At 40.0% G+C, this 431,848-nt stretch overlaps 4 protein-coding genes and 2 long non-coding RNA genes across 9 annotated transcripts; 2 read left to right on the top strand and 4 right to left on the bottom strand.

Moving 5' to 3' along the window:
- Window positions 1-6,192: 6,192 nt before the first annotated feature.
- Window positions 6,193-105,830, bottom strand: OTOGL (otogelin like). Its single transcript, XM_075429554.1, has 58 exons — window positions 105,752-105,830; window positions 104,735-104,774; window positions 103,595-103,643; window positions 101,366-101,426; window positions 99,575-99,673; window positions 98,722-98,876; window positions 95,368-95,489; window positions 93,971-94,176; window positions 90,119-90,249; window positions 89,404-89,510; window positions 87,063-87,169; window positions 86,248-86,373; window positions 85,424-85,532; window positions 85,124-85,170; window positions 83,579-83,724; window positions 81,879-82,002; window positions 80,044-80,221; window positions 78,982-79,106; window positions 76,997-77,206; window positions 75,835-76,000; window positions 74,664-74,738; window positions 73,560-73,612; window positions 72,694-72,856; window positions 69,330-69,437; window positions 67,931-68,069; window positions 54,466-54,600; window positions 53,883-54,026; window positions 52,222-52,341; window positions 49,877-49,993; window positions 46,555-46,711; window positions 46,013-46,039; window positions 42,112-42,279; window positions 40,274-40,552; window positions 39,599-39,716; window positions 35,815-35,894; window positions 34,500-34,883; window positions 32,018-33,024; window positions 31,179-31,356; window positions 30,129-30,271; window positions 28,743-28,766; window positions 28,520-28,612; window positions 27,663-27,852; window positions 25,159-25,373; window positions 23,168-23,309; window positions 22,641-22,826; window positions 21,937-22,149; window positions 20,959-21,063; window positions 20,570-20,677; window positions 20,100-20,201; window positions 18,713-18,817; window positions 18,583-18,623; window positions 17,537-17,600; window positions 16,394-16,572; window positions 15,982-16,086; window positions 15,057-15,176; window positions 13,023-13,068; window positions 8,949-9,028; window positions 6,193-6,393 (listed from the first exon to the last, which is right to left on the bottom strand). The coding sequence occupies exons 1-58, from the start codon at window positions 105,828-105,830 to the stop codon at window positions 6,193-6,195; spliced, it is 8,301 nt and encodes a 2,766-aa protein (XP_075285669.1).
- A 6,000-nt stretch (window positions 105,831-111,830) lies between these two features.
- Window positions 111,831-115,217, bottom strand: RPS16 (ribosomal protein S16). The gene is made up of 6 exons (XM_075428395.1): window positions 115,117-115,217; window positions 114,971-115,026; window positions 114,212-114,313; window positions 113,352-113,448; window positions 112,164-112,211; window positions 111,831-112,028 (listed from the first exon to the last, which is right to left on the bottom strand). The coding sequence occupies exons 2-6, from the start codon at window positions 115,016-115,018 to the stop codon at window positions 111,883-111,885; spliced, it is 441 nt and encodes a 146-aa protein (XP_075284510.1). The 5' UTR covers window positions 115,019-115,026; window positions 115,117-115,217; the 3' UTR covers window positions 111,831-111,882.
- Window positions 115,218-139,003: 23,786 nt separating this feature from the next.
- Window positions 139,004-144,578, bottom strand: LOC142362229 (uncharacterized). Its single transcript, XR_012764845.1, has 2 exons — window positions 144,465-144,578; window positions 139,004-141,150 (listed from the first exon to the last, which is right to left on the bottom strand). It is a non-coding gene; the product is annotated as an uncharacterized LOC142362229 (long non-coding RNA).
- A 44,355-nt stretch (window positions 144,579-188,933) lies between these two features.
- On the top strand, window positions 188,934-316,576 carry PPP1R12A (protein phosphatase 1 regulatory subunit 12A). 3 transcript variants are annotated; one of them, XM_075429474.1, is made up of 26 exons: window positions 188,934-189,292; window positions 238,864-238,994; window positions 257,917-258,035; window positions 266,495-266,654; window positions 269,124-269,268; window positions 271,986-272,060; window positions 272,487-272,575; window positions 272,706-272,863; window positions 276,196-276,323; window positions 279,687-279,902; window positions 280,690-280,784; window positions 282,263-282,385; window positions 284,224-284,385; window positions 284,830-285,006; window positions 288,685-288,775; window positions 291,048-291,245; window positions 291,432-291,600; window positions 294,425-294,543; window positions 295,252-295,312; window positions 300,699-300,720; window positions 301,923-302,064; window positions 302,752-302,856; window positions 303,749-303,796; window positions 308,058-308,108; window positions 309,650-309,811; window positions 314,427-314,515. In XM_075429474.1, the coding sequence occupies exons 1-25, from the start codon at window positions 189,056-189,058 to the stop codon at window positions 309,782-309,784; spliced, it is 3,156 nt and encodes a 1,051-aa protein (XP_075285589.1). In that variant the 5' UTR covers window positions 188,934-189,055; the 3' UTR covers window positions 309,785-309,811; window positions 314,427-314,515. The 3 variants fall into 3 exon arrangements, with proteins under 3 accessions (XP_075285589.1, XP_075285590.1, XP_075285591.1); XM_075429475.1 differs by lacking the exon at window positions 309,650-309,811 and having other exon boundaries at window positions 314,427-316,576; XM_075429476.1 differs by lacking the exon at window positions 284,830-285,006.
- A 13,711-nt stretch (window positions 316,577-330,287) lies between these two features.
- Window positions 330,288-331,266, bottom strand: LOC142362306 (uncharacterized). Its single transcript, XR_012764939.1, has 2 exons — window positions 331,107-331,266; window positions 330,288-330,616 (listed from the first exon to the last, which is right to left on the bottom strand). It is a non-coding gene; the product is annotated as an uncharacterized LOC142362306 (long non-coding RNA).
- A 665-nt stretch (window positions 331,267-331,931) lies between these two features.
- Window positions 331,932-423,344, top strand: PAWR (pro-apoptotic WT1 regulator). 2 transcript variants are annotated; one of them, XM_075429342.1, is made up of 7 exons: window positions 331,932-332,556; window positions 378,474-378,602; window positions 401,499-401,533; window positions 412,114-412,261; window positions 413,673-413,777; window positions 418,504-418,586; window positions 420,741-423,344. In XM_075429342.1, exons 1-7 carry the CDS (start codon window positions 332,059-332,061, stop codon window positions 420,742-420,744), a joined length of 1,002 nt encoding a protein of 333 aa, XP_075285457.1. In that variant the 5' UTR covers window positions 331,932-332,058; the 3' UTR covers window positions 420,745-423,344. The 2 variants fall into 2 exon arrangements, with proteins under 2 accessions (XP_075285457.1, XP_075285458.1); XM_075429343.1 differs by having other exon boundaries at window positions 332,000-332,556; window positions 418,504-423,344.
- Window positions 423,345-431,848: the final 8,504 nt, after the last annotated feature.

The raw sequence follows: 431,848 nt of genomic DNA on the forward strand, positions 1-431,848 counted from the left end.
AGGCGCCGGCCTCGTCTCGCTGCTGGAGTCACTGCGAGGATCCGCGTTTACCTCCGTGGGGCAGAACTTCTCCCTGGGGCAGAAGTTCTGATGCTCCTTGTCAAGCTGTTGGCCTCTGTGCAGAGGTCCCAGACAGAGTTACCAGTGCACACATCTATAAACAAAGAATAGGCAAGAGTACGTAGCAGTGGGACCACCGGTTTGTTTCCCAAGGGCTGCTGCGCAAGAGACAAAAACTTGGGTGACATCTGCCTTTGGCCAGATTTGAAGTGGTGAATACAAAGGTGAACTCATCTTGGTGTAATTGCCAGTGCCCTAACCTTCCCCAAATTAACCTTTCTAATCGGAAATTATTTTTTCACTGTGCTCTTTGAAATCAAATCAGCATCATAAGATAATAAAAATTGTTCGGAAATTATTTCCAAAGCAATTATAGAGTAAATAAAGATTAGTGCCGCTGTATATACGTACCATAAAAATGAGCAACACTCACATCGTTTGCTGTGTTTGCTTACATGCCATCATCATATAATAATTTCTGTCTTGAGATAGCATCTTGTTCTTTGATGTGTTGTTCCTTATTTTTCCTAAAACCCGTATGCAACTGAACTTTGAATCATGAAAAAAGGAATACTGTTTTGATTAGAGCTTTATTTAGAAATTCTGGTAAACAAGGCAGGCTTAATCTCACCAGAAAAATACCATTTTGGAGCTTTTATGATAACCAGACTCAAAGACAGTTGTATTAAATCAAAAGCTGCTGCAACCCCTGATCCCAAAACACTGAATCAGTCTCTCTCTGAGAAACACACACACACACGGACAGAGCGTGCATGGGTGTATCACCCGAGTGCTATTTTAGCTGTAAATGCCACAAGTCAGCTGCTGCCCAGTCAGCTCTTTTACAAAGCAGATATACTCATTTTTTTCCAGAGCAGTTTGTAATCACTGAGCGCAAAGGGAGGCCTTATTAATGGGGCGATTTTCAAGACATCAGCAGGAGCCCTCTCTTTTTTAACCTCATTAAATTAAGTGTGCATGGCACATTCCACCTTAATCAAAAGAACACTCCCCAAAACATAACCGCTTTCCGTGTATTCAGCATTTCTAGCGATGAAGCTTTAATATCACTCACTACTGGTTTTCTCTAGAATGCAACAGAAGCAGCTTTTCAATTTCCCCATTCTTCATACAACAACTGCTTGTAAAAGTGGAAACTACATGGATAAGATATTTTTTTCAGACTATCTACTTTGAGTGAGATTCTCAAATATCTGATCTTAGGGAATCTTCTACCACTGATATCGATAGGTGTATGAATGACCACCTAACTGGTCTGTATGTAGAATTGTTTTTCAAAATAGGCAAAAAAGGCAGTTCTAAAATGGTCAGCATGTGGCTGCCAAGAGCTAGTCCACGGGTCGTATTTGCAGTTGCTAGAGTTCATTGTTCTTCAGCTCTGAATATGCCCTTCCACCCTAAACCATGGTGACTTGTTAATGATACTGGGTAGATAATTTTTCAAGTTTCCTTGTTCTTTAGGCAGCTTGCACGTTCCACTTGACATTTAAAGAAAGGTTTGAGAAAATTTGGTATACAATGTTATGTATAGACCCTCTCAACCATAACCTTTCCTCAGTAAAAGTCTTTTTTCTTTTGCATTAATGTTAAGTGCTGAAAGCTGTTCCTCAAGAGATCTTTTACGTTCACATCGTGAATGTTTTTGTACCATATATTCCCCAGAATGACTGGGAGTGTGAAATCCAACCTAATGTAGGAAAGACAGTACCAATAGCCCACTGTAACTATAAAAATTTTCTGCTGATGTTCTGGCCTCGTCCTGCCCCTCAACGACCGCTATGTTGCTATCGTTAGGCGTGACAACTCGCCTCTGTTTTGTCCCCTGCACCAGAACACACAGCCGTGGGATTTTTCCGCCAGACGGTGCACCCGTACGTGATTATGCCAGCAACGTAACCTCACAGTAACCTCTGCAGAAGGATTTGATGGGACAGCACTTGAATAAATTAGTTCAAGTCAGTGTTTTCCACTGCCACAGTATTCCTGATGGGTACCTACATATTTATTTGGCACTAAGTTCTTACACAAAGGTGAGCCTCTGTAGTATGTGGGAACTGGATTTGTCCCTTAAATTCTTATATAAGGAGAGATGGGAGAAAGAGAGGTGGAAAGAACTACGCAGAACCAATGCATAATGAAAAACAATTATCGGGGCTCTGTTAAGCTGAGTTTATCAGCAGTACAGAAGGTCAAGAGAAAGAAACTGAATCCGTGTCAGGAAAAACAGAGTGTGAAAGAAAGGGGAAAGGAGCCGCATCTGAAGCAGCGCTTTGTGACTGCTGGAGCACTGTGAACAGCGCAGGGACCGCTTGACACCCTGGAATGCTTTCTTGTAAAAGCCTCCACCTTTTAGTAAGTTACGTGGCTCGCAACGATGTTCAACACCACACTGAGGGCCTGATCCTGCTCTTGAAAGAAACTAGCAGCAGAGACCTCAGAGCAGATAGCTTCGTTGGCAGTGCGCAGGTGCATGCATTTGAGAAGATGTCTGCCTGCTTTGCGGAAAAGTAATAAATCGGGCAAATGCATTAGGTTTTACTTCCGATTTTCAGTATACATTTTCGGTTAGCTAAAAATGAGACTATTAGCTGCCTGTATAGCTATACTCTAGGTCTTGGATTTTATTAATAAAAACACACAGTAAGTCATTTAAACCCAATATTAAAAACTTTGCTTCAAATTCTGATTGCATATTGGGGCAAGAATTGGTCTTAACAAATGATCTAGTAATAAGGCAATGGAATTATAAAAGCCAAATTTTATAAATAATAGGGCCAAAGCCTTATTACCTTATAGAGGCATATTCAGTTACAATCTGATTCTAAGTATAGAGATATATTCACCTTAATCCCTAAAAATATCTACATAGTTTTGTGGGAAAGCCTTTCCATTGTGGAATTCCTTTTACACGCACAAGCAGGAGAAGGGAGCAGCGGGGACGTGGGAGTGAAGGGTGGGTGCAGCCAGCTGCGAATGGGGGAGCCAGTGGGGCATGGCAGGACGGCAGCGTTGGGCGGGTGCTTGCGTGTGCATGCAGCTTCTCCCCAGGTCCTCGCGTTTTCTGACGGCAGCGTGGGAGCTTGGGAGAGCCGTGCATTCCCAGCCTTTCTTCTAGGGGAGTAGAAATTGTTCCAGTCTTAGTTTCAGAGGGGGTAGAAGGGAGGGAAGTCTGTGGGTATTAAAGCTCTTTTAGTCAATAATAAACAAACTAATTAATTTTGGTATCTAACTAGGTCAGGTTGGAGTTGGAGCAGCTTTCCAAAACGGCTCGCGAGATGCCTGCACAAACAGGGTTACACACGATTTGAGGCTGGGGGCTGAGGCGGGAACGCAGAGTTGAAGAGAGGTGAGGAAACCGAGACAGAACCACGAGCTGTGTCCGCGTTGGTATTTCAGTTGCAGAGCGAGGAGGTATTTGGATCAGAACCATCCCACCATGCTGCAGGCCCTTTCAAACCTTCCCCCCCGCTGTGAGGGCTCATTGGCATTGTGTAAAACGTACCGCACTCTGCCAGTGTCACCCTCGGGGAGGTGGTGCAGGTGGGATGGCTGTCCAGAGAATGGTGCACAGGTTTGAACAGATGTTCCCGTTCTGACCAGGCCAGAGCAGCCCGAATGTGAAGTTTAATTGTAAAATAAATAATTGTAATATAAAATATAAAATAAATAATTGTAAAATAAAAATTGTAAAATATCCAGCTCTGTTGAAGATGTAAGATTCTGCTGTAGGCTTCAGGGAGGGTCCCGACACAATTCCTACTGGTTGTCGCACTTAAAAGAACAAATTGGCTAAGTGGGAAGAAGACCTTTTAATACCATTTTTCCTATTACAGGTTATCATGGAGTTCATTTTAAGCATAGCTGCTTTTATAATTTCTGTGTTTCTCTAAGATTTTACATTGTGGCTCATCTTTAGTGGCACAGCTAAATTAAATGCGTCAACACTGATTCATTATCATTCTGCAAAATAATGTTTATGAATTTCTCTTTAATTACAAATATGGTTCTAAATCTTAGAAAAGCACATTGCTTATAAAAAGCACAGCTGTTCAATCAAAACACATCAAGTGTTTGGTCGTTATGTGGAAAATCTTGTAGGAAATTCCTTAAGTAATTTATTGAATGCTAAATTCAGAAAGAAGTTTTGGGCCAAACTTGGATGCAAATATAGGATTCCTATCTCTAGATTAATAAACCAAAAGGCCCTAAGGAAGTACTTTTCTTTTAAAAGTTGTCCTTTTAATTTCCTGTACACAAACTTTGTGGCTATGACTATGATTTAATTTCCATTTCTGGCCTGCGTGAAACGTTTCTGTACACAAATTCCAGCAGCAATATCAGAGAATATTTTTGTTCTAGGCCCTAGTATGTAACGCAACTTCAGATGTCTGCCGTACGAATCATGAAAACGTGCAAATGAAGCATATGCTTTCTCAAAACAGCACTTTATTTTGGTCGCTAGTTGATCACTGTTTCTTCATAATGATTAAATATTCTACTGACAATACAATGGATCGTTCTTTAATTTCTAAACCAAGTCGCTATTTTTAAGGAGATGGATGAGAAGGTGACAGTCTTGTTAGTAAGGACAGATTCCACTGTATATGCTATTTCTTTGTAAGCCAACAAACTGAATACAGCAAACATTTAAAATTTGTCATACAAAGGAGCAAAATAGCCTTGGATTTTAAGTTTTTTTAATTTTATACTGCTTATTTTTCATTGTATAAATAAATGTGTTAATCCAACCTTTTTGTAATTAAATGATGATAGCTTGAAATAAAAACTGTCAAAAAGTTTTCAGACTTTTAGACAAAAATTTAAATTCTGAAACAAAGAATTTCCACGATAAGGAAAATACTGTCATTATTTAATCCAGTTTCATTCACTGACTTTATAAAGCAAAGAAATCTTCTAAAAAAAGCCTAAAATTGTATGCTTGGTTTTTAAGATAAGATTATGTAGTATGTTTAATAAAAGAGAGAGTATACTCAGCTTAAGGTGCTGAATCAAGGACATTCATAGCTCATCTAAGCCCTTCAAAACATATATTTTACCTGGATTTTTTTTTTCCTGGACTCAAAATTCAGTCAATAGTCCAAATCTCAATATTAAAAAAACCCACGATTTTTCCGTATTTTACAAAAATATACTGAACGCAAGTACTCAAACTGGAAAACAAAGGAAGAAACCCATCAAGAATAGTTGAAATGTGCAGCATACTGTTTTTTTATAAATATATATATACATAGAATCTTATTCTACAGGTAGTAGACAGCCAATTTCTGATCTGTGAAAAATGAAAAATGGATATAAAATAGAGTCCTTCATATCAGAAACAGCTTTTATATATTTTTAATAAAGGCACAAATGCTTGAACTCCTCAGCCTTTGCCTATTCATCCTTCATATTTATAAAATATATAAAAATTAAATAAAAGTCTAAGGTTTAAAGACGTTATTATGATTCTACTATATGCTCTGGAGGTTTACTACAGGTACTTGCAGATCATAGTCAACGTGTTTCTCGGTGACTTACAATGTAAGCAGGGTCCAGTCACAACAGCTTAATGGACAGAAGACAGACTTTTCAGCAAGATAAAAATGTTTTAGCTGAACCCACTATTTTTTTAATAAATTAACTCAATCATTCTCAAAACCCTAATATGCTTCTTTCTCATTTGAACATGGGAACAGTGATGGTTCTCAGCTGGAAGTTTCTAAGTAAAAGGAAAAGAGAAATTCTGAACTTTGACAGGTAGCCACAATCCGAAATTTTAAGACACTGGAAACACAGACATTAAGCAGCTTTCAGCAGCTCATCGGTAAGCCACTGTGTGGAGAACAATGATGGCTAAATTATACCATGTTCAAAATGATTTATATTTTTCTTTCTATACATGCCAATATTTAAAAAGAAAATTTGAACAACAAACAACATCATCTTTACTACATTCGTGGAAAGTTACATTGTAAAAGCATAATTGAGGACTGCCTTCCCCCCCCCCCCCCCCCCCCGCAGAGTACTATAGCCATACAAGGTTGAAAAGCAGAGTCTGGTGAAAGAAAACTCATTTTAGTTCTTCAGATTAAATCATATCCACAGTAATGTTTAGTTCCATTGGCATGAGCAGTCTATAGGCTCTTGAATGACATACATAATTTCAGTGCCATTTCCTGAGCAGCGTAGGGGCACAGTCAGATTACGTGTTCCATTTTCTCGACAACATTTACAGAATCTTAAATGGCTATCAATATTGACATTGAAAATTGTTGCAGATGGGCACTTTCCATCACAAGAAGCCACATTTATCTATGAGTAAAATAAGAACTGAAATTAGACATCTCAAATTTTCTTATAAAGTTATTACATTTCAAACTTCTTTATGATTAAAACCCATGTTTACATTTAAAAAGTACTCTGGTCTTAAAAATTCTTTTATTTGCTAAAATTCATTCATTCTAAGTGTAGATAGACACATTTTTAAACAATATTTTTAATTAAACTTTTTTGGGGGTTGTTTAATCATGTTTTCTGTCTTAACCTTTAGCAAAACATTTTGCTGTGGATACCAAAATTGAGTCCCTAGTTTACAAATTAATAGCTTCTAAACAGCATAGCTAAATTCATGTTCTTTTCAAGTTCACTGCTGAAAAGTTAAATTCTTCTAAGCAAAACAAAGTCCATCCTCCTTGTAGGTTCAAGAGGAAAAGCACATCAGTGCAAAAGCTTTTGCTTTTCTGATCCATACTGCCTGTGACTAAGGGCACACCAATATTTGCTGTGTTATCACTGTAACAAATACATCCAAAAAGTAGATGCAGTAACAAACCAGCAAGCACAGAGACTGGCTATAAAATTATTTGTGCTCTAGATTTCAGCAGAGCAAAGCTTTCTCTCACTATTGCGTTATGTGAAGAGTCTTCTTAGCTGATACTCAACAGAAAAGAAATTGATACTTTTTAATTAAAACCTAAGCAGGGTTGATGTGCTGGGAAGCTGAGGCCATGCTTGATATAGTTCTTTTTGTGAAAGTTTTAAATCTAGTTTCTTATGCGAGTGAGGCGTACGAAAGCTCTTTGATCCATGCCCTTACAAACAGTTTGTGAACAAATGGGCCATATCCAAACTGGACCAAAAGGTTACTCTTACAGCTTTCCTGAAATTTGACAGGCGAAAAAAAAGACCTTGTCCTAAGCACTAATAATCTCATTTATTAATTGATTGAATATAATCATACTCAGCCCTATCCAAAGTTTGACAGCATCAGTCTGTCCAAAGAACATGTACGTAGTTCCAAACCAGCCATAGTAGCTACCGCAATTCGGTGGGCCAGAATCACACAACCAAAACAGCGTGCCAGGGCTTTTGCAGTGGGGGAGCTGGAGAGGAGAGGAAGTGGAGCTAAGGATATGGGTAGAGATTTTGAGGACATCTGGAGGTACTTCTGGCTGAAGGATAAGGGAATCGGCACTGTGGGAAGAGTGGGCAGCCATCAAGGAAATGGGGAACAAGAAGATACTGGGTTAAGGGGGCTGTAATACGGATGGAGCTGGGATGCGGTTAGGTCTTTTTGGAAGGTGAGTAGAGGAGGAAGGAAAGAAAGAGTATACAATAGCAAGTCATGAAAAGGAAGGCTTCATTTGTTGTGCCATTCATGGAATGACCTGGCCGACATTCTCATGGCTCCTCTCTGAACTCTCGCTAGTTCTGCAGCAGTGTAGAGGGACGATAAATGCACAGAGCACCCTCAGTAGTGCTGAACCACTGGCTCGTAAGAGATGCTAGAATGAGTTTGTTTCCACTCCCTATCCTATTCCCTACATGTCATAACCCTTAGTTAGCCTTTCTGTCTGCAGGAGAGTAATTAATAGAGGTTTTCACAGAACTGGATGCAAGGGCAAGGTCCTTCTCGGCTAGCTGAAAAACCTAAGAGGTCTGAGTAAAACTTTCTTTTTAATATTCTTTGCTTTAGTCAATACCATGTCTTTGTTTTGTCATACTGCTGCTCCTCAACCTGGGTTGTTGAAGTAACTGTGAAGCTCTCCACAGTCTTCTCTCCTCTTAACTATGGAAAATAACTGTAGTTTCATGTACATATTTATACTCCCTCATTACCAAGCCTTCTTCTAAAAATAAATCAATACACCACACACTCTTAATTCTACTATTAAACTGGGGGCATGTCACTGTTGACTTGTCAGGGTGGAAATTAACCTGCTCAGCTTTCAGTCTGTGATGTTATTTGCCTCTTCCCTTACGACTGTTTAGGTTCTTCAACAGAATCTCACCAGAGGCCTTTTGGAAGTCTGGATATACTGCGTCAGTTGCATCTCCTGTAAGTGCTATGCAGGAAGCATATTTGCTACTCAAACATGTTTTGTAGATGGGGCTACATCAAAGCTGAGAAATAAGATGTCTTAAGCAGACCCATAAATAAATGGGATCATGAATTTATGATACAGAGACACATGCTATGTGGAGGAGGAGACAACCGGATAGTAAAAGTCTGCAAAGAGGAATGCAGCAGTGTTTCCATCACATCCTAAGTGGAAGCATTTCTACTCTTGTAGAATGGACTGTTATTTCATGGTGAGGAGTTCAATGCCTTTGAGTTACAAGCAATTATGCTGTGTACTTTTTATTTGAAGCCAGATGTTTTTCCAGGTAGGGGGGCTCAGTCTTGCAGCCACAAGAACAGCTAATTTTACTCCATTTACGAGTAGGATAACATTCCTAGGGTCAAAGGTCTGCTTCTGAGAAGACAACAGCATTTTTTGTTGCTTGTTGATAGCTATAACCCGCTTCTTAATACTTGAATTGGAATGCCATAGGCCCAGCATCAAACACAGGTCTTTTACACTTACCGGACTTTGACTTATACAGTCATTTTTTCTTATGGTTGTCCTGATTGTCATTTTCTGGCAAATCCTTTCTTCCTTTTTGCCTGATAAAATACAGAAAATGCATACTGAATCAATACACTTTTTGTACTGTGCTTGCTACTAAAAAGATGAAACTATTAAAATAATTTTAATATTCATACTTTGTTTTCAAAAATGTACACACTGAAACTGTTAATCCCATAATCAAATATTATTTTACAAAAAAAATCTCATATATTAATAAATACTTCCTGTGCAGAATTATTTTATAGCTGGCACATATGTGGCATAAAGTGGCCCATTAAGTATAGAGATTTTACAAATATTAAAATATTAGTATGATTTTAAATTGCACATATGGCAAGACAAGTATAAGCAATTAGAAAAAAGATGTCTCAAGTAATTTTGAATAGTATGAAGAGTTAATTGTGTTTTAATAGGAATGCTGAATGTAAGATTTTGATTCTGCGTTTTGCAAAATTTTCAGAAATTAACATTTGAGAAGGTAAAGCTATGAATGTGATTACAACCTTGATGCTATTTTCAGTGTTTAAAATTTAAATAGAATAACATAATTTCAATATATTTTTGAGAAAGATGTCCTTCAAGGAAGCTTTGAAAGAGAGAGGTGCATACATTTGCAAAATACGGTGCAGTTTTTACCACCAGAACTGAAGCACGTGGCACCGAGTCAACATACATATCTAGGACTGGGGAAATACTGGATTTTTAAGTACATTCTGGGAGATACTGATAGGAGTTTTTTTCTTTTATTTGAAAAATAAAGCTGTACAGTCCAAAGCCATTTTTAATATAATAAAAATCATAATATAATACTGAAACAATTAAACGTACAATCTTTCATGCTGCACTCCATGTCAGACTGTTATTACTATCTGTGTAACAGCAGTTATTTAGGTCTCCTATTTCACTCACTCATCAAAATCATCTCTTAGTTTTGCTATGCAACCATTCTGGACATCCAGCATATCAAATCACAAGCACTGTTCAGCAGAGTTTCTCCACCTTCAGCACATGCCTTCATGGTTGGGTGTACGCAAAAAAGAACTAAGATATGCTGCAACCAGAGCTCCAATGAGTGTTTAAAGATTAGGCTGGCTGCAGAGTACAGCTAGATTTTAATCTGTGCATTGCAGGATCAAACATGATTGTGTAACTGAACTAGCAGATCACGGTACAATCGAAGCTGTTAGCCTACAGCATCTTGGTTTTCCTTCCTCAGCAACACTTAAGAAAAAGAAGTCCTGGGATATTTCCATCCGAAAGCACTTGCCAGCCTGAATAAATGTAGACAATGCAATCTTTGTACTTCTACAAGTCACACGGAGAGATATATGACATTTCAGCGTATGAGGTGCTGACGTCTAATGAAAACTCTGCTGCTATACTTTTCTCTCTCCGACCTTCAACTGTCAAGATCTGCATTCAGTATCAGATGTGCTTTTTTTACTCACTCTTTATTTGAGTAAGGAGTTTCTGTGACTTACCTATCCTTAAAAGCAAAGAATTATGATCATAATGCAACAGTTCTGTAACATTCTGTAATTTATGGTATAAAGAGCATTTATTAACATGTGATTTTAGTTGTATGTATCCCCCCCCAACATTTTCATAACTTTGTAAAACATGTCATTTGTGGCAAAGAAGAAATACAGCATAAATCCATATCTGCAAAGGTGAGACCAGCAGTAATGCACACTCTTGCTCTATTTTAAGGCAAAAACAGTTCAGTCATTAAATTCAGAGACCTGAGATCAGATTTAGAATCTCTTGGTAACAGTATTGAGGATGGTGATATTTTTTAAAGTGACATTTCTCATTACAACTACCCTGTATAGTAAGTTCATGTATTAAAACCGGTCTCAGAGATGAACAGGAGGAAGAACCATCAGCAGCATACACCATAAACGGATGAACCTAATTCTGACAGGTGCTGAGCAGTGAGCCCTAACCAGGCTTTAGAAAAACACTGCTCCGGGAGGCCAACAGGGGATCAGCATCTCTCAGTATCAGGCCCAGTACCATTAACTGCATGGTAATGTTTAATGGTGATGACGGCTATACGCATGTATCAAGCAGTGCTTACACTATGATTAAAAAAAAGAAAATATGTTATTAAAAATAATACCTGGTTCACAATTAATAGTATCAGTAGACACTACTGGACTAATGGCAAAGGGTAATAGACCCAGTCCAGAACCTGGCAGAATCATTAGGAATATAAATTTCTCATGAAATAAAAACATTTTTATATACATGACATTTCATTAATTCTTACACTGCCAATTCCAATTTTTCTTTTAGCAAAAGATGATGAGCTTTACTGTAAGTCTTCCAAATTTAGAAACTCTGCAGCTGCTTCAAGTCTCTCTAAAGATAGCCTAAACTTTATTACTGTCCTGGTTAACAGAAAACTGTAATGATGTTTCCTTCTAAACCAAACTTTTGCAATGAGTCTCTCTATGGCAAGGTAAGAATTAAATATGTGCGCTCACTTTGCATGCATTGAATCAAGCTCTTTCAGAAAGATTATCTGTTCCCATTAAAACCCCAAGGTGTTCCAAGCTCTAGTTGTAAGTATTCTTTTTAACTGCTTCATCACAGGGCACATGCTTTTAGTTAAAAATAAAACAAAATAAAAATAAATATAAAATAGCAGATCATTGTATGAATTGTATCTGTTTTTTTAGCAGCCACCTCAGCAGGTATTTCTGAAGTATAACGATGCCTTTCCTGAGGCCACAGAATGTGGCCAAAATTATACATCTTCCTGGTCAACAGAAAACCAGTAGCCATTAATTCTTTAGACTGCTTTTCTAAATAAAGCCAACCTAATTTGGGGGAGGGGTGTTAAATATTTTTCAATATCGATTGTCTCATTAGAGAAAGAGTACTGATTAATAGAATTTTAGCACAATTCTGGTGTGTTACTTTGCTGATTCTCATTTTAAAAAAAAAATATTCTGTTGTATTAAAATAGCTTTTATTTTCTATGTTTTGGATATGATAGAGCAACAATACTTGTAGTTCACTTTCAAAGCTTTGCATAACTTGGAAACTTGAGTATTTTTCTGTATTTGATAAATATGAATATTTCCCCTTATATAGCCAAATTATTTACAGTATGTTGCACTTCTGAATTTTATTTAATTCTGCAGAAGATGGTTGTAAGTCTGTGACTTCTTATTCAATGTTATTCAGTAAAGGTTTGTCTAAAAGAATTCCAAAGACTAATTTGCTTATGTATTTTAACTCTAATGTTGAACACAAAAAAGGCCAAAAAAGAGGGAGGAGGATCTTCTGTGTCATTCAGCAAGTTCTTGCTCTACGCAATTAGTTTTACACAACATTGTTTTATTTTTATGTACTCATAATTATATACCTTGCTAATAAAACCTTTCCCATTCAAAACTGCAGAGAAAATCAGTTTGTTCTCAATCAACTTTTAAAATTGCATAAATTATGAAACCTCTATGTAAGCTTGCATAACAATTTGTGATATGTTAAAGTTACACACTCAGAAAATGTGAATGTATTCCCAGATATTAAAAAGCCAATTTTATGAAAGGGTTGCTAACATCAGTATTACTATAACTTTTCTTCATTTGAGAGTTTAAAAGAAAATATTCCAGTATTTTGATGCTAGAAATTACATATTAGTGATACAGAATAAATTGGTAAGGTTGGAGACGTATTTCAAAATGTCATTGAATTAGGAATCCATTTTAGGGAGGAAAATGATATGGGCAATATTTTAGAGTCAGTTTAGCAATAAAGAGTTAACTTTTCATCTTCCACAGGTTCTATTTGGAGAGATTTGGTTATACTCCAGAACAGTAATGTTAAAAATCACCAAGTCAGCAGCCAAATGAAGCAAGACCTTTTAATGGGAGTAGTTAGGTAACTGACAATTTTATGTGATTTGTGGGGGGACTGCATGCTTTTTCCTTGTTTATGACCCAGCAACAGAGGTTAAAAAATAAGCCCTCCAAAACCAAAGCCAAACTAGCACATATTGCAGGCTTCATCACTTACAGGTCTTGCAGCAGCCATCATTATACGTCTGCACAGTTCCTCCATTCTAGGAAAATAAAAGGACAATATATCAAAAAAGACTGTGCCCCATGTAAAGGTAAATTGTATCTCAAGACGTTCCGTATTTTAAAGATGTCCGACTAATAAAAAATAGTATCCTTGAAATCACAAGAATTAGAGAGGTCGGATCAGCTGAAGGTTTGGTTCACAAATTCTTGACAGCTTTTGACATTGAAAATGAATTTGTCACTGCTTATCTGATCTGATCTAGTCTCCTTTGAATACGCCACTTAGTTTCTAGAAGTGTCTTTTTATATCATCCGCTACCATCTATTTCCCCACCACTGAGATTTATTAGGTTAGTTTAAAAAAATTCACATATGCAATGTTGCTGCTGATGTAAAAGAATTTACACTGATCATATGCCAAGGAGAAAATTAATACCTAATAAGTAGCTTTTTACAACATTAAATACATATAGGTATATATACACACTTCTGAAAGAGAACATTAACTGCAGAATTTCAGAACCATTGGTATGCTCAATTCTTTTTCTCAGTTATTGTCTTTGTTATTGATTTCTTCTAATGTTGCTTGTTAGCTAGAAAGTAATAATGTATGAAAGTGAAGAAAGTTTCCTTCTGAAGTTGTAAGAGAGCATGAGAGGGAGAGACACAGAGAGAGGCTGTCAGAATCTGCCAGAATGGGTGCAAGCAAGAAACACGTGCCTGTGATTTTAGTGCCTAGCCCAGAACTGCATATCAAGCAGACAACTGAACATAAATAGCACTCTTATGATAATAACAGACAAAAGACATTTTTAAGCTTCCATCTTTTCATGCTAGCATGCATTTTTTTATCTCATTACAGAAAAAATACTGAATAAGTTGTTCAAGAAGTTCTTAAATGAGCACTTAAACTCAGTCTCTTAAATCCATATTCCTAAATTCTCCTGAGCTGCCTGTCAGAAGAGCTTTCTCCTCAGCTACTGGCTCAAGTCTATGCTCATTATCTCTGAAAAACAGGTCAGACTGAGGCAGGAAGTTAATTTTAGGGCTCCATTCCTTAAAATCTTAATCATTGTTATTAAGGAGAGATCCTAATAGACAGTGATAAAAGGGTTCCAAGGAAGAAACTCGAGCATAAAGTCAAAGCAGAATAAGCATTAATTTTAGACAGAATGCCTTCTTCAGGATTGGAAGAAATAAGGACTTTTTTGAAAAAATGCAATGGATAAGTAGGACTTGTGCTAAATTTATAATCCGTAGTCAAGGCAGCAATGGTACTTACCCTTCTCTACACGTATATATATTTTATTATTATTTGTAGCTTATATTAAACATATGGTGTATTGCAAGTGCAAGAATTATAAGAAGTAGTATAAAGTTGGAGAAGTATTAAATTAGAAATTAAAATTGTAAAAAAATATGTAACGCATGTGAAGCATCCACATTCTTCAAACCAGTTTATATGGGTATGCCAAATTTGCATTTTTAGATATATGATGCAGGTAGATAACCTTTCTTGTACGATAGAGTTTTTTTGTTACCATTTTGTGTCATATAAAGCTTAGTTTAAGAGATAATGAAGTTTATATACTCTGTCACCTTTCTAATCTTTGCACAGCTTAAGGAATTTTTGATATAGCCCACTTTTATAGGCAGCATTTCCGAATTGCTTGATCCAATTTATTTAGTGTATGTGTACTACAAATTTGGCAAAATGTTATTCCAAACTAAAGTAAGACATAGTGATTAGCTTTTTATGTAATGGTATCTCAAGCATGATTCCAGTTCCACAATACTTTAAAATCAGTCATCATCAAGACGCAAAATAAACTTTCATACTCCTCGCAGATATTTTGTCAGCCAAAAAGCAAATGGGAACATAGAAAACAAGACTAAATTGCTCACTAACGTATTTTTACTTACCACTTTTTCAGTTTAAAGAAAATGCATGAAGTATGCATGCGTTGTCATGTGTTAGCCAAACTCCAGATCAGTTATGGTCACTTACCTCACCCAAAGTACAAACCTTTGTACACTCAGTGTCATTAAAAGGAGGGCAGACAACACTTGATCCCAGTATGATAGCCCCGGCAGCAGTCTTTGCACACTTATAGTTGGTGCAGTTGGAGGACCAGGTCCTTCCTTCCTGAATATAAGAAACAAAGCCATTGTCAGGAAAACCAAACCATTTCAGCTTTATCTCCAACCTGAATGTCTGTAAACGTGGTGCCCTCGTGCTGTAGCACCTACTGGAGTGGAAAGTTTGTTGTAGACCACCCATAGGCAGCAAAGGGAAAGACAACCCTCTAACTGCCAGTGACTACTCCTCCCTGGATCCGTGGCTCTAGTCTCCAGCATGCTGCTCAGTACAGCTGTCCAGCAGGGCTCTGTGCCGGAAAAAAAGTCCGATAGTTTCTTTAGCTCCAAAAGCAATGGGGAGCATTAACTAAGTCATGGCCACATCTAAATTTCCTTCTATGTGCATACTGGAACACACCATCAGGATCCTGAACCCCAGTGCTTCAGTTTGCACACTTGCTTTCTGTAGAAACCAGATCGAAGAAAAGAGTGGCCCTGGGAAGAGGGGGACATACAAGTCCTGACGGGGACTCAGAAGCTCCCAACTCATCTAAATCAAAGTATATGACTTAGAGTTACACTTTGAACCCTACCGTGGTCTCAGAGTCTATGCAGCCTTAAGTAAATGATGACTTCCACATATCTTTGTAGAAAACGTTACAACCAATAAAAGGAAATAAAGTATTCACCTAGTGTGAAACAGTAGGTTGTTAAATAAACACACTTTTCCTGTCAGATACCATAGTCCCTAAGTGCATATCCAGCAGTAAGGAGGTACGAAGCAAGACTCACAACACGAGTTAACTAACAAATGGCTGTCAGATACTTGTTCATCATATCATTGTTCTCTATCTCTGTCCAGAGGCACTTACCTCATACACAATTAGTGTTCCATTCTCAGTATGAAAAGAGCAGGACACGTTTTGACAGGTACCACAACAAGTATGGTAACTGGAGGAAGGAATATACATTTGATGCTGGGAAGAAAGGAAAGCAAAAAAATAAACCCCAAGTATTTTTTAAACATACAGTATTTGAAAATTCATTGATTTCTGAAACTAAAAATACCAAGAGAAACAATATATGGATGGATGGATATGTTTACATATGCTGCTAGAAACTGCCTCTCAGAATAATCCTGGAGACGCAAGGTACACAGCACTGTTAAGTTCTCAAGTTCTTGCTGAGCAAACAGGACTAGCAACAGTCTTTGCTTTGACTTTTATCCTAACTGTCTAGCTGTGCTCACAAACTGCATCATTCTTGCGTTTTAAGAATACTCACAGCTTCACATTGCTGGGAACAGTTCACTGTTGTAAAATGCATGGCATTGTATCCCGTGTTCTGATCTTTTTCTTGTAAACACTGTACAGTGTAACAAAGGTCCCTGTCCAAGTACTGAATCATGGACTGTCCAGGATTCAGAACTGTGACCTCTTGGAAGATACACACATCATCCTTCTCTAACACCAAAAGAAAGAAATGTTACCAGAGGGAAACAAAAGCCATCAAGCAAATTAACAGAATCACTGAACACAAAAGTAGGGCAAAGTCCTGTGCTCTGCAAAAGTTTTCTAACTTATAGACTTGATTGGTTTGTGGTTTTAATTACCAAACAAGGGCAGGGAGGAGGTAATTCAGCTTGAGAAAATGCTACAAAATGCAAAACTGCCTAAAATTGATACTATTCCTACTATGAAGTTAAAAAAAAAACCAAACTGTTGTTATTATTTTTAAAGAGTTCTAATATTTAACAATGAGCTAAGTACACTATATGAATTATTCTGTACATGACAAAATATAGCCTTTCTGTCAATTAAAATAGTATGCCTACAGTTACCTGTGGGACAGTAACGTGCTCAAGCTGTACAAAGTGTGTGTGCTTTGCTCCCAGAGGCAGTTTAGCCTGGGCTGCAGTCAGGATTGCAGCGTACCTCCAGCACCCCCATGCACAGCACGGCTGAAATTTAGTCTGCAGGGGGTAGATGAATGAGGGAAAGGAGCAGAGGTCTGATGTGAAGACTGGGCACCTACCCTCATGCTGACTGGACAGGGCTGTTGCTCTGGTGTGAGTTGCCATCTCATTTGTGCTCGACAGTGGGCTAGGAGCAGTCACACTGCTCACACTCAGCTAATGTTCACAACCTATCTGCCTCTCACCAGAGAGACCGTGCCTGACTCTGAAAGCACGGGCAGTTTTACAACACTCCTACGCCCCGCCAGAACAGACACAAATTGGATGGGTTAGCAGACAAAGCATCGTATTCAGAAAAGAGAGCATAATTGCATGACTAGGTAGACACCCATAAAATGAAGTTAAAAGAGCGTTTACATTTGAGAAGGTTGGTATGGTCCTATTTCTGCTTTCTTTGCATTCCCTTTTTACTAAAAACTTAAACAAAACAGATAGGAATATGAAAAAGTTACCACAAATGTAGTGAGAGCATCCACAAGCGCTGGAAGTGCTACTATCTATTTTTTTAACTTCTCCCTTGGTATAAAAAGATACAAGAATTTGCAGTCTTGCACAATTAAATGTAGTGCTAAACAGACAGTTTAAAAATGTAAAATATTACTTTCATCACTTCTACCCCTACTTTCACAGAAGAGAAAAATTGCAGTGTACTCAAGAAGCAGTAGCACATTCAGATTATTCAAAATGTATCTCTTTAAACAGGAGCAAAGAATTTAATTTTCTCTAGGAATGCATATAAATAGCACAGTGGCTAAACAGCATTTTTTCCGGCGATACAAAGTTATTTCAATAATAAACCTATTAGCAAAAGACTACTTTCTATGAATTTTCTTCCTAAAGATAAGTGAAAACTATTCAATTTGCAACTTCTGTTTAGACTTTATATTCTGCAGTCTTCACAGAAGGGGAAGGAAAGGACAAGCTATGGGCATTTGACAGGCAAAATAACCCTGTCACTATGGTAATAATGGGAGTTTGAAAATTCACTCATAATCATTTTCCAGATCACAGTCCCTATTACGAGAAAGTATGCGAGGAGCAAAATATTTATGACTTCTCATATCAGCTAAATGCAATAATGCTAAATCATTTTAATTAAAAGCATAAATGATTAACAGAATAACACATTTCTCCAGATGATACATGTGATCATAAAGCTCATCCCTCATTACCTATTAAAAACAATTAGGAGTTATTTACATGGAAAAACTTCCCAGTGTGTTGTTTCAAGTCAATGTTGAACAGAATAATATTACAGTTGCTTTTCTTCTTTTGACAGCTTAAAACACACAAAGTGAAATTTCCCCAGGGAACAGCTGACAAAACTGTGCAGAAACTTGATGGAGTTACAGGTTTGAGCTGGGGACTGGGAGGCAGAGTCCCAGCCTGTCCCTGTTCAGGCTCATCGCCCTTTACAACTAATTGAAACAAGGAATGGAAAGGGAGGAGTAAGAGGGTGGAACACTATCAATAAAAATATCTAAAGGATGATGCTTACCAATTTGCAGGTCAGCATAGTGGCATTTTCACAGTTACACTCTGAGAAGAGAACAAGAAAAGCGTATTAGTCGTTAGCTAATTGTTAGCTTTTGTTGACAGCAGTGACTAAGGAATAAAGTAATAATTACCACAGTGCCATTCTGGACAACACTGCCCAGGTATCTTTTTCTTCACAAGTGTCATGTCACTTGTGCAATTCATAGGAGGCTCAGGACAAAGATTTCCATCGCAAACTGAATGGGGGAAAAGACAGATGTGAGAATTTACTTAAATTTCCTTTGAATTTTCCAGCTTATATTTCTCTTGATAAATTATTCTAAAAATAATAACATTTTTAATACATTTTTATTGTGTGTCTTAAGCATCTCAATTATACTGGGTACTGAAAAATAAACAAAGATTATTAGTTGCCTTAGAACAAGTTTAAATTCTCAGAAAACATCACACAGCAATCATTTAATATTCTTCCTGGTTCAGAGTGACTCAAGCTGACAGCCGGAACCAAAGACAACTAAAATCACAGCTTTTGGAAAAATATGATTTTTTTTCATCTCAACTTTGTTATAAAGCACATTTCTGTAAGAAAACAGGGAGGAACTGCCCTCCTGGGATAAGTCTAATAAGAGAATACCTGTCTGTCTTATCAGAGGAGGCTTAATGGGACTCTGAAAAAAGACCGTATACTTTCTAGCTGCTAGATGTTGGCAAAAACAGTGACAAAAGCCTTTGCAGAATCTTTCATCTGGGGGTGAGTACTAGGAAAAGGAAAAGATCAAAATGTGGAACCAGCTGAAATAAAAATCACTACGCTCCAAATTTACTGGAAGACGATTAATTGAGATTACCCAAAGACTGCAGTAGGACAAGAGTTAATGCAGGAATACTCCATTGATCCAAATTAAGCAGTTACGCTTATAGACATTAGTTAAGAACATACAGCACAATTTCTGTGTTTTATAAGGCTAGCAAAGAGACTGTGTTACACTGCAAATATTTTTCTTCTGGCTGCTCGTTGTTTGAATAGCAGCTAACCCAGCAGTAGTTGAAACCCTTGGCCTACTCCTTCCCTAAAAGCTAACAGTGCAAAGAAAGTGCCAAAACACTCATGAATGGTACAACAGAGGAACAACAACAAGGAAGTTGTTTGATTACAGGTGATTTAATACATGAATAATTATATATTTATACAACAAGGATGGAATTCAGTTTCAGATTGATATATCGGTATTCAGATCATCCTGAAAGTAGCTATACACTGTCTGGTGAACCAAATACGCTACCCACACTCCGTTCACTGTGTTGGTTAGAACACCATTGAGTATATACCAAGACCTTTAAACCCACCTCAGATGTAGACACCCTCATTTAGATCTCTTACCTCAGATGTAGACACCCTCATTTAGATCTCTTAATCTCCACTCTAAATGCTGAATTTAAAAAATCTCCACCCCCACACACTTCCTGTCATTTTTTCTGAATTTGGTAATATATCAAACTGATAACTGTTACACTCACCGCAGTAGTAATGAGGACAACAGTAATGTATGGTATTCAGGTCTACAGTGAGGATTTCCCCTTCATTACACAAGGGAACAGGCTCAATACAGGATTCACAAACTAAATTAAAAAAAAAAAAAATTAGACATTTACAAAGTACTAAATTCTAAAAGGTTACATGTGAATTCTATTTTAGAGACTAGATAACAAGTCGTATTATGTTTGTTACTTGGAAACAGAGCTTTTACGGATCGACATTCAAATATAAAAACATAACAAAGTTTAAGCATGATGTTCAAAATTATGTTGGAAATAAAAGATCTCAACACCCAAGAATAATTCATGGTCCAGTCAGCCTGACCTCTGTGAAGTCCCACTGACCTCTCCAAGAATTCCTGGCTTGTGTTATTAAGTTTAGAACTATAGACTGTTTTTGTAAATACTTCACTGTTCCTTAGTTATCCATAAAAATATTAGAGGCTTCTTACCACAGAGGTAAGAGAAACAACAGGGATCTTCCTGTTTTGCTTCAACAATAAATTGATCTTCTCTGCAGTCCAGCTGGGAAGCATTGAAACAAACTGAAGGATCACATTCTGTAGGATGTGAAATAAACAGTATTTTAAAAAGAGTCACAGAAACAGTACTAAAAAGATAGAGAAAAGATATTCTTCATTTCCTCAGTAAAACAAAATACCGTAAACTGACTGTAAATCAAGTGACACAAAACACAAACACAAAAAATGTGTTTGGTGCTCTTTAAAGTGTCCCATTCTGTTAACAATCAAAACAACTTGGAAGGCAAATTTTCTTACAACACATAATACAAATGTGGAAAATGTCCCAGTACTGTGTTTTGTTTTTGTATTTCCCTTACCACATCGGTACTGTGGACAGCAGGACAGAGGGTGGTAGCCTACCACTAATTTTTCGTTGGGTTTGCATGTTGGAATAATGGCGTCACACAATGACATGTTACATTCTGTGGGATAAAAAAAAATCAATTTTGACATAGCTGAACAAATACAAGTGCAGGTCCTACAGCTCAAGATATTTATACCATCAAGTATAGAGATCCACAAACTAAAAGCAGGCCAAGTCAGCTTAAAGTGCACTCCATCCCATCACATAGACCTCCAAGCTCAACCCAGGGCTGGTATAGCTCCATTCGTGTGGCACTGTGCAAGCACAGTTATATCCCGCTTAAAGCAGGTATTTACTTGCTCTGCTTCCTACGCGCAAAGCCAGCTAAAATGTCCCAGTGAAAATATTCCCTAAACAAATTGATAATACAGTGTTGATGGCAGGTATCTAAATAATGAGCACAAGCACCATATCAGCTGGACCATTTGGTCTCGTTTTCCTGGAGGATGTTATGAAGAAGTAAATGTCTTTTGCTTAACATTTTAGGAGCAATAAGCTTATTCCTTTTTCTAGCAACCATGGCTAGACCGAATATTAGTATTCAGTGATCAGGTCACAGACTACCGCTTCTGGGAAACAGCAAGCAGGTAAGAGGATATTGCTCTTGACACCAAAGCACTAATAAGAAAAGTGTACAGGCTCTGATGACTGCCCCAATTACCAAGGTACTTCTGTCATTAAGTATTTATCAATTTCAAATTCATTTTCAACAGAAGTTTGGTTTCACTAGTGGACTTGTATGAAAAAAAAAATTATTTCAGTGAGTCAGTTCTTAGAAAGAGGTCTGCTTTGCTGGCCCAACCTGCCACAACTACCTAAAAATCTCTTCTGAAAAATGTTGACCTTGAACCTATCTAAAGATTGTCATCTGCCAGTGAATGTCAAGCACTTACCTTATACTTCTGTTACTGAAAACAAGCGTGGTACATACCACAAACTTTCTTTGGACAGCACGCTCTTTCTTCGATGATATGGACGATAACTTCCCCTTCTCTGTCACAGACTGGTGGTGGATCCTCATTGCATTCAGGTTCTACAGCAACAACACTTCCATTTTCCAAACAGTTGTACATGCAACAGCCTCTCATGGACCCATTCCAGATCTCCCCAGCAGAGTGGGGTTGTCCTTTGTTGTCTGTACATGCTGAGAGAAAAAACATTATATCCCTTCAAGAAGTAGAGAGCACAGATTTCCTGCAAGCAACTATGAATTGCATAAAATCATTGCATAAAATAAGAGCACTGTGGGGCATTACGATCAAGGAATCCAAGAAAAGATGATGACCTTAAAAATCCCAAATGAACAAATGCTTCGCTATGGGGAAAAACCAATATTGAGTGCAAGCGAAAGAACCTGCCCATGCTGTTCCTTCCCAAGTACTCCAGGAAAGAAAGCCTGGGAGCTACGAAAGAATGACCGTGATTTTTCCCCAACAGAAGTATATCAGCACCGGGTCTTGAATCCAAGTGAACTGAAAGCACAAACTGCTGTAGCTGGAGGTAAAGCTAGGCTCGAAGGGAGCTGTACCACATGCACGCTTGGTGAGGACTGGCACAGAACTTAAGCATCGCTTAACACTAAGCTGCAGTTAATACAAGCCTGTCTGCAAAACCACTCAGTCCTGCTGCACTTACTACACTTTTCTTCTGGTATACACAGGTCAGAGTCTGTTCTATGCAGTATAGTGCCATTTTTACACACACAATCTTCCCTTAAATAGGAACAGGGCGAATCTTCATAGAACCATTTATTCAAGCATGTCTTGGCTTCACAGGGTTGCACACAAGGCTGGTATTCCTTGCCCTCAGGACAACTCAATGCTGTAAGTCATAAAAACAGGACATTGATCACTGCTGTTATTTTTTCAGCATTTTGTTGGATAAATAGGTAGTAAGAACAAGTGAGTGTATCATAGAAAGCATACATTTATATTTTTAACAGCACGTTAGGTAAGCAAATCGTTCAATCAAGATTAAAACTGATTCATGAAACTTTGGCTAAAACGATTCATCTTAAGAACTTGTACCCTGATTTACTAATGCTGTGATAGAATGAGATGGCACTTCCAATAACAGCAGAAAGAAATATATTGTTAACTCATCACTAAACACTGCAGCAGTATAAAGCGACATTGGGGTATAGAACACGGATATCTGCTTACAGCAGTAATCAGATGTCCTCCATTTTATACAGATGTTGTGCTTGTTGCATAAAGCCACATATGCAGAAAGTGCATCACACTCATAATTCCAAAAATAAGTACTGTTGATCCACATCTTGTCACAAAACTCCTGTGGTGACACCTAGGAACATATTGTAATTGAGAATTAACAAGTAGAATAGCTTTCTGTAGTTAAAATAAAACTTTAATTACTAGAAATAACACAGCTGCAAGGGAAAAAAATCACAAGCAGTGTCTAAAGTAAGTTTTTGTCAGAACACTCACTCTGCAAAACTTAAACTGCCAGGATTTTCGATGCTTATTAGCAGGCACGGAACACAGTCCTAATGAGACTGTCACACTGCTTTCAAGAACTTTTGCAGTATAGCCCCTTCACCTAAAAGTCAGCAAGCTCAGCTAAACATTGCTGCTCTATGTTCCATAAATTCCTGATGCGAACGAATTATTATGGAGTCCTCTGTTTCTGTGTCTGTAAGACCGTATAGCCTATATTACTGGGTCTAAATGCAGGTGGTCCAATCCATCGTATTTCTGTTGTTGTTATTTGCATCAGCTTAGCACAAGGTGGGAAAAGGCAGATTTTGTTTCATTCTGCCTGCTCACTGCTGTGCTGCAGCCCAGCTCTACCTGCAAACCTTCAATCAGTTGCTCACTTCTGCCATAATGTTCATTACACTGACGACACTATTACTCATCCTTGTCCAGCTGCTTCACACTTGTGAAATGGGCAGTACACTCCATCCTCTCTGGCTCTGCCAACATCAGGTATATGAAAGAAAACAAATTTCCTTATGGATGAACCAGCTGCTTGGCAGTTTTGATGCTATGTCAGGTTTTGCTATAAACCAGGAAAAGATGCAACTGCATTGTATCTGAGACTATGAGAGTTCTCCTGCGAACATATATGAAGTAACATTTCTGACTATTCACATTCCCCTTAATTATTTCAAGATGAGGTATGTCAAAACAATTATGAAAAGCATCCTGCTACCCGCTGGTGCTACTCTCCCTTCTTGACTCCATACTGCTTACCACTGCTCCCTCCCATTAAGTTTCTGTGGCAATTATCTATTACTCTTAAAAAATAAAAAATCTCTTTAAACCCTTCCTTTCAGAAGAAATCCCTCCATTTTTTCTACCTGGGGAAAGTGGGAGAGGTCTTGGGAGTCTGAAGGAAGAGACTTAGCTGCCTGCAATACCTTTAACAGCATTTGTCTGTGATGAAAACCAAAGAGTAACACAAACCAAGGGTCGAAAGGCAGAACAGCAAGAAGTGAATCAGGAATCTGGACACATCTATCTCTGAGAAAGAAAAGGCCACTCGAGTAATTAACCCTGTTTATTTTGAATTTAGTGGGAAAAGTAAATCAGACCTGAGAGATATGAGGCATCCTCATTTCCCATTCCAGGAAGTAGCTGTGCTGCACTGCCCACCTCTCCTAGCAGTCTGCATGCTACAGCTATATCCCTGTTAGAAAGTACAGTGTCCAGAAACAAATTATAATAATTTCTGTAAGAAATGCTACCAAATTACCAATGTAATAGTGACTATATCAAAATTTGTTTAACTGGAAATTTCTTTAGTCCATTCAGTCTCAGACTGCATGAGTTGCTGTTATATGCAGCAGAAGCATGAGGTTTTCCATTCTAGTGACCTGTGTCAAGCATTTATTAAAAATAACTCATATGGAGTGTGTTTGTGTTGAGATGATGATCTTGTGTCTCTCCTTTGAGCTTTGGCTAGGCAATATAAGAAACAGCATAATGGCATAGGGATCCATATAGGTGTGTGTTCACAACAGACAACATGACAAAAGTATTAAAGCCAACATGACAGAGGTATCAAAGCCACCCATCCAGTTGTCAATTCACTAAAATAAGCAAAACATAAAAAATGTGCGTATCTCTCTGCTTAACTATATGTTTTTTATTTAATTCGCACCTGAAGTATCTCTGATCTTTGTACTCACTTTCTTGTGACAAGGGATGAAAATGCTTCTGTTTAACAGTTCCATACAGTATGTGCAGTTATCTTCAGTACAGTTTCTCACTGGCCTTCTGGTTGTTACATCAAGTGATTTCTCAATTTCCCAACTCTTAATGAACACTTCAGTTTCCTCCATATTTGTAATTATGGTCCTGTTTTGCATTTTCAGGTCATCAGTAGGGTCTCCATTACACACCCCTGGAGACAGAGCACCACATTCAAAGCACGAAGAAACATGCCATGTTAATTCCTTTGGGAAAGGAAAGTGTACTCAATAAGGTAAGATTAACATTGCATCAGGCTCACCTGTGAGACTTAGTCATCTGAATTTATAAATGTAAGCACCTGTATGCCCACTGTAGTTCCAAGTTTCTACTTGTGATTTTAGTTGTCATCTCAATGGCTTAGCAAAAGAAGCAGATCATACAATCCAAGTAATGGTACTTCTCCAAACAATGAATTAACTTTCGAGAAAAACTGCTGCCAAAATGTGCGGCTGAGTGTAGCACATTCACTGACATGGCACCAGATTCTGATCACATTCCACTAAAGAGCAAGCAGTTCCATGGGAGTAAATGCAGATGGCTTTCAAATTAACTGCACGTCACTGATGATTTGACACTGTATTGGAACTTAATTGAACATTCTAAATGCAAGAAGTTATGAAAGGAATCTTTTGATGAACAAATTGCTTTCTCTAGAGAACATATTTTTCTTACTCAATTTATGAATAAAAAATCACTGAAAAAACACCCCACTCAAACCCCTGACATCCATTGGCTACCTGAATTCATTATTGTATGTATTCAGTTAATTAATCAATGGAAACATATACTTCCTATAAGCACATAAGAAGTCATTAATGCCAAAATTTTAATCTTCATAGTAGTGTTTTACATCCCAGGGGCTGATCAGCCAAAGCTCCTATATCCTTTTTTCACTTCTCTTCTGCATTGGCAGTCACACCCTAAGTTCTTGCCGTTGTGCTTCCAGCCCTGCGTCCTGATACTCTCCAGGGTCCCTTGTTAGAACTGGGCTAGCCTGGTGTGACAGGCTGTCGTTCTGTCAGAGAGCGTGGAGAAATACAGAGGATGGTATTTGCATAGTAAGCAGCATTTGACAGCAGCACCGCTCTCCAGTATTCTTAGCAGTTCTGCTTCTTGGTGCTGTCGTAATGCCATCCCACAAAAGGCGTTAGAATTTGTAGGGACATACTACAGAACTGCAGAAAAAATACAGCTTTTTTTTAAAAAAAAAAAAGCCAATTTGCCACATAGTCCCACATTTTTTTCAGTATGAGAGGGAGAGGATAGGAGAATCCCAGGCAGGAACAAACGGCAGAGAATAGGAAAGAAGCACTAAAGGAGGCTTCAGACTTTAGTGCAAAATATCAGGTAGAGCAACACTTTACAGCGGAGGTTGGATTTGTCTGCACAGTCTTCCTCTTTCTGTCTTTTTATGGCACAGAGAGTAACTATTCTATAATACTTCCTGCATTTGATCTCATCTCATCCCCATCTTTTTCAGTGTGCATAGAGAAGATGTCATGATACTGGGAAAAGATGCAGTACCCACCAGGGCCAGCATTTGCCTTCTCTCACTAGGTCTAGGAGAATTTTCCTTTTATTCAAGCAGAATGTAGCAATTGATTTTAAACATTTAATTTGTTTATATGTATATTTAAACCATGTCTGAATTGGTTTGTTTGCTTTTAAAACTAAAAGCAGTTTAAAAGATTTTAAAAAGTTCATTTTGCGGTTCGATATGGGGTAGATTCTCTAAAAGTACAGTGCATCAGAAAAGGAACATTTATGATAGAATTAAAGTAATTCTGAAATACCTGCTTACATTTTTCCACATGATTCCTACTGGCAGAGTTATAAAAAGGCTATCAGGGAAGCCAGAAACATGCTAAATTTACTGTCATTGTAGCTTAAGTCTGAGACATCTCAGCACAGTTTTGGACCCTAGATCCAACCTTAAGAAGTCTGAATTTGGATTCACTGTCCTCAGGGGACTTGGACCTTTCCCAGCATACACTTTTATCGGTATTTGCATAGCAATATGCTGCCACTGCTAAGTTCTGACAGTTATTAATTTTTCCCATAATCACTGCAATATACTGTCACTACATGAACATCTTCAGCAGGCACTTCTCCACTGAGAATTTTCCCATTTTCTTTACTTGACTTCAACAATATTCTTAAACACAGAAAGAGATGAGTACATTTTTTTAAAGTTAGATACAATGTACTGATCATTATTTGCTGTGAAAACTGTTATCAAGCAGTGCTTTGAAACAGAATTATTGATTTATTAGTATCAATAAACAGAATTTCACAAGCTCACCTCAGATAGGATTATCAGTGTAGTTAATAGGGGTCACAAGGAGAGCTATAGGGACAGCAGATTGCAGACACAAAAGGGAGGTGTAAATTTTAAATGGAAAATTATTAAGTAAGGAAAAAATTGCTGCTATAGCCTCACCACAAATTCCTTCTGTCTTCATCGATGTGTTAGAGTATAATCCATACTGTATATCTATGATGCCTGTAATGTGAGCCCACTTGATGCTAATACCAGCTGGGGTATTAACGACATACATTGCACCGGTATCCTGAATACTCAGTCCTTCTTTTGAAAATGGTAGTGATTGAATTACAGAATCCACTACCACCTAAAATAAACCAAATACATTTTAGGGATAAAAACAGATTGCAAAGATGTATTTTATATGTCTTTATATTTTATAGCATTTTAGAGCCTCTGCCATGTATAATAACAGTCACAGTGCTTAAATCACAGGGCTTCCCATCAGTGTCATTTCCTATAACTGCAAATGAAGTAGGCATGAGAAAAAACAATGATACGGAAATCTTTTCTAATTAAGGTAGCAATAAATCTTATTTATCACATATTGTATGATAAATCAAAAAAAACCAAAACACCACCTCATCCCAATTATTCAAAGTTATTGGTTCTGGCTTGTTATTGACTAGCAGGAAAGGCAGCTTAAGAATTTATTGTGCTTGGATAATTTCTGTTCAGTTCTAGGTTTTCTGGAAATATACTCTCAGGTATAAATGCCTTTTGCATCTTCTTTAAAATCTCAAAAGAACCTTGAAGTGTCATTTTGCATGAATGACGTATACATGTAGCGTGATATCAAATGTATATTTTTTTGCTTCTAGCATACCATGAATTACTGGGAATCTGAATTGCAGAAGTATTCCTAATCCTGTAGAACATTCATTATAAGTCTGATCTATCGCATGTTACAACAGAATAGCTCTCCAGTTATCTTTTAAGTGTACACAAGATATATACTGGTGATATGTACTTACTTTTCTTGCTAAACGATTGATAAGTAATTTATATGTGCGTGTTGTTACATTTAATTTCTTAAAACAGAGCCCTGAAGTACTTGCAGGGGGAACCTTGAAAGAAAAGTGACAAACAAGTTTAGTTACTATTGTTTCTCTAGTTCTGTACCAGTGCTATAGGGATTTTTTTCAATATGTGTAATATTAATGCATTTTATAATTAGTAAAAGAAAAAAGTACTCACTAGTTTTCTTATTGAATTTGCACTCTGGAAAACATTAAAAATAGATTAGAAGTTCAATGATAATCAGCAGCATTCTTATTTGGCAAAGATAAGTTGACTTTTCTTTGTGTTTGAAGTTCTTCTACAATCAGCTTCATAAGTAAACTAATTTAATATATTCCTTATAAATAACAAAAAATCACATTTCCCAGCTAATGTAGTGCACCTTTCTGTGAAATATTTTTAGAAACTTGATTTACTTGTCAAAACATTTAAATCAAAGGGGTTTCTGTGGAAAATCATGCAGAAAAGATAAACACAACAACCTGAACAAGTTGAATCAAAAATACAGAAATGCAATGGTCATGCCAATAAAATCCCCTACCCTAACTTTGATAAAATTGCTATTTTACCAAGCCATGTTTCTGCACAAGACTGCAGCTTGTATATAGCATACCTCAGCTGGCTTTTAACTAAACAGCTTTAACACTGAAAACAACTCACTACTAGCATCACCAGATTCAGCATATGCTGCACAGCTGTTTCAAATTCTTAAAGAATTACAGCTACAGAGTTCTAAAGCTCATCTGCCTATGTGAGCTGCATTCACACCTTTAGACTGCAACCAAGAAACAGTGAAGAGAGCAATTTAAAGAAAACCTCTAAAACAGTGTAAGGCTCAGGACTTAAACATCAAGTGTACAGTTGCCCAGTGAGAGTAGATAAGAGATCAAATAGGGATGGAAAGCAAAGAATCTTGATGAAGGTCCTTGTCAAGAACTTGTTTATCCACAAACCAAAGACGGAAATATAAGCGAGTTGTTGAAGGGTTGCATAAATTAGGACTATGGACAATGCAAAGGAAATGTATGTGCAGACTCTAAGGATGAGACTGACCTGACCTAAACTGGTGGTCTAAAAATAAAGTGGCTGGATCACCTCTGTAGGTAATGCAGAGAGTTAGACCTAACTACAAAAAACAACCCATCACACTAATCCCAAACTCATTAAAACCTTCCTAAAATAACTACAAAATATTTTTGTGACTATTCAAAATATTTTAACATTTTGACCGTATTGTAAAATATAAATTCAGGGCCTCAAGAAGATTTGTGGGTGGAGAGCCTGAAGTTATTCAGAAGTTATGTCACTCCTGATAATGTGAAAGGAACCTACATTTGAATTTCCTTATAACATAGTGCAGTGATTACTATTTAACCTGAGATAAAATGATTTTATCTAAACAGCACGTTGAAGCTTGCTTCTTGAAAACTAAATAACTTGCCATTTTTCAATGGGTGTGGCTTTTATTTGAAAGTTTTAAGTGATACGTTTGCAGAATTTCATACTTATAACACAAAAGTTCAAGAAACTACTACAATTATTGTGGAAATACAAGAATCTTACCTGATTAGCAGGACATTTTTCAATATGAGCAACAATAATCTCTCCTGGTAATTTGACTAAAATGTAGGAAGCCATATTACAGAGGGCTACGTTGTTTCCATCGAATGTAATAACACTCAGTTCAGACAGTACAGAGCATTGACCTAAAAAAGAACTGTCATTTAATGAGGTTACCACAAACCCAAATCCAAGGCATTTCTAAACATTTTCACTTTTAGCACTATTTGCTTTCATATGAGATACGTTCATATATATATATACATATATATATATATATAGATGACCTTGTTCTGCAGGCAGCGTACTGAGCCATAAGCAGAAGCAAGTATATTACATTACTCAGTGGAAATACTGTAACCTACTGCTATGTGTCCAGGGTAGGGGAGAAAGTTTAAACTGGTGAAAACTTTCATTTAAGTCAATGTTTTACAGGCAAGGTCAATGAATCTGTACACTGTCAGATAAAATATATGCATTAAAATGTACATGTTTTTGAGATACTGATAACAAGAGACTGATACATCCTATCTTGAGACAAATATTTAAAAGTGCTATATTGGTTTCAGTAATGCCACAAGGTTTTTAATATGCCTTCTCTTTGGCCTTTTTGTTCCCTTGGAAGCTAGCCATCTGCCAGCTTCTGCAGTTTCTAAATATGAGTGAACACTGCAGTTAGAGTTAACTGAAATTTGGGGGTTCTGTCTTTCAGAAAATGCCAGTATTTAATTGGTTTTCTTCACAAAATATTGAAATCTCAACATTTCTACTGATAGAAATTCTGAGAAGTCTCAGCTGGAACATGTTTATGTTCATGTTGCAAATTTCGTATCAATGTTTTCATTCAAAACAAAATATTTTGACTCTCTTGAATGTTACTTCAAAGATACCAAAACATTCACTATATTTCATTCTGTTTTGCTGATGAACAGCTCTTTTAAATTCATTCCAGTATTCAACCTCATATTCCCACAGTAAAAAAGCCTTAATTTATTACTTGAAATTTACAGATCAAGGCTCTATGTTGTATTTAAAAATAAAACAGTGACTTACACGGACATTCCCATTCTGGGCAACAACTATCAGTGTTAATTTGAACTGGCATTCCTCGAAAACCACAGTCTGGCTTCTGCACATCCCTGGGGCAGTTCCTTGAAAGGTTGTACAGCATCCAGCCCGTATTAACACATACGTACTGGCTACATCTGTCAACAGGTTCAAGGTATCTTGGCTGTCATGTAAGGAAAAAACAACCAGAATCAACTTCACATTCATTGCCCTTATGAAGTCCAAGCGATCGCTTGTTCCTCACCCTGCTCTGAGACAGAATCAGCATATCCATGTGACCCCTCATCAGTTATTTTGGAATGAAATGCTTTGCTGTGGTTGCAACAGGTGACAATGTTGCACATCCATTCACCCACACCCTTCCTGTTTCATCTAGCTTTGGTGGAATACTCTATGCATTATGCACTGAGACTACAATTTATATTCAGTAATAATTGGAAGCATTTTAAGAAATACAGAATTATGCATTCCCATCATTTAAAACCCTACGACAACGAAACAAATGGAAAAAAGAAAGACAGGATGGGATTATGCAGAAACATCTTTTTCTGCACATCAGAAATATATTTCACTATCTAGAATGAGCACATAGCTTTAAAAGCCATTTTTTTCTAGAGCAATACATCCAAGTTGCAGAATATACCAGGACAGAATAAAAGCAGTGATATGACCATCTCTAAGAATAAATGAGTATGTAAAAATATACAAACAAAAACAAAAATAGGAGATATTTAAAATCTCTGGCATTACATACATAGCATAAAAGAATGGACTGAAAAGCAATATATATTTTAACACACAGGGGCAAGTAGAACTGATCATACCACACATTCAGAAGATGTAGACATCAGTGTATGCATCATTGTACCAAAGGAAGTCTTGTCAGCTATAGCTGTCACTGTTTCTGTGCTTGCCAGAGAAGTTTGTGTTTCCACAGGCTCCGAAGAGGAAGGCAGAGCCGTTCCACCACTAGAATGAGAGAAATGTATTAAAGTTCTGGTCTGTGTCTCTGTGGGCTCTGTTAATCTGAAATAAGGTTTAGTGGTTTTCTGTGTTGGGATTTTGGACCAATATGATGTTGTTACATCTGGGGCTCCAGAAAGAGAGAGATTATTTACTGAAGCTGTTGTTCTTGAAAAAGGTGAACTCTGAACTGCAGATACTGTCAAATAAGGCAAGGAAGATTTCTCAGTTGTGGTGGTTGACTTTGTCTTGGTAACATTTCTTTGCTCATGTGAAGTCTGACCACTTTCTAAAATATCCACAGTTCTTTCAAGTGAGGTTGCGTATTGAGCTTCTGAAGCTGTAAATGAAGTGCTTTTTGTCCGTGATAATGGACTTGCAGTACCAGTTGTTTTCAGGCTCATCATTTTTGGAGTTTCTTTAGTGCTCTGTGAAGCTTGAATTGCTGCAGATGTAAATAAAGATTTGTGTGACACATGCATGGGTGTTTCTATGGTGGTAGGAACTGAAGCTGAAGCCATATAAAACTCCAAATTGGCAACAAAAGAATCAGTGGTTTTTGTAGTAATCCTAGAGGTTACAGTAGTGCCAGAAGCAACTAATAAACTGGATGAAGAGCTAGGTGATATTTTTGCAAAAATATAAGGTGCTTTTAAGGATGTAGCATTCGCTGTTGTGTTCATGATCATTGGTGTAGTGGATTGATTGATGATTCCAGCTGATATGGCTGATATTGTTCCATCTTCTTCTGAAGATGTTACTGAAGAACTCTGTTTTCCTAGAGAAACAGTAGAGATACAAGTGGTCTTAGGAGGAGGTGAAGACATAGAGACCCTACCAGACTGGCTTTCTAAAGTGGCTTCTGGAGCTGTAGGCATTAGTAAAGAGGGAATTATAATGTATGTTTCTAGTGCTGCTGAAAGGCTGATAGAAGGGCTTCTGTTTTAACTGAATGTAGAAAAGCCTACAGAAGAAATTGCAAAGTCTGTAACTGGACTTTCTGAGGTTCCTTGTGTGTCTAGAGATGAAACTGGTGCTTGGGTAGCAGTTATATTTTGTGATGTCCTGATGAATATGGGAATCAATGAAGAACTTGTAGTATGAGATGTCACATAAGATGGTACTGATGTTGATAACAAGACTGTAAATAAAGATGATGACCTTGTAAGAGAAGGATCTTTAGGATATAAAAGTGCCTGAAATTTGTGCCACAGGGTCAGTTTTTAATTCTGCATGTGAATTGTCTGGGTCCTCTCTAATTTCTGAAGTGTTTATTAGTGTAGCATTTAGAGGTAACACCAATGTCCTAAGAGGGAAGTCTGTAGATGTAATGGATTTCTGTGGCTTTTTAGCAATGGATGACACTGGAAAGGAATCAGTGTGCATTATGTATTTATTTTCTGTTGAGGCTTTACTTGCTATACACATATCAGAGATTGTTGGATTGACTAGAAGAGTGGAAGCAGTGGAAGGTACTTTATAAAGACTTTTGGAGGCAACGGTGACATCTGCCATAGCTTTGGGCTTTAGGGAGGTCATCAGAGAATGCACTGGTACAGATACTGTGTGTGTTACAGAAGGTCTCAAGTGTTTACAGGGATTTGAGAAGCAACTTGAGGTGAAGATACAGTCATTATGGGCAAATAAATAAATACTGCCTTTCATTAAAGGAGATGTCTGCTTGGGAACAGTCACTGAAATTTCCTCTGAAGAAAAAAATTATTTGGGAGAAAAACTAGCTAAAGAACTTGCACTTAATGGTATCAGAGAAGTTTTAGACAAGGGGTTTGCTGTTTCAAAATATGAAGTTGTGATTAATTGAGGAAAACTTGCCTCAGAGCTAGCAAATCTAGTAGTCATAGGAATTTGAGGAGCAGTTGAACTCAGTGCAGAAATGTGTGTTGGGTGAACTGCAGTTTGACCCAATGCCAGACCTAGTTCTAACAGACAAAGTAGATACAGAAGTAGGTGTGCTTACTGTCAACTGTGAACCTAGAAGGAATACAGGCCTTGTGAAAATTGCTCTGCCAGCCAGCAAAGCAGACAAAGACACTTCAGAGGATACTGCTGCTCCATTAGAATGACTTACTGAAGAACTCCTACTCTTCCCAATCCCTGCAGGCAGCTCAGAAGTGCAAAAGATGGCTTGGAGGCTAAACTTGTTAATGTGGAGATAAGGGAAACCTAGCTGAGTAGTTGATGTTTCAAGTGGAAATGCAACTACCACTAGGGAAGTGGGTGTTAATAATGCAGAATGTGTTGGAACAGGACTTGCACTGAGCAGGGTTGTTGGAGTTGCTATTGTAATGGGTAAAGTTATAGATGCAGTAGAACTGACAGTACGTGATGTGACTGCTGAGGCTTGAAGAGCAGTTGGAAAATCTGCTGAAGAGATGAGTTTGGAAAGGACAGTAGGGCTGGCTGTGCTGTGAAGTTCATCAGAAGGCTCCACTGTACTTGGTAATGAAAATGTTGAATAGGTGGCTGCATTAGATGCTTCCAATGAGTAGAAGTCTGTAACGGACTTTGCCGACATATTCATTCCCTTTAAAGTTGTGTTTGTCTTCATGGTTATTTTGGCTGTCACACCGGTATGAGTTGACTCAGTCCCTGAAGTAACAAATAAGGGAGGTGTCTGAGGAAATCTCTGCATGGTAGCACTCATGTGAGAGATTAACAAAGAAGGTTTTGTTCCAGTTGCTGATTCTGTAGGTGTTACAGGTATGCCTAAAAGGAAAAATGCATGTTTTACTGTCTTTTAAAGATTATGGGTAAAGCAAAATAGGAACATCTATCTCTACTCAAGTCCCATTTAAATATTAGCAAATCAGAGCATCATTTTGCTGAGAAGATAACTTGCCAGTGGTTCCAGGTTGCTGGATGACTTTGAGGAACTCAGCTGACTGAAGTTTTCTAATTTTCTTTGCAAATGGAGTAGCTAATTTTTTACTATTAGTGAAAACCTTGATTTTGGAGAGCAGTTTTGAAGCAAAAAGGGAATTCCATGGAAAACTCAGTAAATCAAAAATAGTAATATTTGGAATAAATATATTATAGAATATGTTCTCTTTTTTATATCTTTGGGAGGTAATATAATATTTGAGATAACTTTGTGCTAGCAAATATCAAACATAATGTATTTAATTCAAAACTTGTAAAATGAAATAAGAGACAGCATTAAAATATAATTGTCATGTTAAAAGAATACCATATCCCCAAAATAAGCAAATAATGTGGTATCTTCACACTCCAGAAATTATTAAATAGATGCACTGAATTTGTTAGTGGTGGCTCATCAGCTGAGAAGTCTGAACTTTTTGCCACAGCAGTATTTCTTCCATTTGGGATCTTTCTTTTATATACATATGATACACTAGCAGCTTATAGTCAAAAATAGTTGTGATGAGTATAACACCACAAAAGGCTAAATTTAACACACTGTTAGAGAAATGAAAGAATTCAACTTTAGATATGGCTTGTTTGGATGTAGGAGATGTATTCTGGATGACTGAAGTCTATGTCCCAGAAAGACATTCTTCAACAGAAATGTTCTGGTAAAGCATTTAATAAAAAGCAACAATATGCATTTGATTAAAACCTTTCCTGGGATCTCTAGAGTGATTTATAAGATTAGACCAATATAATAAAACATACTTACAGTCATCTGGATAAACACATTTAAGTGTGACTTCATCAAGGATCATGTTTTTGGGACAGTATGGCAAGCATCCTTCAACCCTTTAAAATATTGTATAGTTAATTCAAAAGCCACAGTAGAAATGTAAATTAATCTTAGAATCATAGAATCATTTAGGTTGGAAGAGACCTTTAAGGTCATGAAGTCCAACCATTATCCTAACACTGCCAAGTCCACCACTAAACTACGTCCCTAAGCACCACATCTACAGTCTTTTAAATACCTCCAGGGATGGTGACTCCACCACTTCCCTGGGCAGCCTGTTGCAGGGCTTGACAGCCCTTTCGGTGAAGAAATTTTTCCTAATGTCCAATCTAAACCTCTGCTGGTGCAACCTGAGGCCATTTCTTCTCATCCTATCACTTGTTACTTGGGAGAAGAGACCGTTACCCTTCTTGCTACAACTTTCAGGCAGTTGTAGAGAGTGGTAAGGTCTCCCCTCAGCCTCCTCTTCTCCAGACTAAACAACCCCAGTTCCCTCAGCTGCTCCTCATAAGACTTGTTCTCTAGACCCTTCACCAGCTTCATTGCTTTTCTCTGGACACACTCCAGCACCTCAATGTCTTTCTTGTAGTGAGGGGCCCAAAACTGAACACAGTACTTGAGGCAGGGCCTCACCAGTGTCAAGTACAGGGGCATGATCACCTCCCTAACCCTGCTGGCCACACTGTTCCTGATACAAACCAGGATGCTGTTGGCCTTCTTGGCCGCCTGGGCACACTGCTGGCTCCTGTTCAGCCGGCTGTCAACCAACATCCCCAGGGCCTTCTCCACCAGGCAGCTCTCCAGCCATTCTTCCCCAAGTCTGTAGCGTTGCATGGGGTTGTTGTGACCCAAGTGAAGGACCTGGCACTTGGCCATGTTAAACCTTATACAACTGACCTTGGCCCATTGATCCAGCCTGTCCAGATCCCTCTGCAGAGCCTTCCTACCCTCGAGCAGATTGACACTTCCTCCCAACTTGGTGTCGTCTGCAGACGTACTGAGGCAGCACTCAAACCCCTCATCTAGATCATTGATAAAGATATTAAACAAAACTGGCCCCAGTACGAAGCCCTGGGGAACACCACTTGTGACGAGCTGCCAGCTGGATTTAACTCCATCCACCACAACTCTGGGCCCGGCCATCCAGCCAGTTTTTTACCTAGTGAAGCTTACGCCTGTCCAAGCCACGAACAACCAGTTTCTCCAGGAGAATGCTGTGGGAAACAGTGTCAAAGGCTTTACTAAAGTCCAGATAGACAGTATCCACAGCCTTTCCCTCATCCACTAAGTGGGTCACCTGGTCATAGAAGGAGATCAGATTGGTCAAGCAAGACCTGCCTTTCGTAAACCCATGCTGACTGGACCTGATCATCTAGTTGTCCTGTACATGTCATGTGATGGCACTCAAGATGTTCTGCTCCATAACCTTCCCTGGCACTGAGGTCAGATTGACATGCCTGTAGTTCCCGGGATCCTTATTCTGGCCCTTCTTGTAGATGGGCATCCCATTCACTAACCTCCACTTGTCTGGGACCTCCCCAGTTAGCCAAGACTGCTGATAAATGATTGAAAGTGGCTTGGTGGGCACATCTGGAAGCTCCTTCAATACCCTTGGGTGGATCCCACCTGGCCCCATAGACTTGTGTGTGTCTAAGTGGTGTAGCAGGTTGCTAACCATATCCCCTTGGATATTGGGGGCTTCATTCTTCTCCCCATCCCTGTCTTCCAGCTCATGGGGCTGGGTACCCGGACAACAACTGGTCTTACTATTGAAGACTGAGGCAAAGAAGGCATTAAGTACCTCAGTTTTCTCTGTATCCTTTCTCACTATGTTTCCCCTTGCATCCAATAAAGGATGGAGATTCTCCTTAGCCCTTCTTTTGTTGCCAATATATTTAGAAAAGTGTTTTTTATTGTCTTTTACAGCAGTAGCTAGACTAAATTCTAGTTGGGCTTTGGCCATTCTAATTTTCTCCCTGCATAACCTCACAACATCCTCGTAGTCCTCCTGAGTGGCCTGCCCATTCTACCAAAGATTATAAACTCTCCTTTTTTTCCTGAGTCCCAGCCAAAACTCTCTGTTCAGCCAGGCTGGTCTTCTTCCCCGCCAGCTCGTCTTTCAGCACATGGGGACAGCCTGCTCCTGTGCCTTTAAGATTTCCATCTTGAAGAATCTCCAGCATTCCTGGACCCCTTTGCCCTTCAGGACTGCCTCCCAAGGGACTCTGTCAACCAGTCTCCTAAACAGGCCAAAATTTTCCCTCTGGAAGTCCAAGATAGAAGTTCTGCTGACCCTCCTCCTTACTTCTTCAAGAATCGAAAACTATCATTTCGTGATTGCTATGCCCAAGATGGCCTCCAGCCCTCACATCACTCACAAGTCCTTCTTTGTTTGCAGACAACAGGTCCAGTGGGGCAGGGCGCCTTCCCTAGCTGGCTCCCTCATGAGCTGTGTTGGGAAGTTCTTTTCCACACACTCCAGTAACCTCCTAGACTGTTTCCCCTCTGCTGTATTGCATTTCCAGCAAACATCTTGGAAGTTGAAGTCCCCCACAAGAACAAGGACTAGCAATTGATTAGATTTGTTTCATTTTGGCAAAATGAAATATCTGAATGTCTTCCTTGTCAGAGTTCTGAGAACTTTCCGGTGTAATGGTGAACACAGCATTTTGAGGCATTTTAAGGTCAATAAGACATTGAACAGCACAATTGTTTCTGAATTGTTAATAATCAATTCTTTGCATAGGCTGATGAACATGATAGCTTTGGACCATTCTGCTTCCACAATGAGGTGGAAGTTCAGATCCCTAAGCAGAAAGATTTCCCGTAGGACAAGACTGCTGTTTTACCCAGATATGTTCATTTGAGACATTAAAGTATTCAGACTGACTCCATAAAAAGTCTCATTCTTGTGCACTTTCAGCATAGGAGAGTGCAGACAAGTCCATATATTCCCTTACTTTTTCATTTTGGGGGGAATTTTAATAAGAAAATCAGGATATTAACAGCCAGTGTGCCCACATGGAAAAAGCTAAGAATACCAACCAAGAAAATTAGTAATATTAGGAATATCCCTAATCATAAACTGCATATGCCTAGGGAGGTAGTCTGAAATTCAGGATATCATTTCTTTTCCACCACATTTTGTGCCTTGAGTGTTTAGGCATTTTTCCTTTTAGTTTGGGGTTGTTCCATAGATGCTAGGGGAGATGTGTGGAGACAGGAAATCTTGTTACTGAGTAACAGGATAACATCAGCGGTGTGAAATCCCTCACATCATGCCAAAGAGCATCTCTTAGTATAAAGTTCCCTCCTCTTACAGGAGAAGGCATAGTCCACCCTTACTATTCCTACAGTGTTTGAGCTCTGTCATATAAACACCAGAAAGATGTAGTCATTTACAGCATCATGGGATGCTGGTTTAGGATGTGCATATAAATCTATAGAAGGGAATAGCCTTAATTTAATTTAATAGATTTCTGCTTAACCACTACCAGAAGCTAATCCCCTGGGCTAAACACAAACCCTCTTCTATTCTTGTGTTGAAAGATCGCATGTAAACAGGAATATATACCATGGGAAACAAGAGGCTTGTTACAAATGTTGTCACATGACTTGTGAGAGTTGCTCACAAGAGTGATACTGAAATCTGGATGAGTAAAAATGAATGGATATTGCAGCTGCAGTAATTTTCAGAAAGCATATGGTACACATATTACAAAAACTAATACGGTAGCAATACAAACTTAATTTTACTTACGGGGGAAGAAATTTACACGCTGTTCCTTCAGGATCACTACATGTTTTCACACAAGGATTAGCACAAGATTCATATCTCCATTCACACATCCTTCTGTAAGGCACAGACGCACTGAGTTCTGAGAAAAAAAGGAAAACGTATTATTTATTGATTGTATTTTCTATAATGTACATGGAGATTTTCAGAAAAATGAAAAAAATGAAAGCAGAGAAATTCTTGAGAACTTTCAAATAGATGAGATTTTGTTCATTTTCAGTTTCAAGTATTTTAAATTCAATCAAGATAAAAGACACTGAAGCTTCAAAGATGCAAACAGCTACTCACTTTTATAATATATTGTGTTTTAAAACCTTAGAAATCAGTTAAACATAGTGAAGGTACTGTTGGTTGCAGAAGCAACACAGTCACCCCATTCATTTGAAAGAATAGAGATTTATATCCCACGAAAAATATATTAACATGAATATTTTTGTGACGTTCATTTTGAAAAACAATGAAAATACAGTTCAAAGATAAAGTGATCATCATATCTGCAAAAATCAGAAAACAATAGCAAATACAGAATACTGTTAAAAATAGGACAAAAATATTTATTACTATTGCTGATGAAAGACGAGTGCTCTGAAGGCAAGCAGAAGATACCATACTCATCCCTGGGGATTACACAAAATTTACCTTCGATACTAAAGCTACTCAAATGTTTGAATTCTTCTGAATCATCATACTTTGCCACTTTAACACCGGACAAGTTGAGAGTGATGAAAAAGCCTTTTTTACTGTGCAGTTCAAAGGCGCTGAGCCCTGGACTCCAGAGGCCCTGGTGATGGAAGAAGGTGGCTCGTCTCTGAAAAGAGGCACTTGCCTGCCACTGTTCCAACCCAACGGTTTCATTGTCGTGTATGTACAGAAAGTAGTTTGGCCTTTCAGCAGATTCAAGGGAAACAAGAGAGAGAGCTTCCACAGGAAGAAAGATAATAATGGTAAGATTTTCACAGAAAACAACGTAAAAATGAGATTATAATCTATATTTTGGCTGTTAAGTGGCTTCTTTTAAACAACTGCTTTTCACAAAAGAAAATTTCAGTTTTATGTAACACAAAAAAAAGTTAGAAATGCAGGGTCTAAAAGCGACTTCAAATGATCACATAATCCAGAGCCAACAGAAGGGTAATCAGCTAGAGCAAAACTACATTCAACCTACTGCTATCAGCCTTTGAAATGTTTCATACGCTGTCTCAAATTAGGACTAGCTCAAATTGGGAGTTTTTTCTCAAATTCGGACAAATGCCTGAGAGTTCAGCTGTATCAAAATTTCATTAGTAAATAACATCATGCATATATTGTAAGAACATGCTTGACTTCACCTTGAGGTCAGGCTTTTTTTACATATTGTCATATCCAGGAATACAATAAGAAAACCTGTGGCCAGATAAAAGACTCAACCCTCTTATTGCTCTACCCATGCCAGAAATCTAAAATTTAAGAACTTAGAAGAAGACTGACTTCATATTTGATTTTCAACTTGACTAAAATCTTGAAGTGTCTTTAATCTAGATGAATACTATCTCATTCCTCACGGATAGGAAAACTACCTGTGTACTGCATAGATATAATGAATGTTTTACATACACTTTACATCGGTTGGAGAATTGACAAGACTGAATTATTTCTTCTGTTTTACGTATTTTCTCATTTCAAAATCACATATAAAATCTAATTTTTCCACTGCAAAATTGTCAACTGTTTGTGAATATAGTTTCAAATTTTACTGTGAAGACAACCCTTCTCTATGAGAGTCTGGGATTTTTTAAAAAAATTAAATTCTGTGAGAAAGCAATGACAAAATCTGTATTGATTTAATTGGCACAAACACAGTACCTGTGAAGAAAGAAAAATATATAAACAAGAAAAAATATTTAAACTTTTTTTTTGTTTGTATAGTTTGGATCAGTCTCTGATAAGTGAAAAAATAGAGCTTAGGAATAGCTGTTCACCTCAGAAACTTCCTTCTACATTGTATGGAGATGCTGCTCACTAATAATGCAGGAGACAGATTGGTTGTTCTAAGTTTCACATTTTATAGTCCACTGAAAGTCACAAAAAAGAAGAAAAGATAAAGTGGAAGTGATTTTACTGGAGACAAAAATATCCTGCATTCACCTTTCTGTACTGATAATTGCTAGATACATGTGCAAAATTTTCCAGTTTGCAGGTATATAAAATAATAAATTTTTTTCACAAAGGAATTCTATTCACTTGCATTTTGCAATATTTCTAAAACAATCTTTGAAAAGTCAGCTTTAAAACTGGCAGCAAGGTTTTCCAATATTTTTTAAAAAGCCTTAAAAAAACATTATTCCTCTTCAGTCTTGAAATTGGCTGTTTCATCCTCACTGCTTCCAATAGCTAAAAATATCTATACTATATTAGCAGATTTGGAATATGCAGCAAAAATCATTTATCTAGTTTGAAAACTATGTATTACCATTAGCAAAATTGTTAAAAACACTTACACAAATCTTTGTCTTTGAAAAGACCTGGAGTTATCATGAAACTGAAAAATACATTTCCATATGCTCCAGTTCTAGGCAGGGGAAATATCCTTCTACTGGATACATTAGCTCCTATAATTGTGTCATTCTGTCCATAACTTGCCAAAATATAAGGTCCTTCACCAAGACCTAAGGGAAGAAAAATCAAACAGAAAAAAAAAATTCTCCTTGCATAACATACAAAACTTAAGTCTCAGTTAACATAATACAGTCTTAAATATTTCACCATAGCTGGAATAAAATAAATTTGGAACTACAGCTCAATGCTTCAAGGTATTAAGCTGGAGTAGGTATGTATCTATCTGTTCAATCTGCTCCCTTATAGTTTGCTTGCTGTCCAGAATACAGTAGAGACAAAGTGAGTACAAAATAGTGTGGCTGGCTATCCTCACAAGATGACCTATACAAGAAAGCAATCTGGGCTGCTTTTTTATGGCTTTTAGTCTTTCACATGTCCTTCTTTCTGCACTTTGAAAGATGAACAGAGCAACTTTAATATTATTCCCCAAACAGACACTGAAGCTACTCTAAGCTCAACAAGGCAATTTCCCCCCAGAAAAACAGATTTCAAATTAAAAGGTTGTAATTCAACTTTCGGCAGCAATATTGCTTAAACAGTTGTCCAGTTCATCCTCTCCCCCAAATCACTTGCTTTTGCCCCCCTACTGCCCTATTTATTATGCCATCCTAAGTGCTTTGGCAGTGAAATGGTCCAGCTGAAAAATAACCAGCTAATTTTTCATATCTGGTTCACCACATCGTCATTCAAAAGCTCATGCCAATATAACAGCAACAACAGCTTCAACTGGTACCAGTGCCAAAACGGTGCTGGCCTAAGCATGCGCTGCAGCAAAACCCTGGAGGTATTCTGCTGGGTCGGAAAGGTTCACAGGGTTCACATCCAGATACAACAGCATCCGTCTGTGTCACTATATCCCACTGAAAGAACCAAGAGCAGCATACTTCTAAAACTTCACCTTGTAAGCAATAAACAAATTGTGAAAGTTTTGTGAAAGCTTTTAATCCTTACAGTGAAAAGACTGAACCCCTTCCCAGCTGTCGACAGCTCCTTTCAAATATGACTCTTCCAAGAGGCAAGAAATTCTCATAATAATGAGATATGGCTCAGATAGAAGTTAAGCACCTGTTTCTGAAGAAAACTGCATGAAAATAACCACTGTTTTTATACAGAAACTACGTTGGAGCTCATATGCACATGAAGCCCACAAGCTTGCCGCAAAATTATGGCTTTTGAAGAAGTGGCGAGACAATTTATCTTAAAAAGACTCTTATTCTAAATCATTGAGTGTTTATCCCTACACATTAACAGATGTTTTGCCTATGACTTGAGCAAAAGCAAGAGTGAGCTACACTTGATAAAGTTTCCATAAAGATTCAACAGTTTGACATCAGGCAGAACATAAAAGAATCGGAGGAAGAGCCATCCTAGTCCCAAAAGGTGTTTTGCTGGCATTTGGTGGTGGAAACATGCATAATGCCATCTCTTGACTTTAAGCCTAATAGGCAGCAAAGCACCACCGAGCCGCTCACTCACTGCCCCCTCAAGAGAATTGGAGGGGAAGAACTGAAACAAGAAACATAGGAAAACAAAACCAAGAAAAGTGATGCAAAAACCCCCAATTGCTCACCACCAGCCGACTGATGCCAAGCTGGACCCCAAGCAATACCAACCCCAGCAAACTTCCCCCCAGGTTTTTATTGCTGAGCACATCTTATGTTCTGCAGTAGCCCTTTGGTCAGTTGGCGTCAGCAATCCCAACTGTGCCCCCTTCCGACAACTTGTGCACCCCCAACCTACACACTGGTGGGGCAGTGGGAGGCCTTGACCCTGTGTAAAGAGTATCTAAAACATAGGCTTGTTATCAACACTGTTTTCATCACAAATCCAAAATATATCACCATACTAACAATATGAAGAAAATTAACTCTGAGTCAAAACCAGTACACCTTGCTACTTTTTTAAATAAGACAAAATTCCCTATTGCAAAGAAATTATGGAAAGACAGCTATATCAGGCAAGATCTGCATGCTGCTACTCTACCATATGATGCTCATTGTAGGATGCAAGTCGCTAAAACAGATGTATCAAAAGTCACATTCATATCATTGAATTTAGTCAAGTTTCCCTTGCTTTTCAATATCTTGCTCCCCACACAGCACATGCACAGTATCCAAATATAAGAGGGCATACCACAGGAATTAAATTTGCTAAATGAATAACACTTATTGTAAGGAACTGTTCTTTATGGTACAATACTTGTGAGACTTGTGCATAAAATACTGTAACCTATCAATTTCAAAATAGAATAGGTCCCAGTTCTGAAACTGACAGTACAAGCACAAGCAAACATCCTTCTAGAGCTTCTCACTGACTGCCAAGATATGCTGCATGGTGCATGAATCCACCCCCACTCTGAATATGATGAGGATATTAATTGAGATTAGGGATTACGAAAATCATTCAACACAGCTGGGCCACTGACCTTCACCCATTAAAAACAGAAGCAATGTTAAAACTATATACACAAAGTCAAAGAAAAAGCCCATCAATTAGTTCAATTGATTTTTTAATTGAACAAGAGCAATCTCTTTTATATGTCAATGAAAGAAGGAGTAGTAAAACAAAGAAAGCCACTTCAGAATGATAACCTAGAAGATAATTGCATAGTGTGACAGATGTTCATAAAATTTATGAGGATTTTTATTTTTTCCAAAAATCATACCAAATTAATCATTATTCTGATTCTTAACTCAGTATCATCAGAGATGCATTATATCTACACCATTCATTTTTGGAGAAAAGGACTTGCATTTCCCTGTGCCAAAGGCAATTAGGTCAGTAAGGTGACAATTCAAATCGCAATGACTCTGTATAACCTTCTAAGATGCACTCTAATATGTCGTGATTTGAATTCCTTACTAATGTTTATTTGTGTTTATATAGGGCAAATCTCAAGTAAGACATGAGATATTGCACAGAATATCAGTAATTTAGATATCCATAGCAGAACAGTAGGGAAGAAAAAGTATTTAATAGGATTAAATAGACAAGGAATATGTCGCAAAATGACATACAATACTACAGGCCACTCATACAAGTCACCTCTCCTATCTAATGGATTTGAAAGTCCAGTGAGCTCAAGGGATTGTGACTAGGCAATCCTACCCTAGGGAACAGGGAGAATGGGAAAGAGATAACCTCCAACACTGCAGCAGCTGACAGAGATTCTTGTCAGCACAAGCTACCAAGGGTTTTATTTGCAGTGTGCACTGTATCATATTTCATCTGAGATGCCAGATGTGTTGTTTTTCTTACAACTACAATGTTTGTTTCTGTGCCACCACTGTCCCTGGACATAGAGCAGAAAGGGCCATGGGGACTTGCTTTGCTAACTTGCTGAGCTCATTAAACTCACATACCCAATCCAGGAGTACAAAAAAAATCATTCTAACCTTTGAAAGAGAGAAATTACCAAACTATATTTTCTTCCAGGGTTAGTCTGATTGAACTGATGTAAGAAAAGTGTCTCTTGGGTATTTGCTTTTAAAAGAGAAACGGAATAAGTGAAGAGGGAGAGATAAATATCTCAAAATAGCATCATATAGAAAGAAAGAGGGTAGAATAGCATGTCAAAGATGCCTTCCATATTCTAGAGTGGTCAGTATGGGGAATTATCTGCAACTAAATGCTTTATAATAATGGATTCAATTTTGGCTGCAGGGAGATTTGTGACTTGCACATAGCTAGCTGGTATGCTAGAAAACATGAAGAGTAAGTGTATTCAGCAAGGTATATAAATATGAGGATGAATCAAAGACACTAATATCAAATGCTACATACCTTGATTGTAATATTCACAGTCATAAGCTAAAAGAAAAAGAAAACAAGCACATTATTGTTACAAAGCAACAACACAATCTATGCATATCTGCATCCTAAAAATGTAAAACTAACTTTCATCAGAGGAAGTTTCATTTCCCATAATGTGTTTCGGTCAGTGACATACAGCTGTATTTAAAGATGTGCCTGGACAGCAGACCTGAAGCATGGACTGTTCTACAACCAAGAACTCTTCTTGCTGTCAATGAAAAGTAGAACACAGCCTACTGCAGCCCCACAGAGAACACTGGACATGCCCCAGATGTGGTATACCCATGCCTTTCCAACAGTCTCCGCACTGGCACACCCTCAGCACAGCCACTCCTTTTCATTAAGACAGCAAATTTAGTTGTATAAGACTAACAGCTAACACACAGACAGCTTGAAAAATGTGAAGTACATTTCTTATCCACCTTCTTCTGTCATATTTGTATTACTAGGCAGCAAAAGGCACAAGATGCCACAAAGATGAGCTCCGGTGCGAGGCCAGCCCAGGTACATACCACAGAGCGAAGGAGATCGCCAGTGAATCACTGCTCCTTGCTGGCAGCACTTGTGGGCATACGCTGCAATACTGGTACACAAGCACTCGCAGTCCCCACCAAGATTGCAGTTGCACGTATCTGTGTGACAATTTTTGACAAAAGAAGTCACATCAATCTGGCGGAAAAAAAAAAAAAAAAGAAAAAAAAAGAGGACTGGTGACTTAATTGCATGAGCTGCACAAATTCCTGTTGCACCATTTTCAGGAGTGCTACCCCTGGATTGACAAAGAATTTAACACAAAAATAAGGTATTTTCTAAGGTTTTGGTACAGTCCTCTACAAAAAGTACACTTTGAATGATCAGCTTATACCTGTGTTACAGGCCAAGAGAAGATTTGAATCAGTGACTATTAACAAGTATATCTGTCCATACACTTGCCGGTGGTTGGTTTTGGAGCGTATACTGAAGCTGGCAGTTCTGGTTTTGTAAGGCAAATACTGCCATCTATAGTCATCCTGTCTGTTTTGCAAGAACAACAACAAAGAGCTGCAGCTCTGATTATCAGGTAATTAAAGTAATAATTTGTAGAGGGCATTTTGGCCAAGGAAAGAAAGCTTGAGCATGCTGGTGACAGTTTGCAGAAAAATATTTCTGCACTCTACCAGGATTTTAATATACTTTTCCCTCAAACCTTCATTAGAGCAGAAACCCAAATCTTCACTCTGAAATCCCACATTATTTCATGGTTTTACATGATACATATTACTTCTTGGGTTTTAGTCATCTTTTTTTGTAAAGTTGAGCAATGTTTCCAAAACAGTGTTCTTACTCAACTCATGGAATGTTTAAAGCAATGCTTTTCTTCAGTTTAGACTCTGGTCTAGCTCAGTTGTAGAGCACTCAAATAGCACACGTCAGATTACAGAAATACCACCACAGTAACAAAGCAGCACTTCTCCAACACAGAGACAGCTCCTCAGCTGGCAGTTTCTAGCAGCTGGCAGGGATACGAAGACTGTTCTTCCACCTCCAGCGGAGAGAGATGCCATTTCTTTTCAATGTTTTTCTTATTTTGAAAACCAGGATATCACTGGGGTGGGAGCATGAGCATTAGTTCCACTGAAAATGGCTGTGATGATAGCTTTGCAGGAACTGCCAAACAGCAGACCGGCTCCAAAGAGCTCAACCTGTTTCTCATGTCTGCAGGACAGCATCTCTCCATGGGACAGCAACATCATGCTGTAGTGACAAACTGGAAGCCTCGGGTCAAAGCTTCTGCTGAGTTCAAGAGTTATGAGGAAGATCATTTTTTCTGCGAGTGTTGAGGGTCCTCAGTCCCCACTGAGTTCAGCGCTTAGCCAGGCAACTGCAATCCATCAGTCACTGCCAGCCAGAGATACAAGGCTTTGCCTCTCTGAAAACAGGGTTTTCCAGCCTCAGCTGAACTCTGAGGCCGCCTGTCCCACAGGCAGGAGCTTGCCTCCATGCATGGCAGGATCCTCCACACCCCCTCGCACAGCAGGAGCGACTGTGAGAGCGCTGCTCCGAGCACGTCCTGGAACCCACATCTACACTATCTGTTCCTTCCCTGCCCTCAGTGTCAGTCTCTGCTTGGGCTTTTTGCCTTGGCATCCAGTTCCCAACCCGTACAGCCAGCAGTCAGCTGCAGATATCCTTGACAGGAGGTCACTTTACATTACATTTGTTAAGAGCTGTATTTTCACATACTAATGAATAGGTTGTAAAAACACCTGAAAGACGTTTGCTTTACAGGCTGTCCTATACAAGATGGATACGTGCATGTGAAAATACTTGATTATTAATTAAAAGATGTTTTGCACCTGACATGCTTTTTTTACATAGTTATGCTAAATTTTTTACGTTTGTAAATTTTAATCACAACATGGATAAGATATAGAAAATCAATGTTCAAGAGAAAGCATCTTTACGAGTTATAACAATACAGCTCCTTAAAAACTCTCAAAAGTTATATTTTTATTTATTACTTTCCACTTTGAAAATACACTCAGCACTATGTTCTCCGGCACATGCTCAAAAAATTTTTTACATAGTAACTAAAGTCAACATTAATAAATCTCTCCGGTTAAGCTACTGCAACCTCCTCCTCAGGCAAATTCCTAACCATGTTGATATCAAACTTCAGTCCTGAAAGTCAGGCAGTTCAGCTGGGACATCTAATGATCTCATTTAGTATTAATAGTCATAATGAAAATAAAATACTGAGATGAAATGTCATAGAGGTTCTCGCTTGCACAGGTATAAAGAAGCACCTTCAATAATTAAATAGCTTTTGGAGGCTAAAATCAGAAATAGGAAAAAATGTATAGAGCGTGTCTTGTGTTGATAAAGGGTGGAATAAAAAAATGAAATATAAGATTCAGTACTTTCAGTACTTAAAGGGGGCTTATAAGAAAGATGGGGACAAACTTTTTAGCAAGGCCTGTTACGATAGGACAAGGGGTAATGGTTTTAAACTAAAAGAGGGTAAACTTAGACTGGATATCAGGAAGAAATTTTTGACAGTGAGGGTGGTGCAACACTGGAACAGGTTGCCCAGAGAAGTGGTAGCGGCCCCATCACTGGAAATACTCAAGGCCACGTTGGTTCTAAGCAACCCGGTCCAGTTGAAGATGTCCCTGTTCACTGCAGGGGGGTTGGGCTAGATGACCTCTAAACGTCCCTTCCAACCACAACCATTCTATGATTCTGTGGTTCTCACACAAGCCGTTGTTTTCCCCATCTTGTCTAGACTGAACTTAAGGACATTCTTGTAACTCAAGTCCCTGGTTCAGACATGTTTTGGGAAAAGACTGACACCAACCTCAGAGTTTTGATAAAAAGCAGATGATAAGCTGTCAGCCAATGAAAAATACTGATAGCTCTGAAGCTGAAATCTCGCTCTCTTGTATTTCTTTATATATTGAGCAGAACAGTTAACAAAATAAAGCCATTTGAGATCAGCTGTAGGCACATTACAGGAACGCATGTTTTAGAATCCTGCAATATATACAAAAGCCTTAAAAATTTAGTTACCTATATAAATAAAAGATACAAATAAAACCTAAAGAGAACAGAACTGTGGTTATCCATTCTACTAACTCATAGCTCCCTGTTAACCACTATTCTGTTTAGGCTCCAGTTTTGAAAGGAACAAAGAGCTCTGCACAAACATAGCCCACCCACATAGAGATACTTGCAGGGCTCTACTCTGTATCCTCCACGGCATTCAGACTGAGGGAAATAGTAAGAAGAAAGTAATTACTGGAATTCTAATATTCTCCTACATAAGCACACATCTTGGATATTTCATAAACTTACCACATTGCGACAAGGTGCAAAAACATCACTGTATAAAATTGAGCATTCCTTTTTGGCATAAGGGAACTTGCTCTGATGTACCTCACATGGTCTTAGTGTTTCGTTTGGGCTCTTGCACTTAAAAACAAGCAAAAACACCACAAACATTTTATGGACCCAGGTACACTATAGTATTATATAGTACAATACCTGCATACTCAGAAAACAAAAGCAAAGTTTAAATGCCATCTTCTTCATCTTCCCCTTTCCCTGATTTGTTATTATAATAGAAAACATTTGCACAAAAAAAGAATCTTTGTGTTTTGTTCTGAAGTACTAAAATGTTCCTGCTGTCTGCTCGGTGCATAAAGACAAAATGTTTTCTTTGTGACACATTATAATCATTACCAGAGCAACCAACTGTAACATCACAAACAAATACATGGTCCAAACCCATCCCTTGTGGTTTTGCACTGACTTTAAATGGAGTCACACTGCAGATGGATTTAGCCCTGTAAGTTCAAATAAAGAAGCAGCGGTAGGAAGAGAGTAACTCATAAAAAAAAAAAATAGAGTCAAAGATCATAGTGATAACTCAAAAATGGCTGAGATGTAACTCCCTCTCCTAAAGTCTCTCTTCAAGAAGAAAAACAAACGAACAGAAAAATATAACAAATTACATTCATCTCAGAAAACATGAGTTCATCCAAAACTGTACTCTCTTGGTGCAGCAGGGACGCCCAGTACGGGGTAATGATGGATCCGTAGGCAGCACTGAGGTGTCCCAGCTCAGGCTCAGGTGCAGTGCAGTCACCCACCTACAGTCCCCCTGTGTGCAGATGCTTGGATGCTGCCGCAGGCAGACGTGCTGCTGCCACTCACAGAGGGAAGAAACCTTGGAAGCATCCCATGCTTCACAGCGCCAATGCAAGCATGTTTGCCAGTAGAAGAGTTGGGCTCCAGGCCTCCAGCTATCAAATATTGCTTTACAGCATTTAGATTTTGCAGAAAAGATGACCAGGATACATCTCTATGGAGGCCAAAGGTCCTTTCTGAAAAAATCCCTAATGCCTACTGCGGAGGCAGATGAAGTGTCAAGCCTGGCTGAGCGCAGGCTGCCTGAGAGGCCATTATTGAACTCAGATCCTGAGTGCTTTGGCAGCCACAGCGACTGGAAGATTGCATGAGATTTTACAAGTACAGGCATATATATATGGCCCCCAAAAGGCAAGTGCAAGTTTGGGCTGCATAAGCAAAGGTCATAACATCCTAGAAGTTAATGTGCTGTGCAAACACCACACACTTTTTTAAAGCAGCCACTGAACTGATAAATTGGAATATAAAAATTCATAGACTTAATACAAAGTATTTACACATTTCTTTATGTACCACCTTCTAGATGAGCAGTGTAACCACCAACACTACACATTTGCCTTGCTCACTCACACAATTTAAACAATTTATGTAGAGTAAGAGAGATCCAAAGGGAGATACTGAGGGAGAGAAGCCTCAAAATCTTTACTGCGAAGCAGAATAGGTATCATTTGCTTTCACGAGGTGAGAGATTTTGGTTCATCTCCCTGCTGTGAGTCAAGGAGGGAACAGATTAAAAACTAGTTCTCACAGACATCCTAAGGGAGTGCTTTACAAATACTGATTTTTCAGGAGGTTCACAAGGCTATAAAACCTTACATCTCAGCACAAATTAATAAAATGCCTGTTCTCCTTTGTCATAAAACACAGTTGCAGTCCTTCACTCTCTATAGCCTCTTCCCTCCTCCTTGGAAACAAAGTTTTCATACTGGGTGGTGCCTCTTGCTGTTTTGAGCCTTTTCTGTCGCACCCCTTCACCACCGCTGCTTTGTCAGTTTGTTCTCTGTTTACAAACAGCAACTAAAAAAAAAAAAATCACCATTTGTTTTTTTTCAGTGTTCAAAAAGAAACTTTTTTCCAGATCTTTTTTTTCCAGCGTTCATTTCTATTTGCTTTCAATATCTTGATGCTATCAACACTGGAGGAATTATAATTGATTTTAAAATTGGGCTGAATCCAAAATATCAGAAGCATTGTATCTAACTTTGTAGAAAACTGCAATCCAGATAGCTATGATAATTATCTTATATAGGGAAAAACATATTCTTCCCGAAAGAGATTGTTTGGTTTCATTTAAATTCAGTATAGTATTTGCTATGACATAAAACATTATCAACACTTTTCACATCTACAGACATAAAAATGAAAATGTCCTCTTATACATTGACCAGGAGTTTAAAGAATCCCTGTACACCATGTGCTCATAATATGTTTATTTATAAATTAAAATTATTATCCTTTTCTTCTAAATTTTTACTGGACATGGGACTTACCTGTCCTAATATCCAGCTATCTCCAAACACCTGTGCATTTCTCACCTCCATGTTGTTTGACGTAGTCAGATCATTTGAAGTATATTTGTCAAAATTTCCACACAAACCTGCCAGTTTACCCTAAAAGAGAAGAAGGATTTTTTTTTTTTTTTTTTATACATATACTGACATTCAATAATCAGTACAAATGGCATACATGGAATAAAACATTCTTAAACTGAAAAAGGTGAAAGCAACTCTGACTTACACTTTGAAAACATCTGACGATCTACTATGCTTTCAGTACCATACTGAAAATAACTTTGAATAGAAATTTATGTTTCCCTTTTTTCTTTCTGTTTTCCACAACCTGTTCTTACTGTCTACCTGTGAAAAGGGACTAGAGTTTAATAATATTTTTTTCTGTCTGAAAGCTTAGTAGTGCATTCAGTCCAAAAGTCAAAAATTCAGGTGAATTACCTCATGATTGTGAAACCGGACTAACTGTTGTCATTAAAACTTGCTGCCTCTAATTTTAGCTCGTAACAGTGAGAACATTTGTAATCGCAGTTCCACAGGAGACAACATCATCCTACTGAACTGAAGCCTCTGGAAGAAACAGTCATTGGAGGCAGAAAGAACTTGAAGTATTTGTGTCCCTGCATGCAACCTGTAGAAATCGGCTCCCTGCTAGCTTACCCAAAAACAGAACAATTTTTTTCACTGTGTGTATTGCCGGCTGATAAATCAGCTTGTATGTGAAGTAAGCATTTTATGGCTATTGGGACAAAAGCCTGTAATAATGTTGCTTTAAAACCAGATTAGATAGTCACTGAAGCTTTGACTTACACTTCAAAAATCTAATATTGTATTCTAGTATATAGTGCTTTATTTTCTTTTACTGGAAAGAGCCCCCTCTCAATATATGTGTTCATGGTTGAGACGAAGTAGGAATGTAATTATTGAATGTGCAGATACGGTTACTCTGCCAGGACCCAAAGACTGACTTGCAAAGACACCACAGCAGATGATGATGTAGGAATGGAACAGAGAAGCGCAACTTGCAAGAGAAGGAGACTCATATTCTTCCCTGCATCATGGCTGAAGCCTATCGCAATATACCTATTGGGTTCAAATGTCAGTTTTTGTCTAGATCCTTTCCTGTACCTTGTCTTCTTAATTCAAACCCAAGATGTGAGTCCATCTGTTCATCTCAGCAGCCTCTATTACATCTCAGGATGCAGTTCCATCATCAGCCTAATCCAATCTGTGCTACAAATCTGCCGCTTTCCATGTCGCTAGATATGGAAGCTTCCTTTCCATTGGCTTCGGCCATTATGAAAACATGCAGTGAACTGGGTAACCCAAAACTAACCCTATCCTTCCACCCCAAAGTAACTTTCAGTCAGAGCTGAATCGCTGCATGTCTGCAAGGTTGCAAAGCGTGGAGCAACAGAGTAAACATGCATGTAGGGACCACCCCTTTTCTTCAGGAGTCCAACAATTAAATCACATTCTCTGTCTCTTCTTACCTGGGAAATGCTAGCAGCTGAACACTGTAATAAACAGCTATATCACTGGGAAAGTTAGTGATGAAGAAAAGACAATCACAGTTTTCAATAACAGATCACATTAGCAACACAGAGAGCTACACAAAATCTCAGGTTTTGATTTTGGCTCACCTTCCATCGAGGTCCAACTTTAACATGCATCATTGTCTTCTTGTCCCACAGAATTGTAATGTCCTGTTCTGGGAAGTGTATCACGGTATAATATCCAGCCTTCCAAAGCCGATAGTTAGACTTGTTTTTCTGTCCCCTTAAGGTCTTCTGACAGAAATAAATATTTATTAAGATCTAATAAAGTTATTCTACCAAAGTATGCAGCCAATTAATAATAAAGTGTATACTGAAGAATATTTTACCTTCAGCACACAGCTGGATCAATAACATGACTAGAAATGTTGTTTAATACTGATTTTGCACTTTGCTTTCCCTTTCAAAACTAAGTGGAAAGAAACAAATAAATGCCAATAATCTTCAACTGCGTGAGGGTTTTGAGCAGTCATCTTTGTAGGACAAATAGAACTTGAAAAATGCAACAAAAAATAAGATTTTTCCTGGGACCTGCTGCTTTATCCAGGCCTAGGCACTTGTACTATGTTAACTCAGACTGAGACATTTTCCAAATACATGCTCTTTCAGAGTTGTAAGCTTGCAATGCTTATCTTAAAGGGCAACCCGAAAAGGAAAGAAAATAACTAACCTGCTTCTCAGAAGGTTCACTAAAATAAATCTCAGTGTCTCCAACAGTGATGAAAACATTCTTCGAGCAAACAATATCATTGTCATAGCACTTTTTGTTCTGAGCAATTATAGATATATTTGAGTTATCTGTGCTCTGCAATACGAAGAAGAAATCATTTTACTTACAGATTCAATTGCATTTCACTCCTGCAGATTTATTCCAGGCTTACTATCACAAAAAGGTGGATAACTTAGTATTTACACAGCTTAGAAATTAAAACTAAGAATGCTACCAAAAAAGGAACTGCATCATTAAATTCAAAGCTGAACCCACAACCAACTCACACTTTGGAGTTAAACACAAAGAGCCATTACGTTCAGCTGTAAGTCCTGTTTCTTAGGACTTCACAAGCTCAGAGGATCAACCTACTCCTAAAATAAGAGTCTGGTTTAGGCTTTTGAAATGTGCTCATACGTGGAGTCCAGTATTTACTGCACAACATGGTGGTCAAAATCGAGATATGCTATTAAAAAAAGCTTTATTTTTAAACCAAGGTACATGAGATCAAGCTGTTTTCGTATTTTTAAAATGAAGAAACCTACCATCTGTCTGTCGTAGATAAAACAATTTTTGTACCACCACCCATCAAAATTCACAAAACTATGAGTCATACTCAATGTTATTGGAGGGGGCAAAGATTTCTGCTGATATTTTTCATTGCATGTTTTTCTGTAATATTTAGAAGACTTGTCTACTCTGTTGTCTTTTGATTTGCTGGTGTTTTAGTACCCATAATTCAACTTTACTGTCTCCAATCCCATACCTGTTGGCTCTCGAGCCTGTAAATTAGTTTTGCATTCTAGGAACATAAAATCACTTTTGCACCTTGGCTCAACACATCTGTTCATTCACCTACAGCTTCTGTGGTTCTTCTGTACCCTGAGGGAAACACGCATACACCTTGTAATTCCCCATGCTAGGACTGGTACTGGAACAAAGGAGACCAGCTGTATTTTCAGAGTTTATAACACTATCACAAACAAAAATAAATTTGAGTTACTCTTATTATTGCTTATTTTAATTTGCCATTCAATTAATTTCTGTACCAATCCTTGCAAGTCAACAAGAAGCCATAACTATAGAAAAGACTTGAGAGAGTTAACTTCATAACTTTAATATAATCCAGTAACAGTGCTTCTGAATCCAGTTTAGTTTCTGATCAAATTCAGTACTACAGTCATTACAAATCTAAGACAGATATGAAATAAAAAGCTTGGAGGTGGCAAGCTATATATCTCACCTGCTGAGTCACCCAGTATTATATGAGACACTTGGGTAGTGCTGGAAACAAAAAAGATGCTCAAACTTCTCTTCTTATTCCCACCCTGCTTAAAACACTCTCTGAGACTATGACTAAATGAAACTGATTGCAGGTGCTAATGGGCATGGTGGGCAAGATGGGAATGGTGGCTTTCAGCAGTTCCCTGGTCCTGGGAACTCCTCTTGGCTCCCAGCAATGCTCTTGGAGAGCTCAGCTTGGCCACAATGGGAGGGATCCCTTGCCTCAGTTGGTGCCCACAGCATCTCTCCCCAGAGCTTGGCTCCCTCCCTTGGTCCATGTTCCTCTCCCTTGGTCAGTCTACCTGAAAGGTGCTGGGTCCATACTCCTAACTACTCCTTGCCTGTCTCATGTCTGTAGCCTTATTTTTTCAGTCATCAGAATTCAAGAATAAAAAAACATATCAGCAATTTTTCCTCATCAGTGAGAAACATTGCATACAGAAAATATGGGTGCAAAGGAAGGAGCTTTTTTTTCCCCTTAATAAAAGTCTTAATGACCAAACTGAACACTTTCCATCTAAAAAATGAAAAAAACAATCTCAACCCTAGATGATGGGAAGTGTAGAGGTGTTTTTGTTGCCACACAGAGAAGGTCCTACAGCTTTGGTGCCCTTAGTCTAGCATGGCCCACAAGCCAGAGGATGCTGCTACTTGGCATAGAAAAACACTCTACAGCAAGCATGAGTAAATGCAATGAACATAAGGTATGGAAGAGTGCCTGCAAGCTTTATGTTACCCTAATGACAGAGCTTAAGAAACAGGTGGTATGTGTTAGTAACTAGCTTGGAAGACAACAGTTAAGTTAGGTAAAGTTACCCACTAGCTGCTAGTGGTAGGGGGATGTAGGAAATCAGCTCTTCATGACTGAGCAGGGCAACTCGATTTAAAAATACTGAAAGCTTCAGGGTAAAGCAAAGTTCATCTATTCCAACTTGTTGTAAAGTTGTTTTAGGTTGCACTCAGAATAAAATTGGTCACTACCTTTTCAGGAAATATACTGTGTTTTAATTAAGCCAGGCTTGCTGCTGGAGTCAGTCCAGTAATTATTCCCCTCCAAGTCAGATAACAGCCCAGAGCATTTCTGGCTTTATTGGAGGTGAGGTGGTAAATTAAAAAGGAGACAAACTCATTAGTTTGTTAGACCAGATGCAAGCTGATACATTCTGTGCTGGCCAAATGAAAAGTGAGCAAGGAAGCTACCTCCCTGCCATGAGTCCGTTCAGGAAAGGACTTTGCCTGCAACCTGTGGGTCTCTGGTGCCTAGGACACTGTGGGCTGTTGTCCTTGCAGAGTTCATTCCTCTGCACTTAGCTTAGCCTCAGCAAAAGGGGACGCTCTGAGTCGACAGTCTTCACTGTAAGAAAAAAGATGTGGGGCTTTATTTTAAATAAGGATTGTTAATTCAGGCTAACTGTCTCACAGTAAAAATACACCTTTTTTGGCAATGAAGACAAGTTTTTGGAGCAGCAGCGGGTAGCTGTATTAGCTACGCTAGTTGAAGCTCCTGCCTGTGCGTTCTGACAGTCCAGGCCAATCCTTTCAGCTGAACAGCATCAACATACTCAAGTCAGAAGTTTTTGTGTATGGTTGGGATTTGAGCCAAGGGCAAAAGTTGAGTTATATTTCAACTCTGCAGTAGAGACAAGCCTGGAGACAGGGAGTGTTTTGCTGACCAAAGCCAGCACAGGGAGTCCTGAAGACATGTGAAGTACTTCCTTACTTATAGGACTGCATGTTGGTATTAAATTACTAGAAAGGATATGGGATGGAAACGCAGAGAGGCAGTGGTTGTTCAGTAGAGCTGTGAGTAAACCAAACATTTAAGAAAAAGAGCTTTGCATTAAATTCCAAGTCTTCTGTGCTTTCTCTCTTTCCAATTTAATCCTCAACCTAAAGCCAAATGTAAAACTACTGTTACGGATTATGTATCTCTTGTGGCTCAAAGCATTCACAGTAAGATGTGCTTTATGTGCATACCCTTGCCATTCTCTCTATACACCTCAATAAAAATTGAGTCCTTTCCCAGCTGTGCAGTACCAGCCAAATTCAAAGTTGAATGACATTTTCTGTCATGGTCTTCGAATTATTCTGTAACTGCTACATATGCAGCCTCTTCTTTCAGCAGGGAAGAAATAAAGTGCAATTGAAACTTAGCACTGAATTACTGCTAATGCAAAAGAAAGAACAGGGGCTATTTACATGAAGTGAGGATCATCTTTTATGTTTGTAGAAAGACAGTGAGGTCTTGGACAAATCTTGACAGCTGTTAGGGACAGTGATAGTACAAATGATAGCAATCGTGTTCCATCTCTGCAATCTGCACTGGATCCACACAGATATGAAAACAAGCTTTTGTCACTACCGCTGGAAGAAATGTCTGAGTAGGCACTAGGAGCAGGTCTAATGAACAACAAGGTGGGGGTTTTGTTGGTCTTTTTTTTTCTGCACAGTCTCTTTCCAAGGCAGAGTTGCTCTTTACCTTTTTAGGTAAAATGTGCCCAACGGGGATGTACTACAGTTCATCATGTGAAACCTACTTACGCTGACAGAAACTAGAAATAAAATGGTTTTCCCACTGCAAGAGTATCTTCCCACGTAAATTACCATATCCAGCCTGTTCCAACTTAATATCAGTTTCTTTGTGATAACATGGAGTTGCTAAGCAACAGGGAAGACAGTGTCACAGCTCCGGGCAGTCAGTCAAAAGCTCATTGTCAGCCCTGCTTCTCAGGACATTCTTTTTCTAGACTTCGCTGCACTTTTTTTCCATATTTCTTCGTAGCTGAAAAAGCAAGCCACAGCTTTCATTTGATTTTTTTTTAGTAGTGCTTGGGAATGCTAGGGTTTATTTTTGTTAGAAACTTTCTATATAAATGCCCCGTTAGATATTTTCTATCACTGTCAACCAATAACAACACTGTGCCCTGTGCTTACATAGTCAAAATGCAGCCTTGGAGAAGACAATTGAAAAGTGGCTGTATTTATCTTCTTTGAACTTTTCATTAAAATCTCTCTAACTGTTCAGTATAAAGACATTCTTTTCCACTCTTAATACCCTGATTTCCCCTCTTTGTTTGTTTTGTTCCCTACAATACACTAACTTGCGAACTAGAATGGCCATAAAAGTGTGTAGGAACGTACTGGGAACTGGATAGAGAAATATTAGTCCTATTTTCCTTTTGTTTCAATGACTCTTTAGAGGTTTCTGTATATAGCCACACACACAAACAAATGCAAAAAGCTCTAAAAATATTAAAAGTAATATACGGTACCTTAAGAAGTAGAATTTGCTTTCTCCTTCCTACGTAATTTCAGAGAGATACCATTAGTTCTGTTCAGACTTAACACTTCAGAAAATTTTATGGAAACTCAGATTTAGTTTCATGGTTGTTTATTGGGCTCTGCGTTTCTCTGAAGTAACTTAACATTTGGAAATAATACTTCTAGTGGGCTTGATCCTAGAAGGATCTTAGGCCAGATTTAGTGAACATTTAGGCATAAATATTAACGTGTTTTTGGAGAGCAGACAAGTGGCTTGGCACCTGACATGGTCTTGCTTGGTTAGTTTCTTGTGCTGTTTTATGGGCGTTTGAGCTCCAGATAATCAGTGAAAACACATTCATTATGCAACACTCATTCACAATTTACAACAAGAAGCATCTCCTATTGGAAGGCTTCTTTCGTTTTGCTGGTGTAATAATTTCTTCTGTACCACTTCAAAATTATAAATATACATTCTGTGTCACTTTGTTTAATCTCTGCTTTTGCATCCTGTACAAGTTTGCATCATCAAATGCTTTTCCCCGTAGCTATTCAAGCATTGGCGCAGTATTGCTTGGAATCAGCAGATGGCACTGATGCACACTGTCTCAATTTGGGAAGAAATCAACGTGAAAGTTGGGAAACACTATTATGGGAAAGATTGTAGGCGATCCTCTTACAGGACAGAGAAAAGGAATAGTAAACCACATATTTTTCCACTGATGTTATGTATTTCTACACAATATTAAAAAAAAAAAAACAACACATTTAGGGACTAAGAACCTAAGAGCTAAATTGCTCATTCACACATGCCCGCACATAAACTCTCTTTTCCTCAGTATCTTCTACAGAGCTGTAGATTATGTGATTATTTTCACTTAAAAGATGGTAAATAAAATATGGCAAAGAAACTTGCAATACACCTGTAAAGTATGACACACTTCTAGCATTGTAGCACAGTTGAGCAGAAATGGAGGAGAGCAACATGATTGAGTAGATTCACTGATGTAATTTCGAGGAGAGTGAGATTATTCCAGCTGCTGACTCACCCTCAAGCAACTTCCAGATGTCTGCTAATGTACCCATGATATGACTTTCCTATTTCTTTAAAAGTGGCTTCCCAAAAGAATACACCTCAGGCAGAAAAAACTCTCAACAACTCTTGATGCATTACAAGTATCTGCGTGTAAGTATGCAAGCAATAGGAAAAAGAAATCACAGCATATTTTCTTTATTATACATAGGTTTTTTGTAGTAGATTTTATGGCAATGTAGAGTTGTTGGGTGTTCTGAGGTTTTCTCAGCAATAATTTTTAAATCCAAATAATTTTTTTAAATCTACTGCTAATAATGAAAAGTACATGACAGTATTTTACATTATATACTTCAAAACCTTGTTCTAAGTCAATGTTTCTTTTTGAAAAATTTGGATAATCAAATAGATAGAGATCACTGGAAAGGTTTTGGTTTTGTTTTTTATATTTCAAGAGAACTAGATTAAAAGATTTGAGAAAAGATCATTTAAAGCAGAGTTTCTTTTTTTTCATTTACTTAGCTTTCCTGCTTGTGTATTAGATTTGGCTTTTGCACAGGTCACATTACTGAAATCCCTTTCTAATTAAAAAGAAGATATTCTGAAGATTAAGGATTTGGGAACATTCAAATATTTATTTCCAAGTGACACATTCTGCAACACAAACTATTCTGAATCACAAGTCAGCAGCACAGTTGGTGATGTTAGTTTTGAATACCTAAGCAGGTAGTTATATGAGACCCATTAGTATTGTTTTGTTAATAAGTGCATGATAAATGTCAATCTTTTATCCTTGTTGGTTGTAATGATAAAGCACAACATAACAGGAAAAAAAAGAACAAGATATACTGGTGATAAATTTGCCTTTTCTGAGCTCCAGCAAATGATAGCAGGAGTCATCATTGCTGGAACTTGCACAAAGCTTTTATTTTTTTGAATAAATGTTAAATGTGTTCATTTACACTGCTGAAGTTCAGTTTCTATGCATTCAGAAACACAAAATCTCGTATCTTAACCTAAACCAGAGTAAATATAATTCATGGTTCTTGTAGCTCACTGACAACACCCAGCCAGAGGCGTTTAACTGCTAAGCAGCATCTACAGTTGACTAGCCAGAGCATCCTCCTGCTTCAACCGCAGCAAAAGGCTTGCATTTTACTGCTGCCAACACACCGTACAGCTTCCTGAAACAGCAGCACACAGTACTGGTTTTTGCTCATTTCTTACTGCTGTATCAGTAGAAGCTGTACAAAGCTGTAGACCAGCAGTGATCCAACTCAGGCAGTCATTCTTACAGCCAACTGCCTTTTCAGGCAGCCATCAGATTATAACATTTTAGAGTCAGTATAGCCGGAGGCCTGCTGGATGCTGACCGTTAACCCAAAAGCAGAAATTCAAGGCGAAAATGTCACGTTCTTTAAGCTGTATGGTTGCTAAATGGCAAGGTCCTCAGAAAGAGGATTCAACTTCTGAGTAACACCATGCACACATTCCCTCCAAATTGCCATTCTCATGGCAAGAATCTCTTCCCCAAGCCTTTCCTGGAAGCCCTCCATGCTGATTTTCACAAATTGAAAGAAATCTTTCCTCTGTTGGAGAATAAAAGTGATTCATTCACTGCGTATTTTAATGGTCTGGAGAATCAGGTGGTGGAGATGGAAAAGCACGTAGAGGTAATTGAGTCTGAAATCATTGATCTGAAGAAAATGGAAGCAGAGCATAAATCCACTGCCAACTGTAATCAAATCTTTTGCTCAAAGAAGGGGTAGAACAAATGGAAAAGCAGATACAAGCCAACATTATCTGAGCACTGTGCTTTCCAGCTAAAGAAAGAGATGTAAAGGGGTGTCTCCCACAGGGAGCTCACTACTGACCCTTACGGGACTTCCAGAGACCCAGGAAACAGAGGGCATATGGAAAGGTTTCCTCTGAAATCATGGGACTGGTGAAAACCAAAGCATTGGTATTCTTTGCAACTAGAGCAAGGCAAACTATTCACAGTAAATAATATTTTTACTAAAATGTGGTCTCTCTTTTTTTGGACACAAATTTTCATGCAAATTGTGAAGAAACAGATCATTATTTCTACACAGTTACTGTTGCTATAAATTATTTGACAAGTGTTTTAGGTGGACATATTTTGGCACAACACTTACTCGTGAAACTATTTGCTAGAATGTGGCTTTGAGGATTAGATATGTTAATTAAAAAATTAAAGGCATTCTGATTGGAACCCCATGTTATAGTTTTATTCCCTGAATAGAAGAAAATTACTTTTAGAGTCAGGTTTCCAATTTAAAACATTTGCAATTTCAACGTTATTAACTTTCCCGTTAAAATCTTCAGAGTCTGTTAAAAGAAAATATTCGTCTCGACTGAACAGTCAGCGTGACAATGTGGATTAACCATGAACCTGCAGCTTTAGTCCTCCATAGGGTGACTAACAGCAAGCAGAATATATTGATTTTACAAAGAGGCTATGAGAGAGATCATGCAAAATACTATTTCATTCTATAGGTTTGCCATCTTCATGGATCTACAGACTGGGTACCTGGCACAAATGATGTTGAAAAAAGCTGCACAAAAAATTACAGGTATTCAGTAAAGGGAAATGGGATAAAGGCTACTTCTGCCTCCTCCAATGTGACAAATAATGAGTAATTGAAGAATTGTTGCTTTGTGTGTGATTGCTCCAGCTTATGCCCAGTCATCATTTAACAAATTTACCGATCAAGATAAATAAAGATAAATCATCAAGTAGTGGGTAAAAGATTATCAGTGCATCAACTATCTTCTTTATTAAGCACTCTAATAAAAGTATCATAAACCAAGAGCTTTGAACTTGCCTCAAGTTACAAAAGAAGGGGTATGCAAGAAAATAATTCCCTTGCTGTATTCCCCATTCCCCAAGACATTCTAACACTAGGGACTGCTCATCCTTAGGATAATAATTTGGGAAACTCTCGTACTGGGTCGCTAGATTATGCATGCTTTGTTAAATAAGCCTCTGCCTTAACAAATGGGCTCTCATGTGGTGTCTTCTGACTCAAAAGAGTTACAGCTGCAATTCTAATTAGCATAACAGTTCAATTATTTGATCAAATGTCTGGTTATTGCTTTCATAATCCTCCAACACACTAAATCTGGTGATAGCTTTGGCTTTAAGACAGTCTTCATCATTGCATCAAAAAGATTAAAAAGGCGACTTTAAAATGACCCTCAGTGTCAGATGAAAAGAAGTGAAAATATTTCGATCACATACTTTAAAGTTGGGACTAATCCATAAAATGTGAATACTTAAGGATGAGGTCTTAGTTCTGCTGACCTCCATCTTTCAGGAGACAGGAATAAAAGAGTCCATCCTTTTCTTAGCTCTAGGACCTTATTGACAACCTACTATATTTAATGGAAAGACTTCAGTGGGTTGTTTTGAGTATTTTTTAAAAGGCAGAAAAGCATTACAACAGAGCTCCCTCTCATTCAAGAATATTCTGACAGACAGGCTATTCCTCTAAACTCTTTCTTGGAGACTCCCCCAAATCAGAGAAAATAGAATTCTGCTTCTCAGAAGACAAGAAGTCTGAGGGGCTCCAAGGGCATGGACCCTACAAGCCTTAATAAAGGACACACTGAACTGCAGGACTGAAAACTACCACAAAGCTAGAAAAAGGCCAACCTGTTTGACAGAAAGACAGCAATTTTACCATAAAAGCAGAAGTCTATGAAACAGGCAAGTGGAAGAAATAGACTGCAAGTACAAATAACACGCAGTAAAAGTTTGCCAGAAAAAAACACCATTTTTTTAGGGTAAGAATGTCGTATCAAAGACAGAAGATAAGCAAGAAAATGGAAAAAAAAGCAAGCTATTTAAATACTTTTAATTAAGAAAGTGGTTGGCTTAAATTCATCAATATTCAGATTAGCTGAAATGAAGTGTTTATGTGATCTACACTAATAAAACTTGTATGAGTTGGCCTGCCAAGGTTTTTCTTCTCTTCCTTTGAAATTATAGAGGTTCTAAAATATTAGAAGCAAATATTGATGTCTTCTCTGTGAATGTCATTTATCCATACAGGGACTTGACTTCTCAGTGTGTAATGTAACTGCTAGTTCCTTGAAAAAGATGAAGTTATTTCATGAGACATTACTGCCTTAGTTTTCTTAATTGCTGCATTAAAACTTTTTGCTCATTTTCTGACTGATGGGTATATCTGTTGAACTAGTTACAAAGGGCTTTTTCATACACCTACTGTCATCTTAAACAAAAAGTCCTGACAGATGATCCTAATGTTGAAAATAAAGTTTGAAGATTCATAATTGGCTGAAAGTTGATACTTGATTTTTCTCCCATAAGAACACAAAAGCTCCTTATTAAAAACATAGTAAAAGGTAAGCATTACTTCTTTGTTTGGTACAGTGCAAAACAGTGACAAATTAAAGAGCTATTCAAACAGATCATGTTTAACAGCCAAATCAAACAGGGAGGACTGGTAACGTAGATGGGAAGAGCACATTATCATGCCACTGGGGATATGGGATTCAGATTATAATTCTTGGACTCAGTTCTACATGTGGGAAGAACTAGTATGCCAGCAAATTTATCGTAGTTATAATTTCCCTTATTGCACTGCTACAACACCTTTGTTCAGAGTTTATAAGATAGCAGACACAAAGTGGACCACTTCTCACGGGAAAAAGATTAGTAAAAGGGAAAGGACAAAGTTATTACAGTGTTGTATATACACTTTAGCTGTTTCGCTTTCAGGTGTTTGGTGAGCCTTTTACATATTATCCATAAAAATCAGCCTCATAACAGCACTGTGAACTACCAAGTCCATGGATTGTGTACTAGCAACTATCAAATCTATGATGTTCTGTAACACCTTATAGGTGTGAAACATGAAACACGTTGAGGGACTTGAACCAGTTGATCTGTAAAGGTCGCTCCCAGCCCAAGCAATTCTATGATTCTATGATACATCAGTTTACTTCGAAGTTAAAAAAAATACATATGATGGTTTGTGGAACAGGTGGTGTGGTTTATGTGGCAAGACTGCCCTGGACAGCTGTGCCTGTCAAGGTGTTAGGCAAGGCATTTAAACTTTTGCAACTATACATAGTTTGCCACCTTTCATCTGGCATGTTTATTTCGACAACAGGCTGTAAGAGGCAGGGGTCTCTTGCATACCTTCAGAACAAAGAGTAGCTCAAGAGAGACTCATTCTATTACCCTGATACTGCTACTAAAAAATGTCGCTCCACATGGCCACAATGTAGGAGAGGATGGTTATGGAGAAACAGCCATGGAAACCTCTGCTCTAGGAACAACAAAAGCCTCATCATGCTATCATGTCTGCACATATGATGTAGTTTAACCACATCAGTATACGATACAACTGTGGTGCAACTGTGTAGACGCAAATAGAAACAAATGTGAAATTGGAGAATGGATGACACTTTGGATTATCACTCAGGCTGCCATGAGGAAGATGCCGATTGCATCTGTTTCATATATTTTTCTCATATAAAATAACATTCCTGCACAGTAGTAGCTAATTTAGTGCCTATCTTCATGGTAGCATAGTTACAGTTATTTTTTCTGTTCACTGATTTGCATATTTCACTGTTGAATTTCATCTTCCATTTCATCATGCAGTATTTTCTGTCATAAGATCTTCTGAACCTTTTGGTGGTCCGCCTTTGTTTCAGCTGTTCAGGCTGATTCTGTACCATCAGCATACTGTCATCTCAATCCTCACACCCTCTTTTCAAAATTGTTTCTGTAGATGCTGAACACAGGTCTCGGCGTGGATCACTGTGGGATGTTACTAGGATCTCTTCATTCTAAAAAAAAGGCCATTTATTCCTGTCCTTTAACTTCTAATTTTAAATTTCTGTTTCAAAAGAATCTTCAGTCTCAAGCCACAAAAGACTAGTCTCTAAAAAATACTTGTTGAAATCTGTCTCCTAAAGGTCTTTAAGTCTAAAATACACACATATTGACCTGATCATCCTCATGCATATGTTTATTGTCTTCATGGAATAACTCAGAAGATTCATCATGCATTACTTTCTTTCACAAAAAAAAAGTTCAACTCTTCCCCAATATTGTGTCGTTTCTCTTTATTACAATTTCTATTAGTTTCCTTCATATGGGAATCAGACATATTGGTCTGTTCCTGCCAAATTCAGCCATGGAGTCCTTTTAAAATGTTTGGTTATACTGCCATCTTCCATTCCTCTGATTCCAGGACTGCACATCACAATAGTTCATCAGTTCTGTGTTTTAGTTCCCTCATAACTCTTGGGTTGTAACTCTTCCCCCCCCCCCCCCCCCCTAAAATTTCTCCAAACAATTCACAGTCAAAAATGAGCCCACAGGTACATCATCTGTTCCAGATATAATTATTCAGTGCCTAATTTGTAATAAACTGTCCTTCAATCTAGATCACAAAAGTTTTCCATATACTAAAGAGAAAAGAAAATTTATGAATGAATTGGGCCATACTTTCTCACATTAACTAAGTTTGGAGAATAAAGCAGCTTGAAAAGCTGAAAAAGTCTGAAAAGCAGATCTATGTAGGCAGCATTTTCGTCATCTGTGTCATCATGTTCACCTGAAGAAAGGCCTGTTGGCAGTGTGCCACATGCCTTAATTATGTGGCTGCCAGCTTTATTCCTGGACTCCAAATGCTCCCCCGTGGTTTTCGAATAGGTACTTTCATATACAGTAGAGCAGCGGGTGACATTTGATTGTAAAAGCAAAACATTCCAGTGATAAGAATTAAGAAACAAGAACCCACCTTTCCACCTTGTCATACAGGCAAAATGATTTTACAGGTAAAGTAACCCCTATTTTTTGCATCATAAAGGAGGAAGGTTTGTGCAAAGGTTAATATATCTCTAAGAGTAAGAGCTCTTTTATGAGACAATGTGATACCTGCCAGGAGTTTTCAATGGGGTATTCTTATTATCTTTACCAAACCTCTCTCTCTTTTTTTTTTTTTTGAACAAAGAAAAAAAGTCTGCAACCAATCTATTTTATTTCACAGCTGTGAATACTCTACTGTAAAGTGTACATGAAATAAACTATTTGCAGTAGTCCTTGTTGAGAAAACATGCTTTTTCTTTAGGTTAGACATTCAGGGTTGACAGAAAATTAATATTCTTCTAAATACATTACTGTAACTCAGAAGACAGACTCTTAGCCTAAATAATAGCAACAATTATAATAAACAATGGGGTTCTTAGTAATAGAATATGTTTCTAAATGTCAGTAGTGATATTTTAAAACAAAGAAGGCTAGCAATGTACTGTAAATGTGTGCTATAAGAAACATAAACATGTAGCTGCCAGACCATCTCAATGAAAGGTTTCATTGTTGAATTATGAAATCATTGTGTTTGATATTATTATACACATACACTCCAGATCTGATGCAGATCACATTCAAGAAGGATTCCAAGCAGCCTCAGAGGCCATCATTAACCCTCTGCCAAGCAGTTTATAGATAACCACTAAATAGTATAAAGATTATACCCAGGTGTAGAACAGCTTCTACAGTATTATTCTTCCCTCATTGTCATGAAAGCATGGTTATGGTAGAATAAAAAACATTGTTTTCTATTTTTCTGTAGACCACACAGAGATGTAATGACACACCCATGTACCATTTTCAAATGACTGAGCATGAAGTGTCATTTACAGATTCTTCCTTTCAGACACATCTGTTCTGCACCTGTTTTCTTAATGTTTTTTTCTATAGAACATCTCCCAGTGTTCAAAATATTTGCCCTCTCATTGAAACTTTCTCTTGGACATATGAAAATGTATAAACTATTCTCCTACCTTTAGCAGGTAAGCTTGGCAGTCACTGACATAATCATACTCCAATCCATCAAAGGTATAATAGTGTCGATCTCCATAAATAGTGCATACAGCAGGACAGGGGTAACTAGTGCAATTGAATATCCCTCTCCGACAAACGCTGTAAAGGAAATTAACATTCAATATCTTCTCATAGCAGGGCCATTTTCTTTTTGTTTTCAAGAAAGAGCTTTCCTGGGTTCTTTATTTCAAGTCATACAAAAAATTCACGAAAGGAAGAACAGAAACACAGAGCTATTCTGTGGATTGCTTCCCAAGTTATTGGTCATGCCAAGGCAGAACAGTGTTGAGCATTTTGCCATCAGCACATGTGTACAATAAAAATGCATGAGAAATGAGTGCAAACTCTTAGAATTTTTACAGGTTATGCAAACATTTCCGTCACTGCCTCCAGTATAGATAAGACACCATGCCATAACACGCTCACTCATTAAATATCAATATTACATTTTTTCTCAAGAAATTTTTATAAAAATCTGCACATCTTCAATGCAAATGATCTCCAGTTGATACCTGTAAGATTTCAGGGTATCAGGCAAGTATGGAAGGATTTTAAGAAATAAATGCTGGTGTTTTGGGGAGTTAATTTTCCTGTCAGTTACATTCAGTGACTTACATGAATTTGTATGAAGGAGGTACTGACAGCCTCTAGTTTTGCTTGTGTAAGTGTATAAGCTCAGTTGATTTGCCAGTGAAGTTTTTAACTGATTAAAAGCTGCCATGCCAAACTTTTTTTTTTCAATTGTTAAATATATACTTAACTGAAGATAGATATTTTGGCTACAAATTACAATTGATGAAAAACTGTTTTGCATCAATATGAGTCAGGTAAGGCTCCTTAAAAAAGATGCTGGACACTAGCTCATTTTCCAGTTCTAATGCTTTTTTATTTCCATTTTTTTTTATTGCCTATCTTCTTCCTGTACAGTTCACTCATGCTGACTGGTAACTCACACTGCAAACAGTCCAGTTCCCAAAGGAGCAAACTATTTACCAGTTATACATTTAATTTCTCTTTTTTTCTCCTTGGTTGTCTTTCATGATATTCTGTTCTCCAAAATGCCAAATGTCTTTTCTTTCAGAGATTACCTGATATGTGTGAAAGCAAGCATTTGTTCTTGACATCTTTTTAACTTGGATATCTTTTGCTTCCCTTTCAGACCTGAAGAAGCACCCACCCAAAAGTCTGCCTACTCTTTCAAGTCTGTTAGTGAGCCTAATAAAAGATGTATCCTGTAACTGTCTATAAACAAGCATAGACATTTTTGACTTTCAATGTACTTGACACGTTTTCTGTATCAGTTTCACTTTGTGGATAGACCTAGATGATTTATAAGTATGCAAAATGCATGTCACTCACCAGGTGTAACACGGTGTAGCTATCACTTCTCCTGACAGAAATTCTCTGTCTTTCCAGGTGCATGGACAACTGTCAGGAATATAACATTTCCCTCTGTGCTCAGCCATCCTTCAAAATAAAAGAATTAGTAAGATGAAAGCGTAAATTCACAAGTAGATCAACATAACTGACTGTGTAGTGTATTGTCTAAACCCTGCCAAAGGCAACCTCTCTTCCATTGAGCCAAGGACAACTGTTTCACCAGCAAAAGTTGTCCTAATCGAATGATCTCCACTGTGCACAACTGGAGACCTCGCAAAGCTCACAGCTGCAGCTCTCTTTCTACCTCGAAAGGGGTATGTTAGTGTGGTGCAGCAGCTCCTATGCAAGAGTGCAGGTCGTGTAGGTACTCCTCCCTGCAAACTGCAGAGCGGCTGCGTGTTACGCATGCTGGGGAGGCTGCAGCTGGGCTGCTTTCCCTCGTCCTTCCGCCCCAGGGAAGCAGCTGGGCTGATGTGCCTGCTCAGAGCATCAACCGTCCTGTTCTGAGCACAGGAGAGCGAGCTGGGCTATGGCAGCTGCTGCAGAGTCAGCAGGACAGAAGAAACACAGTTTGTGAACTGCGGTGGTGGAGATTACCTGCCTGCCCCAGTGAAGTAAGTTTAAGACAAAACAGCGGCCTTTAGCACAAAAAGTGGCAAATCTAATTAGATCATGAATGAGTGATCCAGAGATGTGTTTAACCACTTTTTGCTATCTCCTCATTTCCATCTGCTTAGCAACATTAAGTTTTAAAAAAAAAAAATTGTTTCTGACAATCCCAATGCTGCTCTTTAGGGGAGCAGTTCCTGCAGCTGTGATTGCACCGCACGGTTGAGAGTAGAGAGAGGTGTGTTTTCAAAGTATGTTCTTGAGATTGCTTCACTTCGATTTAAAAGAAATATGCAGATTAGCATTTTCTTCTCCCCATAATTACTGGTTCATTAAAGATTAATTGGCTTGAAGTAAAAGACTCAAGTATTCAGAATGACTAAAGATAGGAAAGCACTAGAAGGGACGGCTTGGGAAGGTCATTTAGAGTCTCTGTCAATCGAAGTTAAATATCTGCCAAGAATAACGTAGGTATTGCTGATGCTACCTAGGGGCAGGAGAATAGCTTAGCCCCATGAGGTCCGTTTCCGTACTACTCTCTTGTCCTTCCATAATTCAGCTTATCCTTTTATATCTCCAGCTCCGGGTTAGGGTGACTTTCAGTATATTTTTGGGTGATGAATTTACTGTCATTCTCACCTCATTTCCTCATGAAATTTTGAGCTATTCTATTGATTTTTTATAGCATACCAGAGACTTCCCATGTTTTTTATTCTTTGTCATCCCTGTAACTACTAAAAGAACTACAAGGTGTTGTGCAAGAATTTTAACAATAGGAAACATAAAACATTTTTACTTTAAGAGGACAATTTTTTGAATACTAGAATCCATCCTCTCGTGCGTTTACAAAGGAATGGGTTTCAATACCACGCACAAGCTGCTTTACTTTGACAGCACTAGAAATACCCGGGATTCAGGATTACACCCCAATAGGTTAGGTCAGTGTGCCAAAAAATGCGTAGTGGTACAAATGAGGCAGGAAAGGAGAACTAAATAGAACAGCGTCTTAAGAGAATAAAAGAATTATATAACAGTAAAACTTCTCATAACAAGGCTTTCGTGACTCGTCCATACAAGTTTAATGTCACGAGGTATATGCTTAACATTTTCTTGTACAGAAAAAGAGAATTTCTGAATTCAATTTTTAAGATAACCCTGCTGGCCCCTTCCTAGCTAAAAACCATACTCACTTCTCGGAACCAAGAGCCTGAAAGGCATAGTGGCTCCAGAAACACAATTTGACACTGATGATGGTACTACCTGCATTAAATGTTACACATTTACTTTTCTATCTAATAGCAAAATAAGCATTTATACTCTTTCTTAACAAAATAATTCACGTGTTTTACTCCACTGTTTGACAGAAACTTGGGATTTGGCTTGTCTGTACCCCATTTATAATTTATCATTCAGAAAATGATCAAGTAACATATTCAATTTGAAATGGTGTAATTTGACTGTGAGATCAGGGCTTTAGCTCTGTTTTTTCACTTAGATTTTAATTTTTTCAAATGAACTTTCATGACAATGCTGCTAGTTTAAGTTCATGCAAATATCATGATGATCTTTCAGTAAAAATTTACTGTTTCTTATATGGTGCCTTGTACGGATCCATGCATTTTTGTGTTAAAAATAATTGCTTAGTCCTATAACTTCAATGATCTTGAAAGCTAACTCCTCAGTTGAGGCAGAGGTTGTAGCGGACTACAGAACACCAGGCAAGAACAACTAGTGAAACCTTAAATAACTGTGCCTGAAATCTGTCCTTCACCAGTGCTTAATCATCTACTTACATCACAGGTTGCTGGAAGGGGAATTCTGGCAGTCTCACTACACTCTGTGCACAACTGATATACTGTCAGGGGATCAGTGGCTATACATACAGTGAAACAAAATCAAGTGTTGAGGAAAAAAAAAAAGGGAACACTCCACCTGAGGTCAAATTGCAGCAATTTGCACAGCATATTTGACTTCAAATCTGAAAGTGCACACAGCAGGTATCAGGGGAGGGAATAGAAAAAGATGGAGGGAGTGGTGTTGATCTGACAGAAACTTAATAACAAATTCTTTCAGTTTTTTTAGTTTGATAGGACCCCTGCAAAGCTCAGCAGACTGTTTCTGGGCACCAGATCCAAATACATGAGCTGAGAAAACAAAAACTTTGAGTTCAGAAGGGCAGAGAGAATGATGGGGAAGGGGGAAGAGAGAAGGATCCAGCCTGCACCCTGTCCCTCCCTGCCTGAGGTTGAGCATCAGTACTGTAAGCCAGAGTCGAAGTTTAGGTGAGATAATTACCTGGGCAGTAAGGAGGAACACAGATGGTTTATATTATGATTTTTTGTCATGTTTGCTTCTACACCCAAAGAAACTATACTGTGCAAGTGGTGGGAGTCATCTTCTGTCCAGGGAGTCCCAAATACCAGCCAATTGGACTGGTAGTAAAATGGATATCTCATGGGATAGTGGAATCATGGTCTCAGGATGAAGAAACTGTGGGACTCCAACGGAGGAAGCATTATAGCACGAGCCTAACACCAGCAGGAAGGAGAAAAGGGCTCTTAGAGATAAGAGTAGGCCTTTTAACTGTGACTTTACACATGCAAAAATTTATAGAGTAATAGCTTCAAAATTAGAGGTGTGACACGACTGGAATATAAAAGGAAAAAAAGTATGCAGTTAAACTGTGAAAAATACGCGTATGGCTTGTGCTCCAGGTTGTTCTGCCAAAGCTTACCCAGGTGGGCAAACACAGCCACTTCCACAGGGTGGTGAGGGGACACAGGAGAAGTTCATGGCAAGGTTCGCACAAGAGATCCCACAATTCACACCCGCTGCTGGTAATCCAGGCACAGGAGATCTGCAGTCATAGTAGATTTTTCCTTCAGGGCATATGTGAACTTCAAATGCAAAATGCAGGTTAAATGAGATCAACTGCTCTTTTACACTGAAGGTTTTCTGTGTAGTTTTGTTCACAACCTATTTATTTTAATGCACAGTTAGCCTACATTACAGTACACATAAGAATACAAACTGAATAAAAGTCTATAATTTCATTTTTGTTACAGGCATATAAAATTAATATATATTTTAATGTAAAAAAAAAGACCAAAACTTAATATTAAGCAACTGAATCTATGCACCCTGGATCTGACGCACAGCTCATTCTTAAACACGGAGCAATTATGCCTTAGGTAGACAGAATCTTTAAATGTTGCATAATTTTCAGTGTACTGAAATCCCTTCTAAATCCATTAGAAAATCACTAAAAATTTACTTTCTAGAAATCAAAATCTTAAGGCTTCCGAAATGTGGCTAGTGAGCCTAATTTTAAGTATTCCCATGAGAACATATTGACCTACACCTCCATATATAATTATTTATTTTTTTAATTTCCCAAGTGACTTAGTAGTACAATTTTTGCTACAGAAAAAACAAAAAAGAAAGAAACAAGACAACTTGTGCTCCTAACTTCCTATTTTAAATATGTCATGATGTTAAGTACTTCATAATGAAAATACATATGAGTAGAAAACCAAATGACTATTCAATGTCAAAAACTTTCTCTGTGCAACCAAAATATGAGACAAGACTGTAAATTACCTGTATTTTCTGTAGTGGCTTCAGTACATTTGACTGTTCCATTCAAACACTGACTGGAAAAGAAAAGCAAACCCATCTTTATTCAATGGGAAAACTTAGTATCCACCAAGTTAAAACAGATAATGCAATTTAACCCAATTTAAACAACAGAAATCCAGAGGAGAAGGAGGATTAAAATCTGAAAGCATGAGTTCTGAACAACATTTTTTTCATGTTTTCTAACTGCTGAAATGTCATGAGGGCCCAAACTCACAAAAGTATTTATGTACTATTTAATTGTCTAGCTTTCACTGGAATAAAAAAGGAGCTAGGTATGTCACCTTCTGTGGGAATATAGGGCCAGGTGATTCAGGATGCTGGCAGTGTAACATGAAACCTTATCTGCCTTGGTGAATATGGAAGGATACAGCATGCGAATTTCCTGTTGCACAGACATTAGAATACACAGCTTGATTCTTTTTGAGATAAAATACAAAATTGTGGAAAAACACATTCAAAAATAAACTTTTTCTCATTTTTTCCTTTTCCTTAAAAAAAGAAAGGGAAAAAAAAAAGCATTACAGAAGCATAGCAGTGCCAGAAAAATGAAGCCCCTACTCTCACCCCTTGAACTACATGATTACCAAGCTTCAGTTATAACAACTATATGTAGGACCTCAGCAAGAATCAACCTTGGCACTCAAATCACAGACATGATCTTAAATTAGCAAATTGAGGGCATTTCTTGTAAAATTAACAGATTTGACCAGGAAGCCTGGGAGGTTTCCCCACTTGTTTCAGTGAGGTCACAATTCCATCATGAATTAATAATGCAAAAAGACACCAATATAGCTCCCTGCAAGCCTTTATTTGAAAGACTTTCCAAAATAGAATCACATTGTTTATTCTTCAGAAAACAGCGTCATATTGCTACCATGCCCCCTGGTCCAAGACCAGGACTGCAACCACTATGTGTGTGCTTTGAGATACTCTTTAGACCCTGGCTTACAGAATTTTCCAGGTACCCTGTTGTTAAAATAAGCGAGTACATAATACAATTTATATTACATTCCCTTTTACTATGTGTGTAACCAGAAAGGTAAAACTCTTGGCACTCGAACCTACCAGGAGCCTGTTGGCGTAGGGAGGATTTCTCCAGGCTGGAGTGCTTTGCCCTTGTAATGACAATGACAGGCAGATCTGTTAAAAGAATATTTGTGCATGTAGATAGACAAGCAAGATAAAATGGGATTTAAGGGCAATTCATTTATCAAACTATAATCAAAAGCAGGCCTCGTAACTCATCAACTCAACCTTTATATTTATACTTCTAAAGGCAAAAACTAAAGGGTGACACTCGGACTGTATTGAAGGCTGTGTTCAACAAAGCCAGGATTTTCCTCAACCTCTGTATTATTTATTTGCTGTTTCTGTGTGTTAGTCTTACAGAACGGAGCTTTTCTTTCCAGTTATGGGAGTAGCATGACAACATGTAGTTCCCATTCAAAGTACTGTCAAAATCATGGGAGAGAAGGATTATCACTGCACAATGCATTAACTCTGTCTGTGATAAGAGCCAGATGGGATAGAAGTAGCAACAGGATTCCCTAGAAACAATGCAAGAAATCTAGGAATACCAAGTTACCTCACACTCTTTAACAGTTTGAAACAGTCTTTATTCCTACAGTATGAACTTTACTGATGTTTCCAAAATACATCTCAATGGACAAAAATAGATGTATATAATCTTGAAATTTATATAAATACTCATTCCAGTTTTAAATTCAGTACTTGAACTCAGTAACTCCCCGTGGTGTGAAGCAGTAAAATTTTGGTGCACAATGTACAAAAATTATTTCCTTTCATTGACCAGTTCCTGCCCTTTAACTGAAGGGGTTTGTGAGACAGAAAAAGACACTCCTAGCCACTCTCTCCATACTATCCCTGATTTTATGGATTGCTACTGTGCAGATTCCTTCTTATTTTCTCTTAAGTGTTAAAAACAAAGCTTTCATATGAAAATGCTTTAACATGAATCAAAAAAATTTCATCATCCTTCTCTAAAGCAGGGTGACATACCTTCTCTAAAGTGCAGTAGATGGCTGTACACAGAGTAGCAGCTGAGGCCACCCTATTGATTAGTACAAAAGAATATGAAATCTTCACATATTGCTTACTATAATGTAATATACATATTGCGATCCTATAATATATATACTATAAATTTAACTACTTTAAATCTTGTTAGAAAGAGGAAAATGTGCCTACTCATATATTCTATTTTCTTATGACTTACATTGTTACACAAAAGTTGACTGACTCTTCAAAGTATTTCCCGTCAGGACAATTACATCCTTCTGCACAGTCGTCAGCACAGATATTTGCCATAGAAAGTGAAGCACAGGAGTGTTTACAAAAAGAAGAGCACTGATGATAAAGCATACCACTATGACACATCACCGCTGGAGGAGAGAGAGGGAGAGAGAAGGGAGAACAACGTACTCTTAAAATATGGAAAATAGGAAACAAAGCAGTATATCACGGGAGTGCAAAACAGCAAAGCAAAATGGTCTCTTGCTGCACTGGGGTGAGTTAAAATGCATGAGAAAAATATGCTATTTTACTGATTGCTTAAGTTATTTTAACTTTAATAATAAAATAATAACTTTTTAAAGTTATTATTTTATTATAATTTTAAATAAAATATTTGTTATAAAATAAATATATAAATACATAAACTATAAATATAAAAAATAAATATTTATGTATAAAAATAATTAATGTTTAATAATAAAAACAGTTATTTTACTGTTCTTAAGTAACAAAGAAATGTTTGGGGTCAGGTGGTTTTATGTTAGAAAATTCCTTGACTGGAATCCCCTAATCTGTAAACAGTAAGTGTCTATTCTTTATATATGTTAAGTGTGTGTGTGTGCACATGCGTGTGGTAGGTTTGTCTATCTAGTAACTCAGGCTTCCAAGAGAGGAAGAATGGTCCCGTTAAGGTTGAGGCATTACTCTGTGATTTAGGAATGCATTGTTTTAAATCATTGCTATATCCTACTTGGCAAATCAATGTCCATCCTGCCCTGCCCACCCCAGGGAGCCCCTACCACCCCGGTTTTCATTCCCTGGTGGAAACAGCCCTGCTCCTGCCACTCCGTGACTACTTTAGCCTAATAGGAGCTTCCATATGACTTAGGAGTTCAAAGTCAGAAGTTTAAATTCTCTCTGTAGCCAACGGAAAGGAACAGGCACCCTTTCTGAGACAGCACATGGTCCCCAACTCTGATGCCTAGTGTAAAGGCTGTTAGCGTTCTCCCCCAAGTATGTCATTAGCTCGTGGCACAATTCTGGTTTCCAGCAAAAAAGGTCAATCCCTGTATTTTGTGGAGCAAATGATATTTGTAAATTTTATGCATTTCTAAAAGATACTCCATTCTCGAAATGTTACTCACCACAGTAAGAGATACGAGATCTGAAGTCAACAACGACCCCGTGCTTGCCACAGACGTAAGCATAGTGTGCCAAAGCATTACACAAACAGCTGCTTCCACATTTGCACGCGTCGAAGCGGCATAGCTGGTAGTATAATCCTGGACTGATGTAGGCGTGGCAGGGAGCAAAAATTTCTTGATTGATAATATCACAATGAGATGCATACCCAGCTAAGAGAAGATGACACTGTTTAAACCATTTAGATCCGTTTTAATAGAACAGTTAGTCAAATGAATAGCACAGAATATTACAACTAAATATAGCCAGTTGTGCAACAAAAACTTGTATGCAACATCTTTCTGCAAAATTCTATAGTTTATAACTGACTTGTAAACAACTCCCTCAACCATAAACTCCACTTAAGACAAAGATAACTAACTATATAAAAATAGCTATGTCTTCTAGTAGGAAACTTACATGGCAAAAAAATATCTTTCAAAAGAGTGAGTTAGAACAGTCCTCCAAAGCTTGGTATATGTTTTTTTCCTACTTGATGTTTCATTTAGCTTTGACATCAGAAATGGCCGTATACTCCTTGGCATGGGGACCCAGGAAGCATTACAAACTGGAGCTCGAGGGCATGCAGGTCCCAAGCTGGCCATATACCTTCTTACACCAACAGACCCTCCTCCTACCACTGAAGTGTACTACCACCACAAGAGGTGCAATATCTCAGGAACATCAATAGTGTGGATGATATCTAAGCCAATTTTTCTGCTAAGAGTGTCCCTACCCTTCATCCTCCCTGTTCATTCCCACATGCACACACTGATATAAGGATTTCTGGAGTTTCTCAGTAGACTAGCTTCAAGGAGTGAACTTGAATTGGTTGAAAAGTAAACTGACAAAATAAGTAAACAAACAGTAATTTCTTTTTTAGTTTCAGCAGACTAAGATCACTACAGACCTGGAAATATGTTTGCGCTGGCTCAGCACAGGTGGTAACGTGGGGCAGGACCACTTACTAAGGGACTGCTTTTTCCAGTGATGGTTACAGAACTACAGGAAAATTCAGGCTGGAAGGGACCTCAGAAGGTCATGTAGTTCACCCTCCTGCTCTAAGAAGTTTACATTTCTGTCAAAGTCCACCTTTACTGAGGAAGCACAAAACTGAAGGTGAGGCATGAACTACCTTGGAGGGAGCTAACTTGGCTGAGAGGTGCAGTTTTAGAAGACAGTCAATGATGAAGGCATAAAAAGCCTTCAAATTCCCCAGACTCTTAAAGGTTTATGGTTATTCTAGGCTTGCTCCCACAGGCTTTAAATATGACCAAATCCCACATCCTTAGTGAGGCCTTGGGTATGAAACATTAGAAACACTGGACTAAATTATCTCAGAATTGGCAACTACTGTCTGCCCACTGTCTTCATTAACTGGAAAGAACAGCAACATGGAAAGGAGGAGACAGTGGAAGTTCAATGCGAAACATAAGCATGTCAACCAGCCAAAACTAAATCTTTACTCAGGAATTTTAACAAATCCATGGATCTCAGATTGTTTGCATCAGTTTGAGTCTGAGAGCATAAATGGAGGATAAGGAAACTTTTAATGCAACAAGCATGGAGAAGCCAGAGAGAGGACTTTTGATCTGAACACTGTCTCAGCAAGACACCATCTCCTGTACTTTCTTTGTCAATGCACAAATGTGCATCACATCATTCTTCTTGACTGCCATAATTTACAGGACTACAGATGGTCTTCTGCCTAGCACTCACGGCCAGTACACCCAGCATTAAATGATCAACTAGCTTGTATTTATGAAGGACTTACTTTATTTTCCACCCTAAATGTATGCAAAGAATGGTGTTTGCCAAAGGAAGGAAAGAAAGCACATCTAAAACTGAAGTTGAAATACATGTATGTGAAACTCATTCACAAAGAAAACAAAAAAAGTCCCTTAGTAATAAGATACAGCTAATTCCAGACTCCCATGTGAAAACCTACCGTTTTGCTGATTAACGTTGCAGGGATCAACCACAGGAATATTGATAGGCACAGAACACGCTGAGGAAACCTTCCATGCATTGGCATGAAGTTGTGGGGTCCCTTCTATCATTCCTGCTGGAGAACTGAAAAGGAAAAGATCAACACTGGAAGCGTCTGGCTGACCTTATGGACTACATGGGTGAGGACGCAAGTACATCAAAAAGCCTTAGATGCAGAGTCACACTGAACATTCAACATGTCAAAAGAATTTCCATCTGTGAGGTATGAAAGAAGAGAGGGCATGTGAAGTTTTTTCCTCAGTCTTTTACTCATGCAAAAACATTCTTGCACTCAAAGTCTGCCGTTACTTACGCTTAAGTCAAGTACTCTGAAATTAGTTGGAGGAGGCATTAATGAGAGGAGAGTTTGGCCTTTATCCAAGTACGTACATTCAGTGAAATGTCAAAAATTTGACCTGTTAGCTAATTTCAGTGTTCTAGAGCAGGGCTGTTTGCATTTTGATGCTGTTTTTCACCAAGTATTTCAAAAGCATTTATTATAGCTAGAAAAGTTTTGTGATATTATAGCTTGAGGAGCTTTGGGGGAAATAAGAGGATGCAAAGAATAAAGAAAGTGTGCCCTTCTAACTAAATTGTTCCTGTGGTTCAGAATTACATTTTTTCCCATTAAAACTTGATGTGGGGAAAAAAAAATCAAGCAGTATTAAGTGTAAATCGGGTGAGGACAATACTAGTATTATCATCCACTCTTTTTGACGGTGCTCATGTGTTTGATGATAAGGGAGTAGCAGAGAGGAAAAAAAGTGCATTCAAGCAATCATCAGCTAATAACTTCTGTAAATAATATGGTAGTTTTCTAGCTAAACATCTTAGAATGATTTAGCTAAATTTATGAGTTTCATGTTTTAAAGTGTGACTAACATGTTAATTAAGAGACTTTATATTGGTTTGTTTAATAAAGTATGAGCATGTTAATGAAATTAAATAATCATATTATTACATTCAACAAAACTTTTCACTTGTTATTAAACACAATCTAAGTGTAGAATATGGAACTTACAGAAAATCATCTCTTAAATTCCCATTGTATGTTCCACATAGTCCTAATGTTCTTCTCTTCCAGCCAACATCAACTTGAACATAGATCCTCTCTCCATCTTTAGAAAAGAGTATCTTCAAACCAAAACTAGTTTTCAGTTGAACAAATAAAGAAGATATATTCTGAATGCCAACATCCCCTGCACACAGCAAAAGATAAAGAAAAACAAAGTCACTGAAATACGACTTCCAGGTTGTATTGGTTTACGTCTTAAACAGAATAGGTTTTGAAAACTCAGAAATAGAATGAGAAACTATGCATAACCTCACCTGGAGTAGCCTCACCCGTTCTCCATCTGAACTTACGAGACTACATATCTTTTTCATTAGCAGCACAAATCAGGAACTGCAACTACTGTCGGCAGTAAAAAAATCTCTCACCTGTCTGTACCTGTGATTTATGCAGAAATCACTCTCGCATCTCAATCTTTTTTAGAAGAAAGCAATGCAATAGCATGCCTCTGGCAATGAGAAGACAGGAAACCACTTGTTTTTTAGTCTCCTGGGACATTATAAGATTAATTAACAGATGTCTGTAAAGTGTATTGCAATCTTTAGGTAGAAGGTTGTCTCTTGCTACTATTGATATTACACCAGTATAGCTCCTTCCTTAGGCTGTATGTGAACTAAGACCCTATCAAATTCCCAGCTTTCCTTCCCACCAAATCCGTTACGTGAGGAAATGGGAATTTCACAGTCACGGTATTCATTTGCTACAGATTGTGGGGCTACTTGCATCTGCAGGCTTAAAGCAGATCTACCTTCACCAGCAGCCTCTACGCGTGTACACACACACACACACTGAAGTTCATAAACAAAGAATCAGATAAAATGCTTATGTGAGCCAGTTCTTCGCTGGCAAGACTTACTAGATATACCCAATTATCAAGAACGTGACACCACAATATTTGTCATAGGTTATATTTGTCACAGGTTATGGAAAGAGACAAGAAAGTGAATACGGACAGATTCAAAAGACTTAAAATGAAATTGTCAATGCAATTATGAAGCAGAACATAACTGGAAGTTTAACTGAGCTATGAAACTCACTGCCATAGGAAGCTGTGAATGCCAAAAGCAGAACTGCGACCGGATAAAGTAAATGAAGAAAAAACATAGCTGCAACCACCAGCACAGAACTCTCAAACTCTGTTTTGCCAGAGGCTGGGAAAGGAAAGGGGAACTCCCACTTTACTCTTTCAGACAGAGACTAAAAATCCAGTAAGAGTTTACTACTGATCACTGTAAGATACAAAATTCAGCAATATTATTTCCACCTTCAGCACTTAATTTTATAACATGCTTTTAAAGCTGATTTATTTTACCATCCTTTCTAAAAAAGGTGAAGTAACCTGCCTGAAATCACAACAGAAGTCAGTACTGAAAGCAACATAGATCCTGTAGAGCACATGGATTCTGTTCTATGCCATTTATTACAAAAAGCTTTAATCAAGCTAGACCCTAACATCATCATCAAGATGATTCCCAGCCTTTCTTCAACTCCCTTCTTTTTCTTACCTCCTCCCCCTAAACATAAACAAAATGACTGGAATTTCAGGTATTCTGTAAGATAAGAAATGTAAGGAAACAAGGGCATAATGCAGGACTGTATTCCACAGGTTGAAAAAGTACATTTCTAGAACCATTACTAAGGGTATAAGAAGTAAGTAACTGTACATTTAATAAATTATGTTTGAAGAAATTCATTTTTCATAGACAGATATTATTAAAAAGCTTTGGAGCATATAAAAGAAAGAATGTGACTGCTGGTAAATTTCTACTCCATGCACTTCTTACCATTAAGGTTAAAAACTTGGTTAGGGCCAGCTTGGACTTGACCATATCTTGTGAGAGTTACTTGTTTGCTCACATCATCTTCAAGAACTAGTGTTATAGACTCAATGCAGGCATGGTCAAAGTTCTAAGCAGAAACAAGTTTTACCATCAGAAACAGGTGAAGACATTAATATTATCATAGGAAGCAAAACCAAACAAATGGGAAAAAACAGTTGTGGAGAAAGGAAATACCAGAACTGTCATCAGGTAAATCAGTTGTAAACTATCACTCTAAGGATTAAACAGAGCACCCAAAATTGTGTGTAGAGCATACTAAAACATTGCATATACATAGAAGAGCAAGGAGAATACATTTTAGCTATTATGGCAGTCTAGTAGACAGCAGACAGAGGTTTGCAAGTACTGACACTGAGTTCAAAATGCCATACTTGCATGGCCACTCTGAGTACTCCTCATTGCTGGGTTAACCACTGTCTGAGCAAGAGTCTGGCCCCAGCTACATCAAGCTGGTGCAACCAGAGCCCAAATGCAGTAATGCAGGAGAAAGAAACTATTGCACACATGAAGGTGCTTCTCACCTTGAAACGTAGTCATGACCTCTGATTTCAGACAAAAAGGATATAATTTCTCCAGAATTATACTACAATATTTTATTAATAACTGACTACTAAAAAATGGTGGCTTATAAACTAACTCACACCCATAATTTTAGAATGCTATCCAGGCAAAATTTATGAACTGAAGTACAGGACAAAAGGTGACAGATAAATAGCTTAAACCAAGCATCTTATGCTCCCCGGAGCACCTGTTTTTCACTCTGAAACTTTCCAAGGTGCCTAGACTTGTGCTAAGGGTCTCCAGTAGCATCCCTGTCTCTCAGTGGCTACCTAAGCAACCATTTCATGCTTGAGGCCACCTGAAATGCAGAAACAGGAGTCTCAACACCTATGCAGGAGAAGGATGTGCTTACAAAAAGATCAGAGGCACCAGCTCGTAGTCTAGCTTTTGAAGGGACACGAGAGACAGTACCATAACAGAGCAGCTTCAGTGCATCACTCCCTGCTGATGAGTTCAGGCATTCCAGTGCTCAGCACATGGGCAGCTGTGAGTCACAGTATGAGCCCCTCCTCCTGAGAGCCTAGACGACTAATAGCATCATTAAATCCAATCTCACAGAGAAGGACTTTTTATAAGCAACTCTATTCCTAAAGCCTGTTGTTGGATACCTGTCAAAATACTTTCAAATATGTGTGGTGGCTAGCCTCTTCAATAGTTTTCTAAAAAGCATTATTCCAGCAAATTAAACATGCTATAACATATCAAATTAAAATCTACATCTATCCCCCCCCCCAAAAAAATCTCTTGCCTACCTAGCAGTGTATTAAACCTATTCAGTGCTTCCAGCAAGAGCTTTTCTAAAGCCTAAGACATCTGCTTGTACCATAACCAAAGATGTATACATTTGTTTAATGTACATAAATTAAAAACTCTTTATACTGTATCCCTCTAAAGATGCAATTGATTTTACAAAGGACAACAGAACATGTAGCAATAAAACCGCTCACAAAAAAGCTGCAAAATGGTTTCAATTTATATTGTCTGTTAAACTTAACCCCATAGTTTACAGTGGAATCCATACAAGATTACCTGACATATGGATGGACACTTTTGCTGTGAGTGTTCAAAAAAAGGTGACTTACCTGTCCACAAGGTGCTTTCTGTAAAGTGATTGTGAATTTATTTTCCCCAGTGCCTTTTACCAAAATGTACTGGCAAATCCCAAGAAACGTAAAATGACGTCCATCAAATGTTGTGAAATGAGAGCTACCTGTGATGTAGCATTCAGCTTGAGAGAAAAAGAATCAGTAAATGTTCACTTGTGTAAAAATATATCATTATTCTGTAAATGATGGAAGACAGATAGATAAGAAGCTTTCTCATTATTTTAAGCACATAATCCAGGCTAACTTGAATCTAGCTAGCTACTAAGGCATTTGGAAACAAAATGTTACACACACCTATGTCCATCAGATACCATCTCATATTGCACACACTGACGTGCAGCATCTTTTGGTTCTAACTAGATGACACTCCTTTGAGTCCTGAGTCCTCTAAAACACAAGACAGTTTTCTCTTTATTACAACTCTGACATTTCCAACAATCTTCTTCCTCATCATCTTTTGGCATGACTGAGTGAAAGAGGACAAGGTTCTTTCTCCTTCCTTCTAGGTACTATGGCACTGCTTGTTACCACAGGTATGAATAGGCTGCAGGTGTCTGTCCTCAGGGCACATCTGTATTTGCTTTTCAGTTCAGATCAGGAGTGCACTGTTGAAGCAAGTCTCCAACATATCTCCACTTACTGTACTTTCATTCACACCGTGGGGCAGTGTCAGAGCACACGAACTAGATTAATTTTGCCTGCAACTACTGCAGGAGATGCTCTGTGGGAGTACATCTGTCTTGCTCCTGCTACTAACAGGCATTCAGTCCCTAGGACCAGACAACGGTAGTCATAATTAACCCCCTGCATGCATACACAACGCACAGAAGACGTATAGAGTGTTGTCAGTGTCAACTGTTCTACATTAGAGATCCACCCTGTCAAGTCTTCCTTAGTAACTGTTAAGCCTTGTTTATTACCTCATTCAGAGGGGGCTCTTTAATTTGGGGGAAAAAAAAATCTTTCAGAAGTTTCATGGTATAATCTTGTCTAAAATACAGAACTGTCAAGGAAGTTTCACTAACCCGACTACTGCATGTTCCTCTGAGTAACTCATTACAGACACATGTAATCTTTCAAGATAAGGATCATTATCCAAACGTGAACTGCTGTACTAAAGGAGAAAACACAGCACACTGAGCATCAGAATGGTGTTTTTCTTATTTGCATTACAATTGCACCTAGAAGCGATGAGATTCTTGTATCTGGCGTGGGTACTGCACAGGTAGTAGAAATAAGCCACCTGGCCCAAAGAACATAGCATGTAGACAGGAGATAGAAGACAAGTTGGATGTAACACAATGAGTTATCAAAGCAGATGGGATAAGGTACGATGAATATGGTCAGGCAGTTAACAGCTTCACCCCAGCTGGCCCACTGCTATTCTCAACATCCATCTGCTTAATCTTTCTTCTTAAATTAGCATCCCAAGCCCTTGGATCTTATTTGGTTTTGTTGTCTTCTGAAAAGTTTATCCCTTATGTTCACTGAGAAGAGAAAAAAATAATGAAATACAGATACCTGGGCAATCATGATCAGTGCAGTTCCAAATGCCACCAATACAAATACTAAAAAGAAAAATCACAAAATACAGAAATTCAGTGTTTCAATCTTTAGCAAAAAGAGTAGTTTTGAGCTAATAAATACGTCTGGAATTCACCCTTTCCATAGAATAACCTGCACATTTTAGTGATGCACAGGGCCCAGACTGTAAAACAAAGACAATAACTATTCTTCAAACTGAAGTGTGACTATGATGTTAAACTAACTATGGACAGCAGTCACAGAGAGAGGAAACACAGACATGAGACTTTCACATACCAGTTGCTACATTCTTGCTCAATTTTTGAGCCTACAGGGAAGGCAGTTCCATGATAAATACAAGGACAATTCGATACAGAGATACAAGTTCCATTTTCCATAATGAGACCTATTGGGAGGGAAATTAATAAATGAGATAAAAAAACAAGTTAACAAACTCTGGATCACTGCTCTTCCCCCATCTGACTCAAACACTCGAATCTGCCAGAAGGTGATCTCATCAGTCTTAACTAGGGACCAGCAAAAAGTCACTCTGCAAGTGCAGGGAGCTCAGAGTGATGAACAGTGAAGGTCTCTCAAAGCAGTTGTCACTCTGAATAGCTGCTTTATGAAAAATGTCTGCTTTAAGCATGTAAAACTCTATAGACTCAAAACCAAAAAGATTCTGAGATCACAGAATCTTTAGTCCTTCTAAAACAGGATTGTTCATAGTCAAATCCCTGATTTTTATTGAGTACAGGTCTCAGGAAGTTTGTTACCTTGTACAGAACATAAGACACATTCTGTTTAAACAAAACCTCAATAGATTTTGGAATAATTCAAATAAAGTGGATTAAATATGTGCAATATCTTCTTGTAGCAAGCATTAGTGACGGCTCCAGATTTTAACTGTGTTTCATTCTGAGCCACCTATGTGTTCTAAACAAATGTTTAGAACACAATAAAAAGAAGAATCACAGTGAGAAGAACAACAGCTAGAGTAGAATTTGCAATATTCATATTTCCAGGCTTTAATTTTAAGTACAGTCTATTTAGACAACTTTAATATGATGTTGGATATTAGCTTTACACATATCTTTTCACATAAAATTGGCAGTACTTACCATCTGGACAATAACAACCATCTAAGCAGTGTAGGTTGCTGCCAAGACAATCTTTTTCAAATGTGCAGGTTGGTGGACAACAACTGATACAGTCACGGTGTACAAAGCTGTCTTCGCACTTCTCAGCTAGAAAAAAATACATGGTACATTGAACATCAGTGCAATTTCTCTTTCCATACTGGAGAACCCCTCTCTCAAATGAACAGTTGTGCAGTGCTTCTGGTATAGGTAATTATTCAGATGAGGTACAATGGATTGTTTGGAGAGGTTTTAACTGAAGAACTGTGGTGAGTCTCTCATCAATATTTAAGTCTTTCTTTACCAAATACTTACATCACCCCTCCAAAAGAAGTTATAGTTTATGCGACAGGGGAACATGTGCTAGTTCAAAGTCTTGTGCATAAGACTGAACTGCAGTTGATGGGTGGTGGTGATAACTAGAAGAAGCTGGATTAATTGCATTAATTCTGTTATAGGGCCAGTAGAGGCTGAAAGGTCATCTGGGAAGAGGGGCAACATCAGATCTCCACAGATGTTTGTTCTTTGTCCTAGACTATGATCAGCACACATGATATTTCAAGAAACCTCAGGAAACATGAATTTTGTACAGATCTAAATCAGATCACAATGGAATTAAAATATTCCTCTATTAAGTCATTAGCTTCATTGTTAGCCAGCAGTAGTGAAGCTGGCTGACCTACTTCAGTATCAGGTTTGAGTCCTATAGTGGCAGATGCTGTCAAGATGGAATTATTTGAAATGAATATATGGGAGATCTCAAAGGTCACGTAGTATTCTTTATTAAAGAGTCTTACTACAGGCAGGAAAGTCATCCCTCCAGTCCCGCACTGGGGACCCAGCATGAGCGCATGCTCTAGCGTACTCTGTCACTGCCCTGCAGTATGTTTCGTCATCATCCACTCTGAAATGACAGAACATGAGAGTAATTAAGGAACTCGAATCCCATCTACAAATCTCTGCCACGGGACACGTCATGCATAGGTGACAACACTCAGTCATAACAGCACACAGTGAAAATAATACTATGAAAAAGAACAAGCTATACTGAATACACCATTGTGTTTTTATCATTTGATCTCACAAAAATTTATTTTGTTTTCATATTACCACAATGAACAAAACCACTACTTTATTACAAAAAAAAAAAAGATAAATACTGCTTATGGTGAAAGAGAAGTGTGACCTTGTTTTGAAGACAATGGACAACTCAGCAGTCTCAAGATCCACATCTCAGGCCCTCTGCCTCCTGCATAATGTGGAAACTCTGATCTATGCTGGTAAAAGACATTCTGGTCCAAGCAACAAGTTCAAGTTTCCTATTGCCTATCAATCCTCGAACTTAGGCAAGAACCACCCTGTTGGACTCCCGACCTTGTGCTGAAGTGCTTGGCACCAGATGAATTATCCAATGAATACTGTAGACAGGCTCAGGGATTTACAGCTCAACATTGGGCAAAGACATTGTCTCCACCTTAGTCTATACAGAAGAAGCTGTACAGTGTGTTTTTGCAAGGATCAAGTAAAGACACATTCATCAGTGTTTAGGTAAGCCCAAATTTTACTCAGATGTAAGTCACATAAGGCAAGATGCCACCAACTTTTTGTTACTGTCAAAGTCCAACAGCTCCCATTACTCAGTGGAGGACTTGATGCCAAAATGAACTAGTCACAACATGACATTTCTATTATAAGCATCACTGTGACAGATCAGCTGAGTTTTTCTTTCAGCACATAAGATCGTGCTTCCAAAATTGATGGTCTTAGGAATATAGTATATTGTGGTTTTATCCGGCTTTCAACACATCTGTTATCAAATCAGACACCACTATACTCTCTGTTACAGTGATCAGAGTCTCTCCAGCTCTCCTTATCTAATCCAATTAAATGGATCTTAATAGAAAGAATACTTGGCGTATACTATGGCCCTACAAAAAACTTCATAAACTGACACTAAGCCACAAGAAGAGAGAACTCTTTTATAAACAAAATAAGCCTAAATTAATGAGGTTCTGAGACACAGAAACTTCCTTCAAGGTTTTTAACATTCACACAATTCACTTCAATACACGTATGCATGTTGACAAAAATCAAATTTGCCTGAACATCATGACACTTCTTCAATATCACTTTTGAAAATTTGCTTTTCATTATCCTTCTTTGGCAAGACAAAGCACAATAAACTCCTGAATTACAAAGAGACCATACAGAGGCAATTCAGCTCTTCTCTGAAAGAAATCAATGTACAGATGATAAACTTCAGGAAGTAAACTTTGGAGATTTGCCTGCAAACACAAATTCTTCTATCTTGATCTTACAGTAAAACAGAAAAATAAAAATTCATCAAAAATGAATTAACAAGTTGTAAAGGATTATACTGAGTGATTCTTACTTTTAGCCTTGTGATCCTTTCTGTATACGTTTGATTAAATTGATGATACGCTGAGAAGACGATAATAGTATCTGGTAAAAATCCTGCTATTTATGAAAATTAATTGATAGTTTTAAAACCCTATGAAAAAGGAAGTGGTACACTGCTCAGTCATCTATTCTTTTATACTCTGGGGCACCAGTTTAACTTGAATGACAAGAACTAAAGAGGAATCTGGAGAGCCAAGGGAAAAATAACAGGTTGCATATAATGCCAGCAGCTGAGGAGGTGTAACTCCAACCAAAGTTAACGAGAGTTGAATTTCTTTTGGCAACTTTGAATTTACATAAACAAAACAATTTTGAAAATTTCTGCTAATTTGAACCACAGTGGTTGCTCATAAAAACGGTCCAACCGTCAGACAAATGGTCCAGCTCCGCCAGTAGCTTTGATATTTCCCCCTAGTATCATCTCTGTGGATTTTTGATTCAGGACCTCCAAATACAGGTTTCAGGGTTTTTGTGATTAGCAGCTCCTTTTTTGTCATTCGTGATTCTCCACAAATTCCTCTTCCATGCATTTGTCTAGTATTTCCTTGAATCCATGTAAACCTTTAGCAATCAAAAATGCCTTTGCAGGCTGGTTCTATGCCCTTGATTTCCACACTAAATCACCCACTGAGAAACCCCATCTCTGGGGGTCTCAAATGAAAGAGTGAGCATTCATATGATGCATTAAAAATAAATATACAAGAACTCCAGTCTTACCTACAAAGATCATTCATGCAGCTAGAAATATAAGAATACGGATCTATGCTTTCATGACAGCTGAGAAAAGGAAACTGCAGGAATATTTGGCACTTGAAGAATATGTCCTGCGCATGAAGGAGAATCAGTAAACAACAGTTAGCAAATACTTTCTGAACAAGCATCATTCTTTTTAGCTTTATTACCTTAATCTAGGGTCCTCTATAACTCCATTAAAATTTGAGAATCTCACAGTCTTATTATTATGTCTCCTGTATTATTCTTCCTAAAATTTGTCCTGTCTGCCTAGGCTGGCTTGATTGCATGCTCCTACTAAACCAGCTCTGGGATAAAAGCGTGTGGAATGACAAAAAAAAGCATTTTGTGTCAATGAAGGAGCTGAGCATGTTACTTCTGCAGTATTACACTGTTTTCAAAATAATTAAGTCCAAGATGCCAGGACTGGAAACTGAATCCAAATTCAATGCAGCAAGGAAGAGCTCTGCCAGCAGACCTGTGCCCCTTCACAAGTCCCATCTGAGCCTTTGTGCTTTTAAGCTAAACATCTGAAGATCTCCAGACATTCCCTAGCAACAGTCCTGATCTCAATCTTCTCTTTCTCAAAGCCTCTGTGCATTTAAGTTTTTTTTCAACATGATGTATATTGCTACATTCTAGTACCATCACCAGGCAGTGAAGATTAAGACTATACGCATATAAAACACAATTAATTTACCTCAGTGGATTCTGCATCAGCTGAGCAAGGACTGGAAAAATCTGAGGCAGTAGGTACACAAGCTATGTCATCTGAGGTCTGCACAGCCCAGCTGTTTGCAAATTCAGCAATGTCTTCTGTATATTCACCGACTGCATGAAAACATTGGAAGAGGATCCAGGAGAAAAAAAAAAAATTGTCAACACAAACACAAAAGACAGCTTGGAAATTTCTGCTAATTTTTCAATGTGTTCATTACCTCAGTTACGGATAAGTGCAGAGTATGGGTGGTGTAGAAAAATGTCATTTTTCTTTTTTAATTTCAGGTAGTATTTTATACTATATTTAAAGGAAAACATTAAAAAATATATGACAAGGTCTTCGTTGGGGTTTTTTAAGTGCAATCACTCACAATTTTATAACAACTATTCAAACAAGGACAAGCGCAGTGCATTGAATACTTAATTAAAAATAGTTTTCTTTAAAACAGTTTAAGGCTTTCATCATGCCATCAGGTCATTTAGCACTATTATCTCCCTCTTTTTGCCCTGCTGTAGAAAAGCCCTACAACAAACATACCACGACATGCCCAGCTCTCTTCATAGCATAAGCATGGGAAAATTAATGAACAAGATGCGTGAGTGGAAATCATGGCAACAGGCTGAGGAAGATACACAAACATACAAGAAGGTTAGCAGTAAAGAAACAGACACAAAATGTCCATATTTTTACAGCAAGAACTAAGTATTGCATTTTTCTCTATGTACTTAAGTATGTCAAAAATTGTATATGCCTTCTACCTTGAAGAACCTTACAGTAATTTTGAGTCTAGTTGGAGGCTGGTAACTAGTGGTGTCCCTCAGGGGTCAGTACTGGGCCCAGTCTTGTTTAACTTCTTCATCAACGACCTGGATGAAGAGTTAGAATGTACCCTCAGCAAGTTTGCTGATGACACCAAACTGGGAGGAGTGGCAGACACACCGGAAGACTGTGCTGCCATTCAGCGTGACCTGGATAGGCTGGAAAGTTGGGCAGAGAGGAACCTGATGAGGTTCAACAAAGGCAAATGCAGGGTCCTGCACCTGGGGAGGAACAACCCCATGCACCAGTACAGGCCTGGGGTGGACCTCCTGGAGAGCAGCTCTGCGGAGAGGGACCTGGGTGTCCTGGTGGACGACAGGTTAACCATGAGCCAGCAGTGTGCCCTGGCTGCCAAGACGACCAATGGGATCCTGGGGTGCATCAAGAAGAGTGTGGCCAGTAGGTCGAGGGAGGTTCTCCTTCCCCTCTACACTGCCCTGGTGAGGCCTCATCTGGAGTACTGTGTCCAGTTCTGGGCTCCCCAGTTCAAGAAAGATGAAGAGCTACTGGAGAGAGTCCAGCGGAGGGCTACAAGGATGGTGAGGGGACGGGAGCATCTCTCCTACGAGGAGAGGCTGAGGGAGCTGGGCTTGTTCAGCCTGAAGAAGAGAAGGCTGCGAGGGGACCTAATAAATGCTTATAAATATCTGAAGGGTGGGTGTCAGGAGGATGGGGCCAAGCTCTTTTCAGTAGTGCCCAGCGACAGGACAAGGGGCAATGGGCACAAACTGAGGCACAGGAAGTTCCGTCTGAACATGAGGAAGAACTTCTTCCCTCTGAGGGTGACGGAGCACTGGAACAGGCTGCCCAGGGACGTTGTGGAGTCTCCTTCTCTGGAGATATTCAAGACCCGCCTGGACAAGGTCCTGTGCAGCCTGCTGTAGGTGACCCTGCTTCGGCAGGGGGGTTGGACTAGATGACCCACAGAGGTCCCTTCCAACCCCGAACATTCTGTGATTCTGTGTGATTCTGTTATCTATGCAACAGTTATCTATATCTATGTATGGTTAGGAGAGAGGGTATTGAAATGAAATCAGCAACATTTTTTTTCACAGACCTCTACTATCCAAAACTTAATCTAACTTCTTCCAGCACAAGATGTACGGTTTGACACTCTGCAATGTGGAAAGTTCCAAAGCACGCTAATCAGATATTTGTACTTGGATCTCCACAAATAAATACAGTTAAGATCTTAACCACCAGTCTATTTTACTTAAGAGCCAGGGAGACTTAAAACATTTCTCCCTCTATGGCAGAATAATTGTTTATGCAGAAAGCCCTTCCCAAACACAAAAAGCTGGGTTTGATCTAAAGGTAAACCCGTTGGCATAACTCTGTTCCTGCAAAAACATCAAAATATTTTATTTACATTTCAACATGGCTTGAAAAAAATTTCTAAGTCCTTAAAAAATACCACAAAATAAAACCACTGCCCTTTAAACAGTTGTGTACGCAGATACAGCCTTGTGTATTAAAGCAATACAAAGTTGCCACTAAGGATGAAGATAAGGAAACAGAAAAGGAGTTTGTTTTTAAACTGTGCTTTTAAATGGAGTATTACATGCCTGTCAGCATAGAAAGCATTCAGACTCTGGGATGCTCAGGACAGATGTAAGAGCTTCCCTTACACTACTGGGAGCAGTAGTTTAGCTGGGGGAGAGAAATCATCATCCCAAATGAAATATAAGATATGGAAACACTTAGAAAATGTTGCAACTTAGAAGTTATTTGAATTAGCAGTCCATTCTTGTGAAGACATCAGAACTTCGTGCTTCGTATTTGCACAGAGTCAAGGCACCATGTTATACAAGTGGTTCAAGGTTAAAATGATTCATAGCACTTTCAACTGTATACTACAATAATATTATCATTTCTGATAAAGAAAAATGCTAGAAGAAATGATGACTGAAGAAATGTAGCTCTGGAAATTCAGAGAGCTAAGAGCTGGAAGTCTTTTATAACAGATAATACATTTAAAGATATGGAAATTACTAATTTTTAGAGAAGTCCATTTTTCTCCATTATTACAGAACACTAGTTTTTACTACTTATTAAACATACTATATTCTGGTGTGCAAAAGTTAATGCATGAGACAGGGAACTTCCTGCTCTCATGGCAGAAGATGTATGAGAAATTTATATTTGGCAGATATTTAAAGGCTATACAAAGATAGGTACACTGTATCTTCTTTCACTTAGTCAAAAAGCTCTGCTATCAACCATAAAAAGTGGGGGAAAATCAGGAGGGGAAAAAAGTTGCAGTGAGGTAGTTTTTGTGACTGAAGAACATTCAGGGCCATGGGACTGGATTCTCTCAGCAATTAATGGTAAAACAGTCCTATCTTTGTTTTTATGAGAGACTGAGAAAAGTATCCCTCATTCTCATACTTGGGTTCTTTTTTTTCCCCATTAGTTGCAAGTAGGACAAAAGTCGCTGTAGAGTATTCCCTACATAGACGACAGAATATTCTACCAGCTCAGCAAGTCATCTCTTCCTCAGACGCAGCATTGGGCAACTCCTCACCCTACAGGGTAGTCAGACGTCCATAATACACCATAACAACAGAGAGCTACAAGGAACTCCCTGGCAACAGCTTTGAAATTTACATATTTCAAGTAGCATTTTTATGATGCTCATATAAAAAAATGACTCATGGTTCTTTTTCCAAATATTAATATTTTGGCTCTTCTCTCCTTCTCCCTCCATCTTTAAACACAGAGAAAACCACACGCATTTGTTTATTTATTAGTTGAAGGCACTTTCATCAGCTAAGATAAACATAACCCAAGTGCTCTACTGAGCAAGAAAAGGCTTAAACATACATATAAATACTTTCTTGAACTAGGACCTTTTCCCTTAGCATCTTTAATGATGAGGAAGAGTGGAATAGATATTCAATTTTCTACTAAAATAACTGAAACAAGACTCTACCTTTATACAGTATTATATTTAAAGTGAACATAGAAGATGTTGACACAAGGTAAGGGTGCATTTCTAAGCTATTTACTTACTATTTTGCAGTATCAGGTCATCATATTTATTCCCATTAAAATTTCCACAGAGGCCGCACAGTTTTCCCTTATGATCTTCTGTCAGCTTAATATAAATACCAGAGTTTCCATCCCAAGCAAGAGAAAAACCGAAGGTAGTCTTCACCAGAATATAGTCAGCCAGTCTCTCAAGGAAAGCATTTCCAACTGTCTGAGGCAAAATTAATCTGGAAAAATAAACAGCCTTCTTCAAAGGTCTCAGATGAGATGAGGTTAGTGCTAGAAACATGCCACATAAAACATCACCTAACTCACTAAGCCCTTTTTTCCAGGTGCATACAGTCACTTCTATCCAATTCTTCGTCATGTTTTTATGATTCTTTCTTCTGTTTACTTCTCTATATCAACCATCAAAAGTTTATGTTTTTCTGCTCTATACGCCTATCACCTGTACCAATTATAAGCCTGAAAGAATAATGAATCTTCATTTTCAAAGCCCAGCATGGGGACATTGAGGAATGCATGACTTCATGAGCATGCTGCATTGAACAAGGAGCTACGTGACACTATGACCACCAGCAGCCCTTCTGGACACAGGGTCATTGCTGGGTTAGACATCTGCAAACTTACAGTACAGAAAATACTATTGACCAAAATACTATATATCTTCCCCTTTGGCCAAAGACCACTGGACAATAATATTGCAGCACGCATGTAATCCTAATTTTCCAAAGTTGCTTCTGTTGGGATGAACAGTATCACTGTAGCTATCAGTCTCAGGCACTAATGGCTACAGCATTACATCAAAGGCGATGGCAAGAACACATTCACAACTGTGAAATTTTCTGTACTTCATCAACCAGTAAAACATACTTATGATAGCCTTGCACTCATCTTTTTTCTTTATTATAACAAAATTGTAAATCTGGGTGTTCGATGTACCTCAGAGATGTTTTGTGGAGTTTTTGCCCCAAAGGGGCAAAGGGGATGTAAGATCTTTGATTCAACCAATTCATACTAGTCTAGAAGAAGATTATGTCTTACGTTAAGTATAGCTACCAAGAATAAATAGTGACTGCCTTGTTCAAAATGGTATCAGGATGCACCAAGGATTAGCTAGAGCTGTCTGATGCAGACTTTGTCTATACAAAGTAGGGATGGGTAATTGTTAGGTTACAGCTGAGAAGCTGAACACAAGTTTCATGCAGGGCGTGTATGTTGTCCTCACTCAGGTGTTACATCAGCACCATTACATCTGCTCACACTAGAGCGCTGTCAGCCCCAATACAGAACAGCAAGGGATCAATAAACATATATATCAAGTTATTTTCTCTGACTGGTTCAAAAAGCACCAATTCCCCAAACTCCATGCTATCTATTTGAAATAAAATGTTAAAACCCACCATTAGAACACTTACCTGATTCCATCTTTTCTTACTTCATGTCCTGAAATGATTATTTCTTCTTGGTTTGAAAAAAATAAGCTGACAGACCTCTGACAAGAATATACCGAACCGTAACAGTGAGGACTGTTATGAACCTTAGAGAGAAAAAATATACATGCAATAAGAATAAATGTTTGTTCTCAATAATTTCATGCAGTTTTTCATAAAGTGATATATGATATTTTGCATTTCTATGCACCAATCACTGAAAGAGCTCTTTTTATGTAAATATTTAGAATATAAAAAAGTCACAAAGATATGCAAAACTAGAAGTTTGTGCTACCCAATACTACTGAGGAATACAGCAACTCTTTAATAGCACAAAGCATCACAAGACAGTGGTTTAAATATTGGATGAGATACTCAGGTATTTTACCCAGTTGAACTTCAGAGACACTGTAATGAGCTAGCTTATAACTGCCAACAGAGGAGATGATTGTTATTTGCACTGAGGAGGCACGCCTATTGCTCTGTTTCTAGAGGTCTGATCTGTAAGAGAGGAGTACAAATCAATAGAAAACCTCAGCATAATACCAGCATTCTCCATGCCAGCTGAGACTGGCACCAGCTGAACTACAACATGCCTTACTGAACCACTCAGGATTTGTTGTGATTTTGGAATGATCCTGCAGATTACTGCCAGCATCTAACTTACATGGATCTGTCAAAACCTGTTTCACACTGGCTATCCAGCCTTGATAATAGAGAAGGGCAGGCTTTGCTGAAGTCTGCCTCTCCCCATCGTACATATATAGCATAGTGAGCAAGGGTATTGGTTTGAATTGCGTATCAGCTTCTTGATTTTGAACACAGCAATGGAAATACAAGTTTCAGTCAGCCAGAGAGAGATTTACAAAACTGTGTGTCTCAGCTATTGGCAATCTGCAATTTCCGTGACTGCCTACTACTAGAGAGAGGATCTCAGAAGCATGCTTCCAGAAATTAAAAAAAACATGTGACTCCTATCTCAGCATGTGTAGTTTTATGGTAGAGAAGTAGATCTCACATAAAAAATGTATAATCAGACCTTGGAACAGGCATGATAAACCAGCACTCTTCCTTTTTATAGTTTGGAAAAAAAAGGAGGGTACCCATGAAGTCAGACTTCCTTTGCATTCCCAGCCTTCAGCGTGGCAGAGCACAACTCCTGCAGGAAGATCCTTGTCCCCAAAGACCACACAGTTTTTGTTGGCCGGGGTGTGCTCTCAGGATTTAAAAACTGTGGGGTCAGATTTACTCTGACTGATGATAGGGATGTAAGTCTTCAAATTTCTGTGTGTATGGTCTAACAAATTAACTACTACACCTTTTTGAATTACACTCACGTAGTCTAAGTGAGTTCTAAGCACATATCTACTCCAAAGGCTTGAGCAAAACTTCCAGAGCTTTCATTAATCTCGGTGGGGCTGAGCCACCCAAACTTGTGGGATGTCCTAGACTACCGTGCTTCAAAAGCTGGTGACCTGATTTTAGACACCACTGAGGAGACAGAGCAATGCGTTGTGAATCTTAGATACCTATCATTACTTAAATTAAAATGCAGACAGAGTTTAGATAGCTCAAATATGACTCCTATGACTCTGCGTGTCACTGTTCTCTGAGAAGGATGGTAGTTGCATTACCAGTTTACTTGACCGTGCTGTGAAGCTAAATAGACTAGTAATCAGGAAACATTTTGCCAATGCAGTAATGGAGGCTGTAAAAGTAAGTAGAGCTATCGTTTTTGTAGAAAAGATCTGTTGGTAAACATATACAGTGCTAACACATACGCAAATTAATATTCCTAAACTGACACTTAATCCTGGAAGTCAAAACCAGTTTAGTTTTTCTTTGAATGAAATAAACCAAACTAGGAAAATCATTAGGGTTTTTACAAGTATAAAGATAATCATAATTATAGACGTCATAACTGTTACTAGTATTGACAGATGGTTTCTGTGTAAATCTGGCCCAAGACAGAAACACAATCAAGGAAAACCAAATAAATTCTTGTGTTTTCTTCTCCTCTAGAGAGGTAGATTATTAAAGCCAGAAGGACCATGATGTGAGGATCTGGCAAGGTTCTTGGCTCTTCATTGCCCAGCCTGTAGTGACTGCAGTGCTTCAATATTACTTACGACTTTTCTGAGTAAACATTTTCAGTTTTTAGAAAAACATAACATTTGTTCCAGCAATTGAATGGTAGTTTCTCTCCTTCCAGATCAAACGGAACCCACTGAAATGTTGATTCTAGATTTTAATATAATCTTGGGCTTTGCTACAGCATTTTTTGAAAAATCCTAAAAGATCATAGCTGCACACAGAATCCAGAGAATTAAAATGAAATTGTGGAAGGTAGAGGTAACAGCATCTCTCTATAACCTGAGTGACTAGAAATGGCAGGTTTAATGGCAGATTTGTCTTCACTAGATGTTACTGTCTGGGGGGGAAAGGAGGTCATGTGTTTGTCAATAGAAACTAGTCCTTGGAGCAGAAATCAGAAGGTCTGCCCTTGCTCCTGCGAGCACTTTGACGACCAGGGCTCAGAATTAGGACGCCTCTTGTCCCCTCTCCCCTGCCCAGTCAGCACCAATTCCAATCATTGTGTGAAAAATAACATAATGAGCTTGTATCCTCTCCCCACAGTAACCAACAGCCTTATAAATAGGGCATCTTCCTTCGAAGAAGGTATAGGTTTGAACTCTCCCTGACCCCAAGTCATTAACCATGGATACTCAGCAATTTGAGGAAATTACTAAAAAGAGTGCCTTCCAGACATAGGTCAAGATGGAGGCTTTTGAACTGCTAATCTTCTCTGCATGATGCAGAGGTAATCCAAATTTAGAATGCAAATCCCCAGAGGGGACGGAGTTTTCTGTGGGCCAGGGGGGCAGCTCCCCATAGAATGCCAAGGAATCAGGGCCCAGAACGTGCAGGTGGCCAGCTGTCAGGCAGGTGATAGCTGCTTGCACTTTACTCAGCAACTCAATTTTTTAATTATTTTTTTTAATACAGTCTGACAGCTAAAGTTTATTGAAGTTTGCAAGGTCTGCTTTAAGACCTACTTTCGCTCTCAGAAAGGAGAGATCAGAGATCCTTTTCAGGATAGACAGAGGAAGAAATACTATTTTTAATATACTGACTCTGTTGATTATCGTTTCATCAGTGTTTTGAGTTACTGCACATAGGCTTAGACATTTTCCGGAAGCATAGTTTTATATTTAAGTAAGCAATGCAACAGTTTGATCCATTTATTGTCTCTGTACTTATTTTAATTATGATTAAAAAGAAGTCCTGTAATACAGGAATACTCAGTGTGTTATTTCTAGCATATGCTCACATACTTACCCAAACAGTGTACTGGGGTTCTGGAGTACTGCAGTCTTTTGCAAAAATATAGGAACAATTTCCCGGGAAGTAGTAGTAGATGCCATCAAATGTTTCAAAATGATACTGTCCCCATGATTTGCATATCCCATCTCGGTCCTTACCGGTGTTAGGTACTGGAGAAAACATACTGAGTTTACAAGAAGCACAGCAATCAAAAGTTGACAGATGTCACAGGCGTCTACATAAGTAAGAGCTCAGAAAGGAAATAAGAGCTTGTAAAGGAAATACAAAGCAAGGACAAAAGATAAACTCATTTCTTTTAATAAAGTCAGTACATTTTTTTAAATCTTTAGGCTGCAGTTTTAGTCACGTGCGATCATCATAAGCTGTTCATTTGCTTCAGTGGAGATATTTTAATTATAAACAAATTAGAGGCAATGGATTTAGGTCTACTGCAGACCCTAGAAGACAATCCTTGTTGATCCCTACACACAGCAGATTCCGGAAACCAGTGCATTGAAACAGTTGATAATTTTATTTACATTAGGTCACTGTTTGCTAGAAAAATGCAGTGACTTTTTGGTTGTTCAGCTAAGTATGAGAAAGCTAGCTAGCTACTGATGTACCATACAATGATCCGTCTGTTGTGGTATCTATGTATCATTACAGCCCAGGTGCTAAAATGTAGTCACTCCTGATGTTGCTCTGTACATACCCCTAACACATATCATTTTAATCCTCTTAGCTACTAGTGGAATGACAGTCCTACTACAGAGGAATCACAAATATATGGTTAACAGTATTGATTTAAAAACCTGCACCTTAAATCTCACTCCAAGCTGAAACTTGACTCCCTTGGCCCAGAACTTACCAATTTGGCACCTGCTTCCTTGAGCCTGAAATAACTGACAGTCACAGTCACCTGCCTCTGTGCAGCCTGCTCCGTTAAGGCACTCCTGAGGACACCAACCTGTCAGCAAGCATAGCAGCCTTTTAGTAGATACAGTATTTTGCAAACAAGCTGAGAGATGCACATTAAATTTGTTTATTATTAAATCACAAGCAGCTATATTAGCTAAGAAAATTAACCAGCAACAATCTCCAGTCTTTACTTTTTTTACTTCATTTTACCCTTTGTGTTTCTTGGTTAAGAGAGAAAGCAAGGTTCTCTCTCATTTGGTTTGAGACTTGTAAACCAACAAAGGAACAAAAGGTCAACCTCCTCCCAGCAAACAAAAGGTCAAGTTCCCATGTAAAGAAACCAAATTCCAGTCCTGCTGATCTTGAAATACACAGGACACAGATTATTCTAATTTACTAAATTCTGCACAATTTATATATATGTTCAGCTCCTCCCTTCTAAGCATTACAGCAAAGGGCACATTCAGCTTATGAACAGTCCAGAATACATAATTTACAGAGTCAAAACTAATTATAAATAACCTTCCCTTCATGGTAAAAAAAGTCAGTGAAAAGGTTATTTCGGCTTAAGAGGTGACTGGAGTCAGAGACTTTAGATTCCATGGGAATGGCTTGTTTTATGTTATAATTAGCAAATGTTTCCAAAAACAGTTTCATTAAAGGGTTTTATAGTCTGTTTGGAAGCTAAGATCTCACTGTCATCTACTAACTATTCGCTGAGGTGGGTCTAAATCATAGCTCGAGATGAAGTGTAGTCCCAAAGCAAAATTTCATCAGGTTTTGCAGATAGTTGCTTTCCTGCTTGGGGGAGGATTAAAATCCTAGTTACAAATGCTTACAATCTTGCTTACGGAGATTAGAAAAGCATTGCAAAATGCAGGAAGTAAATGAAATAAACAGGCCCTTCCACTCCACATGAAGCCATGGTAAAGCTGCTAGTGATGTAAAATGGGAACAAAACGGGACTTCTACAGTAAAGCGCAGACAGAAGTTACCAATGATTAAGAACATCAACCTTCAGTGAGAAGTCCTTTCCATTCTTACTTTTGAAATTTTTCCATTTAAGAATTGCTTTCCAAATATACACCGATACTCTGAAAATGCCGACAAAGCAGAAAATACTGTTTATAAAATGGCACTAATGTGGAAAACTTCTTTGTTGTTTTTAGAATTGTGAACTGTAAAATTACATATATTGTAATACAAAAAACACAACAGAAAGCACCTACACAGGCATAAGTATTTTCCAAGAAGGATACCGAAGTTCGATCACATGCACTGAACTTTTCTGCAAAACAGCCGCTATAACTTGGACCTGCTTTACGTGTTTGTACAATGCTTAAAACCATGCAGGGGCAACCGCATGCTCATTGCCTGAGCACCCTTGTCCCTTTGCACAACCAGTTACATGCCTCTCAGACATATTTACTCCCTCTGCCAAGGCCAGAAAAAGTGGCAGAAAAGAAAAATTGCAATGGAACTAAACTTTAAAAAAAAAATCAAATACTTGCCTGCTTTAGCTGTTCAGATTTGGTTGTAACGCATTATTCTGAAAGTACAATTTTAACAGGAATTTTCCATGATTTAACATGGATAAAATGAGAAAATGAGACACGGTAGGGTTTTGTAGGGGAGATAATGTGGAGGGCTTCCCCAGCCCATGGTAACACAGGAGAGCTGGCAGGAAGGCAGCACTGTCAGGACCGTCTCTCCACCTGCGGGTGAGCAGCACAGCACTGACCTCCTGGCGGACTCTGAGTCAAGGCCCCATGAAGGTGTGACTGAGGAGAGGCAGCTTGAATCTGTCAGAGAAACATAAAAGCAAAACCAGAGTGTTTGTGCTTTACAAATGAGCCAATACAAGCCTCAGACCTTGTAGCCTGACATTGGGTTGGGACAGTTAACACAGAAATTTGCATCTCGGCTAGCACGCGGCACAGCCGCGGGTGCTGCAGCAGGGATCAGCAGCCTGGGCCGGGGGGAAGGCAGTGACTGCAGCAACCAGCACTGCAGGGAGGAGAAGCACGGCTTTTGGGGGCATAGGGAAGGATACAGCTGCACTATGGGGTCACCGCTGGCCTCCTCTCTATGCCTTCCAGTGCCAGTGAACCAGCGGGACTCCACCTGGGAGGTTTTGCATTTACGTTTGGAAGGAAGAGTAAGGGGACAGAGAGCACTCCTGCCCTTTTCACTTTGGTAAAATACCAATAGTTGGAGAGCTCAAAGATGCCAAATCCCTCCATTTCATCCTCTCCCCTAACTCACTCTGTGTGCTGCACTCCGATCATCCCACGATGGCCACTCCAGCTACGATGGATTTCATGTCCTCCTAGAGATCCTTCAGAACTGCATTCCAGTCCATCTCAAACAGAAGAGGTGGATCTGCCTGATCTGCTTCCCATCTTGTTTAGGAACCGGGGAGCGTCGGACTACAAGGAAGCACTGGATCTGACCCAGCGCTCTGCTATTGCAGCTCGTCAAGTCGCATTGGCCCTTCCAAGAGCTGATCTCATTCCAGGCTGAAAGTACTCCGGGGTTTTTGCCCCCACTAGTTTGATTGGAAAGTTGACCAGGGTGAAGTGCTGGGTAGTTAAATATTTCCCTCTTACATTTATTCATGGCCAGTTTAAATCCTTTTGTTCTATAAAGCTTGGCCCTTTTGCTTAAATAGCGCTTCTTGCCTGTGTTTTTTATTTATTCCCTCTCTGATGTTCTGTGAGAAAACCGTTACCCTTCTGTGCTCTCCACAGATGTATACGCCAGCCTTCAGCTTCACAACTAGGGAAAACAAATTGTTTAAGTCTTTGCTTGTAAGCTAATTTCTTTCTTCCCTCCTGCCATCAGTCATTCTCTGTGTCTGGAGTTTGAACTAATGGATTTCAAAGCGACCGTCAGTGGGCAAGGAACAGGTTAGGTTAAGTCTCACTAGTGACTCCTACAGCGGCATAAAAACTTCCCCTTTCCAACTGGAAATACTTTGTGAGATGGATCCGAGTAGCACAATCTGTCTAAAATTAAACCTGAAATGGACTCTATCAAATCACCACCTGGAAGGCCCCCACACCAACACTATTCCTGATCCCCACAGCCCATCACTAGCTGGAGAGGATCCTGTCCCTCCCTGAGCAACAAGACCCATTTCCATTTCCCCTGATAGTCACCCTGAGCCATCCTCCTCAGGAAAGTGGCTTTTGGCCCACGCGTTATTCGGGGAGGTAGAGCGTCCTTGCTGTGAACACGCTTCCCTGCCGAGGGCCCTCCTGGGACACCGTCCGTCCCAAGGTCCCATTTCCTTCAGAGGCTCGATTCACCTCAGCGCAGCGTTTCACACCAGCTCCTTCTGAGTCGGTCAGGAGGCACATAGAGCTCAAAGGGACTCAGAGGAAATCACCTGTGGCTCAGCTGCAGGCTCCCCGTGAGGCCGTGAGGAAGGACCCCCTTGGGCTTCCCACCTACCCCCATCAAGCGGGGTCATAGCCCTCGCTGGGGCTCTGTAGCCTGAGACAGGTACCAGTGGGGGAACAAGATTCCCCCGTTTACTATTAAATTTCAGCGCAACGTGGCCAGGATGCACCACCAAGCGCCAGGGCGGTGGGAACCACGGCCGGGCCAGAGCTGCCACCACACCACGTGCAGGGGGGAGCCTTGCCGGCGGCGCCGCCATTGTGGCTCTCACCGAACACTAGCAGCTTTCCCGGGCGCCCTGTTTGCCCTCACAAAAGACAGAGGCGTCACGGGTTTATTTCTCCTGCTGTGCGTCAGCCGGCTCGGGAGTCGGGTGGGAGTGAAGGCATGAGGCCACGGGCTCGGGCAGGGGGTGAGCAGGTAGGGAACAGCTGCTCCTCCTCGCTGTCCTCCTGTTACCACGGCCCTTCTCCCCACAAAGGCTCCTTTGTAAGGACAGCAAAGGCTCAGAGCGGAAAAGAGGGGAGGCTTTCCCCTCCCTCCCACTTTTGGAGGTATAACCTACCTCGGCTGTTACCAGATCTCTTTTCAGTCGAGTTGCATTAAACTCATTTCTGGAAGAAAACAAAAAGGATCTTGTATAATCAAAGGTCCCTGGAGCAACCTGAATAAGCAGCTCCCCGGAGAGAAGTGTTTCTCTCTGATTACCATCACTTTATCAAAGAGGTCTTTCTTGGGTTAACATTTAAAAAGGTGATTTTCTTTTTTTTCCTCTTTTTGGTTTTCATGGTCTCATTTTACCAAGTTGGGCAGCACTCCGATCTCTGCTTGGACAGGGATGTACCTGGAGCTTGTGGGGAGATGTAAATAGGCACAATAGGCTTAGGTGACAGGATACAAAATTGTAAAGCAGCTTCATATTTACTTGACGCTGTGTGCGAGTGGCTGCAAGTCCCGCAAGTGTTGTTTGAATATACTGTGATGGTACTTTTAATAGCAAGAGATGACTCTCCAGCTGTAGCTGACTTAAATTTGTGATGAAGTTTAGAAACAAGCGCATCAAACTATCAAACATACTTAGTTTTATCAACAGTCCAGGATGGCATATCATTTGACGGGCATGTGTGTTCGCTAGATGTGTTGGAGGTCATTAGACATCCAAAGCTATGTCCGACTGGATGCTTCCATTGAAATTGATGGCATAGTTCCCATTTAATTCAATGGGATCAGGAACATTCCCTAGTTTCGGTTTTGTTTGGATTTCAGCTTCTACATGAAAACTTGTTTTGAAAATGTTTATTTTAAGGCTGTGTAGACCTTACTTTTCTGTGCTTCAAATAGAAGCTAGGATTTTATCATGCAATTAAAACTGTAGAAGGATACTCATTTAATGTATTTTTCCAGTCACAAAATCATGATCTCATCCTGGTTTTATTCCATTATTCCTCTAAGCTTTCTCAAGACCATAGCAGTATCATTTTTCATAACGACCTTCATTTTTCAAACAAAGGACCCATGCCCTTATGTAAATTCTTTGAAAACAGTTGTAAACATTCTGAAAGTGTGTTTTACATCCAACGTGCACGTACATGACATTATACATGTCGAATTCAAAGCTATATTTTACTTTCTAACTTGCACTGCATCACACTTAGTCATTCTTATTCTGTTTGTAGGACTTGACAAATAAGGAATAAAAATTTACCTTGAAGTTCTTCTCAAAAGAGAAAGCTTGCAATAAGATCCTGTAGATTAAAAAGTCATCAAGTTAAATAGTTTTTCTACATCCTCACTCTGCACTTAGCAAACAATAGTTTGTCAAGTTTAAAACAAGACTATTAAATTTTGTGCTTTAATGATCCTAAGTTTTCCAGACCATCTTTACACAAACTTTTTCTCTTCCCAAGGGATTAGCACTATGTGTTTTGCTTCCTGAGAGTTTGATTGTCTCAAATATTCATCACCTGCAAGTTTCCATGGTCTCAGTTCTGGTGCATGCTACCATGAAATTGCAGTGTTCATAGTTCTTCAGAGGCTTAGAACAAAACTGACAGAACACAAGAGGTGCTCAGAGCTTTCCAGAATTAAACTTCTAGAGTGGTTACCTATAATCATTTTCTGAATGTTACTTGTAAGACTCAGCTGTAAATAATTTAAAATGGTCTGGAGTCCATGCTTTAAAACAAACAAACCAGCCAACACCTTTCTTTCTCATATTGCCTTAGAAATCTTTAAAATTACTGCAAGAAAACTATTTATAATATCCATTTGCATTACATAGAAAATAGGATCATTTCTATAACCAGAAGAGCGATTATTTACCCTAGCAGTCTAAAAATGCTTAAATCAACTGCAGGTGCAGTCTGGTCAAACAGAATCATACCCCATTGAAAATGATTAGATGTTTACTCATCTAGCAATAATGGCAAGAAAGCCAAGAATCTTGAATTTCATTCATAAATAATTGTTTTGTAACAAATTCAGACACAAAAATGCATCTTTTTGTCAAAAAAAGTACTATTTTAGTTTCTACACCTGTGAAAGAAAATGGTGATATCTAGTTTTTCACCTGTGTTAAAAAAACTTTTTTATTTATGAATTCCAGCAAGGGTCAAAAAAATGCTCTATAATGACAGAAAAAGAAGGAGCTGTAATATTAACATATTCAGCAAAAAACTATTTTAAAGTTAGTATTACTACAAAAATGGAATAAAGTTCTTACCTTGCAAAGAGGACAGCAATGAATGAAACAAGAATATACTCCATGGTATCATTAAACTGAGCTTTCCCACGATGTTCATTTTAGTATAAGTTAGTAATAGGAAATTTATCCAATTTAATGGCTTTGATTACGATGGCATCTTAGAACTATGTATTTCTATGGTGTGTTTAAATCCTTTAAAAGTTAGATAGTTGGATGCATTATTTTAAATAATGCAATGCAAAAAACGAAAAGAGGAGGAGACATCAAGCTTGGTAGCTACATACAGCTTCAGGAGCTTTGCAAGTGTTGCACACAACTTTCTGGCTGCATGTCTCTCGTTAGCAATGCACGGTGACTCCTCAGCAGAGTCTGTATTAGTTACACTTTCACTAGACCTGCAAGTATTACTCCCCTGGTGAATTGAATCGGCCCTTTATAACATACCAGACAATGGCAGAGAAACGTTGCCGTGTCATGACGGTTGGAGAGTTCCTTCAGTCGTCACACACCTTTGTGTGCTTTGAGGCTTGTGCTCAGCCCTGCCCTTTACTGCTTATCACAGTGAAACATTTTTGCAAGACCCTGCAGTGACGCTACTGTATAAATTATAGCCAGATGGTTTTAGAGATTAACATATTGATGTTCTTTATCTGTTCTAAAAGGAGAGACATGAACTTGCATTAAATTATACACCTGGATTTTTAGGAATATTTGATACATTTGTGTACAGTTTGCGTATATCAAAAAAGAAGGCTTCCCAGGGGATAATTCTATTTTGCTTTTAATAAAATGTATTATGAAAATGTCATACAGGCAAAAAGGAGAAAGAAGTCAACAGGGCCAACAGGTTTTGCTCCTAATTTCCATGAAAACATAAAAATATCATTTCACCAAAATTAAAAGTGATCATATTTTAAAATAGAAAAATCTTACCTGCTTTACCCTAACATTAACAGAATCATTAAGAAGCGCAGTTTTAAAGACTCATACAATGCTAATTGAAACTGCTACCACTCATTTTATTTTGCAAAGCCTCTCTTGCCTAACCCTCTGTTCTTCCTAGGATGTGCTTTGTGAGACCCTCTGAGCATGCTACAGAAGGTGGGTTTGGACCAAAATAAAATGTAGAAGCTGATGGCCTCTCCCAGGTAAAAAGTTGTCCCATCATTTCTTCTAGCCCTTTCTCTTCGCTGCTCCCCAGCTGGACTAGAAGAGAAGGCAAAGGAAAACATTCAACCTCTCCAACCACAGACAAAGACAAAAACGCTGTGTCCACACAGCAGCCGACAGTAGTCATGCAGGTTCAGGATCACTGGCGGCCCAAGGATACTTATTGCAAACTGATATGTATTATAACACTACAGTGTGTTTGGAGTATTTCTTAAGAATTATTTTTATTACTGTTGGATCCGAGAAGCTGACATTCACATAATTCACATTTCAAGAGGTTTTGTTTTTACTTCTGACTAGCTATGGGCTGGTCCCATGGAGTGGCCGCTTATCTGCAGCTGGACTTCATCTCCCATCTTAGTTTTGTCTGCTCCATGTGATCCAAACCAACTCCAGACTGCAAACAGAAGCACAAGAAGTGAGCTCCTGATCCAAATTAACACACTGATATAGTCACAGTCACAGACTGTGAACTGTTATGTGGGTGCCTATCTTATAGCAAGTGGCAGAGGCTACTCAACATTTCACCCTCTCATAAACCTACTCTTAAAGGACAATGCCTTAGGTTGCTCTCAAGGTGAGGTGAATCCAAGCATTAGAGCTTCCAAATTCCATTACCAGTCTCTGTGCTATCTTACTTTCAAGCTAAGTCTGGTTTAGAAACTCTTTCAAACTCTTCTGAGAAATCTGATCTGAGATTCTTCCCTTCCTCAAGACCATATTTCACACCATGCTCCATATGCATCTTCACATCTTTCCATTAATTTAGATGAACTGGTTTAACAGAAACTATCAAAAATAGCCTTTTTTTTAACTTTTCTATAGCAAAGTTAGTATTTCACAGTTGTTAACTTCTAAAAAGTAGGCCAAGCCTCATCAGCTGCAAAGAGTCTTTGTAAGAGTTGGAGCAATAGGCTTCATTAGGTCTGGATACCTCTGCGCAAGGCAAGGTAGGAAACAGCACAGTCCCAAGCAGATGAAAAGAAGTCAGCTAATAAGGAAAAAGAATTATTCAGCCAAGTATGCTGAACTGTAACTCAGAGAACTATATTAAGAAAAAGATTAAATAAACATTAATCAAATTATATCGAGGCAACGACATACGTTATCTGCACAAGTAGTAGAATATTCACAGATTGGGACTTCTTAAAAACTTGAATAGAAAAAATGCATTAAAAAATTATCACTTTTATAAGAAAACAACCACGATACAGAACACTGGTCCATACTTAAAAAATGCTAGTGTTACTTTTTAAGTTACAGATTTTTCTTTAAAAATAAAATTTAAACATTTCAATGTTAATATATTTGTATATTACAGCCAAAATTAATTTGCCCCAAATTTTCCAACATAATTTGAGAAGACTTCATTTTATGCACAGGTTACACAGTTTATGAGGATTATAAAGAATGGGTGAGAAAATAACCGCCTGCAGTACCACAGGTACAAGCTTGCCCTGGCTTGGAATTGAATCCATTGTCATCATTAGCAAAACATGGTACTTTCTAGAACTTGCACCCCAGCCTTCATTTCACTGGTATTTTTAACTCAAGTGGGGCCACATTTTGATGCATGCACCTGCTCTTCCTAAGGACTAGCATCAGTGAAACTGTTGAAAGAGCTGGACGATGGGAGGTTTGAGGCATTTCTTCTTTTCCAAGCACCACCCCCACAGATGCTCAAGAATCTCGCTAGAGGCACGAAGATCGAACCGTCACTATTTCTCTCTGGAAGCGTGTCTCTGGTCAGAGCGGATGCTCAATGACAAGAGCTTGATTGCCATCCCTGCAGAACCAGGACATCAGGAAGGGAAACATTTTTATGAACAGGTTTTCTCCTGACACCTTCAACCTTCACAGTAGTTACACTTCCCCAATGAAGTTAAGCCCTCTAGCGGGTGATGAGTAAGTAGCCATTTAGCATAAAACTCTTAGGCCACCCAGGCAGACACCAGCCCAATTCCATGGACGTTTCTCATTTAGAAATCAAGTCTGTGGGAATGACATCACTCTACAGGATTAACGTGGCATTTTTATAGGATCAGAGTTCAGTTCAGAAAGCATTTTTATTATGCTAAGAGCCTTCTAGTTGAAGAAATGACATGCAGATATCATCTCTGGATATATTAGTAGCAACATGAGTTTTATTTTCAGCCTCTCCGTAAAAGAACGGCAAAACAAAAATCCTCAATTGTTACAAGCTGTTCTGTGGGCAGAAAAACTGAAACATCATGTTTCCTCATAACTGTGAAATCCACCCTTAAGGCTACAAGCATCAGGTGTTGCATCTGCCCCGGCCTCCCTCACTTTCACACCACGGTAACTTTGCATCTGACTGCTCTAACAGCCAGGCAAGAATCAGTTTTGGACAAGCCGCGGCACAGCATACGTATGTGCCAACTGGCAGGCCAGCACACATTTCCTAAGCAATGAGTGAGCCGTTGCTTTTCAGTCACCACAGGAGCCAAACAACTAAAAGGCTTATTTTTCCTCAGCTGAAGCTCATTAACATCTATCAAGATGCCAGTTTCCACAAAACTCATAGGAATCCAAGTAAGCACATTTGAAGTTAGCCCTGCATAAGCATCTTTCCCTTAGAAAGCCAGGCTAGGAGGCAGAACATCACAGTTTTCAGCAGCCCAAGATCTAGAGTAATTCATGAGCAACTCTACTAAAAGTTAGAAACTCTCAAGAACCCACTGGACAAGAAACAGGTCAGATCTGATGGTGCAGAAAGGGGGGACTGGGAAAAGCAAATCATGCACCTTGCCAAAGAGACAGAAAGCGTCTGGAATAGAATATCCCATTTGCTTAGCGTAACACAAAAAATCCTGGTATGTAAATTGGCGATAGAATGTACAACAGCCCCCTCCACTTCAATGGGAGTGTGAGGGGTTTGAATAAGGGTGTTTTATTCAGGTCATGTAACTCAGTATTTTGTGGCAGATGCTGACAGCTAAAATGGGAGATGGATGGAGAATTCCTTTTCAGAAGGAACTTGTTCAAGTTACACGTTTAACTCTTGAATAACTACACTTCAGTGAAGATGCCTTAAATGCCTTGCTACAGAAAAAGCAAAGAGACATCATAACAAATATTAGTATTTATAAATAGCAACGAGCACTTATTTTCCTAACTAGAATAAAAAGGCAGAATTGCCCTATTCTTTCCAATTCCCCAACCCAACTCACAAAGGAAGCTGGTTTAACTTGCTGAAATGACCTACTATTAAACCAGTGAGAGAATAAACGCCACATTAATAGAAAGCCCAACAAAAACCTCAGGTATCAAGGTGCTCCTACAATTTCAGCATTGGCGTGCAAGTGTACAACAGATACAGGAATACCAGGCTTCGAGAGCAGTACAGCAGCAGCTCGGCTCTCAGCTGCTTCATCTCCAATGCTTCTTCCAGTTCCTCTCCAAACTGGTTTCCAAGCTCAGGAAACAACAGTCCAGCGCCGTGCCCGTGCCTGTCGGGTCAGCTTGTAGCCAAGGCCTCGCTCAGTTACTTGTGCCTCTCCCCAGGGACAGAACTAGCCTTTCCAACAGCCTTTTGCTGGCACATCGTGTGTCTTACCCAGAATTTTCCTCTTCTTTTTTGCCCCTGGGAGATCGCTTCTGGAACAAAAATCTTCAACGTATGAAAAACTGGAACTTCTCTAGCATTTCTTCTCATTTGTTACACACATCCCCTAGATAGATCTTTGAAAATTAGTGTCATATTTTCAGCTCCAGGTTTTTCCACTTACTCCCCTAAGGCCTTCAGATTGCCTCACCCAGCTCATAACATAAGCAATTGTCTGGCTTCCAAAGGGAGTGCTCTTTTTTTTTTCCTCATGAAATCATGTAATGTTCTCCAGGTCTACGTCCTTCTGGGCTTGTACTGTGTGAGTATGTGATTGAAGGATGAATCATTTACACCCAATCTTATTTGTAACACAAAATTCTTTTTACATTTTACAAAAAACTATTTTGAAACAGAATATATGGGGATTAGTATTTGTTTCTTTTTAAAAAAAGCTTTCTACATTTATACACACTAATTCAGAGAACTCTGCCTCTGTATTATCCGGCATGGCAAGAGTTCAGTAAACCTCCCTCCCCTGCCCCTGTAATTACTTTGGTTTTGACAACACAAACTTTAAATCCAAACTTCCGAACAGCTGCCTGAATACCCACCTTAGCACTCTGTCGAGGCAGTTATCCTCAGTGGGGTGAATTCCCTGCCACTCAACAAGCACTAACATGCAGACAATACTTGTTGCCATATAATGGCAGACAATACTCACTGCCATCTAATACGCCGTGGTGGTGTTTGGAACGTCATTCTAAGTGTGGTATTCCAGGTGAATATACCAGGAAAACAGAAGTCCTTTGCAAGAGCGTGAGCTGCCAGTGCTGAAGTGCATGCGCTGCATTACACTGGGACGGCATGCTAAAGCATAACACAAAATACAGAAGTTACCAGCTAGGAGTCAGATCCACGCTCACATGCATTATGGACCAAGTCTGCAACCATGCTGAGACAGACATTTTTCACATGGACTACTCACGCTGGTTCACACCACCATGAAGAGTGGCCATCCAGGTACCAGAAGAGGTCTGTATTTGTTCAGAGTCACCAGAAAAGCAAAGACTGAACTCTGCTTTAATGAACTGCTACACTGTTGCACATACCCACAAAAAAAATAGGATGTAAGGCCTCTTTATGGTCTGATAACCACACACTGACCAACAGCAGAAAGCTTTTCGTTATTCCCAAGACCCTATTTATCTAGACTTACTTACTATGAATGGATAAAAGAGAACTGCCAATAGCCCCGATTCTACTTTAACACTAACCAATTTGTGTAGCAATTTCAAGTTAATACGCAGTAAAAAAAAATCTGTTTACCCACACAGAAAAACACAATTTAGAAACATAAAATTTATCAAATTCTCTTTATGTTTATTGACTGTCATATGACTGTGGAACAATTTTAACGGTAAGACTTCTGGTAGCGCGCACGAGCACCAGGTCCTCCAAATTTCTTGGATTCACAACGGCGAGGATCTGCTACCAGCAGAGTCCTATCATACTGGATTAGAATATCCTTGATCTCTTTCTTGGAAGCTTCATCAACATCTGTTAAAAAAAAAATAATCTTCAGTTTAAAAAGTTTCACATGCAACAAATCCATATAAACAATTTTTGCACCAAAACTACCAGAAGCCATACATTTCCACACTTAGGGGTAATACAACAATCAAAACGACTTACATTTTTGATAGTAAGCCACCAGCGCTTTGGAAATAGCTTGACGGATAGCTGTTAAAAAAAGATAATGGATCAGTAAGGATTGCAAATATATTTAAAACTTGAAGTGCCAGTTAACTGAGAAACCTGCCATCTTATTTTCTGCCAAATTGTCCTTTCCCTCCTTAATGTCCCCTCCCACATACTCCACGTGACCCTCTACTTCGGCAGATCTGAAGAAACCTGTGCCAAGATGCCATCCACAGTTCATCTGTTGATTTGACAACTGCCAGCTAGCCAAGGAACTGTAACAAGGGCAGTCTTGATCACCTTCTCTCCCAAGTACTAATGTCGGTTCATCTTCTACCTACAAGCAGTCAACGTTCAAAATCCTTAGGAACACAGTTCTCTGAAATGTCTCTACTTTCCAACAACGACAAAAGTTGATCAGCGTGTTCAAGGACTAAGGAGGCGAAAGGGACAACAGGACGGGATGAGCCGTTCTTCTAGCACACCTCAGTAAAACAAGCCTGCAGCATAGTAACACAGTCATCAGAACTCAAACCAGGAGTATGGGCGTAACTGTAATGACGTTGTTAGGCTGTTCTCTGTCAGAACATCAAGATCAGCACTTTGATGAAAACCTCAATTTTCTGAAAAATGAATGCAATCCATTTTGAGACTGAAGCATGTCTCTGCTCTTTATGCAGCTTCAGCTCCACTTCACTAACCTACAGCCACACCGAAACACCAGAATAAATCTATCATTTGTAAAGAGCAACTCTATCAACAGGTAACACAAGTATGTTCTCAGTCCTAAAAATCTGCCTAGCTCTGCAGGTCAGCTGAAAGATGCTCCCAAACAACATGGAAATTCACAACTAAAAACATAATTTCTAATGACAAATCCCCTTTTTCCCCCTCCCAAAATCTCGGTGCTCATCTGCACTTGACCTGTCCTGTCAGACTAAGACACAGATTGTTTCCTCTTATTTCCTCAAAATGTCATCAATTTACTTCATTCAACTTACTCTCAATGTTACAGCTTTGCACATAAAATATAACCAACAAGCCCTTATCAAAAACTGCATCTGCACAGCGGAAAAAGAAATAGAACATTGAGATGCACAAGTTACTATACTAAACTGTAGCCTCTGAAATATGTGGCTTGACATGTTCTAGCCCACATCGGAGACCGCCCAAAAATCATACCGTAGATTTGTGCTACGTGGCCACCACCCTTCACACGGACTCTGATGTCAACACCAGCAAACCGTTCCTTCCCCAGGAGGAGGACAGGTTCAAGCAGCTGGGAAACAAAACACAGAAAGAAAATTCATTTGTGATCAGAAATAACAAGGATTAGAGCTTGTAATAGGTTTACCAGATGTGAAGTTATTTTATGTTCTGAAAAATGGAGCCTTGATTTTACAAGTACACCCCCAAATTAAGTACACCTCTTGCAGAGTTCTTTGACGTCTACTAGTGTTGTTATAAAATAAGCTTGCTGAAATATTGCATTTATTTAATTTTTTTTAAGTTTCAGAAATCTTCATAGCAAAGCATATGCAATGACGTATTAAGAGCAAGGGAACAGTTTAAGTAGAATGCCCTAACTACGTTAGGAAAATACATCAAGTGTATTAAAACTGAAGATCTGAAGTAATTTGTGGGTGATTTTTTCCAGTATTTATTAGACTTTAGAGTTATCTAGTCAGTTTTAGATTCTCTCAGCAGCGTTCAAACAGCTACTTTGTCAAGCCCTAAACAATATTTTAGAAAAGGTTTTAAGTCACCCATCTCAATTTAAAAAATAGATATGAAGTGCTAAAAATACTTCACGTAATTACATCAACATACATGAATCCAGTCAAGCAAAAATCCCACCCTTTCCAACAACCCAATCACAGGACAGCTTTTGGATTCTCGTAACAGCGTCTACATTTCAGGTAATCAGGTAACACACAACAAAAAAATGCAGTACTGTCAGTAAGGCAAGCAACTCTTCTCCAACCCCAAGTCAATACAGGTATTTTAACATCCAAAGGGGACGAGGCTCGGTGGATGCTTACTTTATACTGCAGAGTTCTGGGCTCAATCATTTCCAGAGGTCTTCCATTCACTTTAATGAGGCCATTGCCTCTCTTGCAGTGGGCAACAGCTGTTGCTGTTTTCTAAAAATCCAAATGTGCATTAGTACAACATTTCATTTTGGCAGTAGTGGCATGAAATTAATTTCTATTTATGACCAAGATTAACAACTCGCACTAAACCAAACAGTACCACTCCTGACATTCTCAAGTATTGACTCAAAGCGTTAAGGCAACCGTCTTACTAAAATCATATTTAGTTTATAGTTATGTTACATAAGATTTAGTAATGAATGAGGGAAAGCTACCCTCTCCATTCAGCAACCCGGTATTTCTGTGGCTCGTTTCCCCACGAGAGCCCCTTACCCGGGATCAGCCGAGCCGCTGGACCCCAGCGGCGCGCATGGTACCTTCCCACCACCCCCCCTCACGGCCGTAGGACACCACCAACGAGGAGCCAGGCCCCTCCGACCTGCGGACGGCCGTCCCCGGGAGCGCGGGAACAGAGCTCCGGCGCGGAGGGCCGGCGCCCGCTCCCCGAGAGAGCGAAGCCCTGTCCCCGCCTGGCCCCGGACACGTGGAGCTGCCGGCAGGGCCTCGCCGCCGCGGGCCGGCCCCGCCACACGGCCCCGCCGAGGAGCCGGGGCGGCGGGACGAGACACCAAGCGCGCTGGGCCGGAGGGCGCGGCCCAGCCCGGGAGCGAGGAGCCGACGGAGCGGGCCGCGGCGCCCCGGCCTCACCTTCCGCCCGAAGACCTGGACGCTCTGCAAGGGGCCCTTGGCCGGCATGGCTGCTCCTGCAAGAGAGGGGGAAGGAGGCGGCGTCAGCGCGGCCGGAGAGAGGGCGGCAGCGGGGCGGAGGAGGCCGGAACCCCCCGGACGCTCACCCTCCCCTCAGCGGCGGCACCGGGAAAAGGCCGAACGGGGCTTCCCAGCCTCTTCTCAGGGGCAGCCGGGCCGCAAAGCGCGACGCCGCCTTCCGACAGCGCGACAGAGCTCCCGTTCACCCCTCCCCCTTACGGCCGCGCTTTACGGCAGCCCGAGCTGGGCGGGGAGGCGGGTGGATGTGCGCGCTTGCTGTTACCGGCAGTCCCTCGGCCCTGGCGGGGCTGCGCGGCCGACCGGGGAGGCTCTGACGGCGGGGGTCGGGCCTTGCGTACGGCTCTGGGCCTCGGCGCCGTGGCTTGTGGTCACCCCGCGTTTTGTTGTTCCGAAAGTCCCGTCAGGCGCCGTCAGCGCCGGGCAGGGGCTGGACCCCGACCCCCCCTCGCAGGAGCCAGCTGCTGCCGCCCGCGCTTGGCGATGGCGGCTTCGCGCTCCCCCCCCCTCCACCCCCCGCCCCGGGGCGAGGTGGGGGGGGGGGGGGGGGGGTGGGTCGCAGCAGCTCGAAGGGTATCGTGAGGAGGATGGAGAGGTTGCGCAGCCTGACAGAGGCTTTTTCTTAAGTTGCTGAATGACCCCTCAGCGCACCGGCTCTTAAGGGGCCCGGTGACCAGCAGAACCCGGCCGGGCTGCTGGTGTAAAGGCAGCAAAACGATGCCTTCCCCGAAAGGCTTACAGTCGCTCTGCAGACCTCCTTGCGATGCAGGAATACAAACTGTATAGCTTTTGAAGTTTCAAAGCTTGGTAAACAGCCGGAGAAGAGAAAGCACTACACCCAATGTTCCATTCCAGCATCGTACGCTGAGCCGTGTTTAGGCCATTCTTTACACCCAAATAGCCAGCGACCATTACATTTAAGATCAAGTCAAGGAGTTCTTAAGATTCAGGGCACCCACAGAGCACTGTCAGTCTGAGCTTTCATCTCTGTTTTCCTTGTTTAGTGTCTGTCATAAGCCATAGACTTTAAGTCACTTTCAGACTGAAAATATTTTACTTCTAAGCTTTGGTATTTAACATGCAAAATTTTCCAGGACAAAAGCAGAGTCTATCGATGAAGCAAGGTCATGCTTCTTAGATATTTTAAACAACAGAGATTTAAATTACAGTGATTAATTAGAAAGTTGGCTGCCTAAATGAAACAATCGGTTCCTTTGTCTTTGGACAGGATTTTAAATACTGAACATTAGTCATCAGTCATATGAGGGTTTAAACAAGCACTTAGTTTTATGCAATTTGAGTGATTAGTTCTGTTCAAGTGAGTAGTGCTGCACAGAACGTGTAAGGCTTAGCACATCTCAGACCCCCAATTGTACAAAGCTCTAACATGTGACCCACAAAGTGATTTTATTTTTCTTCAGGGCTGTTTCCTAAGGAACTGTGTTTATGCAGTCACACACGTCTATCATCCACCCTTTCCCCATCGTCAGGGGAAGGGGAATGGTCCCCAGCTTGCTGGCCAATTTCAGTTAGTTTTCACAGCAGAATGGAAATTTCAAAACCGATTTAGCTTGTACATACTTGGTGAAAATAGGTGACTCAGTGTAAGAGAGATCTCTTACTTGCATAATGAAAGCAGCTGCAGAAGCTGAAATACTATGTTACAAAACCATTCTTGAGGTGAAAAAGAGAAAACATAATACCTAATTAACCCAGTGAGACATAAAGGTTCAAGTAAGCCTTACGATCAACCCAAAGGTGAGACATTAGGAACTGAATTTTGTTGGGGGTTCAGGGCACTTCTAAAGGAAAAGAAAGCAAATCTAAATCTGTTTCTTTTCTAGGCATTATCTGAGGTCCGCTAATGAAGATGTGATTTAATACCAAGTGCACTGTTAAACAGGGGGTTTTCAAATGTCTGCTTATATAAAGCTTACATTTTGCTTCCTTAGGTCCTTCCAAATTCATCCTCATTCAGGTGTTCATCTGCCGCACGCTCTTTCTGAAACCGAAAACATTCATCCTAGAAGAGCCTGTGTATAAAACCAGTGATATGCCTACACATACGTATCTTTCTGTAGCTTATTTTTAGCAAAATAAGAAGATAACCAACATGTATTGATAGTGCTGCCGGAAGATAAGGTTAAAGGCTTTGTGTTGCTTGGTTTCTACCATAAAAATGGAATAGGAGCTAAAAGACATTTAGAAACCACCTACCACAGATATTAGGCTGTAACATGGGAAGAGCATTAGATCATGAATATCACCATATACCAGAATGAAAATAAAACCCACCTCAGATAAGATACTATACTTCTAAGAAAAGTCCAAGCACTAACAATATCCCTACTTAGTTTTACTGAGCACAGAATACTTTAACATGGTAATATATCTCTGAGTTCAAAAAGAATAATATAGTGAGAATTTCCAAGCACCACCTACAAATTCCTGTCTTCACTTCCTTTTTATTTGTAAAATAATTGCACCTGTGGAATTTAAGGTACTTGTTTGCAGCTTTTTTTTTTTTTTTTTTTTAAACCTTACTTTGCACCAGTAGAAAGGGTTACACAGCATGCAAAACCGTGAATAATCAGACCCGGAGAAATTAAGGTGCATTTGCTGTTAAACCACTCTTACCAGAAAGAGCATTCTGAGAGAAAACTGGCAGATTTAAACCCATCTCAGTAGGGCAATTTTATTGTTTCCTAACAATAATAAAAAAAGATATTTGTATTTGACTCAAGTCTAAGTCCTTGGTGTCACAGTGTGTTGTACTGACAGATGTTCTCTTGCCAATTTTTGTACCAACAAGTATCTTACAACTACTGAATCTTTTACACGGGCATTCAGTGAGGTTAAGGGATGGGGAGTCTCTCACTGCCTGACCTCCTCCACCGGAGCTGCTTTGACCTCCTTGCAGGCCACGGTGTTAGGTGCTGCTGTGGTAAGGCAGCAGGGTGTAGCGCTGCAGGGGAGCGTCTCCGACTAAGTCTCCAGTTGTTCCTCACGTTGCGACAGGAGCACAAACCTTGTGTAGGTGACATGGCTCCTCCGTGGGGAGGAGGGCAGGAAGGGAAGGGCAGGAGATGGGCAGAGGTGGACGGAGCGGAGTCAGGGAGCTGGGCTGAGCAGAGCGGCGTTGTATCTGTTCATTTGGAAGTTGGCCAGCATGGAGCATACGGAAAACTGCAGCACAAAACCTGGGTGTCAGTCCGCTGCCCACCAATACTGTCAGGCTGGCATCGTGCAACCAGTGCATTTTAAGTGTATACTTATTTGTTACTTGCATGCTAACAGAGATTTTATTTGACATCCCCATGCAAGAGTCAAATCTGTTGAAGATTTTTGCTATTTATGTGTTTGTGTATATTTTTTCCCTGGGATTTTATGTAGTTTGGAATTTAAAATAGCAAGTAACTGGACTTTCATGTGACATCATGATGCTGGTTTTCCACTTGGACCTTGTCATCTTTCTAATCCAATTCACATGTAAATTCGAAAGCTAAACACTCCATTTTAGCATTTTAGCTTCCACTTAACACAGAAGTATGTAGGTACAGAGAGTATAAGGCAACAACAAGTCAAGGTCAATAGGTTAACAAGGCCAGCTCTGATGTGGCTCTAAATTTCCTCCTGTTTAAACGAGAGAAAATGCTCTCCATGGAAAAATAGTGTGAGAATTAGTGAGATTTTCTTCGTCATGTATTATCTGAAACATTAATAGAAAGGCGAGAGCTATGGCAAAATATGGTCAGTTACTTCTATGTATGTTGTCATAGAAAAAAAAAAAGCTTGTAAAAATAAAGGGGCATTTGGGGGAAATACAAATAAATGTTTGTTTTACATAGTCCATAATTACATTAAAAAAAAATCCATGCCTTTTACTAAAATGTCTCAAATTGCGATTGAATTACACATTGCAGGTTTTTTTTTAGTAGAGTGGATAATTTTCACCAGGGAAAAGATTTGTTCCTATTTCATGCATGGTAAACAAAGCATATTCCCTGAAGTTTTTACTTCAGACAGCAAAATCATCTCTATACACTTCAGAGGGCTTCTGTCTTGTATAGATTTGTACCTTTTGAAAATCAGTGGGTTGCTTCACTGAGAAGTGTGAAGTATTTCAGGAAAGAAGATCCCGACGTGCTTTTTTTTATGGCAGCTCTTACCCTCTGAAAGATCTGGGATACCAGAATATAGTTCTCATATTACATTTTGCAGCTGATGCATGCCTGATGGTAAAGTGTAATTAGCTAATGGATCCCATTATTTCTGATGCTGGCTTTTCACAGATCGTGTTCATCCAGGCAGCAGCTGAAGAGTTTTCTAAACTCAATTAGTGCAAGAACGCTGTGACCAATGGAAAAATGTTTGATGCGTGCCAGAAAACAAATCTTCCCAGCTCTTCTAAATATGTTTTGAAAACAAATATGGATCACACATGATTTTCATATGAATAAATATTTTTTTCCTAAGAAAGTATTTAAAATTTAATGCAAAATTTTTTGTTTGGTTATCCTCCTCTAAAGAAGCTCTATAGCCTAAACTCTGGAACAAAAGGTTGTGTATTATCCTGATTGGTGTGAATACTGACTCCCATTTGCAGATTGTAAATGTTAATGTCCCACTGAGATTGAAAACACAAGCCAATTTGTAATGTAGAAATTGACACAGTGATAGGCATATTCACACTGAAATTCATTGCGTGTAAATAATTAGCAACACAATGGGTTACTCAGGACCCACTCTTAGCATTGCTACTCAGGGAAAATCACAATTAATGATTGTCTTGACTTTAGTTTTGAAAGAATAGGATAACTTTCAGTACAATAAACAAAAGAAATACAAAGCCCATCTTGGATCTGAACATACAGACAGACATTAAGGCTCACTGTTTTAGCTCTGGTTACCTGACTTGTTGCTGGAATCAGAAAATTGTTGGGTCTTAAATATACAACATGCATCATATTTACAAAGCCTGGAAATTCATATCATCAGTTAACATAGTTGAGCTGGAAAGTGACAGTGTGTTAACTGCTCATTTTCGAATCTGTCCATATATTGAAGGATAAAATCTAGAAATCTAGGAATTAGATTTGGAATATGACTTCATCTGCCTTCTACCTCTCTTGCAGTATACAACGCTTTGGTGAAATTTATTGACAGCAAATTAGATTACTTAAAACTCTTCTCCTGTACATCCACAGAAGCTGCTCTTAAGCACGTGTGCATGAGCTCATAGGCTCACACTTTCGAATGTCAACAGGAATTAAAGCTGTAAGAAGCTGGCCGGGCAACGGCCCAGTACCCGCAAGCTACACAAATAAGCTAACAAGTAAATAGAATCACGTACATGAAACAATTTATTTTTTTAGAACAGAACGGCATCTCCAAGCTTCCTGCTGTATTTTGCTGCCCCTGGAGGCTGCTTCTCGGTTGAGTTCCTTTTTTTAGAAACGAAACACAGCAGGGTCCAGTGGGATCCAGCTGCCCTCTCTCAACTCTTGCGCAGAGAGGAGTTGTCCTGGGCCTTAGCTTCCGCAGGCCCGTTGGGATCCTGTCCACTTTTCTGTGTTAAAGAAATCTAGGGGAGAGTGACCATAGAAATGGACACCTATTTTGCACATCATTAAAATACAGGCTTTTTGCCCCAGTTGGTTTAGTTATGTTCAGATTGCAAATATGGTATCGCACTCTGTGATCTGTAGGTCTGCTCTTCTCTTTAAATCTCACTTTTGATGTAACGCACACAGAAGGTCGCTATCTTCTAGGCAGATGAAAAGGTGCGATTATTGCTGTTGGCTGCAGAAGCAGGCAATTAATCCACACGCTTAATTTGCTGAAGCATCAGTAGTGGTTTAGACAAAAAGAGGTAGACTTCTGTGAAGTTATATTAATCTCTAGTGAGGTCATTTCTATTTCTGATTTCGAATCTGTTTGTTGTTTCAAGTGAAACATTTTCCATTGCCTGTGGTAAGAGGGCAGATAAGGCAGAAGTATCAGAGCTCGTGAACTGTTGTGTACTTAGTGACCTACCAGAGACATTTTCTCCAGAAACTGGAGCAGCTGAACTCTGAAGGAGAGTGAACCCTTTTGGCAAGGCTTTGTAAGGGCTCCGGATGGAAAATCTTGTGTTTATGAAGCAGAGACAGTGAGCAGAAATGTAGTGACTGTCCAGCTTGTAGTGTTAAGGGAAAATAATAATAATACATTTTATTCACACAGGGCTGACTACAGCTAGGTTATCTGGACACTGTGTGCTGCCAGGAATCCTGGAATCGTTGAACGCAGCAGAGTCCCTGTCTGGTGTAGGATTAAGAAAGCGGTTGTTACCTGTTACTAGCTGTAGCTCTTGAACTGAGGCAGAGGGTAGTTCTCAGTGCCTTGTTACACGTTAATAGCTGATGCATTTTAAACTAACCTATCCACCCCACCTAGCCCTTTCTTCAGGGACGGCGGTGAAGAAGTTGTAGGATCTTGTATCTCCAAATGGCTCTTTTGTAGTTCTTTCCTCCACTGTTCCCAAGAGATTATAGCCCGTAATATCTACCCACTAGGAGATCTACACGCAGTTCACAGAAACACAAACACATGCACTATTACAACAAACGTATTAAAATGACATTTTTTTACAAGATCAAAAACATATAGAAAAAATAAAGTGCTGTGGGAAAGCTTTTACCAAATAAAAATGACTGTGGAGGCTTGATCATATGTGGGCCTGTGAATAACACTCAGGAGACTATAAATTTTAGACAAACCAGATGGTTAGAGAGCAAGCCAGATGGTTTTATTTATGCAGACAAAGTTCACATTTAGGGAGGTACTTTGTTCTTCTAGAGAAGGTTTCACACAGAAAGTAAAAGAATTACATATGTGTCCTATGATGATAGACTGAAACATTCATACAAATACAAGTCTCATCAAGTAGCCCATTGTCCTTTCGATAGAAATATTGTCATAATAACATCATTGGGATACTCGGCTGCTCTGGTACATGATGTTGCTTCTTTTACCACAGTAGCATCCAAAGGCTTTAGTGAGAATTATGACCAGCTTTTGTTACATGTTATAAAATTGCATAGGAAGATACAGTTCTTTTTCAGAAGAATTTAGAGTGTAAGGAAGACAAAATGTAACACAGAACTTGGCCAATGATAGAAGAAAGTAAGAGGGAGATAATAGCCTGTTACTGAAAGGATTTGATGGGTTTCAACTAGGAACAAGCTTTCCTATTCAGTATCTGTGAAAGGGATAGAAAAACAGCCTTGACATTAACCAACTGACCTTCTAGTCCTCTGGTTTTAGTTTTACTGCAAACCCAGAAAGTAAGTTTATCTTAACTGTGAAGTATATGCATACCTGCTCCTCCTTCTCTCTTAAAAGGTGCTTCATCAAAACCTGTTAAAGTCTCAGGGTCCCTTGAAACGCCCTGTTTTATGAATCGTCATCTGTACTCATTCACATGTGCTGCAGAAACTGTTGCTCTGTCTGGTGGGGGGCGGTTCTCTAACAGAAAGGCAAACAATAGGTGGATTCCAGATTATTTCGATACAAAATTAACATCTTTCTTAGGTTAAAAACCTTATACTGGCTCTACTGCTCGGTAGCCTCCAGCATCACGGCAGTCATAGCAGCTGATGATCTATGATGTTGGAACACAGTTCTTTATTGAGTGTTTACTTATGTCGTAATTTCACAGGAGCTTTTGACCTAGATTTTTTTTTTTCCCCTGAAAGTGCTACCTATAGCTTCTTGTCGATCTTAGAAAAAAGTATTTCTGGAAAATTTATTTCCAGTCTTATCTTAGGTGTGGCATATAGTGACACATATATTGTGATTAGCAGATTAAGAAGCAAGAGAAATTGCTTTGCTGACTGTCTTGATATAGTTTAAAAAAACAGATGCATGAACTTTTACCATCCCTTCCTTATGAAGAATCACACCTAAATTATAAACATGTCAACAACAGACATCCTTTCTGTACTCTCTTCCTATTTACATTCAGCTTTGCTGAAAATCTCATTTTATCCGTATTCTTGTTCAGCTAGTGGTTTTACAGAAGTGTTCTTTAAGGGTTATGACTGCTCAGTAGAGCTATGGAGGTTCAGAAAATACAGAGCAGACGGAAGATTTCTTTTTCACTGGTAGCAAAAGTGTCAGGCTGATCTAAATGTTAGAAAGACCACCTCATGATTTTTCCAGGAATGTAGTCTCTTTCTAAAATAAACATCATAGAAATTTTGGCACTAGCATTGTATCTATGAATCACAACAAAAGGAAAATATGTATTTTTAAAAATCAAAACTACTTATTTAGTTTTGTGGCAATCAAAATCAAGGAAAACGTACAATATCTCAACTTGAGAAAAAACTGAACTGGAAAAATTAAAACAAACCACTGAGCACATCAACACAGAAATTATAGTTCCCCTAGAGAATGGGAGACCCATATGCATTTCAAACTGCAAGAGAAATGAAGTAGGATTTTCCTCAAGTTATTGAATACAGAGATTGAATGGACACTGACTGGAGAAATAATAACACCCTTGCGAGAGCAAGACTCCTCTCGCAGTGTGAGGGATGCGTGGTTTGTACATGGCCCTTCATGCTCTACCAGGCACCCTGTATGTTGTTTTGCTTCTGTAGGTCAGACGATGCACTGGGCTCCATGGGAACCCCTGAGTTCAACACTTTTTCTTCATGAGGAGTAAAAATACGGTGTATCAACCATGCAGCATCAAAGAAAGATATTACTCAGAAGAGTGAGCAATAATCCTCCCACAGTGATCATTGTTGCCTCTAGTTCTACACAGCGGAAGATAGTGTTGATGCAAGCTTCAGTCTTGGCAAATGTAGGAGTCTGGAGAGTAATATAACTATGGAAATACAAACTCTGGTGACTTTATACCACACAGAAATCAGTAGTTAGATGGGAAATGAACCCCAGGTTTCAAAAATGTTTAAAATGTATATGGCATTTAGGTGCCTGACTCCCAAACGAATACAAAACTCCTGACTTTCAGTAACTTAGCAGCCTGATCTCTGTTTGCAGAATGACATCGATTCATAGTCTATATACAATCAAAAGTAAATTAGATTAGACTTTTTAAAGCATCTGTAACTTTTGAAAATAGGACTTCTGTTCATTGTCACTGGAAGCCTTTGGAACATTTATTTTCTATCCAGCATCAATCTGTATCGAGTGGAGTCGCCCTCTCTGTTCTAGCAAATCCATTATTTGGTAGGAGCTGAAAGCAAACAGGTCAAGTTTCTCACAGGCAGGCCAGGCTTGTGCTTGGTACAAATGCAGCAGAGTATTAAGGACTGAAAGAATGTATTCCATTGGATTTAAAGATACTCTGAACTGTTATTCTTATATAAACATTTTTTCTTTTCCTTTTTTTTTTTAAATTGGAGTTAAAATCCTTCAAGTCTGTTTATTGTGCATTCTGGACTCAGTTGCTAGTTGTTTATTTTAAGAGTTAAAGTATTTTGACAAAAAAGTCCCATATGATCTCTACTATGTAATTCAATTCCATGGTCATTGACATTTTAGATAGATAAGACATCAATATAACTTTTCACAATCTTCCATCATCCAAAAGTCAGTTTAATGATAATTGTGTATTTTTGTCACGTCATATGGAGCTGATATCAATATATTTTTTTAATCCATGGATGGCATCAGGTTTTAGATCTGTTGAAGTTTGTTTTTAATGTATTTGGTGTTTATACCTTTTTAATTAAAATAATAGAATTCTAGAGGTTTTCCATAATGTATTAATTTTTAAAACATCATTCATACAGTTCACATATAGTAGAAATAATTTTAAGCATGCCTGAGTAAAATATTAAAATATGATATATTGATTTATAATTTTGAACAGATTTTTTTTGCAGTTAGTGGTATCTCATATGAGCTTGAGAGGATACTCACAAAGAGCTGAACCACCATTTGTGGAGAAAGAAAAAAAGACCATCTTGTCTCTGTGTGATCTCAGCCTGTGCATGCATGAATTTCCTCTGTGCAATTATCAAATCCTGTGAATACAAAGAATTAAACAAACTAACCAATAGTTTTGACTGGACACGCACGGAGCCCATGCCTTCAGCATCAGAAGCTGCACAGTCCCCATCAGTCTTCCTGATTTAAATTTAATTCAGTGCCTTTATTGATTGCTTGCCAAATGTGGCCATTTGGAAACTGTAGCAACTGAAATCATGCTTTCTATAAAGCAGTGTCAGTGCAAACTTCTCTGCTTGTAGTTTGAGAGGCACATTTTATCTAAAGTCTCTAGGTTCCTGTTCATGTTGGCATGTCTGGATTTCAAATTTTGTTGGCATATGTGCCTAAGTAGCGATGTGACAACTGTTCAATAGGTAGCTCTGGTCCAAACTGTGTAACTCTGCTCAAAGAATATATGTAGTTAAGCTTTCCCAAACATCCAAAAGAAACAACCACTTTGTGGGCTGTTCTGAGAATGAGAAAGTAATCTCAAAATGCACTTGTTTTACGCCATTCCTGCGTTAACTCTCCAGAGGAAAGACTGGGCAGAGGGTTCAGGTCAGGCAGAGGGTTTATGTCTTTGACAGTGCCAGCTCATACCACTCAGACTGCGCTACATGAGTCAACTGGTGGTTCTACATCAGACCTCCAGCCCTTCTAATCTGAGCTAGAACTGAAATCAGTTCACTCTAAGTGACCTTTGCCACTTCTGTCATCTGTTTGAGGTCCTAGAGAAGTGCTTACTACTGCAGCGCTTCTCAAACAACTGAAAACTGCCGCAGGGTGGTTTTTTCAGCCAACGATCTATTCATCTCTTTCCCACTCGACATGTGTATTCCTTCCATCTCTCCCCTCCTTGCTGATTTTCTCCTTACCCTTTATCCCCTGACATTACTGCTGCCTGAAGTGGGGTGAACGCTAAAGCTCCTTTAGCTTTTCCATCACCACCTCAAACCCCACCTTCACACAGTGGACAAGCTACACTGCAGTGTGCTTGCACTAACTCAAATACTTCTCTACTAATCCCCACAAAAGAATGACTAGAAATCAGCTGATTTACGTTCGTTTCACTGACTCAAAACTAATACTTAAAAAAATATTGTATCAAACTTTGACGCAGATCTGAAACCCAACGCTCTTCAGGCTGACTTTGCCAGGGAGCAGGAGGAGCAGGGCTGCTCCTCGGGGTGGGATGAGCCGGGAGCTGAGGGTGACCCCAGTGCAGGTGGTGCCCTCACCAAAGGGGCACCAGCCCACGGGGGCTGAGCTGGGTGCTGGTAACAGAGCCCATTTCACAACCCTTTATTATTTTGGTTTTGTGAGCATGGCATTCTTTTTTGTTTGCCTGTTTCCGTGAAAATCCTGCAAGCCCTGGATACCACCTACTTATACTGCCTTAAATTGCTGGTGTTTTAGTATAAAGATATTGTGAATGTATTAACCTTTTGTGAGCTTTGGTCCTTTTGAACTCTCCCATGGCTCCTCTGGTAGCTGCAGCTGGCAGTTTGAGAAGCACCACTCTAGCCAGTAGTTTGTATCGTCAGCAGACTGCTGCGGTAAATAAAAAAATACTAACCTGGAAGTAATCAGGCAGCTTTCTTGGACATGAAGGCACTTTTACTGAGATACCTGCTAGCATTTAGATAAGCATAGTTATTTATTTGTAGTCAAATTGTCTCTAGAGGCCTCCACCACCCTAAAGAGTTTGCTGTTCTCCTCTCCTCAGGCACGTGCACCCCGTGTTGCCCCACAACCAAGAGGCTTAAAAAGAAACAGAAACCCGCCAGCGGTGGGTGGGGAGAAAAACTGCGGGGCCACGGAAGGGGCCTGCTAAAGGCGGTGAGAGGCAGAGCTGTGGGCTCAGCTGGTCTGAGCCCTCACGTCCTGCTGCCCTCACCGAGCTCCAGTCCCCATTAAAGCTTAGATTCCTCCATTCGCAAATCGGCATTGATGCTTAGATGCTTGCCTTTTTTTTTTTTTCCCTTTTCCCATGATTCTTTCTGTAAAGGTTGTTTCTGCTGCCCGTGGAGAGCATCAGGAAGCTCCAGCCGCTCTGTGTTTCCCCGTCGCAGAGCTCCACGCAGAGCCCTGGCTGTGCCAGTTGGACTTGCACACGCGGGGCTCTCTCTGCCATCCTGTAGCGAGAACAGGAGGGATCGGGGATCTCGCTTGTAACTCGTTCCACAGCACTGCAATCCATACATTCCTGTGCAAGTTATACCCACCACTGTATTTAGGTTACTTTAGCCCACGTATTTTATGTTTTTAGGCCACGTATTTTATGTTTTTCTGACAGAAAAAAAATATGGGCCAGCTTCCCTAGTTTGTTCAATCTGCTCTGTGGTACCCCAGCAATGCAAAGCAGCTGTAAACCCTGCTTAACAGGGCAATTAAACTTTATGACTGCTCTGCATCTCTGAAGAGGTAACAGGCAGCCACAATGCACCGGAAAATCTTGCCCAGCAGTTGGAAGAAGGAAGGATGTGCAAACACCTCCCCAGACCAGTCCACCACCCATGCAGGGAGGCTGAGCATCGTCTCTGGCTCAGCGGGGCCATGCTGGCCGCAGGATGTCCAGAGGACAGGCGTACACAGGGTTTAGACAGAGTTTACCTTTGCAGAAATCTGTGGTGACGTTTTTAGGATCAAATCTTACTTTTCAGGAGCACCACTGACGTAAAATTTCATTTTTGCTTTTAGTAACCCATCTGGAAATAGAAGAATAACTTTACTGCTAGCAGTCTCATCACTATTTTCTTAGTCTTTCTTGGAGACTGTTGTGGTCACTAGCATTGTTTGTTTAAAAAATGAAAATAACAGAAGTGGCCTGAGCACAGGAGGCAGGTCCGGGAGCAAAGCTGGTCCCGGTTTCCGCTCTGAGCCTGCTCCTGACCCTGTGGGTGACCTTGAACCGAAGTCCTAGATCTGAGCACTGCCTCCTGTGGGAAAGCTGAGGTCTGGGTTTGAAGTTGGCATTATAAACCTACCTTGTCAAATGTTTTCTGTAGCCATCTAGCAGGATTTGTTTGCAACGCCTCTTCCGGAGGCGAGGTGTTAAATGTGCCAGGAAGGGGTTAAGTGGGTCTGGCTGTTTCATAAAGGCAGGCATTTTGTTATTCCCTAAGGAAATGGGAGCTGCTTTCCGGAGAAAGAGGGAACATAGGCTGTGCACAGTTCTGAACTACCCACAGAAAGGCTCAGGATGAGTTATGCAGAGATTTTAACAGGAATTTGAAGTTACTGCTAATATCCTTGTCAGTGAAAACCATCTCTAGGAAGAAGAAGAGTTTTTATTCTAAACTAGGAAGATTTAGTTTAAGATTATGTAAGTAAAGCACCCACACAGAACCTGCTATTCCTTTTCCTCACTCCATTCACATCAAAAAATTTACTTATTCTGTTATGAAGGACTTGTTTTGCGCTTACTTGTAGCAGTGCAAGTAGCTGGGAAATGTCCCTTTGAGACTTTGTGGCTGCTTAGTTACCACAGCTTCTTGCTATCCAAATAGACTCGCTCTGTCAGGGCTGCGAGATGGGGAGAGATAAACACAGGGAGCAACCGTGGCTTCCTGCCACCAGCCCCGCTCAGAGAGCCCGAGAGCAACAACAGCAGATGAACTGCTTCTGCTGCGGCGGTGGGAAGCTGTGGCCTCGCAGGAACAGGGCAACTGCAAAACACAACCGAATATCCTGACAGCGGGAGAAGTAACGTCAAATAATGTGCTCTTTTCTAGTCCCGCTTTGCTTGTGCAGCCGTTTTGAGGCAGCCGTTACCCTGCCAGGAAACGGTCCGTGGGGATATGCATAGAAAGTCTCGGGTCTGAGGTAATGCAGTAGGATGCTCTGTATGCAAAACTTACTATGGTGGCAGACAAATTAAAAATGATGTAATATAGTCATTTATCAGCTGCGATCGTTGCGTCAGTGTTGCCTAGAAGTAACTGTCAGGTGTGGAGTTTTGTCACCGGACCGTGCATTTTCCTTGTCTATTCTATTTTGGAAACTGCAACTAGCAAAGGACTAAAAGAAAATTTGCTGATGGGAGAGAAAATAAGAGAAATGAAACAAAAGCAATAAAGCTGAAGTTAGAGAAGTACCAGTGGCGCGAAAGAGGCAAGATCCGTAACACGAACGGCTCTCAAGCAAACCAGCCTTTCTGCTCACTTGGGTGGGATCTGGAGTGTGGAGCAGGCTGTTCTCTTGTCAGAAACTGCATGACTTGTTCCTGCTATCGTAGGGCTTTGTAACAGGACCTTAATCAGACCCACTTTTGCAGAGGGAGGCAAATAACATCATCTGTTGTTGTTTTAACTTTCAGCGGGGTTGCACGGGGTGCAATTAACTGGTGCTACCAGTAGCTAAGGCCGTGCCTCATGCTGGAGGAAAGTTACCCAATGCTGTGGGCGGCAGAGCGTTTCTGGGAGGCACGCTCCGCTGCTGACTTTGCTTGCATCACTTCCTGAAATAGAGATAGACTGATGGGATGTATTTTTGTTTTTATTCGGCTTTTTTCTCAAACCACATGCTACACTCTCAGGCTGTTTGCAGCATTAGGTTTTGAAGAGAAGACCATAAATGCTCAAACCAAGGTGCATTGTATTTTAATGTAAGCTCTCCCTGACTTTTCAGTATTTTTTTTTCTGTTTCTCTGGCATCTCAAAATGGAAAATCTGCTAAAGCATTGAATAAAAAAGGGAATGGCTTTATTGAATTCAAATTATATTCCTTGCAATATTCATCATTTTAATTCACTGTACTTTGGGCTGTCCTCAACCTGTGCTTTCTTAATGTGCTGCAGATTTCTGAGTTGACAGCGGGTGACTGTGAGGAGCCAAGAGCTGGTCAGGATGCACTTGGAGTTTTAATTCACAGGAAAGTGTAGGAGGTAGTTTAGAATTTAAGGGTTTTTTTTCCATGGGAAAAAGATACCTCTTCTCTGTCCCCTGTGCATGGGAGAGATGTGAAAGAAGGGAGGTCTGGAAATTTCCTGCTTTCCTACTTCGCAAACCCATGACACCAACTGTCAGCCTCCTACCCTTTAGCCCACTGTTACCGCGGACTGAGTATCGGTGATGAGATAGTTAACAGAAATGGATTTAATTATGATATATTACACACTCAGATTCGATCTCTTCCAGGACTAGTGGGGAATGCAACTCTGGGAAATGATGTTTTGATTTGTCTCATGTTTCTGCATGACGTTATTTAATCAAAACCCATTTGTTTCATTGAATTAGTCTTCATTATGTTTTTACTATTAAAGTGGACTAGGCAGCAAGTTTAGCTTTGAGAACTAAAATTTATTCTTTCTTGCACTACAACAGTGAAGGAGATGGGATGACATCAAAAGTAGACATGGTTCATCACTCAAAAATGGCAGCTCATCAGCTGAGCCATGTGAGCACTCTTAACTGTAATGAAAACACAAATGTGCTTTTTCTGTAGCGGTTTAAATCCATGTGTTTAATTTCTCAATTTCAACTCTAGTATAGGTAATGAAACAGCTCAGAATCCTATTTCCAACAAGGGTTGCTTGAAAAAAAAAAGTTGGATGAAAAGGCGTAAACCAACACATTTCCTCCCTTTCCTGACCTATCCAGTGAACAGCTAGCAGTGAGCTCTTCCTCCAATATAAACTGCACATGGATTATCCTGTTTAATAGGCTGCTTTGGACCTACACTCCATTAATTTCTCTCACCTATTTTTCTGAAGTAATTTCTACTTTTAAGTCCAAACTCTGCAGTTCAGTTACTTCTGCCTTAAATAAATAAAATAAAATCCACCCCAATTTGTTTTCAGCTTGCTGTCTACCAGTTTAATTGGATGTCCCTTATTGTAAGAAATAATGAGTTGTAATTCTACTCACCTTCTTGATCCCAACCATGTTTTTTTGTAGATCCCCAGCCTGTCTTTTCCACATACATATTTCCCAAGGTGAAAAATTTGACCCATACCCCTCTCGCACAGGACCTGGCCAGTATCTGTTGTTGGCCTGTAAGACATTTCTACCACTGCTTACCCAAAATGATCACAGTGTTCATGTTTGGATCGTGGTAGCACAGTCGTCTTTCTAAATTTTATTTGGCTTTTGACCATTGCTGACCATTGCAGGCATTCCTAGGTGAATATCTGCTAGGTACTTTTCAGATTACCTTTAGAGATATTTGCATCTCCCTGTGTCTTAAAGTGGAAGGCGAACCTCCGGATGTGGTTTTGTATTGCATTCTGATGACCAGGTCCCTAATCTTACGTTGTCTGCTCTGAAATCAGTATGTATTCAGAGGATGGAATAGTGGTCTTCAGTTTATGAAACAGTGGATCATTAGAGATCTTTCTGACAGCAGAAAGCCAGTTTGCATTAAAAATTAACCTGCTTTAAGTCTTTTGTTCCTCTGCTTAACAATGTGTCGTTTCCACAAAGACTATGAGACATTGGAAAGAACAACCAGAAGGCTATGCTATTTATTAATTAAAATTATAACCTTAAACTTAATTATGATGGTCTTTTATATCAGCATTGAGGCATAATATTAAAATCCTTTATTTAACATAGTGAAAATACTAGATTTGTAACAAGGCATACTAAGCAGCATTCCATTTTTTCCTGCTTGACGGTGGTCCTCCTTGATCCCTGCTTAACTTGCTGCCTGTAAGAAGAAACTCAAAATGAGCAGCACCTGGGAAGGTCAAAGAGTGTCTCTTTGAAAACCCTTGTTCAAATATGCCAACAAGAATTGGAGGGATGTTACTGTAGCACCAGCACAGGAATTTCTAAGAGGTGAGGAAGGCTGGCTGTAGCCATATAAGGGCTTTGGAAAAGGCATGGTTTTGCTTCTTCAGTATTGATTGTATCTGAAAGATCCTGTTTCCCTTCTTCTCCTGCACACCTCTTCTACAGATTAGATGGATATCTGTTTACACTGAAAAGGGGTTTTGCCCCTACTTTAGCTCTTTGTTTATCCTGCATAATAACAGCTGCTGAAGAAAAACATACATATCTTGCTGCTCTGCTCCATAATCGTTGATGGAATCTGTCTTATTCCAGTTAAAATGATAAATCACAGGGCCATGGCAAATTTCCCATGCTTTAATAGAGCCTCCCTTGAGACAGTTGTGTTCAGTTGGTTGTGTTGTGCGGAGGCTTGTTGCTCAATACTTCTCAGTTTAAATGAAAGCTCCTTTTGTCTGGGAGCTGGAGCTGGAATGCCAACACACGGCATCGCCGTGGCACGCAGCTCCCCTCGCTGTCGTGGGGAATAGGTGCCAAGCTGCTCAGCCACCAGCTTCTCTCTGCTTTAAATCAAGACCTGTTGAAATAAGCATGCCTCTCCGAGACGCTCCATCGCTCCGGGATTTCTGAGCTATATCCCTATCAACCTGTTATTTTGCCTTTTATAAATACTGTGTCTCTCTCCAGTGATGGATGAAAGAGTTGTGTGGGGCATCCCAGGACCACGCTTTGCCTCATCTTTGCTCAGAATGGTGCAAGTTCCATTTGCAAAGTGTTCCCCAAAATGAACAAGCAAAAACGTGGAAATACTTAATGCTGCCATTGCACATCCACAGATGCAAACAGTTTATGTCATGTTAGAAATAATTTTTGGTTCTGGTCAGTTTTTTGCTTCAAAGATCTTATTTTCATTAAAATATTGATATAGTTTCGTTTTCATCAAAATATTGATTTTGAAAAGCATGCTTTTGCACTTAGAAATATTCACCCAAATTTTGCTCAGAGTTTTGGGGATGTCAGCCCACATTTTGCTTGTAATTCTTTTTCGACAGAGAAAATGAAGAGCAGGAGAAAAATATTGCTTTTACTTCTCTTCTAAACATCTTTTGTGTTTTTCTACCTTGCCCATGAAGAGAGGAAAATAAATAAGACATTATAATCCTCTACTTCCTCCTTTTTTATTGTATTTTCCTAGCTCTGAACTATGCATCAATATTTTTCTAATTTATTGTTTATCATAATTTTGTATTAGTTTGTTAATCTTATAAAGCAGTATGAATTACTCAGAAAGACAGTGAAGCTAAAGCTAATGCTAAACCACTGTTATTTGTAGTTTAGAGGGATATTTGAGACAGTCTACATTTTACAAGTTCCCTGCACAAGATGGTGTTATTAAGAAAATTCTCTGCTTCTAATAAAGACAACAAAATAAGAGATGGTAATCATAAACATAATAATATTATGAAAATAAACAAAAATAATTATCCCTCCTGATTTTTATTATTGAGCTTTAACTTAAAATGTTCAACTTCTCATTTTGCCCCATACTTTCAGTCACAGCTACAATCCACCAATGAGGACAAGAAATCCTCCACTGGTTTCGTTGGAATGTGGATGAGATCTTTTAGATTTAAATTATTGTATAATTATTGTATCATTCTGAAGAGAATCAAAATGAAAGTACAAACAACTTTAAAACTGTCTGCAGTTTTCATGATTCCAACAGGTTGCTCAATTAGAATGCAACACCTGAGAGTTGTAGTTGTCTTTATCTTTGAACTGTGAGTGTATTGTACCAAGGGTGACTTACATTTTTAAAAAATAAAAGAATTTTTTCTGTCCTCTTCATATGCTAACACACCAGCGACCAACTGTTTCAGCAAGAGATGTGAAGTTTATTTTGATTTCTGAGTGCTGTTACATTCCTACATCCAAAGGATGGGAGTGGTAATGAAGTGCTTTAAGTACTTGGAAAAATAATACACCAGGATTAACTATTCAACACGTTTAGAGATTACGATGGGGACAGCCAGGGCTGTTTCTGAAGTTGCTGAGTTCCCCATTTTCTGAAAAGAGGAAGAGTATGAGGTGATAGGTACTCAAAATAAGAAGATTTCACCAACCCCAGAGGGTGATGGGTGAAGTCAGAGGGAAACAAATAAGCTGGGAGACCAGAGGATGGGGAGCAAGCCACCGCTGCGGCGGGCTCTGTTACCCACCCGGCTGCAGAAGAAGAGCGCTAAAAACCCCAGCACGGCTGCAACAGCAAGAGAGCAATGTGCTGCTAGGTAGGGACAGAGCAGAAAGGCTATGGCTGCAAGGAGTAACAGGAAATCCTTCTGTAGTTGCACAAAGAGTAAGAGGAAGGCCAAGAAAGCTTTGGTCTGCTGTGCTGAGAGAAGGAAAGATCTAAACCGATGATGCTGAGAAGGCTGAAGCGTTTAATGCCTTTTCGCTGCAGAATTCTCTGCAAAGGACATCTGCTACCAGATGGCTGGCACAAATCACCCAAGTGACAAAGGGCTAGAGTAAAGAAAACACAAGCGCTTAAGTAAGTTTAAGATTCCCAAATCAGCTAGTGAGAATGTTGCCTAGTAAGATTCATCCTGAAGCGTTAGACAGAGTAAGCCCAGATATGCTAGGGGGGATTAACCTCATTTAAATGCAGCCGACTGAAAGTTCGGCATCCAGTGCAAACTGTTTCTTTATTTTAGGGGTCCATGATGCCTCCCCCATGGCTCCCCTCACCTGCACACAGCCCAGGACCCCATTTCAGCCCCCTGAGACCATCAGTCCCTGCTCCAGTGACACTGCAGCAGGGCTGGTCCCCAGCTCCCCACAGCCCTGCCCTGCAGGAATACTTAAGCTTAAAAATGTATTACCAGGTGGGCTCACTCCCTTTTCAGTAAATATATCTAAATAGGGAAGGGAAACATCCACCGAGCCCTGCAACAATGCAGATTAAACCTTTTCCCTTGCATGCTCCAAAGTGTGGAAGAACCATTCTGAAATATCTGCATCTGCCACCTGTTCCCTCCACATCCTGACCTCCATGCAAAATGACTTTGTTTTCCCAGCGTGTCATTTAAATGAAGGTATTCGCTCCACACATATCTGTAATTCTTGCTCAGCTCTTAGAAACTGCAAGTATTCTGCACCTGGCCGATTGCATAATCTGGCCCGATGAAAGAGAAGTATGGTCAATAAGTCCTTAACATAACCCTTTCATCTCTCTTCTTGCCAGCAGCTTGTCTCTCTGCAGTTTCCTTTTACAGGGTGATCTGGAAGTTCCTTTTGAGTAGCTTACATTTTATCTCTGGGTGGACATGAAATAACTCCACGGACTGTACTGGAGGGAACATGTTCTTCTGTCATAGGCACAGCTGCCTGGGCAGAGGAGACTATTAACAATAAGGCATCCAGATAAAGTGAGTAGATACCTGCAAAAAAAATTACTGCCTCCGAGATATCCTGTCTTGCAGCACAGCTCTTTCGAGAACACATTTGGCTAGTGAAGTATGAAAGGAAAGGACAAACATGCAGATGATCCTTTTCAATCAATTTAATTAAAGAGGAAGGCTAGTACCTACTTTTACTTCCTTTCACTTTAATCAAGCAAAAAATATAATGTAATTTGTGTACCACAGGCAGCCAAAATAGTAGAAAAAACCTGCTGCACAGTTTTATCAGCCTAATCTTTTTGCTTCTGAATGTGATTTGGCATTTGTGCTCAGAACTCATATGGACAAAATCCTTAGAAAAATATTCAAAGGGAACAGTGCCAGATTTGGTGGCTGTGTCCTAGTTAAGCTCTCTTTCCTCTTTTAGCTTTGTATTGCAGATGAAAGATACCCAAACAAGACTGTCCATCTGTGGAAAGGCTGCTTACAGAGGTGCCCGACTTCTGTGTCAATAGAGAGGAAGCTGTGATTTATTTATTTAATGTAGAAGTATCAATCCCTCATCAAATGTACTTGTTGTTCAGCCGATGTGACTGCAGTGGCGACTGCAGAAGAACCATGGCAATCTTGATCTCCTGTTCCCCCCCGCGTCAGGAAAGGAGCCACGAGCACCCGGTCAGCTACTTCCCACGTCCTCTCAGTCTGCGGCTGAGCATTTCTGCTGAAGGGGCACAAGCTGGAGGGATCGAGGATATTTATATTTCTTTAGCTGCTCTGAAGGGACTTCTCTCACTTCCTTACAACTCTCCTTTCATGTGATTTTTGACGGGTGGTCTTTCTGGATCCAGATTGTCACTGCTCAGAATGTATCTATTCTAGAGCCTCTTGCCCCCAAAAGAACTCAAAAGAGTTAGTGTTTTACTAACTTTTCTTCAACTGTTTTTAAAAGTTATTGAATACAGACCGGCCTTCCCATTTAGGTAGATTTGAATCCCAAGTGAAAGTTGATGTGATAGTATATTTGCCTTTGCAGGTGTCTCCAATATGATGACTAGAGAACTTTAAGGGAGGTAGAGAGAGCACGTGAGAAAATGCGGCTGCCTCAGGTCTTGGTTTACTAAGAGAAAAAGGTGGCTCTGCAGTGGTATTTGGATAGTTGTCCTGCTACTAGGGCTTGCTCGGGGAAGGAGGACAAAGGAACTGCAAAGGCTTTCCTCCTTTGCCATGCCTCTTGCTCCTGTCTTTTTGATTATCATCTTTCACTGGTGATTTCCTTGTGTGTACAACCACCTTTTGATTGTATTTTTTTCTGTGTCTTCTCCCATTTATTTTCTGGGGTTTATTGTGGGTATTGATAGCCTTTCGTACCAGAAGGCTGAGGTCCACCAATTGAAAACTGCATATGTGTAGTCTCTTCATAGAAAAAAAACCCCGTGAGGATTCTGGAGAGAGGTGCATTAGCAGAGTTCTATGGGCAGGTTTATCCGCCTGAAATCGCTCTTGCTTAAGAAGGCAGGACAAGAGCACATTGCAAAATAGTTTGAGTTTGCAAAATGTCACAGCCTGCCTGCCCTGGTTTCAGGGTGTTGATGCTTTTCGCTCCTTTCCGTGGGGGTTTAGGTTCCCTTCTATCACTGTGTTTGTGTTTGAGTGGCTCTTCCAGTTTTTCTCAGAACTGTTGGCTTGCTGCACAGTTCACCCCTCGCAGAAGGACCTTGCCTCCCATGGGGCTTTATCCTGTCCTAGGAGATGATTAGCACATTGTGGGATCGGGACCTCTTTGCAGAGTGGTCTGGGAAATGTTTAGCCTGAAGGCATATCTTGTCAAGCTCAATATTTTCTCACATTTATAAAATTGCCTATAAAATGTCTACACTCATGTTCATCTAATGTTAGAGAACAATTATAAAGCGTTCCTTAGGTTCAGTGTTAAGAATGAAGTATTCAAATCCTTTTGAAGTTAACCTTTCCCCTTCTTGACCTTATACACAAACTTTAAATGTTTTCTTATTCGCTGCAGTATTATTGAAAACCTTATGTGTTCAAACCACACTTGTTCACCGCTCTAGCACAAAGATTTTATTTTTTAAGTCAAACTGTAACTTTATAAAAGAGGCTACTGATGAGCAAGTTCTTGGAAGTCAGCAAAGAAGATGAAATTGCCTTTGAAAAATTCTGCAGTGCTTTTGTAATAAGAACTCCAAACAATCTGTCTGGATTTGCAGGCCACTGGATGTCACTTTTGCTTTACACTTATACAACAAAACATTGATTTTTAAGGTCTTTTGCTTTTTACATATAGATATATTTCTGATGCAGTGCTTATGATAGTAGAGGATGGCACTTGGTGTCTTCTATGTCTTGATTTCCAGACAAACCTCTCTGAGGATTACCCATTCCTCTGTGTTGTATCATGGTAATGGAGGACAATAGCGGTAAAACAGCTTGTATGAAAAATACCCAAGAGCAGGAAAGGCTCTGTGAGAGATCTTAATCCAGGTTCCTTCCTATGGGCTATTTGGTGGAGCGTGGTATGTACACGGCCTCTTCGATCACATTGGAGGTGACTGTAGGCCCCCACTCAGGATCAAGTAGGAGGCCGGGCAGAAAAACAGCCTGAAATATTGTTTTAAGGACCCCAGTGATGCAAGGCGATGGCTTGTTCTGTTACATTTGAATTATATTAATAAAAGTTGGTCTTAGGAGAAAGCCTGGAAGACTCTGTCGATGGTGAATTTGTCAGTGGCTGAGAAAGAAGAACCCTAGCAAGTAATTATGACCTTAAATTCATTGTATCATGAAGTTCCTTGCATGTATATTCATTTTTGTTGACAAGACTCTTGCCTGTATTTCCCAGGAAGAACTTGAATGTTAAATTTTAGTAGTTGGCTACTGAGTTGGAAACAGCCTGGGACAAGGAACCGACTGAAGCATAAGAGAATTTTTTTTTTTTTAACTGACATGAATTATAAAGGCTTGATGCACAGAAAAGCTAAAGACACAAAGACCTATTGTGTTGGAAAACAGCAAATCTCGTGAGAGCACAGTGGGAAATACACTTCTGGAGATGGATTAATGTGGAAAATTCACTTCACCTGACCCACAAGAGAAGTGCATCTCACTGAGCACGCCACCAGCTGGTTCACAGAGCGAGCCAGTGGGATCTGGACAGACAGCAGTGTGGCCAGACCACGGGGCTGTAGTCACGTACCCTTGTCCACGTACAAGTTGGTTGGAACAGGCTCAAACTTGTGGGCCAGCAGCACGCAGGCACTGGTGATGCAAAGCCATGTGCACCTGGGTGCTACCACAGATACTGCTGCTAAAACTCCAGCTAACACTGGAGCGACAACTGATCACCCTCAGCCTGGGTCATCCCTCGGGTTTGTCATGTGGTTACTTTTCTGTGTATTTAAGTGCTGCGCGTACAAAGAGGTGTGTTTGTTAGTGAAGGAAGATGTTACCTCGTAGCAAAAGGAAGGGCTGATTACCCTGCTCTCGCTGCTTTGTCCCCTCTGCATCAGGTTGGACCCGCAAGCAGGACCAGGCTGCACCCTGGTATCAGCGCTGTGCAGCACCTCGAAACCAGGGTAGAGCAGGCGAGCTCGGCTGGACGTACACCGGGCATAAGGGGCAAACCTCGAGTTTCACATCAAGCTCCTGGACCAGGCCAGGACTTTCTGATCTATTGCAATGACCATTGCAGAGAGTGGAGGCAACTCACACATGAAAATACATACAAAGTTAATTTTAAAACTAGATTTATATACTTACCAGCTATTAAGAAAAATAAAGGAGCTTTTTAATCCTATGTGTTTCATTTCATGTAAAATTTTATTTCATTTAAAAACTGAAGTTATTCAAGATAACATATTTGAATATGTATGACTAACATCTCCCTTTTTTTAATAGTAACATGATTTGATTTGGTAAATCCAGTAGTAATGTGGTATGGCAATTGACATTCCAAAAGTATAATTAAGTAATGAATTAGTCATGGTATCAAAAGAAGTCTGTTCCTAAAAATACATTTTCATGTACGTCTAGCAAATTTAACAGAAAAAAATCGTAAAATATGGTATTTTCATAATGATCAGCATTTGCAAAAATGCCATGCTTGAAAACTACATGAGGTTTCCTATACATTCTAGTACTTCTGTAGGCCCCAGTTGCCATAGGAACAGCTTTGAGGTGCTAAGTATTTTTCTAGCATCAGTACTTTACAAACTATTTCTTCCTGCAAACATCATTCTCGGCAGCAGCCAAGGAGGGTATGTAGCACGCAATGAAAATCAGTAGGACTATAGAGAAGGAACACAGTATATTCAAACACTTACTCATAAGGTGGACAGAGCCACCAAGGAAAGCAAATTTTTTTAAGTGCAATGAAATCGTACCACAATTGAACCATTGCTTCAGTTTTAATACAAAATGCTAAAATATGACATACCTGATAATGTTTTTTAAGTTATATACAGTATTTGACATAAAATTAGATTGGAAGTAGTTGTGCATTAAATGCAACACAGGACTGCATATTCAGGAATTCTTTTCAAGATCAGTAAACGAGAAAAGGAAATAAGTGATCCCATTTTTAGCCTTCTTCAGTTTCTATGGCTACTGAAACCCAAGCTTAGAAACTGAATGATGCATATGTTTAACATGGCAAATGAATAAATGTGTAAATAACAGTTTACTTCTGAACATTATTCTAGCTTTCTGTACTGGAAGTTCCTTAACATGAGCTAAAGATAAGGTAGAGAGTAATTACTTGTTCATTGCTTGTCGGAGAGTGGACTGCAAGGAGAGACATACAGCACCAGGAAAAGCTAACAGGCATGAAAATATTGGTTTCTATTTAAGCTGAACCTTCCACGGCACAATAATTTGTTTACGATCAGCTGCGGAGGCTCAATCCAGTCACCCAAATGTAGGCATCTTGTGTAACTTCATATGAACCAGAGGTCATCCGCCCTCGTCTATACCTGCTGCTTGATGAGGGTGTAGGTCTCCCACAGATCTTTGTATCAACTCAGATGGGTGGCTTAGATACCCCAGAGCTTCTCACATAGCATCAGGCACCCAAGTTAGGCAACTGAATTGCTTTCTCAGTGACTGAAATAGCCTTCAGGCTACTAGAACGACAGCTAAACAACTTCTTGGGTTATGCTCAGGCAGCAGGTAAGAAACTAAAGTAATTATGCTGGGGCATGTTCATTGTGTCAAGGAATTAACAGGCAATAAATGGAAAAGTTCATCTGGGAAGGGAACACAGAAATATTTTGGGAAGTGAGGCGCTGAACACAAAAAAAGAGACACGGGTTTTGTGTTCTGATAAGATCACGACAACTGATGGAACCTGCTTGCCTCTTGATGTATCAGATCATACTGGTACAACTGACACGCAGCGGAATGATTGTCTGGCACAGAATACTGGAAATGATTCAGTGTTTAAGTACTGTAGCAGGCAAAGCTCCTTTTTCCTCACAGGCCTTACACCTTGGCTCTCTGAGTATTCCTCCTGTAAACATGGGCTTTGTTTGTTACAGCGCTGAGACTTTGTTAAACATGTGCATTTTTTAGTTCATAGGAACACACACAGTTTCTTCGCTGACCAAAAAACCCACCCCAATATAGAAGTAATCTCTTGTTAAAATCAAGGTGATTTGATCTCCTCTGGCTTGGCCCTGCTCTTTGCTGCCGCTGCTCTTCTCCCTGCAAGGCCACCACCCAGTGTTTTCTTCACAGAGGTCTCCCCTTCCTCAGCTCCATCCTCCGGGTCCCACCTGCTTTGCCTGGAAGGGCCTCACCTCTGCTGGCCTGGTGCCTTCGCTGGCCCTGAAGCAGCAACCGCGCCGGCGTCACAGCCACAGCCGTGCGCTGCTCCCAGTTACAGTCAGCTTTCTCCCCGACAGCAAGTTTCCATTCCGAGTAATCGCAAAGTTTCTCTTTTGGATCACACCTATAAGTAGAAATGATGAACTTGCAACAATTTATGCCTTAGGAAAAGTCTCTCGCATCTAGCAGTCCTTTGGATCCCCTCTCTTTGTGATTTTCATCTTCCTGAAAACTTGGTATAAATCCAGCAGCTCATTTATGTGAGGATTCAATTAAGGTGCTGTAAATGGCACCGTTTCCTTTTTTCCAGGTGGGAAATGGATAGGACTTTATGTCAAAATGAATTAATTCAATTAAGACATTGTGCGAACACCAAAATCACCTTCATCATGCATCAGTGTAAGAAATAAATGAAGAGCAATAGGCAGTGTAGTGCCTTGCCAAGTGACGGTATTCTGAGAGTCTGAAATGTGACAGGGTCCAAACACAGCGCATCGCATTTGTTCAGTTTGCCAGATGGATATTTCCCTTCATTTTCTTTTTGAATCAGTTTGATTCTCTTCTTCTTTTGAAGCCATGTAAAGTTGCCTCAGGTTCTACCGTCTGAATTCTTTTGGTTTGTTTCCTTTTGTTTTGTTTTGTTATACATGGAGTATGTGAGGATGGATGCTAAATTTTATCAAGACAGGAAGAAAGCATACCTGCATTGGAGGCTTTACTGTAAAGTGTGAGGTCACTGGAGAGTTTTCGTTTTTAAACAAGTGATACTTTATTGGAATCGTTCATGGAGGTATCCAGCTGCATGAGCATGTAGCCCACACTGTCTTGTGAGCTGTCCTGTGAGCTTTTGGCTGTTATAATGTGATCAGTTTTATTGCTGTAGATGGGAGAGACTTCTTGGACACTTGGATTCATGTTGCTTTCCTCCAGAATATTCCAGAATGCTAATTAACAGGGATAGCAGTAGCAAGCAAATCTGATGCAGGAAAAGGCAGTAGATGTAAAGCAACACAAACATTTTGTCCAGTTGGTTTTGTCTGGGACACTGGTTTTGTCATGCACACTGTACAGTGGGACATGTACACAGCTTGGCAGAGGTTTTATACCTGAAATTAAAGTAATCCCCAGCTACAAAGAAGAGTCCCAAACAAATCTCTTAAAAGCTCTCTTTTCACTTCTTTGCATCAACAGAAATTTACAGGAGTGCATCTAAGACAGCCATTGTATTAACATTTTTGCCAGTATTTACTGTGAGAATTAACTAATCTATTGCGTGGTGTGAACTACAGTGTTCTGCTTTTTAAACTTTTTTATTATTATTTTCCACGAGGATAGTTACGCTGGCCTCCAAAAAAGGATTGGGCAATTTTCCCTGTTTAAAGGGAATGACGAAAGGCTGGAAGTATTTGAAGCCCAAGGAGCTTCTGAAAAGATTTATAGAAGTTACTGCTATAACTGTCCAGCCCTGGAGAGCTGCCACTTGGAAGGGCCCTGCGAAGACTTTGAACTTAATATGTTAGCATCACGTCTTTAAAATGTAATCTGCAGCGCTTCAGCTGTCTCCCTGAAACCATAACACCAGTGCGCTGGTAAACCGGGGCAGTTCTGCATGAGCCCGGGCTCCCAGAGGAGTCGGTTACAAAGATATTCCCCGAGAACAGCAAAAGCCTGCTATGCTGTAAGCATCTTCGGTCGCTCCCTCGCTGTGCGCTATTGGCATGAGGCGGTCAGAGAGCAAGGGCTTTGTGGGTTCCTTAATGCTCCAATAATCCTGGCTGCTAAAATAGCCCTTTTGAGACTGCTGGCATCTACGCTAGCCTTTAAACTCTCCACTATGCACCAGCCCCAACAGGGTTCCGCAACCAGGAGAAAATAAAGTTGGCTCAAAGTCAGTTTCGCGCAGCCTTGGGTGCTGCACTGAGCACTCTTTTCACCACCCCGGTGATCTGAGCTTGCTTTTGTGTTGAAAAGTTTATGCAGAAGTAGCAAGACTGTATTTTTATGTAGTGAGCTTGCATTTCTTTTCTTCTGCTCCAACTGAAAGCCTAATGGTTCACGGGATAGCACCTGTGAAATGTTGTGTATTATTGTGTAGTACACCTAGGCTGTGGCATTATTGATGCAAGCTCCAAATTCAAGATGCTGTTGTGGGGTATAAAGAGCACTACCGATCAGCTGTCACCGAAGCAACACATTGCTTTTTAAGACAGAAATCCTTGGCCAACGTATTGCTCTCTTTTGTCAGGAAAAACGCCTGCGTGTGGTGCCATCCACAGAACCTTCTCCACAATTATGTGTAACTTGATGCATAACCTTCTAGCACAACTAAAAGGGCTTCTAAGACAACCAGCCTTTGACATTGGCAGCTTAAGCCATCTGCTGTAGACTGATGCGTGGTCTAAAATAAATCATAGCTATGTCACAAGCTAAATATCTGGAGTCTGTTTCTCTCTTAGTAAAAACAAAGTCTATTCTAGATGCGAGTTGCTGAATTTTTAGCACTAAGTGAAAGCTCTAACCAGGCTTAATTTAACTGCCTCTGGGTACTGACCAAGTCATTTTACATTAGGATAGAAATGAATGCTTTACATACTTGTAAGTTGGGATTTCTCTCATTTGATTTTTAACACAGTATTTAAGATCTGCTCCAAGAAGTGCTCATTGAGTGAAATCCTGGTCCCAATTAATGTAATGGCAAACGTCCCACTGACATTTGTGGGGCTGAGATTTAACTCATATCCTGAAAGCTGAGAATACCTCTCGAATTCATTGGGCAGAAACCCGAGATCGAGCAGGAAGGGCATATATTAAATAGATAATAAGTTTATTTCTAGCCTGTATGCCAACAAGCAAGTAATAACATGTTTATATCATTTGCAATGACACAAGGAAAGCTTACTCCCTACAAATAATACAAAATGCAGCAAATATTTGTCCCACCCCATTTTTTCTGTATTCAGAAAGGCAGCCTATATTCTGAAGTATTTAATTTACTTCCTGAACCAAGATAATAGTCACTGCTTTTAAGAAAAAGAAATCCCTAGATTATATCTTTAGGTAATGCCATTCATATTTAATGTGCAGAATTTTAAAACGCACAAAATTGAGCAGGAGTTTTGGGTTTGTTTATTGTATATCTACACACTACTTAAAAAGATTCATCTGCATTTATGAATGCTTTACAGATTACTCTTTGAGTGCAAATTATAGAATAATTGATCTGTTGCCAACTAATTGTTAAAGGAAACACAGAACAAGAAGATTTCTGAACAGTTTTGAAATCCACTATAGAGATCTTGGGAGACACTTCATTATGTTTTTGAATATTACATGTGCCTTTCTCATGGCACGGTCTGTCAAAGCAGCAAGGAGGCAAATCATTTCGAGAGTTATTCCCGGCACAATAAGCAGCACAGAAGTCGATAGCCAGCCACCTACCAGCACTCAGGGACGAAATCACCTGCGGTGAAGTCGGAGGGAAGAGCACACGCTGCAGGGAGGCAGAGCCTGGAGGCAGCGCAGCTGGGCAAGGCGTGTGCGGCCGGTTTGCCAGCTCGGTGTCCCGGTGAATGAGGCTGTTAACGCAGAGACAGCTCAATTTTAGAAGCAGGGAGTCCTCTCATGCTGCTGTGTGGCAGGCAGTACATGAAGCAGGGCAGTCGGAGGAATGTTTCCAGTGTCCATTAGTTTCTTTACCAGATGAGCTTGGCAAGAGGAGCTCATGGACACAGAAAGCAGAGGGGCTGCCTGCTTATTCAGAAAGATATGCGCTCTGAAGCTAGGAAAAGTTAAGTTCTTCAGAGGCATTTCCATCCAGAAAAGGGGATCCAAGGAAGGGTTAGGCCTGCCTACCTTTGGAGTGAGACATTGTCTCGTCTCACGTTAACATTTTTCTCCCAGAGTGCTCTGTTCCTATGAATAAGTCATATTTTACTCGGGAGAAGCCCTTCTCAGTCCTACCTTCACTTACCTTCTTGGGCCTGGCTGCCAAAGGGCAGTCTCTGGCAGATGTCAGATCCGGTCGGACCTGCTGCGGAGCGGTGGCCAAGCACCAGAGGAACTGAGGCTGTGGGTGGGAGTAAAGAAAAAAGCTCCAGATAGGTGACCTGTACCAGAAGAACTAACCATTCTGTAATATGCACTTGTTCTCAGCTCACAACCATAGTAAACAGGACAGCGAGAGTTCAGAGAGTCCTGGTCTCTTTCCAAGGGAAGGAGCTTTTCAAGTAGTACACCACTTCCTTGTTTAATCTTATTATTAAAATCGTTCATTGAAAATTGAATTATATCAAAGCTTACTCCAACCTCCACCCTTGAATGAAAATGGAAAATTAAGTTTTATTGCTGTTTAAGCATCGTGAATGAAATGGCTACCAAAGGTGTTCAAAGATCCGTGGTCAAAGAGGACATTTAAAGAGCGAGTCCTAGTAGGTGCTTTAATTAACATACATGTCTTGACCCACCGAAGTTAATAGTAAGATTGCCATTTGCATGAGTGAAAAAGACATCGCTCAATTTGCCATGCAATTTCCTGGTCTAGGGTTGGACCGAGAACTGGTCTAGGGCTTTTCAATCTGGTTACCTTCACAGATTTGCATTCAGTAGGTCTTGTCCCATTGGAGCAACAGATTAAGATTTACCAGGGACAAAACAGTTTAGGAAGCTTCCCAGTCTCCCACACCACCACTCCCCACCTGCCCCTCCTTGCCTTCCCCTCTCTCTCAGCACCGAGTTTCATAGCACCCACTCCCACACCACTTCCCTGCAAAGCCCTGTCCACATGAATCTGGCATGTATTCAGCCGTGAACAGAAAGGCAGGCCACTGGTTATTGGTTATCACTGGGCAAATTATTTTGTTTGAAATTATTTGTTTTCAGGAAAAAAAAGCACCCCCTGTAGCTACAAGAATTAGTCTCTGCACTTGCTTGTCTTTGCTAAGGCTGGAAGCTGAAAAATGTCATCTTTCTGCTTTCGGAGACTCCCACAGCATATGTGTGTGCTTTTGTGTTCACTTCCAAAAGATCGCACAATTTTCTCTCCACCTCATCATTACACAGTGACTTCTAATCATTCTGCCTTCCTCTGAGCTCACAAACGTGGTGAATCAGTGATTTAATTTCAAGATGGAGCCTCCCGTTTCTGAAAGGACTGCATAGAAAACAACTCATATTGTGTTGCTTTTTTGTTAACTTCCCAATAACTACCTCTTAAGGAAGATCTTATGTTCCTTATGATTTAGTGACAAGCACAACGATGTATTACTATCTTTAGAAAATTACGTCTCAGCTACACGTTGCTTTAATGACACACATGTAATTGCTCTCAGTCAGGATCATCAACCACTACAGTCTCAGAACTATTTCAATACCAATTCATTTGTTACTCACATGAAAGCGAAGAAGCAAAGTACATAATCTGGGTTTCAGGGATAGGGTGAATATGAGTATAGCCCTCGAGGTTGAGCAAGAAAACCCCAAGTGTGATTCTGTTTGGGCCACACACACAGGGGGCCTCAATTTTCTAACATGGCACTGGAAAGCAGTCCTGGCTGAGCTTGAAATTGTGGCCTAAGCCATAAAAGACAGAAAGAGCTTCTTAAATATCCTTTACAATATTTAATCAACTCAAATCAATTAAATAGCATCATAGGGGGAAAATCACCTTCATATATGAGTTTCTTCAGCTTGCATTACAGTAATCTTTGTGATTTCATGTGAATAACTGCTGTGATTGATAGAAAAAAATGTGCCAGACTGAATTTATAAAACATACAGAAGATAAAACCTTTATGTTAGCTTTTAAGTAAAAAAGTGTGATTCCAGCAGTACTGTTGATATTGACAGAGTCAAGGTTATAAACAACAAAGGATAGAATGAGTAAAATAGGTTTATGGCGTGAATCACGCCGCTGAGTTAACACTAAGAGGAAGCAGAGATGATATATTTATCATCGTAATGTGCACTTCGTGACTCATCCAAATGCAGAAAACCAAAGTATGTGAATGATTAGGCAATGAAAATAGGTGTTGAGGAGGGAGGGACAATGGAAAATATTATTAAGCTTATAAAAACAACTTGACCTATTCATTAATTTGAAGATAATCTGTTGCTTTTCCAATTATCCTAAAAATAAACAGATTTTTTTTCTGTATGAAAGACAATTCCAACAATTTGGATGACAGTCAAATATGTTTGAATGACAAGCTGCATAAAATGATTTAAGGCTTTATTTGACACATACTTTTCACGTGAATCAGCGTGCTTATTTTTCTTATGATTCCTCACCTCCATGCTTTTAGGGCCATAAATCCAATCCTGAGTGTTCAGAAACTGGATGAAGAGTGGCAGCTGTAATATCTAAAGCATCAAGCCAAACCTGTAGTGTAAAAGTTTTTTCTACCAGATCATTTTGGGGATTGCAGTCTCTGTTGACTTGGATTTTGTTGAAACTGTGTTTTATGTGCAACATAGAAACCGTCAACTTAAAAAGGCCAATTGCATGAAAAACATGCAAGAGTAGACAGTTTTTTGGTACTGTCAGCTCTATAAATTGGGGCTTTTTCCTGTTTAGAGCTGGAATTGTGGTTTTCACCGTCCCCCTATTTCAAATTCCCTTTAGCTTCCTCCAGTCTATATAGGGTAGGACAATTAAAGATCTGTCTGACCAAATGTAAGTATCTCAAATGGGGCTATCAGCCGTTGAGGTAGTTATCTGGGCTACCTTTACAGTCAGTGGAAACAAAGAGGGTCTTCTAAGATTCCAGTAGTTTCATCCAAAGGTAGGAATCTAAAATGCATGAGGTGAGTCATGTCTCCAAGCACCTATTTCTTTCCACTGTAAATCAGGAGGACGGGAGGCTGGCTCAGGGGTTCGTGTCTGAAGTCAGGAGGGATGAGTTCCACCCTGAAATTCTGATCTGAGACAGAGTAACTGGGGAAAAGGTACAGAGGGAAGACACAGTAAACACATCTCGTGGTCACAGGGCACGACTACCCTATATGTGTGGATTTGACACGGGCTGATAGTTTCCTGAGCTGTCTTGTCACCCCACTGGCTTCAATGGATGTGCACAGGCGTAGCTGAGGGAATCACATTGCTAAGTGTGGTTAAAGCAAAGTTGCATGAATCCGTGCAGATAAGATCAGAGCTTCCCTGAACCAAAGGTGCAACTCTCTTGCTTTTAATGTTTCTCTCTTGCACATCTGTACTTACTTACAGAGCCTGAAAATGGTAAAACTGAAGGTCCCAAGCTTATGGCCAGTGCTGTAAGAAATCTTTCTGATTTGTTCATCACCAAGAGGAACCAGAAATCACTCCAAAATACAGAAATCTGATTTTGAGAGATCTCTAAAGCAATAACACCAAGATGCATGCCTTGGAAATGTTTCTACTGCTAGCTTGGAGATCTTGCCATAAGGTTTCAGAACGGATTTTCAGGATACATCTCTTTCTTGCATTTAGCAATGACAGACAAGAGGCTGAACTGAATGAAAATGCAGTGACTTTGCTTTTTCAAAAAAGGTTTGGTGTGGTTCATTGGCATGGAAATAAATGTCTACTCTGTGCATCAGCATGCATATTGATGTACGTAAGCAATAATCAACAACGCATTAAAGCATAGCTTCCATCTCCTTTGTAAATGATGAGCTTTATGTATACTTACATTGTCTTAAGTTGACATGCTTAGAAATCTCCAGCATGCTGGTGAATTCAACAGACCACAAATGCTTTTATAATCCAGATATAATCTGGATTACATCATCAGGATTAGGTAGAAATTTACCACAAAAAATTAACACAGCTGTATTCTGCAATGCTAATCATGCAGAGTAGCACCATGTCATTAGAACATCTCCACTGCATTTTCAAGGATTAGTATTTGCATGAGTAATGCTAGGAGAACAGGGCCAAGAACATAAATATAATTTTTAATAAACAGCAATATGGAATCTCTTTATATAAAAAATTTACCTGGATAATACAAAAAAAGTCACAATCCTGGGATATTAGGAGTGTAAATATTCAAACTGCATTGCTTTTTTGTAAATATTAAACTCTACTATGTATTTCAGATTTTTAAAAATTTCGTGGAAAACAGAAATGGCAACACCTTAGGTCACAAGAGGAAAGGAGTACATGGTACGTAAAGTTTCACCCGAGAGTTCTGATTAACATAAACCACTGATGAACTCAGCTGAAACTCTTATGAACTGCTGGGTTTTCCACTTAAATATCACAATATTTGTATCATGTACTGACTTTTTCTCACTGAAGTGAGAATAATTAGTCATTCCAGAGAAAAAATATTAATTAGGTGCAGTCAGATTAAAAAACCAGTAGGGAATAGGGACGAGCTAGACAAAAAGCACTTCCTATGCTTCTTTTAGGAAAATACTTACTAATCAGTAGCATAAGCAGGAATGATAATTACTCTGTTAATTCTCTGGACTGAGAGCTATGGGACTGAGTTTAGTTCTGGGCTGTGTCCCAGACATCACATGTAATCTTGTGCAAATCTTTTCAGAAGTGGCCTTTCATTCCTGAATCCTTAATTTCTGAGTACTTGGCCTACATTTCAGACCTGTTAGGTGCATACAGATCCTGCTGACTTAATTGAAACAACAAGTGCATAGCAGTCTCAAAAATGAGTTTCCAAGACGTGTCAATTTGTTTAATAAGAAGTTAAACAACTCAAAGCTAATGATTTCTTGGAAATGTGGTCTTAGTGATGCTGCCTCTGTTTCTTCCCTTGCAAAATGGACATAACATTTTCCATTAATTACTTAACAGGAAGCCTTTCATAAAATTACTTCATCCTATATATTTTAATAGAAATACATCAACTAAAACCATGGATGAGGAGTGACTTACAAACATTTTAGATAGGCAATTGCACATTGATTGCTGCATATGGAAACTTACTCCTTCCAGATTTTGGTAATGAAAACAAAGTGTGTGTGAAAAATGAGTGGGGGATCCACTAAATCATTTACCCACAGTGTTGGAATACTGATTCCCATAAAGGAGCAGAAACATTGTCAGTCTTGTGACTACAGTACTGAGGAAGGTGAAAGATAGCATCTTCGGAATGAAACTGGAGACATATGACTCATCCTTTTTTTGTCGCTTGCCAAGCTTACCTTGACATTTATTTCTTTGCTGGAGTGCAGAACATGTTTACAGAGGTTTACTCCATGCAAATGCATCTGGATTTCCTCTGAACTGTCAGCAGCTTGCACAGTGAGAAGTGAGATTCAGTTTTCCACCTTATGGGATATTCTTTGTTCATGACGGTAAATGGTAACATGGGTCTGAACATTGAGGGCATACATGGGCAGCCTCTTATTTTGGAAACTTCGTATCCCAGTAAGAACTCTGTAACCTCCCCCTGTCTTTAGGGGATGAAAACAAAACTTGGATGTGAGCTGGCTGAGACCTATCTGGGTAGGAGCTTTACATCTTTGGCCATGTTTCCAAATGATAAACACTGCAGAAATGCTGCAAAGACTGTGACACACTTTATAGGGTTTTTATTATTTAGGCCATGTCTGCATGAGGAGAGTTGAAACCGTGTATTCCTGTATTCCTGTATTGTATTCATATACAATGCAAAGCAAAATGCATTTGTTTAAACAAATCATTACTGATTTACTCTGTACAGGGAATACACATGCAGTTAGGGATCACCTCTTTGGTGAGTGAGGGTAATTTTCTTAATTTCTCTTTTACTGGAGAGGATACGATGGATACGATGGTCTGACCAAACCAAAACTTAGTTTAGGTTAATCTGGCAATTTACTGATACAAGCATAATCAGCTTTTGCATGGTTTACGCCTTCTGAACACATAGTCGTAAGGGTTTTACGCTCGTAAATAGGCAAACTTCTTAAATGTAGTTAGATTCATGCAGGTTTTACAGTCTAGACAGGCTATCTTGGTTCCACACAAATCAAGGCAATTCTGTTCAGCTTCACAGGCATTAAAGGCAACTGTTGTGCAGTCACAAAGCAGTCACCAGCATAAAACCAAGAGTGTCCGTAGTCTAAAGGATATGGAGCTCTAAAATGCATTCCCATTTAGACATTTGCCAGTATTCACAGGTATGGTTTTTACTTCTTCATCAAGTATTTTTGTCTTGTAATTACATTGTCAAACCAAAAGCTTTTATATGTTATAGAAGATATAGCACAGGTGATTTTTCATTTAAACAGAATATGGTTCTCATGACTGAAGCATCTAGGCATTAAACAGCACAGCATAATAATATTTACTTGCTACTATGTTGTGATCACATCAGAGAAGTAACCCAATTTTTTCCACAAACTTTGCATGAGATAGAGAAGTTATTTACTCTTGCCAACTTCACATTTATAAAATAAAGAGAGGAAAAAGTAAGAATTGTGTTATTGCAAGAGCAATCTTCAGTTGCAGCAGCAGCATCACAGGTGTATTATATCATCACCTTTGTAATTAGTTAAAGAAATTTGAAGCCACTATAATATATAATTTAACTGAGCCAGATAACTGTAAGCTGGATTGTATCTCCTGTTATTTGTTGCATTTGGTAAAGATGATTATATATGTTGAAGGTCTCTATTTTTTTTATGCATCTGTTTGATTTTAATGTTGTGTATAATTGACTACGTATGTTGCTTTGTATTTAGTGCTTTTGCTGCATGGATGTAAGATGAGCTACCCCAGAGAAGTAAACAAAAAAGCCCAGAGGGCTGCATGAAGATGTGATACCTGACAGTCCTTGGGGACCCATACTCCAAATGGGGTATGCTTTTTCATCTCTGAAGAGTGGTTCTAGGCTTCTTGATTTTCAACAGCACCATCCTCTTTGAATAAAATTGCATGCATAATTTGGGTTAATTTTTTAATATTTATCGAGTGTTTCAAGTTTGAGAAAGTTAATGGAGAATGATAAGGAGCTACTTTAAGGTGTGTCACTTCTTTACAGTAGTACCAAACAGCTTTTAGGTAAAGTTTGCTCCTATCTCTTTCTATGCTAGTCTTTTCCAGTAATGTATGGACTAATTCAGATTTTTGTATGAGACCCTTCTCTCACTTTCAGCCAGGTTATCAGAAGAGTCGTACTGCTGGGGAACCAAACAGATTCAGGACTAATTCTCATTTACATCTCCTTCTGCTAGTCAGGATCAAACTTCCGCTATGAGCTATGAACCTGCTCAATTAACTCAATGGAGCTGAAGAGAGTCTTATCTCCTCAGACCGTTGCTTGTAATCAGCAATTGCCCAGAGACTTTAAGTGGAACTGTGGGAATAGTATCTGACCTGAATAATCTCTGACCTCTGTGTGCGTTCAAAATGTCCTCTACAAACACAGCAACTGCAGGAACTTACTGATGTATAACGTGGTACTGATGTTCCCTTGTATTTTAGGAGTCTTGTGCCCTCATGTCATTTATTTCATTAGCCAGCAGAGGACTAAGAGCTAGTTTTGATCCCTGCATGATTAGACCAGCTGAAAGTTTCCCACTATGAATCAGAACCAACCTCAAGACCTCATTTTTCTGACCTGAGTGTGCTGTCACCGAACATGCCTCTGACATTGGCTCAAGAACTTACATCTTCAGTAATGTCCTCTTTCCTTTCATTCAAGATTTGATCTAGCAGACACCAAAAAGCTAATGCTCCTTTCGGGAGGTGTGAGTGCAATGGCAGGAACAGGGTCAATAAATCTACCTTTTGGCATTTCCATTAGCCATGCTGAAGCCCTGTTTTTAGCTTGCCTGTAATCTGAGTGGAGTGTCCTGACTTAGGATGTAGCCATAGAGGGCATTTCCAGGCCAGAAATGCTTTTCATCTGGCTAGGACAATCACAAAAGACAAGGAACCCTCTCTGTACTCTGCCTACCTGTTACAGTATTGCCTTTTCCCAGTGTTTAGCAGCAGAACCTTTCTTTAAAGGTGCCGTCAGCTCTCAGCGCTGCCACCGTGCCTGGCACAGGTCACCATGCCATCAACCTGGGCAGCTTTACTCTGTCCCCTGACACTGTCCACTTAGGGCATCAAAGAGCAGCTCATAGCCATCATCTCTTCAGCAGACACCCACCTCCTCCCTTGGTTCAAGTAGATTATTTCACTCAAAGTGATAAAAAAGCCATTGGCCTGCCCTAGATCAGAAACTACATGTAAAAAAGAGTTAATACTTGTGGGATGGTTTACGGTCTTAGTCAGGAACAATGTACTTTGGAAAACTGTAAGAATTTACTTAGACCAGATGCAACACATTTCTCTGGCCAGATGTGGCCTAGGGATCAGGCTACGACTGCTGGCTAGTTGCAAGAATCATCCTCTTCTAGGGAGTGAAAAAACTCCATCTTAACTTTCAAGTTTCTCTTTAAGAAGAAGCCTAAAGTGACTTCAAATTAAAATGATAGTATCACTTAAAAGAAACTCAGGTGAAACACTCCAGAGAAGCAGACTGGCTGGAAACTAAGCTGCCAGAGTCCTACAGGGTTAACAGCAATGCACTGTTAAAACTGTGCTATGAAATATTTTCGGTATGGCAGATGCTATTAAATGCTGAAATACATACAGTCACTTCTAACATAAGTCATGTAAGCCTAAGTTATTACAAATGCATGGTGAGCAATGAACGTACTAGAGTTTCAGATCACTAAAGTCAGATTTCTCTATGAATACCTGGACTGAATCTGTGGCAAACCACCTTTACAGCATTCCTTATGTCTACTGCAGTTCTAGATCAGATAATTATATCAAAGCCTTATTATTCTGGTAGTTGACTAACGTCTGCTCACTTGCCACAACGAACAATCTGTATGATAAGAATGTAATTTCTTTTGAGATAGCTTAGTTGGTGCCTCCCCTGGGACCAGAAAACCACATATCAAACTTCATAATTTCTTGCTAGAAGGAAAATGTTGAGAGATGTGTTTATTAAAGTCCTATTATCCATTTGATTGGCTCGTTTTTATAAATGGAGGGCCATATCATTCTGTCTTTACACACCACATGAAGTGTATTACTCCACAATAGTCTCACTGAAGCGACTGACATACTTGCAGTATGGAAGCCCTTGCATGGTCCAGATAATTGTCTCCTCAGTTGTTAAGAAAGCTCTAATCAAGAGAGAATCATCGCACTTGATTTGGGGTGAAAAGACACAGAAAGCCAAATGAAAATTTCCAGTTGCACTATGTATTTGAAGATTGGACTGTATTCCACAGATCTCCCAAATACTCACTTCTAAATAAAGCTATGAACTATAGATGCTCTACTAATTTTAGGTTTGAGTCTATACACACTCTAGAAAGGTAAATGAGGTTCCAATACAGCACGTAATTCTTGCTTTATCACTGGTACAAGGCATATACACATGTTAAAAATAAAGAACAGTATTTATTATCTTATATTAAAGTTCCATATTCAATAGTAATTATTGTATGTAGTAGAATTCATTCTTTATGCAGTGAAAAGCACGGTCAATGGGACTCATCACCTCCCTGTTTAAATACTGTTATGGCATCTATCTAAAATTCTAATGATGTGTAGAAAATTTGATCCAAATGCAACCACATGAAATAGATGTCGGAAATGTTAATTAAAAATCTAGGCCATAGCCATTCTCTATCTTTTGTGTACCAAAAGCATTGAAAACAATGCTGTCCTGATGAAATCCTCTGATTTTTAGTATATAATAGCAACTATGTTTAGAAATCTTTTCTTTCTAAACTATCACTTGGCTTAATATCTATCATTAATTGTCTCCTACAATCTTGAATCAATACCATCATGACTTACGCCGCCTTCACAGTTCCCAAGCTGAGCAAGGTTGAGCTAAGCCTGCACTTGACTGGGAATCCTCCAAGAAAAATATACAGTGCCATGGAAAGCACTGTTGGTGTATATTGGACCCTTCCTTCTGACTCATTATGAAACACGTTCCCCAGCCAGTTGCTCTGAGGCAGTGTGCTGTTCGAGATGTCTCTTCTAGTGGAGTATTTCCTACTCTAGATTTTTGTGTAGCCTGTTAACCACTTGCCAGCTATTATCACAGAACTGGAAGGGCAAAGTGATGACTAATTAGGAAATGTGCTGCTTTAACTATGACTGTAGGCATCATGAAGTCTTGAAAGATGTAGATGCAGATACAATCATGGAGAGCACATAGGATCAGGCAGTCTTATCCCATCTAACAGCAATTACTAGAAATTCCATGAAACTTGCCCTATCTTCCATGTTACATGATCACTTGTGATCGTGCCAGAATAAAACTTCAGCTTTAAGACTCTCTAGTCCCCTGAAAACAGAAAACCTCTGCTGCCGTTGAATTTTATGTTGGTGGAAGCCATTTGTGTAGTTGAAACCTATGGTGTTTCCATTCAAAACACGGACTGAGGAATCCAGATCCGAATCTGTCCTAGTGTAGCCAATGTAATGCACCTTATTCTTTGGACTGATTGGTTCAAAGCCTGTTGAATTTAATGGCAGTCTCTCTATTGACCTCAGGGAGTTCTGGGCTGCACTTCGCATTTGGAGACTTGTTTCCTAATAAGCCTGTAGGGAGTAAGTGCATGCTTGCCAGCAGCTCGCCTCAGTAAGAGTCTAACTTCACAGGAAAGGAAAAAAAAATAATCCTAGCATGGACTCCCTAAAAAAACAGGTTTGTGTAGAGCATGAAGGGAATATTGTTTACCTTTTCATAAATGCAAGCTTTAAGATTCAGTCAGCTGTGCCTTCTTTAATGAGTTTTCTTAACAAGTATTTATGAGAACGGTAGGAACATGAATGCACTGTAATTCAGATAATAGGGTATAGCTTGATAATGTTTAAAGATATTTTGCACGATGTAGTAGCCAATGAAATTGTAGGCAAAGGTACCCTCGGGAAATTAAATTTTGCCACATCGCACAGTTTCAGACAATCACGAAAGATGAGCAACTGAATTTGTGTCATCAATTTTTTCATGATGATTTACATGTCAAATAGATTACTACCCATGATTAGCTCTCCATCAGCACATGGCCTCTTCCTTTCAATAAGCTGGTCAATGTCAGAGAAGTGAAAGACATCAAATAAAGTTCTGGCAAGACTCTTCATTGCATCATTACAATTTCACATTCAGATGAAGATTTTTGCGTGAAACAGTTAGCTGTGTGCACTGATGTATCTTGATTTTTAATTTGTGACAAAACCAGCTATTGCACAACCCTCTGGGATGGGTTTGTCCTTAGGAGAACAGGACAAAACTCGTGGAGCTGGCAGATGCTGTGAGTGAGACTCTGCCAGCCATGTGCTGTGCAGCACTGTGCTCCCTCCAGGAACCCATCTAGGAGGAGGGGTCAGCACCCAGGTCAGACAGAGCAGTAACAACGAAAAAAAACCATTCACACACATTTGTGGTGGGTTGTTTTGTCCATCTGCCTTAGGTACACATACACTTACAGCAAGGGAAGGCTATTGTTTAAAAGTTTTCCCGTGTATCCATGGAAGACAGAACGAAGCCTGATGGTAAGGAAAGACCTTTTCCAGAGAGCACTGCCGTGAGCCCTGGCAGGGGATCCGCTTTATGGCAAGGGCACTAGTCCAGGGTATATGTTACGTCACATGTGAGATTCTCTGATTTTGAGTCAACTGGGTCAGACAGAAATCAGTCAGAGCTCTGTGCAGCAATAATTGCTAGCTGAGGCACTAATTGGAACAAATTGCCCTTAGGGGGGAAATCAAAAACAAAGGGATACAGCTTCCCATGATCTTTGCACTGCTGAATCCATTTACAGCAGCGAGCTCCTCGTCACCGTGGGCAGGCACAGCGGCGGGCTCTGAACCACCGCTGAAATCTAACAGCTCTCCGCAGTGCCGCGAGGCTGCTCCTCAGGAGGGAGAGAGAATAATACAGGCTCAAAGACTTGTGTTGTTTCTGGGATTATATGGCTGGAGAGGAAAAATTAAACCTTTAACTTTCTCATTCAATATAGAGATGATAAAGAACGTGCCATAATAATAGGACCTTTCCTGTGCAAAGAACATACCATAGTAAAGCAAGAAACATTGTTTGGCTTCTTCTGTTCCCTGGAGTAACTTGCAAAAAATATTTTTGCACGTTCTGCTTGTACCATTTCCAACTCCTAAAATGATCACTGAGACCAACAAATTGCATCTTCTTCTGGCATGGTCTTAAGGCTTGGAAGCACACAGAGTATGACTTGTGGAGCTAAACTGTTCTCTGGGAACTTTAGGCATATTCAGCCGGCTACATTTCCGTGTCAGTCTTTTCCAAAATGTATTTGAATAATCTCACTGGGAGATTTTCTCCACTGGATCGTCTGTGGACAATACACACTGTGCATTCAATTTTTTTTGGTGATGAAATAGTTCTTATGGCTTTTTTTCCAGGTTCTTTCTTGAATATATGCAAGCTTGTAATGACACTAGATAACTTAGCTGATGCTGTGCTCCATAATACTGTACGTATGCAGCAATAGGTCCCATCCTAGTTTGTTTATCGTACCCTGAACAGCAAAGAGTCAGCTACTGAAGTCAGTCTGGTAGTGTCTCACGTAGCAGCAGTGTCAGGCATCAGCGTATTTGAACGGTAAAGCACATCCAGACCTAATTCCACTGATTTGCAAATTTATGGATCTTTTCCCTGCGAGGTTAAAGAGTGCTCCTGTTTTTAGGGAGTCTATATAAAGCAACTCTCCAATACTCCTCCTAAGTCAGAAGTTAACATGTTCTGTTTTTTCTGATGGCTGAGTATAGAGCTGTAGGATTGAAAATCTCTTAAAATACCTATAGCCCTGTCCCAAGATAGAATCAGCTCCACGTATATCACTTCTGGCAGATGTTTGTCCAAACATTTCTAAAGTTTTTCTGTTATAACAGTACTGCAACCTCCTTAGCAATCTATTCTAGTGCTCCATTCATCTTCAAAAACATTAGGCACTTTTCTTATATCTAACCTGAGTTTTTCTTGTTAACTACCTTTTCTCTTATGCATTGGATTTATCTCCTTTTCAGCAATATTTTTTAATGTAGTGAAGACTGTTACCATCATCTTCTTATACCTTTTCAGGTTAACAATATCAATAGATTCAGTTTTACTCCTAGACTATGATCTTTTGGAAATCTAAAGGGTTTTATTGTTCTAATTCTGATTGTCTAAAGGTACAAAAACTGAGCACAGAGTCAACACACTGGACACAGATTCAACACACTGAACACAGGGATCTAGCTGACGCCATGCCTGTGCTGAGCAGAACATGGCCATAGATTTTATTTTGTGTTTATACAACTTAGTCTGCTATTTTCCTTTTTTCTGTAATAGCCAGGCATTGTTCAGTCTCTAACGCAACATAATTTCTATGTTTTTTCTTATTATATTGCTCCCTCAACAGTTGTTCAGCATTCACAAAAATATAAATTGGTAAATAATCAATGTCTGAAATGGGCTGCAGAGTGGATGGGGCCAAGGAGCCACAGACTTTTATGTCTCTTTCCTGAACTGTATAAACATGAAAAGGCAATGATTAGAATCACATCAATGGGCAAATACAACAACTTTTGCAGAAGGAATTAATTCCTTAGAAGTCTTCTAGTGTTCTCTGAAGGCCTCACTCAATGTGTGTCCAGGAGGAGCTTTAATTTGTTACAAAATGTATTAACAATGCTCCTCACAAAAACTCTTAAAGAAACTAAAGTCTCTATTCCCATATGTTAATAATGGGTTAAAAGATAGGAAACCATGATTAGAAATAAATGTCCAGCTTTTACAACAGAGGGAGTTCACCCATGGCTCACCACAGGGATCTGTTCTAGGACTTCTGTTGTGAAATAGATCTATATATGACCTTGAAAAGGGAAGAGAATAAGGTGACAAAGTTTACTGACTAAAATTATTCAGAGTAGTAGGAGAAAAACCATATGCAAGGAGTTGCAGAGGATCTAATGATACTGTGTTCTCACACAATAAAATGGTAGAGGATATTAATAAATGCAAAATGATGCACAGGAGGAAAACCAGACAGTTTATATGCAAAATGACTCAATATTATGGCCTAGTAATCTCTAGGGATCTTGGAGTTATATTAGATGGTTCTATGAAAACATCAGCTCAGTGGCAGTCAAACGAATGACTGCAAAAAAGCAAATCAAGGAAAGGAAGCTAAAAACAAATTAAGGAATTGCTGCTATGCTACAGTTTAGATCCATGGTGAACCCACCTCTTAAGTTATCCCCTTCTTCTACCTCAGGAAGAATATATTAGAATTGAAACAGTTACATGCTGACCAAAAAGAGAGATGAAAGGTATGGAACAGTTGCCATCCAAGAAGAGACCACAGAGTTGGGTTTGAAGGAAGATGCTGGATGTGAATACAATAATCTATACAATCATGAGTGGTATGGGGAAGGTGAGCAGAAAATTAGTGTTCATCATAATGCAAGACATAGGGGGGGGACTCAAATCATGAGACAGAAAGAAGACAAAAGGAAATACTTTTTCATACAATCTACAACAGGATGTTGTTGGTGCCAAAAGATAGGTGGGTTTAAAAAACAATTAGATACATTTCTGGAAGAAAGAAATCACTATAGAACAGGAGATAAAGATACCACCTCTTGCTTATGTAATCCCTGAGCCATGGAGTGCTGGGAAAATTAAGAATACACCAAGAACAAGGACATATCATTATGTGTTTGCCCTGTTTTTATATTCTTCCATAAAAAACTGCTTTGGCTGCTGTCAGATACAGGATACTGGGCTAAGTGGAATCTTTCATCTGACCCAGCCTTATTATTCCCCTTCTCTTATGTTCTTCCGATGAATTTATTTTCTGCTTCATTGACTCAATCTCCAGTCTGCAGGGCCCATTACCTTGGTATAAAGGAAATTAGATAGACAAATTATTCTTGACAATTCCTATGGGACTGCTACTCCTTACTCCTTGCTTTGTTACCATCTCAGGATGCACAGAGACAGAATGGGATATCTCTTATCTGGGCTTGGTTTTGCCAAAAACACCTCTTCCTATGGCAAATGCAAAATTGAATTTCACTTCAGATGTTTAGGTAAGAGAAATATGGACTATTCTATGCTTCCTCGAATTTGTATTTTAAAGCCAGTAGAGTTCTCTTTGCAGTAATTCCTATTTAGTGTCTAGATAAGAAGTGCTAAATTATTGCTTAAATAGTTGCTAAATTCAGTGAAGATAGGTATGAGAACTTAGTGTTTGGTGATGTTGCCTATCTGAAAATGATGGTGTATGAGTTCCATTGGAACTTAAACAATGCAACTGAAAAGCAGAATGAACATTGTCCTTATATGTTAATCACCAGAGTGAGGAAATTAATGTTGTTTGATGATCATCATAATCACTTTTGTTCCATATTGTAAAGATAAAAAATGGAATTCATTGTTCTGTCTATAATACATATATATTCTGTGTTTTGCAAAGAAAGGAAGTTCTTCAGTGGCATCGTTGATGGATTTTTGTATGTAAAAAAATATGCTGTAAAAAACTGCTGGAACACAACAAATTGGTGAAATTGCAGACATGCACGTGATCCACCTCTTCGCTGTCTCAGGTGCTTTGCATTTGTTTGTCATGCTACTTGGTTGCAACAGCATGAAATTGGGAATCTCAAGATGTAGGGTAAACAGTACAACAGTCCTGGATTTAATTGTGACTGAAGGGTGTTGTACAGGGATGCCAAATCCCACACCGCAAGTACCAATGATACAACAAACTACGCTATTCACCAGTTACTTCAGACAGCCTTCTTGCAACTCAATCACTTTCAGAGCTCACATGTATTTCTTACTCAAAGGCAATGTTAGGTCTTCAGAGTTCTCCTACTTACTGTTGTTTAGATAACTACAAGATTTTTAGACATCTGTTACTGCTGTTTCAGATGAGACATCAGCAACATTCTTAATTGCCTGGGTACAATTTCTTAATTTTGTTTCTTTTAATATGGTGATTACGCAGCTTCTAGCAACACTTTGATCAATAAGGAATTTCAAAGAAGTCATGGTCAATAACAGTTAATTCAATTTTTTTTAATTATTTTTAATTCTCTGAATCTCTATTTAGATGTCTGTGCAGTTTTCCTGACAAATTTTCACCAGGTCTATATGTTGTAGATAAGTATTTGGCATAAAAACATACAGGTTAAACAAACAAAATCATGGTGAAAGTAATATTTTATTCTATGTCAGAAAATTTTTTAAGCATAATGTATTCCTAAGATAAGTCCATGAGAGAGATTCGGAGGTGCTCCCTCAAAAAATAATGATTTGAGGTGATTAGCATCCTTTGCCACTTCTTTTTCCAAAACTTGAAGTGCTGATAAATGTCTTGGCTAAGTCCAAATTTGGCAAGTTAGAGAGATTTTGTATGAGCACTGAACATCCTCCTCGATCTGAATGGTCTCATTCAGGTATGGTTCTGTAATAAGTGTGCCAGGGCAAGCACTGCTCACCCTGTGTGCTGGGTATGCTCCAGAACTGCACATAGCACAACCGAGACTCTCCAGTGCTCGCTTTGGAGAAGGTCACTCCACCTCTATTGAAGGTGCGGTGCAAAGGTGCAGAAGATTCTTTCCTAGTTGCTTTTCTGAATATTTTTCTTGTTTTCTGCATATATAAGTGTAAATGTGCATGGGAGCAGGGGAGGGTGAAGGAGGCTGTATGTGCCCTTCCTGAATTCACAGTACCTTCAAACAACCATGTTTTCTAAGGTCACCAAAAAAGATCAAACTGCTACTGCTCCTCCTCACCCAACAAGAGTTCTGTGTCTCAAATCCATCCCTCATTGAGAAGAATGCATACATATTTTCACACAGTCCCCAAATTGTCTCAGGAGCTTTCTGCAATTCAGAGATGCCCAAGATCCAGCTCTGCGTCTTCACACCATCCTCAGAGGCCCAAGTTCTGCCTGCCGAGTGATCCCACCTGACGCTGACGCAGGCAGCGCATGTTGGGACCGTGCTAGGTCCACGCCGCAACCATGCCTTGTGTCCAGGAGCAACCACTGCAACGGCAGGCTTGGAGGTGGCTGAGCCAAGCACAAGTACAGCTTCTCTACATTGCAGAAAAGAACGTGCTTGAGTATAATTTCAAGCACGGGGCATAGCTGATGGTTTCTTTCAAACGTAATATATAGGTATCTCCAGTAAGCGAGCAGCATGGACCCGTCGCTGTGCTTAGCCTTTCAGCTCAGCCCTAACACTTTCCTTTTAATACTATGGCTATAATCACCAGTGACTTCAGCGGATCCTAACTGATTCTTCTATTTCTCAACATAGTTATTTTTGCCTTTCTTTCATTATCATTTTTCCTATTCATATCTTGCAAAGTTAAGTGTGGAACTTGTTTATATCAACTTTGCTATTAATAGCTTGACTGTGACATTTAGCACATTATCATGACGTAAATTATATCTTTCTATACAAATGCTAAGTTTTGCAGAAAACCACATAACTCAGAAGGATACCCCTGATTCTGGGATGACCATTTTTCATTGTGCAGCTTCAATAAAATTTTAAAGTCTTTTCATTCAGGAGCAAAAATTGGCTGAAGGGGAAAATAATGGATGTTTACTCTGTAAGTTAATGATTACATTTAAAAGATTGAATAATAAAGTTAAATATCCTTAGGAGAACTTAATGAATCTCAGATGCTTTTTGAAACAAAAAAAAACCTTCAACATTTGGATTGACCCAGCGCCCCTGGTCTCAATTAATTGATTTTCCAGTTCATTTTAACTTATTTGTTGTTTTAGTTTTACTGAGCTTACCTGAAAGTAGAAATACACAATATCAAAAGCAGAATTATCACTCCCTTTCTCTTTTGTTTGTGTCTGTTTTCTTCGCTGCTAGGCAACACATTATTTTTTAGTTGATTTCCTGTAATTTAAATAATACCACTATAGCAGATAATACTCGAGAAAGCAAAACAACATACTGTCTCTTTTGTCCTAATAATGGGAAGGTATTTGTCTGGATAAGGTCATAGTTGCTTCTAAGTATAAATTACTTAATTGTTTTCAGTAGGGCTGTTGTGAGCTCCGGGACTAGGCAATCTAATCTAAAGCAGAACTCTCCGTCTTTGAAAGAATGTTTCTGGGGACGATCTTTGCAGGATATAGGGACTGCCAGGTCACCAGGGGCTGGGCAGCTTGGGTTTTACTAATACTTTTTATGCTGGTTTTGAAGAGAATATGGATAATAATGAAACATCATTTTACTGGCACTGCTTTCTATGACCATATACTTTTAATTCTTTGTATTGTTTAGGCAGAGAAGAGGCCGTTGCCTAAACAAAGGTTGTCTTCACAATAGTTGAAGACACCAGTCGCAAGCATAGTTTGTGAGATGTTTAATAACAGCCTGTTTTTAAAAAAAAAAAAATAAAGGTTTCATGCTATTTATGTTACCCATGTGGTAGCAAATGGCAGTAAATTTATTAGGTATACATCCCAATGGTGCATTTTCAATGGAAACAGGGGGAGGGTGGCTCCCCATTAGTAGCACCTGCACATATGCCTGATGCAGCTGGAACCGTGTTGCTGTGCTCTCACAGGGCAGCTCTGTCTTCCCAGATAAAAATAAATTTCATTCCATCTAAGTCTGTATATGCCTTGAATATGGATGGACAAGCCTGTGCGCACGGCTTTGCAAAGAAGTCTCTGTCTGCATAAACACTGTCTTGCAAAGCCAAAGCTGGAGGCCAGTTCAGTCAAGATATGTACTGGTTTAACAACAAATTGTACTCAAGATGTTTTTTTAATTGACATATCTGTATATCTGTGGACAGTCTAACCCCTACTTTAATCTGGCTTGTATCAACTAACAAACCCACAACTTTGGTTCGAAAACAAGCCCTGGCCCTACCCAAATCTTGTGCTTGCGCACGGAGTTTATGGAAAACTATGCAGCAGGCTACATTAGTTACAATGCAATCAGGGATTCACTGGGAGGGAAGAAAAGGACTTGTCCTTACGTGAACTGTGCATAGGATGCCTTTAATTCCTTGCAGGGGGCGGTTGTGGTGACATAAACTGAGGGAATGCTGGAGACAGAAATTTATATAAAAGTTCTGTAAGCACATTTGAAATTATTAATTACTTAATTTTTAAAGTATCCCTTTTACTAGCCAAATGCATGCAACAGTCCTAAAATGGGCAAATGCCAATACTGCAAGAATGCATTTAGCATGCACTGCTATGCTAATAAACAGTTATCCAAAACACAAGGCACAGGGGGGCCTGGATTTCAGGGTGGGTTGGGTGTTTGGGATTTTTTTTTTCAGATTTTCCCCTGGAAAGCTAGAGCAATCCTCTTGCAAAAAAAGAGGGCCTGCTTAGGAGCTTTTTCCAGGACAAGCAGTACACATACACAAACCTACACCTGCAACCAAAGAGAGATACATATCCTACATTGCCTCAGTGCCGTTATGCCCAGCTCTAGCAGCAGGTGGCCTGTTGAACAGTCTTTCACTGGGTATGTAAGGAAAGCAGGAACAGAAATAAATATTTGAGCAAATATTTGAAGCCCCATGCTTAGCACTGATTTCCAGCTAGCTTACCTCCAAATGCTTGTTATATATTTGCATTACGACGCTTGACTTTCTTTTCTTGTCTCTGCCATGAACCATGTTCTGTCTTTCCCCTTTGCCTCCATCTATTTGGTCCTTACATCCCTCCAGCCTGGGGCTTTTTTTTGTAAACATCATAGTAAACTTCAATGTGGTAGCATTGACAACTTCACTTTATTATGCTTTTGGTGCTCAGCAATACTAATATAAACATTTCTGGTTTTACATTTCAATCTGAATTGTTTAATCTTCTGTGTGTTTAAATTGGACATCAGCGTGGTTGCAATCCTTAGCAGGCAACCCCATTCCTTCAGTGGGGATGCCTGTTTAGTATAGAACATGTGATGTCAGAAAGGTTTGCCAGCGTATACAATGAGACAGCTAGGATGCCATCTATGGATTTCGCTGTAACTGATTATCTTATACAGTAGCTACAATCTGATAAATGTTGTTTAAATGCCTCAAAGTGCATCGTTAGCATGGTGCAAAGTGTTTATATATATGCAACTCCTGTTATTATCGGTAGGACGTACATCTACCGTGTGCTTCCCTCTTGGTGTGAGACATTAACTGTGGATTTATAGCTGCACTCTAAAAGAGCAAGGATTTCTGTATAGGCACTGCTGAGTATATACTGGGCTATCTTTTTTTTACCATGTTCCAGGGAAGAAAAGTTTGCTAATATCCTGCGTGTCTTGATGTACAGCTTCAAGAGCGAAAAAGGAATAATGTATAGCTGAAATGCCTCACCAACACTGAAAGGCCCTGGAAGGCTGCAGCAGCACATAAATGCAGAGCAGCCCACCACTCTGTGCCAGCTACTACTTAGTTGGGAAACTATGCAATGATTAAACAATGAAATTAAACACATAGGACCTGGTACATTTAAATATTTAAATGCCACTTTTCATAACAAATCATACTAATGCATAACTGTGAGACTGACCTCGCTCTAGGATGGCCTATAACACGGCAAGCAAGACACCTAACTGTGCATTCTTCCACATCTTCAGTTGAGATCTGTGCTTTCACATAAAGGCAGGGTACCTGCATGAGATTTTTATTACGAAACATCTTTGCTCATATATATTTATCAGGGATGTGACTGTCTGTTTTAGGTGAAAGGAGTCTGCTTTCATATAAGCATAAATCTGAAGCAAATCCATTGACCTCAGTAATGCTACAGGAAAATGTAAGTCTGGTTGCTTGATGGCTGTTACTTAAAAGTTTCCTCATAGTATTTTAGCTGCTACTTACATTACCTTGTTGAGTAATTTCACAGCTTTCTTCAGTGGAGTTCCCTCCTCCCTTCATCTGCCATTCAGGTAAACTTCATGGTGGAAGGTCCACTCAGATGTCCTTCAGGAAACAGGGTTACAGGTAGGAGGAAACCTCCAGCAGGAGGAAACCTCTGTACCAGCTGTGTAATGAAGAAAAATATTGCTATGTGTGTCCAACAGAAGTTTATACTCTAAAAGGGGAGGGTCAGTAGGAGTCCATTCAGTGGCATACTGAGCAGTAGTTCTCAATTTTTTAGTGATTTTATTTATGTCAGCAAAAAGCTGGTTATAAGATGTTGGCTCCTCCTTGTTCCCATGTCAAAACTGTATTAGAAGATGCATGTAAACACAGTAAGTGCTTTCCCAAAATTAATTTCCCTTGAAAGCAATTGCATGACTGTAACAGTATTGTGCAGTCATCGAGAGGGTAAATTGCTACTATCTGTTTATGGCATGTCTACAGGCGAAAAAGTGCCTCGTTAACAGCTAAGCTCACTTAACTAACAGGTTAAAACAGCACCAAAACCAAGGTAACTTCAGGCCTAACTCTGGATAAAACCTCGAGTTCAAATCGGCATTTTCCACAGATCTCAACTCCAGGTGCCAAGCAGAGTTAAACCAGACTTGCACTGCCACTGTCTCAGCCAGGGCTTTGTGTAGCAGAAGGGGATGGGAAACAGCTCAGTCTGGGACTATGCTGCTCGAAAGGTCACTCCGCCTTGCACAGGCAGCCTGCAGCGATATGAATTCCTCAGTCAAGATGGTCAGGAAATGTTTTTCAGCTGAAACTACTCTTGAAACCATGTTTAAAAAAAATATACCAATAAAAATGGATAATTCTTACGGAAGTCCCTTGTAATGGGGGCATTTTCTCTTGGAGGAAATTTATCTTGATGGAAGTTTTTGAACCAGCTTTAATCCTAAAAACACAGTATTTGTGGAGCAGACATGCAATGGCCCTCGGGGATTGTCATTGTGGCCCCACCCTGACACCTGCACATCTTCTGTTTGTTCAGATTTTGCCCCAGGGAAAACATTTGCCCCTACATGCAAACCTAAGAGTTTAAAAGGATTTTCTATCACGGATGTTCTGTCTCACAATTTCAACTCATATTTCTGAAATCTGTCAAAGTGTAAACTAAGTGTATGCTAAGGTCTACTGACATGTCCAGCTTCACCTCCATCATTCATTCTTTTTCAGTTGCTCTTGTGGGGTGCTCATGCATGTGTGTGCATCTCTAGCCCTCCATCCATCCATCCATCCTATTTACCTGTCTGTATCTTTTCCCTTTCATAAGATAAATGTGTAGATTGAGCAATCTTTTCTCTTTCTGTTCAGATCAACATGAAAAAAAATATCCACATAGGTGGATAATATGGCTTTAGAGATGGCTAAGATAGAAACAATTTTCAATCGTAAATGACTGGTATAGGTTATACAAAATTTTTTAGGGCCTTCCTATAATATGAAAGGCAAGTTCTTTTTAGCCTCCAACACAAAAGTTTTTTACTCCTTTTGTTTCTTGAAATCTGTCTAGTCATGTACCAAAACATTGCTCTACCCATTCAGCAATTAATTTATTTTCTGGTTTATGATCTTAAAATAGCAAAGACTTCTTTGCCTTTATCCATATCCACTATAAAATTGATTTCTTGCCTTTGATTAATTCTGATTTATTTATCCATTTCACTAGTTCTTAACAGTGGGCTTAGAGAAATGCGCTACCTTCAACCTTTTAAAGAGCTGTTCTTGTAACGGTATAGAAAAAGAAGGGGCAGACTTAGTCCATAAAGAGCAGGACTAAGTACTACATCACGAAGAGCATGCAGTGGCACTGAGAGTGGAGGCAGGGCTGCTGGGCAGTAAGAGCGGTGGGGACATGTGTCAGTGTGGCTCAGGCTGCGGTCCTCTTGCCCCTAGGCTGAGAGGTCATGTTCAAATCTCATTTTCTGCTGCTGTGGACAGAAGTCTGAACAACGAGTGGCTTCATCTCTCAAACATGATATTGACCTAGGGTTTGTGAAAGTTGAAGATTTCAGGACATGTTTTGGAAAGAAAAGGGGAATAACCCCAATGCCTTGGCCAACTTCCCGGTCTCCAGCAGAACTGGTATCAAAACAGACTGTGATTAATGCTAAGTGTATAATAGCTGCCACGTTTGCCTCTGCAAGCAGAAGGTCTCCTGCAAGCCAGCTTTTTATTCTTTCTTTCTGGTTCTGATTAAAAGTCACAAAGTTTCCTTAACTGCAGGACAAGCATTGTAGAATATGTTGGTGCTCTAATGTTTTACAAAGATTATCTTGACTTATGAGTATGTTTTCACTGCCAATTTTAAATTGATGTAATTTAAACACTTTCAGAAGGTTTCCATTCCTCTCAAAGACAACAGTCTGTGGCCTGAACTTATTCTCTTCAAACTCAACACTGCTGTTCTGATAATCTCTATAAAGACAGAGTGGTACTTGCTGTTCAAAGATGGGAATTTTGAGTGAAATAAAAAGCTTTTCTCATTACTGTTGCTCTTGAAATATGATGTAGCTGATGCTGGAGAAGCTTAAGTGGCCAACTTTAGTTTGATTTTCAGAATTATACACTCCCCCAAAATATGTGTTTAGCGAATTACTGGTTTTGCTAACATTTTCTTAAGCACATAGGAGCTCAGGCTGTGCCTCAGACAGTTCCCGTGCTGGTCACATATGCATCGGACTTAGCACATAGAGAAACTGCATTAGAAACAAAGGTTACGATAAAAATTTATCTTATGCCGTATACGACTGTGATAGCCATCTGGGGCAGTCAGCAGCAGCTGGGCAGCTCCTGGCTGTGGCTGTGGAGAGGAACGCTCCCTGAGCTACCTACCAGCCTTGCCCTTGCAGGAATTAAATCTCTAAATAGGAAATGAATCATTAAAATGGCAGAAACCTGTGCTCCTAAAATGTAGGAAGTACAGAGGCGAAATATGTCCACTTCTGAAATGCAGCCTTAACTCTGCCCCGAGGCCTGCGATGCCCACACTGCATGTAGCAGCAAGCTGCAGCTGCAGCTGTGCCTTGGAGAGAAACCATCTGAATACTGCAGTGGAGGACTTGCAGTAGCACCTTCCCTCTGCTATGGCAAAGGTCTGCTTCTCCAGCACAGTGAACAGGAGCAACGTATAGTTGGCCGATTTTCAAGTCCTCGGGGTGATGTTGGCACGAGCATGTTACTGCTGGCACACAGCTGCCAGCACCGCATGTTGGACAGATGGGGTGGACAGCCAGGGCTTTTGCCAGTGGTGGCCTTCCCTGGGGAAGCCCAGAGGGTGAGATGTCCCAGCATCCCTTGCCACGCTGGAGTGCTGCCCTGGGGTGCAGCTTAGTGCTGTGCTGGGACTCCAAAATGCCTTTTTTAGGTTTGTCGCGGGACTTATGGGGAGAAGCTCTTACATACCAGCCTGCACTTCCTATAATCTTCTCTTCTCCTGTCTTCTGTTTTGCATGTCCTCTGTCACATCCATATTCTTTTCCTGTCACAGTTCATTCTCTTCATTAATTTGCATAGAAATACAGGCGGTATGCAAATCAGTAGATGTTTTGGTATTAGAGACATATTACATTAGGAGGTTTTGTTCCGGGTTTTTCTTATAATTTGCAGAATTTCAACATTTACTAAAATGACTGGTTGTAAAGCAGTGAGAATAACTGGAGTGGACAATAAATTAGTTCCTGTGTATAACTGGCATTTAAGTAACACCTACAGATGGTAAGGCAAAGCTACAGGGATTGCAAAACAAGTAATGAGAAGTGAGGCTGAACTGTCCTATAAGCCTTGATGATCACCAGAGGAGAGAGGCTATGGAGGACAACTCTCTTGGAGAGTTCAGCCCCAGCCCTCCAACTTGCCATCCACTGAATAATGAGAGCTTTGATGGAGGAAAAAGAGATGACACTGACACTGCTGAAGACTATTATTTGGGTTTTCAGCAACAATGTGGAAGCTGGAAGACCTAAGGCATTTCATCCAAGACTGTAAAACTATCAAGTCTGCATGGTACTGTGACCACAGGCAATATAGGGAAAGCAACAGAGGAACACAATGAAATTTGCCTCCCAGACAGTGCGTCAGAGGGAAGTGGTATCACAGCTTTGCCACCCACAGCCTCCTTGCTACTTTGCCAGTGAAAGAAAAAGAGCTAATTTGCCAGCGTTGTGAAAATGTTGTTGGATCACTGGGGACACATCATTACTGTGATCACAGCTGGTTGGGGAGATCCATGGTAAGTGTTCAGAATGAAAGGATTTGGTTTTTTTAGCTTTTTGAAAGTCCTAAGGGGGGACATCTTCCTAGATTGGCACATCCACAGTGGTATTGTTGCCAGACTAACAGCTACCTGAGGAACCACCTGTTTTCCCTACTCACCATGGAGCCACTGGGATGCAAAGGCAGATGTGAGCATAGCTTGAACATTTTGCATCGCCATGCAAAATGACTGTTTGATGTGTGTTTGTACACTGATGCTGGAAACACCTCACAACTAGACCCTGTCTAAGTAAGCCAAAATATTTTTGTTGTGATATTTGAATGTTCCATATTACAGAGTATCTGCAAAACAAAAAGGAAAGTGTTACCAGAAAAGGCGGTAGAGACAGAAATACCTCTGCTGACTCTGAACTGCCAGACACAAAGGCAATTACCAGAGCGAACGGTGGAGATGTGCACCCAAAGGAGGCCTTAGGGGCATGCTTTGACGGTATGTTGGAATCAGAGGTATATCTAGTTTGTGCTAATTTGTGTCATGGTAGTTGGCTTGCATATAGACTTTAAATGAACTGCTGATTTTAATTTAATATGTCAGTTTTGAAAGCCAAAGCAAATCATGAACTATGTAAGAAACTTTAGCAAACAGAGACATTTCTATATAGATTTAAGCCGTGAACAAGGAAGATTCAAGGTACAGACCATTCTTACATGAATCACAGATTAGTGTATCATTCCCTTTAGCGTACGCTGTGGTCAAGTGAAAAGACCTGGTTTGGCCATAATACGTTATCAATGTGGCAGAAGATGGCTGTAACCACAAAACATATGTACAGTACAGTAGCTCCTGGCAAGTAAGTTTTAGGTTTTCTGGGTCCTAATGCTTTGTAATATATTCTTTTGGTATTTGAAGGGCTGCAAAACATCTTGTATGCTTCCTGAACCACCTCCTTGTTCTTCTGCCCTCTCTTGAAAAGATACTCCCTTCACTTCTTAGCTTCTGCACACTCTTGACAAAGTTAGAGATCATGTCATCCTTTTTTCTACTTCTACTTTCTTCAGGTTAAGTTGCTGTACTTGCTTTTCAAGTATAGCACAGCAAGGCCACTGAGAAGTATCTGATGAGCAAGGAGAAAAGCGTAAATGAGAAAACTCTTTAGAGTTTTCCATAAGGATATTCTTAGAAGTATTGAATTTGCTTTAGATGGCTCATTCAGGACAGTTCAGCAAATCTCAGTATAATGAATACATGGAGGACGTGACCAATGGACTGCTGGATGTCAACAGAGATGAGATAACTGACTGTACTTGTGATTCTGACTGATATTTGGCTTGTCAGGGTGCCAAAGGGTCAGTGGAATAAACTGAAATGGACCAAGGACCTGTGCTATGGGGTATTTCAGAGTGATAATTCTGCCGGAGTTTCATCGTTATTCCTGGGTTAAGCCAAGCTTACCACTGATTCTTCTCCACATGGACTGAGGAAGTTCGGGGCTTCTTTCCTGAGAAAGTTGAGGAGCTGGACTTCAAATGGCATTTTTATCTTTACATCTGCACCAAGTCATGCCTTTATGCCTTACTGGGAAAGTGATATTTAAAAAAAACACTGGGAATTGTAATGGAGGGAAAGGAAGGCTTTGAGATGTAATTGCTGTGACCTTAGGCCATGGAGTTCAAGTCAATAACATGAACAGTCCTAGTTGTAGGAACACAGGCATTGCTGGTGAAGGACTGCTGTCACCATCCAGACGTGCACTAATGGAAAAGGATCAAAAGGGAATACATGTCAGCTAGTTTTATTTAATCAGCAAGCATCTGAGATTTTACCAACCAGACTTCAGATTGCAACATGGAAGTAAATGCCAAACCAGGGGTAGTTCTACTGGTACAATCATGGTGGTTAGAGCTTGCCTACCTATATTTAACAGTAGCCACATCAGATTTGCTAAATGTTGGCAGTCTTCATCATTATTCTGATGACAACTTGTAAAATATGCCAGTCTTTACTCATCACCATGCCATAGAAACTGTAGTTACGCATGCAAACAGGCTGCTGACAACCAAATTGACAAGATATCTTTTTGCTTCTACTGTTTGCAGTCTACAGCCTACAGACCCTGGTACATTAATTCCATCTATCGGGAAACCTGTCTTCACAGTTTACATAGCCACTGCTCAGGATCAGCCTTAAGGATCTCCTTCAACAATGCAACTCAGAGAGAATTTTTTCCCTGCCTTCCTTTGGGTCCCTGAAGACCTGAGTGCCAAAGGACTGGTTTATGAAACAAGAAAAGGCAGGGTATATCTCATGCCCCAGTTCAACAGAGTGGCCAGGCTGGAAGGCATCAGAGGGCTGAGCTGGAAGAGTGGTTAGGTCTAGCTTTCAGGGCAGATATGAAGTCCACACTAATTATCAGCAAAGACATACCAACATAATAGCAATTCTTGCAACTTCTCTAATTTGAATCTTCATCATTCAGTAAAGACAGACTTAATTCCACAAACCCATCTGGAATATTTGCTAAAATTTAAATCCTTGGAAGCCAGCTTAAAGTAATGACCCTTTTTTAAAAATATTATTCTTCATCTCTCCCTATTATGAAACACAATTGCTGAATCATTTTGAGTCACTGTCGTCATAACTCCATGGAAGCAACTGAGGCTTCTCTGCACTAATGACATATACAATACCTCCTCAACAGTAGTTTCTTTTTAAGTAACTACTTTTTGCCGAAATACTTTTTCCTTAACAGACCCCTCTGAAATACAACTTATCTTTGGAATGCTGGCAAGACTTTGTTACACCAAAAACACCAAAAATATTTCTCTAGCTCTTTCTAAAGAGAGACATCCAAATTTCTGCAGTAAGCAAGAACCTTCATGCACCATAGTCTAAAGCAGGATCTTCCTCTCCTGCCAGTTAGTATAGTAGTAATATTTTCAGATTTAAGACACTAACTGCCAGCAAAAAGGGATATTACTTTTACTCTTTCCTCCCTTGAACACCTCATATATATTATCTAAGGAAAAAGTGGTAGAGAAAACTAGAATGCAATGCATTTTATAGCATCTCCAGTGCTTCTGAACACTCCTCAAATTATACTTGTTATATGGATGCTGTTTCTAAATAAACTTTACTAGTCTGGATTATCTTAGTTTACACCCAAATTTCTAAAACCTCACAAATTTTACATGCTCTTTACTACTAACTCAAATTAATTTAAAATTAACCTTCATGTGTCTTCCATTTTACTTTTGTTACTCGTCTTTAGAAGTTCTCAGTAAACTCAATTTTTTGGTAAAAGCAGAGCTTTTGAGATAATATATATTTAACCTGAATTTTTGAGCCTCTTCCCAAGGATTTAATAGACATCATAGCTTTTGTAAAGCAGTTATCAAATGTTACAGAGGCTGCACAAGGACCAGGTGTTTTTATTATTTACATTAAAAGTTGAAAGCTACAGAAGAAGAACTTTTATTAGTAGCCAAGTTAAATAACCTCTTTTAAACCATTCATCACTATGGCATTAGCACATACTCTTGTTGCCAGACCTCTCTGTTGTGAGCTGGAAGAATCTGTTTAAAGTGAGCTGGAGATTAAATGCTGTCATTGTCAGACTGAAAAGTTCATGCCTTGGGAGAGCAGCAAATTGTTCTGAAACACTACAAATGTAAGAAGACTGAGGGTGATTTATTAGGAGCATATTTAATGAAACACAAGTTTTTAGATTAGCATCATTCACATATTCACAGTAACTTCTGAAATGTCTTATTTGCTTCTAAAAAATGAAAACAAGCATCTATCTTCAGTTCTTTAAAAGAAAACTGAATTCTTCTTCCTGCATGTAAGGCCCAGGATAGCTGGTTTATATCCACAACACACCAGTGAATGTCACATAAACAAAATAAGGCGAAAAACTGCAATTCTCCAATTTTTTTCCATTGTTCTAAAGACAAGCTTTAGCAGGGCTGAAATAGCAGACTGACGTAGTTCATCGCCCAGATATGCAGAAATATTATGTGCATTTGAATTAAAGGCAGTGGTCCCGATCCTGCTGAGGATTTAGCCATTGATTTACAGTGGAGTGGGACCAGTCTCAGTAAGTAGTCTTCAGTACCGAGAAGCTGCACCTCCAGCAGGGCTTTTGTTCAGAATAGTAGCGAGGTCTTGAAGTGAATCCTCTGATCATCCCCACTCACTCCGTGCTGGCTTGGTTTGCAAAGTGGGTTTGCTACACATAAAAGATATTCTTTCTGGGGGAAATGAAGGTGTAATTTGCACTCCAAAAGTGTATCTACTGCCCTCCAAGCCTAATTAGAGCAGAATGATTTTGAACCACATGTATGGTAGGCACCATCCACAATATAAACCCAGAAATATTTCAAGCATCACGGTAAATCTGACCTAAGGTAACATGCCCATACCTGCATTTATAGCATTTATATAAATGTAGGACTCGGTGCCAGCCATTTTCAGCTGCTGATGTTCTTCCATTGTGTTGAATTACTTGTTGATGTAGATGTGACCACGGTGCTAACCCATGGTAGTGTGCAGCTGACTGGTAGTGAGCGTTGAACGGGGACTCAGGTTCTGTAACGACACGCATCTCAAAACAGATCTACAAAGCATGGGATCGACAGTGAAAGCCATGGAAATCCAAGAGCTGTAGCTGAAGTTGCGAGTAACAATGACTTCTCGCAGGTGGTCCTCTGCAAGGTGGGTCTTTGGATTCTGCTTCCTTTGCTCATATCAGTTGCATATAGTCAATAAGGCTCTTTTCAGGCTGAGATGTAATTGAAAGAGCTTGATTCACTGTCCAGCCAGTTACAGGCGTGCAAAGAAAACATAACGGGAGTGTTCAAAATTATCCCACCAGAATCCCAGTCCTTTCACTCCACTCTGTACTTGCATTTTGTTGGGTTAAATGAGTGTGAAGCAGAGGATATTAACGCTGTCTGACTTCAGGCACCCATCTTAGGACAGCAGTCTCCTTGGACTCTGTAGTCACTGGGAAGAGAAAGACCTTTCTGGAGGGCAACTCTGATCACCTAACTTTGATGACCGAACTCAGACTGTGGAAACACTCTCTAACACACAGCAACAGAGCAGCAACAGAGAATCCAGCCAACTGTCAATAGAATTAGGACCTCTATAATGTAACAGGGCATTAAAATGGTGAATTAATGCATTTTAATGCATTAAAAATGATGGAAAACTGATTATTTTTATACAGCATGGAACTGAAAATAAACATGGTTATTTCATAAGAAATCCATGTGATTCTTAAATCAGATGCAATAGAATTTTAGGCTGTAGAACCAGAGGAAAATAATCCTAAAGCTTTATAAAATTTTCATTTTTAAACTACTTGGCAAACAGCAAACAGCAAACAGGAGAGCACCTGCTTCAAAAAGACATGCCAAAGCTTCCAGCTAGAGCAAGGATAATACATGATTACAATCTATCTGTTTACTGGGACGTGATAAAGTCATATGAAAAAACACAAAGCACTGGAAACATCACATTTGCTTTGGATGCATATCCTAAGCATAATGTGAGATATGACGTTACCTTTTTCATTTCCTTAATGTGGAGGAAATATGAAATATGAATTGTTGCTCTTTCTTTTTCTCCTGGGATAAACAAAGATCACTGTCAACACATCCAGAAGATAAGTTACTGTGAGTGCGTTTTACAATCTTATGTATGTCACTGGAAGAAGAAAATTCTGTTTAAGGAGGGTATCTGACAGAAACAAGCAAATGTGGATAATTCAGCACACAGGCTAATTCCCTTTACTTCAGCTTTCTCATGTACATTTATAGTTAGGTAAGGACATCCCATCCTGAAAAACCCATCTCATTGCTGACACTAATTATTCTTGCTAATAGTTTATAAGTCTAAAGGTAAGCTGGGGATGAACTAGTGTACTGCCTAAATGGCAAAGGCCAAAAGCTTTTTGTTTTTGGAGGACCAAAATCTGGGCATAGTGTCAAATGGCACTTTGGCAGAAGCCCAGCTTCTCACATGTATATGTAAGCTGCACAGCTTTCCAGCCAAAGCAGATGCACCAAGGGAAGAAGACTGTTCTGTAGAACTGCACGAGAGCAATGGGTGCTACAGACATCATTGTTGTAGTATCTCTTTGGTTAGATTAATACAAATATCTTAATTTATATGGCGTTAATCTCCTGGCAGTCATTTCACAGGCACTGTGCAAAGCTGCACACACCTCTGCAGCAAAATGCTTTATTATAATGACTGACACACATGTGAGAAAGCTAACCCTTCCTCTTGCACCACCTCCAGCCCTACGGGTACTGAAATGCCCAGTTCCACTGTTTATTGCATCCTTTCATCCCCTTAAAAATTAAGGCTCCTGCTTATATTGAAGTAGAGGCCTTAATAAGTATATGCTTACTTAATAAGCATACATGTAAGCATATGCATACCTACTAAGCCTTACAGGTTTCAATGGGACTGATTACATGATTGCACCTCATTGTATTGATGAATATTGTGTGGAAACAAATGTTCCACAGATTCCTTTACAGTCCTGCTCTAGCTTAATTAAAATTAATAAATGCAGTCCCTTCTAGGTATGACTATGAAATTGCTAGCCAAGGAAGATGACTCTTCCCTTACGCAGCCAGTCTTCGGGTGCTGTGCCCTTGGGAAGTGGACCCGACTTCCAAACCCGGTGGTATAGCCAGCAGACAGATGTCATTAGGTGTTGGTAGATAGGGTGTGCACAAAAGATGTCCTGAGAACAAGTACAGTGGCTTGAACTCTGTTCTCTGTCTTGCCTCTAGGTCTGGTCTCTGTTGTTGTCTTTGGTTTTACCGTTCAGGATCCAGCTCACATCTGTTGCAGTTCTGGCCCACGCCATCTGTCCTTGCTGCTGCTCTGTCTACAACTTCTCCTGGACCCACCTTAGGAATTGCACCCCCTGGTTTTCTGGCTCCATCAGATGTTTAGCTATGCTCTTTTCAATGTGCTTGCAAGCTCCCTGGCTTCTTGGTGCCAAACCCTACCTCCGACCTCATGCTTGCCTTGCTCTGTTAGGCTAATGAGTATTATATGTCTCTGGTTCTTGACTTCAGATTACCTTAATTACATCGCCTGGCTCCTGTCTCCACCCAGACTCCAGCCCGGGGCCTCACTATGAGGCTTGCAACACCCATGTCCCGTCCCGTCATAACAGTCTACAGGGACAGGTGCCGACAGACAGCAGCTTGTTTCGCCAGTGCTCCAAGCTGGGCAGAAACAAGCTAGCTTTGGTCTAGGAGCCGTGCACCTACATTACCTGAAAGGAAGAGCTCTTTTATTTCCAGACAAGATACACAGCAGCTTGGAGCACAGACAAACTGAATCCGTCCCTGTCTATACTTGCTCAGTTAGACATACTGTGCAAACGTATACTAACTTTTAGGGTACAGAGAAAATCTGAATACTAAATAGAGACGGACTCTGTGGATGTCTCAAATGCTTGCCCAGATGTTGAGCAGCATCCCTTGTGACACGCAGGTAGACAGAAATCTACTGTGTGGGTCAGAGGGAACCAAGGTAGAAAGATTTCTACCAAACTTTCTGAAAGCTGGTTTTAGCTTACCTGAGAACATTATCTATGCTCACCGTGCCATTCAGGTGAAGCATAGCAACTGTGTTTCATTACATTTGGGTTTCAACCAAATTTTAGTCTCAAGCACACTTTTGTGGATTAGGTGTCTCTGTTTCAGTAGAGTTAGCCTGGACTTTCTCAAAATATGTATTTCTATAAGTGAAACCCAAATCTTACACCTAAAGTGCTAAAAATAAGAGTTCAGGCCTTATCCAGTGTATTTACAGTAAGTTTATCCTAGCTGATGATTTGGACCCTGTGTAACTTCCACGCCAGCAGATGAAACATCAACAGCTATAGAAGACGCTGGAAAGATGTGCCTGATCTACCTTAAAACTAACTAGCTTGGCTACTAGTAGAGCTGCATAAAGCTCAAGTGTAAACTAAGTTAGGCTAGATTTAATTTAGACTACCAGAATTTTGCAGCTTAGGCTGAGGTCTGTGCTTGCATAGCTTGTACCCAAGCCAGGTAACACAAACCTAAGAAAGCGACTGTACATTGGAGTCATTAAAGCAAATATTGAATCTAATTGGTGCCTATTTTATGGCAATTTTAAAAGCAAATGAAGCATTTATTAACTTCCAAAACATTTCTAAGACCCTCGTACCTCAACGGGACCTCTCACAAGTACTGTACAGTGTGAGCAACAGTGGCAGGATCTGACCATAAACGCTTTCAGGCATGTGACAGAGACAGAGACTTCTGTGCTTTTGTTTCTAGGTAACTGCCTGGTTTTGTTTAACTATGTTTTGACTATGGCATGGAGCTCATTTAACACTGTATGGGCAAATGGCATGCTTTATGTTATATTTAACTTTATCTTTCTATGCATGAGGACCACGTGGGGTAATTGCTTCTTTGAGGCCTGATCCTCATCTCCTTACTAAAGCTAAAGTGTGAATCTGTGGGAATGTTACACAACAGGGGAATGCAATTCCAGATCTGGGAGCTAATACAAACTCACTAAAACAAGTAGGAGTTTCTAAATCAAGCCTTGACTGTTTCAAATAAAAACAAAACAATGCATCTAGACATCCTCTAGACAGAGGAAGTCTCTATTGTGACCTGTGTGTGTATCACCTATGCAATTGAAATTGTCATTAAAACTACTGCATATATTTTGCATATAAAATATTAAGAAATGCATTTTCCTCTGTGCTTACTGCTGCTGCAGAGAAGTGTGAGTGTTACGTGACAGTGATTGTATGCAGGATATGGTTGCAAGATATTTCTCTTTTGTGCGGCGAAGTGCCTGGTGTCTCCTTGAAAGTAAGGATCTTCTGAAGTACACGATGCAGAAAAGCAGTGACGCAGATTTTGAATTTTAAGTACAGATTAGCTATTTTTTATAGAAGGAGCATATTGATATGGTACTTTTTATTAATTTTTTAAAACCATTTCCTTTTCAATAGTAGTTAGGATTTCTTCTCCAATCTTATCTAAATGCAAAGTAATGAGAGAGTAGGGCCAGACTCTTCTCCTTTTGAAGTAATCGTTTGCTATTTATTTTCCTGCGAGTAACACTGATTTTATCAGGATCATAAGATTTAGTATTATGCACAATTTCAAAATTATACAAAAATTAAGGTTTTGAAATATAGGAGACCATAGGCCTGCAAAACAGGCACAGAAATCTCTCCAGTGTTTTCTAACACACAGGAGTGTCTGTCTTTTTTCTGAGCACTCCTTGCTCAATCAAAATTCCCACTGCTAAAGAAGCTGCAGCACTGGGTGCTTTATCTCCAAGCAGAGTTTTATATCTTTAAAGGCTTTAATTTAAATCTTTTAAATCTTAAATTGTGAACACTGGGACTGGAAAGATTCTAATTAGTGTGATAAAAATTCTTTATTCAGCTCTTGAGGTTTAAATACAAACTGAGGTCAGAAATGCAAAACTGAGAACTTTATGAGTTATTTACCCCATGCAAAATTAGGATTCAGACGCAGAGGCAGAAATGTTCCAACTTCCTATGAGTTATTCTACCTATCAGCCCACAGTCCTAAATAAGTAATCAAAATGTTAATAGTAAAAATAATCAAAACAATTCAATTTTAAAATTGTATCTTTAAACTATAATTACATACACAAGTAGAAAGTTCATTTTACTGTTATTAATGTAGCTGAAATAATGTCATTTCACATCTATCTGTCTACTCACCCATGTATCTTAAAATAAGTGTAATGCAGAGCTTTTCTAGGACCAGCCTTTACTTTCTTGAGCCAGTTCCATTAGAGGGAGAGAGCAACAAAATGCACATAAAGAAAAATACAAATCAAGAAATGCTTAATGCAACCTGGCGCCAAATGTCAGATCTCGGCAAAATCACCATTTTACATCTCAATTAGTGCATGAAGCAAAAGTACACAGTGACTGTTTCATAATCCTAAAGAAGTAGCTATACCAGTGTTGCATGCAGGAAAGTGACCACGACCCAAACACGCCTGGAGGGAAGGGGCAGGTGGACATGGGAGATGAACGTCTGCATCGTCCGATCGTGACTGAGGGGTGAGTTTCAGCTGGGGTCCTGGCTGGCTCCATGCTGCTGTTGCTGTACTCCCAGGACTGGGCGTGTGCTAAGTGTGTCCTCTCAAGATTGCTGCTTTTTAAAATGACTGCCAAGAATGAGAAAGTTATTTTTATTATTAAACATGAAATTTATCTAGCCCTCTGCTCACTACCGCGTTTGCACAGAATCCTATTTGCTAGCTGCCACGTGGAAACAAACAGAAAGTGAAACAAAGACAGATACATTACCTCCACTGAGAAGACAAAATGGTGGGTAAAGGAGCGTGGGGAAATAACTTTGCAGTGCTTGCTTGCCTTACTGTAGTTAGCTGATTTATTTTCCACAGGCCAGAATCTAGGTCCAAAGGACATCAAACCATTGAAGAAACCTTCCCTGAGAGGAAAAACAATGACTTAATGGTCACAGCTCGAACTACAGGCAAGATTTCGCATGATGGTTGAGCCTAAATAATGTCTCCCTGCTTCTGAGGAGAGTGACTCTGTCCTCCCTCAGGCCTGGCCACGCACTTCCATCTCTTTCGGAACTCTCCTGTCACCCTTTGATGAGTCTGCTCTGTTTGCCAGACCAGCAGTAAACTAGCCAAGCCAAGCAGTAAATAGTCTGCCAGTGCAGACATCTCAGTCAGGTGTCAAAATGAACACCAAAGCCTGGGAAAAAGGTTGGGAATGGTGTCTGTGCATCCAGAGGTAGGGAAAGGGCAGAACAAAGAAAGGAGGTCTGGCCCTTTCCACAGCAGTATCTTGCTTGAATGCCTCTGCTATCTAGTGAAACCTCAGCCTAGGTCTCTGAGAAAATGCTGGCAGAGATGCCTTTCTCTCTCAGGCAAAGAGAAGGCTGTGTCAGAAATACAAAATGTTTAGGGGAAGAAAAAAATTTGGCTAAGATCTACAGGTTACAGCCTTACTCTCATCTTACACCAAGTGACTAAATAATACTTTGGTGGGAAGAGGCATATGCTGAAGGAAAAGGATTTTTACAGATCCCTTCTCACTGGGGCCTTTTGAGTTACCGTGATGGCTGAATGGTGGAATTGCAGGTCAGCAAGCCAATTTAGGAATGGTTAGGAAATGCGATTTCATCAGATGAGGGTTGACAGTCATAAGCCTGTCAAACTAGAAACCATTTAAGAAGATTCTAAAGTGTACATCTCTGTGCATTCATGATACAGATGTTAAAGCTTCTGGACTACCTTAGTGTTACATTAGTGGCTGCCGCAGATTCATGTTGCCTCACCTTAATTGTCTCAGTTAAGTTATCCCCCTTTTAAACTGACAGGACGAAGGAATTCAGTTTCCTTATGGACATTGGATAATGGCCTCCTGTTGTTCCTGAAGACGGCCACCCAAGGAGTCACTTGATGGCTTGGGATGAAGTCTGATCAGTTAACTACCTACAGAAGACCTAACTGTGCAGCAAACACTGGGCTGGTAACAAAGACAGGGAATAGAAAAGCAATAGTGGAAGTATTTATTAGGACACTGAACTACTAGAAAAAGTGATTTCTGTGCAAGGAAACTGCTTTCAGTGACTTTTTTCTGTTGTATTCAGGGAAACAGGTCTTTACAATTGTTCTTATCAATAAGCATCACTGTACTCCATCAGTCAGTTCTCTTTTAAATAAAACCACTTGGTTGTCCTTTCAGTGGCTGCCTGAATAGACCAAAGGACATTATTATTTTTGTCAGTGATACAGGTGTGTTGCTTATGTTACTACATTGCTAAGACTAAACATGATGTGAGTGCACAGTTATGTCATAGGCTCTGCTGGCTCACAAAAACAGAGCCTGTAGGCACCAGGAGCCTATTAGGATGCCCCAAATCCACGCCAAGCCAACTGTTTGGCTGCACAGAGATTTTAGGATTTTTAAACTCCAAGTTAGAGAAAAGACACTTTTGTATACCAAACCAAATACTTTAAAAGGAAATTCACATACATTCTAGTAGCAGAAAGGCAGAAATCTAAGTGTCACCACTGTCAATAACCCTTGAGCGTATGTATAATATCTTTCATTCCTCTTTGTCCAAATTATATTTCTGCAGCCCTGGAAGTATGTTTTTCAGCCATGACATGTTCAGAATGCTGCTCACAGGGAACATCTTGCACACATTTCAGAGGGACAGGTCATTATTCCCTTCCCCCTCAGTATGTAAATCGGGTGTTTCAACAGTATACTCCTTGACTCGAGCCACACACAGTAGTGGAAGAGAAACACTTCACCTGCAGAAATGTTGAACAGAGATTTATGAAAGCTACTGTAAGATTATGTGGCCTTTTGGACATCAGAATAAAGCAAAGATATTTGTTTCAAGCAGCAAAAATAGACAACTGTCACGGCAGAGTGTCTAACACCATGTCTACGCACATATAGATGCAGCATTCCCAGGGCTGCAGAGACTGAATGGAAACAAAGCGCCTGTATTTCTGTTACACAACATACAGCTCTGTTCTGTTTTTTATGAAGTGACTAGGCAAAGCTTAAATTTAATTGAAAGTGAGAAAGGTTTTATAAAGTCAATTTTATAAATAAGCGCATTTCCCTGTTTCTAAAGTACATAGTGTTACTCTTTACTAGCCAAGACAACTATTTTTAGCTTAACCCATGCACTACTGAAATTGTCAGAATGAATGCTTGTTTAACAGATGGGTACACGTAAAAATATCGCAGAGAATCTCCATGTGAATCAGTTTAAATGTTAGCTTGCATTGCCATCCAAGAATATGGAGACAGCAATCTGTGTAAAGCTCATGAAAGATGCTGGGAGAACACACCATTGCAAATCTGATTCAGAACTGCAGAGTGTATAAATATGTGCCCTGGTTGCTATGGTAGTTTTAGTTTTAGTTTTGGTGACTCAGGATTATGCAGCATCAAAAAGTAACCCACCTTGAAATCTGAGGTTTCTGTGTAAGAATCTTACTCAGCACTGAAGAAATTAAAGAGCTAGAAGTCTGCTTCTTACATAATTTACTTTAAAATTTTGATAGCACTTTCTACATAGTCTTTCTATCTCTTTTTTCTGGATAAGGAACATACCAGAGTTTTCAGAGTTTTGTGTGGGTTTGTCACACAGAGTAGAGAATACACCAGATTTAAAAATAGAAAGAACTATGACTATCAAGCAAAAAAATGAAAGAAAGGCCTTATTCTTATGGTAAGTATCTCTGTCATGACCATTTCATGTTGAAAAAGGCTTTTAGATTTTCTTATCCCATCTCTCCTTTTACAATGTCTGATGCTTTATAAAAATCTGCAAGATTTATTAGCAAGTTTTGTGTCAAAATACACAGTATTTGTCACTGTCTCTTCAAATTATCCTTTTTTCCCAGAGCTGGAGTTGATGAAATTAACTTTGATATATTAGTTTTCTTCACTGGGGAGAGAAAAATATTAGGACAAAATTTTTAGAAGCCACACTGTGTCTGTTGCTGTTCACGATGAATGACAAGACAACAATTATCCTTAGGAGGTCAGAACAAAAATTCTACATCCCAGATGCTTACTATTTTGGGTGGTGCAAAATCTTCATCTGTGTACTTCTGTGGTCGAGAAGCCTGCATGAAATGTCTCTGAACAACGACCATAATGCTTTTAGGAAAAAATGGAAACCCAGAAAGCACACTGATAACAATCTCATTGTTAAATCATTTTATTGATCACTTGAAACTTGCCATTAAATTAACTGAGAATATATACATGCATAGATGCTATCTCTGCAAATGTTTACATGGTTATCTCTAGAGAAAGGTAGTCCTACTGCATTCAGTGCTAGTATTTGTATGTGGAAAATTACACATTCAACCACCTTTAGAGTTATATATGTATACACATGCAAAGCATCTTACAGCACATCTAGTGTGCTCGGTAGCCTAGTAGAGATATATCAAAACAGTCTGATAAAACTAGGTGTACTTACTGTGTCCTTAAGTTGCGCACATCAGGTAACTAAAAAGGTGTCACTTGTTAGCATACTGTTATTATTGTAAACACACGTGCACACTTACACAGTTATCTAATTCAATCTTTTGATATTGTCTTGCAATAATAACAGTTTTACGATAAGTTTTATACTGGCTTTCAATATGGTCTTCAAAGTGAGCCTTAATATGTAGGGTTTCGTTTAACCCACTGCACAGATGAAGAAGTACAGGCTCAGGACCCTGCACTTGCCCTTGTTGAACCTCATCAGGTTCCTCTCTGCCCAGCTCTCCAGCCTGTCCAGGTCTCGCTGAATGGCAGCACAGCCTTCTGGTGTATCAGCCACTCCTCCCAGTTTTGTGTCATCAGCAAACTTGCTGAGGGTACATTCTAACTCTTCATCCCGGTCACTGATGCATAAATTCAACAAGACTGGGCTGAGTACTGACTCCTGGGGAACACCGCTAGCTACAGGCCTCCAACTAGACTCAGCGCCGCTGATGACAACCCTCTGCCATTCAGCCAGTTCTCAGTCCACCTCACTGACCACTCATCTGGCCCACACTTCCTGAGCTTCCCTAGGAGGATGTTATGGGAGACAGTGTCAAAAGCCTTGCTGAAGTCTAGGTAGACAACATCCACGGCTCTCCCCTCATCTACCCAGCCAGTCATGCCATCGTAGAAGGCTATCAGATTGGTCAAGCATGATTTCCCCTTGGTGAAACCATGTTGACTACTCCTGGTAACCTTCTTGTCCTCCACTTGCTTAGAGATGACATCCAGAACGAGCTGCTCCATCACCTTCCCATGGATGGAGGTGAGGCTGACTGGCCTGTAGTTCCCTGGGTTCCGTTCTTGCTCTTTTTGAAGACTGGAGTGACAGTGGCTTTCCTCCAGTCCTCAGACACTTCTCCTGTCCTCCAGGACCTTTCAAAGATGATGGAGAGTGGCTTAACAATGCCATCTGCCAGCTCCCTCCACACTGATGGGTGCATCTCATTGGGGCCCATGGATTTGTGGGCGTCCACTTTGCTTAAATGATCTCTAACCCAACCCTCCTCAAATAAGGGAGGTCTTCCTGTCTCCAGGCTTTCTCTCTTACCTCCAAGGACTGGGATGCTCGAGAGCCAGCCTTAGCAGCAAGGACTGAAGCAAAGAAGGCATTCAGTAATTCTGCCTTCTCTGTATCCCCCATCACCAGGACACCCACCTCATTCAGCAGCAGCCCCACATTATCCCTAGTCTTCCACTTGCTACTGATGTACTTGAAGAAGCCCTTCTTGTTGTCTTTGACATCCCTTGACAGATTGAATTGCAGGTGGGCCTTAGCCTTCCTCATTCCTTCCCTGCATGCTCTGACAACATTCCTTTATTCCTCCCAAGTGGCCTGTCCCTCTTTCCACATTCCATAGACCTTTCTCTTCCATTTGAGTTTCACTAGAAGCTCCTTGCTCATCCATGCAGGTCTCCTGCCTCCTTTGCTAGATTTCTTACTCATGGAGATGCACCGACCCTGAGCATGGAGGAAATGATGCTTAAATAGCGACCAGCTCTCTTGGACCCCCCTACCTTCTAGAGCCCTGACTCATGGGTTCCTCCAAGCAGGTCCTTGAAGAGGCCATAGTTAGCTGTCCTGAAATCCAAGGTTGTGATCCTACTTATTGCAGTCTCCTCTTAGCTACATTGATTTTACAATGAAATTGAATGACATCAAACTGGTAGGATGTGGTACAGAATATGGCTTTGCTATTGAAGTTATAAACTTTTATGTGAGATATGAGATAGGAAAACTATGGAAATTAAAAGCAACTTATTACTACTCTTATCATTATTCCCTTCTTGCTCTGAAGTGTGGCTTAATTTTGTTGAATACAGAAAATGTGAAGAATTGCAGAGATTAACCAATTTACATGAATGACAGCTCTACTTTCGCTTAAGGAAGACCATATGCTTTCCTAGATCACATTCAAGGACCACATAGAATTCACTGCAGAGCGCACAGCTATCTGGGAAAGGCATACGTATATTCCTTATACATTGCATATGTATATTCCCTATATATGAAATATTTGAATTTCAGCTGGCTGCACAAATTAATTATATGTTGCCTGTGGAGTCTGTAAAAAGCCTTAAACGTATCATAACTCCCAAATGAGGTGCAACATAAAAAAATTAAAAAGTCAAGGAAGCGTGAAGTCAAGAATGTAGAACATACAAACAGTTGCAGTGTAAGGAAAGTTATTTGCTGAAGTTCTCTGAAAAGCTGGAGCTTAATTGGTGAAACATGCCCTGAAGAAAGGAACAAAAGGCACGTATTAGATGCGGTCTTTAAAACCAGACAGTATGATACTTAAGAACAGAAAGGGATGTGCTTTCTGAGCTTTAGAACCACTGCATTTCACTAACAAGCCGAAGAGAGTGAGATGAAGGACGTAAAGGAGGATCCACGACAGAAGGAAAAATCTGAGCTGGAGGATGAAGTCAAGGAGAAGGGATGGGAGCTCTGGTGGGAACCTAAAAACAAGCTTCATGACAACAAAATTCCTAAGGTGGTGCATTTTGATTAAGTGCTTATCAATTTGCCTAGAATTACTTCGCTGCTAATAAAGCACTTGATTTAAACATGGCTCGCTGAAGTCAGTGTATTACATTCTTCAGCTATGTGGTTTCTTTGAAGAGTCAAATTTTCAGACAGCCAACTAAGGGGGGAGAAAGATAGCAAAAGCATGCTAGGAAGGCTACATTTAAAACACTGAAGACATCTGGGGAAGGAGGACTCGGCTTTTATCATGTGTTACCTTTTTCTGGGCTATAGCTTTCAGCTCCTTAGGAAATGGCACTGGATTGAGAGTCTGTCCTCAACGAAGTTTGCCCATGAGGATGACGCCACAGCAAGTGGCTGGAGCCTGCACAGATCCCCTCCTTAGACCTCAGGCAGTCGATTCAGCCAAGCTCCCGGCTGGTAACTGTCCATACCAGGCCAATGGTACCAGCGCTATGCCAAGGCACAACTCAATCACCCATGTGAGTAATAAACACTGCAGAGGCTGCTTCTGAAGTGCATCATGCAGAGTCAGCCATACTTTCAAACTCAGGAGCCTAAACTGTGCCTCTGGATAGCCACAGAGGCTGTCAATGGGAAGGCATAAATTGGGCACTAGATAATCATTCATTCACCTACTTAGACTGCAGATATTCTGCTGGCAAATCCTTCATCTTGACTACAAGATGTCGTCTTTCATTCACAATCACATTGTGCCTGCCACTTGTCAGTGCGTTGTATCTCATGCATTGCTGTACGAGTGAATCTGATGGGTACTACACAAGTGTTCCCAGATGAAAATCTGTTCTGAAAGACATGAAAAACACATTGCTGCGGGTACCTCACGACTACTACTTCCTGTGAAACGTCACTGACATTTTTACAATAAAAATGGAAATAAGAAGCCTGAGTAGGCTGTGAGACTGCCCAATGTTAAGAAGCAGACATTATAATTAGAAAAGAACCATGCAAAATTTGAAATGTGTGAGGTCTGGTGACCCTCTCAAACTATACTTTGTTTCCTATAATTAGTTGAAAATAAAACCTTTTTTCCAGTAAGTTTAAAACCACATTTTATCCCCAGAGATGATTCAATTTAAAACAAAATACATATTGCTTTTAGCTAAAGAAAACATGTTACGCACGGGAAAAAAATTGACTATGTATAACAGCTTGGTTCCTAGAAGTCACCATTCCGAATGAATACATTTTAGTCTTTGTATCTTCAAATGCTGTATGCTTTTCAACTACTTGCTTTCTCCCAACAGAAAAGATGGATGTGCTGCCCCACGTTTTCAGATAACGCAAGCGAACTTCAAGTAAAACGGACAAAAGCACAGGGATTTGTCCACTGCCACGCAGAAGCGTCAGGGCAAATGGGAGATGGCGCCTTGGTACAGCAAGCTGCCTGGGTGCGGGCATGTCTGATGGCCCAAAACAAAGGATCCTGGGTGAAGTCGCCCCTTTACTTTCCTTCTTCCCTCCCAGCCGCTGCATTTGCCCCCTTTGCTAAGGCAGGCAGGGACACCACCGCGTGCGACGCAGGGGCCACTGGCAGGCACCGACAGCACCTCCAGCCACGCTGCGTGATGGAGCTGGAGGAGGCCCTGGCAGCCGCACGCCCGAGGCCTGGCTTAGGTTTTGGGGCTGAAGGCCTGTCCCAGGCACCCCGGTAAGCCGCACCGCTCCCTCTCCCCACGCACTTCGTTCTGGGGATGTACAGTCCCGGCCACCCTCCGGCGACGGCCGGTTTACGGGCCAGGCCCTCATCGCTTTACGAGCGCATCCCTCCAGCCTCGACGGCAGGCCCAGGCCGCACCGGGAGCAGGCCGTGCGCCGGCCGCCCCCGAGGCGAGGCCCGGGTGGGCAGCGGGCGCCGCGCGGGGCCGCGCCGCCGGACGCCTACGGGCCCGGCTCTCCCCCTGCGGCGGCGGGGCAGGGCAGGCCGGTGACCCTGCGGCTGAACTCTTGAACTCGCGGGCCCGGGACGGTGTAAGCCGAGCCGGCCGCGCCCCGCTCACAGCACAATCGGTGACTGCGCGCCCCGCCCCTGGTGACGTCGCCCGCCCCGCCCCTTCGCGCACCTCCCGCGTCGGTGTCCCCCCCCCGCCTCCTCCCAGCCGGGAAATCTCGCGGGGTTATGCTAACGAGGCCGTCCGCCACCGCCCCGCCCCTCCGGTTCACTCCCGCCCTGCGCCCTCCGTCTGGGTGGGTGAGCGAGGGCGAGTGCGGGCCGCGGTGCGCTGTGGGATACTGGCGGTATATAGCCTATCCTCGGCGCGGCGTTAGCTGAGGGGCAGGCGGGAGCGGGGCATGAAGATGGCGGACGCCAAGCAGAAGCGGAACGAGCAGCTGAAGCGCTGGATCGGCTCCGAGACCGACCTGGAGCCGCCCGTGGTCAAGCGCAAAAAGACCAAGGTGAAGTTCGACGACGGCGCCGTCTTCTTGGCCGCCTGCTCCAGCGGGGACACCGAGGAGGTGCTGCGGCTGCTGGAGCGGGGCGCCGACATCAACTACGCCAATGTGGACGGGCTCACCGCGCTCCACCAGGTCGGTGCGGAGCCGTTCCCGCCGGTCGAGGCGGGGGGGGGGGCTGGCCGAGCTCGGCGGTGGGACCGGGGCTCGGGCAGGCAGGGAAGGGGTGGGGGGGGAGGGAGGCCAGCGAAGTGCTCCCCCGGGAGGACGAGGAGGAGGAGGTGGAGGAGGAAGGGGCCGGCGGCGGCTGCTCTCCCCTCCGCTGGGGGGTGTCGGGGCGGGGAGGGGCGGGAGGCGGCGGCCGCCGCCGGGGTCAGGCCCGGAGGGGCGAGAGGCTGTGTCCCCTCCCCGCAGGCCGGGCGTCGGAAGGGGGCGGCGGGGCCTCTCCCCCGGCGGGGAGGAGGTGCCGGTGACCCTCTTTCGCTTTCCCCGCTCGCCTCACTTCCCCTGCCGGCAGCGCCTCTGTCGGGAGGGCCGGGAGTGGCGGGGGCCGGGGCAGGTGCCCCCCCCGGCGGGGGGGGTGAGGGGGGCGGCAGGTGAGGGACGGGGGGGCCGCGGCCCGCGGCTGCCTCTTGCCCGGGATCCCGGGAGCGGTCTCCCGCCTCCCCTGGCGGCCCGGTTTCGCGGCGGCTGAGCCGGTTAAACCCCGCTCGGTTCATCCGTGCTTCCCCGGTTTCGGAGGGGACCCGGTGTTTTGTTCCTAGTGTGGGAAACGCGTGTCGGTAACGGGCCGCCGGCTTTCCTTCTGCCGCAGCCTGGAAGCTGAACTTCGGGGGCTCTTGCAGTACCCTTTCGTGCGTTGGGGAGCAGCAAAAAAACCCGAATCCATATTGCTTTGTTCTGGTGTCGATATGGGGAGAGTTGGTGCTGAGGGGGAGAACTTTCACTCGGGGCAGGAGGGGGAATGGGAGGGAAACTGGCGGTGAAGTTTCCTCAAAATGGATGCTTTGTGCATGTTGAACTTCATAGCAGTCTGATTGGAATCTCAAAACGTTAGCCAAATAAGGAAAGGCTGTGGCAATCCGGAGATAATGCGGGTTTGCCTGAATAGTTTTTGTTTCTCTCAAAGGCCAAAAGCTTCCACACAATATTAAATTCGCTGGATATTCAAAAAGCAAAAAAATGATCTTTGGCAGGCTAGTTTCATGTTCTGAAGTTTAGAAGTCGTTCAGTAGCTTAAAAAAAAATCTTAATGATTGAGATGTAGGTTGGCCAAGTAGAAATCTTCCCTGAATGGTTGGGTGAGGTAATTAAGATGTTGTTATACAGTGCTCTTCCTAAATTCACAGCCTCATTTTTGTTTAATGTCTTTTATCCATCCCATATAGATTTTTCAAGGATGTGAGGCTCTACAAATACATATGCTGCCCCGTAGTACTGGATAGAGTCTGCTCCTGAACATAAGATGTAAAATTCTACTAAACTTTGCTCTGTTTCCTGTGTATAAGTTGTCACTTGCTCCCCTATAAAGGGTATTGGTTTACTTTCAGTTGTGAACTGAGCTGGACGAATGAATGTGTTGTGGTTAAGCCTGTCAGCACGTTACTGCAGCACGGTTACCTGACTTCAGGCTAGCCTGTCACTTCATAGCGATGTTTTATGTATTTATCCATCTCTAATCAAGTTATGATTGCTTCATACTTCTAGGGAGCTCTGTATTGGAAGTCATACCTTAACTGGTTAGATTGTTGTGTCTCTGAGTTACTGTACTCCAGTGATTGGTAGGAAAGGATGACGTTTGGTTTAACTCTGTTGTTAGAATAAGAGATGAATGGTGTTGCCTGTCTTCATGAAGGCCAGGTGGCATTTTCAGAATGTCTTTGATACAACAGAGCTTTCGCCAAGATCGTTCTGAGCTTATTCTCCCCTTCTTTCTACCTGTAGTCGGCTTGCAGTTCGGAAGGTCAAAGTCTAAAGGGGACAGATGTGAAGATTTACATCACTGCTAAAACTCTTACTCTCCTCCTCCTCCCGTCCTCTAGTGATACTGAAGAGCCTTTTCTGGTTTTACAATATTGAAAATCTAATAAGAAGATCAATTGTGAAGTTATAATCCTCTTGAGGTAGTCCAGTACATGAGTGTTGCCTGCTGCTGTAACAAAAAAGGCATATAACAAACGCCTGCCCATGGCCAATTCTGTATGCTTTCACTTCATTGTTATCAATAAATCTTATTCTCCTCTAATATGCCATGTGAAAGGTGCAAATCATACATGATGTAGTCTATAACATGAATTCATTTGATCAGATTTGGCTGTGGCGTAGAGAAAAGCGCTATCTGTTCCCAAAGGAAACTCTTCAAAAACCTGTCATTCTTCCTGACAGAGCTTTGTTTGACTGATGTCAGTCCTGTCGAAGTTCACATTCCTTTGTATAAGACTGTCAAGGTTTGCTGTTGCTTTGTGTTTTTTTGTTTGTGGTTTGTTGGTTTTTTTGTGCGTGTTGTCTGTCAGAGCTGATGTAGATTTCACTGCTTCATAGGAATGATTTTATCTCAGTAAAGCTAAAGTGACTCTACCTCTTTCAAGTTATGTCTTTTTTGTCTTGCATCTGACTTCTTTTGCAGTTATTGGGAACAAATGCGTGTGTCTGAAATAGCAGTAGAATTAAGTATTTAATATACTATTCAACCTTTGTTTTTCCAGGTAGCTGTGACAGTGGTAGAAAGAGACTTAAGCTGTGTTTTCTTCTCCACAGCCCAGGTGGCTGGAAGTGCAGAGGGGAAAGTATCATTAATCCTCAAATTCTGGTGAACTTCAGATCCGGTCTTTAGTGGAGCATCAGGCTTTGTTACTAAAACTAAAGCCATTAGCCAAACTTTTCCTGTATCAGTGGGCTAGAGTGCCATCACCGTCAGAAAGCTTTATGTAGCTCTTAGTGAATACGGGAAAGAAAAAATAGCAGTTGGTTTGGTAGCTTGGAGAAGGAAGGAGCAGAGCACATGCAGGTGCTTTCTTCATCTCTTGACAGTGCCAATGAGTGATTTTGTTTTATATTTGTATGCACAGAAATGAGCAAACTTGAGCGCATCATATCTGAAGACATGTAAATTAAATTTCTTTGTGTTAAAAATCTTGCAAAAGTGGGGGGGGGAATGTCATTAGATGATGATTATTGTTCCTGTATGTAATGTTGGGTTCAAATGTCATTCTCTCCAAGAGCTTGCTTTAGCATATGTTCAGGTTAGGCCTTCAGTGCAAAGGACGAAACTGGGTATGCCATTTTTCTATCTGTGGTAGGTACATGCGGTGTAGGATATTGCAGCAGGATAGTATGTATTCTGCTGGAATATCCTACATTATATACATGTTGTGTGTATATGTCTGTGAGACCAGAAAACTTACTGTTTAAGTAGACCTTAAATTTACAGTCAGATGTCTGTTCCATTAATTTAGTGGAGGTTGAAGTTGAGAGTTTTTAAATATTGCATTCACAGACAGTTGCCACGCAGGATGAGATCTAACTTGCAGGTAGTGCAGCTTTTCTCATCTGTCTTAACAATTCAACGTGAGAAGAAATTGAGAGAAAAAGGGAGCCCAGAGGTGAGCTGTGACTTCGCAGATTAATAGTTTCTGTGGAGTAGGCGGGGAAAAATGGCATATTCTGAACTAATACAAAGAAGAGACTATATATTGTTTCCAATAAAACTTAGTCCCTTTTAGGGCAGTCATATTTATTCGGCGTGGGATTCAGTTCTGTCATCCTGAAAGCTTAGCACCTATCCTTCCTCAGAGTTTGGACTCTCTTCCTCTCTTTCCTTCCATGGAAGAGGACTGGGTTCACTAGTTCTGATTGTAATTTACTGCTGAAGCGACTGAAAGTGGTTTGTCTAAAAGTTACATAGAGCTTTGTACAGGAAAGGGGAGCCCACCCTTTCTGGGCAGCACCAAGGGAAGGCTGCATGCTGTGGGGAGGGACGGTGATGTGACAGGTTTCCTGGAAGGCTGAATTTCCTTGCACGCTGGTCCCCTGGGAGCACAGGGTGTGCACTGTGGAGTACCTGCATGCTCCAGATAAAGAAGGCAGCTGAGATTGGGCTGTGTTTAGGTATGACAATTTATGCAGCCTGCTTTTTTGCTGCCCTTTTTCTTCAAGACTGCTCAGACTTAGGAGGTGTTAACCTGGTTTTTGGCCTCGTTCTCTCTGGGTGAGGAAGGTGGGTGCTGTGGCCTAATTCCACTGTATAGCATGGAAAGAGTGTGTCCTGCTGTCTTGATCCTGTTTCTTCCTAAGGACGGTACAGCTTTGGAGGGAGGGCAGGGGAAGTTGTCTTGGCTGTTCATACATGGGGGTCATTGAGTGCTGCAGGTGTTGTCATTGGTGAAGGCTGGACAGCGAGAGAGACTCCTTATCCTTAATGAAGGATTCGTGCGCTCTTTTTTTTGTCCAGGACAAGTACAATTTAATTAAGCAAAGTTCCCCAAAGGCTATGTCTCTGTTGCAAATACCAGTGTTTTTCTGTAACTCTTCAAGTACTAAACTGAATATGAAGGTGAGACTGTTTTACCCACATTGTAGTTATGTATTAGTTTGCAGGCACAGCAGTAAGCAGTGTTAAGTAGATATTTTGATTTGGTGCCACTCCTTTAGGACTCTACTGCATTGATCCCTCAATAGTGATTGAGGTGCTGAGAAACTCTGCACAAGTGTGTTTCACTGAACGCTTACTGTTTCTAACTGATTAAGGACAGTTTTTGCTGTCTTAGTATTTCCTGTGGGTTCTATGGGATTTGTTTCTTGATTAAGAAGTACCTTCCTTTGTGGGAGTTTCTGCAATAGTTTATCTGGAAAATTCTGTCAGAACTGCTGTTAGCATGCTCATAGTACCTGATGTGGTAAAGGGTATCACTACAACAGGCATCAACTGTTGTTCTTGTTAAGACATCCTTTCAAATATCTGGGAGTGATGAGAGACATAGAATGTACCAGCACTGGATCCCTTTGCCTTAGAACTTGGTAGAGGGCATTAAGACTGCAGTGTCGGGATTCTTTTTGAGGAATGATAACACAGGTCATGTATTTGAGCTGGGGCCACAGCATGCAGAGCATGTCAAGTCATAAGGGCAAAGAACAGGGTGCTACAATCTTCAGTCTCTAGGGTGTTTACATCATAGCAGCAGCACCCAGCAACTAAGGATAAGGAAGGTATGGAAATAGCTCAAAGCTGTCTTAGTAACCTCCTAGCTATGACTTCTACACCGCCTCTTTTGGAGGGTGAAAATGCTAGTGCGTATGGTAAACCTGTTAATTTTTCAAGACTGTCAAGCAAGAAGACGTGCTTTTGTACAGAAAGGTTTGCATGCAGGTATGAACCTAATGCCTAAATCTCACTATATAGAGAGTCAACAGCCTCCCCTCCCTGACCCCCCTAATGCTCTGATTGTAGGTAATATACAACTGAGAATTTTGGAGTCATTTGTTCAGCTTGTATTATGTTATCCTGATTTTTTTTTTTTAATTCTCTTATCTGTACAGCAAAGCATAGAGAAAATGAGTCCTGAAAGAAGTGTCATGTTGACTTCACTCAGTGATTAGACTAGAGAGGCATATTTGTTTAAAATCCGCTTTGTAATAGGAGTTGGTTCTTGTGTGGGCTATAGATCTCTCTCTCCGTAGTTACAGTAGCTAGGTTCAGATTCTACAATAAGTACTTGTTAACTTCCTGCCGATCTTGTCACGTAAGATTTTTTTTTTTTAGCCTTTGAAATGAAGGCAAGACAAGGAAAAAAAGATGTTATTCTTAATAAGATACTTTAAGTATAATAGTGGAAATCTAATTGCTGCATTCAGAAGAATTGTATTTTGCTGGGTCTTTTATAAAAGAAAAAAGTAACAATCTTTTTAGGTTTAATATCTTCAAGTGTCTCTTGGCCTCTTCATGGTCTGTCGAGTTTGAACCTGGAATTTGTATGCCTGGGTACATGGCAGTCTTCATTGCTATGAATATTTCTTGTGCACAGATAGAGAACCCAAGTGGGTTCTAGCATATAGTAATCATTTAAATTATTTAAAGCAAGTTTTCACATTAGTGTAACTGACAGATTTCTCAAACTTGCCTAGTCATGGAGGAAGAGTTCTACATTTGATGTAAGGACGAGTTCAGCTGGTAGGGCTTTAGTATTTTTACTGAAGCTAACATTCAGGGGCAATTTCTGCTGGTCTATAGATAGCTATGAATTTCGCTGTGGTATTAGTACTGCTTTTACAGTAAATCTATCTGTAGTATTCTGGCATACTCTTGGTATTGTTAGAATGTTTTTTTCGTGATAAATCATCAAAAACACCTTGTAAGAGTAGATGAAATGTGCTCTTGCATGTATGAGTAAAACTGATGTGAACATACTTGATTTGAGGCCTTTTTGGTCTTGGCATTGTAGTGTTGTTTTTTTTATGAAATTACTAAATTTCAGTTTGCTAACTAAATCTGAGGCTAGGAGGCAGAAGCAGTCAGTATAAATCATTAGCAGAGCTACAACTTAAGCCTTCTAACTGAGGGCCTGTATTCCAGGCTTATGGGTCTGCTAAATTTTAGTTGGAACAGATGGCTTGACAGGCTATTGGCCACTTCTTTACTTGTTTATCCCTTTGCTTGTACTCTCGCTTGCTCTCTTTCTCTCAGAGTTCTTACTTGGGCTAGTAAGACACTTAGTGCAATCCTCTCAAAAATTGAGAGTCCAGCAAATTGCTTGTTCCTTTCTGTGTAATTGTGACTCTTGAGGCTGGGCTGACAGGGTGTGGAATTGAGGAACGTGCATGTGTTGTTGCAAATACTTAGATTTTATCCAAGGATGTATTCAGATGGATTAGACTTAGACAAACTAGTGTGATCTGAAAGGAAAGTGGTGGTAGTTTTGGACAACTACAGTGTCAGTACATCCTTCTGGGACTCTTGCAGCCAAGAAATGGTAAATTATGCCTGGTTGCTGCCATACTGTAGTATCAATATAGGCTATATGCATCTAGGACATTTAACTAACAAATGTTAGTCAGTGCTAAACACTGTATCTTTCTTCATTGATATGGACAACCATAAAAATGCAAACTTTAATGCAGCTGCAAGGTAGTGGAGCTGTCAGTAAGCTGGACAGTTGCTGATGCTGCTGGATGGGTGGAGACATTCCAAGCTACTTTACTTTCCTATATGCATTCCTAAAATGACAGTAAATGGAAAGCATGGCATAAGAGTGGCAGCATTCCTCAGCTGTTTCCTTTCTAGTAATTTCAAGACTGTGAGGATAGAACAAAAAGGCAAATGATGATCAAGGTCCTTGGGAGCAGGGGGGTGGGGGAAGCATTTCTGGATTTGTTTTTTTAAAATGCTTTATTTTGACAAGACCTGGTACCCAGCTTTTGTATCTTGGTTGTTTTTTGAGAACACTGAATCAGCCACTGTGCTTATACTGGAAACACTGAGTTTTTGACGACTCATTCACAAAACCAAAATTAGAGCAATATGATGAAGTCTTTGAACAAGACTGTTTTCCATTTGTGCTGGAGTGGTGTTAGCACTTACCCTATTAATAATACATTTCTTGGACTGATGACTTCTAAAGGTCTGTTAAACACAGTGAAGAGTGGAGTTGGCTTTAAGAAGAGGGTAAAACTGCTGGAAAAAACTTCACCAGCAAATGAGGCCTCATTTTGGGCCTACACACAGAAGCAGATTTGTCTTCAAGGCTGCAAGTAAATAGCTTTTATATTGCTGTAACTTCTGAATAATTTTACATTTGGTCAATAACTGGCACATGGCTGTATTTTGATACAAAAATATCTGTCAGCTGTGGCTGTTAGAAATGATTCTAGCTCTAAAACATTCTGTCAGGGGCCAAGTCTCACGGATTTTTTTTTTTTTTAAATCAGTCTTAAATATCCTTTGATTTATTTTCCCATGTTATGATTGTAATTCATGGTCTTGAGTTCAGACTATGACAGCTTGCTTTGACAGGGTCAGCTAGCTAGCCAGTGGTGATTACTCCGTGAGTTTTAGTTCTGGGGTGATGACTTACTTCTGCTGTTGTTTTTTTACCATTCTGATAGTAAAGTCAAAGAGTAACCAAAGTATCTTCTATATACATAGAATCATAGAATGGTAAGGGTTGGAAGGGATGTTAAAGATTATCTGGTTCCAACCCCCCTGCCATGAGCAGGGACATCTTCCACTAGACCAGGTTGCTCAGAGCTCCATCCAACCTGGCCTTGAATGCTTCCAGGGAGGGAGCATCCACGGCTTCTCTGGGCAACCTGTTCCAGTGTTTCACCACCCTCATGGTGAAGAATTTCTTCCTCATGTCTAATCTAAATCTGCCCTCTTTTAATTTAGAGCTGTTGCCCCTTGTCCTATCACTACACATCCTTGTGAAAAGTCCCTCTCCATCCTTCCTGTAGGCCCCCATCAGGTACTGGACGGCTGCTATAAAGTCACCCCAGAGCCTTCTCTTCTCCAGGCTGAGCAGCCCCAACTCTCTTAGCCTATCCTTGTAGGAGAGGTGCTCCAGCCCTCTGATCATCTTCGTGGCCCTCCTCTGGACTCACTCCAACACATCCATGTCCTTCCTATGTTGGGGGCCCCAGAGCTGAACGCAGTACTTGTGCATCAGGGGATTACATGCAAGTCTTGGCCTGTGTTGTGGATCTGAAATATATATATGTGACTTTTCATATGAATTTTGTTTTCCTGTTATTTTTTTGGTTCTTTCACAGAATGTCTAAGATTAATGTTTGCAACACAAAACCTGCTTGTTAATAGTTCTGCTTCAAACTTATAGGATGAACTTACCTGACAGTATTTTCCTTAAAATTTCATACTTGAATTGAGTATTTGACTAAGGCAAAATAACAATATCTTCATCTGATAACAAAGGTGAATGCAGCTGACAAAGATGTACACCAATACATGCATGTGGTCAGTGCTACCTTCTGAAGCACTTAACTTGGATGAAGCTTCCACTGAGAAGATGTGTTTCTCTGTGAAATCCGGGATACTTGTGGGCCCCTCTTCAAACCAAAATATGGTCTTGGACCTCTGGCTTTGAACCTTTTGGCTTACTAAATGTCCTGAAATTTACTAGAGCATGCTTGATTGAAAACCTGTGCTTCCATTACTGAAGTGGAAAATTTGTTATTTTAAAGCTGCAAAGCACATCATCCCAAGTTTTAACAAAAATGTTGTTGCTTTCAGTATGTTCATAGATGTATGCAATTATACTTGAATGAATAGTTGAATGCCCCCACCTCCATTCCAGAGATGAAACAATCCAAAGCTATTGACATTATCTCCTCGATCGGTCCTAATTTGACTACCTTCCCTGTATTCTATAAAATATAAGTAACCCTGCCTATTGCTGTAGCAGCATTAAGTTTTTTTTAGCTAGTTATTTTTTAGTTTTAATTTTTTCTATCTAGTTACAAAAAGTCAACAACTCTTTACTAACCTGTTCTTTGGAAATATTTTCAAATCAATCCACCTTATTGCTTTAGGAGCTGAAGTTGCTGGAAACTTGGGCAAAAATGAATTGCCTTAGGTTTTAATCAAAGTGAAAAGTGAAGATTGGGGTGACGGCATTGTGTTTGTGGGCCAGATTGGTACTCCTGTTGTTAAGTAATAATCTCATTTCTATCAAACCACATGAAACAATGCTTTTAGAAAGCTTGTCAAACTTCATAATTTGCTACTGCTTTTGTTCAGCTAGTGCAACTTGAATTATTTTAGGTCCTAATTATAAAGATTTTTTTTTTTTCATGAGGAGCATGTGCTTTGTCTCCTACTCAATGAAAAATAAAAATTTAACACTTTAAGGAAGTTTTTTGTGTAAATCAATTTCTTGGCTTTGGAGTCTAGCAGAGCAGAGAGGGTGGGTTGCACTCATGCTTTGGCTCTAAGTGGGTTTTTACTGGTGGACCTCTCTGATGTGGCTTTCTGGTTACTCATTTTCTACTTGATTGCAGACAACCTAGCCAAATGCTTGACATTTTTATCACTGTATAGCTACACCTGTATATGTGTAATAGTAGTACTGAATGGTAATACTTGTATGTCGCAGTGCTTATTGGGTATTTGTATGCTTAGTAAGAGAAACAACTTCCCGCATCTCTGTGAAGGAGTAACTTAACAGATCTAGTGGCTCTTGGGCTTACCGCTTTGTAATATAATTGTAAAATTTTGAAGAAGGCCACTGAGAAGTATATGATTGCCCTCTGTTTTAGTTGAGCTGCCCTCAAACTTGGGTTTGTGGGAAATAATTTCTTCGTATTTTTACCTGCAGTTTACAATGTTATCATACCTTACCTGCAGTCTGCTTGGCTTTGGCCTGATCTGTCAAATTTAACTTCAAAGAAAGCTCATGAAGTTATTGTATAAACAAGTTTTACCTATAGTTGTAGGTAAATATAGCAGTGGTGATTTAAAAATTACCATTTCAAAGGAATACACAAGACAACTTAGTGTGACTACCAGAAGACATATTGTGTATTTTGTAAAAGTGTTTTATCAGTTACTGACCCATGTAAGATGATGTGGGGGGTGGGGGAGCTCTTTTGCAGTTGTTTTCTCAGCAGTTGAAGAGAATGCTGTAGTCCATAATATAGTAAAAAAGTGTGTATTATAATTACAGGTCTGCATTTGCAAGCTGATGTGGCATTTTGATTTTTAGAATACCTGCTCTACTGTTTGTTAAAAGCTTTAACTGCTGCAGTTAAATACTACTGGAAATGTTGTACTTGCTGCTTCTAGAATAAGAAGAAATTTTCATTTTGGTGCACAAACAGCTCCTGGTATAAATACCATGAATGCAAAACTGGGGGTGCGTGGGGGAATCTAGATTACTTTATCAATTGTAATAGCTTGTGAAAAGAAAGACCTAAGTTAGAGCTGCAAGTGGGATCCATAAAGTCATTGACTTGAGAAGCTTATGCTTTGGCAACATATACCAGTGCTGGACGCAACTGTAGATACTGATGCGAAGTATGGAAACACAGAGAATTTGTGGCTGCTTGTATATAGGAATTCTTGTTTAAAAGAGGTATAATTTGTTTTACTGAAAGTAGGATGAGAGGTGGTGGTGGGGATTTTATCCTTCCCCTAATTTCCTCTAGACAGTTGTTCTTGAATTAGATTATCCTGGTGCTAACCTCCGTATGTAGTTATCCTTCACTTAAATCTGGTAATTCCTGACTAATTCCTTGCTAATGGGCTAGAGCTTCACTAATGAATAGCAATGATAATCTAATTTCATGAGGCTGTTAAGTTTGGAATCCATGTGCTGTTCTAGTGTCTAAGCAATGTTAAAGACAATGCTGTCTTATGATGAGCTTACTTTTAAAAAAGCTAAATATGGACTAGGCATTTTTTTCCTTTTTCTCCCCATAGAGGAGACTGAGCTTCATATAGCGATAATTGGAGCTAGTTGCCTACCATTGATTGGGAAAAATGTTTAGCGTCATATACTCAGCTTACATGATGGTGTGGTAGATTACTTCTGCCTCTTTGGTAGTACCAGCGTGTCAAATGTGACTCTTCCCTTTTCCTGAAGGGGAATGTGCAAGAGAAGATATTTATGTCACTGAGAGGAAAAGCTCATTTCCATTTAGCTGTCCCTTTGCCTTTTTTTTATCATGCAACTCTTTTGTGGCAGCTTGAGATAATGCTTTATATATATAAAATAAAAGTCCTAATTGCTAGAGTCTATTCAGTGTATCTGAATTCTTAAACAGTACTTTTGCCCACAGTCCTTATAAAAGTAAAACCGTACTATATTGATAGATGTGGGTATACCACAGGTAGTGGAAGCTCTGCTTGGAGAAGCATACATTGCAGGCTTGAAGTGCCAGGTGATTCTGTGGTACTGTCTTAGCATGCCTGAGAATGACTGTTTCATTTATTTTGTTGCTAGTTAGATTAACTAGTATTCAGGCTTAGTTAGTTGGTTTTTGGTCTTGTTTAAGGCTAGAGGCTTTCCCAAAGTATTTGGATGTCAGATTGCCTTCAGTAAGAACATGATGCTCAAACACGTCATTTCTCCCTTCAATAAAAACTACCACCCTGAACAAGCTTTATTAAAGACTAGTAGCAATATTTAATATGGGTTTGAGTACAGTTGAGTACAGTTCTTCAGTAAAATAACTACTGAGCTCTGATTTTTTTTTTCTTAATTGGCATTTTCAGTTCACAAGTCATAAAGTTTGTGTAAAGTAAACACGAAACATAAGTATCACAGAATGGTAGGGGTTGGAAGGGACCTCTGTGGGTCATCTAGTCCAACCCTCCTGCCGAAGCAGGGTCACCTACAGCAGGCTGCACAGGACTTTGTCCAGATGGGTCTTGAATATCTCCAGAGAAGGAGACTCCACAACCTCCCTAGGCAGCCTGTTCCAGTGCTCCGTCACCCTCAGAGGGAAGAAGTTCTTCCTCATGTTCAGACGGAACTTCCTGTGCCTCAGTTTGTGCCCATTGCCCCTTGTCCTGTCGCTGGGCACCACTGAAAAGAGCTTGGCCCCATCCTCCTGACACCCACCCTTCAGATATTTATAAGCATTTATAAGGTCCCCTCGCAGCCTACTCTTCTTCAGGCTGAACAAGCCCAGCTCCCTCAGCCTCTCCTCGTAGGAGAGATGCTCCAGTCCCCTCACCATCCTCGTAGCCCTCCGCTGGACTCTCTCCAGTAGCTCCTCATCTTTCTTGAAGTGGGGAAACAGCTACAACATTCAGTATCTGATTGTAATTGGTAGAGTGACTGGAGTCCTAGAACTGATTAACCAGTCACTTTAAGTAGTTGCCTTATTTGGTATCTACCAGTTGAGACTGATACATATGAACTCAGTTTGTCCAGTTTGAGAAGTGTATTGTGTCCAGAATGCTGTAGTAATTGCCAGTTCTGGATGTGAAGTACCATTAAATTGACTTCTTCTCAGAACCTCCCAATTTCTGACCAGGATTACAGATTTCCTATTGAAATCAAAAGAAGCCTACCGTAACCGTTTGGTGACTTGATTTTTTTCTTGATTCTAGCATAATTGTCCATCCTGCCACCAAGGCAGTAATGGTACAGTGACCCGAGAAGATGCTCACCTCCATGTTCAGTGCAACAGAGGACAGAAAAAATGTATGAACAACTTGAAATGAGGAAGGCACACTGCATTGGGGGAATCTTTGTTTTTTGGTATAGCAGATGGAGATTGGTTGGATGACGTGTTTATGAGGGATTAATATCAACTTAAATGCGTCTGGAGCTGTCATCTATTTTTTGCTGCAAGAAGCCTACCCATGTGAGAATCGCTGTACCTGTGAACAAGTTACTGTAGCTTTCTAGAGCCTAATCATTAGCAGATTCTCTGGCACAAGGAACATGGAAATAGGGTAGTTTTTCTGGATGCATATGGAGCATTTCCTAAGGGAAGATTAGCTGTTGGGTGTGAACTTCAGTTTGGCTTACCAAAAAAACCTTTCAAAAGCCAGACGAGCATACCAAATCAAAATACTTGAGTAATCAAGACAGTGGATTTTTAAAGCTATTGATGCTATTAATTGTTTGGCATTCTTTTTTACAGCAAGTTACCTGTCGTGTCAGGTGTGTATGCTGGATTAAAACGTGAAAACAAGAAAACTCTGGCATGGAAAAACTTGCATGATAGTAGTCTTATTAAAGCTGTCTTTTCATTTCATTTTTTTTTTCCAAGTACAGCAAAAAAAATAAAAAGCTTCAGTAAAAGTTGAAGACATGCAAACCATGGGGATTCCAATAAAGGACCAAACAGCACTTTAAAATTAACTTTCTGTTAAGAAGCCTTGTTGACGTCAGAGCCATGGATTCTTTGGTGATACAGTTTGTAATCAGCTACACAGTGATATGACTCAAGTGTTTGCTTCAAGAGCTGATGTGTAATTTCTCCCCTTTTGGAGATCCTCTAGGGACTTTGTATCTCAGCGGCGGTTTGCTTACCTACACATACAACAACAAGTTCGTAGTCTTTTCAGGACAGAAACTCTTGTGGCTGCGTTGGAAGGCTTTGCTGTCTTAACTTCTTTATTCTAGGATTTTGAGCACTTTTCAATTTTTCTCTATAATTATCTCATACTATTTTCTATAGCTAAGCTAAATGGCTTAAATAGGGGGAGAATTTCTTGGTGTCTTTTTACTGTTCATTTTGCTTTGTCATGTTTCACTGCTGATAATGTATTCGATAACGTGCTTTGATGCTATTAATACTTGGAAGGTAAACATATAACAGCTGAAGTCAACTGATGTAGACTGCTTTATTGCAGCTTAAACTGTAAATATTACTTGGGTATTAAAACCATTGAAGCCTTAAGCCAGAACCTTCAATTTTTAGAGCAAAGATGGTTTAGAATCTGGCTTCTGAGGTTTGGCAGTTGAGCTCACATAACAGACTGTAAAACTAAGGAGTGTCACTTAGCTAGGAATGACATCACTGGCTTTTTTGTATCAATACACTTCTGTACTTATCTTTGTTAGCTGTCTGATACATGAGACCCATACTACATCATACAGTTGCATAAGCACTCTTTGAAGAAGGTCTTCAGCCTAGACAAAGGTGGGCAGAGGGAGAGACAAGGTGGAAAATATTCCTCTGGTCGTAAGATGGAACAGTGACAGAGGTAGGAGTTTTCTTTAATCCAGGTAAATTGCCCATTGCTTTCTGTCCTCCTGTCTCCTTTCTCTGATTGTGGATCTTGGCAATTGAATTCTTTTGCCTCATAACTAACCAGTGATGCTTATTTATTAAAAGTTATTAGTGCTTTTAGAGTTACAAAAGTAGGCTGTGAATTCAAGTTTGCATCTGTAAAGAGTTAAACAAGGTGCTGATGCGTATGGAAACCCTGCATGTGCCCTACTTTGATTTCTTCCTGCAAGAGTGGTCTGTTGCAGGTTTGTCTCCTCTCTTTGGTAGGGTCAGCAGCCATGGAGACACAGGGTATTTACATCTCTGCTTTTCCTGACTTCATGAGGATACCTAAGATGGCACCCCGGTCCCCCCCCAGACCCATGGTTGCACTGTAAATTTCGCTCTCTGGAAGGTTTTAACTCTGCTTAGTGCAAGGAATAGCAGAATGTGAGGAGTTGTTCCTATGAAGGCAATTATGTGAACTAAAGATTTCTGTGAACTCTTGCTTTTGTCAGTCTCGGTGTGTAGACTGCCAAAAAAATGCTTCTGGCACTTCCAGCAAGTCTTGATTCATTGAGAATATTGATGATTCTGTTCAGGCTATTTGCCTTCTTAATCTCAAATGTTTATGCGTGAAATCCAGTTTTAGCAGCGCTCTGGCTTTAGATGTTGCAGATAAGAATCTGTCTTAAACTCTTGCATGAAGATGCAGATCGTTTGCCCACTTTAGGCACAGTGTGGCATGTGGGTTTTCTGCAATTTTCTTGATTTCTGAATATAAGACTTGAAGTTCCAGATACTTCAGTAACTGAGTTTTATCAGTTAGTGGAACCTGACTCCATGATAACACAATGCTTAGAAAAAAGTTAACTAACCACTCCAGTGAATACTGCAAGAAGTTGTCAGTCTCCTGGAGAAGAATGATTCCCCCCTTCCCTGAAACACTTTAGCGGTACAACAATGATACTGTTGCCAGTGGAGGAAAGGATGCTGAATGAAGGGAAGTTGCTGTTTACAAGGTTATGCTGATACATGAAGGGTAAGTAGCAGACTGTTGGTGGCCTGCTGGAATAACTAGGGAAAGGTAATTTGTCTGCCCCATCTGCTTTGTGGGGGTGGAGGGGATGAGAACAGCACTTAATTTGTGAAATTACATCTTCAGGTTGGCACAACGTCTAAACGAAAAAATACAGTGAGACTGCAAGTTACTGGCTAAATGGACTGACCAGCAAGGAGTGCATTTCTGCAGTTGAGCCAGTAGTTGTGGCTACTTTATCTTGTATTTGAACGTGTATTCTGAGGCCTGTTTAACCTGGGGCTTTTGACTTGTCATCAGGTTTATCCCTTTGGCTCTGTCACAGCTAATGACCACAAAAGCAAGAATCAGAGGCAGGTGCTATGTCTCACTGAATGAGAGAGAGGCAAAATGTCTGATAGGAGTGGTTATGGTAAAGGCTGCAGGAGCTGCAATGTGAAGTGAAGCTCACTGAAAAACTTGTGCAGAAGATGCTGTAGCTATAAGCACCTGTGGAGAAGAAAAGTTATGTTTTTGCAACAGAGATAGACATCCTTTATCAGCAAGTAGCAAGAGGTTATAGGTAAGAGCAAACTCATAGTGGTTTTGATCGTTTGTCTAGTTTTAAAAGTATTTGGAGGTGTCTCACTTTCTGACCTGTGTATTCCACTTAAAGGACTTTTAGTTTCTAGCGTGAAGAGTGGTGGTGTATTTTTAAAACAGGCTGTTGTGATGGTTATGGTGTAAGCATATGTATTTTTCTCCCCTCCCACTTCAAGTGTAAACTTATTTATTCATTATTTGTGTTCAATAATTCTTAACATTCTGAGTGTCTTTTCTTTGCAGTTATTAGGAGGAAATGTTTCCATGCCATAAGTTTACTGACTCTTGGGGCATCCCTTGAATTGAATAGGCAGGTGTGCTCTAGAATCTTCAGGTGTATAGTACTGATATAATTAACCTGCAGTATCTCCATGTTATTACCAGGTCTTCATACTGTTTTTATTAGAGTTTTGGCAGCCTTGATTAAGAAACAGTACAGGTGCCTAGCTGGTTGATAGTACTCTTCAGCCATAAAACAGGTAGTTAAAATTTTGCTTTAATTATGTCTCTGAATCTTTGGTACAATAAACTTTTACAGCATTCTTTTTGAGCTTGGGAATTGTCAAGCAAATATGTCACCAGTAACCTTTTTTCTTAGAAGAATGTTCAAGTTGGGAAGCTTTAACTTTGTCCTCTCAATTTATGTTTGCCTTGGGTTTGACCTGTGACTTCAGTATACGTACCACATACAATGGAAGAATTGTGAATTTTCTGTATGGTTGTAATTCTTTCCTGTATTCAGTCAGTAGTTATAACTCTTTGCACTTCCACTAAGTGCTGTGAGCCAGTAATCCTTTTTTTTCCTGAGTTCTGTCAAAGGACTACAGGCAAGGAGAAGGATGGTTGATGTTCTGCACTTGCTAATCGGCAAACATATGTTAAGTTGTACATGCCGCTGAATTTGAAGATAGATGAGAAGTCTCTGAATGCATGAAGCCAAAATGCTTACCTACCATGACTGTGATATGGGATTACTGAGTTTGTAAACTCCTTCAGCACTCAAGCTGAACTGCTAGAAGCAGATGTTAAATTCTCCAGTAGTAGCTGAATCTCACTAGTAAAGTTTAGTGCAGCTTCTGCCTCAGCTGATGAAGTTCTAGTACACTTGATTTGATGAACTTAGATTGTATTTTGTGCATGTACTGGCACAAGCAGATCCTTCAGCTTGTAACCAACCGTGATATGTAACCAAGGATAGCCAGATTGCTCTGACCTCCTGCAAATTGGTCTCCTAAAATGGAATTGGTCATATTGTGGGTGGAAATTGGAGCCAAGCAGCTGTGAATTGCAGGAGACAAATACTGAGGTAAATTCAGAATTCTGCTCTTCTGTTCAAAAGCCAAATAGCAGTTTTCAACTGTATTTGCCACTTGCTTTCAATCTGTGATTCAAAGATCTCTTCCATAAAGCCAGCAAGTATTTGTATGAGGACACTGCTTAATATCCAAAGTTGTTGGTGTTTTTGTGTTTTTTTTTTTTTTTTAAATAAGTCTGTTCTTCATAATCCTCACCTTGCCTAGTTTCCTCTGCTTCCCCCCCCAACACCCTTACACCCCCCCCCCCCCCCGGCTGCTGTTTTGGGGAGTTACTGTTAATTTGCATTTAATCAGCACTTACAGGCGGAATGTCAGGAAACTAGGATAGTTTGACATCTTTATGTGCATGTTTTCCTATGCATGCTGCTGAACTAAAAGGGCTATTAAAAGTGCAAGTCAGAAACTATATGCTTACAAATGATGCTTCCATGAATCTGTGCTCCATGGTGGCTCAGTACAAATGTTCTTGTCTAGATGGAAGATTTACTGTTTCATCCTTGGTTTAGCTTTGGAAGTTAAAGACAAAAAGTGGGTGAAACTGCTTTACTACTATTGCTAGGGTTCTGTGGCTGTTCCCAGGGGACTACTTACTTAAACTTACAAAACTGCCATCTAACTCATGTAGAAGTTTTCAGTCTTGTGTGAAAGCTTGCTGTGTAATTCAGGTTTTAATGGAGGCTTGCAACTAGCACTACTTCAGGTTTTGTTTTTGTCAGAAATCTGACTTCTAAGCAAAAGTAGAGCTGGGAATATATGCAGGTAAACTACCAAACAGTTCTGCTAAGTTGTTCCCAAGGGTCCTACATAAACTGGAAGAAAAATGATACAGCCTCCTTAAACTGCAATCCTGGTAGCCAGATTCAAACCTTGCCTTTAAATCTCTTGTAGTTGTGCCCTAGGGCTGCAAAAAAACGAATAAAATGGCATACCTATGGTTGGTGTGGTTAGGATGTTAGGATCCTTTCCCAGTGGCCAGGTCAGACTAGGAGTTCTTTTTGATGGAAAGTGCTGCTTTGGAGGTCTGTTAAGAAGGTGACAGACAAAGCAGAGCAGCGGTTTGCCTAAAATTATTTGGGGGGGAGGGAAAAAAAGTCTTCTACTGGTCCTTAATGACAAGAAGCTGCTGTTGCATGGGTTTCACAACCTTCCTGATTCAGTTCTCAAGGAGTATATGCTATGAACAAGGTACTACTTTGTTACGAGGTGGGCTTTATTTAAAGTATATAAAGTACCTTTGATGCTGGCTGTTGAGTGCCCAGTGGAAGGCTGTACTACTTCTGCTGCTAAAGTATCTGGAAGATACTTGCGTAACTTTTGTCTGAGTCCTTTTACGTAAAATAAAAATGGGAGGGCTGTCGTCTACTTAAAAAAAAAAAAAAGTCTTTAATCTGATTTATGTGGCTTTTCATTTATAAGGTCTAAGGAATTCTGACTTCCTCAAGTCCTTGGCCATGGAAGGTAAGTAAATACATGGAGACTGGGTGCCTAATGCAGCTGGGTACCAAACAAGTCCTCTGTTTCCTGCTATGGTTGGCCTTTCTTTTTTTTAAATAAGATTACTAGAAGGAGTAAGATCATCTTTGCTCTGCTCTTTTTTTAAGTATGTACATTTAGCAGACAAATAGTTTTAGAATGGTGTTTGCTATTGTATCGACCTTGATAGCTTGTGGTGTGGTCTTTCCAGTTTCAGTCAGTCCAGGCAAGGAGTTTCCTTCCAGTCCAAATGGAAGCATGCAAGCTTCAGTCTGTTGAGAAGGGATATAGCTTTGCTTAACCTATTCCTGGACCAAAGAGCTTATTTCTTTGGCAGGTAGGTAGGCATGTGTTACAATCTGTCCACCTACTGCAAAGTTAGTCTGGACAGAAGTTGTGCTAATCTTAAGTGGTCTTAGTTCCTGAAAAGCATAATGTAGGAAGCAGAGAAAATAGTGGAGAGGAGGAATGGCGACAGCATATGGAACAGGAAAGGTTTGATGTGAAAAGATGGGGACAATCTTTTTAGTAGAGACAACAGTGACAGGAAGAGGGGTAATGGTTTTAAACTAAACCAGGGTAGGTTTAGGCTAGATATAAGGAAGAAATTCTTTACAGTGAGGGTGGTAAAACACTGGAACGGGTTGCCCAGAGAGGTAGTGGAGGCCCTGTCCCTGGAAACATTCAAGACCAGGCTGGACGGGGCTCTGAGCAACCTGATCTAGTTAGCAGTGTCCCTGCTCTCTGCAGGGGGGTTGGACTAGATGACCTCTAGGGGTCCCTTCCAACCCAAAACTTTCTATGATTCTATGAAGAGAGTAACAAGTTTTGTTACAGCAAAGTATTCTTTGTTCCACAAAGCAACAGTGTAAAATGCAGTTCTTAACTTCAGTGCTGTATAAGTAGGTGAATATTTGTTTAATATAGAGGTTCTCTCATCTTACCTTTCAGTAAGAGAAGACGTGAAGGGCACTGGCTTGATGAGAAATGAGTTTGAACAGAAGGCTTTTAATGAAAATGCAGTTTAGATTGTCTGCATTGAAAGTCATTCTTAGAATTGAACGCAGAAATGTAGAAGCCCAGGATATACTTGAGCACTGTTATCTCTGGAGTTCAGGACCTTTGATGGCAAGCTAACTAATACTCAACTTTTTTTTTTTTTTTTCCCCTACCTTTTTGGAGATGCTCCTGTTTTTTTCCTGCACTCGGGCTGATTTTTGGCTATTGAAGCAGAAAACCTGAATTGCTCCACAGATGTGGATATAGATTCTTCTGGAGGTCCTGGTCCATGTCTGGAGCTCCAAGGTGTTAAGGTAATACAGGGAGTTGTGGCAACTGCTGTATTCAGTAACTTTTTGTCCCATGATCTGCCTGACATACAGATGCAGCAGAAATTCTTAGTGAAACAGTGGCTTCACCTGTGCTAGGCTCTGTACAGACCTATGAAGACATCGTTCCTGCTCTGCAGTGTGTCATAGTGGAAGATGTATCGGAAGTTGAGGGAGGAAGAATACAATCAAATGCATAAATTATGCTCGCTTGCATTTTAATGTCAATTAGTTGAAGGAAAATAGTGTTTTGATTTATTATACCATTCTGTCAAAGGTAGATTGTACTTTATTTGTATCTGTACCATTGAGGGGCACTGTAGTAGTACTGGGGGGAGCGAGGGAGTGGGGTTGTCCTTTGTTCCTATGCTGCTGTTTTTGTTGTTGTGGTGGTGGTGGTTTTTCCTGACCTGATGAATTTAATTAGTGTAGTTGGGTGGGACTAATTATTCAGAATTTCTTTAGGGCAATTTTACTCCAACTTCTAAACATTGTTTTTTCTTTGAAAACTGGAATGCTATCTCATATGTAAAAATATCTAATCCTGTGAATGGTAAGGTTTTTGTAATGGTATATACACGTATTTAATGCAGTAGCTATTAAAGAAACAAGTATGTGATCTTGCTGTTCAGAGACTTTATTTGTAATGTGACAAAGCAGGGGATCTTTCAACAGTCTGTAGTTTTTGTTAAGTTTTCATTTGTATAAAGCCAAGATCCTGAAGTAATAAATTAAAACTGCACAGTTGAGTACCTTCTAGCAGCTGTGATGGTGTAAGTTAAGATCCCTGGTGATAAAAAAACTAAATGTTGGGTCCCTAAAATCCATTCAAAAGGTGATGAAACTGGTGCTATGTGTTACTTGATGACAAAGGAGGAAAGGGTTAAATTTTTTGGTTTGGTGTTCAAGTATTGCACAATTTTTTTTTAAAGCGGATTGGCTGTAACTTGCTTCAAGCTCATTTTAATTGTTAATTTCAGCAAATTTTATCTTGCTTTAACCGTAGTTCTGAAGTTGTGATGTTCTGAACTTGCTTACACTGAAAGCATCCAATAAAAATAAAGTAGCTTGCAGTAATGGAAAAAATGACTCGGGACAAGTTGAGAACAGAAATTAGCTAAAAGGCAAACAGTGAGCCTTAAAACAGAAGCTAAGTTTAAGCACCTTGTAAACTAGGTTGAAGACCAGTCTATTCTGCTGGTTTTCCAGTTACATGAATGCTTCAGTGATAGTGTTCATGTATAATTTTTACTAAAATTTCCCAATTTTGCCAAACGGATTTTACACTCTGGTATTCTAGGTTTGGTCAATTACCTTATTTCAAGAACCATAAACCAATGCAAGTGCAGTCATCTGAGATTAAGGTACAATTTAACTGAGGCAACTCGTGCTGCACACTTCAGAATGTCACCTGAAGAATTAGGATGGTGCCAGTTTGCTCATCTTCTGCTAGTTGTGCCAGTAAACACATACTATGTTGCAGTAATGAGGAGGCTGCTGGTGGCACGAGGGCCATCAACTGTTCAGCTTCTCCAGTTCTGTGTCTACATGGTGGAGTTCTGAGATGTAGATCAAATAAATCTCAAATGAAAGAAATGAGCCATTTCCCTGTGAGCAAGACAAATCATGTATTGCAGTTCCACGTTTAACCTTCATTTAGACCTCCTATCTTCAGTTCAAGGCCTTAAGTACAGGCTGATTTTAAATATTAAACATTACTAGGGAAGATTGCTGTAATTAGGGACTCATTACTTCATAGTTGTGAGTGAGGCTAGTTCATAGATGCCTCATAGAAAGAATGGTATTAATCAAATTAACAATAAGATGCGTCTTTCCTTGGACTCCTGTCTATTCAAGCTATTCTAACTGTATCTTTCCCCAAACTAGAACTAATCACTAGAATATTCTTAGACTACTTTGTTATGTTCTGCGGTGTTGTACTCTGCATTGCTAGACACACAGCAGGTACCTACCAAAACAATACCTGGAACTTGTGTTGTAATACATGTTGCAACTGAGTAGATGTTTATTTTATAGACACTTCTTTCATTACCTCAGTGCTCCCTAAAGATGCTTATAACATGGGAGGAACTAACTCCTGTTTTTACGACATCCAAATGAGCTCCAAATTACGGAAAACTGGCTTTGTCACCTGGTTTCCCAAGAGGAAGTGAAAATTAAACACAACTTATTCTTAAACTTCTTAATCCCCGTTTTCAAGTTGCTAATTCTCAGTTTTACACTCCCTTTACCTTCCCACATCCAGTCTCTGATAGTTGGCTCCTGCGTGAATGATGTCCCTATTAAGTGGTGGCTTAAAGGCAGAAGCATGCATAGACTTCTTCCCTAGATAGCATTAGCTTTCCAAATAAGAATGGGGAAGTTCTGAAGCACGGGCTTTGGCTTAGGTTTGTAGGCATTGGCCACATTTGAGTCCATCAACATTTGCTAGTCTTGTCATTAAACTCTACATTCACCTGAACACAGTGAGTTAAAACATGAGGAAAATAAATACAGTTCATCATTTTTTGTTGTCCTATTTGAGAACTTCTTAACCAAATATTGCTAGTCATTCTTCAAAGAGCACTATTAATCCATGAAAATCTCAATTATCAATGCTTGTCTAAGAACCAGTGATGAATTTATTTACAAGTCTTTACAGGGTTCCTCTGTAGACATTAGTGAACACAGACTGAAGAACTGGATCTTGCTCCCACACCTGGAAACACCTTAACTCCTGTAAATGCCACAGCTTTAGTAGAATTACCCATAAGGCTTGCCCAGCTGGGACCAGACTGTATGGCCCTTTCTTGGTGTGCTTGGAGCATCCATTTTCAATGCTCAAATTTAAAATCATATGTTAGATTCTCCAAATCTATAGCTATAACTTGAATGCGGCTTTCCAGTTTGCAAAGGCATTGTTTTCCCTATCTCTAGAACAATAAACAGCTCTTACCTAAGCACACAGTTTGCATCTGTTTTAACTAAATAAATTGCCTAGCAGAAGGAATGATCTATGGTAATACCTAAACCTGTTTTACTGCAGACAATATCAAAGTACTTTTTTCTGGTCTGCTGGATAATTATATACTCTGCTTTTGGAATAGTGTGGTTGAATGCAAGCCTCTGGAGCAGCAAGGTGGTGCGAGTGTCTTCTGTCTCACCACTGATTTTGCTTGCCATCTGCATGTGGGGGAACTTTGAGTTTGACAGAACTCAGCTGTTTCTTCTACTTGGGTGATAATCTCAGCCCTTCGTGAGCGTGCTGCTGCTGGTGTCCCTGATGATCTGTTGCTTTTCATCAGAGCTGAGAGAAACTATTCTCATAGCCATCTTAAAGCAAAGCCTTTTCTTCTGAAACTCAACATCTACATTGATTTTAATGCAAATATATACATGATATTTTATTGAATAAATATGTCAACAATATGGTATTGTATGAAGATACAAGAACAACTGCAAAGTTACTGGAAGCTGCTTAGCCAGAAAGTGACTGAGTTGAATTTGGATTCAGCTAGTCTGGATCTGAACTTTTCTTCACTTTCACCAAAGCAAAAGTTGTGTTCTGCAACATTGTCGTCTTTCACAACTGTCCTCCACAGCTGTGAGATGCACTTTGTGATAAGAATGAGGATGAGCACTGCCCCAGCATGTAATGAAGGTCAGCTGCTTGTAGGTTTTGAAAGAAGAGTGCTTGTTATTCTTTGTGACCTTACAAGGCTTAAGACTTCTAAATTGCAACTCATTAAATGAGGAAGGGTGTATGCTTTTATTCTGCCCTGCCCTGAATTTCCATTCTTTTCCCAAGTGATCTTAAAGACTGCAAGGTTGAAATTTGTTGATAATCCGTTACCCTCTTCTCTCACTGTTCCTAGGAGGCAGGGGGGGAATGAGGAAGGGGCGAGGTGTGAACCGATTCTAAAATTTTAAGCTAATGACTGCTGGTGACTGGATAAGAAGGTCCAGAGTGACTGTGCAGCATCAGCTGTTGTCTGTGTAGACCCCCACTCCTTGTACGCTGCAACTTAGGATATTTCAGTGCAAAGTACTCGGCTGTTTTAGCAACCTGTTCTGTCCAAGATGTTAGTTATTCCCATGGGAAGAAAGTAATCTATAGGCCAGACTAACTTGGAAAGGCAAAATCTCACCTGCCGTCTTATTTCCCTCTTGCCTTCTAGCACATTGCAGGGGACTTTGCTGGTGGTACGCGTATGTCTGCAGCGTGCTACAGTTGCGCTGCGTTTTTTGCCTAACATATTTTAGTATAGCAAGAGTAAGTCCTCAGCAGAGCAGTAGGTATTTTCTGTGCCATTCCTAAAGCTAGCAGTGTGTTAAGGCTATATTGCTTCAATGTTAACCTGGTGTTATATATTTAATGCAGGACTGCCAGACAATAACTCTGTTGGATTCTAGAAGGGACTCAGTACTGAATACAGTCCTTCCAAATGAAAGCTCACCATCCCAGCTGCCGCAAAGACAATCTCTGGGGTGCCCATAGGAGTTGAACGAGGGACACTTCCTTAGATATTTCTTTTAAGGAGAGCCCATATATGTGGCTTTTTGAGTCCAAGGCTGCATAAAATGTGCTTTTAGGTAATTGAAACCCTGCAGAGCAGAAATGTAGCTAATACAAAGTTATCTGAAGTAGGTTGACATAATGCTACCTTCTTCTGAACTGAGCATGCATTTTCTTTAGATAGTTAGGGATGTAGATACTCTGAGCAACAGTGCTGTCATTATTAGAGACTAAATACCTACTTAAGCACAGTACTTGCTCATTGACAGCTCCTGTACGTTCCTATGCTTGTTCACTCTTTTGTAGAGTAGTTCAGTTTGTCCACTTGGCAAGTCATGTGGTAGATGAGCTTGCACTTGGAGTGCAGTAATTTCTAAAATATTGGTATAAGAACTAATTGAGCAGTTCATTAAATTACTGCTTAGAACAACCCAATGATAAGATCTTGAGAACTGGAGTCTCAGCTCTCCTCTGTGGATAAAATCCACATAAATCCAAATGCTTTAGCGGTCCTTAAGGGATCTTTTTAATTGGGGGGAGTGCTGGCCAGGTGAATTCCAAACTTGAATAGAGGTGGCTCTGATTCCCAGTGTGGCACATAGGTTTCAAAGGTGACCAGTGTTGGGGACAAATTTAAGAACAGACTGAAATTTCATCTTACACACAAATGTATTTGTAATTTCTCCTCTGTGTATGTGTGTTTATACCATGGTCACATATGTACTTAATTTCTGTAATAAAACTGATCATGGGTCCTTTTTGGCTACACACTGCTGCTTTTTCTATTTTTTACATTTTTTTTTAAATTGGTTTAATTGCCTATACTATTCATCATATAAATCTCAGTGACTGTGACCATGAGATTTAAGACTACCTTAAACATTGCACTTTTTTTTAATATATGTATGAGACAAAATTGAGACATAAAGTTCGTAGAGTCTGGCCCAGAAAATTTTCTCTAGGTATATTTTTCTGTCTTTATTGGTTTAGAATGATCTTTGTTTCTTTAATGTTGAACTTCTATACTAAACTTAGTGAGTGTGAAACCATATGAAACCATGCTGTATCGTTAAATCCTCTTTGATTATGAGCAAAATCTTGAAGTCCTTTGGGGTGTGTGGGAAAACTAAGTGAGAGATTATTCCTGAAACATTTGGACTTAATGATTTTTGAGACTTTTGCCAGTAACTCATACATCAGCTGGAATAGAAGAGGCATCTTCAGGAGATCTATGTGTATATATTTATACAGTTTAGCAGGAAAATTGTCTGTTAACAGAAAGTTCTGTTCTGACTTCAAATGGTAGCCATCATTTTATATTAAATGACTGTGAAAAGATCCCTGCCACTAGGGTGTATTAAATAAATATGAGAAAAGAAAGCAGTAGATTTGTTAATCCTTTCTAAAGCTTAATGCTTAGAAGACCATAGTGCCACCCATAAGTATTAAATCTATAGGTGAAATCTTACTCAGTCAAAGATGTGCATCCCACCTGCCTCACAGATTTAGAGCTGGAAGAGTTTGTTCTTTTGGATGCTCAAACCAGCTTCTCCTCAGAAAGAAGCCAAATTTCTGAATCTTCTTGCTTTTATGTTCTATCCCAAATCTTGAGGACTGTCTCTCTAAATAAACTTTTTATTGTGTTAGTCCATCCTGTTCTGAATCTGTTTATTTGCATTGAGGAAAAAAACCCCATGTGTTCTTTTAGTACTTGGAAGACTGTGCTTAAAGTTCTCAATGAGCAGAGAATTGTTTGCATTTATCAATTATGGCTGTTGTATTCTGGTTATGGATACAAATACAAATCAGTATGGTACTTAGAATAGAAGGTTCATCCTTCTGTAAACAATTTTGCTTTTGCAGATCAGAACCCTGTCTTTTGACTGCTGCCTCAATGAAAAATGTCAATGATTACATAAAATTAAACTTGGAAGTAAGTGGAACATAATCTTCCTCTTTTCCTCAGGAAATTAAAAAAAAAAACAGAGCAAACGTGGGGCATGTAATATTTAAGAAAAATCTTTGAAGCTGACTTCCATTTTCGGATACAGGAATTGTTGTATTTAGGGGTGCTGTAGTGGTGTGATGGCTGATTAGGCACTGGAGCGGGTCGTGTGTGCATTGATAGTTAACATAATTTGCCAGTGTGCTTGCAGGAAAAACTTCAGTGCTTTTGTAGACAATATAATGAAAATCGTTACATTAATCAGACACCCCTGTATTTTTATGGACGATATATGAAGTTGATCTCACTACCTGTCATTTTACAGATTCTTTGATGTAATTGGAATAGTGCTAGTAGATTGGTAATGTTGTCACTCAGTTTGTAAGCAGTTGGGTTGTGGCAGAGGGAATTCCGAACAGCTATTAACAATGAATAGCATAAGCCATATGCAGTGGAGAAGGCATTTAAATTTTGAGTATTTAATGCATAGAATTGTTGGTGACTGGTAAGTGATTACTATTTGTTATTACAGCACATAGTTTCACTGAACATATCTTACTCTCATGATAGATGGGATAGCAACAATCTAAAATTTCACTACTCTGTTAGGGGAAGAAAATTTTTAGGTGGAGAATTCTGAATTGACAATACCAACTTCCAGTGTCATACTACATCGATCTGTGTCATACTGGCAGTTGGTAACCATTGCATGTAGTAATGAGTAAGTAGGGATGCTTTCAGAAGTATTATATTTAATATTAGTACAGAGGTTAGCGCCTGTATTAGATGGAGTATATTCTCTGAGGTGCAAGAAGGCAGCTAGATCTGGCAGCAGCTGGAATTTCTTGGAAGGAATAGTTCTATTCAGATTGTATTAATCTACAGACACATTTTTTGTCCTTATGAATCAATAGACTGTGTGTTGATTGAATAATTATATTCTAGTCCCAGCTAAAGCAGGTGCAAACATCCTAGTTAATTTAACAGATCAGGTAGTCTGGTATACAGAATTCTGTGAGGTTTGGATGTCTGTTTGAAAAGGAAACCGAGTGTTGACCAAACTGTACAATGTATTGGCAAAATAGAGTCTCATAAAGCATTGTTCCATGTTGTGGAATTCATACCTAAAAAGGTTTTCACTTAATTAATCTTAGTAAATGCAAATAGTAAGTGAAGGTATGATATAGAAGGAATGGTGGAGTTCTCTAGTAAATTACTGTGTAAATTTACCGTAAATTACTGTCTGGTAATTAATACTGTGCTACAAGGGTTGCTTCCGAACATTTAAGTGCTTGATTCCTTCTGAAAAATAAATCCTAGAGCTAGGAAGATCCTGTCATCACGTTGGCATATACCTATAACCGACACTTTTTGTATTCCTGTATTTGTCTGTCTAACCCTAAAGTCCTCATATATTTCTTTCTTGCCCCTTCTTTGAAACTGACATTTTCCTTCTGTCCTCTCGAAAGCTCCCCTGCCCTTCTGAAGTGGAAGCCCTGCCGTCCTATTTCCCGCCTGTTCAAGAATGGTGCTTTCTCCAGTTCTCCCTTCCCTTTCTCTGCAGACTGTGTGTTCCCATTTCCTTATAAGCCCTTGCTCGTTAGAGTTATTCTTGTTGGAATCTAGGCTACAAATAATCTTTCCATGCAGCAAGTTGCTGCCTCTGATAAATGCAGGCTGCAGCCAGCGGCTGGCAGAGAGATTCATTTGCTGTCAGACCCCTGAATTGTGAAGTAGGCTTTTCTGGTAGTTTTCATTTGCACCAACATCCAGAACGTTGTGCTTATGAATGCTTCTTGCAGTTTTGAAATTGATCTTGTCGAATATTATGTAAAGAAATGTATTCAGTTAAATGTTAAGCTGTAGATTCTTCTGGAAGGCTACTTCCATGAACTCAGTTAAGGCAAAAGGCTGTATCTGTAAGATTTAATTCTGAAGTGTCTTTTGAAAATGTACTGCCAATGTTCGTATTGACTATAATATATAAACAAAAAGAGTGCATGGATCTGATTTGTGTAAGCATTTTCCATGGGAATCCCAGTGCCTTATATGGTCAACTTGCTTTGTAGTGTTTCAGTGAAATGAAGGCAGCCATCCAACAACAAAAAAAAAAAACCAGCCCAGCTGGCTTTAGCTTTGTCTATAATACCCTTTCTTGGCCTCCTTCAGTAGCACAGTAGCTAATTATTAAAACTAAACATGTGGCAAGAGCCTATGTAGCTAATAGAAGAAATTCCTTTTGTGGCAGTGACTGTATCCTAAAGATTTAACGCTAGTTTAGTAAAGAATAGTAGCACATTGATAATACAGCTTTGTTGCATAATGAACTTTTGCCATCAGATAAGCTGTTGTGCCTTTACCCAAGCTTGTTGTAAACTGGTGATAATTCCTGTAGCTGTTATGAGCAAAGTTTAGTCGACAGAATCCAGTATGCTTTTTTTCTGTGCGTTTGACCTGTTTGTTAACTGCTTGAATAGATGCTAACAGTTTAAATAAGCGCCTGTTGAGGCTTGCATATTAAGGAATTGCTTCAGAGAGATCTGATTCAGGTTCCTCTGGAAAAAGCATCTGAGTATAGTGGCACCAGTCATTGAAAATGGCTATGTTTGCAGTGAGGTAAACTACCCTGTATTTACTCTCAAGTATTAGGATGCACATAAGCTTTACCGTAATTTTCCTTGTGGTAACTTATATACCTATACTTTAAAAAAACCCTCTGGAATGAGAGGCTAGACTGTGCAACTTACTCATTTCTCTGTATTCAGATATGCAGAATCCTGTTTTACAAGAAGTATGATAAATTGAGAATGCAAGAACGTCAGTAGCTTTATTTGGAATACTAATAAAAAATGTATTTTCTATTGCAGAAAAGAAAAACCAGAGCACTTTGTCACTTACCTACTGTGATGAGAGTAGTATGCAGTAGAAATGCTATAATATTCATTTGACTTGTAGTGAAGAGGGTTTTTTTCTATATGCTGGCCGCCTAAGGCCTTTAGGACTCTTTCAATTAATCATAGATTTCCAGTGCCTGATTTGTGTGAAAAGGAAAGGCCAATCCACTGAGCTTAGTAATAAGTCATCTCTGCTTCTGCTGATACGGGGCATTCCAATTAGCTTTCAGAAAAGCGGCTTTTGTTTGTGTATGTCTTTTGGTTTCAGCTCTTACTAGCTTCATGTGATGAAAATTCAACTACTTGTACTAGCAGAAAGGATGAACAGCTGATTCCTATTTACTTTCTCCATATTATTCATGATTTTGTAGTCGTTTGTTATCACAGAATCACAGAATGGTAGGGGTTGGAAGGGACCTCTGTGGGTCATGTAGTCCAACCCTCCTGCCGAAGCAGGGTCACCTACAGCAGGCTGCACAGGACCTTGTCCAGGCGGGTCTTGAGTATCTCCAGAGAAGGAGACTCCACAACGTCCCTGGGCAGCCTGTTCCAGTGCTCCGTCACCCTCAGAGGGAAGAAGTTCTTCCTCGTGTTCAGATGGAACTTCCTATGCTTCAGTTTGTGTCCATTGCCCCTTGTCCTGTTGCTGGGCACCACTGAAAAGAGTTTGGCCCCATCCTCTTGACACCCACCCTTGAGATATTTATAAGCATCATGGTCATCTAAGTCATTTTGTTCTAGGCTGAAGAGTTCTGGCATATTGAGTTCTTTTTCTGGAAGATAGCCCATGCCTTTGATCAAAACCGTGGATCTTTACAAAGTCTGTTCTTTTACTATTTTCAGCTAAGAGCTGTAATGGAGATTGGATTTTTTTTATACTTGATCAGATTGTGAGAAGCAAAGAGAAAGTCTTCTTGATTGGATCTGTGTTTTTTATATTCTAGCATTTTGGAGGGCGCTAGCATTTTTCACAGTTCCTTTTTTCAAACATTTCCAGATTCATCAGAAGAGTGCTTCAGAAAAAAACTGGTAACGAACAAAATTTACCAAGACCTAAAGAAAAACCTCAGTACTGTACAGTGATATATCTAAATTAGTTTTGAATATGGTAATTCAGAGGATGGAAGCAGTACAAATGTCATGTTGCTGTGGACTTCTAAAACTTATTGAGAGGTAACGCTGGTTCTCTCTGTGCTGTGACCTCTTTGCCTCCACTAGCACAGAGGAGGAAGCTGTAAGATGCAAAAATAGAGTAGGGATGTAGGAGTGAGTCAGGAGAGTGGAGGCAAAAGCAAACTGTCAGATGTGGGCCGGCTGTCAGGATGAAACTGAGAGTTAGGAAAATTAAATAGTGGTGTGGAAAAGGAAGTGGGAAAGAAGGGCTGATACTCGGAATACTGCAGTAATGGAACTCGGGTGTTGGTGTATTGGGTATCAGGTAACTAATGTTGCCTGTGAAATCTGTACTTTGACTTAAGACGCATTAGCCTTTTGATACTCTGTTATGTCATCATACCTAGATTATAGGGCCTGTATAGAGGATTTGCTCTTGGGATAGTACAGGACATCTGATAAAAGATGCTATTGTGCCTGGGAATTCTGCTTTACCAGTGAGGGGGAGAAAAGGGAGTGGTTAATGGGGTAGGAGACTGCAGGGAAACCTGTAGAAACGTTATGCAGTTATGACTGTCAGTGTAATGAAAGGAGATTTTTCTTTAGACATATGAAATGGTGTATATCCTAAAAAGTCAGTTCCATGGTATTTCAAATTGTGTGGTTAAACCAGGGGATATGGCTTATGATGACTTTTTGTCTGTTTATCATCTGTAAAATGATAATTTTCGTGGTGGAGATTCCATGAAAATCCTGCTTAAGTACCTAAATGGTGGTAAGTGCTGGTAGGTGGAAGAGCCCGTGAGAAAATGGGTTCTGTTTGGAACAAGATTTGAATAGTACAGGCTGAACACTAAACAGTGAAGAAAAATCCGTAATTTTGAATAGCTGCACATTATGAAAACACTGACTATCTCATAGATCGAATGAAACAAGTTCCTTTGGCCACAGGGAAATACAGATCATGTGGGACTGTACACAGGTCATGTCTTTGTGGGGCCCAGTTGCTTTGGCTTAGGCAGCATTAATTAAAGCATTTCCTAGTCATGGAATATTTGGCTGTTTGGCCTTACTATTGCTTATATATAGGTCTGTGCTTAAATGAATATTTAATGTCAAAGTAGAGTCCATAGAGAAACATAAAGCTTAAGCACATTTTGGCTAATTTAATAGCATAAATGAAGCTGGCAAAACAGCTTTCCTCTCTAGGAATTCTTGTAGAGGTGTGCACCATGGAGGAGGAAAAGCAAGGTCAAGGCAGCAAAGGTAGTCTTCTAGCATGTCAGGGGGTGGATTTTTCCGTTTATCATGGAGGAAGTTCCTCACGATGCACTCTGAGGCATTTGGAGCATAGCCCTTAGCCAGCCAGCCAGATCTTTCATGAAAATAAATGGAGAAGCAGTTTTAAAAACAATTTGCTTTGCAGGAGCTTTCGGTTTCCAGCATGAACAGTGGAGGACTGAATAGTAGAGAAAGCCAGATGGGGCTTTGTCCGTTTGTCTGCAGTGAGGAAATTTGGAGGCCTTCCCTGTCAAACCCTACCCCTGCCCTTGCCACTGTTCTCTCTCCCAGGGCCGCTGAATGGTTACCTGCCAAAACTCTGCAAGGTGTAGACTCTCCCCATGCTCAAGCAGTGCGTATGCTTTCTCTGTATAATCCAATCTGTTTCATTTTTTGGATTTTTCCTCCTGTTTGCTTTAGCACTTGTTCTTACATACTTGTGGGGGAAATGCAGTCAGTAAAGTCAGTCACATTGCTATGACTGACCTTGAAGCCAATGTGCTTTTCAACCAGGCTTTCATTTTTGTGCTCTTTGATAATAATCATCTTTAGCAGTCTGATGTGCAAGAAGCAGACGTTAAAACATTTATGATTAATTTCATGATGACGTGCATGCTGCTAAGGTCAAGTAAACAACAGACTTCTGGGTTCTTGTTATTTCTTTCAGGCTGACACAGTAAAGAGGCGGGTAGCACGTTCTCTGTCCTGCTGCAATTCAAAGATGTCAGCATCTCAAGTTAGAAGTCAACACAAATGAGTTACTACATAATTAGAAATGTAGGTTTTAACCCCTTTCTTCAGAATCCGTGCTGAGAAGGAGTGTCAGAAGTGGCTGCAGCTGCAGGTGCGACTAAGGCAATACTGTGCTTTGCTGCCTTGAAAGGGCGTGCTCTGGCTTCTTCCTCCCACTGTGCTGTTTTCTTTCCCTCCTTTTAGTTATTTCTTTCTTGCAGTGGGTGAGGAGGAGGAAAGGGTTATTTCTGCCTTGCTGATGAGTTGAACTGGCTAATGGAGAGTCTGACATGCTTTTGGGAGCGTGCAGTTGAGAATGAGGAAGACTGGGACCTCCCTGTTTGTCAACAGTGAGCATGTGTAGAATCATGCCCTGAGTGATTAGTGTATGTTAGCTCAAAGGAGTTAGGGTTTGCTGGGTTTGTAATACTATGTCCTGCAGGGAACAGAATATTGCTTAAAACTCATCTTCAAACGTAGAAATGAAAATTACACAGTAGCGGTAGTATTTATGAGTACTTTGAAACATTGTTTTCTCCTGAATGTCAGAGATTCTAATGCAGAATATTCAGGTGAGCGTCTAATTATGATCAACTGGGATATCATTTTCATGATAAACTCTCTGAAATGAAGTGTAGCAGGGGAAGAAGATCCTATAAGCTCAATTAGAATAGTTTCGTAAAGTGTGTTTTTATCAGTATTTGACTACAAGAACTTTTACCAAAGGTATCTTCTGCTAACTTCTTAAAAGTAGTATTACATGCTGCGAAAGACAGTGGAAGAAATATGCCAATGTCTTCTTAAGTGAAAGCTTCTTGCAAAGTGACACTGTTGGTGAAGTAGTGAGCATAAGTACTTAACCTTTTAGAAGAAATATTTTGGGTTTCTGGGAAGTTTATTTAGTGTCTTTTCTCCTTGAAACTGACGTCTGAGCTTGCAAAATCTGACATGCAGGACTGAGAAGCTAGAGATGAGCTGTCACAGCATGTATAAGAATGTATGAGTTCCTTGTGCTCTGGCACAAGAGCAGATGACACGAGTGCTGTGCTGATTTTGGCATGTACACTCTGGGTTACAATTCCTCATCTAGGTACAGTGTTTTCCCATTACTTGCTTGCTTGGATAAAATAGCTCTTCAGAAGCTTAGTGAGAAATGGAAAATTTAGAGGTTACTAGACTAGATGTTTACACACAGAGACAACGGTTTGTGAGGACCAGAGGCTCTGCAGATGATAGGGAAAACACAGCTGTATCCTTGCGCTTTTTGTAAGCTCTTCTCTTGACATTTGCAGAGCATTAGGGGATGGCAAATGTGGCCTCTTCAGGCAGTGCAGGTTGTGCCACGCAGAACAGGCAGTGACCACAGCTGCCACTTGGAGAGTGCTTAAGTCTTGCCATGTGGGATGCTGCAAATCTACTGTCCAAGTGTTTGATGGCAGTGGTGAAGGTGATACAGGGTGAATGGTAGTATACAAACAAATATGCCAGGAAGAGGCTGGAGACATTGTTGGTACTGGAACCCATGCGGCAGTTGAAAGAAGCTGGTCAAAGGTGTAACATTGTTACTATACTGACTCTCTTAATATAGTGACCAAAATCATCGTATGTCTTCCTTTCCTTCTGTATCAGAGTAAATATGGAGCTGAGGAATCTCATTTGCTTTTCTCTTTAATGCCATGAGGAGAACAACAACAATGCTGGTTGCAGATGCCATCTAGGGAAGTGCTTCTCAAAAATATTCGATTTCTGCTGGCTTTGTAATCATTGTGTGGACTTAGTCTTTGATACTTGATGTGATGAGGATCTGCTATGGCCAAAAAAAGAGAACTGTGTTTAACTCAGACTTGGGGAGACATATGTAAAGGTGTCCTCTGATGAGGAAGCCTATTCAGGTTCTGCACCTGAAGTGTCTTTGCTGATAAGCTTTCATGAACATTTACGAACAATTGCCCTGTGTGGAGTCAACTCTCGTCTGGCAAGGCTGCAAGCTTAAAAAGCCTTGTGGACCTGGGTTGGTTCAAAACTACATTTGCTGGTGCCCCAGGTCTTAGGAGTTTGCGTCAGCTGGGGTCCTTTGGTGCTGATCAGGTCTGGCTCCATAGTGCAGAAAAAGCAGTGGTGCTGTTGCTGAAGCAAAGCAGTATAACTGTGTTGGCATGGTATTGCCTTCTCGCTAATAAGCCTAATGAACCTCAGTTATCTTGATATCTGTCACATGGGGGGGGGTTTTGTGTGTGTTTTTTACTTGTTTTGTCCAGTATGGCTGACAAGCTAACACATTTAGGTATCTGTGTTACTACTTTGCAGTGGTGGTACAGTGTTAACAGTCCTCTGCTGTTTCCCAGGTATTTCAAGATCTGTTTAGAAAATAAATATTGGCAAACTTGAAGCTGCCTGAAGTTCTTGAATAGTGGCTAGACAGCTGCGTAAACATACTTGTGATTTGTATTACCAAGATCTACGGAGTTAAATAGTGATTTGTGGGGTTTTAGCATTTGTTTTTTTTTATTATTGGTAGTCAACTAGAAGGTATATAATCCTCATTATGCAAGACAAGTAAAACTTTCTGCTTCTTTAAAACATGAAGTGGAGGTATTTGTTCAAAAATTCACTCTCTCCTATTTTATTTTTTTTATATATGCCCTATATAATTGCTAGGTGTTTTTCCTATTCTTAAGATATTTTTAATACTCCTGCCCCTGCTGGCTGTGTTTTTTCATTAATGTTCATAGCTTTCTTTTCTGAATTTCTATTCTCCATTACAGAATCACAGAATGTTCGGGGTTAGAAGGGACCTCTGTGGGTCATCTAGTCCAACCCCCCTGCCGAAGCAGGGTCACCTACAGCAGGCTGCACAGGACCTTGTCCAGGCGGGTCTTGAATATCTCCAGAGAAGGAGACTCCACAACCTCCCTGGGCAGCCTGTTCCAGTGCTCCGTCACCCTCAGAGGGAAGAAGTTCTTCCTCATGTTCAGACGGAACTTCCTGTGCCTCAGTTTGTGCCCGTTGCCCCTTGTCCTGTCACTGGGCACCACTGAAAAGAGCTTGGCCCCATCCTCCTGACACCCACCCTTCAGATATTTATAAGCATTTATTAGGTCCCCTCTCAGCCTTCTCTTCTTCAGGCTGAACAAGCCCAGCTCCCTCAGCCTCTCCTCATAGGGGAGATGTTCCAGTCCCCTCACCATCCTTGTAGCCCTCGGCTGGACTCTCTCCAGTAGCTCTTCATCTTTCTTGAAGTGGGGAGCCCAGAACTGGACACAGTACTCCAGATGAGGCCTAACTAGGGCAGTGTAGAGGGGGAGGAGAACCTCCCTCAACCTGCTGGCCACACCCTTCCTAATGCACCCCAGGATCCCATTGGCCTTCTTGGCAGCCAGGGCACACTGCTGGCTCATGGTCGACCTGTCGTCCACCAGGACACCCAGGTCCCTCTCCACAGAGCTGCTCTCCAGCAGGTCTGCCCCAAGCCTGTACTGATGCATGGGGTTGTTCCTCCCCAGCTGCAGGACCCTGCATTTGCCCTTGTTGAACCTCATCAGGTTCCTCTCTGCCCAACTTTCCAGCCTGTCCAGGTCACGCTGAATGGCAGCACAGCCTTCTGGGTGTATCTACCACACCTCCCAGTTTGGTGTCGTCAGCAAACATTCTAACTCTTCATCCAGGTCATTGATGAAGAAGTTAAAAGTTATTTAAAGTTTCTACTGCTTATACCTATTTTTATAATTCTGATTTAATACTGATTTTCACAGTTTTGTTTGTTAAACATTTCATTTTTAATTGCTGCCATTCCTTTACTTTCTCTCTCTACTTCCTAATCAACGTGCTTTGTAGAATAATGGCTTCTGGTCTGTGTGATAGCCATTCAAAAAAAAAAAAGACGACTTGAAAATTGGCCCTTTTAAAATGCCACATATTGTGTATATATAGTGGTATATACTGTTGTAGACGAGTCTATATAAACTTAGATTATTTTTCTTGTTGACTGTTGTCTTCCTGTCCATTTTTCAATGTAATTGAGATGTAAGTGGTTTCCTAGGAACTTGTGATTACTTGCAGTTTCTTCGTTAATCTGTCATAATGAGTTTCTAATGGAACAACTGTACTAAAGTATTTCCTGTTTAGATAGACCAGAGGGAGTCCGATGTCGAAGCTGGTGCTTCTGTCGTGCTCTTCAAGAGAGCAAGTTCACAAAGTGGATGTTGTTTTTACATTTGTGGCTGGCTAGACGTCTCTGTTAAGAAGTACTCATGGCTTTTTCCTTGTGCTGGTGAAAAATCTGGATGCGGTGGAAAGCTAGTTGTTGGAGGGGGGACTGGGATTGCTGCCGGTGCAGAGGAAGCACGTACAAGTGAGCGCAGGTTTCCTCTGCGTTCCAGCCAGTGAGGGTTTGCTCAGCGAGATGCACGATGCGGCTGGCCTATTGAAAATAGAGTATTAAGTTACACTGTGGCAAAAATGCCTTTTTTAGAAGTTGCAAACCATATTTGTGTGGATGAACTGCTGCGTAGCTAGCCTTTGAGAGAGAGGGAGTTTGGTGTTGAATACTTTTTTTTTTATTCTTTATACTTGATAGAGGCTTGTAGTGTGTCTGATTATCATCTCCTTATTGGTTTGTACAAACAGTTTTGTTAACTATACTAAAACATGGCAAGGTATTTCATGTAAGCTATTTTAGAAGATTGTTTAGCAAATGTAGCAAAGACACAGCATAAGTGTGCCCTATTTAATTTCGAAGGGATTCCTGAAGTGCCTACTCTGACTTGAACTTTAGCTTTAAATGTATTCTGAGTTGAGCTTATCCTTCCAGAGGATTTATTTGAGTCTTGGTGACCTTTGTCTGTTGCGAGTACCTTACCTTTTGGGGATCACAGTGACATTTCTTTGTGCAGATTAAATGAGAAAAAAGGCTTTGGACAGGTTGTTGCAAGTGATGCTGTGTGTCTGCCTACAATGTGGAATATGAAAATACATACGGAAATTACTTGACACTGAATTTTTTAGCATTGTCTATACCTTATGTGCTCCTCTGAATAATTCAGTTCCTTCAAGCTTTCGCGGGTCAGGAAGGAAACCAGGTCCCAGTTTCTTTAGGTTTTATGCCGAATATATTTCTGAAGTCAGAAATGAATTGAGCTATTTTGAAATGTAGTTCTGTGTATATGTGTGTACCACGGCCAGTCTTTTCTGAAAAGGAAAACTGGAGAGCTGCTTCTTTTTTGTTCTGTTGAAAAGTGAAGTTAAAATGCGTTTACATTACTAGTGAGTGTAAAACACACTGTGCTGTCTTTAGGTGTTTAAAATGCTAACAGGATTATCCTGGAGGTTTCCAAAGGTGTCTGTGCTGCCCTGCTTTGGAGCAAGGGCTGCCCTGAGGAGCGTTGAGGTGTTACCTCTGGAACACTGGGCAAAGGGGTTTTCTGATACCTGCAGGGTTGCAGGGACTGGAAGCTGCAGGTTTCACTCCTTATTACCGACTGAATAGACAAAATCTGTATTAAAAATTACAGTTTCAAGAAAGAGCAGCTGTTTGATATTTACTGTAACAAATTTGGCTGATTTGCTTTTGGATAATTTCACTAAAACTCTGTTGAATTGATTTTTAGACAGTCCTTGGTTTCATGCTAAAATTTTAGCAAGACTGTCAAAATACTCTGCTCTCATCCTGAACCTGCTGATTTGCAGCCTTCATCAGCTTCAAGACTTAATAGCATTTTTTAAGAGCTGGAAATGCTTTCCAATTTATGTTGTCAATTCAGTGAATCATAAGTTGGATCATAAATCAAAAAATTTACTGAGATTTGTATTAGAGAAGGTTAGCTTTTCTGTTCCCAGTCTAGGAACAAAGTAGGAGTAGCAATATATTCTTTCCTTAAAAGTGGGAAATGATGAGAAACAGTTAGTTGTTGCCTGTTTATATGTAGTACTTACTACCTCTGTTTAATCGGCTTTGTGTACTTTTGATAAACTAATATTTATCCCATTTAAGATAATTTGATTAATGTTTAAGCAATTCAAAATGCCACTTTTACTTCTGATATAATTACTGTTTCCATCCAGGTGCAACATGATTTTATGAATTTTTTACATATAAAATGTATGTGTATCTAACTGACATATCAGTCATACTTTACATGTATTTTTTATTCTGTAATGTTGAAGTGAATTATGCAAATCAGTTAATTTGCATAGATTCCCCTACTTAGGGAGGAAAAAAGCCCTGAAAGAGACCAGCCTTATCAGCGTACTAAAAATATGCTTTTAGTTCTAATAAATGGTATAATGATGAGGATAAAACCACACGTGGCAAATGGTAATTGAATGACGCATTCATAGGTGTGTAGTTGCAATTTCGAGTATCTTAATGCTATTTTGTACCTGTAATCTTGCTTTCTTCTGTTCAAGGTGCTTTTTACTGTCAGCAGTAATGTGTAGTAGGAAAGTGAGCTCACAGAACATTTGTCTTGGTTAGTTTAGTATGCCCTATCAACGTGTATATTTTTTCCTTGATAGGATGAAGGGTTATCACTGTATCACTGTTTTTATTAAACTCAGTGGTATTACTTGCATTTTACTCAGCTTTGCCTTTTCAATTGGCTAAAATCAGAAAGCAGTGAAAACTTCCCCTAGATCCTGCTGAAGCAGAAGATGAAATGTCAGTTGATGAGTAGGTCACTAATGCAGCTGGTAAGAGTTTGTGGCGGAATGCTGATGGATGTGGTTGGTTTGCTTTCTCCTTGGCTTTTCACTCCAAGGCAGCGCAGTTTTTCCCCTCGAAGAACTCGGAGGTGATAGTCAGAAGCAGCAGAAAAAAGCGAAGCTTGGCATGTGTGGTTTAAATTAGAAAGAAACATAAAAGTGAACAAACCTGTTTATTTATGTAAACAGATCCTTCTAGTAAGTTTTCTTGATGCCTTTTTGTTTTGCTAGATAATTAATTTGGTTAAGAATGTGTATTAGAGGGTATCAGTATGTTAGGTATTTTAAATTGAGAAGCTGCTTTGGCACACAAACTTGTTTAGTTACCCATATGCTAAAAGCAAATTATGTTTAATTATGAAAAGATTTAAGTATTTGAAGTACGGTTGGCATATCCTTAAATTTGACTGGGACTGAAATACATATACCATATGACATTGCCTTCTCCTTCTCGAATTTAGTATTTACACATTGTGTGACCATGAAAACTAATCACTGTCTGCCAAAATTGTAACAATAAATGCTTAAGGAGATCATAGCTGCATAAATGGCACTGTATTTTTACAGTATGAAAATTTTGTTTACTCTTCAAAAACATTTCTTTTCAAAGAATAAAGACTGCTTCCGCACCTGTCAGGAGGTAGATGTGGAGGGTTGTAGGTCTGTGTCCTACTGAGCATGGTGCATCAGCCACAGCTGTTGAAATTGCCTCAGAAAGCAAACTGCAAAGGCGCAGGCCAGAAGAGTGAGAAAGCCATATGTGAAACGAATGACTCTGAAATTTGGTTCTGAGCTTAACTCCTGAATCCACAGATTTGGTGCCGCTGGACAAATGGCATAGATTTCAACAACGTGTAACTAAAATGAGTATCTGTCATACGGAGTTTGTGCATATCTACCTGCCTAAGCCTTCAGAGTTCAAGACAGCTTGTGGATTTTTACATCGTACTACTAGCTGTAACACTGTGCTGTCAGTCAGATCTTCATTTCTCCATTTCGCTCAGTAAACTCATGCTTTCACCTGCAGTGTGGATATAAAGCTGACTGAGAAACCTAAATCTACATTTAAAAGCAAGTTCTGTTGTTCCACGGCATGTATTAGTTTTTCTTTAAAATGGAAAAAAACCAGACGGAACAGCAGAAGTTGTTTCTCGGGTGCTTAATACCATGAGTTTAAGGGAGAGCCTCATTTGTATGAAGTTTAGGCAAAGGTTGCTTCATACAGTGCTTTGTGTTCAGGATCTTCATCATCTTCATGTCAATATATTGAGCCAGGAGAGAAAATGGCATTCAGGCAGATAGAGCTGCTCCAGTATCAGTATTTTAGTCTTTGAGTGCTACTTGGTTTGATCTTTCTAAACTAATTTTGTAAAGGCTAGCATTTTTCTCTGTGACATCTCATTTTTCTGAGTTTGGCGTTTTTTGGAAGGCTTTTTCCAAGTATTTTTTTTTGGCAAGTTGTTGTGAGATTTTTCTTTGAGTTGAAATAAATGAATACCAGTAAAGCGTAATATTAAACATTTAGTATGTTAGTTTTAATTAAGAGGTAACGTCTGGTGTGGGAATTTCAAGTGTTCCTGAAATTACTTTTGCACACAGCTGAAAAGCAAAACAAATACTTATCTGAAAGTATATTTGCATGTAATACTGGGTAGCCTGGAATAATTGGGGGGTTTTGCAGCAAGTCAGGGAAGCAGGGATTAGACTTCGTTGTTTTGTCCGTATAATGTCTGTCAGAGTGAGTCTTGATCCATTACTGGAATTGCCAGCAGGAATGGTAGCATCGCTGGCTACAGCAAATAACATGTTATGGCCAACTCTCCTCTTCCCCTTACTTATCTCGGCAGGAGGTTAGAGGACAAGAATAGTCTATCTCTACTTGGAACATGCTAGAACCACTGAAGTATATGTATTCTATTACAGTCCTGATTAAGAACTATGATTAATCGTTCATTAGGGTTTAAACAGGGGGAAGTCCCTGTGGAATTAAGTTTGTAACATGAAGATTTTATCAGTCTCAACAGCAATAGATTTCAGTGTTTGAGTTCTGCCCTTAATTAAATTTACAGGTTTAACTATATATTACAAACTAGCAAAGCTTAAGAGCATGTAGTTAATTTAGTAGTTCAGTGTGACAGAGAAAACAAGGCAAAACTGTAGTATAGAAATGGCATTATGCTCTTACTGAATATTTGAGCTAAACAATTACCGGTTTCATGTAGCTTCTGGTTTTATCCACCTCTTGGAGCTAAAATAAAATCTAAGTGAACTTCTACTGACTGTATTCTTGCACATGACAAGGTATTTACATCAAGTGGAATTAATAGCTAGAGCAGTTTGGGTTCTGCAGTGATTTGTCTATTTTTGTCAATGTTTGACAGCTCTGCAGCATTCAGATGAAGTCATGATGGTTGGTAGGCACTGGGTTTCAATAGTCTCCGCATGCCTTCCCCATGAGACTTGAATGGACATGAAGCGTTGCATCAGCATCAAATAGCGTTTTCTCCTTAGGAGAGAGTGTCTTGCCCACCTGTTTTTTGAGGTGTCTTGCTGTCTAAAAGGATTCCCATTTTCTACACTTAGAAGCGAAACATTTCCAAGAATTTCTCTGGAGAAAAGTTTGCTGCCCTGCAGTGGGGGGAAGGTTTGACATTGAAATTTACACCAACATTGACTCATTCTGGGGTGAGAGAAATACAAACAATAAACTTGAAACTGCAGAAGCTTCAAACTTGCAGAAGCAATGAGATGCTCTTGAAATGATTTGTTCATTTGAGTTGTTGGATATGGAAACTATCCCTTTAATAATTTTATATGGACCGACTCTGCAGGATTTTAAATAGTAAGCCATTCTGAACTGAAAATAACACACACATGCCTCATACACATACACATGTTATTTAGGAACAAGTTAAACAAAATAATGCGTAGTGTAGCAAAAGGGTAATATTACTAGTTTATCAAGAATATTTACAAGGTAAACCATTCCATTTTTACTAGTAAACATACTTTAAAAAAGTAAAATATTTAATCCTAAGACTTTATTTTGTCAGTATGCAGAGATATCTGGTATTAGCCCAGCTGACTGAAAAATATAAGCTGTGACTTGTAGGTTGGCTAAATGAACACTGGAAAGATTATACTTAATAATTGAGCAATATTTGTCATCTATAATACTAGATTAGTGTCTACAGTTCTGTTACAAGGCCGAAACGGTCTTGTTTCTTACTGTAAAAGTGGATATCAACAGCAGCCTTTCCACGCTCTATATATTATATTAAAAAAGAATACTCAGCAAATCTAAAATATACACTTTTACAGTGATTCCTTAAATAGTATGCAAGTGTAATAATCACGCATATTTCATGACCTAATTTGTTGATCATTCTTATTACCCTTTATCCTGGAAGCATTCCCAAATAGTCAGTGAGTCTTAGGACATTGTCATTACTAACATTGGACTCTTAAGATGTCATGCTTTGTACAAAAACATTGAATTAATGACCTGCAAAGAAATTTAAGGTGCAAAAAAATATTCCTCTTTTGTTCTAGTGGCTGTAGCTGCTAGGTTACCTCGAATCTGTAGCTTGGAAGTTAGATACGGCGTATAATTTCATTTCAGATGCCTTACTGCCACTTAACTTGTTTGTGCTGTGTTCTTAATTAATGTGCAGCATAGATATGTTACCTACCAAAAGTGATAAGTGTTGCTCAAGCTTGCTTTGGATCTTTTGACCAAGTTTATTGTTACGCCTTCTGAATTAGCGGTTTATTGCAAGAAAAAAAAATGAAGAATTTCAATATGTAAATTTATTATTTTTTCCCCAAGGACAGTGAAGATGAGCAGAAGATGTTCATCAACAGTGTAACTAGTGAACTGTGATGTCTTGTGTGCTAACAAAACCTTTCCTCGTGAGGGTGAAAATTGTTGCAGAGTGAGGCCAGTGTTCAAACAGGGGATTGTCAGGCGGTGCTGAGCTCAGTGGTGGGCCAGCGAGAGGATCCAGGTTGGAGTGGTCATTGTTGAGTTCACACTGCGAATTGCTCTGTGGCAGCATCATTGCAGAGGACTCGTCCTTAAACCACCTTGTCATGCCAAGCAAGGAATTTAATTCTCTGCAACCTCTATTCCTGTCTCAGTTTCTGTTGAAATTGCTGAAGGAGAGAGGACAGCCAGGTAGACAGAGTGAGTAATGTGATTTCCTTTGGAAGTCCATGCAAATGAGAAAGTAGGCTAAAATGTATTGTAAATTTTAAAGTGCGACTGGTAGAAGTGGTTGTAAATTTAGAAATGTGTTCCTTCAAAAGTGTCAGTTTTAAACAAGAAGCTTTAACACAGGGTTTGTAATGGGTGAAATTTCACAGTAAAACAAAATTTTGGTTCTTTGACAGGAGAATTAGGACATGAAGGTGAGTCTCACAAGGCAGCTTCTTCTCTGAATATAAAAAATGCTTTAATATAATCCAAGTAAATCATCAGATTAAGGTAATACTTTGTGGCTGTCCTTTTCTAATTTTATTCAATTTTAAATTCTAATTGCGTTTCTGATCCGCTTTGGATCCAGTTCAGCAAAGTATGTCGGCATAGCTGTAAAGGTATGGTATATGATGGCAGAAAGAACAAAATCCGGGGTGAAGAGACCAGGAACTGCTTTCAGCCAGCTCTGCTGCTAGGTGTGGATGCCGTCTATTAGTTTGATTCTTGGCTACATTAACAAGGACGTTAAAGTCCTGCCTAGTTCCATTGGACTCACTGAACTTGGTTCACTAGGTAAACCAAAGGAGGGGACAAACTATTCTCCAGGCCACTCTGCGAGGTCTTTCTCCTGTTTCTAGCATTCCCCCAGGAATTCAGAATGGTTGTTCGGCTTGTTTTATCCCTTTAAGTCTAATGTATTATTCTGTGTTCATATTTTTGACTCTCTTCATACTGAGAATAAATAAGGAAGAATGAAATGTGATGACAGATTAAATATACAATGTTTATTTTCTGCTATTAGAGGCGAAATGTCTTAATTTGTGGAATAGATCAGGTTACTAATCAGGTAACAGTAAAACGTAGGTCGTAATCTCTCTCTATAAAATACTGGTAAAAAATTGAACATCTAAGCCTCATTAGATGGCATTACCTCATTAGATCTCATTGTTGATGAAAACCAATGCAAACTGTAGTCCAGTGTAAGGTACATACTGTATAGCTTTGCTGCATGTATATGGGACTGTAGTCTAGCTGATTGCTTGTCTCTTTCCCTACAAGGTTTCTGATTTTTTTAAAAAAAATAAAGACTTGTTTTACCTGTCTTTTGGGGAGGGGTACTGTCTGCTGAATTCTTTGTGTGGTTACTCACTGAGGGACCAAGCACTCTAGATACCTCTTTTAAAGCTATTTATTTTTAAGGTTACTTACTAACTTAATGTCTATCCTTCACCTGTGTGCTTAACACCTGATGGTAGGGAGAGCCAGCTGGACTACATGCCGCTTACACTGGGATTTGAAGTCATGGTGTATACAGCTAAAATCTGGCATGTTCAGCAGGCATCTGGTAATCCTCTTCCAAGTGATCAGAAATTATTTCTGAGAACAGTTTAAAATGCTGTTTCGCTGAGCATAGACGTGTTGTTTCCAGGACAGTTGGACCTACCTAGGGTTGCTCTGTGTGGGAGCTGGGCGTTGTTACTCTTTGCTGGTCTTTGCAGGCCGGGTTTCAAGTTGTTGTACAAACAGAAAGTGGTTTTCTTTCCTAGGCATTAATATACTTCCTTTGAGATTTCATCTCTGTTCTTATCAGAAAAGGTAACCAGACTTTGTATTATCAACTTTGCTTTGTTTTGCTTCCTTTGTGACTAATTAGTCTAGTTTCTAAATTAGTTCCCAAAGGAAACGAGGTTTAGATGATTGCAGTGTCCAGCTGTTGTCCAGCTGTTGTTCTGTTTGCGGCCCGTTGGCTAACGTCCCATCAAATTTGGCAGGGTAATGAGCGCTTCATGCAGAAATGCTGCCTTTCTACCAGTTTGTGGAGGCTGGGAACAGGGTTGGGAGATAGAACCAGTTCATGGGATGAAGGGAAGCTTGAGGGTGAGCTCCCATGCTCTGCTGCTTGCCCAGAGCTGGCTGGTGTGTGTGCTGCACAGACGCGGTGGTTAGCGAGCACTCGGAGCTTTGGGACGACCTGTTGTTCCACTGAGTGGTGACTGAGGCTCTAGGTGGGAACTGGAGACCATGAATGGAGGGACTGGGCATGGGGAGATGAATGCCAGGAGCCGAGATCAATCCTGGAGAGATTGTGGCAGACATGGAAGAGGAAGGCCTGTGGCTGTCTGTCCCCTGTGTGGAGAGTGGGACAGATATAGTCATGGGAATTTATCTTTCTGAGTCACTGTAACATCAGTGCAACTCTTGTTACTCACATCTTGCATGTACATTGCTTTCTCCTTTGTAATACTCTCAGGCTGAGGTCTAGAAGGGCAGACTTTTCAGAGGCTGTTGCTTTAAGTTTATCATGCTCTTCTGACAAGCTGTCCTTTTGGGGCTGAGATGTCAGTCTTTAACAACAGAAGCACTTCTGTCAGTTGATAAATACTGCTTTTAGAAGTGACTACGAAGATAGTGCAATGGCAATTGGAGTAGAAATGGAAAAACATTGAGATAAAATTTCTTCCGTAATACTTTTTTCTTGGCTTTCTCGATGTACCTGCTGATAGTCGGAGGTGTCTTCTGTATGGAAAGCGCTGAGAGTGATAGGATCCGTCAAACACCTGCCTGCGGTGCTGTTAAGGGAAAAAAGGGGACAAGGGTGTATTATATATCTGTTCTTCAGCGACAGGGTCAATTGCATTTGCTTTTTTTCACCTTAAGGTAGGCAGTAACCTTCTTGGAGGCCACAGTGGGTTTTCTATAAAATATTTCAGGTACAAGGCTCATTTTTAAGTAATCTTTGTTTAAGGAAGCTCGAAGGTCATCATTTTTAAATGATACAGCTGTCTTGCATTTCATCAGCTTCAGCTTCTTGTGACTCCTGTTGTTCCGTAATAAAATTGTAAGAACAGTTGTTCTGATTGTATAATCAGTTACGAGGAACATTATTTCTACCTCACAAATGTGATCACTAATAATGCCAGTACACTCCTATTTGCATATGCAAGTAAGTTCTTTTATTATCTTAATAGTTACTCTTCTGTCATCCTAATATATATAACCTCACAGATTGTTTGTCTTTGCTTGTCATGAATGTGCAATCTCTGATAATACATGAGAAGTGTATTTGAGCTCTCCTGGTTCTTGCCATATATGGCACAATACACTGCCCAAATTTGGTCAAATATTTTTAGCCACTTAGTCATATGTCTTTTAATGTGCTGCATATGTAAGCTTTTGATTCACTTAGCAACAGTATTTTTATGAGTATGTCTTGCCACTTTTTCTTATGTATACTTGAAAAATGGGCAAGGATTGTTCTGTGTTGGCTTCTGTCACAATCAGATGGTCTAATTTTTTTTAACAGTGCTAATCAATTTTAAGAGATCCTTTTTTCACAGATTATGAATTTTAGAGGAGTTTAAGATATACGAGTATGCAGCACATTGAAATGTCATATTAAAAGAACTATATTTTAAAACGCTTAGGCAATTTCTAAATTTTATGATATAAATTTATTTTCCTTGTAGTAAATTGGTGGGTATTATGCTGTACATAGGATATCAAAGGTCAGACAATTTGGATAGTGAGAAAAACTGTATATATGGCACATGTGAAATATGTCTAATTTAACGTTTCTATCAAGTGTAAACATCTGTGTTTCTTGAATTTGTTTTCCTCCTGATCTGAGTCATGATGTACTCATCTGGAGTACTGTGTCCAGTTCTGGGCTCCCCACTTCAAGAAAGATGAAGAGCTACTGGAGAGAGTCCAGCGGAGGGCTACAAGGATGGTGAGGGGACAGGAACATCTCCCCTACGAGGAGAGGCTGAGGCAGCTGGGCTTGTTCAGCCTGAAGAAGAGAAGGCTGCGAGGGGACCTTATAAATGCTTATAAATATCTGAAGGGTGGGTGTCAGGAGGATGGGGCCAAGCTCTTTTCAGTGGTGCCCAGTGACAGGACAAGGGGCAATGGACACAAACTGAGGCACAGGAAGTTCCGTCTGAACATGAGGAAGAACTTCTTCCCTCTGAGGGTGACGGAGCACTGGAACAGGCTGCCCAGGGACGTTGTGGAGTCTCCTTCTCTGGAGATATTCAAGGCTCGCCTGGACAAGGTCCTGTGCAGCCTGCTGTAGGTGACCCCACTTCGGCAGGAGGGTTGGACTAGGTGATCCACAGAGGTCCCTTCCGACCCCTACCATTCTGTGATTCTGTGATGTCTTGCATTTAGTTCCTTTTCATTTAAGTAACAAAGGGCCTTGCAAACAGAGTTGATTCTTTTCTTTCAGAGCTTGTTACTAGCATATAGGCATTGTACACTGATAAGTGGAAGAAATGAAAGACAATATGCTTGAGGAATTTGTAGTCTTTATTATTGGAGTATGTTCATAAATTATTTTATTAAAAGAATTGCTGATTTTGGGATGGATATGACTAAAAAGATAATTCAGAAAATCCTCTAGGAAGGCAATTTTCAAGAGTACCTGAAAAGGTAGGAAGGTTTATGAACATTTTCACTCCATAATGTGTTTTTTGTTTTCAATTGAAAAACAAGTAATGTATAAAGTGTACTGCCATCTTGTTGCAGTGTAGCTGCAAGTTTATGGATGAACGAGTCCAGATGAGACTCATTGTTAAAACACTTCTGTGTTAAATTCTAAACAAAGCCTTAATTTTGTACCTAACTAAAGCAAATGGGGTCAAAGAGGGGTAATTTCTTGCTGCTTTTGTTTGGCTTGTTAAATGGGGCTGCAACACATCTCCCTCGTGGCGTAGCTGTTGCCCCAGCGCTACAGAATAGCGGAAAGCTTTGGGATGCACCTTGGAAGGCACAATTGCTTAAATAAGGAAATCTTGAGATTTTTTGCCATAATAAAGCAGTATACAATTTTCAGTCTTCGCTGCTGTAGAAGTATTCTGAAAAGTAAAATTTATAACTTAATTGCATTTAATTCGAGGTATAATTCTCTAGAAGGATTCAGGAGCCCAGCAGTAAAAGTTCTCATTTCAGCCTTCTGGTTATGTAGTATTTTTGATTCATTAAGCTAAAAAATTAATACCAGGCTTGTAGTGTCTAGCTGTTTTGAGTCCTTGCTGTCCTGAAATGCAGAGGGACTTTTCTCTCTGTTGCTCTGCCCTTTTAAGGGCAGCAGTATGGAAGTTGGCAAGACAACTCACTGAGCACCCTGTGAGAAAAATGCTCAAACACAGAGAAGAAAGGCAAAATAGGAGCCAGTCAAGATGGCGATCTGGAGAGTGGCAGTAGTTCTGGGCAACGCTGTTTGCCTGGTAATTGAGAGATGTGCACAAATGATAGTATCTTTGCAATGTGCCAAATCGATACTCAAGTAAGTTTATAAACAACAGTGATTAATGGACTGTTAAAAGATGTATGGTGGTATAGAAAATGCTGCAGTAGAAAACAGCAGGGGGGTGTTGAAATGCAACATAGCATCCCCTTCCATACCCCTTAGTCTCAACTGCTTTATAATTAAAACCAGGTTATGGTGTTGTTTTCCTCTCCCCATCTCTTGGTGACAACAATTCTGCTTCACAATGCAGCTGTTTATTCAATTGTAGTATCCACTTGAGTGACTAAGCTGGGCTTGGGATAGAGCGTGGGTTTGGGGGCTTCATGAAGGGAACCACTTTGTCTGGAGACCGAGGCTGCAGTGGGGATTGCAAATGGCATCTCAACAAACCGGAACAAATTCACCTGACGAAGTCACCTTTGTTGGTTTTGTTAAACTCTGTTTGAATTTGTTTATTTAAGGATTTCTTTACAAATCTGTAACACCTGCTGCTTTTCTCTGAAATTCTTCTGTCTTGCTGTCAAACCCCAACAAATAAACCTGACTCCCTCATCAGGCCTGAAAATACTTACCTTTTTTCCCTGAAGATGTTGCTTGAAGATGCACAGTATTGTAGAACAACTTTAATAAGAACTTATTTCTTAAATCTTTCTTTCTTTATAGGCTTGTATAGATGATAACGTAGATATGGTGAAATTTCTGGTGGAAAATGGAGCAAATATTAATCAACCAGATAATGAAGGCTGGATACCTCTACATGCAGCTGCTTCCTGTGGATATCTTGATATAGCAGAGTAAGGCTTTTTTCCTCTATTTTTTAAATACGGGTATTTTGCTAATATGTTGTTAGAGGGGCACTAGAAGCAGATGGCATACATAAATTGTCTTTTTAGTTGCCTCTGGGACATGTAGTGAAAGAGAATGTTTTTATATTGTGTGTTGGTTGTGAAGCATGCTGTGTGTCTATTTGAGCACTGCATTTTCTTTTTCTAGCTTTCTTACATTGTATCTTAGGTAACTGTAAGATACAAATATTTAAGACTGTTCATGACTGTCAGATTATTTTTTTAAATGTTTTTCTTCTGTAGAAAGGTTGTTATGGGGGAAGGCACAGGGAGAAAGTTCAAATTTACATTTTATTAGTAGTCTGAAACATTGTCCTGGGATATGTCTGTGTGTAGCAGATTGGTTTTGCAATTGTATTTGCAGTCTTGAAGCTTTTGTTTTTCAGATGTTGTATAAAATGGTGACTTCTGCTAATTATTTTGGCTGTGAAGCACAATCTTACAGTTGAAGTTAGATGCCTGTTACGGTATTAGTTAAAGCTTACTCAGTACTAAATTCCAGGAGTGGTTCTGTTGTTACTCTTGAAGCCTGTTGAGGGCCACTGAAGAGACGCTAAAATCAAATTTTTCCAGAGGTTGTCTGTTTTAAACTGAAGTAATAATTGATCTGAGAAAATCTGTGGCGTATGTTGTTCAGCATGCTGTTCTTGCAGTAAGGAAGGTAATAGTGTCTTTCTAAAGACCCTTTGGGTAAACACAGACTTCATTAATTCTGCTAAACTCGGTGTGATGACTGATCCAGTGTAAGACTTGGATAAAATATAAAGTAGTATTTTATCACATAATTATATTACTGTACTAGTTACAGTGATGAAAGATGAAAATTGTAAGTTTAGGGGATTGCTTACTGATGTTCTGTTCAGTGAGTTTTACAGGTTTAATTGCTTGAAACTTGTGGGAAAGGAAAAATTCTGGAGACTTTTGTATATCATTTTCACTGGGAAAATTATTTTTTTGTGGTGTTCATAGAGTAAGGTCACTGTGTGACTGCTAACTTCTGTAATCTGCCTTTCTACGCTATGCAGGTGTTTGATGCTGTAATCTTCCTTGCATGTGTGCTGGAAGGGTTTACTTGTTGGATATACTATGACAAGAATTTCCCTACAAACTGAGATATTATAAGCCTTTCTTCAGTATAGTGGAGGTAAAACACCTGCCTTTTTCTACAGTAGGAAAAAGTTGAATAAATGTTCTTGGTTTGGCATTGTGGCCTAATGTAGGCAGATGTTCAGGGAAGAAGGAGCGATGTCCTTTGTCCACTAGGCAGCTTTTCACTATTGACTTGAGTATCTGAAATCTGTAATATTGCAGAAGACTGTCATCTGGTTTTGATTCTCTCAGACTGGGACAGGACCTGTCTGCTTATTTTCTCTAGATATCCTTTCAAGAAATGAGATTATTGGAGTATAATCCTGTGCGAAGTGGGACGTCTAAACTGTTGGAAGAGCAATGTTTTTAAGTTGCAAGGAATTTTGAAGATAAGCTGTTGAATCAGATTTCTGCGTACAGCTGAGAAGGGTAACCTGACCCGAATGGAGCAATATTTATATCTGACAAGGCCCATGGAGTTTAGATTTTCTTCAAATTGCTTCTCTAGGAGCTCAGCCTCAAATAATTTACAAAACTGACAGCAGAATTTGCAGCTGAGGCAAAACTGGGGGAAGATGAAAGAATGATACAGTAAATTACCAGAGGTTAGAAATTTGCTTTTGGTTTTGCCCACCGTACATGCTGGATCTGCCTTAGTGAGGATACAACTTTGTTGGGAGGCATGAGAGTGTGTGTTTGTGTGTGTCTGTGGCTGAATCTGATATATTTGATTTTTAGCACTAAATGTTCTGGTTTGTGGAAGGGAGCTTTTCATTTGGGTAAATTAAGAAGCTTACATGTATAGTTCTGAAAAGATTACAGCTAATAGCTCATCATCTTTCTGTCCTATATGATACGGACCAGCAGTTTTGTACAGAACATCTTCAGTTCATTTCCTGTTTTCTTGCAGCGTTCAGGAGAGAAGAGAGTCAGGGAATGGGTTCTGGTGTTTCCTAACTTGGTTAATGAAGGGCTGGGGAGAGTCTGACCTGTCCTTCCCTTTTTCCTCCTCCCCTGGAACTGCCTGTTGCACAGCTTTGTAGAGCTTCTCAAATTGGAGAGCCGGCAGTCTATTTCTGCTTCCTCTGCTGCCATCTTAAGTCTTCTTAGGGCTTCAGATGTAAATACCTGCAATATATTTCTCTTGAAATAGCACAGTCCTTCAAATACGCAAATTTAGTTAACATTGATTGTGTTTACAGTGCTTATATTTTTACAGTTTGTAAGAAAAATGTGTCATGATAGCATACTTTCACTGTTTCAGGTTTTCATGTCTCAAAATCTAAGATTATGTTTGAGAAAGCAACAGAGCCAGGAGATGGAGGTATTTCCTGTGATGATATGCATTTCTGTGTTTACAATGTGATTTAGGGACTTTCTAGCACTAAGTATGTCCTTTCTATGTTGACTATATTCACTTTTCAACCTTAACATTCCTCATGTATGTGTGTACATCACTTTCTGTGCTTAAAAGAGGGGGGAAGAAAGCAGAATTTCTGTTAATGTTGCATGATTCGTCATTAGGGTTAGTGTCTAGGAAATAGACCTGAGATACAGAGTGTGTTGGAATTCGCAGATCTGTTAATAGGGTGTGAAAACTTGGTTCTACTTTCAAAATAAAAAAAAAAATCGTTACAAACCTTTAGAGTACCATCTTTATCATCTTTTTTTTCTTCCTCAGATGCTCATTTGACTTCCATAGGATTATGTTTGGAGTGGTTGATGTGCTTTCATATAGAGTGAGAAAGGTTTCAGTTCAGACTGCCTTTGTAGTTGAATCAGTACACAATCTATCTCACATTTCAGCTGTTCTTTCTATATATTCCATCCATTCGCTACTAATCACAGAATCGCAGAATCACAGAATAGTAGGGGTTGGAAGGGACCTCTGTGGGTCATCTAGTCCAACCCTCCTGCCGAAGCAGGGTCACCTACAGCAGGCTGCACAGGACCTTGTCCAGGCGGGTCTTGATACCCGTTTCCTATTAGGTAGAATAAATGGGAATGACTGGGAGTTGCTCTGGGTTAGTACAGAATGATGCTTCCTGTTTGATCAGTGCAGGAACTTTTCCATCTTGCTGTGATTTCACCGAACACCTGAGTCTCACGCTCTCACTCACCCTCTTGCTCTGTAACGTACACATTCTTCTTAAGTAACACCTGCTGCTACTCCGATGTTCATGAGTGAGTGCACCTACGTGCTGGAGATCTGGGAGAAGTGCAGGATACGTAGGTGGTAGGGAGCTTCTCTGAGAAAACTTTGGATATCTCTGGGAGCCACCACTTTGGCACTGGTCACATGCTAGCTGCTAATGGGCTGAGTGGGTTTGCGGCATGGCCCCCACACTGTTGGGGTTTTGATTTTACTTTTGCTGACTGCTCCCTCTGGCCAGTAGGCTTCTCACTGCAGGTGTATTCCCTGTCCGTGCCGTCCTCCGCTCTGTTCGTGAGTCCTATGGCATCGTCTCCCAGAGGCATCTCCTCTCCTGTTTCAGTTTTCTGCTCCTTTGGAACAGCTGCCTTCTCTTCAATGTGCTTCCTGTCTCACCTACAAAAATGCATCTTCCAGTTCAAGAAATGTTAGTTCTGTAGAAGCCTACTTCAAGCGAGATAACAGCAAGAGAACAGAGTTTAGTGAGAAATGAAGTGTCAGCTGGTTGCAGATGGAGAGTTGTGCTGTAAAAGCAAAAACTCTGCCATGGAGGGCAACTGCTCCTTTTGTTTCCGTTGTAGTTTCTGAGATCCGTAAATGCTGGGAGCACTTCAGCTTACTGGAAATTCTTTGAATAGTTGTAATTTTAGAATTGCCTACTTAAGTTAGTGTTCATCTACTTTATGATCACGTGAATTAGCTTACAAGTAATTCTAATATGAACATGTTTAAATTTGCCAAAACAGGTGGATTTTGTATAGCATGTTCTCTTTTTCTAATAGTCTCAATTATTTTCATATACAGAAAGCTTTATACAAAGGAGCCTTTTTTCTCTTCAATATGTTAGTATGAATTAAAAAGCCGGGATCAAATGCTTTGAAAAATTATAATTACGTGGAAACAAACTTTAATGCAGGAGGACTTCAACAGAAATTTTGTGTGCATTCTCTGAGATGGTATTTAATGGGTAAGACCCTTAAATTTACCATTGTGAAACTCTTGTAAAACTATTTGGGTGTATATAATGAATTTTTTTTATCTGATAGATTTCTTCTACAGTTGAAAAGCTTGTCTATTATTTCAGTATCAGGGAGTAAACAAATTCCATTTTAGGATGCAAAGAATGTAATAGAGGAAAAATAGTGCAAAGTGTCATTTAAAAAACAGAATTTTAAAATGCTTACTTTTTCATTTCTCTCCGCTTTGTATAGTACCAAATTAATGTAAAATAAATCTGAAATGTTAGAAGTTTCTTTTCTAGTCAAGAATTAAAGTTTGTGTTAAAGATGCAGTTTCCTGTGGGGTTTGTACCATACCTAGTTGTGAGTGCATAGCTGATGTATTTTGAAACTTGTTTGCCAGTATTTAGAGGCTACGGTGCAGTTTTACTATTTAAATACAAATGCTTTTTCGTTTTCCCTGGAATGAAAGAAGGTGCATCTTCCAGCAAGTGTAAGAAAAGCATTTTTCAAAAATAACACAGAAGTCAGTGACAGTTACACTTATGTCTGAAAAAAACGAGGGGGAGGGGGATGTCTCCTGAGGGAAGAACAGGGTTTTCGTACCTTCATGCAGTGGGTACTACCTCTGAATAAGTTTGCCAAATGTTGCTGTAGATACTACAATTTCTCATGGGTTCAAGGGATGAGAAATCCCCTGACGGTGGATACATTAAAAAAAATACAAACACAGAACACGTACATACAAATGGGATCTGGTTCAGAAAATCCATGAATGTCGTTGGAGAGTGGAAAGGTATTGCAGGAAAAGTAGCACGTATTTGCCCCATTTGAAGCTGTGTTCGCTTTTGGAGACAGGCTCGATGTTAAATGGATGTTTGGTCTAACTCAGTATGGCTGCTTTTATGTTTGGGAGTCATGTTTGATATACGTAGTTACACATACAGACCCTAAGACCTAGCACAGTTTCAGAATACACCTTCTTTATTTTACTGGTTTTAAAAGCTGAAGCATATGGTTACAGTTAGATAATATCTAATTTTTTAAGTTTAGAGCCTCCTTGCTGGGTTCGTTTAGGAAGAGAATAGCAGCCTGACCAACTCTGCTGCTCCAGAACCCAGCTCACCCCCTTTCCTTCCTGCCCAGCCTTTCCTGTGTTGTATCCCCTCCTTCTCCTAATATTTAAAGCAGCCTTTAAAAGGCTTGTGTGTAACCACTGCCTTGCTGCAGACACCCGTCTGTTTTTCCAGGCTCCAGACACCTGAAAGTGAACCCAGCCAAACTAGTTTGCTGAAACCTCAGCAAGCCATTGTCCCAGGATGTCTCTATTTTAGTAGCAGTCCATTAAGACTAGATGAGTGATCATTGTCTGGTATATGGAGGAGTGAGAGACAGTCTTGCAAACCTGTAGTTGAATACCTAGATGTTCAGTGATAGGTGGTTTGCTTACAGCTCTAATTGCCTTGCGGGGAGTGCTGCAGGTGCTGGGTGGTAGTGATTCCTGTCTGTGGTACAAGGATGGGACTAGTGCTCATCTGGCGACTGCAAGTGAAGGGAGTTCGGTGGAGTTTCACAACATGCTTGTTGTGATCTAGCTTGAGAGTGCTGCAGAAATGGGCAGTCAGTCCCTTCTCTTCTTGGTTTTCCCTCCTCCACAGGCTCTTACCCCCTCTCTTGCATTATCTGATGATCACACAACAGTGTGGGAACTGTTAACATAAGACTAGCCTTCAGGGGGTTTGGAGGGTTTATTCTGTTTTGGATCAGTGAGCTGATCTGGCTTGCCAGCAGCAGTTGGCATAGATATGCAAGTAGAAAAAAATCTGGGCTGCTTTTCAGACATAGCTTGTACCTCTGATCAGAAGCCTGGCTGCTGAAGTCAAGGGAGGTTCTCCTCCCCCTCTACTCTGCCCTAGTTGGGCCCCATCTGGAGTATTGCATCCAGTTCTGGTCTCCCCAGTTGAACAAAACAGGAACTACTGGAGAGAGTCCAGTGGAAAGCTACGAAGATGATCAGGGGACTGGAGCATCTCTTCTGCAAAGAAAGGCTGAGGGAGCTGGGCTTGTTTAGCCTGGAGAAGGCTGAGAGGGAATCTACTAGATGCTTATAAATATCTTAAGGGTGGGTATCAAGAGGATGGGACCCAACTCTTTTCAGTGGTGCCCAGCAACAGGACCAGGGGCAATGGGCACAAACTGAAGCACAGGAAGTTCCGTCTGAACATGAAGAACAACTTTTTCACCCTGAGGATGATGAAGCACTGGAACAGGCTGCCCAGAGGGGTTGTGGAGTCTCCTTCTCTGGAGATATTCAAGACCGGCCTGGACAAGGTCCTGTGCAGCCTGCTGTAGGTGACCCTGCTTCGGCAGGGGTGGTTGGACTAGGTGATCCACAGAGGCCCCTTCAAACCCCGAACATTCTGAGATTCTGAGGGCTGCTTGTGCTGAGGTGGAGTCCTCTCCCACCTCATGAACCTGAACCAACTGGTACTGTTGAATGTTCTTCCACGATACCAGAGGGTAGTGATGCCACGAAATGTTTCAAACCAGTTGTTTCTAATCCATTTCTCTCCAAAGTTTTAATAACTTGATCGTCTGGAGCTATTACTTAATGGAGTGTTTTTAATCTAAACTCTTTGCTGTAACCTGCTATAATCCTGGAAGAGCAAGAGGTTGTGTAGGCATAGCAGACTGATAAAAATGTCAGGGATGGCTCCCATCTCCTTTAGCTTTGTTTCCACTTACGGTTTTCACTAACTGAGTCTGAAGTGGAGTTATTAGTGATACATTCAGAAATGGATCTTTGGCAGATAATCAGAAGTTTGGATTTGTGAATGACAATGTGAAGTTGGTGGTCTGATGCAAACCACATGCAAACTGATTATGCGAACTGATACAGGGTTTGGTCAGACAGAGGGGCTGCCAGGTGAATGTCAGGATTCAAGATGTTACTTTAAATGACACAAGGAAATGTTAACTGGAGGAGTAGAATTAAAAAGGAAAAAGGACCAAAGATGAAACTTGATACAACCTGCTCAGAAAAGGAGAAGAGTACTTCAGAAGTATATTTTATAAAATAAGCCACATGGCAAAATAAAAGCAGGGAAAGGTGATTTATTCCCAGTCAAAGAACAACAGCTCTTCTAGAAGAATGACTGTCTTCTTACAAGTTGATACTGGTGAAGATGCAACGTCTGTTTTGAGAGCTGTGAAAAGGTCACTGCAGGCTTTGGAAGATTGTTTCAGTTAATTCATTTATATTGGCTGCCTTGTTTTTTTCTGGAAGAACAGACTGGGAGAAAAAGTTAATGGGAGAGAAAATGTGCTAGTATGGTAGGCTCTTCCCTGCCCCCCCAAATCAAAGTGCGATGCTCGTTCTTTATCAGCAACGTGGAAGTTCCTTCTCTTCCGAACTTCTGTTAGATATCTGCAAGGATAAAATGAAATTCCATTCGAGAAAATACTGGAGAAACTTGGGAGATCAGTGAGCTAGTATCAGTTGGCATTTCTTTTCTGAAGATGTACTGTGGCAGTATACTGTTTCCAACATGGTCTTGCTACATGTATGTACATTGTAAGCACAGTGAAACACTAATTGTTTAGGTTGATGGTGAAATTCCTTTTTTAAAATCATGTCATTATGGGGTAGAGTTTAATCTTTTCTACTGTGTAGCTGTGTCTGATGTTTGGATAAAAAACAGCTGGCAGAAATGCACATTAAGATATGGTTGATGGGTTATGGTACATTTTAGGACCTAACTGGTTTGATGCCTGTTTGTTCAACTGAGGGAGTCTAGGAGAGCTGGTCACACTAGGATGCACAAAGACGATGTGTGCTCTATAGCTGCCTTCCTCAGCTTAGATAACTATGTGCGTCTCCCCTTGTGACCCGAAATATTTGTTAGCAAGTATGTTGAGTGGCTGATCTACTAAAGATAAATCTACTAGGCCTTTATGTTCAGAGAGATCTTCTTCAGGGACATATGATTTAGTGGAAAGTATGTTTTTGATTGCAATGTGCTTTAGCAGTTCATTGGATCTAAGGAAAAGTCAAGGGACTGATGGCCATTGTAAAGCTCAGAGCACTTTAATTTTTGACAAAAAGAATTGGAAAGTGCAGCTCGTGTCTAAAAAAACCATCCTGCTTTCAGAATTGATGTGCATAGGAAAGATCTTATTTGTTTGTCACGGGGTATAGGTTTTATAGGTATCCTGAGAACAATTTAGAGTAGATACCTTATGAATTCTGAAGCTGAATGTGATACATACGGAAGAGGAGACATATGGAAGAGTGATACATATGGAAGCCTGGGAGCTCGGGTAGACTCAGAAGAAACGTAACAAACACATCGTGTCCTCACTGGATGGTGGCTTGTTGCCACTGATTGATTCCTGTTTTCTAGATATGACTGGAACATGGCAGAGCAGGTCTAGATACATGAGAAACTAGATTTTGAATTGAGCAAGTGCCTGGTAAAGTATGGCGTGCTGTCGCTTGTAAGGGCCTTATCAACTGGTTCAAAATAGCTGTTTTAGAGAGAGGCAGTGATAGGTTCCTCTCAGACTGTGGAATCTATGGAATTGTTAGTGCCGTCAAATATTGAATATATGATTTATTCAATTATCTGATGTAAAAATAATTTAATTCACAGTAAAGTTAGTTTTGAGTGCTGTTTTTTAGGAGACAACATGGGTGTGGTGTGCATTGTAACTTCTGTGTATCTTAGGTTTTGTTTTCTTTCAGCTTTTACTTGAGCATTTTTCCCTCTTGTGAGTTTGACCCTGTTCTGCCACATACAGCAGACTTTCTAATGACACTAAAGCAACTTATGATCTACTTATCCTTTCTTACAGCTTTGTCTCTTGTTGGATATCCTAAACTACGTCATTTCGGTGCAAATGATCCTAATCTGTGTATATTTTTCTGGTTTTATCCCTGACTGAGGCAGATTAAAACTGCTTGAATTCTTCTGAAATCTGTGTAAATACAATGTGGTATCTCTAGAGACATAAGCTGGTGTGCATTGATGAGAGTGAGTTATTTGGATACAATTCAGATACTAAGACACAAATAAGGGCTTTTTTATAAACAGCAGATGCGACAGGAAAGAAGTATAAAAAAGGAGTTACTTGAAACCTCTTGTTTACAGATGAGGTACTGCTTATCAAATTTGAGTAGTTAGAGTTTCTTTTGGAAGAAATGTGTTTTCATGGAAGTTCAAAGTGGACAGGACAGGTAAACAACTGCTATGAAATGTGGATTGGTGATATCTAATGAGGGGTCAGACTGAGTTCAGTACTATTGGGTGGTGCTAAAAGCTGCACTGCGATAGTAATGTTGCTTCGTAGAGAGATTTGGTCACTGTGTTATTGCATAATATAATTACAAACAAGGTAAGTGCTGTGGTGTAGTGATTATATCTATGCTAATACTTGTTTAAGCACAGTAGAAGAATTGATCTGGGTTTAAATTTTTCTGATATAAATGCTGACATGTGGCTGTTGGAGGTAGACAAGCTTGTTAAGTTAGGTCCATACCCATAGCTTCCACTGAAATAGAAAGCAGCAGTTAAAAATCAGAATTTGTGGTGCTCCTATAGCCAAGTAGAGCGATGCGACTCTTGGCACAGGGCAGGAGGGATGGTGAGCTAGTGGTGTGATCGCCTCTTGTTGATGAGGAGTTAGCTGAGGAAGGTGGGCAGCAGCACGGTTTTCCTTCTTCCTCCTCCTTTTCTGCCTCTGTACTGTTGTTACCTCTTCTTTTCAGCTAGTGTAACTCAGGTATTCACCTTGATAACACTTCTGTAAATCACCACAAATGCTTGGAGACCTGCTACAGGAAAGCATTCCTAGCACAAACAGTGTCGTGAGCTAGAGTTACTGGATGTACTCTTCTGCAGCTGCAACAAGATATTTGTCAAACTCAACCTTCCTTTTTGCACTATGGGGTGCAGACTTCGGAGTAAAGGAGAGAAACACTTGGTCACGAAGTGCATAGAGAAATTAACATTTGATACGCAGTTTAAAAAGTTTTTGTTTCACTTTATTTCCTTCCAGCTGAAGTCTTTGCCCTGTATTCATCCTGGCATTACCACCCTCCCATTCTTTTTTTTTTCTTCTTCTTCTTTTTTTTTTTTTTTTTTTTAGATAGTTTATAACATATGATTCCCTAATATAGCTTTCTTTACATTTCCTACTATTTCTGTTCTCTTCTCAGGGACTGTTTACTTTTGCCTAAACATTGCTCTGCCACCTCTCGTATGTCTTTCGTCTATATGGATACGGTAAAATAGGAAGGCTTAGTTGCTCTTTGTGTGCTGCAAGTAAGAAGTTTTCCTGTTCTATCTTTGCACCGTTTAGGTGGCCGCCTACATACAAATATTTCTAGAGCTTATTGCTGGCTTTTTTCAGAGGTTTCTTGGTACACAGGAGGACTAAGACTAACCAGATACTGTTATCTACGCTGTTTCTTCTGTGCTCCTGCATACCAAGAAGGAAAACAGGTGTGATTCTAGTTACTGTGCTTCCTTGGGCATGCAAGTTGCAGTGGAGGCTAGAGACAGACAGCTATGTGCAGAGCTCAGTGGTGGGTTGGTACGTTGTGCAGTGTTGGCTTTGTGAACAGAAATAAGGTTTTCATATAGGTACAATATTTAGAATTAATAGAAAGTGCTGTTTGCCTAGGGGGGATTTTTTTTCCTCCATCTGTGTGGCATACTACTTTGATAGCTTTGGGAGTATCTGATAATTTGGAAGCAAAGATGTGTGTCTGTCCAAGATGCCTGTCGTAACGGCTTCACCAGAGAGAATCAGAAGCTGGATTTGCTGCAATCTTGAACAGTTCATTGATATTGAAGAATATAAAAATATCTTTTCAAACAAGTCCGTAATGTAGAAAAACACATCTGCTGAAATCTATCTGGATTAGACTGGTGAAAATTGAAAAGAAATGTCCTTTCCCATTTGCTTAAAATCATTTGGCCATTTGGTTCTCAACTTTATTTTTTAATTCTTTTTTTTTTTTTTAAATGTCTCTAGCTCTCTGAAATTCTCAACTCTTGTGTTCTGCAAGAGGAAATCGTAAGTTCACCTCAGATCTCTTATTGATATGAGCTGTCTTAAAATGATCACTCGTGTGTTTCTGGAGAAATAATTATCTAGTTTTGCCAAATAATCCCAATTGGCCTTATTTAACTTGATGTTTTGTGTAGCTGCCAGCTGATGACACTGCTGATAGGGGGAGCATTCCTATTTAGAAAGTGCTGCAGCGTTTTTTTTCCAAGAGAGAAAGATGTGAGTGAGAATATTCTGGAATTTGAAAAGAAACATAACCTTAGAAGTGCCTGAGTTGTATCATGATTTGATTTTAATTTAAATGCCATTACAGAAGCCTGTCATCCTATGTCAGTCTCCATTCATGTTTAGAGGCAGAAGGTTGGGGCACAGCAGTGACTGACGGTGTGGGATGGCGTTTTGCAGAATGCCTGAACAAGAAATCCCTATGAGTTTGACTTAATTGATTTTCAAGTCATCTGATTTATTCTACATCGTTCTTAAAATCAAGCAGGAGAAAGTATTCTTGGACTGGTTGAATTTGTGCAGTTTTGGGTCCAGTATTGAGCACAGACCCTTCATTTTCTTCTGGAAGTCATAGATTGAGGAGAAGAGACAATGCAGGAGTGTCTCAGCTGTGGAGAAAAGAGGACGGGGGAGTTACCACTGCGGAGGGCGAGGAGGTCCCCTCCATGTGTAGTGGGGTGCCCGTGCCCAGGCAAGCAGGGCTCCTCCGTGCCTGGCGAGACCGCCAGCCCCTGCCAGCACTGAAAACCTTCCGGCGCTCGCTGCCCAGCGCTCGCGGTGGTTACGATACGGATGTCGAAAGCAGCAAAATTGTGACTTTTGTCATTATGTTTATATGAGTTTTGAATAATGGGTTTAGCAGTGAGCGTGACAGCGTCATGGTGCGTGAGAGTATCAGAGGGGTGGCTGGGTACTGGCTGTTCATGCATATTCGACCGACTGTACGTTGCCCTTGGGACTTGCCCACTGACGCAGGGCGTGTGTGCTCTGTACCACAACAGAGTTCGGCACAATGTTACTCCAATGCTACTGTATTTGCTTGAAGTTTGTATCATTTGAGATTTCCTCAAAAAAGAAAAAGACCAGGCCTTTCTTTAATAAGTTGTTTTGAGAAGTGCACCTTAAAAATTAAAGGATTGCATGGAAGCTGGGATTTTGTCTCTTGATATCTTGTATGTGCAGGTAGGTATACCTTTGCTTGCCTGACCTTTAAGTATTATTTTTTCTGCAAATAAAAAAAAACCAAAACCAACAAACCCAGACACAAATCAAAACCGCTTTTGAGAAGGTCTGGTCAGCTTGATGTAGCATTTCTACTTCTGTCTGAGTTAATAACAACATTGTTAAGAAATTAAATTTGAAGTGAAACTCTTCTGCAATGAGATAATATTAAAAGAAATATCCCCAGGCACTCAGACCGATAGAAGTTATGAAGAGGATCAGGTGTTACAGTTTTAGTATACGTCAACTTCAAAAAAATAAAATTAGAAACCGTAATATTAATTGGTTTTTTATTTGTTAAATATCTCTTGAAGGTCTGATTGTTTGGCCAGATATTATGGCAGAACTCAGAGGGCTGTCATCAGTGGCGCTGAGTCTAGTTGGAGGCTGGTAACTAGTGATGTCCCTCAGGGGTCAGTACTGGGCCCAGCCTTGTTTATCTTCTTCATCAATGACCTGGATGAAGAGTTAGAATGCACCCTCAGCAAGTTTGCTGACGACACCAAACTGGGAGGTGTGGTAGACACACCGGAAGGCTGTGCTGCCATTCAGCGTGACCTGGATAGGCTGGAAAGTTGGGCAGAGAGGAACCTGATGAGGTTCAACAAAGGCAAATGCAGGGTCCTGCAGCTGGGGAGGAACAACCCCATGCATCAGTACAGGCTTGGGGTGGACCTGCTGGAGAGCAGCTCTGCGGAGAGGGACCTGGGTGTCCTGGTGGACGACAGGTTAACCATGAGCCAGCAGTGTGCCCTGGCTGCCAAGAAGGCCAATGGCATCCTGGGGTGCATCAAGAAGAGTGTGGCCAGCAGGACGAGGGAGGTTCTCCTTCCCCTCTACACTGCCCTGGTGAGGCCCCATCTGGAGTACTCTGTCCAGTTCTGGGCTCCTCACTTCAAGAAAGATGAAGAGCTACTGGAGTCCAGCCGAGGGCTACAAGGATGGTGAGGGGACTGGAACATCTCCCCTACGAGGAGAGGCTGAGGCAGCTGGGCTTGTTCAGCCTGAAGAAGAGAAGGCTGCGAGGGGACCTTATAAATGCTTATAAATATCTGAAGGGTGGGTGTCAGGAGGATGGGGCCAAGCTCTTTTCAGTGGTGCCCAGCGACAGGACAAGGGGCAATGGGCACAAACTGAGGCACAGGAAGTTCCGTCTGAACATGAGGAAGAACTTCTTCCCTCTGAGGGTGATGGAGCCCTGGAACAGGCTGCCCAGGGAGGTTGTGGAGTCTCCTTCTCTGGAGATATTCAAGAGCCGCCTGGACAAGGTCCTGTCCAGCCTGCTGTAGGTGACCCCGCTTTGGCAGGAGGGTTGGACTAGGTGATCCACAGAGGTCCCTTCCAACCCCTACCATTCTGTGATTCTGTGATTATGGATGTCTTTTTATTAGTAATTTGGATGATTTACAAAGACGTACTTTTAAAGGTGTATCGATACTTTATATTTGAAAAAAATTAGTAATATAATTCTGAGAGGCATTTTAAAAGAAGGCAATTCTAATACATATTCCAAAGACATGCAAGTTTTTCGTTTGTTTTTACATCCTGTGGACTGTGAGACTTTTTTTTTTTCTTCATTGTTTGTTTCTTCAAATGATGGCTTGCACAGCTGTATGAACACAGTGACACTTCTGTCTTTGGCTCCGTGGTACCATTCAGGTAAGACACTCATGGAATTAAGATGAACTCCACCATCTATGGATTTTAAAAAAACAGCCGGGTTGAGCTGAAATTGCTAATCCATTAAAAGCTGTTGGGAGACCAGTTGTCCTGTTGGTTGATGCCCCCGCTAGCAATTAAGCCATGTTTCCCTGGAGGGCCACACCGGTCATGTTTATTTTAAATGTATATACAACATGTTGAACTGCTATTCAGTAAGAGATTTTTTGAGAGGGTCCCTCTCCTTGCATTTTAGGAATTAGAGACTGCCGGCCAGCCTTCTGACTAGTCTGACAGGACCTCTTGTATTCACTAGTGAGTCTCCAGTGAGCTCAGTAAGCAATTTTTGATGAACTGAATCAATTCAGCAGCCACTTCTCTGCCCTACCTTGTGTTCTTGCCACTGTTGTGGTGACCTTCAGGTTCAGCGAGTGCTTAATTATATTCCAAATGACTTCTCGAACTTGTTTTGAGATATTGTGAACTGGGGCAAGGTTCGAATGTAAGCATATACCCCTCTTTCTGTTGCCAAGGTAAATGATATTAAAAATATTACCTGCTAATAGACTTACACACGCACACAAAAGAAGTGAGCTGTAAGGGATTTTTTTCTTGTTGTGTGTTGTTTTTTTTTAAGTCAGAGTACAGGCCAAGTTGCAAGGTAAAATTTTTAACTTCCAGTTCCTGAGCTTGGTATTGGTGTGGACTGTTTGGCTTTTGTACAGTGCTCTCAAAGAGCTATTATTTATTGTCTCAGAGATACTGAGATTCCAGCCCTTTATGAGAGGTGTTGAAATGTATTTTTCATAAAATGATGGGAGAGAGTCTGAGTTTCATAATGATTATAGAAAATAAGTATTTCATGTTTTTTTCCAGATTGTTAGTTTCAGTCTATAATAGCTACTGAAGAATATACAGCAGTAATTCCTAAATGACAGATTTCAAATAGAAGTATTTTTGCTTTCATAAACCAATGGTATCACAAAGCAAACTTGTTTTTTCCAGTCTTTCCCAGACTGCATAATGCTTGTTGTGGAAGCATCAGGATAAAAGTATCAGGAATGATTTTGGTTTATTTTCCTGCTCTTGTCTTTCCTTGTATTCCTGGGATACTTGCAATTCTCTATAATCAGACCACAAGAGTATCTAAATGAGGTACCTTTTGCTTCAATATCAACACTTGAAAGCTTTAGCTCCAAAAATAAGCATGGTATGGATCAAGCTACTGTTTCCTTCTCATTTATTTACATTTTGAATGAGCACCTACCAGGATGTTATATAAACTATCACTGGATTTGCTGAATTACTCTTCTGTAGCTGTCTGTTGAGCATGGCCATTTTGCAGCAAGTGAATTACAAAAGACAGATATTCAAGTTCTATACCACAAGGTTTTGTAAGTGGGTGACGGTGGGAGTCATAAACGTTTTTGCTTTTCCGCTGTATCCAGGTTTGCAAAAAGCACCTTTTTCTGGACATGGTATCAAAGGGCATGGCTCTAGACTTTTTATTACACAGCTCCAATTTCTTTTTCACCATGTGCATGTAACTGTATCAGTTAAATATGAGCTGAGGAAAGTTATGTTTAATTGCTTTAGAAAGATGAAATTTCAAGGTGGAGGTAGCACCTACTTAATAAAGATAAAATGCAATCAAGTATTTGCCTTTTTTTTTTAGATGCAGATGACTTTTTTAATATGCCTACACACCTACACAGAATAATACACCATTGCATGGGAAGATTTTAGTATATGGTACCAGAATAACTAAAATGTCAAATACACCCATGTTTGAAGTCATACTGTAAGTTTTAATTAACATTTAGATTAAAGTACAATTTATTTGAAAAGTATTTAAAACAAACAAACAACAAAACCTTCTGATCTTTAGGATTAGTCTGGTACTGGCTTCTACTCAGCTGTGCCTTACAAACTCAGAGCATCATTCTCTTGGTCTCATTTACGAAATCTACGTCCTTTCTGTAGGTGATGCAGAGTCAAATTACCTGCGCATCTGAAATGATTGCTCTCCTTTCCCTTGGTAGTGCTAGGTTTTCTAATTAAAGCTATGATCCTGTGGGCACCACAGTGACTTCATGCGCCGTCTGAACTCTGTCATTGCTTTGCTGAAACTATTTTTACGGTAAATGAAGACACATGAATTTTTTAGGACAAGGTCATCTGTTGCTGAATGATGTGGAAAACAGAACAAACATGGATTTCATTGCCAGGCTTAAAAGGTGTCTTTAAAATAGCTGGAATTTGAAAAATTTCGTTTAGACTGAGCATTGCTTTTTCACTGTTAGTTTGCTTGAGGGGATCACTATCAGTTTTTTTGGTGGTGATGAGAGAGGGAAGGCCTGTTTGGAGTGGCAAGGAGCGTGCTGCCTTTCATCTTTCTCCTGTTTCTCCCATCCCTTTAAATCCTGTGAACTTGGGGCAGGTTCACCCGTCCTTCCTTTGCAGAGCTGGAAAAACCAAAGCCCTGTAAGCATGTGCAAAGGGGAACTCAGATAACTCTACTGCTCCAGCCCTACTAATCCCTCTAGCTCTGCTGATCTGATTTTGGACTGTAAGCAGCTTCAGTTCTGGAGTCTGCTTTGAAGGATCATTTGATAGTGAAGTTGTTCGTGTATCTAAATAATAACTTTGTGAAATGCTACTGTAGCCTTTTGTTCATTCCCTATACTTTCTTAGGCATTGCTCCTTCTGTCATGACTATAAGTTGCTGACCCAGGTGACCAAATACAACCACTTCAATGAGATACGTGTTTTCCTCACAAAAGTAGCTTAGTTTTTCCTTATAGGTATTATGTGGAAACAGGTAAAAATCAAGTTTTTTTAAACATCACTTTTTTTTGTGTCTGTATTGGAAAAAAGAAGTGGGAAGAACATGAATGTTGACTTTTGTCAGTGGTTAATTTTGGTTTTGAATCAACGCTTTGACTTTGTAAAAAAGTTAGTTTCCCCACTGCTATTTTTGCCTGTTCAGCAGACACCCTGCATAGCAGTTCTGCAATCTGGAAGGCTGTGTGATTGTGAAAACAGTACAACTGGTATTGTTGAGAAATGTTGTTACTTTGTATTAATTTTTCATTCCTGTAGAAGTTAAATCTTTAAACTGGAGAGAGATAAGAGTCACAGTGGCACGCTTTTAAGAGGAACAAAATAAAACCAGCAACTGCATACCAGCGTCAAAGTTAGTGGTGGCAACTGATGATGCATATCACAGGAGATATGGTTACACTTCTGGGAATTCATTTCCCTTTTGTGATCTGTCAGTTCTTTCCTCTTCTTGACGTAATTACAGAGGTTTAATAACAAGTGCTATTTAAATCATACTTAAAAAATGGAAGTGTATGACAGTGCTTGATGCTGAGTTATCGAATAAAGATAAGGAAAACATGATCCTAGATCATAGAATCATAAAATGGTTTGGGTTGGAAGGGACCTTAAAGATCATCTAGTTCCAACCCCCCTGACAGGGGGTCAGGGACACCTTCAACTAGATCAGGTTGGTCAAAGCCCCATCCAGACTGGCCTTGAACACATCCAGGGAGGGGCATTCACAGCTTCTCTGAGCAACCTGCTCCAGTGCCTACCACCGTCATAGTCGAGTAGTTAAGCAGAAATACTTCAAAGCGTTTATATTAGTGTTGGATTAATTTTGTGACTGGCTCCTGCATAAATTGACATTCTGCAGTAGCAAGGTAAAGAAAGCACTTTTGGTTTCATATACCTTTTACCAAATGGATAGCTAGTTCTTCAGGTCTGAGTATTTCCTGACTTTTTTTTTTTTCCCTTCAAATATATCAGAAGTGTAAATTATTTCTGATAGGCAGGAGGTATGTTTGCAGTTTTTTGCTTGTGTCAAGTCCGTTCGTGGCTCAAACTGGTGAATTTGTTAGGGAAGTGGGAGTGTTATGGTCAGAAGGTGTAAGACTGATCTGTATTAATGTTTTAATTATTGTTAAAACAATACTTAGACTGTATATTAAGCTGTAGGTTCTCAAGAATTTCGTATCCTTATGGTTTAATACAATGAAATAACTTAATCCTTTTGTGACTTATTGTTGGGATTGATCCATTTGACTTTGTTTGAAATTCAGAAATAAATTCCACTGAGTCTGGATTGTTGACTCCTGAGGCAGTAGTACGTTAAGTAAGAAAACACTTAGTGGGGTTGGAATACAGTGTGAAGTCCCGCTTCCTTTCTCCCTTCGCCTGTTTCCAGACCAAAAGCTGATCTTATGAATACTCAGCAGCAGAGATGATTCTGGTTTTATTAATTTTATGAAGCTGATCAGGAGTCAGCGTTCTGGCCAATTACGGAAACATAATGTGCCACTGAATTTGGATGTTCTAGGAAGAGTGGCTTAATATGAGGAGCTCATGGGAATCAGTGGTTCGAGCCCTGTGAGCCTTGTGTTCACTGTTGTTTGTCATCTAATTTTTTTCTTCTTTCAGTTCTTGCAAGTAAGTATTTAAAAGTGTCAGGAGTCTTTGGGGCCAGCTGAGGAGCAGAGTGCTATTTGTGTTAATGGGTATTATGGTGAAAAGACATAGAGGTTTTTTACTTATACCTAATATAGTTGTTTCTGTGAACGGTATGTGTGTGCGTGTACCCATTGCATATGATATCCTAGTGGCTGCTGTTTTTTTGCATCAGCTTTACTATGTTGCTTACACTTTGTTTTTCTTTTTCAATTGGCAGGTATTTAATTAGTCAAGGAGCACATGTAGGAGCTGTAAATAGTGAAGGAGACACTCCGTTAGATATTGCTGAAGAAGAGGCAATGGAAGAGCTGCTTCAGAATGAAGTAAATAGACAAGGTAATTTTCAGTACGGAAGGGTGATTTTTTTTATTGGACACTAAATATATTTTTGCAAACTTATGCTAAATTAGGAACTTTAAAGTCACTCAATTTATTTTCGAAAGAGAATTGTCAATACAGTGTGCAATGCTCAAGTTGTCTTCTAGGTGTTTTTACTCAGCCCAGCCTCTGGTGAAGAAAGAGGCCAGAAGTTTTGAACCCAGGTGTTGACTGGATTCCTGCGTTCACGTAAGAAAATGTAGGTGATATTCAGTGCATCTGGGATATAGATTTGTATATCCCAGCTTTAAACTATGACTAAAGAGATTCCTCCTTTGGAGAGGAGAGAAATAGGCACTTTTAGGGTGACTCAAATGTCAGTTTTAGGATGAGGTGAACGCAGCCCTAAGGTAACTGTTTCTTTCTGTTGACTACAAGAAAGCCAAGAATAACTAAACGAAGAGTAAACAACTGTACTGTATTCCATAAATCACCCTTTGTGTCTAGTTCTGACCTTTTCAATACCCTGCTCCAATGCCAGATGTCTGAAACTACTTCTTGGAATAAGGAGTCTTAGATTGCACTCGTTTTAGGTCTTAGAACCTATCATGGACCTTTAAGTTCCTCCCGATTTTCTGTACTCTTCTGAGAGCACTATATAGATGAGCATTTATGTAACAGTTAATGGATAGGTATCAAGTTTTGACAGTATTGTTTAAAAAAGTATACCCTAAATATATGCACTTTGCTCCTAGAAAATTGCTAGGGCAGTACTGGCAGTGATGACTTCACAAGAGAAATTGGTCTTTGAAAAAGCATATTGGTTCATTTTCCCCTGCTTTTATTCCCCTCCTTATACTGCTGTTTTCCATGTTCCAATCTTCAGGTGGGTTTTCCGGTGAAAGGTCTTTGAAAGTTTCTGGTTTTTGCATTCTGTGGAGTAAAGAATATTCAGTTGTTGTTGACTGACTCATCTTAAGTACAACAGAAATGCACTGCTATCCCAGAGCTCCCAGTACAAGAACAGGGGTGGTGTGAACTGAGTTGTATATTGAAGGAAGATGACATTCAGAGTGAAGATGGAGCCCTTGTGAGAGGTGTGCAAGGGGACTGCACCTACATACTTCTAGACCCCTGCCTACCTCTTAAAAGGCTTCTTCCTCCTTGAAAATGTTTTGGGTTTTTTTTTTCGTAGTGTTGAATTTATATCTCTAAGACAGATTTACATAATTTAACAGTAAACTAGTAATTGCTTCAGGCTTTGCCCTGATTTAATTTGTGTGGTTAAACCTGTTTAATGCCCAGAGCAAATGGTAAAAAGAAAGTGGATGAAATGATATGCAGGGAAATAAGAGATACTCACTGATACACAGAAGTAGACTGTAGATGTGACAAAGGCTTTAATTCAATTATTTGGTAGTGTTAACAGAGTTTTGATTAACAGTTCCTATAGTTAACACACAAAGAACATGATATTAGGTAGTTGCGAATATTTTTAGTCTGTACTACTGTTTGTCTATTTTAACTAGTTTGGAAAAAATACAGTTGTTGTTCTCTTTTCTAACAGTACTGATAATCTTTGCTGGAGAGTTGTTTCTGGAGTGTGCCTCAGCCTAGATTCTTTAAAGTTGTTTTTGAAATGTTTGATTTTACTGATGTGGTATCCTAATTGACTGTAGTAGTGCTTTGTAAAATTGACATTATTTGGAAAAGAACTCTTTTCCAAAACTCTTTCGTGTGTGTGTGTATATATATATGTATGTATGTTACTGCTTGCTAAAAAAAAAATTGTTAGTTATGTGGGGCTTTATGAACATTTTTGCAATGCAGACATTCAACATTACTCAATAATTTTTGTTCTTTTCCAAGTTTAATTATCTGAACAGCCCAATTTTAAAATTGGCATTGGCAACCCAAACTAAATGCTATATTTCACTGAAAATTTCAGTGTGGTTTATACATGTCGTATTTAAAGCTTATGATAAGCTATCTGTGGTACTGTCTTTATAAGTCTGAGAAGATTGTAGCTGTCAGCTTCTAAAGGGATAATTCAGGTTGTTTTAAAATACTAAATTTCAGTTGCTATGGAAAACCTATTTTTGAAGCATTCTTCTTACATTTTTATGTCAGTTGGCTTGCTGACTAGCTAAAGGATTTTCAGAAGATTAGCATTCCTAACAGGATTTGAAAAATACGTTGGTTGGATGAGGCATCATGTCAGGTGAGAAGAAACTTGCAAGGGCTTTCGAGAGGTTCGACCTCCCTCTGTAGAGAACAGGAACTGGATGCTGTCCTGAAGGGTGACTACACTGTGAACATCCCTGACAGTCTTAACAGAACATGAATGCCTATGGTTGTATATATATAGCCTATATAGATAGTATTTTATTTTTTTAATATATGTATAATGTGTATATATAGTTACACACACACATATATATGAATGCATTTATATGTGTGTATTCTGCCTAGCTGTTTTGCTGTTAGGTCACTTGGGAGTTTCAGTTTCACACGAGCAGGGAAGAAGGCATACAGCACCTCTCCCTCTCAATTTGTGTCTGAAGGTGTAAGAACTAAGGGCTTTTACCTGCAGGGATGAAATCATAAGAAATATTTAATGGTTGTGGATGAGAATGGAATAGAAAGGGTATGAATCTGGATATGAGCTTTTGGTGTGTATCGTACTAAATCATGAGACAGTTGTCTCAGCAATAAGGTTTTAATTGTGTGCTTTTGATGGCATCCCTAACTTGCATATGAAGTTAATATTATATGCAGAATGATTTATTTAACCACTATCATGATTGCTTTCAAAGTGCCTAATTGTGTGTGCTGTGGCTAGCAAAGTTAATAGCTCTAAAACAAGAACTTAATTGTTTATGTTAATGCAACGTGAAAATTAGGTAGACGTTTTCTGTAACATTCTTGCCTTGCAACCTTTTCATGTGTATTTACTCCAACTTTCATTATAGTTTCATTTTTGTGTTGCTTAGCTAATGGTGTGAGTATGGCTTCTTACATATTAGTGTCAGCAGTCAGAGTCATGTGGTGGCAAAAGATTGTCTGGAAAGATCAGTCAGGTTCATCGTGATTTCAGATATGTCGGAGTGATGACATCTGATGTTTGTTTCTGGTAGAAATCTGAGGAGAATCGCGATGTTGGCTCACCTTTTTTACTGCTTTTGCAGACCTTCAGTCTTTCTAGGAAAAGTTGAAACAGAGCCTTCCCATTGTGCAACTATTCAGCCTTCTACACGTCATCAATTCGTGTTTATGCCCAATTTTCACAGGTATTGAATTATATTTTAGGGACATGCCTAGCTACAGGACAAACAATAGGAGACTCTGGAGACACTAAATTCACAGAAATAAATTATAGAATGGAACACAGTTCAGTTCTTTGTGACATTATAGGCTTAATACAGGGAACGATCTGCGCTGTTTGCTCATGCAGTTTTAGCATTCTGACTCCAGAATCTGACTTGTCTAGAGAGGAGATGGTCAGTGATCCAAATGAATCTTCTCCTTGTACAAGTTCTGTTGTAAGGCGTGTTGGGCATGAAAAGAGAGGGCTTTTGTATTACAGTTATCCAATATCTATCTCTCTTCAATTATTCTGATCTCCATACATGATACTTCCAAACTGTGACCCCTGGTTCAGGCTGTGGGCCACAGGTCCCCGGACAAGGCCACGGTGGGTTGCGCTGTGCGAATAGCGGGACCCTGTTGCTATAACGGACTGTGCAGTAGTTCTCAGCTCACAGACTACCTACCCTGTAAGTGAAGCCGTAGCACTCCAACAGTAAGGGAAGCATTTTTCTGCAAAGGAGAATTCCTCTTTTCTTTTTTCTTCAAAGGAAATTATTGACTTAATTATTTTTTAAGCTTAAAACCTAGTGTGGTTTTATACTTTGTGAGGAGGCAAATTACATACATGGTCCGGTAAGGTATCAAGTTTTTTTGTCACAGTTTTGAACAGTTCCCAAACAGCAAAACTAGGTGTTTTATGGAAATTATTGCACAGTAGTGCTGACCAGCTATTCTCTTTGCATGCCACGTGTTTCAACTATTTTGTGTGTTAGACAACTTCTCGTAGGACCTGTCTTGTTGTTTCTGCATATGACTGATATCTTTATCATGGGCCAACTCCGCGTATGTAGATGCCACTACAATCCACTGAATTCTTTATCTTCATTAAAAATACTATTATTTCCAGTTTGTTGATATGATCCCTTGTGTTTCTGCTCTGCAGTGCTTCAGCATATCGTAGTTGTGGAAGTTTTCTTTTGCCGATAGTGTAAAGTTTTCATTTGTGCTAGTGAAGACCAGCAAACTTCAGAGAGATGTCGCTTGGCTAGCGCCTTACTCCTGGCTAGCCCTGGCCTGTTTGAAGTGTTACCTCTCCTCATGTCTCAAGTAGGGTTAAGTGTAATAGTTTGAAGCTATTTTTTCGCTGTTTCTCATCAGATATCCTCTTAAAATTATTTTTAGTTGCTTAAGAAGTTATTTTGAATTACAGGATAAATTCTCAGGAGGTGAGTTAGTGAGGAGAGGTGATGGGAGGTGAATCAGGAGTTCATGAGGCAGCATGATACCTATTCAGTAACTATTAGAGAGATCACTTCTTTTCCAAGGAGAAGTAAACGTTCCTCATGCTTAATTATAGGTAAATGTAATGAGATTCTCTCGCATGTATTGCTTAACTCAGCTTTGTTTATGTGGACAAAATGTGAAGTATTACATTTGTATATAAACATTCACTACATGAAGTAAAAGTGCAGTATCTATAAAACATGCCTTTATATGGCTGAGGAGTCCTGAAACAATGAGTCAGCATTTAAATGTACACTGAATTTCATTAAATGCTCCCTGAACGGCACACCATTTTCAAACCTGTTTGGAACTGTTGAAGAATGCTTGTTGATCAGAAAAAATGAAAGCATTTAGCAATAAATGATTAATGATTTAAGAAGTTAGACTGCCAGAGAGGAGAAGTGTGCGGGTGGTGCGAGCGAACACACTGGCTGAGGTTGAGCTGGGAGGCCGCGCATTGCCATCTATGGGCCGTATGAAGAAAGTGGTTGAAACGCATGACTAGCATTTGCTTTTTCCCTGATATCATAATAGAGAGTCTGGAAAACAGAAGGAAGGAGAAAGGTCCATACACAGTATAATAAAGGCGGTTTGCATTCTGTTTCCTGTAGCTGATCATGGGAATCGTACTTAGCTTATCGCAGAGAGCAGCTTTTTGTCTGTGACACAAAGTTCAATTCCCATTTTCGTGCCAGTCATTAATGTGGGCTGTTTTATTTAGGTTGGCAAGATTCTTGTACTTTGTTGAAATAGGATCAGAAACGTACTGTCTTGTAAAATAATGTGTTGATGCAGCCATTAGTCCTGTGCAGCCATGATATCTTGTTTGGGCTTTGGAAATGCAATCATGCGTGATATTGGTGGAAGTGTGTATTCAGTATTAGTTACTTTTTCTGCAAAAGCATTGCTATTTTGACATAATTCTTTGTGTCCTTAGGCATCCCTGGAAAGTATGTTAGACATTAAACATTAGAAGTTTGAGATCAGGGTTTGGGAAGAACTTTGTCTCTGTTCTTCCTTTATGCAAAAATCCCTCGAAACAACCAGCCGCACACATGAGCAGTTTTACACTGATAGGCATTTATGTCGAATTCTTTGGGTTGAGGAGGTTACGTATGCTGATAAGAATTCATGGCTGGACTTCGGGCATGCAAAGAGGGAATGGATATAAATGTGAGTAGCAGATGATACATAAACTACTTATTTGTGTAGTAGCATTTTGCAGGCAGCACTGTACTCTAGGGGATTATTTTCCCAGGATCTGCTGATCTGCAGTGCTCTGTCGTTCTGAAAGGCAGGCAGATGCAAAGGGCCAAGGAAGTTACAGTTTGCAGTAATTCACACCTCAGCCTTCTGGAGGCATGAGAATGCGTGATTATCAATGTTATTGAGTCAGAGCTCCTGGTTTCCATTCTTATCTGTCAGAGTTATAAGGTTTATTAGATATGTAAAATTTAATCTCTGTTCGGATTTATTTAATCATAGGTTGTCCTGACAGAGACAGTTTTAGAAAATTCCATGCATTTCATTTTTACCACAGCTTCTTTCAAACAAGCGCATGTTAGCTTTCTCCTCTGCGTAGCATTTCAACCATCTTTTGTATCTTCCTGTATCTTGCAGACTTAGCCTCCAGATTATGGGTTTTCATCAGTTTCCGATAAAGCGTAGTTCTATTAATTTTTATTAAATTGCCAAGACAGAAATGACTGGTTTAGTTGATTAAGTGGATGAGTCTAGGAGTTTAGTCAGCTGCTTAGAACACTTAATGTAACCTGCCTCAGTTATTTTATGATACTTGGTAAAGGTTTACCTTTTATTCTGTCTTTAGCATTAAGTTTTACCAGATATACTTAGTGAACAGAATCTTTTCTCCAACTGATCTTTCTTTGTGTTTTGTAGTGGTTTTTTTCTTAAATTGAATTCCCCCCCCCCCCCCCATGTTGATAGACAGGGAATATCTGTTATGATGTGAATTGGCAGAAGAATAATAAAAAAAGAAGTGAACTCTGTTGCAGCACGATCATGTGCTACCGCAAACCAGACAAATGACATGCTAAGTTTCCAAAAGCATGTAATAATTACATTCCTTCTTTTTGTATGTCAGGAAATGTTGATTTGGGCATTTATTTTTCAAGCGTTTTCTTGCTCTATAATTGGGGAATTGCAGAATCTGTGAAATACTAATTGATACATAACGTAATAGATACATCAGTCTGCTATCCACTGCCTTAAGGGTGTTCAGCAGTGCCAATATACTTGCTTTCAGTTTCTCGCTTTGTTGCTCTGACGTTCTATCTAGTTGTCAGTGGATTGATATGAGCTTGATGAATCTGTTTTATTACAATCTGTTTTGTCATGTTTTACCCAGTAGAATGATGCATTGCTCTAGATGTGATCATCTCTGTATTATCTATGTCTTTTCATTTTGTGATACTAATAATTTCTTTAATCAAGGCCACTTCATCCCTTAGCTCACTTTCCTGCTGCGTGTCTAAATGAGCAACAGTCAAGCTGGATTTCACTTGGTTTCCATATTCTGGACATTCATTCACCCTGTAAAGGATTAATAACTCACAGTTTCTCTGAAGATGTTAGAGCCTGAAATTGCTATTCATTATAAAGACTTTGAAAATTAATTAAAAATAATTAATTATGAAGAGTAGTTCTGAAGCGAGGTGTTTTAGCTTTGCATAGTCTTGTTTGCGGTCTACTATGTAATGCTGTGCTTTGATTAATTGGACACTTAGGAGAGTTAAGTGATAGAAACACGTTTGATGGAGAAAAATACTTGGGGACAGATGAAGCTTCAGCGGGAAATATTGAAAGAAGGCAGAATTAGATCTGAGTCAAGGAGCATCTATCTCTTAAGTGTTTTAAAATCTTAACTTCTATTTTATAGGCTATAAGGACTACTGTTGAAGTCTGTGGTTCTATCTCGTAAATCAATACCTCTTTCTAGATTTCACTTGGTTTTATTATGTCCAAATTAATGCTTTACGCCACAAGAAGTTAAAAATTCAGATGAACGGTGTATATTTCCCAAGTCCCTGTGTTACCAGTGTCTAAGTTTAGACAAATCATACATATAAAATAATTTTGCTGAAGGTTGGCCCCCTGTTTTTCTGTTAGAGCTCAGCCCAGATAAAATTTGTGCTCTTGGTGACCACAATTCTGAATTCCCTTTTCCTTACAAAGTTGTCGTTGGTCAGTCAGCATAAATGGAGCAAAGCTCATGCATAGTTCTCTTCAAGACTCCTTTCCTGCTGTGTTCTTTAGATCACTCCATGTGGTAGTGATTTAAAAATGCTTGTAAATACATGCTTTGCTTTGCCCATTCAGGGTCTGGGTTTTGGTTTTGATCTGTTTAACCTGAGCCGTATACTTGTAAGTGTTCATCAGTGTTGAGAAGCTAGGCTGTTCCTCTTCCTATAGATAGCTCCTGTAAACAAAGTGTGGCTGTTCTCTGCTGTGTACAGATACATGGAACCAGACTTATATTTTGGTTCTTTAAAGGTTAAAATATAATTTTTCTCTTTTATTGATACGTCACTTCAGTGATTATTACTATGATGGTGGACGTTCTTAAAATTGAAGAGCCAGTTTTAGTAGCTTTCCTTCCCCTCCCCCCCCCCCCCCCCGCCTTCCTTCTTTTGGGACAAAACTGCATGCAAAATGTCATGAAATATGGGATGTTTCCATAGGCTCTTGGGGTTCATCTTCAAAAAGATATGAATATCTAACCATGAACATTGTTCGTATTGTTTAGCAGTAATTTTATGGTATCACATAAATGTGGTATGATTGGCTACGTAATTGAATTGATGTATTTGAACTAAAATATTTTGTGTCCTCTCTTCCCCTCTCCCCCTTCATACCTGAATTAGGGGTTGATATAGAGGCAGCTCGAAAAGAAGAAGAACGAATAATGCTAAGAGATGCAAGACAATGGCTCAACAGTGGCCATATAAATGACGTCAGGCATGCGAAATCTGGTGGTACAGCACTTCATGTAGCTGCTGCTAAGGGCTATACAGAAGTCTTAAAGTAAGTGTGGTTTAAATGGAAATTTTTCATAGTTTATTGCCTTGTTGATGTAATGCTGCTTGGAATTGATAGGATTGGACACTTCTAACTTTTGGGCATTGCATCTTGGAAAACAACAATCTCTATAACTATTTTTTCCTCAGAGCTTGATTTTATGTTTCCAAGCTCTCATAAATCATGATGCTGTTAGCTTTCTACATTAAGTCATTCAAAATACGAACACAGTGTACTGGTAGCTTTCTATGATGACATGACTGGCTGGGTAAATGAGGGGAGAGCCGTGAATGTTGTCTACCTAGACTTCAGCAAGGCTTTTGACACGGTCTCCCATAACATCCTCCTAGGGAAGCTCAGGAAGTGTGGGGCTGGATGAGTGGTCGGTGAAGTGGATTGAGAACTGGCTGAATGGCAGGACTCAGAGGGTTGATTCTGTGATTGAGCCTGAATACTTCATTAAAAGAAGAAAGTTGACAAAAAGCTTACCTTATTTCTAAAGTCAAGTGTGCAAACAAGCTTAATCACCTTTTTATAATGCCAGTTAGCACTCTGATTGATGCATATTTTCAAGACACCATATTTATTTGCATATATAAAACAGTTTGTAATACAGACTAAACAGAATCACAGAATGGTAGGGGTTGGAAGGGACCTCTGTGGGTCATCTAGTCCAACCCCCCTGCCGAAGCAGGGGCACCTACAGCAGGCTGCACAGGACCTTGTCCAGGCGGGTCTTGAATATCTCCAGAGAAGGAGACTCCACAACCTCCCTAGGCAGCCTGTTCCAGGGCTCCGTCACCCTCAGAGGGAAGAAGTTCTTCCTCATGTTCAGACGGAACTTCCTGTGCTTCAGTTTGTGCCCATTGCCCCTTGTCCTGTCCCTGGGCACCACTGAAAAGAGTTTGGCCCCATCCTCCTGACACCCACCCTTGAGATATTTGTAAGCATAAACATTGTCAGACCTAAAGAACATAGAATTTAATTTTGCTGTTTTGATATTGTTGTTGAAAATCATGACTCTTGAAATCTTTCCTGGAAAGCTCCAGGCTTTTGGGGTCCCCTAATTCACAGGTACCTTTTCAGTGATACACTACGATACAAGTATAGACTGTAACAGAGGTTTAATTTCCTTTTTCATCAAAGCTCCGTTTTTGTTGAAACAAAGCATACTTAATAATACATTGCTTTACTGTGATGGTAAATGTATTTGGCTACTTTGGCTACTAGGAACAGTTACATATTCTAACATGAATGAAAATGAGCACTCACCCTGACTGTGTAATTATTGCTGCCTTTAAGGTCTGCAGAGCCTTGTAATGCTTTGCCAACACAGAAATTGAATGACAGAGCCTTTTTAATCATTACAAGCATTGCACCTACTGAATGGAGGTTCTGCTTCAAAAACCAATGATGCTTCAAGATGATGAAGAGAAATTATTCTGCTGTAAAAGAATAATTTTTGATTTAGAAAAGCATGTGTCTGCAAGGGAGTTATATCTGTAACTGTTTTTTTTAGCTGTCTCAGTTAGTGTCTTTTTTGTAGTCCAGTCCCTGTACTTTTCCTAGAAGGGGAAAAATATGTGCACAGGCAATTTTCGTGATGGCTTCAAATTATCAAAAATGCGTGCTCTGTGTAGGATGCAAGCCTGCAAGACTTTGCAGCTGAGGCTGTGTGAAAGTTGACTCACTGGAGGATATCGCAAGAAGTATATTGGCTTGTGAGAAACAGGGAGATTTTTTTGAGAAGAATACTTCACGGTTGTGTGATTTTTAATAACTATGGACAGCGTTTCAGAGGGCTGATAGCTATTTACATGAAAGTGTTGGTCGGGTTAAGTGTCCATTGTCACTTTGATACTCCTATCAGAACAGTGCTGAATTTGAGTGTTGAATGCAGGCTGAAAAGCAGCTCCTTCCTCTATTTGAGGAGTTCTGTTCCCTTTCAGAGAAAAATTGAAGCACGTAAACACTACATTGTTACAACATCAAATGTTAATCACCGGAGGAGATGCAAGATTCAAGCAACTAATATTAGACTTAACAACTTGTAGCAACTAATATTAGAATAGGAGGAGGTTTTAATAATTTACTAGATAAGAACACTGTATCTAACAATTTTTGACATTTTACAGCTTGCTGTTCCTTAAAAGGGCTTTTCTCTGTTACTGTACATGTAGAGAAAAATACCTAACTGTATAGAAACAATGACCTTTGAATGAAGAGGAAGTAATAAAGAAGAAAATGGAAAAGGCGATTTTTCCTGACTCTTCCTTAAAAAATATACATTTACCTACTGAACAATGAAAAGGCAGATGTTTCTGTGAGGAAATAAAATTAATGAATTGTCCGTGGCCCAACTAAAATACCTATGATGAAAAAGGAGAAGGATATTGTAGAATAATTTTACGATTTCTCATCAGTTTATTTATCCCTGTCAACAGTATCAAGGTTGAATTATTTTCATTTCCTTAGGCTTTTAATACAGGCTCGCTACGATGTAAATATTAAAGATTATGATGGCTGGACACCACTTCACGCTGCTGCTCACTGGGGTAAAGAAGAAGCATGTCGCATTTTAGTGGAAAACCTATGTGATATGGAGGCTGTCAACAAAGTGGTAGGATTTTTATGTAATCCTTGTCAAGATACAAAGTTCTGGTCTCTAAAGTGACTTTAGAAGCCAGGGTAAGAAAAGTGATGATAAACTGCTGTTTACTGTACGTGGAGCTTTATATAATGCATGTTTTGTCAAAACAGCATGTTTGTGTTCAAAACTAAATTCTTTGACTGTCTAAATTGATTTGTGGGCTCACTTTGTGCTTAGTTCTACATTAAATGGTCTGATGTAATCTTTGATAGAGAAATTAAAAAAAAAATGGGTTTATTGATGTTTTGGAGGTACAAAGTTAGTGACTTCATGGATTGCATATTGGCTTTCATTTGATCACTGAAGATGATGATGCCTTTGGGTAGTGTTTTAACTCTTAAAATCAGCTTGCATTGGCATACTAAAGAATTATCACTATAGGCTGGTTTGGATGCGCTGGAAGAAACTGCTCGGCATTTCTGGATGCCCTAGACATAATTTGATTTCTTCCTAAATTATGTTTCCTCGACTTCTACATGAAGCCTGCATAGCTTGCTGGCTTTGCAAGATCTTGCTCCCAACAGATAAAAATATATTCATGATTCACATAGGCATCACAAGGATCCAAAACTTTTCTTTCAACTGTGTAAACGCTGATGGTCTCTTTCTCCTCTTTGCACCATGTTTTACAGATAGGTTCTGATCTGCTTCTGATCGGCCTAATTTTTAAGATGGGTTCTGCATTGAATTTTTTCATAAATTACAAACAGCTTCAACTCTGTTTCTGTATAATGCTTATAGAACTTCTGAATATCAGCTGTATAACTGTATGTCGTATCAGGCAATCAAAAGCCGATGCCATTAATTGAAGCCAGTTTATCAAGTTATCTGTTAGGCTTTTTACTGGGGTTCTGAGAACATGGAGTATGGTGTTCCAGAGAGCGCTCTCACGAAAATATGTTCAACTCAACTGCGGCAAGAATAAGAATAAAGGAGGTATAGAGAGATAAACTGTTTTATTTGGTGTATGGGCTTGTCTGTGCAAGCTAGGGAAGTTTTGCCTATTGCGTTCTTAAGTAAGCTAGTAAGCATTTTTGCTTTTGGAGATAGGAAGATTGAAAATTCCTCTGGATTTGGTTTCAGTTGTAGGTGCTTAGTATCTCAGAGAACTCAGGCACTATTCTTTAGGCACGTGACCTCAGGTATTAACTTTTATGGATTGAGTTTAGACATAACGTTCCAACTACAACAGTGTTTTTGCAAAGTGATTTTTTGTGGTCGAGGTAGGTCTAACTTGCATTTTTTGGAAATAAGCCCTAAAAATAGAAGGCCAGATTAAAAACTGTAGTCATAATGCAAATATAACCTTGAGATAATTTTGTTGTTTAGTTTCCAGGTTAGTGCTGTGTTATACTAAATGGAATAGTTCACATGTCAGAGGACCTCAAGCTGTTTAGGGTAATGCTTGGTGAAAGGTGCACGTGCTTCTGCTGTATGGTCAGAAGTTCTATGGATGTGAAAATTAGTGGTTTGAAGGTCCATCCTTTTTAACCAGTTAAGATGGCCTTCACAGTGTAAGTAGGAATATGTTTGCCTTTAGTTAACATTTCGAGAAACTAAAATAAGCAGAGACAAATATGAACACCTTTAAATACCTTTATTAGCTGCTGTGACCACATTTAAATGACAGCTCTGTGTTTATTGCTGGTTATTGCACAGAAGCACTTACTTGACTGATCTTGTCATGATCCTCCCAACATTTCAGTATGTCCACCCAGTGTGTTGATGCAGCTGCGTTTATACCAATGGATCTAGGATTCTGCCTAGATTCCAGACTTCTTGTGTTTGAATGCAAACTTCCAAATACAAAACATTGTAGTGCAGTATCAAAGTGAGGATTTCTTTGTGAAACTGTGTGAGCTTCAGCCCTTCTCATCTTCAAGTAGAGAGGAAGAAAGGATATTTTTGAAATCTTTACCAATTCAGCCTTAAAGATAGAATCTCTCGTGCTGTGGGCATCTGGTCTAGTCAAGAATTGTAGTGACTGTAAATGTAAGATACAGCAAGCTGAAGAAATTGCAGCTGACAGCATTACTCTGTGTTAATGAATCACATTATGATCTGTTTATTCAAGTACATGTTCCATGGAAATTGATTTGTACACGAAAGGAGGATTAGAACAAATGGTTGTGGCAGAACTCTTCTACAATGGAATGTAAAATCTAAAATACAGTTTTACTGTAAAAATGTGAAAGCGTGACTATTTAAATTTTGTATAGCTTTCTTAATTAATTTAAACGTTACAAACGTCAATCTGTATTTGGTAGTCTAAGATGGACAGGATACTGTCCTGTTCAGTGTCTACCCATACAACTGCCATTGGAATGGTTGTTTGGAAAGAATGTTGGGAGAATCGTATTCTTTCAATCTATCTTCTTTTCCTTCATAGTTTGCTGTCCTTTGAAGGACAGCAAAATTTTATTGAAGCTGTGTTTTTATGTCTTAAAAATGTGTTTACTCATCAGGTATAGATGTTTCTGTTTCAATTACCCAAAAAAAAGCAATATTGCAAAATTGTTTTCAACTGCTGACAGACTAACAGTTTGTAATAGAGCTTGGCTTGTACTTTCTAATTTCTCTCTCTGAATGTGCTCTTTACCTGCATCATCATCTGATAAGGCATCGTAATCCATTATATTTAAATTCTTCTGTACAATTATGGTGTTTTACTTCTTCCCCTTCTCCAGGGGCAGACAGCGTTTGATGTGGCAGATGAAGACATTCTAGGATATTTAGAAGAATTACAAAAGAAGCAGAATCTGGTAGGCTTTTTGCATATAAAGATATACGTTATACTTCATTATACATATGATTATGGTACACAGCTCAGAGCAGCATATAGATTAAAAATAAAGGTTTGATTTGGGCCTTCAATTCAGGTAATGCCACAGTGATCTGAAAAGTTATTTCATGCCCTTACACAATTATGGTGACCAAAAAACCTTGGACGAAAGAAAGTGCTATTCTACTTGCCTTCTGCATCAGGACTTTTATGATCAGAACCATCAACAATGAACAACTTGGAATAACAGTTTCAGAGATTTTAGAATTTTAGAATTCTGACACTTGGAAAACGTATGCGCAGTCTAGTGTTTGTAGTAGCTAGAGAAGATTTCCCTCTATTTATAATTTTGTCACGCTGATAACCATTATGTCAATTTAACTGCATCATTCTGTATGTTTTGAAGCTTCATAGTGAAAAACGGGAAAAGAAATCTCCCCTGATTGAGTCCACAGCCAACATGGATAATAATCAGACACAGAAAACATTCAAAAAGTAAGTAAACTAGGAAAAATAATAAGCTCTTAATAAAAAAAAGGTAACTTTACAAGCTGTCACAAAGTCCTATTTGACAGGCTTTAGTAAGTTTTTTGGGACTTAGTAAGTGTTTTCTTTTCAAACTCAGTAAAGAGACATTGATTATGGAGCAAGAAAAGAATGCATCTAGTATAGAGTCTCTGGAGCATGAAAAAGCAGATGAGGAAGAAGAGGGAAAGAAGGATGAATCCAGTTGTTCTAGTGAAGAGGAAGAGGATGACGACTCAGAATCTGAAGCAGAGACAGGTATGTTATTCTGAGTATTGTCTTTCTTTAAGATTTTGCTTTAGAAAGTTACTTATTTAATATACAGATTTAAGTATCTTAAGTTTCGCTTATTCTTCTGCATTCCGCTAAGCTTCCAGTCATTTTAAAGCAAGTTTGCACAGGTCTAAAGTTAAATCGTAACAGACATACCAAAAAGATATCTTTACTGGTGACTATCTAGGTTAAAGCTGCTAGCCTACTTACTGGATTGTCTTTTTAACAATTGATACTTTTAATCAAATAGTTGGAATAACGTAAGTGTTAAGTAGCGTGTCAGAAAATGTTGAAGAACTTAGCAGATCAGATTGGAAATGAAGTCTTTATAGCAGTGTTTGCTTGTGGAACTGATACAGAGATTGGAACAGCAACAGTGCAAACATTGTGGTTTATTCTTGCCATCCTGAAGTAAATACCAATTAATCTGTCAATCTTAGCTCAAGTATTCATAAAGTCATGGTGCATATATTTACTGTTCAGTGCGTACTGAAATAAACCTCTAAAGGTGCTGTTCTGACGTTAACAGTTACTTCATATAGAACTTCATCTCAAGAGGAGAGTGCATTGAGAAGTTTGGAGTTGTATGCAAAGAAACACATTACTCTGTACTTCTCTCTTCAGTGGAATTAAGGTTTATTTTTTCTTGAACAATTACCAGAGTCTTAAAGCAAGTGGTGATGTAAAAGCAGGATAGTATCTTTTTCTTTCAAATCAGAAAACAGAGGTCAGTGTTTAAAGATGTATGTTCAATCCTGAGAAAGAGTGTTAGAATTACGGTGCAGCAATACAATACATAGGTGTAGATGTCAGTAGAAATATCTTGTTAATATTTTATACTTACACATTTTAAAATAAGTAACCCTTTCTGGTGAGCTGTCAACTCTCATTTTAAAACATTCTTTCCAATTTCTTCACTTGAAAAGGTAAGGCTAAGGAGGGATTTATGAGGTAACAAATATAAATATTTAACATAGGCAGAAATAAAAGTAAGTTGTGAAACCAAACTGTCTGTTAAGTTTTAATTATTTTTGTATTTTGAAATAATCCAACATTTCAGTGTTAAGCTGAAACAAACGTCTGTCAAGCTTTGTAACCACTTTCAACTTAGTATACTTGCATCCCTTGTTTACAGAGACCGAGCTTTGAAAAACTCAGAACACTTGTAATATATAACATGTAGTAATTTCTCAGTCAGTGAACTAACTGTCATGTCTCCTGAACTTTATGACTCTGGTAACCGTGTTCTCTTCGTTACCAGTAGATAGTTTGTGCCAGGAGAATTTGACTGTGACACAAGAATTAATTTATGTAAACTTTGGGTTTTTTAGTATCAACAAGGCTTTATCATACTTTATTTGGCAAGCTAGACTTTAAGCTTTTCCCTGTAGAGCTGCATCTCTAAATTCCAAGCTTGTACTTTCCCTTTTTTCCCATTATTCAAGTTAAGGTAGTTTTCTAGTGAAAAATCTGAAGATTTCTAAGAAGCATTCTGGTTGTATAATATTTTAACAGTGTTGAATATCCTGAAGTACTGGAAACTGTGATTTCTAATCTGTTGGGATATTGGAAATGTTTTCCTAAAACTTAGATTCTGTTTCATTGATTATGTGAGAGTACAGTTTAAATATAAATACATTTTTGCCTGTAAGACCAAGAAGAGGAATATGAATATATCATCTCCTAAAGGACAGGGAAACAAGCTGAATAATAAAAGTTGCAGCAGTTTAGGTTTTTGAACTTACTTGTTTGAGGTAATTTAGTGTTTTTTGAGAGGTAGTCAATATTAGCTCAGTCATGCATGCAACTGTGTTCTTGCTGTCCTTGAAATAATTTCAGAATACAGTTGTGAAAAATCCATTTTCATCCTTCCATACTTTCACTGCTAATAACTTTCTCTGTATATTTTAAAGCTGTATTACCCATTTGCAAATTTCCAGCAGATCTACCTGTCCATCATCTCAAATTGTACTGTCAGTCCGCATTGCCCTGTTGAATTTTTTATCACTGTGACCTAGTTTACCACCATTTATTTTCATTTGTGTTTAAAAAGAACTTTCCATTAAGTGCATATTTAGTCGTGTAAGCTGAGTTTCTTTATATTTATATTTGTTTACTGCATAATTAATTATTCAAAACATCTGCTCAGCTATGTCCATAGCTAAAATAAGGGTGCAACAGCAATGCCATTGGTTATGTGATTTCCAGTCATAGGTTGGTACTTTGCTGAATTTGAATATTAGATATGAGAACGTTGTATGAAAACATTGCATACTTCCAAAATTAACTTCTCCTATGCTGTATGGGTAGTGTAGACACAACAGTGTGTTTATAGTAGGGCCAAAACCAATGGGGATTGAACCCCATGTTGCTCCATACTGCGCAGATAGGATGTAGCATCCTGCTCCAAAGAATATGCAATCTGAATAGGTGAAACAGCCTGAGATGTAAGATTATGGAGCTCAAACAAGCGTGGTGACAATGGTTGTTGTATCACAACCAGGTCATTTGCTGTATGTTTGTGTAAGAGAGGTTAAGATACACAGACAAAGGACGGAGGAAGAAGTGTGGACAGGAGGGACAAAGCAGAAGAGGACAGAGTAGGTGGACAGTGAAACTTAGGTAGGAAAAACAAGGGACAAAGAAGGAATGAAGCAAAAGCGAAGTCAGAGCTCTGGAGGGCAGGTCCCTGCCTCAGCTCATTCTACTGATCAGAATCCCTGGCTGCATTCTCTGTGCAGTTAATTATTTCTTTGCACTTAACATACACAGTCATCCAAGAATAAATGTTTTGCTTTGATTTAGCATCTTCTGTAGTTCAAATTAACTGTTACATGCTAACATAGCTGCTATTGTTAAATTTTTACAGTCATTGGGCATCTGCTAAAATATAGGCTGTCTGGGGAGGCTGAGGAAATCTCTGTTTGTAGAGGTTTTCAAGACCTGACTCATCAGAGCCCTGAGCTACCTGGTCTGTGTGCAGTACTGACCCTGCTTGGAGCAGGAGGCTGAATTAGGTGATCTCCTGAGGTCACTTTCAACCTGAATGATTCTGTGGTTCTGTCTGTGCATCTCTGAGTTTTTAACACTTACTGAGTAACAAAAAAAATGTTATATGCGTGAGTGTTATGGAAAAAAGATGGACCTAACTAAGATACAGATTGGGTGTGAAGGGGGAAACAATAAGGTATAAATAATAAAATGTTGTTGGGAAAGTTGACTGTTAAATTTGTCCAAAGGAAATTCAACTTCGTGTTGTGGAAGTGAAGAAATTGTGAATGAAAAATGGAAATTAAAATCTTCTAAATATTTTGCAGATAAGACCAAAACCTTGGCAGGTGTAAGTAATAATGCAAATACCACAAGTACACAATCGGCATCAGTAGCTGTGACAGCGCCTTCAGTAGCTGGTGGCCAAGGGGCACCTACATCACCTGTTAAGAAGGTAAAATAAAATACCTTTCTCATGATTTTGTATTTCTGTTCTTCTGTGTAAGCGTACTTTTTTTGATTCTTGTATAAAAAATGGATTGGGTTATCCAGTGAACTGGTGGAAATACGCACAGATTCCTAAAATATTTTGTGTTTTGTTTCTGCAGAAACTGTTTAAATTTTTTTAAATTTCGAATGGTTTTGATTCTAAATGGGGATCTGAAATACAGAACTATGAACATAAGATCCTTTTAATAAAGCAACACTGTTGCACAGTGACGGGAGTTCTTGTTTCTCTAAAGCTAAAGATCTTTTGAAAGTCTTTTCTATGCCAGACTCCTCCAAAATTTGTAGAAACTACAATTCTAGTGATTCTCTCTGTGCCTATATTTGTGATGCACTTAAGGCAAGGGAGGCAGGGGTGACTAAGGTACTTCCAGGAGTCCTTAGACACATTCATGTAGTGTTTAGGTGCTGAAGTTGAAAACGATACCTGAAAGGAGAAGGGCAAAGTGCTGCGAGTCCCAGCCCTGATTTCATTATGGTTAGGACCTCGTGGAAGAGCTAGAGAATTGGGACACATGATTTATTCAATGCACAGCTCAAAAACACACATAGTAAAACCATATTGTGCACAGGAAGCTTTTTACAGCTTGGTGTGGAAAGTTAATTGCAATGAATTTTAGTTTTCCTTGTCAAAGGGAAGATAGTTATGTCAGGGGCAAAAGATTACAGTAGATAAAAATGCATCAGAAGATGGTATACAAGTCAAACTTTTAGCATGTTGCACCAAACTGGATAGTAAGCCAGTAATGCTTACTTTCTCAATCATTACAACTTTTCTATACTAGTCATGAACCAAACATAACCTTCTACTGATGCTTATAAGTTTGTTCAGGAGCAATGGTAGCCATGATATACTGAAGCCACAGTAGAGAGAGAAGACGTACTGCTGGGCACATAGTATGTATTCTGTTTAGCTCCCAGAAGCTTATTGAAGTTATACTTTCATATTCACAATAGTACCTAATGGTGATTGGTCTTAGAAAGTGTAGTTTAATGTAACAGATGCAGGGAATATATTGCCCAACTGTGTCATATTATGTGATACTGTACAACAGGGTTGGGCTAACCTTCCTGATCCCAAGAGATGCTTTCCAAAACTCGTTGTGACTGACGTCCACAAGATTTATCTCACAAAAATATGAGAGTGGAAGGGGAATTGTGGGCATGGCTCGCCAGCAGGAATGACTACTGTTTGCCCTCGCTGGGCTTTGTGGCTGGGCAGGCAGCTAGATTCCATGGTGATCTTGTGACTTTAATCGAAACAGTTCCTGCTGGCTCAGTCAGGAATCAGGGTTCTCTGTCACGGGAGCTGCGTTTGCATTGCTCAGGAGCTGTGCAGAATTCAAGAGCCCTAAGTTCTCCACACAAACCATAGCAAATGCGAGAGGGAGGGAAGACATTGTGAGTAATTGCTGGCTTGCTAACTGTGCCTAACTGGAATAAATTCAAACATAGAGTGAGAATTTCACTGCAAGGAAATAGACCTACTTTATATAGTTTATTTTTTTAAATTGTTTCAGTAATATGAGCATTTGTGATAGGTGGGCAGTTTAACTGATGTACTTTCTTCCCAGTTTTTTACTGCACTTAATTATCTTTGCATACTGGAGATTCAGAGATATCTAACACTTCAAACACTTTGTTTTTCTTGTAATTGCCTGAACTTCATCTGGAAGTCAAAAGTTTCCTAGCTTGTCCCTTGCAATCAAATTATTTCATACTATGCAAAAGCTTTCTAAGCTACATGACCTTCAGCTATAGGATGTTACCAAATTGTTGCTAGCTGGGATGTGGCTTGGTATTGCAGAGCTGAATGATCAAATAGAAATAATTTTTTGGTATGTGATTAAATGACAATATACTGGGGGGGGGGGAAACAACAGACTTTTCTATAAGAAGAAGAAATAAGCACGACTTTAAGATGAATGGTAACCTTTTATAAATCATAAATACACTAGCATTTAATTTGTTCTAATTTTATTATGCAGCAATTAATGGCTTATCTTTTGGTCTTAAAGGTAAAAGGTGCAGGTTAAAAGTAAACTGTAGTTATCTTTGTATGTGAAAAATTCAGGGCCTTCTGTAGCTACAAAATAAATGCACTCTTATATCAACACCGATCATCATGTAACATGGTGTGTACATGTGACCTAGAGAAGCAGTTGCAGCTCTAATCAAGGCTTTAAACTGTTTTCACTAATGAAGGTAGAACAGCACTGTATGTGTGACCTTGCACCTACTCTGGCACCTGCCTTTTCAGGTTTGCACCATCTGTGCTACTGCAGCTACTCTTCTGCTTTTACACTGTAGATGGCCAAACTATATGTGCAAGTGGTGCAGAGGCAGTGTGCTGAGCTTCAGTTTGAGTTTGCTTCAGTCTGTATGGCACTCAGGAATGCTACATTCTGTCTCAGGGTACTGGGGTAAGGCGAGTTTGGGAGTGAAGGTATGGGTTCGGTAGCTAAGCTAGCACGGGATGTGATTAAGGAATATGAATGAAATATGATAAGAAGATAAGATGTATGTTGATGTGAATCTTCCAGTATTCTCAACCATGCGAAGATTTAGGCCATAGACCTTGTTAGGTCAACAGGCTTTGCTGTCCTTTTCTACACAAACTCTTAATTCCGTCCCTGATTTAGCTAAACGTGCCGTGTTGTGTTTAATAAGAATCTGTTGGTAAGGTTTTAAGTCTCTTACTGCTTTTTGGTATTTTGTGCTGTGATGAAGAGCTACATAACATAAGCATAGGAACAAACTATGTGGTTTTAAAACAACCTTTTTCTTCTATTTTCCATTCTTTCAATCTTCATCTTTGTCTTGTCCTAATTGGCTTTAGTATGATTTCATTCCTCCTGTCATGCCTGTCGTGGAGTCAGTAGATCCTGCATCCTGGCGGCAGGGCTTGCGCAAAACTGGCATTGTTCTCGTGCCCAGTAAGGGTGAAAAATCTATGGTGAGGTTCTGGCGTGCACAGGTTTGTGTACAGGTTGCAAAATAATATATTTAATCAAAATGTTGATGCTGGATTTGCATGTTTCTAAATTTGCATCTCATGACCACAGTGTGTATTACAAAGTGTGGGTTTTTCTAGGCTAACTTTTAGAGGAGTAGTATACCTTGACATTTCTTATCTCATTAACTCATTTAAGAGAAGAGTGTGTAGGTTGTCTCTCACTACAACTCCCCTACGAATTCAGCACTTCTATGATTATTAGAAATAATTGTGTTCTCAAATCTCTGCAAGGATCATGAATTACCACAGATACTGTAAATTAATAATGTAAATTCATTTACATGTGTTTTATAGTTTCCAACATCTACAACCAAGGTTTCTCCCAAAGAAGAAGAGAGGAAAGATGAGTCTCCTGCTTCGTGGAGGTCAGGTCTTAGAAAAACTGGTAGTTATGGTGCGCTTGCAGAGATTACTGCTTCCAAAGAAGCTCAGAAAGAAAAGGACTCTGCAGGTGTTATGCGTTCTGCCTCAAGTCCTAGGCTTTCCTCTTCATTGGACAACAAAGAAAAGGTAATTCTTTTCAGTGTGAAACAATGTTTTGAGGAACTGATCTACCTTACTTAGTGTATTTATGATGCATTGTAGAAGTAAGACTGTACTACACATCCATTCTTTACCAAAATTCTGAAAAGTTAAATTATGGAGCTTTTAAAAGTGTAATATGCACCGTCATTGTCTGGTGACCTGGTACACAGGTCTGGGGCTTTTCCCTCTTGGGACTTGCAATGCTAGTAGTAGTTTTTACAGTTCAGAAGATGAGAGGTTTGATAGTTCCGGCATCACTTAGGAGAGTGATGTTGAAAGAAAGAATCTTACAGAAAAGGAGTCTCTTTCTGTATTCCGTAGACATTTTTTATTTACAAAAATTTAGTCCTGTAATTAAACATGAAGACACTGAACCAAGTGAAGGACTAATTTGGGACAGGTAACTGAACAACACAGAACTTGTGGTTCTGTTTCAAATGCAAATGTTTAAATGTTTTCAGGATCAAAAATAATACTATACTACACTATGCTATTTAAAAGTACTAAACCAGCTGCTTTCAGTAATTGGTGTTCAGAATGCACTGTGGCAAAGCAGAAAAAAGAGAAATCAAGTGATTTGCATCACTAAAATGAAAACACAAACAGCTTCTTTTTCCTATTGTAGTCCTTATTATGTTTAACTAAAGCTTAAAACTCATTTGCATAATCGGGTCACAATAAATACAGCTGTAGTTGTCATAATTATGATTTTCTATCCAGTAGCAGTGCAGTCAATATCGGCAACACTGAATAAAAAATACATGTCTTTCAGGAGAAAGATGGAAAAGGAACTCGACTTGCGTACGTTGCACCTACAATACCAAGACGACTGGCCAGTACCTCTGACATTGATGAAAAAGAAAACAGGTGACTCTGGAGTTATAATTTCTGTTAAATATAAAATTACATTATTTTAGAGTGGCTGACAAACTCACAGATTTTAAGACAAAGCTAATTATTTATCCTGCTCTATAGATTATGCTAATCCATAGGGTAATCCAGTTCATGTGGGTTTTTGATCTTGTAAATTGTAATGACCCTTTTTGAAATCCAAATTGTTATATGACAAGAGCAGAGCTGGGCAATGAGTGTTGTCTTCATGGGAATGAAAATAAATAACATCCGAAATATGAAGTTGTAAACTTTAAGCTACTGAAGGGTGCTGAAAGCATTTTACTGCTTTGTCTTGAGCCGTGGCGTGCTGCTACTGGCTTCCATTATTACTTCTGATGATAATAAAATGCTGTGTTTCGTGCAGTCTTTGCATAAAACCATGCCTTGTTTATGTGTTGACCTTTCGTCTTCTGTTGGAGATTTTTACTTTCTTCGCTGATACTTCTTCTGTAGCTTTCAATATAAAAGAAACAAAAAGTGTAGGTGCATAGGCTTGTTACCTCTTAGGATCTGGGGTACTTTCATGGTGTATTTACACTGTCAGAACCTTCCCATTTTTCACTTCTGTACTGAGTTTCTACTCAAACACGTAAATTTTTGTTCAAAAAGAGGTACATTCTGAAGGCCAAAGCTATCTGAACATAAAATATATCTTTACAAAATTTTGTTCTATTTTCCCTTGCACGCCTGGTTGCCTTTTATGTCTAGTTTTGTGAAAGACTTTTTTTTCTTCCTTCTGTCTGAACTTTACTTCAAATGTTGCGCTGACATTTTTATTAGAAATTCTTGGTTTTAAATCTCAGTGTCAGTTTTCAGGGCAGTTTTTCTAAGTAGATTTTTGCAAGGTTATTTCTTGCTGGTATAAACTGCAACAGCAGGCTAGAAATTCCTCATGACTAAAGTAATGTCAGCTAGTGATATGTGGCAGGCCACTCAGGAATGGCTACTGCAGGCCTATTTACACTAGTCTACAGTATCATGAGTTCTGAAGGCTAGTCAGCCTTTGAACTTCTGCTTATAACATCCAAGAATGAAAAATCCCAGGAAATCAATTTCTAAAAAACCCGACTAGTTTTCCCTTCATTGCATTGCACTGGATAATCTCAGGAGCAAACAGAAAAGCCTCTTGTTCCTTTTTTGAGGAAAACAAAGCCCGCAGTGATTACAGATGAAAGCTGATGATTGATTTCATGTTGATTAAATCCTCTTTAGAAGCCTTTCTGTTGATGCTACTTTTCTATTGTATTTCTAACAGTGTTAGTATGAATGTAGTATTTCTCCTCAGGAGATGGAAAATTATGGTCCATAAAGGTCATTGTATTCCTGTTCTGCACAGTTACATTTAAGTGTGTTATCCAGCAATTTAATCTTTAATTTGAAACTCATTTTCAGTTCACGTCAAGAACAACCTTCTTTAATACAATTTTGCTAAACTAAAATCTTTTTTACAGGGACTCATCTGCTAGCTCAATACGTGGTGGCAGTTCCTATACCAGGAGAAAATGGGAGGAAGATGTCAAGAAAAACAGTTTGAATGAAGGTCCTACATCATTAAACACAAGTTATCAAAGAAGGTGTGGGATTTTCTCTTATCTTTTTTTTTAATCAAAATAAGCTTACAAATTAAAATAAACAAGTACTGAATCACTTTGTAAGGACAATTTAAAACTGAGTGGTGACATGTTGAATGCAAGGTATTATCATGCTGGTTTTAAAGCTACACCATTTTTACTAGCTTAGACTTCCAGCAACTGCTATATAATTAAAATTATATGCTTCCTTTTTCCTGTGGTTTATTTCAGTTTGAGGTTCATTTGACTCTTTCTAGATTAGTTCAGTAGCCAAAAATAGCTATTTTAAATGTTGGAATAGAAGTAATTTTGCTTGGTATCTGAAGAGAAAAGGAGAAATACCTTGTCTCTGTTGAATTTTGTTTTATTGCATGACAGTATCAGAGGTCTTGGGCTGCTCTCCGTAATGGCAGATTATAGCCATGCCTACGCTGAATGTCAGCATCATAGAATGCATATGTAAATCTAACTTGAATACGAAGTAAATTATGATTAATATGAAAATTAATTAATTTTCAGATGAGCATGGTTCCTATCTTGCAGGATTTTTCAGAAGGAGTTGTATCCTGCAAGTATATACATGATTAACTTTACTCCCTTGTGTAGTTTCAGTGTAGCTGTTTGGGTCAAGTTCTTCACTGAAATTAGTGGAGCAATAAATACCTAAAATGAATAGATCAAAAGAAAAGTTTTAGGTAGCTAAGCTGCATATTGATACATGCTGCTGATGTACATGGTGATGGGTACTTAACCTTCTTTTTAGTCTTGACATGGATGTTGTCAGTGGCATGTAGTCAGGGTGTTTCGTACAGTATAATACATCTTATATATTTGTTAACGTCCTGCCTTTAAAAAAAACCTCAATTTTTCTAAAATTGAGGTTAGGCAAGATGTTACACAGGCTTCCTGTTCTGAGTGGAAAACATCAATATTTGACATATGAGAACAACTTTTGCATATTAGCTTTTATCAGTATTTACGCTCCAGTCTTCAAACAAAATGTACTCATCACTTTTAAATTGCATGTGGTGCTTTAATGGTTTCTTTGCTTAGTTGTTCCTGTATAGTTTTGGGGTTTTTTTTGTCATAGAATTGATAGTGATAGGAAAAATGATCAATTGGAGAATGACAAAGAAGCATATTTCCTTAAATCTTTTGCAGTTAGTAGTATGATGATCTGTCGGTCCTAACTGTGGCTTCCGATGTTTAGTCCTGGGCATCCTGACATGGTAATGCAAAATTTGTTCAGCCAGAACCAATGGAGAAAAATGTAGAAACCACTCGATCTTCTTTACAACTTGAAGAGCAAGGGAGAAGCCTGAGTGGGAGGTTAATCTTTCTGGGAATGATTAAAGGTGTTTTTTTTTTAAAAAAATAAAAAGGAGTACATTTAATTGGTTTAAAATTGTAAGAGGAGTGAGATTGATGACATTTTCTTTTCTGACAAGCTGTGAAGTAAAATTCTGCATTTTCTGAGGTATTCAGTGTGGGTGAAACAGCAGTTTAAAAATGTGACGTTGGGGGCCTTGTATGAATAATACTTCAGCAGATGCGATCAAGACAGTCATACATAAACCAGTGAGATTCCATTCTTCATCTCCTCTTCTGTGGAGAAATGGTCAGGACTAAGGGACACTTCTGCTGCCCTCTGAAGTCATGAATCAAAAGAACTAGTCAAGGAAATAGTGAAGAAAACGCGTCTTCTGCCCAGCAGTTTCTGAGACTCAACTGAGACACAGAATATACGGGCAGGAATTTAATGGATCATTCACAGCTTTGTGATATTTTATGAGCAAAGATAAGTAATACAAATGCATCATTTGTACATGTCTCTCCTTCAGTGGCTCCTTTGGTAGAAGACAAGATGATTTGATTAGTTCTAATGTTCCAAGTACTGCATCAACAGTTACCTCTTCTGCTGGTCTTCAGAAAACACTGCCTGCCAGCGCAAACACTACTACAAAGAGTACAACGGGTTCTACTTCAGCAGGTGTACAAAGCAGGTAATGGCACCAGCACACTTCTTTTTTCTTTGTTTTTTGTCAGGTCTACTGTGTGCTTATGTATGTGCATGCGTTCTTGTTTAGTAGATTCTGGGGCTCTGGATTTTTTCACTTTCCTGTTAAATTTGTTTTGATTTTATACAATTTGGCTCGAACATTTTGAATGGCTTTCTACTGTTAAGCGGCAGCCATGTTGGTACAAAAGAATAAATCCAATGGTAGAAGGCTGAGAAGAAGAAAAGTTCAATTATTGTGAACTGCTCAATTCTTAAGTTATTCAATTTAATAGCTCAAGTTGAGCTTTCATAGTAGAGACATTTCTCAGTTTTCTTTTAAAAAAAATCCATCCCTCAATTTACATGTTATTAGTTGTTTAGTAAAGTGCTTTCATTGTTTAGCTGTTTCCTTTTCTCTTTTTTTGTGTTGCTGCTTGTTATGCTGTAGTACCTCAAATCGTTTGTGGGCTGAGGATAGTACTGAGAAAGAAAAGGACAGTGTTCCTACAGCAGTGACCGTTCCTGTTGCACCATCTGTTGTAAATGCGACAGCCACTACCACAGCCATGACTACAGCTACTTCTGGCACTGTGTCCTCAACATCAGAGGTCAGGGAGAGACGGAGGTGTGTAAAGGTCCTAAGAGTAATGTTGCTTTTATACAAAAGTTATATTTTTTTCTTATTTAAAGGAATGTGTTGGTTACCACAGATTTGGATAGTACAGTATGTAAAGCAGTATTGTGTGCTTGCTGTGTACTGAGGCAACTAACTGTGTGCCTCAGTTTATGTGGGAGCTTAGTACTGGTAGGCACCATTCGTGAAATCTAAACTTGACTGGCCTTGGGTTCTCATTTGGTATATGTTATATAAGTATTTCTCTTAATAGATTAAATGAGTCCTCTTAAAATCACCCATAATGGAACTATGTAATAACACTGAATTAAAACCAAGAAAATTAATAATTAATTACTACAAGTACGTTGCTTGTAATTGAGCTACTGTGCCACTGGCAGTATGCTAATAAGTTACAACGTAGCATTTTTTTCAGTTACTTTGTATGCCTGGCACTACTGAGAAAACAGTATTGAACCCGACACATTCTGGTTATTTCTTTGCATGATTTAGGGTCTCTTCTACTTGAAACATAATATATATGGTTGTAAATGCAATGGTTTAAGAGCTCTTCAGTATGAAGAATGAATAAGAAGCTGATGTAAATCTCATTTTAAGAATATGGTGTTTTTTCTGTTAGTTACATGCAGGATGAGTTAAGACTGGTGCATATTTATGTCTCTGTAAAGAGTTGTTACCTGCTATTTAGGGAAGCAAAAAGAAGATTTCACAAGGTTGTTAATTTCTGTTAGCTTTCCCTGGGTTGTTCTTCTGGATATTTATAAATGTTTATCCTTTAACCCTTCCACTGAAATGCAAGTTCAGATTTCTGTGTTGCTTCTATAGTAGTTTGGAAGTGTAACTCCTGTATCAGTGCCAGATGTGTGTGTATCTGTATGCTGACGGAGGTAACGAAGCCGTTCATTGGTACAGAAGAAACCTGCATTCGTTTGGTTCACTTAGGGCAGCAACAATGTTTAAAGATTCCTCATATCTTTAGGCCTATTTAGGATAATCTTCCTTTCATACCCAAAAATGAGATGAAATAACTTATATGAAATGGGGATTATTTTTTTCTTCCCCACCGTGATTCAGGAGGTGCCCACAGGTGCTTACAACCCATGTCAGTAACAACCGTAGTCAGAACGTGCATTTTCCAAAGCAGAATTTGACTGAACCTGACAATAAAAAGCAAAGCCAACAAAACACATCTTTTTTTCTTTTCAAAAGTCGTTCCAGTTTTAAAATGCAAATGCTATTTCAGTCTCATCTGGGCTACAAAAGCAAGGAAATTTAGCATTATGGCTTTTGCTGTCTTGTTTGCTCTCCCCAGTGTGTGTATACTAATGCATATATACTACATACCTTTTAGATACCTACAGTTGGCCTGAAATGGCTTGTTTTTCTCTGACTCTGGGCGAATTGTGTAATATACTGTTGGAGATGCATTCTTCATGGCATATGAAAAATATCCATTAAATCTTAGAAATCAGCACAACTGGAATAATTACTGTGTGCGTGTGAGAAGGTAGTGCTCTAACCATCAGCACGTGTGTATCTGTCTATATATACAGATACATATACATGTGCATGTGTGTATCTGTGTATGTTTATAGGCACATGAAAAACATGTCTATATGAAGTATTATATGCTAAATATTTCTTAAGAAAGGAAGTTCGTTAATCCGCATGTATAGACTGAAAGTGTGTATTTAGAAAGTATGTTTGAAATTGTATTCCAAAGAATATTTGAAAAGTAAAGACGTTGTAAACTACTTTTGGTACTGAAGCACATAAGGGTGCATCCTTTTGGAACAGCTCAAGAAGCTATATTCTTTATTTAATTTTTAGGATTGGTTTAGAGAAACGGGGAAGAGAATGACAAACTTGAATCTTTGTGTCATGAATAATATTGCATAGGTAACCTGCGTGTCATACACTCAGGGGATGGTACTAAAGGGCACTTTCTACTCTGACAGCAGCTATAGTGTGCACCTGGCAGGTTGAGAGTTTTCATTTTCCTTCAGTGAGGTTTAAAGTATTTCAGATTTATTGGAGGGTAGGTGTATGTACACCAGTTACTGAAGAACAAGTTATACGGAGTAATTTGTGGCAGTTTTCAAGCCCTGAAGATTACACCTGCTCTGCAATCAAAACCTCTTAGGTAGGTAGGATTTCAGGTCAGGTTATCTAAAGCAGCTAACAGGCACCCTTCCCCTAATAGATAGGGCCTAGGTCGCTAGGCAAATGGAAAGTCTATCAAAAATGTTGTTTGCAGGAGAGCAGGATAGGGGAATCAAACTAATATAGTGGGGATTTTTTTTAAGATGTCTCATAAGACAGGAGATGTTTCTACATTTGTAAGTGTAGCAGGTAATTATAAATATATTCCTCTGTTTTGGGGATAGTTTGTTTAATAGAGATAGAACATGGGTAGTAATCCACAGGTCTCTGTAAATGAAGTTTACTTTTAAAACTTAGAATTGTTTTAGAACTTTTTTTAGTGTGTGCTAACAAATACACAATTAGGTGACCAAAGAACTTCTCTTTCCGTAGATAAATGATTTGTTAATAGGTGATAGCTTTTGAAACATGATCACTAGCCAATTATTGAATCATTAGCCAGTTATTCCTAGCTAACGAATTTTAAAATATAGACAATCATAAAATATTACAGAATCTGACTCTACTATTGTTAATGTAGCTAATTTTATGATCTAAAGAAACTCAGAGAGGTTTTGTGTGTTAAGCAATCTTTTAGCAACTATCTGGTTTTGCTTTTTCAAATTTTTCTAACTTTTAGCTAATCTAAGGATTTTCTCAAAATGTTAAATTATAACACCATTCCCAGAATATACCACAATACAAAATCAACAAATGCATTAAAAACATTTATGTTCTTTAATGGTGTTTTTACATAAACACATATATATATGTTACGTACGTGCAAATATATACATTTATCCAAGTATATGTATCTCTATAAAATATGTTTTTACCCCAGCTACCTGGATTGCAGAATTTCTTTTAAGAGTCTGGACCTTGTATGTCTACTGTAGTAGGCTTTTGGCTTTGATTACAATTACCTGCTTACTCTGCAGGATTTTTGTGGGTTTCATGAGGATTTATTTTTAAGCACAGTTTTTTTCAAAGGGAGTTGGATTAGTCAAAGCATGGATGATTCATGTGAGCATATGGTAACCACCTCCTCAAGGACTTTTCATCTCTGGTGCAATAAATGGTGTAATCAGGTTTTCTGCATTAGCAGTACATTTAGCTTTTTCTAAAAGCCTACAAGTTATGTTAAAAGTTAATACACACACACACGCATATTTTCTGTGTAAATGTGTAACTGGCTGAATCTCTGAGGTCTTCTACCCCTATGTTAGTAGGTGTATAGTAGAAATACCCAAAAAGCTGAACTTGTAGTTAGAGAAAATGATAAAAAGAAATCTAAATTAAGTAGGGAAACACTATATATTTTAACTGACTCCTAAGGCTGCTATCTTAATGAGTAGGTTGTTATGATATGGATGAAATGTCTGAAATGTAATTCGTCTTATATAGTTAAAGATTTTCTTCCAATTCCTTTGTTTTTCAGTCATACCATGTTGCGGGTTTTTTTCTGACCATTTAATACATCTGTACAAAAATTATTGTTTGCCAATTTGTTTGTAATTAACTCTTTAGATCATACCTCACTCCAGTACGGGATGAAGAGTCAGAGTCCCAAAGAAAAGCTAGATCCAGGCAAGCAAGACAGTCTAGAAGATCTACGCAGGTATAGTTGTATTAAAGCTTCTGTGTTTATGGAAACATACCCGTGCACAGTGAAGTTTTAATTTCCCAGTAAAGCTCCCAATAAACTTATGGGCCTTCTTGGTATAAACCAACTTGTACCAGAAGAAATAAAGCCTCTTTTTTGACCCTTTCTTCCTGGAAAGCTTTAGGACCCTTCCTTGTGTACGGAAAGTTACTTTTTGTAATCCCTGCAGAGCGACTTAATACAAATGTGAAAGCAGAGTCCTCCACTGAAAGGAAGTTTTTGATTGCATTATGGTAAAATGGCTTACTCAAGTAATTCTATTTGATGTTATGGAGATGTTTAAATCTAAGACTTTGAATTCTTCAAGAACTAACAGCTGTATAGTATACTTCTGGCTGAAGACTTAATACTTGAGAAACAGGCATAGAGGGCTACAAAAATGATCCGAGGGCTGGAGCACCCCTCCTATGAGGACAGGCTGAGAGAGTTGGGCTTGTTCAGCCTGGAGAAGACAAGGCTGCGGGGAGACCTGATTGCAGCATTTCAGTCCTTAAAGGGAGCCTATAGGAAAGATGGGGACAATCTTTTTAGTAGAGACAACAGTGATAGGACGAGGGGTAATGGTTTTAAACTAAAACAGGGTAGGTTTAGGCTGGATATAAGGAAGAAGTTGCCCAGAGAGGTAGTGGAGGCCCCGTCCCTGGAAACATTCAAGACCAGGCTGGACAGGGCTCTGAGCAACCTGATCTAGTTAGCGGTGTCCCTGCTCGCTGCAGGGGGGTTGGACTAGATGACCTCTAGGGGTCCCTTCCAACCCAAAACTTTCTATGATTCTATGATTTCTAAGTCTTTTTTCTGTGCATGGGCTACTGAGGACAATGTGATTGAGCTGACCAACATATGGATAGCTAATAAGATCTATGGCATAGGAAAAAATACATTCAATCTAGTCTCTGTGGACACAGAACACTACTAAGGAGGAGTTTTGGGTTTGTTTTTTTTTTTTCTATTAATTTAGAATCTAACTGCATGTCTCCTTTCAGCATTTCTCTCTTAGTTTATATACTGATATATTTGGTGGTTCTTCCCAGTTTCCGTTAGAACTGTCTCATACTGAATTGCAACCAGTGCAATCCTAACATAGGGAAGCATGTGACAGTAACAAAATAGATTCTCTCTAAATGGTACTGGAACACTCTTTGGGCAGCAGAGCAGTTGCCAACCACTATCCTCTGGAGTGTGTCTACCCATCTCTTCTTCTGACTGCTGACAAACTGAGAATAAGCAGCAAATAGTCCCTGGATAAAACAGCACACAGAAATACTCTAGCTATCATCCATATCTACATTGTTTGCTGGTGTTATTTTCAAATCTTTGCAATTTTAAACCCCTCAGATATTTGTGCTTACCTTTCCTAACTGAGAGATCCACACTGCTTGATACAACTTTATCTTACCGGAGTTCTTTTTTACCTCTTCATGCTAATTCAGAGCCCTGAGACATGGTCAAATTACAAGCCAACTATTGTTGAATTTTTACAGTGAAGCAGTTACCAGGAATAATTACTGTATTAAAACATTATCTACACAAAAAAAAAACAATTAAATGACGGATAAGCTGCAAAGTTGGCTTTAAAGAATAGATTACAAAGTGTTTTGAGCAGTATCTCATTAAGATATACCAGCTGAAAAGTGCAAGAGATAAAAGGTGTCTTCAAATAATTGTTTGTTGTCTGAGCTTATTTCAAAACTAGTTTTTAGCCTCAGAATAACAAGGAAATAAGAAACAAGTTGCAACTTTCTCTGGTGCTGTCAGTGCGTTTTTTAATGTGGTGTTGACCTAAAAATCCAGTTGTAGTAAGTGAATTTGTATCAATATCAATATTTTCAAGTATCAATATTTCTGAAAATTTGAGAAGTATTTTTAGAGTTATTTCAAAAATATTTAGTATGCTCATGATGATATTGGATGGATATCGTGGGTTCTTAAATGATTTCTAAATGATTGTCTACATGATCCATATGTACTAGTTCAACTAAAAATTGTGTTGCTGGAGAATCTGTGGTAGATCACATTACAGCAAACACCACAAATCGGAGAGATATTTGGTTCCAAGATTCAAGAGAAAAGCTTATAGGTAGACTATATAGGTAAAATTTATTTCTTAATAGGTAGAATTAATTTTCTTCAGCTGAATTTTGTCTTTAAGATATGTGTTTAGATAATGTGATAATCTACATTAACACCAGTGATATATTGAAACATTTGCTGGCTGCTGTTTTCACAGGGTGTAACACTGACAGAGCTTCAAGAAGCTGAAAAAACTATAGGAAGAAGTCGTCCCACGCGAACCAGAGAACAGGAAAACGAAGAAAAGGAAAAAGAAGAGAAAGAAAAGCAAGACAAAGAAAAACAAGAAGAAAAGAAAGAATCTGAAACTAAAGATGATGATTATAGACAAAGATATTCCCGAACTGTTGAAGAGGTATTTTCATGATGGGTCTCTTTAGGTAGAGGAATTATATGACTCTTAACTCCAACTATAATCTTTTGATTTTGGTACTACTATAAGAACTATTTATATACTTAAATGTTTTAATATCCTGTGGTTTATATTTGCTTAATCTTGGTAAATTAATTTTGATTTTTTGGATGTTTTTCTGCTGAATAGCCATATCATCGCTATAGACCAACTTCAACTTCCACTTCAACTTCATCCACCTCTTCACTCTCCACCTCCACTAGCTCTCTTTCGACTTCAAGTCAGCTAAACAGACCAAACAGCCTCATAGGTATAACTTCTGCCTATTCTCGAAGTGGAACAAAGGAAAGTGAAAGAGGTAGGAGCACTGCTTGTGAAGGGTGTTTTTTTTTTGTTTTAGTTGACAAAGGGCAGCTTATGTTTCTAAAGATAGTTCAAAATGGGCTGCGATATGTAAGACATGGGGATGTATCATGCTCCCATCTTCTGTAAGAAATTCCAAAACTTGCGTATAGAGAGGAAAAAGGCTCTTCTGTACTTGGTGGTGTTTTGCAACCGTTCGGTATGTGAATCTGTGTTTTCCTTTGGTGGTCATAGAAATGTCAAATATACTGCCATGAGTATCCACATAGTGCTTTCATTTCTGCTTTAACACAGCAACTATAATACAATACCACACTTCAGAGTTTAAATACTTGCAGGTATTGGGGAGGAATTTTACTTGATTGCATAATTGCTAAATAACTAGGGTTTTGTTTCAGTCCTTCCACACTGAAGGACTGGAATGATGTTTTAATGCTTTAAGGACCTCTCATGGTTTCATGAGCAGCTGATAACAAAGAGAAGGGGGTATTTCCAGTGTTAGTTCATAATATTGAATGGAACCATACTTCTATGGTTGGTTCTTTGGGGCGGACCTGCTGGAGAGCAGCTCTGTGGAGAGGAACCTGGGTGTCCTGGTGGACGACAGGTTAACCATGAGCCAGCAGTGTGCCCTGGCTGCCAAGAAGGCCAATGGGATCCTGGGGTGCATCAAGAAGAGGGTGGCCAGCAGGACGAGGGAGGTTCTCCTTCCCCTCTACACTGCCCTGGTGAGGCCTCATCTGGAGTACTGTGTCCAGTTCTGGGCTCCCCACTTCAAGAAAGATGAAGAGCTACTGGAGAGAGTCCAGCGGAGGGCTACAAGGATGGTGAGGGGACTGGAACATCTCCCCTACGAGGAGAGGCTGAGGGAGCTGGGCTTGTTCAGCCTGAAGAAGAGAAGGCTGCGAGGGGACCTTATAAATGCTTATAAATATCTGAAGGGTGGGTGTCAGGAGGATGGGGCCAAGCTCTTTTCAGTGGTGCCCAGTGACAGGACAAGGGGCAATGGGCACAAACTGAGGCACAGGAAGTTCCGTCTGAACATGAGGAAGAACTTCTTCCCTCTGAGGGTGACGGAGCACTGGAACAGGCTGCCCAGGGACGTTGTGGAGTCTCCTTCTCTGGAGATATTCAAGACCCGCCTGGACAAGGTCCTGTGCAGCCTGCTGTAGGTGACCCTGCTTCGGCAGGGGGGTTGGACTAGATGACCCACAGAGGTCCCTTCCAACCCCTACCATTCTGTGATTCTGTGATTCTAGGTACTTAACTGGTTTATGTAATCTTAAGCTGAGGATCAGATGTGTGATTCAGAGGTTAGAAAAAAGCATTTCTGTGGTGTCACAAAGTTTTTGCCCTGATTTTAAATGTGAATCAGTTGCTTTAATTCTCAGAGATGTTGTGCCTGATTAGTTGCCTGTCAAAGGAAGAGGCTGGTGACGTACAGTGGGATCTCCTGTTCTTTCTCAAAGGCATGCTGCCATTGATTTGGGAGTAATACTTGAATTCAAGTTACTGATCGTAACTTGAGTAGGATTACTGATTGAAATTTATAATTTTTGTTATACAGAGGATCAGATTAAATGATCCATTGAACAAATGTCAATGAACTATGTAGCAGTATTGCCATGTTCACTAGACTGGTATTTTCTGAGGAAGTTGTTGGGGCTAAGCGTCAGCGTTGTGCTTTCCGAATTTTTTCCCTCTGTCCTAACGTGAACTGAAATTTGGATTAAGATTCTTCAGTAATGTGTGCTTACTCTAGGAAACTCTTTTTAGACTGTTCTATGGAAAACATTGTCATGGGTAAATATTAGCTACAGAAAGTTTTTCTTCAAATTATGACTTCAAGGAGGAGAAATACATTATCGTGTGAAAGCCCAGAGATAAAATAGTCATTTATTTAATTAGGAAATATTTATGTTCACCGTGAATATTTGTATTTCCTTATTTTCTTTTTAATTCTTGCTTCACACTAAAATGTTTATTTACCTCTGAAGACTAGTAATGGTAAAGTTATTAGTGATGCTTCTGTCTGAACTCAGATCTGTGGTTTCTTTCATAAAAAAACAGCAGACTGAGTAGACTGCATGATAATAGGTAAATAGCTTTGGTTTTGGCAGGTTTGTTTTATACATTTTGTTGTACAAATTACTTGTAAACATATAGGGGAACAAACACGGTCTTGAGGTATTATGTTGGTTCTGAATTGCAATTGCATTTCTTTTCAAGAAAAAGGATGCCTGTAACGTAGTATTAATCTAATCTCGGAGATCCCATTTTATTCTTCCTTAGAGCAAAAATTGAGAGGACTGTGATGAAAAGCGGGACTCTAAGGAGGACTTAACAGACTGTTAAAACATTTGTTGTTGTTTTTTTTTAATATCGAATTCTTGATGTAAGCAAAAAAAAACTTGTTCACTGAAGAATGGTGAAGAATTGTCTTCTCTTATTTTGTACTGTTATACATCTGCTGACACAGATGTTTGAATTACTACGTGACAGTTTTGAAAATTAAATTTGAAGTCCAATTTGTAGTGTATTACTATTACATTGAAACATTTTGTTTAGGTGGCTGAGATGGAATAAGTATTTTGCAGTTGCTGTTGAAGAATTGGAACGGTATTTACAGTATTTTAGAGCTATATTCTGGGGAATGTATGTTACAGCAAACCCTATGTGTGGTAAGAAGCTCTCTAGTGAATTTATTTCAGGTAAAAAAATTAATACCAAGTGTTTTAAAGACTAAGAATTATTTTGGAAAATTTTAATAAAATTATATTGTGTCATGCTTAAATGAATAAGAAAGTTCTTATTAACAGAAGGGGGCAAAAAAGAGGAAGAAAAGGAGGAAGATAAGTCACAGCCTAAGTCTATAAGGGAAAGGCGGCGACCAAGAGAAAAACGACGATCTACAGGAGTTTCTTTTTGGACCCAAGATGTAAGTAAATGACTGCTGCTGCTGTTTTATAACCTTAACATGTAGCAATAGGGATTGTGTATAGTGTATTCTTAAAATAGAAAATAGTTTAGAGTAATACAGTATATAGATAATTGTTCTGGAAAAACTGATGCTTGTTCAAGTTATGTATTCTCTGTTTCTCTGTTTTGAAGCTTTCAGGAGCGAAATCAAAATTAAGTCTTCAGTTATAATGACAATGCTAAAAAGAACTCTAGAATACTGTAATAACCATAATTTAGCAGGAATTAATCATAATCTAAGGAAAAAATAACCACTGAACAATTATTTTCTATTGCATGTGTGCTGTAAGAATGAGACTCATTATTTGGCACGTGACAAGTAGCCACGTACTTCCAACTGAAAGAACCTGCTGTCACATGAGAAGGGTTATAGTTGATGTTTTAGCTGATTCCCTTTCCTTTTTTTTTTGTCATGGGATCAGCATGTAATCTTGTAAAAGCAAGATTTGCATGTGTCAAATACAAAGTTCTGTTTCCTCTCCTTCTGGTACTGAAAATATGTACTTGTTTGAGAATTTTCCTCATATATCCCATGCACTCGTTATACATTTTAGTTAGGTAGATTTCTACTGCTCTTAGATTGTCGTATTAAAAGTCTAGAATGCCTTAAAATGTCAGTAAGTGTTCAACAGTTTAATTATTTTTCCTCTCCCATCTTTTTCACCAGAGTGATGAAAATGAACAGGAACACCAGTCCGATTCAGAAGAAGGAACAAATAAGAAAGAAACTCAGGTAATTTAAAAAAGATAATTAGTTTATTAACTTTCTAACAGATACATTTTGATGGTAGAATTTCTGTTGCAGTTGGATTCAGTTAACAGAGTTTGTCCGGTACAGTTGTTACAAGTGCTTTCTGATTCATAATTTGTGGCTATGGTTCAGTGCCATTTCCTTGCAGTCTTTAATAACAATTTTTAATGTATTAACAATGACTAAAACTGATGTTTTTCTCTTCCATTCTGATTATGTAGAATTAGCATCCAGAAAAAGTAGGTGAAATTTCTGACATGCAGGTCAGGGACATGTTGCAGCAAGTTACTGGAGGGAGCTTTCGGTTTCTACCTTGCAAAAATCGTCGTTCCATCTGCTCTGTCATTTTCAGATAAATGATGTCCAGTGACTTATGCACACTAATTAAAATCTTTTAAAATTAAACCTGGTGCTGTAAATAATGTAATTAACAAATAATATGAGAAGTTAATGTAATGGAGCATGGAAAGTTGAAGAACACAATGTACCTGATTTCTCCATTGACAAAAATGGATTTCTGAACATCCTAATTCAGTATTATTAGTCTTGTTAAAATGTCGGTGGAAAACAGTGTAATAGGCTTGATTTAATGGAAAAAATCCTTATAAACTGAACGGTGTGTGACAATGGGATGAAGAGGGATTAAAAGGGAAGTAGTAACTTAAGATGTACTATAAAATGGTATAGCAGAATGTGGGGTTTTTTTTACCTAAACCTTGGAGTAACACACTACAGAATCAGGTTCATTACTGAGGAATAAAACTAAAGTGGTGTTTCTCTTGTTTGTGTAAAATCTTCCACTGCACATTCCTTAAATACTTTAGTTAAGAGATTCATTCTGTGCCATCTTGGTTTCCTATAATTTTAGACTTTTGTGTCACGTTAACATAAATGCATAGTCCTGTTTCCATTCCTCCCGCTAGTACGTATCATCCTTAGATCTGTAATTACTCCATATTCTGTTCTGTAGAAATTCATTTTGCTGGAACATGTGTGTGGTGCTTCTGATAGAATTAGACTCATATAAAACTACAGTGAAGTAGTGGTAAATCAGGCCCAAAATTATGAATACGATCTATGATTAAAAGGGTGGGGGTGTTGGGGTGGGATGGTGGAGATGTGTAGAACTGGCTGCCTAAGCACGGCTTAGCTTAGGTATCAAAACATTTTCCTAACCCATATACTTGCTACAAAGGCCTTTGGTAGTTTGATTTCATTATAAATCAGTATAGAATCAGCTTTGAGTTCATGAAGAGTTTTGAAATAAATTGAATGTGTGAACCAAGTTCACTGTCGCCTAGCTACATAAATTGATTTTGCTGTGTTGATGTAAGCTCTTTTGTCACATCGGCTGCAGAAAGTACGAAAACAGAGTGAAAGTGAGTTGAATATCAAAAGAAGTATTTCATGTAGCTTTGAGTTTTCTTTTCAAATTTTCTCATACCTAGTACAGAATTTCCAGTATAGTATCAAAATTGCAGAATATGTTCTAGCCATGTAATTATGATAATGCTGTTAACTATGAGATATCTTAAAATTTGTATATAATAATTTTGTTGTTTTCATATTAAGATGTTTTTCGCCTTTGCATACAAATGGTTTATCAGAGATTTAAAACATTAAGTAGATTCCAAGTAAGTTCCTGTCTTTGATAAACCACTATTTAGCATTTACCAATGACAAACTGAAAATTAAATATATTACTTTTGACAATGCAGTATTTTGCCACCTTTGAAAAATAACAGTGGAGTAGATCTTGAATGTTCTAATAGGCAATCTGTTCTGAAATCTGTTGCAAAAAGTGTATTTTTTTTGTTTTTTAAGTGTCTTTCCTTTTTGCAGTTGCTAAATCTACTTGCACTTTGACACAAATCTCGCATGCTTTATTGTAGAAATTCATCATTACGTGCTGGTAAATCCTTTTCAGTTCTAGGAAGAGAAGAGGAAAGCGATATGAATAAACTAGAATCACAATGAAAGACATTCAGAAAAAAGTTAAGCTTTTTCAGTTCTGCTGGTAATTTGATGTACTGCTATTCAGAAGACCGAACCTTTGGAAATACTGAAATTCTCTGTTACTCCCTTATGTGGTGCTGCTGTTGGTTTTTTAGCTTGGTGAAGCTACAAGCCAGAGGTATAAGACGGTAACTAGAACTTCCAAAGGCTTTGGCCGTAACTCAAGAATGTAAATTGAAGAGAGGAGGTCAAGAACAAGCCTTGCATATGGGTGCATGCTACAAAGAAAATCAAAGGATCTTAGACAAAATAATTTCTAGCCTGAAATCTTTAAGGAACCAGAAAAATTATTATCTTATTCATCTCAGAGATCTTTGAAAGAACCGTCTTGGGAGATGTTGGTTTGTGCTTTCTTGTTCTTCATTTCTTCAGAACTGTCTTTTAACAGCTGGTCATTTGTCCATAAAGGAGAGCTGTTAAAGAGAAGTCGGGCTTTGATAAGGACTTGGATAGTTGGAGGTTGTCCTAATGAAATTTTGTTTAGGCTTTTTAATGTTAAGAGCCAAGAATTTCTTCAATTAGCACAAAAAATGCCGTGTTACTTAAAGGAAATCCTGCTAGAAGGATAGTCTTAGAATGAAGTTGTAGGGTCGCCTGTTAAAAATAAGCAAATTGGAAGATCACATTGGCAACTGAAGAATTGTAAGTATAAAAATGTTTCTGTGAAGCCTGTTCTTCAGTATGATGTATTAAAAAAAAAAAAGAATTTGAATAGGTATTACAACTGTGATTAGGTTATAATCAAATGGACTGAAGTTTTATTTTAGCCAGGGATGAGATATATGGCTTCTGAAAGGTGAAAGCTAGCAATATTAGGATAATAAATGTCATTAAGTCTTCTGATTCTGTGGGAGTAAACATGAGAAACTGACAGTGTTGATTAAATGCTGTACTCAAATTTTGTTTCTCATTTTCACTACTGTGGCAGTTTTACAGAAACACTTATTTATAACAGTACAGAAAATTCCACCTGCCTTTGGTATTTTATTTCCATTACCAGTAATTATCCTAACCTCACTGTAATGGCTAGAAGCTTAGTGCACATTTTCAAATACACAGTTTGGTTTGGGGCACCCTTATGGTCTGTATAGACTAGTGGCGTAGGGTTAGAAGTGTTATTTATTTCAGGCTATGTAGTTAAGGATACATATGTTTTAATTTTTCATTACTGCTGGTGTGCTGCCAGTGTGACTGTGGCTGCTCGGTCTGCTCAGTTCTGTGACTACGCAGAACATCCGTCTCGTGTGATCTGGATGCACGGGGGTATCTGTGTTGGCGTCATTTCTGCTCAAGCTTTATGCAAAGTTTGTAGACTTACACCCTTTCACAGTTTGTTTTGCCAAATGTCAAAAATTGTGACTGGGCTGAACTGGCCGAGTTCGAAGGGGAAAGTAAAGAAAGCAAACAGCTAAGACTGGGCTAAAAAAAAAAAACCCCAAACAAGTTTTGTGAAAAGTGAGGGGAACAGGAAGAGGCATGTGCTTGAGAAAGGCGCTGCTCTTTCGGTGAGGTACGGAGCCTGGATGGTGCTTCAAGCAGCAGGAGCTGGGCTTCACAGCTGTCAGGGAGTGGAAACCACCAATGTACAGTTTCTGAAGATTGCAGAGTCCTTGTCCAGCACCTCGGGTTCCCAGCCTCAGCCAGGAGAACAGAAATGGGCTGCCTCTGTGTTTTCCTGCCTCTGGTAATTAGCACACTCTTGCCTCACCAGTTCATTTGTTGTCCTCCTGTATAGCTGGAAAAATTTGTGTCTCAGGTGGTCTGCGTGTGACTTCATAACTTGAGCTTTTCCGTTTGGGAGGCTATAATGCAGCAGGGGAATGGAAAGCTGGGAGGTTTTCACATTCCCACAGCACCACGGGGAGTCCACTAGCAGCAAAGAAAAACAGCCTTTAGAAAGCGTGTTTGTTAAGAAATAATGTAGAAATGGTTTGCTTCCTTGTAGTGGCTGTCCTACACTGTAAGTAAAGGTTGGAAGGACCAGCTCAGCATTTTTCTGTACGTGGCATTCCTGCCAGGTGAAAAGAGAAGACTGAAAGTCTTTACAGACAAAACTTCCTCTGTTTTGTTGAGGTGAGAAGGAAGCAGTGGAAAAGGGATTTTTGCAGGTCATTGCTTCCAGGGTGGAGGTCTGTAATCTCGCACTGATCTTGCCTAAACATACGATAATGCAAGATTAGACTCATACTTAGGTGGAAGTTAATCTTCTTGTGGCCAGTAGCTTAAAAACTTTGCATATATAGGTGTGTGCCACCCAACTGTGGCATTTTCTACAGAATCTCTTAAGTTCTCAGCGTTATTCACACTCTTATCAAAGAACAACAATGTTTTATTAGCAGTGGTTAGGCTACAGCACGTACTTTTGATATCCTATGTGCAGTAAATGCACTTGAAGATCTCAAAGGGGAAATCAAGTGTATTGTGGAGAATGTCGTCATTTTGTTTTATGCATGTTGAAAAAATACAGTTTCCTTCTAAAAAAAGGAAAACAAACAAACCACACCACCCCCAGAAAAACCCATGCATGGGGAAGGCTTCAGCCACTGCTAGGTGAACAATGTTGGAGGATGTCCAGGTAGACATCAGTAGAGTTTCTTGACTGAAATGTCTTCATTCAAGATTGTTATTATATTTGGAATAAATGTTGAATCTGTATTGACATCCAGAGGGGAAAAAAGGTTCGTATGAGTGATATAATGCTTAGAGGGCACACCCTCACACTTAAGTCATCACTTCTAATTAAATTTCGCTTGTTAAGTAAAGTGAGTGAACTTTGTGCCTGTGGATTCACCTGGAGTGAATGAATGAATGAAAGTAATATAAAAAATGAAGTTATGTCATTTAAATTAAGTCTAATGAGTACTTCCTTATGTTGTTGGTATACTAGCTTGTTTCCCATCGAGCTATGTTGAAACAATGATCTTGTAGCTTATTTTATATTATTGTTTTGAGCTGAAGTCATTATTTTGTTGACCTTTCAAGACTTTATTGCTAATGTTGGATTAGAGGGAGAAGGAATAGGGAATTTGGAGAACACAGTTCTGATGCCTTTGGTGACAGGCAGGCCAGTCGCAGAATGCACTGACTGCTGGAATGACCCCAGTGTTTAGGACAGTCCGGACTTTTGGAGTGTAAATCGTATTTTGGCAAGCACATTCTAACACATACTTCTGTTCCAGACATAACAAAATTGAAGCTTGACAATATTCAGATAATGCATACTGTTGGATAGCATGTGCCTTTAACACAACTGTTTAGCTATACTTGTTCACAGATTGTTAGATATTTTATTTTATTTAAATTATTGACTCGATCTATTCTTTTTCTTTCTTTTTACCCCTCCTCACCTCAGAGCGATAGCCTTTCAAGGTATGTGCAATTTAAACAAATTAATTTAAAATTGTTACAGTTTTTGTTCACATATTCTCATTTTAAGTTCTTTATGTACAAATTCAGCTTAACCCCAGTAGTCAGCTGTGTTGAGCTTTAAAAGGCGTTAATGATATTTAACATTTGTATGAAAAATGATTCTACAGTTACAGTACTGAATATTTTTTTCCATGCGTGGGTGGGATACTCCATTCTGGGGAATACATTGGACTCTGTATTGGTGGTGCACTGAAGTCAGGCTGGGCATTTTGTAGGACACAGTGGATACAGTACCATTCCTTACAAAATTTTCAGTTTGAAGTCAGCTTTTACAAAGAAGACAAGAGGTTCTTTTTGCCCCTCTTTTAAAATACCCTACTGAAAAATTTCTGAGGAATCTCAAAAAAAGTACTACAGCCTCTGAAAAGCAGATTTCCAGAAGATTGGCTAAAAAGGAAATGCAGCAATATCAATCATTTAAACAAATTATGTTTCATTGGGTTTTAGACCTTTAGAATTAATTACTGGATTTTATTATATTCCATCTGTGATGAAAAACTGTTAAATAGAACTAATACAGCACATGATCAGTGAAGAGTGAACAGTGTGAAATTATTCTAAGCTTTATTAAAACTGGTTGCGATTTGGTGGTTAGTAGGATAAAGACTTTGCTGAAGATTTGTTTCATAAACTGCTTCTGTTGAAATAGTAGAAATCACAGTGAAGAGTTTTGAAATCTCCTTGGTTTCTCTAATAAAACTTGGAGAACTCATCTAGGCCAATAGTTCAGAGATTACTTTTTTTAAACCCTTCAATTAAAGTAATAAATTTTTAAAAAATGCTTTCATTCTTTATTTATAAAGAAAATCTATCTAAGCTAATATTAAGTCCTTTAAGACATGTAAATATTTGCCTGAATTAAATATTTTAATTTAATTTAATTTAAAATAGTTCTCTGTATACAGTGCAGGTGCTTACTTGGCAGATTAAGCAATTTGAAAACACTTTCCCACAGAATCTTGAAGTACTGAGGGAATATAAAAATTAACTTCGCATCAGATTAGAAGACAGTGGCTGAACTAAAATATATAATTGCATTTGGTTGTTCCCCACTGGGTAACAGGAAACTCACACGTTTGATACAGTGAGTGGTCTCAGTTTGAACACAGAGGCAAAGGAATATAAGAACTTTTCTGTTACAGGTATGATACGGGGTCCCTCAGCGTGTCTTCAGGTGATCGTTATGACTCAGCACAGGGGCGATCAGGGTCACAGAGTTACCTTGAAGATCGGAAACCGTACTGCAGTAGACTAGAAAAAGAAGATAGCCCTGATTTTAAGAAGGTATCTGATCCAGTAATTTTGGTGCGAGAATAGAACTTTATTACTGTTTTTCATGAATTGTCTGGAAATAATCTCACATTGCATCACAAATACTGCAGCTCAGCTGAATGGACGAGCAGAGCAACCACTACAGGGGGGGCAAACACACATTACAAACCAGCTTCTGTCTTTTGCACTTTTCGCTTCAAGGCAAGGGAGAAATCCAGAGGAGCCAAGATCCATTTTCTATGACCAATACGATCATCCTATTTTTGTAGTTGATTGTATCATTAAAACTGCTTTATACGTATGTGAAGCCTTTTCTTTTATATGTTTACTAGCTTACATACATGTGATGTAAACATTTGTTTAGATCTTGCTTTAAAATAGAGGAGGAGTTTGTCAAAAGTTTACTGTGGTGTCTACCTAGTCTGTGAAGCAGGAAAAGTGGCAAGTATTTTCTTAGTATGTGTAAGGTAAGTTGTATGCTCCCTGTGTAATGTTGCTTGTTTCTAGAAATATTTGGTAACAGTTCTTTAAAGTGCTTGCTAATTCTAATTATCTTTAAAATCTATAACTGATTTTTAGTTCTTAGACTGTTAATGTATTTGTTCATTTCACATACAGCTCAATCATGGTTTTTAAATTTTTCAGCTAGTCTCACTGAATGATTATTCAGTATTTTTTTAAATTAATATTTTCTCTTAGCTTTATGAACAGATTCTAGCTGAAAATGAAAAACTGAAAGCACAGTTACATGATACCAACATGGAACTTACAGATCTTAAGCTACAGTTGGAGAAGACCACTCAGGTTTGTATAAAACAGAAAAAGCATGTACTGAGCTGACAAAGCAGATAGCAAACTAGAAGCACCCCAGGCTATGGGCTGCTCTTTAGGAGGCATCAGCTTTGCTTTTTATCCAAAGATGGGAGTAAAGAAGAGTACCACTCTGTTTCTAAAGAGAAAAGAGCGCAGGATTCTGGTTTTCAGCTGCGAACAAAAATGTGTGAGACTACCTCCTGCCTGTTCAAGTAGTAGTTGTTCTTACCAGCATGTCTCTGGAACTTCTTTGCAGGGTAGGGATAAACACTTTCTACACTGTTAAGCATATATTCAAACTGTCAGTCGGGATTGTTTGATTAATTCATAAACCTGCTGGCAGATTGGCATAACCTGCCCATTCTTCCCGGCTGGTGAGATAGCTTTATCTCAGAACTGAACAGCAAATAGTGCACTCCAGTTACAGGTAACTGTCAGGTAACAGTGCTGCATACAGTAATACCAAGTGCTTATGCAGAAGTTAAATCCGCCTGAAATTGCTGAAGAAAGAGTGTTTACTAGTCTCAGATCACATTTGCCACAATTTACCTGTACTTTAGCATCTTCCATGTGTACCCCGTAAATGTCAGTGAAGTGCATTAAAAAGATCTTTGTTTTTTAATGCTTTTAGATAGAAATACGTTATTACTCCTATTTGCCAAAGGCTATAGGGTGATTAAATTACTTAGGGATGGTCACAGAGGAAGTGCATGATAAATCCAGTTCATCCTTCTTTATTTCAGTGTTTCTTCCTTGAACATACTTTAAAATGCTTTTGAAAACATACTTCGAATAGAATACTAAAATGTCCAATTGAATTGCTTTACCTGTTTTGTGTTGCTTAAGGCCACGTACCAATACCTTCATTAATTTTGTGTTTCAGAGACAAGAAAGATTTGCTGACAGATCACTCTTGGAAATGGAGAAAAGGGTGAGTTTCTGCCAAAGATCTCTGAAGTGCTCCAATTCAGGCTTTGTTTTAGTTTGTTTTTCAACCCCTGGCTTGGATATATTTTAGTGGGAACAGAAGCCTTTCTTGTAACTTGCATTTTTTAGGAGATTTGGGGATTTTAAGTTTCAAAGTGGCAATGAATGTGGGATACTGTAAGATGGAATTACTCTTAAGAATTGCCTTCAGGTTGCCTGTTGGCTTGTGATAACCAGGTTCTGAACCCCATTGCCCTCCAGGGATCTGCCGCTTGTTCCGTCTCATCCAAAACAATGTTGGCACTCCAGAGGGTTGAGTGGGTTCAGAGCATCTCATCTCCTAATGCATTTCCAAGATTCAGAGACTTCGATTTCCTCCGAGCTTTCCAGAGGCATGCGTGTTGTTTGACCAGTTATTGTTGGTAATGAAGGAGCTGTTACTACCTCAGACATGAGACCTTAAACCTGCTAATGATATAAAATTAATCATAATCTGTCCCTTACCTTGTACTGTGACTTTTTCCAGAGGGAATAGGATACTGGGGCAGGGGGGAAGAATGAGTGAGCAGTGTGGGAAGAGGGGCATCAGGGTCAGAGACAACCCTAAATTGAACAGGAAAGGAGTCATGTAATAAATCCATATGTGAGATAAACTAGAGGAATTATTTCAGAAGTTGGACACAGGACAGCTTTAGGCTGTAGTTTCATGCTAGTTTAAAATCCATAATCCTATAAAAGTTCGGTTCCACGGCAATGTAAAGTAATGTAAACCAAAAATTGGTTTTCTTGTCGTCCTGGCTTCCTTCATGACCCTGGCCCCGTGTCCCTTTCTCCTCCCCTGATCCTGGAGTGACGCATTAGACACTTAAACAGGAAGAAAACTAAATGGACTTTGACAGTAATAAGTGATATATATAAGTATACATATATTTATCCCTGGTAAACTTCACATTCACTGGCCTTTTGTGTTTGCTTTGCAGTATTTGAGGTTTAGAAAACAATTTTTAGTTCTACAAAGCTGTCTGGCATATAAACAAACACTTGGTAGATTTCATAGGAGCTTATGGAGGTGTAGAAATACTCCCAGGCCCTTCCTGAATTTCCATTATCTTAATGATCTCTCCGGATAATTGCAGTGGCCTTTTAGCACCTATTGCTCCTTGATTTTTTGGCATCCTGCTGTAGACAGCAATTTCATTAGTAGAAAAGTTTCATCAGCCACTTTAATTGGTTTCTTGCTTGCTATGATGGCCACACAAGTGGACATTTAATTATTTCATAGATGTAGCTGCATCCATTACTATACAGGTTCCATACTACAGGGCATTCAGTACTGCATAGCTCGACATTATTTCAGTTTTAAATTACTGCTTTGCTTTTTCCCAAATAGACTATTGCATTAAAACAATTGGCTATATTAGAAATTCTTGCACCTTTTTTTTGTAAAGATGTTTGGTCCAACAGCAAAATGTCTTTCAGAAGTGTTAGTCTTCCTAACTCTGTTAGTATTAAAGCTAGCAGGTGAAAAAATAAAGTTAGTGATAATACTGTATGGCTGAAACATGATTTACATGGGATTTAGGAGATGTTCCTTGTATTTTATAATTTAACTTCTTTTCAGACAAGAATTTAAAACAGGAATTTATTTGTGATTCTGTTTCACTTGTTGTTAAAATCTGGAGTTACTTTCACTTTGAAAGTGATTGAAGCACAATTCTCAGCTGCTACTCATCGATAGCTGATCTCTAGAGATAAGCTTACCAAATTCAGAATTTAAGAATAATTTTAAAGACACTTTTTTAATGTGTAATGTAACAACATAAATATAAAAAGTAGGAAGAAATTGTAGAGCTTTTCGAAGTGTACTTCTCCAAGTGTATGACTGCACTAAAATAAAATATAAAACTGAATTTAGATAAATTACATAGAGAAAAGGGGAGGGGAAAAGTAAAGAAGTGGTGAGAATCAGTTGGAACCAGTAAAAGGCTGGCAGAGAGAAACCTGAAGGCAGGTTTGAACTATGACATTTTCAAGCTGAAACATACCTTTTCGGTAGAGAAGATGGGAACATTTATTAAACCTAGAATTGCACAGTAACAAGATTTAGAAAATACTGGCTTTGAATTTTATTTGACCTCAGCCTTCGGAAGTAGGTTTCCATAATGTGATCACCTGGTGATGCATTCAATATTGTTCATTTGAGAACTGTTTACCTGAAAGGGGATATTTCCATGGGAATGGGGGTACAGATTGGATCACAGATGCAAGGTTGTAGCAATATATAGGCAAAACCAGGGGTTTCATTAACGACCTGTCACTCTAAAAAGTATGCTAAAGGTACTTTGCGGAATTTCATTTGATGTGATAATAAAACTCCAACTGCCAGGTTTCAGTCTGGATTTAGAATTCAGAATTGTAGGTACCTTTAAGCAGTTTCCCCCAAATTTAGAGTTCACCAGCTGGAAATTTGGGTTGTGGAGAGGTGTATTTTTTGGTATTACTAAGTATACAAATACATGTAGGTCTATACACGTGGTTTTACTTTTTAATAATTGTATAGTCTGGGGATAATTTTTCGTCCGCTGTATATCCCCCGTACCTCAGTCTCGCTGCACCAAGCCTGTGGTTCCTAGTTGCTTTCGTAAATACAAATGAGCTATTGTATAATGTGAAATATACAAAGTTAATAAAATTGGGAATTTTTTAATTGGCTTTTATTGCTAATAGTTGTTCTGAGACAAGTTCAACATGCTAGTTAAGCAAATGCATCAAAAAGACTAACGATTTTTAACCATCTGAAATGTTGAGATTTATTTGATCATTCATCTCTTGGTAATCAAAGGAATCATCAAATATTGCTTAATATAAGAGCACTGATAATATATGTTATTCTGCAAAGCCAGGAGGTAACCGGTACAATTCTAAGTAACGTGAGATAGTGTGGGGTTGTTGTCAGTCACTGGCTTACTGTAGGCAGCTCACTGGTACTTCCTGTGCCCACTACTATCAGTCAGTATCTTTATAGGAAAAGTCCTAAGTCGAAGGAGTTAAGTACATTAAGTACTAACAACTGAAGTGATCTGTTACTCTGATAAACCTTTAAAGTCGTTTGCTAAAATGGGAAAATGTCGGGGTATAACTGCACTATGATTAAACTAAATTCAAATGGTTTGTATCTGAAAGGTGACCGGCAAGAGTCAGTATCTACTGGGCGGTATGATCTAACCAAAGTTTTACACACACCTCAGTCAATGCTGCTTGCTGTTTGCGTAGCACTGTTGTATGCAGATGCATATATCCACTTCGCAATAATCTGTTGCTTTTGCCTTTCACACTTTGGAAAAATCTGAATGTAGAGTACTGATAACTGCAGCTGCTTTTAAATGAGACACACTGCATTGTCTGACACAGGAAAGCAAGCAATCGAGCTGTAAACCCCTGCAGGCTGTTGCATTAGCTGTCCTTCTGCCGGATGTGCTGAACGTTGGGTTTGAACGAAGTAACGCCATTTAGACATAGGGTAGTGTGTCTGCTCTGCAGACAGCGGCATGGTAGAGAAAACCCTAAGCTAACTTTCAGTAAGCTAGCTCGGGTAGTGTAATCAGAACAACCTGAAGTTTGCTACAAAGGATCATTTCTCCTGCTTCTCAGGTAAAAACAAAAAAAAGGGAAATGAAACTATACTAGAAAGGCAGAAGATATTCAGGAGACATTTACTCAAGAAGCGGGTGCTTTTACGTAGCTAGAGTTCTTTGGTACTCAGCTGAACTCCTTTAATGTAAATTCGGGTGTATCTACGCTGCGTTGCAGTTTACAGTGTGGGCAGATCCCACTGAGCTGAGACAGATGTTTCAGCCAGGTTTGCTTGTCTGTGAAAGCTGATGCTTTTGTGCTTGTTTCTTTTGATACTCTTGTTTCTGATCATTTTCTGCATTTCTTGTATATGAAGCTATTACAGAAGCCTAGCTCATGAAAAATGAATCCAGACAAATGGTACTTTACAACCTGTCTAAATTTGTGTAAAAGAAGGGGCATATTTTGTAGGACTTGATGTAAATTTCTGTATCTCTTCCTCCTCAGATCTGAAAATCCCATACTGACAAGTTTTCTATATATCACCGCCATCACAAGTTTCCTGTCCACACTATGCTTTTGGTTGTATGATCTTTGAAACTTGAAGTATTTCACTGTTACCACAGTATTTACAAGCAGTAGTTTTTTTAAACATGGTATTGTTCAGTGTTAACACACATCTTTTGATTTAGGAAAGAAGAGCTCTAGAAAGAAGGATATCTGAAATGGAAGAGGAACTGAAAGTAAGTAAACTATTACATGTTAAACTATATTAATAACAAAGTGTATGACTACGTCAGTGCAGCATGTAGTCTGGCAATATTACTGGTCTCTATAATTTCATCAGGCAATAACTAAGTTATAGCTGCATTTCAAAATCACTCGCGTTGTACAGCTCGTAGCGAAGGTGCTGCGCCAGCATAAGCAGTCATACGTGTACGACTTCTAAGAAGGCGCTGAGACTTAGTTTGCTTTAACCTTTGTCTGATGCTCTTAAAGAGTATGTAGTAGATGGCATGTGACCAATATCAAAAGAAAAACTTTCATTTGTATAGAGTGAATAATAATCAGTTTTTAGTTAGCAAAAAGCAGTAGATAGATTTCAGACATTGACAAATAAATAACATTTACCACATGCAATTATGTATAAACTGAATCCCAGAAGGAAAATAATTTTTTAATATATTTCTGGCTTGCTTTTTTAACCAGTCATGGTATGACTTTTCTCCTTTTCTGGTCTGTCAATGTTAAGTCCTCCGATACGGTTAAGAAGGGTGAGAAATTTGGCAGGTTTGTTCTGGTTTTGTTTTTATTATATCTTTGGATATAATATTGGACAGGGCCAACCAAACTGGTCGAATTAAAACAAGACTAGAAAACTAGTGGAACATGATGAAACAGAAAACATTTTTGCACTCAAAAATTTTAAAGAAGTACCACTGTTTTCACATTTGATATTTGTCATTGATTAATCAAAAGTTTCCTTTCAAGCTCATTTTTGAGCTCCCTCTGGTGGTGCTTGGCAACGGCATTAACTTCCAGATAGTTTTCATTTAAAGGCACGCACGAAGTTTTGTTGAAATAATTGAAGCTGACAGGCAGATGTAGACAGAAGGCAACCACGATGCCTCCAGCTCCCTTGGATTCAGGCCAGGATAGTTTGCTCTAAGGGAGGACGCGATGTCTGTGGTTCCCTGCGGGGTCTTTAGAACTGAAATACGTAGGAAGCAAACTACGGTATAGGAAAACAATTATGTCTAAGAGAGGAAGACAGGATGTGAGCTTCTGTCATCAACCTGTAAATTCCTGTTAGGGAAGGCTGGGCTTCTGAGAAAAATAGAGAATGCAAATACAATGCCTTCTTTCAAAAGCTTACTTTTAATAAGCACTATGCACAAGTTGTGAATTAAAGATTAAATAATCCTCCTATCATTTGTTACACAGCTGTGTAAAAGTATATATTAAATGTGTCATTATTTACAGACTTTTGAATAGGAGATTTAGTTTGCGCAATTAGGGTGTTAAGTAAAGAATTCCAGGAATAGCTCTCATTGTTAATGTATCCTGAACTGTTATGGAAAGCTGTGGCTAATCACTGCTGCTTCTTGGATTGCTTTTCAAGAATGTGCCATTTGTTTGATACTTTCCTTTCACAGAGACTTATCTGCTTTAAACAGGACTGTCTCGTCTACGCTTTCTTTCCATTCTACTCATCTCTAGTTCTTTTAAACATAATATACATGTTTTTTTCTCGTTTTCACTCCTATTTCTTTGATTCCTGCAGAACCTGCAACAAATAAAGCAGATTCAATCTTTGAGACACATAAATGAGCGACTGGTGACTGAGAATAGGGCCTTGACCCGAGTGGTTGCCAAGCTGTCAGGGTCCTGTAGGCAACTGCGCTCTGCGGACTTGTAATTTCTGCCTTCTCCTTTGTGTAGCCAGGCAGGTGCTGACATTCCGTTTGTGCTTGGGTAGTATTTTACTATTAACACTTGTGTGTCAGAAACTGACTGACTGCTGCTCAGTTGTGGAAGCATGGCTGAAGCATGGTGTCCGGTGTACCAACTACAGGTGTCGCAGATGTATTGGTATGGTGTGGTGTTGTCCATACTAGCACTTCAGCTTGTCCTCCCTTCCTTGAAGATAAATTGGCAGTGACCCAGGAGGCTTTTGACATGTTAAAACCTTGGCAACTATTGAAAGGATTTGAGTGCGCGCTAGGATACACTGAAGTCACTCCCTTGTTTCGATGTTTGAGTAAATGCTCAAATAGATAGATCTGCCTCTAGTTTTCTAATACATTGAAATTAAGAATTGGGCTTTCTTACTGCAGTATAATTGAAGTACATGGAATTGATACAAATCTAGTCTCAACTAAAGAATGTTTGAGAAATGGTTTCGGTACTCTGCATTCCTGAACAGTTGCATTAGCAACTTCATTTCTTACGTTTGTGTCTTTTAGTGTTTAGAGGGGACCAAAGTCTTTCCTTTCAAAAATGTATCGGAGTTTCAAGTCGATTCATATTTTGCCGTATTAACTTCCTGTGTGGTTCTGGTTAATCCTAATTTTTATCTAGACAGCTTAAAATATCCAGTTTTAGCACTGAGTGAGGGTTATTGATTTATATTGCTATATACCTAGGCATTCCAGTCGTGGCCCAGAATCCTGTCATGCAAGGACTGTGCCAACCCAGGTTCAAAAAAACACCTGTTCTGGTGTGTCCAGTTGGTTCATACTTGCTAGGTCATCTGGTTCAGTCCCCTTCTGTTAAAGGTATGAACTGTTCTGAGTTTCATCTTGGGGAAAAAATGCTAGTTGTGTGGCCTTAGTGTTATTGCAGGGCTGTTTCAGAAACCCACAGAGGGCTCAACACTTCTACGAGGAGCGAAATGTGGTTTAATTCCACACCGAATCTGTGTGCCTTTCTTCCTCCTCTTACAGAACAACTGCGTAGGGTGGAGGTTTCAGGGAGCTTTCAAGATCTGTAGGTGAAAAAACAAAATTTCCTTCGCACGGTGACTCTTGCTAAAGTGCTTCCTCTCGCCTACCCCCTTCCCACTCAGAAGCAAGGCAATCAGCATACGCTTTTTCATTCTGCTCACAGTCTGATCTCAGATTTTCCCCCCGCTAAGAGGCATGAAATAAAGAGAAGGTTTATCCTTTGGCTCCCTGTCTTCCTGGAGCTGGTCTGACGATAGGATGCGGATAGAAAGGCTGTTGCTGGTCCAGGCCCCGCATTCCTCAGCACTCCCTTGTGTTAACCCTTGCTGAGGGAGTCAAGTCGGTTCACCAGCTGGGCTGAAAACACATCCCTTTATTCGTTGTATTACTCGCTCTATCTCACCCCAGCGTTGCTGAATCGCTGAAGCGACACGCAGAAGGCAGCAGGAGCGTCCTGCTGCTTGTGAGGGGAGAGCTCTCCCTTCAGGGCAGCCCGTCCGACCGCAGCTGCAGCGAACAGTGTGAGTTTTCAACACGGCTGAGCTAATGGGGTGACTGCTGTCCACAGCCACACGTCCGTACCATCTTGTCTCTTTTGGCTAGCACTGGCATTCCTTTAAACATGGTAAGCCAGTTCTGGGTGCTAACCCACAGAAAACTATTCAGTATTCCTTTTTGCAGGGGGAGTTTTCAATGGCAGGACATCGTGGGAGCTTGAGGTGCCTGGCTAGCAAAAGAAAAGCAGTGGGAACACAGCAGGGAGGCTTGGCATTATGGCGGTGGCTTAACCATAGCAGTGTGCCTGATTAGTCTGAACGGGTACCTTAACAGTTCGTGAGCTTTTTGTAATCTTCATTTACAAAGCTGTTTTGTATGTAGAAACTGTTAAATCCTCCAGCAAACACAGACATTAATTTTACTGTGCAGATCTGAGTTGGCTCCATATATGTCAGGTGATTATTGAAAAATTACTTACTGACAGCACTGCAAACTTACTAGCTAGTCATATAGTACAGATAGGCGAAATAGTGTGCTCGTAACCTTATTCAAGAATCTCATCACATGAAGATACTTGCTATTTTAGTGATAAGCAAATTGGAATTCAAAGTGTTAAGTACAGTATGTAGCTGTAATTTTACTGAATTTACTGCAAAGCTTTTTTTCCCTGCTTCTGTACATTAAAGGTGTGTGGTGTCACCTCACGAGAAGTTTGAGGACTATAGGAATGCATTGCTCCAAAAAAAGTGTATAAATGTCTTTGGCTAGGTTTCAGATTTGTGAGGATTAGTGTAGATGAGACGCAAAGTACTTTAGGTTACTTGGGCTTATCCTTCCTGATCAATCTCGTATTACTCCTAACTGCTTTTGTCTCCTACCAGTCTTCCCCTGTTCTTTAGTAGACTCACAACAAAAGAAAAAAATATTTTCTTAATACCTATTCTACCTATTAGTTTAATCAGGATTAAAGTCTATCTACAGAGATTTGCAGACGTATAATGGTACTGGATTATGTTAAGGCTCTAAAATTGAACAGCAGTTTTTTTGTTAAAATAGTTCACCAGAAAATGTACCACTCTGTGGGTCTGCCTGTATGTGATGAAGCGTTATGGGCTGCAGCTCCGTAGTCTGTAAGTTGAAAGAGGACTGTGACATTCCTGGAGTTACTTTGAGGTTTCAGTGGAAAGCATACATGACAACACTTGTCGAGATAGCCATTTAAGAAGAACAAAACCAGACTCCCTTGCTTCCTTGTGCGTGGCTGGATGAAGGCTGTTGTGGTTTGAGCCGGGATCTTTGGTATGAAGTCCGTAACAGAGTGAAAAGGAGGAAGGAAAGGTGTTAGTTGCTTTGCCTGAACAAATGGCTGTTTCATTGTGTGCAGTTACACGTCATAGAACAACCCCAGGTTTATCCCGATACTGCAGGTGCATGCACAGATGCGTGGTACACGTGCCTGTTACTGGGATATGATCCCTAGCCACGTGTATTTCAGGCAACAGTAGCTGGGTTTTACAGCTTCGAAAACTAAACACAGAGAATACTTGAAAATTGCCAAAGGATTACTTGTGTTGCCCAACTTCGAACGCCTTGAAGTGGTTTTTGAAAGTAATCGGTGTTCTACAGCACTTTCTGTTCAGAGCACAGCTCTCACCTGACTGAAATGGAAACTTCCTCTGACTCTTTGAGGGGCTCGGTTTAGGTGGCTTGCCCTAAGCTCCGCTGTGGAGCAGAGTTGGAGTCCAGGTTAGCAGAATGATTTGTACTTACTCTAATTGTACAGACCACCTTTTTTCCTCTTATGGTCCCCTGTCCTCTTCCTTTTGCGTGCTGTAGTATTTGCGGGTAAATAAGCTAGAGATCCTGTAACCTCGGTCGTCGTCAGTGCACCATCGTGTTTCACTCTGTGAGAGGGTCTGCTCTTTGGTGAACCGAGTATGGACAGGAATCCTTTAGAGGAGGAGTGTACATGAAGCCTCTAGCGTAATGCATGGTTAATTAACCCTGCATTTTTAAACTTCTCAGTTCTTTCTGTTCCATAATAATATTCTGAATACAATGGGATTGAAAATATAATTTTGCTTGAATAAAATGAAAACAAAACTAGTGGCGAGGAAATTTCATCGTGAAAAATGATGTAGCAGCTGTTAACGTCGGTCACCAGCTGGACTTAGACGCCTCGCACTTGCACTTGAGTTTACTGAATAACCGCTGTGCAGGAGTAGGCTGTTACCTCCTGCGTGAGCCTGCTGCTAGAAGCCATACACGTAATTGAGCCGTGAGTAGTATAGGTGGTTCGTTATCGGTGTGTGAATGTAGATACGGAGAACTGCTGAGATGACTTCTGGTTTCTCTGACAAGTTATATTCTCCTGGTACAACCCTCTGTGCACTGACTTGTCCCCCTTTCCTGTCTGGTCCTGCCCCAGTTCTCACCTCACTTGGCTTCTGCCTTCCAGCTTTGGTGCTTGTGTGTCACCCAGCTCCTGTGGCAACCCTAACTTGCCATCTCCTAACTCGCGTGCCTGAGTGTGCAGCCCGGCGTTCCGGTGGCCCCTTTCGATGATCTGATCTCGTGTGAGCTGTACTGTGCAGGGATGTGACCTCAGATGAGAGGATGCGTGCTCTGACACCAGTTTGGAAGCGGTTGGAGGATTCATGCTATGAGCTAACAAGCTGCATGAATCACACCGTGCCTGATCAGGATCAGCACTGTGCTAGATCTGCTTAGCCACAGCATGGGTTTTTTGAAACTGTGCAAGTGCAGTATAGACAAGCCTCTTTCTTTAATTTGTTGGTAATTAACAGTTTTTTGTTTTGCACTGAAATTTGAAGCATTTAATTACTCTCCTCACGCTACGGTAAATGCTGTTGCTAGAGGCTTGTCATCTGCACCGCCGAGTTTTAGTGCATCCAGTCCAAGCAAATGAAGACTCCTGATCTGTAACTCTTACCTGTATCATGCTAAAAGGCGAGGTTTTTCTGAACTGCTGATACGGAGGGAGAACTGCTAAGATGCTTAAGCTGAGGAAAGATTTTTATCCCCAGTGCTTGTCTAGTCTTGCTGCTTTTCCTCGGGGTGTAATAGCAAATAACCGTTGTATTTCGTTTTTCGTAGATGCTACCAGACCTGAAGGCAGACAACCAGAGGCTAAAAGATGAAAATGGGGCCTTGATCAGAGTTATAAGCAAACTTTCCAAATAAAGGGTTTACTACAGCAGCAAATAACGGTATTGCACATCACTAGTAACTCCAGTGGACCATAGTACGGCAGTCACTGGAAGTGTGGGAAGATCCCTTGGAGACTGTCATTTTCAGATATCCTGCCAAACGCCCTCTTACCTGTGTGTTTTTTTGTATCAAGATCATTGTTTCTGTTAAAATGCAGCTGCTGAGAAGATGAAATGACTGAGAAATCTTGTTTACAGCTACAGCATAATAAGGAAAGTGTTCAAGGCCAGATACGCCTCAGATATTTAACCAGTAAGCCTTAGTTGTACATAAACACTTTTACATCAACAAAAGCTTTCAGCTCTCACAGAAGACAGTTACTCAATAACGTTTTTGTTGTGCCACAATTCCCCATTTTTTTCTATGCTCAGTTTTTCTTTAAATCTTAAGTTTGGATTTTTTTTTCCCTTCTAATTATTCATGTACCAGATTTTCTTGTACAGTGTTTTCACAGCTTTACCATTTGCAGAGACCACACACCCTTTTAAATTACGTGTTTGTGTAGCTACCTAGAGTTGTATTGTCCAGCCACCTGGAACAGAGATGTTTGGTGGAACATTTGCTTTCACTGTTTGTGCAATATGCATTTATTTCCTATACAAAATGCTTTAAAAGTCAGGTGAAACTAGAAATATTTTAAGAGTCCTGTTTTCTGGCTTTATTGGTCACTTTAAAGAAAAAAAAAAGAAGTTTGTAGTGAAAGACGTTAGATCCTGTAATCGTCACATTCATTTGAGCAGGTACTGAGTGATGCTGTATATAGAAATGTGTACTGGTTTGATTTTTCAGACCACCACGTGGCATGCTTGAATATATTTCCCTATTGCAAATGTCTGTTAATGCAAATTAGGCTACTCCAGAATAGTGTGTTTAACAAAGTTCATTAATTTTTATGGTATGAAGAGTTTAGACATTGTACATTGTATGGAGTCCTATCTTTACAAAAGGTCTAAACTATATAAAAGACTTTATTATCTTTTCCTCCCTTTTTTTTCATTTGATAGTGTTCACCATAATAAAAAATTGCATAAATATAACTGCTTCACTACATTTCACATACCTGTATTTATCTGAGTGCTGTCCAAAACTGTTGTGCTAGCCAAAGTAATGTACTAAATCATTTGAAAAACATAACCCATTACACTCACATTAATGTTTATATGCACTGTTGTTGCCATGTGAGAAGGCATCCAGTTTGATAACACCATCATGTCAGACCATTTTATACATTTCAGTGGCCTTTAAAAACAAAAAAGTACTTAAGCAAAGATCGCTTTTGTTAGAAACGGCTTTTATATTTTCACTAAACCATTCAAAATACGACATCCTCCTGGCACATAGTTTATTGCCTAAAACCACTGAACAGATCGGCCATTCAAACAAATTGTACATTGTAAAGCTTGCAGTAGCTATTGTATTATTGATTATATTGTATACTATATTAAATGTGAATTTGTACCCCTTCATTTAAAAAGGTCATTGTGTTCTACTGCCTACTTGGGGGGGGGTAGTTTTACGGGGGTGGGATACGTTTTGGTAAGGAAGACATGATGTCCTCTCTCTGTTGATTGGTTTTTTGAAGATGTAAGGTTATGCTCTTACTACCAAGCTCAGGATTTCTTGATTTTAAAGGTACACAGATAGTTTGAGATCTCTTATTGTAATTGATCTGTATGAGAGGTGGGTCTGAACCATAGGGACTTCCATTGTCTTACGCTAACAGAAAATAAAGAATTGAATGGCTGCAACGTATTGAGTTCTGTTACAAGACAGTTAGGCATATTCTGGATTATATTTGGTAAAGTTTGGGTGCCTGTGAATGATTAAATACGTGTTTCTAATATTTTAGTGTTTTATATTTAGGTTATTTATTCTTTATATCTAAAAAAAAATGAATGGCTACTGTGCTATATTGATTTTATTGGTAGTACTGAGCAGACCTTGTATCTGCATGAAACTAGTTTCAAAACCCACTATTTTGGAAAAAAAAATGTATTTTGACATATACAAATAAAATGAATACAAACTATTTTAAATGCGTGAAAGTTTTACTGAGAAGACATTGAAATTTGTTAGGAATTTAAACCATGTTATAAGTTTGCTATTTAAATTCTTTGGTGGGAATTTTTCATTCATTGCGTTACTTGGATGCAAGGTTCAAGTACCTTTCAAAGATTGTAATCAAATTGTGATTATTTGCACATCATTGTACATGCACATCTGTAAATGCAACAGTAAAAATGCCATATTTATGCAATCTGTAACAACTTGGACAAATGTTTATATATTTTACATAAACCTGTCTGTGTGCAGAATCTGAGAACCATTTTTTACATGATGCCAACCAAATCGCACGAAGCAACTGCTAAATTTGTGTCTTACTGTACTGGTCATGTTGCCAATCAAACACATCCCCAGCAAATCCAGCTACCCCAGAGAGAAAACAGGTAGTGGAGGACCATTTTGGTATTTAGGAGACAGTTTGCATACAAGAAATGTATTACTGCTGGCTGCAGACTGGCCAGCTTCCTTAAGCAACTAATGGTTTAAATGGTAATTCAGAACAGCAGCTTAGATTTTCAGGGGACTTGTCACAGTGTGGAAAGGGATCTTTGCGTTCCAGAATTAACACCATCAAATACACACAGAGGCATGGCAGTAGCTGGTGCCAGAGAGGCAAAGGGCATCCCCGGAGCCAGCCCTGGCCACAACAGAAGCCCTGACCTGGGGAAGAGGAGTGACCACAGAGGGGGAAGCAGCTTGGGCAGGTGGGAGGCGGTGGGGCTCTGCGAGGGCTGCCATGGCTCCCCGCGCAGCAGTGACAGAACTACAGAATCACAGAATGGTAGGGGTTGGAAGGGACCTCTGTGGGTCATCTAGTCCAACCCCCCTGCCGAAGCAGGGTCACCTACAGCAGGCTGCACAGGACTGTGTCCAGGTGGGTTTTCAGTATTTCCAGAGAAGGAGACTCCACAACCTCCCTGGGCAGCCTGTTCCAGCGCTCCATCACCCTCAGAGGGAAGAAGGTCTTCCTTGTGTTACCTAGAAGAAATGACTCGGGAGCTGGAACGTCATTTTTTGCCTGCCTTGTCTCCCTCATCATAAACAATTCTCCCTGGACCTCCCTAGTTCCTACTACATACCGCTTTCAGACTTCTGCTATTTCCTTGCCAGATGCCAAAAAGAGCAGCTGTAATTCACATTGTGTAGGTTGCTGCATTTGTTTGCTCAGCACCGAGTATAAAACGTGGGTCTCGGTATTCCCTCCTTTCGAAATACCTCCCATCCTAAACCGGTTTGTGCTCCGATGAACGTTAAGCCGATGGGTCGTAACCTTACCTGGTCAGTGTTCCTGGCCACTGCCCATTTGGTGGTCTCTGAAGAGCAAATGTGTTGTCACAGCACAAGTGCCCCCTCGGGTGCTTTTTAGAGTGAGCAACTACACGTCATTTTACAGAAGAGAAAAAAAGCATGCCTTTGGCTAGCTGGAGATACCCGCTTTAGGAGATGTGCATTGAGGGAGAAAGTTTATTTACCTCCTTCACCTGTATCATACTGAAACGGGCTCTGTACGAGATGGCCCCCACCCCTGCTAGGCGACATAACCATGGGGTTTATGGCCCCGAGTGAGGGCACCACATAATGCCAGAGACGTCCGGATGACGGCAGACAGCAAGTCTATGCAAAGAAAAGCAGGCGGTGAGGAGGAAGTATGGAAAAGGAACACCACGTCAGAAAATGAACAATTTGGATGGAGAAAGGCAGGGGACACGGCAGAACAAAACTGGTCTGAAGTCAGAGGTCAGGGCTCCATCACATCCAATCTCCTGAAAAGAGAAAAACTGTCCAAAGTTAGCAACAGTGTGGATTACACCTTGCTGCCTGCTCATACTACTGCTCAGAGAGGGTATTAATTTCTTGTTAAATGAAGTTGTGATGATGAAGATAGTCATTCCACAGATTCTTACTTGATCTGGACGATCCTGGAAATGGCTTGACTCTCCACAGCTGGCTCTTCACAGTTCCTGTATGGGCATCTTGAGGTCTCACCCACCGGTGCAGCACACCAGCTCCTCTGAAGAGGAACATGCACCCCTTGGTCTCCACCGTGTTGCTTGCGGTGTTGTGCAGAGCCATAAACGGAGGTGGCCAAATCCGCCCCGCTGCCGTGCCGTGCAGCGTCGGTCCCAGGAGCTCTGGCCGGGCCTCCCCGAGAGCACCGGGCCCTCCGTGGGGCGAGGGGTGCCAAGGGCTCTGGGCAGCTGTGGCCTCAAGCCTGCCCAGTATGGAGCCTGTAGGCAGCCACCATTTTAGTTACGCTGCGAGACATTTTTCCCCTTTTAATGGTAGCTTCAGCTTCTCTAACCTGGCGTGATGCAGCACGGGCAGTAGATAATTCTGACACTTCAGTTGTGCAACTGAGAGGTTAAAATGTTTTCTAGATGAAATTTAATTTCCAGCTACAATTCAGAGGACTGTCACAGTGAAACATGACGCAGATTCACTGCATAATGTACAATTTAAAAAAGAACTCCACAGCCATACAGTTGTCACAATGTTTTGTGGAGCCTGCTTTTAAAGATAGTGGAGAAACAACTGTGACTGCATCGTAGAGGGGGTGCTTTCCCACCTGCTTTAAATCTTGGAACAGTTTTGTTGCAGCTCTGCTGGTCACCTCTGCAAAATGACAGGGTTTTTTCCCTGTGCAGGAGTAGCCGGTCCGTCTGTTGGGGGATAGAAGAAAGGATTTGCTTAAGTTTTTCAGAAGAAGTTCTCACTGTTCCTGCTTATGTAAACAGTGCTAACATTTAGCCGTGGTGATTCAGCTTCCTCGAGTTCTTCCGTCAAAGCCACTAATAACAAAGGTAAAAAATGCTGGTGACTGGAGTTACTTGCTTTACATTTGCTTTGATGGCAAGAGCAGCAGTTGGGATTTGTTAGAGAGGAATAGCAAGTAGCAGTGTGCTCAGCCTCAGCATAGATCTAAAGTAAGGCTGGAACAGTCCTAAAGGTGACTGCAGGTTCCTGCACAGAAGACAGAAGTAAGAAAAAACAAGCAAAAAACCCTCCCACACTGACAATTAATTGCTCGCACTTTAAAGGGAGAGCTGCTGCCACACGGGTGAAGTCATCGGCTATTCTTGCTTGTGTCAGCACCTCCCCATTTTGTGTTACTGATTAGATAGGAAAAGTATGTGGCCTTTAGAGAAAGGAGGAACTGTTCCTTTTTTCGTCTGAAAAACATCACCTGTTGGATGTCTAATGTTGCTGGTCAGGCCCAGGGGTAATTACAGCAGGGACAAAAGCCCCACATTCCAACGCTAATTATTTCACCCTTCCTACTTGGGTTCTGCACGTCTTCGTTGCAGACCTATTAGAGCTTAGCAGAAGTAGTTAGCCAAGACAGCACAATTCGTCCCCCAGTGTGGTCTTTTCCCTTTGTTTTATTACCTGCAGGAGGGCGCCCGTGGGGGTGGGCGGGTGAGCAGGCCCTGCTGATTCCCTCGGTACGGTCTTGCCGCGCTCCAGCTGTTCCCCTGTGCGCGCTCGCTGGGCTCGATGCCCCTCTGGGCAAACCAGCGCGGGGAGGCGCCGCTGCCGGGGTCCCGCCATGGCCGGCTGGCCGCGGCGCTGCCCCGCGCCCCCTCGTCCTCCCCAGAAACAGAAAACTCGGGCAGCTCGACAGCCCTGGTGCCCTTGTTTGTGCCTACATTACACACTCCTCTGCGAGCGAGACCTCTCCGCTTCAGAAAGGAGAGACCTGGTCCGAGGGAGCTGCCGCGGGGCAGCTGGAACAGAGCTGCTCTGCGAGGGGGCACCTGGACCCGCACCCGAGCCTGAGGAGAGCGCGGGCCGTCGTTCCACCGGCTGGTGAGCGGACACACGAAATGCTCACCTGGCTACGCACTCCAGCCTGCCCAGAGAGAGGATTTAATGAAAAAGTGAGTTTGGTTAAAAACAAAACCCCACCTCCCCGCCAGCGGCTGGTGGCACGGGCGCGACTCCCGAAGGCAGCACCTACCCCGGGCTCCGGCCTCCCCTGGCCGCGGGAAGGGCCTTTCCCGCCCGCTCAGCCCGGGCGAGGCGCCGGTGCTGCGGGCGAGCGCGAGGGCTCCGGCCACGGGCTGTGCCGACGCCTCCCGGGCGCGGTGCCGGGGCGGGGGGGGGGGTAACGCCGCTGGGGACTGCAGCGCCGGGGCCGCGTCGCCAGCTCCTGCCCGCAGCCAGGACCCCGCGCGCGCTGTGCGGGCCCGGGACGCGGCGCCGGGAGGTGGCACCAGGCGGCTGCGCGTCCCCGCCGGAGCTCCCGGGGCGGGCACGGCGCCGGGGCCCGGCCGCTACCCGCCAGCTCCCCGCTTTTCCTTTTCTCCCCCCCGACAGCAGCTGAGAGGAACGGCTCCGGCAACGGTGACTCGAGGAGACGCCGAGCCTGCTGCCCGCAAATTCCGTGCTCAGCTTTGGGCCCCTCACCACAAGCAGGACATGGAGGTGCTGGAGCGTGTCCAGAGAAGGTCACCGGGGCTGGCGAGTGGTCTGGAGAACAAGTCTTGTGAGGAGCGGCTGAGGGAGCTGGGGCTGTTTAGTCTGCAGGAGGCTGAGGGGGGACCTTATTGCTCTGTACAACTACCTGAAAGGAGGTTGTGGTGAGGCAGGTGTTGGTCTCTTCTCCTAAGTAACTAGTGATAGGATGAGAGGCAATGGCCTCAAGTTGCGTCAGGGGAGGTTTAGATTGGATATTAGGAAAAATTTCTTTGCTGAAAGAGTGATCAGGCATTGGAACAGGCTGCCCAGGGAACTGGTGGAGTCCCCATCCCTGGAGGTGTTCAAAAAACGTGTAGATGTGGCACTTCAGGACATGGTTTAGCAGGCATAGTGGTGTTGGGCTGACGGTTGGACTTGATGGTCTGAGAGGTCTTTTCCAACCTGAATGATGCTATGATTCTACCCTGGACAGGGCAGATCGAGTACCCGGCCTGGCTGGGGCGCTGGGATCTGTCCCGTCGGGAGGCACAGGCTGCCACCCACACAGGGCTGGCCGTGGGTCTGGGGGAACGGATCCGTGGGCAAGCGCGGGCAGGGACCCACTCCACACTGAGCGCTCCCATGCTGCATGAAGAGATGTACAGACCAGGAGCAGACACTTAGCAAGCACCAGAGGATGGCTCTGCTGAAGCTGAGAGAGGGGGAAAAGCCAAAAAACCATCCTCCATATCAAAAGTTGTCAACCCAGCAGTTCACAGCAGCACTGAACTTGGCCGAAATGACAAAACGCTGGTTAACTCCTGCTTGCTCAATACGATCACTTCATAAGCGCATTGCTTCGCTTTGTAACCAGAGCCCTCCGTACTCTGTGAGGTCCTCGCAGTCCTCCCTCTGCCCCCTCCGGTCTCTCCTCGCTGTTCCCTGCCTGGCAAGCATGGGCAGCACACCACGCGCTCTCACATCCTTCTGCAGCCTCCTCGACCTGCTGTCCTCAGCCCTACATGGACAGAGTTCTGCTGTGTTTCCACGCCACCATACATAATTATTTTCAGGGCAAGAGAGGGCTTTGTGGTCTAATTACGTGCCCTGTTATTCAGGGTGACAGCCACAATAACCGAAAGACCCCAGCAGCTACTTCCCCCGGGACCTTGAGCACTCTGAATTTCCCCGTGTCTGGGGAGTGGCACTCAGAATTGCTACACCCAGACACTGAGTGCAAGAATCCCCTTCATATTTTACTAACAAGTCACTACAAGCTTACGGACATGCCACGGCTCCTAGAGAGAACAGGTTCTCCTCTGTCTCCTGCTCATCTCAGCCGTCAGTCTTCTCAGTCGCTCCTGTGCGCAACCCAGACCACCAAGATCCTCCTTGGACATGCCCTTCCCTGCACTTCTCCTTCAGATCTTCCGGTACTTGCTGCCCGTTTCTGTCCCCTTAGACCACCTCCCGTCCTTCTGCTTGCTTCTAGCATTTTCTACTCGTTTGCTGCTCCTCTCTCCTGTTTCACCCCCTTTCAGCCCTGATCACTGGTCCCTTCTTCCCGAGCTAACTGCTCTACAGTTGTATCTTCTATTGACTTCTCTGCTGTCCACAATTCCTCTCTCCACAACTTGGCAGCCTCGACACTTTGCGTGCTCTCCCTCCGCCTCTGTTACTCACTGCCCACTCCCTCCTTCCTCGCACCGTCTTATCCTGAGCTCCCCAGAAGCACACATCCCAAACGGTTTCCAAGACCCCAGTAATCTTTTCCTGACAGCTGGATCTTTTTCCCACTGATAATCTGATCTTTACTCAGTAGGAATGCCTCTACCCTGCCATTCAGTTCCCACCTGCTCCCACTTCTCCCTAATACAAGGGGGTGGTTTCACCATAAACTAAGTACACGCTACAAGCCACCCATTCCCACCTAACCCAGTTATTCCTCTCCTCAGGAATCGGCACTGTTTTCCATAGGCCTCTTTCCTACTTTTCTCCTTCTCCCTGAAGTGTCAGGGTAAAAGCAGCAACAGGCCTTACACTCCTTCCCTTGTTTTCAACCCGTCAGGGTGTTTGCAGGCAAACAGCCCTTCACTAGTTCTTCATCGGTTTCCTCCCGTCCCTTTCCGAGTGTCCCACAGTAAAGCAGATAGATAGATACAGAAAGCAAGGCCTGTTGGGTCCTAGTGCCTAATTTGGGAATAAATATTATAAACTGAGCGTTGGCTGCGGATGTGCTTGTACGCGAAGGATGAAGAACGCAGCTTGTCCTCTTTCAAGTAACTTTTAAACTTAAAACATCTTTTCAATATGCATTTAAAGCTTGTAATCTTAAATACCTTGGCAATTTTCACCTCGAAACAGCAAAGAATGTATGAGTAAAACACAAAATTCGCTTTTAAGCATCGTCCACGTTTGTTTACATAAAATCCTTACAACATAGGCACACAGACTTTGTTCCAATTGTTCACACAAAAATGCATTCCCAAGCTTTCATCCTAGATGTTTACAGCATGGCCACGTATCATTGAAATAAATTTCATAATATAAAGTATCAACCTAATTTGAACAACAGGAAGTATATTTTATTTTTTATGTTCTTTAAGCTGTTCTCTCCCTTTGTAGTCTGTCTGGTTTCATACACGCTGGCTCTGAACTCTTCTAAGTGCTCCCCTCTGCTTACACTCACTGATATGTCACAGCCATTGATTGATCACTGTTTGTGTTTGTTTTGGACACTTCCAGATGATTGCTACTAATAACCAGCACTGAATTCCTGAAATATCTGCCGGATTCCTTCTACAAGGCAACTTCGTTATGGTCCGTCATATGGGACGCAGTAGGCCCTACGAATACTGTGGTGCAGGAGAAAAACAATCGCCGAATGAAGGGACAGCTCAAACAAAGCATTGTAAAAAGCCATCACACTAAATTCCGCATGCATCATCTGCTGCATTTCAGTGAAGGCCAAGTTTCTTAGTCAGCTCGCTGAGGAGATCCCTCAGCCCTCACTAAGCTTCTTTGGGGATGTAGTTCTGTGCCCGCTGCACTTCCCTACTCCGTGCAGCTCATCGCCCGCAGGAGGTTAGAGCAAAAGCATGCAGCTACAACAGTTTAACCCAGAGGTACGCAGGGAGAATTCAGAGACCTGATAAATTTTTACTGACTTTGTACTGGTCCTTCAAAAAAAAAAAAAAAATTCTTAAGAGACAGAGGGCTGTTACTTTAAAAAAAAAAAAAAAAAGCCCTGAAGGGTTATGAATTGTAACCAGTACCAACAAGACACTGACAGTGAGCCAGTAACCACTGGATTGGGTTTCTAGGTTTCTAGTTATTAATTTGCATGTTTACTTTTGGAGAGACAGAAAGACAGGAACTGAATTGTCTCTGGACAAGTGGACCAAAACGTGTTTAACAGTGTTTTAAACTGTAATGAGAGTTAGCTGTATGGAGGTGAGTATGGTCAGAGGATGCTGTCTTTAAGAAGAATGAATAGGCTCTGTAGGTTCTGGAAACGTATCATAAATATAAAAAACAACAAAGGTAGTGTTACTCAGATAAATCAAGTTTACCTTAGGGGTGGCTTAAACCTATGATGTCATTTCTGTCCTGTGGATAGGTACAGTCAGCTCTTCATCACCCAGGTGACAGCCAGCACCTTAGGTGGCACACCAGCCCCACAACCTGGCGGCTCCCCTGCTAGCCGAGATGGTGGCAGCCCAGCTGCCCACATAGGGTATCCCCGAGAACTCCGGACTCTGGAGGACAACGTGCCACAAAGACACGGCACAGAAAACACCCAAGGCTAGCTTATGGCTGGAAGCCTATGCGAGCTCGCTCTCGTGGAGGAATACAAGGCTACCAGAAGCACCTCTCCCCGAAAGCAGCTCATTCCCAAAAGGGCAAGCGTGCAGGCTGGACTAATGAGCCAGCGTATGGACAAATCCAATTGCCCTGCGTTATGCTCCCCAGTATTCGTACTGTGCGGCAGCACGGGCATCCCGCAGGAGCATTTTCGTTTGGCAGACTCAACGCTGCTCAAGTATGTCTCGGTAGCTTGCTACCTTAGAAAATTTTCCGCAGCGGCAGTCACTTTACATTTATCTGCACTGAATTCCACCTGCTACTTTATCACTGCCACTCAGTTTGGCAACTTGTTACTTTTCACTTTCTCAGTTTGCTCTGTTTCTTTGCAATGCTTTGATTTCGATGGATCCTCCGTAAGGAAGAGCTCCACTGCAAGATGCTCCCTGGGTTCCATCACAGTGAACACAGAGTCGAGGGCCAGAACAGAAAACCGTCTCCTCCAAGCAATTCTTTTCTGTGGTGATCATACCCTCGGGGCATTTGCTTGTACGCCTTCTGCAAACTGGTCCTCAAGCACATTGACAGCCTGCCTCAGAGCATCCACCCTTTCCTCCCTCCTCTCCCAAGCCCTGTGAGGCTTGTCAGCGTCAGTTTTTCCCTACCTTCTCACACCTCACTGCATAACTTTTTGACTCTGTGTCTGGTTTGCAGCCCTGCTCCTCAACAGGTTGCTCTAGGGCATATTTACCTGGTTCCCTGTTCAAATCCGGCCCTAGAGAGCACCTATTTGGGCAGAAAAAAAGAGGGAGCACGGTTGCTCAGTAAACTGTTTCCAGGCTAGGCTGACTGAACTTCATCACAAATAGCAAGGAGTCGTCAGAGAAGTGGAGTCGTCGGTCTGAACCCTCACACGGTGCAGCACTGGAGAGGCAGCAACAGACCGTCTGACAGAGCGAGACTGTGAGCTGTGGTAGAAACCGCACTGGAACAGGCTGCCCAGGGAGGTTGTGGAGTCTCCTTCTCTGGAGATATTCAAGACCCGCCTGGACAAGGTCCTGCGCAGCCTGCTGTAGGTGACCCTGCTTCAGCAGGAGGGTTGGACTGGGTGATGCACAGAGGTCCCTTCCAACTCCCACCATTCTGTGATTCTGTGATTCTGTTCTCACCGCGCCTTCGAAGTCATCTGCATGGACACGGAATCCACTCCCATCCCCGCTGCCATTCTTACCCAGCACATGCCAGCTGGAGATCTGTGTTCATTTCTCACACTGTAAGACAAAATACTTGAAAAATCAAGCAAACTTCATTCCATAAGTTTGTTTTTTCCCTTTGCACGCTGCACTCCTCCATCAGCTAGATGAACGAACTTCGCTGCAAGGAACAATACTACTTTGTCTGTCGAACCAAACTAGCTCAAAGAAACTATGGACTGAATTTTGGTCAAATGATAGCAGAGTTCAAGAATGGTAAAAGACATACAGAAACCAGATTAGAAGATGGACTCTCGGATTGATCTTGAAAGCTAACACCTCCCAGTAAATCCAGCTGTTTCACAAAGCTGTTGTACTTACATGCAAGATTTCCAATCAGGCCCTAGCACTTAAAAAAAAAGTTGTAACCGTCCAATTCAGTAGCACAGCAAACAATAGGATAAAACTGATATTTCAGTGAAAGTGGGATTGTCAGATTTGTATGAATTTGCATGCACAAGTCGTAAGAAAGTAATCCAGTTAAACCACTGACTATGGGGGCTAGAACATAATTAACTGTTAGAACCCTACACAGGAATACCTTGCCAGAAGGTTAGCGCTGTGACACCAAGCTCCCCTGAGGGGGAAAAAAAGAATAACTTAATTAATTTCTGGAAGAAAAGTTGAGGAAATAAAAATCCATGATGATAGGCTAGGCCTCTGGGATTTAGATAGCGCACATAGCTCAGAAGTAGCAGAAAGTGGTTTAAAGTGGCGGGGGACAGCAGTTTATCCACATTTAGACAAAAATGCCAAAACAACCAAGACCAAGCGGTAACAGAATTTGGTAGGTAAGAAGAGATACAGCAAAGATTAACAGAGAATTTGAAAAGCAAATAGCACAGATGTAAACAAAAATAAAAACTCCATCTACACACTCTAATAAAAGGAAGTCGGTCAGAGAAGAAATATGCAATCACTTCACAGCCCAGCAACGAGACTGCCAGCACCTCCACGTCCCCCTTCACACCTTCACGCCTGCACTGGCATCTGCCACAAATGAATCTTCGGAAGTCAATGGGCAAGACTACGGAGCACCACCCAATTTCTTCAACTCTTTTGATCGTCTCTGACAGAGATATCAAATGTTCTGTTAGCGATGTAACTGGGAATAACAAAAGAGTGCAAGGAGGAAGACACTTGCAAAGTGTGTTTTGCTAGGCTCTGTCTCATCCTAGGCCGGTGGTCTAAGGCAGCGTGAGTGGTAGGAGGGAGAGGAGAGGAGAGGAGAGGAGAGGAGAGGAGAGGAGAGGAGAGGAGAGGACAGGACAGGACAGGACAGGACAGGACAGGACAGGACAGGACAGGACAGGAGAGGGGAGAGGAGAGGGGAGGAGAGCAGAGCAGAGCAGAGCAGAGCAGAGCAGAGGAGGACAGCAGAGCGTTGGACAGCAGAGCGTTGGCTTGGAAAGCATTAGTAAGAAAAGGTTAAAAGGAAGAGTCAAGAGGGATAGTAGCGCTATGTTTGAGGATTATTTTACTTTTAGGGGGAGATTTGACATTAGAAATGTCATGGAGCCATAAGTGGGGATTTTACAGGAAGGTTAGAGGGAAGTTACGGGAAGAGATTTAATCTGAAAGGTTTAAGGAGAGGTTTTTGAAATTTTATGGATAAAAAGAGGAACAGGTATTTTACAAAAAGATGGCAGTAAGATTTTACTGAGTCACAGCAATTTTAAGCAACAGCATTTATGGAAGGATAATGCAGGGATAAGTAGGTAGATCGGTTAGTTGGGGTACTGTGATGGGCATGAGGATTATCCAGCAGGTGAAATTTAAAGCAGCAGAGAGGGAAGATTTAATGGGACAGCACCAGAGCGAGCTTCAGAAGCCTGGTTTAATAAAGCACGAGCGATAAGCAGACAGAAGTAGGTGACTGAAAAAGTTTGTACTAGGAGAAGAACCATGAAGAACACCGACTCAACGGACGTCAGGGTGGATCAGCTACGGGAAGCAGCAGAGAGGTGCACGAAGTGGAAGAGTTTTGGGGAAGTCCAGGTAAGGAAGGCAGAGGCGGGGGGAAGTCCGGAGCGGAAGGGAGGGCAGGCGCTTTCCAGAGACAAGCAGGCAAACACAGAAACCTCCGCAGAGGCTTTGGGGAGAGCTTCCAGAGATGCTGAAGAGTGTGAGAGGGAGGGAATGCTTCAGTGGAGAGGACACCGGCACCGGTGGGTATAACAAATGTTTGCTAAGCTTGGAGCCCGACGGTAATGAGCAAACAGACATTGGGCAGGAATTAGGATGTTGTCCTTAATTTCCTCAGCCAATAATATGTTATTGTGTTCATTATTTTATTTTCCAGCCCTTGAAAACTACCACTTCACAAAAGATTATAGTTCACACAAACTTGTACACAGAACCTTAATAAGGTTGGATAATTTGAATCTGTAGAAGAAATTACAAAAATCTTAAACAGCTTGCAACCCTTTACAAAGGAACCAGCTTTAAAGTGCCCAACCCCAAAAAGCACTTAATTTCCTCCAGATTTTAAGAACAAATGACAGGACTTATTCTAAATTGAAAAATGAAGTATTTGTTTTTTGCCTGGCAAAGGAAATCAAGATCATCCTACCCAATCCTGGTGGTAATTTTACCTCTAGGGGCGAGTCTCATTCCACAAGAACGAACATATAAAAACCAGTATCTTAAGGCTTAGGGACCCTTGTCATTATGCCACCTTAAAACATAGCTAGTAGAATGAATTGTATTCCTAGGCCTTAAGAATATCCTGAAGATTTTTTTGGTAAGAAAAGAGGAAAGTGCTGTTCTAAAAATGTTTGCAAGCTGTTTAAGCTGTTCTCCGTTGCGGCAGAGGAAAACATGCAGTGTGATACTTAAACTATTTGGGACTTTATCCCTGAAAGCTCTCCAGCACAGACAACCTTATTGAGATGCAAACATCTGACAGTCAGCATTTTTGTATTGGGCACTTAAGCCCAACCTCACTCACCACAACATAACTTCTGTTAATATATAACAGACTGTAAGGAACACAAAGGCTTTTTGGCACTAAAAAATAAAAAACCAAAAAACACCCAATGTTTTTTATAGAAGATTAGAGAAAAAAAAAATCCCAACAGCAATGGCAGATGCAGCTAAAGCCTGGCAGCGGCACCTCCTACACATCGGAAAGGAGGGCAGACAGGATGTGAAGTGGGGCGAGCACGTCCAAGCCTTGCTAGCTTGTAAGGGCTGCCGCAGAGAGAGGGGCCCAGGCAGCAGCTGGGGAGACCCGGGGTAACAGAGAGCTGAGGGTATCCTAAGAACTAAAATACCTTGCTGTACTTCTCAACACACATGACACCCTACAAGTAACAACTTTCTAATCTGACTCTTTGTACTCATTTTTGGCCAGCTGTGCTGCTCACGGGGTGTAACAGCCATTGGGGGTGAAATATTGTCACAGTTATATGATCCTCTCAAGAAAAGCTCTTCATCGTAAAAAGGAAAAAAATGACAGAATGGGAAAGACAGACAAGACTGCACACAAAGGATCCTTTTTCTAAATTGTGTTTTCTAAAAATACAACCATGTAGTTTTCTAACTTAAAAACTCTACTTAAGATAAAAGTGCAGGTAAGCATGTTTTTTTTCAGGAGAGTGCTCAGTCAAAATTTCTGTTAGGTCAGCTTCTTGTGAAGCGGTTGATCTGCAAATAGAAACACGACCAACTTTACTGATTTTGTATCGCTGAGTATTAAAGAGTCAAGCTAGTACAGAACTGTGTTTTCATCATCTACTTTTCTGCCAGTTTCTGCCAGCTTTCCAGCCTAACACAGAACAACTAGCCTGGTCTGTCTGGGGATTTTCCCTTACCCTGAAAGAGAAGAGGTTTCGCCTGCAATGTGGGTCCTGATATCCTAATTTCCATATACACAAACATTTGAAGACCCCTTCAAAACCAACCGCCGCACCAAAAAGAACCCCTAAACCCAAAGCAGAGCAGAAATCAGATGTAAGTGGAAAGTCCAAGTAAATGAATGATCAGCAGAAGGGCGGAGGAGGTTGGTAGGGTGAGACAGTGCCCACCGCTGTGGAAGAGAGCGGGGTAGAAATATACCCAAGGCGAAAGCAGTTGCATGGACTAAGCCTGATTTTTATACTGTAGGGTGCAGAGAGCCTAGTGCCAGATATTTGGAGCCTAATTTTTTCCAGATATTTTTTAATCTATATCTCTAGCATCTGTATTTCTTTTTTCTGTACAAAGAAACCCAAAACTTTTGCGAAGGTTAGGTTCTTAAGCCCTAACCAATTTTATTAACCAGGTGGACAAATTCAGGACTGAGTCCGAACGCGAGAAAAAAAGGTTCTGAAAAGGTGAGGCCGTGGTCCCAGTGATGCCAGCCCAGGCTCAGGCCAGATGGATCTCCTCTGCCTCCGGCGAAAGCCTGCGTCCGGTCCCGAGCCCGCCGGGAAGGCAGCACCGACGCAGCCCTGTGTCTCCCTCGGCATGCTCTTCACACAGCAGGACTCAGCAAGCCGAGCGTCTGCCGAAAGTGGCGATTTCCCAAAAACACCACGATCCATTTTCAGGGTGCTGTCAAAGACACAGCGAATTCTGCAAAAAAAACCCCAAAAAGCTGAGTTTTCGGCGCAGGCTGAGCCATTCGGTCACCTCACGGGCACCGCGTGTGCCCACCCCGCTCCCCGCGGCAGCCGTGCGGCCCGGCCCTGGCGTGGCTGCCGGACCCCCCGGACCCTCCCTCCTGGGACCACCGCAAAGGCGCAGGCTCCCTCCCAGCCTCCCGCCGGCGGGCTCCGCCGAGCCGCCCCGGCCCGTCCGCCCGCCCGGGAGGCGGACCGCAGGGAGTTACTGCCCCGCGGGAGCAGTTAGCTCCGGGCTCTTCCCACCCTGCACCGGCCCCGCTAAACGACGCAGCCGGAGCGGCGGCGGGCACCGCGTCTTCCTGCCCCCCGCGCGGCGCTTCCCTCATGGCAGCCGGAGCCCACGGCTCCGCGCCCTGCCGCCGGTGACAGCCGCACGGCCCGAGGGCCGACCCCCGACCCCCTCCCCGGGGCACCGGCGCCGCGGTGAGGCGGCTCCGCACCGGGCGCGGCGGGCTCCGCGGCAGGTGCGGGGCGGGTTTGGCCGGGACACCGGACCGCCTCCTCCGGCCCCTCGTGGCTGGGCTCTGGCGGCCTCCGCCCGCCGCCCGTTAAAGCCGCCGGGGAAGCGGGAACGCGGCCTGAGGCGGGCGCGCGGGCGGCGTCCCGCTCCGCTCCGCTCCCCGCGCTGCCGCTCGTCGAGAGCGCCGGGGTCCGCGCGCCCTCCGGCGCCGGCGCCGCCCGGGGCAGGTGGCGGGGCGGCGGCGGCGGCGGGGCCCCGCGGCGGGCTGGCAGCCGGCGCGGTCAGGTGGCGGCGCGCAGCGCACCGGGCCGGGCGGGGCCTCCCCGCCCTCGCCCCATTGTCGAGGCCATCTCGGCAGTTTCCGCCCTGCCTTCGGCTCCGTCCGCGCCGCGATGGGGAAAGGGGAGGGGAGGGAGGGGGAGCTCGGGAAGCCTCGGGGCCGCGCCGCGCTTTCCGGAAGGGCGGGAGGCGGTGCGCTCACCTGGAGCCGCCGGGCGGGAGGTGAGCGCCGGCCGCCTCGCCCCGCCCGGCGCGGGAGCGCGGTGCCCCGGCAGGCAAGCGGGCGTCGGGAGGGTGGCACGCGCCCCGGCCCCGGGGGCGAGGGACGGCGCTGGCGGGGGGGGCGGACGCCGTCGGGCGTCTCTAGGGCGAGGGGAGCCCCGGGCGGCGCGGGGCGCTGCGGCGGGAGCCCGGCGGGCGGTGATGGAGACCTGTCCCCGGCGGGGGGTGGGGAGGGGGCTGGGGAGCGAGGACGGGCAGCGCTGCGGGACGGCTCACGTCTCCCCTTTTGTTTCTCTCTAGGGTGTTTGTGCTTCTCCGAGCCTCTCTCCCCGCCCCCGCCTCCCCTCCCGCCCGCCCCGCCGGGACCTCTCCTCTCCGGGCGGCGGCGGAGGTGCTGGCGGGGCGCTCGCGCCGTCCGGCCCGCCGGGAACATGGCGACCGGCGGCTACCGCGGCGCCGGGGGCAGCACCACGGACTTTCTGGAGGAGTGGAAGGCCAAGCGGGAGAAGATGCGGGCGAAGCAGGCGCCGCCTGCGCCGGTGGCGGCCGCCGGCGGTGAGGCCAGGCCCGCCTCCGCCGAGCTGAACAACAACCTGCCCGGCGGCGGCCCGGCCGCCCCGCCCGACCGCGCGGCGCCCCCCGCCGGCGGGGCCGCCAACTGCGTCGGCCTCGCCAGCGCCGCCCCGGGCCGCGCCGCGCCCGCCAAGGAGCCGCCGCCGGCCCTGGCCGGGGTCCGGGGGGCAGAGCCCGCTGCCAGGCCCCCTCCCGTCGCCGCCGCCGCACCGGGCTCCCCCGAGGGCGAGGAGAAGCTGGCCGCCAAGGGGAAGGGCTCGGGCCCCAGCGCCAGGAAGGGGAAGGGGCAGATCGAGAAGAGGAAGCTGAGGGAGAAGAGGAGGTCGACAGGTGTGGTGAACATCCCGGCCGCCGAGGTGAGCCGCTGCCCGGGGCGGGGGGGAGCTCGGTGCCGTGCTGCGGGGTGGCCCAGCCCGGCCTTCTGGCCTTGGGCTGCTCGCCCGGGCTGGCGGCGGTGGCGAGGCTTCCTGCCCACCCGGCGTGGGAAGGCGCGGAGGGAGCCCCGCACGCTGTCGGAGGGGTGCGCGGGGGTCCTTGCGGTGCGGCGTCCGAACGGACGAGGCGCCGGTTATTCTGAATAAATCAGACCGGTCGCGACCTGTGGCTTTTTTTTTTTTTTTTAACGTCCTCTTGGCAGACAGCAGGTTTTGTAGGGCTTTCGGAGGACCTGTGAACGTGCCTGTGAAGCGATGGTCAAAACAACAGTAGTGAAAAAAGCCTGATTTATCGGCTCTGAATGGATGTTCAGGTGTAAATATTATTCCGTTTGGAACCCAGAAGAATTTCCTGCTCTGGAAAAAATGTGGTGGTTTAAAGAGTGTCTTTTTGAAGGCAGAGGAAGATATTTTTATCAGCCAGCACCAGTGTCCTCTGTGGTTTGCTACCAGTATAAAAATCTGGCATTGATTTATAATACTCCTGGAGGAATTCAGAAGAATGATAACTAAGTCTTTAGCTTCTTTTGCAGTTAGTAGGAAAGGCCACAGGAAGCTTTGGACAAAGCTCGGTTTTAGTCTACAATTTTGCATTAATACTGATGACCACCATCACTCTAGAAAAAAAACCTTGTAGCTCTTTGTTTGGTTAACTTCATAGATTATTAAAATAACACTAGAAAGTAAGATCTCTGTTTCTAAAGCAGCAGGAGAATAAGAAATCATGTTCTCCATACCTGAAGTACTAATCCTTTTTTTGCAGCATCCTAGGCACTTTCACAGCAGACACTTTCATGTGAGAAGGCACTGGAAGGTGAAGAATGAGTTTAGGAACAGTAGAAATTTTTAAAATTGTGCTTTTTGAGGCCAGTTACTTGCACGGTCTTGGTTTGAGGCAAAGTGTTTTGGTGTAAGTCTTCAGTATTCTTGCTTTGGAAAGTGAGGAATACAAGTGAATTCTTTAATTCTCTGTCGTCAGAGAGTGCGAGCTTCCTGGACTGTGGTTGGTTTGTTTTAGGCGGAGCCCCCTAAATACCTGCCCCCTGTGTTCTATAGGAGCTCTGAAAACGTTGTATCTTTGTTTCCCTAAGTAAACTTAGTCGTAGCCCGGTTAATAATGGTTTTGCACACTGCAGCAAGCATTGTACATCATATTTTAGGGGCCTCTGCTGTGCACCCAGTCCCCAGTCATTGTGGTTTTTCGTTGGTTTGGGTTTGGATGGTGGGTTTCTTTTCGCTCTCTGAGACTAGTGTCCTAGTTCTTTTGAAGTAGTTTTCTGAACTTGTGTTCTTCAGTGTTTTTTGGGTGGTGTGGTTTGGGGTTTGTGGATTAGGTGTTGGTTGGGGTTTTTGTTTGTTTGTTTTGTTTAAATATTGCTCAAAACATGCTTTGCTTTGCAGGAAAACGCATTCCTTGCGCATCAGCCAGTAGCATCTTATGTGTGAATTTGCTCCTGTAGTTTCTGCTGCATTGCAAAGGGTGGTTTATTTATTAAGGTTAACATATTTAGGCACTGAGAAGCAGGCACTTGTCCCTTTCCATATTTCTGAGGGCCTAATAACTGCAAGTCACCACGTGTTGGCACTTCTTGGAAACTTCTTGTATCTTTATACCGATGACTTCTGTAACTAACGATTAAGCATTCCATCACGTTTTTGGGGTCAAATTTTAATAAACACAGATAACTGTTGTACAAGGGGAAAGTTGCTAGTAGTAGTAGTAATAGTTGCATTTTTGACTGGCATGTACTTATGCAAAGCTATCTCTTTTCAGTATTTCACATTTCTTAAATGTTTAGTCATTACCACATGCATTCCTAAGAATTATTTAGCTAGGGAACACTAGATCATTCCTGATGGTGGAGAGCTTCAAAAACTGTCCAGTGTCAAACATGAGTAACAGCTTACCAGTGAATGTTTTGCAGAGTATTTACTTGTGCTGTCTTTCATACATGTACTTATTCATGAGAAATACTTTGAAGCACTGATTCAACACAGTCAGTTGAAGTTCTTGGACAAAAGAAGGCTGTGATATAGATGATGACTTGTTGGGAGTAATCAAGCTCAGAGTCTACAGCACTCCTGTTTGTTCCTGTCTTTCTGGTTAGATGCTAGGTGTAGCTTTACTATGCTGTACAGAATGACTTGGTAGCAGTACACACTGAGTGTAGCCACGTAGCACTTGTAGCTCTGTGTGGTGTATGTTCTAAAATTACTTTTCAGGAGATGTTCTTTTAGAGCTTTACTGGGTGTTTTATTCTCTTACAGTCTTTCTCTAGAATGGAGTTGCTATTTTGTGCTGAACATCTCACTTTTATGATCAGCATGCCACTATGGTGGAGAACAGTCATAAGAGGAGCTTCTGATACTCTGAAATTAAAATGGCGAACTGTCTACAGAATGCACTCACAGAAGATAAATAGTGCGTAGCAGCTTCTCTGCCCAAGACGGAATACAAACAGTGTTTTACCCCAAAGAAGTAGGATCTAATTTAAGTTGCAGTGCAGCTGGAGAATGTAATGATATGAAGGATGTTGCAATAAGGAAAGTAAAAGTTTGTGTTGTCACAGTTATCTTGAAATAGGCATGAAACATGTTAGCAGATCGTTATTCATTAATGATTAATTTATCTTCTGTTCAATAGGAAGGTAACAGAGCTAGGTCTTAAACAGTTCTGTGTCCTAAATGTATTTTTTATTGGAGTCAATGGAGGACAGAAACCATGAGGGAAGCTGTGAGATGGTGACAGGTTGGGAGTAGTGGCAACGCTTTGTATTTAGAGGCCATTGTGATAGAAGTAAAAGCTGTTTCTTGTCTTCTCAGCACTAGCGCTTATCTAAGTAATGGTGGCTTTTGGTAATGGCTTCTAAAGTACTTGCAGCCTTTTTCCTTTTCAGTAGTTATAAAGCAGTTTCTTGGTAGCTTATTGAATCTTGGAAGTTGATTTCACTCTAAATATAAAGTGCAGTGGGATTTGGGTTTTGTTGCCTCATAACAGTTCTTCAGGTTGTGAAAGGTAACTTTAATTGTGTGTAATTAAAAAAGGAAACTCGCATGGTAATGATAAATATTGAGCTTTACAACCATTTTTAGCCATGTTAGAAACTCAGTTTGCAGTTACTTCATGCAGGTGTGAAGTTTATTTGTAGGATTTTTCTCATTTACAACTGTGCTAGTATCTATCCAAGAAACACATAGGGTTCCCATTCTGGTACACTGACAGTGCTTTGTGAGGACCTATATATAGGATGAGAGTTATGTTCTGCATTGTTGTAGTAATTCTTCTGTCCCGCTCCAAGCAAAACAAGCTGAACTGGTGAAAGTGCAGCTTTCCTTTTGTAACTGTTTACACTGGAGGATTCTGCTGGCATAGCTGTGTGGGTAAGTTTTTTCTGAACCTCAACCAGGAGTGTAATAACTATTTTTGTGGTTACCTTTTTAAAAGAGGTGTATATATATTCAAAATCTTGGTCTATCTTGGAAGGACAGTTAGATAGCCGGGTCTTATTTGATGTGCTTATAGGCAAAGTTTACATTTTCACCCAAGCAAGTGGAAGTCATCTAAATCCAGAAGTGCTCTTCTGTTACTAACAGGGTGGTGATTGATTTTAAAAAGGTGTAAAGAACTCAGATTTGTGTTTTGCACATGAACCTGCCAGGTTTGAGAGACAGCAGTCTCCTGACCCGTTTGTGGGAAAGACTGGGGATACTGATACAGTGAAAGGTAGAAGTGATTTGAATGTGGAGTCTGCGTAGGATGTTCAGCCAGTCTGTGTTCAGCTCCTGTCTTCTCATCAACAGCAAGAAGGGTATGACTTCTTGAACCCACGCTGTTGGCTTGCCGCCGGGAGTCTGCCTGCCTCTTCAGAAGGCACTGCCTGTGTGGTGCTTGGTCGGTGTGGTACCGAAGGACAGCGTTGTAAGTAAGCAGAGAGCGATGAGCCCTTTCTCTTGGGAAAGAGAGAGTTCCTGCTACTAGAGTAATCCAGCGTGCCGAGTTGTGTAGACTGACAGAAAGTTACTGCGTTCCAGTTGGAAAAAGTTAGGGAAACTTTAAATGCCAAATGTGTCAAGCATAGCAATTATTGGGTAAAGGAATTGAAATCCTTCTCAGAATGGCTGGAAACTAGAGAGGAGTGCAGTCCTGTACTAGTGGTTGGACTCTTAACCAGAAGCTGGCCTTCAGCAGTATCTTTCTTAATGATTCCCTACCTAAGGATTAAGTTAAGTAAAAGAGCAGTTGTTGCCATCTCTTAATGTTAATGAGGTAGTGTCTTTGCAATGTCTAACATCTCTGTGCATTTTCTCGTAAAACAACTTGCTTTTTGTGTATGTAGGGGGAAAAAAGTCTCAGTAAGTGTTTGTTCAAAATACTGGAAGAAACTCCTATTTCTGACCACTGATACCCACGCAGAGGTATTAGTGTTATGACAGAAGTCTGAAATACATATCACAGAATGGAATCACAGAATGGTAGGGGTTGGAAGGGACCTCTGTGGGTCATCTAGTCCAACCCTCCTGCCAAAGCAGGGTCACCTACAGTAGGCTGTAGAGGACCTTGTCCAGGCAGGTTTTGAATATCTCCAGAGAAGGAGACTCCACAACCTCCCTGGGCAGCCTGTTCCAGGGCTCCGTCACCCTCAGAGGGAAGAAATTCTTCCGCATGTTCAGACGGAACTTCCTGTGTTTCAGTTTGTGCCCATTGCCCCTTGTCCTGTCGCTGGGCACCACTGTAAAGAGTTTGGCCCCATCCTCCTGACACCCACCCTTGAGATATTTGTAAGTATATATTAGGTCCCCTTGCAGCCTTCTCTTCTTCAGGCTGAACAAGCCCAGCTGCCTCAGCCTCTCCTCGTAGGAGAGATGTTCCAGTCCCCTCATCATCCTTGTAGCCCTCCACTGGACTCTCTCCAGTAGCTCTTCATCTTTCTTGAAGTGGGGATCCCAGAACTGGAGACAGTACTCCAGATAGGGCCTCACTAGGGTAGTGTAGAGGGGGAGGAGAACCTCCCTTGACCTGCTGGCCACACTCCTCCTAATGCACCCCAGGATGCCATTGGCCTTCGTGGCAGCCAGGGCACACTGCTGGCTCATGGTTAACCTGTCGTCCACCAGGACACCCAGGTCCCTCTCCGCAGAGCTGCTCTCCAGCAGGTCCACCCCAAGCCTATACTGGTGCACAGGATCGTTCCTCCCCAGGTGCAGGACCCTGCACTTGCCCTTGTTGAATTTCACCAGCTTCCTCTCTGCCCAACTTTCCAGCCTATCCAGGTCACGCTGAATGGCAGCACAGCCTTCTGGTGTGTCTACCACACCTCCCAGTTTGGTGTCGTCAGCAAACTTGCTGAGGGTACATTCTAACTCTTCATCCAGGTCGTTGATGAAGAAGTTAAACAAGACACCACTAGTTACAGGCCTCCAACTAGACTCAGCGCTGCTGATGACAACCCTCTGAGTTCTGCCATTCAGCCAGTTCTCAGTCCACTTCACCGATCACTCATCTAGCCCATACTTCCTGAGCTTCCCTAGGAGGATGTTGTGGGAGACTGTGTCGAAAGCCTTGCTGAAGTTGATGTAGACAACATCCACGGCTCTCCCTTCGTCTACCCAGCCAGTCATGTCATCGTAGAAAGCTATCAGTTTGGTCAGGCATGATTTCCCCTTGATGAATCCATGCTGACTACTCCTGATAACCTTCTTTTCCTCCACTTGCTTGTTGATGACCTCCAGGATAAGCTGCTCCATCACCTTTCCCGGGATGGAGGTGAGGCTGACCGGCCTGTAGTTCCCTGGGTCCTCCTTCTTGCCCTTTTTGAAGATTGGAGTGACATTTGCCTTTCTCTAGTCCTCGGGCACCTCTCCTGTCCTCCAGGACCTCTCAAAGATGATGGAGAGTGGCTCAGCAATGACATCCGCCAGCTCCCTCAGCACTCGTGGGTGCATTCCATCGGGGCCCATGGATTTATGGGTGTCCAGATTGCTTAAGCGATCCCTCACACAGTCCTCCTCGACCAAGGGAAAGTCATCCTCTCTGTAGGCTTCTTCTCTTACCTCCGGGGCCTGGGATTCCCGAGGGCCTGCCTTGGCACTGAAGACTGAAGCAGAGAAGGCATTCAGTAGCTCTGCCTTCTCCGCATCCTCCGTCACCAGGACACCCGCCTCATTCAGCAGCGGCCCCACATTGTCCATAGCCTTCCTTTTGCTGCTGATGTAGTTGAAGGAGCCCTTCTTCTTGTTTTTGACATCCCTTGCCAGCTTCAATTCCAGGTGAGCCTTGGCCTTCCTCGTTGCATCCCTGCATGTTCTGACCACATTCCTGTACTCCTCCCAAGTGGCCTGCCCCTCTTTCCACATTCCATGGACCTTTCTCTTCTGCCTGATCTCCGCCAGAAGCTCCTTGTTTAACCATGCAGGTCTCCTGCCTCCTTTGCTCGATTTCTTTCTCAGGGGGATGCACCGCTCCTGTGCATGGATGAAGTGATGTTTAAACAGCGACCAGCACTCATGGACCCCCCTTCCTTCGAGAGCCCTGGCCCACGGGATTCCTCCCAGTAGCTCCTTGAAGAGGGCAGAGTTAGCCCTCCTGAGGTCCAGGGTTTTGATCCTGCTTATCGCCCTGCTTCCTCCACGCAGGATCCTGAACTCGACTATTTCATGGTCACTGCAGCCGAGTCTACCTCCAGCCTTCACATCCTCCACCAGTCCCTCCTTGTTTGTTAATACAAGGTCCAGCAGAGCGCCTTTCCTTGTTGGTTCCTCCACCACTTGCATCAGAAAGTTATCATCGATGCTCTGTAGGAACCTCCTGGATTGCACCTGCCTAGCTGTATGGTCTTCCCAGCTGATGTCAGGGTGGTTGAAGTCCTCCATGAGAACCAGGGCCTGTGACTGTGAGGCTGCTTGCAGCTGCCTGTAGAAGGCCTCATCAGCCTCCTCCTCCTGGTCAGGTGGCCTGTAGTACACACCCACAGTCATGTCACCTGTATTAGCCTGTCCCTTAATTCTAACCCAGAGGCTCTCAACTTGTTCCTCATTTGCCCCCAGGCCAAGCTCAGTGCATTCCAGTTGCTCTCTCACATATAGAGCAACTCCACCACCTCTCCTTGTTGGCCTGTCTTTCCTAAAGAGTCTGTAGCCATCCATGACAGCATGCCAGTCATGCGAGTTGTCCCACCACGTTTCTGTGATGGCGACCAAGTCGTAGCCGTTCTGCTGTACAATGGCTTCCAGCTCCTCCTGTTTATTGCCCATGCTACGTGCATTGGTGTAGACACACTTGAGCTGGGCTGTCAATCTCGCTCCTGACCCTGGCACACCAAGCCTGGGCTCATCCCTAGTGAGCTGGGCGATGTCCCCTTCCCCCTTCGAACCTAGTTTAAAGCCCTCTCAATGAGCCCCGCCAGCTCGTGGCCAAGAATTCTTTTTCCCCTTTGAGACAGCTGGACTCCGTCTGTCGCCAGCAGGCCCGGTGCTGTGTACACCTCCCCATGATCAAAGAAGCCAAAATTGGGCCGATGGCACCAGTCCCTGAGCCACCTGTTAACCAGGTGAGTCTTCCTGCCCCTTTCAGTGCTGTTCCCTGCCACTGATGGGATGGAGGAAAACACCACCTGTGCCCCTGATCCCTCAACCAGTCGCCCCAGTGCCTTGAAGTCCCTTTTGATGGCCTTGGGACTTCTCTCTGCAATCTCGTCCCCTCCAACCTGCCTTACCAAGAGGGGGTAATAATCAGAAGGCTGCACCAGACCAGGGAGTTTCTTCGCAACATCCCTGACCCGGGCCCCAGGGAGGCAGCAGACTTCCCTGTGGGATGGGTCCGGTCGACAGATCGGGCCCTCTGTTCCCCTCAGAAGGGAATCGCCTGTGACAGTTACCCTCCTTTTTTTCTTAGCCGAGGCAGTCGTAATACGTGGGGCTGTCTGACTCGTCCTGGGCAACTCCCTGGATGGAGCTTCACCTTCACCCACTTCTTCTGTGGCTGGATGACTATTCATGGTATGTTAGGGCCATCCTTCTGCTTGCTTTGTTGAGTGAACACATTCACCTTACTACAGTTCCATTTATGGTTCTTCCTTCAGATGTGGCAGGGTGACAGAAGCAATACGAGCCTTTACAGATTCCGATAAAAGGCTTGTTTTGAGATTGTTTATATCCAGTCTGTTTTGCTGTTCATGCCTTTGTGAATTCTGTTTTTGACCAAGCCTCTGGGCAATACCTGTTGAAAGGGCATATTCTTGTTTTCTTTCCTTTCTATCTCTTTTTTTTTTTTTTTTTTAGCACATAATAAGCTTATATCCATGTTCTTTTTTTTTTGCATATATTTAAGGTTATGCTTTAATATTCTGACACTTAGCTAGGTAAGGGGAGTTCTATGGTCAAATAAATCACGTACTAAACTTATAAATCTGGAGAGTTTTCAATTCCAGAACCCTTGTAGCAGCTTCCAAATCACTGCGTGTGAACCTACCAAACCTGGGGTCTCTGTGCTCTAGGATAACACTGTTTTGGAATAAGACTGAGCAGTGCAGTAGTTTTCCAGTAGAAAAGATACATGGAAGTCATGTAATGTCTCTTCAAGAGGTGATATGGATGACTTTTTGCTGAATTTAATAGGGTGGTTTTCATAGAGAAACAGATTGTAGGCCAGTACCTGCAGCTGCAATTCACAGGACTCAACCAGAAAGTACCGATTCTTTTATGTACTTAGTTCTTAATTCCAGTGCTCGTTCCTACTGGAATGGGAAGGACGGTGATGGAAAAGTGTCAGAAGCTGTTAATTTTGCCTCTAATTCTTTTGACTTTGCTTGTATCTCTTAAGTGCAATTTTGGGAAGGTTGGTTTTTAAAATAAGCTTTTAATAGTTAGGTGTGTTTGGAAAACATTATTGTATAGTGGGTGTTTTTTTTACTCTCCTGTTTTTGGGGTGAATCATCTGAAATGATACAGTTGCTAGGTGGAAAATAAATGCAATGTAAGTAAAGTATTTCCTCTTCTGTTGAGTACTGAATTCTACAGCAAGTAAGAAAAGTGTTTAGATAGTAATTGGTGGTTGAAAGCTTGCTGATGTTCAGCCTCATCAGTTACTGCCTTTTCTTGCCAGTCTGTCATGTAGCCAGTAACCTCAAATAAATGTAGATGTTGGTTGGCTGAAGATAAATATTCCTTTCTGTGTTTTCTAGGCTATTTCTCTAGTACTTAAGACTGAAATACTGTTTTCCCCATTATTGTTTGTTCTTAAAGCCTATTTAAAAGACAAGATAATCTGGAAGAGAAAATACTGTAGGGTAAAGAGTCGAAACAACCTGTCAGCTGTATGTTTGTCTACTTCTACACCAAAACAAACACGTGAAGCATCTTGCTTTCCAGTGGAAATGAGGTGACTTCAGCCTCACTGAAAAGCACAGGGAGGGAAGTGTAGATGTGACCAGTTATTTTACTGAAGTTAACACGCTTCTAAGTATTGCTAAAAGTGACTTACCTCGCAGTTTTTCCCAAAATTTGTATGTAGCTTCACTGTTACAAGTAATTGCTCTGGAAATATCTAGTTGTTGTTGTGGTTTTATAAAAATGCCTGAGTCCGATCCTCAGGTTGGAAATGCCTCGCTTGAATGATAGGTTGCTGGTTTCCTACAAATCAAAAAGAAACTTCTGCTGCTTTGGCTGTTTGAAACTAGTGGCTCAAGCATAAAATGTGAAAACAACAACTGCAAGTTAATTTGAAGAGATTTAAACTTGTATCCTAAGTATCAATAATAATATTACGAGGTTATACTGCAGCTGAAACTTCACCACAAGGGACAGGTGTGGACCACCTGCCCTGAGTCTGATCATGTGTTTAAAGCTGAGTACTAAAGAGTTTTCATCATTGGTGTATAACACCACTAAACACACTATAACACTGTAATAGGCACAGAATTATAACAGTAATGCAGATTATAAGGCATCTCTGAAAAAGCTCTCTGATCCAATCTCCTGCTCAAAGTGGAGCCAGTTTTAACCAGGTTGCTTAGAGTCTTGCCTAGTGAAGTTCTGAATATATTCAGCCTGTTGAGGCTGGTCTCAATAGCAGCTCTGCCTTCCAGCCTCTCAACCAGTCCCCACCAGTTTGATGTCAGCCACAAACTTGCTTAGAGTACCTTCCATCCCATTGTTCAGGTTGTTAATAAAGATGTTGGATATTATTTGCCCTGAGGGATGCCGCTTACCTGGCTGCCGGTGGAGGTTTACAATACTGATTTTGACCTTTTGAGCCTGAAGATGTAGCTGTTAGTCCACCACCTAATAGTATACTTTTGTGGGCCATATTTAACCAGTTTGACTTTAAGGATACTACAGGGAGACCAAGTTAAAGGCCCTTCTTCATTCTTCAAGGAAACTTTCAAAGTCTCTGAAATGACTGGTGCAGGAAACCAGAATATGAGAGTTGTGTACACTAGTACAGCTGAATTATTAAAATTGTCTATGTGAGAGAAATTGTTTAGGGTTTGTAGTTTCTTTTTGGTAGTGGAAGTGCTGGAAAACTTTTGCTTGTTCTGAGGCAACAGGACAAAAGAATAAGTAGTCTGAAAGATGGCAGGAGGTCAGTCCATCTTGTTGCTCTGTCGTATTGTCTCAGGTAGGTAAAGCTATTAATGCTTTGGAAGAGTAATACTAAAATAGATTTTTTTTGTGGAAAACTTGTGGTATTTTGTTATTTAACTATTTAATATTTAAACAATATAAACCCCTAAAACTTCATAATATTTTAATACAGCTATGCTGAATGATGAATAAAGGGTTGATGTTTTGGCTTCAAACTGCAGTTGCATCCACCTGTGCTATCTCATCTCTTGTAACAGTTATTTAGAACTGTCTTCTGAAGGTAATCGTATTAAATAGCAATCTTGGGTGTTTGTAATAGTGTTTTCAAAAGTAAGTTCTAATATTCAAAGCTGTGGAGGAAATAACTTTGTGAGTAAACCCTGGAGGCTAAAAAAATGAGAAGATAAATGGAGAAGCACTCCAAAGCTGTTGCTTCTGAAGCCTTGTCATTTGGAACTGTCATGTCTTCAGAATGCCTTTATGACTTTGGGGATCCTGATTCATCCCAAACCTGAATATTCAGAACTCATTACTGAGAGACTTGTGTGTTGAACACATCAGGAAGGAGATGGTTGGAATAAGTGGTGAAATACAAAGTGTATTTTCAGAGATAAAATTAGACTTTTGTGCTTGTTTCTGTACTCGATGGAACAAATTATAGACTATGCATTTTAGACTACCCCATTTTAACTTTGATTTGACTATTTCTAGTGAAACTGCTGATTCTAGTTCTTAATTAGTCTATAATTAATTTTTTATTTTTCTACTGTAGGTTCAGTGGGCTGAATAATACTCAAAAAAAGGAAAGGAGGGCATTTTTAATAAAAAAAATTGTCTGGACTGGGGTGTGATTTAGTTGTGATGCGTCTTTATAAAAATATTTGTTTGTGAGAACTACTTTAATAAATCATTGGTGATTAAAAAGAAATGGAAAAAAGGTAAAAAATACAACTCTTCTCTACTGAGTTCCACATATGTAACTTTCTCTGAGTATATAGGAGAGGAAAAACCAGGAACGGATTAATTTTTGCAGTCACACACAAACCACCAGAAGCCTTGTGAATTATTTTATAATTTCTCCAGACTTGCATTCTGACTTTCCAACAGGCTGTTTATTCGTTGAATGCACTATATCCTCGATGTGTTATGTTCAAAAGAACCAAGCTAAAACCAAAAAAACCCAAACCACAAAACCTCTGAAAACAAATAACCCTCTACCTCCTATGTGAGAGAAGCGAAAAACCTCTCCCCCTAAAACCGTCCAACTCTTAACTGTTATGCCTGGCAGGCTATACCTTACCCTATTTCAGTTTTGCTTTTGCAGCTTACATATTCATGCGTCCCTGATGGCGACTGAGCTTCAGCAGATCTTTGTGTGCTACTTTAAAATTTGCTGTGCCAAAAATGTAGTTTCTGTATATGTCCATAAGAGCTGGTGGGAAATAGATTCCTGTTTCACAGGGAAAGGTTAAAATAAATCTCACCCCAGTTCTAAATTGCATATGATAATATGGTTTGATATGCAAAATATCTACTGGCACAAACTTCTCGTGATTCTTACTTCATTGCCTCTCTGGAGCATCACTGCTTTCTAAATCCTCCTGTAGCTTGAAGTGTACAAAGGACTTCTGGAAAGGTCACTGTTAAGTGTTCCGTTCCACATGGGTTTGTACTGATTTCTTAATAAACTATATCTGGTTTGCATTCATTATGTATATGCAAACTCGTATATTTTTTTCTCTGCTACTTTTTTTTTAAGTTGGAGTTGAGTATTGAAAGACTTTCCCATTGGAAGACCGTAGGTGGATGACTATTTCCTGTGCTTCACAAGGTCATGGGAAATTAAAATAAAAACCACAAGCCTGATGTTTTATTTCAGGATTTCACTGTATTAGATCTGCTTGTGTTTTACTAGGAAGGACTGGATGGAACATTTAGGTCTCTTACTCCAGGCCTGCAAATGTCGTACTCAACTCTGTGGTATAGTCTTACCATGTAATAATGCCATGATCTTGAATGTAGCCAGGTTTGGTGTCCTAATATGAGAACATGATCATGGGTGAAGTAAGCTTAAAAAAGAAAACATACCAACCAAACAAGAAAACTCTCAGAGAAACAAAATAACACTGTGTCAACTTCAAATTTTACGTATCTTTCAATTCTCACCCATTTTCAAACAAAAATACAAAACAAGAACATGCTAGACATGGGCTTTGCACAATGCGTTATGCAGTGCTTCATCAGCAGTGAGATAGCGTGAATTTTCTCCTTGTGAAGCCTGTGTAGGTAACTAATGTTTTGAACCTCTCTGAGTTGGAGACTTTTTAGTAGGTGAGAGACTTGTAGAAGCATGGTCCGGGGCAGCACCGAGTGCTTTCTGTTTGTGGACACTGAATCTAAGTGTAATTAAAGTTAGGAGGAACCTCAGGAGGTCTTTAATCCAACCTCGTTGCTCAAGGCTTTATCCAGTCAGTTCTTGAAAGTCTCCAAGGATGAAGACAGCATAGCCTCTTCGGGCAACCCTTCCAGTGCTTGACTATCCTTAGGATGAAAGTGTTTTCCCTTCTTGTGGTCAGAACCTTTCTTCTTTAAATTTACATCTGTTGTCTCCTGCCATGCACTGCTGTAAAGAGCCTAGCTCTGTACTCAGTGGCTGCCTGGGACAACTGGAAAAAAAGATGCTGCTGTTTTTTTGGCAGAGCGACAACCTAAGCGTGCTTTAGTAAGCAGAAAGAAGAGGTGCTGTAATGATATTTGAGGCGTGGAAGCAGAATAGCTGGGCAGAATGCATATAGCACTCAGATGTGGAAAAAGTGTTGTGGAATAACTGCTGTTCGTCCATCTGTATGGTGTGTAAGCCAAATACATTAGTGACCAGAGATTAGAGTGGTCGATAGAAGCCAAGCAAGCAGCAAGTGGGATTTCCTCTCTTTCACTGTTCCTCCTCCCAGCACTTTCTGACCTTGCTAAGTCTTTGTGAGTCATAGGAACCTGTGCATGTCCGACTTGTCAACTGTACTTACTGGTGCGTATTTTATGAATAATTTTCCATGCAATATGCAGTTTAGTGTTCATAGGAACGTGGGATTTCAATTGAAACCTGCAGTCATCTGGAGCAGTCTCTTCCCACTGTATGGACATGAGGTGCTTTTAATTGCTTGCTAAAGCTCTACCTTAATTTTTCCTCTCTGTACACTATAAGAAAAGAAGACTGATTATAGTGGGTCTGAATAAGGAGCCACCTAGCTCGATGTCCTGCTCCTATAACGGCCGTAAACAGACAGAGAGTAAGGAAAAAGAATGTAGAAATCTTATCGGGTATTTCCTATGAACTAGTTTTCTAGACTCTTAGCAGTTTTCATCTTGAAGACTTGAAGCATGAGATGAAGGTTACTAAATAGATAAAAATTAAGGTGAATTTATCTGCCAAGTATTTGTTCAGTCTCCTCTTGAACCTGTGTAAACTATTAGCATACAAAAAATCATTGGGCAGTGAAGTCCACGTTTCTAAGAGCCCTTATATATGATGAGCCACCTTTTTATGATTATTATTTCTTCCTCTTCCCTTCCCAAAACCCAGCGTGGTATCTGTGAGCCTCATGTCATGATCCCTATTCACTAGTTATTCTAGAGCAAGGCTGTCATAATGGTTAAGAGGTGTTTTTTGATTCAGTTTTGTTTCATTTACCGGGGTCTCTGGTCTGTTCTCCTGCTTTTGTTTAACAGTCTTACATATACCCATCAATCTACTGCTTTCCTTTAGGACTTTTTTTTTTTTTCTTGCTGATGGGGGGCTGTGGTACTTTTCCTCACTCTGTGCAAGCACTTGAACATTTAGGTTTTTGTGGTTCATCTGTTGAGGGAGATGTTTCATCTCATGTAAATCTTGGCTTAAGTTGCTGTGGAACCATACCTGAAGATGAGGGTATTTTTTGCTGATCCGTTCGCATCCACCACATGTTCCCTTGTAGACTTTTGCTTTTGGAAGTAGGTTATTTGTCCAGATAGGTTTAGAATTTTTCTCTCTTCTGTTTTGTTTGAGATACAGGCCCTGACTGTTGTACCACGTTGATTGAGAAGTTCTGGATCCTCATCATACAAGTTCTTGTGCAGCCAAGTTCAGGTGACCTCACTAAACAGCTCCTTTAAGTTTACCAGAATTTCTAGTAAGGGTGGACTTTTGAAATAAGTGTCTTGTTAAGGACCTTGGCTCCCCAGTTCAAGAAAGATGAGGAGCTACTGGAGAGAGTCCAGTGGAGGGCTACGAGGGTGGTGAGGGGACTGGAGCATCTCTCCTACGAGGAGAAGCTGAGGGAGCTGGGCTTGTTCAGCCTGGAGAAGGCTGAGAGGGGACCTTATAAATGCTTATAAATATCTGAAGGGTGGGTGTCAGGAGGATGGGGCCAAACTCTTTTCAGTAGTGCCCAGCGACAGGACAAGGGGCAATGGGCACAAACTGAGGCACAGGAAGTTCCGTCTGAACATGAGGAAGAACTTCTTCCCTCTGAGGGTGACGGAGCCCTGGAACAGGCTGCCCAGGGAGGTTGTGGAGTCTCCTTCTCTGGAGATATTCAAGACCCGCCAGGACAAGGTCCTGTGCGGCCTGCTGTAGGTGACCCTGCTTTGGCAGGGGGGTTGGACTAGATGACCTACAGAGGTCCCTTCCAACCCCGAACATTCTGTGATTCTGTGACCTTTAAAGTGAAAACATAAACATCTTATTATCTGAACCAACTGCATGTGGTTGTTCAGTACAACAAGGTATTTTGTACTGCTCTTCTGTAACATTCTCTTTAGTTACCGAAAGCCAGTCTCTTACTTGTTTAGTAATTCAGATAAGAACCGTGTGGGTATCCAGGCCCTACCAGATAAAGAGTTGGCTTGAGGTTAAAAATGATTACTTCTTGTATATTTTAGCTTTTCATTTCTGTACTTTGTTCTGGGGAGAGAAAGGGGAACATTACTTGAGCGTTACCAATCGCTGTGAAATTTTTTTTTGCTTGTGTGTAAAAACTGCTAAGTGTAGAGACTGAGGCTCCTGTGTTTACAAATTGGCTGTGAATGAAGGCTGCATAAGATGGTAGCTCCTAGTAATTGAAGTGGTGGCAAAATAAACAAATGCAGTATTCATTCTCGAATGGGTCATTGATTTAAAATAGTTTCTTAGTTGTTTACATAGTGTTTCTTGTCTTGCTTTACCTCCTCTTTCAAGCCAGCAGCACGAAGGAAAATTAAGCAGATGTACATCTTTAATAATTGGGAAGGGTAGAGAAGTTTTTAATACTGAATGCTAAATGAGATTGTAGCAGATGAGAAATAAGTTATTTGCAGGGGTTTTTTTTGTCCTCTTCAGTGTTTAGGTACATACTTGCATACTAAGGTCTTTTTTTTTTAATTAACAAACAGAAAACTGTTACGCTAAATTTATTTATTTTCTTACAAACCCCACACCTTTTTTTTTTTTAAGAACATTTTTTTTTTCTGGCCAGGAATATGAAGCTTTTAAATGTGGTATGTTTTTCCTGAATTTAAAAATTAAATATATTCTTCAAGATCTTTTGAGCTTATGAAAGATGACGTTTATTGTAAGGTTTGGGAGCTAATTAATGTTCTGGTACCATGAAGCAGATTAATAAACAAACCTAACTTTGAAAAAGGTCTTAACAATATACAGTTAGTAGGCATTTAGAAAGAGCTCTAAGCATTCTTAGTTTGCTCTCAGAGCTCTTAGAACTAATTTAATCTGAATAGTTCTTTCAAGGTGCAATGGACGGACTAGTCAATGGTGTGAAGTATAATCTCAGTTTCTTCCATAAAACCACTTTTTTGTCTTTACAGGTTAAACTAGGAACTGATCAATTAAGCAATGCTTTGCCAAGCCAGAACTATGCCAGTGCCTTATTAGCCTTAGTTTTTTGAAGTATTTTAAGATATTTGTTCTAAACTTGGCAACAGTTGTGCCTGTAGTCTGTGTCCCAGGGTGTTAATAATAATTGAGATGCAGAGTGTGGTTTTTTCACTTGTGCTGATGTGGCTTGCTAATTTTTGTAGACTAAATCCAATCTGAAATAGAATCGTGACTTCAATCTTCATGCTTTCAACAAGCCAGATACCAAAAGTCATACTGATTACTGATCAGACAACAGTACGTAGCAATACCATATGAACACCTTAGTTAACCAATTAGCTCTCCTCATCTGATGTTATATGGCACTCATTCTTTAGAATGTAGAAACACCATTTCAGCACGTGTAACCTGGAACCCAGCGAAGATTCCCTGCATGTCTGCTCCCCTCTTCATAATGGTTTAGTAACTGTTATCTTTTCAGAGGTACCATTTAATGATTAGTGATTTTTCCTGAACCTGGTAGCTACTAGAGTTGCCTCTAGCACAAAAAGTCAGGAGTTTAGCTTTCTCTTTTTTTTTTTTTTTTCCAGGAGTATTGTAGGCTGTTGTGTAAGTAGTCATGTAACTTCTTACGCACTTATAATGAAAGTTCTTTGTGAAGTCAGTTTTGAGTAAAGATCTGGGTATTTTGGAATGTGGGAGGTGGAGTGGAACCTGGAAGTGCTTGGTCCTGTAGCAGATTGTGTTCGAGACCTGTACTAAATGAGTTGCTTAACTTCTGTCTGTTACACAGCCATGTTTTAGTGTTACCATTTTTTTCCTTCCTATAAAAGCTCTCAGATCTTTATGTGAAAAAGTGCTGTTGAAATTGGTACTAACTCCAAGATGAAAGACTTAGTTTTTTTGTGTTTGTAATGTGGTGCCTCAAAGGATAACACTGTCATTTCAAATAGACAAAAGCTACAAACATCTGTAAAATGCTGAGACATGCTGAATGATTCTAAAACTGAATGTACAGAGAAATTCTGCAGAGCAGTCCTTTGGGTGAATTGAGATGCTCCAAATTAGTATTTGGTGCCAAAAACCTTTTATTTCTTTTAAAATTACATTCAATTCTGCTATAGTATGCTGAGAAGAGGTTAAAGGAGATGTTTGGGACTTACATTATTAGCTTACAGATCTGTCATTTTTGTTCATGACATTTGAGCATATGAAATTGTAGGCTTCTGCTTTGGGGAGAACAAAAATGAGACAGAAACAGCATGCAATCATACTCTAAAGGATGTTACAGATGTGGGTGTTAGGGAAGTTTGTACCACAGTGGGCAATGGCAAAGTGTTGCTGGAAGTCTGACTGTGAGGACGTTACATTAATGAAGCACTTCTTTCACAAAGAAGCCAATTTTTTTTTCATAAAGGTATTAAATACTCTAGTAAACTCAGAAATGTGGTAATTTTTCAGATTTGTAAATCTACAGCTAAGTGTTCAAGTAAGTAGCATGTATTTGGTGTGAGAACTACTCTCATAAAGCATTCCAGTGAAGAATATTGAAATTGGGCACTTTGAGCATACTTAACAATTAAATCAGGAGCCTGTACTTGACAATCAAATATTTAGGGGCCTGCATTCAGACACTTCTGGGTAATGACATAGCTAGAGTTTAGTTGGTCCTAACACATCTGTGAAGGAATTTCCTGTTCAGCCTTTTTCTCTGTTCTTTTGATTTGTTACTAATTGAAAGAATTGGAAAAGGAGAGTCCTTAGTTCTTCTTAATGAACTCCTATGGCTAGAAAGACATGGACGACCTAAAGGTAATTATTTGTGAAAAGGGAAATAACCTAAAGATTCAGAAAACTTGTACAGTGAGTGCACATAAAGGTATCTTGTATCCTATTGAAGATGATGTGCATTGTAATTATCTTGCATGAAATAGACACCTCAGGCAGTTGACTTTTACAGCAAAATGTAGGAGTTATTTTTAGCCTGAGGCAGAAGCTGAGGAGCATCCCATTATCTGGCAGTCCTCTTTAGTCTAAAACATAAATGGGTGTTTTAATATAATCCCATTTTGTGGGTTTGCGTCTTCCTTTCAATTAAAAAAAATGGAGCTCGTCAGATGTCAGATCAGTTTTTGTCAAACTTACCCTGAGGCTATTTGAACGCAGGTGTTGCTAAGCAGCTCAACACTAGAAACCACTTCTCATAGCGTGTTACATTTTTTATAAGATGAAAGAATGTTTGAGAATCAAACGAAGAAATTAGAAAGGGGTATATAAATGTGTTATGTATGCAAGAAATATTCCCAGCTACCATTCTGCTTCCCTTTTTGATCCTTCATGAATTTTTTTGGTGTTCTGTTTATTTTGAAAGATACGGAGGTCGTTCGTGTGTTTTTGTGTTCTAAGGCTTTCAGCACTTACTGCTAGCTTGCTCAGAGAGACCTCAAACTGAGATCTGCAGCCTGATTTTTGTACATTGTAAGCTATCAGTTAACTATCTATTCCATTACGATGAGCGTAGACATCCCTACAGCTGTTTATAAGCTGGTACAGCTTATTAGTTTAGGTGGAGGATTGTTGTTCTGCTTTGAGATCCCACTTGGGTCAGTCTGGGAGCACTGTGATGGTGCTCGTGTGCTGCCGAACTTGCGGTTGATCAACCACGCTGACCTAACCCGGCTCCATCTAGAAGTGCAGGGAACTGGGAGTATGCAGACTTGGTGCAGTGATGTTCAAGCTGACTCTCAGGCCTTCAGATGTCTGTGTTGCTTCCCCCTTCTGAGAGTGTTTAGTGGACTTGCCATTATGTTGCATAAGCACAGCTTTGTTTTTAAATCAGTGCAGATTTTGCACTGGTTCATGTGCCTGAGGCCTGTGTGCCACAGACCTCAGTTTGAAGGCAGCGATATTACAAAGAATAGCTTTTGTACCACTTTGGTCAAATGGACTGGTAAAGATATACCTGAAACTGTGTTTCTGTCTCTGTAAAATATGCCTGTAAAAACCTTCTTTAAAGTTGTTTGAGATGTTTAATTAAAATAAAAGTACATTTACTGAAGTTGTAGTAAATAACAAAAAAGGCTAAACTGAAGGATAAATTAAAGATGTTGCTATCTCTTTATATGTTATAGAACTTTGACAAAGATCACAGATGTCCTGATAGTTAAAAAAGCAGTTGATAAGTAATGATAGCTAACTACAGGCATAGTTTAGAAGAGACAGTTTTGTGGATTTTCTTCTCGATTAGGATTGCAGGCTGCACTATAGAGAATTAATGAACATGATAAATAATAAGCAGCTCACTAAACAGAGGTGTAAGAATAGATTATTTATCTGAGTAATGTCATCCTCGGTTGTAATGGGTTTTATTAACAAGCAAACTGAAAACTACTAAGTGTTCAAGTGCCCAGGCTCATGTTTTCGGCTTCATTACTGCCATCATTGATCATTATACTTTATTTACCATAGTAAATAATGTGAAGAAATAGATCAGAACGGATTAAATTCCCTTCGCTGCTAGAACATCACAACTTTAGTCAATAACCTAACACGAAGAAAACCATTGGTTTTTTGGTAATGTTTCCTATATGATTTTCATTTGCGTCATCCATTGGTTTATTTCTTTTGCTCCTTTCTGTCTGTACAATGCATGATTATCCAGTGCTTATACTTGCGTATGAGATTGCATTTATAGAGCCTTTCGGATTTCTTCATAATTTTGAGACTGAGATAAACTTTTTTGATGAATCCTGGAAAAAAAAGCCAAGCTGGGTTGCAGTAAGCGTTAACTGCTTGAATCTGCAATGACTACATGACTGGATTCTCCATTAATTTTCCAAAACAATTCCAAAATGAGTATGTGACAAACAAAACCTGTATCGGAAAAACAGAGATGAGCACGTGGCAAAGAGAAAGTAGAGCAGCAGAATTTGGGTGTGAGAATGGAGAAGGAAAACTGTGTTCCAGTGAAGTGGTGTATACAGTGTTTTTTAGTTATAGATTCTGAAATGGAAAGCGTGTTACAGGCATTCTTAAAACACGGGTGACCAAAATTTTAGTTCGTATAAATGTGTATGAATCCAAGCTCAAATGTGAGAATGAGCTTGGTTGCGTTTATATGAGCCAGTATTTAAAATGTGCAATTTGAAATGTACAGTTTAAAATGTACCTCTTTATTATTCCCCCATGAATTTGAGAAATTGAACTGGTAGTTTTACATAGTGAATAGTTTAGCGCAGTGATCTAAATCTCAAACAAAAGCTGAAGAGACTTTTTTGTGGTTGGTTTGCCACAGTCATTGATTCTTCATAGCAGGACTCTGGTTGAAGTTCAGAGGAACTGTATGAACCAGGATCTGTTGTTGGACTAGTATTTTGTCAATATCAAAAGTTACTGATTAGCAAAAGGGAAGTAGGGCCTGTAAAATATTTTTCCACAGTTCTAAGTGGAGTTTTTTCAATTATCATCTACTTTTATCTGACTTTCAGAGCTCAGATTTTTCTCTCTTTTGTGCAGGGATGATTCTTCCACTTGGACACTGTTTAGTAGGAAGCTGCACTAACGAATCACGAATTAATCCCTTAAAATATCACAGTATAGTAAGGGAGAGTGACTATATTTTTTTTACCATTAGGATTTGTGTCTAAAGAAAAGCTTGAGAAATAAATGAAAATATTTTTCATCTGTTTCTAAGTGCGGCTTAGATATTGCTGATAGTAGTATTAAAATAATAAATTTAGAACATTAACATTACAAATATATTCTCAAATAGTAGGTAGCTTCTAGTCATCAACACAAAAGTAGAAAGAGAATAATCAGATACGAGGAGAGTATCTGACAGGGGAATCATGAAATACATTTGCTAGTTAGCCTTGCATTCATAGGAAAGACTGCTGTTTCTCCTCTTTAATTTAAAATCAGTACTCAGGTGTCATACTGGGATCTTCTGGTTGATCAAAGCTCCAAATACCTGTTGGTTATTCAGTTTCATTGGGATGATGCTGAAGGAAAGGCTAATATTGCATCTGGATACAGCTATAGAAATTGCACAGAAGTGGGAGCTTGTGTACCATTGTAAAGAGGCTTCCATCAAGGATGTTTGTAACATATGCTGCCTTGTATCTGGAATTTAGCCTCGACCGTACTTTTCTAGCTCTCTTCACATGTTTGAGCTGTTCTTAAGCTAGCATGCTGTGAACTTCATAGATGACTGGGTGTAAGAAGTGAGCTTAAAGGGAATGGCACTGGCGTCGGGAACCCAGTGTGCTGAACAGAGGTGCAAGAGTGGGCTGGGTGAGGTGGGAAGCAGCCTGTCCAGGCAAAGAATTTTAAAGAATTCAGCAGTAAGCCACAGATGTTTGTACATGCAGATAGCCACTGACTCTGAAATCAACTCTGCATCTAGGCTTGAACCAAAGTAAGTGCAGCTGATTTGATTTGGAAGGGCCTTGGCTTTGAATCAGCAACAGAAACAAGGCACATTTTCTGTGTGATTGGCAGCCCTTCCAAAGAAGCCTTTAAATAATATGTTCTGTCTGCTCCTTTTTTTCACATATAGAGGGAGCTTGTTTGAAAACAAAGTTTTTGCAGTTTGCTTGGCTTGTAGTTATGGAAATCTGTACCTTAAAATATTTTGCTTTGAGAAAATTACGAATTTTCTAGTGAGTTTTTTCAGGAGTTAGCAGCTGCTGGTAGAGGTTGATTTGTAAAGTGCAGTTGTGAATGAAAGTGAAAATTTCTTGGAAACAAAAGAAAGCTATTCCCCTTTTTGCTTTCTACTTTTAGGTACTTGATTAAAATTTTAGGTGTCGTACATCACGTCTGTAAGAGGACATTCTCTTAATCAGTTGTAGCTGCAGGTTGTATTTAACAAGACCAATCTCCAAATGGCATGTTCAGTCATGCCTTAACTGTATGACAAACAAAATGCCTGAAGCTGATAAAGATAACAGCAAATGGGGACTATCTCCTAGCAGAGAGACACTGGCTCATTAAACAATCATGTTCATCCCTGGTATTCCAACCCTTTCTTTTCTTTCTTCCCTCAAAGTTCTGGCACTGCCAGATACTGGCAGTAGTGTGCATTAGTAATTAAAATGAGAAAGGCTGTGAAGCCTATTTGCCTGAACAAGTTCATCTGAGGTGAAAATATGTGATACCGGTACCACATTTCTCATTGATCATTGAGAGGATTTATTTTGTAGTAAATATTTTTTCCCAAAATAGAACAACAACAAAAAACCCCACTTACTGAGGGGAACAAAGATAGAACCCATTTAAAGTGCAGCTAGCAAGCTTCTGGAGTCCTTCTTTCTGTGTGTATATGTAATGAAGGAGAGTAGGAGGGTGGATAAAAAAAACAGAATAATTTTGAAGGTTCACTTTTAAAATATGTTTCTTAAAGGAGAAAGAAAAGGGTAGGGGAACTGTATCTGGGTCTTTGCTTGGCTTTGTTTAGCAAATAGACTTTCTTTTTGCGGAGGTTGCTTTTTTGTTTCTGATTTGTCTCCTAACGTGATCCTCCATTTGTCTTAGTAATTTGTTTCTGACTAATTTTTTTAATAGCCTGTTAGGTACTGTGTCTACTTCTGTAATCAATGTATGATTTGTTGCTGTTCATTCTCTGTGATAGTATTCAATTTAATTAAATGAGAACAACTATTTTCATTAGTATGGTAGCCATTTAATTCTTAAATTCACCATGACTCTTGGGTGTATACTTTTAGGGATTTATTTCTTATTTATTCCTTGAGGTCTTCATGCTTAGCATGAGTTTGTAATGTTTATGCAAAACTGCTTGTAAGGGAATTTTTATTAAATTACCTTTTGATGTTTTAATGGGTTGGGTTTTTTAAAGACTGTGTGCTGGGAGCTTTAAAATAAAACATCCTTTCAGACTGTGAATGCATGTTGCATGCCTTGTACTTTTTTTTTTTTGTCTCCAGGTATGTCTGAGGTAGGACAAAGGTCAAATGTTAACCATCTCCTCAAGTTACATTTCAGATTAAGAAGACATGAATGTCAGGAATTTGCAGGATTGTGTTTAGTGAGGCCAGTAATGTCAAAGTATTAGTTGAAAATGTGTGGAGGGGGAGAAGGGAATGTGGCAAGAGCGAGGGGGATATTTTAGAGATATTTAAATACATTTCGCCCAGAACAGGCAATGTCTTACAAGGGATGACAGAACTGGTAGTGTTGGGATGAAAAAATGTGTGTGGATTTTGCTTTTAAATTAAAAAATGAGTTTATTAGTTGTGAAATGGTTTGGTTTTGAACAAAATAAACATTTGCTATTGTTTGGTTTTTTGTTGCTCTTCTTTTTGCTCAAATGTTTCAACACCTTTGAAAGTCTGCAGTATAAGTAGGTGGAAGTGTGATCAGGGATGTTCAGTTTTTTGAGTTTCTTTTTTGATTGGGAAGCTTTTCAAGAATGTGCTAATTTTCTGCTTAAATGCTTTTGCTGCTTATAATTTTAATGAGTTTATAGATGAGTGCTTTTTACTTTCAAGACCAATCCTCTTCAAAAGATGGAACCATCCTTGAAAGGTGGCTTTATTTCTAAGAGCTTTATAAAAAGCCATTTATCTCCAGAAGGCTCTTCTTATTGTTCAGAACATATTTTTGTCCTCTAAATATTTCACCTATTGGTCAGGATGTTTTATACCCAGCAGTTGGATTGAATCCCTTGATTTTTAGAGAATATTTGACTCGCTATGGCTGAGTCAGTTCTTGCTGAAATATGGCTAGATATCTACTGCTTCCATCAGATGATCCAACAAGAACTTGTCAGGAATTCAGTCCACACAGTCATGTTACACTTAAACTTGCTTCTCTGTTGAAGTGACTTACGTTGTTTGTATGTCATCAGCAACAGCACCAAAAGATAACAAGAAGGAACAATTCCCACTCAACTGCTTTGAAGTATGTGGAAGGAGAGCTACAAAGCAAAATGGAGACCTCTTAATTTTTTTTTTTTTTCCCTAAGCTTTAGTTCATGCTATGAAATACTTAAATGTGCCTGTAGTGAGGTAGAAGGAATTGGCATTGGCCACTTACCCATTTCAGACATTGGGCAGCTGCCTGGTTCGTTCCCTTAAAAAGTCCGTTAATAGTCATCCCTTGATAGTAAATAGTGAGGGGGAAAGGTGTTGTGAAGTTTACACGCTGAACATCACTGTACCATACCTGCTGGTAGAATATTGTAAATTGGCACATCACTTCCACGTGTTAATGTCTGGTAGGAAGTTTAAGTGCAGTTTGTTTTGAGAATCAAATGAAATTAAAATACACTGAGCTGTGTGCTCTTTTACTTGAACTTAATTTGAAGGTAGCTTTAATTCCCAAGACAGGCCTTACCAGTTTTATGCTGCTATGATTTGGCAACAGATTTTTATTATTTTTGTCTTTGGTTTCTGATTTTGGTACAATATTTGCTGTCAGTTAATTTCTGGCGCAGATCTGCCTTTGTCAGTACACCCACTGCTTGCTGTAGTTATTGACTGCAAATTCACTTGTTTTCATCAAACAGTCCTTTCCTATCTAAGTGGGGCATTTGGGAAAATAATCTTGAGAAATTATAAGGAAGATACAGTTGGCCTAATGTGCCTTATTGTACACCAAATCATTGTGAAAAATAAGTTAGTTTAATGGTGGTAGATACCTTTTGCACTTTAGTAAACAATATGTTTTGTAGACAAATCCAAATCCAGTTTCTGAAATGTTGTAGAATTCATATTTATATGGTCTTCATTTGTATCACTGCTCCTCAGAAGTCCTGCTCAGGAACCTAGGAGAGCGGCCTTTCAAAATCAGCGGGGAAAATGAATGTGAAATCATTATTACTGTAGGTTGTTCAGTTATGGAGCTAGGTCTTACTCATGTACTGGAAAGACAACTGGACTCATACACCCAGCATACCTTTTCAAATGGCCTTAATTGGACAGATCTCAGTGCTGCGCAAAACGAATAGTTAAAGGCTGCACCTGTGTGTCCCTTGGCTTCTAAGATCATGGAGCTGTATGCAAAGAATAGGATTTGTAGAGTATCTGTCTCAAAAGCATGCATATTGTCTCTTATCTTTAGAAAATGAGCCGCATTGCCACGTGTATGGGTTGATAACTTCTTTCTTTATTGGGAAAGCAGTGGTAAAAGTAATCTTTTGTGGTTGTTTTTCCTATACAGCTTTTAACTCATGAGTCCCATTTCTTCTTGTCCTTAAATCTGAGAAAGTTGCCGCTCTCAGTAGTGATAAAGCTCTTACAAATGCCATAATGGAAGGCCAAGCAAAGAAGAGAGCCAAATAATCTGCAACAGAAGGAAATGTGATGCAAGTGAATGCATCGCCAGATAACAGCAGAAAATAATTCATACAAAGGAGACAGATTTCTGAGTTGGTCAACTTTGATCTGATTTCAGTGAACCATTGGATCGTGAATCCATTGGAACCTGACTTTGACTGGATTCGGTGCATTCAGAGCTTCATGCTCAATATGCAGTCTTTGTCATGTGGTGTGTGGTAGGAGTTGCGACTTGACTGTGTATATATGTGTAGGCGTGGGTAACGGACCGTTGTAACGATGTGACCCCAATATGAGTATGATCGTACAGCTTTATTAGTCAGCAAAACAAGGTTTATATAGCAAAACTATTACAGCATCTGAATGGTTAAACCCCCGATCCATATATAGGCAAAACTACTGCAACTCGTTGTGATTGGTGCAGAGCTGCATCTCGAAGTGAAAACAGTGCTGTGGCAGGAAACAGCAACGTGGCAGGAAGGAAGTGACAGTGTGGCAGGAAATGGTGATGTTCCCCCTGTTCCAGTGTCCCGAGCTCGTCGCTCTGCCTTCCCAGCAGGGTTCCGTGTCAGCCGCTCCCAAGGCTCACCTCCGGATCAGAACCTGGGTTGCTCAGCGCACCAAACTATGTCCCCTCTCGTCCAGCCAGGACTCCACATATATGTGCATATATATGTATGTAGCCAGTAGAGTAAGAGCTGGAACTGTAAAGCGGTAAAGAAACCTTTGGGTAGGGTAGTTCACTTTCTGAAGGTGGGTAACGTATTAAGCAAATGTTCCAGGAAGAAGTATGCATCTATCCAGATAAAGTGTGTGCATTTTAAGCAGTCCATCTTTCTCCATTCTCCTAATGAATAATAGTGTATCAACTGGTTGCTTCAAAACCAGAAACTTTGGCTTTTAAAAGCTTGTGTATTTTAGGAGAACTTTTCTACACATTCTTCTTAACAAATGCATCTGATTACTTGTTTGCTCGGATTTTTTTTGCCAAATAGTTTGCGTGTTTTTTTGGATGCATCTTTGGATTTGTGCCTGAATCCTTTGCACAGAGCTTTGAATCACAGCACATTTTTCTGAATCATCTTAGGAAGGAAGTATTAATCTTGGCTGTTGCCCAAATGCAAGAAAAATAAAAGCGAAGTGTACCCTGAGATTTCCAATCTGGGGGTAAGTGGCGGACGGGGCACAAAAAAGAAAACAAACAACCCCACTAGCTCTATAAATGCACAGAAATGTTGGTTGAAGGGGGTCTTTGGTTTGTAACTAACCTTAAATAGTTCTAGGTTGCTATTAAATTGCTCCTTGCCTTCCGCTTCAGCAGGCTAAACAAGCTCCCCTTCTTCATGTGCTCTTGCTCTATAGACCCTCTCTAGTTTCTTTTCCTCTTGTTCACTTGGTTTCCTCATTTCAGAAATGACTCCAGTTTTGTAGTTTAATCATGTTTTAATATGATTAAGGGGAGTAGAAAGTGTTATTATTTTTGTTGGTTCTCCTTGCCTTTGTTGTCAGTGAGTAGAAGCATATCTGAGAGAAGTTTCTTTTTGATGGTTCTTCTTGCTGGAGTTACCAGTCATCAAAAGCATATCAGAGTGAATGTGGTTTGGGTTTTTTTTAAGGAAAAAGAAATGAAGACGATTACATTCAGACACAGATAATTCTTTCTCAGAAACTAGTTAAAGTTTACATTTTTCTCAGATCCTTTTCTTTCCAGATGTTTCAGGGGCCTGGGGAGCTTAATTAATTAATCTGTTCTTTCAATGATGGAATCAAGATGGATCCAGAAAGGATGTGTCCAATACAGTAACTCTAAGTGGGAAACGTTTTTTTAGGTTGTTCCTCATTCTTTAAACTGAAGCATTTTAATTGCTAACAGAACCAAAAGTATTTCTAGTAACAAAAATAGTCAGAGTTTGTTTGGATAGATATGTATTCGCATATTTGTAGTATTTTAAAGAATTCTGCTATTGCTTAGAGCAGCCATCTAGGAGACTCATAATCTTGGTGAATTATGGAATGCACATATAAATATATCTATTCTCCAGTTATAGATAGCTGAGGTTTAAATTTGAATGTGAAAACAGCATTAAATATTTGTTCTGACCAACAGAAAAACTTCATGACTTTTCAAGTTCATCCCAATATCTTAATCGTTCTGGTAGTGTTTGTTTTGATAAAAGTTACTTGCCGCCTTTGTGCTGATAAGAAAAAATCCTTACTCCAGTATTTTAAGAATAATTGTTCTTTCTTAAAATTTTTAAGAAGTGTTTGGAGATAGATTGAACTGCATAGTGGGGTTTATTTTAACAGGATGGTTTTGGAAGTCAAATGATGCTACTGTCTGTGAAGCATCACTTAGCTTGATGCTTTCAAGAATGGTGTTCTATTTCCATGGTTACCTTTCAGAAAGCCAAATTCTAAATTATGTGTCTCAAGAATTTTATTTTTTTTTTGGCTTCCCTTCATGGAGAATATGAATCCTCAAATATGTCCTTTCTGGTGGCGAAGTTCTTTGTTCCTGGGTTGAAAATGAGGTCCATCCTTTAATTTTGATCCCACTCTTCAGTCACACTGATACTAAACTTACACTTGGGCAATACAAAAATGAAATCTGCACTTGGTTTGTTAATCAGAATGATGTGGAATGGCTTGCTCATTAATAAAGTGCTTGATCTTTGTGTAGTTGTGAGCCCAAAAGCAGTTTGGGGGAAAGTTCAAAGTAAGTTTGTCATCCTAATGCTTGTCAATGTTCTGTTTTTATTTATAAATAAAGCTTGTGCTGGGGAAGAAGACCTGGCTATTGAGATGCCTAAAAGTCATTCTCTTTGGTAGTTTGAGGGAGTTTCTCAAGGGACATACTCAGGTTGGCTCTGTCTTCCAGTAGTGAATAAATGTGACATCCATAATGTAAAATTTGTGCAGGGGAGAAGTACTGAAGATGGAAGTGTTAAATAGTGTTAGTCACAAAATCCATTTCATTTCATGGTCTGCTTCTCAAATAAGGCTAAATGAGATGTTCTCCCCCCCAACTCCTTTTCATTCTTTATGACTTGTGTGTAAGAAGAGGTGTTTGATTTTTTTAAACTATTTTGCTATTAAACGAAAGGTTGTGTGAGAATACCCAGGAATCAGCCATTTCCCAAGAATGTGACTGCTGAAAGATGGTCTGTTCTGACATACTGCTTCTGCAGCCATGATGTGCTACGCGTCAGAGTAAATTAGAGCACAGTTTATTCATTCTCCTGCTACGTCACAGGAGCTGGATTTTGAATACCCGTTACTCTTTGTTCTTCAGACTTCATTAATAGTTTCGGACCACGAGTAAAGTTCTAGGTCACTGGCCCTTTCCCCATTAATGTTAATGGAGCCCTTTTTAAGTCTACTGGAATGTGAAGAATGAAGTTTTACTTCCTTTTTTGGGAACTCTTAATTTTTGCCCGTTGTATGATTACTTCAAGCTTCTGCATTGCTTTAAGCAATAAAAGAGTACCACTAATTTATTTACTATGAATAATTAGAATTTACAACACAAAGAAATGACATTTAAGCCTTAGCCTTTCAGGAAACTAATTATCATGTATATGAAGATTCCCTAGAAGATGGGAACTGAATGCTGAGAAGATTTAATGAGACTGTTTTAAGTTTCTTTTTTGTGTTAAGGCCTGGTTTTATTCTGATGCCCTATTGATAGGCTGAGGGGAAAAATCAGATCGGAATGAACAAATAAGAAATCGTTTTAAGACAAGCACATCTCAAATCCTGTCAAAAAAAATCAGGAATTGCATTGAAATTGAGATGTACAATCCAGTCCTTAATGTAAAGTTATCTTTTCACATGTTGGTTTAAAACTAGCAGCTTCAAGTTCAAATATGGCAGGATTTTGCGGAGTTAGGTTACACAGTAGTTTTAAGAAGTACGAACAGGTCTAATTTGGTTTAGAAACAGCATTGCAGTAAATATTTTTTACTTACCAAAAAAACCCTTCACATTAGCTTATTAGAACGGGCTTTGCATGTTGATGATTGTGTTTTTCAAGGAAAAAGATCAGGAGGAATGAGAATGTTCTCTTTTTTTGTGTCTCTGTGTGACTGTATCCAAGTTACTATCCGTAACCCAGGTTTTATTCCGCAGCAAACTAATTTAAATCCTCCTCGGAATGCACAATATCCTTGCCAAAGGGTTTCACAGAGCAATTGAAAGCTGTGTTTCAAAACAGGCATTCTTTACAAATACTTCAATTAAAACCTTGTCTGTAAGAATAGACTATAGTAGTGCATGTGCTTTGTGGCAAATAGAGGTAAATGTTTAGTCAGCACTGTTGAATCCCTAAAAGCTCAGCACGGTTAGCTTTGCCAGTAGTGCAGCTCAGTGGAGGGTGGCATCTGAAGAAAACCACAAATTAAAGCACTGTAGGAGTGTAATAAATAAAACAAACTGTTGGACTGATTAAAAAGAAAAAAATACAATTCTTGTGTCTTTTTTTAAAAATGGTTATAAATAAGTAATGTATCAAAGCCAGTGTGGTCAGATAAATCCCCAATGTTTCCAGCACTTGGCTCCGCACACAGATGGTTCAACCTGTGGCTTTCAGATCTTTCCTCTGGAAGCCCACAGCAGCATCTGTTACCGAGAACTGTGGCCACTGCAGATTGGGTTGGACCTGTCCTGCTTCCAGCAGAAGCTGCATTCATCTGCCAGACAGATCCCTAAGGGGACTGACTGCTTCAGACCTGGGTTATGGTCAGCCGTCAGTTGTGATGGTGTTAGTATTGGTGTTTTGTGCCTCTTGCTTGACTTTCTCACCTCAGGTAGGGTTACTGATAGTGGGTGTGCTGTTAGCTCGTTGCAACGCAAAAGAAGGGGTTTGTTTCAAACAGTCAGTTTGGATACTTTGAATGAATCCTTTCAGTTCAGAGGTCTGGTAGTATGGCTGTGGCCCAGTGCTACGTTTCATTTGAAGGATCCCGTCTCACTTAAATGTGCCATTTTTTCCTCAAACAATTATTTGGTCACAGTCTAAGTCATGTTGTTTTGTCTTTCTGTTTAGATTGGTGGTATTATGCTATAGTGATGAGTGTTTGCCATTAGGAGTGCATGTTCAAGAAATATTTCTGCTTTGTGCGTGGTGGAAACGGGAGTAAGTGTTCATGTCAAAAGAGGATTTTCCAGGGAGTTAGATATCTCCAGTAAGAATAAACATTTGGAAATGATAACTTACACTCAGAGCAGTTGACCAAAGTAGTCTCTGGTCCCATAATACTGATTTGTAAGAAACTTTGGAATACTGGAGAAGTTTTCGGAGAATTTGAGTGTAAAATTATAATTTAAAAAGCCAATCCAGGAGTGTAAATCTAGATTAGGAGATGCTAGATAGATAGATGTCAGTTCCAGGTAAATTAGTGGGAGATCTATTTTATTTAATTCTCTTGACTAAAGAACAGACAGTGTAATTTAGCGTATCTTTTTTCATAGGATTTTAACTGGATCTTTGAGACCTTCATCACAGAAGTCTATTGTAGTCTTCTTCTGAACAGCCTGTGTTAATAAGAAGGCAGAGGTTCTAAGAAAGGTAGTAATTTTGACTAAACAAGCAGGGAAAATGGGTATGGATCACAGTTTCTTCAGTAGGTACAATAGACTAGTAGTAACTGAAGTTAATACTATGGTGTGGACAACTGGACAATGTCACAGGGGAAAAACGCAATTTAAGAACTGATGTTCTGTGCTTTTAAAAGAAAAAGAAGAAAAAGCGTGTACATTGAAGTGAGATTAAGAGCAGTTGTCCTTATTCAGGGAAACACTCCAACCATGCCAGCATCCTTTCTTGGCAGTGGGAACCATATTTGGGAGCAAAGCAGGTGTAAATCAAACTTTTTCTTTTTTTTTTTTTTTTTTATACTGTTACCTTCCCAAATTAGAGCAACATTCTGCTTAGGGAGCTCTTAATGCGTATGCCTGTGTCTACTGATGAAGAGCCAGAGTGCTGCAGTCATGTATATACTGGATGGTGCGATACCAGAATTGCCTTGCTTCTTATGCTTGCTTCTCCCAGTTTGCTGTGCAACTGCGGTTGGTTTACGTGGGATGTATGCGTGAAGGTTGGTGGGGAGAAATCCGTTCTTGGTGCAGTTTGTTATCCTGACTTGTTACATCTGTTGCCACTGCAGCTTTTCCTGCAAAGAGTTTACTGTTACAACATCCTGGAAAATAAGGCTGCAGGGGACCTTGAAGAATCATCTAATGTGTCATCTTGTCCCAACGGGATTCTTGTACCTGTGTTAACCCTAACATTTATCTGACATTGATGTGTTCTTTGAGATCTCCAGTGATGAAGATTGCTTTTCTAGACAGACTGCTTTATGTGTGTGTGGCTTTTTGGTTTGGGATTTTTTTTGTGTGTATGTAATGTATGTGTTGTTTTTGCGAAAAAACCTTATTAGGCTCAACGAGATGCATAAGTGAATCAGTCTGCAACCTGTTTGCAAGGTGATTTTTTGCTGTCACTGACCCAGTAAGTTGTTTACAGCATTAACTGGACTTTTGGGAGAAAACCTTTCCAATAGCATTTTGTCTTCACAGTGGTGAATGACAGTGAAAGCCTTTGTGGGTGTTTGATATGACAATGCATAGATGTACTTATGTCTTCCCTCCTTCTCTACACATTCTAAAAAACAGTCTTAGAACACAAATCATAGACTGAAAAGCAGCTACAGAAGAGAGAGCCTTCTATTACTCCAACTCCAGTTAGTAAGGTACTCCATTATATGTAAATAAAGATAGCCAAACACTGACCCAGCTGTATCACATTTTCAGATTCACAGCCAGAAAAGATCCCAGGCCAGGATATTTCAAGCATAAACTACTACAGTTTAATTAAAAATACCTTCTTTTTATCTTATTACAAATCCATGTCAGAAGTACAATAAAAAAAATCATGGATGTGTGAACAGAGCTCTAATAGTTTCAAGAAAAAGGAGTTCCATCAAAAAAAAAGTAGAAAATTTTACTAAAAGCAGTAATAAGAGAATACCAAATCCCTAGTACGTAGCGCATAGTGTAATGGCTGTGCTATGATCTTTGTGGTCTTGATTTCAATGGCTATTTCTTCCTAAAATTTCTTGCATATGTTAGCAGGAGAAATTACTGATGTGAGGAACGCTATATGTGTAAGGTATATATATTTTGGTGACACTTTCGCATATCTGTGCCAAGAGATATGCAGTTAATCTGTAATTTGACACAGATTTCACAAGGAGTTAGGCCGGGTATAGTGGGTCCTGTCCTTGTTACTGTCCCTTTTGTTGTGTGGGCACACCTGATTTTTTAATAGGGGAAGTGGCAGGTCTGAAAGTAATATTTTTGGGTTTTGATGCATTTATTTACAACAGGATCAGTTACTGTACAGCTAAACATTGTGCCAGAACAGAAGAATGGGCAGTGCAGGCTCCAGGACTAGCAGAAGATGAGGCTGGGCTGTTTGACCAGTCTGTAGGTATTTCTTACTTCACGCTGTTTGTGGTGGAAAAGCCAGGTTCAGAAGCCCAGCTTGCCTTGTCTCTCCATCCTGCTCATTTATGTTGCGGTTTTCTTTCAATTATAAAAGCCCAGCTGCCCGTGGAGCCAAGCTGTAAGAAAGAGCGCATCAGGTCACTGTCTCTGACTCCTGATGGGCTTTGTTCCTTAGGAGTCATAACACGGGGCTATGTCGTTATGTGGCACGGTGGTGAAACTTGCAGTGGTTGGATGGATGAGCTCTGCAGCTCTGTAGTAGTCCTCTTGTTGCTGCTTAGAGTAACGGCAGCTGTGAAGGTTACAAGGGGAAAACTGTTCTGTAGCCCATACAACCTGCAGGTTAAACGACTCACATTGGTCATGTGTCAGAGCTCAGAAAACTAAACAATATTTTGTTTCCCTTTAAAAATAGACTGTGTTTACTATTATCAGGGACACTATTTATATCCCAAAATACTTAATAATGTTCCACATTAGCATGTGCTTTTAGGTGGATAATAGTTCAGTATTTCTCTAGTTTGAATTGCTGAAGTCTTAATTTTGTCTGGAGTTTAACCTTTTCCTTGTCCAGGCTGCTTTGGATCCTTGCTTTTACCTGACTTGCCTGTGCTGACCCTGGCACTCATTTGATCCTGTAGTTAGCTATTGCAAGGTGTACAAATGACTATTCACTTTTTATAGAGGTAGCTTTCTGCTAGTAAATTACACTAGCTTGCTGGTGTCAGAGGAGGTGATGCAGAGGGCTGGTAGATGCCCATGGGCAGGAGCGGGAAAGAGGGAGAGTTGGAGTATGGCTAAATGGACCCAGGTTAATTTAAGCTGTTGTGGAGCCTCAGCCCTTGTCTGGCATGTTGTTAAATTTGTTAGGCATCTTGGGGGAGGGAGAAGTCTTGTTTTCTTGGCTGGAAAAAGCAATTGGGGGGGGGGGGGCATGTGAAAATAAAAAATAGGAAGTAAAAATAAAATCAAAGCAATGCAGAGTTATTTCAGTGTCCAAATAAAGTTTGGCTCAACTTTAGGGTGAAGGTTCAGTTCTGATTCTATCTGGAGTAGTTTCCTTGCTTTAAATTGTCTAGTGCCCTCACGCAGTTAGTGATAGATATGCACAGAGACTTTTTATTTCTATGTTTTTTTAATAGTGTTTGAGAGACTGTTGGTTTCCTTACTCTTCCAAGAATCATGTGGCAAGGGAGGGGATGGGTTTTAAATATTTATTGAACAATAACTTTTATATATATATATATATGTAAGGGCTTCTGCTGATTTTTGTATCTTTCAGTGCAGGTGCTAAAAGGTTAATAGCTAGCCTATCGCTTCTATTGTATCAAGACAGTTTTTTCTTCTAACCTACAGCAATGTAATTTCCATTTAAGGAAGAATGTCTGTAGGAGCCAGTGGTATTTACTAACTGCGCCTGTGAAAACATTCCTTTTCACCCTCAGATGCTCACTCAGCCTTCTGTTTTCCAAGTGACATTATTACAGGCTTTAGCTTGTAGTCTGAGAAATTGAAAGCACGTTTTAATAACCTGAACAGGAGAATCCTCAGTCCTGACTCCTCCTTGGATGCTTTCTCACTTGCATTCCCCTGGCTTGGAGTGGAGTGCAAGTGTAGCAATGGCTGGAGGATTTATTTAGTAGTCGTTTTTGGTTTGGTTTTTTTTTCCCTGTTTACAACATGAAGACCCCTACTTGGGCATCTTTTTATCTTTGAAAGGGGTTTTTTTTGTCATTAAGATTCTTAAAACCAGAGGTTTTTTCCTTGATTTTAAGTGTCATTTGGCTGTGATGGGTTATTGCATGAGATGAATTGAGCTCTGAATCCCATCTCCAGCGTTGTCAGTTGATGCTAATTCCTCTGCTTGTCCTCTGCGCCGTCGGGTCGGACAGATGAATGGCTCAGGGCTGCTCCATGGTAACGCTGTGAATGCTCCCGCCCCGTGGTACCTACAGGATATGTAAAATTGTTTACCTTTCTTTCACTGGGGGATGGTAAAGCTTGAATTACTGTGTGTCTATCACAGTTTGGTCCACAGAAAACAAGGCATGTGAACAGTTACCATGGAGAAGACCGTGCACGTTAATTTGTGTATCAGTCTTAACCTTAACCTCGTGCTCTCTTTACACTCCGTAGAAAATAATGGGGAGGGCTGTCGTGGCCCTTTTATCCTGTGCCTCAGCAAAGGAGACCCTTGCCAGTGCAGTACTGAGCAATGCACAGGCCTGGACCACAGAGCAGATCCATGTCAGCGTGTAACGAGGTTTCCTGAGCATCTTTAATGGATAGATTTCTGAGCATTTCAGAAAAGACCACTGCACTCTTTATTCCTGTTTTACAGTTGAGAAGCACGTGTTATAGTTGACGTTACGAATCAAGAAAAAAAATGCCTGATGAGCTGAAATCTTAATGATTTGTTTGAGCTGTCTGGCATGAAAAGGTAAATCTTTTGACGTGCAAAGAACTTTTTTGTTGATGAAGACCTGGCCAAGACTTACACTATATTGTATGCAAGTAACTGTATAGCTAAAACCCCTAAAAACTGCATCAGTCGCTCAACAATTAAAAAACCACTAACAGAAAATTGCCTTTTTTAGTACAAACTTCTTCTGCACTTAGGAATATAAGCTTTTATTTATCCAGCATTTTCCCTGCTTTATTTATTCCTGCTTTATAGTGGTGTGATTTGCTGTAGAAATACCATAGCTGTCTTACACAATGAGTTTCAGTAGTGCAAGGTTTGGCTGTTTTGAACCAACTGTATGACGTGACTCATTCCTCCTATTATGATCCTATACTGCATTTCCTCACACCTAGATTGATGTTTTGTGTCTGTGCATTTTCTTCTCTGTTCAGAGGTCACCGTATCCAAATGCTACTGCTGTACTAGTGTACTTAAACGTGCTGGTACTGTTTAGTGGGCTTAAAGCACGCACCTGAAATGCTCCTGAGTCACACAGTCTTGTCTGTCGGCATGCTCCCATCCTGAAGTCCTTGTTTTCCTTAGCTTCTGGGGGAGGAGTATGTCCAGCTCTCTTAGATCTGGTGATCAAAATGTAAAAATTTTGGGCGAGTGCTGCAGGGGAAATCAGGCAGATAACTCTGACAGTGACAGAAAGGCCACAGAGAAGTACAATGCACAGTTTTGCTTCTCAGACCGATTGAAACAGATGAGTTCTTTTGCTTGCTTGCTTGCTTATTTTTGCCGCTGTTTTGCAGTTTACTTGCATAGCTCCCTCTCACCAGGCATCAGCTGCATGTTCTGTGTATGATCTTTTCCCACAGCTCGTTCTGTCTCCCACGCTTTCTCCTCCTCGCTCCTAAGTCAATGCTATAGTTCCCTCGGTTCCTCAAGAGCCTTTGAATGAGAAGAGTCAAACACCTGCTGGGCTGGTTCAGGGCTGCATGGTGCGCTGGCTGCTCAGGTGGAAGGGTGACTGCCTGCTTTGTCTAGCCCATGAATTACTGTGGCAGCTAATCTGCATCTCTCACTTTGAATTAACCCACCCCACCCCCAATGCTGCAACTTTCGTATCTTAAAAATACTAATCTATTATTAAATATTACACCTCCACCCCACCCCCATATTCCCGCCACTAGTGACTTCAAAAAAATACAGGGACAAAAGAGCTGTGATTTCTGAGCACAGTTTCCATAAGAAGCGGGGGATACAAATGCTGTTGACAGAAAGCTTTTAGGCTGTTGGGACATGGGATTGCACTATGAGAACCTGGACTGGATTTCCAGTAGGAGCCTTGGACGTTGATATGAGCATTTATTAAAAAAGAAAGTGTTGGCAGAGCCCCTGAGGAAGAGGTGTTCTTTCCAAATGCAGAGCTGAAGGGTGATCTCAGAATCCTAGATTGGGAACCAGCTTCACAGCATTGTCGCTAGGATTATTTGTAGGTATAAGGTGTTCTCCCAAGAAATAGTTATGATATTGACTTCAGCCAAACTTTTTTGATGTTATCTGGGTATTGCCATCCTAAGCAGGCTTCAGTACTACAGATGTGCTTTGTCTGCTGCATGGCTTCATTCAGTACTGTCTATTCCTGACAGCAGCGCTGAGGGCTTCAGAAGTGCTTATTTATTGCCTTGAAAGTCAAATTCAACAGTTTTTATCCAGATACGTGCCTAGCCTGTGTAAGGTGCTTCTTCAGTACTTCCTCTCCCTATCTGCCCCACGGCTGATGTGGAGTTCTCCTATCTGTCCTGTTACAACAGCTGTTTATACGAGGACTCAGAAGAAACACCTAGGGGAGCAGAAAACCTGGTTGGTATTTTTATCAGCTTTTCCACGGATTCAGAAGATCCTGCTCCCAAATGAGAAATGCAGCACAAATCTGAAAAAAGCACTGTGCCAAAGTTTTCTTTTTCACTTGGAATTGGTTCTGAGTCCGTTGTCGTGGCTTGTCCATGCTCACTTGGTTGTCAGCAGCCTCTTTGGCTTTGTTTAGCTGGACCAATCCCACACCCACTGTGTGTAAACACTGAATGAGGTTCAGTTGGGTAGAAAAAGAAAAATGACGATTAGCTCATTAAGGAAGAGAGCAGAAACCTGTGAAGGCACTGTACTGCATTTTTTTAAAGGAAACCATTTTATATGCAACTTGATATTCAGACAATGTGAATTGCTATACACTGCATGCTTCAGAGGATAGGATAGTTAGAAATACAGTACACTGATTAACCTGTTTGATCTTCTTTAAGAACATTCCTCAAATACTGATCTCATCTTTATTTCTTTTTAGAAGTACCCTAGATGTACTAGGGAAGAAAACAGGAATTAGATGCCTTCTATATTAGACTGTCACATTAAAAGGAATACTTCTGTTTTGAAAATAGTGGGCTAATCTTCTCCAGGATTTGTTTCTCTCACTGTTCTTCTGACTTTAAAGAGGAGGTTGCTCAGTCTGGATGGTCTTTATCTACATGACAATACATCTTTCTCACTTTCAGGGCATTGTTTCTATGTGCTTAGTTTTGGCAGAAATACATGGCGATTGAACTCAAAATGATAGTGCTTACCAGGCATTTTAACTCCATTATCTAACTGTTCTTTGAGTGGCTTTTATCCAACCATTGTTCCCCAGGGGTAAACTGCTTCCATTTCAGGTTTACACGCTCTCTAATACCAATTTCTCCCAGAATCCTATCTAATACAGGAGCAAGTTTTGTAGGGAAAGTAGTGTAGGCGGGCATCAAGTCTGTAAACTATAGTTTGTTTTCTATACATCCAGGATGGGTCCTCTTTTCTGTTCTTGCCGTCTGTGATTGTTGTTTCCTAACATGTATGGCATGATGCAGACTGGGAAATATTTCCCCTGTGAACAGCGAAAATATCCTCAGCACTTCTTTCTTCTTCCTCCTGGCTGAAACAGGCAAACTTTGTTTTGCTAGGTTTCTTCTGCTCAGCCACTGGTTTACGATCTTTGTATTAGGCAGGATGCGTCATTTCAGAATGCTAATTAGAAATCTAAGGAGATGGGTTTGGTGACTGACTCCACTTTGGAGCAAAATTATTATTTTTAATTTTTTTTTCCTTCCTGGTTTGTGTGGTTTTTTTGGGAATGTTGCTATAACTTTTAGATTTGTATCTTCAATGTTATTAATGATTTCTGTGTACAGATGTAGTCTTCATAAACTCTATACCAGTTGTAAACCATCAGCAGAAGAGGGAAAAGATGTGATGTCTGTAGCAGAATTTGATGAGAGCGTAGAGGTAAGCAGGAACAGTGTGCAAAACTCCAAAAGTGGGGGGATGTTTGATCTCACTTTTCTAGCATGTAGAGCTGTGCTGTGTCTGGGCCCTGTAGCTCTGGAAGTCAGGTGGGCTGGAACTGCCCTGGATCATACCAGCAGCAAGAAGAGATTTTGGATTGCCTGCTTTTCTCGTAGCCACTTTAAATGCTGTTGGGTTTTGTTTTTTTTTCTAAGAGCAGGACACTGGGACTTCTTCTGGAGGAGTTTTACTATATTCATAGAATAATTTCCACATGGAACAGGCATCAGCAGTTTGACTGCTTTGTATAAAGATCTGCAGTCAATTCTAATGTTAGGTGCTTCTGTTCCTTGATGGTGATCAGTCTGAAAAGGGTCAAAGATGCTAACTTTGAGTATAATATTAAATAGTTCGGTGCTTAATTCTGATAGCTTGCCAATCCATATTTTTTATTATGTTTTTCTCTTTTCTAGGAGGATTTGAATAATGGTAGATAGCTTGTCTTTTGCAGTTTCTCTTGTGTCCCTGGCATTTTACTCTGTGACTTTAATGTCACATACTAAGTAGTTAAATTGAGCATTTCCACCAATCATTCTTTACAGGCCTTGTGATAAAGGATTTTTTGGCGATTAGTTTAAGTTAAACATTTGACTTTTGAACTCATTCTTGTGGTATGTTTGAAGACTGTGGTGGCCAAACAGCGTATTTGGCTGAGTAACAAACTGCAAACATAGCTGCTTTTGGTTATTATAATGGAGGGATAATTGACATTCTGGTGTTGATGCAGTTGATGTTTTACTTAAAGCTTTAAAAGAATTCAAAATACTTTGTTACTTTGCTCTAACATGGACAAATATATTGGATTTTTTTTCCAGAAACATTTCTAAGTGGTTTTTAAGACTACAAATTGTATTAGCTCTGAAATGTAACTGAGTATACAAAGTAGGCACTCAGTAGCTCTCATTATGGGTGAGAAAAGGATAAAGTTCAAACAAAATGTAAATCTGATGTATAATCACGAATGCTGTGAGTTCTGTAGAGCCAGATGTGCATCTCGCTGATCTCTTAAGTGATGCTCATCTTTCTGGTTGGCTTTGTCAGCTGCGTGGTCAAGGATGGGGGCATCCTGTGGCTGTGGTCAGCTGGGCTCCAGCCCACCTGCTGATCGCTGACCCTTTGCTGCAGGGCTCTTTTGATCTTAGATGCCAAAGATTCCTGCCTTTATTCTTTTGCTGGGTTAAAAATCCATGCTTGTGATCATACTAATTGTTGATACTGGACCGCTCCATTTGTATCTGTAGTAGACTTTTAGAAGTGCACAGAGATAATTCAGATAAGGTGTTCGGTTAAGTATCCTTGTTTGGACTCTCTTAATGTGAGAATTAAGGTCAAATATTCCTAAAAAAATACAGTCTTTTACTGGGTAATCCATATCTATGAAACTGTTCGTAGGTTTTAGATAGTTCCTATAACTAATGTTAGCTCTTTTCACCTCTATAAGGGTGTTTTTGAACTTGTAAAGAAGAACACTTAGGCAAGCTAAACCTGATGAAAGGCTTGCTTAGTGAAAAAGATGCAATTTTTCCAGTTATACCGCTGTTCTAATAAAAGATCAGATTACTGTAAACCCATTTTACTTAAATATTTTGGATACTGTCTGGACATTGTAATAAAAGTGTGTTTAAAAAGCATAATTAAATATAGTGTTTCTGAACGGGAAAGGTAATATAATTTGAAATCATTGAGGTTTGGGATTTTTGCTTGGTTCTGCTGTGTATTTTGAGAGGTGATGACAGAGGGGTTTGATACGGTGCAAAGAGGTAGGAAGATTGTAAACAGTTATAAGAGCTGTGCATGGTAAACCAAGGCAGAATTTGCTTCTCAGTGGTGCAGTAAGAAGATTGTAAAGAAGTGATGCGTAAAATATTTGTATTTTGTTTGCAGTTAACTTTTCACAGAATCACAGAATGGTAGGGGTTGGAAGGGACCTCTGTGGGTCATCTAGTCCAATCCTCCTGCCGAAGCCGAGGGAAAAATAATTTTGATTCACAGAATGTATTTTGTTGTAGTTAATTGCCTAGTTACGTTCTTTTCCAGACTTAAAACCAAAATTCTTGCATCTTGTATTTCTACTGTGGAAGTTTTTAGGAAATGTTTACATTTAACAGAAATGTTTACACTTTTCCAGCATCTTGATATGAAGTTGTGATAGTGCACTTTGAACTTCTAAACAAGGAAAATGTCCTTGCAGTAAAATTGATTTTTTTAAAAAAAATTTTTATTTGTTCAAAGTCGTTTTGGGCAAGGCAAAGAAGTCTGGATTTGTCTCCTCTCTTAGATTGTTAGCGTGGTTAAGAAGTTAAAAAAAAGGTCAAGATAACAGATGATTGCTTGTGTTGTAGAGATTCTATTTATTGCCCAATGTGAAGTTGAACACAGGGTTTTATTGAGAGTATGTATCTGGACAGCTTGCTGTGCTGATTAAAGATGTTACTGTCTCAAGTGCTCATCATTTTCAGAAAGCTCGTGTAGCTCAGCCATCCATGGAGTTCTGCAAAATGAATAGTTTGTGTGGGCTTGCATCTGGTTCAGGCAGAATCAACTGGGCTTATTGAAACTGCTGAAACTAACCTGACTGGCCTTTCGTGGAATGAACTGGGAAGCTCTTTGATACGTGCTCGGCCAGCAGAACTGCCAGGCAAAAGCAAGCTGGTGCGGGAAGGGGGATGGGGATAGCGGCATTTTGACTCGGCACCATTGCTTGTGGCGAGAGCAGTTTGTGTGCGCTCAGAAATTAACCTGCTGCACGTAGGAATACCACTTGTTTTCCTGGAAAAGACGGTCCCTCTCCAGTTTTTGTTTGTTCTTAGCGATGCACGAGTGTTTATAGGAAGCAAACCACTTAATCACTAGAAATGTTCTTTGTACAATGTTTCCTTAAACTGCAGGCTGGTGGTGTGCTGGAATGCAGGGATATCTTTGTGACCGTTTCCTTCATCAGCCTGAATCTTTTGAAAGCATCTTATTCTGCTTGTATTTTCCATTCTAGAGGTTTACAGAAAAATGTTTATACTACAGCTTCAAACATGTACTGAAATGCTAGAAAACCTAAAGAATTTCTGTGGATTCCTTATATGAAGATCAGATGTGGGAATGTCACATTGAATATCTGCTGTACAGAACTCAGATGATTTTAATGGAAAATAAGAATCTGAAATGGTATGTGCCTAGCAGCGAAATAAAAAAGCAGGGGGAAGGGAATGGGCAGAGAGAATTATATAATGAGCCAGAATTACACCTAGGTGGTTACAAGCCTATTTCTCTGCTGTGCTGACAGAGGAGGTAATTACTGCATTTATGTCTTTCTCAATGGCATGAAAGTAGTTTCTTAAGCAAAGTGGAGTATTTGAGAGAAGCCCACAATGTGAGCAATGCAGTAATCCATTGGATTGAAATGTCCTGTGGGCTGAGGCAGTTTCAGCTGTAGGGCAGTTTGAACAAAAAAGGTTTTTAAAGTGTGCAACAACACTTCATAGGTTTTTAGTTTTTCAGTAAGTTAATCCGACAACTGAAACTTGGCTTTCATTGATTTTTATTACTCTAGAAGTTAGCTTAGAATGTAAATCGCATTAAGATTAGACATCTAACTGAAGTCGATGGAGAATTGCATAAGCAGGATATTGAATGTAAAGTATTATTTTGCAGAAGAAGGGTTTTTTCGTTGTGAGTCAAAACAAAGGGATTTCCTTATTAAGGCTAACGGTTACTGAAACAAAATTTAATGACTTCAGTAAAAGGCAGTAAGATGTTAAGATTCCGTAGTTACTATCGTGTTGATTTGTGCTCAGCAGGCATTTCATGGACATTGTTTAAATTAGTGTGTGGGTATGTGCGTGTCTCTCTGTTTGGAAGGGGAACGTAACCTTTGTGTTTGGGAAACCAAAGTAGGTCCTTGATAGTTACTGGTAATCTGTTTTAGGGCAGGAAGGCATTGGCAGCCCTGGGCAAATGTGCCACATCAGCTGCAAATGGTGAGGATCAGCCTGTCCATGATACTTCTGTCTCGTCTGGAACAAGTGATAAAAACCTGCCACTTCTGTGGCTCTCACCACTCATATTTGTGTTGGCCCTGGCTGACTTGGAGCCCTCTCCAGTGAAGGGAGCTGGAGCGGGAGCAAGCCCCAGTAGCCTTCAAAGCACGTTGCGTGCTCCAAATCATATTTCCATATAAGCTGTTGTGAAGTGTTCCATGCTTGGGAAGAAAGCCTTTAACTTTGAAGGTATGAATTATTTGAGGAGGGTTAATAACTTTTGATGGTATTGATTAGCAGTCTTTTGTGATCTTGGACCTTCCTGAGAAGAAGGGAAAGGGTGGGAATGGGCGTCTCTGACAAATCCTAACTGAAAATGCTTAGTTTAAAATTTTGCGGCTGGAAATTTCGTATCAGATGATGACATTTTGTTCCTGTCCAACACTGCTAAGAGAATAGTTAGTAGCAGGTGATCTTGTATCGAAAGACAGAAGAACATTCTTCCTCACAGATGTTATTGTACTCAGAGAAAAACATTTGTGTGGAATGCTGATGGTCTCTGGAAGACTTATGAGAAGCGTGTATCTGAAGGAGAGAATTTGTTAAGAAAGGAGCACTTGTCTGCTTAGTAACTGCAAAGACCTTTATGCTTCTCCTTAAAGAATGTTGTTCCTTGAAAATGCAAAGCTGTTTGAGGTGTATGAAGGTTGCTAGTCTCTTCTGTCTCCAGTTGGTTTTCTCCCACACTTACTAGAGGCTGCTCTTCCAAATTCATGTCAAACTCTCTCTTTCCTCTGAGTTTATCTGGGATCTTCATTCTCTCACATGAACAACTTGGAGGCTGGAAAAACAATCTGAAAGTTTTCCTGTTTTTCTAACACAATGTCATTCTTCATCTGCATGAGTTTAGTCTTAATATACGTGAGACCTTCTGTGAGCCTCCTAGTTCTTTCTGAACAAGAGTGGTTTTGTGAGAGCTGAAGATCACTCCATTTCTTGTTGCAGTAGTGGCTCATTATTTCTTATTTTGTCACTTCAGAATGGATTATTAGGATAATGGGTAAATTAGGATACAGACTTAAGTTTATGTTAGCAAAATTTTTAAGCTTTACTGTTTCTAAAAGGTAGAGGATGTTGATTTAAAGATCATCTCCTAGAATGTGCCGTGACAGTGGTTTTTGAATGCTCTGTTAAAAATGAACCTGACAGAACCAAACTGAGTATTTTTCCATTAGTAATTATTTTATTTGAAGAGACCACTTACTGAAAGTGGTTTTGAGTGTATAATGCTTCAGCTGTAATAATCTTTCAAGTATGCTTTTCTTAGCAATAGAAGTAGAGAGGTCTACATCAGTTGCATTACAATGTTGGTTTAAGATTCTGCCGTGAGTGCTGCTGTAGAGAACTTAAATGGCCTTTGTTCAGGTTCATGTATGTTCACTTTATTACGTTCACTTTTGGAAACATACACCTTTCTAGTTTGTCAGTTTTCTAGCGCTTCTGTCACCGTAGTGTTTGCTTTGGAGCAGCCAAAGTTAGTTTTTTGTATACTTGTGCTATTTGCAGTTAGTAAATAACACAAATTTTCTTTCTAAAAAATACTACATTCCAGCATTCTCATTATATGCTTTTGACTAGTTTTGTGTCCTTTGGAGAACATGTCAGCGATTATCATCTAAGCCTCAGAAGAGTGATTTTGGTTTTTTTGTGCATTAGAAACTTCCATTGAAATAACTTGACATTCATCTTCGTACTCTTGTAGCCCTGTGGTCTGTTTCTCCAGCTATTGCACATTCTTCTGGAAGCTTTTTGTGACACATGAGAGTGGTTATTTCCCTGTGTTTTTGTAACTAGGTCTCACAGACCTCTTGTTTTAATGCAGAGCTATGGCAAAGAGCTTGTGATGTTGTGGTCAGAGTTTTTTGGAGCTTGATGTCTGCTTCAAGTTGGTCTTCTAGACATGAGATTCTGCTTTTTCTTTCTGTCAATTTGTGTATACGAAACTAGTAGACCCGATGTAGGCATAGCTGACTCAGTCCAAAGCTAGTTGAGCCCTCACACATCTACCCTGACCTCAGTGTGGCCCAGAGCTAGAACAGAGGCAGTGTTACTGATTATTTATTTTTGCTGTATCTCACCTGTCAGCAGTCAGTGCTTTAGAGACTTAACCCTTTTGAATCAAGTATTTCAACAAGCCTAGTATGAAACACTTGTGATGAAGAGCCAAAATGTTCTATATGCGTGAATTGTTAGTAATTTATGACTAATTTATAAATTACTGATTTTCAATGGTAAATTTTCAAAGACAAAACCAACACCAAGGAAAGCAAAAGAAGATGGGTGATTCAGACTGACACTTCAATCTCAGCAGATGCCACTGTGTCAAAAAGGGCAGCAGTTGAGTGAAAAGTACAATTAACTCTTTTTTTTTTTTTTCTTTTTCTTTGCTTCCTCAAAATCTCTCATGTAGAGGTAAAATTATTGCTGTGGCAAACTACAAATGATTGTAGAATCATTTAAATGGAAGGGACCTCAGGTATAGTCCAAGTTCTTGCTCACGGCCAGATTAGCAACGAAATGGGACAACATTGCATAAAGTTTTGTCAGGTTGGATCCTGTTTTGATTATTTCTTGGTTTTGTAATTAAGAAAAAGCGGTTAGTTGTCAAACTTTATTCTCATATTGGAGATCGCAGTATCGATGGAAACAAAAGCATTTAAACAACTGATTAAACTATTCTGAAATATAAAATTAATCTTTGAAAATATTCACTGATGCATGAATTTTGTGAAGTCTGGGAAGCATGTGAAGCAACATACAAAGACTATTTTCTAACTGAATATTTTTGGGTTTAGAGCCTCGATGAATATGAAGATGATGAAGCAGGGCAGAAGGAGCGAAAGAAAGAGGATGCTATTACCCAACACAACACAATACAAAATGAGAGTTCCAGTGCGGATACCCCTGGCTCATACTTACTACAGGTGAGATCTTAACACTTGCTTATTTTGTTATTTTACTCAGTTTTAGAACTCATACTTCTGCCTTCTTTGTACTCCCACTTAACAGTAGGTTATACCATATACGGAAGCAAACATGAAGTTCAGGAGTTGCCACGTTACTAAAAATAAAGTATGAGGTTCCGTTCCCCAAACTCAACGCTACTGAGTCCCGGTTCTGACAACAGAATCGTATATTTCTGTAGGGGCTTGGAAGGTAACGGTGTTGATGTTTACCATAAAACTTACTATTTAATGGGAGGAAGAGAAACCTGGAGTTTCAAGTGAAAAACACTCATAGCTTTAGAATATTCAGTCAATTGGAGGTAAACTTTTCAAATCAAGACCCAACTTCCTAATTTAATTTATTGTCAGTTAACAAACTTCTAATTATTCTGGGATTGAAACAAACACACATACTCTTAGGGAAAACACCCCTTGCCTCTGTGAAACCTCTTCTCTCCCTTTTTTGTTGTTCTCCCATCCCCTCACCACAGGGTACACTGAGTCCTGCAGCCCCCCTGCTGGATAAACCTTGCCAATTATGCCTAATACACCCCTCCTGCGTATTGTACTACCTGTGGCAAATGTTTTGTCTCTTGCCTTTCATGCCCTTAGCCTCTTTTGCCAGTTTTGTTTCTCCTCTTCTGTTACCTAAGGGCACGTGCAAACCCAGCATTGAGTCCATCTAGCTCTGTCTGTTGACCCTCACAGAGGCAATAGCACATTCACAAGGAGAAAAATCTACCAACAGAGCAAGCACATGGTGATGGTTTTCAAACCATCCATAACCAGAGCGGGCATCACTGAATTTAGTGGGTCTGGATGCACTTTTCCTTCTGAAATTTTGCCAAGTCTTTCATATGCTTATGGATATATTTAACATTCAGAAGAGCCCACGGCAAAGAGGTCTACAGCTTAATTACCTGGAATGTGAAGAACAGTCTCCTTTTGTTTAAGTTGAACCTGTCATTTGCCATCTGCTTCCATGGGATTTCACCAAAGTGTCCCAGTGGAAGACATGGGGAACAAATGCTTTCTCTTTATGTGACCGAGTGCCACAGAGAGAGCACGGCCCCTCTTAGCTGCCTCTTCTCTAGGCTGAAGAATTCTATTTTATATAGTTGTTCCTTATAAAGGAGACATTCAGTAACATTCTGTACTTTTTTTGGTTCGACTACATTTTATTTGGGATCAGGAAATAGAACTGAAGAGTTCAGTATAGCGTGCAGTTGTGGAGTGGTTTAATGGTGGTTTTTATTTTGTTATCTGTTTCTTTCATGACAATTCCTGATATCTGCCTGTCTGCCTGCTGAGCACGGAGTTTACTATTTTTGTTGTGTGTGTCTACTCTGACTTAACGTTTTGGAGTTATTTGTGAATGATAATAGCAAGCTCAAAGGCTGACGCATATGTAAATTTCATCTCCTGTTCACCTCCTGGCCACTCCCAATGGAGAAATCCTGCATGTTTTCACAGTTGACCCTCATGTTTTGTGTTCTGAGTAGCATCTGTGGACATCGCCTCCCCTCACGTATTGAAAAGCACAGGTCCCGGAACAGGTTCCCATGGAACTCTTGTGGGTACTCCATCCACTGCAAAAACTGACCGTCAGGGCCCCACCATTATTTCCTGTCTTTTTACCAGGGATTTATTCATGGAAGGAAATCAGATCTTACTCCAGTGTGGCTTAATTTCTTTAAGAGGCTTTGGGGGATGCATTTTTGCAATTCAGTAGGCTGCCACGCAGCTTCCTGTTCTGGACATTTTTTTCACTTAAGCTGTATTAGATTTGTGAAGTGTAACTATTTCGCAAATGCCCTCATGACTCTTCCACACTATATCATATTTACTCGCTTATTCCCTAATTGTTTTAGCCTTAGTGGCACCACTTTATTCAGCATAAATATCAAGCTCACAGGTCTATATTTCTCTTGTCTAGGCTAGAATCTTCTTAAAGATAGTGATTATATTAACCACTGGTACTAGAGCAGTTTTAAGTGAGACATTATATATGATCTTGAGTAGTTTAACTGTTATATTTTTCAGTCACATGAATAGTTCCTTCAAGGAGTAACTATCTTCTCATTCTGACAACTAGCTTTTTTTTTTTATTTTGTTAGTTCAAGTTCTACCAGCGCTTGTGTTTGAAACGGACCCTGTGAGTTTTCCATGAAAAAGTGCTCTTGTGTGAGACCCTTACCATGCTTTTCCATGATGAACACCAACAAAAATATTTCTGCAGAGAAACTGTCTCCTCTGAATGTGCCTCTTATAACTTGATCTGTTGTCTTTGCAGATTCTTTGGCAGAATTCCTCATTCTGAAATGTTTTTATACTTTTTCCAAGTTGTTTGTTAGACTCTTTCTTATTGTGTTCACTCTGCTTTAACTTCTTCAACAAATACTCTGAAAGTTGTCACTTTTAGTTTCCCCTAGTGGTGTTCCTACATAATGCTTTGGCTATACTCCCATGTCCTGTTTTTTCGTCCGTATTTTCTATTCTTCTTGACCAGCAATCTCAGTTTCTATTTACCAAGCTGTCTGTGTTAATTGTATCCTGCACAGTTCCAGGTTTGTCACCTCCGTATTCAAACAGGCACTACGTTGTTGTTGACAGAGAACAGCAGGGGTGTCCTGTCACTGACAACACAGAGGAGAGTCCCAGGCCTCAGATCTGGCAGAGACCCAGGATGGCACATGTACAGAACAGATGGAACCTTAGAAAGTTGTAGCTGCTAAGACTTAATCAGTTTATTACTGACTCTGTGAGCTTGGTTTTTGTTAGAAGACTTAGAACTTGCCCAATTTGAACAGAATTTGGCAGTGGTGTTATTAGCTTTCATGACTTTGTTTCCTTTTGTTTCTATTCTGTGCAACAGTTAAGCCTGATTCTGTTCTTTGAAGTAGAATTTATATTTTGGATGTAAGAATTCAGTCAATTCTAGTTGCCCTGGACCAATATCTGTTGTAGTTCTACCTACTAAGCAGAATACATTTCTGTGGTTACAGATGTGTTCGCTGATTTGTCCATTCTATTAATCATTTTATGAAATTTTAAAATATGTAATTAATGTGACATTTATATGGGAAACAGGACAGTTAATTTTGACCTAATGTATGATGGATAAATATGCTGCTGAACAAAGTTTTGTTTCCAGTCCTCAACCTGATCTTTCAGTACTACTTTACCACTGTAAGAAGTTGCTGTTATCCTTCTCATAGGCAAAATGCACAGTTTCTGAGAACTCTGGCAGAATTGGAAGTCCTTGATCCAAAGCACAGAAATACGTGATTTGTTTAAGAGTAGATCTAAAAATACACCAGACTTGAGAGTATTTTTCCTGAAGCAGAACTACTTGGCTGAAGAGAACTTCTCAATTATTTTATACTGGAAATATGGAAGATGATAGGTCTGGTGACATCATAAACTTTGAAAAACCATTACAATCAGAACTGTTACTTAACTTTAGCAAAAGATAGCATGGAAAGCCTCACCTCACCAGATGAATGAACACTAAGTCCACTCCCAAACACAAAACAAGTGTTACATCTGGCTCTGACTTCCATGGTTGATTTTTCTCCTGTTTTTAATGCTGCAGTTCAGTGGTTCTCAGCTTGTCAGTCACTGTGCTGTGGACTACTCACAGATGTGTACAGAGATGCAGACTATGAGTAAGAAGTTACATATAATGAAGAACAGAACTCTTACAAATGAGCTAAACATTTGTAATGCTAAGGACAAGCATAGTTAAAGTTACTGCTTGACAGTTACAAAAGTTACTAGTTTAGGAATCAGTGGAGTCTAGCAATTACATAAATCTAGCACTTAGTAGCAATTGTAAAATTGAAAATAGTGCAAAACTATTTGCTAGAAATGTCTTTCTTGCAGTTGGACAGAAATTATACTGGGTTCAAGGTAATGAACATCTCTTTTCATAATTGAAGAAGATGTTAGCGTGTACTCAGTATAAAGATGTGTGAAAAAACCTACGGGGTTTGGCTGGAAAAACGTTTAGCTTACTGATCATTTTTTCAAGTCTCTTAGAAGACTGTCTGAATTCCAGAAGGTGGAAAAATGCTACTATGGTGCTAATAGTCAAAAACAGTAAGCATATGCAAGGCCTTACGCTTTACATCAAAGAATCCAGGTTGTCCTGATTCCATGAGCACTTGCTTCCTGGAACTCAGTTGTCAGGGGAATATTTTAGGAGACCAGATGCACAAACGTGCGCTTCTTGGTGTAATCCTGTGGCAGGAAGGGTTAATATGACATGTACATCATTACAGATGTGGTATCTCAGCATGATACTGTGTTATGGTGTCTGCATTACTTTGTGGTGTGCTTGGAAAATCAGAGAGCAAATGGAGGAGGCTGAGAAGATTAACCCATCACTTAAAACCTTAAAATCACAACTGACTGTTTTTCTGGAAATTATGCCATAATCACACAGAATTGTCTTCCCAGATACCTTGGGGATCTTTTGCTTCATGTTATTTTTGATTCCTTTCGAATTTCAAATCTTGTAGTATCTTGTAGTATCTATGAATGTTAGTTGTGCTATGCACTGTATGAACACACTGCAGAAAATTCAGCAGTTGTGAGCAGTTTGCAGTTAAAGTGTAAGATATGGGAGTAGTTGGGTAAATATGTATTGGCAAAAGCACCAAGAAATAATAAGGTATTTGAGATCTTAACAGTTATTTTTGACGTTGGCATGGAGATAGGGTTTACTGTGTTCTAGATGTGTGTTTTTCTCTCCACTGATGACAAAAAGGGTCTTGCTGGATCAGATGTAAACGTCTAAAATTAGATGGGCTGAATCCTTTCCTCTCCATGGTAAACCTGGACCAAGCATGTCAGAATGATTTTTGCTACTAACGTAGCTTGGAAATAGGGATCAGTTAGTGGGAGCTTGAGGTACCAATTTTTGTGCCTGTGAGCATGAACAGGGGAAGCTCTGAGTCACTTAGATAATGAGGTTCAACCTTTGTGAAATAAATACTCTGAATCTTTCAAGTGAAAGGTAATGATATCTAAAAATGAGAATGATTTAGAGTATCTTGCTGTAAAAAGGAGATGCTGGTCTTTATTATTGTCATGCAGTAGCAAAATTTGTCCAGTGTATTTCTTAATTCCAAGTTAACAAACTGCAGATCACAACTATCACAGTTACCAGTACTTTTTGTGTCTGGAATGACCACTGAAGATCTCTCTGTGGTGATCTGCTAGAAACCTGCTCTTGGATTTGTATTGCTGACATGGAACTGGTAGGGTAGGTGAATTTTGCTTCTCAAACACTCTGAAGCCTGGGACCCCAGTGGGAGACATGACTCTCTTTTTGTTAAGCCACAGCAACTGTTCAGCTGTACCTGATTGCATATCACATACTGCTGCAGAGCCCAGGACCTCATTCAAGACCCTTGGGCTCTAGTTAGAAATTACAGTCATCTTATTTCAACCATTAATTTGTTTTGTGTATGCAATTGTAATGGGCATTTCGTGGGGTTCCTGTGTTGCTCTTAGATTGTGCACCAAAAAGAAATTCAAGAAATGTTAAGATGTTGAATCTTAGCAAATTATTTTATACAACATACAGCTTTGTAAGATACATTTGAGACAGTTAATCATCCACATTGAATCACAGTCAACAGCTGGACAGATTTGCTAGACAAAACATGTCACTTCATTTATACCTATAAAAACCTTGTATTTATATTATATCTTGTATTATATTCTTGAAATAAATTCCAATTATGTCCATTAGTAGACGCCTAAAGCTTGACCCTAGTACTGAATTCCTGTGGAGCAATTAATCCAAGGCAACGAAAGCAGAAGTTGCTCCAGTTTTCAGTTGATGACACTGACTTGCATACACAGTAGTATTGCCATGTCTTGGGTTGCTTTCACTGCTCTCTGTAGCAGTCGGGCAGGGTTTTGTTCTCTGCGAGAGATTAGCTTGTGAGAGATGCTTTGATAATCATTCTGGTTAGTGCAGAGTACCTTTGAAAAAATCCTTCTAGTTGATTGGAGGTGAGGATAGGATGAAATTCTTGTCTACATGATTGGCATTCACCTAATGGTATAATTATAAAATCATGCCACAGCAGATTGGTTTCCTTGTAGTTAACTTCAGTAGCGAATATGTTAGATGGCTGGTGAAGTCAGCTAAACTTGATTTATAAGCATGACTATTTAGTTATGACTCGTGCATTTAGGCATAAGTCATACAAGAGCCTACAAAAATTGAAGGAGAAACACGTCTGATTTTTTTTAACCTTTTGGTTTAAAACGGCTTACCATTTCACCAGACCGTTGCAGGCAATTTCTGAAAGGAATGCAGTCCAATGATATTCCCACAGAAGTGCTCTGCTCCAGTTCTGATTGCTTAAATACCATCCTTTACTTTAGATCTGACCCATGTGTTGAAATGTTCTGAAGTAGTGATGTGTGCTGGTGTTAGAAAGCTGTAAATGTTTAATGGAGGGATCTTACAAGCTATGCTGAAAGCAACAAATAAAATGAAGTTAGGGAATAAAAGTCTCTGATGACTTCTTAGCAGTGTGGCAAACTCTGAGGGATGCAGGGAACTGAAGTATTACATGCGTCTCCATTAGGAAACACAGCCAAAACCTGCTTGACACAAGCTTCCCCAGAGTTTTGTACTTGAACCTTATGCCAAGAATTTGCTCCCAGATAAGCTTCTCGACTCGTATTGTAGTTTATACCTGTCTGTTTTGCATTTCCTGGCTTTTTACTTCGTGTAGCAGTGTAATGTCATACAGCATCATTTTGCAATTAATATTACTATCCCAAGTACGTGATAATAGAGTTCATACCTATTCATACCTGACCACAGCTTTGCAAAGATGTTTTGCATCTAGGTTTCATGTAGGTCTTGCAAAGCAAAACTGTGTTCATGCATTCAAGAGTAATAATTAATCTTTAATAAGTCTATTGTCATGATGTTAGTTTGTGTTGATTTCTGTCCATAATGAAAATACAGTTGTGCTACAGGGCATGCCCAGATGTATTAAGGCATATGTTTTATTTTCTGTGCTGTATTTCTTCAGATGTTAGGCCAAGGATTATTTTACATAATAACACGATTATAATATTGGTATTGTTTAAAAAAACGAGTAAATAAAATGTGATTAAAATGCAGAAGTATGTAAATCAGGAGGAGTTGTGTTTGAGTATATGAAGCCATATGTAATTCTGCAAAATCAAGTTGTGGGACTCTAATATTTGACAGTTAATTGCCAGGTATTGGCAATTTTGGATTTTCTATTTGCAGATGAAGAACATGATCCATTTCACAGAGATGGTATGAAAACAATCATTGGTATTTGCAAAGCACTTAATAATAGTGAATGCAGTAGAAAGACTCATGAGGATATCTTATTGTATGTCTAAAAATGGTCCCATAAAAATGGGTTAAAAAGTATTCAAATACAATGTTGTGTAAGTATTAAAAGATCACTTAATTTCTTAAATAGAATTTGTATCTAAAGTCACTCTTGTAGTGCAAAGTAAGTGACATCATTTGCAGGGAATTTGCTGCCCTGCACAGTTCCAGACATGAATCAGGTGCTTCAGGTGTTCAGCTGTGATTGTTGGCGTGGCTTGGGAGACCCAAATTGTTCCTGGGATCTATATAAGGAAAGCAGGAACACAGGAATTCCATCTTTCCATGATCATGTATGATCAAGCCGTGACTCAGGTAGTTTCTAGCAATGTAGATGTGTATTCACAGCAGTTTGAGTAAGTTAATAGCAGCAAATAAGGCATGGTGGCCACTTTATGAAAAACAAGCAAATGCAAAAGACTCAGCGCTACTCACTGAGTATTCTTCTTTGTGTTCTACAAGAGATCTTGTGGAAAAATACATCGTGTGGAAGGGCAGTATCTATCATGATGCAAGTAGTTGTAAGAATTTGAGTGTAATTTGCATAAGTCAACAATGTTCTGACCAGTTCAGAATTGGTTGACTTTTCAGTCTAAATTTTCTTTAAATGCTATTTGTGTGTGTTATTGGAGACTGGGAGAAAACCTAACCCTATGTAGTAACTTTTTCACGAATCTGCAAGGTAACTTCTCTGAGTTTAGGAGTAGTAATATTGCATGGTGGTCTTGTCTGGTATAACTGGAGGCTTTGAAGACACCGATTGAACTGTTTTGCAGCAGTGAGATTGCTAGTTTTTAGTTATATTTTGTGTGTGCGTTTGTATTTTTTGGTAGAAACTCAGTTTGGAAACAGTGGAGTCTGGATTTCTCAGCTGAATGGGCTGCGTAATAGACATTGTTGTAGCAGCATGGGTTTCTCTGCCAAAATCCTCCTCCTCTCCTCTCATGTGAGCAATTTTAGTATATGTGTGCCTATGTGTAATGCTGCTGATCCATGCATGTTCAGTGGGTTTTACATTCCCAGAGGATCTGCACATGCTCAGCAAATCTGATTCACCGATAATGCATGTGCACTAATACTGCTGCTTTCGGAAAGTGCTTACAAGTGAAATCGTGGTCCCCTTTGCCCCTCCAGAACTGGGAAGCTGCGAGGCAGCAGTTACTAATGTGAGACCGAAGGAAAAGCAGGTGGCTGAAAACTGGCTATGAGCCAGGTGAAGTGGTTTGGCCGGCGATGCATAGCCCTGAGGATGCAGGTTGGGCATCCCTACTTTGAGCCATCTGACCTCTGCTTTTGTGGGGAAATCCTAATGCGTGGTTGTCAACGCTTGTCTTGGTAACAACTGATCAAAAAGAGAAGTCTTTCTGTTTGTTTGTTGAAGGTGTGATTTGTATTCAGTCACTGATCATTGTCAGAATAAATTTGATTACCTTTGACGAGCAAACTTTGCTTTTCTTAGAAAGAAATACAAAGTGATGCACGTTTTTTTTGATTTAAGCTTAAAATTTTGTTACACTCCCAGTAAAGAAAGTTAGATGTACCCGTGAAGTCTCTTATAATCGAAAACTCGGTTTTGCATGCCTGTGCACATATACAACTATTCATCACAGGACCTGCATGAAAACGAAACCTGAATCAAGCCTGTATCCATGAAGGCGAGGCGGTGTGGAGGCTTCTTACTCCTGATTCCTAGATTCACAGTTGTGCCTAGGAACTGCAGGGGTTTCAGCACAGCCTGCTCTTCAGGTGCTTTCTAAATCCTTGTGCAGACTGAGTGAGAAGCAAGGTGTGTAAGCTGTGATTTCGTCTTTGTAGTTTCTCTCAAGTTCAGTTGTGATCCCTCCATTAAGATTTTAATTTTGGGGAGCTTTGTTTACTTCTCTTTTTCCTTCTGTACAGATGTTGCTGCTATGTACTCGGCCTGTATGAGCAATTGTTGGTTTCGTTGTTGCACTAACTTGTTTCTTTCACTGCTGAGTTCATGAAGCTGTGCTCCAGACTTGCGTAACCCGGTGCATCAGCTGGTGTTACACTGGTGTGGAGCCTTTATATGGCCATAAAGAATAGGAAGCACTTCTTCAAATTCCCACCTAGTGTTTTGAGCAGTCAGCAGGGGCCTCATGAAGGAATTAATTTTCTTTCCCACGTGGTTTTTTTTTTTAGACTGGCGTCACATTTTAACTCAGCTAACTGAACGCTGGGTTGAGAAGATTGTTTTACCTCTGAAAGAGTCAATATGGAAATTCTGTTCAGCTGTCAAAAATGATGATATCTAAGTGGGTGTCTCTTCCAAGTCTTCTCTTAAAATTTTATGGGGGGGAGAGTGTGATCCCGTAGAGTATAATAATACACTGCAGCTGAGGTTTCTGTGGGAAGAAGAGTCCTCGGGTAAATGCAAATCTGTTGAAAAAAGAAGGTCTTCCAGCCATATCTGCTTGTACAAATAGATGACACAGCCTGACTGATACCAAAAGCTTCTGTAAGGTATGGTAATACTCCTGATTCCTGTACTTTTCTGCTATTCTATTCTAGAGACAGAACTTAAGTTAATACTGCTTTCATGCCAGGGACCAGTCGGAAGCGTAAATAATAAGTACTTGTGCAATGTGTACAGAAGCAGAGGACGCTCTTCTGCAAGAACCTACATGGACTGAGGGGTTCACTGCTGAATGGCTTTGTGCAGGGTGGAAAGGGGAGACAACTTGCTTACTGTTGCAGAAAGATGAGCAGAAATTTGACAGCTCTGCAGAAATAGACCTAGCAATATTGTCAAACATTTTTATAACATGGATCATACATTTGTGTTCTTCATATAAAGTCAAAGAATATCATAGTGGTAGTTACTCAGATGTGCTTGTGCGTTTAGAAGCTGCATATTCCAGTTCCATAGTGGTGTGAGGATGGGGAGGGGGAAGCCTGCTTCTCTACATCCTTGTAATCTGGTGTAATTAATGTGATGGCTCAGGAGGGAGGAGGCGTCTGGAATTCAGAGGTGTTTGGTGGAGACAGTCTGGCTAAGATTACACTGCTAAAAAGAGCAAGACCTGGGTGTGAGCTTTACTGCTGCACTGCTGATAAAGCGTATGGTTTAATTATTAGCAAGGTTTTCTGGCATGGTTTTGGTCCATGCTACCTAGTGCTCTCCTGTATCATAGCTGGGTACTGTTTGAGGAATAATGTGGCAGAAACCTGTCTTTGGATATAGTATATAGGCTGGAAAGTTGGGCAGAGAGGAACCTGATGAAATTCAACAAGGGCAAGTGCAGGGTCCTGCACCTGGGGAGGAACGATCCTGTGCACCAGTATAGGCTTGGGGCGGACCTGCTGGAGAGCAGCTCTGTGGAGAGGGACCTGGGCGTCCTGGTGGACGACAGGTTGACCATGAGCCAGCAGTGTGCCCTGGCTGCCAGGAAAGCTGATGGGATCCTGGGGTGCATTAGGAAGAGTGTGGCCAGCAGGTTGAGGGAGGTTCTCCTTCCCCTCTGTTCTGCCCTGGTGAGCCGCACCTGGAGTACTCTGTCCAGTTCTGGGCTCCCCACTTCAAGAAAGATGAGGAGCTACTGGAGAGGGTCCAGCGGAGGGCTACGAAGGTGGTGAGGGGACTGGAGCATCTCTCCTACGAGGAAAGGCTGAGGGAGCTGGGCTTGTTTAGCCTGAAGAAGAGAAGGCTGAGAGGGGACCTTATAAAAGCCTACAAATATCTCAAGGGTGGGTGTCAGGAAGATGGGGCCAAACTCTTTTCAGTGGTGCCCAGAGACAGGACAAGGGGCAATGGGCACAAACTGAGGCACAGGAAGTTCCGTCTGAACATGAGGAAGAACTTCTTCCCTCTGAGGGTGACGGAGCACTGGAACAGGCTGCCCAGGGAGGTGGTGGAGTCTCCTTCTCTGGAGATATTCAAGACCCGCCTGGACAAGGTCCTGTGCAGCCTGCTGTAGGTGACCCTGCTTCGGCAGGGGGTTTGGACTAGATGACCCACAGAGGTCCCTTCCAACCCCGAACATTCTGTGATTCTGGGAACATCCCAGCACCAGGTTTGGCTGCCGTTGTCATGCTGTGAGGACATTCCTAGCCTTTGCTAGCTCAGAAACAGCTGCATGCCCTTAATCAACATGCTGGGGTGTGCAACACGGACCTAGGTTTCATCTGTGGAAACACCACTTTGGGCTGTAGTTCAGCCCTCACATTATTTCATGTGCTTTTGACTGGAGGGGATCCTACAGACAGGGACACCATATGGGACGTGGAGGACACCCACCATCAAGTGCTTTGGAGTATGGATGTAGTGGCTCTGAGTCACTTGGCTTTGGAACCATAGAGTAGTTTCTGTCTTGTCTGCCTCCATTTACTCTTTCGTTAGTAGAAACTGTCAGGCCCGTTTTGCTGGTAAACTCACAAACAAGGACTTCACTTTGCTTTTCTTGGAACCAGCACCTAGTAGAGGTGGGCAGGATGGTTCATTGTTTTGAACTGGTTCTACTGAAGAAGCTGGGTTTGTCACTAGTTGTGTGTCTAGCACATAGTGTGCAAACCATTCTGCAGACAAGTCAACAAGCAGCTTGGCACTGTAAGGTGAGGTTGAGAAAATTACAATGCTCTGTAAAATGTGAGACAAATCCCATGGAAAATAATTTTGGGAAATTGTGTTTTGTCTGTTTGTATGTCTGGACACAGGGTAGTATGTTGTGGAGGGGCTGTGCACATAGCTCCATGCAGGATTTTGTGTTTACATTTGCTGTGAAGTACTCCAGCAAATTCTGTTTGTGTTTTCACTGTCATCATCTCTGCTGTGGATTTCATAGTGTGATTTAACTCTTCTGTGACTCGAGATCCTAGAATCATAGAATTACTTAGGCTGGAAAAGACCTTTAAAAACTGACACTACTCTTAATTTCTCTGAGTTTTAAAGGTTTATGTCCATCTGAATTCTGTCTTTTTTCAAAATGCTTTCTTGTTTCAGCATTAAGTTGTGTGGTTTAGATCCTGTGCTTTTTCCTTGCGTGTTGGAGATGTTTGTCAGGTTTCTGGCAATGTATTGATTCTTTCTTTTTTATGACTGACTGACACATAGAATTTAGGAGCTTTGTGCAAGTATTTTCAAGTTCCCCTTTCTTTTCAGGGAATTTTAGGAAGCCTACGTTTTCAGTTTTGACAGTTCAACATTGATCCATGAAGGTCATAAGCTGGATGTGATCACTATCTTTCTGATAATTTTTCCAGCTCTGTCCTGTCAGTGAGTCACCTGAGATCCAGTCAGGCTTTGTCAGCCTGATCTAATCGGCTCTTTCATAGCTTTTGTTCTGAGAGCCTGATGGCTTGTCCTGAACTCTTGTTCTGGCTCTTTGGTGTCAAATATTGCTTGGATATAGAAATGGAGAATAATGAATGAAGATGAAAGCTCTATTCATATATTTTAGTGAGTATTTCTGGTTTCCTTGTTGTTTGGGAATTGTTTTCTTTTTGATGACACTTGACTTTCCTGGGAGTTATTTGTTTTACCTGCAGGTATTGCTTCAATTTTTTCCTCTCACCTAATGTCATTGATAGATTTCTTCGTAGGTAGGAATTGAGGATACTTGCCTTCCTGTTAGATGTCTGATTTGATTCCCTAGATGTTCTTGCAGTGTTTTTCCGTGGCCTCCTGGCTCTATGTAAACAGGGAGATGAGTCATAACTCCTTGGGCTTCACGGGAATGATACATATCACTTGCACCCACATGTTTTATCACATCTGTTAGTTCTTGTTTGAAGTCCTTATTAATTACGTATTAATTAAAGGTAGTAGATGAGGCTGTAAAAAGTAATGTTAAGGTTCACTTAAGTAAGTGAGTAGAATTAATAACACTTTTTCCAGACTGCTATTTGGTTTTCCAGTTTGGTTTTGTGTCGTGTGTCCGTCCCCACCTCCCTTTGGGGTTTACCTCACTACACAGGCTGATCACTAGGTGGAAACAGTATTTTCCCTGTATTTCTTTCATTTTCTCTCATGTTGTTTTTCTGAGCAAATTTTCATCTGTAATTAATAATTCGGTTTACTTTGCTTTACAAGTTACGGATAATAATTTTAAAATCTCGGGGACGTGGTAAACATACTATAGTATTACTTAAATCACTTAACTATGTTTGTCAATCAACAGGGAAACAATGCTACAAGCTAACAGGAGAAGATACTATATAAAAATACTTACATGTAAGTATGTAATATATGTAATATAAATATAGCGTCCCTTCCAGCCTTAACCGTTCTGTGATTCTGTGTTACTAACACCTATTTTAAAGCTGATTAAGAGATACTGGTGAACTATAAGAACTAATAAACTTCAAAATTCTCCATTTATCTGTAGAAAAATACAAATAGGTTTGTAAACCGTATTGGCCAAGAAGTAGCCCAAAAAGTTAGGCATTAGATTTGGTTCATAGGCAAAGAACCACCATGAACTTACATATTCTAAGAAGTTTTTCTTCATACAAAATATCCATACCTTTGCAACTATGAAATTATGTAAGAGAAGATCAAAAAGTATGTTAAGATACTGAAATTATATTAACATAATATGAAATAAGTCTGACCTAAAATTGTGCCACAGTTTAATAATTGGTGTACTAATATATTTGATTTTTTTCTTCACCATTGGACAGATAGTAGTTGGAATAGCTGGATTTTATCCTGTGAAGTGATTAGAAACAGATAGTGTGTGTACTACAGCCTACTTTTGGGAACATGGTGCAAGTGTATTTCAGTAGGTCAGGATAGAATGAATGTCTTTGCGGCAGACTTCGACGTTGCTACCCGTGCTGCAGCCTGGCTGGCTCTGCTTTGAGGCACTCGAGTGCCTTTGAACCATGCCCTTGAACAGGCTCTGCACATGTGCATATTGGATGTGCAGTACTTCATCGAGGCTTCGTTCATCTGCAGCCCATAAGCACACACACATCACAGAGAAGGACCTGTTTCCAGATTTCCCTTTCGAAAAAAGAAACGGAATAGCTTTTCTCCCCAAAGGGTTGCATAGTCAAGAGGTAGAAGAGACTGCCTGGAGCCTGTTTGAGATGCGTGGAATTCATATGGGCTGCAGTGAAAGAGCCTGGGAAATTCAGTCAGTCTAGGGAACTGGTAACTTGGGTTGCTGTCCTAATCTATTTTTAGGTTACTCTAGATCTGGAGAGGTGTAGTGTCTTTGGATCTTGCGTTTGGTGTCTCTCTGTCTCTCTCAATAAGAAAATATAGACAGATGCTCTAAGAGATTAATGTACTTACCTTTGTATTTTCTCTTATGACTTCCTTCCTAGAGAAAACATCATCTTTGTGTAGACTGTAATGCCATTGTCTTTCCACTTTTATAAATGCCTACCAGAATCAATCACACAGTATTTCAGAAATATGTGACCAGGGGCTATATTAAACTTAAATTTCCTCTCCTTAGCACAGGTGAAGAGAGTGTATCTTCCTTTTCCTCTATGACTGTTAGGTCTTGCTTGTCTGCATCAGCTGCTTCACGCAGAAGAGGTTGTTCTGTATTGCTGATCTGGAATTAAGTATCTGGGTGCCACAGTATCAAAATAGTTCTGGCAATTGAATTTAATCTCCAGAATACAAGAATGTCTTTTTCCTGCTCAAAGTTTTATGCTGTTATGTGTTATTCATTATGGAGTGTTTTAAAAAGATCAGTTGGATGTAAATTAAACTAAGGCTCTTTTAAAATGTGTTGGTTCCAATTTGACAGAGTACAAATCAAAGGAAGATCAAAATACTAAGAATTTTGTCAGGCTATTTAAGAACAGTAGGACAGCTTTTGTTTTTGTTTAATCTTACCAGGTTCCTGTTTCAGTTTATTTTGTAACTGATTAATAGGTGGTGATAACTTCATGTTTTCTTAACAGTTTTAGAAAGAAAAGCTAATTTTTAGAATGGCTGCTTATATAAGAGATTTACTGGGTGAGAAAAGAGTGTTTAAGCTCTAGGAAATCCACACCAGGAAAAAATAAAATGTAATGAATCTTGGAAATAGACATAAAATCTTGGCAGCTAGGAGAATAAGGGGTGGGGAAGGAGCCTGGGGTGGTTTTATATGTACGAGTATTCTGTCCAAGTAGAGATCTAGAAAGTGCACAGTTAGAAGGAGTGCAAGTAGTTGAGTGATAGAATTGCTGCTTTAAGCTGAGTGAAAGAACCTTTAGAGTGCTTCTGGAAGGAATGGTTTCTGTGGAAATAACGAGTAGAGTTCATCCCCTCTCCCCCCCGAGTAGCGAACACATTCCCATGCAAAGTTGTATTTGTGTTGCTTCCCATGAAAAACACATCCAGAAATTTTCAAGGGATTTAGAATCAGGAGAGGAAGGTAAATGGTATCTCTGTGACTCTGTTGCTCCTGAGAGATGCTTGCTTTTGTGGAATTCTGATGGGAAGAGGGAGAAGCGTATTTCATCTTTCTTTCTTCTGCTTTTCACAACTGCAGTTATTTCTGGTTTGTATTAGGATCAGACTGCCTTTCAGTTGTTAAGCATGCTGATGGTATCTCGCTTTAATATCTGAGTGAAACTTTGTCAGCGTAGCAGAAGATCTGTAACTGCCGTTTCCAAGGAAACGGCGATGTGAAGTTGTGTTGAATGTAAGAAGAGAGTAGATGTAGTTAATCAAGATGTGGCTCGTGAAGGAGGTTGGAGTTAACTTGATTGGCAGGACAGAGGTAGAATCTGCCTGTTCCTTTATATGTAAAAAGGCAAGAAACCCCAGCAATAGACCTTCTTCCTCCATGAAGTGGTGTCCTGGTTTCAGCTGGGATAGAGTTAATGTTCCTCTCAGTAGCTGCTGTGTTTTTGATTTAGTACGAGAAGAATGTTGATAACATTGATGTTTTCAGTTGTTGCTAAGAAATCAAGGACTTTTATCCAGTCTCCCATGTTCAGCTAATGAGCAGGTGGTGCAGGAGCTGGGAGGGAGCACAGCCAGGCAGCGAGCCCAAGTTGGGTAATGAAAATATTCTATACCATAGACATCATGCTCAGTTCATGAATGGGATGGGCCAGGGGACAGGAATCTGCTCTTTCTCATTTCTGTGGGTTCAGATCCTCTCTTGGTTGTGAGTTTGAACTTTTGCAGGAGTTCGGTCTTTTTCAAGAGTTTCACAAAATTCGCGATTTTCCGCAGTCGCTGCTCGGGAACTGGCTGCAAATTGGTCATCGGGTGGTGAGAAAAATTGTATTGTATGTAGTTTGTTTTGCATATTCATTATTATAATTGTTACTGCCGTAGTGTTAGTATTTACTTTGTCTTATTAAACTGTCTTTACCTCAGCCTATGAGTTCTAGCTTTTGTCCTTTTTGCCTCCCTGTACTGCTGGGGGGCAAAAGGAGGGGTGAGCAAGGGGCTGCCTAGTGCTTAGTTGCTGGCTGCTGGGTTGAACTACAAGTTGTATCTGCTTACATTTTGAAGAACGTGTAGGAAACTTTGTAGGGAGCCCATATTTGGGTATCATATGAAAAAATAAATTGTTTTGATGGCCTAATTTCAGTCAAAATTTAACCTTGCATGTTGCAGGAATATCATTACGTAGTCATAATTTACACTAGTATATACTCAAATTCTAAAACACTGCACGTATTCTCCATGCCGGTATATATACCAGCGTACCCTAGCAGCCTGATTTCATCCAAGCAATTTGCTTTAATTGTTTGCAAAACTTTTAAGTAGTCTTTCAAGGGATTGCAGTGAACCGTTTTCATAGTCCAGCTGACTCCAGAGTTTGTATGTATTTAAAAACAATGTTTGTTCGTGCATTTTAGCTAGCAGATTTGTAATGGTAGGGTTGGTTTAACATCTGGAAATCTTTGTCAGACACTTGTAAACACAGACAACTCTATTTATTTAAAGCCTGATGACCGACTTGTTTGTGTAATCTCTGTATTGGCCAAATGAACTACCAAGACTAGCCAAGAGCAGAGAGGGGAGTTGGCAAAGTTGCTTACATCCTAGCTTGACAGAAATTTAATTGCCAGTAAACGGTTTCGTTAATGGAAATGGTCTTTTCTGGCCTTACACGTCCTGTTTCGGTTGTGCAGCAGGTGTGCGTATGTTTGGCTGTGTGGTGAATCAGATGAAGGAGCTCATGTGGAGTGAGACAAATCTTTGCTTTTTCCTTGGTTATTTACCCTTCCATCACACCCTGTCGGGCATTAATATATGGCTGTACAAACACTTTTGTAGGCATGACGAAAAGGGAGCATGACCAATTTTCTGGAGCAATGCTGACATACGTCAGTCTGCAGTGTTAACTCCCACTTGACATGGAGCAAGAGCAAGACTACTCGATTATATAATTTCTTAGAAGTAGTATATGCTGTTAAAAGGTAACACAAGTTGCCAGAGATCTTGTCCAAGAAGTACAAGTAATTTTAAAGCTGTATGGTGAATACTGTATTGAAACGTGTGTTTGATTTCAACCCTGGATGAAGAGCTGATGTTGGTAGATATTTTGGCAGCAACGGTTTTTCACCAGTGTGAAGGAAACCATTAACATAATTGCTATGGATTGTTTCATTACTGATTGCTTTTCTGTTCAGGATTTCCACAGACAATAAATAGAATTCCTTTTTTAAAGGGAGACGTTTAAGTAAACTGACCTCTTCATCGCTCATAAACAATCAATCATTTTTGCAGTAATTACTATGTATTTTAAACATGAGTTAAAACTCTAGGTTTAAAAATATTAAAGAACATAAGTGAGATTTGTAAATTAATATTTATATACATGCCTGATCATCTCATTTTAAGTTAATTCTTTGCAGAACAGAAATCTTCCTTCTCTTCTCCAGAAGTGGTGGAGGAGACAAGATCTTAAATTATAAGTGATGTTTGCCTTATTTTAAGAGATTTTGAATAGTTTGAGTGCTTGGGTTCATTTTTGATTAATAGACACATAATGGTGTTTATAGTATAACTACATATATTCCCATTCCCAGCAATTTTTGGATAACTAACACACACAAAATAAATTTCATAACATGAGAACAGAGAGAAACAATGCATTTCCTGGTGGCTGCATCATCACCTTAAAGAATGATTGATTTGCATTTGCATTAGTGATTCCAAAATAATAAAAGTAACAATTTACCAAATCTGCGGTATTAATTTGGTTATCAGAGGAAATTGTTTTTATGCATCAGGTGAGTATTTTTAACTTTTTGTTCGTAGTTAGTTTTAAATACAAAAATAAAAACCACTAATACTTGCTGTAGAAACATCTGTTACAAAGGGCTTGTTAATTGTTTATTTTTAGTTTTAACAGCTGTCATTTGTCGCAAATGAGAGTATTTGCCATGTATTTTGTTCCTGTGCATTGTTTGCTTTCCCAGCTTTCTTTTTTTGAAGAACTGGCTTTTCTGAATGGTACTGACAAACTTTTAGAAGTCTCCTGTTGAGGTAAATGTACAAATCTATGTATATACATTGCTTTACAGCTTATATTTGCATTTGCTATATCAGAAGGTCTTAGCAAATTTGAGGGTATATAATGCATACATTGCATCCCTTTGGCGTCTACCGTATAAAAGAAGCGTCCAGGATCCAGAGATTTCTTTGTACAGGGATGTGTGTGCTTCATTAGACTGCAGTGTCACCTGCAAATGCTCCCTTTATCGTGAATTCTGCCTTTCACTGTAAGCAGAATCTTATGTTCATCAGGAAGCATGGGCATAACCTCAAGGCTTCATCATCTTCCTAAAAAAGAAGTAATGTAAAAAACAAGAGCTGAGGAAGCTTAGAGCCCAGAGTTGTTACTTTATTGGCAAGATTTGTATTTGCAGACAGTTGGGCAAAATTGTGACCCAGTCAGCTATGTGTCTCTCTTTCTTCATCCAAGCTTAAAAGGAGAATTGAATCACTTTTCTGTGGCTAATGGGACAATCAGGATGTTTCTGAGACCATCACCACCAAGAGCTGTGACTGCTTTTACTGAATCGGCATTTCAGTTTTCATATACAGTGAACATGTGTCTTAATGTATTAGGTGAAACTACTTGAATTTCTTCACATACATAAGTCAAATCACCTTGTCAGTTATTTCTGATTGTCTTAAAGCTAAAAATCAGGCTGTTAGAGTCCTCTGTTCAGATAGGCAAGTCCCTAGATAACAATATTAGAGGGCAGAATGAAATCGTCTGAAGCTGCTAGATGTTAGGTGTGTGTTCACTTAAACTCACTAAGCTGAGAGAATGCAGATGGAACACACAAGACGAGTAGAGCAGAAGCACAGAGTCACTAAAGCTGGAGGGAATCTCAGGAAGTCTTTACTCCAACCCCTGTGGACAAAGCAGGGTCAACTAGAGCAAATTGTTCAGGACTGTCACCAGTTGGACTTTTAGTATCTCCATGGATAGAAACTCCATAACCTCTCTAGGCAACCTGTTCCAGTGTTTAATCTCACAGCAAGAAAGTATTTTCTTATATTTAAGTTGAATTTCACATATTTCTGTTTCTGTCCATAGCCTCTCATCTTTTCTCTGGCTACAGTGGAGTACGGCTCCGTCTTCTTTACCCCATCAGGTGTCTGTACACCTTGGCAAGATACCTCCTGAGCATTCGCTTCTCGAAGCTGAACATTCCTAGAACTCTCAGCTTCTCCTCATATGTCCAAACCTTTAATGATCTGTGTGGCCCTTTGCTGGAGTCTCTTCAGTATGTTTTTTTCATCCCGAGAAGCCCAAAACTTGACCCAGCACTCCAGCTATGGTCTCACCAGGGCTGAACAGAAGGGAAGGATCACCTCCCTCGACCTGCTGGCAGCACATCCTGAGCATGCCATTGACCATCTTTGCTGCAAGGGCACACTGATGGCTCATGTTCAGCTTGGTGCCCACCAGGACCCGCACGTCCTTTTCTGCACAGCAGATTTCCAGCCGGTCCACAGCATGTACTGGTGCTTGGTATTATCTCTCCCCCGGTGCAAGACATTGCATTTCACTTTTTTTGAACTTCGTGAGGTCTCTGTTAGCCTGTTTCCAGCCTGTCAGTGACCTCTGCATGGCAGCACTGTCTGATGTATTATTAACTGCTCATTCAAGTTTTGTGTAGTCTGCACATTTGCTGAGGGTGCACTTTGTCCCACCGTTTGGGTCATTAATGAAGACGTTATGCAGTACTGGCCCCTGTATCAACCACTGCTCATGACTGGTGGCCAGCTGGACTTCATGCTGCTGTTTATAACCCTTTGAGACCGGTAGTCCAGTCAATTTTCATTGCCTCTCACAGTCTACTTACCTGATCTGCATGTCAGCAGTTTGCTTGTACATGTTATATGGGAAGGTGTTGAAAGCCTTGCTAAAGTCGAGATAAACATCATCTGCTCTCCCTTCATCCACTGAGCCAGTCACCTCATTGTAGAAGGCTGTCAGGTCAGTCAGACATGATTTCCCCTTCATGTATCCATGGTGATACCACTTTTTTGTGCTTCAGGATTTGTTCCATCACCTCCTCAGGGACTGAGGTAGGGACTGGCCTGTAGTTCCCTGATCTTTCTTCTTGAAGGCAGGAATGACATTGACTCCCTTCCATTCCTCAGAAACCTCCTCCTACTGCCATGACCTTTCAAAGATAACATACCCTTAGTAAACTTTAAAAATAGCATCGGTACCATTTAAAATTCTGTTTCCTTGCCCTTTTAGAGGTGAAGTTAGATTGCTGTTTCATAGCTGTGGATTGCTACTTTTCAGATGCTGTCATCAATGATAAAATAGTTACCAGTGTTAGAAGTACACCACTTTGTGGGTTTCTTTAAATAATTCCCATGACTTAACTTCGTTGAATATTGTTCTTCTGCTTATATCAGGGAAAGTGTAGCACATATTGCAGAAGTTGAAAATGCTTCATAAAATAAAATGCACTTTAAGATCAAGTTTTGTTTCTGTAATACAAATATTTTTGTCAACTTTATTTTCTAATATTGAAAATAATGTTAACTTATTTGTTTACTTACAAGGACATTAATGCACTGATCAGTGAAGGTAGTGTAATGATTTGTAGGATTTTCAGAGTGGATGGAATTTCTATTGCATCTTGTTTTGAGAACTCATTTATTCTTTCGTCTGCATTCAGTGTCATAAACGGACAGAATTTCATACTTTGCCATTATTTTTTCCAGTAAAGGCAATTGTGCAGTTTATTAACTCCTTGAATAATCTTTCTTGACTTTTTACTTAATATTTGCTGATGCTGGGGGGAGGTTTGTCTGTGACTAATAAAATAATTGGTTCGTGGTGTTCTTACAACATCCTAAAAAATATTTGTGGACTTACTCTGTCTAATCTGAGCCATCATTTACCAGTTGAAACAAGTCTTAATTTTTCTATGTGATCATACTGGAATTGGGAAGCTACAAGCATAGCATTAGTATGTTAATTTTATTTTTATGTTTTTATTTTTTATATTATATTAATTATTATATTCTTTCAGGTTTTCTTATTTGTACATAATTCGTCAATGTTTTTTTGGAATTGTGCAACAGTAAATGAGTCCTTTTCCCCACTGTTCTTTTTTCCATCTTCACAGAGCCAGAATAAAAGTGTAATGGATTTTTTTCAAATTAAAAAAAAAACCCCACAAACTAAAAGCCCCCAACAAAACATAATCGTAGTAAAAACATCTTACTGCCTTGTGGGAATCTGAAAAGTAATGAAATTCTTTACCTTAAGATAGAAAAAATGCAAGACTTGTAGTCTGCAAGTAATCCATGTGTGTATCTTTGAGAGGCCAGATGTACAGCTCTTGCACTGTTGAACTCATATTTAAAATTTGTACTCTTACTTAAAATGTGTTCTGTTTGTCGCTATCTCAGTTGTTAGTATCGTTTCCAAATAGCAGTCATAGGAGATGCAGAGTATTCTTTAAGTTTGTAGTCAAAACGCATTAATCCTCTGCAGGTGCTTAGAAAGCAATGATCTAAATATTGACTTACCGTAGCTTGACAAGTCTGAGTGCACGAAACATCTGCGTACAGACTTGTAGCCTGCCTGCTTAGCAGCAGATGCCGGGGAAGACCATGTCAGTTAGCCCGAGAGAAACTGAGGTGAGCCAGGTCGCAGCAACTGGGTTAGCGTGGTGAAGAGCGGAGCTGTGGTTGCCATGACTGTATTAGTAGTGGCAGTGGAGGTGTGTTGGTGGCAGGGTGTGTACTGTGTTTGATAAGCTGCATGTTCTGGATGCTGGGGGATGGAGTAAGAGCATCCAGTTTTAAAATGCAACCAGAAGCTGTCGTTCTGAACATCAGCTCAGGGTTCTGAGCTGATGTTCAGAAGCAGTAATCCTGGTATCCTGTCTGTTCCTGACAGCAAAATAGTGCAAACCTGAGTTGTACAGCAGCTGTTTGAGGCGTGGGCCTCCTGCTCTTGACTGCAGGCTTCATTTTCTATGGAGTGATAAAGTATTTTGAAAGTACAAACACAAGAAAATGTTAATTAGTTTTTCCTTTCTGTTTCTTTTAGGACTCCTCCAGGATGGTTTCCAGCAGGTATAAAAGGTATGAGATCTTTGTACACAACACATTTTTTACCTGTATAATTCTGCCGGAAATAAAGCTGATTAAATGGGTGTTTGTAGTAGAGGCCATGATATCGTTACTGTAGATATGTAGACTGAGTTTGGGGTCAGGACCTGAGAGAGGCAGCAACCTTATCCAAACCCCTGTATTACGTTACTGGTTTAAAATGAATTCACCTGGTATTTTTCTGGGTCTTATTAGTGCAGAACAGTTCCCAAGCAAATGTCTACCTTGACTACGTATTACTTAAGAGCTAGTAATTTCACAGTTAGTTTATGAACCACTGTCTTCTGAAGTTTAATACAGGAGGATAATTTTGTTGCTCTCTGCAGTAATATTGAAAGAAACTTCTATGGATTTGTCATACTACTTTCTCGATTGTAGGGGATGCTGCCCACATGGAGCATGTCCTCTTTGTTATTTGTTTGTCTTTCGAGCCAAGTATTACCATGGTCATTACTCAGGTTCTTCAGGAAAAAATTTCGGAAGGTCTTGATGCACCTCACTAGTGTGTGAAATTTTTGCCCACGTGGAATTGATATTGACACAGCTATCACAATTATTAGGAAAATGTAATGGTAACATGAGGTCTAAAATACATCAACTAAAGCAAGGCATTTGTGTAAACAAAATTACACATGCATGTGTTCTCTTTTAGATATCCTTTACTTAGGTAAAAGGTGCAAGTGGTCAGTTCACTTGTGTGTATACATGCTGGCTGTAGAAGTAAGTGCAAAGAGCACCTGCAATTATCTAGTCTTCACCAGTGCATTTTCCACCCCTCAGAGTTCATAGAATCATAGAAAGTTTTGGGTCGGAAGGGACCCCTAGACGTCATCTAGTCCAACCCCCCTGCAGTGAGCAGGGACACCGCTAACTAGATGAGGTTGCTCAGAGCCCTGTCCAACCTGGTCTTGAATGTTTCGAGGGATGGGGCCTCCACTACCTCTCTGGGCAACTTCTTCCTTATATCCAGCCTAAACCTACCCTGTTTTAGTTTAAAACCATTACCCCTCGTCCTGTCACTGTTGTCTCTGCTAAAAAGATTGCCCCCATCTTTCGTATAGGCTCACTTTAAGTACTGAAATGCTGCAATCAGGTCTCCCCGCAGCCTTCTCTTCTCCAGGCTGAACAAGCCCAACTCTCTCAGCCTGTCCTCATAGGAGAGGTGCTCCAGCCCTCGGATCATTTTTGTAGCCCTCCTTTGGACCTGCTCCAACAGTTCCATGTCCTTCTTGTGCTGAGGGCTCCAGAGCTGAACGCAGTACTCCAGGTGAGGTCTCACCAGAGCAGAGTAGAGGGGCAGAATCACCTCTCTCGACCTGCTGACCATGCTTCTCTTGATGCAGCCCAGGACACAGTTGGCCCTCTGGGCTGCCGGCGCACATTGCCGGCTCGTGTCCAGCCTTTCGTCTATCAGCACCCCCAAGTCCCTCTCAGCAGGGCTGCTCTCGATCCTTTCATCCCTCCCATCTGTATTGGTACCAGGGATTACCCCGACCCAGGTGTAGGACCTTGCACTTGGCCTTGTTGAACCTCATGAGGTTCACACAGGCCCACCTGTCCCGCTTGTCCAGGTCCCTCTGGATGGCATCCCGTCCTTCTGGCGTAGTGTCATCCGCTTGGTGTCATCTGCAAACTTGCTGAGGGTACACTCGATGTCGCTGTCCATGTCATTGATAAATATATTGAACAGCACCGGTCCTAGTACGGACCCCTGAGGGACTCCACTCGTCACTGGTCTCCATCTGGACATTGAGCCGTTGACCACTACCCTTTGGCTGCGACCATCCAACCAATTCCTTATCCACCGAATGGTCCACCCATCAAATCCATGACTCTCCAATTTGGAGAGAAGGATGTTGTGGGGGACCGTGTCAAAGGCTTTACAAAAATCCAGATAGATGACGTCCATTGGTTTTCCTTTGTCCGCTCTTGTTGTTACACCATCATAGAAAGCCATTAGGTTGGTCAGGCAGGACTTGCCCTTGGTGAAGCCATGCTGGCTGTCTCGAATCACCTCCCTGGCCTCCACGTGCCTTAGCATATCTTCTAGGAGGATCTGTTCCATGATCTTCCCAGGCACAGAGGTGAGGCTGACAGGTTGGTAGTTCCCAGGGTCTTCCTTTCTACCCTTTTTGAAAAGGGGCACAATGTTTCCCTTTTTCCAGTCACTGCGGACTTCCCCTGACTGCCATGACTTTTCAAATATCATGGAAAGTGGCTTGGCAACTACATCAGCCAGTTCCCTCAGGACTCTGGGATGCATCTCATCAGGTCCCATGGACTTCTGTACGTTTAGGTTCTTCAGGAGGTCCCGAACCTGGTCTTCATTTACAGCTGGAGGGATTTTACCCTCCTGGTCTCCTTCATGCCATCCATCAACTCGGGAGGGGTGAGGAGAGAGGTTGCCAGTGAAGACTGAGGCAAAAAGTTGTTGAGTACCTCAGCTTTCTCCTCATCTGCTGTTACCAGTTTGCCGGTCTCGCTCATGAGCAGGGGTACGCTTTCTTTGACCTTCTTTTTCTGGCTGACATACCTGTAGAAGCACTTCTTGTTATTTTTTGCATCCCTTGCCAAGTTCAGCTCCAGCTGTGCCTTGGCCTTCCTGACCCCATCCCTACACAACCAGGCAGCTTCCCTATACTCTTCCCAGGAAGCCAGTCCCTGCTTCCACTGCCTGTGCAGTTCCCTCTTCTTCCTTAGTTTGACCAGCATCTCTTGCCTCAGCCATGCCCGTCTCTTCCCTGCTCTGCCCGACTTTTTACACTTGGGGATCGAGAGCTCTTGCGCTCTCTGGAATACATCCTTAAAGACCTGTTCATCTGTAGAAATGTAGAATGGTTTGGGTTGGAAGGGGCCTTCAAAGATCCTAGTTCAAACTCGCTGCCATGGGAAGGGACTTCTTTTGCTAGATTGTGTTGCTCAAAGCCTCACACAACCTGACCTTGTACACTTCCAGGGAGGGGGCATCCACAGCTTCTCTGGGCAACCTGTTCCAGTGCCTCACCACCCTCATTGTAAAAAATAATTAACTATCCTCTTATGCTTTAGATTTCTTATCGTGGTGCTGTCTTTTGTATTTATATTCCTGGGTTCTCATAAAACTAGTTGGGTGATGCTTTTTATTGCTGTAGGTTTATGGGTTTTTTAATCACTTTGTCATTGCAGAATGGGTGGACTTACTGTCACAACCTTAGTAACTATATAATTTCATGATTACTTTCTTATTAGTCCAACACATTTTAGTTCAGTCTCCACTTTCTCTTAGTCCCTGTTCAGAATTTCATTGTTATTTGTATCTGCCAAATACTTAGTGGTGTGTGTCATAGTGCTTTGTGGCTTTTCATAAACCTTATCTTTACTCTGTTCACATGCTGTATATACTCACTCATTTGCAGAAACTTGGTTGTGTGCAGAGTGGTAATAAATAGAAGTTTACGCAATCACATTTGTAGCTTATTTGAAAATAAGCTAATTCTTCTCATTAGCGTTGCAAAAATAGGAAACTCCAGAGCTAGAACATGCTAAAATAAGACTTGTTTGTGCAGTCTTTGTCCAGTCAGCTTTGGTTATATGTAGGATGTACATTCTTTGTTTGTGAACTTTCTCCCTCAGGACTAGCATCATGTTCAGGAGGAATCTGACTTGCTGTGAGCTGCTGTTCAATATGTTGTTATGTATCTTGCCACCGATCTTACTCATTGCATAGTCTTCAAACCTCATGTTGAAAACAAAGGATTCTTTTCCTGTGAGGTTAGCACAGTGCCCAGTGCTCACGAATACTAAGAGGGTTTTAATCTAACTGTGCCTTCATGAGGTATACAGTAGCTGATATTTTATAGATAGAGACCCAGTACCCACTGTGATAAGAGTTAACAGTATCTATTGATTTTCCTCTGTATTTGAAAATTTCTAACCTCTTCCCAAGTAGTTTTTCAGGTAAGAGTACTTGAACAAAGTATGGCTCCCAGTGGCTTCGCTTTCTGGTGTGAACGCTAAACAAAGGAGTTGGGACCAGAGTCCGCTTCTGTTCTGGCAACGTTTGGGTTGTTTGCCCCTTCCAACATCTGCAGTATGGGAAGATCCTAGAGGAAGCAGCCTCCTCCACAGTAATTCTCAGTCACTGTGGTGTAGATCTCCCTTATGTCCCAAATGCAGCAGAAGTCCTTTGGAAAATGAAAATGCCATTCTGCGATGACACCTAGTACTGGAACGTGAATGGCAAAAGGCTGAAATGAGACCATAAGCTGCTCGAAGGCTCAAGTATGTTCAAGTTACTGTGCTTTTAACAGTTTAGGGTGTAGCCCTGTAGGTTTTCAAAGCAAGTTGAGAGCAAAGCATGTTCTCTTGTAGGGACAACCACTTTGAGATCCCATTTGAAACCATTACTTGTGCTACTCTGACAACAAGTGGGCAGTACTTTGTGGGTGGGGAAAGGAGACAGTTAGTAAACTTTACAGGCATATGACAGCAAAAGTGAAAAGATAATGTTTGCCTAAATTCTTGGGCTCTGTTATAGACTCTCTGCTCCAGGAAGAACGTATTGTTTGTCAGAAAATTTCATGCCGTTTTCCCCCATGTTTACTGCTGCTCCTTATCTTTTGCTTTCTCCCTCTTCCCCAGTTGTTCCTCGTCAGAAATGACATCTCTTCATCTCAGCATTTTTCTTCACTGGCTTCCATTTCCTAGCCCAGTTAGACACCTTTCCTCTTTCTCCCCCTTTCTCGTAGATCCTTATATTTAACATTGAGGTCCTAGTCTTCTCTTTGATATGTTTCTGTCTTTGTTTTTTCTCTGTTCTGTCTCCATTCTCTGTCCTCTTCTGACTTCTGGTCCTGGGTTACTGATACCATCCTGGGCTTCCAGTACCTTCCCTTTCTCTTCCCATACAGCTGTTTTCATTTCTGCATTGTGATACCCAGCCTCCTGGCTCATGGAATTGCTGTTCTCGCATGATGTTCCAGGGCTCAAGGAATTGCACAGATTTTACTACCTATTTAATCAGACACACTGGCTACTTTGCCTTATATGGATGCAGCAATCCATGGTTAAACATTTGTATGACATTGCTGAGAAACTTATTTCACTGAGTGCCCATTGACTGAAAGACATGTTTACAAATGAACTCTGCTGGCTGCTGTTGTGTTATTCTACTTCTGTTCTGACTGACTTGGACAAACTGAGCCTGTCTCCTTACGCAGTAAAGTAAATAAAAGTTTGGGATGAGTATCTTAATCTATAACTGTAGTCTGTCTGCTGAATTTACTTTGAAGTTTTTCATACTTGTACCCCAAAAGTTTGTGTAGGGGTTCCTTTGTAGTTGAATGATTAACCACATACAATATTTTCCAAAGAAAGTGATGGTTCTGTTGTGATCTGGAGTGGCACTGTAAGATCCATTAAAAGCATGACCGGAATCTTCAAGGTCATACTGACATGAAGGCCACAGGGTATGTTCATGAGTGTATTTGGGAGTTGTGACCAGCCATCTGTCCTGACTGTGAGCTTCATGTGATTAAGATGTGTAGGTAACCTTTAGAGGTAATAGCCCATATCAACTTTCTTACCTTTCGTTTCTCCATAAGCTCTTCTTGAATTGATAGGCCTCATCTTGGCCATTCCAAACTTCTGTTACTATTAACTAGGTCTACCAGTTTTTGCTCTGCTCTGTGAGTAGTTGTTTTAAAGCAACAAACACCTTGCCACTAGTAAGAATGATTTTCTGATTCAGGTCTGATACTGTCAATGTAGTTAGTGTAATCACTGATTTCTTGAACATGAAAATGACGAAGTGTATTCTGTTTATTCAAATATTTGAGTGTAATGTACATGTAAACATGAATTATGTGTCTTGAATTCTGTGAACTAAAAAGTTTGTTTGCAAGTAACAGTAAAGCAGGATATGTGTGCGGATATAGGAATATTTTTATAAGTAGAGAGAATTTGTTTTAGCAGTTTATTTTTAAGACTATGTACTAGCTTTTGAACCAATTTAGCTTCCTTTTTAGAGATGTCTTAAGTTGAAAAGAAAACCTTGCAGATGGAAATAACTCAGAAGATTTTTGCATGGTTCATGAATCAGACAGATCAGACAGGATCAGTTTACAGAAAGAGTTAGATTAAAATCTCTTAGTGGTTCAGGGGTGTGTTTCCCTTATAAGATTGTATATTAGTGGAAAGGAATACAATATGGTATAGCTTTATGGCTTCCAGCCAAAATATCAGAGGGTTTTTCCCCCCCTATTTTAGGATAGTACAGCACCCTAATATGGAACCCAACAGGCAGAGACCTGTATTGACTAGTTTGACATTCATGCAAGAGTTGAGAAATAAATGAGGAGGAAGAGATCACAAGAAAAGAGGAAGCTAGTGCTTCAGAGCACTCACTGGAAGTGCTGTGAAGGAAATGTTAAAGCCCTGATGAGATTCTCATCCTCAGTGTTTTCAGATTACTACAAAGCTTGAACTATAACAATTTACATTCCATCATACTAACCTTGGCCTCACTAATTCAGAAAAATACATCTGCAGAACACAACACTGTGCCCAGACTTGCATCCTTGCCTGTGTTTGGGAGTTTTGCAGGGAGGGTTGGCTGTTGAGGCACTGTCTCATCTAGGTTGTTGCGTTAGGACCACTGCTGTGCAGGTATCAATACTTAAAAAACACAGGGCTCACTTAAGGTGCTTTTCTTGACTTTTGTATTGCTGTTTCAGACAACGCTGATGTTATGACAAGGCGGAAGCACTTAGGGTTTATTGCTGCAGAAGTTTTTGGTGGTCTTAAGTTAAGGCGACTGCAGTTCCTCGCTGTCTTTTGTGCCGGTGCTGGTGCAGCTGGGCAGGGCAATGCTTCAGGGAGCCACTGGGGCTGAAGGTCGATGGCTTCCTTTTGCCGGGCTGCTGGGTTGCTGTGTCAGCTCATTTGAAGGGTCTCCTCCTCAGTCACCTGAAGGCCAAAGCCAGGAAAAGTGGAGGAGGCTAGGGACAGGCGGCTGTAGAGAAGACAAGAGTGCCTTTCCTTACCTCAGCTCCAAAAGCCATGACCACTGCTTAAGGAGACCGAAGTCAGAAGTCCGAGGTGGCCTATTTGGAAATGCCATCTTTTGCTCATTCTTCCAAGGGAGCTGTTAGCAGCTGACTGGTTTGCAGTGACATTATTAATTAGGATTTTCCAAATCAAGTATAGTTACAAGATTCTAGCAATAAAAATAAATGTGTTATAGTTGAAATCGATGAAGTCCGGTTTTGAGTGGGAGATTTTAATTGAGTGAAGCTGTAATTTGGACAGTGCTTCATGAAGACTTTGAGAGAACAAAAGAGGCATTTATTCCATCTTTCTGTAATAGTGCTGTTAAACCTGCCCCTGTGTGAATAACTGATTTTGTTTTAAAGGAGATGACTAGAACACATTCTGCAACAAACCTTTTGTTTCTGTGCAAGAATAGTCAAACTGTGATGTGGGTTGATTTTGCTGTATGACTTTTATCTAAGTACAGCCATAAAAAATTTTCAAAAGCATATCATCTTAAGTTGTGAAAGTGTTTTCTGTTTTCAGCATTCTAGTACAGGAATACACATTTAAAATGAGATTCTGATAGTGGCTAATTGAAGGTAGGCTAGTGGAACAAGTTGAATTTTGTTAAAGACCTTGTCGAACATGCCCTTTTGAAGCAGTAGTGAGGGATGTTTCCATCCAGATGCCTTCTTATGTGCTGCGCTCCAAGTGGGCACTCTAATGTGTGTATGGCTATGAATGCAATCTCAGATACTCTTCTTGAAAAATAATTTTAAAAATACTGTTTCCTGCAGCCATAGCCTGTGGCTAGATGTTTCAACTGCAAGTGTGGGAACAATCATGTGCGTAAGTTACTTGAATGCTAAAAAGTGGAATAGTTTGAACTGGATTCTTGAGCAGTGACTAAATTTCTTCAGCCTGCAAACCCCTATCATTTTTCAGCTGATGCCAATGACCGCTTTTACCCAGTGTACATCTGCTGACAGTAGGCTTTCTTTTCTTTCATACCTTCAGTAACTTCCAAATTGCAAGTATCTGTAAACTTTTATTTAGTTAGGAAGCGGAGGAAGCAAGGTTTCACTTGCAGTCTCAAACTAAATGGGTTCTGCTGTTTCATGCATACACTTCTCCCTCGCTCCTACAAAAGAAGACGTAAACCCATTTTGTTTTCTTAGTGGTATAGAAAGCTCTTCAGTTTGGACAGATGATTGTTGTTGTTACATATTTATAAATATAAAATAGATTTTATATATATAAATATACAGGCTTATTTCCAAAGAGGTATCTTTGCTGGGGCTGGTTGATAGGTGCTTTCTCATAGTAAAGCATAGACACGAGGTTCAGTGATACTGTTGTTCCAGGTAAGTTTCCTTTCTTATTTAAGGCTTGCAAAGTGGTGACTAAAATTCCATTTTTTGCAAAAGGTATGTGTACTGTTTCTTGGGTGGTTCCTTTTTTGCTGTTGCTGTGTACTGGGCATTGGCTGTAACCGCCAAAATAATGAACTATGTGTGTCACATTCCTTGTGTTATGCCTTCTTAAATGTGTTTTTTTTAAATGCTATTCCCTAGAAGTCTTCATGATACATCCTTTGTACTTGCTGATAACTGAAAGGGAATGTGTTCAGTAGGGTCTGCTCCCCAGTGGAATAGGTGAGGAAATTTTTGAGGGTGAGTTTCAGGGAAGATACAGAAAATGTCTTCATTTTCAGTATTAATGAAACTCTTCCTATCCAGGTATTCTTTCTTCTAACTTTCCTGTAGGAGCATCTGCCAAGATCACTCATTGGAGCTGAGCTGAGATACTCCAGTGTTGGCAAAAGGGCTCATTCCTGAGTGATGAAAAATTGAGCCTTTTTTGTGTGGTCTGTCCTTGTGACATTGACACCACAAACCAACACGTCTTTCAGAAAGCTAAATAGTCTAGAATTTATAGAGTTAAGCTAAAATATTTCTCTTATGTTGTGTTGCAACATGCATATCTGGTCCTAGAAATGTGTTTAAAAAAAATCTTCCAGATGAAGAATAAACAGTGCTAAATATGGTAATAAGATTAAGCTACAAAATTCCTTACAATTGTGTCAGTGTGCCTTGGAAACTTCACACATACTGGAGCAAAAAAATATTTATATCTATGAAAAGACATGCTTTTGCCAGCTACTCCTGCTTTTGATTTGCAGTGCATCCATCCAGATTTGCACATTGTCAGCAGGGGTTTTCTAGAGTTATGAAATGCAAAACTGTTAAATGAACACATTAATCATACACTCTTGTATGTTTGAAAGGAAAGGTTGTAGGGATACTCTTAGTGTTTTTCATTATTTTCCTAAGTGCTCTAGAAAACCATTAGATACATATTTCAGCTGTGTGATTTCACAGAGTGGCAGACTGGTTGAGGTTGGAAGGGACCTCTGAAGGGCACCTGACCTGCTCCAAGCCCCCTGCTCAAGTGGGGCCACCCGGAGCTGGTTGCCCAGGACCGTGTCCAGATGGCTTTAGAAAGTCTCAAAGTTCTCCTCGTGAAGACTGAACAAGGGTGGGTTTTTTTGTCTTTGGCTGTTTAGCTGTATATTTTCAAAGTCTAAGAAGTGTGGTTTTGGTGAATTGAAGAGAGAAAGATCTGTATCTCTCTGCCTGGTCTCAGGGCACTCTGTTCTGCTGCTCTTAATTATTCATTAGATTCTACACTGGAGGTAAATAACATAGCTATTAGGAAGAAAATAGCTATGGGAAGAACACTGCTAAATGTGTGACTTTGAAAATGCATGACTTTTGTATGTATTTTTAAATTATCACTGTTTTTGTACATAGCAGTCATAGTGGAGAACCCATAAGCTTTTTAAAAACTAGCCTATGTGCGTTTGCAATGCTTATCTGTTGAGATTCCATGGCAGTGATTTTTAAGGAACAGACACATGATATAAAACAAAAACCATGCCACCAGTTAATGAGTGAGTGCCTGCCAACTGAGGTATGGCAAACTGCTGTGTATCCAAATTCTGAAGTAAAATATGTGGAAATGGCATAAAATTAACATGTTAGCCTGCATCACTTTCTCACTCTGATTTGCTTTCCAGTTCCTTACAGGCTATATCCATAGTTCCTGAAAAGGCAGTTGATATGTGTAAGCCTCTTATGTTTTGGACATGTTATGGTTTTTCTTCCTTTATATTTTAATCTTCTTAAAAAGATGCTTGGTTTAAACTCCATAGTGGTACTTTACTTTTTAAAATAAAATTGTTTAGCTTGGTTTTTAATGCTCACAGTTCATAAAACTAAAATCTTTAAAAATAAGTTAGGGTCAGTAGAAGTATATGTTTAAAGTTGGTTACCTGTGTGACGAGAGCTGCGTTATCCAAGTATTTGAGTCCCTGAGGCAGTGTATTTAGTGAGTTCTCAGCAACACAAGCTGTGAAATAAGTTCTCTGCAGTTTATCAGACTGACCTATGCACTGCTTTGGAAAGCACTTCTTGCTACTGCTATCATGTCTTTTTGTTAAATGTATAAATAGGTGTCTGCTTTGTTCTTTGCCTTTGTAGCACAACTAATGCACCAGAAGACGATGCTCCAAATAGATACTCCCGAACGGACAGGACAACTTACAGCAGATACAGCAGGGATGCAAATTCTTCTGGCAGTTCTGTAGCAAGTAACACTTTGGAGAAGAGGATTGAGGAGCTTGAAAGGGTAAGTGTCAGCTAACATCTGCATGGCATACATCTGAAGTAAGGCACTTTTGAAACTCCATGGGGAAATTTACAAGTAAAATACATAGAAATAATGTTAAATGCTTGAAGTACAGATAGTTATGTCTATAAAAATGTATAGAGTCAGACTGACTGAGAAGAATGTGGACTTTTTAGTCACAGATGTTTAGTTTTCATTTGGTGTATAAGTGAGAAATAGTTGAGGTACAGGTAATATACTTAGAGAGTCAGCGGTGCTCTGCATATTTCTCCTGTGTACCTCGTGACACACCAACACAGGGCAAATAAATAACTTGGGCGAAGAAGCGGCTCAGGGGAAGAAGGGGCTCACTGGCTGTTCATAAAATTGGCAGGCCTGTTTCTGATCTACTTCCTGTTTTGGATTTTTTCATCTCCTGAAATATTACAAAATTCAATTACAATCCAGTTGCTTGTTAAAGTTTTTAACATTTAAAATATATATATTTAAAACAAAGTTTTCATTATTTCAGACATTCTTCATACAAAGAATTTTGGGAAAATGAAATAATGTTAAAGCGGACTTTTTCACCTAAGACACTATTTTGCTAAATAATGTCGTCTGTGCAATCTATTGCTGGTTTCTTTGTCTTCCTCTGAAGTGGATTTTTTGTGGGGAACTTGCCAAATATTCTGGAATTCCTATGGATGAAAGTTACTAAGTAAACACAATTTGAATAGATCTTTTTTGGAAAGGGTGAAAATAAAGCATATTTTGTAGATTTTTTTTTTAATTTTTTTTTTTTAAGACTTGGGAAGCCTGATTTAAGTGAAGTACACCATCATCATCCCTTCCAAATCAGCTTTGTTGTGAAATAATTTAACTGCAAGTAACACAGAAAATAGAGGAAGATTTAAGGGCTTTCTTTCAGTATTCTGAATCCTGATTTACTGAATGCCTAATGGACATTTTCATTTTTTTCACACATTCAGGCCCATAGATCTGACAGTGAGTATTCTTCCCTTGTTAGTGGCAGTATTGAAAAAATCCAAGCAAAATCAGCAACAAATAAAGGATGAATCCTCCCAATATAACAAATTTGGAAGCTGACACTTTACGTTTACTTACTTCTGGTTTGGGCCCGTATCCAATTTTGGGTTCGTGCTCAAGTTAAATATTAATTAAAACTCTTATCTCTGGAATCAAAGCTCTCACGCAGGTATGCTGTGGGTAAAATATTTTCTTAGACATGATTCTTTAGCTCCTTGGAATTAAGGGTTTGAAGATGTGGATTTGGCTTGCTGTAGAAAAGGAATTATAGGTAGATGTGCGTGTGGGGTTCTTCTTTGTTTGTTTTAAATGGTAATAACTTAAAACTGTCTCTTAAAACCAAAAATTACGTTTCAAACTTTATTGCGTATTGTGGTTTTAGGAACTTGCAAAAGAGAGACAGGAAAATGTGAGATTAATGAAGATGACACAGGACAAAGAGGAACTAATTGGAAAGCTGAAGGAAGAAATCGATCTATTAAACAGAGTAAGCACGTACTTTCTTATATGGTGCTATATAAAGAGGGGATAAAAGTCTCTACATTCTCTGTGCTCCTCTTCAGACACCTTCATCCACTGGGCAAGGTCAGAAGGGAATTAAGTGTGGGGGTTTTTTTGCATCTGTGTAACTTTTCAACAGGCATGTCGATAGATATATTTATTCCATGTGACTTCTGTTTCTCGTGATTAACTTCTGTAAGTTGTGTGTTACTGGATTACCTGAATTTCTTGTTGCTATGAGTGTTTGTTGAACAAGGTTAGAAAAGCAAGAGTTCTCTACTGCTGCTTCTTCCCAAATTTAGTACGTAGTACACCAGGAAATAATTAAGTTGGTGTTTTGACAGGTTTCTCAATAAATTGTTGCCCAGAACCGTTCTTAGACAAAGTAATTATAAATTTAATTTCATTTTAGTCAGCTTTTAATTACTAATAATAGTTTAGATGATCTTAGAAAGATTTTGGAGTAAGTGCTTTATATTCTGCCACATGTTCTCATGCTCTTTATTGTTGATCCCAAAGTGAAGGCAGAACAAGACAGGCGGCAGGAGGCTTGAGCTAGCGTTACTCGGGCAAGGTGTGTCTGCAGGAGAAGAGGGGGTAGAAGAGTGAGACATGCTTGGGAATGGGACAGGATGAGAAGCTGATAGAAGATACCTGTTTTAACAAGTCCCAGTTTTAAGGGCAGACTGGAACTCTTTCACAGAGTGAATTAGTGACCTCATCTTGCACTTCCTGGCTGAGGTGCAGAGCTTGGATATACTAGGGAAATGCTTCTGCTGGTCCAGTGCAGACATTGCCATAAAAATTCAGAAAAAAATTTCAGAACTGGCTTTGGTCAGTCCAGCAGTGAAGGGTGGCAATAACTCTGTGTGCATGGTGGCAAACACTCATTTTTCACTATTCATTTGTAGCAAAGGAGGACAAAAAAGTTTGCAAACTAATCTAGAGGACTAAAGTATCTGAGATTATTCTAAGACAGGTACCTTTTTTTTAATAAAGAAGGTTGGAAGCTAATTTGTAGGATAAATGAAGTATTGTCTGTTTTGGAGAGATTTCTATCTTTACTGAAGAATTGGTCGTTAAGCCGTTCTTCCATTCTCCAAAGAATATGTCACATCTAAGCTGATGACTGTATTACAGTCAAGGCAAGTGTTCATTCCTTCTACATAATGGATGGCAAAGCAACTTAATACTGCTGGTCACACCTGACTTTCTGACTCAGAGGTCAAAAAGAACAAATAAAAAGAGCCTAAATCACTGAAAGCTTGTGTTTTAGGACCATGACTGTTTGCAAGGTTTGCTGTTCCAGAAACAATGTAGATTTTTTTCTACTGGATTTGAACTATGGTGTCCTAAATTCATTCCACCGAGTGTCTGACTAGAAACCATCCTTGAACATTTGCAGTGAAGTGCCTGTGCCTTGCCTGTGTTGAAGTATGATGGCAATTTCTGCTTGTTGTATGGAAAGAAAACATAAAACAGAATATAGTCCTTCCAAAAACTTCTTTATTATAAAATTACTTATATAGTACGGTTCCATGAGATATACAAAGCCACCTTATTGGTGCTCCCTAGGGAGCCTCTCTTAAATGCAGAAGAGAATGTTTTCTTTCTTTTGCTCCACAAGGTCAGCATTTATCATAGCTATAACATTGTCTGTTAGCTTAATTGCAGTGTAAGTTACTTGTGTTTGCATCCCTTGAGGTTTTCTTAATGATGCAATAGCTGCCTTTTGACTTTATGACCAGCTTAATAATTTGTCGTCTTACGAAAGTTTGAACCCATGTCTCAAGTGATGTTTTCATTAAAACAGATGCAGTTTTACTCTTTTGATAGCTCTTGGATTTATGACTGCTTCTGTATTGGCTATCCATGTGGATTTAGAAAGAGGAAAGCTTTAGAATATTAAGAAAAGCTACAGAAATACTGCATCATTCCCGTGATAGAAGGTTATGGAAGTTTATAGTGCAGTCGTATTTGCCTAAGGTTTATTATCATAACTGAGATCATGAGAGCCAGCTCTTGTAAATCTATCTGTTCTTCATGGAACGTTACTCTGTAGACCTGGCACCAGCATTGGATGCTTTGCATGGAAGAACAGTTGTGATCTTCAGCCTTCTGCTCAGATAAAAGGATGTCCCAAGGACTAAATGTCATTTAGTGACCTTATGCAGAGATCTTCTTAAAAGGTTTTACTGGTAGGTAACCTAAATAGGAGTCTATAAATGTGACCGTCTACGCATTCATGGTATTTCTCCATCTTTTCTATTAATCAAATTATGCAGTTACTGCATTTTAAGTTGCACAGGCATGGAAAGACTTTCAAGTCAAAGAGCCTAAAATTTTTTTAAAATGCTATTTTCTTGCACAGCTTTCTGACTGCTCAGCCCTCAGATTTAAAGAAATGCTCATTCTAGAAGTTTCAGTCAGTTCATAAACATGGATGCATTCTTCATTGGCAAAGATCTGGTCTTACACTTCAAAGAATCCTGAAAACTTTTTGGCAGACTTTTTCTCAGTTTAAGTAAATATATTTATTTAATGTAACAATATAATTTTACTGACATCAGTCAGTACATCACAAAGATACTTAAAGAACATGAGTTGCATTTATATTGCGAAACAGAAGACTTTCTGCCATAAATTGCATTCTTTCACTCCAGTACATTAGCCACTAAGAGTATGTGTGCCACATATTTTTGTAAGAAAGGGGTAATGATTGCTTCATAAAACCCTCAAATGTCTGAAAGGAATGGCATCTCAAGACATTTAAATATTTGTAGGCTAAGTTCAGCTGTCAACTAGTTTACACTTGGTCATCTCTGACCTCACTAAGATGTCATTATAGTTAAATGTGTATTTGGAAAGAGTCTATGTCAGTGAGGATTTACAATCCAATTAGTGTCCGTTGTGTAGTTATCGGTTCCTTTGGTGTGTGAGGTCCGAGCTTTCCTGCTATTGCATCTTTATTACTAGTAAGCATAAATCAGTGTTGTAATTTTGAATAAGAAACTAAATTTCAGAGTGGCAAAAACCATCTGCATCTCTCAGTCCGTTGTTTCTTTAGATATTTAAACTGCAGTAGTTATTTTTTCTGGCTTATATTCAAGAAATTCTTACTTGTAGTAAGCTTTGGAATGTTACTTTTGCAGCATAAACATTCATAAACTTTTAATATTTTATTTTAAGCAAATTACAGGTGTTTTAAACAGAAAGTTACTAGATAAGCTTGAATTGAGGCATCTGATGGCTAGGTGAATAAGTTCAAACACAATATTATGTATACTGAACTAAAAAATATAATTTTATTGAAAGTGTTGTCCCTTCCATCTGATTATTCATCTGAATGGCACAAGAGAAAACAAAGTGTGTTTCTTATCATTACATAGTGAACTACGTTTGTAGTAGGTATCCACCAAAACTTTTCATGTTTAGATGTTGAAGTCACTTGTATCTGTGATGTCGGAGTGGTCAAATGATTTTCCTGGAAGTCACTCATACTGTGATGCAGCATTGCTTCTGTGAGGCAAAGAGGAATTTCTGCTAGCAATTTCTCGATTCCACATTACAAAAACAACAGAGTAATTGCAAAGGCATTGCGCTGTGGGTTTTGGCTTGGCAAACTGAAGAGGCTTTTAAAAATCATGGTATCGATTAAACACAGTATGTCTAGCATGCACTTCTGAAATGACCCCACTAAAAAGAAACAAGAAAATAGACTCTGTATGTTGAATACTGCTCAACAACTTAAAGGAGCAAGAGAGAGAAAATTTTTTTCTCTGCTGCTGTTTTATGTGTAGTCTAGCATGGCAACAGTAGGGTTTTGCAGACTTCAATCAAAAGGCATCTAAGATCTCTAATGAGAATCCTGGTTCTACCTCCTTTGTCTGCCTTTCCTTTTCCTCCTTAACGTGCTGTCCTTGAGGTCACTCTTCTGTTTCTTCACTTTTTTGTTCTCATTCTGTTTCTTCCATGGGTTTTTTTGTAAAGTAAAGTTATTTTTACTGAATAAATGCTTACATTAAACAGTCAGTTTCACTAGTTTTCACTTTAAAGGCTTGAAAAGACTTGGTAGGAAGTGAACAAGTGAAATGGGAACTGAGTAAATATGGTAATTGGTGGAAGAGGGATGAACATTTGGGATGGAAGCAATTTATTTTAAGCACCCATTATTACTGTATGTGCTGTCCTTTCGTAGCAGTTTAGACAGAAGTTACAAAATACCTTTCAGTTTTTTCACAGGGAACAAAAGAAAGGGCAGGCAGTACTTTTTCTGAAAATTTTGGTACTTAATTTAAAACACAGAGCAGTAATAAGCAGTCGTGTATAGGTGAGTGGGATAGTTGCAGACAAGCAGTCTGGGGAGTGGAGGCAATAGCTGACTAATACACTGTCTATATACGCCAATAAAAGAATAACGCCCATCCTGTGGGCCCATTGGTTTCTTGATGCGTTAATTCCTGCTGTAGCTTTAGTTATGATTATATGTTTCCATTTAAAGGTGCTTGTACATGGGAATATAGTATTAATGTTTTGTAATTACAGTAACTCTAGGAAAAGGCCGGTTTAACAGATTTAAGCTACTGTGATGCTAATTCTTCCCAACCATAGCTTCTTCATTTCAGAGCTAAGATGCTAAATTCCTGCTGCTATTAATTCAGAGTTTGTATTTATGTCCTGAGAAATGTTTATTTTTCTTTTTCTTTTCACAGGACCTAGATGATATAGAAGATGAAAATGAACAATTGAAGCAAGAAAATAAAACCCTCTTAAAAGTTGTTGGACAGCTGACAAGGTAGAAGATGCAAGCCTCAGTGAGGAAAGATTTAAAAACTACTGATTGAACGTTAAGGTCAATATAGTAATACTTCCTGTGTTGCAGTATGATAACTGTCTTTATATTTATTGTTAGGAAACCAGATGAATGTTTATTTTCATAGTACTTTCTTCTTCATTCAATGGAACAGCATCAAATTTGGGGTCTATTTTTAGCCTTCTTTTCACATAAAGATAATTCAAATTTTTGACATATTTCAAAATATTAAGTTCAAAAATATTTGGATTTTGTATCTCCAGATGACATCTGGATAAATTACAGTAATTTAAAATTTATAGCACCAGATCACTTTCAGTCCATGTAGGTGTATATTTTTGAAGTGAATAGAAGCAATACGTATAAGCTTTGTTTACACAGATCCGAAATATGTATTTTTGGAAATACTTCCTTTTTTGTTTAAGCAGCTGTAAAGTGGATGCCTTATTACTGCTGTATAACATTTTGCAGATGAATTACTTGCTCTAAAACTCTTATATGTTGGGGTTTTTTTACCATATCTGAAAGACTGACAATAGAGAGTAGCAATTTTTTTTTTCTGTATAACAGTATTCTGGCAGGAGGGAGAGGTTTTATTTTAAAAATCAAACAAACCAAGAAACCAATAAATCACCTGTGGTGTCAGCATTAATGAGTTCTTAGGATCATACTGAAGTTGTGCACTGCAGTTTATTATAAAGTTTTTGCGTTAGCAGTGAAATGCAAGTTTGCTATCAGACAGTAAGTTTGTTTGCAGTGTTGAGAATTCAGACAAAGCCTGGAGCTTTCATTTTAGCAAAGACACTTTTGCAATACTGTTCTATTTAAAGCTGTCATAAAATTTGTAGTGATCATAACCAATATGAATTTTTTGATGTTTTCATTTTTTAAGATGGGTGAAAATTTTTGTACATAACAAAGTAGAGAGGCATACAAGTGATTCATGTCCTTTTGAAACATCAAATGGTTTAAAAAAACCTATTATCCTTGATTTTAAACTAACAAGGTGTTTAAAAAGTGCCTACATAGATGTTACAATCCAGTTATGACTGTGTACTGATTCTTCTATAACATGATAGTAGACAAAATTTTCATGTGACATTAACCACAGACCTCAGTGAACAATTCTCTTCTTAAATTTCTGTTAGGGTGAAATTTGATGAGCTGTGTTTCATCTTAGTACAGCACATTTTTCATTCCTGATCAGAATAAATGTACGTGTCATTTGAGTCAGGACACCAGAAATGAAAACATTTTGAAGAGTCCAGGCTTTTTCTTGAAGTTTGGTGACAGAAAGTTGCATGCATATAGTCTTTGTTACCTTAAAACTTAAAGGCAACTTTAATATATATAATGACCATCTTTTCTGATCTGCCAATTTATCTTCATAATGTGTATTTAATGACTGTAAGAGTTTCTTAAATTTCAAATCCAGGTGATATTGTTACACCTTGGATTGTTTCGGATATAGGATAGGTGGTTTTACATTTGTGTATTCTAATGAGGAGGAACTTTTCAAAGCTTTAAAGCATTTTTCAAGACTTGTACATTCCAGGGTGCCTTGATGTTTTCCGTCACAGTGGATGAGATGCCATGAGACACCATTTAAAACCTTTACTCAGGGGTTTAAATGGTATGGGGGGGGTTGTACAGGCCCTCTGACCTATGGTGTACACCAGTGAATATTGCTTTTCATATTACCCAAACAGTAAGAAGTCACTTAATTTATCAGTTTCATGAAATTAAAAATTTAAAGTAATAAAAAAGTCAGTTGAGATGTATGCCTTCTGAATAAACATGAAACTTTCTCTGGAAGAACACCTGATTTCCTTCTCTCTGTAGTAGGTAGGAAATATGCACACCAATTTATGTCACAGGATGTCAAATGTATTGAAGCGTCATTAAGGAGTTAATGCAGAACACACAGATATTAATATGAAGTTGTAAATGAGATTTTTCATAAACTGTATTTCACATACGTTTTAAACCAAAGAACAATAACAACAAAGAACATAAACAAGAATTGCTTGTCTTTGTTTTACTTCTTCTTGGTTTACATGTGTATTGACTAAAACTTGGCAGCAGTAACGCCAAAATTAGAACTGATTTTTTTTTTTTTTTAACTTGGACATCCAGCTGACAGGATTATTTGGCAGAAGTACTGGCAAGGGAAGTTTCCAAATATTTGAAACCAGTAATGCTTCAGGCAGAACATGTGAACAAAGGAACTGTTTGGAACTCACAGATAAAGTACCTTGGGACATCATTGTTGTTGTGGATTATTATGCAATTGTTAAGCTTTTCATGGTTTTAAAAATTCCCACAAATTGTATCTTTAAGCATAACACTTCTGCTGACAGTTTGGAAGATTTAGATGGCTTTTTGGAAAAACGTATGTCAAATAACGATCTGTTACCACATTATCAGGATCTTGGAACAAGTTTAGTAGATTCTAGGTTTTATTGTGTTACGTAAAATGTTAATAATTGTATAGTCATTACTTGCCATTAACTTTTTATTTTGGTAGGGTACCCTTACAGTCAAGCATAGAATAAGTTTTTATCCTAGGTGATCTGAAGGTGTTAAATTAGCTGCCTTACCAGCAATTCATCAACCCACGTCCACGTCCTTGCCAGTCCAACACGTGATTGTTCTCAGTTGTGTGGTTTAAAAGCGGAGAGGCTGCTAGAAGTGGGAACTCACCTCACTTGGGAAGGCTATGTGATTCCTGAATGAATCTGGGTATTAACATACCTAGGCTAAATTAATTCTACTAGGGCTTTTTTTGGGGGGTGGTGTGGGAGTGTGCTAGTGTGCAGTATTAACTGTATGGGTAAGTCTCTTGGAGATTTCTGAACTTTCATGTCTTAAAATTCATACCAAACCGCTTAGGTCTAGTATCTGCATTTCTGGGTAACTTCGGTTATCTAGGAATTCTAAATAGAAAAGTACTCCCTTTGACTAAAGCAAAGACGACAACTTTTTTTTAAAGTTAATAATGAACACCACATAATTCCTATTTTGATAATGCACAATGATACTCCTGTTATGGTCACATACTCTTGTATATAAAACATAGGCTACATCCAGAGCTGAGGGTTAAAATTGTGCAGAAATATTTTGTCATCGATAATATGCACTAACATTTGTGGGATTTATTCCCTAAAGACAAAGTTCAACCATATATAAATGTTGGTGATTTTTACAAGGAAATTCAAAATGACTCAATTTTCTTTTTTTTTAAAGAATTAAATGGCCATGTTTTCAGTGTTACTTGACCTATATATTAACTGAAAGAGTACCTTATGTATTTGCAAATGAGGTTTTTTTCTGTCTTTAAAGCAAATGTTGCTTGTTTAGTTACCAGATTTGTATGTGCACATTGCCTGTTAGGTTGGCTGTGAATTTGAGAGGAGGAGTGAGAAAAGAGAGTGACAACAAATAAATTTATGACTTCCAAAGAAGGAAGTATAGAACTAACTGTAGAAAGATTGTGTTTGGCATAAGCATTACAAAAGAGACAGGGGTTTTTGTATATTGGAAACAACTGATTAGCCTACATCAAAGCTCTTTTCAACTTGTCTGGTGTCATTACAGCTTGGAAACTTGCTACCATAAAAGAGGCCAAAAGGACTACTGGAGATGAAATTACTTTTTAACATATTGCTAGGAGAGCAGAGTTACACTGACTCCAGCTATTTTATGGTTTTCTGTAAGTTCTTTGTAGCTATTTCCAGCTTGAATTGAAACAAATCAGTATTAGTAGCTAAGAGGAGAGGTAGTTATTGGGAAACAAATACATGAGTGATAACTATGGATACCATTAACATATGACTGAATGTCAGTATTTCTTGGGCTGAGACCCTTTATGAAGATATCAGTTGAGTCGATCCATTTGCATCAGTATTAATGATCATAAACATTTGACATTTTTAAGAAGAAACAACTATTTTAGTTCGAGAAATTACCATTGCAAGCCATGACTTTAAAACTTAGTACAATTTAAAAAATTCCTGCTGGTATCTGGTAGCTGCTGAGACTAAGGAGCTAAGGATTATACTTAAAAGTTTTGTTAAAAATGGAACAGATGAATTCTGGATCTTGTCATTTACTTTGATATAGAAGTTCACTACAGATCTGTTCCATGCCTGTCATTCTGGTGTCAATACCTGCAAAAGGCAGAAAGCATTTCTAGAAACATTTCTACTTCTCTTATTAAACATTTGTTTAGGACCACTTAGATACATCCAGGATGAAAAGGACTTTGATATGTGTTTTAGTAGCATTCATGATCTTCCAAGTATGTTGACTTACTTACTGTAGCACATCTCCACGTACCATTTCTTTGTGCTGTAGCAGATGTACATTGCCGTGTTAATTCAATCCTTTTGCTTTTATTTCTGGATTTCTGGTGTAACTGTTCTTGTTCAGGGCTTGTTGTGATTTTTCTGTTCTGGAAAAATTGTGATAGTTGAGTTTTCCTCTGAAAATAGTCTCATAATCATAATGCGGATTCATTTTTTTAAAATATCCGTTTTACGCATTTAAAAAATTGCAGCATCATTAAGCTGTAAATAACTAAATATCCATTTTAGTTTTGAACATTGACTAGTTGTGGTATTATTTGTGATATCAGATTAAAAATGATGTTGAGAGTCTTACTATTGCAGGTAAAAGATACGTGTTTAATCTAACAATAAAGACTGTGTGCCTTTGTCCAAATAAAACCAGAATTTTTAATCCAGGCTGACTACTTATTGTGTTTAAAAGAGAATTTATATTGTCTGATTAAAATTCTAACTGGATTTTTCACCCATGCCGGGAGCCACGAAAATTACTTTTACATTCAGATTCAGTTCTTCAAGTGTGCATGTGTGTGCACACACACGAGAGAGAAAAAAACCTGCGTATTTCCACTACACTGATTTCCTGCTTTGGGAATGTACTGAGTATGCTTCCATCAATTGCATGGAAAAGACCTTTTCCCGTGCTTCAAAGCTGAAGTCTAGCTCTTCCCAGGAAAAGGTAATGAAGGATGTTACAGTGCTACTTCTGCACAAAGAAAGTTAATTGACTCCACAATAGGTGTAATTTCTGAAATTTCTCTATGAATGCATGTTCTCCTGCACAGGCAGAAGCATTAAAGACAACCTCCTTTTCATTCATTGCTGCAGACTACACATAAAGCGAAGAAGTGGATCATCAGTAAACACCAGGGAGAGAATAACTGCATCACAGTTTATCATGAAGTTTGTAATGTTTTTTAAACAACTTAAAACATAAATACCACAAGAAACCATGCATTCAACACCATGGTTACTTTATGGATGAGATGTTATGTACGTTTGCGTTAATTAATTTTAAAATGTTAGATGAATTTGGAATAAGTTTATTGCTCCTACAGTTGACTGCCTTTATGAAAGCCCAGTAACCTTTGGATTTGGTTTGGTTTTAAAACACAAGAGTATGTCCTTCCTCAGTTTTTGGCTTTGGCGTTTTAGGTTCTTCTGTCTTGCTGGGAAATTTTAGCTCCACGTGCACAGGTGTCCTGCGCTCCTCCTTCAGTCACTGGATTTGCCGTAAAATATCTACCTGATCTTAGCACGTGGTATGTAGGAACCTTGTAGGAATACCACATGTAAGAGCGATGCTGACGTATTGACGACATTTGGGCAGGAGTCAACAACAGGGATATCCTTCTGATGTCTACCTGACAGCCCCAAATAGAACAGTTTTGTATGGAGGTCTAGTGGTTTTCCACCTGCATCTACAGGTTTGCAGGTGAGAGCTTCCCGTCTGGCAGCTGACAGCCCTCTGAGTATGGAAACAGATGCTTAAATTTCGTTTTCCTTGAGCAGGAAGGTCTAATTACACAGCCAATATCCATATCTCTCTTGAGCTAGTATCTCGATAGGGATTTCAGTTTAATCAAAATTGACTGACAATTTCTGGATTCACTCTATACATTTGAAGTAATATTAAGCACTTGACATATTTCAATATTTGATTAGGAAATGAGTGGAGTCCCTTCTACCATGTAAAAAGACTGCATTTAATTTTCTTAGGCATTGTCAAGTCTCCTAGGCTTTTTCGTTAAAGGAAAGTTGCTGCCTCCAGAGAAGACTTTCAAATCTTCACACCTTTAAGTGGGGCTCAGAGAATAACAGCAGAGTTCCAGAAATGTCTGGCTTGCATTTTCTACTAGTTTGGGCCAAACCACGCAAAACACGGTTAGTAATTAGTGATGGGATTGTAGTGGGTATTGCTAATGAAAGAGTGGGAAAAGTGAGATTCTCTTATTTTCTTGATTTGTATTTTAGGCTTTCTTCAAGAAATATGTCTGTGATGTTAATTGCTGAGAGATTAGACAGTAAACTTTGGCAATAAATGTGTATGTTTTAGAATCTTTGAGAGAAAAGATGCCATCTTCGGTATCTTTAATGCCTTTGACTTGTAGGTATTTGTTGTCTGGTAAAGCTGTGTTACAGATAAGAGATAAAAACTGTATCTGTACTGTAAAGATAATAATCCAAGCCTATGCTGATTTTTAATCAATATGCGGTAGATTTTTAATAAGATTAAATAACAGGTAAAACTTTGTTTTGAGATCTGGAATTTCATTAATAAGGGAAGTAATGAAAAGTATGCATGTTTGGTGCTAACACTCTGCCTTTTTTCTGGTGAACAGAAATACTGTTGGAAGATGATCCAGTTTTAGAACTGATTGTCACTGTTGACTTCTTGAGGTGTTACAACTCATAAAAAATAGCAAAAGGATACACTTATAATGTGGTGACAGCAAAAATGAGAACTTAATCTCTGCTTAGTGTTTTAGGGTGGAAACTAAAGCGCTTTTTATGGGTTTCCCTTGATGAAATGACCTGAAAATATTTAGGTATTACAGGCTCATTCAACAAGCTATTGCATAATTTCATGCAAGAAAGCAGCATTAACCTTTGTCCTTTCTTTATACCATGGTATTTTCTAAGAAGCCAAAGCATAATTTAAAGGAAAAGCAGTGTTCTTCTGTTGCACAAGATAATATTTGAGAAAACTGCAGCTTGATAATTGGCGTCTTGACACATTTTCCATTAGTACTTATCTCTGGAAATCAGGTTTTGTAGACCGAGAGGCTGTGGAATGAAATCTGTGTTTTTCTGTCTCAGAAATGTTAATCTCTGCTTTTGCCTGAAGGCTCGTTACAACAATGATGCATTTTAGAGTTTAAAATTTTAATTGCAACAGTGTAAGTGTGGTTACAGCCAGCTACCAAATATATTTAATGGGTGGGGACAATAAAACCACTGAAGCTTTGCAAGTTGAGACTCTCTAGAAATAACTCTCATATTTCTCTGTGAAGCAATTACATAGAAAATGCTAATTGTTCCCAACTGAATCACTCTTTCTTCCCATTTAACTACTTCTGCTCCCTGTAGTTTGTAATAAAATACCACTTTAAAAACCCTGTAATTGTGTGGCTCTAGCTTTGTATGAGAAGTGATATTCAAAAAAGACTGACCACTTTCAATTTTCACTGTCCAGATTCTAGGATTTATAAAGATGGTTAAAAGCAGGGAGAAAATAAGGAGAAAATATATGTGTTGAGGCTGTGCAGGACTGAATATTAGGGAGGGGAATAGGTGTGTAAGGATGAAGAAAATCTAGGTTTTCTTCAGCATGTTTACAGAAAGGATGACAAAGTGAATTAATTTATTTCATACAAGATCTAAAAATGGTTCCAGTTATCACTACAATACAGTGGTTTTGTGAGAAAAATATGATCTCCAGCCCTTCATTTGCTTACCTTTGCACAAATACTTCAAAAATGAAAAGAACATGACTTTCCACCTTTCAAGAAATCCAAATTACTGTTTAAAATCACAGCTTTGATCATACCTTTCCTAGACCATGCTAGGCTGTAGATCAGTAGGAAAATTTTGGACAGAACTTTCCAAATATTACCTGATGTGTGGTACTACTGTGGTAATACCAGTTAGTATGTTTGGTGGTTTGGGGAATGTGTAGTGCTAGCCCCAGGCATTTAGACCTCTAGCAGAAAAGTGATAGAGCTGATTGTCAGGGGTATGGTGGGAATCGCTTGCGAAAGTGCCAGGACCGTATGGAAGACTCCTGATTTGCTTGCATCTCAGAGCCCTCTTGGTCCATCCTGTAGATTTAAATATAACAAAGTTATCTTCAACGACTGCTGAGAGATTAGGGGAGGGGGGGAAGAAGGCAACTGCCTTTGCAGCATACCAGATAGGTGTATGCAAGTGTTACAGAACAAAATAATTTTAAAAGTCTCTTAGAAAGCACATTGAACATAATGTTACAGAGTGAAGTCATTTAGTACATTTTAATGTAGTGCACTGTGCCTGTCTAAAGTGATGGTGCTTGTATGAATTTTAAGAATGCGTAGAATAATTAAAAATACATGTATCATAGGGTTCTGTTTATGAGGTTAGAATGATATTTTATGTAACTGAAAAACTCTGGATTCGGGTGCTTCCTTTGCATCCATTTAACTACTAGCTGAACTTGTTTGAAAAGTTAACTGTTACAGGGGACGCTAACTAGAATTAGCAGTTTGCTGCTGGTGTAATGATGCATCATGTTTTAATACTAAAAATTTTAATCCAAAACCTGATCGCTTGAAAGTCGTGTTTCTGAAAGAAAGCAATGATTATTAGCTGTATTATAAGTAATAGCTAAGACTACTTAAAAATGAGGTAGAAGAAAACATTATTGACGTTTGGTTACTTTCTTTAGTATTCGGTAACATTCGTGACTGACTTTCTTAACTTCATCTGTTTCACTGAGATTTCATGTGTGTGTTTTTGGTTGATCTGCATGGCAGCAGGAGAAGGATGCTCCTCTGGGTGCGCTCGGTTGTAAAAGCCCGGAGCAGGATAAGGATCTCAAGAAAGGTGCTTCTTATCTGGAATAAAGCAGGTGGTGCAGCTCTGCACGCATGTTCTTCATTCCAGTTCCTTTTAAGCAGCTTGTCAGCAGTCTCCACAGAGAAACTCTCTGTGTAGTTATCATATTGTTTTTATTTGGTAACCTGTCCATTGAGTTTACATGGCTTTTTGAATGCTGTTGATACTGTAGCTGAGGCAGTTGAGAGCAGAAGGAATTGCACTGGCTTCCTTCTGTGGGAGCCTGTTCCAATGTTTGGAAACCGTTCCTGGCAATAGCTGTGTAACTTACTCCCGCAGCAGAGCGTGGATTGCTGCTTGGGATTTGTAGTAAGAGTTGTAAGTTCACTGGGTCAGAGGCAGCAGTGACCGGCAAGTGCTCACAGGGCTACCTCTTCCGAATTTTGGTCAGAGGGATCCACAGGACTGCTGTAAATTGGGTGTTAGCTCAGATGAGAGGTCAAAGAGGTATTCAGAGTGGAAACTAAACTCCTGTGTCCCAAAGGCCGATGTATTACTGAAATGGATGAACAAAGCTGGTGTCTTTGGTCTGTCTGTTCTGCAGGTGAGTGAAGATGCAGACTTCTCAGGTGTTTTGCTTTGGTGCTTCTGTCTAATCTATAGGTAAATAAAGACTCAGGCTTTTCAGGACTGTCACTTTACTATCCTTTTTTCTTCAACAGCATTGAATTATTTCTTACGACACTTCAAAGACAAGCAGATCTCATTTGACTGCTTGAGGATTCTGCTGCAGTAGAAGAGTGTAATTGTCTCTTTTTGTTTGTTTGTTTCATTTTCTGCTGTTACCTTTTGCCTTATTAATACTTCATGAGATTTTTAGTGCTCGTGCTGAAATATAGTTCCGTTTACATTCTGAACCTAAGGAAGGTTATCCCAGTAGATTGCTATTTACCTCTGCACTTGGAGTGTTTTGTGTATTTACTCATTTTTTAATGCTGTGGAGGCAAGACCACTTAACTGAAGGGTTCAGGAAATGCCTGTGTCAATGCTGCCAAATACTCAATATTTGAATCTATTAGCAGTCTTTACTGGCCCTGTGCTGTAGTCAGAACTCTGTGATTACAGAAGGTAAACAACTGAAGTACCTATGCCGGGAGCGGGAGTTATAGGTGAGCACTTTCTGTTTGGTTTTTGCTCTCTTAGGCCATGCACGAGATATATTGTGCTGTCCACTAAGCTGCTGCAGCTAGACAGCTAAACCAGCATGTTTCAGGGCAGTATCATTCCCGAAGTGCTGGTATGAAAACCCACTAGACGGGATGAATCAGCTTCCATTTATTTGCAAATTGGCAAAATGTCATCTTCCTTCTCTGCTCTCCATCTATGAAATTTTTTTCCCTGATTTTCGCACTGCTCTTTTGCAAATAACAGCGTGTCCCGATACTCGGAAACAGGAAGGTTTTTAGAGCAAGCCACCAATTGATGTGTTCAGCACTGAGGCAGTGAGACACAGGATGCAGTTTAGTAGGCGTTGGCACTAGGGAGAATTTTCCTCCTTGTAATGTGGCAAGATGCCATCTCTCCTCACCAAAGAGATTGAAACAAAACATACTCTTCCTCCTAATTATGCAAGAATTAAAATAATAAACTGTTTTGAGATCTTGGCAAGCATTACTCTGGATTTTAATGAATTTTAATCACCTCGTAAATGACTTTGAATAAAGCATCCAAATTTGAAACCATGGGTGGAACTTTTTTCCGCCGGTTTTGTCCCCTGCATAACGTGATGTTATTTAGCTTGGTCAGCATTCTTGGCACTTGGAAGAAGAGAGAAAATGACATTCCGAAGAAGATTTCATTCAGTGCTTAAGAAATCAGATCTCTATAAAGCGATATCTCAGTGGGCACAGAAAGTAAATAAATATTAGGTCTTTTCCCAAAATGGAAACACTTTTATTTAGCACAAGGTCCGAGCAAGCCATGTTCCACCCGGTGAGCTGCAGAATACATGTGTACTGCTGCACTTCATACTCGCATGGCTGTAGGATCCCAAGGATTCACAAGGCTGTGTGCATTACGCAGCCTTTTCTCTGTCCTCTAACTGCACTTTTTATGCTGCTCAACTTCATTACAGGTCTGCTACAGTATTCTTTGTTTGTGTGTCATAGCGAGAATTTGGGGTGTGTCAGCGAGAGACGGGAACGCGAGCAAAGGTCAGGCTGGATGGCAGGTAGGGATTGAGGCGCTGGTAAGTACGCCCCCAAGGAGTATATTTGTACGAGATGATGATATTTGGCTTGGGAGAGGAAAAGGCAGTGCTGTTTGGTTGATATGTTGGCATGGGAATAGTTATCACAGTAGCTAGGCTGTGCTGAACCTGTGGAAAATACTGTTACTTAAAAAGAAGTCCTCGTGTGTACTGATTTTGTCTTTTAATTTCTTTAGTGCAATAGAGAGCAATAGCTATGGGATGCAGAGGAAGTAGAAAGGGACAGAAGAGGGGTTGGAATCTAAAAGAACAGGACGCTGTAAAAAGGCTTTTAAACAAAATGGGCACAGTAAGTCACATGTGAGAGGGGAGTGGCTGGAGTCCTCCTGCCAGCAGACAGCCTGTCCCAGCACTCAGCAAAATAATGGCAGTCAACCAGAAAGGCATCCAGTCAACTTAGAGCGGCATCCAGACTATGGGCTGTGAAAGGTGAGAGTTGGGAGGTTTTTCCTTTTCAGGCAGATAAGCTTTTAAAGGCTACTGCTTTTATCAGTTTTCAGCTGATAAAAAATCTATATGCTGCTACTAAGCCTATATGATCTTTGGTAAACATCACAGTACAAGGCTTAAAACTTGCTACTTATTTTCAGATATATTTTGAAAGTGTATTTGGCACATGTAGTTTTTCGAATTGTCTCAGTGATACACAGTAAAAAGAGAAATGAGAGCGTACCCGCAGGCGATGAAGGCGGCTCAGCAGAAGCAGTAGCAAATGGTGAGCAGCAGCTGTGAGCATGCGTACGCTGCTGTGCACTCTGTGAGGTCTTCCCTTGAAATTGCCGTGTGGGTGAGTCTCTGATACTGGCTGACAAGAGAAATCCTGGGAGTTTGCAAACTCTGCAAGAATCAGCCGGAATTTAAACAACAGTTTGTGAAGAGAGAATGGAGTGGCTGTGATGGGACTTTCTTCACTGAGGAAAGGGAATTTGACTACGAGTAGTGGTAGACAGAGCACTGCAAACTCTACAGACTGGTGTCGCTAGCAGTAATAACCCATTCCTTTGAATCACAGTGAAGTTACTAAGAGTAGGGTCTGCGAGAGAAACTGAAGCATCGCAGGGGATAATCTTAGCATGGAGTGGCTACTGTGCTCCATGTTAAAAAAAGTACGTGGGCAGCATCTAGTTCCTTGGAAGGGTCCTTTAAAAGGAGGGAGAAATGCCATTATGTCTTTGGTAGCGCCAGGTGCATTTGAAGGAAGTGGACTGTACCTTTCTCATCTCCCATCTGCTGTATAAAGATTCTGATTTCATTTAACGGGGACTTTATAAAGGGGATGGACCTGCTAGTGTAAGGTTTTCTGCAAGAACTCCTCAACTCTGTAATTTTCTGTTTTATAACTCATGTTTAGTACTCAGCATAACTAACATTTTAGCTATCTAGACACTGTAAACACTTCTCATTCCTTCCCCATCTTCCAATTAGGGTAAAATAGTAGGGGAAGGATTTGAAATAGTTATTTCTTAGAAGGGAGAGATGGGTTTGATGATCATTGCTAAGACTGTGGTTTAATGGGTTTTAGTGTTATTGGAGAGCTGGCTGTTTTGGAAAACATACCCAGAACTTTCGATGTCCATTCTAGTGTCTGTTTTTAATATATTTCTAAATTAGGAATTAAAACCAGATGCAACACAAGATTAATTAGTCTCCCTGTACTTTCCCTTGTCACCATGCAGTCCTCCTGTGAGAGCTGTATGCCAGAAAGCCAGGAAGAAGGCAGTCTCACCACAAGTAATTACATTGTATGAGAACAAAAACTATTCCCAAGTTTCCTCCCAAATATAACCACCCTAAATAGAGGATCTGTTTGGGATTGCATAACTACTTCTGTAGTGATTGCAGAAATGATGCCTCCATGGAAAAGCAACAGTAGGAAAGCATCTGTGTTTCTAGCTTGTCTCTCTAGCTCATCTCTGTAAGGTTTTCTTTCCTTTTCTGTTAATTTAATACAGATACAACTGTACAATCCATTTTCCTCTTTGATACATTTTTATCCCATTTTTTTTTTTAAATTAGTGGAGTCAGCTTGACAGAGCTGGCCAGCTTTCTGTAGATCAAGGGCATGTGATTTGTGGACGATAGTTGGGAAACCACTG

This window comes from Opisthocomus hoazin, chromosome 8 (assembly GCF_030867145.1).
Source record: "Opisthocomus hoazin isolate bOpiHoa1 chromosome 8, bOpiHoa1.hap1, whole genome shotgun sequence".
NCBI classification, from domain to species: Eukaryota; Metazoa; Chordata; class Aves; order Opisthocomiformes; family Opisthocomidae; genus Opisthocomus; species Opisthocomus hoazin.

What these genes read in the sequence shown, in the direction of transcription:
- OTOGL (XM_075429554.1), bottom strand. Translation starts at nt 105,830, where the DNA reads ATGAACATCGTGGGAAAGCTCAGTTTAATGATACCATGGAGTATATTC. An exon ending in GAGCAAGAATGTAGCAACTG is followed by an intron (nt 85,171 to 85,423) that starts GTATGTGAAAGT and finishes TTTTCTTTTTAG; the next exon opens with TATTTGTATTGGTGGCATTT. An exon ending in GCCAAGCTTACCTGCTAAAG is followed by an intron (nt 54,601 to 67,930) that starts GTAGGAGAATAG and finishes TTCGTATTGCAG; the next exon opens with AGCACAGATAACTCAAATAT.
- RPS16 (XM_075428395.1), bottom strand. Translation starts at nt 115,018, where the DNA reads ATGCCGGCCAAGGGCCCCTTGCAGAGCGTCCAGGTCTTCGGGCGGAAG. An exon ending in TCCAGGTCTTCGGGCGGAAG is followed by an intron (nt 114,314 to 114,970) that starts GTGAGGCCGGGG and finishes TTGGATTTTTAG; the next exon opens with AAAACAGCAACAGCTGTTGC. An exon ending in CCAGAACTCTGCAGTATAAA is followed by an intron (nt 113,449 to 114,211) that starts GTAAGCATCCAC and finishes TTTGTTTCCCAG; the next exon opens with CTGCTTGAACCTGTCCTCCT.
- PPP1R12A (XM_075429474.1), top strand. Translation starts at nt 189,056, where the DNA reads ATGAAGATGGCGGACGCCAAGCAGAAGCGGAACGAGCAGCTGAAGCGC. An exon ending in CTACATCACCTGTTAAGAAG is followed by an intron (nt 276,324 to 279,686) that starts GTAAAATAAAAT and finishes TGTGTTTTATAG; the next exon opens with TTTCCAACATCTACAACCAA. An exon ending in AGTCTAGAAGATCTACGCAG is followed by an intron (nt 288,776 to 291,047) that starts GTATAGTTGTAT and finishes CTGTTTTCACAG; the next exon opens with GGTGTAACACTGACAGAGCT.
- PAWR (XM_075429342.1), top strand. Translation starts at nt 332,059, where the DNA reads ATGGCGACCGGCGGCTACCGCGGCGCCGGGGGCAGCACCACGGACTTT. An exon ending in GTTTCCAGCAGGTATAAAAG is followed by an intron (nt 401,534 to 412,113) that starts GTATGAGATCTT and finishes TTGCCTTTGTAG; the next exon opens with CACAACTAATGCACCAGAAG. An exon ending in AAATCGATCTATTAAACAGA is followed by an intron (nt 413,778 to 418,503) that starts GTAAGCACGTAC and finishes TTCTTTTCACAG; the next exon opens with GACCTAGATGATATAGAAGA.